This window comes from Callionymus lyra, chromosome 9 (assembly GCF_982586985.1).
Source record: "Callionymus lyra chromosome 9, fCalLyr1.hap1.1, whole genome shotgun sequence".
Classification (NCBI taxonomy): domain Eukaryota; kingdom Metazoa; phylum Chordata; class Actinopteri; order Syngnathiformes; family Callionymidae; genus Callionymus; species Callionymus lyra.
Window position 1 is genome coordinate 7,286,639 of NC_141826.1, and position 576,716 is coordinate 7,863,354.

General features: G+C 37.8%; 11 protein-coding genes across 17 annotated transcripts; 5 read left to right on the forward strand and 6 right to left on the reverse strand.

Annotated features, from left to right (window-relative positions):
* Nucleotides 1–31,699: 31,699 nt before the first annotated feature.
* Nucleotides 31,700–34,044, reverse strand: LOC148071729 (E3 ubiquitin-protein ligase TRIM21-like). The gene is made up of 2 exons (XM_087798933.1): nt 33,990–34,044; nt 31,700–33,914 (listed from the first exon to the last, which is right to left on the reverse strand). Exon 2 carries the CDS (start codon nt 33,910–33,912, stop codon nt 32,302–32,304), a length of 1,611 nt encoding a protein of 536 aa, XP_087655059.1. The 5' UTR covers nt 33,913–33,914; nt 33,990–34,044; the 3' UTR covers nt 31,700–32,301.
* Nucleotides 34,045–190,403: 156,359 nt separating this feature from the next.
* On the forward strand, nt 190,404–351,682 carry enox2 (ecto-NOX disulfide-thiol exchanger 2). 2 transcript variants are annotated; one of them, XM_087799682.1, is made up of 17 exons: nt 190,404–190,545; nt 220,911–220,992; nt 221,569–221,655; nt 259,908–260,054; nt 288,694–288,825; nt 305,002–305,151; nt 310,696–310,902; nt 316,321–316,554; nt 318,612–318,824; nt 323,754–323,860; nt 329,163–329,277; nt 333,202–333,389; nt 334,482–334,622; nt 338,990–339,043; nt 339,700–339,805; nt 343,346–343,431; nt 351,095–351,682. In XM_087799682.1, exons 3-17 carry the CDS (start codon nt 221,622–221,624, stop codon nt 351,224–351,226), a joined length of 2,046 nt encoding a protein of 681 aa, XP_087655808.1. In that variant the 5' UTR covers nt 190,404–190,545; nt 220,911–220,992; nt 221,569–221,621; the 3' UTR covers nt 351,227–351,682. The 2 variants fall into 2 exon arrangements, with proteins under 2 accessions (XP_087655808.1, XP_087655809.1); XM_087799683.1 differs by lacking the exons at nt 190,404–190,545; nt 220,911–220,992; nt 221,569–221,655 and adding an exon at nt 232,282–232,422.
* A 21,753-nt stretch (nt 351,683–373,435) lies between these two features.
* On the forward strand, nt 373,436–409,236 carry LOC148071731 (ATP-binding cassette sub-family C member 5). Of its 2 annotated transcripts, none has more exons than XM_087799680.1 (29): nt 373,436–373,562; nt 378,104–378,294; nt 379,320–379,475; nt 385,629–385,776; nt 386,456–386,689; nt 387,572–387,745; nt 388,085–388,232; nt 390,150–390,298; nt 390,411–390,518; nt 392,149–392,508; nt 392,591–392,662; nt 392,842–392,966; nt 393,717–393,789; nt 393,858–394,061; nt 394,201–394,326; nt 395,685–395,790; nt 395,855–396,039; nt 396,344–396,490; nt 398,555–398,684; nt 399,664–399,817; nt 402,050–402,178; nt 402,236–402,422; nt 403,526–403,615; nt 403,997–404,189; nt 404,302–404,461; nt 405,385–405,463; nt 405,537–405,650; nt 406,980–407,144; nt 408,296–409,236. In XM_087799680.1, exons 2-29 carry the CDS (start codon nt 378,116–378,118, stop codon nt 408,389–408,391), a joined length of 4,191 nt encoding a protein of 1,396 aa, XP_087655806.1. In that variant the 5' UTR covers nt 373,436–373,562; nt 378,104–378,115; the 3' UTR covers nt 408,392–409,236. The 2 variants fall into 2 exon arrangements, with proteins under 2 accessions (XP_087655806.1, XP_087655807.1); XM_087799681.1 differs by lacking the exon at nt 373,436–373,562 and adding an exon at nt 375,761–375,782.
* Nucleotides 409,237–410,964: 1,728 nt separating this feature from the next.
* On the forward strand, nt 410,965–434,386 carry med12 (mediator complex subunit 12). 3 transcript variants are annotated; one of them, XM_087799776.1, is made up of 43 exons: nt 410,965–411,125; nt 411,725–411,829; nt 411,925–412,116; nt 415,237–415,396; nt 415,473–415,648; nt 415,965–416,075; nt 416,371–416,643; nt 416,746–416,892; nt 417,658–417,757; nt 417,840–417,976; nt 418,039–418,170; nt 418,357–418,483; nt 418,576–418,805; nt 418,893–418,952; nt 419,052–419,225; nt 420,453–420,597; nt 420,881–420,999; nt 421,366–421,509; nt 421,583–421,746; nt 422,822–422,953; nt 423,030–423,257; nt 423,334–423,478; nt 423,559–423,679; nt 423,848–423,958; nt 424,051–424,164; nt 425,115–425,251; nt 425,507–425,686; nt 426,224–426,295; nt 426,424–426,587; nt 426,679–426,840; nt 427,228–427,429; nt 428,172–428,281; nt 428,360–428,495; nt 428,830–428,979; nt 429,052–429,417; nt 429,482–429,638; nt 430,763–430,977; nt 431,455–431,532; nt 431,844–432,070; nt 432,163–432,409; nt 432,715–432,972; nt 433,043–433,124; nt 434,039–434,386. In XM_087799776.1, exons 1-43 carry the CDS (start codon nt 411,024–411,026, stop codon nt 434,074–434,076), a joined length of 6,630 nt encoding a protein of 2,209 aa, XP_087655902.1. In that variant the 5' UTR covers nt 410,965–411,023; the 3' UTR covers nt 434,077–434,386. The 3 variants fall into 3 exon arrangements, with proteins under 3 accessions (XP_087655902.1, XP_087655903.1, XP_087655904.1); XM_087799777.1 differs by having other exon boundaries at nt 431,856–432,070; XM_087799778.1 differs by having other exon boundaries at nt 419,085–419,225.
* Nucleotides 434,387–435,019: 633 nt separating this feature from the next.
* mars2 (methionyl-tRNA synthetase 2, mitochondrial) lies at nt 435,020–437,658 on the reverse strand. The gene is made up of 3 exons (XM_087799779.1): nt 437,296–437,658; nt 436,298–436,632; nt 435,020–436,239 (listed from the first exon to the last, which is right to left on the reverse strand). The coding sequence occupies exons 1-3, from the start codon at nt 437,579–437,581 to the stop codon at nt 435,073–435,075; spliced, it is 1,788 nt and encodes a 595-aa protein (XP_087655905.1). The 5' UTR covers nt 437,582–437,658; the 3' UTR covers nt 435,020–435,072.
* Nucleotides 437,659–439,313: 1,655 nt separating this feature from the next.
* On the forward strand, nt 439,314–445,540 carry LOC148071734 (magnesium transporter NIPA2). Of its 2 annotated transcripts, XM_087799212.1 has the most exons (6): nt 439,314–439,349; nt 439,433–439,690; nt 441,454–441,510; nt 441,594–441,684; nt 443,868–444,028; nt 444,096–445,540. In XM_087799212.1, exons 2-6 carry the CDS (start codon nt 439,558–439,560, stop codon nt 444,701–444,703), a joined length of 1,050 nt encoding a protein of 349 aa, XP_087655338.1. In that variant the 5' UTR covers nt 439,314–439,349; nt 439,433–439,557; the 3' UTR covers nt 444,704–445,540. The 2 variants fall into 2 exon arrangements, with proteins under 2 accessions (XP_087655338.1, XP_087655337.1); XM_087799211.1 differs by having other exon boundaries at nt 439,341–439,690.
* A 449-nt stretch (nt 445,541–445,989) lies between these two features.
* timm8a (translocase of inner mitochondrial membrane 8 homolog A (yeast)) lies at nt 445,990–448,060 on the reverse strand. Its single transcript, XM_087799213.1, has 2 exons — nt 447,848–448,060; nt 445,990–446,417 (listed from the first exon to the last, which is right to left on the reverse strand). Exons 1-2 carry the CDS (start codon nt 447,956–447,958, stop codon nt 446,256–446,258), a joined length of 273 nt encoding a protein of 90 aa, XP_087655339.1. The 5' UTR covers nt 447,959–448,060; the 3' UTR covers nt 445,990–446,255.
* A 997-nt stretch (nt 448,061–449,057) lies between these two features.
* On the reverse strand, nt 449,058–458,117 carry btk (Bruton tyrosine kinase). 2 transcript variants are annotated; one of them, XM_087799256.1, is made up of 19 exons: nt 457,957–458,117; nt 455,853–456,031; nt 454,902–455,056; nt 454,725–454,829; nt 454,111–454,192; nt 453,892–454,017; nt 453,733–453,794; nt 453,459–453,646; nt 452,979–453,041; nt 452,198–452,252; nt 451,978–452,054; nt 451,675–451,802; nt 451,474–451,542; nt 450,881–451,052; nt 450,585–450,804; nt 449,967–450,031; nt 449,774–449,892; nt 449,556–449,713; nt 449,058–449,487 (listed from the first exon to the last, which is right to left on the reverse strand). In XM_087799256.1, exons 3-19 carry the CDS (start codon nt 455,040–455,042, stop codon nt 449,416–449,418), a joined length of 1,902 nt encoding a protein of 633 aa, XP_087655382.1. In that variant the 5' UTR covers nt 455,043–455,056; nt 455,853–456,031; nt 457,957–458,117; the 3' UTR covers nt 449,058–449,415. The 2 variants fall into 2 exon arrangements, with proteins under 2 accessions (XP_087655382.1, XP_087655381.1); XM_087799255.1 differs by lacking the exon at nt 455,853–456,031 and having other exon boundaries at nt 457,957–458,116.
* A 1,111-nt stretch (nt 458,118–459,228) lies between these two features.
* rpl36a (ribosomal protein L36A) lies at nt 459,229–461,620 on the forward strand. The gene is made up of 5 exons (XM_087799187.1): nt 459,229–459,311; nt 459,868–459,973; nt 460,052–460,119; nt 461,035–461,157; nt 461,548–461,620. The coding sequence occupies exons 1-5, from the start codon at nt 459,309–459,311 to the stop codon at nt 461,566–461,568; spliced, it is 321 nt and encodes a 106-aa protein (XP_087655313.1). The 5' UTR covers nt 459,229–459,308; the 3' UTR covers nt 461,569–461,620.
* Nucleotides 461,621–462,267: 647 nt separating this feature from the next.
* On the reverse strand, nt 462,268–465,151 carry gla (galactosidase, alpha). Its single transcript, XM_087799188.1, has 7 exons — nt 464,912–465,151; nt 463,998–464,172; nt 463,557–463,731; nt 463,414–463,505; nt 463,201–463,362; nt 462,921–463,118; nt 462,268–462,862 (listed from the first exon to the last, which is right to left on the reverse strand). Exons 1-7 carry the CDS (start codon nt 465,067–465,069, stop codon nt 462,530–462,532), a joined length of 1,293 nt encoding a protein of 430 aa, XP_087655314.1. The 5' UTR covers nt 465,070–465,151; the 3' UTR covers nt 462,268–462,529.
* A 24,227-nt stretch (nt 465,152–489,378) lies between these two features.
* Nucleotides 489,379–539,093, reverse strand: glra4a (glycine receptor, alpha 4a). The gene is made up of 9 exons (XM_087798557.1): nt 538,802–539,093; nt 511,681–511,805; nt 509,435–509,502; nt 507,433–507,656; nt 504,547–504,629; nt 499,384–499,521; nt 499,039–499,253; nt 495,449–495,598; nt 489,379–490,037 (listed from the first exon to the last, which is right to left on the reverse strand). The coding sequence occupies exons 1-9, from the start codon at nt 538,867–538,869 to the stop codon at nt 489,741–489,743; spliced, it is 1,368 nt and encodes a 455-aa protein (XP_087654683.1). The 5' UTR covers nt 538,870–539,093; the 3' UTR covers nt 489,379–489,740.
* Nucleotides 539,094–576,716: the final 37,623 nt, after the last annotated feature.

A 576,716-nucleotide genomic window follows, 5' to 3' on the forward strand; every position in this document is an offset into this window, starting at 1 on the left:
AGACCAGGGTATTGGACTCAATTCTCAAAGGGCTGTGCTGGTTTTGATCCCACCAGTCAAGCACATACAGTTGAACCAAAAGACTGTAGTCAGGTGCGGCTTGTTTCAGCGACACTTGATTCATTAACTCATGTGTGCTTGACTGACTGGAACAAAACCCTGCACCAACTGTGAGGACTGAGTTAAATAGAGGGGCCATAGACTGTAGAGACAAAGACCATACCAAGACCATGAATAGTTAGTCTAGAGACCAAGACCAGTCAGCTGTCGAGGAATTAAGAAAGTTAGCAGCAAGTTAGACACTTAAAGAAATGTATCAAGCTATATATTTATCTAGGAGAAATACTATCATCAGTTAGACAATTAGACAACAACATGCCACAAGTACAAGTAACAGTAATTAGTTATTATTAATTTACTACTTTATCATTAAGGTCACATTAAACTTTTCAGCACATGACCTCCAGTCAGGAGAATATTTATTCTCTGCTTCCTACCAAGAACCGGGTTGCTAATTGTCTTTTATGAGAAGTAAACAGATTCAATGAGCGCTAAAGGTCAGTTAGCGACAAATAAATGCCAAATTTATAAGGTCCAAATCATCGCATCCTCATTTAATTTGTGGTGTTTACTTCTCTGACGTACAGATTCATCCTCACTAAGTTCTTCTAAACATCACTGAGGACTTGTCTGGAAAGATGAAAGAAAGTGTTGATTGAACAAGAATCCAGAAGGAGAAGTTTGTAAGAAAAATATTGTATAGGTTCGCGCTTATAAATCTTCATTATATTCATAACGGAGGCTGTGTTTCAAGAGTGATAGTAAAAGGTGTAGATCTGAGAGCGAGCGGAGTCAGGTGAGGAGGACAGATGTGTTTCCCCTTCATGGATCATCTGGAACAGCAGCTGCTCCCTCCCTGCTTTTCCTGTAACCCATCTCTCTCTCTGTCTCTCCGAGTGCTTCTGTCTGCTTCCCTGCCTAAATTACCCAACATCTTCATTAATGTTTTGTTGCAGCTGAGTCAGCAGGTATTGTCGTCAGCCATGCTCAACATGCACGTTAAATTTTTGTTTTCCAAGCACTTTTCAAAACAAACCACGAGGCAATATAATGTATGCTCTGTAAACTGGGTTATGCTGCAACTCAACTTTGGCGTCGACCTACATTCACTTTGTTGCTATACAATGCTACTTTAGAGTTCAAGCAGCAGTTGGCAAAATGGCTATTGAATGAAGTGGAGAAATTACTTTTCTTTAATCTTTAGAAGCTTTTAAGCGCTTGTCACCCACAGCCACATTGGTTTGGTTACTTTCAGATAAGAGCCCCTTGCGTTATACTTCAATGGTACACCTCAAAGCTTTTCCATCAGTCACTATTATTGACTGATGCCTAAGGATCTCTCTGATGAGAAAATGTGGCTTAGAGACGCCTTAAGGCTAAGACAGTTCATGGAATGTCCATGTTAAAAACCTTTGGGTTGTAACTTAAATAACAAGTTTGCCGGCACGAGCAGCTAAAGCCTCTGCATGGTGTCTGGCAGCCCAGGGGCGGACCAAGTTCACACAGTGTCTTGGTTGTCCTTGGGATGTTTGGTGTACCTAAGGAAGTTGTGAAATAGGCTTTTGGTGAGAGAGCAGAGTGAGCTGTACGTTTGTAACTACTGCCGGGAGAACATGTCTGCAAAGTTTGTAGCAAAATAACTGAACACATTTAGTAGTGTTATTCAAAGTTCATTTGGTTTTATGAATTATTTGAAGGTTGTGTCGAAGGAAAAACCAAGGATTGATGCAATGTCCTTTTCGTTGAGGCCTTAATACAAGACTGAATTTACAGACGAGTAGTACGAAGGTATATGGATGTTTATAAGCATGTTTTTGGAGGAAGTTCGGGGGCCTGTTGCTTACTAAAATGATGATACATTTTTGCCTATAAATCTAAAAAGGAACAGAATACTCTTGCCAACCCTTATTCGACTTGAGGGTGAGTAGAAAATGAGAGAATGAATGAGTGATATGGGTGAACTAACCCTTTATAGAGATAATTTAAAAGCCAAAAGATTCTGATGGCCAAGTATTAGATAAAATGAATATAAAACTATCAGGTTAAATAATAGTTTAATATTTTGATTACGGTGCCATTAAATACATTTTTTAGCCACAAGCCAATGCAATCATTCAATCATGAAACTTGTATTATGCGAGGCACGCATCGATTCAATTGTTTTTCTATTTTTAAGAAAATGTCCATTTTTTTCTTCCTGGTTTACATTTATAAACAATATATGATAGACTTCTGCAGAAAGTGAAACAAAAAACAAATTAACTTAATATGACATAAATAGATATAGACATACTGGCATTTTTTTCTTTTTTTTGCTCTTTGGGGAATTAAACACCTTTCAACATACCTTAAGACTTGTGTACGACAATTTAGGCAAGGGGTTCGTTGCTTCCTTATTGCTAAATAACACTTAATCTGGAACAATGTTGTGTCCACAAGGACCTTTGGACTGAAAGATGCTTATTTAATTCTAGTGGGGGGGGGGGTAATTTTACTGTAATAATGATCCATAGGGATGAAAATGTGTGTCTTGTGAGTGTTTAGAACGTTGTAAAGTACAATTAATAACGTGAAGCAATAGGGTTAGTTAAGCCTTTAATGTGCTCGAAATGAATGAACTGCGATAAGTTAAATGGGCATTTAAAAAAGCAATTTGAGGACTAATTTGTCCTACAGCTGAGCGCTGACGTTGTTATCCCTGACTAGCCGACAATGGCCTCTCTAAATTAACTGCTGATAAAACGCGTCATTAGGAAACAACTCAGCACTTTTAAGTGGTGAATGCTCTGCAGGGATTTGATGTATCATTTTTACAGTTAGTGTCAAACGTTCTGTATTGTTTGAGCAATGAACACAAGAGAAACAAAAACATTTTTTACAAAACAAGTTTTACTTAAAGGGCAACTGCATTAAACTCCAATTTTACTGACGGACATCTTTCAAATGTAAGTATTCCTGTCCAAGATGCGGTAAGTCGCTCATCATGACCATGTTTTGAAGCTTTAACTTCATAAAGTTCTCCCTCATCTCATTGAATAAGAAGTTGCGAGAACAGCATCTATTACAAAGTAATAATGATCTTCATACTTCCTCCAGCCAACTGTTATCACACTCGCTTTGTTTATACAACAAGTCCCTTGGAGGTGAAGGCTTTTGGGATTGATAACATGCGGTGACAAACCTTGATGCTTGAACAATTGCAACAAACTGGGCGTGGTTATGGTAAAAATTAAGTTTTTTTTTAGTAGTCGGGGCTTAAGTACATTTTCTAATATAAATATTTCAATTAAACGTTATTTTTAACCAACAGGTGTGTTCAGAAAAAAACATAAATGTTTTATGACCTAAATAGTTGGTTCACTACTGGAATCAACAGAGTTTGTTCAAGTTCTTTGATCATCGATGTTGACAAAACAAGCAGGAAGATGAGAACTTCTGTCTGAGTATCACCTTAGTTTCACTGACACTCCATAGGAACGAGTATATATTTGGCAGATAGCATCAAGGTTCTGAGAATCCAGATCGGCACTGGGACCGTGCCCTTGTGTAAGGCCACTCAACAAAGCTGCAACGCCTCATTTCAAAATAATTGGTACGTTGTATAATTTAGAGTCTCTGCTAACAACAGTGTTGTGCCTGAATATGGAAATTGAAAAATATGAGTTTGTGTTTGTCTGAGGTTTGTGTGTAAAACAGACAGACGCTGGCAACCCCCAGTAAAACACCACCAATAAAACAGTTACCCAGTTTATATTTTGTACTTTTTTGACAATTTAAACTTAAAAAACAGCTCAAAGAAAAGTTATTTCTGCCATTCAAAATGAGTTGTGGAATTCAGCAGAGGTAGAGAACCAGCATAAATATTACCTGGGCCACTAAAATGGTCAGGGCCAGCACAGATGCCTATCGTAGTCGTCAGAAACCCACCCACCGGTTTAGGACCTTTTCTTTCGCAAGTAAATGATTTTAACAGCACATTGTTAATTATAACTGCCTGGAGGTGTTAGAGCTGTGGAGGGCAACTTCTAGACATCCAAACATTGACGCACTGGGAGCTTTGACTACAACTGCTTTCGTGTTGGTGCTCACCAACTTGCTCAAGGGCTCTCAAAGGGCAGCATAGGGGGAGGAAGCAACGTTACTCATCTTTCCTCCCACACAGGTTTTTTCCCAGTCTATGAATCTTAGCCAACACACACTAAAGGTTTTCCAATCTTTAGGCTACTTCTGCTCCCACATGATGGAGGATGTTACGCCTCATATTTAGCAGTCTGCAACAGAAAACAAGTAAGTATGAAAGTTTTGTGCAGAAATAGTGTAGATATGGTTCTGAATATATTAGGCGAAAGAAATGTAGTTCTAACGGTAGTAAGATTTTATTAATTCATCTTCCACTGGATACACTATCCTTGCTACCAGGAGGAATAGAAGGGTGAGCTCAGGTCAGGCCTCAAGTTCATAGATTGGCAAAACAATTTAGAGTCAAGGTCAGACAATTTAGAGTGTAGAATGTGGAAAAAAAAAAACTGAATGTTGCCTTTTTTCAGCTGTATTGGTCTGTCTACAATATCTACACTAAAACACAAACTTGTCACTCAGCGGTGATGTTGATTAAAAGATAAAATGACCATAATTGTAGACAACTTATCGCTCATCCTGAATTAAATGTCTAAGGTTTATTTACTATTGATTTATTGGATTATTGAAATGGTATTAAAATAAGTGTTAAAGACGGCGTAAGGCTTTTAGCTATCTAGCATAACAAGATATTTTGCTCTTAACCACTGGTCCTCAATTGATCCAGAATAGGTCTGAGAGATATTTTGAGTAGCCTATTTGTTGGTTACATATCTGATTGACTAAACTAATGTCAAATGTTTTTCCTTTTTATTTTAATGTTTGTGCTGGTAATAGTGCTTTTTTTTAATCTGACACAGCCAAAAAACTTCCCAACATACATTCAGTCATTGCAACAGTGGTGACTTCTTCTGAGTTATTTATTTTTTAAATTCCGAAACAAGAACGCAATATTTAATATAGAATAATTGTAGCAACAATCACAGTAAAAAACACATTTTAATCTAATTATTGCAATTCTAAATTACTGGAAACTGATGATCAACTGTGATTGGTTGATAAGGCTTTGTGAAACAGCTGTGACTACTTCACTACAAACATGTTTCATGATGCAGTGTCTCTATTTTTAAAGGCGACTAGAAAGAAGTCACTCTCTGCTTCATAATGTTTGGCTCTGATCTACTTATTTAATAAAACCTGGAATCATTTTCAAATCGAGAGCCCCATCTAGTGGCCTTTCAAAATCAAGACAATGCATCATGATACAGTCTTGACTACACTGCTTTATCTTGAGGACTCGTCAACCTATCACAACTCGAGGCTAAATTCATCATTTTAACCTAACCCTCTGTTAGATTATCTAAATGTTTCTTTAGACATACAAAGAAAGCACCATCTTCTGGATTTATATCAAGCCATATATCGGTAAACCGTATATATTTATTATATTGCTCGACAAGTTTAGATGTACAATTACAAAAAGTTAGAAAGGAAAGAAAAAAGTATTTTCTCACCAGTTTACATCAGCTGACACCAAACCTCAGGCTTATGGTTCTTTGCCAAGTCTTAAGTCTTTCACAGCAAAGCAAACATATTATTCATATCCCTGTAGTAAAAAGGCCTGCAGTAAAGTTAAAAGTAATGTCTAGCAACACACTATTCTCCAGATCCAAGTTCATTATACAGCTTTAGATACACTTACACTTTGTGATGATGGAGTTGCATGCGGCAGATCCGTGAATCACCGGATGAAGCAAGTACTACACGGCTCCCAAAGTACTTTTCCAATTTCAAAAATAACCAAGAAAACACAATAGAAATGAAGGCCAGTGGGATTCTACACAACTTTGTATTATTTATAAACACAATATGTGTTACTGCGGATGCCTGTGTACACGGCAGGGCAATTTAGCTGTAAAATATTTAAGTTCAGTTAAAAAAACAATCCCAGTACAACTTCTCCATATAAATATGAGAGCTAAAGCATTAAATAAAGAATAAAATGCATGTGAGTGGGTCTGTTCTTTATAATAATTGGTTTAAAAAAACATTTTTTTTATATTACTTGACATCATCCCCAAAGCAGAATATGCATATGTAATACTTTTCATCTTAATGACTTTCTCTGGCTTTTATTTTGTTTGGTTAATTTTTGTTTGAATTAATCCTGCAATCACCTGCCACTTGCTTAGAGGCGTCTCATGTCCATCGTTGTGTTTAAGATTGTCCACGCTCCAACAGATAAAGCTGACCTCCCCATTGTTCTTAGAGATAATCTAAGATGTGTTGATGAACCTTCTAAACGTTTAGTTTCAACAACCTCTACTTGTAGAGTTTGGTAGATGAAAACCTGTGTTTAAATATGATGTTAGGTTTCAATAGCTTTACAAAGCAAGAGATTATAAAACTAAGATGCCATCTAGAGGTCTATGAAAAGAAAGCTACTCAGTAACCTCTTAATAGTTTTGGCTTTGAGTTACTATTGGCTAATTAGATGGCAACCTTTTGTTTTTATTGTTGTGGGATTCAAAAAAAAAATCTTGGTTTTCCAAAACATTAAAGCGCTTTTATTTTATTCACCTGCTGTCATGATTAAACTACCTTCTCTTCAGCTGCCTTCTTGTCACACAGCAACAGGTCTGTTTTGCTTTTCATTCTTCCTAATTGATGTCCTTTTTTAAAAAAAAAAAAAAGCCTTCAATCCAACTGTATCTTTGCTCACACCAACTCATTAAAATATATTCAGCTGTTGCCATAGTGAGCCATGCATTTTTATTTTTTATTTTTTGTGACTAAATTAATGACGCTGAAACGCGCAGGACGGCTAAATGCTTACAGCTGTCAAGAGAGCGTTTACTCTGAAGCAGCCGAAGATTCATCTCCACATATTATAAAGATAATAACAATGGACCGTCCATTTTCCTGATGCAGCAGCGTCTTCCCTAATTGTTCAGATCTTGACATGCAGACAAAAATGGTCCATTTCTTTTCAGTCGATGACGCTGAAATCTGCAGCACCCAACACTTTGTGTCCACTCACAGTTAGTCATGGAGTGGCTCACATGTGGGGGCTGCTGATGTCAGATCTGGAGCAAAGAAGAGCTGCAGCTTCCCGCGGATGATACATTTTGTTTTCAAAAGTCAGTTGTGCTCGTGAGACGTCAGTCACCTTCCACCAGTTCTTAAAATATCTTGAGCTAACTTGTGACGCAAGTCTGAGGACCTGGATTGTGTAACGCAGAGATTTTTTTTTTGTTAATATCTTTGGCGCCAAGCAAACTTTAAGCTAACACTTGTGATTCCTCCCTCTAGTAGCATTTCTCCAAAAGCCCAAAAACATGCTTAAATTAAAAGCATGTTTTAAAAACAAAGAAGAATCTAAGGGTGATTTTACATCATCCATCCATTTTCTGCCGCTTAATCCATTATGGGGTTGTCGGGGAGGATTAACCAAGGTTCTCCTGGCAAGAGGGGGGGACACCCTGGAAATTATTCCAGTCTGTCACAGGGCACACAAAGACATACAAACATTCACACACACACACACACAAACCTAAGGACAATTCCCCCAAGTTCACAATCAAACTCCATATGTTTGAAATGTGGGAGGAAACCGGAGTGCCCGGAGTACAGTGTTTAATTTTAATGGATGGGATAAAAAGAACAAAAAACACACACATACAGTATATACACTGTATATAAAAGGACATTTTAGGAATTGAATACAGAAAATGATAACTTCTCTGAAGAGAGATAGGATGGCTGTCTGGATGAAAGCAAGACATGTTCAATGTCATACTTTATTTAAAAAATGTTTAACTCGTCATTCATATTAAATTGATCAGAATGTTATTATTATGTTAAAAAATACATTACTCATGGGGATCTTTTATTTAATTAGCTGTGTCTGTTCAGTCTTCACAAAAACGCATACATCTTTTTAGGTTAAGTAAAAAGCTCATCACATGCTGAGACATAATCGCCAGACAAATCTTTTAATGAAAATATAATTGTTCTCGTGAGAGGTTTGCTGATGCAACACACAGTTTCACATTTGAAACAAAGACTGTGGAATCTTTGCTGGAGTTCTTCGGCTCATCCGCTCTAACAGAATCCAGGGTTATTCTTTTTCCACATGTTGATGAAACAGCCCTTCTGCATGTTTGATCATTTGCAGGATAGTTTTTTTGAATACATTAAAAAAAACTATTGACAATTGACACCAATAATTGTTGAGTCCCCTCATTTTTGAACAGACGCGACTTTGCATGGGCAGTCTGTGAGTGAACGGGAACACGAAAAAGTGTTTCAATATGAAGCATATAAGAAGATAATATCTTTTTTAGTAAACAGAAACACAAATTAGAAACGACAAAATAGAGATGTAAATAGAGAAACCACTAGATTGCAGCTACTATTCCGACACAACGTTTTCAATCTTGTACTTTGGAGCTTTAAAATATAAGGTTGTGTCACACGCCTAAATATGTAGCGGGTCACAACATTTAATAAATAAAGCAAGGTTGAAACTGAGCTATTTATTAAAAAACACATGTGCTGGATACATTTTTTTTGCTGGCCTAGAAATAAATAATCTAAAAAGGAAACAATATTCCCATTTTTTTTAAACAATTTATCAAAATTAAAAGAAAGCCAATGAGCGTGGGATAGACATGGCTTATCTGAATCAACTTGATGTACTTCATCTTGATATTTGCTTTTCATTTCATCATGTCCTTATCGCCCTCACATCATCTGACGGATAAAGAATGTGTTTAACCTCTAAGCCATTTCACAAATTTCCTTTCACTCTAAATGTATGTTATTAACAGTCACCTTAACTAGTGACAGAGGACGAGAGAGAGCGAGGAGACAACAAAGTCCGGTGACTAATGATTGCGAGTTCAAACTGAGTGAGTTGAGCGACTGTCGTTTGATCAGCCTCGTCTTGTTGATTGACCGAAGGCCAGTTAAAAATGTTACTTCACGCTGCTGCAGACAATTATGTCTCGGAGACAGGATTGATTGATGCTCTCGTGAGTTGGGCTTTTTATACTAAAACAAGCCATTAAATTATGTAAATAGTTGCCTCAATTTAAGGAGTTTTAACGTCATTACTCTCCGGAGCGGTTTTGAAGACAAAACATCACTCGTAAACAGAAGTCAAAGCCTCAAGAGAAAGAAGGCGCCCGACACTCTGTTCCCTTTGTTCAAAGATTTTTAATATTTTGTCAGCAACACTACAAAGTGATTCACTTCTATTCTGCTGCCAAGACATTGGGACACTTCTCTTGGATCAGATTTATTAGAAGCAGAACATTTAATTCTCTTATCACAACTGCCAAATAGTGTCGGTATTTTATTCGATATAGTACAGATTTAAGGACTTCAGAATAGTTTGTGTCTTTGGTGGCTCAGTGCTGCTTTTATTAAAGTGCAACTAATGACACAGGCTCTCCTGACTAACCCTCATGTTTCAAATGTGGAAATCATCCTCTCCAAGAAGTAAATATCTCATCATGACAATGTTTTGAAGTTAATACTTTATAAAATTATCCCCAGTCTGAAATATCAGTTACGAGAACAGAGTCCATTATGACGTCACTCCTCCTCCAGCCAGCTATAATAATAATAATAATAATAATAATCTCTATTTATATAGCGCCTTTCTAGACCAGGGTCACAATAACTCCTGCTTTGTTGATACAACGAGTCCCTTGGAGGTGGAAACATCCGAGTTTGATGACTTGACCAATCACAGCAGAGCGGGTGTGGATATGGTAAACAAGAGTTTTCAGTGAGTTGCATTTTCTAATGTGAATATTTCAATAAAAGGTGAGCTTTGTTCAAACAGACTATGGTGAGTACAATGAGTTAACGCTGTCTCCATGCTTTTTTTTAGTTTATTACTATTTATTATTATTGTCTTTAGGGGTTCCCGGAGTGCTGGAACTATCCCAACTACCTGAGAGAAGCAGGGGAATTGTTTGTTGCACACACTAACACATGTACAATTCAAAGTACTTGATCAACCCCTTTATGTATTTGGACTGTGGAGGTAAACTGGAGTTCCAGCAGGGAACATGCAAACTCCACAAAGAAAAAACACATGTTGCCTCAAGCTTAAAGAGAACAATAATCTTCCTTGCTATTTGGCGGTTACCCTTGCCAATAAACCTGTGGGTAGGCTTATACTTATTATACTTATTATTTTGGTTATCATCCATGTCATGTGTACAAAAGAAGCAAGGTTAATGAGTCTGAATTAAACTTGGTGAAATAATATGGCTAAAACAGTTAATATTTTAACCCAATGCATCTGAAATACAGAGACTTTCTATACAGGTCTCAAATAAGGTCTTGGTGTAAACTGACATTTCTAAAATAGATGTACTCAGGCAAGGCCGTTAATAGACCTGGTAAAACAGTTTGTGTATTTAAGACCATTTAGTAGGTGTTTTACCAGAAAACGTCAACAAACAAGTCCAAATAAAAAGAGGTCCGAAATAGACTTGGTGAACTGATATATCCAAAAACAGATGTGTAAACTACAAACATTGCTAAACAGAAGAGCCCAGAAATAGCTACGAAATCAGAACTGAGTAGAAAAGAAAGAAGAGGTTTCGACTCAAGAATGATAGACTCACTGACTCGGTACGATAGTATCCCAGTCAACTGTACCTCAGGTCTCAAGACTGACATTGATGGACTCTGTGTGGCCTATTACTGCATCCTCTGTGGAACATCCTCTGCCCAAGATGAGGTTGTTTATTTGATTGCTCGTGTGCCCCTCAGCAATGAACTTGTGAACTCCCAGGATTGATTTTGAGGACCACAGATCATCTGGTCCGCCTCCCTGTTGGCCTGTAGACCTGCTAAATGTTTCCCAGAGTATGATGCGACAGGAAAAAACCATGTCACTGCAAGAGATGTGGATTAAACATAATCCCCTTTTCTGTAGCTGCTCTTTTTCAGCCAAAAAACAGCCAAACAAAACATGTTTTAAGGGTTGACTTCAATATTCTGTGTAAAACTCTTAATAGGCACATCTTTTGATTTTGCGCCAAAAGACCAGGCGTGATGAAATGCAGGTGCTGCAGAACACACTGACAATCCCTGTTTGAATCTTTGACCTCCCTCAGTCTGTGGAGTGTGCATGTGTGCCGTCACACGTCCCACTCACCTTCCGACTGCATCAGCAAAACATGGCATCTGGAACTGAATCAGCACAAACAGGCCAAACAAGAGATGTTCGCTGACAGAGAGAAATCAATCATATATTTAACAGAACATGAGCTCGCAACCTGCAGCGGTAACCCTGTTGATTCAAGGTTGAGATTTAATTTAAAGCAGCAATATGTAATATTTATACAATGTTATTTGGAAAAAAATAAATATCTATAATGATTGTTTTAAGTTTAAACGGTCAAGGCTTGCATGGTAGAACTTATGAGCTGTTATTTTTTTTTTACTGTCCTTTACTACTATTTTTCAAAAACAATACTTAGAGCCTTACATATTTATTTGTATATGTTAACATGATGTCATGGTCAATGCCTAAATTAATGCTCAATTAGTAGCTAAATTACAAACGATATCTTTTTTATTTATTATAATAGAAGTATGTAAATAGAAACAAGAATGAATCCAAATGTGTTCTTGGCTAGAATGTGTTTAACATTTAACTCTTTAAATTTGGTTGGAATAAGAATGTTATCGTGCAGTATGTCACTTGTAGTTTGTATTGTCTGAATGCATGTCTCAGTTGAACACAATAATAATGTGTTTTCAAGGAGCAAAATCATAAAATGTCCCTCTAAATCACTTAATTTGAGTATCCAACAATATAAATACTTTTCTTCAAACACATGTAATAAATGAATCCATTCTGCTACCCAACTGTGGTGTACTGCACTTCTGATTCGCATTAACCTTATTTGAGTCAAATAAATCAATGGGAAGAAAATCACTGCCTGAGCTTTCAAATGAACATATGTTAAATCCCAAAGTCAGAGTTCACAGTACAGAATTCGCAGTAAAAACACGCCCACGTGAGGATGAGCTACATGAATGCCAATCAAAGACCAATTAATACGCAAATGTATGCAACCCTGTAAACAACTTAGAACTTCTGGCCTCCACAAATTAGCTTTAGAGAAAACAATAAAAGCCCGAAGGGGTAAACATTTAGATATGGATTTGCTTTTTATATCTGCGCTGAAAGCACGCAGCATTAGACACACTTTAAGACACACTAACAATTTCAGTTACAAAAGTAATTGCAGTGGGTGACAAAAACGGAAGTCCCTTTTAAAGCTGCAATATTTGACTGATTTTATTTAAATAAGACACTTTCATATCAACCAGTATTTTCAATTTGTGTTTCGTTGGATTTTAACATGAGCTACCAAATGAAACTGCAAAAATATTGTGTGTGTATTAATGAAACTTCCCCTAAAATGTTACAATAAAAACAACAACATACACAAAAATAAATATAATGGAATGTGTGAAATTGCTAATAACAAATCCATCTAACTCTGGTCTCCTCTCACATCCCCAAAAATATAATTGCTAGCTGGGAAATATTCCTGTAGTGATGAATTTGGTAAGACCTTATATTACTGGATATACTGGCTACTGGAAAAAAACAATTTCCCGAAGGAGACCTCCTGAGGGATCAATACAGTTTTACCTTACCTTACCTTACCTAACAGCTGTGTGTCCATCCATCTAGACTAAATATTCTGACTGTTTGAGGGCGCCAATTTAGTGCTCATTGCGCATTACATTTTCGAACACTGCTCATTGGGACGCACTAGGTTTGAGTCTGCTCCTAACCTATTGGGTTAAGATTAAGAAAATGAATGCATGTATTACATCTGTAACTTTCAACACTCCATTTGAAAAAAACAAGATACACCAGCAGCCATTATGCAGGACCTAACATATCATTATATTTATTGATTTATTTTTCTAAAAATGTTTGAGTTAGATATAATAAATTAAATTAGAGATGAAAAAATGTTTAGTAAATCATCTTCAAAGTATATGGTCATTTTTATTTCAGAATGACTAGCACCTAGCACTGTTATCAACTATTAAGGCTAGCAATTATGCAACAATTTAAAAATGTTGCTTTTCTTTGTAATACAGTCTAAGAAAAAAACAAAACAATATCAGTAAGTAAGAACAAAACAAAAAACTATTGTCCCTCATGAGGTACAAGTGTTACGCTTCACAGCTCCTAGAAGAGTGTGAGAGAAGTCCCTTGAAGAAACAGAGTGTACTGTTACAGCTTAAACTTCCAACTGACATGAATCATGATTTGTATACAAGAAACACATTGACATTATAATTAACAGTCGCAAGCATTAATCATCTGATCAATTGAATCAAGAAAATGTTGGTTTTCAAAAGTGAACATTTTGAAATTTGTATGTAAGATGCCAATCATATGTGGGACCGTTTGGTAGAATGCCCCTAAACTCAGGACAGCCTCTCCTATATCTGTCTCAACTTTATCTCATTCATCTTTTTTAAGGGCGGGTCAAAAACCTGATGGTGGTCCCTGGGGCGCTTCTGTCTGGATTACACTTGTGCTCGCTGTCTCATCTTGGACCATCCTGTCATCATTCCTGTATCCAATCTGCTCCAACCTCTTCAGCCCTCTTTCTCTCTCCACTTCCCTGCTGACTGGTCAGTTGAACCCGCGGCGGTTTTTTGTAGCCTATAAGCCACAAAATCTTATAATGATGGATTTCGTTTCAGACCGGTCATTCCATTTGTCAAAATATTCCTTTCTGACTCCAGGGCTCTTGTGGAAAAGAAAAGACATACTGACATCTTCGGAAGAGTGGACGACAAAGTCTTCTTGTTTGTGTGCTGTCAGCCAGCAGCAATGCACTACAGATGCTGTGGCAGTGTCTTCTCTCAGTAGTCTCAGAAGCAGGAAAGATTCTCAATTCTCTGTATGGTCATATTTTTGGGTTTGTGCTGGGTAGAAGAAATACATTCCCTTCCAAATAACTATAGTTCTGAATAATTAGCAGTCTAAGATGAATTCCATTTATAATATCAACCTACATTTTTTCTAATTAGTCCAGATAAAGGACTAAATCTTTGGTCCCGTTTAATAAAAAGATGCACAATATGTATTGATTAATATTCACTGACAGGAAAACCTAGGATTTTATGCTGATCAATACAAAAGTGTGTGTATTTTTCTCGCTCATATTACATGAAATTCACCCACACCCACTACAGAAATGCAAATAGGTTTTTATATTTTCCCGAGGGGGTCGGGGGGTGAGGGGGCGACGATGGTCACATTGCCAAACATTTTAGTCAAAAAACAAACAGAATTTTAGCATGGATAAGAACAAGCTGATGCATGGCAGTGTTTTGTTTGCCAATTTCCTCGTCAAATAGTATGAAAACACTGGAGGAAATGTTTGTTTTGCTCCACATTAGTAGCAAAAAGTCAACAGAAACATAAGTTAATTGATTTTGAAATCTATCTTCTTGTGTGGTTGAAACTGAGGACGATTTTTAGAGGAACTGATTAACTGATTCATTCTTTTTTTTGTTTGGTAAATTTTTGTTTCCCATGTTTTTCTGTCTATTGTTTGGGCAGAGGGTAGGTGCACACAAGATAGATAGATATATCTTACTGTATTAAAGGGTCAAACTCTTTGTGTAGTGATTGAATTGTAAAGGAAACTGGTAAATGACCCTGAATTATCATATGTAATGTATGATATGCATTTGCAGTGATTTGGTTTCTTTTGCTGTTTTACATGTTGTGGATATGGTGACCTTTGGCTGAACATCATTGACACAGCTTAAGTATATAAATGAAGCATTATACTTTTGAGGGGGAAAGATGTCTTTTGATAAGAAAGATATCAAACCAATTAAATGACGAATGAAATGTAATAATTAAATACACATTGTGCTCCTGTAAAATGACCATGAGAATGTAATCATTACCTATAAAAGTATGTATGAATAACCCTTCTGATATGTATGGCTGATGAATGTGATGTGTGCATATTTAAAAGTGGCCTCTCCATCACTGTGACCTTTGCTTCACCCTCGTTCAGAGAGTTCAGGTTAACAGAAAACTCTTGATAGAACTGAGGGCAAGGCTTAGTGTTGCATTAATATTTCACATACAGCTGTATTCATAATTAAAACATATGCGTTGAGCACGATCAACATGCTAATCTTTTCTCACTAGTTAACAGCCATATATGTATCTGTCAATCCTATAGATGAAAATGTGTTATTATTTCTCATGTTGCATACACAATTCAAATAAGAAATGTAAATAATGAATATACTGTTTAAAGATATGGTGATTATACCCTGGTGACTCAATAGTTTTAGTTGTATACAAAGTTTACTGTTGATATTTTTGATACATTTTATATTTGAATTCATTATTTTTGCCTGTGTGGATGTATCCTTCTTCCCACACTCGAGCACCATCATTGGGAAAGTGGATCACCACACGGAGACCAATTCATCCTCCTCCTTTTGATTATAAAGCCATGTAGGTGTTGAGTAATTAAGTGGAGTAGCTCCGAGGGTCCCACACGTGGTCAGCATCCTCGCTGACAGAAGCATGACACCGGTTAGCAAGAGCAGACACCAGGAGCAGCAGGAGGGTGAAGAAAACAAACAGCTACCTGCCACCATCTGTGATCCCTGCTCTCTTGCCCAGTGTCCTCCAGCTACCCTTCAATGAGTCGGGATTATAGGCTGTTCTTGCTGACTAGTCATGGAGGCTCAGATTCCGTCCCTGGCGAGGATTGCACATTTGCAGTATTGTATTAAAGCGTTTTTTCGTCTTGTTTTTTTTTGCCTCAGAGCAGGGTAGACATGCTGTAACCCAAATCTTAAGGGAGTGGTGAAACCAACTGGTTTCACGTTACATACACAGTAAATAGGTTATTGTCACCGTTAAGGTAGAAAACCACATCCCAATAAAGAAACAAAGACATTTCTGTTTCTGTGAGTGGGCGATTGATATATGACTCCCCCCTCCTCCACAAGATTTGAATCATATGTTTCAGTTGTTTTTTCAAAGGCTAGACATTTAAGGACTTGTAGCATAGACTGTTGTTAAGTCAGATAATACGTGAATGCATGAAACACAAGAGACCAAAGTTCTATTCAGGACTAAGAATGTGAGTGTTATGTGGAGTGGCTCTTTCTAGTGAGGTGGCTGAGTACATGCTCCCTCTGATGTAATGATTGAACAAAATGTGAAACCAATAAATGGCCCTTCACTGAGAAATAAAGTATTAGATAAGGTGCAAAACTGTAAATTCGGGGTCATTTGCCATGTTGAAGTATCAACAGGTATTGGGGCAATACTTGTTTATACAGTACATTATATATTACATTTATAATATATGAGTTCTTCATGACAAACAGTCAACAGTGATTCAGAGGATATTCTTTCTTCTGCAGAACAGCTGTCCGCCAAACTCACTCAATAAATCAGATTACTGAAAGTAATGTAACTTTCACTTACAGTTGTTTATCTTTTCCTTATTCTTCAATCTTTCTCAGCAAGATATTAACTTGAAAAAATGCTCTAATTTGATACATCTTGGCTTTTGTGTTTTAATTTTCATGGTTTTTCCGCAAACAATAAAATAGTCTGTTTAATTCAAAAAGTAATAGGTGTACCTTAACCATATAGAACACAGGTGTCAAACCGGTCCAGAGAAGGGCCAGGGTGGTATAGGTTTTTGTTCCAACCAGTCAAGCACATATAGTTGAACCAATCAGGCGTCTGAAGACAGTAAACAATTAATTGTCAGTCAGGTGTTGCTTGTTTAAGCCGACACCTGATTGGTTAACTCATGTGTGCTTGACTGGTTGGAACAAAAACCTACACCACCCTGGCCCTTTTCTGGACCAGTTTGACACCCCTGATATAGAATATCATAATCACCAAGGAAAGTCAGACTGGGGAATAGACACACAACTAAAACAGAGGCTTAAGATGTCATGACTTCTATCACTCCATTAGACATTATAGAACGGTATATTAGAATTACCAGTCACAGGTTGTGTGGTAGAAGTCAAATGCATCAAAGCAAGGTCATCAGATGATGTTCAGAGTCTTAGAATCTCCCCAGAGGTATGGTTAGCCACATATAGCAGGCAGAGCAAGGCTTCGACTCTTCCAAAAAGCTTCTTTGAAGCACAGAGCAACTTCAGAGCAGAGCAGTGTCAGTGGTCTCAGTGGTAGAGGACGAAAGAGGGATACACTTAAGATGTCTGCATGGAAAGAACTTGGACATGAAAAAGCAGCACTGGCATGAGAGAGGTATGGGGAAGATCCAACCTATTATCGATAGCATTCCTGAGACATGTTCTATCAGGATACAAATCCAACCTAAGGTTGCTATATTTGACAAAATAAGCAAGACTGAAACCACAAACTTTTTTTTACAAGAACTTTAAAAGGAAGTGTCTTCTACACACATTCCATACCAGATGGCAAACCATAATAATACTTCTGGCTTCAGATTAGTTATTGATGTGGATTCTAACAGAAATGTTCCTGTTGTCCCTTAGAGCGACACGGGTATACATTGTAGAGCTGACATAACAGAGGACAGGATTGTTTCACGATATCAAGAAGGGTACCAGCTGAACCGTTTAAGTATATATCATGTTCTGGCTCAACCGGACTGGTTTGATATCCAATTATTCCTGTTACTATAGAATAAAGCTGTTGCACCAAATGTATTTATAGTTGATAAATGACTTCTTTAATCCACCTCAAGCAAACAGCATGCTCTTAACTAGTCCCGCACAATCGCAGTAAAATTGGTTTTACTACGACGATTAAATGCAACACAGCTCAGTGTGGAATGATATGGGAAGAACGATGATGGGTGAAAAGGTAATTGCTAAAGAATTAATGAGACAGGCCTTCTCTTGGAAAAGTAATTGGAAAAACTACCTGTGGTGTATGGAACATATGTAAAATATTTAAATCCTCGAGCAGCAAGGATGGGGACTTAAATTCATGTGCAATTATAGCAATGCTGCATTATATCATGGGATGTATAATTTAAAGAAAATGCATACTGTGGATCGCACCCATCTTCTTGACGGTTATTTCTCAGAAAAAGGTATTAGATCATCATAGGAGTCTCATGAGTCATCCAACTGATCTATTATGGAGTAAAATTGCAGCGGTGAAGCTTCTTATCCATTCACTGACGTTCAGCCCTTTGCTTGACATCCACCGAGTCATTCACTCTGTCAAAAAAAGCAAAACGGATTAACAGAAAAGAAAACCCTTCTGGAGGAAGCATGGAAGGCAAAGAAAACTTTTGACAACCACAATGTAGATCGTTTCCTATGAATAACGGCTGACAGGTCGAGAACTGCCAGTCAAAACAATCCGTTAAAAACAGGAAATGAAAAGATCTTAGAATATTGTTACTCAGAAAGAATAAAATAGACAAACATGGACAACCTGGTGTACAATTCTTTGTGATCATATGTAATGGATAAAGTTATGGATTATGTATTTAAATCAAACATTTGAATATATACGTTTTGTCAAACATTTCCAGTAATCGGATCGCTTCTCTCCCATGGTGGCCGCATATCTGACACTCATGTTAAATTAAGTTAGTTTTATTTATACCCTACAATTCAAAAAAAGCCTTCTCATTCAACGTGGTTGTTTCAGCCTGTTTTTTTGTGCTCCAACACATGCAGTATGAGTATATGTATCGAACATTTTTTGACACAATTGCTGTCCCAATGTTGATGCTACATAAGTGCCAAAAAAAGCGTTATTGTTTCAATTTACCTTATTTATTGTTTAGCCAATATTTGCCACAAACTAGGAGTCATAGAGACATGGATCCTTTGTGCGTAAGTTATAAAACAAGATACAGCACCATAGACAGGGACAACATTTTAGGGGGCAGATCAAGTAAGATATCAGCCCATGAAGAACAATAAGGAAATGATATATATATATATATATATATATATATATATTTTTATAAATAAATTGAATGACAGAAATTCAACCAACAAACAAACATAATGAATCATGTGCTGGTGAAATTTGCAAAGGCTGGATTCTGTCCTTTATTATTCACACTGGAGACTGACCCTTGCACCAAATGCGGATGCTGCACTTTTTTTTTTGTTGCCATAAAGAGAATTTAAATGTGAATATCAATCATAGGACTCACACTGAGTCCGGGTTTTCAATTTTTCTGCAACACCACTGAAGGATGATTGGATTCTGCTCTTTTTCCATCTCTTCAAAAAAATGTTTGATAATAGTTGAAAATGATAATAGTAGAACATTTTTCCAGTGTAGGATTTAATTCAGAGTGTACGATCAAAAATATAATTATAGGTGTATTAGAATATACTGTTAAGTAAAGATGAATTAAATGAATATTATAAAAACAATTATTATTATTATTTTGAACACTTTGTGATGCTGTGTACAACTGAAAAGTAATTCAGACGGGAAATAAATCAATAAAAATATAACTGGATAATTTAGAAAATAAAAAATGTGCAGTTGTTATAGCATTTTTTACCTTGACACATAAATATTATTAAATAACCAGCACGAATGCAATAACGTCTAGGTCTGAGTTGTGTCAATAATGTTTTCAATGTAGGTTTAAAAAAAAAAAAAAACAGACGAGAGATATGATTTAGTGAACTGATGACGTTTGCAGCTTATCACTCTCCAGACAGAAAACTTTGCTGTAAATTGAAGCTCAAACAGAAGTAAAAGCTACCTCGGTAGATCAGTAGTCGTACAAGCTCTTCGATTTGAAGTATGTAAGTGAGTGAGCTGAGGTACTTCAAAGATTGGGAATGTGGTGAATGAGACGTCAGTCAATAAGCTCAAAGCAACATGCTGCTATAAATGAATCAAAAGGTGGGTCATTGACGATGATGGTGTTCTGTTCAGTGTAAGCAAGTATCCAGGAACCATCAGAGTCAAAGATGTCAGATCAAATACATCTGAATCATCTCTGTTTACTTCTCATCATATCCCTCTTCTCCACCTGCCCTTCGACTTCCCTTTGAAGACGTCAGGATGCTTCAAAGGCATCTGATGTCTGACTCAGAGAAGGCCTGGTGGTGAAGGGATCTGTGGGCTCAATCCAGAAAACATGCATGTAGATGTAGTGTGAGCCTTTCATGCTGGTGTCAGGTACAGCTGGTATTTCTTTCAGATAAGTTTGATAAGTACAGGAAGTTTGAGACTGACGTAAAAACCATATGAAACAATGTAGTTAAATGAAAGTTTTCCTTTTTTTTATCCCATTAAGAAACTCTTCTTAAATATTTGTAGCAAATATATCTAAACCTCTTTTTAAAAAAAGTGACTATTTATTAAGGTACAAATTAGTTGTCCCCAAAATACGGCCATTTGGCCAGGTCCCCTGATCAAAACCAGAGACGTATTTACTTTTTTTTTTTTTATAAACTGCGTGACAAAAATATACAAAAAATGCAAAATGATTAGTGCTGACAGAAGATTCATTCTATCAAGACAATACCAACCATTGATGAAACTGTTTTAAAGACATAAGATTGCATGTGTGTAATCATTTTGATGTCATTTATTTACTTATGTACTGTCCTATACAACTTTCATCAGCCAGAATAAGATTGAAAATGTTATATAATGGATTCAAGAAGTCTAATAATATTGGCAATAACAGTAAGCCTTCATAAGAAAACGAACTAAAAATAATTCTGCTTTATTTATGAAAACATGCATGTAGTGTGTATCTTAATTTTAAACACGACCACGTCAGGTTTGAAAACCACTAAGGTAAGGTAAGGTCGAACTTTATTGATCCCTCAGGAGGTCTCCTTCGGGAAATTGTTTTTTTCCAATAGCCACAGCAAATACAGCAATATTTCATAAAAAAAAAATCAAAATAAAATAAGAACATGAACAAAGAGAAATAAAGAAAATAATACTACTGGTTAACCTTCGCCACCCAGCTGGGTCCAGGCAACTTCCTATAAGAGTAAGTAAGTAAGTAAGTAATATATCGCTTTTCTAGACAAGGTCACAAAACGCTTAAACATTAAAAAAAAAATACTCAAATATATACTAAAAAGATCAAGATAACACTGAGAAAAATACAGGTGTCCCAGAAAATCATGGAATAGCCTGCACAAATAAGAAAGTCTTAATGTTTCTTAAAGGATTCAGTAGATCCATCAAGTGCAAAGAGAGATGAAGATCGTTCCCAAGCTTAGGAGCAACAGCCTGGAAGGATTTCTCTCTTCTGGTCCTGAACCGTGTGCGAGGAACCATAAGTAGATTCTTATCCACAGACCTCAGAGCCCGAGGTGGGGGGTAAGTCTGGATCCGATCACTGATGCAAGGAGGAGCTTGACCATGAATAGATCTGAAAGTAAGAACCAGAATTTTAAAGTTGATCCTGAAAGAAACTGGCAGCCAGTGAAGAGTTTTAAGGATCGGAGAAATGTGAGTTCTTCTACTTGAGCGGGTCAGAATTCTCCTGCAGAGTTCTGTATCAACTGCAGGCGAGACAGCTCCTTCTTGTTAAGACATGAAAACTTCTCATGAATGTCGCTCTGATCCAGTAACAAAGAAGACTGCTCAGACATAACCTTCTCCAAGATCTTGGACAAGAAGGGAAGCTTAGAAATAGGCCTGAAATTACTGAGGTCAGTGGGGTCTAAGCCTGGCTTTTTGAGCAAAGGCTCCACAATGACTCAGTTTGCTTACCGGGAAAAGGCAGTTTGCTTACCGGGAAAAGGTTGGAGTGGAAGATGCCATCATCTTCCTGCTACACCGATCCCTCTCTCACCTGGACAGAGGCAACGGTGCTGTGAGAATTAAATTTTTGGACTTCTCCAGCGCCTTCAACACCATCCAGCCTCTGCTCCTGAGTGACAAGCTGCCTGGGATGGGAGTGGGTTCACACCTAGTTGCCTGGATAAGTGACTACCTGACCGGCCGACCCCAGTATGTGAGAATGGGGGAATGCAGGTCTGACACGGGGGCGCCACAGGGGACTGTGCTTTCTCCTGTCTTGTTTACCCTGTACACGTCTGACTTTCAGCACAACTAAGAGCTCTGCCATGTGTAGAGATTTGCGGACGACACAGCCATTGTTGGCTGTATCAGGAGCGGAAAGGAGGATGAGTACAGGGAGCTCATCCAGGAATGTGTCAAATGGTGTGACAACAACAACAAGGATTTCCGGAGATCCAGGGTGCACCCAGAACCAGTTCTCATCAAGGGGGACTGTGTGGAGGTGGTGCACACCTACAAATACCTGGGAGTACAGCTGGATGACAGGCTGGACTGGACCACCAACACAGATGCTCTGTGCAGGAAAGGACAGAGTCATTTGTACTTCCTTAGAAGGCTGGCATCCTTCAACGTCTGCAGGAAGCTGCTACAGACCTTCTACCAGTCTGTGGTAGCGAGTGCCCTCCTGTAATCAGTGGTGTGCTGGGGGGGATGTCTAAAGAAGAAGGACGCTTCACGCCTGGACAAACTAATACGGAAGGCAGGCTCTGTTGTAGGCACAGAACTGGACAGTCTGACATCCATAGCTGAGCGACGCACACTCAACAGGCTCCTGTCCATCATAGACAATCCACACCATCCACTACACAGCACCATAGACAGACAGAGGAGCAGCTTCAGTGACAGACTGCTGTCAATGTCATGCTCCACAGAAGACTGAGGAGATCATTCCTCCCCCATGCCATCAGACTCTTCAACCTGCATCATACATGACACACAAGCAATCATACATGTACATGTTCATCTCATTCTTTTTAACATCTTTATATTTTTTTTTATTATTTTTTTTCTTTTTTACTTTTTATACATATGTTTCAGTTTATATTTAGACTGTCCATAGACTTGCATGCCTCTTATGTTTCTATCTTGTAACATATTCTTGAGCTGCTGAACTGTGAATTTCTCTGCAAGATGAATAAAGTATCTATCTATCTATCTATCTATCTATGACATGCTTAAATGCATTGGGAAAAACTCCTTGTGGTAAGGGAGAGGTTAACCATATTGGTGACGCAGGGCCCAATTACAAATACATTTTTATAAAAAGCCTTCATGGAAGGACGTCGTCTGAGCAAGAGGAAGAAGAAGAATCATACTTACCAGTGCCGAAATATCACCCAGAGAGACAGCACTGAAGGAAGACAAAGAGGAGGAGACAGGATCAGTGACCGCAGGGGTTCCACACTAAGGGGGAGAGATTTTCTCTTTGATCAATTTAATTTTGTCAATGAAAAATCTCAACAATGCATTGCTGTCAGCTTCACAGAAGACCGGCGTAATTTGAGGAGCAGGAGACACGAGAGAATTGATCGTGTCAAACAACACTTTGGAGTTTTTATTAAAAAGAAGATAAAGCAGATTGAGAGGTGGGGAATCGCCGCTGCACTTCCTCCTACTGAAAACTCATCTGAGAAAAATCGGCAGCTGGGCGACATGGTTAGAGGGCTTCGCAATAATTTGTAAAACCTGAATTTATTAAACCAATAACTCAGGGGTTATACGTCATTTGGTGCTCTGCCCTCTAACTGCTTCGCTACTGGTTTAAACCAAGGCGAAGCCAGACAGGATCAATGTACACGCAGTTGCATGTAAATCTTCTGTCAGGAGCTTTCTCGCTGAGTTGAAAAGGAGGAAGTGCGGTGGGGATTCCCCACCTCTTATAGGAAGTGGCCTGCACCCAGCTGGGTGGCAAGCTCATTAAGCTTTCTCAGACGAGGAAGGAGGAAACCAGTAGTGAAGCAGTTAGAGGGCAGAGCACCAAATGACATAGAACTGATATTCTAACCCAGTAGTGAATGATTTCCATAATTCATTCTTTCCATTCTTTCAATTATTTTCTTGTTTCAACAGAGGGTGTTTGATTTTTTGTTAGGTTAGGCGAGCATGAACAATCTTGCCGGTGTGAGAAAACTGGTCTTGTTTTTATGGTAACAAAACAAAGTTAAAGTTATGTTATTTACAAAGCCGTCATAAACACATTTCATATTTTGTTCAAAAGGAAATCTTATATATGATTATGAGCAGTGGCTTAACATGTGGTCACCTTATTCAGAAGCGCCCTTAATGCTGACTTCAAAATACTTCCATGCAATAACATAAATTTGATTTGCTAGTTCTTTATCAAACATGAAGGCCGAATACATCACTCCATATCACTTGTCAGTATTTGAGTGAGGTACCTAAGAGGAGTGAAATCATATGGCATGTTCCACATCTATTCCTGTCAAACTCAAGGTAACAATGTCGATTGATGCTGAAAGGCTGCGCAACAAAAACCTTGTGTTAGATATTATAGGTCAATATTGTGGTACAATGTTAAAATTAGGTTTGGTGTTGAGCCAAAAATGATTTGATGACACGATTGATCCCATAATTTTGATATATCAAGCATTTACCATTGGCCTTGTTTGGGTTGTCAAAATCTAGATTACAAATGCCACCATAAAGAAAAAAGATCCATACATTTCAGACATCAGCCAAGAACACACTGGTGGAAAAAAACAAAACACTCTTACTCATGGCTGCACGAATGCAAGGTCGATTAATGCACTTGAAGAAACATTTATATTGAAACATAATAAAAATATATTTTTTCCTTGCTCATGTTTTATATACTGTATATATTTGTTTGGGTGTGTATATTTTCAAAAGGTATTTTCTGTTTCATCCATTTTTCAGTCTTCAATCAGGAAATGCATGGAATAACTGTTGACTATTTTCCCTTCTTCCCTCTCCCTTTTCATCAGTGTGACCCGAAGCCTCTGATACCACACGACAGGTTTCAGTCGCATCTCCGGCCGACTGTTTCAACATCTACACAAAGATCAAGCGTCAAAACAGTCACACTGACCTTGATCCTGACAAGCGTGCTTACTGACCATAGCTCATGCCTCACTGCGGCTCTTGCCGGAGTCTGGAGATGACAAATGGCTCAGAGTTGAGTGATGATGATGGAGTGGTGAGTTAAATATTGTTGCACCATCTCTGATGGACCATCCAGAGGTTATGACCCATTGTTTTATAATCTTCTCCACAGAAGATTGTGGAATGAACATCAGTTTGTGTTGTCAGGTTTCTCAGTAACTTTGATGTCAAATGACAACAAGATGTACCTGTGTCTTCTTTAAAGAGCTGACAGCCTCCAAATCACATTATGCTTCCAATTGAAGAGCCCCCCAGTGTCGACAATAGACACTGGAACCTCTCTCGTTATTTACCCGGAGCGTTTTTTCTGTCTGTGTAGCATTAGCCTTTTAGCTTCTGCTACAACCAATCTTAAATATAGACTTGTTTAATTTCTTTACAAATTAATTCCTCTTGTTGAGGCTTCAACACAAGATGGATAGTACAGATGGACAGTATGGAAGTATTGGGATGTTTTTAACTGTGTCTTTTTGGACAAAGAAAACTGTGTACAAAATATGAAATAATTTTATGCAAATAATTCCAACCCTTGGTCAACGTGAGGGTGAGTAAAACATGTGTGAAATTATCCTTTAAGAGAATTCTTGTTGAGTTTAATCGCTACAAATATAGGAACTAAAAATAATACACATTCATTAAAGCTTCACCCGCTAGACAGTTTAAGACTATCACAGAGTCAAAAAAGACAATGAAACAAATTGTTCTACCTTTTAAAAAGGACCATGGGGACATAGCTAATGTTCTTAGTTTAAAGTCAGATTTTAATTTATATAATTGATATATAATTTTATGAACCTACAGTCACCTTACAGGGCTAAGGTTTCAGCTACGAGATGCTGTCAAACAACAATGGAAAGAAAGCCTGTGACACACCAAGCTGTGAGAAGAAGATGAAGAGCGAGTGAGCCAGATCGAAATCTTTTGTGATCTCTTCCATCTAGTATATCTTATTTTTCTTTTTCAGAAACACAAGTGGGAGAGGACAATAAAAAGCGAAAATATTTAGCAAAAATTGGACTACAGTCGTTTAACAAAATGCTTGGAATCTATAGTTCTTCTTCCCTAAATAATAAAAGAAAAAGAAAATCAATATGTTTATATTCAATGGAAGGTCCAACAGTCATTGTGTTCCAATGAAGGCACAAGTTGGGAATTCAAATTCTGGGGAAAGTCACAAACAGTGCCTTATTAATAATTAATTACTTTACTTTACTGATAGTGTGATAATATTGACAATCCTTTCGAGACTGATAGTGTGAATGCTTCTCTGCACATGAGAGACTCATGTCGTGCCAGAATCCAGAATACTAACATATTCTCTGCCAATGTAACTTTAAACCAGTATTGAAATACATTAAGACAAGAACACAAATCCTAAATCATAAGCAAATTCAATTTTAAGATTTTTTTCCCATTTTTTTAAAGAAATATTTTCTTTACACAATTTAAACAGCAACAACAATGCAAAGTTGTAAGATATTACAGTATTGCTAAGCACAGTATTTACTTGCTCGAAACAGGAATGATATTATTTCAGATTTTGTATTTATTTATAAATTATAGACCTTAAAACCTCTTTGGTGAAAATGACGTTTGAACTCTTGGGACCAGGTGCATGTGCGTGGACGGCCAATTCCGTAATCTGTCGCAGGAACTGGAAGGTCTAGTGGGACATCTGGGAGATTGTTATTTGACCCCAGAGCCCCTGCACCACATGGCTGGCTGAACACATTGGATCACACCGCTAAAGCTAACAAGAGATGGAATGGGAGTAGTGGCAACAGGAGGAAGTGGAGAGGAGGGGTGGGGTGGGGGCTCCCCGGGTGCAGTTCAAGTTATACCTTTCTCACATTAATCATGGTCAGGTGGAGCACAAATGAACCCGAGCCACCTCCTTTCCTTGCCCTTCACTTCAGCTCAAGAAAAAAATGGAACAATCCAATCCACCGAGGGTTTACAGTCCCACACACTCGGAAATATATTTTAGTTGAAACTGTTCCACTTCCCTACCAAGGCTCACTGGACTTTAATAAATAAATGAAAAAAAGTGATTTAACAAACCCTACACGAGTCTGAAGATAATACGTTTATGGACAGCTTTCTCCTGCACGTTTCTCCAACGATGCATAACTTATTTTTGACCGACTATAATTTCAAAGCATTCTGAGATGAGTGATTCTCTTGTATAGTTACCGAAGCAAGTCCAAGGACATCATATCTCCTAAGAAAGATTCCGGAAAAAGAATGGTACCAATAGATAATGAACAGAATAAATAAACACAACAATGCTCTTTTTGGTTTTCAGGGCCTTTATTTAATGAAATACTTGGGAATTGACACATGGTTCAAGGCAAAAAAGAAATGTCATAAGCTCCTGTACAGCTCAATTATTATCCCTGGTCATATTTAGCTTCCTTTTAATAACAAATGTCACTGTTATGTCTGAGTGACAGCTCTTGTACGTTAGCCTTTTAATTAAATTACTTTAAATGGAAATGTCAGACTAGAAACAGCTCAGGCAGAAATGTGAAATGAAACCTTTGATCAAATTTCAAAATAATAAAATCGTTTCAGGTTGAGCAACTGAGAAAAAACATGAAAACATTTGTTATTAATAAAAGAGGGTTAGCTCATTTCATCGGAGGTGAAAATGTGTATCTTCGGTTCATTAAGCGCTTTGAAGAAAAAGAGTTGAAGAGCTGCTCAAGGTTCTTGACGAGTGGAAGACAGTTTTACCAAAAACCAAATAGGAAAATACCATGGCATACTACATGGAATAAATTAGATAAAAAAACACATTTCAATAAATAAAAAGCGGATTTCCAAAATAATAATCTAAAAAGCTCAAATTTAAGTGTAGTAACACCTAAATAAGTCTTTCACTTTAGTGTTTTAAACTTTAGCCATTTCTAATTTTAAACAGATAGATATATAGTAGATTCATAAATACTAATGATAGTATTTCAGTGAGAGAGACAGCTAACTTCAAATTAAATGCAGTGATTGTATATGTAGCTAGGAAACAGATCATCAGGAATTGATCATGACAGAAACATGATCAAGGCTCCACAATAAAAACAGGAAGTGACACATAAACAACGGGAAAATGTTATTGTGAAATCTGTATCCAACTTGGAGCCCAGGATAAGGTTTAAAGGGTATTTATTTATTTACATTTTGTTTCTTCTATGTTTGCATATGTATCTGCAGAAGAAACTTGACTCCATATCTCAGTGAAAATCATTTTTATTCCTCAAGCGCATCCAAGTCTCGACAGTTTTGATACAGCGCCTACTGTCGTCATTTATATTGTTGTGTATATTGTATGTGACAAAAAGGGTAAACTTGCGTGTACTTTGATGTCTCTTTTTGTTACTCATCTGTATTTGATTGACACATTTGTTGAGGTTGCGTTCTAAAGGTAAATATAGACTGAAAGAGGTGTGTAGAACTAGATCTACAGAGGAATTTAACAATCTGTCGACTTAAACGATATTGATAGTCTAATTTTTGCCAATTATATTGGTTTAAAATATACCTTTGATAAACAAAAGGTTCCCGTTATAGGGGTTCAATGCTATTTTGTATCCATTATATCGATATTAAGCTAACAAGGCCTTCTTGACCTCACAACCTCCTTTATTCTCTTTCTCAAAACATATATCATAAATGATTACTCAGGAAAGACAGGAACAGTATAAAGAGAGTAAGTCTCTGCTAATTTTGTTTCGAAGTAACAAGTTTGCATTTGAAATAAACTGATTCAGCAGGTTTCTGATAAGTCACAAAGAATGTTAAGTCGTATTTCTTTAAAGAGTTTTTTTTTCTTTAATAATCACATCTCACATGTGCTATGTGGTTTCACAACAGATTTTTGTGAGTCCTTTATTTCCTGAAATCAGTAAGAAGAGAAGCTTTAAAGCACTATTTTTTCCGGTACAATGTCATAAGGAATAAGTTGTGATAAACACCCCAAGTTACTAACTTACTAAGTTAACACTTTAATAATAGTATGCTACCTTTTATAAAACCTGACAAACTGCTTTTTGGACTTTTCCTCTTATGAGGTCCAATTCTAAAATTTGAAGGACACATGCAGAGAAAACTGGGACTGGTAGAGATTTGGGGAAATGAAAAGAGAAAATTAAGCGTGTCTTAATTGGATCTTGGACCTCTATTGTACTCATCAGTATGTGTCTGTTGCTCAAAACTCTTTTAATCGAACATTAGAAAATGTGGTTAAGCCCCGCCCACTGAAAACCTTGTTTATCAAAACCACACCCACTCTGCTGTGATTGGTCAAAAATCAAGGTGTGTCACTGTGTGTCATCAATCCAAAAAGTCTCCACCTCCAAGGGAAATGTTGTATAAACAAAGCGGGGTGTGAATAACAGCTGATTACATCATAATGGACTCCGCTCTCATAACCTCTCGTTCCCCAACATTTTAAATAAAATATACGTATATAAATATGCCGATAAATGTTTGGATGAAACAAAGGGACGATCATGTCAGTGTGTATTTGAGTATTTAAAAACATACAAATTAAAGATTTTATTAACTTGAGAGTGTCACTCTTTTTACTTTTAATCACTTGAAGATCCACTTATAATCAGGAAGCACACATGTACGGTCCTCACAGGCATTTAAGTCCTTCAAAGTTCTTCGATTGAGGAGGGGGATTTAGATCTGTGTGTCTGGAGGGACAAAACACTGCAGAGGGGAATTTTTATTGGCATCACTGGCGTTCCCCGGGCTGATGAATGAAGGGGGAAACTCATCTCATGACTAATTATTTATCTTCCCTGCAGAACCGTTGTGTCTGGTAGTTCGAGAAGACACACACCCTCAGCTATGACCCAGAAGTAAATAACAAGAGTGATAGTCTCCCTCTTTTCTCCCTGAAGACACTAAAGAAAAGCATATGTACAAAAGAATGTGTGAGAGTTACATTTGATTCATGTTTATGCCTCTGTGATGAGATGAGGGAACAAAATAGGAACTCAATCCCTCCACCATGGCTGTGAGTCTTCTCTCGGTCTGACATGAAGACAACCAGTTAAATAAACTCATGTGTGTTCAATTTTTTGACGAGACTCGTCCTAAGAACAAATGGCCAATTTCCCATCTTTCCTTAAGTTCAAAACTCTCGCAATCATTACATCCACTCATGTGATTTATATATTTTGGTCAAAGACTTCAACTGTGTTAAATATTTTTGATCCTCAGTTTTACAGTCAGATACAAACCGATCAATAAGGAGAGACAATCCAGGGAAGACATTTTACACTTATTTACAGTAAGAAAGCAGCAAAATCATTTTGATATCCCTATCATACCAACAGAATATGTATTACTTTCTGTTGTAGTCAACCACTGACATCTTTTTTTATACGCTTTCCATCTTCTTGTTGTTCAATTCAGTTTTCTCCGTAGTTGTCAGCACCTTTTTGCACAAGTTTTTTTCTTTCTGCGCCGGGATGTCCTGAGGGCTTTGAAACTGCCGGGATTATGCTTTTTCTTTGCTTGTCAGCAATCCACTCAGGTACAGTATCTCCTTGCATTTCTGGTGGAATCAGTGTTTGAGACAAGCATTTTTAAGCCAGTTGGTGGTTTCATGGTCCATTACTGAGATCATTCAAGAGAACAAAAGGTACTTAGATTCAGGTTCTGATCTGCTAAAGGAAGTTTGTGATAATTGGTGTGGAAAAAAAAGCATGCTCTAGTTTAATACTTTGAAATGTTATAATAGGATTATTTTAACCGTTAAATGGTGTCTATGTCTATCTTTAATAGCATTATCGGTCAGAACTGGAACAGGACTGGACAGGTACAATAGCAGGAACCAAGACCAATAAGTAAACAATATACATTTGAGGCTTTTAACATTGTCTTCATACATCTGAGTGAATATTTGATTGCAATAAACTAATTATAATAAATAATAATATTACATTAAGAAACATATTTTCAGTGTCTTGTAGAAAGAGGAGAAACGGGGTAAGATTTTTGTTTTGGAATAGAGTTCTATAAATAATTAAATATAAAATAAGTGGTTAGCGCAATCGCCTCACAGAAAGAAGGTTGCTGGTTCGCTTCCAGATCGGGAGGGAGCCAATTTATGACCTATCTGTGTGGAGTTTGTATGTTCTCCCTGTGTTGCATGAGTTTACTCCGGGCAATCCCACGGTCAAAAAACATAGAGAGGTTGATTGGAAACTTTGGAAATGTTTCGATAGGTATGAGTGTGTGTGTGAATGGTTGTCTGTCTTTGTGAGTCCTGACTGGCGTCCTGTTCAGAGTGTCCCCCGCCTCTCGCCTGATGAAACTGGGATAGGGTAATGAATCAGCAGACATTACAATGAAATGGCAAATAAATAAACAATGAAAATGATTAACAATAGAATAAATGTAAACAATATTCATTTTTTCAATATAGTATTTTAGCTCAAAATTTCTATTGACAATATTTTTAATAATCAATTTTAAAATGTAATTTAAATGTCAACACAATTGCACAAAAACACCAAATGGATTTGTTATAAGATTTATTCATGATTGCAACATAAAATCAACACAAAAACAACTTTAACATGTTTTGTTGGATTTAAAGTTTTACTTTCAAAAGTTTCTATAAAAAATAACATCATTGCTTTAAAGATTGTGTTACAGACTAAAGGTAAAGAATATAAAGCCCAGACACTGCTCTGCTATACATTGAATAAGACACGTTTGTCAACAAAACACTGACAATATTCTCAAGTCAACATTCCCACTAAAGATTAGTTGCAATTGACCGACTGCAGTTTAAAGCACATAATTAAGCAGCATAATAATTTATATTCTCTGGCAACTAAGAAGCAAATGAGCACCACGAGTTAATGGCAGTTTTACACCTGTTTAAATCATACTGCTCAACAAACTTATGTCATTTAAAAGCACGATATCGATCATTCAAAACTGATATACTTCTATAACTGGAGGGTGAATCTTTGTTCTAATTTCAGTTTAAATATACAGTTCTACCTGGACATATGGCTGAAAAAAAAGATATGAATAGTTTTTCGGGGCTGAGGAAGTAAACAGATTACACAGATGAGCCGTATGAACTTTTTCTCAACCGTTCTATGAATCTATTTTTTATGATCAGTTATGATCAACGGGGCTACATTTTTGCCTCGGTTGGCAGACCCTGGACTAAAAATAGGATAAAGCGGCTCCTTAAAACCACATCCGGTGAAAGAGAAGATCTGAGACCTGATCTCCACGTCATAGAAGGACACCTGGCCCTCCTTGTAATCTACAAACACGCCAACTTTGTTGGGGATCCTTCTCACGTGGAGTTTGATAGCAGTGCCGTCGTTGCCTATGAGCTCATCTCCGTTTTTCAGAACCAAAGTCCAGTATCCATTGTCCGGGTTTAGTCTGATGTCGCCTTTCCTGTTGATGGACTGATTGACGACACCCAGCAGCCAGTGCGTCTTGTCCTTCACCTGTGTCTCGTAGTAAAATTTCCCCCCTGAGAATTCCTCCTTCGCTAAGATGTTTTGGACTCCAGTGAATCTCATCGGCCCGTTGTTGGGCTCAAACCTCATGTTTCCCATCCACACCTTCTTCCCGTCGGCAGAAACCTGCAGAGAGGGGCCTGCGGTGTCGGGGTCAAGGGTCAAAATCACAGCGTGCCGCTGCATTTCTCGCAGATCGGGGTCACACAACACCTGGATTTCCTTAAGGATTGTGGTCTTGAGCATGTTGACAACCCCCTGCACGCTGGGAAGGTCAGCATGGATGCCGACTGCTGACCAGTCTTTGACTTCCACCGGCTTGATGGTTTCTCGCAAAACATTCTCAAGGAAAGTGAAGTTGTCCCCTTCAATTAAGACCTCATCCAGTTGCTGCTTTTTCTTATTCATCTGCTCTATTTCCGCCTCCAGCTCAGCTGTCACACCGTTGGCCATTTTTTCTGCTTCAGTCAGATTTGTTTCCGTCACGATCGTCAGCTCAGCAAGGCTTTTCTTGATGTAGTCTATCAGAGAGGACATCACCATCATGCTCTCAGACTGCTCTCTTTCTGCCATATGTCTCTGCATCGCCACAGAGTTTTGGACTTCACACAACATGCGCCGAGACTTCTCCAGCATCTCACACACCGTTCCCCTCTCATTTCTCAGGTGATTCATCTGTGCATGTGCCTCCTCTTCCAGGGTTACAAATGTGTGTTTAGTGTGGAGGTCAGTGTTTTTACAGAACTCACATACAAACATTTTATCCTGCTGACAAAACAGGTCGAATGGCACCTGGTGCAAATCACATATCCTGCTCTCCAGATCCTTAACCGGAGCGATCAGCTTGTGCTTCCGTAAGATAGGTTTCCTTCTGTGTGGCTCCAGATGTGTTTCGCAGTAAGACATAAAACACACTAGGCAGGACTTGACAGCTGGACACAAGCCTCCTGCACATATACTACATGGAACAGATCCGTCCACACACTCTTGAGCAGCACTCGCCTGTTGATTCTGGACCTTTCTTACCATCTCGGCAATAAAGGTATTGACAGTGAGGACCGGTCTGTTCTCAAACACATGATTACAAACCGGACATTTGGCGTTTCCTCTGTCCCAGAAGTCACTGATGCATTTGAGGCAAAAGTTGTGTCCACAGGGAATCGCCACTGGTTTATCGAATGTGTTCAAACAGATAACACAAGTGAAATCCTCCACGTCCATCAAACTTGCACAGGCCATGTCTGGAAAAGAGATTAGAAATAAGCAGAAGATACACAGTAATAGTTCATTTTAGAAAGCAACTAAGAAAACTTTACCGTGAAACTTGTCTTTTCCACTCCTGTTGTTTTACTTTCGCTTTCAGTGGCTCCGTCACTTCCTGGAATCTGCCTGCTGAAACATTAACCCTTCCCTGACTCCCTTCAGTTGCTGTATCATTTTAACTGGACTAACACTTGTAGTTTTACTAATGAGCTCAATATTCAGGATTCTGAGGAAGAGTATTTTTATAACCTTACTGCTTCTAATCAAATGTTTAGAATGTTTTAAGTTGTTCATTTGAAGGAAATACTGTTAATAATAGCAATTCATTTGCATAGAAGGTGTCAAATATTCTATATCACAGTTATTAAAATAGTTTAGGCTAACATTTTCAGTTGTAGTTTTAATTTAAACTCTTACACTAGATTGTAGGTTACTTTCCAAACTAGTCCTTATCCTACTGATTGCTGTATGATATCACATGATATTATTTCAGAAGCATTTTTATTTAAGTATATTCTATTCTATTATTGCATCTGCATAATTTACGGTAGATACAAATGAGTTTGTTTAGTACAAAGACAATTCCTGGCTTGTGTCCTCAAGAGATTAAAGCAGTTGCCTATAGTTGTTGTTGTCTTTTAAATGTTTCAATGGTAATGTATACATATTTCCTGGATCTAAGAAACACATGTTAGCTGTTCATTCAAAAATAGAAGGTATCTTAAAAACCTGTCCAGTTGTATTAATATACATTTTCATTAAGACAATTTTAATTAAATGTACTGTGTGGATTTATTTCATATACTGGTGTAAAAAACATGGTTTTCATGTGATATCTTGAAATGTATACATAGATATTATAATAAATAAGACTAGCTTAGGTTGGCAAATATTGTGTAGCTAGAATAGAGTCTATGAACTGGGTGCAAGGGCCCGAAAATACTTTACATATACATGTATTGAGATTTGTTTGATTGTAAAAGGAAACTATATGACTTTAATTTATAGCAAATAATCATTCGTCCATCTTAAATAGACTATGTGCAGCTACTACAACATAACAAACATGCCTGATTTTGTACAATCTTCACTTTGGAGAATTATAACACAAGGAAGTGAAGGTTTTATCTCTTACTTTCAATGTGCAAAGATTCTTTAGTCTTAGAAAACACAAAATGACTTCACCAGGGGGAAAAAAGCCAATTTGAACATTAGTTTAATATACAGGCCAATGAAACAAATACAAATTTCACATGCTTCAATGAATGCTACATTTTAATATCTCACTAAAATTGTATTCTTTTGGTGATCTGCTTATAATGTTTGGACAAGAAACCAGTAAAGTGTACTATATATTTGTTTGTTTTTTTTTGCAGCGTTTCAGTTGTTGGATGTTTTGACCCCTCAATTTTTGAAGATGGCACATAAATATACAAGAGGCTGAGCAGTCCTTCTCCAAATGTTGCCTCCATATGGAAGGCTTATTTCAAAACTGACACGCCACATCTGATCAGAATGCACTGGCGCCTTGCATAACCTTCAACCCAGTGCTCTGGCCACCACATTCAAACGACATTTGGATCAGATGGGGATCCCTTTGATCTGGGCATGCATCCAACTCCGGGACGTATACCTTTCTTCTCCATCGCGGCATCCACTGATGGGATCATCACATGATGGGTGGGAGTCAGGCCTTTTACGCCTTATCAAATCTTTCAACCGGTGTTATATCTCCTGGCTGTCATTTGACTCTTCTGGCTCAGGATTTCAGCTGTTCCGTATGCGCTCACCTTGAGAACATGAATAAGAGATTACAGGAGTTCAAAAGGCCACGGCACAGATCTCGCTGTATAAGAACAGAACGCCTACAGCCATTTTAAAGTCAGTACCTTCAGTGTATTCCTATAGCTTAAGAGATCACTTCAACAAAGTGGTAGGTTAAAGACATGAGGTCATTAAAACCAATCAATCATCTTAATATTGAAGGCATTCATTTGGATTAAAGTAGTGCATTTAAGCGCCTAAACAGGAACTAATAAACCATCTATCCAGAGAACAGAAAGATTATTAAAATAAGACTATATTATTGTTGTCATCCACAATGGCTTGCATAATTCAATTCAGGTTTGCAATCCTCAAATAAATTCCTCTTGAGGGAATGACCTGCTACACAGAAGTGTCACAATACCAACATATAATTTAACTTCCTCAATAATCACAGACTTCATTCATTACCACATTTATCCCAGTCATTACCAGATGTAATGAAAGCAATTGTGTCTTCATCAACAAAACTAGAAAGCTGGCCCCCAAAGCGACAGAGCTGGACCATGTAATCCAGTAAATCCCCTACACTGCAGCTGTTCTAGACCTCTACCATTTTGCTGCAGGTTCTTGAGGGAGCAACTTGAAGGTAGCCAGTGGCGAATAATGGATTGACACTGAAGTCGCTAATCATGTGAAGCCATTGATCTGCCATTAGTGAGATGTAGTCATTAGTCTGATGGGACAATACTCACAGGAATTGTTGGTGGCAGGGTATTTTCAGTGACTACAAAGTAATACACTGGCTGCACAGAAACATAAGAGGTGCTTTTGTCAGCTCTGCTAATTGGTTTTGTGGATGGGATTTTCTTTTTTTCAAGCTGCTTTCTTGTGAGCTATACTTATAAAATACATAATACTGAATGGTTGCAATCTTTACAACAGTATAAAGTTCATATCGTATTTTTGTCTTATTAAGCAATACATTAAAAAAAAATGTATACAAAGGTTTGTATCAAATAATCAGCAAAAAACATTCCTCTTGCCTGAGGCAACCTGTGGAATTTGCATGTTCTTCCAGGGCTTGCATGGTTTTACTCCAGGCACTCTGGTTTCCTCCAACATTCCAAAACATACATATGTTAATATATTACTCTAAATTGTCATAGGTGTTAGTGTGTTGTGTGTATCTGTGTGCCCTGTGACAGGCGGACTACCTCTTAAAAAATGAATGAATGGTCAAGAAACGAAATAAATAAATAAAAATGACCCGTTCAATTTCCAGGTCGATTTGGAAATTATTTTTTTTGTATTTCACCAATTTGAGGCGCTGGCTTCATTTAGTTCCGGATCACTGCTTAATTCAAGATAATTCATGCAAGAATGTCCACATTTTCCAGGCTGGAGCCTTACATTTAAGCACCCAAACGGTAAAGATAATCATCCAACTTTTAAAAGGAGATGATTCTTTCTTCTACACAAACATAAAGTTGAAAGAAAAACAATGTTATAGGAGATAAAAGGGATTTTATGAATCTGTTTTGAATCTAAAATTACAGTTTAAAAGAGGTGTTCTGGTTTACTTTAGGAACACCATTAGTTAGGGAAAGGCCTTAAGGATGGAGTACAAATATTTCACAGGCAAGGGGTGATCTTTGTGATCAAATCACAGCCCCGGAACACGGAATATTGAGTCAGTAAACTTTATTATGTTTTGGAAGGGAAAGCTCAGAGGAAACACACATGAATGAGATCAATAGAAAACGTTATATAAATGAGTTCCCTCATATGCTGCTCTTTACGTAATGTAATTAATTTTTTTCCTGAATGCTTTTATTTTGTTGATTTACTTCTGGTTGTTCCTTTTTTTTCGGAGCTTTCCTGAATTGCGGTGAGTCTCAGCTGATCCCAATCATGTTGATAACCTGCAGCTGAGAAAACGCTTCCTCTTATATAATATAAACTGAATATATTTAATTGAAATTGGACACAATGTCTCAGAAAAATAATAAGAAAGCTGAAATTATTTAAATATCTCTTAATTCATATCCTAAACATATGGATTAAGGCTGTCGTTGAGTTTCATTACCATGTATTCGTTGTAGAAATGCTGCCGGTTTATTTTTGCCAGAGTTTATGATTTAAATACAGTTCTCTGTTGATTTGCTAATCCAATAATAGCCCGGGTGTTGATTAGAATCAGTTTGGAAGCATTACAAAATAGTGTACACACACTTTTATTATTAAATTAAAATATTAAAATAAAGGCTACAGTTTGAAATCAAAATAACATGGTTAGATATACACAGCGCTTTTGGCAGTTGGACTAGGAGTCGTGACACCTGTAGTCGCTGGTCAAGTCAGTGAGGCCTTAGACATTTTTTTCAATCTTTCCAGCTAGAAAACTTATATTATAACTTAGCTTTCATACATTTCATCACTGACCTCCCACATGGCTGGTCAGCCACAATGACAATTTACTGTATATAGTTCCCTCTCAGTTTCACTCACACAACAACTCATCAGATCATCACCTCCGAAATTAAACTGGGAATGTTTGTGTTCTGTGACATTTGTTCGTATCTATTTAGGGGTTTAACTAAACGAAAAGGTCACGGACCTCTTAACGAGGATCTGGTCAGGACTATAATTGCAACAGTGGAAAGGTTACTATTATTCCAGTAACACACTGGAGCACAAAATCCAGGTGATGAGTTGGACGCGTTGCAATGACCTTTGGTGACATTTCTCATTAAGTGACTTCGTTGACGTAATGATGCCACAGTGACACGGGTGACCTCTTACCGGGTTTCTTACCAATATAACCTGTGTCAACGCAAGAGAAGATAAGAATGTTGTCTTTTTTTTTTCTTTCTTTCTGCTGGCTTTTTACTGCCTTAATAATCCACAAAGCAAGGAATTCAGCAAACAGGGATTTCCTAGAATTTAGGAATGGGGAATTTCCTTGTTTCTTAATAATTAAACCCATATATTGACGTACAGTTTAAACAACATTCATATCTTAGTGTCTCTGCAGCTTTTACTTTACAGGAGCCTCCAGACTTTGATGACCTTGTCTTGCTGCCTCCTCTGAGGTGGATATTGCACTGTTCAGGGAGGTCGAAAGTCCACCACTGACATTTTAAACTATATTATTCATCCAGAGAATGCTGTTAACATTAACAGTTTTAAAGAGTTGAATAGAAAGTGAAGCTAAGTGTTGGTGCTAATTCCTAAATTGCTTACCAACAATGAAATATTCAAACTCTAAACTACTACAAAGCAGGGATAAACAACTTCAGTTGTTGTCATGGTGACTTTTTATAACATGTTTTATTAAAGTTTATTAAAATTATTTATAGAAATCTGAAAATATTACTACAAATTGAAATAAGAATTAATACTAAAAGCTATTTCATTAAAAAAAAAATCCATTTTACCTTTGTGGTGGTTCCGAATTCAAATCTCAAGCATAAGCAAAAAGAAGACAACATTTTCTATGTTCAAAATAGTGGCCTCGGAAGAATATTCAATCACTAAATAATTTAATTTTTAAAAATTTCAGAACACTGGTCCCAAAGTACTTTAAAAGGCACAAACTAGAACATGTAACATGTATTTGTGAGTAGAATCCACATATATATTGTACTTCAAACAACTATAGTAAAATTGTTAAAAGACAAAACCACAAAATAAAGTTTGATAATTGGTACCAATTTTTCAGACGTTTATAATTTTAAAAGGAGGCATAATATTCCCGAATGTATTCACGATGATTGAGACGTAATGGACTTCTTTTTTATAATTTAATAAGAAAATAATGGATAACACATTATGCTCTTCTTTCCCTTCACTCTCTTTGTTAGATCTGGATTGGATTCCACACAGGCTTTGATCTTGGTGCTTTTTGACAAGCTTTAATCTGCACAGACCTCACACTCAGACATGGACACATGACTTTCAGTGCTCACACAGATCTAATCACAGAAGTCAGAGACGAAAGAGAGAAATATAACTTTAAAGGTTGTGTTCAGTCAAAATTAAAGACTTATCTTGATGACTATCTTAAAACAATATAGTGAATGGAATATTAGTTTTTTTCCGGAGAGTGTCTCTGCCCCTTGAGGACTGATGTTTGATCAGTTTAATTTCCATGTGAATCTCCAGCAGATTGCAGATTAAAGCCAATTATCGTCTCCCTCATTAGATTAGAGCAGAGAACAAAAGCTCTCCGACTTAAGAGCTTCTCCTTTCCATTGTCCGTAATGCAGTTAATTACAAGTAATTCTTTAATTACACGATGAAGTGACCCAGAACAAAATAACTTCTTTGTGTCGCCATTTCTAAACAAAGATGTTTGTTTTGATTGGCACGACTCTTGGCAGGGTGAGGGGATGTGAATACTTCTCTTTTCTTTCGCTGTGCGACCTCCAAACCGTCCAGACAAACAGAGCCAGAGGCTGAACCAAGTTAATGAAAAACAGCAGAGAGCGCACAGGGCTACTTCTTTTTAGACTTGCTCAAAATAACAGGATTAGGTTTTATCTCTCACCAGCAGTTATTTGATGCGGGTAGCATTTAAATTGCTTTCTGTCAGCCAAACACACAAAAGAGACAACTTTGTTTCGGAGCAATACCAAAAAGAATTAGTGCATTGTCTTTCTTCTTCTCCTAATGTATAAATTTGACAATGGGCGCACAATAAAATCACTTTGTTGAGGCATTAACATTACAATTTAAAATATTGTTTTCTTATTTTTAATGTTTAAAGGAAATGACTATGGCTAAAGTTTCTGCTGAAACACTAAAAACACAATTTTACAACGATAATTCAATAAAAAGAAAAGGAAGAGGACGGAGGTGATGGAAGAACACAATTAAATGTACCACTTTATTTTCTATCATTTAGCGATAGTTATCTAATTTTTTCCAATATTTATTTCTCGTTGATAAGTGTCCGATTAGAATCCGCTTTTCTGCCTTGATATACATTATGTTTGGATATTTTCACACAATATTCTAAAAGAAATAAAAAAAAGTTGTCCGTATCAGAACATTTTCAGTGTTGCTATTGTCTCCCCATGTCTCATGACCATCACTACGGCTGTCGATGAACAATTACGCACACACACTGTTCACTCTCAGGCTTATTTTCTCTCCTCAGGACAAGAAAAAGAGACATATTCATCACAGCAAGTGTACTGTTTGGTAGTCATGCACTTTTCAAAGATACAAGCAACACTGCTCAACATGTTTGGCAGGTCTTCTGGTCAGTGCCATCTTTTCCCAAAAAAAATGTGATAATAACATAGTCATGACCGGAATTCTCGTCTGGACTATTGTAACAGTATGTTTTCATGTCTTAACAAGAAGGAGCTGTCTCGCCTGCAGTTGATTCAGAACTCTGCAGCGAGAATTCTAACCCGCTCAAGTAGAAGAACTCACATTTCTCCGATCCTTAAAACTCTTCACTGGCTTCCAGTTTCTTTCAGGATTTTTTCTTTAAAATTCTGGTTCTTACTTTCAGAGCTATTCATGGTCAGGCTCCTCCTTACATCACTGATCTGATCCAGCCTTACACCCCAGCTCGGGCTCTGAGGTCTGTGGATCAGAATCTCCTTATAGTTCCTCGCACACGGTTCAGGACCAGAGGAGAGAAATCTTTTCAGGCTGTTGCCCATAAGCTTTGGAACAATTTTCCTCTCTCTTTGCGTTTGATGGAGTCTACTGACTCCTTTAAGAAACATCTTAAGACTTTTCTATTTGTTCAGGCTTTTCCTTGATTTTCTGGAACTCCTGTTGTGTTATCAGTTTTATTTTGATCTTTAAAATATATACTTTATTGAATATTGTTTTGATTGTTTAAGCGCTTTGTGACCCTGGTCTGGAAAAGCGCTATACAAATAAAAATTACTTACTTACTTACTTACTTACTGAATCTTAATTGTCAGGTTTTTTTTTTTCCACCATTTAGACAGTAAAAACACAATAGTCTCTCACACAATGATCATTATCATAAAAGAGACAGGGCAAATTCAGTGCAAATCATCCAAATGTTTCTGGAGAAATTACAAGTCCATATGTTTCAATAATGCTCTAATGTTCACCTGCAGTTTATCACTCTATTTCCATAATGGTACAAGCAGCAGTGACACTAGCTGAGCAATAAATAAAGCCTATTAAAGTAGATGTCTGTGATATACTTGTCGCACTTAAATGGATGAAACAGTCTATCATGACGTTAAATTACATCTAAAATCCACCTTTTGTTAAAATATATCATTGTTTTCAGGTTTTTGAAATGTCTGAATATTTTATATTTTCATCTTACTTCAGGAAATTGGCAAAAAAAAGCCTGTCATTTTTATGTTAATCCTTATATTGCGCTGGCATTGCTGTAACTAAATCCTTATGAATCTGCCAGTGGAGCCAAGCAGGCATGTCAAACATGTGACGCCATTTCTTAGGCAGCCTTATAGATAATTTAATAACTTTGACTTGATGAAGGTCGAACATGAATAAGCTTCAACCAATATTTAGTTAAAGTGAGCCAATCTAGAATTATTTTTACAATACTGCTTTTTTTGGTTTACTTTTAATCTAAAAAAAAAAACAACCTTCAACTAAACGTGTAAATGATGAATGATCTCAATACACTATTTATTGGCGAGAAAAATGTAGATAAATTACAATTAATTAATTACAGCCACTGCAGGCAACACTAAGTACTAGTCTTAAATACAGCAGAATGTAAATGACTAGAATTGCATCTGTGTTTTCTTTCTCATATATCCCTCAAAATATCTGTTATGGTTTTCTTTACATATAAAATGTGCTTTTCTTTAGATGATTTATTTAATGTTTCATTCAAACCCCTGATGTCATGTAGATTTTGCTCCTTAAGTGTCAGAGCTGATATTTAATGCATGGCGTACTAAGAAGCACTAATATGAAGCAGAACATTTTGAATTCTAATCCCAGTGTGTTCGTCTGTCCTTTGACTAATTTAAGTTGACTTTAATGACCGTATAGATATAATAATAAGAAGGTATTAAATAAAAGATGTTTAGAATAGTTAATATTCCAATGATGAAATCTAGGGTGTATTTTGATACAGGGATGGTGTTAAAGAAGATACAAAGGTACATAATGAACATACAACACTTTCATATATGCTGTTTATACAGTTATCAACTGATCAGTATCATTCACTTTCAGACTTAGTCTGTGTTTTACTTGAGCATCCACTTCCTTCGTTTGTTTTTTTTATCTTTAAGTCTGTCTGATTTCATTAAGTTTATGTGACTATTTCCAGAGAATAGTTTTGAACTGGGTGGAAAGTAAGGTTTTGCTTATACATTACATTTCCTGTGCTTGGATACTTTTAGCAAACGAGTGAATCACAATTTTTGGAACTCATGGAACACTTGCCGAACCACAGAGCAGAAACTTGAGAAAACCAACAGATTGCTTGTGTTCCTCCCTGTTGTAGCACCAAATCACGGAGCAAAACATTACCTGGGCATTGTCCGACACGCATTATATTGTATGCTCATTATGTTTTTCTACACCTCCCTTTTAAATAACGAGTCGCGATCATGATGCTTATATTGTAAACACGGCCGTGCAGTTTATGTTGGTTCGTACAGAAAACCAGTGTCATTTTTCATTATGATGTAAATCCTTCATATACTGGTGTATAAGTTAAACAACTTCAGTGATATGCTCCTTCTGAACTTTTTCCCGCCCAATCGATTTCATTGCCGCACCACGACACAAGTACAGCAGGACCGAGAGGTTTAGAGGAGTTAATGGCAGCAAAACAGACAAACAATTCAATTCGCCGATGATGATGTTATACAGTATATTTAAAAGGAGACATGTTTGTCGTTTGGAAGGTCTTTTGCTTCAAACGTCTCGCTTTGCTAATGTTTTTTGGTTATCTTTAGTTGCTCCTTCAACTTGACAAAGGCTTGTCTGAGTCCAAAGGAAACACCGGACAACTCACTAACTTTGACCTTTATTAGTCAACAGTGATGTAGCGGTTGAAAACCTTTGAAAAGTAAACAAAGCTCTGTGTCAAAGTAAACATTAATAACAAATTTCGTATAAATCGAAGACACATTACAAACATAATTCTTATCATTGTTCAAAATTAAATTCCGTCTTAAGAGTTAGACAAAATACATATCGGTGGTGTCTTCGGTACAAACAAAACTGAAGTGCCTTGTGGGGTCTTCACTTTGTGCTCACACACTATGTCTCCAAAGCCATGTTCCTTTCTTTTGTTTGCCATTTACTTCTTATAAATACATTTGGCCCAGCAAGTTGGCTCCACTTCAGCCAAAATCTCTTTACTTCAGTCTGAATACGCTGCAATCTTTTGTAAGGATATCCATCAAACACAAAGGTTGCAGGGTCCCCAGTTTGATCAGTGCGACCTAGTTGACTAAGTTGGCTGCCATGTAAAGGAAGGTCTGGAATTCCCCCCAAGTGAAAACTCCATCTCCTCCGATGTTATGCAGGGCTTTCTTTACTACACGGATTGATGATTCTGCTGCACCATTTCGATGGGGAGCATCAGCTGGGTGAATTTTCCAACACCATTCAGTTACATGCATTGTTGATTCATCTTGAAGTTTTACTTTGTTTAGGTTACCAATAAACTGATGCCCTCCTAATGCAGTGAACCGATTATATGCCAAAAGGAACCCTTCAGATGATCGCTGACATCGTCTGTGTGGACAGCTCTTGATTTCATGCAACAGAAAACTATCCCCCACACTTTGAGTTTTACTCTTTTTTTGACTTTGTCCTTTACCTGATATGGGCCAAACAAATCAAGCGTGGTCAATTCCAATGGTCTGGCAGGATTTGTGCGCTCTACTGGAAGATCACTCGTTATTTGTTGGCATCTCTTGGCCTTTATCTTACTACAGGTGTGTAGCAATTATAACACTTATACAAAGGTTTACTTTCAGAACATCTAAGTTCTGGTCGATTTAACTTTAAGTCACTACTTGTTATCGTGAAATGGAATGATGATGCTTCTTTTGTGTATCATGAAAGGAACAATATTAATGAATCAGAAAGTAACTGACTTGAAGGCTTTGATAATTTAAAACTTCTGGGAAAGCTTTACAACTTATTTTAAGCTAATCTTGCTACCTCTGATCAATTTGAAAAATCCCAACATACCAATCAATGCAAGAGTGACAATGTTACAGTTTCTTACATCGTCGAGAGGAAGGCGTGATGATGACGAGGCGATTGAGGTGTGGAGGATAAGGAAGAGGTGAGCAGCAGCAGGAGCACGTGATGAAGGCCCTGGATCCAGTGGCGTTGTGGCATGACTTGGCAGCGACCACGGCTAGCAAAGATCTTCCTTGACCGAGTTGGCGTAACCAACCAGAGACGTATATTTACTCGGTTCAAGGGATCACAAGTCTTTGACGCATGGATCTTCTCTGGAAGTGCAGTTTGGTTGCTTGTTGGAGCCAGATAGATTCAGGCTGGCTTGGCTGGCTGCTTGCTTGCATCTTGAGAAGGTCATACAGCTGGGAGACTTGCCGAACCAAGTTGCATGGTAAGACCGAAAGGTCAAGGAAGGTGGCAGGAGTCATTCAGCCGTGCTCCTGGATTCGTGGGCTGACATCTGATTCCTCAGCACCCATTGGCTAGAGATTGTCTCTGGTCCACTCCCTCTGTTCTTCTCCTCCTTCTGATTTTGAAACTTCTATTATTTGACGTTTTTGAAAGAACTGTGGTTCACACATATTGCTAACTTATCATAACTTTCCCAGCTCTAATTAAGGATCAGAGTGATATCAAACATTACATGTTATTAAAACTCTATATTGAGATGTTTGTTCAAACAGTATATAGACATCAAAAACTGTACCCATATCAGCTCGGATTTTAGTTACTGTTTCCATCCTTGTCTCAACCTCCGAGATGAAATAACCATTTGAAATTTTTGACAAGAGTCACACCGTATTCTGAGTCATAACAAACCCGGCTTGGATGCAGTTGAGATGATGAAGCTTATATCCGTGGCCCTTTGCATGTCCTTTAAGTCTATCGATGAGAAACAAAGCAACTTCGACAGGGTCTGTCTGATTTCTTCTTCTGAAAAGCCGCAGGTCTTTCAAAATACGACTCAGTGTTCTTAGACTGATCTTAATGTCATCCACTGTGACTGACAACTGCAGAATTTCACAGTATCGCAAACCTTACATGAAATAGACCTTCACCAATTCCCTTAAGTGATCCATACCCCCTCAACGATCATTCGTCTACTGAGTAAAAGTGCTAATGCTAACATAATGACACAAATGTATCAGGTAATAACATAATAGTTGCATCATAAGAATCATAATAGCATCAGTAGGAACACAACTGGTTCACATCAACGTTGTCTTGGTGACCTTACCTTGTTCCAGACAGCTCTTGTCAGGATGTTGTGAAGATTTTGAATAGTAAATAAAACAGATATTTATTTTTTTAATTAGAGGATGGAAGAGCTCAGCAAACATAGAGCAACTGGCCTGATCACAGGAGTGGTCATCAGGAAGATCATTATGTGCTTCTCATCTGTTGATGAAGGACAACACATTTTATTACAAATGCTTTATTGTTCATCTGATGACAACAAGGTGGAATCTTTGGAGATATTAACATCCATGAAGAGCACCTGGGATGAGATATAAAAACACAACATCAATAGATTACATGCAAATAACACACAATCATAATAGTTCAAAACAATGTGTGTTGTCACAACTAGCTGTCACTTAGCAACATTAGCAAAACGAGTGTATAGTTTGCGTCAAGACTTTTGAAGCAGACGAACCTCCAAACCACAGACGTGTCTCCCTTTAAAGATATAACATCGTCATCGGCGAACACTTTGAATTGAGAGTGTTTGTCTGTTTTGCTGCCATTAACGCCTCTAACCTCTCGGTGCTGCTGTACTTGTGTTGTGCTGCGATCTTAGTGGGAAAAAGTTCTGGCGATGCACGTCACTGAGGTTGTTGAACTTATAGATGACCCTAGTTTTCTGTACGAACCGGTATAAACTGCACGGCCCTATTTACAATGTAACCATCATGATCGCAACTCGCTATTAAAACGGAGGTGTAGAAAAACACAACAGCAGTAACATTGTATTTATTTACAGCAATGATTGATGAATTGGCGTCAATATCCAGATAATACTATGGATACGGCCTCAACTGTATCATCTGAAGTTGAGTGAGCTGCTCAGATTCTCTGACAAAACGAATGAGAACAAAGCAGATGCATCTGCAGCTTTTCAACATTTTTCTGATAAAATGTTTTGACTTCGTTGCTAAGCGGAAGTGTGACTGCACTGTTTCCGGGTCAAGTTAATACGTTATTACATGTTGAGTATTTGTAATAACGTAATACTTTGGTATCATGTAATAACATAATACTTCAGTATCATGTAATAACATAATAGTTGTGTACCCAAGTAGTATTTTTTTTCTTTTCTGGTTTGTGTTGTATTATTGCTTCCTTTTTCTGCTCCACTGTGATTTTGAATATGGCTTAGGACAGCAGTGTGTTGTGCTGGGAACAAATACTTTAATCATGCCTCAAGAGGATAAAGAACTTAGCAAACTGTGTCAGTTCATCATCTTGAATGCATGGTAATTACCTCCTAATCTTCATTCTAGTAAACGTATTACTCTTGTTTGATTTTCCACCTTCTTTACCATGTGCCTACTTTTTTATATTTTTACAATGCCTTAATCTGCCTCAGTTGTGTTTCACTCTCATTTAGAAACTTGTTTCAGATTATGGCCTCTTTCCAATGAGTCCTAGATGCAATCACTGCAGCTTTATTTGCACAATTATACACTACCACAGTCTACCAGCCCCAAAATGCATGTCTGTAGTGATTTTTACTGTATATTTAATAGTTTTTACTCCAAAACTTAAACATTTATTTAATGTCAGCACTTTGGTTCTGCTTCTGAACATTTTCTGACAAATATGTTAAACAATTCACAATCGAAAACAATCCGGTTTGGAAGAAACACGAAATGATAGGTTTAAAAAGAGCAGAAGGAATTGTTTTTCTCCCCTTATTTTCACTTTTGAAAATAAGGACTTCCGTTCATGATTTGGAAAGTTAAGTTTTCTAAAACCTGCTATTGAGCTCACAGTGAATATGAAATTTGTGAGGAAACTTCACCGTGTTTTGTTTACTCCACTTTGTAAACTTCCACTTTAATGAATGCTCTCTATGAGATGACTTGTACACAGTCGATGTCAGAACCCCCAACAGTGTAAATAAAAAATGCTCACACAACTAAAATTAATCGTTCATGAACATTTTTCTCGAAAGAGAAAACAACATTAAAATTTCATTAATCACACTGCGGCTCGAACAATCCTTCTGACAATTGTCTCTGAAAAATATTTCCCTGCATGACATGTTTACTCGTCACACTCGTCAGTCTTCCAACTCCTCTGTGTAACTACAGCACATCGGGATGCACTGAAGGTTGCCAGCAGACGCAGACATGAGATTGAATTCATGCATTTATGGATGTGTCCCTGACTCTGTATCACAGTTGCGATTCAGTTCTAGATATTTGGACCAGTCTTTGCCTGTAATGTGTTTACAAATACTTTTAAATAGATGCTTTCATACCGCATTTGATGTTGGCAAGAACAGTCCACTCTGATCAAACTCCAGACTATCTTTCTTTCTTTGTTTTGTCTGGAAATGAAATGAGCAAGATGGTGACCTGGTCCACTGAATGAAACTATTTTACAAGCTCCATCTTTACAATTTAGTTCCAAGCTCAACTTTGAGATATATTTTCTACAGGGGGAGCTGGAGTCACTCAATATTCTTTATTTGTATTCTCTTATCTATGAATAATGAATTGTGAATGAATTGCATTTATATTTTGACTAAAGTTACTTGTCTAAATATAAATGAAACCAAAGTGCATGACTGAATCGGTAGTAAAACAGCTCTTATTAGTATTTCAACCAGAAACTGAGACAAACTTACAGATAAAGTGGTGATGACTCGTTCACTCAAATATTTGCAATATTGTCTTGTCATGTCTTGCAAATGCAAATTAAGGAACACTTTGCCCCTATTTTTTAAGGCTTCACTACAGTGTTTGGACTCATCAGGACTCTACAGGTAGTCTGTGCTCTACTTGCTCACCCACTCTGCTGTAATGACACAACACACAAGGGAAAATGACATCTCAACATACATACAAGACAATGAATGAATATTCGATCTGAGAGTAAAATAGTGAAACAAGTAGCACCTTGCTGACCTCACTGTTCTTACACACTGAAAACTGATATAGTGCTCAGCTTCTGTTTTAATGTCAATGTAAGAAACAAATACAGCGAGTAAAAGAAGGGAAAGACAATCATTGAGGTTCATGGAAGGGATTAAGGGGGATATTTAAATGATGGGCAGGAACAGGGAGGATTCGTACAAGGCTGACTTGCTGTGACAACCTTTATCGGGAATATGGGATGGTGAGAAGAAGATTTCGATAAAGAAGACAAAATGGAATTTATAAAATTGTCAATATGCGTCATTTTCGAGATTCCAATTAATATGAATTATCTTCACTCCAGTGTAAAGGAGAAAATATTAATCTGGTGAAAGCATGTTTACCTTCCCCTGTTAACACGTTGCTACTAAAATAACTGCGTACGTTCCTTTTGTAGAAAACATAATCCTTGTCAAATAACCTTCCGCTGACACCACCTGTGCATATTAATGTAGCTCAACATGCAGCCTGAGACTAAATGTTTTATCTCCCGAAGACGCCTGCACCTCGACACTGACTGTGGGTCTCAGACGTCTGGGGTTACATCAAACACACTCCTGCTCTATCTTTTTTTCTGAGCTCCAGCCCGTCAACATACATCTATCTGAGGGTTCCTCTCCAAGTCTGATGCTGCATGACAGACTAAGCAAAGTGGGAGTTCACTTCCCATTGCTCAGTCTGGATCACAACTGTCTGCAGTGGAGCTGGTCTCTGTCAGATTTTAATTGAAGGCAGTCAAAAGTATACCAGGGGGGCCGACCCAAGCCCCGACTGTTCGTGTCAGAACTCTGATAATGACTGATGTAGACTGACGCGTCTGAGTTATGGGTTTGTTGATATCAAGGTGTCTGTGGTGAGACGCATAAGTACAATTTTCTCCATAAGACTGACAGATTTGAAGAGCAACAAAAAAAAGCCAGCCGTATCCAACCATTACTTCCACTTAACATTGTCCATGTAAAGGAGCCGTTTATTGAAAATACTTTAAGAGCTAAGGTGTCTTTTAAGTGTCTTCTTGGGAGGACAATTGGACCAGTAGACCTGAAGTTATGGAAATGAGGCCATGTGATACAGCTGTGAATACAATATATCATGATACAGTGTCTTTATTTTGAAAGGACACTAGATGCCACTCTCTGCTTTTTAACGTTTGGTTCTGATCTACTAATTCAATTAAACCTGGCATCGTTTTCAAACTTAGAGCGCCATCTTCTGGCCTTTCAAAATAAAGACACTGTATCACTACAATGCTGTATCATGAGGCCTCATCAACCTACTACTGTTTGCTATTTATTTCAGTGAAATTGGATTTTTCTTTTTGACAGAGAGACATCATTTCAATCTTTCTATAAAGAAGATATATTATCATTTTTTCCCATTGTAATCGGAGTTAAGAGTCTGGGCACCATTGTCTCATCTCACCTTGGGGCTGTTTTAACAACATTTCAATTAATTTTAAATTAAATAACGTTATGCAGAACTGCCTATGCCTACAGGCCCCTTTGTCTGAGATTTTGTGAACAGAGAAATTGTGTGACACTGTCCAGAGTCCACCCGAAGTGAGTCAAGCTAACATCATAACAAGAGTTCTCTCGTTCAGAAGATCAAAAGAAAAGTACTACATTTTTCCAGACAATACACCACCACTCTTTTTCTTGATAAATGCGCTAACTTTATGTTAAAAACCAAGCCTACTTCTCGTTTTTTTTGTTTTTTTTAAATATTCTTATAAAAGAGATTATTACGATAAATGTCATGTTGCGGAAGTAAGGAGAAAAATTAAGCCGATTTTCTTTTCAGAAATGTCTTGTGATGGAATAATAGTTTGTAAAGCTGTGAGCAAACTTTCTCTCAGCAGGGGTCATATATTTTTCGTTGCAACAAGATAGAAAATCTAAGAAGAGATTTAAAAAAAAAAGTTGTGGTTTAAGTATTAGAGAGTGAGAACATTGTGAAACACTGTGGACCAGCCGCGCTCTCTGGGTGCTGCTGGAAACTCAGAAACACCATGTAGAGATGAGGATCCCTCGGTTGAACTGGACATCAAACACAAACACACTGCCGTGCTTATCAGCTCCGGGAAAGTTGGTGGGTTTTTATTTACCCCCAGAGCTGCAGCGAGTCATGTTTTTGTGGACTTTCTGGAAGCATTGTGCGAATGGGTTTTTTCGCTGAGCTGCAATCTGCGATTCTGGTCTCCATCTGTGTCCAGGCAGATGGATGTGTGTGTGTTTCCTCTAAAGGTTTAAGCCAAAAATCCCTACACTGCACGGTAGCATGATTCAGAATAAGGGAGGTAAATAACAGTTGAGGAAATAAAGATACATGTGCTAATATATTTATTGAAGTTACTGAACAAGTTATACTTATAAACAATATATTTTTTATTCAGTACTGTAGTCAAAGTGATGCAAGCTGATCTGACAAACATTATTCAGTGTCTAATAAACATAAATATCCCTGTGGAAGTAAAATATTAGTGTCACGTAAATTCAGCACATCCAGTATTTAAAATGCCCAAATCACACTCTTGTTTGCATCAGTTGCCATTCGACATGTCACTTACTAGTTATATGATCAATCTTAGCTATTTTTTCGTAGCTATTTTTGTGTTAATCGATAATGATCTGCTTGGACTAAACAGTGAATTTCAATAATTAAAATTTTAATTAATGTTGGGTACAGTTTGTGGTTTCTTGTTAATGTAATATCATCAAAATCAAGAATGTAAGTGGCACCTATTTGATTATATTCCTTTCTGGATGCCTTTCTATCTTACATTTCATTCAATGTTTTGTTCAAACGTTGTTTTTTTTCAAAGTTTTATCGATGAAATGTTTATTTAATAAAAAATAGTATGTATGAAATAATACTTTAAGCGTTGTAAAAATTTAGAAAAATTAACGTGATCTGCAAATTAATACAAGCAGATGTTTTTAAATCACACATTGAAACTGACAGTAAAAAAAAAATATGACATTAAGATGCTAAATCATGTTTTGGTCAATGTAAATACAAAAAATGTAGACGTTAACAATTTGTTTAATTGAAATAAAACAATAAATACATGTCTGAATTCAAAAATTGTTAAGGTATGATAAGCCTTTAAGGAGTTGCTGTAATTTAAATTCATGTTCATATAAGGTGTACAGTGGGTAAATAGCAAAGATCTACGAGACTAAGACCAAAGATAAATACATAAATATCAATAATAGTACATACATGAAGTAGAAAAGAATGTGCTCGCGTTAAAGAACATTAGCATCATATTGGTATTGATTTTGACCGCATTATGCTCCCTCCGTTGATTTCTGTGGAATGTAAGAAGGTGTTCCAACACTTTTGTCATTAGGTGGTTAGAGGAAAAAAAAAGTGTGGTTCATTATACAAAAAGCCCCAGTCGCTTATGGCCCGAGAAAAAACAAACAACAGAAACTAAGAAAATACCATCAAGACCAGCCTCAGAGTAATGACTACTAGCCATCATCTAAGTCCCCTTTCGCCTCTATCTAAAAATTCTGAATATAGGAAAATGCTTAATTTTGCAAAATTTTTCTCTTAATTATGTACATCAAAGTATTGTGAAATTATTTAAGCAACACAATTGGTTAATTTAATAAGAAACTGTCAGCAACAATTTGCATTAAAATGTGATTTATTTAGCGATACATGGTAACAACATTTTATAGATTAAATTTTTGTCTAGACAGAGTAAAAAAAACAAACACGTCTTAGTAAAGTAGACACTTTAACGTAAGTATAGTTGGCTTGTCAAGACGGCCTATTATATCAAGAGCGGTTACGAAAAACAAATATCAATGATGGCTAATGGCTATGTGGATCAATTTAGGGCATTGGATCATGTTTGAGGAACATGAGACTTGCTTTTATCTGAAACACGAGTCGATGTTAAATGATGAACATGAACACTCTTCAGAAATTTGTTTTTGGTATGATACATACAGTATGTTGCGGAGTTGATAAGGGAAAGACAAGACGATGGATAGGAAGAACATTACTGTACATATAATCCACTTATCCTTTTAGTCCTAGATTTAAGTCCAATGGTAAACATGTAATCACTGAAGCGTTGGACAGTTAGTCGCCGACTAATTGAATTATCATATACATTTCCTTCTCAGCTTGTGAGTGTTGATCGTAAAGAAACTATTTTCTTCGATCAGAGGTATTGAGAGAAGGGTGAAGGGCATTGTTGATGGCTATGTTTTCCACCTGCTTTATGGATAAATCAACTGGAACAAAGAGGGAAGCCAATGCAGAAATGGAACGTTCATTGTGATCCGCCCCAGAAACACCGTTATTTATTCCACAATGGACCGAATTGGGTGCAGGTTTCTTTTCCAACCAATCAAGGGGACACCTTTTCACCATTCAGGAGTCTTAGGATTGTATTCAGTAAAGTGTGAGTGAGTGAGTGTGTTGCTGGTGTCAGTTGAAACCTCATTGGTTAAACTGTACATGCTTGATCGGTCGGAACAAAAACCTGCACCACCTCAGCCCTTTGAGGACTGGTTTGGCCAGCCCTGCACTACCTAGGTTTAATGTCAATCCCTCAGTATTTTTAACCCTTAGAGAATTTAAATTGAATTCCCATTGGCTCCATTAAATGGGCACGGTTTCATCGCCCAATCATAATTCAGCTGCCTCTTGAATGGAGTCTGGCTAACCTATACATACTACATCCATATTTAATCTGTCTATGAAATCCACTTTGAAGTTTTAACACAAGTCATATTCCTGTAAGCAAATGTTTGAGATAAAATGAATCAAAATATTAGTCAGTCTTCATAAGACTGCCATATATTCATTTCAATGTTAACATAACCTAGAACCACTTTCAGCAACTAAAGTGTTGCAATAAGTTTCAATGACATTCATTTGGCTCCATGGTTGCGTTAATGACTAAATGTTGCTAGCTCAATTAAACCTAATGAAAGCCACTCAACACAGTAACATCAAAGTCACTATTATGCAACTGTTGACTGGAATTTACATATTAGTTATCTTGAAATGCAGTTAACTGGCTGTGTAATTAGGTGGGTTTTTTCAGCTGTTATCACACACGCAAGCATGTCTCTAAAACAGTGATCAAGAGTGTGCATAACGTCGTAATACCCATCCTGATTCCATCAATAAGCTGGGGTGAAAGAAAAGCAATCACTGGTTTTCATCCTACGCAGGCACTATAGATCCACAAGATGATGTAAAGAATATTCATAATTCACATTTTAAAATTCCAAGACAACCTACCATGTTCGAAGTCGCCTGAACAGCTTCATGTATTCCCATGTAAATGTTGAAGTCGTCCTCTTCAAAATGCAGTAGGTCATTCATCATGACATTGCTCCCTTTTGAAGTTATTACTTTATAAAGTTCTATCCCATCTGACGAGATTACGGTTTAAATTAAACTTTCTGACATCACTAGAAGCCCTAAATCAGTTAAGTACCTACATATTAATCATGAAGCAAAATAAATATTTATGTAAACATGGTGAGAGTTACTTCTACATTTAGGTGTTTTTGTAATGTGTACATTAAGCAGCAAACCTTATTTTTATTATTCGTTTTTAATGTACAAAACTGGAGTTTTAGGGGTGAGTTTGAAATTAACGTGAGTTCTTGAATGAAACTCATGTTTTTGTGACCAATCAGAGCAGAGTGGGCGTGTTTGCTTGGACGAGACTTCTCAGCCAAAACAGCGCATTTTAAGTGGGCGGGGCTTAAGCGTATTTTCTAATGTAAATATCTTTATTAAATGAGAGTTTTTTGCAAAATAAACATACTGATGAGTATAATAGAGGTCCTAGAACAATTTCAGAGACACTTAAATCAGCACATTAGGTGCCCTTTAAAAAAATCCAAATACCTCCATACTGAAAATGTAATGTCCCTCTTGCAATGATATCCCGACAAGAGAAATTGTTGAGGAAAAAAAGAAAACAAGTCTATATTTAAAGCTTGTTTGTAGAAGAAGTTGTTTTTTTTAACATTCTACACAGACAGGGAACAATCCAGGCAAAGTAGGTGTAGACAGTACGAGCTCACATGACTAACAATTTTGCCTGTACCTGCAAAAAGGAAAAGATTACTCTGAACATTATCCCTAACACAATGTTGGAAGTATGCATACAAATTGAGCATGAAATAATCTGTAAACTTCAGATCAGATTATTCCGTAGTTGTCACAGTTCAAAAGTCTTGAGACCCAGGTACGGAAGTAAAAACAATGTTCCAAGTAAAAAATCCAAGACGGTTTAATAACACAGGTAAAAAATCCAAAACGTATCCCAGAACGGGTGTCAAAGAACAAAAAGCGTATCCACAAAAGGGGATCAGGATCACAGGCAAAACCCAGGGGCGCAGGCAGGGGCGCAGCTGGCTGATAACTAAATCAGGAACAAAAAAGGTAAAGAGGTACGGACAACGTCGGAAACAAGTAAAATCCCAAAACACGGAATAATTGTCCAGAGACAGACGGGGAAGCCAAACCTAGATCAGGAGACGAAATACTCTGGCAGACGAGATGCTCCTTAAGACTGGGAAGAACCCGCCAATAAATCAGCCGCAGATCATGCGCACCTGCCTGCGCCTGTCACAGAAGAAAACAAAAACAAAAGCATCACGTGGTCAAACATGACAGTAGTTATACAATTAAATTATGCTTTGTCTATTAAGACTAGGAGATTTATTAATTGCATTATTAATCTGGGAATTAAATGAACATCACCTACATTTTTTATCCAGAACTTTGACAGTTTCTATTTCCATTTTTTTTTCGGGGTTATAACCTTTAATAGGGAAACAGAAATGAAACTCAGCCGTCTGTGACCTTTCTGTCGTCATATGAATTAGCTGCTTCCTGCTCAGTGAACAAAGATATCCAGCCAGAGGGTGACAGAACGAATAGCTGTCTAGCTTTCCACCAAAATTTATATTGGCAGTAACATAATAAGTCAAAACCAGTCACAGCTGAGGGTTCATGGTGCTTGGTAGCCCTGCACATTCATCTACAGACTGACAATACTTTCTGTGTTGAGTGCCATTGGTCATTTTCTTGCAACATGTTCCTGGATGTGTTGTGCATTACTATCTCACCACACTCTTGTCATGTGTTGCTTGGAAGTTTGCCTTTCACACCAGATTATCTGACTTTAAAGAGGCGCAAGGTGAGAATAGCTCCCAACAGATAATTTAATCGGCAGACCGAGCCGTGGGTCCATACTTAGCACGGACGGTCCAGCTCAATGACACGGCATTAGTGAAGGTCGGGGGTTTTTGGCAGGCCGTAATCAAAGCAGCAGATTAAAATGGATGACATGTGACCAGCAATGGAACAAGGTGTCAGAAAGATTTGGCATTACAAACCTACAATGGGCGCCTAAGGCATGTTCGTAGCATTTACATGACAAGAGTATATTTAGCAGCAGATAAAACCCTCTATTCCATTGCTCAAGTGCATCTCGGGTGGAGTTGCAAAGTTAGGTCACATTGGGATAGCAGGGCAGTAGAAGACTGTCAACGATCAACATCAAGAGCCTATAATTGACCAAGGTTCTGAGAAAGTGGATACGGCTCAATGGTGTTGAGTGAGATGTCCCCTATGAAAATTCAACTATGTTCATTTTTATTTGATTGAAACCATTTACAGTAGAGGGGATAATACTTAATATTATAATAATAAATGCATAATTTAGGGGGTGCAAAGGGCGGCTCCTTAAAAACTAAAATGGGTAGAATTTCAATTAATGTGATACTTTTGTATTAATAAAATAATGTGACGCGGAAATAGTCGACACACTTTCACTTGACAACATCCAAAAAGGATCAGACAATAACTAGAAAGTGAAGCTCTCAGGCAGGTGAGAAATCCAACGTTTCATAAGAGAGAATGTGAAATGTTCCCTATGTAGTGGCCTCGTTCTCCTCTATTTGTCTGCTAATATTAGCAACGCACTCCACTTGAGGCGACTCAGTCAACACAGTCTCACTTGACGCAGTGAGGTGGTGCCCAGATTGAGCAGAAGGTAAGAATTGTGGACCTCATTCGTTTTATCATCTAGATATTGATCCCAGTTAATTTAATATTTAATAGAATAAATGCATCGATACTGATCCAGTCACTGATCTGCTTATTTTCAACTATCTAAAAGCATCAATGTCTAACGTTTCAATGCTACCATTGTTTTTCTTAAGCGATATTGGACCGTTTCTGGGTCACGTTATCTTTTTTTTTCCTAATACTGAAGTATTACATTATTTAATGATACTGATATGACTGGTATGACATTATTCATAAGATGTGAGTATTGTGAAATGAATGGATGTTTTTTTCTAAATGAGCAGCTCCACACTTCTGTACCTTTTGGAAATGGTAAAGAACAAAATCAAACTTAACATAGTCTCGTCTCTTCTCACCAACTTTTTTAGAGTGGTAAGTATTTGGTTTCCATTTTTTATCCTATCTTAGTACCCAACTTACCCAGGCAAGCAGGGTATATCAGCTATTGACATGATACTGAAATCGATCGAAATTCTTTCATATTGCAAGAATGTTTTGGCTCGTGACAAAAGCAAAGTACCCATTGATGAATTTATGAGGCCTCATGATACAGCTGTGTATTGAAGACACTGTATACAGTGTCTTCATTTTGAAAGGTCACTCTTAGTTTGAAAATTATACCATGTTTCAATGAATCAGTAGATCAGAGCCAAACATTATAAGGCAGATCTTTTACAATTAAGACACTGTATTAAAAAACAACGTCTTGTCTCTACACAGCAGTATCAGGATACAGTGTTTTCACTACACTGCTGTATCATGAGACCTCATCAACCCATCACTAGGTGAAAGCAATTATTGTTTTTATCTTCAACCATAAAGGCTATCCTCCTCTTTTCCCTGGTATAAATGAAACAATCTGCTATAGAAAATCAACATGAGTTAGAGATTTGTAGTCAAGATGAAAATAAATTGGCAAGATAAAATACACAGTATTTCTCAGTGAAAGATTATTCACATTTGGTGTGTTTTGTTGTTTTTTGTGACCAAACCCAGATGACAAACACAACATAAAACAAGAAAAGAAACAAAAACAAAAATTGATGGTCAATATTAACAGGCTTTCACTTGCCCGAATGTTTTCTATAAGAGCTTTATTATATCTTATTAACATATTCATCCTTAAATGGCTTTCACAGCTTTGAAACCTGCAGTCAAATCTTTTTTTTTTTTAAAACAACCATCCCTGAATAGTTGCGTATCCATAGCAACACTGCATCACTCAGTGTCCAAGGTATCTATTGACAATTGTACCAGCTGCTGTTGTTCAGTTTACTGTTTCCACAGAGATATGAACGTCCAAATACTCCCAATTTCAGCTGCTCACACAAGTTGTCCCCTTTGTGTGGTTGGCTGATAATGAGGGTGGGATCGGAAATTGCACGAGTTCCTTCTTGTACAAAGACGGCTACACATGCTGCTAAGTGTGCAACCTGGTGTGTACATAACACACAAGCCCACTACACCACTTGTCTTGTCCGCTGACTGAGCTGTATTTTTATTAAAAGCTTTATCATCTCGTCTACAATACTTGAACATGCACTGATTTCTCAAAAAGAAGAATAAAAAAATTGGCAAGTTTTGGTAATCAGAAAAAGGAATTTAGCACTTAGATAATGCAGAATTCATGGATCTTGAAAGTGTTGTGCTTGAACCAAAAAGTTGTCAGGTTGGATGTCACCTTTCAGTTTGTTTAACCCACGCCTTAAACTAACAGTTAATAATTTAAGTTTTTATTCCATGGTCAAGTTTCTTCACCTACATCTTTTGTTGCTCAATGTAAGTGCACGTTTGGCAGATCCAGCCCAGAAACAAGTCATCAGTATTCATCACATGGGCAATGAGAGGGATGTACCTTCAAGCCACCTTCCGTCATTCCCCCCCAGGCCGCTGGGAATCCACTGAAGGTTAATTTATTTAAATCCCCCCCCCATCCACTCATCTCTATTCCATTAAACTCTACTAATAAATCTTTGGTTTGCAATGTAATCGGTTTTCTTCTGCCAAGACTCAGCTTCATTTTGTCCCCCCCCCCCTTGCTTGTAAATGCATTTTAAAATGATATGACAGCAGATAAGGTCATGTTGAAATCAGTAGGTGCGTTGATGTGTGAAACTGAATGCCTTTTGAGTGCTGCCAGAAATCCCTTTTAATTATACTAGATAAGCTGGTGGCTGAAGCAACTAAAATCAAAAGGTTGAACCCTTTAGATTCTTGGGCAGTACAGCAAAAAAAAAGTTGGCAATTTAATTCTTTAAAAATAAAGTTGCTCCCTGGGGCGATTCCAAGATAAAAAGGTTCTGAGAGAACAGGGGCTCTGGTGGACAACGCCACTGTGAAGTGACTCTCCTTCTCTTGAACCAACTGACCACGCACTGAGCTGGACTCTTAACCAGATCCCCCACTCCAGATCCCCCACTCTCGTTCACATAATCAAGTTCTGCGAGAGAAAAGCATGATAGCAAATGGAGAACCTCATACATGCATTGCACCCTTGTCTTCCTGGTGTCCTCCTTAATGAACGAAGGGACGAGTAATGTAACGCTAATGACACCTATACATTATGACCAAGCACCAAGTCATTGGGATTTAAAAGTAAGTCCTCCTCCCAGTCTGATGACAGATCAGTACAGTAAGCACAAAGGAAGGACTTTCAATTTCTAATAAAACCATCCAATGCTCCTTGACTTTGGGCGTGATACGCTGTTGACTTTTTGTGTTTAACTTTTAACTGTTTCAGAATTTGAGCGAACATAGGAGAGGTCAAGTTTGATCCTTGATTAGACTGAATAACTTTTCGCCGAAAACAGAGATAAACTGAGTTGATGCTTTAACCACTGACCCGAGGCCTATTGCACAAAAGTAGGATTGAGAAATCCAGGATAAGTAAGTAAGCTGGGTTGGATGAATCCAAAACAAGAGTCTCCAGGCTTAATTGGTTGCACAAAGGCTAGTCCAAGATGAGCAGAGAAGGATTCATCAAGCCTGGTGAAACCAATCCTGGATAAATGCAACCCACGGATTCCTCAACTAGTGCCGCGATCGATCACAGATTCACTGATGCACTATGGGAAAAAGGGCAACAAGAGATTCTTTCAGGAGCCTATGAAGAGCTCAACTAACTTTTGGTGCATAAGGTCCTGGGTCCAAACCCCAGAGGACTCTTGAAATTTTAGTCTCTTCCACTACCTAGATATTAGGCATATGTTCAGTGCCTGAACCATTGAGTGTTAGACCTGACATGTGATATTATTGTGCAATGGGCTGTCCTCCACCATGTGGCCTGCATGAGGAAGAAGAGCGCCCTCTACAGTGCCATCACTGATGAACTGGGACAATGCCGCCATCTTCCCGGATGATGACAGTGGTTGGCTGGTCAGGGACTAGTATGTTTTGAAATATTTTTGTTCATATGCACGACAATTTAAGTTAAATATGGCCTTCACTGGTAAATTAATTGGTTATTTTTCATTGATTTGCTTGAGTTGTTAGTACTCATTGTATACAGGTTTATATGGAGGCTCCTGCATCCTTGTCTGTTGTCATTTCTTATGCCACTGTGGGACTTCAGTTTTGAAAGGAAAACAACATTTTATTTGTATAACAGTCTAGCAACAGTCCAGCGATCTAAAAACTACAAGTTTAATGTATTTATGCAGCATATGATTAATAATAATATTAACTCAAAGTAAACTTTTCCTCACATTGATCGTGTGCTATGCAGGTACCCCAAATAACCTGCATAGGCGTTTGTTACTAAGACACAAAGTTTATAACCTCTCAGAGAATCATTGCAGAAATCCAAAATATCAAGTTACTCATGAGAATGTGAAAGGAAATAGCCTCGCTGCCTTGGATTTTACAAAAGAAGATGACGGAAGTCTTGAGGAAAAGCATCCCACACACACTATCCTAAAGATCGATGTCTCCTCTTTGGTTCCCTTCACCCACTCAAACACAAACACTGGGTTTATCAAAATCTTACACCACTGGTCATGAAGCTCTTTGGAGGGAAAAACAAACCATAAAAAAATAGCTCAGAAACCATGACTGTTGACCCTAAGGCCCAATGAGATGGACTAGACAACACCTGCGTGATTTTATTTTAATACATGTTTCGTTTTTCGTTATAAAAACACCAATGCAATGCTGCGGTAGTCAATTCTTGCAGTTTTATCTATGGAAACAAATGAACCATTTGATGTAAAGTGGGACACAGAAGTGCGACTCCACTCTTGTTGCTACAACTCAATGCTTATGTGTCAATATAATATGATGAAGTGCAAGATGAAACACTTATGTTTAGTTCACATGCAGCACACAAGTGATCCATTTGCCTGAGCAGAGTTCATGTTTCTATCAAGTCTCACTCATTCACTTTATTTCTTTATTTTGATTTAATCCTTTCAACATATTTCACAGAGACAAAAAAAAATATTGAGGCACAGTGAAGAGCGATGTCACTCTCAACTGACATCGCTCTTAGTTTGTGCGCCTACATGAGTCTGGTGGCTGACGTTTGTTGTATTGTTCTTGTGAGAAATTTCTGTCGACCACGCGCAGTACACCCACGTGTTAGTTGTTAAGTTAGTATTAACATTTTATTCGCGCTTCTTGTTTTGCTGTAAGGTTCTGCTTTCAATGTTTTGTTTTGTTCCTATTCAGTTGTTTGTCTTGTACTACTTTCTATATTTGTATCCTTAATGATGACTTCTTCCTCGGTTCTGTTTGTGTTTCTTTCGGTGATCTGTGACGCTTATTTTTTTCCCCTTGTCCTCTTTTGTACATAATGCTATGTTCTGTATAGTCTATCTGCAAACCATACATCACACACAGTTTAGGCAGAAGGTTACTTTTTGTTTTATTTTTTTGTTTCAAACGCACTAACTTGTCTGCATTTAAAGACCCTGTCCATAGTTTTTAAGTATAGTGTTTCTGACTCCATTTAGTTTGTGAATAATACAACTGAAATGTAGCAAATTCTTTGTTTCAACTGGGGATGGTATCATGTGATTCTCACAGACTTTCTGGGTGGGTCACAGAGACAAAGTCAATAAAGATTTTTTTTTTTTTTTTTTTTTTAGCAAACTGTTGGGAATTGTTGGATTTAAGATTTTTTTTTTTCAATTTCAAACAGAGCTGATTCAAACAAATAACAATCATCAATTAGTTTGAGCAACAAAGCCCAGTAGTTCCCCAGAGTGTGCTTTATATTATTTACTTCCACATGCTTAGATTACCTTGCCTCTTATGCAATCCTCTGCTGGCACTCTGACACCATTTTAACTGATCACTTCTCATCTGCTAATGTGATGACCTCCATTGAATATCATAACGTTTCCTCCTGAATGTAAATGATCATTTAATAGATTCTAAAAATACAAATTACCATTACTTACTCTTGGTCTAAATACTGGTCGAATTTGTTGTAAAGTTGTTGTTTTTTTCGCTCACTGTCACGCTTGTCCAGACATACATGGCGTATCAAGTTAGACGGCAGAAAATGTAAAACATTAGAAGGCCAAAGTAATTTGCCTCTTCATGGTCCTACTCATTTTATTGTACCTGTAACGCACTGGCTAGAAAAATAAGTAGATATTCAGCATTTTTAATTGAAATGAATTTCTTAAGTGGAAGGTCACACATGCACACACAAGAAGATTAAGGTTAAAGATTTTTCAGAAAGCCCAGATGAGGTCAGAGATGCCTGTGTACTGGACAGCGCTAGATTGTAATATGGGGAAATAATGAAGCAGGGATGAACCTTGGACAATGTAGTGGGACTCGACTCAATTTGCTTCAACTCAATAGTTATGTATCAATATAATACTTAGATCAAGTTTAGTTTTCTTCACGTGCAGCACACAATTGAGAAATTTTCCTGAGTTCCAGTTTTCAGATTTCCTGTTTTTATTATCTCTCATCTACTTGATTTCTTTATTTCCATTTCATCCTTTGACCTTCCCATGTTATTTTTGCTCGAAATCTAAAATCCCCGCTTTTGCGCAGGGCCCCGTCCAGAAGTCAATACACCACACAATTCATTCAATGCTTATGATTTATTGCCACATAAGAATTTATATGGTACACTGGGGTCATACATTGGTGTTGTACGGTCATATTTTTCAATTTTTTACCAGCTATCTACCATCACATTAGAAGTGATATAGACATTCTTAGCAATAAACTGAACAAATGCTCCCTTAGTAGGGACGCAGTGGGGGTAGCCGTCATCAATTATCACATTGGTCTGTACATTATAACCATCCAACCATTCGCCACGGGACTTTTAATAGACGTCATCTGGGTCATGACGACGGCGGCGGCCCTGGACTTGCCACACCCATGAGGACCAATCCACAGCCTACATATACGTGAGGTTTATTACATGTAACAATTCAATACAAATAACATAATACAAATAACATTAGAATGAACAGACCAGAACACATGACAATAGCAATTCACCAAGTATGTTTAGTGGCTGTATTCATCCAAATAACCTTCGCAAATGACGATAGTATGGACATAGGGGACCACATGTTCACCTTAACGCAAAAATAATCTTTAATCTATAATGCTACCAGGGACAACACAACTAGGTCATCTTGTATAAATATTGCTGTCTGTATTCATGCGAATATTAATAGCATCTCTTAACCAGACTTAGCAAAATATTATAAATGTAAACGTATATTTCTATCTGAACAGAGGCATGGTATCCATAAAATGACATTAAAATAAGACAATCACGTGCTTATTGTATTTTTTTTTTTCATTTCTATTAACCAAGAAAATACTTGTAACCTTTTCGCCATGGCTACAAATTTATAATCACGCAATGCATTCTGGGATACTACTTACTAACAGGGTAGGTCCCGGAGAATCTTAAAAAGTATGGAAATAACGCCCCTCTCATTCCTCATCTTACTTTTTCTGCTGCTTATCCAATCCTTTCCTTTTATTTCCCACAACCAGCCTATTCCACTGTAGTTATACGTTTTTTTCTGTGATTTATGATCATCTAAGGAAGTTAAAATCTAATTTTATTCATTGTTGTTTGTGGTTTTCTTCCTTTACTTCAAGCTTTACTAATGGCACACACCTGGAACTAATCACCAAATCACCACACCTGCTTTTAAGCTCCTGGTCTGGCAGATCAATGTCACTCTCAACTGGCATCTCTTTTAGTTTGAGCACCTCTATGGGTCTAGTGGCTTATGTTATATTGTTCTTGTGAGCCAATTTTGTCGACCACACAAAGTACAGTTGTGTGTTATTTGGACAACAACGTTCTCTTTTGTTTGCCCTTGTTTTTTTTCTGTACTATTCAAGTGTTTCGCTCTGTTTTTTTTCCTCTTTTATTCCAATGTAGTTGTTTGTATGAGTCTCATACTGATTTCTATATTTATATTCTGATTGATCATTTCCTCCTCGGTTCTGCTTGTTTCTCTCACTAATCTGTGTTGTGTTTTATTTTTTTTTCCTGCCTCTGTTTGTACATGTTTAAATGTATACATTTATCCATGCTTCAATTTTCTGTAGAGTCTGTTTACAAACCATACATCACACACACTTTGCACTGCTCTACTCAGTTTACCCACAAGGTTACTTGGTTTTGTTTTTTTAAATACACTCATAAATAAATTCACTCATAAATAAATTCTTATATTGTTGCCATGCGAATTATTTTACTTCAGATTAAATCAAGTTTGAAATGACCATTACAATTCTGTCAACAGTTTTTAATATTATCCATTTTCCTTCAGGTATCATCAATTGGTTTTTTTTAGACCACATATAAAGACTATCCATAGTTTAAGTATAGTGTTTTTTTTACCCATTTCCCTCCCAACTACTGCAGGTTCAGTGACTTACAGTCAGAAAAGCCACTAGTTGTCAATTGATCATAATGTTGACAGTATCAGGTATGCACCTTCTCCGCCAGAGAAAATGGTCAAAACAACCACAACCATGATCATCTGGAATCGCCACTGAAGGATTTGGCCTCGTAGAAAAGGGCAGTACTCCTGCTACAGAAGCTTCAAATGAGCAAGTGGGGATGAGAAGCCAGGAATGACAGAAATAAACAGAGTTATACTGAGAAGCTGCTGAGTGGTATAGGTGGCGGGCCAAAAAGGGAGCTATTAGATGTTTTCCTAACAAACCCTTTTTGGCTTGCATGGCTGCCTCTTCCCATGCTCAGAAGAGGTAGACGGTCTCCTAGGTCATTCTCCCGCTGCATTGCTGAAGGTGTCACAGACCTCATTAATCTACCTGCGCCAACCACTGATTTAAACACAAAGGCACTCACTTGGAAACAAATCCAAACCGTAGTAGAGGAAGCCGGAAGAATCTTTTGGATGATCCTTAGGCTGATCTGCAGAAGGGAGCATGTATTGACAATGACATGTATTTGTTGACAAAGTGATATAAAGATGCTTTTATCGGTCTTTATTTTACCCTAATTTTGGACATCCACTGTCTCTCACCCTGAGTTTGGTCTTGACTTGCAGACTCTCCAGTCGTTACCACGAGACCTGAGGTGAAGAACATTGTTAAAGTAAGGGCAAGAATTATTAAAGGGAACGTTTGATATTAAAGCAATAAACTGTAATGTCTGAGTGTCTTTTGCTAGATATTGACTCTCTTTTGCGGTCATGGGAGACGATCAATACCTGTATACAAGATAAAAAGCAATCTTTGGAAGGAAAGGGGGGGTGGGGAGGACAGGCAGTTGAATTAAACAAATAATAAAATGACAATGAACCCATAAAGAACAAAATGACCTGAAGGCAAACGCCATTCCCCAAGAAATTTGAACAATAATCACCCCACAACTCACAATTTAATAGCAATGACAAGGGCAGCCACGGCAGTCAGATCAAATTTAGAAAGAACACCTAAACCTTTAACCTTGTTTGAAGGCTTGACCTTGATATTTTGTTATGTATTCATTGCCCATTCCAAACCACCTTTTATGTTGAATTTGGTGCAACCATATTTTCCATCATACATTAAACTTAATGCCTTATTCACATAAGGGTCAAGATAATTTGATGCTGATGGGAGAAACAACTATTATGTGTAAAAACTTAAAATATACTGCTCAAGGACGGTTTCACAAGGTTTTATATAAACTATCAAAAAAAACAAATGGTTATCTAATCTGGGCTAAAAAGCTAAACATTTTGAAATTCATCAGAAAAGTGTTTTTATATGTAAAATATGATTCTTTATGCCAAGGAGAGTATTTTTTTTATTGTCCGTCAGGATATTCTGGTGTTCTGAAGTTTAGTTGTTCACTTGTAGGGCTACTGGGCCGGCACCAAAAGGCAAAAAACATAAAACCTGACATCATAAACCACAATATGCAACTTTAATGAACCTAAGATAAATGTTCACAAAATGATGGTGACAAAATGTATTACTGTTCATTTAACATCAGCTTTGCCAACTAGTACAGGCAATGGAACCATATCCAAACAGTTTTATTTTAGTTACAGAACGCTTTTTTTTTTTTTTTTATGCCCTTGATAGGGAATGCTTCTTTCTCCTTTCTTTAAGCTTCATTCATACGTTGGTCACATTTATTTAATCTAAGTTTGGGGTTCAGGTCATATGTAATACTTTATGGTTAATTAGTTTAATGTAAAAACAAGTTATTTCTTGTTTAACTGGGGTGGGGGGGGAAGCATTTCTGTAAGCTAGTCAAAGGCAGTCACTGTACATTGACCTGGTTTTTTTTCGAGAAGCGGCTAATGTGGCTAACCACGGGAGGAAAAAACTGCTCCAGGCCCCAGAAGCTGTCATGACCAACAAACAGTTGGCATCAAACCCTTATTTTAGTTTGGCACGCCTGCACTGGAGCTCATTAATTTACAGTGACAAAGGAGAAGTCTTCATAGGAAGATGGCACAGTTGGAATGTTTCCCTCCACATTTTTCCTCTCCTCAGAAACATGAATTTAGCACACAGTAAAGCTTGTTGGTCTATATTAACAGGAGGTTAATAAGGATCTGCTGCCAGGCATTGTTGAAAAAATAAAACTTGAACAAATGATGTCTGCATTAGTTAACTGGCTGCTCAAACATCCTATTTTATTTTTTATTGATGACAGACTAAAAGTAATAAGCTTTGGTTTTAAAGCTATCATTGGTTATTTTATGAAGTTGAGTGTTATGGCTTAAGGCACTGAGGCTGTCAAATGAAAGGTTTGGGCAGAAAATTGAACGTTCTATGATGATTGTTGAACCGATGATGGGAGAGATAATGAAGGAGAACGGCAAATGGTTTATGATACCCCTGAACGGCTTTAAGGAAAAGACCTAAGACATTTATACTGAAATGAGGCATCAGAAAAAAGTGTTTCTGACAAAGTACGTGTTGCCTGAAATATTCTTTGAGGTAATCCAGATGAGAAACATCTAATGCAAAGTTGTGCCTTTTTTTTCAGTGCTTTTATTTTGTCCCCTTGGCAACAAGACATAGTTCAATTGCTTTGATGGAATGTAGTTTTATATGGTAAATGGCTCTTACTTGTAGTGCTTTCTATGCTTATTCAGCACTCAAAGCGCTTTACACTACGGATTCACCCATTTTCACACACTGATGGGAGTAGGCTTCGACGCAGCGTGCCGGAGCAATCAGGGTAAAGTGTCTTGCTTGGGGACACAACGCCACAATCTTGTCCGGAACTGGGATTGAACCCACAACCTCTCAGACCACAGGTTAACCACTCCACCATCTGAGCTATAATGCGTAGTTTTTTTTATAAATTGTGATTTAAGGTGAACAGATGGAGCTGATCAAGTTTATTTCTGTCCTTTGTTTTTATTTTAAGTGTCTTACTTCCTTTTTAAACATAATTTTGCAGACGCTAATTTTTGATAGTTGGCAATTAACTGATCAACATATACATGCATCCAATGTTGGGTTGTTGTATATTAATGAAAATTAACATTAAAATACATCCATTATGACTGAGTGAAAAACTGGTTATGGGTCGCTAGGATTTGTGTTGACCGTTGTACACGGGCGTTCTCCAGTGTGCGGAGTCTGTCCCTCATTTGTGTGGACGGACTCAGTTATAGTCTCAAAATGACCTGGGCGAAGGTGTTTAGAACCTCCTTGGAATGGTGTTCTGAGAGGGAACTCTCGGTGGCGTACGTTAGCTTAGCAGCGACTGTTTCTAATGATGCCTGTGAATACATCACAGGCGGAAACACATGCACACCACTATCATCACTCTTAGAACGAACCACAGAAACGTCATACGATTTACTTTTATTTTCATAAATGCCCTTTAGCGGTCTCCCGAGAAAATCCCTCGCCATCTCTGCTGCGTGGTTGCTGCTGTTGACCCATCAGCCGCCAACCCTGCTGCAGCTCCTGGCTCCCCGACTCCTGCTGCGGATGTTGCTGACTCGCCACGCGCCGCCGTGGTTGCTGCTTCTGCGGTGGCTGGCTCTGATGCCGTTTCCCTTAAACACCAAAGGATGACGCCGATGAACGAGCCCTCCGTTGTCGAGCACTGTATCCCCGTCGTGCCACCTCATGCCCGTGCAGGTGCTCCTGCAGCTGCATCAACCTCTGCTGCGCTGCCTCCTGGCGGGCCACAATCTATGGGAGCTCCAGACCAAACTGAAAGTCCTGTTATCGGTGTGGCCAAGTCTAGCCTCAAATGACGATGGCCAGCATCGCTGAGTCTGCCTCCCTGGATTGCGTAGGCCTCCAAACCTGAAGATCCCAAGTCGTCACGATCAACGGTGAGCCTGTCAAGGGCACTGCATAGGAGAGCCATGTTGCTTGCGAGGGAGAACACCTGCGTCTCCCCCATATGTTATGGCAGTCCATCGATAACGATGATGACGTTGCTCCAAATTGAATGAATGGACATTTATTGGGGTGTGTTGCGGCGGTGCATAGCCATGTGGCTGTGCAGGCCGATGCGGGATCTGCAGGTTTTGCCACAGGAGGGACAGAGGTACGTGGCACTGGAGGGTGTGGGCCCTGTAGCAGGCCGATGCCTCAGTGCACGTCGCCCTGTGGCTTGCTCCTGAAGGTGAGAAGTTCCCTGGTGGCAGGAGGAACTCCAAGTATGGCGATCAGCAACCAGGGACTCTAGTGCTGTAGGTGAAATGTTGCACTGCTTCAGGAGGGTTTTGATACGATCCTTGAAGCGCTTTTTTGGATCACCAGCAGATCTCTGGCCATCCAGAAGTTGGCCGTAGAGGATTTGCCTGGGCAGGCGGTGGGCAGGCATAAGGATCACACGCCCAACCCAGCGCAGGTGTTTCTTCGCAAGGAGCACGGCAATGGTAGGTGTGTGGGTCCGTTCAAGGATATCAACATATGGCACCCTGTCTTCCCAGGACACACCCAGGATCCTTTGAAGGCAGCAGATGTGGAAGGCCTCTAGTGTTTTTATGTGTCGAACTGGCCAGAGCCGAGCTTCCTGGTCAAGGGCAGCTTGTACCACATCCGAGGGTTCTGGGAAACTGCACAGCCAGTCCATCCCGTCCACACGGCAGTGAGACCGTAGGATGCTACGGGAGGCCCCACACCCATGGAAGAGGACCGCTGCAGCGCGTAGTCCCAGATTTCAACCAGTTTAGGACAAACGACCCCCAGATCTGCAGCCCTGTGCGCGCCTCTTTTCTCCCGACCTTCACTCCGTATGTAAACCATGGTGGCGCGGGGGGGAGCTCGTCAAGCGGGTGGCGAGGAACCTGCTCGTATGTAATCAGCCCATAATTTAACTGAAGGAATTTCAAGCATCCCGGACTCTCCATCTCTGTCGGATCTTCAGCAGAAAGCAGAACATGTCTTCCCTCTCCAGGGGGGTATCGCACTTTTGTCCACTTCGATGGTCATTATTTCACTTAAGTCTGTAATTTCAATACGGATCGATCTGTTGGGAGCTTTCTCGCTGAGTTGAAAAGGAGGCAGGTGTTTCCTGCCTTTATAGGAAGTGGACTGCACCCAGCTGGGTGGCGAGTTCATTAAGCTTTCTCAGAGACGAGGCATTGCCTCGGCGGTAAACCAATAGCGAAGCGGTTAAAGGGCGAGCACCAAATGAAGTAGAACCCAGTGTTTTACCGAGTGCTTTTCTCAAAAGCATATTTTGTTTAATGTATATGAACTCTTTATTTCGAAATAGAACACATTTCTCTGCATACACTAAATTTACCAAAGCACTGAAAATCCCCTGAGTTATCTATCATAACCTCAGGTTCTACGAATTGGTGCGAAGCCCTCTAACAGCTTCGCTATTGGTTTACCCCGAGGCACTGCCTCGTCTCTGAGAAAGCTTAATGAACTCGCCACCCAGCAGGGGGCAGTCAACTTCCTATAAAGGCGCGAAACACCCGCCGCACTTCCTCCAACTGAAAACTCAGCGAGAAGGGCGGCCGCTGGGCGACGAGGTTAGAGGGCTTCGCACCAATTCGTAGAACCTGAGGTTATGATAGATAACTCAGGGGTTCTACGTCATATTGGTGCTCCGCCCTCTAACGGCTTCGCTATTGGTTTAACCCAAAGGCGAAGCCTGACGGGATAAATGTACCCCCAGCTGGACGCCGCTCCTGAAGCAGCATCGCTAGGGCCCCGCCGGCCTAGGATCCAATTCTACTGGAGCCGTGGGCCTCGAGGGGGGCACAGCATCGCTCAAAACCGTGAGCTACTGATCCCGCCGTCACATTGAGGAGATGGGCCTTAACAAAGGTAGACGTGGACGCCCAAGAGGCAGCTGAGCAGATATCGTCTGCTGCCACACCCCGCAAAAGAGCCACTGAGGCTGCCACACCACGGGTGGAATGTGCCCTCACACCGCTAGGAGCGGATCCACACGCTGCTTGGTAGGCCCGGATAATGGCCGATCTCACCCAATGAGAAAACCTCTGGGAGGAGATCGCCTCTCCCCGTCGGCATCTACCGTGGCAGACGAATAGGGCATCAGAGCGCTTAAACACAGCCACCCGCCGCAGGCCAACGCCCTCACTGGACACAACAGGTGAAGACGTTCCTGACCCGGGTCCGAGTGGGGCGGCGGATGAAAGGCCCGCAGCGTGATGATCGTCGCCCGGAACAAGGAACTCAGAATCTTTGGGCGGAACGCTGGGTTAGGACTCCTCAACGCAAAAGGAAAGACACTAAGGGCTAATGGAGAGAGCACAAAGCTCACTCGCTCTTTTCGTGGTTGTTAGTGCCAGAAGAAGCGATACCTTGAAAGACAAGATATCCACTGGGACTTGGTCAAGAGGCTCGAAGGTCGGGCCTGTGAGAGTCCAGTACCGACTGGAGATCCCACTGAGGGCTGGAAGGCCTTGCAGGAGGTCGAAGCCTGCAGGCACCCTCATGCCTCGTCGCTATGGCTCTTGAATCAACAGAGCATGTACTCGAGTTGGATTCACTAGAACCCCCACTCTCATACATAAAATCCGGCTCTGTGGGAGAAACCTCAGATGCGTGTTCCCTTCCCCCCCCCCCCCCCCCCCGGAAGTCTTCCCAACTCCCTGAGCACTTCTTAGTGTCACCGGAGCTGACAAAACCCGAGATGTGGAGGAATGTGCTGGAGAATTAAACCGGAGCTGATGTGAGTTCAGAACAGGACGCGCGCCGGCACCGCATCACTCACCAAGTCCAGTACATTCTCAAGCTCCGCTGGCGGTCCTGACCTGCTCATCACTCGTGAGATCCGACCGCCACGCACCTCTCCAGTTGATCGACCAGAAGGGGCGGAAGCTCCTCGCCTGGTCTCAGAACGGGTAAAAGCACCATGTTGCGTCAGTTCCATGGCGTTTCCTCTTTTCCGCCGCCGTACGTGACGTCCTCCACGGTGCCAGTGCTTGTTGACAGTCCTTTGGGGGAAGGAACAACCTCTGGTCAACATAGACATGTCCGGACTAGTTCCACTCACCTCAGCTGTCAAGCTCTGTCGGGCACGAGCGCTGGTCGACGCGGAAGTAAACACAGCTGACTCAGCGGGTCTCACGGACCTCTGCGCGTCTGTAAACAAAACACATGTGGTTGGAGTCTGTCCCTCATTCGTGTGGACAGACTCCGTTATTACAGTCTCGGCATGACCCGGACGAACTCTCGCCGTCTACGAACGGCACACGAGAGAGCCATGTTGTTCGCGAGGGAGACCACCTGTGTCCCCCCCCCGTATAGGTTCTGTTGAACAACATCGCCGTCAACCTGTCTTCAGCTCTAGGCAGAGCTACAGGGCGGCCTGGCCAGAGCCGAGCTCGAGGGCAGCACGTACCGCATCCGAGGGCTCCGGGACACCGCGCCGCCAGTCCACCCGGCAGTAGGGTCCGTAGGCTCCTACGGGAGGCCCTGAAGCCATGGGAGAGGCAGACCCCAGCAGCGCGTAGTGCCAGATTTCGTTCAGTTTAGGACAGACAACCCCCGGAACCGTAGGCCTGCGCGCCTCATTCCGCCCGACCTTCACTCCGCATGTAAACCGGGGTGGCGCGAGTGGAGGTGCGGGGGGAGCTCGACCTCCATGCGGCGGTGAACATGCGCGGCAGGACGTCAAGCGGGTAGCGAGGAACCAGCCCGGTTCCCCCGACATCCCCCGGCTCGGAACCGAACAGGGTGCTCGGATCCGCCTCATAACACCGCCGGTCGTCCTCCTCATCGTAGTCGGCCCAGGAGGCTGGCTGGAGGACACGGCGTGCGTCGACGGGCCTCGTACGCCTCCCATCTCCTTCGGACCTCCACGGGAAGCGTACGGCAGGCCCCACAATCTGCAAACGCGTGATCCGGGCCTAGGCAAACAAAACTGAGAGCATGTGTGTGTCCCCTCCCCAGGGGGGTGTCACACGTCAGGCACAATGATCCGTCCACATCAATGTTCATGCTCACGTCTGCCATGCTGAGTTGAAAAGGAGGAAGTGCGCGGGTGTTTCCCGCCTTTATAGGAAGTGGACTGCCCCCTGCTGGGTGGCGAGTTCATTCAGCTTTCTCAGAGACGAGGCGGTGCCTCGGGGTAAACCAATAGCGAAGCCGTTAGAGGGCGGAGCACCAATATCACGTAGAACTGACTCAAAATGAAATTATTCTGTCAAAGAATAACACTTTTCACTTCTAAAGGTAGGTTCATGCAGTCAAAGTACACAAGGTTTCAAAATACTGGCTATTGTTGACATTACAAAAACTGCATAGACTTATGCAAAACATGCAATCAACCGTTTTTACACTAGATTTATTGGTTGGGAACTGTATGTCGACATGTATTGTTCGCATTCCAGTAAAACAATTTTTTTTTTTTTTTTTTTTTTTCTTACTCCTACAGGAGGTACAGTAATACTGTTTACAATATGATAGAACAGAAAGTTTAACAGTATTGCTTACAGTGAACAAAATATCCATGAAACAAAACGGCATTCTGAACAAACAAAAAAAACAGCAGCCCAGATAAAGAGGGGGGACTAAAAAAAAAAAGCACAAAATTACTAATCTCTGCGATCCTCAGGGTTAGGCCACATGTTTTCATCAACATCGCATCTAATATTATCCAAGGCGATGGGCCTGGGATAAACTGCTTGGTGTGTCGGATCAGCCGTTAGCCATCACCAACTGTGATGTCCCTGCAGCATCCATGGCTTCAAGGAGGGAAATGTGGTCAAAAACCTTACCAGTCTTGGGTGTTGTTATAGCTTGCGAATGATGGAAAGCCACATCATCCCAGGTGATCACGAAGGTCCTTATATTTTCATCCTGCTCTGGAACCAGGAGCTGGTGGCAATCATTGAGAAAGGCATGGAAGCGGTCTGTATTGTCCAACCTGACATCTTTATCAGGTTGGACCCTACATCATATATATATAAATCCGTAACTAATTTGTATTTATATTGTGCTTTTTCAGACCAGGGTCACAAAGCGCTTAAACAATATTCAATAAAGTATATACTTTAAAGGTCAAGATGACACCAAGAACAACGGAGGAGTTCTAGAAAATCAAGAAAAAGCCTGCACGAATAAAAACGTCTTAAGATGTTTCTTGAAAGAGTCAGATCCATCAAGCGCAAAGCGAGAGGAAGATTGTTCCAAAGCTTTTTAGCAACAGCCTGGAAGGTTTTCTATCCACAGACCTCAGAGCCCGAGCTGGGCTGTAAAGGCTGTAACGCAGTTGCCACGGAAAGGGTCCTTGTTTATTATATATACTTTTTGCTCATTTGATTATATTTGCTAAATATTGAGTTGATTTGTTACTGTGCTGAATTTCATGTAGTTGCAGTCTTTAAACATTTTCTTAAAATAAATACAATTTCTTTCACTAGGAGTAGTAAGTGTTAAACCATCAAGTCATAGACTTCAGTTAACGTTTAAGATTAAGTATGAGTTTTACACAGACGCTGTCACTATCTGTTCTCCTGCCACAACACACAAGGTGTCCATTACTTGGGGGAAATTCCCTTCATTCATGAACTGGTTTGTGTATGAATAGTCAGAAGTGTACGTGCCGAAACACAGAATAGCTTTCCACACAGTGGAAACATTATAAAATGAAATTTCATATTAAAAAGTTAGATAGGCATTTGTGGCAGCAATAGGAATATCCAGCTGTCTTATCAGAAGTCATAGATGGCTGGTAGAATGACTGAACAACTCAGTTCCTCGGTGGAGGAGCGGTCAGTGTATTCAGAGTGGAAATGCATTTATTGTAGCGGTGTAAATCTTCAAGGCTGGCACACATAGAATCATGCGTGTTTTGTTCTACTGATAACACATTTCCTCCCAATTTTGGTAGAATGATGGCTACAGCAACAACAATACTTAAATCCACCATATCTGCACACTACTTGATGTACTCAGAAGCCCAATATAAGTGTTACCTGTGGTACTTTAGTTAAAATACCTTATTTATACCTTTTTTCCCTACTTTTCTTCTACCTCCTAAAATCATACTTGCCAGCTTAATTAAAGTGAAGATGAATAATATCCATCTGCCTCGAGAGCCTTTATGGCTTCACCCAAGGCCAATGCTTTCCCCTACAGAGCGCATGTGGCTGCAGGGATAATTTACATTGTTCACTAAATTCCTGAATGCCACTAATAACCTCCCTAATCTAGCCGTTTTTCTTTCCAGGCTGTCATTTCTCAGAATGTATTTTTGCCTGTTATGTGTGGTAGTCACCTTTTATTCTTCAAGGGCCGATAACTTTACCAGTATCATCGCATCTGTAACCCCACCCTTTCTCTGTTACCCCTGCGGGCTCCTGCATTTTATGCATAGATCCAGTGATTTTTTTTTTTTCCACCGAGCGAATCAGGCCAAGCTTGCATCCAGAATATGGTTAAATCTCAGTCCATCTTATCTGCTGTTTGGCAAACAAAAGCTTGCTAAACCCTGGGTTTCACCTGATGCCTGACTGTTATGTTTGCAAATGTACATATTATATTGAGTAGAAAGTAAACCAAAGTAACTTAATTCTCACAAAACCAGATTAACTTCATAAAATATTTATCAGTGTACCAATGACTCAGAAATGTGTTCATGGCCTCAGTCTCAGGATTCAATTGCGCAATCATAGGACCGATGAGGGAGACTTAAGGCACGAGTCTTAGAAAACACCTCCCTCAGGTCATGGTACTCGGAGTTCGGCGACGAGGTTAGACGCGCTTGGAGGAGAAGCGAGCAGAACAGAGTAAGAGAGGTGAAACGCTGCTGGTAACAACCCAACCACCGAGAGAGGGGACCACTGGATCCTTGGCTGGTGTTGCTGGAGCCTGGGGAGACCCAAGATGAGAGGTTGCGGTGAGCAGGCCAGGACGAAGTCGCCATCAGCGAAAGAGACAGACCGGTAGGGTGCACAGCTCCACACGGCTCAGGACGTGGCCATCGAGAACTTGGACCAGGATGGGACATGGCAGCAGCTGGAGAGGGATGTCGTGTCGACTCACCAGCGTCGCTGAGACGAAGTTGCTGTCAGCTCCCGATTAATGAACGCGGGTATGGACCAGGTGTGCCCGTATTGGCTCAGAGTCACGGAAATGGTGGGACGTGAGGGATGAAGAGATGGTGGTGCCGGACCCGTCCTGACCCTCTTCTCCTTTACCGGACAGCTCCTAGCACGGTGTCCTTCTGCCCCGCAGTACAGGCAGCGGCGGGGAAGACGGTAGACAGGCAGGAGAAATTCGAGCGGACTCTCGACCCGGAGGGACGCAATAATGCGCCCCAGGGCCTTGGTGAACTCCTCCAGACTCACAGATGGCCGACCACCGCTTCCACTCAGCCGTGGCCCAGGCGTCCGCACAACAGAGAGATGATGTACGCTACCCTGGTGCGTTCGGTCGGGAATGCAGCAGAGTTCAGTTCAAGGTGCAGGCTGCACTTAACGAGGAATCCACTCACTTTGCCGGAGTCACCGGAGAAAAGGGATGGGCAGTTGAGTGCGCCGGTGGATGGTGCAGCGTGTCGTGAAAGTCCCAGCAGCGAGGGCAGGCATCTGTTCGCCCAGAGCTTGGATCTGTGCCACCATGGTGGCCACTTGATGACCCAGCGTTTGCTGCTTGGAAACGTGCTGGGTGGCCATTGCCTCCATGCCGACTCTGTGAGGGAGGAAGAGTTCTTCACCACTTGCTCATGGTAAGTTGCGCCGAACTCTGGGGAGGAACTTTCCGCTGGGTTCGTGGTTGGTTGGTCGGTTCGTTCTGTCAAGATGCGGAAGGAAACCAAGGAGCAGAAAGTGTCCGTCAAACTTGACAGTTTTATTTAGGAGCAGGCAGAGGAATCGTCAAAAGCAGTCCAGGAAAAACATCAAACAGGAACGTTATCCGAAAAACAGGTCAGGGGCACAGGCAGGCAGAAAGGCGAGAAAACGTACCAGGGTCAAAAACCGGGACGGCAAAACAATCTCGAATCAGGAGTCTATAACGTGAAACATACTAGACAAACACGGGTCAGCGACCAACCAACAAAGGGAGAGTGAGCAGAATATGAAGGCTGCGGAGCAGGAGAACACAAGACCAAGTGAAGACAACAAATCAGAAGGGGAAGGGACCGGAAAAGAAACACGGACACAGAAGGGAGCAGGTTTCAAAATAAAAACGGGAAACACCAAGAAAGACACACGAGACAAAACAAAAACAAATAGCTTAAATAAAGAACAAGAAATGGGAACATTAAATCAAAAATTTATTTGGCCTACATTTAAAGGGAAGTTTATGAATATGCAATGAAAATTTATATATGAAAATCAAGAAACTAAAAACACACGCACCAAAAGTTTCAAACAATATGCAAGAACAATCTTTCCTTTATGTTCTCTCTTCTCATCCAAAGATCTTGCCCCTACTACAGATTTACATTTTAAAATACCAGCTGGCTGACTTTTGATGGGCTGAGCCGATTTCGTCTCTGATATTATTTGCCCCATCTTGCTAAAAATCCTTGCTGATGGAATTTGGCCACAATACAGAGCCTTCTCTTCATAATTTCGGACAATCTTGGATAGACCACGCCTCTATTTTGCCACCATGTGAGGGGGTTTGAAATTTTAGGCATAAGCGGCTCCTGCACAAAAGCACGGACCTCCGCCCTCCGTTGTTGGTCACAAGCCCAGAGACCTGCTGATCAAATTCCTGCAAAATTGAACGGTCCTGACTGGAACTTGGTCGTTGTGCTGCTGCACGAAGTTCACCTTTGCAGAAGAATTGCTGATAGGCCCTATGTGCATCCTCATCCCTGCCAAATGCCTTCCTTTTGAACCTGGGGTCCAGTGCTGCTGCTTCAGATAGCAAAACATGTGCCTCAATTTTGTGGAACCTGTGAGCCATCTGGGAACAAATGGTGTCCACCATTACTTTCACAGGATCCATCAGGTTCACATCCCCTGTATGTTAGAAGCTATTTTCTATAATCCTCTTGCCAGAAGAATTACCTTTGACGCAGTGACATATCTGATAGACAGAAAACAAGGTTTGTGCCTGATAGTAACAATGATAATGTTATTGTAAACATTTCATAATATTATTCCTAATGGTAATAATACTTGTGCAATTAATAAGCCTTTGCTTGGAAACTAAGTGGCTACAATTAGTTCCAGTTAACTTTTTGAATTAGGTGAAACTGATCTCACACCCTCAGTGTGTTGAAGCCAGTGAACATAAGCCTTGATTGAAGCACCTCTGCAGTCAAGTTTCCATGGCAATGACCTAGGTCAAGCCAGACAAGGAGGAGCCTAAAGCTTGATTGACAGTTTTACGACTTTGTTTTGATGTGACTGTGCTAGTTAAAAAAGAAGCCTTCAAATTCCCAGTACTCAGAACACTGCAATAATAAAATCGTTTACATACCCCTCCCCACTAATCTCAACGGTGACCTCCTCCTGTGTTAGGGTGGGTAGTCTTGTTTGTTAAGGCCAGAGTTGTGATGACTGCATCCTTATTTTTAAGGATACTCTGGACCATGTAGAATGTTGAATTCCATCTTGTTGGGCAGTCTTGCTTTAGACGAGCTTCTGGCAAGCCTAGCTGTTTTTAGGTGGCCTGTAGTTTTTCTGTTGAAACTGTTATATTCGACAATGGCCTTCACTTTGTCCAGAGTTTTTTTAATTTTTTTATCGGAGTCATGCCACCGCTTAAAATTAAGGTGAGGGTGTGGGCAAAGCAGAACAGGTGAGGCCAACCTGTGTTCTGAGTTGCTTTTACCACATTGGAAGCATTGTAAGACACACAGACGGCCACCTTATTTGTGATGTCCCACTCCCTTGCTGTCCAGCAGGACAGAGACCATCTTATAAAATGGCATGTCACTGACAAATTAAGTTGCAGTCTGTGGTCAGACAGACAGCTTGGGCTTTTTTAACCTTTTCTTTTTTTCCGTGTTTTATATAAATCAGGTATGGTATTTCAAAGAGTTTTCCTGCTTGGTAAAATTAAGTTTGGGTTAAGTTCCTTTGTAAACTGGCGGAATCCAGTGTCTTCAACTATTGAATATGGCTGTAAGTCCCGTGAAATCATTTTGGCCAGCATCTCATCCAAGACCCTTTGTCTGAGTGGGTCACAATTGGTCTTGACACAAAATGTGTGAGTCTTGATTGTGTTCCTCCACCCCTAGGCCTACAAGTTGCTCCTGTTGTGGCAACAGCAACTGGGCCTGGACCGGTGCTACTGGCCGCAGCAGTGCTGGTGGTGTCACTGACTTGGACACTTGTTGTCAGGATGCAGAAGGAAACCCAGGCGCAGTGCCCTCGTTGCGGCTCAGCACCGGTTAAGAGTTCAATCGCGCAATCATAGGACCGATGAGGACTTACGGCACGAGTCTTAGAAAACACCTCCCCTTAGGTCATGGTACTTACGCGGGAGGCAGGAGAGATCGGAGACGAGGTTGGGTGCGCTGGGAGGAGAGGCGAGCCTAAGGGCAGAACAGAGAGAGAGGTGAAACACTGCTGGTCACAACCCAACCACCGAGAGAGGGGACCACTGGATCTGTGGCTGGTGTTGCTGGAGCCAGGGGAGACCCAAGATGAGGGGGTGCGGTGAGCAGGCCCGGACGAGGAGCTGGATATCTTCGACGTGGCCATCAGCGAAAGACAGAGCGGTAGGGTGCGCTGCTCCACTCGGCTCAGGACTTGGCCGTCGAGAGCTTGCACCGGGATGGGACGTGGCAGCCGCTGGAGAGGGATGTCGTGTCGACTCACCGCTGAATCGATGAATGCGGGCCAGGTGTGCCCGTACCGGCTCAGAGTCACAGAAATGGTGTGACGTGAGGGATGAGGAGATGGTTGTGCCAGACCCGTCCTGACCCACCAGCGAGGGCACCTCCATCTGTTTGCCCAGAGCTGGGATCTGTGCCGCTGGGTTCGTTTTTGGTCAGTTCGTCCTGTCATGGTGCGGAAGGAAACCCAGGAGCAGAAAGTGTCTGTTCGTCAAAACTTGACAGTTTTATTAGGAGCAGGCAGAGAAATGAGAAAACATACCAGGGTCAAAACCGGGAAGGCAAAACAAACTCAAATTGGGAGTCTAAAATGTGAAACACGAACTAGACAAACACGGGACAGCAAGTATGACGAACCAACAAAGACTGAGGGAGAGTGAGCAGAATAAGAAGGCTGCCAGCAATCACTGGCAGCTGCAGAACGGGGGAACACAAGACAGGTGGAGACAATAACAATCAGTGGGGGGAGGGACCGGAAAGGAAACCCCTGAGTTATCTATCATAACCTCAGGTTCTACGAGTTGGTGCGAAGCCCTCCAACGGCTTCTCTATGGGTTTACCCCGAGGCACCGCCTCGTCTCTGAGAAAGCTTAATGAACTCGCCACCCAGCAGGGGGCAGTCCCTTCCTATAAAGGCGGGAAGCACCCGCCGCACTTTCTCCAACTGAAAACTCAGCGAGAAGGGCGGCCGCTGGGCGACGAGGTTGGAGGGCTTCGCACCAACTCGTAGAACCTGAGGTTATGATAGATAACTCAGGGGTTCTACGTCATTGGTGCTCCGCCCTCCAACGGCTTCGCTATGGACCCAGCTGGACGCCGCTCCTGGAGCAGCATCACTAGGGCCCCGCCGGCCCAGGGTCCAAACCCACTTGAGCCGTGGGCCCTGAGGGGGGCACAACAGCGCTCAAAACAGTATGAGCTACTGATCCCGCCGTTACGTCGAGGAGATAGGCCTTAGCGAAGGTAGACGTGGACGCCCAAGAGGCAGCAGAGCAGATATCCTCTGCTGCCACACCCCGCAAAAGAGCCACTGAGGCTGCCACGCCACGGGTGGAATGTGCCCTCAGACCGCTAGGAGCGGATCCACCTGCTGCTCGGTAGGCCCGGATAATGGCCGATCTCACCCAATGAGAGAACCTCTGGGGGGAGACCGCCTCTCCCCGCCGGCATCTACCGTGGCAGACAAAAAGGGCATCAGAGCGCCTAAACTCGGCCACCCGCCGCAAGTAACAGGCAAACGCCCTCACTGGACACAACAGGTGGAGACGTTCCTGACCCGGGTCCGAGTGAGGCGGCGGGTGAAAGGCCTGCAGCGTGAAGGTCGTCGCCCGGAACAAGGAACTCAGAATCTTCGGGCGGAACGCTGGGTTAGGACGCAAAGACACCGAAGACTCCTCGACGCCAAAGGAAAGACACTCAGGGCTAATGGAGAGGGCACAAAGCTCACTTGCTCTCTTAGTGGTTGTTAGTGCCAGAAGGAGCGATACCTTGAAAGACAAGATGTCCAGTGGGACTTGGTCAAGAGGCTCAAAGGTCGGGCCTGTGAGAGAGTCCAGTACCAACTGGAGATCCCACTGAGGGCTGGAAGGCCTTGCAGGAGGTCGAAGCCTGCAGGCACCCCGCAGGAAACGCGCCACCAAGGGGTGGGCGCGAACCGAAGCACCCTCAAAACCGACATGCCTCGTCGCTATGGCTGATGCGAACACTGTCAGTGTCGCCACAGTCCGCCCGTTATCCTGCAAATGTTGCAGGAAAGACATGATAGCGGAGACCAAACAAGAGCTGGGGTCCAAGGACCTGTCTGAACACCAGCGGGAGAATATCCCCCACTTTGAGGCATAAAGCCTACGTGTTGATGGGGCCCGGGCGTTCTCCAGCGTGTGGAGAACGTCCGGGTCCAAGGTCCCGATCAGCTCGTCCCGTGCAGGAGCCACACCTTGAGAGGCCGGCCCAGCACTGGGGGCGCTGTCAGAGTCCCCCCCGTCTGACATAGGGCAGCGGGGCCCCAAGGGATGGCCCACGGGGCCCCGACCGCCATGCGCACCAGCTCTGGGAACCAGAGCGCCCCCGGGGAGTCTGGTGCCACTAGAATTAACCTCAGCCCCCCCCGCCTCGTCCTCCGAATCAAGGGGAGAAGGAGCCGCGGAGGAGGGAAGGCGAACAGCAGACCGACCGGCCACCTCGAATGGGCTAAAGCGTCCACGCCTAGTGGGGGGCAATCCGAAGCCCTGAGGGAGAACCAAAGAGGGCATTTGAAGTTCTCCTTGCTGGCGAAGAGGTCTGCAACCGGGTGACCGAATCGAGACCAGATCTCGCTTGCCACTGCCTCGGACAGACCCCATTCGTCCTGGACGGCCCCCCTCGACAGTCTGTCCGCTACTGCATTCAGCTCGCCCGGGACGTGCTGGGCTCTGAGCGAAAGCAGGTGACAGTCCGCCCACAGCCAAATCTTCCTTGCCACACTCAGAAGGGCTGGGGATCTGACTCCACCTTGGCGATTTACGTACGCCACGGCGGTGGAGCTGTCTGAAAAAACTAGGACGTTGGACCGTGACAGTTGGGGAGAGATGTGAAGCAGGACATTGTGAATCGCCTTCAGCTCTAGCCAGTTTATGTGTCTGAGCACCGGACTGCTCCAGACCCCACTGGCGTAGGCCTGACCCGAGGTGCCTCCCCAACCTGTCAGGGAAGCGTCTGTAAACACTTGAGTGTAACGAAGGACGCAACCCAATGGAACTCTCCGCCTGAGGTTGGCGTGAGAGTTCCAAAACTGGATGTCCTGCAAAACCCGAGCGGGAAGGCACACTTTCCGACCTCTTTCCCGCTTGAGGTCTAGCTTGAGACGACCAAACCATCTCTGAAGCTCCCTCATGTGCAGCAAGCCCAGCCGAACAACCGTGTGGGCTGCCGCCATGAGCCCCAGGAGGGACATAACAGTGCCTGCTGTTGTCACGTGACACCGAGCTTCCAGCAACTGTGTTGTCAGTCGGAGAATGGGCTGGATACGCACGTCCGGGAGGCGCGCGTATCCTTCCTCCGAGTTCAACAGTACCCCCAGGTAAACTAACTGTTGAACTGGAGTCAGAGCGCTCTTGCTGAGGTTCACTGTGAACCCCAGGGTGGCAATATGGCTCAACACCTTCTGTGTGTGAGCGTAACTTTCTGCCTCTTACCTGGCAAGGATCAACCAGTCGTCCAGATAGGTCAAGATCCTTACCCCACTCACTCTCAAAGGCTCCACTGCCGCTTCCACACACTTGGTGAAGGTCCTGGGTGCCAGAGAGTAGCCGAACGGGAGTCGAGTGTACTGAAACACCCGACCCTCGAGGGCGAAACGCAAGTACTTTCGATGTCTCTTGACTATCGGTATGTGAAAGTACGCGTCGGTCAGGTCGATAGATGTCATCCAATCTCCTGGACATACACCTGAAAGCAGTTTCTTGACCGTCAACATGCGAAACGGGCGGGTAGCTATGAACTTGTTCAAATAGCTGAGGTCCAGAATGGGCCTCCAACCCCCGGTCTTCTTCGCCACGAGGAAGTACCGGGAGTAAAACCCTGTCATCATCTCGGCTGCAGGGACCAGTTCTACGACCTCCTTCTGCAGCAGAGTAGACACCTCGTTTCTCAAACAGGATAGTTTCTCCTGCTCCGCCATACGCGTCCAGAGAATCCCTGAAAAACGCGGGGGTTGACGGGCAAACTGTAGCGCATAGCCCCGCCTGATTACTCCCCCCAGCCAAGTGGGTCCTAGAAGTAAAACCAGGCGACTCCAAGCCGAATAATGTTCTGTCAGAACCGCAGCCCTGGTAGTCCTCCGGCCCGCCCCCCAAGGACGGGCCGTAGACGAAAGGGCATCACACAAGCCGCGTCTCTATCTCTTGAATCCACAGAGCATGTACTCGAGTTGGATTCACTAGAACCCCCACTCTCATACATAAAAGCCGGCTCTGTGGGAGAAGCGCGCAAGTGCGCGTGAGACACCTCAGATGCGCGTCGTGCGTGTTCCCTTCCCCCCCCGGAAGTCTTCCCAACTCCCTGAGCACTTCTTAGTGTCACCGGAGCTGACAAAACCCGCGATGTGGAGGAATGCGCTGGAGAATTAACCCGGAGCTGAAGTGAGTTAGGTCGCGCGCGCGTCGGCACCGCATCACTCACCCGGTCCCGTACATTCTCCAGCCCCGCTGGCGGTCCCGACCTGTTCGTCACTCGTGAGATCCGACCGCCACGCACCTCTCCAGTTGATCGACCAGACGGGACGGAAGTTCCTCGCCCTCGCCTGGTCTCAGAACGGCGAAAAAACTCGCGCGTAAAAGCACCAGGTTGCGTCAGTTCCATGGCGCTTCTCCGCCGCCAAACGTGACGTCCTCCACGGTGCCAGTGTTTGTAGACAGCGCTGTGGGGGAAGGAACAACCTCCGGTCAACATAGACATGTCCGGACAAGTTCCACTCACCTCATCAGCTGTCACACTCTGTCGGGCACGAGCGCTGGTCGACGCAGAAGTAAACACAGCTGACTCAGCCGGTCTCGCGGACCTCTGCTCGTCTGTAAACAAAACACATGTGGTTGGAGTCTGCTCCTCATTTGTGTGGACAGACTCCGTAATTGCAGTCTCGGTATGACCCGGACGAAGGGGTTTAAAACCTCCTTCGGACTGTGTTATGAGAGGAAAATCACGCCGTCTATGACCGGCGGAGCATGTTAGCTTAGCATTAGCGGCGAAAGTTTCTAATGACGCTTGTGAATATGTCACACTCGCAGGCGGAAACACATGCACGCTACCAACATCTCTCTCAGAACGAACCACAGAAACGTCATACGTTCTTTTGTTTTTATTTACATAGAGCCCTTTGAAAGAGTAGGGGGGAGCCCTCCTCCCCTGAGACGAAGCCTCGACGTCCTCGCCGCTGCGGGTCCCTCCTCCGCTGGCTCCGCTGCGGCTGCTGGCTCCGCTGCTGGCTCCCCGGCTCCTGCTGCGGAACCCGGCGACGCTCGCTCGTCGCCCGCCGCGGCTGTTGCCGTTGCTGCTGGTGCTGCTGGGGCGGCTGGCTCTGGTGACGCTTTCCCCCCGCACCAGCTGATGGGGCCGACGAACGGGCTCTCCGTCTCCGAGCGCCGGACCCCCGTTGCGCCTCGTCCTCACGCCCATGCAGGTGATGGCGGAGCTGCGCTGACTCCTGCTGCGCTGCCTCCTGCCGGGCCACGACGTTCCGGAGCTCCGGACCAAACAGGGAGTCCTCCGTTATTGGTCCGTCCAGGAGGAGCCTCCGGTCTCTCTCCGGCAGCGCTGTGGCCAGGTCTAGCCACAGGTGCCGGTGGCCCAGCTGTCCAGCGTCGCGTAGTCCCCCTCCCAGGATCGCGTACGCCTGCGACATCCGGAGGAGCGCAGCCACCGAGTCCTTGACTTCCTCCAACTCCGAAGGTCCAAGGTCGTCTCGGTCCACGGTGAGCCTGTCGAGCGCACCGCACAGGAGAGCCATGTTGTTTGTGAGGGAGACCACCTGCGTCCCCCCCTTGTAGGATCGGTTGAACAACATTGCCGTCAACCTGTCTTCAGCTCTAGGCAGAGCTACAGGGCGGCCTGGCCACAGTCGAGCTCCCGGGTCGAGGGCGGCACATACCGTATCCGAGGGCTCCGGGACACCGCGCCGCCAGTCCACCCCGTCCACACGGCAATAGGGTCCATAGGATCCTACGGGAGGCCCTGAAGCCATGGGAGAGGCAGACCCTCGCCGCGCGTAGCCCCAGATCTCGTCCAGCTTAGGACAAATAACCCCCGGAACAGCAGGCCTGCGCGCTTCGTTCCGCCCGACCTTCACTCCGCATGTAAACGGTGGTGGCGCGAGTGGAGGTACGGGGGGGAGCTCGACCTCCATGCGGTTCGCCGCGGCGGTGAATATGCGCGGCAGGACGTCAAGCAGGTAGCGAGGAACCGGCCCGGCTCCCCCCACCGCTTCGACGTCCCCCGGCTCGGAACCGAACAGGGTGCTCGGATCCGCCTCATAACACCGCCGGTCGTCCTCCTCGTCGTAGTCGGCCCACGACCTGGCTGGAGGACGCAGCGTGCGCCGACGGGCCTTGTATGCTCCCCGTCTCTTCCGGACCTCCTCGGGAAGCATACGGCAGGCCCCACAATCCGCAAACGCGTGATCTGGGCCTAGACAGACGAAGCAGAGAGCGTGTGTGTCCCCCCTCCCCAGGGGGGTGTCACACGTTAAGCACAAAGACACATCTACTTCCACGTTCATGCTCACGTCCGCCATGCTGTATCCAGGAGCTTTCTCGCTGAGTTGAAAATGGAGAAAGTGCGGCGGGTGCTTCCCGCCTTTATAGGAAGGGACTGCCCCCTGCTGGGTGGCGAGTTCATTAAGCTTTCTCAGAGACGAGGCGGTGCCTCGGGGTAAACCCATAGCGAAGCCGTTGGAGGGCGGAGCACCAATGACGTAGAACTCACAGACACAAAAGGGAGCAGGTTTCAAAATAAAAACAGGAAACCAAGAAAGACACACGAGACATAACAATAATATTAAATGATTCATGAATAATATGAATCAGAATCGGTCCCCAAGGAGACATTTATTTTTGTTACAATAACTGTGTAAATAATATGTATTTGTTAACATTAGTTAACAAAGTTTAGCCTACACTTTACTTTTCCTCCTCGTTCACTGAACGAATCCGTGTCTCGCGGATCACCGGATGTGAATCCTTGTTCAGTGGCAGCCTTACGTGACAGACTCTTGTGTGTAGACGTTCACAAAAAAACATTGCAGCTGTAGTAGAGATTCTATTACTTATAAAAACACTGTTTCCAGCCTGTCCAATAAACAAATAAAGTGTGACTAAATATATTGGTTGTTAAATATGTTTTATTGCACTGAAATAAAAAAAAAATGACCTTAAAATTTTTAAATTATAAAAATGTAATATGAACTTAAATGCATTTAACAATAAAATAAAAAGGCCTTTTTTAAGTTTAGTGCAAAAAATAAATATTAAATTGATACATACCAACATAAAAACTAAATATTCTGTAACAAAGTCCCTCTCTCTCTCATCAGTACCTCCCCCGCCCCCACGAGTAGCTGGCTGCTACGTTCCCTGACGCCGAGTCATAGAATCCCTCTCACCGGCACGGTCGCGGCTGAGTTCAATTGAACTGAGAAAGGAATGAATCCTTCATGAGGTGATTAGTTTCAGCACGTTCAATCAAAAGATTTGTTCGTTCGAACGAATCGTTCGCGAACGACAACACTACTGGCTTAAGGCATATCTAAATAGACATGCAGATACCTTAAACTCCACAGGTAACTTTTAATAAATGCATCCCCTGCACCACCAACAGATTAATGTTGTGTACATGTTCTCAAATCCTCCATTCCAGTGACATCATCATCATTCTTCTTTAGAGCCTTGCAATTGACTACATGGAGGTTTTGACTGATGCCATAGCCCCAAAGTCTGATAACCACAGCAATAGCTTGCCCTTGCCCATATCCTCATTAAGAAAGTACAGGACAAGGGGAGACCGGGTAAACAAGCTCAATCCGTCCGATTAATGACTATGGACCCCGCTGCCACACCACCATTAATTATCTGGTCGTACAGCGAGATTAGATGAGAGAAAACGGCCAACCAGAACCAAACTGCCTGGAGGTCTGCACACTATTAATTTGACAAGCACTAAATGAGAAGATGTCATGGCAGGTTTGCATGCCGTGTGTGAGCGGTATGAAGGGGAAGAGAGAGATCAATTTTTAGACTGTGAATATGAACCTCTTTAAAATAATAAAAAAGAATGTCTAACTTAACCTAATATGTTAAATAAAAATCTGAATAATAATAGATTTTATTTATAGTTCTGAATCAGCTGAAGCCCAGTTGATCACATTAGTTATTCTTCCCATCATATCCCCAGAGAGTGTGTGAATTATTACTCAATAATGCCCTGATCCAATCTTTTGGGTTAAGCCTTTCAAGCACTGGGGGTGCACAAATGTGGCGACCAACAGGAGATCTGACGGTTGGGAGAAACTGGAACAAATCTACAGCCCAGCGGGGTAAATGTCCATGGAGTTTAGCGTTACCTGGACTCAATCAGATGAGCCTGTGACAGTAGAAAATTAAGGTGTTCGATGAAGAAACCAGTGATTTAGTGAAATAGATCTATAATGGGCCATTGCAATGGACATGTTCACTTAAAAATAAATATATCTATATATATTCTTGCAATTTACTATCACCATTTTGGCTGTTTATTACATTTTATTTTTTTAATATTGAAACCACAAAAAAAATGGATAATTGGATAAGATCCAGTCAACACTGACTGAACCGTGATGTCGCAAATAATCCAGAACTACCAAACTGTCTGAACTACTAATACAACAAATATTATCATGTTGGATTTAAACAATGATTTATTGCAACAATACATGTTCATCCCCATAAGAAAAGTACTGTACATTAGTGATTACGTTAATTAGGCTTCATGCATTTAGTTTCTATATTTTCAAAGCCCTCTAGATGGCACTCTCAGCTATATATTCATCTAAACAGATATTCCATCGAAACCTTACTTATTATAAAACTGAAGGCATTTCACAGCCGACGCTTCATGAAGCTTCTTCAGTGCATAACGAATTTTTAAATAGTTGATGATAATATCTTCATTCTTTCTACTTTCAGGAAATGTAATTGTACATAAAATAAACATAAGACACAGGAACTGGTGTGGTCATGCTAGAACTGTAAAAAATAAACATAAAGCTTCTGGATCTGTTTATGAATTTAGTTTGCTAAAAAGGTGGATAATTTATGGAAAATAAATACATATTGTATTTTAATACAATAGTATAATTGTAAATAAGCCACAGTCAATTTTCTCTGTAATAAGAACAAAGGATACATTGAAAGGTCAAACTGTGAGATAAGTAAGTAATATTTATTTATATAGCGCTTTTCGAGACCAGGGTCACAAAACAATACTCAAAAAAGTACATACTTTAAAGATCAAGATAATACTGAGAACAACACAGGAGTTCGAGAAATTCAAGGAAAAGCCTGACATAATAATGTTTCCACACTTTTATACAAGACCAAGAGTAAGACTATAATACGCTTTAGAAATATTCACTTAAATGGAAATCATTACAGCCCTCGGCATGATGCCGAATAAAGGCTTGGAAGAAAAAAGTTAATGCTTTTCAAATGCTTTACATCAGTCACTGTCTGAAATTCTATGAAATTCCAGAAGTTTTAATAAGCAACAGTGAATGTTCTTTATTACTAATTCACCCAATCAATGTAATCTGCACCTGCTATTTGTTACAAAAAGCGCTGCATAACTCTGGAGAGAAAGGGACCTAAAGACTTGGCAAACATTTAAAAAATATCATTGAGGTGATGGATGATTGTGGGTCCACGGGTCTATAAACAACACTCCACTGGAGGCCGTCGTCATTATCTCATCTTTTTATGGTTTCAGTGTTGCATTTTAAAACAAGGTGTGTTTATTGAACACATTTAGTGCAAGGAAAAAAAATGACTCAACTGACAAACAGCTGGAAGTTGTTTCTTTGTGACCAACACAAAGGTGATTGATTATAATAATATGTATATTGCAATGTATGAGTAGATCTTTCTTAACTGTGACACTGAAAACCTGTGAGGATAGAAACTCTTTGTAAAAAGCAGTGGTGTTTTTCATGAGGTAATGTCGCGGCCCTCATATATGATGCTATTTGCTTTTCCCACTGAATCCAAGGTTTATTTACATGGTGTTATTTAGCGTGGTGATAATATTGTCACGATCCGATCAGGGCAGGAGACCCAGAAGCGGAAGAGTCAATAATCCACGGAGGAAAAGCTCAGAAGAAAAGTCTTTAATAACTCCAAAGCGGTCCGTAATAGGAAGGAACAGGAACAAAAAACAAAACAGGCGCTCGGGACGAAGGCAGGGCACGGCTGGAGATCGGGGTCTCGACAGCAACTAAAACAAAAAGTTAAAAAAAATCACGTGAGTAAAATAAAGCGCTGACAACTTCAGTGGTATCCACAGGAATTACAAAGTTCAGATTCAAAAGCGAGGAGCGAGATTGAAGGGATAGCCAACCTGGTCTGGAAACGCAAAAATACTCTGGCGAATTCTTCCCGGTAGAGATGAAATCAGTTTTTCTGAAGATTAAATCTTGTTTACCATAACCACACCCTCTCTGCTGGGATTGGTGAAACATTGAGGTTTGTAGCTGTCTGCCATCAATCCCAGAGTCTCCACCTCCACCCATTGTACAAACGAAGCAGTGTATGATTACAACTGGCTGGGGGAATAATGAAGACCATTATTACGTCATACTCCACTCTCGTAACCTCTTGTTCGCGGAGACTTCAGACTTCATGACATCGTCATGATGAGAGACTTTACTGCATCTTAGAGAGTAAGACTTTAAAATTTGAAACATGAGTAAGTCAGGAGAGTTTGGTTTTTCAGATTAGTTGCCCTTTTAATCAACCTTGACTTTTTTTTATATAAATCTCCACTACTTCAAAAATATGCTGCATTAGAGCTTTTTGCGTTTTATTAACTTTAAATTCTCCGAAAATTCTTAAAGAACTGCTCTGTGTCTGGCACACACGTCTTAAGAAAGATGTGTGTGAGTGGTGAGATTAACGTCTTCATTCAGTGCTCATAGAGTAATGAGTATATAGAGATTAGTGTGGATAAAGAGATTGTTTGACCGTCTATAGAGGAAAACCACTTTTGCTCAAAGTGCAAATTGATGATTCTGTCATCCCTGCCATCCAATCAGACACTGACCTGCTAACCTGCTTTATATTAGCTAGTAGCAAGAACTCATATCAACAACTCCTTCAGTAACAACCCCTGTACCTATTGCTGTTTTCTTGTTAATAAATCTACCCAACAACACTAACATCCAATAATAGCCGGCAGAAAGAACATTTCTCATTCAGTTGTTGAGCAAATCAAACAACAGCTGGCGAGTGCTGGAGAAGGTTGCAGATATGGATTTGATTTATTGACATGACATTCTGGACACATATCAAAATAAAATATGTTGCTTGGGTCCTGAGACATTTATCTCGGAATTGTCATAAACCAATCCTCAGCTCAAGGACGGACAGAAATGGAAAACTGAACCAAAATGGTAGTCGTGCAAGTAAATAAAAAAAAAGTGCCCTCAAGGCCAAATCTGATTTAAAATATGTTGAAGTGACACAACAGAACACAGGCGGTGCATGCTACTGACAGGAAGTTCAGACTCAGACCACAGCAGAAAATATTTTTTCTTGATGACATCACAGTATAACTACCTCTATGCAAATGAAAACTAGTAGTTTAACATATAGCCGTACAAAAAGGATATTTATATTATGTGAAACAATATTTACAAGCACAAATTTTTCATAACATTAGTTTATGGTTAAGTTTATCAATGGTTAAGGTTCTATCCGTTCTCCATTATCACCTAAAATACAGTATTTAATTAAGATTTCATCTTCAACAAATTACCGCTTTTGAAATAACTCATACCTAGCAATAGGGTTTAACCACGTCTCCTCACTAAGAAGGGTTTCTGTCCATTCCTTATGAGTTCTCTGAGAATAATTTTGAATCTAAGCTAACACAGGATTTCTTACATTAAGTAAACGTTAACTCAGTTGGATGAAATTGACAAACTAATACCAACAATGTCCATATTTAATTAATTGACTTAGTTGTTGGTTTGTTTTTTTATTCTAAATGGCACGTTTTTAAGACTTACTTAGTCTTGAGGGTTCTTGATCAATCAAATGTTTTTTATGTGTTCAGTTCAGTGTAAGAAGGAAAGAAACATTTCACCTGGGATATGGATTTTATTTTCCTCCACAGCAGGATTTTTATCAGCAGCTGAGAAAGACAAAGGAGACAAAGAATGGACATGAAATGAAAAGCTGCTTCTCCTTACTATAACCGAGAAAACTCAAATGGATTTACAAAATCCTGATATGAATCTTTAACACATATGCACCATTTTTAGGAAGGTTAAGCAGGTGTATTCTTGAGCCTATTGACTGAAAACATTTCAGAATAAAATAATACAGTTACACAACTCCTAACTGTCTTTTGAGAAGATTTCAGTTTATTATTGTATTGTTTTCATTTTGTATGTTTGCTACACAGGGTATTTAACCACTTGGAAGAAATGTGTTGTTTCTCTTTTCGATATGCTTAGAGCAAATCTTGTTGTTTTTGCCTCGAATGTTACTGCTACTTCATAGTATTTTTTTCAAAGTTGATTTGAGCAGCCTCTTATTACAACAGCTACTTCTCATTCCTATTTGAAAATAATGCCATACATCAGGTATATTGGGTAGTACGAAACGGCATGTCTTTTGAAACACATATCCTTAACCTTCTAAACGATTTCCAAAAGTAAATATTCTACATTTTCTTATGAGTCATGTTGGGATTTAAAATGACAATGCACTTTTCACAAGGTGGAAAGCCTTCTCCGACTTGAGATCCTGCCCCAAGTAGAGTAGTTTAAATACCTGTCTCTTAACTGGTCTGGGAGTGCCTGGGAAGAACTGGACGATGAAGCTTGGGTGAGTTTCACCCTGGAAGGCGGTACCCATTGAACATCTAATGAATTTGCCAGGATAAGGGGGGCCAGAATATGATTTTGAAATAAGATTGGTCATTTAGAACTTTACCCTTAACATCTGGAGGCTCCTCTGTAATAGAATGAGTTAATAATCATGTAATGTAATGTGTTTTTTATCTGACTCCAATTTCCGTAATTCATTAGTGACTTCTTGTTATTCTTACCACTACTAATACTTTCAATACAGGGAAGAATTTGATTTAATAACCAACAGTTAAAATGTGACGTTTACTATGCTGTACACAAATATAATGTAGGTGCTTAAAACTAACTGAACTTACAAAAGCAATAATTCATAACTTAATGTTGTTTATGGTGACTCATGTTAGAAAAGTTGCAATGTTGTTTTTCTATTGCCACATACAGCATGTACATTTGTTCACAAAACAAGATACAGGCTCTGACATTGCTAATTTCAAAATGTCTAAGTTGTACTACGAGTCATGATTGTGCAGAAGTAAATAGTAACATTAACTTTTTTTTTTAAATGAAGTAGAAATAGTGTCAGAATGTGACTCCAAAGTATATTTTTTACTGCACCACATAGTCACCAGCGACAAAAACCCTTAAAAAGGCTGGCACGATAGAACAACAGTGCAGAACAACTCATCTCTTTCTTTTCATCAGTGTTTACTAAGCATATTTTTTAAGCTCAGTATATCATTTAAATATACTTTGAAAAGGATGATTAATGTCATTCTGTGATTCATGGCTTACTGTTTGGGGACCAAGCAGTATCACAATGACTCATTGATCATTCAAGGTTTCTGCGCGGTAAAAGCATGATAAAATGGTACGAAAAAAGGTGCTAGTTTCTCCCTTGTGCAGAATTTGTGTCAGTTTCACACAAATCAAAGAGCACCTAAACTCTGTTATGGGTGAAACCCAACCACTCCAATAACCCTAAAACTGTCGGCTGATTTGTGAATCCAATTAGCTTTCTGTGTAAACGATATTCAGAGCGAAGGTTTCAGAATATAGAGCGAAGATGTCGTAAAGCATCACGATGTAATTTTGACATTCTTCAAACTTAATGAGAGTGAAAGATGGCAGATGTTTGAGCTTCATATAAACTCCTGGCAGGATCTAGCACGCCTTAGATATAAAGTTAAGTGTCAAACCCAGTCCTGGAACAATAAAGAATCTTAAACTCCTTCCAAGATTTTTCACACTGAAGCCTAATTAAATAACCCCTATCTGCAAATCCCCCCAAAAATGTGATGTACCATCAGAGAAAGCCTGAAATAAATACAAAATTAACATTAAAGATTTCTACCTCTTTTTATATAGTATGTTACATTTTATACTTTTTGTGTTCTCTGGCTAAGCATGGTTTAGATAATCATGACAGGAGATTGATCAGGACATTAGCATGTTAACCAATTACAATCATCTAACCTTTAGGTCCCGGTGAGGATTTCATGTCTGTCTTTTTGGATTAGAGAGTTCATTGAAACTACTAGAATTTAACCAATCACAACTTGGCTCTACAACAACCGGCAAATTGGTTAAAGGAGAGGGTTTAAGTAGCATGAATGACTTAATGGAATCCATTTTTTTAAGCAGGCTTTTGCTGGAAATATATATAAGAAAAATAGAATAGAAAGACCGATTGTTGGTTAAGAGAAAAAAAGCATGAAAAAAATGAAAAGAGAAAAAAAAAAAGTTTAAAGTTATATTGCAACAGAAAACTATCAGTATGTTTATTGTTGCCAAGAGTAAAGACTCAGTTGTGTGACTTGTGGTTTAGTAACACATCAAACATGTTGTTTCCACCTTTTTCAATTAGTAAGCAAATGTAATTCTAAAATAATTGAATTGCAACGTGAAATAAGAGGTAACAGAAGCGATCATTAATCATAAAAATGTACATAACAATACAACAGTGAATCTTTAAGAAAAGCATATATGCATTAATAAAACTATTTTTCTCAAATTTTATCTTTGGCTTTACATATTTAACTGCTCAGTTTTTAATCTGGGTCTCAACAAAATATTGACGATTTGACAGTAATGTTATGAAAAGAAAGAATAAAAGTCTGGCAAGAGTAATCATGCGACAGCGTGTTAGATTCAGCAACACAGACGATGTTGAGATGAGCGTTTGCCGACAACCCTGCTGGAGTGCAGACTGACTGTACACAACAGATTGGCTGCTGACTGAGAGATTATCTGCACCAGAGCTGCCGCACAGTGGAAGCTGTCCATTGCAGCTGATCTACTCCTGAGGGGGTCAATGACTGCTTGGAGTGTTTTCAACTCATTCAAAGAAAATTGGGACTCTGCTTTCTATTATAGTTCACTTGGCAACAACACAAACACAGAAGAGAAGCCGTAGATGAATCAGGGGAAGGGATAAGAAAAAATGGCAGTGATGACGACTCGGATCTGTGAGACATCACTCACCTGCAGGTTGCAGTTTGATGTATGAACACTCCACATAAGTGGACTCAGAGCGGAGAGAAAGGGTGGGGGGTGTAAAAGACGAATAAGGAGAGCGACCCACTGTGTGTGTCATAAGGTCGTCTTCCCATCTGCCTCTGGCCAAAACCTGATTGATGCTTTTGTTCCGATGCAGTCTGTTATAATTCATCTTTTGCCCTATTAGGAAGATTTAAAGACGGTATTTGTGTCCCATTTGTATTCACTTGATCTTCGCATCTTGCCGTGCTTGAAGGTCTTTGTCAAAGTTTACAAATTAATGTTTTTCCAAAAGTTCAAGACTTTGTTCTCGCTCTCATTATATTTCCTTATTCCCATACGAACTCCTCCGATCAAGGCCAAATCAACTTTCCTCGCTTTACTTCTATTCTTTATTATCCATTCTTCCTGATTTTTTATTTCATCCCAGCCTTTCTTCTCATCCAATCATAACCAACCGATGCCCAGCACAGCAGACCTCATGGAGTTGCCTATAAAGAGAAGTTTTTCCTCACAACATAATCCCCCCCTATACTCCCATCAAATGACAGATGGGGTCTATCAACCAAAATATTATGTAAAATTTCACAACTTTAAATCTTTCCTGAAATGCTACCTGTGTATGAATCTCTCTTGATAAAAATATGATTAAATTAAGGAGTTCTTAATCTTAATCTTTTGCTTGTAAAACCTTTTAGACCAGTGTTGTGGCGGTTTCATGGCACAAAATGTGGATTCATATAGGCTTGAGTGTGGGTGGGAGGTCCTGAAAGCTTGTTGTAAAAGCCGATGAAATGATATACAGACAGCAATGTCCGCCAGGAAGGTGTTTGGATGCGAAGCTGCAGGCGGAGGAGGGGTTTGGAATGCTGATGAGAAGTCGTGCGGTGTGGATTCACTTGACAGATGAATAAATGAACCCTCGTGGTATACCAAGAAACATCTCCGATTGCCTACAGTTTTTATAAGAAGCAGGTGACTTGAGGTTTGTGTGTGGGAAAGGGAAAAAAAACACTAATTTCAACTTTTCTTTTTCAAGTTTCTATAGCTTTCTTACATTGATAGCTAGAATATTTGTGAATAAAGCAAGAGATTGCGTAGCGGAAAACAGCTAAATAAACATTAAAATAATATCAAGATAAAGTAGATAGCGATAACTATGACATTTAAGAAAGTTAACATTATATATATATATATATATGGGGTGAGATCTTTCTGAAAGGTAACGTGTAAGACCATTTTAAACCAGAGAAAAATGTCCTACTTAAAGTTTATTTAATCTTATTTAATTGCAATTATTTTAACTGTATATTTATCCTATGAAATACAAAACGAGTATAGCTCCATCTATTCAGAGGTCACTGCCACCATTTATATAATGTTAACTAAAAAAAAAACAGAATGGTTGTGTGCACAGATGCCATTTTACATCGATTACTAATAGTAATAGAAATAAAATGTTTTTTTGTTTTTTTCCAAGATCAAATTAAACTGTAACCAAAAGCATCTTTTATCCATCTCTGTTCATCTTCAGTATTTTTTATCAACAAAAAACGTATCAGAATCAGTCCAAATATATTTTGAAGATCAAATTATTAGTGTGTGTGTGTGTGTGTGTGTATGTGTGTGTGTGTACCATGATATTTTCTTTACTGGGCACGAACTGACAGAGTTCTTTTAACAAGTCGAACGAAATGTGTTTTGCTCGCCTTTTGAAATATCACACCACAGATGTTTCACTTTTTCATGAAAGTTTACCACGATCAGCTCGACAAGGAGCCTTTAAAAAGCAACTGAACAAATTTTGGTCAGCGTGATGTGCTGAAAAGCAGAAAACACACAATTTCCCAAACACCATGGGCGTCTGACTCTGACCAAGCTCTGCGGAGTAAACACCTGGACATAGAGCTTCTTTTCAACGCCAACAGTGAATCCTTCACGCTCTCTAAATGACATATTAGATAGGGTTTGCCAATGTTTACGAAGGGGTGAAGGGCGAACAGGGGGTGTCTGTCATGAAGGGAATGTTTACAGCAAACTGAGCAGAAAATGTTCAATTTAGCATTTAAAGAAACCGCTAGATTGGTTAATGGAAATTTACCAAGGAGTCTTGATGTTTAAAGGAAATGATACGCTTCTGAATTAAGTGCGACTCCAACTTATCCAGCCTGTCATTGAATTCAGATCCCACCAAGGTCAAAATCTGTTCAGTTCGCTAAAATAAACAGTGTTTTTTTTAGTTAAATAGTTTTCGTTTGCATTTTTCCTTAAAGCTTTCCAGAAACAAAATCTCAGTGGAAGCTGCTTTTTCAATGCCAGCTCTTTGAACCACAGCCTCAGTGCCCCCTTGAAATCTGTGGTGAAGGATGTTGCTATGGGACGACGCCTAAAAGCCAAATGTCAAAAGAGATAAAAAATGTCTCAGTAAAATTAGTGTGTTGCCAATTCTTTCGATTCTTTGTGAATCCAACACAACTTTACAACACTTTAGAAGTGGTCATTTGAAGGGAAAGTTCACCCACAATTCACTCTTGAAAACATCCAACGTTACTCGTCTGTAATTTTCCACTTGTTTTCACACACCGACAAGACCAATTGTTTTTTAACACTTAAACAAGTCTATAATATAAGTTTGTTTCTAGCAAAAGCTTAAAGGCTAGCATGCTACAAACAGGAATTACTCCGGGTAAATATCATGAGCGCGTCCATCCTACTGTCTACACTACTGCCTATAGAGTCTGTATGTGTTCAATGTCATTGCTTTCATTTAGCTTTATAAAAACCTAATTTTTGTAAGGTTAATGGACAGAGAGCCAATTAATTAAGAAGATTAACATTTAAGAGTCTTCTGTAGACTGACAGGCCTAACATTGTTCAACTGTGAAAAGGTAAAGAAAAATATTGTCACTCTATAATTCAGGATGTCAAACAGTAACGGGAATAATGTGTTGATTTAAGTGTCTTTTAAATAGATCTTGGACCTCTATTGTACTCATCAGTATGTGTATTTTTTTCCAAAAACGTAATAAACGTCGTTCAGCGAGATTTCGGACTGACTTTATAAAATCATGATGAGGGACTTACTGCATCTTGGAGAGGAAGACTTCAACATTTGAAACATATGAGTAAAAGTCAGAAAAGTTGGAGTTGGCATATCATTTAAATAAATTGATTGTTTTTTACTTTTCAAAGTAATTCATATATATTTTTCAATCTTTAAAGCTGTCCATATTTAGAAATAAGTATTTATGTTTAAATTTAGGCCTTTCCCCATATTTTGATTTAGGTGAGAATAAAGAGAGATGGATTAAATTATTGTCTCAATAAAATATTATTATCCAATGTGCAAATGGATAATGAAGTAAATAAACCTATCTCCTCTATTGTGTCCAGAACAAGACCGACAGACATGCACATACGGGTAGCTCGATTTGAATATAGTTTTGGGCCTCCTTGAGATGTACTGAAATTATTATTATTATTAGCTTCTATGAATGCATTTGTGATGCCCTCCCCTCCTGTGTTGTGACAATGATCGCTTTGTTTACATTAAAAATGAGTGTCCACGGGGGGTTTCTAGCCAATCAGGACTTGCTTGGACATTCTAGGTAAACGGCAAAATTCTGGGACTTCTAGTGTTAAATAGTTACAGTTAAGATTATTCCTATTGAAGGGAGATGTTAAAATAATTGTGATGGGCTGAAGAAGCTTTTGTGAAACTGTTTCTTATATTGACAAGGTCAGTATTTGGTATCATGAAGCTTCATCAACCCATCACTATAAAGCACTCCTGAGGGATCAATAAAGTTCTACCTACCTACCTAACTCAACATCTTGAGCCTAATCCTAGTGAATTATTTTAGCGCAGGAGTCGGCATGCTTCAGTTGGACAGTAATCATAATCATTGTGTGATGATCAGAGCCCCCAGAATCAGCTGCAGTTGTCGTCTTGAAGTGGCACACGGATACATGATTGATCGAACGCTCTTTTGTAATCACTTCAGAGATAGAGGAAGAGCAATCCAAGGCATGTCGAAATTGGAGCTGAGGACAAGCAGCAGGAGCTGGTTGTGTGTTTGGCAATAACCTCGGATTGTCTCATTATTTCACCATCTTACCATCCCCCCCGCCTCCTGTGGATTGCTCTTATTAGCTTAAGGCTGTTGTTTTAGCTTGCTACTAATGTGGACTCTGGACTGGGTCATTTGATTTGTGATGTGTGATCACCTTTTTGACCTTGAAGCCTCCTGTGACCGGAATAGCTAACTGAGGATTATGAAATCAAAACATTGTTACCTTCATTCATTTAACTGCAGTATAAGGAGAAATTAGGTGAGTTTGGGCAACATTTTCAGTACATAAGTGTTTTTATCAAGCTTAAAAAAGATAAATAGTTAAAAAAAGTTTTTAAATATATGTTAATGATAAACAAAATAATTATAGATTATCAGAATGGCCTGAAATAACCGGCTTTAATCAGCCTCCCTGGCTTCCATTATACATTTGCAGTGGTGGAGTTCGTTCATCTTGACCCAGAGACAACACAAGGAATACCACAAACATATTTGTTTTCGGGCCTTTGGGTCAACTTGACCCTGGGATAAAACAAGGGTTAATGCTGCAAAATATTTTTGAAAATACTTTTTTTTTTCAAGGTGTTTATTAATTATTTAGATACATTTTTAATACAACTTTAACCTGTAACTTAATATTGTATTTCCAGAATATTAGTTGCTACCTGTGTAGATATTTACTAGTTAATAGCCTCAATGAGCCACTGTAGCATGAGCTAGATAGAGCTTCCCTGAGCAAGAGGTGGCGATATGCACTGTATACTTAACGCTGTAAAACAAATTGAGACAACAGCTGATCAACACACCCTTATGAATGAAACACACCGGTAAATGCATATAATGAAAATCTTGACAGGTGATCATGTAAGCTTGACAATGAATTGATGGAGAGACGTTAGAGATGGCAGAAAAAGTGAATCAATGCAAAAATAGAAGTAGAGTAGTAGAAGTAGTAGAAAGTGTCTCTGGTGTCCAATCTTGGAGGAAATGTTCATAGTTTTACTTTGAATCGTTTATAATTTGGTTTATTCTGTATAATTTGTATCATAGTCTACTTTATGTTTTTGTAATAAGGTAATATCGACATGATTGACATATATGTAAATGTGTATTAAAACTGATTTGTTGTGGTATTTTGTGTCTTTTTAATGTGATGTATCAATGATTACATTTCAGTCACGTAAGCCAATAGTCATTAACAAAAGTTAGTGTTAGTGACAATTGTAAATATATCCAAGGTAATATATATATATATATATATATATATATATATATATATATATACGTATATATATATATTTTTTTTATGTGGTTAGTGACGCCTGGGACTTAAGATCCTCCAGCCGAGCCTGGGCTGAGCCGCACACAAACAGTCACAACAATATGAAAAAAGAACCCCAGACTGTCAGCTTTCATGAGCAGCAGAGGATAGAAGAAACCTCATATGGTTTGATAAAATCTGCCCTGGACAGCCCCAGTTGACCCAAACGCCAGTTCCCTTGTTAGATGGTGAATCGAATTGCTGCTGAGGTGCAGCTATCGTTATGTGATATAGAACCATTTTCCTCCCCCTCTGTTTATGAAGGTGGGTCCAGAAAGCGGTGTTACTGTGACTACCACCTAAACTGTGTGTTGGTCACCAGAGACAAAGTGAGGCTGAGATTTCACTGCGATTCTGGCATTTTTCTCTTTCCAGCACTGCCAGGAAAAACAATTGGAAAAAGCAGAACAGGGGGTATGATGGATTGCTGTAGGGGTGAAACGCACTACATCAGGATGTGGGAACATCTCCAGCTAAACGGTGAAAGATACAGTAGGTCTCAGAAATAAGCAACAGTGTAGAGTGCTTGTGTAGTCTGGTTTGTGTAAACAGATGAGCAAGTACAACATCTTACACTCAAAAACACCATCTTACTATTTATGCCTTTAGTAAAAAAGGGTGTTAATTTACCTGCTAGCAGGTAGTGATGTGTTAATGAAGCTTCATGACGTAGTATCCTTATTTTAAGAGACCTAGGTCGCACTCTAGAGAACTCCCATGACTTGCTTCAAGGGAACAGCAACAAGCCACTGGGTAGGAGATGTTGATGACACTTGGGTCTGGACCTCTACAATGGGGAATTTAAACAACATCACCACAGGAGAGCTGCTTCCTCAGGCTAGGACTCGGCTGTGCATCTCCACTTTAAGAGCACAGGACACTCTTTTGAGGACGGCAACATTCATGTGCTGGCCAGAGTGGAAAGATAGTTTGAGAGAGGAGTTTAAGAAGCCATCTTCACTAGAATGTTGATACTTTTTCTCAGGCATAACCTCTCGGCCACTTACGCAGTGCTGAGCTTTCTCCCTAGGAAAGACTTTGAAAACATGTGGTCACATTCTACAGTGAGCATCAACTACACTCTCCTTCACCAGGCATAGGATCCTGATGGGTTTCTGCACACGGATCTGATTCCAACTCCTACCTATTGTTCTCTGTTTCTGCCCCTGGCAAGATGTATACTGGCTCCTAACTTCAGCTCACTCTGAACTGTAGAAACTTCTTGGATGGGAAGTGATACATCTTCCTACACAGTCCAGTTGGCTTGCTTTAGATCCACTTGAATAACAATATATTACCATACACCGTCTACCAAGAATGTATTCACCCTGTTCTTTTAGTATTTGGAAACTTTATCTTTGAAGTATTTAAAGCCTTTGCTTTGCAGCTAATATACAGTACCTGCTGTTTCTACATCGTAACTGTGGTGAAATGATTTGATTGGATATGAGTTGGAGAGGCTCACAGTGGTCTGTATACTGTTCCAGAGTTGGCATTCAAAGCGACCGTCTGTAGATCTCTGAGGCAGGATGGTCTCTAGGCACGAATCTTGATAAAATAAAATATAAGATTAAGTTATTTCATGACCACAGCTTGGCCATTTTAAATTAACTGGATCTGCAATTATCTGAGAGTAAAAGCAATTACCTCAGATAATATAAATTCCTGTATTAACATAAGGAGTCATTAAAAGGCACACCAATCACACCCACTAATTGTACATTTCAAAGGCCCTTTCCATCTTTTCTTAAAAGGGTAAATCTATGTTATTATAATCTTGTTTTTTTATTATAATAACAAGCTGATCATCTTTTTTCCATTGAAAGAAAAGTCAATTAATTAAACCACAAAAGACAAAGGAGGCCTTTCTCAAATCTTTGCCATAATCACATTATACCAAACACAAAAACATACATTTAATTATTGAAACTACCTTCAGAAGCAATCAAAGCTTCTCATATTCAGTGTGGAAGAAAAAAGCAGCAGAGTGAATGCACAATGCTCAGTCTCCATGATTGTCGCTGCAGAAAAGCACCATTATGCAGCACATTTCTATATCAGAGCGCCTCTAACCGGAACAGAACTCTTCAAGTAGTTATTCTCTGAATACACACATCAGCCGAAGATTTCACACTCATTCACTGCCAAATAAGCCTTGAACTTGGCATTTAGCCACATCCAAAATTAATGTCTTCATCAGGACTGTTTAGGGAGCCAATTAAACTCGATGACAGGGTTCCTGCTTTAAAGAAAATCAACAGGAAGGAGTGGAAATTATAATTTTTATCTCCTCCTGTGCAAAAGTCACGACTGAAGTGATTCAAGGGACCTCCAAGTGGAAACGTTTAATCTAATTTGAAATGTCAATTTTTGGATCATACATAATAAATTAATTAATTCCACTGCATCTCTTAAATCTTTATATTTCCCCAAACCCAATTTGCTTGAAGGCAGGTGTTTATAGCCAGACATTATGAGCTGTTTCTCTATCAGAGAAGGGATACCCGTGTGTTTTGTCAGGGTCAAGGTGACACGATGGCTCGAAAACAAATGTGTTTGTGGGCCTTTGGGTCAACTTGGACATAAGTGCGTTGCATTCAAAATACACAATTTTATTTATATAACCGATGGTTGAGTCTCAAAGCATTGATTTTTATCAATGATAAAGAGGAAAGTGATTTTCGGCACCAAGAGGTTAAACTCACGATCACTATTAAGACGTTGCAGGGGAAGATTTCATGTCAGTTTAGTGGAAAAAATGTGTGTGACTGTGATCGTAATAAATGAGTTTGTCTTCTTCTCAGAAGCTCCCATTTTCTCACAAGGTAAATATTTGTGCCACGTTTCAGCTTTTCTACATAGTAAAAGACAAAACGACTTGAATGTCTCAGAGTGAATGTACACAGACTTCATTAATCGTTTTCCGATTCATCTTTCTTAAAATCGATGTTTTGAGACTCGAAGGTACAATACATTATCGGCTGTGTTAATAACATTTTCTTTTAAAATGCAACACACATGCATACGAATGGATGATTTTCTAGATCGGGCACTGACAGTGCCCATGCACAAGACTATGCTAGCCTAGCAGCGTCTGATAAAAACAATCTTAAAATATAGACTTTTTAGATTTTATTTCTGGAACAATTCCTCATGTTGAGGCTTCCATACATGATAGACATTACAGACAAGCACCAAGGAGGTATTTGGATGTTTTTAAGGGCGTTATTTTGGAGACAAATGAACTTGAACGCTAGTCGCTACGTTAAAATTTACTTAAATTTTTCACGATTACAAGATTACTGTAAATAATCCCAACTCGTAATCCACATGAGGGTTAGTAGAAAATGAGTGAAGTTGGAATTTAAGGTAACCCGTCACTTTTTCACCACCTTTAACTATCCCTTTAAGATGTAAATGCTGAGCACGTTCGTTCTGATAAATAAATATAAGTAGGTCTAGCTATAACAAACTAACAGAACTATTTTATTGCAATTGAGACCGCTTCAAACCATGCAGTTCTCTATGATATAGAGTTTATGCTACAGATGTATCTAGTTGAGCCTATATTGACACCCTTTCTTTTGATTAGAAACAAGGTGTTGCAGCATTCACGAACTGTGGCTGCTTTTAGATCTGACGCTTCACAACAGGACGCTGTTGAATATTAACAAAACCTTTCATCTATTCAGGGGTTGACACACAAGCATACAGTTTCAGTGAGTTCATGACATATAAATGAGTGTGTGGTTATGAGATGAGATCATGGTAGGGGTTCATCATGTAGGGCAACTTTTATCCTGCAAAAAAGTGTCTTAACTTCTGCTCAACAAACATCAGAAGGAAAACAAAGAGATCAAACTAAGGAAAAGAATTGGGATACCCAAGACACCACCTAGAAAATTCCTTTTGAAATTGGATCATTTGAGGGAGAACCATTTTTGTTTTATGCTTTACATATAATGTGTGAATTTTTGGGAGCACGGGTAAATGCCACAATAAGGATTTAACTAGGGATTGGTTGATGACGCTTCATTAAGCAGTGCCCTTGTTTTGAGAAGCCTCTGAATCAGTCTTTTTAATGCCAAGCCCCGGTTTAATGTCTGACATAATTTTCCTGACTGCAACATGCAGTCAGGAAAAGTCAAAGTTTTGTGGCTTTTTTCAAACTAGAAAAACAGTTGCTCGTATTTGAGCAACAAAATAACTTCAGCTCAACAAGATATTTTAAATTTGTAGGAAGCACTATTATCGCACCTACCAACAGTGAACTCCCATGATGCCTTTCTACACACTGCTCCATCTTACAACGGCTTTATTTAATTTACTGACATCATTAAGGTTTTGTGTAGGAGTGTGTATCAACTGTGTGTTACAAACCAGAGCTTTTCTTCTTAAAAAGGTAAGACAGTTAGGTGACGTAGTTGTGTTGCATAGTTGTGTGTGTGTTGTTATTGTCTGACACCGTGAAATTCTCTGCCAGTTTTTTTGTGAATTTAATATAGTTTTAAATACTTCTGTGGCACTTCCTCTGTCATTTTTGTGGCAAAACTACGTAAAAGCCATGGCTTTAAATAACCAAAAGCTCTCTACCACTGTTAAAACTAGGGAGGCCAAGCTTCACCAACGACAGCAGTGATATTTAAGTTTCTCGAAAATTTTACACTAAGATGTTGTATAGAATTGTATTATTTGACATTTTAAACCTGCCATTTTAAATGATCTGAAACCTAGTAATTGGGTGACAATCTAAATCTAATCTATTTGTTTTTAAAAACAATCAATAGATATTGCAAAATGAATGAACTGATGAATAATTAAAAAAAAATATATATATATATATATGGATTTTGAAAACTACATACCATGACCGTGATAATCAAGGATTACAAGGAAGACGAGGCTGATTCAAGGCTCCTAATTAAAAAGCTGGGAAGTTTATTCCCTCCTTCTTGAGGAATTTACCGTAAAGTTTGGCAACATCTCTCCATATCTAAGTGCGGCCCACGACTGGAGAAACCAGAACTGATAGATTGACCGCAGTATGATGTTGTTATTGCTGCTGTAATATAAAGATTTTTCTGTATGTTGGATTATAACTCCTAATATTACTCAGACTTTGGTTTGAATTGTATATTGATTAAAAAAAAGCTAATCTTGGCCACAGAAATTCTATCTCAGATAAGCTTCAAATTCAGAAAAAGTTGTTCAATGTGGCCTGATTCAAGAAGAACATAGGATGAATTCACATAAAAGGCCTATTTTCACTTTCCATTATGCTCTTTCTCTTCTGTGCAGCCATTACTACACAGACATCCAAGGTTGAATTCTGTGAAAGGCCATGCATATATTTGATTTTTTTCATGTAGGGTTGACACACCTTCTCCGGTGCCTCGCCCACCCAGAACAAAGAAGTGGTTTCCATAGTTCCAACAGTGCTTTCGACTACTCCCGCTGAATCTCTCCGAGGTTCCTCAAGGCCATGCTCACAGTCCCTTCCGCTTGAAGGCAATTCAACAATGTCCTTTTCATTGATCAGAGATGGGTTTGTAGGTAAATGCCTGTCAGTGGGAATGATAGACCTTAACTCAACCATAGATGCTCCTGAGGCCACTCAGTCTGATAGTGATGGATGCAAAGGTGTCACCCGTCACATCCTCCAGACTGGGAGAGACATTTTTCTTACACCAGAAGACTCCGCAAACACTTAAAGACAAATTAAAGAAAGTTTTCTTGCTGCCCCTGTTAGAACAGTTTAAACAGCAAATCCATTGCCGGAGACGTCTTTTTTCTTTGGTGTTTTTTGGGGCGTGATGGTGGAGAATGAATTCATGGTTTAGATGGATAATAGTATTTTTAAAATCTTGATTTGTGCTCGTCATTTTCTGTCTATATCTGCAAATACAAAGATAGATGAAAATGGGATGCTTAGAATGAAATTTATGTTGTAAGGTTTAAGTGTAGTGCTCATACACCACAATTTGAAGATATTTTGATTTGATTTCCTGAGGTGTTTTATTAACGTCTCCATTTTACTTTGAGTAGAATGAAATGGAACTGACAAAGAAGGACAAAAGACAAACAACACGACAAGTGTCACAAAAACTCAAATGAGTTTTTTCAGTGGGATAACTGACGTTGTAATATTATGCATCAGAAATGTGCATGATTAGTTTTCAGTGGTCAGAAGATGAATATTTGGTGGATTTCTTTTTCTCAGTTTCAGACGTCTGTTTTGTCACACCTGGTTTCCTATTTACTTCCCACCTGTTTCCAATCATTCCCAGTCTTCCTGTTCCATTTAAGCGGCGGTCTCTTGAATTCATTGAAGTATTTCGCCATCATTGTCCATTTTTTGATCACTGCATGTTTCGACCTCGCTTCACATCTGCTAGACGCTGTCCACCTCTGTCTGTTTATCGATCTCTTTGTACCAGACTAAATAAACAGTCCTTGTGAACTGACGCTGTGTCTGAACCGCAGTAATTTGGAGCGTTTTTCCTCTATAAATCAAAACACCTGGGAACTCTAACATTTATGTATTATTTAAACCGTTTCCGTATTTTATACTTGGAACAAATCTCAAAGTAACATCCGTTGACTGTGAACAACGAAACTTTATTAAAATTGAATCTACCGAGATGTTACTTAAAAATAAAGGTATGCATTAGTGTGTGGTCTTAGTTCAATAGTTTTTTGCTAAATAAAAAGATAAAAAAAAACAAGGATACTGCTTCATGAATCTTCATCAACCCATCACAAGGTCACACGCAGACCTTTAAGATTTGCGTTGGCCCTTAATTAGGTATTTTCCCCTGAATCATTCAAGGTAATTTTATAATCTATTTGCATTGCAGAAAACGATCTTCAAATCTTCAAATTTTGTTTGAGCTACAAGTCAAATATTTGATCACACATGAGGCTTCAGGCCATACTGGATAGTTTCAGCAGTTTCAAATTGTTAAAATATTACAAGGCCAATATGACTTTTTCAGTGAGAAACAAGGTACTTACATTTAACCTTAAAACCATGTGGAGTAAAAATAGGTATTTTATAGTTTTAAAAATGAATAGTAATAATTTTGAACACTGAGTACTTTTGATGAAAAAAAAAAATGGTCAAATGTTGGATTCTGATTTGTGTCCTGTCAGTTTTATTTGAGATAAATAGTGTCTGTCTGAGATGGCGGTGCAGGACGTGACTCATTTATATGTTTTTAAATACATTTTGAATGTCTGCATTTGTAAAAACTATTAGACGAAATGACGCCAAAGCTGACATAAGCATTGAAATCTCTGTTGCTTTTGGGTTTGATAACTAATGTTTATGTGAGAACAGATGCCATTATGGTACCAAGTATTCTACCCAGCCCTAGTGTGTAACTAATGTAGCTTCCTGGAAATATATTAAATAAATATAACCAGAAAAAAACACTCCAAGAGATCTAATACTGTGCTTTCTGTCCATTTCATCTTCTTTTTTCTTGCATTACTGGTTAAAAAGACCTACCTTTATATAAAAATGTTTCCACTGCAGAAAGAGCTGAAACTGCACTCAAGTTGTACATTTGTCAGGCAGTTTGATTCTCTCCAAGAGTTGAACTTGATATTTTGATAATTTTACTTTTAAATTTGATGGGCAAAAGATTGATAGTAAAAAAAATTTGTACCATCAATGCGAAATACCAGAGCTGTCATGAAACAGTTTTTTACCAAAAAGAATGCCCTTGTCAAGAAGGCCAGGGAGGTAATCACCACATTTAAGCACTTATCCTGCATTACACTCACTTCACAGGGTTTGGAATACGTGTTGCAATTTATCACAGAACAATGAGCTGAAGGCAGGGAAAAGATTTAAGTTGGTGCTCCAACATAGCGAAAAATGTTTCACTGCAAGGTGTTTGGTTCAAATGTATTCCAGGTTCCTAAAGAATATGACTTGAAATTTGTAATAGTAAAATTATTGGCGAAATAAGGCATTGACTAATAAAGTAAACGGTCAGATTTCTCTTAAAGTGAACCCTAATGTCGATTGAGGGTTGGGATTATTTTTGACTACTATGTTTCTTTTTGGAGTTATAGGCAAAAATGTATGTCCATAAGGCGGTCACGACCAGAGCTCACTTTACTTTGTCCAAAAAGACACATTTAAAAACCTCCGAATACCTCCAAACTGCTCGTCTGTAATGAAACCCAGACATGAGAAACGATAAATATGGTTTTAAATGTGTTTAAATTAGAAAATAGTGCACCATCATCAGGACATACATTTCTGCATCTCCAAAAAGACACAGGTTACTCTGTAAAGGATCCCGTCCCTTAGTAGAAAATGAGTGAAATTTCAAGTTTTGGTGAACTATCACTGTAAGAGATGTATAATGTGATTTTCAGATGGTTAGCTGCGTCTAAGAACATGTTTTCTGTTATATCCAGATATATCCAAAGCTGCCCCGAAAGTAAATCTCCAGGAAGCTAATGAAGTGAGACTGAGATAGTGTTGAGAAAGAGCCTGGGAAATTGCTGTACAATGGCAGTTGAGTTTAATAGACTTCAGGATGGGTCGGTTTCAACTGACCAGACTATATTTTTCAAGTATATTAAAGGTTAACACTTCTCATCAGCGTACCGCATGGATTTTGAGTGATATAAAACAGTAAAAAAATATTTAAGGAAATTCCCTTGAGCCCTAAATCTCAGTTGAAAATATTTATACTTAAAGGAAAATATGTTTTTAGACAAACCCATTGTCTCAGTAATGTCCCAAAGTATTGTCCTCAAACTTGTGTCAAAGTTGTATTTCAAAGTTTGTAATTTGTGAATTATGGGTAAGTGGTAATTTTGGTTCCTGGTTATCCACCTCTGCACCGACTACACAACACATTTTTTGTAATCTACAGAGTATCAGGGTTGTGTAGTAATCAGTTAGGCAGTCTCAAGGAGGTTAAAGAAATTCTAGGAGCTCTGGGTCTGTAGAAAACCTTGGCTTGGCCTGGTTCTGCCTTCGGTCCAAATATAGGAAACTTGTTATTTGTTAAAAACATTTTTAAGTAGGTTGTGGTCGTCTGTGACCCTTGAATTACTGGAATGGACAAATGTTGTATTCCTTTTATTCAGAAGTCTCTGTAGCCATCCACTCCACTATGCCTTGCTTTATATTTCCCAATATATCACCTCTATTTGAAACAATTATATATATTATATGATTATCCATTTATGAGTTATTATCTTCGGACTGAATCGCTCACCTTCTATCAACTTAGTAATAAATTCTCTTTGCACAGAGTTTTAGAAAGAGACTTTGAAAAAACAAGATTTTCTCCCAGGCTGATCTGGGTGCAAGATAGCAGGGGTTGGTGATTATTTCCCTTAAAGTATATAAATGGGGACCTTGCCAGTGAGATAGTAGATTTTAAATACAACAACTTGACAAAACAAATGGTTACAGTAAGGCTTAGGCGGCATTCAGGGACAATTAAGGGACATTTTTTGTCAGTATTATTCATGGATCACAAACGACAATTCTGTATTAAAGAAACACATACAAAGAGAAGCAGGGACAAATGTGGAAAGTGGCATGAGCCTGCTTACTTCGAGTGTTACTAAAAAAGGAAATATCTGTTATCACCAAGTAGATATCAATGACCTTATAAAACTAATAATAAGCTAAATTAAAAATCCAGTGTATATTAAATCCAACACATCAAATATCTCACACAAAGAGGTCATTGGAATGTCTCCTGCTGTGTTTCTACCATCACCCCATTTCATTATCAACGCCGAACCAGTACTGCTTTAGCTGTGTGAAATATAGATATATGCATATATTCCCTGTGGATGTTCAAAGAGTCACTTACTGTACTTTCAAACGTAGCACATGCTTTACATCACAGTTGGATTCTACATATTTTTAAAGGCTTTCATAGTCCTTTTTTTCAAGCAGGAAGAAAAAGCATGTGCACTGTTAGTTGTGTACACTATGCTTCCAAATTAAGCAGTATATGTATGATTTTTTTGATTATTGAAGACCAAAAGCACACTGATAATTTCGTAGTTGTTTTTGCAGTAAGAAGTTGAAACGCGTCTGCATGGCGATAAATTTAGTCGTGTCTGTATATTTAAGACTAACCATTTACCATTGGCTAGTCTCAAATGTTTTTAATTGTTTTAATGAAATGGCTTGATTAAAAGAGCAAACATTTTAAAGAACATACTCCCTACGACTATAGTTATATCAAACTGCAATAGTTTTACTTGAAATAACTACACTCTTGATCTATGACTAACCAAAACACCTTTTGGAGTTTAAGATGGACTTAAAACTATAATAATACTTATAATAATATATACTGTACAACTTAAAACACAATATATAAGTAACCCCACTTACTGTACCTTCTGTTGACTTTTTAAATGATATTGAAATCAATGACGATTCACCTTATTTATTGTAAATATTTTTGTTTTACTTTAATCACAATACTGGTATTTATAACATGGTTAGACGTACATACTTCAGCTGATTGTTTTGTCTTTCTTTGTAGTGTATGACCAGTTTCATTGATATTCAGAAGGTTAAACACTTGAAAAACATGTCAAGGTTAATGACGCCTCACTAGATAATTTTGATGAACAAAACCCGCTAATGATTTCTGAATCTGCGTCTTTTTTTAATATTCCTTTTTTTGTTCTTATCTCTCCTTCCTTTTTATTACTCTGCTCAAAGTGTCACTGGAGTGTCGATTGAAATCTGTCCTTCATGCTGCATTGTAATTAATCCTCATCATTTCCCAATCATCTGTTCAATGACTCCTCTTCTTACCTTCTCATTCATTAGTGAATATCCACTGATCATTTACACTTAAAGCGAAGGGTTGGGACTTTGTTGTAGCCTGTCGGGTCCACACCTCATTAAACAAGAACCACATTGTCCCAGCGAGCACACTGGCTGAAACCAGTTTGGATTATGTGACCAGAATACGGGAGTTCAATCAAAATGTCTACTGTGAACGACTGGTCTACTTGGATAGATGTGATGGCCTGTTTTTCAGTCCCATCTGGTTTTATTGTCAGAGATACATTACTCATTTATGTCATGTATCCACACAAGTAAGGTATAACTGAAATCAAGAGCAAGAACTCCACCCTCCCAAACCCTATTGACGACCATCTCCAACAAACTTCCTCCAATAAAATACATTTAGGCCTCAAAAACCCACTGTCTCCTTCAAGTCCTCATTTGAAGGTCAATCGGCTTGACCATGTGAAGTCAACATATTTTTCCTGGACCAGCTTTTAGACCAAAAAAAGTAGCAGGACAGGCAAAAAATCCTCAAAGGCTTGTAGCATTTTCCCCAGTCTGGTGGTCGGAGTCTTTTGCTTTGCCGGACCAATAGCTGGACTTCTTACCAAGCCTCCCAACACCACCCCCACAGCACCATTCAAGACACAAGAACCTTCTCCACAACTCATGCACCCTTAGGCACCAGCACTCTGACTCCAACTATTTCCAGCCCACAGCAGCTGCTGTTTTGGTTCAGTCATCTCAACTATTTATTAACATTAACTTTGCTTTGTCTGAATCTGCCCTGAAGGCTTGAAGAATGATTAAAGTGATTATTTTTTTTTAAATATACACAATCATTAAATATCAGAACTCCACCGCATCAAACAAGTTTAGATAGTGGCTAATACAAAATTCTTGTTAGCGGTTTAAAGTTGCAGTGAGAAAATGACACTTGATATATCTGGAAATGTAATTCATAATAGAAAATTGGATCAGTCAATATGAATATCTGTAACTCAGATTTAAAATTACATTCCAGATACAGCGAGCTACTGATTGCAAATGGAAAATGTAATTAACTGAATCACAATGACAATGTAGATTCAGTGTATGAAGTATTTATTTAGTCGAATGTGGTGATTAAATGTGAAACCAGCTTTCCAAAGAGCAAGTGACTTTCCTGAGGGTCGCCTGTGGAATGAATTTTAATGTTGGTAGGTTAACTCTGAAACTCTTTCACTAGTGCTTTTGTTGCCAGAAGGTCAGTAATCTTAACAGAGGTCCTCATGTAAATAACACATAGATGTGTTTTTAAACTGCTATGAAACCCTCATTTAATACCAATCAGCATATCGTTTCACAACACATGTGAGTGGGCACTCTAATGCCTTTTGGCAGCAAGATGGTCATTAAATCTGAGTGCAATTGTGCCATCTGTGCAAATGGATATGTAATATATAGAACAGTTACACTGTCAAATCAAGTGTATTTAATTTGGTCCAAAAACAGTCATAGGTATCAAGAATCTTAAAGATACTCCAGTCTTGACTGCTGTTTTTTCTTTAATTGTTTTTTTTTCCAAGCAAGTGGCAAAAATGTTGCCAGAAAAATCAATGAAGACATGGCAAACAAGACTCCCAAGACACAGCAGAAACATTTGAATCCTTTTGAAATTCATGAACACCGGTTGATATTTGTCTCGCTATAAGTCTATAAGGCTATTAGAAGATAATTGCTGTATTAAATTATTGATATCATGGTAGAAATACAAATGATTATGATGTGTAAATGAGCCAATGCCTGTTAAAGTCATGGCTTTTCTGCATGTGCATCTGTTGTCTTCCACTTCCTTTGTCCAGCTACTGTAACATCCCTCCCACCTCACACAAATGGCAGTGGTCCAGCATGGTTACCAGTTAAAGGCATTCCAAGTGTAAATGAACATGTAGGGGCTCGGATGACAATGACAGCAAGGCAGTCATCATACCTCAATCCTGCAAGCAGTGAGGTATAAAGAGTGCCAAGCAGAGGAGAACAGATTGACAAAAATGCAAAACTTAAGTATCCACTGAAGTTAGCATTTGTCTGCAACTGAAAAATGATGTGTCCTAGTCACAATCGATACGGTAATCAGTATAGTTTTCCGAAGCAGATGTTGAGTCTCGTGGATGGATTCTGGTATCTATTTAGCTAATTATTAGGTGTAATGTTAGTACAGATTTTATTTCACTAGTTGTCATTATAGCATCACCTGTGTGACTTTTAACCCAATTACCCATGAAATCTTAGATTGTGACACTGTTACCTGCTACCTTACTCTGTGGTGTCAACAGTTCTGCCATCCCCTTACAGTCTTTGCAATGTCAATCACTAAATCACATTCAGTTCTGTTATCAAGAAAACTTTGGACTCCCGCGGTGCCTCTGCATCACTGGCTGATATGGGAATGGTATTCGGGAATTACATAGATCTATTGCGATAGAAGAATTTGAATCTATCAAAGCAAAAGTCACAGGACCCAATCCAAGGAAAGCAAAGTATGCCTTAAGATAAAGAGACGTAAGATGGGTCTTCAATAAAAGACAGGAAGCCAAATTACCTCGGAAAAAACTGCCAAAGGAAATACCCTTTTAACACTCACCCCCAAAGTTGAGTCTTGAGACCGTCAATGAAACATTTACTCACATTCAGCATTTCATTTGGATGTAAGACCCCATCCTTAAATCATCCATTAAAGGGGAGATTAGAGGTCTCAAGCCAAAGTGATGAAGCTTCATGAAGCAGTATTTTTTATTTCACTCTACAACGCTGTTCTATTATCGTTTGATTTAAAAATAAATTCTGTTGAAGCTTCACATCAGTTTTAAACATAGGGCCGCAAATACCAATTTAAAAAATCTATAACAAATAGGACCCTGTGTAAAGCAGACGCTGGTGATACAGTGATTCAAATTGTCACAGTCAAGAATCATATCTGAAAAAACAGAATTTCATATACAGGATATGCACGAGTCCCTCTGCCCCTCTTGTTAATTACAGTATTACTAAATTATGTATAAACTGCTGACCTTGTTTCAATATCATGGCAGAGCTGGATCAAAAATATATTAAAAACGTGTTTTGTGGGAGAAATCAGATGGATCATACACTGTTATTGAGCACCATGCTTATAAAGAACCTCCACAAATTTTTTAAACTGTTTCAGAAAATTCTAATGGAAGGTATTCTGACTCAGAAACGCTCTGCACTCTATATGATGCAGATTTTCCTCTGCAGCACAGCAGAGGTTTCAGTTGTGCTGTAAGGTTAATAACTGAAGTTATTATCAACAAGCCGTATAGTTGTGATCTACTTTTGTAACATGTTATGTGGAAATTGTCATACATAACAATAATCTGTTAAGCAAAAGTGAAACAAGCGCTGATATAAGATAGAGATTATATCTATGATTCCATTTGTGATCCATTTCTTTACAACTACTACTACTACTAATACTACTACTACTACTATTTTGAAGATAATGATGGCGGGACTAGATAAGCTGCTTCTCCCGCTTTCACTTTCGGGACATGCATGTAATATGTGAAGTTGATGATTTTAACTGTCATCCCCGAAATAAACAATATTCATTCATTCATTTATTCATGTTTGCCCTTTTACATCAACCTCATGATCTGTTGCAACTACAGAGCAGACCTTTAAAATGCAACTACATGGGATTTTTGCTGAATCACGGAGGTCTGTCCCTCTAATACATAGAGTGCTGCAGTACTTAAAACAAGCACATAAAAATAGATACATTCATAATGACCCACAGTTGAGCCCCTAAATAGGGGGGAAAAAAACACAAATCATGCGTATGAGCTTATTTAAATCCACATCAGTTCCTCGCTCGTGGCTCCGAATGCTCATCTCGGGTAATTATGCATCAGACACATTCCAGCTTCATTACCATCACTTTTCAGCGCTTGCTACATCCAAGTGTCTGTCACAGCCGGCCAAGGGGACGGCAGAGGAATGCCAAATTCGTCCAGAGCACCATAAGTGAGATGTATATGAAGGTACCACTGGCTGACCTTTCCTCCATCCATCGCTGCCACCAATTAAAAGGGTGTGGTTACCAGCCTGAACTTGACATGTCCCATCTCTCCGTTTTAATTATGTTCAAATCCCTGGAGTCTTCCGGGAGGACGAGTTCCAATTAGTCGATGGAGACCGAGGGCGGTGACGTCACACCCTCGCACCAGAATGCAAATCAGTCAACTGAGGCACAAGTTTGTGGTGTACATAAAAAGTGTCATCCAAAGGTGAGGGAGGATTATAAGAATTTTAAGGAAATGATTGATGGGAAAGATCACAGCAGATTAGATCAGGAAATTTGAATTAATGCGGAGGATTAAGTGAAAAGATGTTGTGTTAAGAGTTGACAAAAAAAGACAAGTGTCCTTCGGGGTATAATAAATGACTTCAGTGGGTCATTCAACACTTTGATTATGACATTACATAAAGGTTTTGAGAGGCGTTTAGTAGTGTTGGGAGGATGAAGCTTTATGAAGTAACTTTATTTTCAGAGCCCTCTCGATGGCACTTTGCACATAGTAAAACATAACACCTCAATAGCACAGAGACAAAAGTATAATAAGTGTTTCAGTTATTGTTCAGTTTGTAGAGGAAAGACAGAGGTCAATTTATTGATTTACTGTATAAAATGTGATTGTAAAGCTTTAACCCTTGTGTTATATTGGGGTCAAGGTGACACTGAAAACAAACCAGGCCTTCGGGTGAGATAACAGTCTTGAAAAAAAACACGAAAAAAGTTTATGGTCACTTTAACATAAACATTTATTTACATAACTCCACTTGTCTGTGGATCAGAATCTACTGATGGTTCCTCGCACGGTTCAGGACCAGAGGAGAAAAATCCTTCCAGGCTGTTGCTCCAAAGCTTTGGGACGATCTTCCTCTCTCTTTGTCTACTGTCTCTTTCAAGAAAAATCTTGAGACTTTTTTATTCGTTCAGGCTTTTCCTTGATATTCTGGAACTCCTGTGTTGTTCTGAGTGTTATCTTGACCTTTAAAGTATATACTTTATTGAGTATTTTCTTTGATTGTTTAAGCGCTTTGTGACCCTGGTCTGGAAAGTGCTATATAAATACAAATTACTTACTTACTTACTAACTTACATTTCTTAATTTTGAGAAGATAAAATTCCCGCTAACATCATCTTAATATGTGTTCTATTTCCAGATCAGTGTCACCAGCTGCTCTCTGCTCTTGGGCAACACCAAGGTAACTGTTACAGAACTTACTTTCTTTCTACTTATCAACTAATATAAAGTCATCTACTCTATTCTGTTAATTCATTTCCTAATAAGTGACTACAGATCACCTCTTCACCTTGAAATTAATATATAACGACAATAACCATATTTAACATGGTAATGAAAGGGAGACACAAAATATCTGAACTGCTTCTCCTGCTACATCAACCCTGAAAGCCTTACTATTTATTCCATAGGAGGTAGTCTACTTCCATAATAAGGCCTGTGATATCTACCCAGTTGGAGAAATGTTCACTGTTAAAAAATAACTATTTCTGATTAGAATTACACTAGAAACTACCTCAGCATATCCCACGTCTTTATTCAAAATAGTTGTATCTATATATGTATCGACCCACCTAATCTTTGGGTACTTGTGTAATCTCTTTTTTTTAGGACCATTGACCAACAGTTATCGAATTTAAAGTGTAAGGGCACGCCTATTTAAGTGGTTTTCTGTAAATAAATCAGCCCTGAGCCAACATGTATGATGCGGTTTTATTGTATTGCAGAAGTGTGCTAATCAAATATTGGACAGTGGGCTGATCGTTGAACTCGTTATTGATACACAAGACTCTTTTGCATTAGCAAATAGATAAATACTGCTCAGGGACAAAACATGTAATAACATTAACAATTAAATGCATAGTGATCTAGGAGACATATAAAACTGCTTGCAGAGGACTAGCTGACTCAGGATGAAAACACAATAAGAACAGGCAGCCCCGGGATCTTATTGGGATCAGAATCCCTCTTGCTCTTCAGTTATGATTATCTGCATCATTAGTTTCCTGCTTACACATTCCACACCCTCAAGGACAGACCCTGTGTTCGAGCTGTTCTCCATCCTTTTGGAAATTTCTTGCACAAAGAGGGAAGCGCTTTACTGTTCGCTTGAGAATATTGACAGGATTAATGAACAAAATCCGATGGTTGCAATTAATAATAATAGACTATAAAAATAGGGGCACCATAGCTCAGATGGTAGAGTGGTTGCCTGCAGTCCAAAAGGTTGCAGGTTCAATCCCAGCTCCAGACAAGCTTGTGTCGTTGTGTCCCAGAGCAAGACACTTCACCCTAATTGCTCCTGATGGTGAACTTGGCGCAAGTGTGCATGCCTACTCACATCAGTATGTGTGAATGGTTGAATTTCCCCTCGCGGGACTAATAAGGAATTCTAAAAAAAAAAAATAGAGATCAAGATTAAAAGGGATGTACTTGGAGGCTTTTATTTCCAATCTTTATATCTTTTAATGACTTAAGTCTCTTGTTAAACTTCAAGAAATCAAAAAGTAAAAAAAAAAATAAAGCTCATTTTTACAGGTAATTATTCTTATATACAGTGAAGAAAATAAGTATTTGAACACCCTGCTATTTTGCAAGTTCTCCCACTTAGAAATCATGGATGGGTCTGACAAAATCCAGAAATCACAATCTATGATTTTTTAACAATTTATTCGTGTGATACAGCTGAAAATAAGTATTTGAACACCTGTCTATCAGCTAGAATTGTGACCCTCAAAGACCTGTTAGTCCGCCTTTAAAAGTCCTCCTCCACTCCACTGTATTATCCTGAATCAGATGGACCTGTGTGAGGTCGTTAGCTGCATAAAGACACCTGTCCACCCCATACAATCAGTAAGACCCAAACATTCAGCATGGCTAAGAGCAAAGAGCTGTCCAAAGACACCAGAGACAAAATTGTACAACTCCACGAGACTGGAAAGGGCTACGGAGAAATTGCCAAGCAGCTTGGTGAAAAAAGGTCCACTGTTGGAGCAATCATTAGAAAATGGAAGAAGCTAAACATGACGGTCAATCTCAATCGGAGTGGAGCCCCATGCAAGATATCACCTCGTGGGGTCTCAATGATGCTAAGAAAGGTGAGGAATCAGCCCAGAACTACACGGCAGGACTTGGTCAATGACCTGAAAAGAGCTGGGACCACCGTTTCCATGGTCATTGTTGGTAATACACTAAGACGTCATGGTTTTAAATCATGCATGGCACGGAAGGTTCCCCTGCTTAAACCAGCACATGTTAAGGCCCGTCTTAAGTTTGCCAATGACCATGTGGATGATCCAGAGGAGTCATGGGATAAAGTTTTGTTGTCAGATGAGACCAAAATGGACCTTTTTGGACATAATTCCACTAAGCCTGTTTGGAGGAAGAAGAATGATGCGTACCATCCCAAGAACACCATCCCTACTGTGAAGCATGGGGGTGGTAGCATCATGCTTTGGGGGTGTTTTTCTGCTCATGGGACAGGACGACTGTACTGTATTAAGGAGAGGATGACTGCAGCCATGTATTATGAGATTTTGGGGAACAACCTCTTTCCCTCAGTCAGATCATTGAAGATGAGTCGTGGCTGGATCTTCCAACATGACAATGACCCAAAGCACACAGCCAGGAAAACCAAGGAGTGGCTTCGTAAGAAGCATATCAAGGTTCTGGAGTGGCCTAGTCAGTCTCCAGACCTAAATCCAATTGAAAATCTTTGGAGGGAGCTGGAACTCCGTGTTTCTCAGCGACAGCCCAGCAACCTGACTGATCTAGAGAAGATCTGTGTGGAGGAGTGGGCCAAAATACCTCCTGCAGTCTGTCCAAACCTGGTGAAGAACTACAGGAAACGTTTGACCTCTGTAATTGCAAACAAAGGCTACTCTACCAAATATTAACATTGGTGTTCAAATACTTATTTTCAGCTGTATCACACTAATAAATTGTTAAAAAATCATAGATTTTGATTTCTGGATTTTTCTTTTTAGATTATCTCTCACACAGTGGACATGCACCTACCATGAACATTTCAGACCCCTCCATGATTTCTAAGTGGGAGAACTTGCAAAATAGCAGGGTGTTCAAATACTTATTTTCTTAACTGTATATGAAGGTATTTTAGTAAAAGTAATTATTTTATCTCGCAATTAATTTATCGTGGACCGGTCCTTGAATCTTTCCATCTTTTTATATTTTATCTGAGTGGATTACAAGTATGCTGCTTCATTAACAAAATCATTTTTGCATAACTGCTACCAATTACTATGCAAAATTAAGTAACACAAATGCTCAATAAAAAATGCTTTTCATATTATCCTCATGCTGCTTTATTGAAGGATATTTTACAATAACATGCGAAGAATCAGGTTGTTGAGCGACACATTGGTTTGTGATGAACAACAGTGCCTTTACTACCTTCAGCCATGAGCAGAGAGAAAATCATTGTGGACAATGGATCAATAGTCCATCTCAAGTACAAATGAGAACATTCTCCGGCTCCATTTTAAAACATGCACCTTCGTACCGGTGTTAAATAATGGTTGTCGTGACAGAATTACTTGGAATTAAACAATAGTCCAAAAAGTTATTTTTTTTCCACATATACTGTATAGTTCAACAAAAAAATGGATCTCCTTTATTGTGGGGAAACCATGAAGGACAGGTTAAGTGCTGATACATTTTAAACAGCTAAACATAGAAGTTGGACCTTTGAAAGGCAGCAATTTCCCTAAAAGCACTTCACTCAGTCTGTCAAAGTTATCCTGTTAATTAACATAATTTGTAATCTTGATTATTGTCATTACTTAAAATGCTATCTTTATTTCAACATGCAGGAACGACGTCTTATCTCTCGCTTGTCAAACTCATTCACAAACTGTGTCCTATTTACCATTAGATACATCTAAGGATATTCCAGGAAAAAGTCTTAAGAGTTTTGGGTCTTCAACTGTTGTCCCAGCAGCATCTGATCCAAAGACATATAAAGCCTCTCAGCAGACTTACTGTACTCAGACGTGGGTACCCAACAGAGCCTGTGGAACCAAAACCTCAAGGGCCAACAGCATGTTTCTTCAGCATGCCACCAACAGAACCTTGATATTTAAACATCATGAACTCAAGTGGGCCCTCCAATTGAACTGTAAGGTCTATCAACAAATCATTATTTGATGATCAACCCACATTTGTTCCCAAGCATGTCCGGACCAGGCAGGTCGAAAGGTAGAAAAACAAAGGAATATTTTGTGAAAATGTGAAAAAAAAAATCTTGTTAGTTCTTGGTAAATTGAAAACCTCTTTTGAACTTATAGTTTAAATTAAATAATTTAATTTTCATACACCTTAAGGCCAGAAAGATAAAAAAAACAATATTTAAAGAAATACTTTTCAATGAACCTGCAGCTTAAGGTAAATATATTCATTCTAATTTCCATTTATTAATAACTTTAGATACAGGCTTTACTATTCCATCTTTAATCAAACCAACTTAGAAAAATGAAACTGAAATGTAGCTATTTGGTATTCCACAGTTGTATAATATATGCCCCCCATCAGTACTAAAATGTTGATGTATTAAACATGATCTCGTCTGTCTTTATATGGTTAATGGGGATCACAGAGGGCATGAGCGTTTCTCGGGAACATTGTGACTTAAAGGTCTCTATATTTGACTGTTCAAGAGAAAATAATCACTGAATAAGTAATAATAAGATCAGGTTCTAATTTGACATCAACATGCTCGGATCGGCATTGTAAAGTTAATAAGTAAAATGGCAAGTAAAAGAAAACTTCAGAGTTTTAGATGATGGAGATGTCAGAGATAAAACCAATGCGTGAACATGACATTTTGCATTAAGAAATGAAAAAAAATTGTGCATTAAGATACAGTGACTACACCAAGATATGCAAGCTTGTCTTCCCGTGCAGGCTGTTATACCGCGCTCACTGACTCATACTGAAAACCGGATCTTGCTGGTTGCACCCAGCAACAAAAGAACAAACTGTTCGTATATAAGTGTGTATTGATCCGAGCTATGGAATAAAAAGGCAAGCCCGGAGCGAAGACCTTCAGTGTTTTGGGACGAGCCATAAGAAGCGCCTCCACTCCTTGCTGGTGGTAAATCTGGATTCTGACTCTGTTGTTATTCTAACACTTGTCTCTGTTCACATTCGGATTTTCCGGGAGATAATACCTGACACTTTGAGTACCTGGATACTATCAGGAATGAGTCGATCAGAGAAATGGCGCATGTTAGATGTTTTGGAGATAAGGTGAGAGGCCAGAATGAGATTCTTTGGTCATGTACAGAGGAGGGATAGTGAATATATTGGTAGAAGGATGGTGGAGTTGGAACTGCCAGGCAGGAGGTCTACAGGAAGACCAAAGAGAAGGTTTATGGATGTAGTGAAAGAGGACATGAAGTTGGTTGGTGTGAGAGAGGGGATTACCGAGAACAGGGTCAGATATAGAAGGTTGATTCGCTGTGGCGACCCCTGAAGATCCTAATTTCCAGGAAAAAGATTTAGAGGGTCCAGCGGATTTGTATAATCAATGATTATTGAAGCAGCTGCCTTTTGGATTAACGCCAGCTTTGCAATTATACATTTAATAATAACACATTAAATTCAATACAATGTTTAATGATTGGCAGAAGAAAACAAAACATCTGTGTGTATAGCATAAAAAATGATGCAGCCTAAATCTCAATTCATTGAGTACAGTTAAACCTTCTTATGTGTGAATGAAAAGGAAGCACCATACAGCGTGGTAAAAAAGACTGTCAAGAATCACAGTAGATCAAATTGAAGATGCAGCACTGCTTCTTCTTAAGGCAGAGAAGCACTGAGAAAAGAATTACCCACACAAAATTACACCAGCAGCGTTCATTGATCACAGGCAAAATACCTGCTTTGTTCATACACATGCCCCTGAGAGGTTCCATTCATTTTCATGTGCAGGCCTGAAGTAACAGATGCGTAATGGTTAGTAAGGCCTTGGGATACAGAAAGAGAAAAGGAAATCATATTTATGTTGGTCTGTAATCTATCTCTGGCGGCAGTCGGCAGGATTAGATACAAGTCTCTACTGGAAAGGAGGAAGAACACTACAGCATCGCTGAAAATCCTATAATAGTAAACGAATGGATTCCAGTATATAAACCAGTGATGGAGAACAGCTGCTCAAAATCTCCTTGCTATAGACTTGCAAATATGTTAATTAAGTTGCTTATGTTGGAGGTATTAAGATGGTACTCTCTAATTCGAGGCTGGATTAACGCCTAGAATGACTATTGTGGTTTTATATTTATTTTTAATTGAGTACAATCTGTATGTAAATAATTTTTTTCTTCATTAGTTATTTTCTATCTGAATAATGTAACCAAGCAACATTATTCATCGTATATCCTTATGGGGGTCGCAAGCATATCCTAGCTACTTGAGGCCAGACGGTGGAGACATCCTAAAAGTTGTTGCCTGTCACAAGGCACACAGAAAAAAAAGGTAAAGTCTTCCTCAAGAAAAAGATTTTTAAAGGTAAGATGAACCAGCCCTTAACCTTAGCAAATCTTAGTCGAGACAAAGGAAACAGACTTGCAAAATATGGGCGCCATGACACAGGCATAGACTTTGAGGATACATTCTCTACTGTATGGATTTGGAAGGTAACAACCTCAAGCACTTTGAAAAAAAAGGTCCCTATTAACAATATAATTGAAGGAATATCATTCCTTACGCAGCTGAGCTCAGCTTCAAGATGGGATCGGTGGAAGGAGTGACTCTTGCTTATTGGTTGCATGGCTTACAAAACATGATTAAGGATCAATGACTGAAGGTTTAGATCAAAATAATAAACCTTCTGATTTTGTCAACATATATATAGATATATGTAAATTGTTTCCAGGTTAAATATTTTCAATATTAGTTTGATTGAAAATCAAAAATCAATTAGAAAATGAACTATCTCTCTGGGTAAAGACAATACTTTTTGAGGGGCTTGAATTGTACAATTGTATTGCTCATTCAATCCCTAAAATAAATTGAATGGAAGACTTTTTATGTTGCAATGTGACAATAATTACAAATTATAATGGATTAACTACTTCATGGACATTCACCAGATATGTTTCTGTATAATAGTGAAGTAAAAAAGCAATTGACAGTCTTTCCGCTACCAATTGGAAATTACCCACAGTATGACAAAAATGCATCTCCCAAATTTGAAGCGGTAGATACATCACCACGGTACATCTGGGTAAATCCATCTCACCTGACTACACAGCTAAAATCTTAGTACGAGTTCCCCAGCAATGGATTAATCATTCTAACTTCACCAGAACTAATCCATACTTCACATCCACCTCCCTCGCCTGTAGCTTCGTAGCGTGCCTTCGTCTGCATCCTTATCTCCGTGATGAACCGCTTCATCTCTCCTCACTGACAAAACAGAAGGAATCTCCTTTATTTATGCCCTGCCGAGCGCAGAGTGTGGTAGTGGAGGCGCGAGAGTCGTGTTGCTTTTAAGAGAGTACAAATCTTGTCATTGACAGCATGGAGAGAAATAAGTGAACGTTTTAAATGCGGAATAAAGTTTAGATTTAAAGCTTTATCTATATAATTGTAGGTAGTTGACCATTCTTAAGACATGTGCCTTAAATCTTACGGTTTATAAGTTGTAACTCCAAGAAAATCCTTTTAAGGGTTTGCCTTGCGGTTGGATGTGCATTAAAAACATACAACCTAGCTCACAGAAGATTTTTGTATCCTCACCTGTGTGCAATAAATAGCAAAGTTTCTATCAAAAGCAAAATCCCTAAAAACTGCTTTTCAAACTCTCACTTAACAAAGCAGTAACTCAAAAATAAACCAAGCACATGTGAAATATGTCTTTTTTTTATGATTCATGTATCAGTATATTCTAAACAAATTCATGCATTGCCCATACAATATGTAAGTAGTTTTCCCATAAAGGCTTCGGTGTCCATCCCCTATTTGGTGCGACCACTAGACAGGTAATTAAACTAAAATGAAACCAATCAGCAATCGTCGATCGTGTCTATCACGATTTAAGTTTCCTGGTTCCAGTCCATGTTGTCCTTGTTGACCGCTGGGTAGATGGGATGATCACATCATACATAGTTAAAAAATATACTTTAAAAGATCAAGACACATAAGACAAACACAGGAGTGCCAGAAAATCAGGGAAAAGCCTGCACAAAAAAGTATCTTAAGATGTTTCTTGAAGGAGTCAGTAGACTCCATCCACAGAACCACCAGTAGATTCTGATCCACAGACCGAAGAGCCCGAGCTGGGATGTAAGACTGGATCTGAATGATCTGGATCATGAATAGCTCTGAAAGTGAGAACCAGAATTTTAATATTGATCCTGAAAGAAACTGGCAGCCAGTGAAGAGTTTTAAGGATCAAAGAAATGTGAGCTCTTCTACTAGAGCAGCTCAGAATTCTTGCTGCAGAGTTTTAAACTGATAAAATAGTCTAATAGGGAATATACAAACGCATGGATTAAAAGCTCCAGATCTTGTTGTGATATCATTTTCCTAAGTTTAGAGATTCTTAGTTAAAGGAAACAGTTTCTTGTAAGTTTTCTGCAGTGTTGCACTAGGGACATGTCTTTGTCAAGTACAACACCCAGGTTTCTCGGGCTCAGTTTGACAGACTGGCCTAAGTCACCCAAGTACTGTCTCAACCCTTGAACTTTATCATCTGGCGCAATAACCAGAGTTTCAGTTTTTCCCACATTTAGCTGCAAAGTGTTTTCACTTAGCCATTGTTTGATTTCTAGCAAACAATTGTCCAAGCTGTTCAGACTCGGGCTCAGTTGGATCAAATAAGCAGTAGAGCTGGATCACATCAGCAAAAATGTGGTAAGAAACATCAAAAAATCTCTGAATGATTTAACCCAGGGGAATCAGGTACAGAAAAAATAATAAAGTACCCAAAACAGAGCCTTGAGGGACTCCACACAACAGACCCGCTGCTTGAGACCTTATTTGATTGGCAGATACACTGAAACTGCGACCAGAATGGTATGACGAGAACAACTGTAACACAGACCCAGACAGTCCCACTTCATCCCTCAGTCTTCTCAGCAGGTTTAAAAGGCTGAGGACAGATCCAAGAGAACCAGAACAGTGTATTTTCCAGAATCATCATGATGTCGCTGGAAACTTTCAGTAAGGCTGTCTCCATAGAGTGATTAGATAAGACTTTATTGATCCCACAGCGGGAAATTCACTTGCGAAGTAGAAAAAACATTTAACAGCGACAAAAACGGAGACAGTACACTAAAGAAAAACAGACATGAGAGAAGGGTGAAAGTAAGAATACCAACAACTACATACATCACTGAAACACTGACCAACAAAATGCTTATTAAAGAGGTATGACGCTAACAGTGAAAAAGTGCATTATGCTACAGTTTTTCTTATTTGTTTTTACCAGTTTCCAAATGTAATCAGATCTGGCAGTTTCCATCTCATATTGTATGAGGACATCAGATCGCAGAGTTGAAGTCTGTGCGCCTCAATTTTAGTGGACTTCCAGAGACGCTCAGTCTTTCGACAAAGTCTCTTCAGACCCAGGAGATCTTCATTTGTCCAAGGGCACCGTTTTTTCTAAATTTCCAACAGTAGGAGGAGTCAGAAACAAAATTCTTAATCTTACAGATTTGGGCTTTAACAACTTTTCAAAATGTACTTAAAACACCAGTCATACAAACTTTCCTTTTAACTCAATTTCAGTGAAAATAAAAATAGCATAGATTTTATGAGGAACTCTTCATGAAGAAAAAAAAACAATTCTTAAAGGGCAACTAATGCCAAACTCCAACTCTCGTGAATCACTCACATGTTTCAAATCTTGAAGTCTTTCTCTCCAAGATGCAGTAAGTCCCTCATCATGACGATGTTTTGAAATCATTATGAAGTTCTCTCCTGTCCAAAATCTCAGCAAACAAGATAACGAGAGCCGATCCAATATCACATAACAATGTTTCCTCACTCCTTCTCCAGCCAGCTGTAATCATGCCCTGCTTTGTTTATAAAACAAGAACCTTGTTGGTGAAGACTTCTGAGATTGATGAAGCACGGTGACAAACCTTGGTGATTGACCAATCACTGCAGAGTAGGCGTGGTTGGGGTAAACAAGAATGAATCTACAGAAAAACAAAGTGTTTCAGTGGGCGGGGCTTTAACTCATTTTGTAATTAAAAGGGAGGAATCATCTGCAGAGAGAACAAAGGAGGGATGATGTACTGTAGGTGGAGGTACTAGGCAATGAAGAGAGTTTTGTACAAACAGACACATACTGATGAGTACAATAGAGGTCCAAGATCTATTTGAGACACACTTAAATCACACATTAGTTGCTCTTTTATATTATAATTCCTGGTAATGCAGAAGTATGTATGATCAGAATGTTCGGCAACCTTTCTAATAAAGGTTTGTTTGGTTTTGTTCTTTGTCTTTGCATATACTATGCATGTACTAATGACCTTTTGACCCCCACTCACTCATGTATTCGGTCTTTTCTCATTTTCTTTTGTCACAAGTGTCCTGGATGAAAAATGGTTTCAACATAAAGGAGGAAAAAGATAAAGCATTAATAATTCATGCCTAAAGAAGCAGATGTTTTCTTTTTTATGTCCAATGTGGAAAAAAAGTTGTTTCTTTTTTTTTTTTTATAATGTTGGTTAGTGCACCCCGTCATAAAAATATGCTTTAGCTTAGATATTTAATACATTTCATTTATAAAATGTGAAAATATATATTTAGAGTGGCTGTTTAAAGTTAAATTTTTGTAGTGTATACATTTATATATTCATACAATATTCCCACCAGTTTTGTTACACCAGGCACTCAGTAACAGTGGTATTCGACTTTTGCGGTTGTTTGTATTCAAAATATCTTTTCTCTCAGTCACGACGCAGAGTTCATGACCAGTATTGATAAGAAAATGAGGAGGCTTGGCTTGCCTGCTGAGTTTTTGCAGGGCTATGGGTGATGCAGAGCCTTGTATCATTAATGAGACACCGCTGACCCATTTAAGACCTTTGTGTGCGACTTTATAGTCTGGACGGATACTCAGAACAAGAAGTCTGCGTTTGAAATGTGGCAGTAGATTTTTGCACAAATAATACAGAAATAATGGCTATTGACCAATATATTACTATTGCTATATAACTAAATGATTATTTACTCTACATTCCTTGAAACTTAAATTATAGTGACGGGTTGGTGAGGCCTCGTGAAACAGCTTTGTGGTGAAGACACATCATTTTCATTTTGAAAGGCCACTAGATGGCACTATAAGTTTGAAAATAATGCCAGTTTTCACTGAATTAGTAGATCACAGCCAAACATTATAAAGGAGAGAGTGCCATCTAGTGGCTAATTGCAAATAAGACACTGTATCATGATACAGTAGCTGTAATGTCTTGAAAAAAGAGAGAATCTATAAGGGAAGTATCTATAACAATAACTGTAAGAACTCACACACGGAGCAGATAAAAGCCGAGGAAAACACAGAGCAGAATGGATGCAGGACAACATGAATTCCTCGGATACAAAAGGTCAAAACCTGGGAACTAAATAACGTCTGAGCTTATTACGCATCACAAGACAGGTGGAGAGCGCGAGGGCATCTGTGTGCGGAAATGTTCACGAGAAAGATCAGACGAGGATTGATTAACTAATAAGGAAGTGGTGCACACTGGGAGAGAAAAAGTGCACAGACAAGCTGACTGAAGCTTTAAATGCTGCAGGATTTTAAGGAACTAAAGAAACAGTTATGTTTAGGTTGCGTTCTCTTGAACGTGGTGCGAATACAAATGCTGATGCTTGTCGTATGAGTAGCAAGACTTGGTGGATATGAACCTAGAATGTGAAAAGAAAGCAACGGATGCTGTTAACAATATCTATATCTGATACATTTATTTGCTTATTTTAGTATTGTTTAAAGCCTAAATTTTCTCCTATTCAATATCACCCTTTGTCTTAGGACACTTAAAAAAAGAAAACTAGAGAGATTGGGGAGGTTTGCCAGTCATGCAAGTTTATTTGTGATATTTTTATCTGAATGAAGATTGTTGTTGTGGATATTTTTTTGGTTTGTTTTATAAATTTTATTTAAAATGCCCCCCCACCCCCATTTATAAAACATAACTAAAAATACAAGTTCTAGATTTTTTTAAATGTATGCATTGGTGTTTTTGTCTTACAGCCCTAGACTGTATGAATGGAATCAGGCGCAAGATTTTAAATTGCCTTTTAAAAGAATTATAACATAATTTACATTTTCTAAACATGTTTTCCCAATTTCCAAACTCCTTAAAACTCCTAAAACCTTATTCTCATTTACTTAACTTTGCACGTTGATTTGCCATTTCTGTGACTGAAACATTATAACAATAACAAAATCAAAACATTTTTAATTATAGGACATTAGCTTTAATGGCGAAAGCGTATTTGAACTAAAAGTATACTTATGATTCTGCTCATTTTACATTTTAACATACGTTCCAATTGCTTTCATTTTCAGTGGTCTAAGAGAGGACATTTCAAGTCATTTGTTGTTTCCAAATTCTCCGTCAAATGTAGATCACAGAGCTTCTAAAGATCCTTTTTGACAGCTCAGGGTAGAATATTTTCTCTTGCAAAGGAGGAAGAAATAAATAAATGTCAAAGATTCGTGAAGAAAAGAAACCCCAGGAGGAAGTCAGGATTGTACCTGACAATGGCATCAAGGTAACAAGTGAGAGAAAAAAGGGAGGCAGAAAGAAATGGAAAGTAAATTGGTGGTAAATGAAGCAGAGCTTGACAGGTGTAGTTCCAGAAACGGTTGCAATTTGTGTGAATTGCTTCTTCTTTTTTTTTATCTCAAACACGACCAGAATTACATTGCTGATTTAAAAGAAGGGCAAGAACTAAAGTAGCAATTTGGGTTTTAGCATTAAGGGTTTTCAGCCATGAAACATTAGTCTTGTTCGTTAATTGCTTTACAACTGAAGTCGTACGTCCCGGGATCAGAAGAACGCTCATTTCAGTTGATTGTTTCCTGAGGTCATAGGGGAGCTCGGGTAGAAAATGTTGTCGAGGCTTCATCCATCTGTCTGTTCACAACCGGGGCTTGACGTCTACACTGTCAATATTGACGAAGCCTTTGCTGTAACTTAATCCCCTCACGGCTTCTTTCAAAAGGATGGCAGCGAATCACCAGCTAAGCTGTTGGTAAATATACATGAGCCGATCTCATGATGTTCAGCGAGTGTCTTAATAACGGAAAAAAAAAACGCACGTGAACGAGCGGCGTTACGCCGTTGAATCACGTATGAAACCTCCTCAGTCTGTCGGTGTTCTATGTGTGTTTTTGAAAAGCATGTGCAGTAGATGAAGAGGGGGCGTGATGGGACCTGTCAACTGGGTGACAGTGGCGGCTGTGCACAATTATAGATACTCATGTGCAGGGAGAGAGGAATCATCTGCAGAGAGAACAAAGGAGGGATAGAGGAGAATTGCACGATGCACTGTAGGTAGAGGTACCAGGCGAGTCGCGGGTCGGCGGATTTATTCCCATTGACTTTTTTGTATATGGCACTCTCTGCTGTATAATGTATTGATTTAAACGGCTCTTGAATCCTTGCAGGATATTTTGAAACTGAGGGCACCACCTTCTGACCTCTTTAAAACTTCAACAAACACCCCTGTCAAGTCTTTCAAAGCAATTTCAAATAATTAAGCTTAGTTACTGTCATGATAAGACATTCAGGCAGAAGAAGAAATGTAACACTGTCTAATTGTCTTAGTTCATCTGCAATTGAGCTTGTTTGCCGTTGTGCATCTTGAACAAGCACAATAAGAGACAGGTTGATAAAATAAATTAATAACATTCATTTATTCAATTATTTTGAGTTCAATAAAAGCTGCGTCTGTGGAGGTATCAGACCATCAGCTCGCTCAACATCTGTCACAACATTACTATTGTGCCAAAAACCAATGAAAGAGATTTTTTTGTTCTCCAAAGAGATCTTCGGTTGGAGCTTGACGGGAGAACTGTTGCACTCAAGTGTGTCGGAAGATTCTAGCTCTGAGTTGGTGAATCCCACACAAATTTTGTTCAAGTGTGAAGAGAAATAAATGTGAGGGAGCCATGTTTATAACAGATAGATGATGAAATTAATGTTCTTTAATAACAAACATTGAGACATCTCATCCTACCAAAGAGAGTTTGTGTCTACAAGACTAACAATAATTTCATATATAGTACTGGTGGGGTTTTTTTTTAAGTTACCAGGAAGATAAAACAAGAAAATAGAAATGTGAGGATCTGGCAACAAAGGTTCCAAGACAAAAAGCTTTCCCACTAAACTCTAACAAACTTAGGAACTTACAAAAGGTAGGGAAATAATAATAATCCATCTGTTTGTGTCTTCTCATTTAGACTATTGTAACAGTTTATTTGCATGTCTAAACAAGAAGGAGCTGTCTCGCCGGAAGTTACAAAACTGCAGCGAAAATTCTCAGCCGCTCTAGTAGAAGAACTCACATTTCCCTGATCCTTAAAACTCTTCACTGGCTGCCAGTTTCTTTCATGATCAATTTCAAAATTCTGGTTCTTACTTTCAGATCTATTTATGGTCAGACTCCTCCTTATATCAGTGATCTCCAGGCTGTTGCTCCTAAGCTTTGGAACAATCTTCCTCTCCCTCTGTGTTTGATGGATCTACTGACTCCTTCAAGAAGCATCTGAAAACATTCTTATTTGTGCAGGCTTTTCCTTGATTTTCTGGGACTCCTGTGTTACTTACTTACTATCAATGTTACACATTAGGTCAACGATAACAATTGAACAATGAATATCAGTCAGTAACAATTCTTCGAAATTCTGTTTTATTTTGGAAAGTACAATTTGGAACAGAGTTCAATTTATTTTCTGAGTTGTACATGAATCAATATTTGTATCAAAGACTTTCTAACCATATTCATTATTCATCAGTTCAGGGGGTTAATAAAAAAGCATGTGACCTCAACAGACCCTAGAATTTAATGTGATGTATTTATACATCTGCTTCAACTGTTTTTGTTTGTTTTGTTTTATTTATTGCAGTGTTATGTTATGGATTGTTTTATTTATTAATGAAAAGCAAGTAAAGATCAAACAAAAGCTTATTATCCTAAGAAAATGAATGTGCTTTATTTAATTTCACCTACAAAGAAAAACATCAGAGGTTTTTATATTGTTTTTCCCAGTGTTCTCACCTGTTTCTCTTAGTGTACCGAGATTGGATAGATTCTTCCCTGGAGTTTGATTTTGATCCAGTTTCCTCTTTACTGCAGTCAACACACAAACATCATCATCGCTGAACTGTTTCCCCTTTCAAGTTTTGATGTGCACTACAGGCCTAAGGTTCGTGTGAGAGAAGAAGACTCATACCAAAATCGTATGAAACTAAATGGAAGTGGGTGAGCCATCCTCCACTAAGAGAAAGCACTGAACTCTTGATGAATGACGCAAAGAGACAGAACGCGAGTGACTCACGATTATCTTGTTATAAGTCAAACCAACGTGTGGTCACCACTTTCACCAAGGGTCTTTGTTTTATGTCTTCCCATGTCAGCGTGTAGGAGTTCCAGCTTCACAGTTGGAGAGGGTGTGTGGGATGTGTGTTTTTTTTTTGTTGGCAGCAGATTAAGGCATTTTACTGCTCATTTTAATAAGAGTCGTTGGTAGTCAAACATGTTTTACCTGTATTTATACAAGATCCAAAACACCATCAGAATGTCTTTAAATTAAAAACAGTTTATCAGCACAATATTAAAGTCAGAAAAGAGAGGAAACTATTTATAATGAGGACTTAGAGTACATATTTAATTGAAAGAAATAGTGCAATAAATCTATATGCTGCCTCATAAATCTATACTTCTTGTGATCCATCAACACTATGATGAACCCAGAAAGAACACAGCCAGAACTTGCACTTGGCAGCACTCAGCTCTACCAAATAAATTGGCCAGTGATACCTGCACTGAGCCAGACTCACTTCATTCACAGTCCTGGAGTGATTGCAGTGTCTTGGTGGTCCAGACTGCGGAGAGCCTAAGAGTGCCTCATATCACCTACTTGGTCCTCACGCTGGCTTCCATTCAGGTTCAAGTGTTCGGCTAAATCATTCTGACTTTGTTTTAGTTGAAGGAGACAATGTAGATTTTAAGTTTTCTTTTATGAGGAGGTGACTTTGAGGGGTTTCATTTCTGTGTGGAAATGTGAGTAAAATCCATCAATATTGTTTTTTTGCGAATCAACAGGTTTCTTTTTTTCTACCTCCAAATAAAAGACCTGCCATAAAGTCTTTTTTGTTCCTCGTTTTTGTTTCCACTGCTTCCCCTGGGTGCTTCACTTTCCTCTCTCCAGCTACTTCTTCACAATCCAAGGCCAACTGTGAAATAGTATCTCGAGGTCTTGTTCACGATTGAGGGATTTAATTAATGTTTTAAGTTTTGCAAAATGCCAATAGTTCCATTACAGAATTAATTGGGAGGATTTTTTTTTAAATAATTTGTACATTTTTAATTTAAAAACATGAATTTATACTTAATCTCACATTTGGATACAAGACATGTCCTGCACTTGCATTGACAGTCACCTAACATCCACATTCAGATCAGCTCACAGATATTTTTTCCTCAAAAAATGATTTTGGTGATGATTTGTAATTTTCTTAGAGCACTGCAATAGCAGCCAGTGTATTATCTTCTTTTTTTCTTGTATTTGTTCATATCCTTGAAGAAAGCACTCGTGGTTCGAGCTCTTAATTAGTTACAAGTGGATCATTAGTAGTGTGGATGTTCATTTTCTATTGCCGCAAGGTTTATTTGCTGCTCTGGGTGCATTCATTATATATATACATATATATATATTATATATATATCCTGGAAGAAAACATATGTTGTCTGTCAAAGAAGGAATGTTTAGTAAACTTTTTTCATTAACATCAATATATTTTTATGCTGAGCTTATAAGTTTAAATCTTTTTGATCTACAGTTTACCTTTCTGGGAGCTTTTGTCATATTCTAATAATAAAAAAAATCAATTACCTCAGATAATGAATGATTTAAAATGGCAAATCATTAATCCTTAGTATCCTTAAAAAACAAAAAAGTCTCTGCCTGAAAGTAAAACAATCGAGGAATTGTTCTAGCGTGATGCATAGGCGCTGCAAATACACAGAGAGCTATGAGTCATTACTCTTTTCTCTCTCTATAAGTGGGAAAAAAAACCTTCCCTAGCTGGAGGGCAATCACATCACCTATCAGGACTCTAACATTTTTGTGAAAGCATTCTTAAAGGAGGAGAGAGACTGTGCTATTCCTGCGTTTGTGAAAACGAAAAACTCATAGCCCGGCTGATCCTCCACCAGAAGTCGCCCGACTCGACCCTTGAATGAACACGTCCGTCCGATGATTGGATTTAGTTCCAAACCCTTCAATCAACAAGGCAGAGGGTTTGATTACACGTGTTGACGGATTCAACGGAACAAAACTTGACGTGACTTATCCGCTGACCATCGCTTGACAAAATGCTTCTGTCTGGTCGAACCAAATTACCGCTTTAACCAGATCATTAAGATAATTCCTCGCTGCTTCCTTGTGGCGCACAAGCAACATGGGAGGTTGATGAGCTCCGACAGGAAGGCTGGATGTTACAAACACTTTTGACACTGATGTGTCCCGTTGTCTGAGACAAAAAGAGAAGTTTGCATTTTCCTCATTTAACCAGAGCTTTATGGCATAATTTAAACATTGAGTTTCAGCCTTATCTTCTTTATATTGGTGCTGATGTCAAGGTACTTATTAATGGATTACCATGTCGAATGGAATTCACACTACATCCTAAGGCGTCTAAAATATAAGCTTAGCCTTAATGTTTATTATTCATGCAATTTTACATCACATTTTTTTCATCCTTCAGCTGGACCCAGTCACCCCTCATGTAACATCTTCACATCTCAATGATTGACCTTCATGCACTCAGCTTTGATTATCCCTGTGTGTCCTTCAAATGTATCAAACGCACTAGGTACAGATGGTTTTACGTGGACCACTTCTGACAAAATACGTCTCAGACAAAGTTGAGTCCTGGTCCTTGAAGGAAACAAACACAATGGGTCTTACTTATAAAACACAAGCCCAACAAATGTGTGTGTGAGCAGCAGAAATTTTACATTTTAATTCATATTATCACTCTGCTGTGTGTACCAGACTCAGGTGCCTTTAAATAAACATAAGCTAAATCTGGATTATAAACCTCATGTCATGTTTGTAAACGATGTAAGAATATAGGTTAAAAAAAAGGCTAAAATAACAATGTGTTAACAATCATGTCACCACCAGGGAGAGTGCTCGTCAGCAGGTAATATTTTGGACTGTGAGATTCTTCCTCTTGTGGCTGATGTTTTTTTTGTGTGTGATTATATGTGCGTTTCACCTATGATATTGTTCTTTTTTCTACAAAGGATAGATAAACAGGTAGAAAGGTTAATTTGATATTGGGCGTTCACTCGAGGACCTACTATTTCATCCGCTACATACCCAAAGTTAGATCACTGATCTTGGCTGGTCACTGGTGGACAGGATCCTCTTCACCTCCTTATGTGGTGATAAGTGTCTATTCTTAGGCAAGGATTTATGTTAATCATGATTACAAAGATCACCTTTCATATTACGAGTGTTTGCTATTCACCATCATACACACGATTTTTACGATCAGAGTTTTCCTGGTGGTTCATGAATCTTAAGTAGGGTTTGGTATCACAGACCTTTGTGTGCAAATCTGTCAGTAGATTTTCTTAAGTTTCATGAATGAGTGTCCCAGTGTCCAATGTCCCAGACAGGGTTCTGGAACAACAACGTAGCAATATTAGTTCTAATCCTGTCAAGCCATGAAGACAGGACTCAGATTTAGAATTAAAGCAATTCAAGCGACTTTATTGCAAGTATATTTATTTTTATTTGATTCTTCTAAGCAAGGTGACTTAGAGAAAACATTCTGAATTAGAATCACTAAACTTCTAGAAATTAACGGATAAACCAAACACAAAACAGACTCGGGCAAAAGACCTCCAAATCAGAGAAAAAAATATAACAAGAATTTCGCTCACTACAGAGGGAGAAAGAAAATAGCAAAAAACTAAATTCATCAGGAACTATGGCAATAAAAAAAACTGCAACAAAAATCTTGGGTGGATTATTTATATTATTTGTGTTATTCTAAAACGCAACGTATAAAAAGAAACATGCGTTTTGCATTGGACATTGGAGTAAAAGTTCCAATTAACAATTGTACAAACCCTAATATGCATTTGATGGTTATAATGATAAGACTTCTTGGCCTTTCCGCGCTAATTGCTGCCTCTAGATTTAATCAAATCTGCTATTATGATTATTTCTCTTTGAACTGAAAACACTAATTATCTGGGTATAGCGTCAATAAATACTACATGTTTTAAAGGTTAGTATTTTAAATTATCGTGTAATCTAATCTCAACCCTAATCCCATCAATAATATCCTAAAACAACCCAATCTCATTAATATAGACATCCTTGCGGAGCAGAATGAAACAGAAGCAAAACTGTTCTTTAATCACCTCACCACAGTAACTGAAGCAGCCCGACTGTGGCAGACATAAATAATTCATGGTTCAGAACGGACACGCTGAATACCAAATCCTCCATATAACCCGGTGCCGTCATCACGGCTGATCACTTTACCTGAGGTTATTAACTTTATTGCTGGAGTTATGAGTTCAATGTTAAACAGTCAGTTTGGACTCATGACCCCAAGTTAGCAAGATACCTTAAAGAATAATGTCGAAACAAATGTCAATTTCATTATACGGGAGTCAAACTGTGCAAATGTTGAAGATTAAATCATGAGCGAGTCCATAATAATGTCTGCTTAGAGAACACCAAACATGAATAATAACACCATGACTAAAACAATAAAACAAAGATTGCAGAGACTCCTTACATTTTTCACAACATGTATATATACCTTTTTTCAATTTAAAAATAAGACATAACAACTTTAAAGTTTGTGTTGTTGTTTATTTAATAATTAGTATATGCATTCAGGTTTTTGTCTGTTGTCATTTGTTTTCTAAATCTGTTATATATTTAGGTTTAAAATATTTTTTTTGTACAAGCAAATTCCAATATCCAATTATCAGAGAATAAAATCACACAAATTATACAAAATCATATCATACAAATGAGTATTACTCTTTATTGAAATGTTAAACAGATACAGTACAGTACGTGAAAATTCAATTTAAAGTTTATCCGAAGAATTTACTGACAAAACATGTCCAAAAGTCCTCAGGGCATTGGGGGGCAAGGGTACATGGTTTCTGATCAACTATAATATCAGAATAAATAGAGGAAGAAGAAGCAAAAATGCAACCAAGGCAATTGGAGATACCTGTAACACACCTGTTGGCCTTGAGGATTAGATGGAATTGAGTGAACACAATCTCAAAGGATTTGTGACCGCCAAAGTAGAATAAGTAAAAAGAAAAGATAAGAACATCGAGGAGCCAAACGAGACTGTAGACAAATGTGGCGGCGCAAGTATTTCTAGCTTTCATCAGAGACAACAATATTCAGAAGGTTGAGGGGATGTTGTGAAACAAGCGTTTCTGACAACATTTTCTTTAAATGAAACCCTGTTCTTTCTTGAAACGACGAGCCACAACCCAACAACAACGTTGAATAAACGTAATAACACAACTTCATTACGTTACATACTTATGCGCCGCATGCAAAGCATATTTCTCTTGGTTGTGACACAACACGGGCCTGGGGATAAAGAACCTTTTACTAGAGAACCTGAGACGACCCTACCCAGGTTGCTCAGCACAAACTCGCCTCTGGAGAACCATTTAATCACAGATAATTATAGAATCACTATCTTAGCTACTTTGGACGAGAGACAGGGGACGCTAAACATGCTCCCAATGTCAGGATTATTTAGTGTCATTAATGCACTGGGAGGAAAACCGAGTGTCCTGAAAAACCCAAGCATGCGGCTGCAGCACGAACCACTATCCAGACAATTATTGCAGATCTGAGAATCGCAATTTGGAATAGTCATTCCAGAGCATCAGTCCAAATGCAACATGACTATCAAGGATGGAATCCAAGCCTCATGAATTCAGGTTGATTTCAGGCTATTCTCAAATGTGATCAACTGAATTGGAAACAGGTGCTTAGTTGTTGTTTTTTATTTTCCAGAACGAGCTGACTTGTGTGTATCATTGGTTTGGCAGCTGATTCTTTCTTGGCCAGGATGCGCGTAGCGGAAGGTTTCAACTGAACTGAAGAAATCGCAGTGTGTTCAGTAACTCAAAGTTGTGGAAGGCAATTTAGTAAATGATATATGGCCGACTGTGGATTTGACACTAATTAAAGTGTTGTGATAGACAGGTGAACAACTCTTCAACCCTGTTGAGATTAAATGTGCCTCTTCAAACTTCCCAACAATTCTCTGCCAGAGTAAAACAAGCTTGAATTAGAGAATTGTTTTTTTGGTAGGAAACAATATTTTTCTTTATTTCATAGAGTACGAAATGGATATTTCCTGTCATGTTGCACTCAAACCTTAAAAGTTAAAACAGCAGCTGCATACTGCAACTTTGACACAAGCTCTCAGGACTGATTGCTCTTATTGAGGAGAATCCAGAGCGCTTGTGTTATATTTTTCTTTCTGAATGTCACTTAAATTATTTACTACAACAATTCAGGGTAATAAACATTCCTGCTCATCCATATTGTAGCAGAAGGTTACTGCTCGCTATTACTTTGTATTACAAATTATTATACTATTCCCACTACATTACTTCTGGATTGACATATGGAATGAACTCCCAGACACCAGCCAACAGAGTTTTCCAGGCATGTTCAAAAACTGATGAATGTTATCAAGCTGAAGAAGCACTAAAGCCTTTTGACCAGACCCTGAGGCAGTCGACAGGTATTGACAGATTAAGAAGCTCTTCAGGCTCAGTCTGCCACTTTTGGTCAGTCCTGAAGACATTATGGACAACGATTAAGGAGTCAAACTGAGATGGGGGCACTGTTGACTAGAGACAATGTGATTAAGAATTATAATATCGTCTCAGTGGTTGTGCCCTCGGTGTTACTGTGGTCCACCTTGTGCATTTCAAGGAATTGGGATGTTGCAAAACTTCCATGACTGGCATTCTTTTGCAATACACCATGGGCATCTAACAGACTTAACCGGGTATAAGGGTTCCTGAAGAGTTTCTTTCATCCATCAGCTGGTTTGGTAAGGTGTATTCGGGGAAACTGTATAAAAGTGTTTCCCTCTGGCAGACTTTTCAAAGATTAATTTGCAGTTCAACGAGTTAAAGCATCTTTTTAGTGAAATTGTTTGGTATTCACCATAGAAGGTATACAAGTGAAGATAAGCCTCTATAAAGGGCAAAATTTACAAGGTTTAACTTTTCCTCTAACTCAGTTTAATGATTCAATCAATAAATCAATATTCAATACCAGACTAAGAAATCAAAGAAAGTTAACTCACGTCAAGAATATTCCGATTTATATGCAGCTGGTGTGTAGTACATAATAAATGGAGACAGGGAATGCGAGCCAATCTCCCTGGATTACTTTGGTATAAGAATTGGACCAGAATACTTTGGTTCTGATTGTTGAGACTTAAACATTCAGGGGAAGATCTTCAAAGATCAGGGTTTTTTGATGCATATTTTAAACATCAGCAAGTATAAGTTGGATTTGGAATTCCACTCCAACTGCCAATGTCTGAGTTCGATTTTTTTTTTTGTATCATCTTAAACTCAACTGTTCAAGTTTAGTTATTGAAAACTGTTCAATAAATAAAAAATAGATAAAACAATTGGTTCAAGTATATAATGGGATCAAATGAAGGGAGTTAGCATGTGATCAGTTCGCCTTCCAAGGCATTTAACTAGTTATGGTAACAAATATATTTACACAACTCTTCTTTTGAATCTTTGCTACGAGACTTAAACAAATGCAGGGTTTCTATGCCAAAAAATCCACCCGGTTGTGACCCACTGGGGTAAGGGTGATTTCCTTTTTCCCGAATGTGATCTGCAACTTATGTTCTCTTTCTGGGGTACCAATTTTGAAGTGTCTGTTTTTTTAAAGGAAGGACTATGGTTTCTAACTAGTAGTACTATGTAAAGGGGGAGGGTCCACTTCTAACTATGGCAAGTCTCTTTATCATATCGTGGTTTATCCAAGAAGGACAAACTAAAGGGGTTCCTGATTCCAGCGAAGGTGATGTTTTGCTTTATTACTTGTATAGAATATATTGTTTTTTTAGTTTTGCTTACAGATTTGCCAAATCCTCCAAGAAAACTTGCCAAATCTTAATGTTTTTTAATTAGGATTATGTGATTATCTAAACTCGAAGAGAGAAATAACACCTTTAATTTTATAATATGAGAAACACACTTTTGAAAAATAAACAGAAGGTTATCGATTACAAGTGTCTCAGCCAAAAACAAGATTATATATTTGCGAAAGCTGATGCTTGCTATCAAAGTCATCATTCAACACCACCAGAATGAAATAATGCAGATTCTGCCTTATGTCATGTAATATGAATTTATCCATGCGTCAGCGCTCAGGAAAAATGCAGACAAAAATTGACACGGAAAAAAAAGCAGATTTACAAAAAAGAAACCTCATCCTGCAACAACAATAGTTTTAATCCTTTTACACATCTATTTCAGATTAAACCTTCAATCTTGGGCTTGTCTGTTGGAGAACGAAATAAAAAACAGTTTCCTTAAGTATTTAAGAGGATAAGAAAGATGAGATTAAGTAAGCACTTAGTCATTATTACATGCTCATCACTCAGATACCTGGAATGTGTGTGATCCAATGTTTGTCCCCTCACTGGTCTGCCTGCATAAAACCTTTGAATAATTTGTTCATAATGTGAGATAGTTTGGCCAGAACCCTCCTCTCCAGGAGGGCCTCTAGAGAGTCAAGGGGTACAGCCACAGACCGAGCCGGCTATTTTAAATTATCCGGTTTAGTCTGTTTTTGTCCCGCACGGAACAATTCCTTCCCCAACACAGCACTGCAAACAGGACCACTGATGCAACCATGGTGTCATAGAAGGTCCTGAGCAGTGGCCTGCACACCCCAAAAGAGTGGAGTCTTCACAGGAGATAAAGACGACTCTGACCCTTCTTATAAAGCAAGTCAGTGTTGTCAGATCAGTCCAGTTTATTGTTTAGGTGAAAACCTAGGTACTTGTAAGTTGTCACTCTCTCTATGTCCAATCCCTGGATTTTCACTGGTGCAATGTTTGATGGTTTCTTGCCGTAGGTAACTATGATTTCCCTCGTTTTGCTGGCGTTGACAAGGAGGTGATTCTTCTCACACCAACTGACAAAGTTCATGATAGCACACCTGTATTCCAGGCCCTCCCCTCACACTCAACACACAATGGCAGTGTGATCGGAGAACTTTTGGTGGTGGCAGCTTTCTGTGGAGAAGGTGAAGTCAGAAGTGTACAGGGTGAGAGCACAGTGCCTTGAGGGGTACCCGTACTGCAGACATCCATGTCGGACACACAGTCCTCACAAACTGGGGTCTGTCTGTGAGGTAGTTGGTGATCCATGCAACCAACCGGTCGCATGGTTGGATGCTATTAAAGTAACCTGAGAAGTCGAAAAAAGTGACCCTCAAGTTGGTTCCAGTGCCCTCCAGGTGAGACAGGGATCTCTGTGGCAAGTAAGTGATGGCATCATCCACCCTGATGCCAGGCTGGAATGCGAAATGCAGAGGGTCCATGTTTGGGCTCAAGAGGGGGCGGAGATGTTTGAGGATTATTCTCTCCAGTGCCTTCATTAGGTGTGATGTCAGGGCCATAGGTCTGAAGTGGTTTGGTTCCTACGGGCGTGATGTCTTGGGGACAGTGAACACACAAGAAGTCTTCCACAGGGTGGGAACTCTTTCCAGACTCAGACTAAGTTTAGTAAATTGGTTGTTGAGTTGTTATTTATTTTGGTAATGCTATTCACACTGTCCCGTGAAATGAACGTATGAATAGTTTTGTTCTTTGTTGCATTGTTGAATACACAATGTCTGTCAGAATGAAAAGAAGGCTGTGCCCTACTTTGTTTGATGGTTGTAATCCTTTTTAACAATGATTTTAAGATAATAAAAAAACATATATATATTTTTTTACATTTACTATATTAACAGATGCTATTATTTAATACTAATACCAGGAGAACCTTAAGATCTAGCCAAAGATTCTTCAGTCTTCAGAAATGTGTGGAAAACTTGATTTGTAATTCAATTTAAGCATTTTTCCTTTCATTGAGCATTGTATAATTATTTGGAACAGTGGAGGATATACATTTCCCCTGACATGGCTCGATCCCAGGGCATTTGGTCAACTAAGAAGGCTGTTAAAGGTGGGTCAGCTGGATCTTACAATTCCTTCTTGGCAAAAGGCCGTCTTTAGCTGTGACCGACTCTGAGAAACATATCCTTCTTTCACATCGTTCTTAAGAGCACTTCTAAGAACATCATAGCACTTAAGAGCCCCTTAACCAATCTGGGATGTTCTGTCAGTATTACATTACATATTGCATTTGTTGAGAGGAGCTTCGTAAAGCAGGATCCTTATTTTCAGAGTTATCCAGAGTGAACCCCCCCACTCTAGATAACAACATTGCACTTTTACCTCACATAGATCTCCTGGATGCTGTCCTTCAAAATGTAAGCTACATGATCAAGACTTGTCAACTGCGAGACCATGTCAGGTCTCACTGGGGTATCAGCGTGATGATGTTCACTACTGTGTCTGTGGGTGCATTGTCACTCACTGGCCTGCTGCGACAAATTGGAAAACCTGCATCGGTTGATGGTGTGACCTTTTGTTCAGTGAGGCTGTCGCCGTTTCAGTTAGCCCAGTCAGTTTTCTAAACACTTGGTGGTGCTGCCACCTTTAGCGATTCTGGGTTCAGGTGGTCTCGCTACTCCGTATGGTGGCGATTCCCCTGGGCTTCGAGTGCAGCTTTCATTGGAGTCGAATCAGATTGGCATGTCTGCAGGAGTGTGTCATCTTTGGCTATGACTAAGAAGCTCAGGCTTGCTTGAATTGAATCATAGCAAAAAACGACACACACAGACACATAGAATATATTATAACTATAAAATATTATTAATAACAACATTAAGACATGTGGTATTTATGATGTTATGTTATGTTTCTCTCTAAAACTAAATGTTTGAGTCCATTTTGATTGTTGGAGGATACTTCCAGTCTGTGATTAACCAGCGACTCACAATGCAAAATAAACTCCTGTTTTATCTGCCACACCTTGCATTGAAAAGCATTTTTTTTGTCTGGACGCATCATCATTTCACTCAACTCTCATAAAAAATGAGAGTAGTAGATATTTTCTTTACCCTGGACCGGTTGGATATCAGGATTTTATTCACGCATTGACAGATACAAAAATATATTAGCATGACCTGCGAAAAAACTATAAAAAAGCATGAATTAAAAACTGATAACACTGAATCAGCTCTGGACTGGTTACAACAGCATTTTTATATATAAGCATCTGTGTATATTTGATTGTATGCCAACAATGGTCTTCTGTATGTGTGTGTCTTCTAGCTTTTAGAGACTTTGTGTCCATGTGTGAGCATGTTTGTGTTTAAATATATAAATAAAAACATCAAACATAAAAACTATTGTGCAGTAAGTTAAGAGCCTTTAAAATCACTTTGACCGAGGAATAAAGTTTATACAGCTTCTCAAAGTTTTTGTTCGAAGAGAGCACGATGCAAACATTCCATCAGAAGTAACGAGGAGTCACTCACTGACTCACTAGGGCCAGTTATTGTTGCGCAATTTACACAATAATAACAGCATGGAAAGTGACGATCTTGAGAACTTTTCTGATTCCTCGTCCAGCGTGGGTTGCGTCTGTTTCTGGGCTGCCATTTCACTATCACCTCAGATTTCCTACGTTTCGCACGTGCTCGCCGCTTTGCCTGGGGAAAGATGGTTGGAACGGCCCCAGGCAACGGAACCTTCTTGTAACGCGCCTTGAGCCGAAAGTCTTCCTGCAACTTTGTTGATGGGTCAAAACGATCCTATTCAAAATGTGCAAAACTCAAAAGTGAACTATCAGTAAGGTTCCACAGCGTCCCATTCGGTCCCGATCGTGTACGAAGAAGTTGTTGAATCCACTCTGCTCATCATCACTCCTCTTGTTGGAGAAGTTATTTCTGTAAGAATAAAAGGTCACTGGCTGACTACAAACTATACCTGAACACTTATACAACAATGTCCACAAACAAATCCAGAGAACTGTGTTTACCAAACTTTCTGACTCTGTTGACCAAGGCTAAACAATGCCTCCTGGAGTGCAGACAGAAACAAGCACAGACATGATGACTCTTTGTTATGTCATTCACTGGGTTTTTTGCTTATCGGGAAGCTGGTCAAGCGACGACGTGGCAGGGCATTCAAATTGTGTATTTAGTGAGAAAACCTATTCTCTATTCCGTAAAGGAACAGGGTTTTTGAATAATAATACTTTTGTAACATATAATAAGACTGTGTTGTCTTGGAATGTCGAATGCACTTTAAGCATTATTAATAAGGAATGAGACTTGGAGACAGAAGTTTTGTTTCTAGAGTTTGTGTTTTACTCATATCAATATTCAAGAGTCACACGCTAATGTTATTTATGAGAAAATGTGTCTTTTCTAAATGAAACACCTTTTAGGCATTAATAATGCATACAACTCCTTTTTTTCGTTCGAACCGCGGGACCAGACTGGGGTTTGGGGATCACTGCTTTAGACCATGTCTATCCTCTAGTGAACACATTTATGGAGTTTTTGATGGACAAACTCAAGTAAAACTATATAGCAACTATACTATGTTATTATTATAATTGTTTATTTTGTGAAAAAGAAAAGTATCAACAATTTAAAATCTAGTCACCACACAAAACAACCATCCGTGGTATGAGTCATTGTCTATTTTTTTTTTGTCCCTCATCCAGGATTTTCTTTTCCTGCGAGACAGGCTGCTCCTCTCTGTCTGGCCCAGTTGACTGATGAATTTCCAAACTCTGAATTAGCCAATGTTATTAAGTGGTCTGTTGGAGCGAAATGGAGCTAACATTGCTGTGGTGCTTCATTTGGCTCAGCAATTCCAGACTGCTATTGTCTCAGACCTCTGTGACTCAGTTAATTTCCTGCTAGACAAGCACAAACACACGATTGCTGACACACAGCAAATAACAAAAGGCAAATCACCAAAGAGTGTGATTTGTATCCGGTGGTATTATCACCTTGGGGTTCTAATCTAAAACGAAGTGACCCCAACTGAACGAATCTTGTGGGTTGTTTTGTCGTCAGCGGAACGTCTTGTGCTGGATCTGCTCCTTTTTTATGAAATTTCTCAGGCCTCCATCCATCATGTCCTTGAAAACTCCAAGCTCATGATGTTTTTTGTTGATTTTCTGATTACTTTATTCCCAGTTCAAGGCGATAGCAGTAAACCAGATTTGATCATTCACCGTGCCGCTGATTTAATATCAAAGAAGTATGAAAAGTCTATTGCATCCTGAAGCCTCGTATTGTATTTTCTCTACCTGCCTCTACATTATTCATGGTCACATTTTAGTCTTAGGGAGATAAAGCCTGTCCTTACATTCATGGTGACAGACTGGAGGTGCCCAGGGGAATACTGGCCCTCTGCGAATTAAATCCTTGACATGGATGGTCAAACACAGAAGTGGATTTTCTTCCACAGACCACATTATGTGGCTGTCATCTCTCAAAGGACTTTGACAGACACAAGGGAAGGGCAACAAAGATGACACTGTTCTCGAATTAAAGGGTGGCAACTTTCTTCTAGAAGAACAAAAAATACATATATCGATATATAAAATATATATTAATATTATATTTAACTTGTTAAAGTTATGAAGCCGCGATATATGAACCTCAATATAGGCAGAGAAAACTGTACTGTATCTCAGTGAACATGCAAACTATGGTTTGGTAGATAAATTGGACATTTTTAACCAAGGTGTAACTTTGTCATCCTATAAGTGAAGGTTGACATTTAGACAATAAAAAATAAAAAAAACTTGAAAGAAAATAAATGTAGAATTGCACATATGAATAAGCAGGAAAGTAGATCGTGTATTGCATCTTGAACAACATTGAATATTGCAAGAAGCAAATGAGGGATTTAATGCGCCCCTTTCAAGTCGATCACCGACAAGATTGTCGATGAACCATTTGTCAATATTTGGGATTCCCTTGGCCTATTTATACCACATGATATTACTCGGATAACCCTCTTATCCCGGTATTTTAGCTAAAGCCAAAGAGTTTATTATTTGATTGCTGTCTCTGGCATCTTAATAATGGTCTTTTTCAGAGGTTTTTCACATCGGATTTGAAGTTTTATACTGCAGCGACTGTTTGTTTCTCCAGCCCGTTTTTCCATTACTGAGCATTGGTCCAAGTATATTTGAAACAAGATTTTACTTCTGACCTTTTGTAGACATGTTAACCAGCTATATATGTACATATACACATTAGTTTATCTGGTGTGTTAGCAATTGTGCAAAAAAAATTGGGATGTGAATCAACACAAACATACCAAAATTCTACATTTTGAATTTTCTAAACTGGCAAAAACGTTTAATGTTGGAAATGATGTAAAATTTCAGATGTATATCTGCAGAAAAACCCTTCAAAAAGCTTTCCTGCCTTTAATTGAGGACAAATGTTGTGTCCGTTCTGGTTTCACTCCCTGAGTTGCCCATATCACCTCTGTTCCTTAAAATTCCAACAGCATAAGAGTGTATGATAAAAATAACAAGTCATCTGGAGACAGGTCAAACCTCCAGAGCCAAAGCACCATGCTGACACAGGAAAGGACACCGCACTGGCAGAGTTGACCACCTGGCCCTGCCAGACTGTCAGCCCTATATTTATACCCTGGACAATAATTCGCACCACTGTTCTCGGTGCCACTGACAAGCAAATCCAGATGAAAGGAACAGTGTCAGAATGCTATTGTGAAATAAGAAGATAAATAAATTAGAGATGACCTTCTGCCATCCTTTCCAAGTAACGATTCCCATGAGGCATAACGGCATGATGGTGTGTCAGAGTCACCTTCACTTGAAAAACAACAAGGGTATGGAGGGTTTACTTACTCATTTCAAAATACTGAAACATGACACTCTTTGAAGTGTCCTTGTATCCACGCTCATATGAAAACTAATAACTGTCGATGATTAAGGCCACACAGTTACAGACAGTACCAGGAAAAGAGAGGATCAATTCCTACATAGGAATTCAAAAGGGTCTTGTTTTTCAACTTGTGGTTTTGAATACAATTTGATGGGTAGAATGAAGATAGGAATTGAGTTTTCACATATATTTAATTGAAGCATGCATGATAAAATATTGGCAATCAAGTCTGTGCAGAAATGTTAAACCTATTATATAAATATTTAGCTAAAGTCTGAGCACTGTAATCTGTACTAACTATTACCTTAATCTCAGAAAAATAGAACGTTTTCCACTTTACTAGATATTTGAATATCTGAACCGGACTTATCAATTTATTAGCATGAATGTAGCATGTTAGCACAACTACATTTGGTCCAAGAGTTTTGTGTCGGCTGAACTGACGATAATCTAAATGCGTTATATGTAGTAAATATGTTATTCATGTATCTGTGTAACTGGCAATTGCACTAGTACTCGGTTCATTATTTACCTGAAAAGACTAACACGTTCTCATTGAAGTTGTTGGTGGAAGACATCTGTAACCTTGATTTATTTGTTTTGAAGTTCTTCGCTCCACAAACAAGATCATACAACAAATTTAAACAAATATATCACATGACTGTTGTATTGAGCGCTAGCTATGTTGCTAACAAGTCACTCTAGACAACGACCTTCAGTAAAAGTAACAATGAAGCACACATTTATACGTTTGTTGTTGAAATTCTAAACTCCCAAAATTAAAACATGGTAGCCAATAAGGGAAAAGAAATCCAACAATTGTGATGAAGGAAACATGATCCAATATTTGGATCCACTAAAGACAGTTCTCAGGAACAAGGGATTAATTAGGTTGTTCTCTTAGTCCTGTTGGGTTCAAAATAGAGCCAACTGAACACCAATCACCATCAAGAACAAACAATGGCGGCAAGCTCTGGAGTGTCATGGAGAAGGTCACTTGAATCTCTGGTGTGGCAGATTGAACTAGGAAGTGGACTGGGAAGAATGGAATAATGATCTATTCTGGTGACTGCAGAATAGATCATTAGGTTTTTTTCATAAATGAAGTTGGGCTGAATTAATGGTCATTAGACTCCTGAACTCAGTTCCAGATTATTTATTTATATTATCTACAGTTCAATTTATTCTCATGTCATTTATAAGTAATTATTTATTTCTTGTGCTAAACGTGCATGTTTCAAGAAAAATACAATAATTAAAAATATATAGTTAAATAGAAATACTGGTCTTACTGTTTATTTTTTGATCATCTAATCTATCAAGACTAGATCAACCAAAGAGTCACACTTTAATTAATGAATCCCTTTAAATCTGTATTCATACCATTCCTAATTATTTGAATCCATCAGTCCATCTTGTCATTTTGACTTTGATGAACTCTGGTATTTCTCTATATCATTTACTCAGATAAAATGGCTTTCACACATATCATATCTGTTCTGGTATATATTCGATGGAAATATAAAGCTTTCTTTCAGTTTTGATATATCTTTTTCTAGTACTTGTAGAGACCCGTGGCTCATGTGTTCCGAGCTAGACTCCCTCTAAGCAACATGAAAGCGTAGCTATGTCTGGTGTTTCGCTTCGTGACTGACAGGAATCCACTGCGTGCCAGGCTGTCAGCTGTCCATCTCAGCGCATCTTGAGGAAGTCTTCTAGTGGAAATTCCTCAAGAAATGACGTGTCTGTTCGTAATGTTGATTTGATGGGGCAAGTTCTCAAGCAGTGACTCTGAGCCTGGCTGACTTTAAGACATGATGTCAAAAATATTTATATAAAGTATATATAGAGAAATTATGGTTAAACCTTAGTTAAAGATGGCACCAGAACTTTCTGCTAAAGTCTGTCTGTGTAAATGAAAGAGGAATTGTGGCTAAGCTGCCGGGACTCCTTCTTTGTAAACAGACCTTCTCTCCTTGGCTTTATTTTGAGATGAAAAGGGATCACATGAGGAAGTACACAAGGCTAAAGAGATGATAATTAGTTATTGAGTGACTTTGGAGCCTGCTGCAGTGTACGACGTCAGTCACTGAAACACATGGGATTATGTGGATGGCTGACTTACTATTTACGTCATGTCAATCCTGACACACACAATGGGTTTTGTGAAAGAGCATCCATCTTAGTTGACGAAGAGATCTTATCAGTAGATAGGAGCTGATTTGATGTTAACATTTTCCTCAAAGAGGGAGGGAGAAGGAGACAATGCTATGGTATTGGGGAATTATTATAACACACAATTTATCCCTTATTGTAAAATTGTAAAACTATAAAATATTGGTCATCCTAAAGATTCGTGACCAAGACAAACAATGTCAAAAAGTCAAAACCAAAAATGTTCCAGACAAGGCAGAGGCCCCCAAAATTGTCTAGTTTTTGTCATTAAAATACAGACATTTTAGTCTAGTTCTCATCAGGGAAACTTGCATTTATGTTCAACTGACTCTTTATCACTTAAAAAATATAAAAAAATGAAAATATAATCCGTTGTATTTTGTTCTGGTAATTGGTTTGGATAAGATATTGTTTACACCAACCCCGTTCTTGAACTATTGAATGAGTCCCAATCACCTGTATTCATTCAATGTTTATTCTTTTTTTCTAGCTCAATTTTCTGTCTGGTCTTGCTATCAATATAAATAAAAGGCATAGCATAATTTGAGTTTTTTCTAAGCAATATATTTTTCATAATGTGTTGTCAACAACAATATTTTTTAATTTATCTCAGAACATAAAGGAACCAAATATAATCTTGGTGGAGATCAATACTAAGGCCCGAGACGTAGACAATACAAGACGTCAATGAAATCTACCGGTCAAAATCAAAGGGAAAATTGTCTGCATCTGTTCACTAACCAATCATACCTGTTCCCAGAAGACATCCTAAGCCAGTTGGAAAATAAACCAATGGGCTTCTTTCTTCTTCAAAAGTTCCGCCCATTGAGACTCAGTTCAGTTCAAATAAAACGTTATGATTGCATTGAACCTAAATGATTCATTCAGGATCATAGTAAACTCATGTAATGACAACAAAGTACATACTCTAACATAGACCATTGAGACATGACCAAGAACATCGACTATCAAGACTAAGATAAGATCATGAGCAAGTTGCCCCTGGACCGTAAGTTTACCACAGTTTTCATTTATTATAGAAGCCTCAGCAGATTCTTGCAAAGCTCTTGTCTCGCTCACTTCAAGCGGAGCCGAGTAGGGATGATCTGATTCCAAATTCTGGCACAGAGATTGAAGCAGATTAATGTTGTATCAAAAATACAGCGTGAAAGAGGCTTTAAATATAATCTACATATTTTTATTTTTAGTCTCTCTTTTTCTGTCATAGGGCAAAACCTCTCTGAAAGTTATTTTTATTTTAAACTGCAACACATGCTGCTTCTTGTCCAGCTACATGGGCCAAAAGGTAGAGGACACTCTGCAACAGAGAAGATCCAGGGAGAAAAATGCAAACCCAGACAGCTTCGACAACCTCTTTAACAGCAGTTATGACACTCACAACTTGTGTTTCATGCTGTAATGAAGGTGTGAATTTGGCAGTCCAAGTTGTGCTCAAGTTAACACTTTGGCTGCAGGATTTATTGTTCAAACATGGAGTTAGAGCTTCACTGTCGCTGAGTCGTGAGAACAGGTGGTCGGTTTCTATCTGAACACACACAATTTAAACGTCGGTGTTTGTGTGTGAGTTGAAGCATGTAAAAGCGTTGAAGTCCCAGGGGCACAGAAGTGTAAAAGAGAGAAATTTGCAGTGAATGTGACTAATGCCTGACGCCTGGAGACTTGTAAAGCTCTCGGTTCTGCTCCGGTTTTAGTTCTGGAAACTGATCAGACGGCTGGACAGAAGAAGGTTCATGGTTGCATTGAAGATTTAAAGTTAGACAACTGTGACTGCACTGTGACGGCTGAAATAGTTAGACCGTGGACCAAAAGAAAAATGGCAGTAATGTTCGTTATTTTATAAAATTGAATATATTACTTGAAATAGAATAGACTAGAAATGTTTCCTCAGAATGGAGATGAAAAAATCTCAATGAAAATAAGTACATGTATTGCAGTGAGGTGTGTTTTCAAGACCATCTTTAAGAAATCAACCTTCATGACCATTATTCATGATTTAAAATATTTCAATTTATTGACTTGCAAGGTCAAAAATGTCCAAGATTTTATGTGAAGAGTCTGTGCTTTGAGCTTTTTGATGAGTGGACGAGAGACCACCACCTTCAGCACTCACTGGATCATATCTAAGTCAATTGTGGAGTGAGAGTGAAAGGATTGAGCGTGTCTGTGCCGCACATTTAGTGGAAAAATCAAATCAAAATGTGTTTTGTTCAGCCATGCTTGCTTAAAGCTTAATAAATACATTATTGGTCTTTGAAGGTTTTTGTCCTCATGGATGGATGCTGGATGGGTTGGTGGTTGGATAATAGATAGGTGTATAATTAACAGATGGCTGTATGGAGGAATGTATGGAATGACGGACATCATCATTTTGGGAAATCATATAATAATGGCTGCATTTTGTTTTAGGTTTAACATTTCTTTCACCAAGATGCATAAACTATCATTTCACTTCCAAAACTGCTCTAGGAAGGTGAACTATCTTGACAAAAAACAAAGGTACATGTCAGTCGGAATGTTGAGTTTCAAGTTTCTAAACTTTTGTTCTCCGGGGCTGAAAGCAAAGTTGACGACAGACAGAAAAAGACAAGAGCTATTCGCCCCTGATGTTACATTCTGATCCATTTTCATCATTTTTTATCAAACTGACTTGGCCAGAGAGAAGGAAAATTACATATTTCTTCTGACAGCCCAGTCATTGTTTTGGGGCCATGGCCATGAAATCTTCTGATGGATTTGGAAATGTGCCCGTTTCCTGTATGGCTACAGATTCCAGGTGTTTTTCTTTTTTTTTTTTAAATGCAAAAATACTTCTGTCTTACATCACCTGCAAAGAATTGGCAGCAAACCTTTGCCAAAAAAACTGTGCTAGAGATGAAAAGGTAGTTTGGCTACAACTCGCCTTGGGGTCCTCTTTCAAAAAAAAAAAAGTCTGAGGTCAATAACACACGTTTAATTGAAACGGACTAAAGGAAGTGGTCAAGGGAGAAGTATCATGTTATTAACTGATCTCACGATAGACTTGTTGGCTTTTAAATTGAGAGGTAAAGGATCAGGGCTGATGCTAGATAATCCATTGTTCCCACTGGGCAGAAGAAAGACTGCTCTGCTTTATCAGAAAAAATAGGCAGCAGGCCTGTTTTTCTCTCAACTGGACAAAATGAGGGTACAAATAACTGGAGTGGCTAAAAATAAAAATAGCTGAAAAAAAAGTAAGTATGTATTTGCACACTGACAACAATTAAACTGTAGATTATAATTTATGTGATAGATTTTTCCGATTTAAAAGCAATTTCTATCGTCTTGCCCTCTGGAGTTTCATTTTGTAGTGTGGTTACTTTTGTGGCATTTACAATAATACTGTGTTTTATAGAATATTCACATGATTTCAGACGGGGGAGAACTTTATAAGGTAATTACTTCAATACATGGTCATGAGGAGGGACTCACTGCTTCTTGGAGAGGAAGAATTCAACATTTGAAACATGTGAGTGAGTCAGGAGAGTTGGAGTTTCACATAAGTTGCCCTTTAAGTATTTATAAATTACTCAATGTTATCAATCTTTTTTCTTTTTCCTCTACTATCTTTAATAGCAAAAACACAATCTCTGATTTAAATAGGAATGTGTCTAACATGTTTCACCTGTTTTTGATTCTTGACCCTTGTGTTATCTCAGGGTCAAGGTGACTAGGAGACCAGAAGACAAATATGTTTGGGGTATCCCTTGTGTTGTCTCTGGGTCAAGGTGATGGCCTCCACCACTGCATATTTATTTCTGGAAGCAAGGGAGGTAGCTCACCTTGACCCTGGGAAAACACAAGGGTTAAAACTGTTTCGGTATCTCACCCACAACCTGTGTACCAGCCCTCCAATCAAGCATATGCATACATGGTTTAGAAACTAATTTCAGAATTTCCAGTTTTACATAAGTGTTTCTGTTCTAACTCATGCATGATAATGGTGGAGGTGGTAGTTTCATTTGTGTATTCTGCCAATTTTAGAAAATAAATATGCATAAACTCACAGCGAGGTGTTGGGAGGTACAGATCTTTTTAAGCAGACTGTTTTACATAAGTCTCATTGATTGAAAGTTTATTTCATTGGGAAACTTTTAATATCTATAACCAAAATGTAAGTAAACCTAAAGACATCCTATTAATTCAGATCCCAAAGAGAATATGTCTTGCACTGATTTCTAAAAGGGTTGTTCTTGTTGTCTCTTGGTATTTGAATTCAATTCCAACCTAAGCACCTGATATAAATTTTATGGGGGCTGATGCCGCTTCTATGGCAATATATGAATTTAAGCTGAGCAATGCTGTGAGTATTATTGTTTTAAATGCCACTAAAATCAGCAGGGTAGCGCCAGATTCCGGTGAAGATCCAATAATAGACTTAACATTCATCTGATCCTGTGTTAAATGTGAGAACTTTAAAAACATTATATTCATTGATGCAAACACTATTAAATATTGATGGTAATGACTAAATACTGAAACCTTTCCCTGTTCTCTGATGATGCAAAACTTTTCCATTTTTATGTTGGTTAACTCTTGTGTTAACTCAGGGTCAAGGTGACCCGAAGGCCCGGAATCAAATGTATTTGTGGTATTCCTTGTGTTGTCTCTGGGTCAAGTTGAACGACCTCCCTGGCTTCCATAAATACATGTGCTGTGGTGGAGGTTGTTTACCAAAAGACAAAATGGAAAAAAAGGTTTTAGAATTTAGTCATTACCCACAAAACTTGAAAGTTTTTGCCTCAGTGTACATCCTATCTTAGCAATTGATCACATTTAACACTAGAAGTCCCAGCGGTTTTTTTTTCTGCCTAGAATGCCCAGGCAAAAGCCGATTGGCTAAAAAAAACTTGTGGACACTGGTTTTGTTATGTAAACGGGGCGATCATTATCGCACCACAAGAGGTATCATAGTGAGAGGGAGTGGGGATGGCAGTGCTCTCTTCTTTGGTTGATGAAGAGTCTCCTTATCTGCAGTGTGAACGAATTCAACTTTTGAGCAATTGGAAGTCAAATGATATCACAAATGCATGCATAGAAGCTGACAATTATATTTCCAGTACATCTCAAGAAGGCCCAAAAGTACACTCACAAAACAAAAAACATGCTAATGATCCATTTGATCATAATGACACATGACTGCAACCATCTCTCAAGTCATTGACCCACCTGAATCACTGACGACTCACTAACCACTGTTTGATTGATAATTTATCACATTCTCATGTATCCTATTGCATGCAGCTTGCTCTCAAAGGAGAGGTGATTTCATTTGTGCTGATTTGGATAAATACCTCACTGCACATAGCCTCCCACATCAGTGCTCTCAAGATTTCTGCGTTCGTGTAGGAACCTCCTCTCCAAGGAACGAAGATGCAGAGAAGATTTGACACAGGATACAGGAAAATAAATGTCAGCATGAAAGATTAAATTGGACTGGCATGTGATCTGGACACCCCGGTTCCAAACTGGAAATGTTTTGGGAAAGGAAAGTAAGATTTCATCTGTTTCCTCAGTCACCATCTAAAGCAAGACATATCAGTTCAACTCTAGACCCAGCCATCCATCTTGTCTGCTTTCATCTGATCCTGTCAGTTCCCTCTTCTGTCTGGTCACAGCAGCAGAGAGTAAGAGGACCCCTGCCGCGGCCTGAGAAGAGTCATGTGGATTTCGGGGGCTTAGAGCCAAGCGCCCTCCCAGGGAAATGACTTTGGGCTTACTAGGGATTTAATGAGGTTCACAATGATTTATGTTCCTCAATGTACGGAAAATAGAAGCACACAGCCACATATTGACTGGTTACTAATTCATTTCACACTCTGATATTCGCCTGCATACATTTCAATATTGTATTGATGATTCTGCAACGACCTGTGAGGGGAATTAAAGTTGCAGTGAATGAAGCAAGCTAGAAGCAATGCTTGTCTTGTTCTGTTTTGGGGAAGCTTGTGTTCTTCTATCTACTGTATCACAGAATACACAGTAGGTCTTAATGAGACGCTTGATCTCGCACATTGCTGTGTATGTTTGATGGGTTGATGAGACCTCATGATACAGCAGTGAAAACACTGTATCATGATACATCGAAATATCCTTAACATCAAATAGGAACCACTTTAACAGACAGACAGGAGAAAAGATGACGATCCTGCATTGATTATGGTTCCCGAACAAATTAGCAATTAATGTCGCAATTAATACACCCTGATCCAGAGGACCTCAACCACAAGAATTTTCTAGTCTAGTAAAGATGGCTTCCTTCACTTCTCTCTCAAACCATCTTTCCTCTCTGGCCAGCACCTGTACATTACTGTCATCAAAAGAGTGTCATTGCAGATGGAGGAGGTGGCTGTGAAGCAGTTATTTAGTTTCCCCAGTGTACAGGTCCTGGCATTACTCTTACAGCACTGGACAGCATACACCACATTGCTCTATGTGTCTGGGGGTTTTGTCCTTAGGATGTACCAGCTGCCTTATGGTGTTCATAGGCTTGTGAACCAGGATCTTGTGTTTGCCAAAGATCCTCTTTAGCCTTCTTGTCACTCCAGCAACGTAAGGTATTACAATGCAATCCGTTTCTCTTCCTTTTCAAGTTCTGTGACCTTCCTCCTCTTGTTTTTCAAAAAGGCTTACTTAGGGTATCTACAGGTAGTTGGGGCTTTTCTAACGAGGGCTTTGTTCTTCAATCTTACCTTCTCTTCTCAGGGAGAAACACTCAGCCCGGTGGTTTGGAGTTCAGCTTCTTACAATGCAGTTGTTAGCTCTCTCCCTAGAAAAGTTTCCAAAGAACAACAAAATCAGGGATCAGGTTTTAACTAACCCTCACCAAGGCCTCAGCACACTAATGGGTTTCAGTCCATGAATTGTTCCAAACCCCTCCCTGTTGTCCCTCTTAGAAGGATGTATTCTGGCTCCTAAACCCCAGCTTAGTTGGAATCGAAAAAGCCGGCGAAACATCTTCCTAGAAACTCAACACAGTCCAGTTGATTCAATTTGAACCTCTTGGATAGCTGTAAAGGGTTTTCACTCAGTCATTGTTTGATATCCAAGCAATTGACTAAGCTGTTCAGCTTCTGGGGCTCAGTTGGATTAAATGAACAGTAGAGCTGGATGTCATCAGCAAAAATGTGGTAAGAAACATCAGGAAGTCTCTGAATGATTTTACCCAGGGGAATCAATTACAGCAGAAATTATAACGGTAAAGGTTTGACGAGAAGATCTGGTTAACAACTGAATCAAAGGCTGAGGACAGATCCAAGAGAACCAGTGAATTGACCCGAATCAGCCGACATCATGATGTCACTGGACACTTTCAGTAAGGCTGTCTTTGTAGAGTGAAGTTTGTGGAGGCCAGACTGAAACTTCTCATGGATGTCGCTCTGATCTTGAATGTTTAAACAGCTATTTATAATTTAATTTGTGAATTTATTATCTTCATAATTCATTATAGGAACTCCTTGAAAAATCCTTGTTAGCAGACTAATATTGTTGTTTATTAGGTATTTCAACGACTACGGCAACCTCGCAGACGACAGTTATATATTTGTTTATGCCGGCAGCCTAAGAGCACGACAGACAAACACGGAATAACATCGGAAATACATATTAATGTTCTCCTTTATAATCTAACGCAAATATGTGATTAATGTATCTGCATGAGGCTGCAGTGATGGATGCTGCTGCTGCAGAAGTATGGAGCACAGTTTCGGAAACATTTTGAGAAGGAAAAAGGTCCAATGGATCTTAATTGATCTCTGGTGTGTATCCAACAGTCCAGTAAGGGACTGGGCTGGAGAAGCAAAGGTCCAAACCTAGACAAAAGGTGTCGAGGTGAAAAGGCTAACAACCCAGGTATGGAGCCGATAGAAGGTCAGAATTCAGAAGACAAAAGTTAAAAAGCTCTCTGAGGAATCACACAAGTAGGAGTTATAAAGTTGGAAGACAGCTCTTCAAACAAGCCTGCAAAAGTTCTGACAGTTTCGCAGAGGACGGATTAAATTTTACAAATAGCTAATCGCTTAAGAACTTTGTGAACAAAGTTACTGTGAAAATATATGCAGTAACTTGAGCTCACAGAGAACCATCTCTTGACAACCAGATGTCTTTTATCTATCTATCTATCTATCTATCTATCTATCTATCTATCTATCTATCTATCTATCTATCTATCTATCTATCTATCTATCTATCTATCTATCTATCTATCTATCTATCTATCTATCTATCTATCTATCTATCTATCTATCTATCTATCTATCTATCTATCTATCTATCTATCCATCTAAACAATTTCCCGAAGGAGACCTCATGAGGGATCAATAAAGTTTTACCTTACCTTTATCCATCTATCCATCCATCCATCCATCCATCCATCCATCCATCCATCCATCCATCCATCCATCCATCCATCCATCCATCCATCCATCCATCCATCCATCCATCCATCCATCCATCCATCCATCCATCCATCCATCCATCCATCCATCCATCCATCCATCCATCCATCCATCCATCCATCCATCCATCCATCCATCCATCCATCCATCCATCCATCCACCCACCCACCCACCCACCCACCCACCCACCCACCCACCCACCCACCCACCCACCCACCCACCCACCCACCCACCTACCTACCTACCTACCTACCTACCTACCTACCTACCTACCTACCTACCTACCTACCTACCTACCTACCTACCTACCTACCTACCTACCTACCTACCTACCTACCTACCTACCTACCTACCTACCTACCTACCTACCTACCTACCTACCTACCTATCTATCTATCTATCTAAATTAGTGTATTTGCGTCCTATCTAGGTCTCATATGTCAAGAAATATTGCTTTTCGCTGATGGTAATAAGAAGGTATGAAGGTAATATTTTTAGATTAACACACAGTGACATAAATTCACGCACTGACATAAAATAAAAAAGAAAACATAATAATTCCCACTGAGGAAGTTTTTTTTTTTTAATTGTTTTGCACTAACTTACTACTTGCACTTATTGAAGAACAGGTTATCTGTTCTGCGAAAGTACTTTTTGGCCAGCGTGCATTATAGACAGGATTCATCCTCTTCAAAAATCTCTTGGATTAGAAACAGAGATTACGCTGAAATACACTGGTCCGGTGTTTTCTAAAAGCTTCTCAAATCGGACGTCAATCACATGAACAACAACTGACATCCTGATTTAGGCATTTGAACAAGGATTTACTTTAGTCATTCCTCGTGTGACATGATAACGCTTTAGCTTAAAATGTAATCCTGTTTTTCATCACAGTGTAGAAATTGTGTTCTGTATTTAATTTGATTTTTTTTTTTCCTCACAGACACCACTCAAATCTCATTTCCCCTCAGTTTCAACGAGGTTTCAGGCTTTTTCTCTGAGTGTGTCAGTGCGTGTTTTTTTTGTTCCAGAAAAGCCAACAAATTGATAGAAAGTGATTTTATTATTTTTATGTACCAACATAATAGAGGCAAAGCTAATCTACAAAAAAAAAATTTCACTCAGGTAAAGCTGAACTACTGTCGGGAGTAGCTTTCCCATGTTGCAATCATCTTTGCGAAATCCCCTTGACTTGTTTGTGTAATTGCTCTGGTCAGATAAAAATCCCACAGACAAAACAAAATGTATGAATTGACTTGGATTATTGCTTCTATATTATAGATTTTAAGGATGGATTGTTTTTTGAGGGGTAATATCATCATAGGCTATTATAGCAACCCTTTACACTCAGACATGTTCAGCAAAACATGTGATATAATCATCAGCTGCAAACGTTAGTCTGAGTATTGAAATCTAGTAAAAAGAAAATTGAGGAACAACGACAATTCCCAGATTGGTATCTGCAGAGGGAGCGGATTATAAAATATATAATCCATTCCCTTATATTTCCTCGGGACGCTTCTTTCTTGACAGGCAGTCATATAAGGCCTAACAAATCCCCTTCCTTTTTTTCTGTATGAATGCACTTATCCATTCATTTGTTTTCTACCACTTATTCCCATATCTGGGTCGCGGGGGCCTATCCCAGCTACTAAGGGTAAGAGCGATTGACACCCTGGAACAGGTCACCAGCATATCACTGGAGAGGAACTAAACATTTGTTGTGTTTGGTCAGAAAGGACCTTCAAGCTTTACACTTTTCCAACGTGCAACTTGGATAGATTAATCCTTTGTTTTTTACTGAATAAGGGAGGAAATTGGAGTGTCTGGAGTAAACCCACACAAGGACTTGGGGAAAACAAACTGAAAACAACAACAAAATGCCTCAAGCGGGAATGGGAACCAGCAACCTTCTTGCCGTGATGCTAACCACGATATGTCCCTATAAGAAATTGACTGACAGAAAACATGTTGCGGTGATTTGTTTAGTTGGGTTTTTTTTTAATATTTTTGCACCATTAGCTTTCCTGCATTGAATCCTTTCTGACTCCACAGGGAAATAAGAGGAGAAAGTTTGACAAATTATTATGCATCTTAGAAAATAATTTGCCTCAGCACAGTAAATGTTATCAGGATCCAGGCGGTCTGAAGGGAACTGGTGATCAATGCTGTCACATCTTGCACTGAGGAGGAGGAGAACTCAAAATAGAATTATGAAATATTTTTGGAGTTGCAGAACTTTCCCTAGAATTTTAATACACCTAAATTATTGATCACCAAGGTGATGTTGTTAATGTTGTCTCTGAGTCAAGGTGAATGACTATGGCTTCTATAAATATATGCAGCAGTGGACGTCCTTCACCTTGACCCAGAGACAACACAAGGGATACCTCAAACACATTTGTTTCGGGGCCTTCGAGTCACCTTGGCCCTGAGATAACCCATGGGTTAACTGTTACTCTCCCAGTAACTTTGTTTCAAGACATAAATGTAGTCAATGACCGTTGATTAGTTAACCTTCTGTGTTTTTTAAAAACATGGTTGATCTTATTTTATATCCACTGATGAATGATTAGATCCAGAATGTATAATTTGTGTCAATTGAGCTTTTACATTTACTCTTTTACTTAAAACATATTGAATTTGATGTGCGTATCTTAAATAAAACAGCTTTCATCATATTGTTTTTCTTATTGCGTGATTGTAAAAAAGAGAAAATGTTAATGTTAAAAAGCACATCATGTAAATAAATTGAAGATTAAATAGTGACATTTCAAAGGAATTTGATAAGTTTCTGCTATTTATTTATTCAAATGTAATTGTCTGAAGAGCTAAGAAAAAATCAATCCCGATTGAGATTTGTTTTCTTTACGCGAGTCAATAAAGATGTATCAATTTGACACTAAATGTAAAATCTGTCATTGTGTTTACAAGTTCCATAAAATAATGAGAAAATGCTCCTCCAGGGTACCATAGTGTCTCTTAAACTCTCGTTTATTGATTATGCACGATCAATCATCTCTGGGATTAGATGTCACTCTCAATTTTAGCGCTCGGGGATATGTGACATGAAAGGTTCGTCAGCTGTAAATTGTTTTGTTATGTCTGACGTCGGCTATTGACCATCTGCAGTGAAACAAGCCAGGCGTGCCGGCTCCTGTGGGAGCGACATCTAAATGATCACAACGTGTCCACCAAGGCTTTTGTGCAGGTAATGACATTGTGTCACGCACCTCTGCACCCTGCTGAGCTTGCAACCTGCATGTCTTATCATGTCGTCTCTGTCACCTCTGCACAAGCATCGTTGAGTCGTGACGAAAGTCGTGCCTTTAATAACCCTTATCAAGCGAGATGCTTAGAAACACTATCAGTGTTGTATTATGTCTACATTTGTTCTTAGACTCATCATTTACACGTCACTTCTCATACACAAGTAAATACAATATGTGAACAATAAGTAGCCGTCTTTGAAACTGTCACTGCTCAGGATATATTAATATTACATTTTTAATTGTGTTAACTTAGAAAAGATAGTCTTGATAAGAAATTGGGAATCAAATTGTTTAAAAGCTGAAGAGAAAAAGAGTATTTGCCTGAAATACAAACTATCATGAATAAATAGAAAAATATTCAGTTTTATCATCATTAAACTTCATTAGCTTTTAGTGTTCCATTAATTCTCTTGCATGCCTTTTCATGTTTTCTTGAGTTAGTACTTCCACAGTTCATCTTTGATTCAACAAAAAAAATAGCTTTTTTTAACTGTTCAAGCACAATTCCTGAGTTTTGGTGTCCAAGACATCAAGTTGTTATATAGTGGGGTCGTTCTCAAGACCAGTCTCGGTCTCAATGGTTTATGGTCTTAGTCCTGGCCTTAGTCGTCTTAAATTCAAATGGATGATGATTATATTTCAATTCCTTTAATGTTCACAGATTGTCCATCAATTGGAAGAATATTAATAGACTTTTTTCGCATCAACATGCCTGTGTTTGTTTGTTTTTATGTGTAGGAGATAATATTGTCACTCCATTGTTTGAGTTCTAAGTTTATGTTAATGAAGTGACTTTCTTGGTTTCTGTGTTGGCTTAGATTGAAAATATGGTTAATTTTGAGAACCAATTTTAAACAGTGAATGTTCTTGAACCATATATTCGTCCACTCTTCTCCTTGTCCCTCAATCTGTTCATTTATTTCTAAATAGCTAAAACTGCCTGTCTAAAATGAATCTTAAACTTAAATTAAAGTGAAAGGAAGGTTTCTCCAATATAATACTAAAAAGGAGAAGATAGAAAAAAAAACCTTTGAAAAAATAGCACAATTGCTAGATTGAAGGAAAAATGTGTCATGATTGTCTTTTTTGACGTCCGCCTTCTGAGCATTGATCAAAGCCGATTCTTGGTTCCGATGTCAAAGCCAATTATTTAACATTACAAACATTGTTTAACACTGTCTTTTTAATCTCATACTTTCCAATATAAAGAAGAATACCTTCAATAATTATCATTTTTTCCGTTTCTATAGTGTATTTACATTTTGTTTTCACAGTGGTACTAAATTACTCCTACCGTATATTTACTTGATGGAATATCAAAGATTTCTATATTGTGTAAATGAAAAAGTTTGTTACTCACCAGTCCCTTGCATTTAACAGTTGACAATCAGTGCTTGTGAGAATAAAAGCGTTAATTTGTTGGTCATATATTGACTGCAATCACACATAATTGCCTGTCCTGTTATTTGAACCCATCAATCAATGAATTTAAAGGGAAAAGGAGCTCTTCATCAGGAAGAGTTGTTAACGTTATGATGGTGAAGAGGATTTCTCCTATAGCTTCTAGAATTTCTTGCAACACTTGCCAGCACAAGAAAAAAAAACACTGTCAGAGTAAAACCACCTATATCGGACAGCTTTGGAGACGCCACACATGGACTCTAAATAGCATTCACTGAATATAATAGCCGAAGGACAGCCTACTCACAAAGGCTAAATGAGATTCGCTGCATGTATTTGTGGTTTTAAAAATGAAATCGTAAAACCTTATTATTAAATATTGTAGTGTTTGTCCTCCAGATCAGTGGTCACAAACCTTTTTTGTACCAACGGTTCTATTTCCTTCAGATAAAAACAGTAGAATTAAACAGCAGAAATGGGGCAAATCACTCAAACATATGGTGAATGTTTGCTAGTTTCACATGCTTAAAAATGTGTTGTTATTTAGTAGACCTGATCAAAGAGTCACAGGATTATGTTACTCCGGGGAAAATCCTCCTTTCTGACGCTTATAAATAATAAAACAGAAATTACATTTTAAATTATTTTTTATTTCTGTGAAGCTTGGTAACCGATTCGTCACAGACCAGTACCATGGTCTGGTGTCTGCGGATCCCTGCTCTATAAATGACAAATCTAGACATTATGCAGCAGCTTTATGTGTTAAAATATTGTAAATAATTGATGGTACTCATTCATTTACATGAAGTGTTTAATAATAGATTAATATAGTAAAAATAAAAGCGCATGTTAATCGTATCTTCTCTTTAACTCTGACGTCCTGTACATTTGAGTGAAGCCACGATTGATCCATCTCAAGGTCTCATGAATGCTGCCCTCAGTACAATAGCATCTATCAATACATCACTGATTTTCAATCGGGAGACAAGTGATTAGTAAATTTATCAACATTCAGCCACGCAGCTGAATTATTAGCTTATTGATTCGGGTTCGCTGTAATGACTGCGGGTCATTGTGGAAGACAGAGTGTCCCACATGTGCAGCTAATAACAGCCCACAAGGACGATGAGGCAATATGAAAAAGGGGATTAAGAAAAAGGATCCAATCTGCGAGGTGATGAAATGCAAATGGTAACAAGAATATGGTTAGCATAATATCTTGGTTGGAAGTAAAAGCACATTTAAATGGTTTTCCTTTATGTGCAGCTGATAAATGGTAATGTGGTGTTTCTGTTTGGCCTGGTAGTTTGCTTTGCAGGCACTGGGGAAATTAGCAGATAGTGCTGCCAGAGTTCCAGCTGAACTGCAGCGGAAGAGTCCTTTAGTAACACGAGACTGGGAGGCAATAGCGTTGACTTATAGGCCTGGCAAGGAAGGGTTTTGTCGGAGAAACAGCCAATATTCTATACCTTCAGTGCAATGTGTGGCAAAGATATCCACATATTTACTGAGGGTACCTTCAGCACTGACCGGAATAGGATAGGATATCTCTCAATTAAATTCACGGTTGTTGAACATTGAAAGTAATTAGATCGATACATGTATGCTCAAAGGAATTGGAGTTGGAAAATTCTTGTCCCAGATGGTCTGGACCACGGGTACCTTCGGGCTTCATTTTCAAGGACCTTCCTCAAACGTGAGACTAATAAGTAGGAACATCGGCAACACTTTTGAATGGGGAACACATATTAACTTATAATAAGCTACCTATTTATTTGTATTAACAGTATCATGTATTAACCATCATGAAGTACTTACTCACATCTTGTTTATTGTGACTATATTCTACCATTAATAGCATGATAATAATGAGTTCCTTCACACATTTCTGTTTGTTAACAGGAGAAAAAGAAGTAAAAAGAGATTTTTGTTGATGACAAGTATCTTCTCTAAATTTACCCCATATTGGATAAAAGTACCATGAGAGTCTTATTTAAAGGAAACAAGCAGAATTATGTAGTATTTATATCGCCCTAATTAAAAGAATTTTTGGAAATTGTGAAAATGTTTCCTATGTTTTATTTGTATGTGGCCTGGTAACACAGTTGTAACCCTTGTGTTTCTAAAGGTCAATGTGACCTGGAAGCCCAAAAACAAACGCGTTTCAGGTTATTCACCTTGACCCAGAGACAACACAAGGGATAACCCAAACATATTGGTTTTTGGGCCTCAGGGTCATCTTGACCCTGAGATAACATAAGCTTTAAATAAACTAGTGTAAAGAAAGGTTTTAACCAGTATTGTGCACGATTGCAATCATATTGACTCACATCCCAGAGACAAGTGTCAGGCAGAAGCAATCACAGCTGAATCTAGAAGAACTGCTGCACTTCTAATGAAGATCATAATGACCACTCTGTTGTTGATGGATTTATTGATATATTTCTCAGCGCAATCATTCCAATATGTTTGTTCCTACTTCTGAAGTAAATGGACTGGCGCATTAACTGTTGTCTGATTATCCTTAAATTGAGTCTTTTTTATATTTTTCCTCCCTGAAATCTTCAAAATTGCAGTTATCATTTTTAATATCCAATAAAAACAAGGGTACATATTGAAGCTCCACAGCCGTTCTCTTCTCTAAGTGATACACACTAGCCCGAGATTTATGCTGTTGCAAAGTGAGCTGTTGGTTCAATCACCTTGTTCATCAATCTAAATCTAAATTGGAAAGAAAAATATACCCAGACTTCAATGCACCTTCTGCCTCAAGGGCTTCATAGAAGGAAACCTATTTTTAAACACAATAAACATTTATTATCACATAGAAATTGTGCATGGCCCATTGTTCATTGTGACACCTGATCAAACCTATAAAGGTTAAAGCAGTCAACAGATTTTTATAGCAAAAAATCAAAGTTTCAAGTCTTCCCTTTGCAGATAGTTTCTGATATTTTGTTCGTTGACTTACAGTAGTATTCCCTAGATTTGTCATTTTCTGTATGGTCCTTTAAAAAAGATGCTTCGACAAATCATATCAATCTAGGCTAATATCGACATACATCTATCACCAGTTGTTAAAATTACTTAATAATGGATGAAAACATGTTCAGTATATTTTTGTGTGAAGTCAAATTTATAAAAGTCACATGAAAGGTAGCTTTTGTTCCATTTAAATTTATGTTATTTAATCGTTTTCCACTCACACTCGACTAAGGGTTGTGATTATTTTCAGAGCCCCGACATGAGTAATTGTTCTGAAAAACTTAATCTGTATGTTTTAAACTTGTTTATAGCACAAGATCCCAGACTCTCTGCTCCATTCTATGCATTACAAAACATCGCAAGTCGGTGCACATGCATAAGATTTATGATGATAGCCTGGGATCCTCTAAAAACAAGCTTAAAATATAGAATTTTTTCATTTCTTTCAGAACAATTCCTAATGTTGAGGCTTCAATACAAGATGAACATTAAAGAAATCGGTATGGAGATATTTAGAGGTTTTTAAGTGTGTCTTTTTGGAAAAGATGAAGACGAAGACTAGTCGCTATGCTAGAACATACATTTTTGCCAATAACCCGAACAGATAACTATGAAAAAAGGAATCCCAACCCTCATTTGACACAAGGGTGAGTAGAAAGGGAGTGAAGTTAGATTTTTTGGTGAGAGTCATTCCACATACAGAGTGACACACACCTGTCAGAGACATAACATCACCTATGTATGTTTTTAGAAAATGTCAGTAGACATTACTTAATTGACCATTTAAAAAAAAACATTAAATTGTAATAATTGAAAAATCAAAAGTAAGAAAGTTATTATTCAAAATAGTCAAGAAGCATAATCTTAAATGAGTTATTTTATAATATTATCACTGAAATATTAATATTAAGTGTAGTTAGATGTTTAAGAAAACTTCTGGCTGAGCTGTGAAATTTGAATAGACATGGCAGTTCTGAGACTATTTTGATCCTGAGCACTGAGGCAACCATCAGTCAGCTAGATCCCTTCTGCAAACTCATTAGTCCATCTGTGTCCTCAGTGAGTGATATGGCAGGTTCAGATTGGCGCAGTAATCCCATAACTGTGAATAAAGCACAAAAACCCACCGGTGACACGGACGACTGTGAATTATCCAGTGTGAAATCGTCAGCAGGACTCGGCCGCACTGCCTGGTGACGGTGGAGCGTCTCTTTCAAGCAGCCGCTAATTACAGCCGAGGGCTGGAAGGAAACAAGGAGTTCCTCAAACCCTTTAAATATGCAGATCTGTTTGTTCTACCAGGACAGAGTGACAGAGACAAAAATACTTCGAGAGGAAGCTCTTTAATGGGAAAAAGGAAGTAATTTGTTCTTAATTAATAGTCACCATCTGTGGGGGAAAAAAAAACACATTTTTGTCGCGTGAGCCGATAAACTTTCCGTGACTCCAAACTGAGAGCGACGACAAAGATTTTGGGTTCACCCCGGCTATCTTCCAGGACCCAATAGAAGAGCTTGTTCGACTAACTCATTTAAGATGACACAATTCAGATGCAGCTTACGATAAGCCGATTCTCTTCCTGAAATCCCTCATTGTTTCAGTGCCAACCTATGCAGCTGCAAGAGTGTGGAGTAGAGCCTTGGAACGTCTACCGGTGAGGAGAATTGATGTTAGTGTAAGAGGTATTGACGGTCCAGCAGCGGATGGTTTCGCAAGCAGCTGAACTGAGCTCAGGTTTTCAGTCTGTCAGCTCCAAATGGCAGCGCATTGATCAGGTCAAAGCAGATTGAATTCAGCTCTCTAATTCACTCGTATTCGCTGCATTCTCACTCCAACACTTGTCAATCACGCTGCCAGTAACAGAGGTCAGATGCAACCACAGTGTTCCCTTGTCCAGCAAGGGTTTAAGGTAAAGTTCATGCATTAAAATAGCCATAAGCCTAATCTTTGCGTTAAAGCACATCCCCACAAAGGCGTAATTATTATCACATACCATCAATTCTACCATGAATCTTGACCTCTGGGGCCCTATTCCTTAAGATTCTAAGAAAATACTGATGTTTCTTACAATTAAAGGGGAATAGATCCTAGTAAAGATCAGATTATTCCTAAAGAATCTCTGTCGGGCGTCTGACGTTGTCAGGCAGTCCTGGTCTGAAGTAGTCTGCCCCCGTCCCTCGAAAAAATGATTGGAACACACCAAAGAGATTGTCGGCAAAAGTGTACATTCTGCGCATGTGCGACAGCGGGTGACACTGCAGCATGTTTACGCTTAAAACCGGAAATGCTTTGAGACTAGTCGAGAACGGTCTGTGTTTTCACCCGTTGAACGAAAGGTACAATAAAAATACGATGGATAACGACACGAATATGAAGCGACTGGCATTGTCAGCCCTTGGTCTTCTTGTTGTGGAAGAAAGACGTCGCAGAAAAAACGCATTAAGTGGGTGAAGTCCTGGATCTCACAGCGGCAGCTCGCAGGGCTTTTCCGTATATGTGTCGAGCAAGATATAGGGAAATAATTGCTATTATCTAGAATGATCATTAAAGTCATGTCAACAATATTGTCCTTCTGTATCATTATTAGCATGAAAATGAATCAGACACGGTGATAATGAATGAACTCACATGAAAGGTTGCAACAATTCAAGCCATTAACGTAAATGAATGAGTTCATGGAGCAGGAGGTGATGAGATGTGTTCAATGTTATGGTAATGTTCGCATGTGAAAGGACCAGATTACCATGTCTTGACTGCACCGCAGTTAGCTGCTTCATTCTCATGATAATATTGGTGTGAAGTTTTTGATAAAATTGTGATTTCATCCATCACTGCTTATCTAGTGTTTACAAAAGTCACTTCCGTTTCATTGTCCTGTACTGATTCGCTAGCTAAACCTAGCACTCGACCAATCAGATTGACCATTGAGCCCAACTGCGACGAAAAGACTGAACGCGTGAACCCGCCTTGTTTGTCGTTCGACTAGGACCGACTAGGACGCCGACTCCAGACTGGGGGAGACACACAACAGGGAAGATGACTTTTAAGCGTCTTATTATTAGACAGAGGGAAAAAAAATTCTTATCGACCAATTGGGCGTAGTTGATGTATATCTTAAACTATTATACTATACTATTATTTAACTCTTGTTATCCCAAGGTCAAGGTGACCCGGAGGCCTGAAGACAAATGTGTTCAAGGTATCCCTTGTGTTCCCAACATGTCAAGGTGAATGTCCTCCCTGGCTTCCAGAAATACATATGCAGTGGTGGAGGTTGTTCACCTTGACCCAGAGACAACACAAGGCATACTACAAAGACATTTGTTTTTCTTTAACTCTGGGTCAAGGTGGCCAACAAAATTCATGGATTCTATAGTTAGTCTATAGTCTCAATAAAAACAAAGCAGAATGCAGGCAGTTGCAAACATGAGAACAGAAAGATCAGTATAAATTAAATAAATAAAACAAAACAAAACAAAAAAACTTCAACTATAGGTTCTGAAAACAAATGGATGATAAAAATAAAATATAAATGATCAAAGTGATTAAATAATAAAAATAGCTTATTCCTCAGTCAGATATGATTTTACTGGTCAGAGAAAGATATCTTTTCATAGCCTAGATAAGCGTTTGATGAAGTATGTGGCAAATACAGCAGCTGGAAGATAAATCATGATCTTGGCTTTACCTCCGTGCAAGAATAAAATCACATCTACAAAGTGTATCTTTAAGCCTTGGCTCTCGTGCCATTGTTCCTGTCTTATATATTCTCTCGCTGCAGGGATCCGCTAGCACGCCAGCTTGAAGGGAGATTCAGCTGCATATAATGTTCTCGCCGTTCGCATGGAGTGCCGCCTTGTTTACCCAGAGGTGAGCGCAGACAGTTTCCTGCAGGTCAGGACAGCTGCTCGTGTTTGTTCTTTTCCCTGGCAAATGAGGGACAGATGACAGCGAAGTGTCACTTCAGCTGTAGCATCAACATTCCTCCATTCAAGCAAGAGGAGAAACAGGACGAATGCTTCCGCACATTAATCCAGATGGTTGCTTAGACATTGAATAAAATGCGGAAGGAATTGTACTGAACGTGTCAGTGTTTTTTTTGTACCAAGAGAAAGACAATTTTTTCTTCCCAGGCTTTTCTTAAATGCTCAGACCATTTGTCAAAACATCAAAAAGGAAGTACAAGACACCACATGTCCTCCATTATTCATCACCCGTTTGAAAGTTATTACTAATAGATTCCATTTGCAGGACAAGTGGATGGTTCACATGTGACTAACACCAGCCTGTCTGGCGTGAAAGCTGACTGGCGATGTTTAATTTTGCAGGAACAGACTGTGTTGGTGTGTTTAACTCTGTTTGGTTGAAGGAATCTTGGCCAGACCTTATATCTGCCGCCTCATCTGCTGTTCCTTGGTAAACAAGCGTCTCGGTGGTCCAAACCAATTATGTGATTGTAGGATTCAATCTTGAGATAACGTTTGAATAAGGAGAGTTTATTTAAGTTTAAAGTGCACCTTTGTATATTCGTGCATATTAACTGTTATATCAGGTGTGATACTTCAGTCAGTGACTTTTTTGTTGTTGGTTTAACTCTGAAGTGAATTAGAAAACAATAACTTTATTATGTTTCGATAAAATCTCAGATAAAAATGGCTTTTTTCTAAAAATTCATTACATTTACTGTTTTTTTCATAGGTCAGTAGGTGCCGCCCTCAGATTAAACATGATGTGAGGTCTTGGAACAGATAGTTATAGTTATGATGAGGAACTGTGAAGAACGTCCACTATTCTTCTGTAGTTTCCAAAGTAACAGGATGTTAGTGCAGTGGTAGGCTTTGAAGGACAGCACCACTGTGTCGAGAACTATTGTTCCCATATATTTGTCCACAAGGTTAGCTTCATCATGTGCTCTAAACATTGCAGTCCCTATTTGCAGTCTTACAGTATGATTCCAGACAATACAATTTGATTGATTTTTCTCTGCCTTCTGTATTATTACGTCTAGGTAGGTTACAAAATACAATTCTTGGCATATGTTTGTATGAGGTCGGTACTCCTCTCCCCTTTCTATCACACCTGTTATGGCAGCATCTATTTTAGTATAAAGATATATATATACATTGTGACGTTTCATAGACACACTTCACAGACGTATACATCTAAAACATATAACGTTTGATAACGTGGCCTGGTTAAATAATAATTTGTAATGTCTGGCAACAATTTTTTCTTCACAAAGTTTCTTCATTGCAAAAGGTCTTCCTCAGACTCTTCGTGGATCTTTTTATTTGTTTTATGATCATTAAGTTTTGCAATAAACTTTTCTGTAAACTACGCCTTTGCCTTTTGTCTGTTGATTCTACATGCGTGTGGGTCCGATTTCAATCATAACATTACATTGGGCCAGACTGTACTGTGACGTTCTGACTCGAGTCAGACCCAAATGGTTTATAATTTCCAGACAACGATACAACAAAAGTCCTTTTCAAGGTTACCATGCCCACCGTGGAGAACAAAGAAAAACACCTGCTTCAATTCAGGAGGCTTTCACTCCCCAAAATGTTTGGGGAAATTGCATGAGAAAATGAATGACTGATGCTAGTTTGTGTAGATTTCTAATTCTGTTTTATTATAATCAATCATGTTCTAATACTGATTTCCTCATACAGGGGCCTTCTCCGCAGCCACCCCAACTTTCTGGAACTCACTCCCTCCATCCATCAGGAACTTAGACTCACTCGAAACTTTTAAATCATTCAGAATCATACAAAAAACCACCGCGTGCATACTCGTATTCTCTTTTTGTACTTGTCCTTTGTCTGTAAAGCATCTTTCTAAGTCCTAAAAAGTCCTATAAAAATATGATGTTTCATTTGTATTATTATTATTATTATTACATTGGATTCCCTGGTCACAGGGAGACCAAAAAAAACATCAGATACAGTATAAACAGAAAAATAATTAAATAGCAAGATGGTTCCATGAAGGAGCTGTCTCGCCTGCAGTTAATACAAAACTCTGCAGCTAGAATTCTGACCCACTCCTTTAGAAGAACTCACAGATCCGGCCTTGCACCCGAGCTCGGGCTCTTAGATCTGTGGATCAGAATCTGCTGATGGCTCCTCACACATGCTTCCGGACAAGAGGAGAGAAATCCTTCCAGGCTGTTGCTCCTAAGCTTTGGAACGATCTTCCTCTCCCTCTGCGTTTGATGGCGTCTACTGACATTTTTATTTGTGCAGGTTTTTCCATTATTTTCTGGGAATCCTGTGTTTGTCTTATGTATATTGGCCTTCTAAAGTCTATATTAAAACTGTGTATTGTTTTTGATTGTTAAAGTGCTTAGTGACCCTGGTCTAGAAAGGCGCTTTACAAGTAACCTTCACTTTACTTACTTACAGGTGTGGTTTTTTGATTACATTTGACTGAAACAAGCATCTAAACATCAACAAAATGAATATCAACATTGTTTTCTTTTTACATAGACTCTGGTAACAGAGGCTCTTTATGTTGTTGGACTGTTGGAGGAACCAGAGTGCCCAGAGTAAACCCCCAGAAGCATGGGAACCACCAACCTTCTAGTTGTGTTTCCATTTCTATCTGTATCAACTACTCTTAAATCTCTCTGAATAATACTTCAACATATTTTTAACTCATTAAAACTGCAAAATGTTATACTGAACACATCATGTGATATGATTCAATTCAATATTGAGCCAGTTTTGAAGTAAAAATAACAACATTTAAGTTGGTGAAGGAATTTTTTCCTCATGTTATTGCGTATAGAGCTGGCACCGCAATAAACCAACCGGGACAGATTGACTCTTGTTTGGCAGGTATCTTCCTCACATTAGTCTAAAATGGTCCTCTTCATGTTATTTATGGCTGGAAAGATTGAGCAGGGTTAGAATTGAGCAATTATCTTCTTGTCACCTTCCGTAGTTTATATCTAACCACTCATGCTTCATCACAGCCACCGGTGATGGCTCAATTCCAGCAGCCAAAACACAATCATTGCCAACATTGACCCGCTGTCGGTATGAAAAATACGCTGTTTACACAAGTGAGGGCGACCACTTCTGCATTAAATAGCTCAAAGTGTTTAGGTCAGGTGCGGATGAAAAAAAAGAAGATGTCATAAACACACAGTTGAGTGAATTCATACGTGTATTTTGTGTGCAACACTAGATGTTGTGCTATGCCAGATTAGCATAACACACTTGCCCACGTGTCGGCCTCAATCAGAAAGACTGCAGAGTCAGAACTGGGTTTTCAGGCTTACTGGTGTATGAAATTAATTTACTCCACACCTCTTCTCAGACTTCATCTTAAATCAGTGGCCATTCAGCTTTGAAAAGACGACCAGTGGTGTACGGTCACCAGCAAACTGGGGCGGAAACTTTGCACCACTGGATGAATGGAAGTGGAAGAATTGAACTTGAAGATTGGACAAGCGAGATATGCAGACAGTGAGTGGGTCACGATGTGTGGATACCTTGTCGTTGGAATGAGGGCAAGACAGGAACCGGATCGGTGGTCTGGGCGTAGAGTGTCGAACTGAACATTTGAGTCGGGAAATGTTTTTTAATATTGTTTGTGTATTTAGTGTTTGTACCTGTTTCAAACAAGTGCAAGAGGTTTTTCAAAATAACATCTTTGATTTATTTTAATTTACACAGAAATTATTATGATTGAAAAAGTGTTATATTCATTAATGCAGCAAACTAAAGCTAAAGCTCACAAACCTTGTTCAGTAAAACGCTCTAAATGTGGTATAAACTAATAATCTTTTTTCACACATCTACCCAGAAAATATGGGTTTAAAAGATAAATGTACTTTACGCATTCAGACGTGGGCAAAGTGCTAACTGTATTTATGTGGTCAGAAGATCATAAACTGATCATTCAAAAATGTGCACCAAAAGGAAGTTTTCAGCTTTTCATTATTAAACCGATCCATTCATCTGTCAAGCATCCAGTCTAGACAGTATCCTACAACTCAGAATAGATTCTAAGATCAAAAAGATGTCAACCCAATCTTCAAAAACACTTTTTTTCCTACATTCAACTGAACCAGAACTTAGCGTCTTTCAACATATTTGGCTGTTTTTTCAGGTAAATCCCAATTTTAACCTCTTGCTTTTTTATCTCTTGCTCTCACAACAACATTGGAATTCTGGCCACATATTGACTAAAATAATTTAATCCTTTGAAGGAAGTTATGCTCCACGTTTGAAATGAAGGTCAACAGACAGACAATTCAGATAATTGTGTTAATGATCAGAATAAGAATATAATATGCATGGCTCTTTTTATTTAGGGATAGTTTTAAATCATTTTATTGTCTTCATGATTGATATATAAACAGTCACACCGCAGTGAGGGATCATCTACCTTGGGGTTCTTGTCTGGTGAATTTCCGGTTTCATTTTGAAAAGTAACCTTGTTTGTTTGTTGTCCTCCTCATGTGTATATTGTCTTTGTCCTCGCCACTATTTTTGTACGTCTCGTCGAATGCATCCAGCCTTGTTCACAGCTTTGCCTAGTTTGGAGATAAGTATTTTCATGTTTTATTTTCTGTATAACATTTTCTCTTAGGAAGATTCATTTTGAGTTATTAGTTGGTTTTGTCAGAAGTTTTCTGACAGAAAGCCTGTTTCATTTGTTCCTTCTGTTATGGGCACTTTCAGTTAATAAGTACATTTTATAGTTAGAACGTTGAGATTTTTTTTATTCAAATACATTTTTGTAGAATCTTTTGACTTGCAGAGTAGTTATTCTTGTCCTACTTCAGTGTTTTTTGTTGTTAATTAAAACTGTTGCTTAATGATTTAATTCTGCCTACCACTGTATGCATATGTATTTGTTTACAAAATACAACAGTTTGGAATTGGTTTACCAGGCATGGAAAAAGAACCATTAAAAACCATGTAGCAATATTTTCTAAATCCTAAATTGTGAATAAATGTTATTTAATGCTACTTAAAGTGCAAGCTATGCTAAAAAAAGTAAAGCAGAATTCAAACGAATGCCATTAAAAATGAAAGTGCAAGCTAGTATACTCCATCCCTCTGACATAAAACCACATAAATATTTAATCTGCAAAAATTTTGACAAGCATATGACCAGAGGTTGTTTTGCTATCCGAGCCTCTGCTGGCGGCATAAACAGATACAGACAGATGTACATTTATTTTATGGAGGGCTCCTCTGAAATATCTATTTCCGGAGCCCTTAACCAAACCCTTCACGTCAAAAATAGTCAAGACAATTTCCTTTATGTTGCTCAGCAGAACATCTCCAAGCCAAGGCATAGACGAAGGAATCTGAATCTGATGAAGGGGAAAACATCGTGTCCTTTTTTTCCAAGTTTTTCTCAGTCAGATAATAGTTGATGCAGATGACGAGCCAAGTCTGTGATCATATGAAAACATAGAAGATAAAATGTATTTACATTTGGCAGTCTAGAATTTTGTATAAACACTTAGATAGCCATCATTGTTGAATGTTTATAACATGATTATGCTGTTTGAAATGTTGTTTCTTTTAATCTTGGTTTTACTCTGTCTGGTCACTTGCTTGTTTTCCCTCTATACTTGACTGATGGCACACGGCTTAAACTCATCAGCACTCACTTGCAGTAATTTTCCACCTGCAAACCAGTGTTTCTGATCAAAGAATTCCATGTGTTTGGTAATTGGCTGCTTTTGTTGTTGAAGAACTCTGTTGGGGGAGTTTTAATATTTGACCCGTTGTGTGTGTGAATGTTTTACTGTATTTTCTGTTCTCTTTTAGATTTCCTAGGTCTCATTCATGAAACATGAGCAGAGTGTGTAAAAGGTGTGTAAAAAAGCAGCAGGACATTTTGGCATTCGTCAAACGTTTAGTAGTTCCATACCATGTGGAGTGTTTGCCAGAAGATGCCAGTCAAATTTCCAAGAGCTTTTTTAGCTACAGCAGTTTCTCTGTTAGGGATACCATTAGATCGTCTATATATTTATCCTCTGATGGCCCTCTGGACCAGCGCTCTGACTTTCACAACTGTACTACTATCAAAAGAAAAGAAAATATATATTTGAACTCCACTACAAACACAACAACTTCAATTCTAAACTAAAAAATATTTAGAAAAGATGCAACTACATAAGCCTGTAGACTCACAAACTGTACTGGTAATTGACTTAAAGAACAGAAGAGAAGAGAAGAACAGCACTGAATGAAATGGGAGTAGGGACCAATCCCATTTACCCCCTCAACACTCAATCTCAACACTCAAACTCAAAATCTGCGCTCCTGCGAAGATTGAGTGTTGAGTGCTAAGCTTCAAAATGTATTTTTTCCTATGTGGTAAAGATGCTTTATCAAGATACGGCCCACATGCACCGATATTTATTTAATATGTAACAGTAAAAAGCCGCGTCAAGTAGTGCTAATGACAGTTACTGCTGGTGTTTTGATTAAACGTTAGCGATCTCAATAGGCATGTTAATATGATATTTTCCCTGATCACGTCTGTAGTTGTATTTTGTTGAATATCTACTTATAATAACCTCAACTAACCGAAGGTTACAGAAACAAATCTACTGACTTACAGGTTTGACTACAACTAGTTCATAAAGGCCATTAACATATGTGGGATATGATTACTTTGTCAGGCATACAGTTGTTGTTTCCTTACTAGATATTAATGCATGACCGCATGCATATTTTTCACTATTCTGCTATAAATGTTTTATGTTGATTATACAGGCAGTTCATCAAAGAGGCTAACTTGGAGGGAAAGGCAGAACACCAGGCTGACACACATCACACATCACTCTGACTCAAACTGCAAACTATATACAGACCTCCATATTTCTGGGGATTGCATAGTTTCTGTTGGTGCACAAGGACTTCAGTTTGAGAGCCAAATTCACAATTTGTGCATCAGAACGTCCTGGTTAATCTTTTAAATGAATAATTATTGAATGACTTATCTAGTAGGATCACATGAAAGATTTTACTAGATCTTTAAAAAAAACAACCAAATTGCGTGTAACATAAACTACTACCACTACTTAATTTACCTTTTCTTCAAAAACCTACTAAAGACGCTAACATGTGATACAAGGCAAATCAAATTGTAACACAGGTCAAACAAACAATAAATTAGCTTAGCTTAAAGACATTATTTCTAATGGATTGATACAATATTACCGTTCAACATTTCTAAAGTTAACTTGGCTCGGCAAGGCAAGCTAACCGACAACAATATGTGTTTGAAGTATTATATTCTACATGCCTGCGTTTGATCCAGAATAATGAATGCCTGCATCGAAAAAAAAACTTTTAAAACAATAAACAATAAACATTTATGCATCTGGCAGCTGACATACTTTAAAATATGCCTAAATCCCACGATCATGACATCACCACCTTAGTCGTTCCTTTTGTTTCCAAACCTTACGTCATTTCATGTCGACAAGTTTGGACAACTACCGATGTTGTATGTGGTTTTAAGTTTGAGTGTTAAAAATGAGTGGTAAGGGGATAAATGGGATTGGGCCTCTAAGTAACAAACAGAAGCAAAATAACTTTGGGTGAAGTGTAATTTAGAAACACATTTGAGTTTCCACTTTATTTTCTTCTTTATGTTGTTGAGTTAAAGATATACATTTTATTGTCAGGATCAGACATTCACAGGACAGCCCAAGCACAGGGACAGATGTCGTTAATCATCCTAACATAACTATCCTTTCAGATGATAAATACACAGACGATCCGATCCAATATGAATTTTAAATGTGCATTTCCAATAGTGACAAACATTATTTGTGTGCATTCCTGCAAGTGCTCAGGAGCAGGTGTAGAGTTTCTGAGTATCTAACACAAGATCAGAGCTACTAAAATATTGATGAATGCCAAAATGTCGTAAATTTCCTGCTGTTCAAATTTTACACACAAACTTGTTCTGCTCAGGCTTGAATGAATGAGTCGCAATAGGTTTTGATCTGAACTGTTTTTTAAGTGAAGGTGTTTTTTAATTTGTCAAAAATAGGTAAACCTATAGTACTATGTACTAGGTGAAGAAGTGCTTAGACTTAATAATAATTAATAATTTTATTCCTCAACTAGTTTAAGTGTATTTTTATTTTTATTCACATGTTTGAAAAAAAGTATCCATTCAAATATTCATTTAATATACGGAAACCCTTTTTGGAAAATGTTGGAAAGGCTGCTCATCATATTTGTAGTAATACAAGAGAAACTACATCATTATATAATGTATACTAAAGACATGAAATGATCCTTGAATAATAATTGTCTTTGTTCTTTTTTCCTTTTTTCACCATTTTCTAATGTGTTCACCTCAATTCACTCAAGATTTCTGTCAGAGCTCTATTTTCCGGGCAATTAGTTACTTTCGGCTCTGTCAGCCCATAAGAAGCATTTGTCATAACCAGTGGGATACCAATTAGAATGAAGCGCTCGAATCTGGCGTGTCAAATTTAAACCTCATATACTGGAGTGCATAATAAGACAGAAGAGCTGTCACACATTCACTTTGGGGTCGGATCAAACGGGATTCTGATGTTTCAGAAACTGGATACCTGAGCCACGAAGCTGTGAGCACAATCCAATGATGAAACGAGCCCCAGCGTTCTGATCCATACGCGACGATTCAGACTGCGTCTGTGATGTGTTGCAGGGAGTAAAGATGCTGCCGCTCCTCTGTCAGACGAGCTCATCCTATAAAAAGCCTATTGATTGAACAAAATTGAGCCTTCTCACATCTACATTTTCTCTCATGCTGCCATTGAAGGTCAACACTTTTTTGCTGCCAACTCTGACAAGGGAAATATGGATCTAGGTGCTAAGTAATTGAGTTCAGGGTATTTGGGTCTAAGATTTATTTTCTGTCGTAAGTAAAAATACCCTCTGAACTTTTGATCAAATATTTGTATAACTATAAATATATCATAAGGAAAGCATCCCTACTTATATATAATGTTGATAACATTGTGTTATCTTTGGGGCATGGTGACCTGCTGTCCCAAAAAAAATGGGTTTGAGGTATCCCTTGTGTTGTCTCTGGGTCAAGGAGAACAACCTCCTTGGCTTTTAGAAATACATATGCAGTGGCGGAGTTCTCACATGACAAGGGTTAAATGTATTATCCTCGTACATTAGCAGCCAGCTCTTATCGTGGGTGTGTATTGTTAAGATAAACCCCACCTACTCATTGTGTTCCAAGTCTTGACCTTGGGATGAGGCTCTTAAGTTATGCAAGGCCAGCAGTATTGTAGCACAGTCTACAAAGGCCTGTTACAGAATCAGAAAACATTGGCAACATATTGCCAGGGTTGTAAACACAACGCTGGATTTCTGTTGTTATGGCATTACAGACTATAATTCGCTTTTGAAATTTCTTACAAACAACGAAAAGGACAATCAACCAAAATAAATATTTTTGTTGTTGTGGCATACCTACTTCGAATATTCCTTACATCATGATACTTCTTAAGGGGTCAATTTCTAGTCCAATTTCACTCAACTGTGTGCAGACCATTTTCTCTGAGACAGTCTAAGATGATTGATAGTCTTGTCCTTTTGGCATTTATCAACAGGACATAGTTTGGTTTTCACAAAAGAACTCTTTATAACGGCTTGCGGGCACGAACAGAGACAATCCACATCACGTCTCTTGCCTAGAGAGCTTTCTCAGAGCAGGTCTTGTTTCAAGTCAGCAGCTTACTGAATATTCCTTTGTGGGATCATATAGCCACGACACATTCAACCAGGTCATGGTTTTCCAAGTGATTCCAAAAACCAATCAACCAGATGAGAGCCAGTGTGAGATAACAGTACACAGTATTGCTACCTGGGGGCAGGGTAGAGAACAATGTGTGGGTGTAAAACCCATGAGGCTGCTAGGGCTGGTGAGGGTTTTTCAGACCCTAACTACAGCTGAGCCTTCACTTTAGCCAACCCCAAAAAACATGCTCGGCACAGAACTAGTCAAAATAAACTTTGGAAGACTTAAGACCATTTAGGCTAAATAGTTTATGTATACAAATACTCTCTTAAGTTCTCTCTAAATACTCTCTGAATCTTAAAGCTAACAAATCCACTGCAGACACAGGTGGATGTCTCAAACAACCCCAGCAAGGGTTGCCCTACAAGCAGTCATCCATGGATAGCACCAGAATTTTTTTTTTTTTGTCATTATTTGTTGTGATTTTAAATGGAAAGGCCGCCTTGAAAAAAGAGATGCATTGAAGCTAACTACAACGTCACTGCTGTTTGCTGAGGTTTCAAACCAAAACAGTTTTGTTCTCAAGTCTTATGATTGTGATTGTGATTTACATCCGGAGAGTCAATGACAACATGCATCACTTAAACCACGAAATAGGAAAAATGACTGGTCTTCATGACACTAAAATAGAGAGAATATTTTGCTTTCTCTAAAGTTGTAGAATTCCACAAAGGTTATGCTAGAAGGAATGTATCTCATTCTGTTGTGATACCTTCTCTGCATATCTGTCATCATTATGCACAGCATAATATAAAACGAATAGGATATATAATAGCTTAAAACCTTCTGATACTAGATGAAACTCTAAGTTTATTAACCCATCACTAGCTGTAGGTGATTGCTGTGCCATTAGTCAGGTTCATGTAGAAAGAAAGGGAGAAAAGGGAAGTAACTATTCAAAATATAATCACAATAAAAGTAACGCTATAGGGCTTGAGCTTTGGGTACCTAACTATCTGCTGGTATAGTGGTTATGGCACTGTTTTATTACTTTTACTGTATTCTATGTTCTACTACTTATTTAAAACCATCTCCTTGCCAGAGGTATGTGCTGTCTCAGTGCTTCCCTAGTCTACAAAAATGTCTTTCTTCCTTCACCTGACAGATTTATTTGCTTAAGGCTACTGGATCAGCCCCGACATCGATCTGTGAAGTGGCCCTTTGGGGAAATTAAAAGTAGTTACATAAATAAGCTGATTCTTAATATTGCCTGGTTTCATGCAAACCACACACAACAATGCCTCATGGGACTTTTTAACCTGAATCATTAGTGTAGTAGGGGGGCAGCATTCCGTCACCATCGTGCCGCTTTCATCCAACACTGCTGAACAAAATGACCAACAAATAGAAAGTCATGCTCCAAGTGCTAATTACATTTTGGCAGTGTTGCAGGAGCAGGCAAGAACGAGCAGCAGAGATTCCTCTTCTGTCTACCAGCTCCACGCACACATCCCACGGGATCCTCAAATGGAGATGCGACCCCTCTCACTTGTCCGGCTCCCTCCCTGCATCTCCTCCTGTTAATTTATGCTTGTAACACATCCAAAGGGAAGCCGTCTGAACCAGGTGTCCGGTCCAAGGTTTAATAGCCAAAATGTCACGTTCAAAGCATCTTTGTGTTCCTGCCAACAGAACTTAATACACCTTTCAACAACTTTTAGGCTTTGCATTTAAGTAAACAGCTTTAAATTTTGCTCCCAAAGCTGGAGGTTTGGATCAATAAATCTTGGGTTTTGCTGCAGTGTGATCAGAGAGGAGCCAGCTCAGCTAGAAGGCTGATCTCTGGACAGACTTGTGCTCCAGAGCATAGAGGGCAAGCAATTTCTCTGCAGTGAAATAAAGTTGATGGAAAATAGTGATCACATTAGATTGCCGAGGACAACAAATGTGAGATTTGCTGTGTGGAACATTAAGGTTTATGTTGATTTTCAGACGTTCACAGCAGGTGTGTACCATGGACATGCTCCTTTCAAGGCTTGGGGGAAACATGTGGTCCTAAAACTCATTAAACGGCCATTTGCTACTCACCCTCATCAGGGTTGGGATTATTTTCAGACAAATCAGTTCCTTTATCTATAGTCATTATAGTTATAGGCAAAAATCATTTTAGCTTAGCGAACGGAGCTCAGCAGTCTTCGTCTTCATCGCTGTCCAAAAAGACAAACATGGAAGTACCTCCATGGTACTCGTCTGTAATGTCCACCTTGTATTGAAGCCTCGGTATTAGCAATTGTTCCATACAATTCTGCATTTCAAGCTTGTTTTTAGTGGTAGCTGCTAAACTTGAAGTCTAAATCTTGCGATGTGTTTCCATGAGGAAAGACTGAGATATTTCACTACATTGTTATTTTAATATTCACAACCAATGAAACAGACTTGTCAAAAAAACATTATTCAACCATGTTGAGAAACAAATTAATTTTATTTTTCCACGTAAAGGTATCCATAATTTCTTGTTTTATATTCCATGATTATATATTGACTGATTGACCATAAATGTATTTCAAAAGGAACTAGGAAAAGTGAAGATATTAATTCCTGGTCCATTTACAAGTTACAAGGTTCTTAAAAAACACGATTTATCCGGGGAAAAGTTCAAGTGACAGGAACAACGGTGCCTGACGCTGAAGTGAGAGGTCATGCAACCTCCTGCGAAATCAATCAAGGGCTTAATGAAGCCAAACCTGCTGACATGGTAGATTTTCGACACAACTGCAACAGCAATGCTTTGTGGTTGCTGACCTGAAGTCCAATTACTCCGCAGATTTAATCGTGAAAGAAACAACTTCATCCCTATTTCAGGCTTGTGAACAGAAAACAAAAACTTTCAGACAGTGACTGGCAGAATTCAAAAAGAAAAGGATGGATTTTATTTTCAACTTAGTAAGGACCATTTTGGTGAGTGATTGGTATTGTGTATGTGATTTGACATTGTATTTCGTTGGTAATAAATCAATGTTAACAAAATAAAATGTCAAATATGCTAAAACTTTAAAATAAATTTTGATCCTGTGCTATTTATCATGTTAATAATGTGCACAAACTGAAATGTGCATGAACATGTTAAATTGTTGTTTAATGCTGTTGTATTTTAACAAATGCAAATAAAATAATGTTTTGCTTTTATTTTTTTACGAGTTATTAGTTTTGTTATCGCCTGATTGTTGATTCATATGAAATTGCGATAATGCCTATTTTTTTGGAAAAAATTGTTAAAGCTTATTTATAGTTTGGTGAACTTTTTAAATCTACATGTCTAATCTCTTAAATTTTAAGGTTTTTATTTTTTTTAGATATTGCAGGTTTAGACGTGATCTTAGTTTCCTACTCTTGATAGTGAGTTTCAGATTATTGGGTGATTTGCTGCAGAAATTAAGTTTTGCTTGGACGGCCTAAATTAAGGTTGATGTGTGAAAATGATGTGTTATTATTCAGCAATTGGGGCAGAAAATGACAGTTAGAGACTACTTAGTTAAACTGTGATGGACTCAAAGCGTAAATATTGTAAAGTGAAACATTTATCAGCCTTGTTATATGTATTATTCCTTAATTAAACCAAACAGACCGAATTATAAGTAATGCTGACAATTTGAAGGGCTTCTTGGAAATTATTTTATTCAATTACTGGTGCGCGATAGTTGATTAAAGCACAACCTTTGTTTACTGAAAGTAGAATTGACAGGGAGCAGATGTGTTTGAGCGAATTGGAAACTTTTAAATCTTTAAACAAAACCAGACAAGTGTGAATTTCCACAGTGATGCCTTTGATAAACCTCTCTGATGGAGATAGAGCATGACTAACAGGCTTTCTGCTTCATACAGAGGAAAGTGCTTTCTGCAGTTTCTGGTTCTTCAAACTGGATCCCGACTGTTTCACAGTGATAAACTCCAGCAGCTGTCACAATGTCACATATTATTTATTCTGGATGTCAATTTTATATTATTGACTTTAATAATTAATCAATCTTCACAACTATTTCAGTAATAATACATAATGCCATTTAAATATGGACTTATTTGCATATGTATGTATATATGTGTGTGTGTTAGGCTGGCAGAAAGACGTAAAATTAACTACACACCCAGCCGAAAAAGAAAAAGCTTACATCTTTAGAGGATATGTCTGTCTTTCTATTTTCACTTAAAGACAAGTGGAATGAACAATAGGTCTTGTCACTGCACATAAAGATGAATTTATCTGATGCTGATGAAACCTTAGAAACAATCCAGACATAAGTGTAGAACATCAATTCTAAGGTTGTGCTGATATCTGTTCATCTCTATCGGAGTTATTTTGTCACAAGAAATTGAATATGATGGATTATGTGACCTCTGACCTCTTTTATGTCAGAAAGAAAATGATCACTATATAAGTCTTGCCAACCTCTCACTATTTGTTCCTCATTTATTTAAAGGCTTAAAGTTAGAAAACAAATAAAGGATGAATTAAATCCATGAAGAAACAACCAAATTGTTTACTATCTAAGAAAACTAAGAAAACAGGTGAAATAGCAAGAAAGCAACCACATTTGTCAAACATATAACTCTAATGTACTGTTCCTTTTAGGTTATTTTTCTAACCATTAAGCATTTGTGGTCCTTGAAAAAACACAATACACCCGTTTGAAAAAGTGAATAAGAACTAGAATTCAATTGAGATTTTTTTCCTGGGGACTTTTGGTTTCCGTCCAAGTGGAACAGCAGATATGAAGCTTCAGGGAATGAGAGTTTTTCTCTTGCACCAGCCGATTACAACTCCAACAGTTTAGTCTAATGTCATTTGCTGATTCTTTTTATGATGAACACCAGATAATACCCTGTGCAATACAGTTACGTCTGCATTCTCTCCTTACAACCTGCTGCAAATATTGCTGGCACAAGCTACTTTTAAGGTTACTTTCTGCAAAAGTTATTGTCTCATCATGAAGGAAATGTCATACGTGTAAACTAAAGTGCTAAAATATGGATTTGGCTTCCTCAGCATTTCTGAATGAAAAGTCTTTCAAGTGGATTCCACAAGCAAAATCACATCATGTATTAGATGTGCCAGGTTCATGGAGCTTTGCTATAATAAAATGGTCTCCAACTATCTATAGTAAACACTGTAAGAAATGTTTTAATAATCAGTTCATCTTGTGCTAGGATGACTGGTGGATAATACTACCAACGAGTCATAAGTCTTCAGGGGGTTCCTACCGTTTACCAGTGGAACACAAGCTCTTAAGTAAAGAGACAGTCAACAAAACCATTAAGTTGGTTACCAAGATAGTTGGCTGAATTCATAATCCCGATGTCGACTTCTTCTATGTAATCAGCTATACGTATTTATTTTGAGCATTAGAAAAAACTGTGACTATATAGAAAAATAGGCACCAATAGATTTGGATTTTGCCTCACTTACATTCAGGGTAATATTTTATTATATCTAAGTATTTTTCATTCCACAACATTTTGACAGCTCAAAATTCAGAATTTGTCAAAATAATCATTTTACGGAGCAAGCACACGATCAGGATTAATTTACTCTTTAAAGTTGTTTTTCATTCATACTTAATCATTTATCATCTACAAGTTGTCAACTACATTGTCACCCTTGTACCCACTTTGTTAACTGAGAGGTTGTATGGTTTGGACTACCTCAGATCTCAAACACATACATACAGAAAACCTTTATTTCTCATGATGCAATCTACAATGAAAAGTGTACCAGCCCTCATGATAAAAATCCATGACATGATTCTCCGTTTTGTGTTTTGTGGAGCTTTTTTCCAGGTAAAATGGCCTCGTACTCTAGCCCATAAAAGAAAAGATTGAAAGCCAGTACCTGGTTCTAGTCCGTGGTGTCACAGTGTCTAAACTTCTAAACTAGGTTGTTAGCTACCATCATTTCCGGACTATTAAGCGCACCTGACTTTAAATCGCAGGTTTTCATTGTTACAAATAACCAGTAGTGATGCCTGGATTCAACTTCTTATCAAAGGACTTTGTTAATAAATACATTAACTTTATGAAGTGTGCGTTACTGCTGTTTCTCCCAATCAAGAAATGTTTATTTCTGGGTAATATCAAACACAAAATATGGGTAGGAAAAATTAGAATCAATTTGAATCGAAAATCGAAATCAAAACTACTGTCTAGTTCTTCTTTCCCCGCACCTGTCACACTTTTTCGTTAACTGCCTGATGGGCCCCTGGTCAGAAAAAAGTAGCTGCTAAAAGTCGGAAGTCCAGGTCAGGTCAGGAGGTAGCAAACTTGTGACTTTTCTGTGTGGAGTTTGTATGTTTTCCCTGTTGTTGCGTGGGATTCTCCGGACACTCCGTGGGATAGGCTCGAGCCCCCCTGAGAACCCGGTGAGGGATTAAGTGGTAAAGAAATTAATAAATAGTCTTAATTGTGCCTCAAGTTCATTCTCTTTGGGTCCAGTTGATTTCAAAGTTACATGACAGTATCATGTAGTACAGGGGTCGGGAACCTATGGCTCGCAGGTGTGGCTCTTTTGATGATTGCATCTGGCTCGCAGATTTCGGCTTTTCAGATAAAACATAAAATATTATCACTTGTTTCAGGGGTGGACAATACGTCGATCGCGATCGACGCTGTTGCGAGTAGATCGCGTGATTTAATAAAATATGATATAAGAAAATAGTAAAGAGAGCTCTGATTGGCTGCTGTGCATATTAATCAAATGGTTATTGTGCCGATTGGTTGAAAATTTGATTGACATGCACAGCAGCCAATCAGAGCTCCCGCCTCTTCCACTGAACGCACGGAAAAGATCATATGAATCGAGAATAAAAAGAGCAAAACGTGCGACAGTCATTTTACGCAATTCAGATGAGACAGGTTCAGCTTTGCTATAATAAAATGGTCTCCAACTATCTATAGTAAACATTGTAAGAAATGTTTTAATAATCCGTTCATCTTGTGCTAGGATGACTGGTGGATAATACTACCAATAAGTCTTCAGGGGGTAACTACTGTTTACCAGTGGAACACAATCTCTTGAGTAAAGAGACTGTTGGCTTCCTCCATGTAATCAGCTATACATATTTATTTTGAGCATTAGAAAAAACTGCAAACAGTGACTATATAGTCAAATAGGCAGCTCATAAATAGAGCCACATCTAACAAACTTCTTATTCTGATTCCTGAAGTAAGTCAGGTGGCAGATTGCTGGGTTCTCTGCACACTAGCTCAGTCTGGATTGTGTCACTCAGGGGTGAGAGACAGCAAACAGGATCAAGTGACTGAAGGTCATCTTCAGTAGTGGGGCTTAGTCGTCCTTCAGCTCCAGGCTTTTCTATCAGACAACATATGGCCACATTATTCAAGGTACAAACCAAACCATCAAAACTCAGACATACTCAGTAATATTAAAATAACATTAAATTACAATTATCTCTTAGCTTAGGGATTCCACATCTGTGCATGTACACACAGATTGAGAGTGAGAGAGAGAGTCAGAGAGAGAGAGAGAGAGAGAGAGAGAGAGAGAGAGAGAGAGAGAGAGAGAGAGAGAGAGAGAGAGAAACAAGAACACCTGCAGAGGCCAGTGTTCCAAAATAATTCAGAAGTGAAAAGACAATTGAACGGGACATTTCTATGGCATCAATTGTCTACATGGTACAATAAATTACGTCCATGAAGTCAATTTACCATAAAAACAATTGTAATACTTTTTTTAAAAAGGCAATTGATGAGATGTATTTATTGATTGGTTCGATTAAGATTATTTTAATCATGTTTTATATCTGCAACAACATCTAAACAAGAATTAAAATGGTGTTACTTCAGTAATGTCAATTTAATTTACATTGTACAAGTACATTAATAAAGAATTGTATTACTGTCTCTTTGTTTGTAATGTATCCTTTCATTTGCTTTTGTAATAAATATGTTTAATTTTTGATATTTTATGGACAATGCTATCAATCTCAATTTGAAAAGAACAAAGCGACTATTCATTAATCTGTCTCTGAGAGAAAAACATTCTGCTCGCTTTGTTATTTCCTGCTAATTACGGAATTAGCCAATGTTTGTTTCTTCTATCTAATTTTCTTTGATTAAATAAGGCACCTGAATTCTATGTTGTCTTTCTCTTAATCTTAATCCTAACACAAGCAACAAACCATCTGCCACAAACGCTGTTTTTTCTTAAGTGTACGCATACAATTTGTTTAATCTAGAGGGAAGTAAGACTTTGTTTAAGTTCAGTGAGTTTGATATTTGCTCTATATACAAGTGTGTCCCTCACCTTTTTTTTTTCATTACTTTGATGGGGACTCTGTTTGTGCAGTGTAGAAGCTGCCTTAACTTGACAAGGGATTGAGGCGCCCACGCACTCACTAGGGTCACAGGCCTTTCTACTTGAAAAGATGCGCTTCTGCCGGATGCTATGGTGACCTTCAGTCATTGTATTTTCACTTGAACATGACGCAGCTGCACAATAATATATGATAAAAAGTTCGCCCATGTCTACTACATATGAGCTTACCGTGTTGTACATCCCTTGGTACATTTAGTGTTGTGAAAGTGGAGCTCAGATTTTGTTTTGGTTTCATTTTAATGGGAAGACAGAGTAGGGCATAGAATCAATAATGTATGTCCTTTATTTGTTTATCTACAAATTGGCAACTAGAATTGAATTCCTGTCATAAGTGGCCTTGTTTTGTATGCATAAAAAACTGTTGTTTAAAACATTTATTCATATTTTTTTTATTTATAGTGTTTGTTCACTACAAAACACTTCAACTAACTTTTTTTTGATAACAAATAATTAGTGTTTTCCGAAACATATGAGCTCAATTATTGATCAATATTTTTAAACGTTGGTTTATGAATTGCCATTAACTTCACTGAAATGTGTCTTATAGTTATAAAATCCAGTTAAAATGTCAAAGCTACCAAACTTGAACATCTGAGTTACTTTAAATTTGATTAGACTAACCCTTCTTTGTTGCGTCACACACTTTCCAGTGCAAAAAAAAAAAGAAAGTTGCACAAGATGAGAAGCAATGTAAATCAGGAAGTGGTTGGCAGAGTCAAATAGACAGCGGCTTGGCAGGAGATTAGATGCCTGCAGGAGGGCTGATATTGAACACTTTCATACGCAGTTGATGGAAGACGACATGTTTTCTCTGGTCAACAGCATCTTTTACTGCAGAGGTAATCTTTCGTTTCATGTTTTTCTCAGGATGTTTTACCAGCAAAGCCCTGACAGACCAAAGAAATATATATTTGAAATGTGTCTGTCTTGCGTTTGGCCGATTTTTTCTTCATTTTGATGTCTGAATTTGACAAGCTCCGTTTTGAGTTTCTTTCCAATAAAGTAAAGTTTAGTTTTGTTAGATATCATTTATTTTGTGACATCAGAAGGCAAAAGAAATAAATGAAAAGACACGCCAGTAAGACAGAGAAATGATGCGGCAGAAAGATAGAAAGCAACTTCAACTGTGGTTTAAGGGAGCACTTATCTATTACGGGTATGCCCTGTGACTGGAAGGTTGCCAGTGTTTGTATCGATGTCTCTCTGAGCAAGATGCTTGCTGGCGCACAGCCCTCTATGTGTGTGTGTATGAATGGGTGAATTTGTTTAAGATATCTTGGGTGCTGACACAGCACTATTCAAATTAAAGTGAGCAATTTACTTGTCATGGACATGAAATGTTGCATTATACTTTTTTTTTGGTCGAGTCCTTCAGAAGTATACTGGACTTTCAAAGAAAATATTGATGTTCTGCAAGAACTGTGCAATATGTGTCCGGCTCTACAAGGAGGTATTATTTCTAATAGAGGCGACTCGCTGTGAAACGTGTGAGGGTACATATTTCATTCTGGGTAAACATGCTAACCAGGATTATCACACACGTGAGAATATTTAATATTTAATTTAATTTTAAGAGTTTATTTAGCACTGTGATCCAGACACAAAGCTGAGGGGACATGGATATTCAACTAATACTATTTAATTAATTCCAAACTATTAGGCTTAAACAAACATAATATAACATTATTTTAAAGGCATTATAGTGTTTGACAATCTATCTTTAAAAAATGTAATTGGAAATTATTTCACTTCGGTAACATAATAAACATAATGAAGTGATTATTAATCCTGAGTCTGTTTGACATTATATCTTACTAGCCCGTTTAATAAAGAACAGGGATTTGTCAAGATAAGTTTTAATGCAACTTACACAATTTTTTAACGTTAATGCTTGGAATGTTTGCAGTATTTATGTCATCAACATGTAGAGAAAATACATACATACTATGTATTTGACTCAAACGTATGGAAACAACTTGCATAAATTATTAGTTACAGTCAATTCCACATTTATTAAACCATTAAACATAGATTTGTCAAAACAAGTCAAATGTCATGAGGACAAACTAAGGAATCAGGAGTGTTGTAAAAGGTTTCAAACACTTGATGGGGTGGAACTGAAACGCCTGCTGGCAACTTTAATAATCCCCCTTTAATGAGAATTTACTGGATATATCTGGATGCATAAAAGCGCTGAGCAACCACCACAAGAACAATAAACTGTGTACACAGATTGTGTAGGAACAAGTAGATAAGAACAATCAAACATTGCTATTGTATACTGTTTAATATTGTAATACGTTTATTTTGAATGAAGAAGAAGAGGTCATATTCTTTATTTCTATGAATTGAGTTAAATAGTTTTTTGTCTTGATTGCTAGTTATTATTCTCTAAACATTTGCCGGTGTTTATATGACCACATGGATTAATTTGGAATTTGTGGACAATTTGATTGTGTTGTGTGATTTGTTTGGGAGACTGAAGTGGGCGAAGCAAATTATTCATTTGATTGTGTCCCCTAGTACAGTCCTCGGAGTCAAATGATTGCACACGCTGTCGCAAGGCAATTCAAATATAGTTTTTTCACAGTGGTGTGTCCCTGTTGATTATTCATAAACAAAAACAACATGTTTATTTTGCATACTTTCATATTGCACCACATACAAATAAGTACAAATAGACAGACGGCTTTCTTAATACTGACATTCAAATATAATCATATATCATTGAAAACTCATACTGAATTTATTTCCTTTTAAAGCGATTCTAGGCGATTTGAAGTCGAGTGAAGCCAATAGACTAAAGTGGTAGTGTTTAGCCCGACGGGAGACCCACATTTCCCATAAGCACTCGCTAAACGTCGCAAAAGTTGCCATGTCTCGGTTTGCAGCAGTTTTCTGTTTCCTGAATTCCATTGACTGAATGAAGGATGGATATCGATGAGGTAATGAATCAGATTGTGGATAATGGAATATGATATGCGTTGTGACGGCTTTGTAAATAATATAACTTTAATTTTTGTTCTTCAATCTTAATTCACCCCCCACACCACCACCACAAATATGTACCATGTTCACACCATCCCCAAGAACTTTCACAATGAAAATAAAAACCACACAAAACACCTCAAGTCACAGTATGAGTCATTCAACTAGTTTTAAGTTTTATGAAAATATTTTTGTACAAAACATTAAGGTACCAAAACTACCTAGAGCTGCTTCAAAGGTAAGTTACTAATTGTTTTTGATTCAACTATGATGTCACTACAGCTCAGTAAAAAAATATTTAAAAAAAGTTATTAAAATTCAACTAAATAAAAATGTAAATACTATAAAACATTTTTATGTATTTTATATGCACCACTATTTAATTTTCAATCATTTAAAAATGCGGCAGTACGCAGCAATACAAATATGGCGTCACTTCCCAGTTTGAAATCCCTGTGACGTCACACACAAACGGATGTCAACAAGAGCGCGTGTCGGCTTCTCGCTTGCCGTAGTTGGCTTCGCCATGGTTTGACAGCTCGTTGCTAACAACTTGTTTCGCCGGATACACACCGACGAAGAAAACTTCCCGAGAGGCGATGGACGTCTGAGAAAATGTGAACGACACACTGAGAGCTCGGACGCAGGATGACTTGTCAAAGGTACCGTTTCATTACTTTGAGCTCATCCCTTCCTGTAGTGATGCTAATAGTTGACGGCTTTAGTTAGCATCCCGGACAGCGTTGTTGCTGCACGAAGTTTCCCACGATATTTATATAATCTAAATATCGAATCGGGGGTCGATTTAAAATGTTACTTTGCTACGAAATAAAAGTCAGGTGCAACAATGATCATCTATTTAAACTTGTGTTCTAGTTTAGCTATCCTTAGCAAAATAAGTATATTAAAGTGTCCTATGAGTATAGTTATTTTATTCTAAATTTCGAGTAGTGTATTTGAAGTTTACTAATAAATTCATTTAACAAGAAGATATATTCAAGTATACTGGGTAAATACTTATTTTATACTATAACTGAAGTGCTATACTTCTACTGATCTTTAGACATACTATACTTCAAAATAGTAAACTAACTATTTATGAAATGTAATTCACAGTAGTCACTGTACAGTACTTGTTTTCCTTTGGGTAACCATATTATTGTGGTGATCCAGAAGTAAACTGTGCAAAGGATTATGGGAGTCAGTAAGGGGTGGCAAGACTTTTGGTGATATTGTTAGGTACCCACATTTTCTATGAGGTATAAACCCAATTATAAATCTGCAGTTATGAACATGTGATGCAGGAGTTCAGGTTTACAGTAAATACTAAGTGTGCGTATTTGCATTCCCTGATGTACTTTAAAGACAAATACACAAAAAGAGAAGAAAATCAAGTTCTGGTGTCGTAGTGATCAGAGCGTATGCCCCGGTGAAAATAAGATTTCCAGTTCATGTTCCATGTAATTCTGTTATGCATTTAAATACTGTATGTACTAAAAGTATACACCCATTACATTGGTATTATAAAAAATGGTGCACTTTATATTATAAAAATAAATACATGTACAAATAAAAACATGAAAGTATTTCACTGTGAAATGTGAAATATTTCTATATTACACATTATAAATAACATAATATAATATGTACTATATGTGTGTGTATATACAGTATATATATGTAATATAGTAAGAACGTAATGTGTGTGTACACATTATATTTGTACACACACGTAATGTGTGTGTTTGGAGTGGAGTATATATATGTAATAAACATGAAAAAATATAAAAACATTATAAAAAATTGCTGTATGTATTGGCTATGGGAAAAAAACAATTTCGATCAATAAAGTTTTACCTTACCTTATCTTACTTTCAGTATAGTTTAACTATACTTCCGTAAACTAATCTATAAACTTGGAGTTCATACATAGCAACCTGGCAGTAAAGAGATGAGTGTACTTGAAAGTGTACTTCTGTAAACTTAAAATGTTAAAATTTAGTATAAAGAATATCAAATTGGTACACCTTTTAGTACACTAAAAGTACATATACCTTGGTGTACTTACTATACTGGTACTTAAGTGTACTTGACAAAATTACCTCTTAGTTTGATACTTAGTTCAATTCAATTTTTTATCGAAATGAAAATATAAATGCTGCATTTTGCAACACAAAGGTTTAAAGTCCTCTGTTACCTTTAGGTTGACTTGATATTTTGTCATTGTTATACTGTAGATACAGGTTTTAGTAGGGTGACTCTATTTTATGTTTAAATCACGGTTCATTCAAAGGATTCCTTGAGTTTGTTTATATGAAGATAATGGATAAAAGATTATAATCTCTGCTTCATGTAAATACGTTGTCGTATAAAAAGTGAGACTTCTGTAAAGGGGTTAAACTAAAGCTAAATAAATAAAAATACTTTTGAAGTAAAAGGTGTTGCTCCATCCACAACATGGGCTGAACCATATACAGAAACCCCTTATATAAAGTAAAATTAATTTTCCTTTATGGGTGGTGTAAAAAAGTTAATTATGGATTATTTGTGATTAGCTCATGAGTAGAACATAAAATAATCTTGCTTCTAACATATGTGGATTTCGTGTGAATTTGCAGTCGGTAAGATAGTTTCCTTTTGACTTTGGAACGATCTTCCTCTCCCTCTGGGTTTGAAGACTCCTTCGAGAAGCATCTAAAGACTTTTTATTTGTGCAGGCGTAATTTTCTTGGGGCTGTTGTTTTTGTCTCTATATTGTCCTGACCTTTTAAAGTATGTATTTTAACCGTGTATTGTTTTTGCTTGTTTAGGCGATTTGTGACCCTGGTCTGAGAAAAGCGCTTTACAAATAATAATTACTTACTTACAAGTATTTTGGGAAAAGCTTTTTTTTTTAAACTTACCATGCCTGTTCTACAGTGCTCTGTAGGTTAATATAGATTATAAGTCATGTTATCTTTATCAGTTTGGCATTCATTCATCTCATTTCATCATAACCTTCATCATTTTTCTATATCTATGGGCCTCTAGTATCACCTGGCCTTTTGGAAATATAAGCCTGCTGCTTGACAGTTTCATTTTTTTCTATTTATGGTGCCTCTGTTTTTATGAGTCTCTTCAATTGTCATATGAAATGTCACTTTCCTGATATGTTTGTGTCTCTCTGAGCTTCATTTTAGACCTTTATCTTTCCCAAGGGGTCATTTTTCTTTAACTCTGCATTGTGACTTTAAATCGTCTTGTGCAAAAACATTTCATTTTTTCATGTTTTTTAATCATGTTTTATTAAATTGAAAGGTTGAATCTGTTTTTATTGAATAAATGAGTTAAATCATTATTATATTGAATGCATTCTATTACCAATTATGTTCTAAATGGAATAACTTTTTTAATGTGTAGCCTTTTAAATTGAATGTTTTTCTATTTGAAGCCTTTTAAATTCAATATAAAATGCTGGTATAATAGTGCTACCTGACGATACCAAAAGACTACAGAGCTATTTTCGTGGAACTTTCTGCCAACTATGTGCAGCGTAAACGATCAGGTGACAACAAAGAAGCCTTTGTGGGTCAATTTAGGTATTTTCCAGAACGTTCTAACTTTGTTTCGATGTCTGGGGTCTCAAAAAGCTTACACTATATATCTTGTTTATCTGTGATTTTTGATGTCAAAGTTTGTACACAGGAACCATGTTATATGCTTACTCAGTAAATTAATGAGGCATTGATTTCCTCTTTTGGAGTTGTAGGTTCGAAAACCAGCTCTTGACGTCAAGTGTTGTCATGATTTAGATTGAGCTTGTATCTGGTGGGACAGATTCTCTTCATGAAGCTTGTTCTGTGTAAAAATGCACTTTCCTTTAACAAGAAAATACCTCAAAATTATTCAACCACCCACTGCAAATAAGGTTTATTGGCAAAATGAGCAACGGTTTGCAATAAACAAATCGAATAAGAACAATTTAAATGGCTCAACAAAACTAATATTACAAGCAGTTTCTCCAAATTCAACACAAAATGCCACTTTTAATGACCACTGCGGTGTCAAAATTATTCAACCCCCTGAATAGAATTCCTCATGAGAGTGAATATTTTCAAATCAGATGTGGTTTCAAGCTCCCCTGACGCAACCAATCCAGGTCTTCATTAGTTGCATCAGGTGAGGAGTCCTGAGTAGGCAGGTGGTTAAGAATCCTCGACTGACTGCAAAAGACCTGCAGCAAGACTTGGCGGCAGCAGGCACTGAGGTTTCAGTGTCCACAGTAAGACTCGCACTAAATGCTGAAGGGCTCCATGACCGAATTCCAAGACGTACACCACTACTGACCCAAAGGCACAAGAAAAGTCTGCTCCAATTGGCTCAACACTATATTGAAAAGCCAGAGAGGTTTTGGGATTCTGTTCTGTGGAGCGATGAAACAAAACTGGAACTTTTCTGGCCTGTGGATCAGAGGTATGTCTGGAGGAGGAAGAATGAAGCATATGTGGAAAAAAACACCCTGCCTACAGTGAAGCATGGTGGTGGCTCTGTGATGCCCATTGAAAATCTGTGGTGGGATTTGAAAAATGTGGTTGCAGCACGCAAACCCACAAACCACTGGTGAACTGGAAGCCTTTGCCCATGAGCAATGGGCTAAGATTCCCCACGAACGCTGCCAGAAGCTGGTGTCTGGCTATGCATCACGTTTGCAGCAGGTCATAACAGCAAAAGGGTGCTCTACTAAGTATTAAAGTTTCGCACATGACACTGCAGTGGTTATTAGAAATTAGATTTTGTATTGTATTGTATTGTATTGTATTGTACCATGTGTAATATTAGCTGTGTGGAGCTATCTTAGTTGCTCTTGCTTGTTTTGAACCTAGTTATTTATTTCAACAAAAATAAATGCAACCTTTCAATACACAAATTATTTAATTCAACAATTAAAAAAACGAATTAAACTGTCAACATTCCTAATGTTTAATTAATAATATTTTGATAGAACTGATCTACTTTCACACACTACTACCCTACACTATGGGAAAAAAAGTGTATTGGCTTTTCCCTTGGGGGCTTTATATCCCTTCCATGATAATGCAATTCATTTTAGGTTTAGGTTAACCTGCTTCTTTATGCTGAGTTGGTCCCAGAGGAGAGTTTGCATATAAATAAGAAAATCTCTCATCCCTCCATGTGGTCACTCCGATTGACTCGAAGTTTTCCATGTCAATCTCCGTGGCGAAGTTAACAATATATTTTGTCTGAAGAATATAAGGGTTATTTATTTTGTACCTCAGTTGATCTACATTTTCCTGTTCATGAGCGGTAAAGGAAGCCGAGTCCTTCATGCACCCAAACATGATCCTATTTCAGACATTTGACTTTAAAAATGCATGAGCCGAATAGCAATGAGGGATTTTCTCTGTGCCTTGTTTTGCAATGATTACCTTATCAAGTGAAGATGACCTTGATGTTCAAGTGCCGTGGTGAGTGTTTTGTTGCTCATGGTGTTTAACTGGGCACTTCAACAGACTATTGGGTTAATAACCCTTTTTGCTGAATTTGATATAATTAACATGGACATTTCCCACATATTTTTCAACGTGCAGTAAGGGCATATAGAAGAGAACAGTATTACATTTTAAATACATTGTTTAGGAGTTAAAAAATAAAAATAAATAATACGATTTAAATACATGTTTGTCAAGGCCAGTTTCCATTCATAAGGTTCTGATTCATTTTCTATTCAGAATACGCTCTTGAGTAATGGACAATGTTACACATTCATAGAACCACGGTTACTGACCCGCCTGTTGTGTTTTATGTGCAATACAACTAAAAAACAAAACTCTTAAGTCTCAAATTTTACTTGAAGTGCAATTTTTGACTTTGTTCTCACATGGTGACGGTGAGATTATTGTGATGTCCATATGTCGCAGGTTTGGCCTTAAACCCTTTCTTAAAATTCCTTGTAAAAACACTAGTTAAAGCAGCAAAAGTAGCTAGTGGAGGTCGCAAACAAGGAAAAAACGGCACTTCAGCATCAACGTAATTTTCACTTTCACTTAACTGTAGAGAGATGTGTGTTGAAGGCATACATCCTTTACAGGGTTCGTTACAATGGTAAAAACACCGTAATTTGATTAAAAAAGTACATTTCCATCGGGGGTAGTAGAACAAAAAAGGATTCTTAAATATCCTCTTTTACATAATAAACAATTGATAAGTGTTAATTAACAACTTAATTTTCCAAAAATATTTTTTATGTTTATCTTGGCGAATAGACATCATGCACATTCATGGCTGATAAGAGTGCAAGGTTTCCTGTTTTGCAAACTATACTTATATACTTATACTTACTTATACTTTTTTTTTAAAAATGTTGCTTTACAACAATGGCAATGGGTGTCGACAACAATGGCAAAGTGTGTTGACCCTGTTGGAGATGTTAAAGGGACAAAACTCTACAACAGATGTTGAGTTTTTATATAACAGAAAAGTGCTAAACAAATAAAGCAGTCCAAAATACAAGTTAAGTATTCTTCTGGCGCCTCATACTACTATATACAAATGTAACTTCAAACTTTAACTGCCTGTTGCATTCCAAAAAAGTAGAAAACTTGCTAAGTCATACCTTCTTTGATGACACATGGAAATGTTTTAACGTGTGGAGTTAATTCTGGGTTGTTTGAGGTGGCATTCTATTTTATGAGGTCAGGGCGCGATGCCAACATGGAGATTGTCTACCTATCTATCATAACACCATATCATCACGTTGCAGCTCATGTGTTTACGCATTGACACGCCTATACCAAATAAAAGATTAATATCCTGTTTCATCTTGCAGCTGACTGAACTAAGAAACCTCTAAGACATCACACATATCTGTCCAACTAGCCATCTAATGTGACTCCACCTCTGATTCTTTATCACTCAATACACGCTCAAATAACCAATGTGGCTGCCATTAAAAAAAAAATTGCTGACCTTTTATTTTTTAGATTTTGATTGCAATTCTACAAGTGGTATTTGATAGTTTTGTTAATTTCAATTTTGATCATCTTTTTTTCCTTACTAAGTAACAAAACTTGAATAATGTATCGCTTCAATGCTGGTTCCTATTTACAGTTGAGCTAATTTCAATTTCAACTATTAATTAAAAGTTATTGTTGCTGCGTCTGTTGATTTTCAGTTGAGATAACAATGATAAACACAAGCATCAACCCTGGTAATTCAAAAAAAAAAAAAAAAAAGTATTTTCCACCCACTGGATTTTATTCTCTGATTGCACTCAAACCAATTAAACGGTAAAGCCTGACACGGTCTTATCCCGATAGATTTCTTCGGTGATAGGCTGAGCTCGACACTGTGACTGTTTGATGAGAGACAGGAGCTGATTAGTCACCAAGACATTTGAAGTGACTCCAGCTCCAAAGCCAGGATACATTTCTGTCGTTGCTCTGTGACTGAAATGGGATTAATGGACTTTGCAATTGTATGCATTTGTCAATGCAGATAACTTTGATAAGTCCTTTTTTTCAAGTTGTTTGTTTCAGTATTCGCAATGAAAAATAAATACTGGTATAACATGAATGTTTTTTTTATACTTAATTGCAACATATATTAATAGGAAGTGACCAGTTCAACCTACCCTCCTATTAACATGGGATATATATCCGCATCGACTTGGCTCCCGTGCAGTGTGAAGGCTCATCCTGCTGTAGAGAAGCTGTATTGACACTCACAATTTCAAAGAGGTGGAGTCAAGAATTGGGGTCAAGTGTTCTCTGGAACCGTCTTGGACCCTTTGTGCAAACCTGTGTGCTAAAGAAATGTACTACATATCAGTATTCTGCTGGTGTATACTTTGTGTGCTGAAATATGTCCATAGTTTTCTTCTTAAACCAGTGCCAAACTGGTATAGGTGCAAGAGCTTACATGTTGCCTGAAAAGGTACTTAAAGATAGAAATGAGTCTTAAAAATGAATCTTAAACTTTATTTTCCTAAAATAATTACAATTATAAATAACTTTGGACATGTTTCCATAGTAATACAATTGATCAAGATATGTTAAGGCTTACTATTTTTTATTAATACCACACTGGGCTGTGTGTCCATAGGACGCTGTATGTAAGGGGCTTTGCCAGGTGATTTCCATTGGGACGGTTCTGTGATTCACTGTCATGAATAGGGCTGAACGATTATTCATATTTGCAGATGAATGAAAGAACCAGAATAGAGTTTTCAACATGTTTACATCCTGACATGGGTTCGTAAATTTGCATTGAGACGTTGTTTGCACGCCACTGGCGTGTTTGTGTGTGTTATTATATATAATTATAATATGTGAAGTAAAAAAAATGGCAGAATGACTGACCAGTGTTTTCACTTTACTTTACTCAGCACTGAAGTTTGTGTGATTTTTTTATTGACTTATAAATATAAATATGTCCATCACACTTTTGGCACGTTTTTGTAGGATTTTTCAACGTTTTTACAGTGAATATATTATGTCTTTTTACAAGTGTAATTAAAGTAACTAAATTAACCTTCTCACTTTAGTTCAATGTATGCTTAATTTGCCTTTATCTTAAAATGGCTTAATAACTTTATCTTGACAATAACAAAGAAATATATTTTAATGCATAATTGCATATTTCATCGCAATATTTAGGTATATAATTATATTTTAGCCAATAATCATTCAGCCTATATTTTTAAATGCATGTAGTATGTATTTAATTTAGACTAATACAACTGGTGCCAGTATTGGTGCCAATCCTTTTATTAGTTATTATTTAAGATTCTGATCTAGTGAAATCCTTACATTTTGTGGAAAACCAATAACGTGATCAGTATTCAAGTATCATTTAGTGCAAACCCCAAACAGTGTTGTGTGATAAACGTACCTCATACAATTACATTTTGGACTACATTAATACAGGTTTTGGTCTTGAACGAAATCTATGAATAGAAAAGGCTAGAATTGCAGAATTCCTCCTGCCTTTGTCTTCATTCATTACCCAAGCTTGACCTTGGCTTTTCTTTGAAACTAGCAAAAGCTGTTGGCATATGAATGAAAAGTGACAGAGACAATTACAGAGTTGAATTCAGTCTGGCCTGACCTGCAGATCAATGCACTCCCTATTAAGGACTGGCATGGTAGCGACCAGCACTCCCTTTTCCAGACTGATAAAGACAGCACCAAGAGCAGCTCTCAGGATGGACTGCCAATTCTTTTAACACCCACATCGATTCTCATTACCGTTAATGGTGTCTATGCTGGAGTGAGCCGGATGTTGAAGAGGGTGTGGGTGGAGTGAAGTGTGGTCCGAGATGTGATGAAGGGCAGAATCCTCAGATCATGACCCTGCTTTGTAAAATTACGGCAAAGAGATTGTGTGCAGCCCCTTTTTGTTGGAATACCAATCATTATTTCAAGATGATTTGGAAAAATTCCGCAAGGTTGATCATACAGAAAAGAAGTCTTTGACGGTAATTAAACCTTCATCGGGAATTGGCCTGGCTGCCAAGATGCAAATAAGTTGCTCAGTTGTTTTGCTTAAAATAATCTGTTTGGTACCAATTTGATGTGGTGTGGGATACTAATTGGGTTGAAGAATAATAAAAGGTGTCATTAATTAGTTTTAAAACTGGTTCAAGTAGATATTAAAACTGACATGACCCCATACTTATGTCACCGTACTGTTTTGGTGTTAATTCTGTTGAAATGGTTTTCGATATACAGATTGAAAAGTTTTTATAAGCTTCTAAAGTTTAGTGTTATGACTGTTTTTTCACATTTCACTGTTGTGGTTTATTCCTCAGGGTGTATTCCTTCTTTACTTCTTGATAGAGGTAAAAGATGAAAACTTTCATTGCTTCACTATTTACTTTGAGACATTCATTTCAATATTTTATTTATTAAATATTATATTATATATATATATATATAATATATAATATAAATAAAATGACCATAGAATGGTTAAATTAATCATTGTTAAAACACTTTAAATTACCAAGTACCCTAAGTAAACGTAAATGTGAAAATCTGATGTAATACATCTACTACTAATGCATCTATGACATAAGCAAAATGAAATCTTAAATTTTCATGTAATTCATCTACTTTTGTCTGAACATCTTGGACCCATATGTGCCTTTAAGGCTATTGGCATTAAAATCCGTTTTCAGATATTAGATAACAGCAGTGATATCTCTTTATTGCCTCTTTCTTAAGGGCTATTGAAGGGATCGTTCACATAAAATTCACATTTTACTAATGTTATACTTGTGTTTTTGGAGTTACAGGCAAAAATGTATGTGTGTATGGCGTGCTCATTTTCTTCGTTCAATACACAATATATCACAACCTAATATATATGAATGTGAAATAACTTTGTATGTAAGCCTCCAACTACTGACTAGGAAAATGCAGTCTTATATTTTATATCAATACATGTTGTTTTTTTTTAATATGAAAGGAAAGCTACAGAAAGCCCACGGTGCAAGATAAAGGTGGGTCAAATGGTCCATATTTATTAAGTTGAAAGATGTGAAATAACTTGAGCGTTAATGACAAAGAATAATCCTGATACTTTCCCACTCTGGTTTTTACACATGAGAGATACTTGACATTAAAGTACCCTTCATATACTGCAGGTTTTGACAAATGGAGGTCAAATAATTTATTGCAGACATTTTAAGGAGCTTTCTCGCCTGCAGTTGATTCAGAACTCTGCAGCGAGAATTCTGACCCGCTCAAGTAGAAGAACTCACATTTCTCCGATCCTTAAATCTCTTCACTGGCTTCCAGTTTCTTTCAGGATCAACTTTAAAATTCTGGTTCTTACTTTCAGAACTATTCATGGTCAGGCTCCTCCTTACATCACTGATCTGATCCAGCCTTACACCCCAGCTCGGGCTCTGAGGTCTGTGGATCAGAATCTACTTATGGTTCCACGCACACGGCTCAGGACCAGAGGAGAGAAATCTTTTCAGGCTGTTGCTCCTAAGCTTTGGAACAATCTTCCTCTCTCTTTGCGCTTGATGGAGTCTACTGACTCCTTTAAGAAACATCTAAAGACGTTTCTATTTGTTCAGGCTTTTCCTTGAATTTCTCGAACTCCTGTGTTGTTCTCAGTATTATCTTGATCTTTAAAGTATGTACTTTTTTGAGTATTGTTTTGATTGTTTAAGCGCTTTGTGACCCTGGTCTCGAAAAGCGCTATATAAATAAATATTACTTACTTACTTACTTACTTACATTTGTAGAACAAATTGATTTCAATTTACTATTTATCATTCAAGTGGGAAATGTGCTGACTGCCTTATATTGTCTACTATAGCTTTTCTTTTGACTCATTGTTTAATATTAAATAAGACTTTAAAAGCATGTGCTGGCATGTATGTTAGGCAGTAATGGTTGAGGTTTGTGGCTCTTTGCTTTTAAACCTCATAAAGAATTCAGTGAATAAATAAGTCTTTATCTCATTTCTAGGCATCCAAGTGCCTTATAAACAACTCGTACTTGAGATTTAAGTCTTAAGAGACTTAAGATTGTGTTGTTGCTACTTGAAGCATACATTAAACATCTGTGTATGTGGTAGAAATATAAAAACTCTATGCAGTGTTTTCAGATGGAAATATAGAGCTATAGTACCTCACCCAAAATCAGCGTATTTTGAGGTGTTTATTGTTCACCCATCATACCTGAAATATCAAGACTGTCATTTTCATTTACATAAATAACAAAACAAAACATTTCCTTGAAGAGTAGCTTTATGGACGGTGCAATGGCGTAGCTGGAGACACATGCAGCAACAACAATTGTATCCCTTGCCTTCTTTGTTCTATAACACAATTCATAGTACAATAAAATACTCAATATCACATACATTTTTTTCTTTCGTTGTGGCTGTTAAGGATAAACTAATGTGTTGATTGAAGTGTCTCTTAAATTGATCTTGGAGCTCTATTTTACTCCTCAGTATGTGTCTGTTTGTACAAAACTCTCTTAGTATTTACATTAGAAAATGCACTTAAACCCCGCCCACTGTTTTTCTGGAGATTAATCTTGTTAACCACACCCACTCTTCGGTGATTGGTCAGACATCAAGGTTTTTCACCGCATGTCATCAATCCCGGAAGTCTCCACCGCCAAAACAATTGTTGTATAAAGAAAGCAGGGTGTGATTTCAGCTGGCTGGAGGAGTTTTGACATTAGTTGCCCTTTAAGATAAATGTATAAAGCCATTGTTAAGATGAAGGGGAAATTAAGCATGCATTGAAATTAAATGGAGACGGTTTATTTAGTTACTACAATTAAAGCTAAAGAAATATTTTATAAAGCTTGCAGCCTTTGTAAAAATTCAATGCAAAAACCTTTTTTTTAAATCCTTCAAGAACTTGCTTAAAAGTGTTGTGTCAATATTTGTATTCATCAGCCAGAAATAAATCACACAAACTTTAGTGCAGATTCTAACAAAAGGGTAATCACTGCGTCAGTCATGGCTGCCTTTTTCTTCCAGCTGTGGGTGAGAAGTGCCCCTCCACCGGTGTTCTTGTCATTCCGTCATGTCCTGTGACACAAAATATAGAGCGGAATTCATACAATTTGTCTAGGGTAATTGTACAAGGTAATGGAGTTCAGTAAACGCACACACCTGCCAGCCATACACGTCACAATACTCATTTACGTACCATTAGCAGGATGTGTAACTGGTGTCTATACATTGGATTCTGGTTCTTTCACTCAGCTGCCATCATCATATTCCATACCTTGTTTGTGGTTACTGCACTCCTTTTTTTTTTTCATTTGTAACTTTTCAATTCTTATCTTGCTGCTACTCTGCTTCGATAAAGTTGGCAAAAATACTTCCACACAAACAGATGTGCTTTTCCTCTTTTGCACTAAACATCCTCCAGTGGCGGCTTCTGTTGAGCCCAAGGCCATTGTGTAACTGGTTAAAGAGCAGTGTTTGTTTACTCCTCTCTCAGCTTGTTCTGCTCGGCTCTGCTTCTGTGTGACATGATTAACTGATGGACTAAAAGAAAGATGTGTTGTTTTTAAAAAAAAAAATTAAATGGAATTAATCATTCAGCCCCAAAAATCACGCATATCTGAAGATTATTCTTACAAAAGTCAAAAGTAACATATGCTACAATTATTACTGTACATTGTGTTCCCTAGAGTATTGATCAGTTATGTCTTCCAATCCGACATTCTAAACATACCTTAAAATTACTATTATGTGCAAAAACAATTTTATTGTAATAATAAAACATAAACCCACAACTTGAGTCAAGTCCTGTGACTGATTCACACGTCTATACATTCTGCGATCAACTGTTTCCGTCAGATGTTTTTGTTGAGCATGACAGAGTGAGTTTCTAGAATCTGAAAGAGGTGTTTGATGGGTTCGTTTTTCACTGCAGAGTACTGATGTAATGCTTTCCATAAAAAACCTGCGATGGTGTCTGTTATCCAGATGGCCAGTCATTTTTTTGCTAAGATTAATTTGTTTTATTACAGGCAGCTTGTTGTCGGAAGCGTACGTCAGCACAGTCTTATACCTTGTCAAGTGGGTTCTGATGTTTGTAGTGTTTCTATAATAATTAAGCTTAACTTGGAAGTTTACTTTTATTTTACCCAGATGCTTGTATTGAGTTGTTTTAAATTCAAAATACGTACAAACATTAGACCTACATTTTGGCTATTTCGCCGACTTGTTCAACAGCGTTTTAACCACGTTGGCTATGATGTGAACTTGGTATACAGGCTTGTACACTACCCTGCCAGAGGATGCGAAAATCGATCTCATCTTCTGTTAAGCAATAATTAGAATAATAAGTTGTGTAAGGTTGTGTAAAGTAGGAATTGTAGCCCTTCATCTGATGTGGATGACGATAACAAAAAACAAAAACATAGACTGGAGAGTAGGCCCTCATATCACCGACCAGTTGAACTTTGATTTAATGGTTCAGCTGCTGTAGCATCACACCCTGCAAATTCTTCCATGTGTGGACAATAGCTGGTGCAATGGACATTCTGTCATGCCAAGTGTGACACCTAAAAGCCTCAAGATGAATTGTGTTGAACACGTAATGGCAGAGAAAAATCGACTCATGATGTTATAGCAAACATGCATTGAATGAACGAGCATTCAAGTTGGATCATTTCTTCATTCTATTAGCTGTAACTGAATCATTCCATTTACTATATTTCCTTTACGATGTCCTGTCCACAAGAGGCTGAATATTCCAATTTGAGGATTACTCACCACAGGGACCCAGCTGTTGTGTCTTAATAAACAATAGTGCAGAAGAGCAGGGACAGTTTACATACTGCAGTACCAAAGGGCAATTATTGTTTCTATTGGCCAGTCTAGGAAATTGACCTTTTCCAGATGATAAGTCTGCCTGTGATTTATTTAAATTATTTCATTTTACTTGATCTGTTAAACACAATGACGCATTCATTTATTTGGTGACATGGGCATTACCATATGAAAGGCACTTTAAAACGTAAGATTTGTGCTACCAAAGTTAGACAAACTCCGCCTCCACAACTGCTAACATTATTCCATTAGTGTCATGGGAGTATGAGTTTTAACTTGAAGACGTTTTGGGGAATGTTGCTTGTATATATCCTTATTGCACTCTTTGAATTCAAACTATTGGTTTATTGGTTTAGGTTTTATTTATGTAGCGATTTTTCTTTTGCAGGAGGTTGGCAACTGCACTTTTTTACCATTTTGATGATTCCAGTCCCAGTTTCCTGGACTTCTTTCGTCTATTTAAACATCACAGAGATGTCTGGTCTAGTTTTTTTCTGTCTGTCCCTGGTTCTGGGCAGTAATGTGTAATTTATGGAGCAGGTTATATAAAGCCTGACATTTTGACGGGACCAGGTGGCCCAGTGTGCTGCTCAATGCTTTGCAAGGTGGCAGTTGTTTGTCTGCTCATTAAAGTTGGCCTCAGTTCATGCAAATGAAACTCTGTTGCCATACTCAAGCGAGGATAAAAAGTGTGGCTGAGGAGCAGAAGGTTCCGTCACATGGCATTTACTGTTAAGTCAGCCTTTCATATTGAGTAACTAAAATATTGAGTAAAAAACAACAACTTCTTAATGCTAATAAATTAAGTCAAATTACTCAGTCAAAATTAAAAGTTAATTTAATCTGAAATATGTAATTAAAATACATGCAATAGGACAGACCTGTGACCTGTTAAGGATGTCGTCTGCTTCTTGCCTGAAGTAGCTGGGTTAGGCTGCAGCCTACTGCCACCTGCCTGGAGAATCGGCAGTAGAAAATGAATGAAAGATTCACACCGCAAAACACAGTACAGGCCAAATGTTTGGATACACTTCCCAGGCTAATTCTCATGTTTGTTGAGTATATAATTACACATGTATTCATTCATAGTTTTGATGCCTTCGGTGATAATCTACAATCTGAATAGTCAAGAAATTAAAGAAAACACATTGAATGGCGCGTGTTTCCTGTACTGTGTTATAATTACTTATTTTCATACATAATATGAAACAAACTATATATTCCTTCTTTAAGACCGCAAATTAGCAACCCTCCATTATGTTTTTTATTTTGTTGTAGTTTACTCCAGGGGTTTATATTTGTTGTCTAATTTCACATTATAAAAATGTATATTGTTAGTTTTTCCAATCATTTTGTCCAGTTCTCACTTGAAAGCTTTGTCACAGGTGAATATCCGGCTCAACAAGGTTTTGCCCTGAGTGACTATTTGGGAGCAGACATCATAACACTGTGGTTACAGTAAGCTGCTTGTTTTAGATTATTCATGCTGGGATTTTTCTTTGTGTCCAAGAGTCATTACTTTACATTTCTTTGTGGTGTAATATTGGGAAGAGCTGGTTTTAAACTTTTTGTATTGCTTATGCTGTTCATTTTACTCATCTCATTATCCCACTCACCCACTTTATTCCTTCTCATCACAGTCGCAAACATGCCACCAGCCTTGCTGTGGTTTGATGACCGTGTGAGCATTTTCCCGACACCTGCGGCAAACACGAAGCTCTCTGGGCCACTAGGGGAGCAGAGGAAGGTTTATCTAGGATGGCAGGCCTCGCCTCCATCACCATGCCAATAGAGACCGCAGCTCTAAGCTCTCCGCTCCAATGCCAGATAAGCTGCACAGACAAAGAAACATTGCAGCCAGACCCTGCTCAATGGACAGGGGAGAGCAAGATATACGATTTATAACCCTTGACAGTTTGCTCCACTTAAATTCTTTACTTCATAGTAATTTGTCACAGAGTTTTCCAGCAAAGTTACAATGTGTTGCACAGCAGACTGAAAAACACCATGTATTAAATCCATTTAAACTCATATTTGTGAAGGAAATGCCACTTCCTGAAGTAACAATACAAGTGAAATATTTCCTTGAATTCAAAAATGTCATCCTCTATTTCACATCAAGGCTCATTATCTTCGCTGCACGTTCACTGCACCTACCTATATCCTAGTGGGATATGAACAAAGCTTTGGACTAACAAATCCGCACACTGTTTGGTTGCTGACACGAAGGGACACAAGTGTGTCAGACTGAATACAGAAAGGGGTTTATGACCACGTCAGCGGCTATGGCTGTGCATAATGTTAGCAAAACACTCAAATCCATCCATTTGTAAAACGAAGTCTCTTCAAAAGTAAAAAAAAAAAAAAAGGACCAAATTTAAATGATTTGCCGAGAACCAAATGTCTGAAAAATGTATTATGCAAATGTTTAATTCCATTTGATTCATGCCAGTAGCATTTGTATTTAGCACTGACATGTATCATAATAATATGTTGTGCTGTGTGTTATAGTGTGTCACATTGTACTGAAATATGTTTTTAACTTGTTTTATCTAATGCAGTTTGTGAATCCTATGGAGCTATAATAATAATACGATTTTTCCCCACTGAGCGCATCCATCCAGCATGGATCTTTTCTATATTCACGCTGTATTTATCCTCCATTTCACACAGTGCTCTCTGTCTCTACGCCTTGCTTAGAAGATGGTTTGGTGTTACATTTTAAGGAACAACATTTCTTCCCGCTGTAACGGATGCGTCAGAGGAGCTGGTCTCTTTAGTAAGATCCTTAAAGGGAACAAAGAGATGGAACATGTTCTCTATTAACCAACTGTTTTGAAGTGAATGGCTTGGGGAGCCTCTTATCTGCCCTTTATACAGCCAAGCCTCCCCTTTTGAGCCGGTGCCCAAAGCTATTGCTTACCTAATCATTTCCTAGTGATAAAAGTGTATATATTTCAAACCTTGTCTTTCCTTGGGCAGCAGATTGAAGGAACAATCAATTCCACTTGTTTGTGTAAATGTAGATCATTCTGACATTGGTAGTGAAAATTCAAACCAGCTCTAAAATATGTTTACCTGTTTCTCAGCATTACTACTACACCATACTGAGTGGATATGGGTTAAAATCCCAGTTCAATATCTGTGCATTCGTGGTGAAAGTAGTGTTTGTTTGCTATGGAATTTGTTTTAGTTGTTTACCAGGGAGACCACCCTTCACCAAGTGCTCTGGTTTGTTTTTCTTTATTTGTTTTCAACATTTATAGCTGAATGAATCATTGTTTTTAAAGTGTTGCAGTGAGAAACAAAGAAACCCTCAACAGGGAAACACAATATGAATACATGTTGTTCCTAGAGTTGTCATTGTCTTGGAAATCCATATAATAAATGTTAGAATACGCAACATTGCAAGTTATATTTCTTTATGATGCCCTAAATAGAAATCTCATCCAAGAAGGACATGGAGGGTCAGAAGCCCTTTTTGGGGTAGAAGCTCTTGCTTTTTGCATGTTTGAAATACAAATGGAGGCCATTTCCTGGGAGTTAGCTTTAAAAGTACTGGCTAAGAAGAGACAAGGAAAACTTCAATCTTTCATTCCAACTTCAAAATAGATTTATTTCACTACAAGCTTATCCTGCGGTTTCGCATGCCCCCCCACTTGGTTACAGCACTGTGGAAGTCGAAGTCGTCGACATGCGGACCATCTATACTGATGGTCAGCAGATGGTTCAGCACAGAGGTCTTCAGTCTGCTGCGGAGCCGTGGCTTTATCGTCTTCAGTGAACTGAGCAGTGCTGACTGGAATGACCATCAGCGCAGATGTCAGCAGCTTCATGTTGGGATATAACTGTGCCAGGGTGACATCAGTCAGAAGGGATCTCACCAGATCCTCCTGAGACAGGTAGTTGCACTGCCTCATGTATTCACGCAGGCTCAACCACTCGTCAACAAGAGCATCAGGGTCAACATTCCCCTCGACCTCACCACCAAGGCACTGCACCTCGGCACAGCCATTGTCCGCAGGCATGTGCTGGGGAATCTGTGATGGGTCCAGTATGGTAAAGCTGGACAGCAGCTGGGTGGATTCGAAACGATCCTGCAAGTTCTGCAGAAGGTTGTCAATGAAGGTTTCCCTCACCTGCTTCTGCCACTTTGAGCTTCAGCTCAGGTGTCACAGTGATGGAGAACTCCCCCAATTGACCACCTGCTGCCAGATCCTGCTCCAGCTTTGAGAGCCTACAACTAGCAATGCCATCCCTCATCTCTCTAACCACTGTCATGTTTGTCTGCACATGCCAGTGTATCTGCAGCAGGTTAATCTTTGCCTGCTGGAAACACAACAAGAGTGCAGACAATGGTGGCAGTAGATCACAGAGCAGATAGAGGGTGGCCACAGTATTTAAGCTCTTCAGCCACTTCAAGAGTCCAAACGCCACAGCATTCTTGTTCGCCTTTGCCTCATGGTCCATGCTCATGATGACTGCTGGGAGGCTTGTGTACAGGGCCTTGCTTGCAACAATTCAAGGACTTGTGTGCCATACAATGTATTGCAACAAGCTGGCTGTTGTGCTGTTTAAGGAGGGCAGCCACTCCATTGTTCTGACCTGAGGATAGTTAAAATATAGGGTAAGTATGAGCACTTGTAATATATACATTAAGATATTGTACAAGGAAACAGCAACCCCCTCGCAAGAAACAAAATCGGATACATTGACTAGTTTGTAATCAACACCTCAGCCAACCACAATGTAGTGACATGTATATTTTAACCCACCTGTCATCACAGAGGCTCGGTCGCTGCCGAAGCCCTTCAGCTTCTTCAGGTCCAGGCCATTCTCGTACAGCCATGAAAGGATGGCGGTCGTGAGGATGTTGGCCTTCCCATCCATGACAGGAATCATGCAAGCAAAACGATTCGCCGCTTCTCCTGTGTTTGTGATTAGCCTGTAAAATGATGCTTAGTTAGCACAAGTTCCTGGCAACGATGTACTTCTAACTTACAAAAGCAAGCTTAATTTCTTAGCTTGGTGTAGCTGTGCGCCGATGCAGTGTGACGCGCTGACGCACATGCGCAGAACGTACACTTTTGCCGACAATCTCTTTGGTGTGTTCCGAGGCATTTTTCGAGAGACGGGGGCAGACCACGTCAGAACACACTGCCCGACAGTCGGCGCAATGTGCCCAGGCCTTTAGGAAACCGGGGAATATCAATAAATTTGACCAAAGAACCCAGGAAAAAGGGGGTAAAGACCAGGACAGGATGGCGGCGCGCCACCACGCCATCCTTCAGGGAGAACACAGCAATGTATATTTAATCTTTTCAAGTTTGAAAAGAATACAACATTCACAACCACGTTAAACTTGTTGGTGGTTTTGGAGATTTCCAAAGCAACAGCAAGTGTCTAAATCTAGAGAAGTGACTTCTGTAAATTACTTTAAAATGGTTTAGTGACAGTCAAGCACAAGATGAAACGAAACAGATTCCACGGACCACTTTCTCCCACCAACTCTTGCCAAGTTGCACATTCAAGTCATTTTCCCAGGCAGATTAAAGTTTAATGTAAGATTGATCACAGAGATTAAAAATCTGATCATAAACCTCTGACACGATTCCCCCTTCATTTGCTTTTTAAGTCATAAAATCATCACTGAGCTGCTGAGACGGCTTTGAAGCGGAATTAGTGAAGTTATGTGAAATGAAGTTCTTGATTTGAAAATACCTAAAAAGATTACTAGTTGGTAGTCTGTATTTTGAAGAAAGGTTGGCAACGTTTTTTTTTAACTGTATACAGATCTAGAAAATTGGTGTACACCTTTGTTGTGCCACATAGAAAAAGCAGAGTCCTGGGTTGAAGGAATTGCACCTAAAAGGAAAAAACCCAAACAATTTGAGTTTTCAAAGCAGAACATATGAATTAAAATAAAGTTCATAATCCAAAACTTTGTTTATTTCTTTTTTTTTTTTATGTGGTGGCCGTGCCGTTCCTCTTGTTAATGTGAATGTTTAGATCCTAAAGTAGCATCATATTTTATAATTCTAATCTGGCAGCCGGCAGGAGATGTAAAGTAGGTTTGGAGGTTACTGTTGTGTTTACAACACTGGAAATAAAACATTTTCATTCTGATGTAAAGGAACTTTAGAGGTCACGACATAACATAAGAAATTCAAATAACGTAATGAAGACAGACGGGTTCAGTGGTATCTAGTTTCACAATACATATGACTCCACTCCAAATGGATGTGTAGTGGACCGTCCAATATGGCTGTTATGCTGTTTCTGTGTGTCGAAAACTCATTTGTTTGTCCTCACCACTTCTGATTATGTGTCTGAAAAATGTTCATGCTTGTCAAACAAGAAATTTCACATTGGCCTTGGACTTTTGCAGCAAGCATTTGCAGCGCTTATTTTGCATTCAAGCAACTGCGAAGTCATTTCACTTCAGCATGCCACTTGATAGAATCAGATGAATCCGATTTAAGAAATTCATCAATTTTGCCAGATAGAGATGAACTTACTAATGACCTTGAGTCGGCGCTATAAAATAATCTGTTGGCTGGACTAGAATAATAATTGAGGAAGTTTTAACCAATGGCTTGTTTTTTTTATGAATGAAGCAAAACATTTACACGTTTTGTAACATTTTCTCTTTTTAAAGGCTATAACTGCACAGCACATCTATCTGTTTTAATTAAAGGTCTAGTATGTGATTTTCACAGTGTGTAAGCAACCAGATCTTTCATTAAAAAGTCAAACCCCCTCTGTTCAGAATGTTCCCTGATACAATGTTGTCAACACTATGCAGCATCAATGCCACTTTCACAGAGAAGCAGAGGGAAGAGAGGGCAGGAGCAGTTAAATTGGGGTGTTGTAAGTTTCTGAAATGTTATTTTTGTGCTAGAGGATTTAATACTGTTGTCAAAAAGATTGTAAAAGGTATTTGAGAAAAACAGTTAAAAGTGATCCAGCAAAAATGATCATAGCTTTGACAAAATGACCATCCATCTACTACCACTTTCAGAGTTCAGGTCCAAAAAGTCTAGAGTTTAATATTTCGAGAAATCTCTTCCAACTCGTCTTTCCATTGTATCCTCTGTCTGCGTCATTGTCTCCTGGTGGACATGCTTGGAACAACACTAGGAGTCCTGGAAATACCCTCAAAAGATTCCTGAGCCATTTTAACTATCTTTTCTTGACGTGTATGAGAAGTTGTTATTTTTTCCTTTGAATCACTACCTAAAGCCCCTTAATGTATCTCTAAGGAAGAGTTAAGACTCCCTCCACGAAAACCTATTTTGGTTCTTTTCATCACCCCCTAAATTTGGTGACCATGGATGAGAGTAGGAACATTGACTGGTTAACGGAATGCTTTGCATTTCGGCTCAGCCCTTCCATCACTACAACAAATCGATACAGAGACCTTATGACCGAGGACGTTGTACTTAACTGTCAATCAATCTCACACTGAGTTACTGACTCAAATATGCTTGAACTCTTTCACTTTGGAAAAGATCAGATTTTCATTACTTACTTACTTGTATAAACATCTTAATCAAATCGAATATGACATCAACTGACATTGTCTGAATTTAAATCTAGAGAATTTACAACTAGAATAATAACATGCATTTTTGTCAAGCGTTACTAAGACCTATTGATTCCATGAAGAAATACATTTGTGAAATTTGTTGTTTGCTCAACTCCCCAAACGTGAAATTATGATTTTGTTATCAAATGTTGTGAAACGTATCATCTTTTGGGAGCATGACCATATGATGAAAACGAATCAAAATCTATTGGTGAAAATAATAGTGGCTGTTTATGATTACACATCTCGGCATCATGCAGTGGCACTTCACCTCTTCTCATACTTTTTATTGGCACCAAGGCCTGTAACCCTGTCTGATGTCTGCGGGAGACTCCATCTACCCTCAGAGTCAGCACTTTCATCCAACTACAGAGATTTCAGACATTAATTACTTTCCGTACTTAGCTCAACTGTGATGACCGTATAAGAACTCACTGTCAGAAATCTGTACATTTTAATTTAAAAAACTGTCTACATGTCTAAGAAATAGTTCTCAAAGATACATTTATTCATAGCTTCCAGTGCAATTACAAAGGCCTTCATTTTCAAGCGCAATGCTGCTGACCAATATGTTTTGCCTTTATGTATTCAATATACATAATAGACCCAGAATGAGTTCTTTCGAAAATGAAATCCACCTGTTTTTCACAATGAACTTTAACTGCAGAGAACTACTGAATGCAAAACTTTTCAGTATTCACCGCATCCTATCAGACTTTGTTACTACAGTAGAAAATCTAACTTTAACGGGTATACAAGTTATGTTGTTTGAAGACAAAAAACTCTGTCTAAAGTAAACCTATTATCAACTTCTTTGAAGTCTCTTTAACCCTCCACATCATCTGCTGGCTTCCTAGTCTATATGACAAGCACATGTCTGCTTACTAACTAACTTCTGCCTAGTGCCCAATCTTTAAGCATAGGCCACAAATAAGGGCTCTCCAGTCATCCCAGTCCTGGGCCAACTTCTCTTAGCCTAGGTGCCGTCCTATTTCTACTGGGGGCTCCTACACTTGCTACCCTGAAAAAATAGTCTGGGATCGCTTGACCCACTTATGTTTGGACTTCGAAAATTAAATTGTGGACGAAGCGCGCTGATTGGTCCCTGCTATCTCTGCCCCATCGTCAGGGCTTCACATCATCATCAACGTGGCCGACGCGGAAGCCGACGCTAGCGATACTAGTAGCTTGATCGAACAGGCGGTTTCGTCTGCTCTTGCTGATTTAGAGTTTCAGAGCTGAAATGTGAGCAACATGAGGCACTGAAAATGTTCCTTTCCGGGAAAGATGTTCTCGCTCTTGCGGCAAATTTCTAAACCCAACACAACAACACGGTCACATAAATAATAAGGCGATCTGATTGGATCGCGGTATGGAAGGGTCATCCAGGGGTCATCCAATTGGAAGAGGCCCCGCCCAGCGTGCACCACATGATGCCTTCATTACCTGATTTCGAATTCCAAACGGAAGCGGGTCAAGCGATCCCAGACCATTTTTCTAGGGTAGCAAGTGTAGGAGCCCCCTGTAGAAATAGGATGGCACCCAGGCTAAACTTCTCTAGCTTTCCCTATCGGTGCCTGTGTTGTTTTTTTTTTTTTATTTGAGATCTTGCTCTTCCTTTTGTGTATAGTGAGTAAAAGATGTGTCCAATTAGTTACAATTATACCTTTCTTGTCCTGTATCTGTTGCCTTCTTTGGGAAAGAAGTGTCAGGTCATCTGCAAAATGAAGGTCTTTTTTATTGTGACCCAGATGTCCATTGGATGCCATTCCTCTTCTTCTTATTTCTTCCTTATCTATGGCCAACTGAAAAAAAAGGCTGGGTAACTATAGGCATTCTTGTTCCAGTCCTAAGGTCCAAGACTATGGTCTATTCTGTTGGAATGTTTCCCCCCTCCCAGATATTTTGGAATAGAGCATTTCAGAAGTGGTCACTTCTTTTTTTTTTTTTTTTTTTTTTTTTTTGTCGGAATACAGTTATTTTGGCCTTATGTTGTCTTAGCACCCCACTGAGATCCATTATTTTTACCCATGACTCTTGTTATTTAGCACTTGCTGGTTTAAATGACTCTTCAATGCGTTGCCATTTTCCATCCAAAGAGCCATGTGCTTCCAATCCAAAAGGGGCTCTCTGCGCCATCTTTGTTAACATCTGGGCCACTGCTTGGCTGAGGGGTGTGTTTGCTTCCTCTGGCCCGAGATCAGCAGCAGCTCCCCTGTGGCTAGCTTCTTCTGACCAGTGCTTGTCCACCTAGACTAACTGATTCCCAGAAGATCTAAGTTGTAGCGTCACAACTCGGCTGCCACGAAAGCCGTTTTATCAGTTTCAAAGATGGTGCCGACATGTTCCGACGTTTGTGTCGGTCCTGGTAGAGATGTTGGTTGTCAGCCTAATAGCTTCCCATGAGCTTTCCCTTTTAGACGTCATACTTTCTCCAGCTTTTACTTTAAAGTTTTTTTGTTTTGTTATTTTTTCCTGGAGGACCAGGACCTCTACCATGAGTCCTTCCCATCTTGGTAAACCTGCCAGCGGCCTTGACCCCACGACATAGCCCTCATGGTCATGGTGGCGATGAACACATTGGGAAAAGCATACATGATTAACAGGCGATATTGTTAATGACAACTTTTGATGTTACTGATTTTTTTTTTTTTTTTTTTACTAGACCTAGCAAAAAAACACAAGAAAGCAGTGCATGTTCTCTTCATTTAAAGAAAAGACCCATACTCCCTATCTCTAAGGGATGACTCCTCACACATTTGACAGTTAAAGTATTTAAAGTCTGGTTTGTATTAAACTGTCTTTTTTATATTCTTTATCCTCTACTTAACCTTGACGGACTCTCTCATAAATTCTCAGTGAGTCAGGAAATTGCACCTGCAAACAGGTGTGAAATCTGTCAGTAAGTTAAAACATGTTTCCAGTTTGAAAACGGCAAGAAATCACCCTTGCAAATGTGAGTTATCAAAATGTTAACATGTCTTGTGTAAAATGATCTTGTGATTGGGAAAAGTATGAATATTATTGTTCAAATATAACCGTTAATAGATAGAAATGTTGATGCTCTGGTATTTTTGGCCCTAGATTTTTCTTGTCCTAAAAACAAGATAACTTGTTGTTAAAATCTCATCTGGTTTTAACTTTGGTTCAAAATATTTCTAGCGTTGCCAGTTCTCGGTTCACATTCGTTTATGTTTAAAAGCACTTCCTGAGCTTGAAGTTCTGTCTGTATTTTAAACATTTCGTATTCCATCTCAAGAGCTTTTTCTTGCCCTTCACCGACAAAACTACTTTTGAAATGGGTTCATACAACGCCTTTGGCTTATATGCCACACTCTCAATTTATAATATAAAACTTAATTTTAAATGTATAATATGATACACTTCAACTCGCTACACCGTTTTCAGTGACATAAGGAGTGTATAAAACACCTTGCTTTCAATACTAGCTGTATTCAAACTATGTTTTTGCTTTTCAGACATTTTCTTTTTGTTATAGAAAAATCATATACTTTGATTTTCAGACCTCCATGACCTCCAATATCACAGCTAGATAAAAAAACAAAAAACAACTCCTACACTTACATAGTTAAGTGAAGAAAATTGTATTAAATAGCGAATATATTTTAATTTTTCTGTTTACCTTATTGCTGAACACCATCAACATTCCGTAATCTCAAACCTTTTCTGCTGCCTTTGAAATAAACGCTTTTTTTTTTATTCAAGATGAGTTTAATAACCTTGCATTTACACTAACTTTGTCAAACTCAATCACACAAGGCTACAATATTTCTGTAGATGTACAGTATAAACCAAAGGTTTGGACACCCCTTCCTGTTCAATGCTTTTTCTTTGTATTCATAATTAAATACATAATAATTACTCACCGTGTGTGTCAATACTTTCAATGAACTCATGCAGAATGATGTACTTAACAAAAAAAAAGGTGTTAAATAACTTAAAACTCGTCTTCTACTCTAGTTTCTTCAAAGTTGTCACCTTTTTCTCTGATGACTGCGTAACTTAGGAATTTCTTGCCTTTTTAATTGGGTTGGGACCATTTGTTGTGTTGTGGAGAAATGAGTTGCTTTAATTTTTTTAACAAATTAACAAAAAATGAAAACTTTGAATGAGACCTGAAGGGATGTCAAAAATCTTGGCCTATACTATATTAACCAAAATATCTGTAACAGGAAGTATGAGTCTCTGATATTGTCTCTTAAATTTAGAGGCTTAATCCATGGTTATTCTCTATCACCAAACACTCCCATTAATTTCCTTTCCTTCAAATTTACTTCATAGAAGTAGGTAATTTTTCACATCCATATTCTCTTTCCCGAATCTTAGTGTAAATACAGGTATCTTCTTTGGTCACCATATCAAGATGAACATTAATTCATCTACTTCAAGCCAACCATCCATCGGGCCATACACAACGACTTGGCTGGTCGGATTTAGCCCCTCAGCCTTGAGTTTGACACATCTGTTTTAGATTATCATCGTCTTTTGACCAGAAAAACATGACCACTCCTCATCGTCAACACACAGCAAACACACCCACATAGGCCAAAACTGAATAAATTCACTTTGTCTGGGTGAGGACGTGAGCTTGATTTCCCCTCAAATCCTCATTGGCTGTAAACGCAAAGATCGCACATGGCTCTGGCTGTTCGACAGCACAAACTGGCTTCTGGCCCACTTGTGAATTACAGCTTGAATAACTCTCTCTAGACTGCCTGTGGTGGAATTGCTCGGGCTGCTCAGGCTCTTCTCTAATTCCAAGGAACAAACTTTGAAAAAAAAGTCTGTTACTAAATCACCATGTTATTTAGTCAGCATACTATTTAATTATGACTTTATTAGGTTATGGCATATTAGGGAAATGTATTTCAGCAAGGGGATTCGCTTTTTTAAATGCCTTCATTAAGTGAATTAATTCAGTTAATTTAACATGTAATCATGTTTTTAATGTGGCTGGTAAAGTTTTAAATAATGATGATTTCTGTTAATTCTTTAATAGTACAGTGTTTTAGTTGAGGTCTGATCTTGGACTTGAATCAACAATTCAAATCATTATCTCAAGACATGTATCCGTTTAAATAACACTTTTAGAGAAAAACGACAAATTGGTGACAGTGACGACTATACATTTCCTTTAAAGAGGCAGAAACAGACTAGTTCTAAACAGTCTTCTGCTGTGTCGGTAGGAGAGGAGAGACTAGGGGATAGAGAAATAAGAAGCGGGGGAGAGTAGAGACAGGGATGGAAGAGGGAATAATACAAAGCCGGGGCAGGAGGGTCCAGACACCCATGTGTTATAGATCTTCTTTTCTAATGACTTGCATTTGAGATTTCAATCCTTTCTTGGCAGCAGAAATGCTACATTCTTTGTAATGATGTAATCCTCCATCCTCCTTTCTAGGGGTTGACACACCCTAGTACAGTATCATCCTCTGATACATTAATGGGAAGCAGTACTCACCGGTGGTCTTGCCAAATCTGATCTGATCGAAGGCTGATTCCTGTGAATAGAATGCACATTGTTTGCCTGGGATTGTTATGAGTGGCTCTGACTATTGGCCATGGTTAGCGCTAGACCACATAGACGATAGTACTGAAACAATGTTAAAAAAAATACATTAATAACAAGTCCTCTCACCTTTCATGAGTAAAGTGGAACCAGCCTAACGAAGCTCCATCAAGCCATACAACACTCCTTTAGTCCATCTGAATGAGTGTTTATTTGTATAGGGAAAATCATTTTCAAAGACAAATATAAAAGATGAAAAACTGTATGACAGTAAATGGATTATTTTATTATCTAACAAAAGCGGGTGCACTGGCCTACGCGTTCTATCGTGCTTTATTAACAATTAATGGCTTCTAGCGGTTAAAGTGCACATCAGAATTATGCCTTTATGCTACTGACGTGGTTACTTTCTGTGGGTCGTACGGCTTGAGGGGATGTCATGTCTTCAACAGGCAACAACGGTCCATTAATTATTACTGCAGGGCAGCGACACTGAATGAGCGTTTGAACTGCTGCTAAAACCATAGTGACGGTAATTCCTGTCTGATTTGCATTATATATAAATAAGATTTATTCTCCCATTCACTTTGACTTGATTGGATTGTAAGAGAAAATGATGTCGCTTTATCAAAGATGACAAAACATGTTATTTCAGTGTTTTCTTTACCATGACTTAAATGAATTGATAAAGTAATGTTACATTTGTTTCATGAATTTGCAATTAAAGTATCTATCAACTAAGAACATATAGATAAACCAATGTGATATCAATAAAACGTGAATGGACAATGGATAAGGAAGTGCTCTGTTGTGAAGGAAGATGTTCACGAGTTCAGGTCTAATTTCTTAAAGCACGGACTAGTTTAAAATGGCTATTTCAACCGATTGTTGTTTAAAGGGCAACTTATGTCAAAAAACAATTTTGACATTGACATGTGAGTTATGAATAACTCATCTGTTTCAAATGTTGAAGTCCTCTCCATGTTGCAGTAAGTCCCTCATCATTACGATGTTTCGAAGTTATAACTTAATAAGGTTCTCCTCCGTCTAAATTACTTTTTTATATGAATATAATCATTTACAGTATTGACCAATCACACCTTATCAATCTTTTTCCCAATATCTTATACACCGCCTAAAACTTAAACATTAAATGTTTAAATAATGTATTGAGGTATGAAATAATAAAAAGACAAAACAGTATTGTTTCTCAGGATTACATTAGAATGATGATCCCTTCTCTCATACATTTGTACAAGTACTCATTTCCATAGAGTTGGTGTTTAACGCACACAATACTGAAGCTAGTGGAGCTTCATTTAAATAATACGGGTATAGCAGGATTTGTCAAGGGACTAGTTTGGTTGATGGCTCGATAACTGTATGTGACTTGACGCATGTAGTTAATTCTCAAGACATCATAGAGAGTTAATACCAGAGTGTCAATCACTTGTGTACCAGTGTATTATATTGAGACATTTCTCAGTGGTGTAGAAGTGCAATAGTACATAGCGGTGCCTTGCTGTTTGAATAATTACAATTACAATAACAATTTATTATTTTCATACCAGACACATTTTATCCAGTTACATGGCAAATTGCAAATTAGATAAAATGAACAACAATTAGGCTTATCTGGTCGAGCTACTCCTGGAAATAATAGGAAAGTAGAAATTAAGCTTTTCCTGGTATACTACAAACTATATAGAAATTAAATAAAAAGAAAACTTCGTAAACACAACAAAATATCTTTGTTGTGCCAGTCGTGTTTATTTCTGAAGTATATTTAATTCTAGACATGCACTTTAGCTGTAAAATGATTTAATAATTTAATATATTTACCTTTTTTTTTCTTTTTTTTAAACACTACAAAGCTCTTACCTAACTTTTAATTTCAAAATAGAATACATCTTTCTCTGCACACACTAACTTTTCCAAAACACTGCTATTTTGACTCAAAATGAAAAAGTCATTTTTTCACTTCAAAAGGTACATGCAGTCAATCATGGTACGCCAAGATTCAAAATACTTGCAAAAAATGTAATAGACTTTTATTGTAGTTTTACAGGTATTTGCATGCAAAACATTAAGTCTGCAGTTTTACACTCAATTTCTTGGTTGGGAACTGCGTGTCAACTTTTAATGTTCACATTCAAAAGCATTCCGGTAAAATGAAAGCATTGTGGAAATGTCTTCGCTGACTTCATATTGTGCAAAAAAGCCAAACATGAAATCAACAGTATGGCCACAAAAGACCAATGCTGTGCTAATTGTGTTGAGTTTTGGTTGGAAAAACACTTACTTGACTAAAAACAACTGTGTGGTTTTTAATGCATACATTTTAATGCACTAAGGAAAAAATTAAATATATACTGACTTGAGACCTTGATTTTGAGTTTATTTATTTAAAATGGCAATAATATAAATGTATGGACCAATACACGTAAATATTTGAATTATTCTATACCACAGATGGCTTTTAAACAGATCGATCATTCCAATGAATCTGCCTTAAAGACCTACAAACTAAGTTTGTCTACAACTATCGTACATTTTTTGAAAATAATGTCGATCATCGTAAAAAAAACATGTGGTACTTGGATTTTCAGTTCCTTGGTTTGTAATCTAGTCCCTATACTAGTAATTGAACATTTTCTGAAGGCTGTATATTGAGCCAAGTAGGAATAAAGCCTTTTATTATTAAGATAAGCAGACTTGTAAATTGACAAGAATTGGCACATGTATTCTTACTGGCAAAATTCGTACATCCATATAATGCTAGAGTTTATTTAAACCGTGTGACTCTCTACATCATTATTGTGTATGCATGTTGAGTATGTATGTATGTACGTATGTGAGTCTAGGTGAACATATTACATCAAACATGAATGCAATATATCTAGAAATAAAATGGGATACCATTTTTTTAAAGCTGTTTTGAAGACAAATCACACAATCTTTCAAATTGTACATTTATTTATTAACCAGTCAATAGCAGTAAGTCTTATTATTGCCAATTTTCAACCGACAAGTAGAACCGTTGAAGCATTTAATCTTTGATTTAAATCAGTCAGCTCACTAATGAGTGCCGAAGTGGGATAGATATCCAAGGAAGACAAGACTAAAGACTAATGGTCTCATGCAAGGATCGCTGTTAGCTTACAGATTTGTTTAGATAGATGCCATCCTTTCAACAAATTCAATTTATTTAGGCGATAGATCATGACTTGGAATTTATAAAACCATGTTGAAAATGATGCCCTTCCAGACACAGAGGCAATGTTAAGTCTAAAGAAAATTAGAAAATGTTTTAATAAATAATGGCTTATAGTGACATGGTTATAGCGGTATTATATTCTATAGTATTTCAAGTATTGTTCAAAGGAAAACAATGAAAATCGATTAGTAGCTCAGGCTTTTTTGGGTACCTTTTTGGTCAAAAAAGGGTTGTTGGAAAAAATAAACTTATAGGAATGAGCATTTCATAATTATGATTCTATTCTCCCTTTGTCACAATAAGCGTTTAGATATTAGTTGGCATTGTTCACACAGTCGGACAATAACTCCTATTCTCTCTTTGTTCCCAGGGATCAGCAGCTGTTATTCACTTCTCAATCGGACATCCAGGACACTGGAGATCAGCGGCATTCATGAGGACTATGCTTTTCGGTATGCCATATAGAAAATATCATTTTAAGTGTATTTACAATGTTAGGGAAATGGACATCAGTATTCCTGAGGTTTATTCCCTGCCAGAAAGAATCAATGTGAGAATTGCTTGGAAATCAAGGGGCGCAAACTTTCTTTTGGTGTAAGAATCTGTGACCTCCTCAGTCGCCATTGAGTGTTTGAGCGTGGCATGACTGATGCAAATTATCATAGTGGTAGAAAGCCAATTACTCCGGTCATCGTGGTAGCCTCTGGGTGCTCTTGCTGGAATGAAACATTACATAATCTCTCAGCATCCTTTTGGCCACATTATTTTTCATATTTCCACCATCCTGATCCGCTACTTTCATTGCTGATGGTGCAATCATTGGAAGCCTCTGCGTTCCATGACTCAGACCTCCTTCTGCTCAACAAAGCATGGAGGTCATGCCTCATAAAGAAGAAGATGAATAGTCTCCTCAAGCTTTTCAAGACGAGTGTATAAATCTCACTCTAGAATCTTTAGTTTGGATTTGGTATTCAACCAAGACTCTTTTATATGCTTTATGAATACATATTTCTTTTCTTTTAAAACAGATTTTATTGAAAGGTACAGACACCAAGATCTTCCTTGACGGTGGTTTGGTAGGATGCACAAAGACTTCAGGTCAAGTGGAACCACAGGTAAGATGTGGACATGTACTTCATTTAGCTCTAGTTTAATAGAAGTCACCTCTTGTTCTGTATGGGTGCTTTCTTTTAAAGGGAAGACTTGAAACCCTCAATTAGCCTTTGACCTTCACGGGCTATCTTGTATACGTTTAAATCTCTCTATATTGAGTATTGCAGCCTTTTTCGGAATTCTCCTTTTAGATAAGTGCCCCATCTGACCAACAGATACTTCATTTGGAATCCACCAAATTATATGAAATTATTTTATTGTGAGAAGTATTTTTTGTTGCACAGGAACATGTCTTCTTATTAACAGAGGAGCGTGCTGCTTCACTTACCCTTTGCTGTTAAAATAAGAGCCACCATTACATATTCAGTTTCACACAAGTGATGGTAATCTTGAATAGAGCTCTCAACTCTTCATGAATATTGCAAGTCAGTTGAAGTTTCTTAACACATAATCACCATCTTGTTTAACAGTAATACATTGTGAATACTCTATTGTCATTGTTCGTATTTGAGAACACAAGGATTTGAGGTCAATGTTAAATTTGGATATAAATTAAAATTACACATTTATTTTGATTATTATATGTGCTTCTTTATTATAAGCACCATGTTGTTTTTTGTTTAAAGGGCTAGAGAAAAAAGGGAGTAAATAGATTTATTTCCAGGTGAATACACTTTACAATTTATCCATTCTCCCCTAAATGGAATGTTGGCAGAATTACTTTGTTGAAGCTCCGCTTACATAGAAAAAAAAGCTGATTTGTTTACACCTACTACAACAAACATCAAGGATGGGCCCTGCTTTCCCCCTGCTCTTCCTGCCCTTTATACAGATATCGTTGATGACTACACCAGTAATCTTCTCCGCTCGGGAAATGGAACCGCAAGACTCTTGCTACCATATGTGAAATTATCATTGTAAAAATAGAGAAAGACACAATGCTGCACCTTTGTCGATGAAAACACCCTCTTCTAGATCTTGTATATTGCTTTATATTGAGCTTGATCCACTGATAATGAAACCTGTATGTCTGCTTTACGCGCTCTTGTGTCTCGTATTTTATTCACCATTGTCTGTGCAGGTGTCTCCTAAATGTGCCTTTGGCAAGTTTAATTATCTGGGATCCTCTCTCCATCCATTCAGGATCATTGGACAGTTTAAAGATATCTCAGGTCAGACTTTGAGATGGTGAAGCTGTTCTGTTTCTACCTGGATGTTCACGGGTAATTAAAACTTGAATTAAAGCTGTTGTATTCACAGGAAACTAATTTGGTTAGACTCTCGCAGACAATAGGAAAGGACACGGGGTGTGATGGATGATTTGGGTTTAGCTGGTGCCTTCCCTACAGGACTGGATGAACTAATCAGATTCTGCAGACACCAACCCCCAATGCATGGCTGTTTGCAATTGGATAGGATGTAATAACACATTCAGCGAACACCATAACCTGATACAGTATACCAGATTTGTCGTCTGTGTGAACAAATTTAACGTAAACGATAAAGCAACTACTTCTTCTTGCGAGAGCGTTTTCTTGTTTTCGAGCTCTCAATGGACAGTTTTATTCATGCTATATTTTTGATGAACTATATTGTAATAACTGAGGTGCTGTAAATATGAAATATTTCAGAAATAAAGAACAAAGTGCCAAACATTTGTCTTATCATAGTTATTTAGTATAGAGCTGTCATCCATCACATCCTTAGCAAATAGGGGTGTGTATTAGCAGGAAATTGTCCATACGATACTTGATGATGACAAAATATATTGCGATTCTATACTAACAAGGATATATTTGTAGTATTGTCAGAGTACTGCAAAAAGTCTTAACTGCTTTTTTTAACTGAAATTTGCCCAAAGATCTTGCAGGATTTAGTTGTTCCTTTGCAGACAATAATGCAACACAAAAATGAACAAATGTGGTGAATACATCTTAAACGTAAATAAAAAAAACCAAAACAAATAATTTTTAAAGTAAAAACTATCTAGATATGTATAAAGCATTCATTTAAATCCTAGTGAACGGAGATTGTTTCAATGAACTTTGGGTTGATTATTTAAAGATAGCTGTGGTAAATGACAGCCTGTCAGCACGAACAACATGAAAGAACAAAATGAATAATAGCAGATGACATATGAAGTATATGATATAGAAGGAAACTCAATACATTTTCTCTGACTTATACGATGAAAGTTTCTCCAACGGTGCTTACGCAACATGTTGGAACTTATGCAGCCACTTTCATATTTCAGTTTTATCAAAGCAGTCCTTTCCAAATAGTAGGCCAGGCTCCTATAGATGTACTAAAACAAAGACTTAAACATAAGAAAATATATAAAACCCTCAAGAAACGGTATGGAATTTTTTTTAGAAAGGCTGAGAATCGAGACAGGCTGACATAAGACAAAATAAGTTTCCGAAAGCTAACACAAGGAAATATGACGAAAAATATGAATTCACTGTAATAATATTGGTAGATGAGGAGAGACCGGTATGTTTATTTTGGCAGCAGACGGTATGAAATAAATCACTTTACACCTCGGTCCCACTGAAAAGTCACTTGCCTTGAGTTGACTCACTCGATTTTAGGGACGGCTCACCATTTTTAAATTCAAATGTTCATACATGTTGTGTTCCTGAGTTGCTTATCAATTAATATGTATATTGACGTTTTCTTATTCTTAAAAAAGTGTATTCTTTGTTTTTAGGACATTGCAACAGTAAACTTAATTCTGTGAAGATCCTTCTAATTTGCATCATATATTAACCTTAAAATCTTACAAGCATACTGAACAGCTGTGTTAGCATGTCATCCACTTAGGGAATTTCCGGTAACCCCCTCATTGGAGAGGTTTGACTTTGAATGAAAGTCAATGAAATTGACAGAAGAAGATTGCAGTTGAAACAAATATACAAACTGGAAGAATTATTTGAAGTATTTTGGTTAGCTAATTGGTCCTTTGAGTTGTGAAGCAACATTTTTGGCATCTCAAATGTTGCTTTTCCTAAATCTCTTTACAGTTCATTTTGTAATAATTGGGATATTATGCAAGTAAACCTTGTAATATGCATCTTTTCAAGATTTTCAACGACTCAAAGGTGTCATTCCTTTTTTTTTTACCTAGAAACAACAACTTGTTTTTATATAGAAGTGTTCACATGTCTTATTTAACTGTGTTGTATCTTTTTTTTAGCACAATGTGTGTAATGTTGATGACCTTGTTTTAGCACCTGGGTATTTGGCATCCCGGATATCTGGATCAGAATTTTTGATTTTGTTGACCAAACAGCTTCAACCTTTGTAGTACTATAGTTGCCAAGATTTGAAACTCATGCTCCAACCAGACCAAATGTACACTGTTGCTTATTAGGTTCTGTGTTATTTTACTGCAATATTGTATATTTGTCTTTCAAATATTGTTATCAGACATTGGTTTACAGCCGCTTTACGCTCGTGTATCCAAGACCGTTGTTCCTGTAGCGTCCAGAAGTTTGTGGTGAATCAGAGGCCACTGGATTAAGGGTTCAATGGATAATCTGATTCTTGTGTTTATGGTGAGGGAAAACTTTTTTTATTTTTAACCAAAGCCACTATTCGGGGTCAGACAATCGGAAGTACCTGCAAGCAAGTTAGGATTGACGATAATACACAAAGGTGTTAGGGGTAAATATTCTTAAGAAAAAATCCTTTTGATATCCATGAAAAATGTTCTATCCAACCGAAATCTAATTTTAGACGCAGCCTTTTTGGTTTCTTGTCACATCTTCAAGTCATTAAATTCATCCCAGAAAGAATCCACCCAAACATGGGACATTTGGAAGTGCAGTTAATGAGGTGTGACTTAAGCCGGGAGTCACCTCAACCTTTCCTGTCCAGATGATCATTTTCTTTCCACCAGCAAGGGAACAACATTGAAGAAAAGTGAAAAGGAGTGGATTGGTAATTAGAAAACGAAGAAGGATGGGAGATGTGAGTCAAAGGTGGTTAGAGAGAATGCCGAGGACAGGAAATTTACTACACTGTGGCATATTCCATTGCTGAATGTCTTTTTTTCTGGTAAAGCCCTTTTAAATTAAAGCTAAATCTATGATATCACCATAGATTGATATTGGGAAAATTAAAAGAGAATTCTTCTCACTTTAAACTACTCCTTTTTTTTTATATTGTCCTCTCAATTGAAAATGCTCGGCAGGAGACCAAGCTGATCCTTGTTGTTGCCCTGTGTGATTTAAAAAAATCACTTGTATGAGAACAAAATCTTTTTTTTTAAAGAAAAGTTTAAGTGATGTAATGAACAATGCTTATAGATTTGCTTCTTTTTTTTTAAGATTCAAACCTTAAATGCTTGGGTAGCATATTAAGAAAATTTGCATTTGCATTTTTAGATCTAAATTGTACAAATATAGGAGAAGATGTTACAAATCAAACAAAGAATTTATGTCAACAGCTGAAAATGGAACTGGTGGCTGAATCTGGAGGTTGTTTAATACGGAAATGTTTTTGACAGCGCCATATTTATCTAGCAACCCGAGCTGAGTAAAAAATGATTCCAGTTGTCATGTTGGAGAAGATCCCAGTCTGATGGGACACAATGAATTTGTGTTTTGCAAATTAATTGAAAGTTTCTTTTTGTCGGTTGATTTGGGTGATAAAAACAATGTGCTTTCACTATTATTCGTAAATATGCATGACAATCGTACTGGAAACTATGACCAAAAAAGGTGATTAAGCAAATAAGACGGAGGTCATTTAGGAAAGATGTTCTCCTGTTAGCATTTTGTTGTTTCTTTTAGACACAGTTTCTCTTGGTCTGCTAAGGGTTCTATAAGATAAAAATAATTCCTTTTTGCAACCCGAGTTTGATAATTCCTTAAGACTTCTGCTGTTTTTTTTTATACATATAATGTTTGTTTTCCAATGATTCTATAATGTTTGTTAATAACTGTTGGACTCATCTCCCTGAAGCTTTCACTGAAGACTCACAGTTTTTTTTACACAAAAGACATATTCGGATGACCTCAGCTTGTTTCTTTCACGTAAAGATTGGAGTTGACCTCATTTCAACCCAACTCTACAAACCATTGCTTAAGGTTGAAGATTTCCAGACAATTTAAGGATTACGTTCTGAAACCGCATTAAAGTAATCCACGAAGTAGTGATCATTACGTTTTTCATTTACTTTAACACATTTATTTTAACTTGCAAACATTTTTTTTTCATATTAGTTCCCATGCCTCTCAATAACCCTCTTAGTAACCGTGACCTGAACAGCTCTTACAGTATAATTCTTTGCCGCCCAGCCAAGGAATCCCAGCTGTTGCTCACTTTTGACATAGCAACATATATCTATCATTTAAAAGCCGTATTGTGGTGACGAATCAGTCATAACTAAATAGAATTATGTCATTGGATTTCACTTATTTGTTGGCACCATAAGTAAGGTGGCCTGTGGTGTTGCAAAGTTTTTCTACTGTTATAAATTAAAATTAAATTAAAATCTCCTGTTTTTATCTGTGTAAAGAATTACAATGAGCTTTGGCTTTCCTGACTGCAGCTTGTTACTATAAATTAAATATGCAGTAAGCAATGCAAAAAGAAACAAATTGGCAAAAAAGCAAGACCCTGGAAGATTTGCAGGTACAATTGAAGTTATGTCTTTTTTCAGAACCTCTATTTTACCGTATAAAAATGAAAACTGAAACCGGGTTTCTTCAAATCTAGAAAATGCAAAAACTTAATTTACCGAAACAAAACTGTTAACATATAAATATATGTCAAAGGAAGGCAATCATTTGGTTTACTGTCATAATTTAGGAGGCTCTGTAATTTAGAATTGGCATCGTAAGCTTGTTCAAATTATATGTTCAACACAATGAGACACACAAACAATGTCATGACACTAGATTACGTATTGTTCTGCCGGTGTCTGACATCAAGGCATTTTATAAGACAATGGATGAGATAAATAACTTGAGATCTGTGTATGTTGAAACAAATCAGGTTTGGGGTAATAACTTACATGTTGCATTAGCAAAATGTAAAAAAAAAACCATATATTATATGGGTAGACCTGCAATGAATTTGCAGATTACTAAGGAACTGTATTGGGTTGAATTTAAACGTAATGCAAGCATAGCAACTGGCTTCCATTCAGCGCCACAAATGTTAACAGAAGTGTCCAATTATTTAAGATGGACCAAGTGTCCACACATCACTTCAAAGTCGCTTTATGTAACTGAAAGTGGCAGAAGAGTCACCATGACACTTTAAAGCATGACCCATGAAAAAGGAGCAGGAGCACAAGTCAAATTAGAACTAGAGTCGGATGTGTTGCTCCACTTAGCAGGGCACAGAAAGAACATCATTATTAGAAAAGGGAAGAAAAAAAAATCAAGACATTAGACAAACATCATTCCCCTAGGACACTGAAATTGAATGAGCGCGAGCACTGGCTGTTACTCATTACTTGTCGCTGACAGAGGTAATTGAATTTTGCCTGTAAAACATTTGGTTTATTTATAACTGGCTTCTTTTGATGAAATAGTGGACAGTGCAAATGGTAGCTATCAAATGGGTGGCTTTTCATTTTTGATGTCAAATGACAAATAACTCCTGGATAATAACGGTGCGTGCTTCTGTCTGTTTATGATCAAATACGTGTTTGTGCTTTCTTAAATCTAATCATTGAGATGAAGCAACCGGGTCTATATGGCCCAGTGGTTCTTAGTTAGACACGGATAGTTACCACCTCAGGGAGGAAGATGCGTTCTATATTGTCTTGTCATGTTGTAGTGAGTTTCCATCTATTACCTGATTCTCTCTTCTTGTTACTTTCTATCCATTTCTCAATATGCGTTATTTTAATTAAAAAAAGGTACTATATATCATATCCGTTGTCTTGTTAATATCTTTCTTTGTTTTTTTATTTAGATCCGCATTTACAACTCCATCTACCAAATTCAAGGCTATACTATTGTGGTCACACGTAATGGCAACAGCCTATCTGAGTTTTCAGAATGTAATCCGGGTGTACATAATGTACAGTATATAAAATAACATTTCTAGCTTCTCGATACATTATAATATGACACAATAGTATGGTATATGTATGCTATATAGAATGCTAGTATGTGATTTCTCTACGGAGATAAATAAAGTATCTATCTATATCTCTCTCTCTCTCCATCTAGTGAGTGAAAAGTCTTCAAGTCTGAGGATTTAAAACTCATTTAAATGTCAAAGTCAAGGTTTGTTAATGTTCTTATTTTTAAAACAATTATTAACCTTTCTGAAATCATGTTTGCTGAAGCATTGGTGTGGTGGAAGTGAATCGGAAAATAGGTTGACACTGTGCATATTTGTTTTCTAACACTTCCGTGGCCTGTGAACATGAACTACACAACCTCAATTGTTTCCTCATGCATTTTTTTTTTTTCTACCAGTGACGGTGTGTCTGACTCTCGAGGCAGTTTAAAGATATTCGTGTGGGGCATCTGTGCTAGCAATTACCCAGAAGATCTTTCCCTTCATGGTTGTTTTGAAGCAGGTGAATGCAAATGTGTAAGACTGAACCGCTGTTTGGGTTACATTTACGCAATTAAATATTGCAACGAGGCAATGGCATAGTTGTGTGCTGTTCATTTAAATTGAGAAGTAAGCCATGTGAGTGTGAATGTGTTGCTGCCAGCAAGGATGTCCTCTGTCTGACACCCTTTGACAGATAATGGTGTTTATCTTGTGTAATTAACCTTTCAAAATGAAGTCACTGTTGACTGAAGACCCCAAAGCAATTCATGTCAGTTTTATTAATATCAAGTGTGACTTACAGTAGACTTGTTAGTTAGTTTTCAGCCAGGAGATTCTTGGCAAATATTCCGTACGATCTGGAATAACTTAAAAATGCGGAGAGATGTTCGATGACGGATAGGGTGCAAAGAGATGGATTATTTCCTGTGGGTGAGAGCTTGTGCTAAATCAAGTATATGCATTTTTGTTTTATGATTACTATCGATTAAACTGACATGTACTCAATGTTTTTCTGTCAAAAAAAAGGCAGACATCATCAGATGGTACGAGAAACATTACTTTTTAATTCAGTTTTCAATTCATTTAGTTGTTTTATTTACCATGTGTTTGTCTGCCTCCGCATTCCCTTTCAGATTCGGGCAAATGTGGTGTTGATTAGCCCCGAGACCCTCAGATTTCTCGTAACGCTTTTACAGCCGGATGTGAAACAGCCAGGATGGAAATTAAATCAAACACAATGGTCCGCAATCAAAAAAGCCTGGAATACATTGTTGGTTTTATACAGGTGAAGGAGTTCCAGTAACTAGGAGTCTTGTTGTGATTAGTGACAGTTTGGTACAGAGACATCAGTAATAAAGCTTTCGTATTAGTCTTTATCTGGTGAAGAAAAAGTGTAAACAAAAAGACAAACGCTCTCAGTTTACTAGTAAGTCTACTCCGGGTCACCAACGCTGAACCCTCGGGGCACATGGGTGCCCTGGAGGAGCACTTGAGGCGACCCACGAGGCTCATGATCTAAAAATAGCATTGGTCACAAAATACCTTGATGAATTAATGTGAGCAATTAAAAGTAGTTTCAAAACAAATTAAAAAATGTAAAAAATATATGTATAAAAACTCAAACTATGGCCATTTAATAAAAATAAAAACCTTCACATGTCAATAAAGTCCTTTTTTCTGACGCAGTGATGAATTGTAATGACTTTTAGAAGAAATTTGTGCTTTATTCCCTTAAAATGGCAGTTAAGCGGCAAAGGGTTTTGGTATTTTGTGCAAAAGATTTAATTATTCATACTAAAAAGTGGTCCGTGCAGTTTATGTTTTATTTAAAAAGATTGTATCAGACATGTACTAGTAACCCCATTTAATACTCTGTGACGAGGATGTAGCCCTTGGTCTTGAAGTCTTAGGCGAGTGTAGATCTTTAGACTTTTGGGATGGTCAAAGACAAAAGCAGGTGGAATTACTTCATTATAATCATATAATTATAATCAGAAGGGTGGCTACCTTAGACATGAGGGTTCCTTAGCCATACAGTAGAGACTCAGACTAGAACCACTGCTTCTTAAAAGGAAGTTATTTCGATGCCTCTGGGACTTGTTCATAACAAACTGGGAGGAGACTGCGGAAACATTGGGAAGCTATATACTAAATTTTCTTTGGAAATCTCTGTATTATTCAAGAAAATCCAACTCAATGTTCATGCTTTTCCGCTGCGTATCAAAGAGTTTTGTTCAGCCTATAAAAAGGTGAAGGCGGCAACAAACAATGTGATGTCTGCGGAGCCTAATGGAGTTGTTTGTTTTATATATTTTATTCATCCAGCAAACTGAGATGAATAAACTGGATGTCCGTTTGGTTTTACTCAGTGATGCATCTAAAAAGAAGCCATCTAAGTATATGAGTCACTTTTGCATAACCAATATAAACAGGAAGTACATGTATCATTCCTTATTTATAAATTACTTTTAATACATGGTAGTACGCAGCCAAATAATAAGACAATACGTAAATAGGAGTATTAGGTTGATGAGGCCTCATGATACAACTGAGTAGTGAAGACACTGTACCATGATATAGATGGCACTCTGAGTTTGAAAATAATGCCATGATCTAGCCAAACATAAGCAGAAAGTTCCATATCAGAATCAGAAACTTTAAGCATCAGTTTTTTTTGTGGTAGGAGTACAGAATAAATGAGTGGTCTTTCAAAATTGTGATGCTTTATCTTCACTACAAAGCTGTATCATGAGTCCTCATCAACCCATTAGTACTGTTTACAGTGTCTTCAATTCATGAAAAGTACTTTATAAATAAGGATTGACCATTTACAAATGTACAGCAAGTCATCATCAACCCATCACTAGTAAGTAGCATAACAATTAAACAACAAACAATTACACACAAAACCAGCTTTCACACAAAATATGAAATTGTATTATTCTCTACCTCTAAGATCCTTAAAACAACCCCCAAAATATCATATTAATTTCCACGTTTGAACTGTGAATACATTAGTCAATTTCAGTTAACATAGCCCAAGGATGGAAATGATGCTTTCGACTTTGTTTACATAAATGACTTAAATCTTGAAGAAAATGAGTCAACAATTTGGAAACTATGATCATTTCATGAATAAAACCCGCTGTAAGAGATGAACATCAGGACAAAATATTCCTTGTTGAGCATGCAGGTCGGTGGAGTCTTGAGGAGGGATGGGGGAATGCCTGTCGCCCACAGTCTGCATCCTTAATCGTTGGGATTCGAACCATGCGTCTCCTCCTCCAACCGGCGGAGCCGCAGAATGACACCTTGAAAGCGCAACTGTCAAAAGTTTTTATTGGGGGGGGAGGAATATTTTGCGTCGATCGCTCTGCTGCACCGCGGGGGGGGATGTCGAGGAAAATGACAGTTTAGGGAAATGTGTCGATGACGGAGAGAGAGAGAAAGAGAGAGGGAGGAAGAGAGAGGGAGATGCGAGCCGGCGACGGGAGCCTCCCGCGTCCAAACAGTTGTTTCGCGCACTAGTATTCCGGCTCCGTCGCGAGGGCGGGCGCGTCTGCCGCAGCTAAAAGGTCCCGTTTCGAGCGACTGCTCTCATTGCAGTCCAGTCTGCCGAGCAGAGTGGACTGGATCCGTCCCTCCATTCTAAGGATTTTACTTGTTCTCTCAGTCCTTAGAGGGACCTGCCGGAGCCGAATCTCGCTCTCTGTGGACAATGTTTCTCTTGCAGTACACAGGTAACGCATCTCAAGTTTTTTTTTTTTTTAAACATTTTCTACCTCCGTTATCTTTTCCCCTCATTCCCATCCTGATGTCGTGTTGCTATGGGGGTCGATGTCCAGCACGACCACTTCATTCTCAACAGTGATGCGAGGGGATGAAACAAAACAGCAGCTGACAGATGTTTTCAGCTCCTTATTGTCGGGCGTTTACTTGTGATAACGACAGGATCAACGCTTGCGTCAGAGTGTGTTTATGCCAGTTTTTGGAAGAAGAGTAAAGGTTTAATTCCTGCAGATCACAATAGAGACGTTCGAGGGATAAAGTTTAAGAATATAGAGAGAAATACGCATCTGAACATGCTGGATCTGCTGTGATGGACTCCGCATAGTATCATCTTTATTCTTATCATGCTTTCTCTGAAGTGCTTCATCTATTTTTAAGTTCTTGTCTTCACCCATTTCCATGCTTGTGATGTTAAAAAACGATTGAAGATCCCCTGGTTTGTTTGCGTTTAACATGGCTTGGATCGATTTTTTTGTTGTTGTTAAGTTGGAAATAAACATATCAGATATGGTTAACATATTCCTCCTGCGCAGAGGTGGGCAATTACATTTCCTCAGGGGCCAAATATATACTGCTACTGTTAACCAATAGAAGGAAGGGACAAATAAAGTATGGAATATGATAACCTTCTTAAATGAGCTTTTAATCTTATTGTATATTATTCCTAAAAAAGTCATTTTATTTATTATTATAATTTGAAAACAAAAAAACAACGTTTATTATTATGCCTTTAAAAAGGGTATGTTATTCAATCTATAATCATTTAAATTCATTTATAGAATATGATGTCAAAGTTCTAGGAAAAATACCACACTCACAAAAAAAGGAAGAAGGAAATGAGGAGAGGGGTTTTCCAACAAATGGCTTTAACAAGCAAAATGAAAGATGTAGATGTATGTAAGATAGTCATCGTAAACAATTCTAAATGTTTTTTACAGAATTATTTTGATCTCTTTTGATGTGGGCAGCTTAGATGAAGAGAAAGGGCTAAGATATGTGTAATGTCAATGTCTGATCATATACGAATTTAAGATAACGTAATAGATCTGTCATTTTAAATCAACAATCTCTATTTCCTCGATGTCAATAGTGGCCTCTGCTGCCACAAGTGTGTCAGGACTATATACAGGTATAGTATGTCAAACTAGTATCTTAGATGACTTTATGTTCACAGCATGTCATTTCTTTTGACAGTGAATTTGATTCGCTTTAAAAAAAATCACTTGGGTTCTGTATAAATGTCTCTTGCGCTCACAGTTGGATCAGTTTTTGCTTGATAATTAGATCAATGTATCAAAGTATTTTTTTCAAATGACGCCGATTCAACTTTTAAACTTCACTTAAATCAAGCTGTTCAATCAGCGTATCCTCGTTCATGTTCCAATGGAGTACAGCAAGATGCCCACTTTGGACAGCTAATCTTGATTAAGTGTGAAAACTACTTGACAGTTGTGTGACTCTTGAAATTGCCATCAACTGTCAATCACGGAAATAACTAGCACATGTTGAGCTTTAGGTTCGCGTATAAGCTTTAAGGATGTGAAAAGCTGCACGCTGAGAGTCATTTAAACTGGATTTCTTTCGGCTCTTTCAACATATCTGTATTCTTAAAACTCAGAAGATGTGAGTTTCCAGGAGAGATAACACTCATTGATACTGACCATTCCTATCTCTGATGGCTTTTAGTGTCTTGGGTATGTTGATGTATTACCTAATACACCCGTATACAGGCAAATCTGACATAATTGTGATTTCCACCAAAAAATCTCCCTTGGCTGTTCTGCTGGCTTAATAAGTATGTATTGTAAAGGTCACCCCATATCAATTGTATTGTGACTGACCTTTTCTGATTGACTGAAAGAATCTGCTTTCCCAACCTGGCCATGCTTGTCTTCAAACTTCAAATGAAGATAAGTAGCATGTGGGATAAACTCTACTTCTATAAAGTCTTTGAAGTCATTATTTTAATGGTTGAGTGTGGTCAATGTTAGTTCTGTTTGTCCACGTTTGTTTACGAAGAAGCACAAGTGCATTGTAAATCAAACTGAGTAGGGTTGAGTGCATCCACATGACAACTGGGAAAGGAGAGGTTTTCAAACACACTGTGTACCTTCAAACAATTGTGGCCGCTCTGATCAATAAGTACATCTTCATACTGCCTTTAATGGTGCAGGGAGATGATCTCTTCTATAGCACACATCCTTTAAAGGTTGCTCATAGAGTACTTGAGAGGGAGCTTTTGTATTTCAACTCACTTTGGCTTTGCTGTATCTGACTGCAGAACAGATCAAGACTCAGAATGGGGAAAGATGACTGTACAATACCCTGTAATTAGGCACTTTTTGCACACTCAAAACTTATAATTGGTTTTGCCTGACCACATGTGGTCTTGAGTATTTTGCATGGCTCTCGCTAGAATGTCATGGCAACACGTCAGCGCAAAAAGAAATGAGGTTGTGGAAATGTGGTAACACAAAAAAGGCCTCGTCAATGAGAGTCTATATTTAGTGTGCCACGAACCATTGGGATTGGTTTTGGATTGAAACTATGGCTGCACATAATTTAACTGTTAAATTACTTAAGGAACTTGTGAAATTGTATTCATTGTCTGAAAACAGATGTTATGATATGGTGTTACATAATCCACTGTTTAAATTAGTTTGTTATTGGAAGTAGAGTGCCCATCTGCTCATTACATGGTAGATTATCATGTGGATTTTCCATAGTCTTTGTATGAAACCAGAATCTTTTGGTTCAACACATATCGAGGCAAACACATTAATAGCCTTATTGACAATTTCTGGGTTTCCGTTGAGACTTCTTAGCGAAATGTTAAAAGTACTGATACCGTGACCCATATCAGGTCAGTTTTGTATACGATGATGACCAAACATTAAAGTTTAAATTCTGTCACTCTTAAACCACCTGGAAATTTGCGGACAGTATCAATGCATGCTAATCATAAATAATGTAGTGCCACTAGTGAAATAAAGTCCAGGTTTAAAAGCTTTTACGTTTCTTTTTTTTATACGTTGAAAAAAGGTGGCTGAATACAACAACAAAACATAAATTAATTTAATTTGAACAGACAAATTATGGAGTACCTGAACAAACAAATGTGTTTGAGGTATCCCCTGGCTTGCCTCTGGGTCAAGGTGACTTCCGCCACTGCATATGTATTTCTGGACCCATAAATAAAAATACTGACTGGTGTTTTCCAAAGGTGTCCAGGCAGGGGACACGTGGTGAATGAATAGCTGTAAAACGGGTGTAATATGGTTGAATTCCCCATTTATTCCAACCAAAGAACTTTTGAGGATCAGCTGAGTCAGCAGTCGCCGCTTAAGCCCCAGTCATGCACAGAGGAGCTGTTGGAGCTTGGCAGTGTGAGGAGAGTGTTCTGGAGACTTCCAGCCATATCGGTGACAGAGCTCCTCATTTCTAATCACTTTCGCGATAAGAGACCCCCACACAGGGAAACCCCGAAATCAGAGTTAAAGACCCTGCAACAGAAAGTTCGGTTGCCGCATGATTTATAATCCACTTTATTTTTCTCTGCTTGCTCCGTTTGAGCGTACTTTGAGCCTGGATTGTGTCCTAAGTGCTGCCGTGTTAAACCCTGCTGACATTCTCTTTAAACTTCTGAGAAAACGTAAGCCTTGAGAAGAAAGACGATTACGCTGTTCACTTCGAGATTTGGTATACATCTTTTCTACATTTCTTAAAATGTCTTAAAAGCGCAAATTTCTGCAGAACTTGTTCGTAAAAAGTGGAGCTGAGAAGAAATGCCCATGAGCAAGAGAATGATGTTGGTATTTTTGAGTGATTCTACAAATAGCACCTAATAAATCTGTACTAAACATGGCTCCTATTATGTCGGAGCCATGATGAGTTAAGCTTTCTCTCGGCTGGGAACCACACGAAGAGACGCAGCAGCAATTAAAAACACATCTAACAATTTGATTCTTTAATTTGCAGATTCTAATAAACTCAGACATCTGATCCAAGCTCCTGGTATCTAATTCTGTCTCTCTGTCAGCTGAGGAGGTCCTTGCATCTGGTATAGAACTTGTTTTTTCCAAGCACAAAACCATAATTAGAACAGTTTAATATCTCCCGTTATGGTTAAAAGGATGTGTCAGCCAACTGAAGTCAGAGATAGAAAGTAATTGACAAATTCCTTGAATTATTTCTACTTTAAAAAATTGTCCCAGTAAATTAAAAGTGTATGCAATACCAAAATAGTGACTTATTTTTTGCCATCTCTAGTGTCACAGGATCATCTACATAGTGAGTTTTTTTTGCTTACAGTTAACAAATAACTGATGTGAAATACCAGCTTATGTGTCATTAAAAATAACCAAGTGTCCGGTTATTTGTGACTGTTTTTTAACACTTACATTGAATTTCTCCAGACTCAGCAACATTTTTTGGACACCATACCTAGCAAACCAGTGGGACTTGCTTGTTTATTACTTTTCATTCCTACACTTATAGGCATGTCCCCTTTCAAAACAAAAACAGTGGCTGCTGCAAATGTTGTGTTTGTTGTGTTTTAGTGTTTGTTTTTGAACGTATTTGATAGGCCATGTCAGGGTTGTCGCAATACCAAAGATTACAGTATTCAATACCAATACGAGAACATTTTATTTCCATACTTCGATACTACTAGTTAAAATAAAGAAGCCTTACTTTGAAGTACTAAACTTTATTTAGTGAAGAAAACGAACAATCAATCATTTCACATTCAAAAGGTGGTGATGGTGACATTGTTTTCCATATAGATGCAAATTACAGAGGGAAACATTTGTCATATACATGTGAAAAATAATTCACAAAACTTAAAACTACTATACATTCAAACAGTGTAGATGAACAATTTTTAAACCTTATCGGTACTAAACTATTGGTTCTTGTGACAACCCTTCACGTCGTTTTGAACTAAGTTACACAAATGTATTTTTAAACTTAAATCATAATTATGGTTTGTCATTTTTCCACCACGATTCTCAAAGGTACTTATTAGTATGGTTTGAGGTGATCATTAAAGGGATGAACCAGAGTGTACTTGAAAGCACATTTAAATACCAAAGCACGACTTAATAGTTGTCATTTCCTAGTTCAAGTTCAAGTTCTTTTATAGACAAATTCCTTCAAAGTGATAAAAGCTTTTGTAGTTTTCCTGGCCACGCTGGGTCACCAAATCAATGTCTTTATGCGAATGATAATTCATAGGGTTTCTATTATTATCTTCTATACTCCCCTGCCTGGAGACAACATCTCAAATAAAATATCAGAAGATGTTTGCCGGCGTTTCTTTCAATTGTAAACACAAGCAGTTTCCCAATTACTTTTTTATTATATGGCTCAATGATTCTATTCTTTAGATATGTTGCTTCGTGAAACAAAGATTTGGGTCTTTTTACACATTCTATTTTTGATTAAAAAATGTAGGTTATCTATATAGTTTTTCAAAAAATAATTGTACACACAGTGCAAAGTTTTCCTGAAAGTAGATTTCGATTCTCAAAGCAGTCACAACATGATTTATGTTACACACCATTCAGTGCTACTAAAATGTTCCCACAGTGGGGATATGGAATGCAGCTTTTCAAATAAAGTCCTGCTCTCTGGTGAAACATGGGGAGCAGATGAGGACAGAAGCTGGTCTGTTCCTCTGACAAGTCGGTACTGTGGAGCCGAAGCCCGTTGGGAAATCTTTATGTGTATGAATTATATCCCCATTTGAGCAAATTAGATTCTTAGACCTCTCGCACAATACAGGTAATTACATTTTGTTATCAAATATTGTGAATTCTGCACTGCAGTGTCTGTGTTTCGGGGTGTTGTTTTCGAACGGTGCCAAAAGAAGAAAACAAAAGTAGAGCAGCAAGTATGATCGATGACCAGAGGGATATAGTACTGATCTACAGCAGAAAATTTACCTGCGTCCACAGCTGCTTAAGAAATTGGATTTCAATACTTTTTGCCTTCATGTCGGATGATAAATTACCGGTCTGATCCCAACTTTTATTGGTATGCAAGTTGAACTTGTAGGCTTTTCTGGCTGTGTAACTTGGCGATAAAAGGAATTTATTGCAGGAAAACCAAGACATTTACAACCCTTTGCCTTTTTTCCTATGCTTATAAAACACCCCAACATTGCGATGTAAAACATAGGGTTTGGAAGGATGAGACCGTGTTTCGACAGTGTTCAGAGAGTGTTTGTCTGGCAACTAACCATTACTCTTGGATAATAGAGACTGAGTGCTTAAGTTTATGGAGCTTTTTCACTTTTGGAGGAAGAAGTGTCTAACAGGATGGTAGAGAGGTATAATAAGTGGTTTAGCTGTTGGCTCTGAGTTTTTTTGAGTCACTGAAAATATATTTAAGGTATAAGTGATACATGCCGAAATTAGCTTTTACCTCTTCCCAATGATAATTTTAATTACTCTTGTAAGTAAATGGAAGATGAATAGAATGTCTTCTCCATCTATTATCAATAAGTACATTCCTTTCAAATATGCTGCTCATTTTTGAGTCTTTTCTGTTTGTTTTAAATTGTTATCTTCAGAAATGTGAGTTCTATATTTTTGTTTTCCAGTTTACACTGAAGCTGGTTGAGGTTAATGGGGTATTTTCCTTCCATTTCAGTGAAAGAAGAAACTTTTGAAATTTAATTTCAACGGCTCTCAAAGGTCGGTTGTAAGCCCTCAATGGCATCTCTGTGCTTGCTTGTTTACTGCTATGAAGTCGGACCCCAGCTGTTGGATAAATGCAATGTTTTTTTGGCACGCCACAGGTTTAAACTTGCCGGTATTAGTTTTGATCCATTTCTCGCCTCCTCCGTTCACTTTCTGAATCATTAGAGGGCAGCAGTTTGAAGTGGAGTCATACGACGCACGGTTGCATTTGATGTAAGGAATGTAATTTGCTGCTGGGTTCTTTAAATTATAGTCTTGTCTACTTTAGCACTTTGGAATGTCAGCAGAGTTCAACAGCAGGGCAGTGATTACTTTCTCTGGGTTTGCAGCGAGCTTTGAATACATAATTACATTACTTAGTTTATTTTTTCATGTTTTTCACAATTTGAATCAATCATTTGCCCTCTTAAAAACCAAACTTTCCTTTCATGATTCTTTTTAAGAAGGCAACTTCAGCAGACCCCCGCTCAATATCGCCCTACCCCCCTTTGAGTGAGTGTTGGTGGACTTTCGAAAGTTAATCTGAAACAGTCACTAAAACGTACCAGTGAAAATAAACTGCTCCTTGAATGCCAATAAATAGTAAATGCCAATATTTAAATTTTGTGAACCTGTTATAAAATTGCTTAAGTTAATGTTTAAGAATAATTGACTCAAAATATTTAAAAACCTGTACAAAAAAGTCACTTTGACCAAAAAAGTCCAGCTAGAATTTCTCTAGGTCTGACCAACCTGTCAATTTAGTGTGATCAATAACTTGATTAACCTTGTAACCTGTTGGTTTGTTTATGCTCTGCAGAGGTGTAAACTTTTATTATTTCTTCTTTTTCTATTGTTAATTCAATCTTCTCTTTTTCTTAATATTAGTTTTACAGTATATCTGTAATTGTTTTAACTTTACACTCTTTTTGTGTAACATACTCCTTACAGCTACAATTCTCTGTGTGAAATCAGAAACTGAAGAATATTGTCACCTCTTCTCTTTGTCGCTTGTGTCGAAAACTATACGGCATAAATCTGTGGATTGTGACAATCTGTGTTTGCCACCTTCACGTGTAGTTTCTTTGTTAGTGCCTCAAAAGCAAAGCTTTTACTTGATATTTTATTGATTGAATGCTTTTTATAAGTAATTTAAAGTTGTTTTTTTCCCATTTGCTAGTTCTAAACGGAGCCTGGCACATGAAGTCAAAATATAGATTTTTTTTTTTCTCTTAAAATTAAGTTGGACCTCTATTGTACTCATAAATATGTGTCTGTTTGTACAAAACTTTCTTTTAATTTAAATATTTACATTAGAAAATGTACTTAAGCCCCGCCCACTTTATTTTCTAGAGATTAAATCTTGTTTACCATGACCCCACCCACTCTGCTGTGATTGGTCAAGCATCAAGGTTCGTCACTGCTCATCATCAATCCCAGAAGTCTCTACCTCCAAGGGATTGTTGTATGTATAAAAGTTGGGCATGATTACAGCTGGCTTGAGGCAGAGCCCATAACAAATCAGTTTCGTAACCTCTTGTTCGCCGAGATTTGAGAAGGGGGAGAACTTTATAAAGTGACGACTTAAAAACATGGTCATGATGAGGGACTTGCTGCATCTTGGAGAGGAAGACTTCAACATTTGAAACATTTGAGTAAAACAGGAGAATTAGGTTTTCATCACATTAAAACAACTTCTCTTCACTGAAAGAGTCTGAATTGAAAATCTAAGTGAAAGTCAAAAGTGCATTTTTCTTTCAACAGCTCAGAGTCGTATTAGCTGTTCTGCGACTGTTGGCTCTTTCATAGCCAAGGATGAGGGGGAAGTGCACCTATATTTTGTGCTTGATAAGTGACTGTGTCTTGCATATCATTGCTATGTAGCCTACATTGAAAGATACAACCAAATCAAGTGTTGTCTTTCTATAGATTAATTGATGCGTGATGAGGTGTATTTTATTATGTAGGTGAAAATATATGCTTGAGTGTGTTAAGCTTGACATTTGTGAAACTGAAAAAAACGTCCTTCGTGGGAAGTGTGGTCTGCGTCATAAACAATTACATTTCCTGAACTCTGTTTGACCCTTTGTTGCTTTCCTCAATAGACATATTGCTTCGCTTCGATATTTTTGCTTATTTTTATTTCATTTTCATAGAGCAGAAACCGTTATTTGGATCATCCCACCTTCATGGTGACTGGCAGTCAAAGTCCTGGCGTCCTCCTTAAGGACAAATGCTGACAGCAGGCTTAACATCAGGGCACCAAACACAGCCATTACAGACAGGAAGGTAATTGGATTCACAAATCAGCCATGACTCTGGGTTTTATAGTGCCACTGGGCTTTATGGATCATATTTCAGACACTGTGAGCAGTTTCTCAGCAGTGGCCCGGTGGTAATGAGAAGCTGATGCAAGAGAGGCCGCAGTAAACATTTTAGTTTTTCACCTTTGGTTCATCTGGTCATCGGGAAAGTCCCCGAAATTCATCTCCACCAATATGAATCCGTAGTGACTCTTAATTGAACACTTTAGTTGGAATTCTTGGAGTTATTTAGGTGTTTTGCCTCTAAAAAACTGCAACAATTTATAGAATTGAGATATCAAGTATTATAAAGAAAGGTTAGTATACAGCTTTTGTTGATTTCAATGCATAGATAAATTCAAACAGAACGGAAAACAAATGGAAAAATATATTTAAAAATATAAAGCCTCCTAATACTAGCATTTAAACACACAACCTTAAAAAAAAGCCACATAATCTATTTTAATCACCATGTGTTATATTTTCCATCATTCTTTTGCACTAGCATTACAATAGATACTCCAAGTCATGCCTCCTGGGCGAGTCGTCAAGTATTTCCAGAGCTCTGTTGTGTGTCAGAATTCTACCTTATTCAATAAGTGGGAGCTTCAGCTTGTTAGGGAGGTCTTTGGACCGAACAACAGCTCCAAGAACATTTCAACAGGTTCCTGGTGCAGATGCTATGATTCACCGTAGCACAGATAAACATCAGCACCAGACAAACGCAGGGTCCCCTGAGACGTTTTGTATTCCTTGAAGCGTTCATCAATACATGTAGCCTAAGTCCGATTTAAAGGTTTACCTGGCCTTACATTTTCAAATCAAGGTTATATTACTATTAAATAACAGCAGTGATGAGTGTGTCTGTAACATGTCATCAACATAAATCAACAACATGTGTTTGTGTCGACGCCTCAACTGTGTGTGCCAGGAAAATCACAAGAATGATGAACTTTCCTCCCCAAGGCAATCGCTGCTTCTTACTTACCGATTTCTTCAAGAGATGATGTTTCTGGATCGTTTGCAGAATGTGACTCGGGCTTAATTGAGTACGACACATTTAAAGCAGCAGAACTATTGTGAAATTTCGAAGAAGCAACAACAAATTTAGGGTTAGGTCTATTATCATCAGATGCTATTATGAGGGTCTCTTTACACGCGTGGTTGACCATATATCTACAAAACAAAATTTGACAAAACAATCTTTGAAAGCAGTTGGACACAGCTGTATACTATCCACTATTCATCAGTCATCACCGTGATCACACAGGATTATTCCTTTAAATGTGGAGAGCGTAATGATTGCTGCCATCTAGTCACCAGAAGTTTAATTTCAACACCAAAATCAAATGAAAAGCTGTAAATATTATCCTGTTAATTGTATATAAATATTTCTTGCACATTTTTAATATATAGTTTACATAAAATAACATATATTTTTGGGACATTTTTGCTCTTAAAAATCTTTGGCTCACTTAATGTTGTGTAGAGGTATACACTGATTTTGCTAGTTTATGGTTTGGCAAAAAAACAAAAAATGTCTTACATATCTCTTTTCTATTGTAAAAAAATAGTTGTATGTAAAAATGATGACAAGAAGGCAAATTGAATTATCACATTGTTGGCTCATCAAATTGATTTTTGGCTAACAAAATGACATAACATTGCAAAATGAAATTTAACCTCTGTTATATAATGTAACAATAGACATAACCACATTTTAAATATGTATTATAAAACCAAAGTTGAATGCTTTACATAAATATTAATAAACTGGTATCGATACTTCCGATAATGAGTATCGGATCTGGTATCAATACATATTTTATATACTTTTGACAACCCAAGTTTATACACATCTATAGTGTTATGGTATGGTTATGATTATAGTAATAACATGTATTTAGATATAAACTTCCAGACATGCAGTGCTCACAAAGTGCTTTAAGAAATAGCAGAATTAAAAAGATGTTTCATTTCAAAACGACATACTACAATAAGTGCAGCAACAATAATAACAACAATATTGTAGAAGACAAGATAAATTATGTGAGTTGTTGGTGATTCCAGGTTATATCGGTAAATGTTTTAACTTTTTTTTTAAATCAACGTATTAATCATCGATTTAATTCCTTGCTGAGACTTTCATCCCTTTATGAACTGCTTGGACTGATCTGCCTATGACGTAACTACGTACCTGATTATAAAAGAAGTGGCTTGATGTGATAGAAAGTATTCATCTAACATAAAAAATCAATCTACCAAGGATGACACTTTCTTATAACATTCATTTATTCCTTTAAAAAAGATTGGTGACCCAACTCATTAATCAAGATTTAACTGTGACTGTGTGTCTTTAAAAACAACAACAACAACAACATCTATAGTTGCATGACAGAGGCTTCAATTGTTTGACTCGTCTTGGTAATTAAAATGGGGAGGTCTGCTCGGTGAATGCCGCTTCCAGGCTTAGTTTCTCTCCCCTGAGCTTCTCATAAGGCCAGATAATTAATGGTGGAGTGGCAGGAGAGCCTGCAGACTCTGTTAATAGTAGGGATTCATCTTGTTTACTCAACTTACTTCATGTTACCCTTTTCAGAGCTGGGCTTTCATTACTGTGGTGGTCTTGGATATCTGGTGTCTCATTGGCACATCGCATGGTGACAGCTTATTAAGAAGACATTAATATTCTCAGCTTGGATGTATCCATCATCCTAATTGTTTCCCTGCATCGCTTTTTGTCTGTTAGATGGATTACAAGAGCACATTTTAAGAGGCATCATTCACCACTGCTACATTGTTCATCAAAGTTAACGTGGCCCGTGTAAATCGATGTTTCTGAAAATATGGTAACGAGGTTACATAGTGTGGATTGTCCAGGGTCCAACTGTTTTTGCCAACACACTGGTGTTCATTGCTGTTGGGGATAATTGATGCCTTTTCTATGATTTAGGGGAATTTATGTAGGTAGAAACCACTGGTTGTTTTGCAAATGAAAATATTATTGATCACATTCGCAAACTTTAAAACATTTTCTGTATGATTTGTAAAAGATATAAAACACCAGATTTCTGTTAATTTCATTTAATTACAAAAAAACCTTTTTTTGATATGGTTTTTAATCAAGATTCAACTTAAGGGTTGAAAGAAAAGTGCATTTTTAGTTTTTTTTATTAGTGTTTAACCGTTCAATATATTTTAAGATGACGTTTGATACATATTTACATGCTACGAACATTTGGTATTCTATGGAATTCTTGGCTCCTTTCCAGATTTCCACTGGCAGCCAGTGAAGAGATTTAAGGATCCGATAAATGTGAGTTCTTCTACTAGAGCGGGTCAGAGTTCTGATTTAATTGCAGGCGTGACAGCTCCTTCTTGTTAAGACATAATAACAAACTGTTACAATAGTACAAACAAGAAGACACAAACGCATGGATTATAAGGTCCAGATCATACTCTGACAACGTTTTCCTAAATTTAGAGATTTTTCTCAGTTGAAGGAAACAGTTTCTGGTCAGTTTTCTGTAATGTTGAACGAGAGACATGTCTCTAAAAACTCATCACTGCATTTATATTTGTTACAAACGATGTCTCTTACGTGAACATCCACTGTTACCATTTTTATTTGATAGAACATTTGAAATTCAAGCCAGTTATATAGCATCTTAATTCAAAATGTTTTGCAATCGGAACGCTCAACAAATGTTTATTTATTCCCAGCAAGAGATTTGTATCATACTGTGTCGTGCCCGAAGAAGTTGGTTTGTAACGAGAGATGTACCAAAAGTAGGAACTGTTTGTATGAGGAGCTTACTGCTCAAATTCAGCCGATGGCAAGATGGTTTTCAAAAGGCTTTAAAGAGCAGACCTGTCACCATCAGTCTCCTGGCCGGACCAGACACTCGTTAGCCAACAGTGAACCAAGTGAACTGGAAGGATGGAGACACTTCCTCAGCATCACTCAGGAAAAATACACATTTAATGAAGCAAATCAATTTTGCCAAAATAGATGGCTGAAGTGACAACAAGGTGGGATGAACACCTAAGGGTGTTAGGGTTTGTTTAGCAGCTGTGTGGGCGAAGTCAGTGTGAAATTGCTTTTCTGTGGATGAGTGACGTGCTGCACACATTTTCAATATCTTTGTTTGGTGCTGGGCCTGTTAAAAGAGTGAAAACGGTTGTTGTCTGGAAAATGGGCTGTATTTTTGCTACTGACAGACAACGTACGTGACTATGGGAAGTTTTGGGACATCTGGGAAAAACTAAAGATACAGCGGACTCCAAGTTCACAGTTGTGTTGAAGCCCAAAGAACGGATGTGCAGTAGATAGTAGGGGTGTGTATTGGCAACAATTGGCAAAACAATACCTATCATGAAACGGGGACAACATTATAATATATTGCGATGTATTGTAATACTGTAGGAACAAGAATAGAGTTGTAGTATTGTCCAAATACTTGACTCTGTTGTGGCAAAATTTACAGATAACTTTACTCTTAAAAAAAGTTGTAACTGTCAAATATCAATACAGTATAGTGAAAAAAGGGACCGCGACATACCACCATTTCCATACGTTCCCTACAACCCTAAAAACGAATATAAAAAAGTTCATTTTGTTATGTAAACATCTTTCAAATTGTTTGAAAGATCAAATATTTCATCTTTTAAGTAACTAAAGGAACTTCAAACTGGAACTCCAGCCCAGGTATATACCAGCATTTAAAGTCTGATGGAGATAATAATGTTTAATAGTTTCCACATGAGTCAAATCCCAAAGCCTCTGCTGAGAATTCCCCATGGTTTATGGTTGTTGAATGAACGTGCCCATCGGTACAAATGCTCCATTCAAAGTGGAAATTTCCGTTTATGCTTCAGCTTCATATTGCATTTTGATCAATGGGAAATATCCAGTTATATATCCCTCAAACCATTATAGGCTTTGAGTCGATCATAGCCGTTTCCAGCCTATTTATGCAAAGCTGTCAGTTGAGAACTGAATGGAGACCATTGTTTATAACGTCCATAAAAAAACTGCTTGAAAGCTGCGGATGCAGTTGAAAGCTATCTTTCAGTTTCACAGTCATTTCACCTGACAGCCATAACTTCTTTCATTGGAATAGCCCACTCAAGGGTAAGCAGTGCAGTGAACACGCTCTGTTTTTACCAAAACTTAAATATATATAACAATACATCTAGTAATGAAAATAATATTGTGTGTTTAAAATAAAATAAATTCATTTTTAATTTACAATTAACATGCATATATTCACAGCAATTTCTCTACATGGTGGGAGGCATTAGTCGTCCAAAGCTAAAGGTACAAAGAAATCCTGAAGACGGGAGGATACAGTTGACTCCAGCAGCTTTTGAAGTTGATGTCAAGATATATTTATCTTGCTTATTGTATTTTGTCATCAAGATCATGCGGTCTGTAAATTCTGCAATGACAGAGTCAAGTACTCGGGCTATACTACGGATGTACTTGTTCCCACTTCATAATATATCAAATTGTTGACCCTGTATAGTGATATGTGCTGTAATGCCACATTATTGCCAATACACAACTTTAAAAGCATGTCATGTTGAAAAGTAGATGGCGTAAATAATAGTGCCTGCAAGACACAAAGGGGCTTATCCAAACTAGTTTCACTTGTTTGACCCTAATGTTTTCTTAAGAATATGTTTCATCACGTTGACCCATCTATCTGTTAAAAATTATCCAAATTTTTTACAACATACACTGGCTGATTCCCAAACCTGTACCAGAGTGTTTAAGAATGCATTGTTGTTATTTATGAGACCAAACATGAATCCTGAAAGTAATCCTCTCACCCACAAACATCTGGAATATACCAAGCTTGGGTATATTTGGCTCTGACATCAAAATAACAAAACATGTTCCCTTTGAATGTACTTTTTCATCAAATCTTTTCCAGACAAAAGTGATTTTACAATAGTCCCAGTAAGACTCGATGCCTGATGTTTGGGATCTGAACTAGAGAGGGGATTCTGCTGTTTGCTGACATTTAAAAAGAAAAGCTTAAGCTGCCCTTGGGATGTGGTTTTCTCAGCGCCTTCATGGCTATAGATTTTTATCAACTTTTTTTTAATGATTCATTCATCATTTTCTAATCTTTAAATAAACTGTTGAATGTCATAATTACTCTTGTGGTCATTACGTGTTGCTAATCTATGGTTAATGTAATGATTGGTGTTTTGCAAAGAGATATTAATAAATGTTAACATTCATGCTGGTTTAGTCATTTTTTAGGAAGGGGCTTTCATGCATCATCTTGAGCAGAATGAAATCATATTAAAGAAGTATTTGAAATCTCCTTTTAACCAAGGAATCACTTAATTGAATCAAGGAAGTGGTGCACTGCAGTATTTTCTTCTGATTTTCTTCTGACTTTGCATTTGGTCAGTCGTTCAGATGTGCTAATGGATATATCCTCAAATGGATGTAGTACGCTTCATTCATTACACTGGTTCAATGGCCTCCTCTGGGCTCGGCTGACTCCTCTATAGCTGCATAAGTGTGATCCATGAACTGTTTAATTGCCTTTATCCCCACCGCTTTCATGACCAGGCCATTTACTGTCCCGAAATGTCATTTCCTCTCTTAGGGCTAAAGTCACCATCAGTCTGCAACTGCCTCATTGGGGAGAAAGAACAAACATTATTCCAATAATGCTAAGGTCATCAGTCAGCGCATAGGGCTTAGGGTGTGCGAACAGCTGGGAATTCTTCTTTGACTGATTTCAAAGAGGCCGCAGATGGTCATCTGATTCCTCAAGACTGACGGGTCGGGCCACATTCGTTCTTGACACTGGTCAGAATGGAAAGATTTATCAAGGATTTGGAAAGGTATTTTCTCTAGCATTCATGGAAGCTTTTGAGACTTAAAAAAAATCATCTTCAACTACTTTCGGGGACTGAATTGACAGCTGTTCTTTAAGCCACAATGAATTATTTTGAGCTTAAGTCGGCTCAAATGAGGTCCAGCAAATGCATGCTTTTGTAAAGCCTCTTGCTTGTGTCATTTATTTTTTATTTTTAATCAAGCGATCAGTAATACAACGATGAACATGTGCTACGTGAAGTCAAGGAGGAAAATTAGCATCTATGTAGAGAATAAAGTTATATAAACTTTACAAAATTACTTAAATAACTGAATTACATGTAATTATTAGTGAATTAAGTATCCTTTTTTTCCCTCAACCCACATCATGACATAATTTTCATGCTGAGGGGCGCCACCTACTGACCTCAAAATGATAGGACACTGATTCATAATGCTTTAATAGCCTAACACTCGTGACTTACATAGCAGCATTGGATGGGAAGTTTAATAGAATTTATTAGCGCGTTATGATCATACTTTACTACAACAGCTAATGATGCAAAAACCATTCAACCTATTCAACTAAAATTTCCGGGGGCCAGATATTCAAATGGAAGTCCAGCCTGCAGCACAGTTAACCCCTCTACATTGTATTTCCTGTTAAATGTTAGACAAACAGATGTTAACGCAATGTTCAAAATAAGCATACGTAACTAAATGGTAACAGCTAAGTGTCTCCACATGTTATACTCATTGTCATCATGGCACAAAAGGTAAAATTGGAATACCTACAGCCTTTGCTTTGCGTGTAGACATTTCTTCCATTCTATGTGAATCATCTGTTTACCATGTCAACTTTACGTTCTTTTGAGAAGGCCATGTTGCATTATCTTAACTGTCACTCCTTGGCTTACAGTTAAACTCGGTCCATGACGAAAAGTGGCGGAAAGTGCTGCAGTTTGATCTGGTTTTTGAAAATGCATTCATTATTTATGGGTGATTAGGCTAAAGCCCTGCCATAGACTGTATATAATATGGCTGTATAATCTGTCACATTAATTTAACTGAACCATGGTTTAAAGCAAATCTGTGAAATGCAGTCTTCTGTTTTAGCCAACGTTTTGGTGGACTGAATTATTGGCCAAATAAACAGCTGCCAATTAATTTAGGTTACTGCAACTTATTTGTTGTAACTTGTCTACAGAGTCGATCACACCTCATTATAAAAATAAATAAATAAAAACTGATGCATTGGAGTATCATAAAAAAAAGAACATTTACTGTTTGTATATAGATAGATGGATATAATAAAATTAATAATATTTTTTTTTTCCCTCTGTTGCCTACATTTCTTCTACAAAATATCTTTAATACTTTTGTCTTGAAGAGAGACTCTTTCGTGACACGAAAGCTCTTGAAAGTCATGTGACCCTTATTTGACAGTAATTATTTGTCTATCTAGCATAGAGAATACACAATCAAACTTGCTGGCATTGAAAAATGTTGTAGCTGCTGTCGTAAGAATTGATAAACAAAGTGGCCAACAAGAGCTATATGAGTGCCAAGTGCCAATCTCATCCTGTGAATATTGATTTGATACAGATAGCACCACTCTATGTAAAGCTTACTCGTGTTGTATGGCGTTTATGTTCTGTACGGTAATGCATTCCAACTGATTTTACAAACCACATATAAGCATGTGGCTGTTTTAACCAATTCTTCTACCATGAAGAGATGGTTTATCAATATCCAAGTTTTATGCTTGTGAAAGCTTTCGCTTTTACAACGAGGCATAGATTGTTAAGATACATTTTCACAGCAATGACAAATACAATGTAGGAGATGTAAAAATATTTGTTGTAGTTTAAATCCCCAAATAGTTTAATAACTTATTTTGTATTTGAATATATCATTTTGAAATTCCATTACTGTATCACCTGTATGTTCAACTTTTTAACGGATAGTATTATTGTTGTTATTATATCATCATGAAAAGAATTAATGAAAAACAAACAAAAAAGTGTTTAAGGTTGTCCCTTAAAGCAAAACTTTGAAATTGGCTACAGTTTGTACCCATGAGGCTGTCACTTATTTTTAGCTGCAGGGTGGAGAGAGAGGTTGCATTAATTTCTATAATGACTGAAGTACTGAAAGGACTATTTTGAAGTTACCAGGAAGTTAACATGGAAACCACCATCATGAGCATTTATTTGGTTTTGTAAACAAATGCACATGCAGTATTTGGCAACAGAGGTTACGTTGCATTGCATTATTCTGACATGCTTGTAACCAGAAAAAATGTTTTCATTTTGCTTATTGCTACTATTATAACAATTGATCAACTTTGTCAACCTCAAAATCCTTATATTTATCATCATTCGTAATCACATTTTCTAAATAATCGTAATCTCAAATTAACTTGGAAGTCCAGGTTTGTGTACGGACACATTCCTTTGAGTCAACAAAACTTTAATCATTTGTTTGCAGCTCGGATGTGAGCATTGTTAAAATAACAGCTGTCTGTGTCACTGCAAATTACAAGGTGCACGACTTAAGAGGATATTAAACAAAAAAAAAATCAATGCTCAAGAGCAAAAACACAAGATAATTTGAATAAATCAGGTAAACCATTTTGTTGCCAAGCGGTTGTTTACTTGACTGATTGTGACCTGTTTTGACACCAACCTCCCCGCAGACACAAAGATGTTGTTTTTGAGATGAATACAAAAGGGTAGCGATTTTGTTTTATTTATGCCTTAAATTTCTCTGCCTCAGCACACAGAATTTATTCTTGCAGACTTTCTCCCGGATCATTACAAAAGAATTATCCCTTGCTTCGCTGAATAATTCCTTCTGGCACACAAGACACCTTGCGTCCCATTTTCCAGTGACAAAACAACAAGACTTCAGACAATGAATGCTGGCATTTAGTGCCACGGGGCCCATTAACACACTCGAGTGTGACTAAATGTTGTTTGTTGCACTAGCGGCTCCAAATGCTAGCAAGTCTGCTCTTACCGAGGACAATAGAGACAAAACTGCCTGATCCTTTACAGGCACTTCTGATGGGTTTGGAGTGTGTGTCGGGTTTTGCTTTGGGGTTTCATGTTTCGTTGCATGTTTGAGTGACTGCGAATGAAATGTGAATGAAACCAGAATGAAGAAAACGGTTAGCTATTTAGCATTTAATTAGGCATTTTATCAGTCATAAATAATGTTCAGGTAAACAACAACACAATGCATAGGTGCGTTTATTATTAAGTTGTGACAACGTTGCCAATCACAAAGGCTAGGTATACCAGTTTGTACCAAAACACGGTATTCATTTTCATTATTATATACATTTTTAATATACTGTTCACAACTTCCTGACCTAACGCAAGTTGTTCGCTTCACCAACTGAGCCGAAAACGCCGTTGTGAGTATAAGGAATTCATGAAACTCCACCGCCTACACACCCACAACTGCGTCTGCAGTTAACAGTCAGATGTTCATTCAGGACGTTAAAGGCACTACCAATGAGAAAAAGGGGCGAGCAGTGGTTGGAGACGACAAACGTGGTTACATTCCACCTTCTCAAGAATCCCTCTCTGAACTGCTATTTCTGAATCATGGTACACATGATTCCCAATTATTGAACTCTTGTTGAGTGGATTGGATCTGGTTGTTGTGCAATTATTGATAATGCAAATTTATTTTATTTAATTTTTTATTTATTTAAATTTAAATTTATAAATTATTTTGTACATGATAAAAATGTTCCATACATATATTTTCAAGTTAATTCTTAGTAATTTTCCTCCATGTAATGGGCTTTACTCTTCCACCAGCCAGCTGGAATGATGCCCGCGCTTTGTCCCTTGGAGGTGGAGACTGCCAGTATTTATGACGTGCAGTGACAACCCTTGATGCTTGACCAATCACAGCAGAGTGGTTGTGATCGGACAACCAGCATATAGTTGCCCTTTAAAAAACTTTCTTGGATATATAATTAAAATATATATATAAAGTATAATTAATAATAAAAAAAGAACAACCTGATATGGTAGTTTGACCATCCTCCCCCAGCCCTAATCCCACATGTCTTCTTTCTCTAACACATGAGCCGTTATGTATTTTTTCTACTTCTTGATTTGTGTATTTGCTATAACAAGTGGTCTGCCGTCATGGTGCAAATCAGCAATCAGCTTCTAATACCGTCTTTTAGCTTCCCTCACTCGTCTGATGTGTGTACCGTAACTAAAAAGTGCATATATCATGAAGTTTAATCAGCAGATCAACCACAGACTACCTCTTCCTATAGCAGCTTGATGAACGTCTTTTGATACTTAAAGTTAAACACCATGTCTGTTTACTGTTAATCAGTTTGCGTAAACAGCAACACAACGCTCCATAAACCATAAAGGTTTACTCGACAAAAACATATAGCCATCTGGTTGTTTTCTTACTGACCAGCCAGCGCTTACTTAAATTTTACGGATTGTAAACACTCAATTAAAAAGTGTCTGTGAGAAGGGTGGTGAGATATCACTCGTCTTGTCACTAGGTTTGGTCTGACGCATTAGCATGCAGATTTGATTGCAATTATCTCTTCATTCTCGTTGGATGAGCAAGCTCATGAAGAAGATTTTTCTACGTGACAAACAATACAAATGTAAACCCACCTATTCTTTTTTTTTAATTGACACACCAGGGGATAGTGCCTCTCATCTTCCACCCTTTGAAAAGCAGAAGACCATCTGATGCGCAGTGTGCTGACAAGGTGAAGGCTCGCTTTCTAGAACCTAAATAAAGCTTGCTTTGCAGATATTCTGAAGTTGTCAAATACTTAATAACAGGAAAGTATTTGTACAAAAATGACCATTCCCACAAATGTTCCATAGTTTTAGTCTATTTACAAAGTGGTTATGTATAATTGCTGACTGTGATTGATAATGAGTTAGACAATAAAGCTGGTGTTATAAAATAATATTTTGAATTTATGAGCAGAGATGGAAAACTATGACTCAGAGGGGATATGAAGTTGAAAAGATATTAGGAAGTTAAAAAAAAGATGTTACGAAATATTTAAGATCTTAAAGTTAAAAAACCTTCATGGCACCTTTCAATTTTAATCTTAAAAAAAACCTTGTAAATTACACTTTCTTTCCTGATTCAATGATTCAACAAAGTGGCCATTCATTAACTTTTACCTCAAGCACCTCAACTTCAAGGAAAAAAATGATCGATTCCTGAGAGAAGACATAACTATTGCACAATTGAGAGACATAACAAGCAGATAATTGCTGCAAGAGCTAAGCCTTTCTACAACTTGGCGTTTTATTCGTGATTTGTTCTCTTCAGGAAGACTTGCAAGTCGACCTCCATCATCAAGTCAGATTTCATTGTGTCTACAGTGTCTAAGGAGCCCAATATAAAAAGATCTCCAAATGAGGCTTTTCTAAGAAGATCTTGAGAAGTCAACTTTTTAAAATATATATTTTTTTAAACTTCTAGAGATGTTTTATAAACTTCAACAAACAATAAACTTACAGAAACCTAAAAGTCTATTAAATTATTAGACTGGAATGTGATTAAGAGAAGGCAGTTTAACCAGCCCAAATCAGAGGCTTTTTTCCCCCCCTCATTTATCAACGTGAGTCCGAGTCGAACATTGTCAGCTGTTCTGACATATTCTGCTCCCCAGCATGACCCCGGTGAAATCCATTTCTGCTGAAAAACGCCGCATCAGAAATGATTCTCAAACGGAACCCGGTCTGGACAGTTTAAAATAAGCTTTTCCGAGTGTTGATTGACAGATCAATCACTTCCTAGCGAGTCCAATAGTCGTAACGTTTCTCGCACCACAATCTTTCATATTGTCTGGGTTGTTGGGTTGGTTTATTCAGCGCCTATGGAAGCAGAACTTCACATAAGATGAACGTTACATGCACTTGTTTAAAGTGATTTTAAATCCTCCAGTAAGCCAACATGACCTTATTAACTGCTGTGTTCACTTTTTGGAAAAACACTCTCTCTGGTCTTACCGAAAAGGGCAAGGTCTTTGGACTAAACAAAAGGGGATTACAAAGATTTCCGGTGAGTTTATTAGAGATTAAAATAAATTAACCTACAGTGGGTTCCCCTCAGGCAAAGGGGGAACCAAGGAGACATTCTTTCCATGTCTCTGCTGTTATGAATAGTCATAAAATGCTTACGACTGGTTCTTTATACATATACATATCAAACAAGGAGGTATTCAGAGTCAAAATATTGATCAAGAACACATTTCATATCATCCTTATCCTGGTTTATTCTTTTAGGAAAAATCTTGAATGTCAATAGACAACAACAGAGAATATTTTAATCTTTACAGATCTGAGTTTATTAAAAATAATTCATTCTGAAATAGTCAGAGATACTTCTTCTGATATTCAGCCTAATTGGTGTCTTTGGCATTGGCTGTTGAACAAATAATGTTTTTTTTAAATAGTCCAAAGCTGCAAGACTGGCAAGAGGAATAATTTAGGAGTTGCTTATATGGTGGTGGTGCAGAAATAATTGCTATCCACTTGCAAAAATAGTCTCCTAAAAATGTCTCCACTTTCTTACTAAACTTATTTTCAACATTCCCAAAAGCATTTTCTTGTATTCCATTTTCTTAAATAATTATTCAATATCTATAAAGAGAAAATTAAAGTTTGCAAACTGAAATAGAGGCTGCCAAAATTCCTCATGTGTGACTAAACATTAACGTTAATATGGTCAACGCTCTTTTTAGGGATGCAAAGTGATATGAGAGCTTGCTAAAGCATTTGATTACATAGCCATTCATGTGGTTATTACACCTCTGATGAACACCAATCAGATCGCCGGATTGAGCTGGCTGTTATTAACAAGGGTCGGCGTTGGCATCTTCTTTCCTAATTTTAGCTAATGTTCGTTTGTGCCAATCCTGTCAGAGCTTTCTTTAATTCTTAATAATCTGAGAACCAGCTGTTTTCCATACTATTTTAAAATATGAAAGTTCCTTAAATATTCATTTTTGTATCACCACCTACTTTCTGACACATATTTTCCATGACTTGTTCAATTAGGCAAAGATTTCATGACCTTTTCCATTGTTTTTTTATTAGCATTTAATCGAAAACTTCTCACCCTTCTTCTTACATTCTAAATATAACTATCGTTTTAAGTTGATTTACAAATGTCTTATATTAAAGTAGGACCCTTCTAGGTTGGATGTGCAGGATGAGAAGTCTGGTACAAACTTTAGACCAACTGTGGAAATTAAAGTATATCTATTTAAAAAGGAAAACAATTCTTATATTTATAGAAGAAGAGTAAACCTTAAACTTTATCTATATCCAGTTCATCTCTGCCATAATACACAGGATGTAGAAGGCTCTTTACTTGGCTCATGAGGACACCACAACCGCTTGAAACTCTAAACCATCTATTGCTGAGCCACATCAATCAGATGTCTTGTTTATGTCATAGCATGTGCCAGCAAACCAGTGGTGTCACTGTTTGTTTCTCTTTTTAGAACAGTTGAAGTCGGAACCCAAGGTCTCACCCCAGTGTTCCCAGCATGTCCTAATGCCACCCTGTGCTTTAAATAGAGCGGCATGCAATTTTGTTGTTATGATCGCCATCTTTCTTTAGCAGAACTTCAGATCCGATGACTTCATTTTATCAGAAAACTTTCAGGTGACTGAAGGCTAATTCCAGCCTCAGTGATTAGAACTGCCAGCTGTTGTACAACAGAGCCATGAGTTATCGTCTGTGACAGTCACTTGGATGTGATCCGTCGCACGACCACTAAGTAATTGCAATGTGGCCTGAGTGTCTGAGTGCAATCCTGCCGTGACATGTGACCTGCAAGACTAATCTGATGGTGATCTCTTTGACTTTAACTCTGATAACAATGGACGCAAACATCCAATGGGCTTTTAAGCAGGGTCAGAGATTTCAGCAAATGATTAGCAAAAGTTTTATATAGTATCGTTGACCAAATTTATTTAAGTGGAACTCATAATGACACAAATTATATGAAGCCAACAAGCATCAACATAATACAGTTGATTTACAAATAAACAGATTTTTTTAATGGTAGTGGTAATATCTAACTAACTAAACAAGCTTTATTGATATATAAACAAATAAAAATGTTTTTAAGTGCATAAAGTATGTAGTTAAAAAAGTTAGCAAGGCAGCTTAAGAAGTTAGATATAGGGTCATACGTGTCCTTTATTTTTGATGGATTGTTCGCAGATCTCAGAATAGTTGGGGGCCATTTTAAATAGATTACAGCATCCCATCTTCTAGCATTTATATAAAATGTCTTGTATGAAACAAATTTAAATACAAGTTGCCAAATGGTTTAGTTTTTTGGCTGATATGTTTTAGCTATTGGGTTTAGCAGTTCTGTAACTCCGAGTAGAAACACAGCTTACACATGTTCAAAATTGTATTTTTATATCAAAAGGTTTGTCACATTCAATTTAAAATTACATCAAATTGTACTTTTTCCCCCCCGAGATTTCATTTTGTTCACCACAATTCCACACCCGTCCCCCTCCTGTTTTCACCCCCTATGCCGGCACATTATTCCCTCAACCATCAGTCCAACCTCTGGCCAGATGTTGAAACATAAATACACCATCCATCAACCTTCAGTCACACAAGCAACATGGTTGACGGTGCAAATGACCTTTTTAAGATCTATTTTAGTGGACCAGCACTCTGGACCAGACCTTTGTTTTCTTGTCATGTTGATTTAAATCAGTTTTTGGTTGAATCCAACTAGGGATTTGGAATACTACAAAAATGATTATTTATTCACATACTGTGGTTTTTAATCCAACTTAAAGCTGTGTTACAGATCACATGACATGGAAAAAGAAACAGCAACAACTAAAGTTAATATAAATAAAGTGTGTCCAGTTAAAACGAAAGGTTAGAAAAAGGGGTAGCAAAAAATTGCAAACCACTTTTGCTGTATTTTGGTTATAATCTATGTGTTTTTAACAGCATCGAAAAAGTGTTTTTATTAAAAATGTTTCGTTATATACTGTATATAGACAAATCAGATGTATTGTATCTATATTTATTTGGCATTCTGAGTCACTCTTGAAGCTAGGATCAAAGCTAGATCAGAAAGAGGATTCAAAGGAAGATAAATCACATTTCCTTGGCAAGTTATGCTTCCATTTGTGGCAAAAAAACAAAATGAAAATCCAAAAAATGCAATTGAAACTGACTGATCTTAACCATCGTGTTTTATATTCCCCACTGATGATTAAGATCAATGTAGACGATTCCAATAGATGTTCTTTATTTTCCTCTGGGAAGTTAGTGACGACAAGACTGTCCACTTCAAGGTAAACTGTTTAATTCTGTTTGTGATGCTTAACATTGGAACTGTAATGAGTTTGATTTCACTCGCCAGGCTGTTAACAGTTGTCTTTTAAGAAAGTCTGACAGATGGATGCTGAGCAGGGACCAACTAAAGGGGGGGTTGTGCGTCTGAAAGACTGTGTCCTGTCAGACGGAACATCCTCGGCTGCAGTTTCTGCAAAAGCACTTGTCGTGTCTGCTAAATTCTTAACACATCACCCCTTAGACCAGTTCATGGAAGTGAATTGCTTTCTTCTTATTGCCGTTTTATCTTTTTTTTTTTTTTTTACAAGCCATAATGACCTTTCCTTTTGTGCCTGAACAGTCAAAGCCTAGGAAATGAGATACCTGATATCAAACAGGTATTTTAAATATATCTTTTGAGAGACAAAAATGTGTCACCGATAAAAATATGCTTTTGTTTTCAACCCCCATTCTATCTATTTTTGCTTTCACTTTACAATTACATAATATCCTTAAAAGGAATTTAAAAACGTGTGTTTTAGTTTCTGTTTAAATGGTAGAAACTCCATCAGTTGTTCTGGTTCCTGGAATCATTTACTAATCTTTAATTAAGTAAAATAAAAGCATCATTGCCTTTTGCTAAGCAGAAGCTTTTGGTACCACTTGGGGACGGGCTGATGAAGCTACATGGAGTCCTGTTTTTCAGATGTAGGTACATCACTGATGTCTGTTAATAGCTGTTTAAATCCACTAATCTTAGAGCAAATAGTGCTATTTGGTTGGCTTTAAATAAGGATACAGCTCTATGAATCTTCATCAACCCATTACTAGCTTCAGGATCTGATGTGTACGAAAGTTTTTATGTCTTGTTGCTTAAGTTTAGTGTCTAACTTATTTTAAGGCACCGACCCAAATTCTACGGTTGTACCGAGTACCGAAAACACGATCCGTCTTTTGATACACACATGCGATCAAAACTTAATAACGTTTGTCTTTTTCTTTTGTATTTTTCTTTCTGCAAGAAATCGGCTTTGAGTTTGGCTCGGAATATAGCATATGTATAATGCATATAAAATGTTAATAATATATCTCAGCTTCAGTTGATGCATGGTTGTCATTATAAGACATTTATAGGAAAAATGTATTTTTATATCCATTGCAATTATGTTTGAAATATAATGAAATCCACCAAATACCTTTTTCATTGTTGTTCATATTGCCTACCCTTTAAAACTTATATTTTTATTGTGTTTCACAAGGTGAAAGGTTTTGAACCTTGTGCAACACAGTGCCATTTCAATCTGATCCAGTAACTAAATATCATAGATGTGAAAAATCTGGACTACTGTCCAAGCATCCTGCTTTTAAAAAGAGCATCAAACAATACCAATGTTATTGATATATAAAACACTGGCTGTTTGATTCTTTGCCAACAAAGGTTCCCCATCCATCTGATACATCCACAGTAATGTTGCACTTCAGACGTGCTGTGGAAGGGAAAACAAATCTGAGCACAAAGAAGTGTCATGAATTTTTCATGAACGCAGACCAAAGTCTCTCCAGGTCCCCGCTCTGAATCCTAAACAAACACAGTGCTCTTAAAAGAATTGCTGCTACACTAAGCAGACAACACATGGTTATTCACAACTTGGACTTGGAAAATAAACCAAGAAACAAAGCACCTATGGATGGGAGATAATATTTTTTAATAATGATGACAACATGAGCTCTTCCTCTGCTGGTGAAGTGATGAAGTTTCGTGAAGGAGTATCTTTATTTTTCCAGAAATGGCACCCTCAGATTTGGCTTCCCTACATGTGCGATCCAAGAGTGTATGTGTGAATACAGCGTGTGAACCAAGAGTGTATGAACGTGTGACCGGTCCTGTAACAGTCTTTTTAATACGATTGCATATTAGAAAGCACTTGATCTGCATCTCTGTGTTAAACATACTTGTTTCATCTCCATAGACAAGAAAACTGTGTGATGTAAAAAGCTAAAGAAAGCGTTATACAACAATATGCTCTATACATAAAAGACAATATAATACATTTTAAAATCAAAAATGTAAACGTCGCAGATAAACGCTGACTATGAAGACTGCTTAGCAATTCTATTACATCAAGAGCCCAATAGTAGTCGTTTTTAAATGAATGAATATTAATGAAAACAGTGCTTCAAAGATCTCCACTAAAACATCAGTGGCATTTTCTTTACTCTTGATGTCAAGCCATGTTTCATGTGTATTGTATCTCTTTCAGGACTCAACCCTCTGACCTTTGATCCATCAACAAACAACGAACCTCTCCATTTTAACGGCGCCAGCGTGCCACTTGTGGCAGAGTGTCCTTCTCTTGAAAGCACTGCCGAAAATAGCAAGAAAAGGAAGCGAGCCAGCCTGCCAGCAGGTACAGTCAAAACAACTGCCAGTATTGCATCGCTGCTCCTGGGTTTCTCCCTGGTCTCCTTACTATGTTTGCACTATTGTATCGTCTCACGATAAAAACCAGGACGTGTGTCTGACTCATTAGTTATGGTCTTTCTTGCATTACATGAACGTGGAGGTTATTGTTGCATGATTCATGAGCTGGTGTTGCATTGAAAAAAAGTTTGATTAGCCTGCCTTATCCTGAGGCTGTGTGTGCCCGACTTGTTTGGAGGTCAGACAGCTACAGCAGAGAAGCAGCTCCGCGGAGATGGTGTGTCTGACGGTGTGTTACTCTGCCGCACAATCTGCCAATCAAAACAGAATCACACCTCGAGGTTTTCTCAGCTGCCGAGAGAAGTGAGAGAAGAGAAGAGTCAGTCAGTTTGCTATCATGACGTGGTCACCTGTGTGAGCGGTGCAATTAAAATATGAATGGAAAGATGGAACAAAAGGTTTGATCCAATAGATTAAAGTGGATAAAGAGAACAGTCCGTGATCGACATGAGAGATGCCGAACCATGCTCCAGATGTGTTGCCACGCATGTGAACGAGGTGGAGTCATTCTTGTGATGGTCCCTAGACGTTCAACTTCTTCTTTGTCCTCTCCTTCAGGGGCTGCCATAGCCAGTCAGCCGTATTCATGTGGACGTGTCAATGCTTTAATCATCTTGAGGTGTTGATTAAATGACCACTTCGAATTACAGTTTTACATACCTTACCTTCATGGTGATCGGTGATGAATAATACACAAAATACATGCCACAATTTAAGCCTAGGTCATAACAATGTTTATTATTATTTCAGAGAACATTGAAAGCAATTTTCCTTGGCATTTAATGTAATTATTAGGTGTTTAATGTATTCAAAATATGTTTAAAATCGTAACCTCTGGACTTCTGCCTCAAACACAGGCATATTCTCGGGGTATAATGATCTTTTCTTGGATTAAAATCATGTCTATTGTTTTAATATATGTATTTGAGTGTTTTTCTTTAGGCAGGCTATAAGTGTGCTTTTATTTGACTTTTTGTTGTTATAAACACATTTATTTTGCTGAATAAAACAATGTTAAAGTAAATTTCGAGCATGTTGCAACAATACAGTTATAATAATGATAAAATACTGATAATTTTTTGACAAATCATATTCTGAAATGACAATATGACCTCAAATTTGACAACAAATGCAACAGGCTGTCCTGTGAAACACTTGTGATACATGACACTAAATAATTTGGGACATTTAGCTTGGAGGTTTTGCATCTACCAAATAAAACGGGAAAGATGAACCGGAAGGAATACATAAGGCTCACCGGATAATATTTGGTCAATTTGTCAAGATAATCTTTGATTTATTAAAATTAAAACAATATAAGTTCCCCTTATAGTCTGAAAAATACAGTATATAAAATAGAAGATCCGTCTCCCCAAAAGTTTGCAGACGACCCAATTTAAGATGGAATTGAATCCAATTTCAATTAAACTCATTCCACATTAAAAAAGGATTATTTTCATAATTTCAGCCACGACTGCAATGTTGAATGTAAAAACCGGCCAATGGATAAATGTTGGTGATGGGAAGCCATAGAGCTACTATAGCATATTTCATTAACTTTTTGATAACAAACAAATTAATGCTTATCTAATTGTATAATACATAATTTAAATATAACCATTCATGCCAAAAAACAACTCATGTTATCTATTAAGGCTGGTTGTTACCACTTCTATACTTAGTATGATTCAAATTGGAAGTATTTTGTTAGTGTAATGTGTCAAATATGTTTAGAAACTGAGTAGTTGTCTTGATATATAATATGTTCCGAAACAAAGCACACATACGTGGCACTTAGTTAAATAATCTAGCCTTGTGCAATTTAGTCACACAGCAAATATTCAGTATTTTGGTGAATCCGGAAAAGCCAACTGGTAGTGAAACTCGGTTGCAACTGTGCAATTTAATGCAACTAAATGTAATATATTTTCTCCTGACATATTATTTACGGGGATTTTTGATGCTCTCAAAAAAATTCTTTTATTCCTATACTTCAAAAAAAAAACCCTGGTGCGTGAAAAGTCGTTTGACTCTCCAAAGAATAAACAGAAATGTGAAACAGAGGGATGACTTCAATTGATGGTTTGACTTTGTTGGAAAACACCAAAAGATTATGTAGATGAGTTCCGAATTAATTCGGGTAAACAAGGCAGTAATCCAGCGCTGGATTTCAATTTAAATGAGTTCTCAACTGAGAGATTTTATTCTGCATGTCTGGAATCCTTTAATTGTCATGTCATTTGTCTTCGGCAGAATCATCCTGTTACTCTGCAGAACACTCGACCACAATAAAGTACTCAATAAATACACTTTCCAAAACACAGTGTCCAGCGAATGGATAGAAAAATGAAGATATTTTTGATTAATTTAACAAATCCATATGGTTAGCCATAATAATGCATAAATATGCTTATATAAATATTCATTATATTGGGTAAATGGCAAAAAAACATCGGGTTGCTTGGCACTTGAGCCAAAAACAAACTAAAAATCTTAGTAATCCTTAATGCTAAATAATGCAAGACGAGAAACAAGTCCTATGTATTCCTATTCATCATTTTGTTATTTTCCACTTTTATTAAGAAAAATGGGTTTTGTAAGTAAAACTGATATAATAATATTTCGTTATAATAAATTACAGAAATATTTCAGTTGCTTTGGGGCGTCAAGTGAAAGTGTGTATACTCTAAATTAGGCTGCATAATAACAGAAGATGCAGCCACACTTTGTTGAATAATGAGATTGTATTATCCTCATGGGTACCAATAATGCGGTACCTAGTATAAATGTAATCTAAAATGCCATGTGTTTTTCCCATCTGTGGTGGTTTTCCTGTTATGAAACTGAAACTTATATGATACACACATTGGTGTCAACGAGAAAATACAAAAATGCTGTGACTTACTTATTCTTTTTACCCAAAGGAAGGAAACTAGTGATGACGCTGGTAGATTTACTAATAACTGATTGCACAGGCTTTTTTTCACATCACTGGCCTTATCTATTTCTTTTCAGCCGACTTTCTCGTGGTTGGCCTTTTTATGAAACAATAGAGTTGATGCCATTTTCAAAATTCAGTAAATAAGGCTCAAACAATGTGAGAAGGTCCAGCTTTGAAGACTATTTAGTAATAAGTGCTGTTCCACTGCATACTTAGGTCATCATTTCAGGAATTCCAAACGCTCTGGGTTGGCCTTTTTCAAGTGTATTTGATCACCTTCACAAAGCAAATATGTAAGCCCTGATGGCCCCAAAGATTTATACGTAGAGAGTTTTGTATTAACTGCAGGCGAGACAGCTCCTTCTTGTTTCGATAAGAAAATTAAACTGTTACAATAGTCTAAACGAGAAGACACAAACGCATGGATTACAAGTTTCAGATGGTGTTCTGACAACATTTTCCTAAGTTCAGAGATTGTAGAAATTGTCTTGTACTTTTGGTAATTGGTAATGACTCGAGCTTTGGAAAGACCCTAATATAAAAATCTTCCTTACAGGTACAGAACAGGATGAGATTGCTCACTGATAAAATGGCAAATGAGATGGAAATTACCAAATAAATTACTTTTTATTCTTTTTTAATCACCAATGTGTTTTGATAAGTATTCAGGGTCAACAGTGCAGAGCAGTGGAGATTGTAGAAAAGAGGTGATGAAAAGCGTTCAAGCTGGGTGGAAGAGGTGAAGGAAAGTGTAAGAGTCTACCAGAAAGAAAGTCAAGATATACAAGACTTTTTATTATTATTAAAAAGTTTATAATGATACATTTTTGTTTATTAGTATAACAAAATTTAGTAATATTGCATATATAATGCATTATTATAGTCATGGAATACCATTACGAACACTTACTGGCACCATGAAACTTTTATTTCAAGAATTTAGGATTTGAGTCAACCTGTTTACTACTCAAAAAAGAAGTGCACGCTCTCTGCAAAAATGTTTTATAAATAAAAATGATGTCAAATTCATGTTCAACCAGGGAAAACCATGCTCTTTGTCAAAGGGACATTGTTGAATCACAAGTTGAGGTTTTTTCACAAAGTTGTTGACATCGGTATTGCTAGTTTATGTTTGCAGTACATTTGGTTCCATCTGTCGAAGGTGTTTAAGCTTTGTTCATTTTCAGTTTCTGACAGCAGCGCAACCATCAGAGTGAACTGCCCCCCAACACATGGGACATGTGGGGCTGTCATGTAAAGTGACACCCTTGAGAAGGTAGACACACTCAGGAGTGCTGTCAGTTACCACTGCCTCCTACAGTCACTTTTGGAACACAGGCTAAAGGGAGCTGCTGGTACATCTGGAGCTGAGTTTTTTACAAGCTCTCGCCGCCTGGATGTAATTGTCTCCATTCTTTCGTTCCAGCATAGTCTCATTAACGACCGTGTTGGCTCGGGCTTGTTCGCGCAACCGATGGAAAGATTTTCCTCATTACAATCGATTTTGTGCCTTATAATCCATCACGCATGTGTGCAAGCATCCGAGACATCACACACACTTCTTGTCAACATCACTCAGCTGTGTTTTATTCCAGTCATTTGTGAGGAATTTAGGAGCAGGCACAAACAATATATAGCCTGTGTGATGGGGCCCATGAGGAATTGAAACCGTTCCAATGTAATGCCACCCTGCTAAACCAACAACAACGGGCTAAAAAACATTCCGCCGGATAAATATTTGAAGGAGCGCTTCCTCCAGAAATAGAAATCTTCTACACTCAAATAATATCTTTGTCAATTTGTCACCGAGTTGAATCGATTCTACCCTTTATATGGCATAATGACGAAAGCTGTGGGGATTCTTCAAGCGTAAGACATTTATTTGTTTTATTATCAAATTTGTCATAAAAATGAAGGTGTCTGAATAAAATGAAGTGTACACACAACAGCTTTTTTCGTATCAGCTTTTTGTTTACACTATAAAAAGAACTTGAGAAAATTAAACGACAGGATTGTAGAAAATTACCGGACAGATTAATGTGGCAACATGAAAATAGAAATGTTTCTGCAAGCCAACTAACAATTTAATGTTGTACTTGTTATTTTTTTTTTCTTAAGGACTATTTCAACTTAAAGATGCCTAGTTATTAGATTATAATTATTATTTCTTTAACTTTTTTTTAATTTTTTTTTTTACCTCTCGCTGCTGTTCATTATATCATTTGGCCTCTGATGAACTAAACTGCTATAGCACCATGATATTAGATCAGACTGGGCATCGTAATATCATGAGTGGGAAACCTGACCTACAGATTTCTCATAAATATACTCAAAATCATTCATTTAACAAATATATTCAATGCCGTTTTTAACACTTCTTCCTCGTAATGCATCAATACCCGGCTAAATTTGATTCTGAACGAGCAGCCTCAGCCTGAGGTGCACTTTAACAAACATCCTGCTTCCTTCTAAGAACATTTTGGTTCAATAGGACAACAGAATTTTGCCGAAAGTACTTAAAAAAGAAACATCCCCTGAGACACAAGGGGATTACTCAAAACATGTGTGACTTGAGGGTTTAGCAGCTTTTGTTCATTTCTCTTCCTCTGTAAAGTCTTGTCTGATTGCTGAAAGGTGATTTTCCTGAAAAACAGATTTATGAAGGACACCGTTTGGCCTTTAGTGGGAACTTTTTAGTACCCTTGTAATGAGCTTGTTTTGCTGCTGTAGGACAAAAAAACATTTCCCGAAACCAAGGTGTTAAGAGCCATGCATATGTAGCTGTTTTGATAGAAAGAAACCCCAAAAATGCCCTTTCTTTTTTGTCGTGAAAATCAATTAATGATACTTGGCACAAAGGCCAAATAATGCCTGTAGTTCTGGTGAATGAAAGAATTGTACTTTTTGCCAATTGAATCTGTGTCAATTAACCTTTAGCATGAGTTAAGAAGGTGTTGAATAAACTATTGATTGTTCAAGAGAAAGGTTAATTCCATTTGCCTTGATAAATTAGGATTCATGCTATCGAGGCAGGGAAATATCTTTTAACCACGTAATGATGCGTCGCCTCAAAGATACATTTTGATGCATATTAATACAACCCAGCAGGAGGATTTATTAAAAAGGGCAGAAGTGCATTGAAAAGTCTCCTGTGGTTTGTCTTTATTAGTAAGCAGTTTGCTTCTATGAAAGGAAACTTTTCTTCATTTGAATAACACCATGGTTATGTATGATTCCTCAAATGTTACCTCCAATTATTTCAATGATCAAATATTGTGTCATGTAGGACTAATTCATTCATATTGATGATGGATATCATTCTATTTCATTTACTATAATTCCTTTCTTGGTCAGTTTAGTTGGTAAAGAGGCATACGTAACCGATGGAGAGAATATACTAGCGTATGCCCTCTTTCAGTAAATCATAATTTATTCATACAGAAATATGAAAAACAACTATTAAAAGAGGGAAGGGATGGCTGAAGTATTAAATATTGCATTGTCTGTTATAAAATATACAGATATTTTAGGAATTTACGATTCAAGTTTATGGATTTTTATTGACATTGTACAAAGAAACTCTCGTTAAAAGCCTTTCAAAGAACTGCAGATGAAAATAATGGCTGAACCCCAAGAGGATGATCCACAAGGAATTTATGACATTGATACATGTCCAAAATATTGTTTAAAGATTTTACTCTTGATTTTTATTACTGCAATAAATCCTCAGAACTATTAACGAACTTTCAAAAGTCAATTTGCATTCCAGCATCTTCTCAAATCTTTAATACGTTGGAAAACAAAACAAAAAATGTATTCATACTTTTTTTTTTTTTTTCAATGTTTAGTATCATCACTCCAATGTTTTTCAAGGTTTTTAAAACAGAGTTCAGTGTGATCTTTTAGGTTTCATTCCTGGTTAGCTGGTAATTTGTACACGTTTGTGGAAGGTATTTGAAGTTCCATATTTTGAAAAGGAGATAAGGAAGTAGGTTCCAGGTGCAGTGTTTTCGACAGTTTTGATTGGTTCAAGGTTCAGAGATTGTTTCTTCAAGGCTGCTGCTATTGACAAATGTAGACATTCCAATGCTTGAATGGATTCACACAACAGTAAGTAGGATCTCTCATTCAAGCTAGCTGAGATAGACATCTCAAGGTTTTGTGGGATGGATCGAGAAACATCATGGAACATTTTTTGTGCCTCCTTGATTTACCACACTTGGCTTGATTTCCATAATTCATGTTCTGGTTTTGGAGAGGGTATGTTATCTCACCACATCACGCACGCAAAGAGCTTCCAGAAGATAAATAATGCAAGTGGCGACTTAAGCTGTCTTAGAGAGATATCTTTTGTGTCCGTCAAATGTTTGTATATATGCACATTAGAAGATATTATTTATAATTTGTTAATTCCATTAGGTATTTTTTAAAATGGATGATTACAATTGAATTTGCATTCTAATGCATCAGAGATTTAATAGGTATAATTTTATATATTTTAATGGACTTCAACTATCAAGTTTTGTGCCTTTCTTGTTGGATGAAGAGTCGTTATAATTATTATTTAATGGAATAAGTAAAGATGATGCAGATCAAATTGTGTTAACACTCACATTATAATACCTTTTTTACATTATGTCAATTGATTATCTTTTTTATTTTAAATAATCATAACTCGTGTACTAGAACTCTTAAGCTATTATTATAACAATCCTCAGGAGTAAGTAAGTGTGCATGTGATCACCAGATTTGCTTCACAGAAGTGGGTCAGAGACAGTGTTTTCATATAGTACTGAGAGACTTTTTGACCGTACCAGGAAGATAAAACTAGAAACCAACATAGCAAGAGCTTTTTCTCATATAAACAAATCTTCATGCGGTATCTGGCAGTAACGCAGCAGAAGGTCCACAACTTTGCTGTACCACAATGCCAGGAGATGGAGACACTTACTTTATTGGAAATCCCACGCATTTGGCCTATAAGTCCGATACAGATGTGAAATGTAACAAATAAATCCTTGTATCAGGGGTGTCCAGATCATTCGAATGAGGGCCACATTTAATAGAGAAGAAATAATTGCGGCCAGTTGTGACATCATACCATAAGGTATCTAATTCAGGAGTACAAAATATCAAGGGCCTTCATCTTAAACCAGTTAAATACAAAATATGTAGTTAAAGTTGACACTTGGAAAGTTCTTTTTTTGGCTTTCTCATTTCAGTCATAGTGTATTGCATGACATATAATGCAAATTTAGAGTACTTATTCGATTCATGTCTTTATTACCATCTAATTACAGCAATGCCTTACAACATAATGTTGAGCCTCCACGTTATCTAAGCATTATTAACTCCTTAATATTTTACTTTATATTTTACCATTTATATATTTATTATACCTGATTACCAGAAGCTTTGCGATGCTATTTATGCTAAATATATTGTTCATTGTTTCTTTACCCCAGATCCCTTTCAAGATGGATAAATCGTATTGCACGGATCATTAGCGCCACACTTTGGTCGATAAGAATTTAGGTCTATTAATTTGGACCTTTATGGCTTTCTCGACAATTTACTCAGACCCAATTTGTTATCTTTCTTTCTCTTTGTTAGGTTTGACAATAAGGGGGAATATCAGAGGTCATGTAGACAACCTTCAAGCTAAGCCTTTACAGGGTAATTTGTAGAAGAAAAAAAAAAGTAAACATTGGAATGTTTGTGTAATAATTACCGAGTTATATTGGGTTTTGAATTGCAACATATATGTTAAAAGATTGTAAAGATATTTTTAACTGATGGATCTCCTAATGGACCCCTTCCTTCCTTCCTTATTGTGTTTTCGTCTTCTTTAAATAGCCGACTTCCTATTCAGCCATGTTGTATTTGAAAAAGCAAAGTCTACAGTAGTACTATTAACTGACCTTTAACGCCCTTCTCAACTCACATTTTCTACCCATTTTTTTCTTTCTATTTCCCCTCTGACCCGCATCTGCTCCGTGTGACACCTCGGCGAACATTTTAAACTACTTCAAGTACTTCCTATTTTAGATTAAAGGAATTGCACTGTGCTGCAATACTGCAATTTGATCGCAATCAAAACCAATGGACTCCTGATCCAGGTCTTTGTGGAGCAGGTCTTAAGTCTGAGCTTGTATTTACTCCACAGATGATCATCAGGCTAGGGAATAACATTGGGCTTCAGCCGTTATCCACTATTGCTTTTTCCATTTCGCTCTACAATCAAGTTTAATTTTTCTCCCTTGATTCCTCGGGGCTGCCGCCGACCGGGATTTAGTTCCACTTCACCATATCTCACAAATCCTTGAAATATGGTTGATCTAAATAATTCACATTCAGTCAGAATATGCAGCTCTGTTTGGAGACCTTAAAACCGCTGAGTCCATTTTCACCATTAACTTTATCCCATTTTTTAATTAGGTTAAATGTTGGAATGTATTTTAATTAATACCTCGAAAAGGGATATAAAGTGAGCATGCCTCTGATTTATTTGCTTCCTCCGTGTATCCTTCTGAATTATTTTTCAGTATCATAATCTTTCGCCAACAGCTTTTAAAAATCCACTTCTATTATTAGTTTCACGGTCTTAAATGGTATTGGGTGAAATCCCAAAATGTAAAATTGTATTTATTTTTTCGTTCCTGACATTATTATTTTATTATTTACTGTCAAATCTTGTTATGAAGGAAAGGAAAATGGTTCCAATAACATCTATTGCATCTCCTATCTCCAACAAGCCTTTAATAAGGACTATGTGCTACCTATGTCTTAATTATATGCCAAGTAAGCTCCTACTCTAAAAATAACTTCTCTGAATTCTGCTGCTGCTTCTCCTTGTTATATTCACAAACTCCCCCCCCCCCCTCTTTCTCCTGGTGCTTGTCTTTGCAAATAATATTCACGTAGCCTTAGCGTGGGCAGAGGTGCTGGATGACAGACTTTCATCTGAGCTTCTGGGTTACCTGATTACGCGTTCTGGGCCGTGAGCATCACCTGCATTGAAAAGATGCCCGTCTCCATGATATTAAAAAGGATTACAGAAATATTGTACCTCAAACTGGATGTAAGGGTTAAGGGTACTTGTCAAGGCTGAAATGAAAACATGGTTTAATTCACGGTTTACACAGTGTCATCCCCATGGTGTGTCAGATTTTGTCATACCTTCATAATGTTGGTCATAACACATCTGCAAGACACATGGCTAGCATTATAAACAACATAAATAGGATTGAAAAAAATCGCAAGTCAAGGACCTGCAATAACAGCATGTTCATATTTCATTCTATTATTCAAGCAAAATCTGAAGGAAAAATGTAAGTGCTACAATTAAGAGGAAAGAAGCTTTTAGACCCCTTTTGTTGTAAATGCAACCTCAGACAAGACACTGAAAAGGCTGGATAGTAGTAAGAATAGGGTCAAGACCAAGAAGTGGACCAAGGTCCAAGACATTTCCACACAGACGGAGAGAAGGACCCAGACTTTTTCCAGATCAAGGCCGAGGCCCCAAAAAAATATTCTGCTCCGTCAATTGATCTCTGTTGAGTACAGTAACATGTCGTCGCAAGACCAAGGCTTGTTTCGAGAATAGTCTTGAGACCAAGAATGGAAAACAACACTTGTAGGTAGACAATTAAATTCTTGATGAATTAGTTTGTCGTACACATTTTAATAAACTTTCTCAGCAGGGGTATGTGATTATCTTACACCCAAAGCAATTTCACAACTCGCTGGCACAACACACACTGCCAAAAATGACAAAAGTTGGTGGCGCTCCACCAAAATCTAATATACTGTAGATCGAATTAAAATCCGGTAATCTGTTTTTGAGTTTTTTTCCCTTCCTGACAGGAAGAAGGACGGAAGGAAGACAGTGACAGATTAAAACAGACGTTGTGCTTTTCCAGTCCTAGGCAGCGGCAGTAATGACCGCTTTTAGATGTAGCCTCAAGAAGTATCTGGCAGTTTATACGTTAACATTTGGGATTTTGAATCATTCTAATGAATCTATCCACAACAGTTTGTTCATTTAACTTATTGATGCGCTTATTGCCGTTGCTCCGCTGTGAAAATTGCAAGTAGAGGACAACTGAGATTCAAACCAATTAAATATTTCTCATAATTGAGAAAATAAATTACCTCTGTGTCCCCTTCCTGTGATTCTGCTGACGGTTCCGTACCTTCTGCTAATGTTTGCTTCACTGCAGTGTACTCTATCAGCAACTTCATCACGTTATTTTAAATTCAGCAGCCATGTTTCTTTGCGAACACAGGAGACTTATTTTTAGAATTGGATTTTTAAAAAAGCTGCAGCGACCTCCATCCTGAGAGCTTTTGTGTTAAAGACTCCGGACCATGAGCAATTCAATGTCCCCTGACTGTGGAGGTCAGTGTCACTTACCGTGTTCTGTATGAGATCTTAACATCCAGCCACACCACGGTAGGACTCCATTAACTTTATCACCAGTGGTCCAACTCTTAATGGACAGTGACTAATATGTGGCTGGATTTGTAACCATTCAATGGCAATAACTCGTAAAAGATAAGCATTTTTTCATAAAAAATAGTGAGAAAGTGAGTGAGAAAACAAAACGCCAGTGGTTATAAGTGGAGAATTAGATCATGCAAGACTTATGGTACACAAGTTGAAGGAATAATTACACATATTTAAATAGTAGTGATGGGTTGATAAAGCTTCATTAAGCATTATTCTTCTTTTCAGATCCCTCTGGATAGCAGAAGTATTTTTTTCTGTACACTGTGGGAAAGAGTAACAAAACCAGGTCACTAAATGCTCGCAGAACAGCTGCTTTAAGGGTGAAATTTGCCTACATTCTGTCAACCAAGTGTAGGAGGAAGGATTGTGAGTAGTTATTATTCTTAAGACGAGAAACACTTCCTCAGTTTTCTCCTGCATTAATGCCTCTTCTAAGCTGCAGTCATAATTCTGAAGCGCCAGTAAAAGAATATTGTAGCGTCCCTTGGCGGGGAGTGACACAAAAACCTTTTTTTTTTAGAGAAGTGTGAAGTTATTGTACGTCGGCTCAATTCTTTCACCCCGTACCTCCATACCTTTCCTTGTCACAACATTGCCAGAGCAGTTGTTGCTGTGACAGCAGACTCTAGAAGAAGAAAAAAAGCTGCATGGAAAGAGGAGGCGTGCCAGGTTCACTGAGCTGTTGACATTTTATCACATCAGCTCCTCCGGTTCTAATTGTCTGCAAGTGATAAGATTCCTGTGTTGTAAATGGCAGCTGCTGATAAGATGCTGTCAGCTGCACCAGTCGACAGGCTGCAGTACAAGATGACAGCTTTGGGGTTTGTGGGTGGACACAGCCAAATCCAGGATCGGGTTGCCTTGTAGCTTTGATTTCATTTACAACTTGGTGAAAAGCCCTTTGAATATTCTCATCTGAAACACACAAATAAACACTGTTGCGACAATAGATTTGAACTAAACCAGTATACCAGTGCTGAAAGTTTTGTTTCACAGTAAATATGTGTATAATTATTTGTAATTTTGAAAGATCTTCTTGTAAGAAGGATGGAACCAAACTTGGACAATATATATGCAAGTTAAAGTATATACTATACTATATATATATTTAAGGATACATATAATTTTTAGGTAATCAATAAAATATAAGGAAAATATTCTGTTTTCTTAATCTGTTTTATTTAAAACGGCAATTCGTTTTTTGTTTATCACGCAAAGTTCTGTTTACATTTAAAGCTTTCCAATGACTGCATCATATGGTGTTATTGTGTTATCTAGCATCTAACATTTTACTCACCCCAAAAAACTATATATGCAGGAATAGGTTATTTAATTATTTTTGAGCTGGGAAAGAAAATCTCAAGCTGAGACATTTACATATTTGTGAAATTGTCAATGGAAAACGACACTTTTACCTTTTCTGCCTGAATCATACACTGACTCAAGTGCTGTTCTCAGAAAATGTTAAAAGATACAAAGAACTTTTAGTTTCCAAGAAATATCAAATGTGTCAATCCATTCATATCCCTCTAGGAATATAACAATTCAAACTGTCTCGCTTCTAAATAAACAGCACTTAAAACTCTATTGTTTTTCATAAAAGTTGAAATAAATGGGAGCAAAATGGTATCAAAGCGAGTCATTTTCGCTGATGACCTTTTGACAATCTAACTTGGTACTAGAAGGAGCTAATGAGAACCATGACCGTTCAGTGAATTATCACTCATTATTGTGTCATTATTAATCTAAAGCCTGGGGGTGTGGATGACATTTTCTAATACCTAATGGCTTCAATCAATTCACGCTCCCTCGATCAGGTCAACTAAAATCAGTATGAACTGGCCTGTTGTTAATGTTCTCAATACATTATGAAAATAGGTTTTCCTCAAAGTTAATACATCCCTATACTTATATACTGTATTTTCTCTCACGCTCCTGCAGAGAAAGCATGCCATGAAGATTCCGTTTTTCTCCAACTTCAGCTGATTTATTCACTCCAAAATACACTCTATCCACTCGTGTTTCAGGCCATATAACAGATGTTACTGTTGGCCGACGTACAGCCACATGTCTCCTGGGCTGGATTCATGCGTGCTGATAAAGAGCTTTTTTCTGCTATTGTGTTCTCAGCCTTCATTGTTGTAATTAATACTCCACAAAGTCCTTATTTAACTTCCTCTGTGTTCAGATGGATCCAGAGCAGATCTGGGCTTTACATGGCCCGAGAGCTTCATTCTGCTTCAGGACTGTAAGGTCGAGTTGAACTTGAACATATATGCGTTCATTTTGTGTTGACCTTTCTGTCTCGACATAATTTTAATTCTGTTTTACTTAAATATGTATACTTCCCCAAACTCAATTATCCCAAAAGGTAATAAATAAACAGAATAAATTTGGTTATTCGCCATTCAATATTGAATAAGACCATTTTATAGTTCAGAATTAATCTTTAATATCTCCCTGTAACTAAACACAAAGCATCCAACATACTTCTTGACATATTGTGAGGAAGGTGGGATTTCAAGCCGTTATCAACCTTACAAAAATGACAGTCTCATTTTTCATTTTTCTCCCCTAATCCTTTCGGTTTCTTGTTCTGACTATTTCAACATCAAAGCAGTAGAGAAAATGGATTTAAAGTAGCTCTCAAGGGTTTTTCTCTCCTGCTGGAGTGTGTCAAGTTGTCCTACAGGCCTCAATAGAAATGTTCAATTTGTGTCTACTATCAAAACAAGGGTCGTAAATGAACAGTAGCGACTTGTTCTAGGCTCACAAACTCACTGGATTTTGGCCCAAATAACAGTCTTAAATGGATCAAGTCACTAAGTTAGGGTTTGAGCCTCTTGTTTATTTTGGGGTTTTTGTTTTTAGCTGGACTCACAAGAAAATGTTTGGGCATGAAAACCATTGTTGTGAAATGTTTAGACGAGGTTCTATTGGTTTGGCATGTTATCCTTTGTTATTAATGCTGACTTGTATTTAGGGATAGTCAGCGTCTCTGTAAACTATGGAGTAGATTAATTTGGAAACCAATAAAATGTTTACTTAATAGGCTCTTACAAGGTAACTATTTTGCTTAGCTTATATTTATTAACATTTACTAATGATAATCATGTAGATGCAGTATATTCAAAATATATGTCTATTATACATGTCTCTATAAAACTGGACAGTCTGTATGCTCAAAAAGTTCCCTCCATAGAAAAACATTGACTGACTTTGACGTTTGGCTCTTGTTCTTTTCGTCCCATATGTAAGCAGTTTATGTTGCACAGATGTAGCTTATCCTGACTGGCTCGGCTTATTCAAGTTTCTCAGATTCTTCTGCATCTCTTTGACTCTTTGTAGTTCCCTTCCTTTTTACAGATGCCGTTACACATACATAAATACACATTTCTGTACATATGAGACGACTGTTTAAATGGTAGCAAACCCTGTGTCAGACTGATTATATATTTTTCCCAATCCCTTTGAAGAGTTCTTAAGTCAGTGTTCTGCATAAAACTTTCATCCAATTAAGTTGTGACCTAGTAATTCTATCTCCGTAAGCTTGAGCCAGAACACAGAACCTTGTTTCAGTCTTTTCTTGCTGTAAACATAATAACTTATTCAGAACGTCTTTGCTCATGGATTTGATCTAATGAAGTTGGTCCTAAGAGAACCAATGTAGCTTCGGATTTAGAAACCACTTCCTTTACCTTTCCCATGACTCTCCCTGTTACATTTTATTAAAGCTTGTGACTGAGCTTGTTTGACAAAAGGCGTGATTTAAAAAAAAAAAAAATCTCAATGGGTAATGAAAGTTAATCAAGGACAGCAATGAAATTTTCCATTAAACCTCAACTTAACTTTATGGAAAAACAACAACAGTTTACACAAGTGCTGTATAAGAACATAAAAATATCACTAAAATAAGAACAATTAAAAACACTAAGCTAATACAATATAAGCAAATAAAACAAGTAAAAGGCACTAAGAAAAGTTACCTGGTGTGTTAAAAGCCAGAGTTTTGAGACGCGTTTTAAAAAACCTTGGGTTGAGTTGGCCTTATGAAGAAGTGTCGCAATTTTAGAGGTCAGTAAAAAGTAAAGTTTTCTGTGGAAGAGCAGTTTAAATGATCTGGTTATAAAGCCGAGAGTGCCACCTAGAGGGCTCTAAAAAAATGAAGCTTCATCAACCCACCCTTCATAAACTCTCTTTTTGAACCTTGAACCCATCACCTATATAATACCTCCATAACATGACTGTTGTATGATGTATTTTACTGACAACTTGAACTTATTACTCTCACATATTAATTGTTAATACATGGGCTAAATAAGATGTTACCTTCATGCAAATGTGCATGTTGTTCAATATAAGTTAATATATGATATTATATGGTTAATTAAAAATTGTATAAAGAGACAGTTGACTGCTCATATAAAGTCAAATTAAAGTATGCAAGATCAGCATTAATTGTGATATTTATTAGATATGTGTCTTTTTGCTGGGGAAAGCTATTCAAATGGGCAATTATTTTCTTGCTAATGGCAAATTGTGGTTTTAGCTTTAAATGTCAAAACGCACAGAAATACCTCCTTGAGAGCCATCATTTCCTCTGCCTCTCTTTGGTCAGTCAATTGTGTAAATATTCACTTACGTCGTTTTCCCACCACTTCTCTGTGGAAAATGGGTTGAGGGTCAGGATGTGAAGAAGATTTGAAAACCACTTGGAAAAAGACAACAGTCCTGCAAACGAGTATTAAATTGCCTTTCCACTGAAGGCTGCAATTACGTGTCAGCTGCGGTGATCTATAATGTTTTTGGCAAGGCTGACGGAAAATATGACTTCGTAAAAATAATATTAGGGAGGTCGTTTGCGTTGTCTCTGTGGCTGTTTGTCTCCTGTTGACTCACTGGCCGTCAGTGCGGGACACGTTTAAACCAGAGGCAGCTTGCAAAATAGAATAGAATAGATCAAGCATTAAAGTCTATGTATTACAACTTGCCACATCATTATTACGACCACTTGTTATAGGTGATGTCGGCTTTAGTCTTGTTGTCAGAAGAGATGTTGTGACGAGAGAGGATTTTTATAAAAGTGCCGCGTCAATCCTTGTTAAGCAGCGGAAGCCTGGTGTAGCGTGTCATAATCCCCTTTCCGAGACCAGTGTGCCTATAATTCAGTGTAGTTTATGAGGAATAAATGTTCTTTATTGTTGCCAATTTCAGGAACACATTCTTTTCGTCACTCTGCAGAAAAATGAAAGAAAAAAATTAATTCATTTCTAATTATCCGGTTTGTTATCTTATTCTTGGTCATCAAGATTTTGTTGGAAGGTGTTTTATTTTTATCTATTCATAAAACAAAACCTTTATATATTTTTTCTGATGTTTCCAAATTGTTTGTAATTGTACATAACATATTTTCTTTAAATGTTCTATGAACACAAATATTAATTTTTGCCAAATTATTCATCATTATATCAAATGTTCCAAAATATATTACGAGATTAAAAGTCAAATAGTAGCACAAGCACCATTTATATCAGTTAAGCCAGGACCCATTTTCTATCCATTTTAATAAATATTAGGAAATCATCTAGACTTTAAATTTTGTAAAAAATAAATATATTTGTTTGTGCCTAATATTACTTGGATTCCTTTCAACCATCTCCCGATTTTTTTAATTTAATGTTTTCTCCGTTTGCAGAATATTCATTTGTATTGTTTTTTTTGTTGCTTAAGTATGTAGTTATTATTCGTTTTCCTAATCACATGACTTTATTTGCAGTATTATTGCTATGTGGGTTTATTAATTAGTTTCTACAACTCTATAAAAATAGACTGCCTCGTCTCAATCACTTTACTTTATTAAAAGAGGATTCATTAAACAAAAAAAAAAATGTTTTGCTACCCGATAGTTGTTTGAGGTTCTACATGAATTAATTCTTTCCTCTTCTGAATTCAGAGCCGCGTCCACAGACATTAGTAGTGGCTGTGAAGACGCCTTCTCTCGCTGCCGCTTTTTTAATGAGCTACTTTTATAATGAGGTTTGTTTTTATAGACTCGGTTAAGTTTTCTATTAAAAGTAATAGGATGTTTTATTGAGCCCTGGTTGTCCTTCCTAGTTGATGAATATGGAACAATGTATTTCCACGCTGAATTATTTTACAACCCATGTTAATCGACGTGTTCACAGCAATGTGAGTGTATTCGATTGCACATGGATTAGTTTGGAGAATGATTGTGCCCTTGAACCTGTTTTTTTATTACATTATTCCAAATTTAATGGTTATTTCTCTTACTTACTCAATTACTGTTAGCACTCTCTGCTTCACATGTATTAACACATTTCTAATATACAAATTACTGATAGTGAGAACAGTTCAAGTTTTAAAAAAAATACATTGTATACATCACGTTATGGAGGTATTAAGCCGTAAATAGGCGATGTGTAGGTTCACCAAAAACAGAATGTATCAAGGATGGGTTGGAATTATGGTGAAGCTTCATGAAAAACTCCAAATTGATCTGTGAGCTCGATAAGAGTGACATTGGACAAAGAGAAATATTTTAGAAAATACAGTATAGGATCAGCACAAAAATACAGAAAGAAAAAAATCCCCTTTACTCCTTTAGATTTCTAGATCAATAAATTCACCATCGACACAGACTCGCTACTGATGATACCTGAGGAAATTAAGGGTGTTCCAAGATGAAAGGTTCAAGTGTGCAAATGTGGACATGAAGAGCTGTGCAGAGGTTGTGTGTTATAGTACTAACCATTTTCTTCAGAGCTCTCTCTGTGGCACTCTCGGCTTTATAATTAATTGGTTCAAACTGCTCTTCTATTAAAAACTTTACTTAAAGACCAAGAGTGCCAAATACTGACTGCTGTGCATGTAATAATGCCCATAATCCTAATTTTACAATCGATAAAAGGTTGCTTCAGTGGCGCACGTTTAAATGAATCCACCTCTCAATAAGGTTATTTATACACCACATGGACCTTAGAGTGTACTGTTATGGGTCAATAAGATGTTTAGATCATCATCAAATAAACACAACATCAGTGCATTACATCAAATTATCACTTCGACTACAGTCTGTGTGGTTTCCATGTCCCCTCCCCCCCCTCACACACAAACACTACGCGCTTCAGCGGCAAACACACACACACTAAAACGACACACACAACCACCAATATTGATCTCATAAATCGCAACATTATTTAGAAAAAAATGCATTTAATCACGTAGTTCATGGAGAGAATGTGGCAGATAAATCCTTTGAAGCTTGTGAAAGACTCGTCTCGGAGTAAGCATAACTTTCTTAACAACGTCCAGCTTTTCTTGAAATATCCTTCTTGAAAATGGCTTTGCAAGTATATTCGCGACCAGATCAAGCCCTTCAGCCATTGTTTTAACAAACAGTTAAATTAACTTAAATCAACGTTTCAGCTCCATGTGACGAGTCTCAGTGCTATCCAATCAGAGGACATGAAAGTGACTCGTGTTCAAAGCGTTCAGCGTCACAGACGCTGTGAGACAAGTAGCTTCCGAAACGCTGACGTGGATATCGCCAACTCGAATCTGATTGGTTAACACAATCCTTCGGCTGCCGTTGATTTCAATGGACAAGAGCCACTTCTGAAACGATTGAAGGCCTCGGGTAGATTTCTTCTGGCAACACGTGACAGCTCAAATATGATTGGATGAAAGCTCTAACATCTACGTACAATCCTGGAAGCAGTGCGCAACTTGCGCAAGCAAGTAGAAAGAAATTAAATGAAGAGAAAAGACTAATACATGTATTTTCTGCAAAGATATTGCCCTCCTACTTTCAGATCAATTTCTATTGCTAAGCTGACCTCCATTGATGTACTTATTTTTTTAAATGCCAGCTGTAAAATGACAAGATGTATGATTATAGTGTAGTTTGTGTTTATCAAAAATGCTTTCTTTATTGTTCATCATTCCTTAATTAATTTCCCTTGATAATGAAACATAGACATGGAGTCCCTGCTGAGTTTCTCCTCCCGCTGCGAGGATGATTCGGGATGAAATCAACGATTTTAAAAGCGCAGACATGGAAATGATATGCTTGAATATGCTATGTCCTCTTTTGTGATGTTAAAAGGAACACTTTTGTCTGAGTATTAGTACATCCTACGTGGCGGTTTTCTCCTCCTTTGCATTTCTTTTCTTGCGAAAAGCCAAAAAGGCTTTTAGACTTAATGATTCTTTTCACTATTATTTTTGATTCCAAATCGGAGTGACATAGGAATAGTACTCAACACGATGTTTACCTAGACACCAGGGACCCTTTATTATCGAACCTTGTAAAAATAGCCATGATGCTGTCAAGAGTTTTAGCAGAAATGGTCTGCATCTGCTGCAGTTGTGTTGCATTTGACCCTAGAGATACACTGTGTGACACGTTCAAGTGACACTGTCTCTAGGAGAGACTTAATCTCTTCCTTCCGTGTGTTGAGTTCATGGCCATTAACCCGGATAGTCCTCGGGGGTAATGAAGGGATCATTATCACAGTCGTTCTTCATGTGAGACGAGGTGAGGGTTTTGCATAATAAAGCAACTTTTTGTGGTCTATGTTAAGGAGTAATTATAGAGATTTTTTTTCTTGCATTTACTTACCTTTCATCTTTCCATCTGTGCCAGTGTAAAGTGCAATCTTGGGTCCCCAGCACACAATGCGTTTCAGAACTTTTTGAGTTAAATATAGCTTATTTCTAACCCTTATTTCCTCCTCATCCAATATCATTTCCCTTCATCTATTACATCTATTGTATTCAATGACTTTGAAACAGCAGCAGAAGACTTACAAACTTCAGTTGCAAATATAAGAAAAGCCCACATTTCGACTGTATTAACATTTTAGTCTTGGGTATTTCTGTACCGTCAAAACCTGATAATACTATTCTGATATACTATAATAACTGTCCTCTGACTGAATAAAATCAGGTTTGAAGGGCTCCTTCAATCGGGCGATACACATCTGAAACTCTGAGTTACATCTAGGCAAATCTCAAGACGGGTATTAAAGTGACAAGGTCAGGGGTCTGGTTGAGTCACCCTCTCACACTTCAATTTCCTCACTCTTCCCAACCAGCTATCTGAGTAATCTGTTCCCGTCTGTCACCTCGGCAACGATAAGAAATGGCAGACTCTCGATTCTGTCCAGGAACTGACGTTAACCTCTCGGCAACATTGACAAAACAACCGGTGCTTCTGCCTCGCTGGTTTAAAAATAAAATGCTGATAAGGGAAAGAGGAATTAAGATTGATAAGGATAGCTCAATCAGCGGGAGGGGAGTCTTTGAGATTTTTTTTTTTTTAAATCCTGGATTAACACACTTTTTAACATGAGTCATTGATTCAAGGTAGGTTTGTGCTGACTAAATATTATGTTAAAGATAATATATCAATATAATCGGTAATGCTTTTCAACATTTTCAGAGATTTTGATGGTATGACCGAAACTAAAACACTAAAAGAATTCCCAAAAGTTTCAACAGCAAACAAAATTGGGATTTTTCACTCCAGTCTTTTTTCTTCTAGTGCCCACAGTGTGTATAATGGTCCGTATCTTCTTAGCCCTTGTAGCTGCTATTTCTTAGGATTTCTTTCTGCCTTGTGAGCATTTTTTTTTTTTAAACATAAAAATATATTGAGGTGACTCATGCGGAAATGGCAATGGGACTTTCTCCTGCAGTTTCCTCCCTGTGGGGCCGTGTTGTCCTAAGGCTAATGCTATCATCTCTCCATTTTCTCTTTGTTGTTTTCTCTTCCGGTCCTAAATGAGACGTGCAGAGGTACAATACACAGGGCACACTGCTGGCACTAATCACCAGACCCCCATCAGTTTGTCATAATTATCCGATCAAAGACACAGCGAGAAGGGCATCATACATTATTAAACACTGCGTCTGTGGGAGATACACATGTAATTAAACAGTGGAGTCCTCTTGACCCAAACTGGCAAGTCCTTGTGCAGAAAAGGGAAGCAATGAGGGAGTAATATTGAATCTATTTTAAAGCTAGTTGAACCAATATTACCACATTTGCATCAAGTGTGATGGTGTAGATCGGGGGTCCAAACTTTTTTTTTTGGAAGAGGACCAGTGAACTCAAGTGGGGTCCAATGTGGACATTGACAAAACTAATCTCATTAATGTTGCTACAGTTAACAGACACCAAGGTCCAAGATGAAGTAGATCATTTTGTTTTGACTCTATTAAATATTAAATATATTAATCATTCGATTATGATAACACTTTTAATTTGAAAGCGCCTTTACAAGCACTCAAGATCACCGAATATATACATTTAAAACAAATGTACCGTTAAACATAAAAAAGTGACTATAAGTGGATAAAGTTGCAGAAAAGGTGGTGAAAATACAGTCAGGTGCAATAGTCAGTATTGAACGGATTGATTTTGTCGTGTTATTTTAATTGACAAACACTTATTTACAATTTAAAAGCGAGATTTTGTTGCAGATTCTTGTCTCATTTAAAATAATCAAATGCATTCATCTCAAAACTAACATTACTGATTAAAAGAAAGATTAAAAATGATTAGTTGATAGTCCATTATGTCCACACTAAATGCTTTTGCAAAACTTTAGGGAATGTGAATGACATTTTAAACATTAGTTTTTCCATCTTTTCACTGACATTTCCAAGAGTATGAGTCACTATGAGAGGGCGTATAAGAACAGTAGTTATTATGTTACGTTATTTTTCATTTAACAATAACTTGAGTGTTTTATCTTTAAAAAGAATATAAACAATAAGGATTCTTCAACTAGTTGAAGTAGAGCTTATATTAAATATAAAGGGACAACCATTTATTTTAGTTTTTTTGTTTCACACGTTGTGTATGTTAATGATCGTACACATTATAGGGAACTTTTTTTTCTCATTGATGATTCCCTAGAATAGGTAACAATACATTAACAGTCAATGGCCTATATTAAGCCTATTTTTATCATGCAACAAAAATATTTTAACTACACAAAAAATGAAATAAAACTACAGGTCAAAATTGTAAAAGTATATAAAAGCAGCTACTTCTATTCAATTTAGATAAAAAGCAAAGAAGTGTATAGTTGGAAATGTACTTCACGTACTGTCATTGTGGATAGAATTGTCCGTGCCACTGTCCACTCAAACAGTGAGGCATCTTGTAAGTGCAGATGCTCTTCTTAACGGTGGTCTTTTGACTCGTTCGCCTCCTCAGAGGCACACTTGGATGAACATAAGCGCATCTGCAGTCAGGAGAAGATTAGGGTCAAATGGCCTCCAATGCTATAAAGCAATCCATTGGCAGCATTTCTGTTTTTTTCTGCGTTGACTTTTGACCACAGCCTCTATCTTCGAAAAACATATTGCTTTACTGTCCTACATTTATGTGTACCTTGGTTGTCCACAATGTATTTTTAAAGACATACTTACGGATGTCTTAATACAAGTTAATACTCCAAATAGCATATATATATATGTGTATTATGAGTGCTACATTGATCCTTTTAAATCTGTGAACCTATTTGCCACACTGGCCTCTCATCTCGTGTTAACCCTCGATGGAGTTTGAGGCCATAATCAACCTGTAGTTAGCTCTTTAAACCATGCACATTTAAAACTAAATGGTCCCTTGCAACTCCACGCCTGCTGTTGAGGCTTACGGCCAATGGTCCTTAAAATGGCTTAATTTCTTATCTGTCTCCTGGGGAGCTTAGTGGGAACTTTAAAGCCGGCCATAACCTGCTGTGATAGCATCAGGAAAAAAGCCCTGGGATGGCGTGCACCTCGTCTAATTCAAATATTGTCAACACCTTAATTACTGTTTTGGTTATCAGGGCTGAAATCACAGATATGGATCGTTGCTGCCAGTGCAGGTGGAAGTGAAAATCTCTGACCTGCAGATCAAAACAAAACACAAAATGTTAAATTATTACTTTTAAAGCAATTCAATCCGGCATATCTCAGTAATGAAAAATGTTTTCAGAAAATTGTGCTCTATTTGTGGACCTCTTTTTTCACTTAAGATGCCGATCGGAAGTGTATCCTTGATAGATGTCTGAACCAACTTCAATGACTAATACAAGTCTCTGTCCAGTGACACAGATACTCCCACAATCTCTTAACAGAAACGTCAGCCTTGGAGAGCCCATTTTAGATCTCTCTACATTCATTGACTTCTGTTTGCTGAAATCCACGTCTGCTGGTTCAATCTCACCTCAGGATGTGCAGGTTAAATCTTTGTCTGAATAACTTGTGAATGGATTAACCAGCAATACATGCAAATAATGGATAATAACACCATAAATTGCCTCGTGATTGTCTAGTACCGAAAAGTTTTTAATACATTTCCCTTTCCTTTCAAGTTGGGCAGTGTGTGGGTGTTCAAATGCTTATTTTTTTTCCCTTAAATCGCACCTATCCAAAGAAAAAGATGAGAAAGGTAACCTTCCAGTGCCAAAGTAACTTTTTAAAATCAAGCTGCATCAAATAATGATTTTGGACTCATTACTAGGGCTGTGTATTGGCAAGAATCTGGCGATAAATTATGTATCACAATACATATATTGTTTATTTTAAAATAAACAACACTTTTTCTGGCTTTTACAACAAATATTAACAAGACATGAACTTATATTTACAGTAATGAAGTGCATTAACAGTCTCAAACAACCTGGAGCAACATGCAATATCCAGTACATGTTTAATTTTTTACTTAAATCTGTTTTGAAGCCAAAATGAGTCAAAACATCAGCTTTAAAAGCTGAGGTTAAATATATATTTAACCTCTGAAATAACAATATACTTTAATTCAAAGTTATTATGATTTTTATTTTTTTGTAAAAGAAAACATTTAATCTGTGATCAACACAATTAAAAGTAAATTAGTGAAGCATTTAAGGCAGGGGTAGGGAACCTGGTCCAGAAAGAGCCGCAGTGGGTGCAGGTTTTTGTTCCAACCATTCAAGAGGACACATTTTATCCAATCAGGTGTCATAGGAGTGTAATCAGTTGATTGTCAGTCTGGTGTTGCTTGTTCAGCTGAAACCTCATTGGTTAAACTGTGCATGCTTGATCGGTTGGAACAAAAACCTGCACCCACTGCGGCTCTTTCTGGACCAGGTTCCCTACCCCTGATTTAAGGTGTTGTGACTAAATTCAACTTGTTAAATGTATTTGTATTGGATTGAGGCAGATTCCTATAATGAAGAACATTAACATTAAGAACGTTTGTTATTGTTGACTGTCATGTGTCGACTGAAAGTGTCTCTCGTCTCTAGCGAAGTTAACTGCTTTGTTTTGTTTCGTCTTCCTTGTTTCTTCGATCTGCTCGTATTCTTTGTCGTGATGCTTCTCTAGATACTTAATAAAGTTAGTGCTGTTGAAACACTGCAGCAGAGTTGTTGTTATTAACTCTGTTGTAAGCAGCAGCTGTTTCACTGCTGTTTTTGCGTGATCTCAGCGGCAATATATATATATTTTTCTAAATATATCGATACAGTGCAATACTGTATCAATATTCAATAAAAATATCACAGCCCTACTCATGAGGATAGTGTTCAATATCAATGTATTGAAATAGTATTCATTAGTGATGGGTTAATGGGGCCTTCTGATACAGCTGTGTAGTAAATACACTGTATCATGATACACTATCTTATTTTTAAAAGGCCACTAGATGGCACTAAAAGTTTGAAAATAACGCCAGGTTTCATTGAAATAATAGATCAGTGCTAAACATCATACACAGAGTGCCATCTAATAGACTCAAAATGATGTTTTGAGTAGTTGAAGCTAAGGATGATACCTGATAAAGAATCAGTTCAGTTGTCTGTACACCTATGAATGCCTTGGTCAGTTATGAGTACGAGTCACATGACACAGACGTGTGGAGTGATTCCATTAGACAGAGCTACTTGAATCAAAGTGAACCCCTCATCAGACTCCCTTAGATGTGTGTGATTACGTTGATCTCTAACTTCCTGTTGCAAATTGGTAACTGCCACTTGAGAATGCACATGTCTTGTGATCCGACCCATCTGATTCATCACTTCAGTATCCGCACTAACAACATCGCAAGTGACTTTATGTAATTTGTCATCATAGGAAAAAAAACCTTGAAATGTTTTTTTCATTTAATTTCAGTTACTGAGTAACTGTGATTGGTTTACATTCACTTTCTTTAAATCGTACCCCTTGTTTTGAGGTCACACGAAATGTGTGTACCCAAATTTAGAAGAAGAAAGCACCTCCCTTGTTCAGTTTAGATATCAATCAAATAGCTTTTCGCTGGCTTTATCTCTTGAGCTTGGAAATTCTACATTTGGATCATTGAGTCATGGTTTCTTTGTAAGTTCTGATCCATTCATATTCTCCTGATTACACATAATCAGATCCGGCAACTGTTGAGGGATAGAGGTACAAATACCCAACAGCTGGAAAATCATCCTCTTGTTATTGTTGTCACTTTAGCGTACACTGGTTTGTGTTGCAATTCAAGAATTCATCTGTTAGCAGAGGACACCAACTCTCTCTTTTTTGTTGCTAATATCAATTTTCCTTGTTTCTTTTATTCATGTAGTTCTTAGTGTGTGTGTAGTTCTTAGTGTGTGTTCAAGCTTGCCTGTTTTTGTGTGTTTGTTTGCTTTTCTAGGGCTTTAAATATCGATGAAGGTCAGTGTTTTTTTAAAGTGAGAGAAGATTTGACTTCTGCTCTTGAGGTCACACTCTCCACTAAAAACAAAAAACATTGAAAGACGAACACAGCAGGAGTATGTAAAGTAACAACTGACCCATTATGCCTGTGTGTATTTGTGCTTTACAACCACAACAGTTCATAAAAAAAAAAAATTATAAAAAGGTTGCTTTTGTATTGTACACTTCAGTCTTGTAAATTATTATTTGGGCTTTATGGTAATGTGAGAGAAACACTGTACATCAGGGGTGGATAATTGTTTCTGTAAAGGGCCACATTATATGCTGAGCCACATTATATGCTGAGACTGTTGTGAGGGGCCATCAAGCCAAACCTATAAGTAGACGGAAGAAAATAAGAGCCTTATTATGATGAAAAAAGGAACAACTACGTCATTAATATTTCTTTTTGAAAAGTTTAAAATTAATTTGTTGGCCATCAGAAATTTCTAAATAGTTTTTCTATGAGCAAATGAGGGCCAACATTTTTTTTCTAGAAATATATACTTAACCACTGGACTTTCTGAAGGTTTATTTAAGAACACTTTATTTAGTATTTCTTCAGGATGTATTCTCTTGTTCTGAAGAGTAGAGTCTGCAAATGGTTAATTATATACTGTCGTTTAATAAATATACCTGATGCAGATACAGACTTGCGTATACAATGATATACTGAAATCTCATGTGACTAACAGAAATATTTCAAACATCAATTTGATATTTTTATCTTTAAATCAGAAAATGGAAAAAATATGCTTCCTTGGTTTTGAAATGGGTTACACTGAACACTGCACTCATATATAAACCATGTGTGCGGGACTTTCCAGCATTTCCTGGTATGCATTTATCTTAAACTGAGCATAACTTGCTCACAATTTCAAGAATATTAATATCCAGGTTTAAAATGATCTATTGGCATTTACTTTAAAAGCCATCAGTGCAATCCAAGGATCAAATATAAATCCAAACGTGTCTCGAGTCATTATAATCATTATTATATTTGTGTATCATCATTATCGAATAATCAGGAACACATGGCCCACATTAAATATCAGTTGAATTCCCCGAGATTGAACGAGTAAAAAGAGCCACAGGGTTGCAATTCTGTCTCGACTTTGATTTTGACATCTGGATCACTTTAATATAAGTTGCAACGTGATGATGTCGGTCATGAGAGATGATGTAAGTGCAACGAATACTTGATCGGTGATCCTCAGTCCACCTGGGATGAACGGCTCAGTCCTCCCTTTTCCTGGGTTGAATTAGGACAATGTTGGAGAGTTTTAACAAAAAGTAAATATGGAACTTTTTTTAATTTGATGTAGTTTTATAGAAATATTCAGTCGATGCAGAGGGAAGTGTGGGAGCCACAGATGTTGTTTAACATTACAAAATCTTTATTACAAAAATAATTGTGTCCACAAACTTGAATGAAACCACTTTGTTTGAGCAAGTGAAGACCTCAAAATTGCCCCATTTTAATTAGCCTGTATTTTTTCAAGCCTGTGAAGTGAGCACAATTGTTCCGGACAGGCTGGTTTTATCAGGCTCTGACAGCGACGTCTCTGAAGTTGTTATTATTTCCGACTGCGGGGTGTGTCTAGACCCCATAACTACCAGTATAGCCAGTTCAGCTGAGATAGGCGAGAGGCTCTAATTAATGGTGGACTAGCTGTCAACTATTCCACCGAGCAGCTGAGATATAAAGAGGAGCTGTAGCGTTTGTCTTCAGTATTAGTGTAGCCAGCCTGGTCCAAGCAGGCAGAAAGAGGTCAACCACTGCAGCCAGTGGTTGCTAAAAATCTTTCTTTTTTTTCTTCTCATAGTGATTTAATGTTGTTTCTAAATCAAAACATCCTGTCCTGGGTGGTAGTTTTTAAGTATGTTTGGGGTTCTTTCAGACTTTCCAAGGGTAAGTGGTTTGGAAATAGCATCACACATAGGCTCCCTGCCAAGGCAATTCACGCTACCGTCAACCAAAGTAATGGAAAATTAAAACGTCAACACTTTGCTAAACAGCTCATGAATAAATCTTACTAGTCAGGTATGTTTTATAATAGCCTAGATGGATAATGTTAAATTGGATTGTATCTCATTTTCACTGTTTTTTATTTAATCAGAATTCTTTAATACATGCTTACTCAGTAGTGATGGGTTGATGAAGCTTCTGATGGCACTTTCTGTTCATAATTAATTGATTTTTTTACAGCCCTTCTATTGAACATAACACCATGCTTTTATACTGAGGGCGCCACCTACTGCACTACTGAAAAGAAACTTTTAAAAGTTCCAAGCAGTTTTTTATATATAACTGACCTTGAATACAACATGTTTCTCTGCTAATGATGTGTTGCTGATCTTCCTGTTTTTTCTGTTTGTCTTTGCCAGAGGCGATCCATAACATGGCCATGGATTCCAACCCCATTACGATGCCCATGTCCGACCCCAACCACTGGGCCGCGGCGATGAATAACATGGCAATGCCTCCCATTGGCATGACAGGGCAGCCGCTGATCCCAGGTACGAGCCCTCCATGACATGAGGACCTTTTATAAAAGCTTATTTAACCTTTCAATGAGTAGGCATTGTTTTCTGCTAATCTGTGTAGCTGTTTTTAACGTTTCGTTTTTAATTACAAACCACAATAGCTTGTTTTGTTCCAGTGATTTGCCAGAGTACATTTTAATTGCTTCTGTTGGCCATATCACTGTAGAGTTTAGCGTTTTAATTTACTTGAGTCTTTTCACTTAACTATCTGTATTTTGGGTAGCTCTTCAGCGGTGAAGCTCATCATCACAGGAATCTTTGCTTTACTCCCTGAGGGTAGCATTTAAGGAAATGGAACAATGCAGGGATACAGATGACAATACCCTTATGTGCTAAAAGAAAGGTTGGATATCAACAACAAATAATGACAACATTTGTGTCAATAAAGCATATGTGTATGCATATGTAACATAAGTCTGTGTGTGTTAAAGTAAAGGATGAAGGTGATTTCCCAGGCCTTTGGAAATATGATGTTGTTGGAGCAGAACAATGAGTTAGCAAGATGATACTGAACTTTATATTGATATGTGTACACACATGCACGCACACACATTAACATGCAGGTGTTTCCTGATATAAGCTGCTATGACTCAGTGCTGCAGCTGTTCTTATTAATAAGCAAGAAGAATCTTCACGCTGCAAACTTTTATGGTGATGTGTTTTTACTAGAAAAAATGAGGCTAGGTCTCCTTTAATTGCTGGGATGTTTGTTTCACCCCATTGTTGCCATGCCACTCTGGCGCCTATAATAAGCTGGGGGGTTTGTTTTTGGTAAAATGTTTTGCACATTTATACAATACTCCTGTGTCAGATATCATGGGTGTGCATGTCAATTTAGGTTGACTTTTCTCTCTTGCCAAGTAGGTCAAAATGTGCACAACTTTAGAAAGCAATTCTAGCTCCCCCAAAAGGCAATCATTTTTCAGTTTTTAAAAAAAAATGTTTTCCCTGCCTGTGGAGATGACAAACGAGACAAAGCCATTCTACATTGAGAAAAAAAAAGATTTTTGTTTTAGTTCCGAAATCGACATTGTAGCTCAATTGACTACAGTAGTTAAGCATTTCTTTCTTTAAAAATGAGGTATCGTTGTAACCTAGTGTAACAAAATTATGTCATCTTCACCACAAAGCACTTATTTTTAAGTCAAGCAACCAAAGAGGAAAAGACAAAAAAAGCAGGGAATGATGGCAGGTCTCAATACGAGTGTGTTGTGTAGGTCACTTGTCCCAACCCCCGGTCTGGGGATCGTTACCGGGCCGCATAGAAAGAATAAAAATGTGTAATATAAATAATTACTGTCTGTAATGTGTTTTGTTTTGACAAAAAAATGGTGTTAAAATTAACTGGTGGCTCTTGACATGTCTAGAAATGAGTGAAACACAAACTTTGTACGATTCATTTTTACTGTTTTTGTCTGAAGGTCAGTAATAATCTTGAACTAAAGGGATATAAGTTCACTTAGTGCAGCTTTCACATTCTGACAAACTTTTGGTTAGGAGCGTCTTCAAAATCCCTAAAAATATGAACATGAATGTGGTGTAGATGGTAACAAATAATTGTTTACACCATGAAATCATACAACGACTTTTAAAAACTCTGTGAGGGAAGAACATTGAGGCAGTCTGGTAGCTCTTTGTGTGCTTATGTCTATATAAAAGGGGTTCATGACCACGGTTTGTTTGATCATGATAAAGCTCTTAAACTGACGGGAAGAAGTTGACTGGCTTCAGAAGTTCTAACAGAGTCCTTGAGAAATTTGGGACTTCATCAAAGAGTCTTTGGCAAAAGAGAGTAAAGCCGCAAAGCTTGGTATATTGTTTTTTGTTTTCTTTGACTTTGCTCACAAACTTAACTTCGCAAACACACAACTGCTCGGACCGTCCATATGGCGGTTGAACTTGTACTTAACATGCAAGGCCAACAGCGTTTTGATTCGACTCCAAACTTCCCTTCAGTAAGCAGGATGTTCCTTAAAAAAAAAAAAACCTGAAGTCTTTTGGGTTCCCTCCATAATTGACCTCAGCCTGGATACACATCAAAACCTTCCACTCCTCAAGTGAAGATTTTTCACACTGACCAACTTAACCTCCAGCAGAGTTGGCTGACAATCTAACCAATATCCTCGCCACACAGAGAAACAGTGTGGATTGATCATCTATTTAAAAAAAATATATTTTGATAAATAGTCGAAGGTGTGATGTTTATTAAATCCCATTTATTTTCATGTAATCTTTTGGAAAATTGAATATAAATTACTGAGACATACACCTACTATATGTTCTTTACTCCGCCATACCCTTGAGCAATCGCTTTGTTGAATAAATCTGTTTGTCACGCCTTTCAAGGCAGTCCCTTCTTCTTATGTGCCGAACCAGCTATGGATGCGTGTTCTTATAGCACCATTCAGCAAGCAACCATCTGTATTGAAAGAAAACTTGAATGTGATTATACTATGATTATTCAACCATATCCCGGTGGATCAGAAACCATTCAACTCTGCAGGCTGGTGTTGTTGTAGGACAGGTTCATGTACTGTGTCAGAGAGTAATCAAAAGTAAGTTTATTTAGAATTGTTATTATTAAATGATATAAAAAAAATATTAAAGGCAAACGTTGTATTATTTTGAGGCTTAAAACCAGCATTTAGTTAATTATCTTTCAACAAGACTTTTTGTTTTTGTTGAAGCACATGCACCCCTTCACTGACACTAATTTATCTTTATTTTCCATTTAAATTGTTGACATTAGTGATCTATATCTCTTTATAAAACACAGCCTGTTAAACAACATGGTGTACTGTGTACTGTATATACGTGTGTGTGTGTGTGTGAGTTTTCGATGAAATTTAAACTTTTATCATTAAATGTTTATAGCTCTTGCGAGCCACATAAAATAACTGTCCCCTGACATATATTTGGCACGCAATAAAAGCATATATTTTTATGGGGCATTGGGTGAAACATCTGTCTTTGACCAGACGGTATAGAAAGTACATTTTCCCGCAACGATATTAGGAATAAACTTTGATTAACATTGCTGACTTTATTATAGTCATGGTGTATATTTACACGCTAGATCCAATTAGTTTGGAGTCAATTTTCCACTGCTTTGTTGATAAACGGTAGACAAGTTTGTAGGAAAATCTATTTTCTTTGGTTGGTCTTACAGTTTTGTATATTCAACAGATTCTTTTGAAAAATAGACATATTATTAATTTTGAGTATTGACCTATGCATGTGCGATTAAAATCAGGTTTAAATCATAAAGTCCAATATAAAAAGTCCTAAACGATAATATCCAGCAAGAAGCAACGGTTATCTCAAATATATGTGATCCAACAAATGAATCCATACAGGAACAAAAACACAAACAGGAGGGTTACAGGCTGAGACACAGTCACTCGAGCGATGGAATGAGCAGAGAAAAAAAATCAACACTTGTACTTACAAATAAAAGCAATAGTGATGCCAGTAGAGTCCAGAGAATAAAACAACAATTACTCTAAAGGTGACTCGAAGTAGCAGCAGAGCAAAAGGCCAGGTCTTGAGACTGACCCCAGCCTGTGCAACCAACCAACCTCTGTGAAAAGTAAACACAAGGAACCTCAAAGTGAAACCAAAAGAACAGAACTATGACACTAGTTTTTCAAGTAATTGGGGCCAAATGGAGCTTTCTGACCAGGACGATAATGTACATTCTCCATCGCTCTCAGTGCAGTATCAGCTCACTTCCTCTCTTAGTGTCGACCGATGAATTCTGTCACGTATTCAGTCTTTTTCAAGTAAGAAGACTTCCCCGAAGCCTTTTTTTTCCCTTGACAAATTATTCCCCATTTTTTTTATTTTTTTTATGAAATACTATTCGCTTTTTTTGAATTTGCATGCAATGTGTGCATGTGTGCACCGACCCTCTCTCAGCATATCCCTTGAGAGATATTAAGTGCATTACACACAGTCACACAGCCAAAGTCCATTTAAATTTGTGGTTCATAAAATCCTCTGCACACAGTCGAGTATAGAAACGAGCCCACATTGAGAAAGTGGAACCATTTAACATTTGTGATGGTTGGAATCCTGTTCATAGACTATTGAGTATACGTTTGCTATTTAAAAGGCAGTTTCTAAAATATACTTCATAGATTGAAGTGCTTATTATTTTCAAATAGGTTGTAGCAGAGAGACATTAGAAGTATTTTCTTTTCCAATGACGGCTGAATATTTTGATTGATCTGTTCTAAACTATTTGTCATGAATATTCTTGTTTATCTGTTTGACCATCTGCGCTGAGACGTTCAAGCCGTGTCTAAAATATTCAAGTTACAGACGACGAAACACATTTCCGCACTACAGACATATTGTTTTGATATTATGATGCCTTTTAAAACTCTTAGCATTGATCTGTTTTTGTGTGTGTGACAAAAAATTCTCGTCGTCGATTCGCGATTCGCCGTGAACAAATAATAGGTTCCCCATAGAATTTCTTTGCCAACTGTTTATTTGTGATGGATATTGTTTAGTCTTTGTATTGGATTTACTTTGATGAAGCTATACTTGGTACAGTTAGATTGTCTTTTCCTCACTTGTGTAATCTGTCCTCAATCATAGGCAGATTTAGTGTTAAAGCCATATATTTGAGTGGATATTAATGTCTAACTTAATTTACTTACATCTTAATGAAGCCTGATTCTCAGATTGTGAAACCTCACACTTTTAAACATACATTTTCTTGGACTGTTTTTCTTGTCTTATCTTGATCTTTTTAGTCTACTTTCTTTTCTTTTTTCTTTTTTTTATTGTTTAAGCTCTTTGTGACCCTGGTCTAGAAAATCACTCTATAAATATAAATTATTTACTTACTTACTTTAAAACCCCCAAAGCAGTCAATTAAATAAAAATATAACACTTTGAAGCTCAATTAAATATTTTTTCGTCTGACCGAGATTTATATTGTGTGTCACAAAAAGTTAAAGATGACACAATTAAGGTTCTTTGTGATATAATGTTTAGAATTATTAATTAGATTTATTTTTGTTAGTCATGTAACTTTGTAAGTGCAAAAAAGGAAGAGTTGTTATTCTTAACTATACATCAACTAAATGAATGTGCTGGTTTAGTTGCTGTTTGCCGATCGTATTTCTAGTCAGAGACGGCTTTTTTTTCCACTGCCACAGTATTGAGAGATGAGATTGAGTTTCTCCTGGCCAATTACGTGAAAATGAACGACCCACTCTGTTCTTGAAAAGGCTCTAATCTTGTGGGAAAAAATAATTAAAGTGGCCTGTTTGAATTTTACCGTGAGTGTGCCGGACTTTTCGTCATCAACTGGTGTGATACATCAAGTGTCAGTGACGGTTTGCAGTTTGAGGAGGCTGGAGCAGAAGGGGGGGAGCGAGAAAGAGTAGGTGAGGGAGGAGTGTGGGAGAGAGGACAGATGTGCTTCCCCGCATGGACAAATTGGAAAACAGCTGCAGATTTTCTCCCGTTTCTCTCGTCTAATCTGTTTCCTAACGAGAGTTTTCTACTCGGGGTTCCTTGATAGATCACTGCTGCTGAGTGGTTTGTTTTGTTTGTACTGATTTAGAAAGTGGATAAACATTCAAATTCTTATATCACACTCAAATTGGAGAAGAAAAGTGAGGCTGGCTATTCAGAGTAAAACAAATCAGTTTTTTCAAATCGACCAAGCAATTTTCGTTGATTTTGATTCGGCTTTGTATTGCCCACTGCAGGGCTGATAGAGAACACTTGGGGAATGGATTGGCTTCCAACTATTCCAACTTTGTATTCACTTAAGCAAACTGAGGGATATGAATGGAATGAAATGGAATCTTGTGGTTTCACTTAATCACAAAGATGAACCTGGAACATTTTAGATTGTAGTAGTATCACTAATGTTTAAAGTTCTTGCAGACCATGTCCACGTCCAGCATAAAGTATCTATATGATTCACTGACAATTCTTTACAATAGCATACCAGGCACTGGAGTTGGAGATAATCCAGTTTCAACTGCATATTTCATTGCTATTTCATTTTCATAAAGCTCTTGCAGGCCAAAGGAAATGTTAAGGAAGGCCAGATTGTGCCCCTGAGCTCAAATTTGACATGTGATTGTGGTTATCATAGATCAAACTAGATATTTTTACTAGCAAACTGTTTTGTAAATGTGCCTAAATCCAGCAAAACTGTTATATTATACAGTGGGTACAGAAAGTATCAGACCACTTTCGATTTTTGTTTTAGTTTAAAACTGAATGAGGAAAAAATCAACTTAAATTATTTTAGCGAATGGCTGCAATGAAACAAAGAGTGAAGAATCAAAAGGGGTCTGATTACTTTCCGTACCCACTGTATATGTTGTGTCAAAAGTACTTTTACCATTTCACTAGAAAGTTTACTTGAAGGTACTCGAAAGTTTATTCAACAAATTTGTGGTACAGTTCTTCATGAAACCTTTTCTACCTTCTTACGAGAAAAAAAGGGGAAAGAGGTAATAGGGATAGAAAACACAATTTTTTGCAAATGTGCCAGACGTTGTTAAAGCAAACACATTCATTACTCTAGTATGTTTCAGTAGCGCCACTTTCTAGAAGGATCACGCCGTTAAGATGAGATTTGTTCCTTTTTTAAAGCACCTCAACAAATAGGCTTAACTGTAGAAAAAAATGTTTTTTAAATCCTTAGTCTGGTTTTCTAAGCTTTCTGGTTGTATTAACAGCAGCATGAGACACACACACACACACACACATTCACGGATCACAAATGTTGCATTGCTGTCACAGGATATTGATCCTTTGTTATCCAAGTGGATTAGTGGTTGATTTTCCATCATCGCGGAACATCATCTTGTGCTCCTTTTGTTTCACCTCTACATAGCACCATAGACTTTACTGTCACGCCGTCTAAGGCTCAGTTTCCTCCTCTGGAATGGGTCTTACCGGACTCATTTGACGGGACTAGTCTGGTGCTTTTTTTTCTTTTTTTTTAAATGACCATTTATGTTGGTTTCACTTTCAAAACACATTTTATTTATTCACTGTCAACATTTAAAACATTTTGCACAACGTAGTGTATTCCCTTCTTCAAGTGGTTTCATTCAAAATGACAGCTGAGTAAACAGACCCGTACGGACAGATCCCTCAATACGCGGCAGCCTGGTAAATATCTGCTGTAGATGACAGTTTTATTTCTTCTGGAACAGTCTCTGTTTAGGTTCATTGAGCTGTTTTAAGCAGCAGGAATGTAACCGAGAGTTTTTGTTATGACTATATAGAAGTGCGGACGTGACCAATAGGTGAACTGGGATCGTCAAGTTCACCTTTGTATCTTGTTTCTTGTCGAGATTTTAAGTCAAAATACAACAACATGGGACTTGAGTTTGCCTAAAATAATCCATGTCATTTGTAAAGATATTAGTCAGAAGATTTGACAGTTGGTTGACCTTCATTATTTCAATGTTTCGCCGGATTTACTGCCGTTCTGTTAACCAGTCTGGGGAGAAGAAACATTCGATTGGAATTGTGATTATTATACTGGCCGTACAGCTAATAATTTCTTCGACAATATATCGGTGGGTTTTTTTGAGGGGTAAGAAGTTGTCACTCCACATGATTATGCTATTTATAGTTTTAAAAAACAGTCATAAGTAGAGCCCTCTGGATTTAGTTGATCTCTCTGCTTGCAGCATGCTCAAGGCAGCAAGTCTTTGGGTTCATTTAGAATTCTCAACCAATGCTCACTCTATTTTAATTTGTTTTCTTACTGTTTCTGGATCTGGAATCTCACACACAGCTGCTGTCAAACACATTGAATTATAGAAGGGTAAATGAGGCATGATACAGCTGTGTAGTAAAGAAACTGATTAGATTGATGAAGATGTTCTTTTTGTTAATATTAAAGTTATTTTTGTGTTGTTGAAAGCTACCTTTAATTGCCCAGTTGAAGTTCTGTTACTCCTTTTTTAAAGATATTTACATTTTAAGGCTCTGACGCCAGGACAGAAATATTGGGGGGAACAAAATGGTGTTTACATTGTTTCTGGATGGATGGCTGGATGGCTGGATGGATAATGTCCCTGTAATAGTCAGTTCTCTGTCAAGTAATAATTTGAAATTGAAAGTATTAACTGTTGATTCAAAACTGATTCTCTGAATCTACTGTAGATTAAAATCAAATCCAATGGCAGACTTTTTATCTTGTTCTTAACTCCACTATAAGAATTGTGTTGTATTTTTGCAAAGACATAGTTGAATTTGCCACACACATTGATGTTTAGGTGGTTTTAAAATGTATTTGTCGTTATTTATTTGAAAGCCTTTGCTCAAAGAATCTGTACGCTGTGCATGTCAGGCTGTTATCGTGGGAAAAAATGAGTCTGTGTCTTAACATCCTGTGATAAAATATGGAAATACATTCGATGCATATGTTGTAGAGTGAGAAGAATGCAAACACGAGGCTGGAACCGACATCTGGCTTCAACGTTTTTTTGGCATCTCCGCCAAAAAGATCTTCTCTTCGAAAAAGTGTTCACCTGCAGCAGCCTTCTCTTGAGCACGATAAGAGTCTAAGTGCAACCAGATGGAGATTCAATGGAGGTTTTGTCTCGACCGCCCAAGAAGAACGATAAACCTAGAAGTATCACCTTTGTAGCGCTTCACAGCCGACGCCTTGTTTTACGCAGTTGTTACAAGCTTGGGTGTTGATAACCAGGCATGTGTTAATCGTTTGGTTCTAGTGAAATGCTGAGTCTGGCATTGTCACTCTGTGTACTCAGGAGTATTACTATTTTGTTGCATCTCCAAGCAGAACATATTCCTACAATTATATTTGTTGTATTTTTTCTGTAATGTGACAAACCTTTGCCAATGTCTTCCTATTTTTTATTCTGAAACAAGAAAACGGAAAACCTGAATCAGGGACTTTCCCTACAGTCTCCCCCGAAAAAGAAGGTCTTGTTCTTTAGTTACAGTGTGTCCGTGCTTTTCAAAATCACAAAACCAGATGCGCATCACAGGATCAAAATTTCCTGCAAGTTTTACAAATGGGGAAAAAACGCATTTCTGAAGGCTTTGATTCTAATTTTAAGACACTTAAAGTGAACAAACTTCACTCATTTTCTACTCACCATCATGTCGACTAAGGGTTTTATTTTCAGAGTAATCTTTCTTTAGAGTTATAGGCAAAAATGTATGTTGATTTTAAGTGGACAAACTTCCTCCAAAGAGACGCTTAAAAACATCCATATACCTCCATACTGCTCGTCTGAAATGTCCGTCTTATATTAGTGGAGGAAGTTTGTCATCTGGGCGCCAGTCTTTTATAAAAATGGTTGTAATTTTTTGTCTTCCCTTCTAAAATAATCCCAACATTTGAGTAGAAAATGAGTTAAATTTGAATTTTGCTGCACCAAAATGTAACACTTTTTTATAATACAAGGATGCAACGTCTTGTTGTGCAAATTTTGTGTAAGTGTACTTAATAACTATAGGAAGTTAAATGACCTGAATCTTAATTGGTCGTCCTAAAAGTGTTCTGTTATGGCAGATGAATGGACATTACTTCAACAATACCCTTAATAATACTTCAAGATGTAAAATTCTAGTGTGATTATCTTTCAACAAGAACGCATCTGCATCTTAAATTAAGTTTTGATTACAACAACGTTTTTGGATTAAAGGAAGAGGCAGACAAACACCATCATCATCATCATAGTAATGATATATGTAAGGGTTCTTCAAGGAAATGTTCAATTTTGAGTGCACTTGTAAACATCGCTTTAATGCTTCTCGTCTAACATGAGCGGGTAAATGAGCTTCAGGGGAGAGTGTGAGGAGACACAGCAGCAGGATCCATCCCAATTCAACCCCTGCGTTGCATTCTCCTTAGTCACCATAGTGCATAGATATGCACATAGGCCATCCCCTAAAACCATCACTGAAACAGTCCCGCACAGTAATGTAAGTGGACAGATACAGCCACCAGATTTGAATCAGAGACTTTGTCACGCATAAGATCATCTGGATTAACACGAAGAAATGTTTGAGCTGACAGTCATCCCTTCGCCGAAAGCACTTTCCCAATTCTTGGACAGAATGCAACGTCCCTTTCCGCTGACAGTTAGGGAGCCACATTGGGAGAACGCCAGAGGTTTCTGGCGGCGTCTCTCAGGACGGAGAGGAGACGGAAAGACTTCCTCGCACTAGACTGAAGGGAAACACAAGTTATGGGGATAGTGGAGTGAAGCTTTCTGGCAGTAATTCCCATCTTTGGGAGCTGCAGCGGATTCAGTGAAGGGTATTTAAAGGCATAACTTTTTTATGAAGGTATGAAGTGGTCGGGGCTCGGGAGGAACCTTTTGGCAGGAAATGGAAGGAAGATTTAGACATAAAATGAGGTTAAATACTTTAAAGCTTTTAGGGTATTTTCTGATTGAGTCCAAGACAAAATATGTTGATGTGATTGTGAATGTGAGCCAGCTGAGCATCTAATTTTTAAATTTCATTTGGATTCAAATAGCTTATTTCTAAAGATTATTGTCCGATGTGCATGAGCAGGTCTGGTCGATCCTTGTTCGTGTTAAGGGGCTGCTGGGGAGTCAAATTTTATAGACGTGCACGTAGCTTGACAAAATGTAATAAAAACTGTTGGAGCACGTTATAGAGAGTGGCTAACACCTGTTCTAACATTGTCTAGGAAAACTGCAGATGTTCATGCCTCATTCTTTCTCGGAACACATCCAACTTCTATAAAAATTTAAATTAATAATAAGAAATAATATGCACAAAAGAAGGTTCTTAGTGTTAGCAGGATTTACTTAAAATAGAAAAGAACATTAAAAATTAGAAGAAATGTAGTCATTTGAATGTAATAACTCGTATGATTGATTTTTTTTTTAATGATAATATATTAATATAATAGGTTAATATTATGTGAAAATATAATATATCTTTAATTTCACAAAACAAAATATGGCAGACCGTAAGAAACATGAACTGTAACTTGATAGCATTCATCATAATATTCTGTTATATGATGGTGACAAAGACACAGAATTAAAACGAGCAAAATTCTCTGGACATGCATAGTAGATGGTTGTAATGCATCCTTCTTTTTTTTTATTACATTTTTATATATATATTTTGGAGGAGGGTGGAAAGGCCAACAAAGTAATTAGAATTACCTAAGCTTAGCAATAAATACATTTGCTTAACAATAAACTACTGTCTTATCAATTTGCTTTAGTTGCATGAACTAAAAAGTAATTTAGAAATGGGTTTGTATTCGATTTAGTAATAAGGCTGAAATAAGCTTAATGTCAAATAAATGATTAACCTAACAATAAGCTCAGCATTAACTTCATTATTAGCTTAGAAAATAGCTTTGCATCGGTACAACAATTAACTTGGCATTAGCACCTGCTTGGAATTATATGTAAATAAAATGTTAGCTTTTATAATCATTATTGACTTTCGTATTAACTTGATTGGTTTGATGGATGGGTGGATGGATGGATGGATGAACAGACAGATGGATCACACAGATGATACACGGCTGGAGGAATCAGGACTACAATTCTATTTTAGACGCTTTATTTCATATATAGAAATAGCAAATGGATGTAAAACATGACATCCAACAGGCTTTTTAGTAGAAAGGAAGTGATCACAAATGTAATAGAAAGACCAGACATTTGTGAAACTCCCTTTTTCAACATGAGAATTGTCAGAATAGAAGCCTTTGGGTCGTCACTCATGAGTAAAAGGATCAGACACATACGTAGGCGGACCCAGACCTGGTTTCTTTTTGTACTTCTTTTTTCTTTCCCTGTGCTCTCTACAAGCCTCTCTGTGGAGCACTGACACAAACCAAGGTACTCTTATTAGCCTATTTTTTTTTACTCAAATCATTTCTTCTTTGCAGGGCTGTGGAGGTTTTATGAGAATCATACAGAACTACTAGGTACAAAATGTTACCTCACAAGGGAAAGGAACATACAAAGGTTATTTTGCTGTTATCAACATTGGACCAAATCTCAATTTATTATTCTGCTCGACCAAATGCTCAACCACAGCAGGATTGATGTGAGTCGGGCATGCATCAGTAGATTGCATGAATACAAACAGATTGATTTTTACATTAATCTCTGTTTTTGTCAGCCATGCAAGATTAAAGAAAAAGAAAATAAGTCAAATTTCCTCTCTGGCTGAATTTACAGGTTCCTGAATGGCCCTTTTTTCTAAACAAGTTTCATAAGATGAATTAAAACTTTCAAAAGGAAAATTACATTATACATGGATCATATCTTCATTTTTTTCAGATTTGGTAAATCACTTTTTCTTTAGAAAAATCGACACATTATCAAGTTCTGATCAAGCCTAGGTACTGAAATTCGCACTGAAAGTAAATTATGTTTTGACACTAGTATCGATGCATTTTGGCCGCTCCCACAAAAAGAACCGGAGTTCGTTACCCAGCCCTAGTTAACATAGACACATTAAAAGCACTGTGATATTTTCTTTATCTTTTAAATTTAACCTCAAACCCACATTTTGAAAAACCACAAGCAGACAAACTTGGAACAAATAGTCAGTTGGTAGGGTGCAATGAACAGATGGTGTTTGGTAAGTTTGAAGGATATTAAAGTTGTTTTTTTTCCCCAAACAGTTGGTCTTGCCAGTCTTTAAATATTGAGAAAAGTTTAGTTTTTTCTTTCCCAATCGTCCGCAGATGACTAGAAAATACTGCTTTATTTATTTTAATGACACACAGCTGTTCATTGCAGTTTGCCTTCATAGGTTTGATGCCAACCCAAGTCCAATGCTTAAAACACAAGATGATGTAAGGGGAAAATAAGACCCATTAAAGATACCTAAGTCAGTGCCCACTGTCTTGGGCGCCCTGACTTTCCCAAACTTCTATCCAGACTAACCATAACTTGTCAGTTGTGACTGGTCATTTTGCGACCCATTAAACTTTACAGCCACTTTTAAACACACCAAGAAGACTGATTCTCTTTTATGTGTTTTTCCCTTTGTATGATCCAAAAGACATCTTTTTTAACATCTGTCCAACATTAAAATCTCAAGAGTTATTTTCACACTCATTAAGTATTCCAGACTAATCATTTGCTTTGGTTTGCACACCAGCGTGCACTGGCTCTACTTTGCACATCATCCAGCCAGATGTTTTCTCCATCACCTGCTTTTTGTCCTTCAACTATAAATATGCATTAAATAAATGGACAACCACCGTCTAGACAGTTTAAAATCTTTTCTTAATGAGTTTCTTTTATTCATTTCTACTTGTGGCTGATCTTATTTGGAATTCAATTTGCAATCGCGACGAACACCTACTCCCATCTCATTTTTCATCGTCCGCCTTACTCATTTTTTAACTCTCACACCCCAACTTTTATGGTTTTGTTACACCCTGTCTGACTCGTGGGACGTAGTTGGACGCTTCAGTAATTCGCACACGTGCACGTCTGTCTGTTATGAGGGTGATTAAATTCCTCCATTGACTCTCGGCTTTCAAATTAAAGAAAGAAAAGTTTTGTTTACAATTTGTATAATTGTCTGCCGGTTCGTATTAAATACTTCTCTGAGTTGATATCCGCTCAATAATAAGTCTCGCTTTCCCGGGAAAATGACTGAAGACTCCATCTGTCGTACCATCCTCAGAGCAGTATTTTACTGGAAACATTTCAGTGGATGACAATTAAACTAATGCTAAATATTTCATAGTGTCGCCGTCTGACAGCAAGAAGGTGTATAGCCATAGGCGACTTAAGGTGTCGAGCAAACCTCTGTCCATGTGTCCACCAAAATGCTTTACAAGTAATGTTTCAGAGACAGTGTTTTCACATGACATAATGAGAGACTTTTTGAAATTGTGCAACAGATGAGCCACAACTTTGTAGTTGAACTGTTCTGACGCAACATTTTCAAATCTTAATTCATCTGAGGTTTTATTGTTTGTAAAAAATGTAATCAAGTGATTATATTAATAATTGGGAATAAACTAGAGTAGCTGATAGTCAGGGATACATTTTGTATCTGGAGATATGGTTCTCCCTTTAACCTCTGCGATATTTCAAGATCTGGAGATACAAAATGTATCGCAATACAGGGACAACAATACAATATACTGCGATATATTGCAACATTTTAGGAACAAGAATATATATTTTTAGTATTGTCAAAGTACTTGACTCTGGCATCACAGACCACATGACTCTTGACAAAGTCCTAACTCCCTTTTTTTGTCTTGAAACCAAAAATGTAAAAGCCACTGGAGTCGACTGTATCCTCTCATCCTCAGTCATCAACAGGATCTTGCAGGATATCATTGCTGAGGACTTAATGCCTGCTGCTATCTGGTGGACAGATGTTTAATTACGACACAAAAATGAACAAACGTGAATATTTCCATGTTTTTTGTAAATAATAAATGTCATATTTTTATTTTAAATACACTTTATTCAACTGTAAACCATAAAAAAGTGATTTAAAAAAAAAAAGTCATTTATGATACAGTGCTGTTGAATATCGAGACAGTATCAAAGGGAATAAAAGCATTGCGATGTATCGCCGTATCGATGTTTTCTAACACATCGAAAGTAAAAGTATTTGCAGTTCAGCTAATTTGCACAAATTAAATCAAACCAAGAACATTATGTTCTCCCTTTAACCTCTGCGATATTTCAAGATCTCATAACAGTTTCATCTGATCTTAAATCTTTCAATAAGAAAACATACTTATAAATTCCTTCTGATTTGGGTCTGGAGTGGCGATGTTTGAGACAGTTTGGTTGTTGCTTAGAAAAGAGAAAAGTGTTTTAAAATGTACTCGGTCATGCTGATTAAAGGGATGCAGTAGATGGAGCACACTTGTAATGCAGAGCAGGAAGTTGATTCTGTAAATATATTATTCATGACATTTACATTGATGCAGGAAAACATAAAAAGCTATTCAACAATTATTAGAAATGTAACAATTACTATTAGTATAAATGTCTAAAAAGCATATGATACATGTTGCTGTTCAGACCATCCTGTTTAAAACATGTTTTTTCCCATAATTGTTTTCCAAATAAGTATCAACCAAGATATGTTCTGTCTATCTAAGCATAAGTAATCAGTTGAAACGTTTTTTTTGCCAGAATCCGTAAAATTTCTGAGAGTTTAAACCGTTGTATAATCTCCAGCGAAGGATTTGTTTTAGTGCAGGCAGTCCCTCGTAAATACGCAGGTGCATCAACACTGCACACCCTTCGGCATAATTGTCATCTCCAAATCCTCTGCAGGTGACGCTGAGCTTCACACTGGAGGGCAGAATCATTACCATTTCAAAAAGCTCTGCGGTGGCTGGTGTGCGTGCGTGCGCGCATGTTTGCTATCTATGCAAGTGTTTGTAAGTAGCTGCACATATATTTACCTGCCTTCAGTCTCAATCAATATTGCACTGGGCTGCGTCGGGGTGGTTTGGGGAGGCTCATGTGTTTATCGTCTTTTAAACTAGCAATCATTTTCAACCCGATGAGCCTTGCTGAAAAAATATATAACTGAATGGGGAAAAAAAAGGAATATTTTAATATTTTTTGCCCATTAAACGTATGAAGGATTGATTGGTTGAAGAAGTTTCATGACCGTGTTCTTATATTCAGAGCCCTCTAGATGACACTCTCTTCTCGCTAATCGATTAATTTGTCATTGATTGACTGATGGCGCCATCTAGTGGCCTCCCAAAATAAAGACACTGTATCATGATACACTGTCTTCACTACACAACTGTATCATGAGGCCTCATCAACCAATCACTACTACTACCCATGCAGTACATCACCTCCAACAAACATAAAGCTGTTTCCCACAGTAGTGCAGAGCTACAAAATCTACCTTCATAAATCCGTCCATCAATCTTTCAGTCCTATCTTCATAAATCTTCAAACACTGATCTTTCCTACATACAGAAACTGCACATAGTAATTTTTGAGCATCCAGTATTGCAGTCCAGCTGCCTGAAATTCCTTTATATTTCAAACTGTATTAATTCTGTGATTTTAACAATGAGGATCACTCCATAAAAAAGGGTCGTTTTTTTAATGTTCAGTGTATTATTTCTTGCCTCTTAAGTCTATTCTTTTCTACCAGATTTCGATCCTAACCTGGGGATGATGGCGGGAATCACACCCATCAACCCCATGATCCCCGGGCTCAGCATGGTGCCCGCACCACTGGATTTACCTGTTGTTAAGGAGATCATCCACTGCAAGACCTGCACTCTCTTCCCTCCTAACCCCAGTGAGTCCAGATTATTATGCTAATCCTCAAATAGTGTTGCTCCTATCCGGCTTTATCTCGGCATCTGATTTCATGGAAGCCGGAGCCGATCATGACTCGCATTCGAAGGCTTTTCCAAAATGCTTTATTTTGGTATGTTTAAATTGAATACCTAACTGGTAGATATGTAAATTTTATTGATTGATTTTCTTTCTTCTAACAACTCGTTGGATGCTGTCATTTCCTCTCTGGTACATTTTTTTGACATGTTTAATTGGTATAACTTATGAAGGTCAAGTGATTGCCTTCAGATATTTTTCACCCTTTTTAAGTTACTTCTTACATACCAATTATTTGCAGCATGGAGGAAACAATGGGGGGTCTCGTGTTTGATCCCACCTTTTCCCTTCCGATTGTGTACTATAGTTAGGTTTCTTCCTCTGCCACCTGGGGAGTCTTTTCAAAGAAATCTCTTCAAGGTGAGCAAATATGAAAGCAGCGTACTGTGTAGCTCTAGGGGAGTTTACCCTCTTTCCAGTAAACACTTGGTGCAATCTCGTGGGGAAAGGGAAGTTGAGCTCAATGCTGGTGCTCACTGTCGTCACTCACGAAATGTTGTTGAGAAGCTTTCCAATCTAGCCTTATCTTACCAAGAGCTAGTGTGTCAAACATTTTTTTATCTTAAATGTTCATGGACGTGTTTTGCTTGTATTAAAGGGACTGGCGTGATTAAAAAAAACAATGTTCTTTTCAGTTGTTTGACTGCTTGTTATGATTGGATTCTCAGATCCTTCTTGCTTTAGGGACCTTAGTATTGGTTGTTTTTTAATGCTTTTTCATTAAATTTGTGTTGTGTTTGGTTCAATGTATTGATAACAATTAAATAATAAATTATCCACCCTCTCTATGAAAACACAATAAAAAATACAGTGTCAAAAGACCATATCAAAAAGGCTTTTCTTTTACTGCTGTTTAAAGCCCCAATACGCAAGACTTTGAACATTGTTTTTGGCTCCCTCTGGTGTCAGAACAGTGTAAGCCCAATGTCACAAAAAACTTGGCAATTTTCTGTCAATTACATTTGTTTGACACACTAATTTTTTAGTCCCTTGTTTTGTCTTTCTAGTAATCAAATGTTACTCAGTTCTTCAGGGATCCATGTCAAATAATGTCAAAATCCTCTTGCTTTGAGGTTATCAAAATAGATGTTTGCTCCATCACTGATCACATTATAAATTAAATAGAAAAAAAAATCCCTTTCTTAACTATTTCCACCATCATCCTGCGATTAGTCAGGGTGTTTGCTTTGAAAATGATGCATTTTCAATGGTCTGGATTTCATTTTAAAGCATTTATCGAGCGTGTAATTTAGTTTCTATTCTATTTAAACTGGTGTTTGGATTTCTTTGGGGATATGTGTAGACGACTGGGTCACTTCCCGATGGCAAACGTCCATGAAAAGAACGTGATTCTTCAATAAACATGAAACATGAAAGGAGTGAAAAAACGGATAATGTTGATATCCCATATATTTCCTCTACAGGGAGTTTGAGCTCTGTGGAATGGAAATAAGAATGTACGCTGTAGAGATCTGCTGAATATGGATTATTTTCCAACAGGTGGGAATAAATCCCCTATATATGTTTGAGCCTACACTGCAATTAAGTTCAACTGTAATTTAAATTTAATCAATATACTATTGCATCCGTAAAAAAAACATACTTTCTTATGAAAATAAAAGAAAATAACACAATGTAATTCAATCCAGAGGAAGACCAGGACGTGGCTATCTAGTTCTTCATCTGCTGAAGTCAAAAAGTGATTTAATGATATGTCCAATATTTTTGAACTGTCAAAGTTAGAAACTTTTAAGCTCCTGTAGAGTGGAAGAGAGCAATACATTACCTGTCACAAGGCAGAGCTCATATTCATGCAAGACAGTTGCATATGATGTCCATCAGAGAGGATTATTAGCCTCTAGCTGCACACGCCGGCTGACACCGTATGCAGCAATCCCTCCGACTGACCTTTCCATGAGCAACGGCAACCCGGCTGCCCTCCCCCTACCTCAGGGCACATCCTTTCCCCCGCAGTGTGAATAACATTAGCATCCGATGTTTTCACTTCGCTGCTGTTCCTCCTTCTTGTTTCTTCAGACCGATCTGAACCCCCTTTCACCTCCGCCCCCTCTTCCCAGCCACTTAACTAGAAGCCGGGCTCGATGGCGGTGCTTGAAAAGACTAAGGTTCTCGGTATTGAATGATGGACTCCCCATCGCAATTAGTTTGGTGTTGTCACGTCCAAGAGACGCTATCTAACTTTGAAGTAGTCGATAATTACCTGCGTTGGCGAAGATGAATCATTTGCTTTCAGGCTTTGATGGTGTCTGTCTTGTCTTCCTGTGCAGAAATATGAAGGGTTTTCGAGGGATAGATTTTGTTTTGTTTTCTAGTACATTTAAGAAGTCAACTTTAAAACATCTGAAGATTTCTTGAGTTTTAAAGACAGGTATTGTAGTAAGTATGTATTTGCACTCATTATCACCGAAATGTTGTAGATACACATTCTAAATATATATTTCTTGATTATTATTATTGATTTATTTAATGACCCTATCATTTTGGAGCAGTTTGTTAATTATTTTAGAAATCTAATTTAGATTCCCATCAGAAGCAGCCTATTTTTGTCACTTTTACCGCTATTATATGACTTTATTTATATTTCATTTTGTAAGCGCCATAAATGACTGACTATTGGATTGTACATTTTAATATCAACACTTCAACATCACATTGTTCTTAAATGATCTTCATTTTTAAATAATCTTGAATTCACCTGCAGCTTGTTAAATACAATAAGGCTTTTTTTTGTAGAAAATAGGGTTAAAATACATGCTAACGGTAGAATTACATCAAACTGGGTGATGACTGCTGGGTGACTAAAATATTTACAGCTTAGCTGGGGTTGGAAATGTCGACAGGATGTGACCTGTATTTAAGGATTTCAATTTAAAAATATAATTTAGAACTGCTGTACATACTGAGCATTCAAATTGTGTCATTTATCATTCTTCTTAGAGCATAATCAAAGGTAAGCAATCCTATTGTTGTTGGTCGTAAACCTCTAGGATCGCTTCATGGCCATTGATAGAATAACATTTTTATGTTGTATTTTTCAAATCTATTAATATACAACATACATATCAACCTTGTGAATACAGTCCATGGAAAGCTTGTGTCCATCTCTTTAAATCCCATGGAGTATAAATATGTGACATGATTGTTGGGGGGGGGGACATTATCTTAGACACTTTGTATGAGTCACAGTGGCAGTGAAAGTGGATGGTTAAAGTAGTTTTCTTGCTTTTAAATTGGTCAAAAACTAGCGATCAGTTGATGAAGTATCATGAAGAAGTGTCCTTCTCATAACCCTCTAGATGTCACTCTGCTCTATATTTATTTCATGAATTTAAACAGCTTTATATAAGAGACCTCAGATCATTTAAACTAAGGTTGGATTTTTCAGTTTCTTTTTATTAATAAATCGTACACTTATGTGATAAAAAAAACAACAAATGATTCCCATAGGAATTTGCCTCAAAATGTTCACTTTCAGTTCATATTTGAATTGACTGGAGAAGGAGGTCTCCTGCCTCTTAGCACCCCTCAGGCTTGGGGAATGAAGGTGATGGATGATAATGGCCTGTGTGACTGACCAGCGAGAGGTCACAGAACCACCAAGGGACCCAGCCGAGCCTTACAGGTGTAGATTAGATTGGCCTTTCGTCAGCCGTCCAGGTTTGTCTCAATCAAAACAAACCATCATTTTGTTGACCATCCAGACAAGGAGGGCTGAAGCCTTCTGAACAAACCTCTTTAAAAGCTACATATTGAACACTCTTCCTGCTAAAGAGACCACGCAATCCAACATTCAGACCGCAGTGGAGGGGTGTTAACAAGATCGGCCCTCTTTTGTGCAGATTACAAATACAAACACACAGAGGGAAAGGCTTTATCTTAGCATGGATCACAAGTGATCACTTGAGACACGAGTGGATATGCATAACCGCCCACAGGTTGGTAGATCATGTAAGATGCATATTAATGCAAGTTGAAGCATCGCATCTGGTCTTCTCTCCCTCGTCCTTATCAGCTACGATCATACGGCTTCTGCTTAGAAGACAAGCATTTATAAAGTATGAGATGTGTTAATTTGGGAACACGTTTTGATTTAATTACACCATAAAAAATCCTATGAACCATGCAGCTTTTACAATAGTGCAGCTAATTTTTTAAAATAAATTATGAGCTAACAGCCTCCAGGAGGCGCTCATTTACCTAAGAAAAGAAAAAGATAGTTTGATTTTCTTTTGAACTGTGATATTGTGCATCATGTACAGTATAAAAAACACACAGAGACATTTAAAGTAAATGGCGATCGATCTGGCTGTTGTAAGAGACTGCAGCGTAAAGAAATGACTCATTGCAAAACGACAACAGAAGATTTTATATCACAAACTGGTTGGCTGGTTGTTGCTTTTTTAATCTAGGCTACTTACTTCTGTGTTTAAACCTTTGTTTTAAGTATTTAAATACAATTCAATAAAATGTCTATTTCTGTTTAATATATTTTTGTTTATATATTATATATCTCATCACAACATGGATATCTGTGGATTATAGACAGTTGCAGCCAATATATGTAGTAGATATTTTTCAATTGAACTTCAGTTGTTTAGGCTCATTTCGGGGTTGGAAATTAACATAGCTTTAAAAGCTGCAGGAGTCGACTGTATCCTCTCATCCTTGATCATCCCCCGGGATCTCCCAGGGTATCATTGTTCCTTTAGCTGCGGAGGACGTAATGAATATCGATGATTAATAATATACTTTTGCACTTTTGTGAATCCATTTTGAAATAGTTTACTTTCAATAAGACAGATGAAATAGTGCATGATATTCAATCTGGATGTGTCAGCGTATTTCATGAAATAGATTTAAATCTCAGCCCTTTTCATGCAACCTTCATGGCCATAGAGTGGATCCAAACCATCTTTATGCATGGCAAGAATCAAGCATTCAAACAGATGAATGTTGACTGATCTAATCCCCGGTAGATCGGGCCTCTCACCCATGATGAATGTGATTAGCGGCGTCTGTGAGGAGCGAGCGGCTAATCAGTGTAATGTCGAGGATGTGGAGTTTCTGCTCGTCTGCTGGGATGAGTTCTGCCCTGCTGGTGTGTATATCTGGTGAACAACTGATGCTCACGGAGACGGATCAGTTGAAGGTTTTTAATGTGATGTTTTGAAAATGGAAGGCTGCTCTAGTGCACTTCAGATGATGTGATGTGCAGATTAGATTTAAACGAATGACTCTGATCTTTCAAATCTTCTTTGTTTGTTAAATTAAAATCAAAATTGACCTACAAAAGTTCTATCTTAGGTACCTTTTTTTTCTTGACACACAATGCCTTGCTCCTTAGGCTTTATGATGTGCCCTGTCTATTGTCATTATCTCTCCAACTGTTGCTTACAATTATTTGTTTCGACATTCCTCTCCACAGACCTTCCGCCTCCTGCCACGAGGGACCGACCCCCCGGTTGCAAGACCGTTTTCGTCGGCGGTCTGCCGGAAAACGCCAACGAGCAGTTGATAATGGAGATCTTCGGGCAGTGCGGCGATATCACCGCCATCCGCAAAAGCAAGAAGAACTTCTGTCACATCCGATTCGCCGAAGAGTTCACCGTCGACAAAGCTCTTTTTCTGTCTGGTAAGTTCGACCCTTTCGGTCTGACTTTGACGAGTATGTATGTGACAAGACGCTCCACTTCAACTATAATTATGCGTCTCTGTGAAGATATGATTTCACGTTTGTGGCTCTTTAGTGCAAGAGCACTCAAGAAGCATTTTCAGTATATAGAAGGCAGCGTGTTCCCCTCTTGTAAGTATCGCCTTTAATGGTATAGCTCGGTCCTAATGGAAGCTTTTTTTTTTACATAATGGATACGTGCCAAGTGAGCATTATACGGGATTTTAGAAATATGCGTCTTTGACAAAAAAGGCATTCAAGGCTTTATTTTATATTTGGTATGCATGCAGAGGAACCAAAGATCCAAAATAACAACGAATTGTTACCCCTTGTTCGAGTGCACATGTGCACAGTGGCCAACTTGATGTGACCTGTGGGATGGTTGGTTCAAAACCAAAGTGGATGAATGTTCATGTTGATACTGTGACCTAAAAAGATGCCTGTGTTTAAGATAAGATAAGCAGCGGAGATTATGTAGCTGTTCGGCGACTTCCTGAAAATAACAATAGTTTCAGCCTCCAAGAAAAGAAAAGAACAATATCGGACTCGTACTTCCAGATATATACAGCCAAAGTTTCCTTTTTCTTTGTGTTCTGTCACTGAGTACAAGTATGATTGCTTTAGAGCAGACCTGGGCAAAATACGGCCCAAGCAATTTATTCTCGCCTGCGGTTCCTTCGCCACATTGTGACAGACAATTTACTTTAGATGTCATTAGTAACAATTTAAACTTGCCATGAACTCGGGAGAAGGCTATAATTATCCAACCTAACTTATTAACGGTGCACACAGAACTGCAACCTCCCATGATGCACCCTGCCCAGCGAGCTGTGGACCATCTCCTCAAATAACATAATGATGATTGTAGTGAGCTGTTGTGAACTGCAGTCAAAGAGCACAAGTATGTGTGTCTTTTCCACACTACCACAGACAAGTGACTTTATTTAAACAGCAGTTCCAGCTGGAACTCAAAGATGGAACGTGGTGGGACAGACTTATTCTCCCACCTCACTAAGTTATTGTGCACACCAGACATACACAAACTGTCATCTCCCATAATGCACGCCTGCCCAATAGCGAAAGCCTGTTCTGGAACTCCGGTGGGTTTAAAAGTTTAAGTTTAAGTTTAGAAGTTTAAGTTTAAGTTTAGTTTCCTTACAATAATAATTTTACAGTCAAGACATGCGAATGATGTGATCGTTCATTTGTCACAAGAAGCCTTCAACAATGTCCGGTCACTCTTAAAAAAAAGGTAGATGCCAAATTCAGGTTTTCAAATAAAATTGGACTACACGTATTTATTTGCCGAAGTCGGAGGTAAAGCCGTGTGTTTAGTTTGCGGGGAGAGGATCGCTGTGTGTATTTTGTTTACCCTTGCTTTGGGAAATTTCATTTCATTAATTAAAAACATTAAATCAAACGTTTTTTGTAAGACAACCTCCTTTTTTTCATTGTTTGATGATAACTTATAAACAGCCTACTCTTACCAGCTTGTCCAAATAATGCCATTTATAGCTTTTTTAATATGAACAATTGCAACTAATATTGTAATTTCATGGGTGATTGAGCATCGACGAGTGACATAGTAAATATGTACCATTTTAATTTTTGTATAAGGTAGTCCATCTTTAAATAATGTGTCTGTTTTAATTGATTGGCAGGCCAATGAAGGGTTCCCAGGATATTAAAAAACAGGATAACCAACATAAAAAAAAAATGTTGCTTTACCTTTTCGTATGTGTTGTTACTTCCTGTGATGCACACTGTAGCAGAGCAGTGCGTCGACACGTACACAAGCAGTCAGGAGGAGGACGGAGCCTTTAATGCTCATTTACTAAATGTTGTTTCGAAAAATTAATAGAAAAAGAGACAAAATGAGGAATCTTTCCTGGCATCTTATCAACAAACCTGTGAGTGCGCTACGTTCAGTGCTTTTTGAATGGCTACTGTGCTTTTAAAACCCAATTAAATTTAGGACAAAAAAAACACTTTGAGAATAAAACTCATTTAACTTAATTTACAAGCCAGATAGGAAGTAAACATTCTAAACTTGGAAATATTTAATTTATTATTTTTGTATTTTAATGTTCAATAAAATACTAATCTTGATGTCAATATAAATAAATCAATTAAAAATTAATGAACTCCTGAAAAACAAATGTACGCCTACAGCGTGTTCTCTGTGAACAACAAGTACTGGTAGTGAGTTCCTCCTGTGAGTAGCTGAGGTCCATCTATTAGCAATATGGCACAGCTTTGTAGTTTTCCATAAATAATAGCCCTTTATATACACACTCGCTCACTCATCGTCAAACACAGCAGCCTCGGTGCACCGAGATCTCTTCATATGAAATATTGAAGTAGCGGCCGATTGGAGCCTGAAGCGAAGAAGGTGGACTGAAGTAGGAACCCTCGGTCTCATGGCTGGTGCTTTTCGTGTTTGCTCAGACATCCACCTCAGCTGCCGTCTCCTGTGATGAGAAGTGAATTCCTCCCAGCCACACCGGACGTCATTAGTGTTCGCGGGCAACATATGAAACGAGTCGTGCGCCGAACACCACACCAAACTAGCGGATCACAAGCAAATAATCCAGGGAACGGGCAATGTTTCGCTTAATAGCTGCGTCCATGTCATTGGTTTGAATTGAGTCAAGCGGGAGGAGGGAGCGAGCAAAGAGGAGGGTAATGAGGGGCACTGGGATCTGTCAGTGTCAGTGGACGGGTAATTGGCCTCACCAAATCTCCTGTGTAATGACAAACAGCTACTAGCTTCCTTCAATAAAATCTGACACTGCCTCTACATCTTCTAAAATAAAGGCATTTAGTCAATAAAAAAAAAAAAAGAATAAAATAGTGGCTTGTGTCTGTGTATACATGGCAGAGGCGGGAAATAATGCATCCCCAAATAATAACGCGGAGAGCAATATCACTCCTGTTTGTAAATCTGCCGAACAACTTAAATGAGGTTCATTTCCTCCGGCTGGTTATTCATTTGCATATGAAGTATTTTGTTTACTGGATTAAATTGTTTTCTATAATCATGTATTTTTTTTGTTTACATTTTAAGGGAAGCTTTTCCATTTCCAAGACAATCAGTTATTAATATTCATGTTTTCTTTGTCCGCCTAATCATCATGGATGGTTTTGGTTTGGGGGAACATTTATTTTTCTGTTGTTCATTCTTATGTTTATTTGGAAAACTAAAATCTTTATTTTTTCTCCGAGGAAAATGTTTTGCTTGATTATTTTAGCAGGAAAAAAAATCACATTGACCCAAAAATAAGACGACACATAAGATTACAATCTACATGAATCATTTTGCCCTCACGTCGGATCTTGCTGTTGTAATTAAACAAACCCTTAGGCCATTTCTTGAGCTTGTACTTGAATATTACGGAGATAATATCGTCTGTGTTCTTTTCTTCTCTGCCCAGTATGAACAGTTATTGGGGAGCATTCCAGCATTATGTCTCTGAAATTTTACAGTAGTGTTGTACGGATCTGTTGCATCAAATGTCAAAAGATAACTGCAGAACTTCACTGACTGTTGTCTTTTACAGAGAAGTTTAAGGTTTTGGGGAAGGAACTTGTTTCCAAGAGTCACAGGATTGTCAAGATGATTGGTCTAATAGTGACAGGTTGATGAAGCTATAAAAATATACTATTCTACTGAAAACTCACATCATTTTTAAACTGAGGGCGCCCCCTACTGACTACTTGTTTCATGAAGCTTCAATCCTATTTGTAGGGTGGTAGCGGCTGGGTAGCAGACGACCATGGTGCAGGGGTAGTTGGTTGAACTCCCAATGAGGTTAGGAAGGATCTTACATCTGCAATACATACACTACTAAGTAATGTATTTTACAGTTTTACGTTTTAATTGAACTGAATGATCTGAACTCGGAATCAACGAATACATCACTACTGACATCATAAAATGGTTTTCTGTGTGCATATTGTAGGGCGTGGAGGGTGGGTGAAGTAAAGAGTGTAGATCAGGTCCACAAGAGAAGATACATGCAGTATTGTATCCACGTTCTCTCCCAATACATTACAAAATATACACCAATAACAGTTGCATCACAGAAGGTGAAAAGTCCTCTGCACATGCTCAGGAGTTATGGATGTAAAAAGTTGCGTCTGGTGCCTGTACGTAGGTATTGCAGCCCATGCATGAGTGTTACAATATGTGGTCTTGAACTTTTGTTGGCTATGATTTGATTATGTGGGGGAAAAGGGCTTATCTGTCGAACTCTGTACGCCTCGTGTTCAAATACAAAACCACTGGAAGCTCCTTAATTTCTCTTAATCATTTCCTACCACCTATTCCTTAGAAGAGTCGTCGAGTCTGTCCCGGTAGTTTAGGGCGAGTGTGACCTGAAGATGAATGGATGTAAAAAAAACATTCACGTAGTCATTCGCACCTCAGAATTCTAACTTAACCTTCCATTTTTTCCGACTCTTTGAAAGAAACTGGAGTGCACAAGAATAGGTAGTAAATACAAACTCCACAGAAATTGCTTTGAAGCAGTAGAGCCAACCATGACGCCATCATGCATCCATATTTCTACTTACAATGTGGTTTCACTACATTTTAAGAACATCTATTGATTAGATTGTCGGTAACACTGCTGTTTATTAAACAGCTTTTTTTTTTTTTATCAGAGCCTCTTGTAACCTTCTTTGGCAACCGTGCAAAGCATAGTTTGGCACCAAAGCAATATGGAAGTTGACTTTTTGCACCTTCTTTTTTTTTTGCTTTTAATTTCCCTGAAGGCAGCACAGTTATATAACCATGTGTCGCTGGATTGCCACTGCAATGTATGTTATTTGTCATGAGTTATTTTGCCAACATACAGACGCACTGATAAATGCTAGTGAAAACATAAGTCACATTAAAAAAAACTGACTACTACCTCCTTGGCACAGCCCATAAATCATTCATTTCATAAATGGGCTTTTTCTTTTATTTCTGCAGCAAAAAGGTTTTGTCTATTTTACTCATTACACGTAGAAGTACAATAAAATGGTCCTATGATAAATGATGAACATTAATAACTAGAATAGGGTGATTTGTTCTTGGGCCACTGTGTGTGTTCCCCTCATCAGTGTCTTGTCAAAAACTACAACATGTATCCTCTATGTGTTAATTAACAAAGAAAAAAAGCATAAAATATGTGGACGTTTTAATGCTGCCGGAATTACAAAGCACACTGTGAAGAGAACATCAAACTGTCGGAGCAGACTGATTACCTTGTTCTAATTGGTGGCTCCCCCACTGTCCCATCTGCTTCCCCATTAAAATATACTCTTTGTTATCAGCCAACCCATCCACTTCACATTTCCACGTTTAATCTCCCCTTGCCATCGTGTCTCTAGGTTATCGCATCAGACTGGGCTCCAGCACGGACAAAAAGGACAGCGGCCGTCTCCACGTGGACTTCGCTCAGGCCAGGGACGACCTGTACGAGTGGGAATGTCACCAGCGCATGTTGGCCAGAGAAGAGCGGCACCGACGCAAGATAGAGGAGGATCGCTTCAGGCCCCCGTCGCCTCCTCCCATCGTCCACTACTCGGATCACGAGTGCAGCCAACTGGGAGACAAAATTAAAGGTTTGTGGGAGAGTGTGCTGGTACTCATTCATGAGGGCTTGTTAGATGGAGCCACTGGGGAATTAAAACTGTGATCATATACTGTGTCTCAAGAGAAAAACTACAGAGCCTTGCAGAGTAATACTATAAAGCCTTGTAAAATTACAGAACCTTGCGGAGTTATACAACATAACTTCTAGGTGTGGTGGTGCATCGGGGAGTAATACTATGAACCTTTACAGAGTAATACTATGGAACCTTGCAGAGAAATACTACATAGTGGGAATAATATTATGAAGCCTCAAGGAGTATTACTATACATAAATAAAGTAAAGGTTATTTGTAAAGCGACTTTCTAGACCAGGGTTACAAAGCGCTTTAACAATCAAAACAATATACAGCTAAAATACATGCTTTAAAAGACACATAAGAAAAACACAGGAGTTCCAGGAATTCTAGGAAACACCTAAATAAGAATGTCTTAAGATGTTTCTTGAAGGAGTCAGTAGATCCATCAAGCACAGAGAGAGAGGAAGATCATTCCAAAGCTTAGGAGCAACAGCCTGGAAGGATTTCTCTCCTCTGGTCCTGAACTGTGTGCACAGAACCATCAGTAGATTCTAAACCACAGACCTCAGAGCCCGAGGTGGGGTGTAAGGCTGGATCAGATCACTGATGTAAGGAGGAGCCTGACAATGAATAAATCTGAAAGTAAGAACCAGAATTTCAAAATTGGTCCTGAAAGAAACTGCCAGCAAGTGACATGATTTAAGGATCGGGGAAATGTGAGTTCTTCTACTAGAGCGGCTCAGAATTCTCATTGCAGAGTTTTGTATTAACTGCAGGCGAGACAGATCCTTCTTGTTTAGACATCAAAATAAACTGTTACAATAGTCTAAACGAGAAGATACAAATGCATGGATTACAAGCTCCAGATCGTGTAATCATTTTCCTATTACATATAATATTATACATTATAATATTTCATTCCATTACATATTATATAACCTCATGATTTGACTGTTCCTTGTGCAGTAATACTACAAATTCGGAGACAACCGAAAGGTACATCTCTCAGGGGAACTAGTATGAAGAAGTGTGAGATTACAGAAGAGCTAGAACTTGAGGTGCTCTCCTCACAGGTCATCATTCGTCAATTTACACCGAGCACTTGCTCACGATTTTTTTTCCTTCTCCTCTTCTCCCTTCTTCACGCTCTTGTCTTCCTTCCTCTCAATCGGTTTTGCAAGAGCAACCTTGTCTCTCTAATAAGCAGCGCCACTTCCAGGTCTTGGTCACAGGTTACAAAGTGGTTGTAACTTCCTGACACTCCACCATCTGCGTTACACTTTTTATAGTTTCACTGTTGTGGCCTGGAGTCTATAGAGATGATTATTTTTGGGACTGTTTTGGTCGAATCACTGTTCCGAGCAGCCGCTCAATCGTATAGGAAAGATGGATGCTGCCAATTTGTTTCACAGCCAGAGATTCTGAACAGCAGCTCCTGATTCTGTTGCACAAAATGAGACACAATAAATGCCTCAATTTTATTGATGATAAAGGAATATGTGGCTGCATGTTCAATGACATCGATGTGAAGGTTTTTTTTTTTTTTATCCTTTTAATAAATGTGTTATTTTTCTTTTAATTAAAGTAGTCATTTCATACAAATGAACACAAACATGTCAACAAGCTCAAGGACAAGAGTCTATAAGACCATATAAGATCAAATTTAAATCATGTGACCTTTCTTCTAGTATCTATTTCCTGAGTTTTCCTTTTAAAATGAATCAATCCTTGAAGTTTTCAGATGGCAAAAACAATAAACCACAGGAAGACAACAACAGACACAGTACAGTGAATGGATTCCGATTTTTTTTTTTTTTTTTACAGAATTAACAAATAATCTGATAATGTTACAGTATGTAATGAGGACGTTTAGGCAGAATGGGGCCACATGCATTCATTTACCTGTAATCATTTATTTTTTGCCAAATTTGTTGATTTTTGGTTGCCCCAAAAACATTCTTGCTTTTTTTGTGTAGATCTGCTCACTGTAATTTGTGTCTTTTTGTCAGATGATGCAAAGTTCGCCGAGGCCGTGCGGGTGCTCTCGACCTGGCTCGAGAGGGGCGAAGTGAACCGTAGAAACGCCAACAACTTCTACTCCATGATCCAGTCCTCGAACAGCCACATCCGCCGGCTGATGAGCGAGAAGAGTCAACACGAGAAGGAGATGGAGGAAGCCAAAGAGAAGTTTAAGAACGCTCTGTCTGGAATACTGGCCCAATGTGAGTCTTGACCCCGACACATTCTAGCGGCTTTACGTTTACGAAGGTCGTGTTTGAGTTTTATAAATGTTAATCAAGGATGTGGATGCCGCCATATTCTGGTGTAAGTTTTTATTTGTACACACACAATGAAAGAAAAGTCATGTCTGTCTGTGGTGTCGACAATCCAGAACAAGTAAGTACAAATCTCAGTTTTTGTCAACAGTAACCTATAATAACTTACTGGGTACTTAGATTTAAGATAAGGTAAGGTTTCTTTTGCTCTTTACTTTGTTTTTCTTCAACTTATCTAAGAGCGTTCTAATTAAATGCAGCTGCTTATAAAACTATCGAAAATCATTATTGTCAGGAGATGAAGTTGAGTTGTCACCTTGACCATTTGCCACTTCTACTTTAATTGCAAAGAAAAATGATGATTATTATAATACAGCGTCCTCTTAGTTGACAGCAAATTGAAGCAGCAATTAGAGATACTATGTTTAGAGTGTTTCATCTTTACATAAGATAATCCATGATCATTTCCTACAGCCTAAAGTTTTCTTGGATCCAATACTGTTAGTATTATAAGTCTAAAAATATACTGTGGTACCTTCCAAAAAAGTTGTTCATTTAACATTAATGACACCATTTATGAAACTCAAACTCAAAATAAATTTCAATTTTCACAGCTTATTTGATCACGAGACAATATTGTCTTTTAATTTCTGCGGTCTTTGTTGTTCATTTTCTCAAAAATCGACACGCTTAAATTAATTTGTTGTGTTTTTGTCACTTGCTGCCACTTGTGAGATCAGATTGACAATTAAGTCCCAAATTAAGTTAGAATTGCTACTGGAAAATCAGGACATAATCGCATTCGGAACGTAATCGCAACAAGCTCAGTTAGAAAGATTTAAAATACTTAACATCTAAATTTCTTTCTTAAAGAATAATGAATATATTTAGGTGAATTTAGTGTGCACAAACATGGACAAGTTGAATTGTTTTGGCAATTTTTATGATTTATTTTTATAACCTTCACTCAACTCTTTTTTTCTGACTCAACATGAAGAAATTCCTGACTTTTCCAAATAATTTTTACCACAAGGTGTCTTCCATTTAGAAATAGACTGATTGAAGCTTCATGAAGCAAAGTCCTATTTTAAGGTATTTTAAGAGACCATCAATTGAGGGATGCTCGTCTAGATAAGAACCCCCAAATCCAGAGTAGGCGCTCATTATTCCTGTTGCCAGACACAATCCAATTCCACTAGCGGTGGATGAAAAAATTACGATTAAATTCTAAGGTAGCGCTTTATATCGGCTAGAATTGTTTTTGACAATCCTCTGCTGTGTTTTCACATCATTATTCAAAATACATGCAGCAGAGAGAGCTGCAGCCGAACCGAGGAAACAAAGAATTGCACCCCAGCTACGTCATCTTTCATGTCACACGTGTACCGCATTGTTTAGATACATGAACCGCAAACATCGTTAGGTTACAGGGCATATGTACATACATTTTGATCTCATTTGATCGCCAAAGGGAAAGTATACAGGCCCTGCTGCTGCTGGTCTGCAGCCCTGCCTCAGGCCCTTGAGATATCCCAGCACATGCATATTCATCACAAGATAAACAGCCTTGAAACCAGAAATCCAGCATTTGATTACCCTTATTGTTTATCGGGTGAATAAATTAATAGAAGCGCAAATGTGGTGAGTTACTCTGTGAGAAAGGGCACTTTTTTTTAGCAGTCCACTTCCCACATGGACATATTCCTTTCCATGGCTTTCTTTTGGAGAAAAGAAAGGGTTTTGACTCCTTGAAACCTCTGTGTACCCTGCTTTTTTTTATTAAAAGTGACACTTTAAAGGGTCAAGTCAGTGGAAAATGAGTGTTTTTAATTTATGAATTCCAATTTTCCTTCCAACTTAAAATTGAGAGGTCAGCCTTTCAAAATCCTAAATCGAAATGAATCGCTCTTCAAGCAATTCCTTATCAGATCATGACAGCTGCGATGACCAAATTATCCCTTTAGTCCAACAGAGCTCTTTCGTTTAAAAAAAAAACATCACCTCGGTCTGAATATAAGAGAGACATTTTTAAATCTAAATGAAAGATGCGAGTTGACATCAGCTGCCAGGAAACGTTCGCTCCACAATTTGTGGTTTATTCTGTGTTTGTGGAGCTCATAAACCTCTGGATGTAATTTTGCTATACTTGGAGATAAATCATGTGTATGTTTAAACTGTAGGCAGAATAATTTTTTGCTTCAATAAAATGACATCACACGATCAATGGGACTAGCACTAGCTGTGTTGTTGCTAATTATCATTAGCATACATGTTACAAGCAGACAATACTTTTAGCAATACAGGTTAAACAGATAAAATAGGTACAATTTTCTTTCCGAAATCAACAAAAGCAATGAAGAATGTTCTTAACATAAGACAAATAAAGATAAACACTTGCATGTCCAGTAGATGCAGTGAAGAGAGAAGGTTTAAATTAACTACTGGGTTTTATTAAAGATACATTCCTAGCGGATATCTCAGCAGAGATGATGACGGAAGTAACAGACCCACCACATGGACACAACATGAAACAGCGTTCAGAGACGAACAGATGATGAAGAATTTAACGTCAGACTTCAAATATATAGTAATGCAGAGCAGCTCGCATCAATCAACGCATCCCTGAAGCGAGAGAGATCCTTAAAATCTTTCAGTCGTAATAATTCTCTTTAAGGCATCATCCAACGTTCATATCCTTGTGTTAGTAAAGGATCATTAACCAGCTCCTCTGTTTCTGCTGGAGATTAAAGGTGTGCATAAGGGATGGCTGTTAAAGGATCTTCAATAACAAATCAAGTCAATATTTTATTATCATGATTCCATTAAACAGATGTCAGTGCGGTTATTCATATATTCTTCATTTTAATAACATCTAAACATGATATCTCTGGTCTGTTATGTTGTAAATGTTCGCGGCCAAACATCTACGAGGCATATTGTCCAAGTCAAGTGGGTTTTTAAGCCTTGTATAATCGAACAGTAGTTGGTGTTTATTCTTTTGCACCTAAACGGCTACAGTTTGTGTTTTAAATAAATATATATGAATACAATCAAAGATGTCACTCACACACTACCTTTCATTTCTACTTTACACCATTATATTTAGATTCTACAATACGTAAACAAACTTCCACCTGTAAAGACATTTTATCCTCGCATCATTTATTGACCCACCTAGCTCTTCCACTTTAAAAAAAAAAACATTATTGTCTTCACCCCTGACACCACTCGATGAAAAATAATTCAGTCTTGTCACAACATAAAGCAAATGTACCTGAATGAAGAGAGCTTATTGTATCATGACAGTTCATTATATAACATTTCATGTAGGTGGAAAAAAAGTAAAAGCTTGTTATTTTCTAAAGCCGGCCTCCTTGCTCCCAAACATTGTGTGTAAATGTCAGAACACTCACATACCACTAAACATTATTATGTTCATAAGTGCTGCTCAGTGAAAAGGAAGAGGGAGCGAGAAAGAGAAAGTGAGTGACCATGAAATCATCTCTGATTTATTCTGAATCAAGGAGAGCAGATATTGAGGAGAGCAGATATTTCTCCAATCATGTCAAACTGGAGGGTCCAGTTTAAAATTTAGTTCTGGGAATGTTGATGTTGTTGGAATTGTTGCTAGACTCAAACAATTTAACAAAATCTAAAGTTATAGATTTTAGATATAAATAGCATACACATATTAATAACTATTTACCTAGAGCCTTATCTATAACCCCAAAACCATCCAAATCTAAAATCAGCTTTTATTCTTCTGGAATACCTAATATGTGTCATGATTCCATGGGTGAGCATCTGACAGTATTTGAAGTGAGCAACAGATGATTGAAAATGATGGGGGCCGAGGAGCATACATATTACCTCATATTGCATCATTCCATTAAAAATCAAGACGATGGAGTCTGATATAAACTCCAGTGACAACTTCACCAGCAATGTAGCATCAAGACCTGATTAGTTTTGGGGAGAAAAACACTGCATTTTGATTTAATGGACAGTTAAACATTTCGGAGAAGCCAAATTCCACACTAAAATCACAATTAAAATGGGTTACATTTGGAATGCTAAAGTTTGATGAATGGGAACATTTGTTTTCCAAATTGTTAATTTAAAACCATAGGTCTACATGTTGAAAAATGTCTCAATAATGAATTAAAATTATAAAACGTAACCACTAGAGTATTGTTTTCTCATCATATTATAATCATTACAGTGTCTGCTTGAATTTTTTTTATTAACAACAGCTGTGAGGGACAATATGCAAAAATAATAAATACTGTAGGTGGTTTATCTCTGTTTTAATTAACAACAATTTACTTTATCATAATAGTTGGTTGTCGACCTACAATCTTAGATCCTCTTACTTGTTTGTGTTCTCCTTTTTAGTTCTAAAAGTCCATCAGAGTTCTAGAAAAATCCTAAAATTCCATGAATAAATGAGCAGATGGGATTCTTGGGTCGCTGTGTTAACCATTACCTGCCTGCTGAAGCTGCTCGGCTGGCAGCAGATCAGCTAGTGGTGGTTCCACCAGTGGCTGCCAGCTGTTTGAACAATGTTATTCAATATTTTGTCCACGTTTCTGATAGTTGAGTGTATAATTAGAGCGGTGGTTGAGGATTTGCGATGCTAATGGTGCTGTTACGAGCCTCTATGATTAGAAAAAGTTGGTACTCACTGACCAGCCAGGTGCGATGCGATGCATCGACAGGTAAAACCCATGAGCAAACACACACATGCAAAACATGCAGTTCTTCATATCTCTAGTTGACTCCATTTTCTCACTCCTCTGCTCCCTCCCACCTGCCCTCCTTCCCCGTCTCTCTGTCTCTGGATGGCCTCTGGTCCTTCCCTGCATCCTGCTACAGTTGAACAGATTGTGTCTGTATTCCAAGCTGCTTCCAAACAAAAGGCATGGGACCATTTCTCCAAAGCTCAGCGCAAGAACCTGGACGTGTGGCGCAAGCAAGCAGAGGTTGGTGATTTGCTTTAACTTTTTTTTTTATATATATATATTTATCTCTGGAGGCAATCACTCTGCCACTTTCTCCTGACTTCAATCACACTATATACTCGGATAATAATACTTTTTTGAGACGTTGTCCATTTTTCCTGCTTCATATTTTAAAGACATAGTCATGAAAAGTCCCCTTCATAGCCTTGACAATATTTGCAGAAATTAATTTTGGGATGAAAGAAACAGCTTGAAGTACTTTACAAAATATAAGGTATGACAATGTTAGCATTTTACTTCAAACCGATATGAATTTTCAAACCTAGTGTTTTTGTCCAGAAGAAGAAAAGCTACCCAACCTCAAATATTTTAGATTTTTGAAAATCCACCCGACACCAGAACATCAATCCCAGTCACAAACTCTTAAGAGAAAAGCTGCAGTACAGGCTTTTTGTTTCTCTTTTTTAATTTAATCTTTAACTTAAAAAGTCCAGACACAGTTTTAGACCCTAACCCCCCCACAATTGAACAAGGAAACCTGCATCATGAGAGAAAAACCAACTCCTCCCGTGGGTTTTTCCACCTCCTCCCGGGGTCCAGACCACAGGTAAATCTGCACAAGCATCAATTTCTGTCTTCAAATCAATGTTCCTGTTCCTGGGTGGACATCTAAGGAGTAACTTCAGGAATCGTCTCGTATCAGTTTTCTAACTCTGACGCATTTCCCCCCCCCCTCTACACTCCAAATGGAACATTGATTGGCATGATGATAGGTTGTTTGTAATGAAATACTTTGAAGTACGGTGCGGTCCTGAGTCTAATGGGGCGCTATTTGATCGTAGCTAAATGGTAAGTTTCCATCAATTCCTTTTGATTTTTTTTTTTTTATATGAAAAACATTATAGTCAGTTACAAAGGTAGGTGTGATTTGTGATTTGTCTTTTTTAGATCCTAAATCCTGAGCAAAAAGTAAGGATGATGTTTCATTCATGGCTTCCTTCTACAGAAGAAGCGCTAGCAGATCATATATTTGACACCAGAACTTCCCTGATGATTTGTGGTCTCTCTGGGAGCCAACCGTTGAGTCAATTCTTGCATAAGGGATGGTTGAACCGACTCAATGGAGGTAAAAGGTTGTAGGTTGTTTCACAAGGCCACCGTGACTCATATTCTGTTTTGACTTCATACATTTCTCTACAAACGACGTGTACACCTGGGAGCCCAGTGTGACCAGAGATGTGTAAAACAACATGTAGGTGGATACTCGCCCACGTATGGCAACTTCTGTCAGAAGCAATTGTTGTGGGAAACAAACCCAGTTCAAACAAACCATGTTTTTCACTCCTTCTCACACAGAGAAAAATAAGAGGTAATTTACTGTAAACAAAGAACCTTCGGTCTCACACCACATGTGTCAAAGTCAACGGCCCCCTCAGTCCTTTTATGTGACCACTAGATGATTGGCTCAAATCAAAGTACAGGTAGATTAAAGTTGATGTTGTGACTAATAAAGATGCCGGTGTTTAAGATAGAGATGATAGATTTTGGATCTCGACAATTATCCTGAGACCTCCAGTAAAATTAAAACTGATGTTGATGAAAAGGAATTCAATTGGAGAAAAAAAACACAGAAATACATTTGAACAGATCAAGTAAATAATAATATAGCAATCAAACGTATACATCTTGTCACAGATAGTTTGGGTTTGAGTTTTTTTCAACAACTGATCAGTCATTTTTGCCTCTTGAGTGATTGAGTTCAACACCCTGCTCTAAACTAAAGATTTATCTCTGGTCTTTGAACTTAATTTCTTTCCAATTTCCTTCCTTAAACTCAGTAGAGGAATCACCCAGATTAGGCAACTGATGGTGTATAATCTAATAAATGTCCTAAAATATACGCTAGCTGAATTCTGATTCCTTGAAACTCCAAATCAAATATTAATAGCTTTGAAAAGAGAACTTCTTGTATTTATCTAAAAGTTCAAATCACAATAGATTTATCTCACAACAGTTTACAGTTTAAACAACACTTATACAAGACAAAAAAAACAGGTCCTATTGAATCACAATAAGCGACAGAGGCAAGGAAACCTATAACTTTTAACAGGCAAGAAACCTCGATCAGAACCGACTGTTAGATATCTTTTGCTGAGACCGGCCAGGAGAGTAGAGTGAAGGAGAAATTGCAGGAAGAAAAGAGAGAACATGTTCTCACCAGATGTCACTTGTTCCTCATTCCCCTCATTGAACTGTGATAAAACGTTGTGTTTTATAAAACAATGTTGATAAAAAAAAGGTATCTTTTTATCTTCCCTTAAAAGTCTTGATACTCATCTTAACTTTTTCATGTAGTTTTTCTTTCTGTGTCTTTTGACTTTCTGATCGGCATCCACCACCTCCAATATAATCCTCCTGCTCCACACCAGCCCCATGGGTTTAAAACAAGAACGGTTTCATCACAAAGACGCATTCAGCTGAAAACTGGTGCCAAATTAAAACAGAACAGAGCAGCTATCTCAGAAATAATTGGGCTTTTGGATCTATATTCAAACCCAGAGACAGTAGAACTCCTATAAATATACAGTTTGGTCTTTGTGAACATCTTCTCTTCAAAGTTTAAAAGATCACTGTGACTCAGCCTAATCCATCAATACTGAAGTTTATAGTTCTGACTGCCTCGCTTCAAAGTTAAATAATGATCATATCGTCTCATCAAACATTGTCTCATTTATGCATCCACTGCTTCAATTTGAGTGACTTACAAGCATTTTTACTTCTTACATATATATTTAATTTCCTTTTTTCACCTTTTTTCAAATATTTTATAGAATAGAATAGAACTTATTTTGAATTCAAGTCTATAAATTAAGATTTAAGTTGTGATGAAAGTATTTGATTTAGCTTTTTTTTTTACTAGCAGGCAAGTCAGTACTAGAACGTTTCACATCCTGCTGTATTTTATCTATATATTTTTTAAACAAGTTATGGTAATACCCCCTTTAAATGCATTTGTAGTTTTAACAAAAAATTAGCAGTCTGAGACATATCATCAGTAAAACAAATCGTCTAATATTTTAAACTTGATATTTTTTTCGAATTTTAATCACGTGTAAAGAAGCACAAACTCTATTTTGAAACGGAGTCGAATTTATTTTTCAAATTGCGATTAACAGCCCAGTTTTCGACAAACACACAAAAGCAAAAGTCAAGAGCCACTAAGGGAGTTGGTGAATCAGTAGTTTTGCTCAAGGGCAGTTCATCATCTGAGAGGCAGCTCATTCAAAGCGCAGACTTGAGCCTGGAGGTGAAATATGGAGGCGCAAGTAACAATGTTGACTTGCCAAGTTTCCCAGGCAAAGACGGACAACAGCTGCCTCTTCCTATCAGTGTTTTTACGTTGGTTTGAGTTCGGCAGACACGCCAGAAGGTTGTGCGTCTGCACGTGTTGGTGTGTGGAATACCTGTTTGACCTCGGCCATAAGCTCAGAGTGCTGATGTCAACTGACAGATGGTTCTTTGTTGATAGACTCTCGGGAAGCTGTGACGTCCCTAAGCCATTTCAGAAGGCTTTCCAGGGTTGTTTTTTTGCACCAGTAGATTCCTTGATGTAGACAGTTTAAATTGTCCTTATCTTCACTCGTGTCACAGCTAAGAAGAGGAGATGATACAAAAGTCTGGATTTTTGCAAATCCGTGGCTTAAGGTAGAAAAAATATTATAATTATTTGTAAAAAGCACTGAGATAATCCATCCTTCGCTTCTTACCCTCAGTAACTATCGCAGTAAGGGTGATTTAGACTTCTCTACATTTAGTGTTCTCCTGACAATCTCAACAACAGACTAAGCAGAAAGAAAGAAAAAAACGATTTTGTTGCCAAAATGGATTAATGTTTATTACACTCTGGAAGCTGACTATATTAAATCTGGAGTACAGTTTAGATTTAAGAGTGAAGAAAGTTGGGTTTTTTGGGCACCGAAGTGCAATTAATGTAATGGTCTCCCAGGTCATATTATTATATATTTTTTTAGGTTATTCAAGTAACGCATGTTTTTTTTATCCCTAAATTTTGACTATTAATGATTCTTTACATTTTATGTCGGTTAAATGCATTTTTTTTAAAATTTGATTTAACCTCAACCATTTTATTGTATCCGTTTCTGGATGTGATAAAAGACGACATCAGGGGCAAAGGAATGGTAAAGGATGACGTACAAGATGGTGAAGGAGACCGAACTGTTGTGGCAAACCCTTGTACGGGAACTAATGGATCGGTAATTTAGTCTGATGACTCAGCAGGTTACAATGGGACTCTTGGGTTTAATCACATTTCAATAGAATAGAGCAGAGAGTGCTATTCTTTACTTATTCATTTGCTATTCCCATTTTGTGATCACCAGGGGGCTGGAGCCTATCCCAGCTACTAAATGACGCCCTGTCAAACTACCACAAGGCACACAGAGACTCACAACCATTCACTCACACACATCATGTTTTAGGACTTTGGAAAAAAAATCACAATTTAACAATTTCTTCAGATCAAGTTTAACCTTGTTTGAGAATGTCCTTTTGTTTCCATTTCCTCCCGGAGTTGCTTCTTGCTTTTGTATTCCCTAATAAAAACATGTTTTTGCTGTTAAAACCAATGACATCTGTTTTTTCTTTTTTATTTCTCCTTTCCCTAACAAGCCCGGGGTCCTAACAGATTGCCGGAAGTTAACCCACACAATCACATCAAGAACATACAAACTCACTACACAGAAAGACTGTGCGTCCTTCAGAAACCTTTTAAGCGGTCTAAGAACTCTGCTAACCATTATGCTAGCGTGCACCCAATTTGTTTGTTTTTCTCCTCGACAGTAAAAGTCTACGCTCTTCTTTCACTTTAGGTTTATTGCCCACTAATTTTTGTACTAGACAGGTGAGAAGCAGTGAAACAAGGCGGATCATTACATCTGTGTTGTCTCCACACTTGCGTTATACTGCAGTAACTGGACAGTGTTGTGTTTCTGAAGTCATGTTATGTCCTTGAGTAGAACTACAGCTGTCATTCTCTCCATCTTCCACTGTATTATGTCTAGAACTGCCGGGTCTGGCAATAATTGTTCTGCCATCTGCCCTGTTGCAGTGCCAGCTGGGAAATTGAGCTATTTCTCTGAGAGCAATCTTTTCATTCGTGCTTCTTTTCTTCTCCACTGATCTGTTCCTAACAACTAGTGCCTGACATTATCGATGGACTTTCAGGAGTTTGGGATTGTTTAGTTCAGAACGAGTTATGCCGGGTCTAGTTATTAGGTTTAACCTTTGCTTTGTTGTTTTGCAGGACATCAGAAACATGCACAACGAGCAGCTGATGGACATCCGTCCAGAGGAAGAGATGGAGATGTCTGACGACGATATGGAGGATCCTTCGGACAGCAAGGACTCCGAGGACTCAGGTATTCATATTCATGCTTTTATCAATTCCACACATCAGTCACGACGTGAGACTGTATGCTAGGTTGAAGTACACCACAGAGAGACAGCTGTGTTTTTCTGCGACGACAGTAATAATCCACTAAGTATCTGACAACCATCTGACAAGCGCGCAGGAATAGCAAAAAAAACAAAAAAAAACATTTCAAATGCATCAGCGTGACACAATTCAAACTTAACTGGGTTGACATTAAACGTCGCCGCTAATGGAGGAGATTTCTACTCCATATGTATGCACCAATGTTGCAGTGAGTCTCTGCTCACCTGTCAGCTGTTGTCTCAGAAACAACTGCAGTTGAGTTATACTTTTCTATTTTTTATTTTGGAATTTGTTTTGCTGATGCAACAAAGCTTAACCTGCAGTCTCACAATTTAGTTTCCACTTATCCTGCCAATGTCCACTTAGAGGCTTCCTCCAGTCCAAAGAAAATGAACGACATTGTTGCTCAAAATCCAGATAGATTAGTTTCACATATCATCCATTCTTTCCAACCATGCTATGAGCAGATCAAGCTTTTATCCAGGATACTCTGGACATCCGGAGCAACTCCACTGTTGCTGTTGTAACTATGTCTCAAATGTTTACCCCCCTAGCTCCTTTAACTTAACTACTTTCTATTGAATGTTAGGCAAACAGATGAAAAATAGATACACGGTTTTGTAAATTATTAAGGATGTATTTATTGAAATAGCAACAGCTAAGTGTCTCCTTAGGTTATACTCCTTGTTTACGCCGCAGACATAATACAAACGGCCCATAGGAATACCTCGAACATTTGCTTTGTGTAGATGTTTTTTTCTGTCCGTTCTTCTGTAAACCTTCTGTTCTCAACTTCTTGAGAGAGCCATTATCTAAACTGTGCCTGGCTTACCGATACAAAGCAGCCTTTGCCGGAAGACTTTTTTGCAAAGTGCTACAAACGGCTCTTTGTATTGCATTCATTATTTAGCGGTAAATGGGCCGCGGGTCAGTCCAAATCGCTTGAAAGGCCTTAAGTTGAATAGCTGTACAGTAGACTATTGTTTATAGGGCAGAGAGTGCCATCTAGAGGAATCTTTACATAATAACTGCTTCATGAAGCTTCACCAAATAACAATAACAACCATGTTTTCACCCAGAATGCCTACCACTATTAAGGTAAGGCCAAAAATATATGCGATGCCGTCAACTTTGTGCTAAGAAGATTTTCGTCATATTCATAGCATTTAGCGAATATCTGGTTGTATTCCTTGATGCAAGAATCAGCTAGAATGTGTCATAATAGGGAAGACGTGTGTAATTTATGAGATTATTTTTACTCTAATCCGATTTATTCGCTAAATACAGAGGGATATACACGTTCAGGTCTTTTTTTTGATTGGTTTTCCACTGTGGTAAATCAGAGTTATTTGTCATCCTGGAAGCAATCCATTGTTCAGGGCTCTCAGGTGACAGTTTTGTTTGCTATCAATGTCACCGCCTTTCCTCTTTACCACTTCCCCCATTTAGGCAGGAAGGCGTGTTGAATGGAGCCTGTTAAAAACTGCGTGCCCTGTATAGACTGGCGTCAAATTGCTTGTTTTTGCAGTAGCATGTGTTTCATGCGTTAGTGCTGCTGGATATCTGCGGGTCGATAGTTCTGCCTGATGTGCAGCGGAGAGGGAATTGTTCAGGATCGGGCCAGCCTGTTGACATCCTCACACCAAGTTGATGAGGCTCTCCGATCGATAAACCTTTCACCTAAAATCTTCCTTTTTGCCGAGCGAAAGCTGCGAGCGCGGTCACATACTGGCTCACAGCAAGAGTTCATTAACGCTGCCAATAGCTGACCATGACGGGCCGGCGGCGGCTCTCGCTTAAAAGCTAACCAGGCGTGTTCTCATAAACACATTCTCATATTCGCTCTCACACTCTCCCAGCGTGGTGCTTATCTCCCTTCCAGTCAGAGTTTTTGCTTTCTCCGAAAGAGCTTCCCTTTCTCCATGTCTGCCAGCAGATCTGATAATATGGTACATCATGTAGGCAAAGTATTTTTTTTTTTTTTTTTTACAATTTCTCACCATTTTGCGGTCAAACATTCAGTGAGAGTTACAATCTCCACCTGGATCTATTGCTGGCTATTTGGGAAAAATGAAGACTGAAAATTGATGGTTGAAGTTCTAAGAATTTGGGGCTGTAGTTAGTGATCGGTTGATGAAGCTTCATTAAGGAGGAGTCCTCTAGATGAATTGATTTTATCAGCTTTTCTATTGAAACCGTACTTCATATATTAAAGGGCAACTAATATGTTGATTTAAGTGTGTTTTAAATAGATCTTGGACCTCTATTGTACTCATCAATATGTTTTCTGTTAGTACAAAACTCTCTTTTCATTGAAATATTTAGATTACAAAATGTGCCTAAGCCCCGCCCACTGAAAACACTTTTCAGGAGATTTATTGTGATTGGTCAAAATGTCGAGGTTCATCCCGTTTGGGTTTTGACATTTTTTTTTCCCTTTAAACATAAGGCACAAACTAATTAAATGTTCCCATTTGTCAACTTTCTTTTATTCTTGCCTGTGGCGTCTGTATCATATACGAGTCTTTTTTATTAAATCTGAAATCTTGACGAACGAGAGGTTACAAGAGCAGAGTCTACTTCACTCCCCCTCCAGCCAGCTGTAATCACACACGCTTTGTTTATACAACTAGTCCCTTGGAGGAGGATACTTTGGAGATATTGACGTGCGGTGACAAACTTTGATGCTTGACCATTCACAGCAGAGTGGGGGTGGTTATGGTAAACAAGATTTAATCTCCAGGAAAACTAGGCGTTGTTGTTGGGCGGTGCTTAAGTATATTTTCTAATGTAAATATTTAAAATAAAAGAGAGTTTTGTATAAACAGACACTTACTGATGAGTTGCCCTTTAACATGCTTATTTAGACAACTAAAAAGAGAATTTTACATTTTTAGGTTTGTTAAATAAATACATTTTAAAATTATATACATTTTTAGAAATCGTATGTATGAAATATGGCCAAAAAACATTGGATTAATGTGAAAAAAAATCCATGTGACCCAATTTCGTTGTTGTGTCAGTCTATAGGATTTCCTCACAATAGACCAGTGTGGGAGATTGTTTTTTACACTCTCTGTGGTCTTTGGATGTAAACGTCAGCGATCGATAGGTTTCGTCCTACTCAATGTCTCTCTAATTCCCTTAAGGAAAAAAAAGATGGTCAATGAAAAGTTGAATTAAATGAGTTAGATAATTATGCATGCGCTCATTATTATCAACAAAAATAAATGTGGGTAACAACACCTCAAGAGTCATCTCTGTGAGCAGTGCCTCCCCACAGGGCTGTGTCTTGATCCCGCTGCTGTTCAAACTGATTACCCACGACTGTGTCGACCAGATAATCGGGACCCCACTCCCCCCCCCCCCCATCCAGGACGTTGCAAAATCACTCTGGCTAAACAGAGCTCACAAAATGATTTCCGACCACCCCGGTGACCACTATGAACTGTTCTCTCTCCTGGAGTCTGACAGAAGGTTCCATAGTATCCGCTGCAGAACAGACTGATGACTGACATCAGACTGCTAAATGCAATATAACATGAGCTATGCAGTATTCAAAACATTATTGATTTATTCTATTTATACTATCTAACTATTAGTATTATATATTAGTTTTATATAAATATTCTGCTCAGTTTTTTTACTTATTCATATTTATATTTATTTATTTAAAAGGTCAAGACAACATAAGACAAACACAGAAGACTAGGAAAAAGCCTGCACATTAAATGAAAAGGTATTTTAGTTAATTGATGTTTAAGTCTTATCTTGTTTACAGTGTAGCCATTACCACAATCAATCCCTATTTCCTGCATCCAAACCCTTTCGTTTTCTGTCTCTGCAGCTGTTTCTCAAGTAGAAGCCTTAAAGGAGGAGAACGACTCGCTGCGATGTCAATTGGACGCCTACAGGAACGAGGTGGAACTGCTTAAACAGGAACAAGGCAAGAACCAACCAATGAGGAGTGAGGAGGACAGCACACATGCTCAGCAACTCAGCTTCCTACAGCAGGCTCTGCAGGGCATGCAGAAGGTACAACACACACACACACAGTTGGCGAGACATGTTTCTAATCATCCGCCAGCAGCATAGCTTCATCGCCTCTCTGTTATTTTTAAGATCAGGTTCACACAGGTCGCCTTTGAGTTTCCTTCAGCGAGATGAATAACTTTTCTGTCGTTTATTCATGAGCCTCTAGTTAAAGAAGAAAACAGAACTGAGATGAAAAGTAAAGTGTTACGTGTCTGTGTAGCTGTTGGGGTTGTGGGTTTGCTGCACAAACACACAAAATGAATTTACAGATCAAGCAGGGTTGAGCTCAAGAGCACATCGGTTCTGAGTTAAAAGCTAATATTTACCTCCAACAAGGAGGTCTTTGCTGCCATTGGATAGTTTGTTGGTAAACATCACGACTTGGAAAGTTGTAAATGCATGTTTCGACGAAAGATATATATACATTTGAGGGATTTCTCTTCATTAATGGTTGCCTTAATAGTCTCCAGAAGGTTATGCCGTTGTCGACAGAAAAATTCTACTGAACCGACAAAGACTTTCCCTCCAACTTTGAAGTGCTTGTTGCACTAATTGAGAGATCGTCTCATTAGTGTAGCGCCCTCATTGAGCTACAATCCCAGGTAAAATGGATTGATTCATGTTTACAAGACTATTAATGGCCTGCTGTGTTCGCACCTCTCTTAAGAGAGTAATTACTTTTTCCGGGCTCTCGTCCCTTATGGGGGCGCTCGTGTAAAAATGAGCAAATGAATTAAAGCAGTTATAAAACACTGAAATTGGACACCTGCCCTTGCCGGAGTCCAACTCTTATCTCGTGCTGGCTCACAGATTGCCGTGGAGCGCTAATGTCTTGTGATGAAAGACTATATCCTGAGAAATGGTGTTTATAAAGAGGCAAAACAACATCAACGAAAAGACGCCTATTGGATGAGACCCCCTGCTCTCCTCGGGCAGTCTATTTGTGGAAATTAACTCTGCAGGAGGGAACAAGATAACTTTAGAGGACAAATGCAATTTTCTTTTTTTCTCCTTAATCTATACTGATATAAAATCCTGACACGTTTCCCCACCTGTGTGCACCTCTTACACCTTGTTCTTCTGTTTCTGCAGCAACTGTTGGGAATGAGGGAAGAGCTCAAGCAGCGAGACGCCGAGCTTGAGACCAGCATTGAGGAGAAACAGCAGTTGATGGTTCAAGTGCAGAACCTGAAAGAGGGACTTCAAAACCTGCCGAGCACACAGTTGATCCAGGTTGGTGTGTGGAAAAACATAAAGCTAGATTTCTGAGTGTGGGATATTTTACCTTTTTGTGAGGTTTTGAAAAAAAAAAAGCTGCTTCAAGGCTGATCTGTGTTTCAGTCTGGAAGATAGGGGTGAGCTGAGTGATGTGATGGGTCTGCAAATGGTAGTTAATAAAATCTTATCTTAATAAAAAATGCAACTAGTTGAAACTGTTTATACTTTAAGCAACAATACATACAATTTCACCTTGTTTTCTTCTGTAAGGATTGGTCTAGCTTTTAGTTCATTAATGTTTTCTACGTTATTTTGTCTGGATGATCTGCCTGGACTGTCGGCGAGTGTCATGTGACCACAAAACTGCTTTATAGCAGTGGATTACAGCAAGTACTGAGAGACTTTTTGAAGTAAACAGGAAGATGAAACGAGAAACATATATAAAAAGAGCTTTTACTACATTTTAGTAACACTTTTCTGATAGTAGATGGCAATCAATCAATATTCTCAAAATGGCTTACTAGGGCTTTAACTCTAAACGCTTTTATTCTACCTAAAGAGACTAACAAATTACAATTCAAAACCAGCCCAAAACATTCATAATCCGTCGAAATAGGATCTTAACATATCTCTCATTATCCAGATAAATTAGGATTCATTTGACATCCGATGATTCACTTGTTACTTTACATCTGGTCCGTTCAACTGAAGTCTGAAGTCCAGCCTGTGGGCCGGTCAACGCCTCTACTAGAATTTCCTGTCTAATGTTAGGCTCACAGATGAAAAAAAGATACTCGTTTTAATCAATTATTTAGCACCAATCTCCTCGAGTTATACTCCTTGTTGACGCCGCAGAACATGGGAATGCCTTTGGCATTTACGTTGTGTAAGTGTAGATATTATTCAGTCCATTTGTCGCTAAAACTTTTCGTGTCAACTTGACTCCTCTCTGAGAGGGCCATGTTGCATGTAAAGTGGAGCTCCTTTAACTGTAGAAAAAAAAGCAACCATTGCTGAAGAGCAAAGTGGTGCAGTTTTCTACACATGCAGTATTTATGGCTGAATGGGCCTCCAGTCCAATAGCTTGAAGGCTCGGTTCTGGCCCGCGGGTCCCTCAAGTGATCTTCTCAATCCTCACTCATTTTCTACTCACCCCTCATGTCGACTACTATATATATATATATATATATATATATATATATATATTTATATACATATATATATATATATATATTTATGTATGTACATTCTAATTTAGCGACTGGCGCTCATGTCTTCGTCTTCATCTTCGTCCAAAAAGACACTTAAAAACATCCAAATACGTCCTATGTGCTGGTCTGTAACGTCCATCTTGTAAAAAAAATTCAACAAGATTATATTTTAGGCTTGTTTTTAGCTTAAGATAGCAGACCGTCATCGTAAATCTTATACAAGTGCACTGACACTTGCCATGTGTTTCAATGAGGAAAGACTTGAAGAGACTTGGATCTTCTGCTTACAAAGAAACTTGAAAGATACAGATGTATTTAAATTTTCTTCCAAAAAATTCCTCATCTCAAGGTTTAAATCCAAGATGGACATTAAAAACGAGCAGTATGGAGGTATCTGGATGTTTTTAAGTTTGTCTTTTTGGACAAAGATGAAGAAGATGAATGTTGGCATTGGTCGCTACATTAGCATGGACTTACGTTTTTGTCTATAACTCTAAAAAGGAACCCATTATTATCAACATAAGTGTGAGTAGAAAATAAATAAGAGGTTATTAAGGTCTTATTCTGACATTTAACTAACCCCTAACTCTTATAGCTCCGTCCTGAGAATATAGCTTCACTCTCATTACCCAAGTATGTCTCACCTTTCCCTCCATGTAACCTTAGACTGTGACCCCAGCTATTATAGTCAGTACAGCTTAAACGCAGCAAAACTCTAATTACTTCTTTAAGAACAAACATCACAATGGCTGTGTCATTTTCTGTATCTTCCAGCCATTATGTCCTTTAATTGGCGAGTTTGTGCTGGCTCAGCACTTTTGGAACGGCACAAAGTAATCTCTGCGTCTGAATCGACCACGAAGCGGCCGTCAGCCAATCAGAGCGTTATCAGTGTTTACACAGAGAAATAATGTGAGACGCAGCGATGGAGATGTTATCTGGATGTAATGTGAACCGTCTGCCTGGTCTCACAGCCATACGTGATTCAGCGAGCACCGGGTTTTCATGAATTATTCATCCCAACAGACCTCTTATCGGAAAATTGCATGCTAAAGAAAATGTTGAACAATAAAAAAAAAAATCGAATTTACGCTTAACAACATTTTGGGTTTTCTTTTATTTGGCTTTGACATTTTTCAATGTTTGAGATAATGAATTCCTTTTAAATAAGCTTGATGTAATACATCCATTCATCTTTGAATTATTTAAAAACCTTCTCAGCAGAAACTGTTTGACATTTACCAAATGTTAAAGTACAAGTTAAGAAATATTTTGAATTCAATAGTGAGTGTAGACTGAGCCACCTTTCCGTCTGACAAACGCTTTCACTCGTCTGAGGTTCATTGAAAGAGTCTTTCTGCAAAACTCCAACTTGTTTCCCTCCTCTCTTTGTGACATGAATAAATGGCACATTTTCGCAGAGAAATGTTTTAATGTCAGTGAAATAACTTCTATTTTCTTCCAGTTAAGTTTTTTATATAACAATGACTTCTTGCCTCGGAGCAAACATTTATCTTTGTTCCGCTTATTTGACCTGAATGATGTCGGCTTTTAGCTCCGTGCTGAGATGAGGAACTATATCATGGTCTCTTTTTCTAAATTGTCTTTAAAAAGTGTTGTGGAATGAAATTTATGATGTAAAAACTAGCTTTTATGTCTTGAATGTTTTGAGAATGGTAGTACTAAACAATAGCTTGATAGGTTTATTTTATTCTCACTTGCTCAGATAGATTTTTTTTTTTTTGTTTATCCACCAATCAATTACGTTTGTCAAACTCCAGCAGGGATAAATTGTTAGTTATTATCAAACAGAATGATTGATGAGATCTTATTATTCAGGCAAGTTACATTTTCATTTAAAAATGGCAACGTGTTTTAATCAGTAAAATGCACTCGTGGACAAACTAATAAAGACTGTGACTGACATGTTATTATATCATTTCCAGTGATTGCTTTTATTTTGTTGTCAATGACGAAAGAGAGAATAGTCGCACAAAAGTAAATGCTTGACATTTTAAGGCGACTTCAAATGATAATAAACAATTACATTTTATTTAAAGCGTCAAATCATGACAGAGTTAATCTTAAGACACTTTTACAGTTGAAATAACTATATAAGAAAATCAATTCCTTTTAACAGGCAGAAACCTAAAGCAGAACCTGACTCAGTGTAAACAATCATCTGCTGTTAACGTAATGTGGTTTACAAAATACAAAATATGCGTAAAAAGACGAAAAATGATTTATTTACTATTAAAAGTACAAGTAAGCATTCGTCAGGTTGGATTAACTTGACTGGCTTTGATGAATTCACGAGCATTGGACTAGTAAAATGAATAGAAAAACTCATTTTCGCTCACTGAACTAAGAAATTAACAAAGGAACACAGTGGGAGATTTTTACCAGAGACAACACAAGGGATACCAAAGACACGTTTTTTCCGGGCTTTCGGGTCACCTTGAACCTGAGATAAAACAAGGGATACCACAGACACATTTGTTTCCAGGCCTCCCGGTCACTTCGACCCTGAAATAACACGAGGGATAACACAGACACATTATTTTCCGGGCTTTTGGGTCACCTTGACCCTTAGATAACACAAGGGATACACCAGACACATTTGTTTCCGGGCCTTCGGGTCACCTTGACCCTGAGATAGCACAAGGGTCAAATTGTTATGGGTGAATGTGACCAAAACAAGAGGAAAATGGCGAGACCTTTCGTCGACTAGACTAAAAAGATGGACGTGACTGAAATGAATAAAAACTCAAAAGTAACTAAAAGGAAACAATCAAACTCTGCATCATCTGCAGATGTAATAATAGATTGCTTTACAGGAACAAAGAGGGCGAGACATTTGCTTTCACACTTTCTGTGTCAGAATTTTGCACTTGATTAATTTTAACACGTTGGCATCACACCCTGGAATAAAAAGCATTCAATAATGTTAAAATTATTTTTTTTCCTGCAGCTGCTATGTTTTTTTTGTGTTGACTTTTTTTGGTGTTGAGAAGGATTTATTTTCAAGTTTCTGTTTCATTAAATGTCAAGAGTTTAATCAGGCTTTGGCTTTAAACAAAGGTTGCCTAAAAATACACGGATCCAATGACACCGACTGGATCTGTTTCAATGCGTGTCTCATGCGTTGCTCTTGTTGTGTTTGCTCCACAGCTGGAGGTGCAGGGAGATGACAGAGGCAGGGAGGAGGCCACAAATCAAACAAGTGTAAGTTGGAGAAGGTTGCCTCTGCGTGCTTTGCTCTTTTGTTTCGTGCTCTCCCCTCCTTCTCATCCCCCCCTCCTGACTTCGCTCCGTTGCAACGACATGACAGATCTTTACAGGCCAATCCAGTTCACAGCCACTGCATTTGTCACGAGATGAATCACACCAGACACAACTGGGCTACGGAATAGAGTCGCACAAATGACTCGCATGTGTGCGTCGATCAGCGACACTCGCGCCAGATTAAAAAACAGAAAAAAGGCCACCAGGCATATCATCGGGTAAACAGTACGTGCAATACCATGTCGGACACGACACACGACCAAAAACTATTTCCCCACCTGTCACAAATATAAAACCAAGCGCTTGATCATCCCAAGTCCTCCATTTCTTCCTCGGCTCGCGTCGCCGTGCGTGCATGAGAAATGTTCTTCATCCTCCAAACGTAGCTCCTGGCTAAATAGTCTCTCTCGCCTCATTATCCTCATCGTCTCGCTATATTGGTGCGTTGGCAGGGGGGACTTTGTGGCATCAACATCTCATTTATTTGAATATGATTGTCTTTTCTTTTTTTTTTTCCTGTGCCACGCCACCCTTATTTAGACTTGTTTACTCCACAGCAGTGGCTCGTCTCTAACTTTAGTGTCCCGTGTGCGTAGGAAGCCACAGTGATGGCGGTGGTGTCCTGCAGTCAGGAGAAAGAAGGTCCGACGGAGAAGCTGCCAGCCAGTCCCATTCACTCGGAAAGAGAAGCACTCCTAGTCGGTAAGAGGGTTAGCTTAGCTTCTGTGTTATTTGATGCCGTAACAAGAAGTGGAATCAAAGGCAAAAAGTTGTTGTTTGCAGCTGGGGCGGGAAGATACATTTCCAGAGGGGGAGAAGCTACATACTGTGACTGTGGTGACGCCAAGAAGAAAGACGGATAGAACAAAGAAAAATAGATGAGAAACACTAACAAATGGGACATTTCATTATTAAACAAAGAAAGAAGGAAGAAACGGAAAAATTGGTTAGAAAAACAAACGGATTTAGTAAGTTTGAAAAGGCATAGAAGGATTTTGAAAGTATTTTGAAATTGACTTTGAAAACTGACCTCATGAGGATCACATATTCCACAGTCTAGTTAACCGGATAATTTTGTTTGTTCTAAATAACGTATAATAATACTGTACATGTTACCAGATTAAAAAGAGTTTCTCTCTCATCAAGTGCTCATTGAGAGTCTAACAGACAAGAGCTGATTATCATTTTCCAAATGACCTCTATGTCAACTTGTGTCTTTTATCTCAATCTTATAAATTATAAACAGTGAGAACAAACCTTATTTAATGTGTATAATTGTTTACTTGTCTTGGCACAATTGTAGCTTCAATTATCACAGAAAAGTCACCATTGGTCCTGCAATAGGAAGGACGGTAAGCTAGCCAGGTTTGACCCACTCAAACATCTATACCAAAGATATTTTGCAGACACTGTTTCATGATACAATGTCTTAATTTTGAGCGGCAACTAGATGATACTCTAAGTTTGAAAATAATTCCAGGTTTCATTGAATCTGTAGATTGGAGTCGAACATTATAAAGCAGAGAGTGCCATCTAGTGGCCTTTCAAAATGATGACACTGTATCATGATAGTGGATGGGAAAACCTTCAAAATAGGATTGAATCCAGATAAAAGTACAAAACAAGCCCACAACGAATTACTTCAGGGCTCTAATCTAAATATCCTGAAATTTTCTTTGAAATAAGTTCATCCATTTTTGGGTTGAATACAAACACACGCCACAAGTGTAGAAAAGCGTTTGTACTGGAACTGGATGTTGATGATGACATTGATAAGCATTGATTTAGTATCCAACAGTGTCTGTGGATTGTCCCCTACATATATTTTTAAGTTGTTACCATTTCAATTGAGTCATTTAATCCCAATACCACTGTGGGGGATGGGGCGTTCCCACATGTTTCATCATTAAGAAGAAGCAGAAGTCCCAGCATTTTGCCGTTCTACCTAGAATTCCCACACGGCAGCCAATTGAAACCCCCTGTGGACATTCCTTTTCCTAAGTAAACGATGCGATCATTGTCGCACCACAGGAGGGAATGATTCCTAGAAAATTAAGTTTTGAAAATAGTGCCTGTCTCTTGAACATCTAGAAAGCCTTCTCAAGATTGTTGCATAAACAAAGGGCTCAGTTTTTAAATGTAATTTATTGCTAGTATGCTTTTTAAATGTTCCTGGTTTTCGTTGTCTCTTTTTAAAGAAATCTCTTCCATTTTAACCATTTTCACCGGGTCAAGATGTTCCGAAAACAAATGTGTTTGAGGTATCCCTTGTGTTGCCTCTGGGTGAAGGTGATTGACCTTCCTGGCTTCCACATTTGGTTCTGGTCCACCAGGTCACCTTGACCCAGAGGTAACAAAAGGGTAAACTACATCTGACCACGATAGATTCCCTTGCTCAGTGTGCACTTTTAAAAAGGTAGAGGTCATTTCACCGGTCGCAAATGGATAGTGGTGGCGCAAGTTTGGGACCCCCTGGGTTATTTGGAAACAAATCAGTTTAGTTGAATCAAATGTCTTGAGGATTCGTGACCTCCTGTGAGAAGTAGCACCATCGTCCACCTAGGAATTGTTGAGAATTTCCGAGCCTAAATGACGATGACTTGCAATTCCAGTCAGGCGCTCGCTCCGAAGGCTGCAGCAGAAATTGCTTGGAAAGCAGCAAGAATTGATATCTCACAATGAATCCCAGAACAGTGATTTCCATCAGATTGTGAAAGAGACGATTGTTTATATTCACCCCCGCTGTGTGATTTGATGCATGAGCGGAGACAGAATGAAGGGAAAGTATGAAGATTTTCCCTCGACTTTGAGTCGAGACAGGCCTCTCATGTTGAGAAGACGTGTTGCAGCAAATCTCTGCACTGTTGGTATGTAGAAGATGTTCGCTGCAGTGTTTATTGTCCCGGTCAGGTAACAACTGACCTCCTGCAGGCAAATGGAATGGGAAGTCTAAGATGCTCCTGGATATCCTGCTGTGCATGTTTGTATCCAGCGATCGACTCTCGGAGCTCCATAGGTGCTTATTGAGCAGAGGTGTGGGACTAGAGCTGTCTCTGGGCTATCTGGGCTGACCTGAGCCTTGGGACTCTTTTGTTGAGAGACACTGGTTTCAGACGCATCATTAAACACACTCTAATCTGGAGCTATAGATGAGGCCCCTTACGCAGCGAGTGCTGAAGGAGAAGCTGCTGTGATACGTGGAGTTAAAGTTATCAATGAGGTTAACGTCTCTTTCAGCTGTCGGAGGGATCATTTACGCATTTATCTTCATGAACCATGGCGATAAATATTATTATTGTCTTATTACTACTACAATTCCCTGAATGACATCACTACCCCTGCCAAGGAGGTTATGTTTTACCAGCATTAATCTCTCTTTCTTTGGGCAAAAATAATAATAAAATGACAATTTAATGAGGGACAGGTGGTTATACTTTTGTAGTGTTCCAAAGTACCATCTTGACCCCGCACAGGTGCTAGCATCAAGGCCACATAGAGCTTCACATTTTTCCTAAACATTGATTAAACATTTATTATAAAATTACGTTTTCGATTATTAATATTTTTTCATTTATGCATTATAGCAGATGCTTTTTTTTTTCAAATAGACTTGAAACAATTTCTACCCATTCACATCCTGATGGGAGTTGGCTGCAACGCAGCTCGCCCTCAGAAATAATCAAGTTCAATTGTCTTGGGAACACAATTACACATTCTTATCCAGGGCTGGCAACTTTACTGTCTAAACTGTGTTACCCTGCCATAACAACCACTTGTTGGGGCTCATCCGGGATTTTGAACCCAAATCGCAACCTAAATTTTCTTTTTAAATGTTACATGATGCTGCTTTAAAGGTTCATACAAAATCTGAAATGAACTAAGTCGATTGCTTGGCATGTGTTTGTGTAGTTGAATAATGTATCCAAATTAAATGGTATACCAAGGTATCCCAGCTTTTAAATAAACCTTAAGAAAATGTAGTATACGCTCACATTAATGATATGTTTAATGTTGAGAATAGTATGGCCATCAAAGGCAGTCATTGGAATGTGCTAAAACTTGTGAAGGAGATCTAGGGCAATGTCATTTTGAAAATGTTTTCTAACTTTGCTGAAAGTTATCGGGGGGTCACTTTGCCTCCGTATTAAAAGCTTGTCATTCTATTGACCGTTTGAGAAAATAATAACTGGATGATACAGGGATTTTTGGACTCCGGCCCTGACTTTTCTGCTTGTTTTTCAGGGATTATTTCAACATTCCTCCATGTCCATCCATTTGGCGCCAGCATCGAGTACATCTGCTCCTACCTGCAGCGATTGGACACAAAGGTAATGGGCTCACATGAATCAAAAAACCTCCAGAGTCGGCCAGCAGTTATCACTCTGAAGTACATGAGCACACACAGACACAATGTCAGCTCCGCCTGCTGGGTTAACATATGGCCTTCGCTGTACGCCAGAGCCCTGCTGTGAGGCCAAGACACACCCCTGCACACCCCCCCTTCAAAGCAGAGCGAACCCCTCCGTGATTTAAAGCCTAGAAATGGATGCGCTGAGTGCTTAAAGAAACGGAGAGACATTTTGGCAAACATTTGTCTCAGGCCCATAACTTGGACGGACGAAAAAAAAATCAATGAGAGGTTATTTTCTGCGGTGAATCTGAAGCTTCATTCAGCAGATAATTAGCAGGCGAGTGTTGAAGCGCACAGCAGATGACGGCCAGTCTGGGTCCGTCTAAAGGGAGAACAATCATCCTATTACAGAAATAAAAACATGAAAATAATATCGATTCTCTGATCGAGCTCCAGACGAGCAAGTGAAGGACTCCCTATATAATTAAGTGCTGGTAAATATTGGGTTATCGTTTGAACAAAAGTTTTAAGCAGATAAAAGTCATTACGACGGACAAACGATTTGAATGGAAACTACATTCTCAGTCAACATCATGTCATCGTGATTAAAGGGCAACTAATGTCAAACTCATTTACTCACATTTCAAATGTTGAAGTCTTCCTCTCCAAGATGTAGTAAGTCTCTCATCATGACCATGTTTTGAACTTATTACTTTATAAAGTTCTCCCCCGTCTGAAATCTCAGCGAACGAAAGGTTACGAGTGCAGAGTATATTAGGACATAGTAATAGATCTCAATTCTCAAGCCAGCTGTAATCATGCTCCGCTTTGTTTATAAAACGAGTCCCTTGGAGGTGGAGACTTCCGAGATTTATGACAAACATTGATCCGTGCCCAATAACAGCAGAGTGTTTGGGGTTATAGTAAATTAGTTTTTTCAAGCACATTTTCTAATGTAACTATTTCAATAAAAAGTGAGTTTTGTACAAACAGACACATACTGATCAGTACAATAAAGGTCCAAGATATATTTAAGACATTCTTTAATCAACACATGACATGATAATGATAATGAGTGTTTATACAAAACTAGTCACGGTCAAGTTCGTGATCATCTTTATCCAGAAGCAAAGTGGATCATACGTGCAGAAAAAGAGAAAAAGATCTTGTAGACTTTTTGCAAACTTTGGTTCTTATATTTCTTCAGTTCATGTAATATTATGTATACATAAAAGTGCGCAAAACAACCCCTCAAGATCTGAGTTAAATTGGTCAATTACCCTTGTCCAGGTTTATTGTTCCCTCATTTACTGAAGTATTTCTTTCTATTCAAACCATTTTTTTTACTATCTAATATGAAGTTAAATATTAAATTAAAAAACACATTTACTTTTTTATAATGTCCCCGCATTATGAGGATTTGTTGGGGGCGCTGTTGGCTTCTCCGATGAGCCGAGTGTGAGCCATGGTGGTGGAGAAAAAAGTTTAATCTCTCCAGTTTTAGGGCTTGGGAACTTCTGGGAAAGCTGGAGGGTAAAAGGCTGATGGATGAGTTTTAAGCGGGGACAGCGTTGACGTAGCTCGAGTCTCGAGCATTTATCCGCTCCACGAATTGCCACCAACTGCAGGCGTCTCAACGTGATTGAAGATTAGGAGCTTCAACACTTCATCTAGAGTTGCCACTGGCAACAGATCACACGCGCCACCTCAATGAGTTCCTCGGCGGCAAAACCCGCTCTTGTCAAACATGTACACCAAGTATTAATTGTATCTAAATAGTTTTATCACGACTTTGTCAACATCTTTATCGGAATAAATGTTGTTTTTAACAGTAAAGTTCATAAAAAATATACTTTTGTGCATAAATGAGTCAAATTTTTGAAGGAGAACTAACCGACCTGGAGTAAAACAAATCACTGCCGATGGTCACATTTCAATTCCTCAAGGGTCTCTAAGTTTGGAGACTCACTATTTTGCTATTCTTTAAATGTCACCCTTTTAAGTCGAGGCGAGTCGTGTGATTTCCCTCGACGCTGCAACATATCAAAACCCGTTTTTTTTTTTCATCCCAACAATGGAACCTGAGCAGATCTTCAGACAGTTTGTACTTCGTCTGCCAGAGCACGGCCATCTTATCCTCATCCCCGGGAAGAGCCGGTTGAGACGGATGATCGTGCTGCGCCGCCTCTTATGCGTGTCGCTCTGGAAATGCCAGGCTTCAATGTCAATGTCACCTCCAACATGTGCAGATGAGATTAATGGTGGTCGCCCTGACAACACGACCTTTGGGAGCGCGGCCAATTCTACATTAGACCACTTAAAGGATTGTGTCTTTGTGGAATCAAGTATCCTTCATCGGGATTTTTCATCGCTTGTTCGCGATGAACCGCAGAGGTAGACACCGTCCATTTTTGCTTGACACGGATCAACTCAACGTTTTACTCAACGGCAGATTTTAACCTGCACCATTTTGTGGAGAGTTTAAGTGGCTTCAAAAGTGGCTTAAAGTACATTTTTATTTCTCAGGATGCCAAAAATTGATTCTCTGACAGACACTATCAAATGTCGTTGTTGTAAGTAAGACCTTGTTACTTGAGGATCCAGACAGGAAGTGGATGCGACTCATGAAAAGACCATCACAACCATTTAAACTGGACGAGTCCTTTTCACTTAAACATGAAATTGGTTTACATGGAATTGAATCCAATTGGAATGGAGTCTTAGGCCTAACTTCTCAGTACTTGCTCAGACTGTTGACCAGGTTTAGCTCAGGAGACTCTAGCACGAGTGTTAAGACTATAATTTGAATGATACTGTGATGATATTCAACGGCATTATTATTATTATTTTTAACTGATAGTTCATTAATGTTCTATAGTTCAATAGAATGTGCAATTTTGCAATTAAGAATTATTTTAAACGTTTTTTAATTTTATTTTGCAACTAAACTTCCGGCCACTAGTTGGCAGGATTGATTACATCCTCTGTAGCTATGAAAGAAAGAGTGGATGATGTCTGAGGATGAGAGGATACAGTCGACTCCAGCAGCTTTTGAAGCTGATTTCTGGACAAAAAATTAATTAATTAAAGCTACAAGAGTAGAGGTTACGAATTGGTCAAGAGTCATGCTTCTGTCAATTTTGCAACGCCAGAGTCAAGTACTCGGGAACACTACAAATATATCCTTGTTCTTACAGTATCGCAATATATCGGGATGCGAATCGTGTGTGACAAATTCTTGCCAAAACACATCACTAGTTGGAATAATGCTTTTTAACAACACTCTTTGTGAAATGATTTTAAAACCCTAAAGAAAAAATAAAAGCTACTTTTCTCGCTACCTACAGTAGAACTCGCATCCCCTGCCTACACCGTAAACATGTATTTTTTTTAATTATGGAGACGCTCTGTGGAGATAATTGTAATGGTTATGTCCGTTTTTACCTGTTTAGTGATGCTTTCAGGATGTTTATCTTGGTTTCTAATTATAGAGCGACGTGACGATGGCGACTTGAAGATGTTTAGAGTAAACACTAGAAAGTATGACTCACGGAGAGGAAGCTTTTTTTTTCTCAACCGTGATGGCTTCACAACTTGTCATCAGCAAAACTTTGTCTGGGTAACATCCATGAAATCTGCTATGAATCGGGTCTTTTGATGTGCTCATCATTGCGCTGACTCATCGTCACACAGACAAAACTGAACGCGACACTTTTCTCTCTGGCATCTTTGGGGGTTGTTTTATGACTTTGTGTTTGTGTGTTCGCGCCCCCACACACACTCTCTCGGGATGTTTTTTTTTTGCCTGTCGGATTCTGAATCAACTCCGAAGAGCGAGTCCACAAAGTTCTGTCGATATCCCGACGGGATCTTTTCTCCTCCTCCTCCAACTCCATTGTGCGTAACACACACCAGTCCCTATCTCCACGCCGGACCGTAATGTATCCTGACACCAGGATGGGAGTTTTTATTGCCGGTTGTCTGCAGCAGCAGATTTCTTTGGCACTGTCACCTCTGGGATTTCAATTGACTGACGATCCTCAGCCCGCTTCGCTCAGTCTTGGCCTGTTTGACGCTTAGTCATCTGGCCGCCGCGCTCGCCGTCCTTTCGCTTTCGATTTGAGATGATGGTCTGATTGTGGTGCCGGAGTGGAGGAGCGAAAAGTTAACCTTTAGAGCAGACGATGATCAGGAAGAAGTGATGGATGTAGCAACTCTACCGAGAGTTCACCGTGACAGAAACTATTGCCAGCGGAAAGTTGTGAAACCCAAGTTTAGATCAAACTATAATGATAAGGTAAGGTAAGGTAAGGTAAAACTTTATTGATTAAATTGTTTTTTCCAACAGCCAGCAATTTTCCATAAACAATAAAAAATAATAAATAAAAATAAAATGAGAAGAAGAACATAAAGAGAGAGATAAAGACAAAGAACATAGGTCAAAGAAAAACAACAAAGACAAAGGATACAAAGACTTACATAGAACAGAACATCCAGATACTCTCACTCCACTCCTGCCCCCGAACTCAGAATTGTACAATTTAATAGCCCGAGGAATAAATGAGTCCTGGAGTCTATTAGTGTTGCACCTGGGTAGGAGCATTCTTGCACTCATTCTGCTTCTCTGCTCACTGATGACAGTGTTCAGAGGATGACTGTCATCATCCATGATGGACAGTAGTTTGTCCAGTGATCTCCTCTCATCAACTGTCACCAGTGAGTCCAGCTCCATGCCAACAACAGAGCCAGCCCTCCTGATCAACCTGTCCAACCTGTTGAACCTCCTCTTGGACACATTTCCACCCCAACACACCACAGCATAGAACATGACACTGGCCACCACAGACTGGTAGAACATGCAGAAGAGCTTCTTGCGGATGTTAAATGATCGAAGCCTCCTCAGAAAGTACAGTCTACTCTGAACCTTCTTATATACATGGTCTGTGTTGCAGGACCAGTCCAGTTTACTGTCCATCCACACACCGAGGTACTTATAGTTGTCAACTATCTCCACCTCGTCGCCTCTGATGGACACTGGACGTGGCTTTGTCCTGGACCTCCCGAAGTCCAAGACCAGCTCCTTGGTCTTTGAGGTGTTCAGCTGCAAGTGGTTCCTCTCACTCCAGTCCACAAAGTCACGTATCAGACTCCTGTACTCGTCTTCGCTGTTGTCCCTGATGCATCCAACAATGGCAGTGTCGTCAGCATACTTCTGGACGAGACTCAGCTCTGAGTTGTAGAAGAAGTCTGAAGTGTAGATGGTGAAGAGGAGAGGGGCCAGTACTGTCCCCTGAGGTGCTCCTGTACTGCACACCACAGTGTCAGACTTGATATCCTTCAGCCTGACATACTGTGGTCGATCAGTAAGATAGTCCGTAATCCAAGAGACCAAACCAGGGTCCACATGCATCTTAGTCAGTTTTTCCTGGAGCAGAGTGGGTTGGATAGTGTTGAAGGCACTAGAAAAGTCTAGGAACAGGATTCTCACTGAACCGCTTCCTTTATCCAAGTGATAAATATCCAGATATATATATAAGGTGATACAATTCGTATCACGGCAACAATACAATAATATATTGTATATTGTAAGAACAAGTATATATTTGTAGTATTGTCGAGTACTGGACTCAGGCGTGGCAAAATTTGCTGACCGCATTAGTCTTGACGAAGTCGTAAATGCATTCCTTTGTTTTGAAACCAAAATATGCGTAAACATCAGCTTTAGAAGCAGCTAGAGACAGTATCCTCTCGTCCTCAGTCATCGTCCGGATCTAGCGGGATTTCATTGCTTAATTGCAACAGAAAAATGTAAGACTTTATTGACAAAAACCCTAAAATAACGATGATAAAAATAAAATATGATTTGGGTGCAAATTAAAAATGTTTTGGAAAAATGATCGATAGTGTTTTTAAATATTTTTGAAAAAATATGGCTGTATATCAGTTTATTTACAGTTTATGACAACCTAAATGTAAACTATCAATCGAAGAGCCTGTTTAAGGCAGAAATACAATTTTTGGTCACTTTTCAGAAACCCCGGGGCCTCATGTTCTACTAAATATGTCCGGAAGCTGAAATCCAGAAGATGCACAAAAATATACAGATGTATGAATCTGTGCATAACACAAATTTAGGAAGATTTACTTTGTACATCCCAATCAACCTAGAATCAATCGCAGACTGTTTTCGTCCCTTTCCACACCCTCATTTACATATTTAAATCATATTTAAATGAAGCAGGGAAGCGGGAATTATGAACATACATATGGACTTTGACGTGGAAAGGTTGCTAAGCAGGTTTTTTTGTCCGTAAAACCCGAGTACATGAGGCCCCAGGTGTTTAGATCAACCGTTTTGATTTCAATTTTGCGGATATGGATACAAACTTTATATATCTATTATATTTTGGGGTTTTTTTCTCAGTTTTTCCTCAATTGTTAGACACATACTTGTGATTTTTGTTTCAATAAATAGGGTGTTCTACTTGAATGTAGCCATTAGCGCAACAATGCTAACAAACTGAAATGTCAATTGTTACAAACCTCCAGTTGTCTTTACGTAATGGATAAACCAGACTAAACTAACCTATACTTAAGGTCCATATGCACTGAAAGTAAAACCTACATTAAAAAACCTACATAAAAAACTTCAAGCCAGGATGAATGAGGTTGGAAGAGAAAAAATAAAAAATCTTCCTCGACCCACTTCTCTCATTGCTCATCTCCTTTTTTTCTTTTTAGGAAAAGGGGGGGTTGGTTAATTTAATTATTCTGATTTATTTCAATCCAATAATGATCAGGAAAGATGGAGAGCTCTTTTATCTCTCTCAGCTGGCTCTTCATTTGCATGAGTCAGATCTCCCTACGAGTCCAGGCAACACTGGGATCCTAATAGCCGCGAAAATTAAAAAGTCCTTTGTTTTCTCACGAGCCACTTCTGGTCGCAGTGGTTGGTGCTGAAAAAAAAGGTGTTTTTTTTTTTAATAGTTTTACTCAAGACCCCCTGTGGAGTGGCTCTTTTCTCATTTATTTCAGATTTAAATCTGACTCGGCACAATCTGGTTCGATGATGAATTTTAATATTGAACTTTAGATGAAAAGAATTCTTTCAAAGCGAGTTTTTTTTTTCTCTTTTTTTCCCTTGTTAACTTTGATTTTCTGTCCAGTTAGTCATATAATCCAGCGCTTTTCCAGAGAGCCAGCTCGACTCCCTGATGTAGAATCGTTGCAGTACAGAATGGACATGAGTTGCTCTGGCTTTTGACCTGAAAAACAAATGTTACTGCTTTTGAAACGAAGAGAGAATATAAATCAAACTTGTTAGGAATTATTCAAAACTTCAGTTTTTATATCAGAGTTAACCACTCCGACATGAACTTCTACTCGAGGAGTCGTTCCTGTGATACGAACCCTGCGGTTGATACCGCGGCTCGTAATTGCGCCTGTAATTAACATTTTAATTAGAGAGAATTAGCAGCGCGGTGTCTGCGAGGCGAGATCCCAAGACGGCGAAGACACAGAATCGGATCGTTTCGGACACGGCCGTCGCCATGTTTATCCATCCTTTAAAGCAGGATTCTCTTTCTTTTTTTTTTGGCTTCAAAAGGTCCTCATCCGTTTTTGTAATGTGTCTCCTTCAGATCACGCCGGCCGAGGTGGAGGCGCTGCTCTCCCGGCTGCCCTGCACCTTCAGACAGGAACTGACCGGCGTCGGCGCGAGTCTGGAGAAGCGTTGGAACTTCTGTGGCTTCCAGGGCATCAAGAACACATAAAAACCAGGCGCCGACGAAAGGACTTTCATGGGGTCAAAGCGGGGGGAAAAAAAAGCCTTGAATTAGAAATCAGAAACCAGAGTTCTGATCACAGGACCTCAGATGTTTCCTCACGCCGCCGTGTGAAAACGTTTCCACGGCAACACGGACAAGGTCCTTCACCTCACCACAGCCTCTGGATATAACTCCAGTCACTGGATCGGCAAGTGTTTTCGGCCCGGCGTCTCACGGACAGGACGTGCTCGGCCCCGCGGAGGTCATCGGGGTCAAAGCGAACCCTTCAAAAAACCCTCTGGATCCCGTCGACCTCCATCCCGTCTCTTTTGCTGTTTGTAACATAGTCCACAAATGGATATATTTCTTCATTTTCTGTAAAGGCATAGAAGCAACTGTTGTAATACACTGTACATGCTTGGATTGTATTTTTGATTATAAACTACTTTTGATTACCAAAAAGTTGGGCTCGATCCTTGTTCAAGAGCAGCTTTGAATCATCCCCCCGGTCTCCGCTTCAGCCGCTCTCAAAGAGCTTCGACTCGAGGGGATTTGTCTCTTTTTCAAACCCAATTGTGCCTGACTGAGAGTGTGGCGGCGCAGCAGCAGCACACTGAGCGCGGAAACACACCGCAGGGATCATGTTAATGATGTTTAATTGCTGAGGCAGATTGTGTGCATGTGTGCCACTCGCCTGGATTCATACATTAAGCTGTTACACAACACTGAGGCGAGGGGTTGAGGGAGGGGGTGGGGGGTTGGGTGGGTGTTGTCGACTTGCATCCTGCAGTGGAGAGTCTTCACAAAAGCTCAACACGATATTTTTTTCTTAATGCTTAATGCTAAATCTTACTCAGGAAAGCAGGTGAGTTGTTGAGAAACTTCCTGTTTTATCTGATCAATATTAGCATCACTTTGGTGAAGCTAGTGAGACAAACGGGGTAAGGGTTTCCGCAAGTCCTTCAAAATAGTAAAATTAAAAATTTAATTGAAATGAAATTTCTTACACAACAACGTTCATGAAGCAACATCAGAAAGAGATGTTTTGCTTTGGTCAACGTGGGAAAGTGTCAATTTAATGAGATTTTGCAACGTTTTTCTTCATTGCTGAAAGCGGTACCAGGCAGCGTACACGAGGCACGATGTACTTGGTTGATTGTTGTGTTGGATTTAATTTGAATTTAAAATGTTTTTAAAGTGATAGTTCCCCCAAAATTAGAATTTTACAAATGTTCTTCTTGAGTTCTACTGAGTAATCTGTTCCTTATATGAGTTGTATGCAAAAATGTATGTTAACTTTAAAGTGACGACAGGAGCTCAGTTGTCTTCGTCTTTATCTTTGTCCAAAAAGACAAACTAAAAAACATCCAAATACCTTGGGATATAAACAGGAAGAACTCTGGGTAATATTTCTCTGGAAGCGCTTGTGATAAGTGTTATAACTGGCTTTAATTTTAATATGGAACTTATTTCTAAATTTAAATAACACAAACCTTACAAGAAAAATGGCCTAATTTAACAGTGAATTAACAGTGAGAGTTGAGTGTAGTAGTGACTGTCACTTCTACCTTCTCCTCAACCCACCAGCTTCTCACTCATAAGTGCTTTTACTAAAATAAAGACTTAACAATAATATGACACATTATTTGTCAGAAGCCTCGTTTTTTCTTCCAAAAACTGAGCCGTCGTGACTGTTCGCTGAATAAAAGCGTCGACTTCCTACCGTGTAAAGGCTCCTGCTCGTGTGTGTGCACGCCTGGATAAATGACGTGGCGTGTGCACACGCTTCAGGTTCCGCTGGCATCACGAGTTAGAGGTAAACATGGACTAATTAAATTCTCCAGCAGTCCCCGGTGATCCCGATCCTTTTTACTGTAGCCTCCCCCGATGATGTGTGGATCGCCTTCATCAGTAAGTGGCGAAGATATTTCTGCGACGGCCACCACTGATGTTCCACGCCATCCTGGTGAACAAACAGTTTGTGGGGGGGGGGGGGAGGTTAGTGTCATTTTAAAAAGGATTTTCCTGGAAATAATTCCCAAATCCATTTAAACATCATCACATTAAAGATGGTTATAATTGGATGTAAGGAGATAAGCGCTCTCCTCTGGGCGGCCTGAAGATCACAGAGATACCCGTAATTAACTGATCGTCTCATCTCGCTTCCTGAAGGCACTTCATTATTCACGTTCCTTCCCCAGAGCAGCAGGTGAGAGGCTACATCACATGGCTCGTACCTTCCGGAAAACCAGATAAACAATCATTCCTGGAGAGTGGATTAGAGGAGCTCAGAGGGGGAGCACGTCCAAGGTTCCCCCACGCTGTCGTGGACAGGTTTGTTGGAATGGTTTTCATTTACATCCAAGGTTTCGTGAAGAAACTTGAGGGACACAGATTGGAAAATTTTACCCCAAATCTGTTTCCTTACTGACTAAAAATGGCCATTTTTGCTCAATAAATTTTGCTTAAAGTAAGAACACTCTTTCCTGAAGCTTCATTTAGTTATCAATTAATTTACCATACAACCCATATCGTTACCTATTGTTGGGGATTAGTTGCAAACCAGTGACAGGTTGATGAGGCCTCGTGATACATCTGTGTCGTGAACTGTATCATGATACATTCTATTCATTTTTAAAGGTCACTAGATGGCAGTCTCTGCTTTATAATGTTTGGCTCTGATCTACTAATTCAATGAAACTAGTGCCATCTAAGACCCTTCAAAATGAAGTATCATGATACAGTGTCGATACACAGCTGTATCATGAGGCCTCATCAACCCTTCATTTTTACAAACCTTTTCAACGAGAAACTTATTCAAATACCTTCTCCAAGCCAACAAAACACACAATAATTAGTTGAGGAAAGCATGTAGTGCTAGTACCTTATGAATTTAGGTTTATCATTTTCAAACTTGTAAATTCCGGTAAGGTCAAATTTGGAAGAATATAAATAGAATTTACTGAAAATCGGGGCAACAACTAGAGAAGTAGTCGAATTAAGGGGTTGATTTAACTGATCTCTTATAGCTTTGAATTTAAATGTTGGATCTATTGTTGATGGTTTGAAATCAATCTCAATTTTCCGAAGCACTACGTAACGTTAGAAAATGTTCTTTGCTGAAAAAGAGGCTCTTAAATTGACTGTTAACACACTATAAGGGATACACGTACAGTTTTATAGATTTATTAACGAACTGTGATGATGATTGACAGACATTTTTAAGGGAAGAGAATGAGTATTTTAGGGCACATTTAGTAACCAAGAAAGTAAGGGAAAGAATCTTAGATAAAAACCTACTAAATGTCTACCAGCAGATTTAAACCCTCAGACATATTCAATCTGGGCAAGAAGGAAGTCAGGTTCTTACTTGACAATGGATTGAGGACGAAGGAGCTGCAGACGAAGATGAAGATGACGATGATGATGATGATGATGATAGGAAAACGGGGAGAAGATGAAAGGGGTCTTTCGAAGAGGGGTCCGGTTATTCGCGGATCGGGTTTTCTGAGTCAACGATTTGACTCAGAGGTTGGAGAAGCGTTTAGCTCCATGAAGGCTCACTTAGCGGGCAAAGTCATGGCCAGCACAAAAAGTACTCGAGGTGACTTTCCACAACTCGGGAAGTAGTTGTGGCCTGCTTTAAAAGAAACGCTTGCTTCTCGCCGTAAGATGAGGAAGTGGATCGCAGGTGGACTTGGGCAGGAGTTGAAGTCAGCAGCCTGCACCAGTAGCACAGGTGGGTGGAACTTGGCAATGTTGCGAAGAACACACTTTGTCTGTTGTCGAGCTGGCATATATGTGAAAACCCAGCGGTCCAAAAAGGGTGTCGGTGTGTTGATTGGCCGCTATTCAAGTTCCCAGCAGGGGGTCCTTATTCCTCATCATCGTCCTCTTCCTTCTGCAGCTGATTACGCTTTAACGGTCGTACCTTGAAACATTCTGAGATATTTTAATCTGCTTATCTGTCTAGATTCTTTCCCACTGGATTGAGGACATTTAAAATAAGCCTAAACACATATGATTAGTATAAGCACATGTAGGTATAATATGGTTAGTAATCCTAGCATTGAGATCATTACAGGTTCCTTCCTAATTTATGTGAATTGACTCAATAGATTTTAGATTCTGTCTAGATGATAATAAAGGGTAATTTAAACTAAAACACCTAAATAAGAAGATATGTAAACAATATTTTGAACTGTGAGATCTCCTTCTGTGACTGAAATATTTATTTTCCTCCAGTTTTATGTCAAACCATTTACGGTTCTTCTGTGACAAGTCCTATGTTCTACAGAGGCAAGAAGTGAATCACCGATCACGGATGGTGGAACTTCCAAAAGACTCTTTAGCCACAGAGGTTCTGTTTGGATCTTGTCACGACGACTCCTCCCAATCCGTGCGTCTGTGCCTGACCGTCAAAGAATTAGAGTTTTTGGTCAGCCAAGTTCATCGAGCTTATTTTCACCTGTCTGTTTCCACTTGCCTGCCCGCCCAGCCAAATAATGCCTTGCCTTCTGCCACCCCAGTGTTGTTTTGGAATCGCTCACTTCTGCACTTGCACTTCATATTTTAAGTACACAAGTGTGTCCACACAGTGCAGTGTGCGAAAAAGTAGTGCACAAACATGCATTCGATAGGCCAGAAAATTGAGTGTGGATCGATGGACCCTCTCCTCCTTTAACGCCATCCTACCGACGTAGATGATGCTACGTCTAGAGCTCTGTCTCTGCTTCGTAACGTTTGACTCTGATCTACTAATTCAATGAAACCTGGGAGGAACCCCAAGGAAGAATGCCCTACAAAGAAGATAAAGACTTTCTCTTGGCTCCCACGTCTATCTCAAGACACACACCCCCCCTTCCCCCCCCCCTACATTATAGGTCTTCAGGTCAAAACGTTTGCAATAGTTCCTTTTTTCTTCAGGAAATGACACATGAGTTCCTGGAGGAAATACATCCCCACAGCATCGCCTCTGTGCCTGCAGGTGATTTACATGGACAGCAGGGGTTTGACTACATCGCCGCGGGAACACAATCAGTCAGTTCTTTCACAATTCATTCTCGTTCATCTGAATCAACAGTATGTTTAGTTCAATCCCTCTCCAGGGTGCAGGAGAAAAGGTTCGACTGAAGGCACCTGGAAAGACACCTTTAGAACATCGGCGGCAGAACTAACCGGCTTATTAGTTTTGCCTGCTCACGAAACTTGTTCAGTGTGAAGATTTTGTAGCGGTAGCGTTGCATAGTTGTTTTCCAGCAGGAGTGAAAATAAAGCTCTGCGATAATTGCTTCACCCGAAGCTCTCTGGAGTTCCGGGATATTAGACAAAAGGATTTTGACGCGGCGAAGATTCTTTCTGTATTTTTTAGCTCAACTGCTAAGTAGACGTCTCTCGAGCTGCTGATGTTTATGAGTCGTTTTTTTGTTTTTTTTTATAAGAAAGAGGATTCTGGTTCATTAGCGTCCAGCTTATGTCATGTGACCTTCATTGAAGACAACAGCTATTATTGTTCCAGGAAAGTATTTGTTTTTCAAACATTGATTGTAGAAATATGAGCTATAACCATTTGTAGTGTCTCAATTAAAAGTAAATGTTCAACGTTTCTTATGATTTATACCAATATGATCACCTAACAGATTATTTATCGGTAATGGAGGTGCTATTATCGTTTGTTGGCAAAGTATCTGAAACACACAGATTTCAATGGAATGGAAGAGACAAGAAACAGTTCATTATATATTAGTGGTCTACCATATTACCGTCGGGATCTGGACACTGTTGCAGCCTGCCATCCTGTTGAGCTCATTGCTATCAAAGTGATTTCAAATGCTAAAGAAGACATCACGTTTGTGTTGATTAAATTAATGGAGGAGAATATTTCTTGATAAAATAATTGCATTGTAGAGGATAAATGTGTGCTTTTCTAGTTAGTATAATGTCACAGAACATGTTTTACTGTATTGCTTAAGACCCCATCCACACCCCAATTGCAACTAATGAATGAACCCAATAGCAAAGAAAACTATTGCTCAGCTGTTGAAGGAAAGTACGTTTTTTTTTAAAACACAGCAGTCAATCAAACTGTGTCAGCCTAAGACCATATGATGTTGTGTCAATCACTTCGACAATCCTGCTTTGCGTGTGATGCACGTTCAACAAGGTCTGGAAAAATATGGAAATGAAACCACAAGTTGTTTGCGAGACACCATTGATTGGATAGGAAATGGAACCGTTGGATGGGACTCATTGTATAAACTAAGCGGGGTGTGATTACAGCTGACTGTAGGAGGAGTGAAGCCATTATTACGTTATAATGTGCTTCACTCTCGTAACCTCTCGTTCACTGAGATTTCAGACGGGGGAGAACTTGATAAAGTAATAACTTCAAAACATGGTCATGATGAGGGACTTACTGCATATTGGAGAGGAAGACTTCAACAGTTGAAACATGGAAGTAAGTCAGGAAAACTGGGTTTTCACATTAGTTGCCCTTTAAATGATAAACGGCACAATTTTCCTCGCAGCATAGTGTTTATTTTCATTGTCTACTTCTACTCTCATCATATAAACGGCTTCATAGTGGGGGATCTGAAAATATGGGCGAAAAAACAACTGAGAGAGAGAGTTCAAGGATGTGTGTCTGAGTGTATAACAAGCGAGAGTTATTCAATAAAGGACTTTTTGCTCAGCATTTGTCTGCGTGTCTCACTAAAGAGAACCCCCTGGCAGAGATCCTGCTGTTACAGAAGCATATCGAGAAGCATCAAAGTAATATCCAGCAATAAGGTAGCAACTGTGTTCAAGTAGCCGTGATGGCATGGAGGTTGGGCGGGGGGGGCTTTTAAAAAACAATTCACTGGACTTTTAACTTCAAAGCCTTACGGGTAGGTAACAATAACGGTAATAATAATAATAACATCAAAACATATACATTATAAACCAAGTTAAATCCAACATCGAGAAATATATCTTTTATATAGAACTTACATGATTGAATCCAAAATATAAAAAAGCAACAGTGTCTCCACCGGGAGGCATTAAATACCCTAATAAAAAGATCTTACTGCTGCTGCTGTTGAAACCCATTAAGAGGCAAACAAAATGAAAAAAAATATATATATATAGGTATATATATAAAACTTGATATTCCCACCTTTTTCAATTTCACTTTAAAGCCAATTACTTATTTTTATTTTAATGCTTATGTCACTGGATTGTCTTCAGTTATTAAAGTATCAATAAAACTTCATATTTCCATAGCGCTTAACTCATTGGTATGTTTAACTTGTGGGAATATTTTGAGGCCCTGTTGCTCCTTTGACTGTTGATCTACTGCAAGGCCTTACCTCAGTCATCAGAGGGAGATGTTGAGTCTTGTTTTTGAGCTGCTTATGTTTCTTTCCAGGCGTGAATGCTGTAGAACAAAATGTATTTCTGTCCCATACCTTTACCAATGATGTCATTATTTCAAAAACTCACATCTGGTCATCACATTTTAGCATTCGTATTTTTAAGTTATGGTTATGCTAGCTGCCCTTTTTCTAACAGTTTTAGCATTTTTTTTTTATCTTTATTTTAAGATTTCCACTAAGCTTTTAGGCTCGCGTCTAAAAAGGACAATTTATTCATAAAAAAAGCACTTGCAACAAGTATTTTTAATCATATACGTTCTTTTGTAAACACATGAAAAATACACTCCTCATTCACTCTCTTGCTTCAGCAGCCTTTTTTTAATTACTGTGCAGCGTTCTATTAAAAAAACGACTAATTAGAATGTATAATTTCACAGTCTATTTCATGAATATTTATAATTTTGTCAAGTTTCCAACAAACAAGTTCTGCATTTATATAAGACATTTAAGGTCTTTATTTTGCGCAGTTAACAAATCCTTTCTGTTTGTCGGCAGGTTTCTTGCTGATATTCATGGCAAGAAATGAAAGCATTTTCTTTCTGGCAACAGGTACATGTATGAATTATTTTCATGCGTTTTCCAATAGTAAATCCTCAAGGGGAACGTTTCAACTCAGATGACGATTTAGAAATATGCCTTTGTTCCGGGTAAAAACAGGGCCGTTTGAGGTAACATAAAAAAATAAAGGAGTCCATTTTCGTGATAGCACAATAATGCAGGTCTGACTGGAACGTGGCAGTTATCTCAAAGTCCTGGGAGGTTGATGGCAAAGTCCATATTCACGGCACTGATTGCAGAAAGTTCAGCAAATTTCTCAGCACAAATGATGTTCTCCATTTATGTGTGCATGCCTGCATCGATCAGCGGGACACTTGGGGCTGCGAGGAAAACTCAACTCTTATCGTTTGGAGAGATTCTGTTGGAGAAATGCAGCTCTTAAATTTCGGGTGGACTGTGCCACTGAATAAAGGATGTTAGATTCACTAGTGCACAGTCTTTGTGAGTTAATCCTAATGTCTTTTTTGTAGGTATTCTTCAGTCAAGCATCTTCGAAATTATATTAAATGATTGGCGTGGTTCAGTTTTATCACGTCATTTTACATTACAACAAAATGTTTTTAAATTCTATTTTCAAGTCTAGTTTACCTAAAGTTTCTGCTTTAACTTGAAGTCATATGATTGAAAATACTGAGCTTGAGTATGTTTGTATGTATTTACTCAACCACATATATCAACTTGTTTTTTTCTGTTGCTTCTTTTGTGTATTGTCATGTTTCATTTATAATTCTGTACTGCCATCATAGAGACCAACCTATGTTGTATTTTCAACTCTGGCAATAAAAGTTTCTTAATCTTATATAAAAGCGTTTTAAATCATTGCTTTGCTTGTGCTGGGAAGAGACTGCACATGTAGATGACACATACAAGGGTTAATCAGATTAACCATCAGGTAGAACACTCACCATCACATCCTTCATCCAAGACCAATTCAATCAAGTCTGTGTTTTTCCAATTTGTGACCTTTGTTTTTGTCTTTTGGATAATCAATAATTTACCACGGAGCATAAAGATGCAAGCGAAAACGTTATTTTTCTTTTGAAAAAAATAAACCACGACATGATAATGTACATTCCTCTCTCCTTATACAAGTAAAATTATTGTGACTTTGAACCAATTCCGATATGAGTTCTTTGAGTTTCAGCTTTCTGACATAACAGTATACTAATTTAAAAAAAATTATTTAAAGTCTAAAGGTCCTGTTGTACTTTATGTGTGTCCATGTATTACATTTTTCTTTGTAAACAATTTTTTACTAGGCAGAGATAAAAGTAAAGGTTTTATAAAATATGTTAGCTTTCAATTATTTTAATAAAATTAAAACAACTTGTCTATTGAGATATGTCAAACAGTCAATGAGTGATTTGTGAAACCAAGAAAAAATATAAAAATAAAAACACTGGCACAGTGCATAGCTCGGTCAAGGACTTTTTTTAAACCACTTATTTGTGCTTGAAATTCTTAACCAGTGGTATCATCTCTCATAGTGGTTCTCACCATCTTTTTACTGACGTACCTGGAAAACATATCTTTTAGCCAAGCACAACCATAACAAATGCAACCATCTATATAAACATGATGTGAGTAAAATCAACTTCATAATACAATAAAGCAGGAAGACCACCGTCCTGTAATATGTAAAATGAGCTCCGTTCTCGTAATTTCTCATTCTGCGAGACTTCACACAGGAATGAACTTTATAAAGTAAAAACTTTTACAGAACATCGTCATGATGAGGGACTTACTGCATCTTTGAGAGGAAGACTTCAACATATGAAACATCTGAGTAGGTGAGGAGACTGTCACGATGTTTGGTTTTATTTTGCCATAGTACTTCCTGCTTGGCTATTTTCTTTTTCTTTAACATTAAACAGGTCCGGTTCCTTAAAGAGGTTGACAAGTTCCATAGCTGCTGGTGATCTATCAATCAGCCCTGAGGGATTTAAGGGGCTGAGCCCCAGCCAGCAGCATCAGCTCGTTTACAGTCCCACCTGGTCAATTTTTGACTCTGCTACGCGCTACCTGCTTGCAGTTACAACTTTGTTCCTCGGATGTTGTTGTACTTGACAGTTTCCAAGTCAGCGTTTTTTGTTATTCCGTTTTTGGTGAGTGTTTGTTTTGAATTTTTTTCTTTCCTCCCTCCGTGGATTGTGCGTCTTGCTGCCCTGTCGGAACCTACCCCCTTCTTTTCCCTGAACCATCTTTTGAGAGAAAGGACTCTGGACTTGTTTGCTTTTAGGATTATTACGTTTCAGACCTTGTTGCCATCCTGTGCATATTCTGGAGTTCTTGTGTATATTAAATCGTTATTTTGTACTTTTATCCTGTCCGCTGCTTATTGTCTAAGTATATTATTACAGAGAGTTCGGTTTTCACATAAATTGCCCTAATCTCTTCTGCAGCAAAAGACGCTATAATCGTCAATCCCTGGTATGTAGATTATCTATTCGTGGATTACTTTTTTGTCTCATTCCTAATGTTTTTGTCCTCCCAGTGAATGAGACTACATTTTGTTGTTTTATCCTGTCTGTTTGGTTGTAACATCTGCACTTGAGTCTCTCTCTAGTCTAAACCTCCTAGTTAATTGTTTAACCTCATCAGCCATTGACTCTGTTCTCCTGATGTGTTATTAAGATAATTCCTCAATGTCTTCCTCTAGTTTCCATCGTAACCACCTCCAAGCTACTCTGGATCAGTTTCTATCCAGTCTTCATGAGGCTTCTGTTGCCATCGGATGTTGGATAAAAGATCTTATCGTTTTTGTGTTTGATGTTTGATATGACGCCCTCAACCTCTCAAGTCTCTCTGTTCTCAGCACTCTGATATCTGGGTAGTTCAGATAGAAATGTATGCCTTTTGCTTCGTAGTGCCTTTTTATATTTGCACCCCTCTCCACTCTGGTTTTAAACAGACATCTTAGAGCGGGGACTGGCCAATATAAATGCATATTTTTCTTTCTTTTTTCCCCTATAGCTCTTCTTTCAGGGGGGGATTTAAAGACTCATCCTCTCTGTTACGTTACAGCAGAATAGTGTGAAAAAGAAGTCAATTGATTTCTTCTTTTTTTGTCCAAAGCCTATTACCTTAACTTCAAACACCTAAGTAACTCAAAAACTAGAAAAAATGTATGTGGCTTTAGATTATTTTTCAATTCATTGGTGGATTAATGTTAAATGTCTCATGAATATGATTTTTGACATTCATATTTTTTCCTGTAATGGCGAGTCTATCATTTTAAACAATCGTGACTCATTTAGGTTAGGTAGAACTTTATTGTTCTAATTGTTTTTCCAATTAGACACAGCAATACAGACGATTATTCATAAAAATAAAAATAAGAACAAGAACAAGAGAAATGAAGAGAGAGAACAAGATGACACAATATACGTCTAAAGGTAAAGAACATAGATTAAACAACAAAGACAAAGGATACAAAGATTAACATAGAATATAATCATCTTTTCTCTCCACTCCTGCCCGCAAACTCAGAATTGTACAATAGCCCGAGGAATTAATGAGTCCCTTAGTCTATTTGTTTTGCATCTGGGAAGGAGCATTCGTGCTCCATCTGCTTCTCTGCTCAGTGATGACAGTGCTGAGAGGATAACTGTCATCATCCATGATGTCCAGTGATCTCCTCTCAACAACTGTCACCAGTGAGTCCAGCTTCATGCCAACCACAGAGCCAGCCCTTCAGCTCAACCTGTCCAACCTGTTGACACTCCTCTTGGACACATTCCCACCCCAACAAACCACAGAACAGAACAGGACACTGGCCACCACAGACTGGTAGAACATGCAGAGGAGCTTCCTCAGAAAGTACAGTCTACTCTGTATTTTCTTATACACATGGTCTGTGTTGCAGGACCAGTCCAGTTTACTGTCCAGCCACACACCGAGGTACTAATAGTTGTGAACTATCTCCACCTCGTCACCTCTGATGGACACTGGACGTGGCTTTGTCCTTGACCTCCTAAAGTCCAAGACCAGCTCGTCTTTGAGGTGTTTAACTGCAAGTGGTTCCTCTCACTCCAGTCCACAAAGTCACGTATCAGACTTCTGTACTCGTCTACGCTGTTGTCCCTGATGCATCCAACAATGGCAGTGTCGTCATCATACTTCTGGACGAGACTCAGCTCTGAGTTGTAGCAGAAGTCTGAAGTGTAGTTGGTGAAGAGGAGAGGGGCAAGTACTGTCCCCTGAGGTGCTCCTGTACTGCACACCACAGTGTCAGAAGTGATGACCTTCAGCCTGACATACTGTGGTCGATCAGTTATCATTTAGTAAAACTGTTATTAAAAGCTGTAATTTTAACAGTATGCTTCACTTTAAGTTTTAAATAAAAAATAATCTGAATCTTTGTGTAATGCCATCATTGGTATCCTGAAGTTGATTTGACTGGCTACACCAATGAGCAATCCATCAGGCACAGAAGAAGCCCCGACACATAAACTCTCACTTACTACACTTGTCCGTGCAAATGCCAGAGAAACTGTGGGTTATTTGTGTAATCTCTAATGAAGCCAAGCAGCTTTGTCAGCAAACAAGGGTAATCTCGGCAGCTCCCTCAACAAAATCTTCAAACATGTGACTTTGAGTTGCTCAAAAACAATCTGAGGGGAATATTTGATTTGTTGCCACAATGAGGTGTCAGGGTTTGAGTTGGCATGCTGAAGGTGGATAGATGGATAGATGGATGGATTAATGGATACTCTACGCTCTTTGCAGATTATATAAACCAAAATTCAAATGTATCCTCCAAACCATATTTTTGTTCATGAAAGACTGAGATACTTTTCATTTATAAAGAGATCTTCCCATGATTACCTCCATCCCCAAGACCTCCTCCACCGACCCATTATTACCATGAGGTTCCTTTGAAAGACACTGCACTAATGGCTGCTGTGATAGCAGTTTTCCTTTTTCTTGGAGAGACGCTTCTATTATTTATGTAGCAAGAGACACATGACACATGTCCTCCATTTTCTTCCTGGTCTCCTGTGACCTGCTCCAGCCGTCTGTAGTTCAGTGTAGTTCACACCAAATACCGAACACAGAGTGTCTACTTCTCACCGTATTAACAATTACGCTGACTGACTTCAAGATCGAAGAAAACTGTGATGCTAACTATAGGCAAAAAATAAAGTGCATACTGCAAAGAGGCATGTAATCCATAGAAATGACATTAAACTAAGACAACTGTGTGTTTTTTGTATTTTTTACATTTTTATTAAAGTAAATACTTGCATTTGTAGGCAAGGCATTCTGGGATACCACTTACTGCCAAGGACGGCCCCAAAAATTCTTAAAACCGAGGAAGCTACAGCTCTTACACTAGAGTATTGGCAGGCAGATTTTGATCTTGAGGAATGAGATTGAGGATTAAGGAGATTAATGGGACACACCCATTCTTTAGCATGTAGCTAGGGCTCAAAGTGAACCGCTCTTTATTGGAAGGGTACAAACAATTTTGTCCACACACACGCACACGCACACGCACCACTAAATTAGTAGAGGACCATTATAAAATGACTTCACTGGACTAGTAGAATACACAATGTTCAGCAGTAGTAGGTAGGTAGGTAGGTAGAACTTTATTGATCCCTCAGGAGGTCTCCTTCGGGAAATTGTTTTTCCAATTAGACACAGCAATACAGACGATTATTCATAAAAATAAGAACAAGAACAAAGAGAAATAAAAAGAAAGAACAAGATGGCACATTTTAAGTCTAAAGATAAAGAACATAGATCAAAGACAAATAACAAAGACAAAGGATACAAAGATTAACATAGAACAGAACATCCTGATACTCTTACTCCAGTCCTGCCCCCAAACTCAGAATTAAACCATATAACAGCATGAGGAATGAATGAGTCCCTGAGTCTATTAGTGTTGCATCATGGGAGGAGCATTCGTGCTCCATCTGCTTCTCTGCTCACTTATGACAGTGTACAGAGGATGACTGTCATCATCCATGATGGACAGTAGTTTGTTCAATGATCTCCTCTCAGCAACTGTCACCAGTGAGTCCAGCTTCATGCCAACCACAGAGCCAGCCTTTCTGATCAACCTGTCCAACCTGTTGACACTCCTCTTGGACAAATTCCCACCCCAACACACCACAACATAGAACAGGACACTGGCCACCACAGACCATGCAGAGGAGTTTCCTGCAGACGTTAAATGATCGGAGCCTCCTCAGAAAGTACAGTCTACTCTGAACTTTCTTATACACATGGTCTGTGTTGCAGGACCAGTCCAGTTTACTGTCCAGCCACACACCAAGGTACTTATAGTTGTGAACTCTCTCCGCCTCGTCACCTCTGATGGACACTGGACATGGCTTTGTCCTGGACCTCTCAAAGTCCAAGACCAGCTCCTTGGTCTTTGGGGTGTTCAGTTGCAAGTGGTTTCTCTCACTCCAGTCGACAAAGTTACGTATCAGACTTCTGTACTCGTCTACGCTGTTGTCCCTGATGCATCCAACAATGGCAGTGTCGTCATCATACTTCTGGACGAGACTCAGCTCTGAGTTGTAGCAGAAGTCTGAAGTATAGATGGTGAAGAGGAGAGGGGCCAGTACTGTCCCCTGAGGTGCTCTTGTACTGCATACATGGTGACTTTAAATACAATGGTTATTGTCATTGTGAATATAGCATAAAATTACCTTTTTGCTTAATATAGTGTGTATATTATTGAAGATGTCGTCTTTTATGGAATTAAAAACAGATAATTCAAATTACCCTAATATCATAATTTAAAGTTGCTACTTTTTCGCAGACTTTGAACCCTAAGGTTTATACAAGGATGCGGCTAATCTATACATTTTTACAGGTTAAAACGCTCCAGGAGGTGATGACGGCCTTAAGAGTTGACTCGTTGCAAAAAGACGCTGTGACATAACATAAAGATAAATCTTCTGGTAGGCTGGTTATTTATACATATTTATCTTTCTGCTTTACTGCTGTGTTACAAGTAATGTTCCATAAGAACCTTTTCTATCTAGGTTAGGTTAGGTTAGATATAGATTGATCTTTATTGATCCTTCAGGAGGTCTCCTTCGGGAAATTGTTTTTTTTACAATTAGACAGCAATACAGCAATTATTCATAAAAATAAATAAAAATAAAATAAGAACAAGAATAAAGAGAAAGAACAAGATGATACAATATAAGTCTAAAGATAATGAACATAGATCAAAGAAAAATAACAAAGACAAAGGATACAAAGATTGACATAGAATAGAACATCATGATACTTTTACTCCACTCCTGCCCCCAAACTTAGAATTAAACAATCTAATAGCCCTAGGAATGAATGCTTCCTTGAGTCTATTTGTTTTGCATCTGGGAAGGATCTAAGAAATAGCAAGTCGTTAATATGTTACAAATGGATACCTGTGGCTTAAGATGGGCTTTTATACAGTGTGTACATGATAGTTTTCTTTGAGATTTTTCTTGGTGCAGCTTTTAAATGATGGTAGTTATGGGGAATTAAAACGTTGATGAACTTCATTAACTTTCAGATGATAAAATGTTCGGCCAACATCATTATACACTAGCTGTACTGAATCTTCAAGATGTAAAAGTACTGTCTGGGAAGTTTAATTTAATAATCCATTCAGTAAAGATTACACTGAACTCTTGAACTTATCGTTCGGCGTCCTGATTGGCTGGTTCGGAAAATGTCACTCTCTAACAGCCCAGGGTGGAAATGGCAGTTTTAATGAAGACGGGACTGATAAGTTCATGTTTCTTCGTGACTATTTTTAGTCATGTGCTGAGGCTTCTCTGCGAAAGACAAAAACATCTTAAAGCCAATTTGACAACGCTTCCTAATGTAATTCTGAAATATCTCGTCAATACTTTGTGACAACTTTCAGAGTTAGTGCAGGTGCAAGACTCATGAATAACAAGTTGGAAATAAACTTTCCCAAAGGACACATAGATATTAAGAGATTTATTTTCTAGAAGCACTTCACGAGTGCTTCCTAGAACAAGAACGGCTTCACACAATTTCATCTGCATTGTATAATTTAATAAATCTCCAAACTGCGAAGAGATTACCGGAGCTATTTACTTTGTCAGACGGAACGAGTGTGTGGGATCGTTTGTTCTTTAGAACCAGCGTCTCAGCTCATCTTTGATGGGTCTAGAGAGGAAAAGTTTAAGCATTCAGAAACTTTCCATCGAATGCAAATTTGTTATTGAGGAGGCTGCTTGACTCCAGCTCACTGGAGGCTGTGGGTGTTAGACATGTCACCGGCAATACAGAAGACTCCATCACGCAGCTAGGAAGTTTTTTTTTGTGCTAAAAATAGGGCATCATCTCAAAACCCACTAGCCCGCATATATATCCTGGTCTTTCGGTGGGGGTGGTTATATAGTTCTCAACAAGTCGTGACCTCCAGCAAACACTTACAATACATGGGCTTAAGAAGGAAATTTGCTGAGGATATTATAACATTTTTACTGATTTATAGGTAACTTTTACTTGTTTAATTTTAGATGTGTATTTCTACAAATATTCATTGTTGTAATTCTAAAAACATTCCATTTTCTTCTTTCAATTTTCCATAAAGTTACTTTTATTTAATCCATATATTTTTTATATCTGTTGAAGACGTACTGATATTAGTAAATGTGAGTGCAAATTGATTTTGTAATCCATCGTATTGCTCAGCTCATATATACATGATATTTTTCCCAGCACTGGCTTGTAGTGAGACTCTCACTACTTGTGGGGCCTCATGGGAAAATCAATTTCCTATTTGTGGCCTCATTGGTGCATCTGTATGGTTGACTAGTTATCTTGAATGCTCCAAACTTGGAACTGCAACAATACAAACCCCTCTGAAAAAAAGTTTGGCTCAGGTCTTCTCAGTAGGGTAGCAAGCTGACCTCACTTATCTATGATTGGATAATAAAGACACAAACTATTTCTAAACATAAACCATGGCTGAAGGAGGAGAACGGTAGATTGTACTGTAAATATATATTTAAAAAAAACTGTTTGTGTAAATGATTGGAAAAAAGGTTTTATTTTCAACTAAGATGGCCACAGGGACGAGATCCATTTTAAGTGCAAGCATTTTATTTTCGACATGTTTTTCCATTTTATTTAGTTATTCAAATGTGCAGCAGGTTCGGGTGATTAAGGATAGAAAGGCATGGATGGAAAGGCAGTTGGTCCTGATGATATACCTGCGGAGAAGTGTCTAGGAGAGGAGGCAGTGGAGTTTCTGGTTAGACTATTCAACACGATCCTGTGTAGAGTGAGGAGACGCCTGAGGAATAGAGAACAAGTGTAATAGTTTATTTTTTAAGAATAAGGGTGATGTTCAGAATTGCTGCAATTTCAGTAACTACAGAGGAATAAAGTTGATGATACAATGAAGTTATGGGAAAGAGTAGGGGAAACTAGAATGAGAGCCGAAGTCAGCATCTGTGAGCAACAGTATGGCTTCATGCGTAGAAAGAGTACTACAGATGCAGTATTTGCTGGTAGAGAAATACAGAGAAGGTCAGAGGGAGCTACACTGTGTCTTTGTAGATCTGGAAAAAGCCTATGACAGGTGCAGAGAGAGGAACTATGGTACTGTATGAGGAAGTTTGAAGTGGCAGAGAAGTATGTTAGACTGGTGCAGGACATGTACGCCAACTGTGAGACCTACTTTTAGAAACTTTTTGCCAGTATGTCAGTTTCTGTTTTAGCATTATTTATATGAAATGAGGACTTTGAAACAGAACTTTCTTTTTTAAATAATAATAATGTTATTTAAGAGTAAACCTGGTGTTTTTTTCAAAATAAAAATAATAATAATCTATAGAAAAGATTATTTATACTTTATTCTTTGCGGACCGATACCTGTCCGCGAACAAGGGGTAGAGGACCCCTGATTTAGAGTACCTGGAGAAGATACAAACTCCCCAAAGAAAGGCTGCATCGTCCTTTAACAAACACATTGTTGTAAAACACACAATTAAGTAGGTCAGCTGCTTTTGTTTTGCACGCGGGTGAATGGGTCATTTGTTGTTTGTACAGACAAAGAATAGCTTCAATAGTGTTGAGGAGATGTTTTTATACAGCGGTCCTCCTACATTGTGCTGTCAATGGAGTACACGAAAGCATTGTCAACGTTTCTCTTCCATCTAATGCCAGCTTTTTCCGCCAGCTTAGTAGTTGCTGTTGTAAAAACAAAACGCCTTCTTCTCTTGTTTATTTTTGTTCATGGCTATTTAAAACGTGCGTTTTCTATAGGGAGACTGCAGCAATTAGGATTTGATGAGTGTCTCACAAGGAACATTCCTCATACAGTGTTATGTTGAAGTCACCTCATTAGATGCAGCGATGATAAACGCACACTTACTTAATGAGCGAGGTTTGACAGTGTAGAGTCTTAAGCACACAAATTGACTCACGGTGTTGAATTTAAACACGGCGCGACGCTTTCTTGAAATTCATCAGGAAGACTGCCTGTGACAAAGTTGGGATGACAGAGGAATTCATTATCAGCCACATCAACGTAATGTGCAATCAGAGTATGCATTTATCAACCATTACCAATGAGGCACATCGTTCTTTAATCTATTTATTCTGCCTTGGAATGCGTTGCTGGTGTTGATGGTACCATCTCCAGATGTTGGAGTCTACAGTATGCAGTCTTCAATGGACTCACACTTACATTTTCGTATCAGAACGCGACCAAGCGTACCATGAATGCTCTCTGTCTTAGTTCAGTATGTTCTTCAAGTTTGCAGAAAGAAACATGGGCCTTTTAGCTGTTACCAGATATCTTCACTTGAAGTTTTGAACTTCTAAGTGCTTTCCTCAAAGACACAGATGATAAAACTAAACTAAACTAAAAGACCTTACTGGGTGTGTTCTACTGTTCTACTGGTAATTTAGTAGTTAAACAGTCTTTTGTTTGTCCTACATGAAATCCTTGGATAGAAACCTAAAGTTGGTTTCTAAAGAATCAATAATTCAATCACATTTTTGTCTCGTGTTTAATCCTTATACTACAGATTGGATATTTTATTTCTCTTTGGACAAAAATTGTTTCAGTTATTAAAAGTCAACTAATGTGTTTATTTAAGTGTCTCTTAAATTGATCTTGGACCTCTTTTGTATCATCATGATGTGTATGTTTGTACAAAACTCTCTTTTCATTAAAATATTTACATTAGAAAATGTGCTTAAGCCCCGCCCACTGAAAACGTTTTGTTTTATGGTGAATAAATCTATTTCACCCTATTTAACCACAACCACTCTGCTGTGATTGGTCAAGCATCTAGGATTTTCACCTCCCGTCAATAATCCCGGATGTCTCCACCTCCAACGGACTTGTTGTATAAACAAAGCGGGCGTGATTACAGCTGGCTGCAGGATGAGTGAAGACTATTATTACATCATAATGGACTCTGCTCTTGTAACCTCTTGTTCTCCGAGATTTCAGACGAGGAGAACTTTATAAAGTAATAATTTCAAAACATGGTCTTGATGAGGGACTTACTGCATCTTGGAGAGGAAGACTTCAACAGTTGAAACATCAATTCAGGAGAGTTGAGTTAGGTTCTCACATTGGTGAAATAAAAATGAAATTAATGAACAAGGTTTTGTCCCTGATTCTCCACAGATTTATTGGTGTCATTTGGAAACTGAAAAGGATTGAACTGTTCCTTTTCTTTCAAATCCCTCCTTTTTCCAATAACATAGCCTTATTTCATTTTGATTTAGCTGAAGGACATTTGATTTTGAGATACCCAGAAGAGTCAAGTAGTGAGGAACTCCCAATTGTAGTCATGAAATGATTGTGTCGTGTTGTACAAAAACTATCTGCTACACAGAATTCAACAGGTCTGTATTGTTACCATCCAGCTGTTTGCATGAAGGTTTTGTGCGGCAGGGGTCAACAAGGTTCTGTCTGACGGGAAGATTAGTTATCAACATGTTTTCCTCCAAGGCTCCTGTTGTTGCTGCAAAAATGTTTTCTCAACAACTGTTTTGCTTCAGCAAAATCTAGACATGTTGAGGCAAGAATCCAAATCAGATGTAATTAATCCAGTTCAACAATTCCTTTAACCACAATCAATCATTAAGGGCAGTGCTTATCTCTTGCTGATACAATGGATTCAACAGCACTTTTCTGTCGTCTACTTTCTGATAAGTGGGCCTTTAAAACCTTGAAAGAAAGCCAAATAACACCTTAAAAGATACAGAGAAATGGTGGCTCTTTGGCTACCATTGCTTTTATAGTTTTGTCAAAAACTGAAAATAAGAAAAACATGAATTGACTTTGAAATCAACATTTATTTTGTGAAGAATTTAAAGTGGCAGAAATAACTTCTCATTAATATGTGCACTAATTTTCTTATCTGGTCTAAACTTCCATGTAATGAATGTGAATTTTCGACTACTGAAAAAAATATTAGGAAAAAAAGTTCTTCGACACAAAATCAGAAAATATTCGTTGTATTTTTTATTGTTGTTCCATTCACTTAGAAGGAATTACAATTCGTTACTTTGTGATAAACGTATTAAAGGGCAACTAATGTGTTGATTTAAGTGTGTCTTGAATAGATATTGGAACTCTATTGTACTCATCAGGATGTGTTCGATTGTACACAACTCTCTTTTAATTGAAGTATTAATATTAGAAAATATGCGTGCTTGAGCCCAGCCCACTGAAAACCCTTCCTTTTTCTGAAGATGAAATCTTGTTTACCTTGACCACAACCACTCTGCTGTAGTTATATGTGACAGGTCAAGTTTTGGTCATCGTGCGTCAATCAATTTCCCGAAGGAGATCTCCAGAAGGATCAATAAAGTTTCTCTATCAATCTATCAATCCCAGAAGTCTACACCTCCAAGGGACTTGTTGTATAAACAAAGAAAAACTGGCTAGGAGTGAAGCCCATTATTACGTCATAATGGACTGAGCTCCTGTAACCTCTCGAGATTTCAATCGGGGAGAACTTTATTAAGTCACAACTTCAAGACATCGTCATGATGAGGGACTTACTGCAGTGATGGGTTGATGAGGTCTCATGATACAGCTGTGCATTGTTGAAAGACCAATAGATGGCGAAAATTAATAGGTTTCATTTAATTATTATATCAGATCAAACATTATGAAGCAGAGTGACATCTAGTGGCCTTTAAAAATGAAGACACTGCATCATGATACAGTGTCTTCACTACACATCTGTATCATGAGGCCTCATCAACCCATCACTACTTATTACTCTCAGTTCTTTAAATAAATAAAACTGTGCCATCAAGCATTTTTAAAGTTACGTGGTGATCTGTCGTGGGCGCAGGCAAAATTGTTGCTTTAATCCTTGTGTGTCCTGCGGGTCAAGGTGGCCCGAAAATAAATGCGGTCAAGGTTACCCTTGTGCGGCCTTTGGATCAAGGTGAACGACCTCCGTGGCTTCTAGGAATAAATATGTAAGTGGCGGAGGTCGTTCACTTTGACCCGGAAGCAAGTGACGAGAGTTGCACTGTGAGTTATGGGTGTTCAAAATTAGACAAAAAATAAAATACAAATTTAAAATGAAGCAGATTGTTTCTCGCTTAAACAATCAAAACAATACACAATTAAAATACATATTTTAAAAGAACATAGAGATAAACACAGCAGCCCCAATAGAGTTAAGAAAGGTATCCCAGAGAGTAGAGATAGAAATAATTTTCATGTGTATATTTCATTATTTAGGCTTCACAAACAAGTGTTTTTGGTTTTTAAATAAACATAAACGTTGTAATTGCAAATACACTTGAAATGTTATTTATTATTATACAACCACATGGTAATGAATATGCTTTTAAGATACAAGCATTTCGGGAAGCATTCCTGTGTAGTTGCCTCTGTTTTAAGAGTGAAAATTAAAAAAAAATGTTTCGGTTCAACTGTAAAACATTCCTTCTTTTTTCGTCCTGCTCTCCTCTCCTCTCTTCCCGGTCCAGGATGTTTACAACCTCACAGGCGGCAGCCAATCAGCGTCGAGCTGGAGCCGGCCGGCGACCTCTCCTCCGCCCCCCCTCCCCTCACATATCCCCGTAGCCCCGCCCCCTCCTCGCGTGTAACCACGACGACCGACGAGCCGCGGCGCTGATTGGCTCCCCCGGCTGCTGACGTCAGCATGATATCGGGAATTCCTCTCCCTGAAGAGCAAAGAGTGACGCCGCGAGCTTCACAGGCTGCACGCACCGCAGACACGTGAGTCCGCTCGGCCAGTGTTTTCATCCCCGCGAAAGATGCGCTAGTGTTTCCGTGTTCACGGCAAAACTTTGAGATAACATGGCGCCTCACATCCTCCGCTCGTGACCCGCCACAACAGAACACTGAAGGGCCGACTTGTCATGTAAGTGAATGAACAAAAACTTCCGGCAAATCCTTCCCTTTTCTTAACTGTCATAGCGGGGGATGCAGGAGACCACCGTGGGAAACATGTCTGTTGTTGTGTGCATGCATCGATCCAAGGTTGTGTGGCTGGGCTGGGGGTCATAGAACCGAGACAGTGACGCTGTCCCGGGGGGGAGTTCTGGAACCTGATATGTGACTTAATATTATCATTTGTAGTCTCTTTCCATCCCATGGTAGTGCAGACGTATAGGGTGAGATCGATCCATCCCTTTGTTTATATAAGAAGTTGGAAAAAAAAAACAAACAGAGAAAGATGAAGCTGACTTTGACCACAAAGAAAAGTTGGGAATCCTGCGTAGTTGTGGTTATTTTAAAAGTCTGTTTAAATTATATATAATGAGTATTTTAATGGAATCTATTTGACATGTAAGTAAATATATATGTGTGTTTTATTTTCAGCCAGTAAGTTAAATAATGTCTGTTTTTTCCTTTTTTTTCTTATTGAGACCTAAGAAATATACAAACTACAACTTTGTCTTTGTGAAAAAAGTTGTTGTTTCTTAAAAGTTGTTCATGCACATGGCTTATTATAGCGATTATCTTTACTAACAATATTAGTCAGTTATTTCATTCCCCTATAAACAAATGCAGAACTAGCAAAACCACTACTTTGGATTTCAATGGAAATTAAATGTAAGTAAGTAAGTCATTTTTATTTATATAGCGCTTTTCCAGACCAGGGTCACAAAGCGCTTAAAGGTCAAGATACAACTGATAACACAGCAGGAGTTCCAGAAAAGCAAGGAAAAGCCTGAACAAATAGAAACGTCTTAAGATGTTTCTTAAAGGAGTCAGTAGACTCCATCAAGCGCAAAGAGAGAGGAAGATCGTTCCAAAGCTTAAATGTAAAAAAACATCAGCCTTTTTTGTTCTTAGTCTTGTAACGTCCCTCTCCTTATTGACACATCAGGCACATGCAGCAAATCCTGTTTACTCCACCTAACTAACGGTGATCAATGACATGACAGTTTAATTTTTTTTTATTCGCTCTCGTGTATTCAAACAAAATCTAAAATCAAATTATCAGCTGCTTGTTGTCTCTGGCTGACGTTCCTGTCATCTTGTTTTAATAGTAACGTTCTACAAAAGTGTCCCTAATTGTGACTTTTACTGTTACACAAAAAATAAAATGTCCACAAATTGGAACGTTTTCCTGGAATATCCTTGATGGAAAAAGATTCAAATATCTATTTTATTATTTAATTTGTACATTTTATTAAAACAAAAGCTTGCAAATTGGGAAAAACACAAACTGATTTAGATTTTGTCTTGTGATCAAAAGTTAATTTTGCACTCATAGGTATTTAACCAATCACACTTAAATAATAAAACATTTGTTTTCTACAATCCATGGCAGCAAGATCAAGTACTTATTTGTTATTATGGGTTAATTTTCAGGTCACAATAAAGTTCTTACCATTTAGATTTGAAGCCAAAATGCTTCTCTAAATGGAAGACGTAAAGTTAAAAATCTAAAACAATAAACAGAAAGTTGTGTTTGGAGATAGTTGTGTTATGCATTTAGTTGTTAACTCTAAATAGTCACAAAACAAAAGCCATATCTACTGTGTGTTTGTAATCTCATGCACACAAGCCTTATTTGTCTTTCCCTGCAGTCTAACCTTTCTAGGGCCCCACACAAGCTATTTGACATAAACTAAAGGGTCCTTCTTAAAAATAGCCTTGAAAACCTCCCAGCCACATGACAAACTTCACATGATACAAACTCACAGACCACTAGCGAACAAAACTTCTTTTCATGTTTTTTTTTCACTGCTTCTCTTTATTCTAACTAAACAGGCAAGTGATTGTTACTGTACAAGCTTGTTTTCTACATCTAAGCCTATTATTAGATTCTCTGACCTGACTATTCGGACTGTATCGAATGCCCTTATTGACAACTCTGTGTGTGTACAGTCAACGTGAAACCTCACGCTGAGTCTGACCGACCTTGTCAAAGAGCTTTGCCACAGAGAGGATCAGTGACAGCGAAGGGACGTACTGGCTGCTCAGATGTCTCCTCCCGAGCTCCTGGGGCTGCGCACGAGTCGTCTTTAAATAGATAAGCACTTTAGTTGTATGCCCGAGCGGGGCCGTGACCCCTGCACAAAGTGATTTCTCAAGTCCACCGGTGTTCCACGGCGTGACTCGGCAAAACGTGAGTCTCTAAGAAGCAGCTGATAAGATTTAGATAGATTTAAATACTTGAGACGAACTCAATAGTTGCGTTTAACTCCAAGAAGAAGCGGTAACTTGTGTTTTGAAACTTGAGTGTCAGCGACTAGGAACCACACAAAACTTACAAGGGTATACATCTTGAAAGAAAATTGACAACATCACTCGATCTTCATATAAAGTTACAAAAAACAAGTTAAGGGGATTAGTACATATTGATTGGTGGAAGGAATTAACTTTTGAAAAGTAAAACAACTTATGAGTCAAAGTTAAAAAACTTCCCGAAGATTTTAAAATATTTCCATTACTTGTATTTAAATCCATCCAAGTAGTTTTAGTAACTTGTTGATGTTTTTTGATACTTTCCCATCAATGTGGTTCTGAAATCCATCATTTGTGATACACATAAGGTAAAAAAGTAGACATTTGTTCAGGCTTTTCCTTGATTTTCTGGAACTCCTGTTGTGTTATCAGTTTTATCTTGACCTTTAAAGTATATACTTTATAGAATATTGTTTTGATTGTTTAAGCGCTTTGTGACCCTGGTCTGGAAAAGTGCTATACAAATAAAAATTACTTACTTACTTACTTACATAATAAAACAAAGCACACAGTTACTTTAGTAAACATGTCTCATAGCAAGAATCTTGCGCCATGAATCTAATCCCAGTCGAGGTGACTAGAGCGCCACTAGACCACCAGAGACATCATGTCTGAGTGCATTCCTGAATAACCAAAGATTCTCTCAAACCTATTTTAGTGTTTCCAAGTGAGACGGACATGTGAGCTCGAGCTGGTATAAGCTCAGTGTGGAATTCTTCAAAATCTTGATGAACACATTTAGTTACCGGTTCTATTTAATTGAAGTATGATTAAAACTTCACTAACCACAGACATTAGGTTAGGTAGAACTTTATTGATATTGATAAAATGGTTTTGTTTTTTCCAATTAGACACAGCAATACAGCAATTTTTCATAAAAATAAGAACAAGGACAAAGAGAAATAAAGAGAAAGAACAAGGTGATACAATCTAAGTCTAAAGATAAAGAACATAGATCAAATAAAAATAACAAAGACAAAGGATAAAAAGATTAACATAGAACAGAACGTCATGATACTTTTACTCCACTCCTGCCCCCGAACTCCTTCATCCTTCTTGTGGAGAAGGGAATCATGAATATGTATCATGTTAGATTCATTCACCTGTTTCTTTATTTTCAGACAATATATCAAACTGTATCTAAATGCTTTTTTGGTTTGATAAAAACATCAAGTATCGATGAGTTAATGACACTTCATGATACAGTATTGAAGACACTGACTGTATCATGACACAGCGTTTTCATTTTGAGAGGCCTTTTAAAATGAAGACACTCTTTCATGATACAGTGTCTTTGCTGATCAATCAATCATTTAGATCATTGTTTAAATATATTCACTGAGGTATAAATAACACATTGAATAAACATTTCAAAACAATTCCCTTACCTTCAGCTCTCTATTGTGGACTCTTTATTAATTGTTTCATTCCTGATTTAAATTTTACCTAACCACGTTTCATTATGTTTAACTATCTGCTCATAGACAATTACCGGTAGTTAAAGTTTGACTGTTTTAGTCTGTCCTTCTTTATTCCTATTCCTATATCAGGAAGTGTCTTTGATTATTTTGGGTGTGTCTTTGTTACAAATTACTGTGGCACATACCAAGGTTTATATAACTCTGGCCAGGTACCAATCCGCCAGGGAGGGATTTAAATGGTGTGCTTCTCCGTATAATAAGACCAGTACTGTGTATACAATGTATCGTAATCACAAATCATGTACCTTAGACTAAAAACATGTTCAATTACATTACATGAAATAATTACTTACTTACTTAACAAAGATCTTACTATCACCTTCAGCTCTAACAATGTAGAGACATACATTAACCTGTATTAAACATAATCATACATAACATTATAACCTCTCTAACAGTGTTTAACACCCAACTCTATACTATCAACTATTTGAATCCTTAGTCTACCTATTAAAGGTCATTGACACACTACTTAAGGCTGTTGTTGATACACAATGACTTGTAATATAATTGTGATCAAACTGACTACCCACTAGCTCATTCCTGTCCTCCTAATACAGTGTAATAATAAAACAAAATAGGTAATAACTACATGAATATAGAAGTGAAAATGGATAAAAGTACCTTATATGCAAGGATAAAATGTGAAATACACAATGGATAATTGTCTAAATAGCTTGCTCAGATTTCAAATGATCAAGCGCTATCGTTGTGTTTCCAGTGGGGGTCAGCCATGTTTCCTGATGCTCTTGAAGCTGCCGGACGAGTGGACGGACTTCCGCTGTCCTCGCCGCAGCCATTGTCTCATCTGGAAGAAGATGAAACGGACACTGCGGTGGAGAAAGGTCCAAAAAGACAGGGCCGCTACAGGAAGAGCCTGCAACTTTTGAAGCCGTTTCGTATCACACAAAAGTAAGGAATATTTGAACGCTTTTGCTTGAAAGACAACATGTGTAAGGCCACTCTTGTAAGAGTTTTGGGTTAATATTGGCTTTTTTTAAGGTAACTATTCTTGGTATGTTGACGACTTTTTGAATTGATGCTTTGCAAAAAGCGATTATTTTGCAACATATTATAAAAATTGAAAACATGATCAGTTATCTATTTAGTCAGAAAACTAGAGTCAAGTTTGTCACGACTCTTTCAAGTTGTATTCTGTCATATTTCTGTTACAAAAGTGGAAAACGAAGAATGTTTTAGGGAGGCTCTGATTTGTTGAGTGTATATTCTCTCGGTGTATGAAAAGCATGTCAGAGTTGTTCAAGGTAAGTCTCTGGGAGATTTTTAGGGTTTGCTGAATGTGCGTCGGATATGTCAATATGGAGAGTGAAATTGCAATTTGAGCATCACTTAAAAAAAACACTTTCCTTTTTAATTTCCAAAGCAAATGCAAGGTTGTGAATTTATCTAAATGGGAATAAAAAACGTGTTTTATTTAACTTAAAGTGAGCCGAACAAGGATAAATGTCGTTCAAGTTCCTACAAAGAAACATTATGAACACATCATTATTTCAGTGTGACTGTTTTGTTTACAATTTTGGGAAAAGCAAAATGCCAATTTTCTAACGATGAGCAGGATGATATCGTTAAAAAGAAGACAGTTAAGCCTTCATAAACACTCATTTGAATATAAGCTCAGGTTTGTTTACCGCTTGTCTAATAGCAGCACTTTGGAGAGCTGGAGGAGACGTGATAAGAAATGGAAAAGTTACCCCTCAGCGACAGACCAGATACATCTTTGATCTCTGATAAACAGACCTTTTTCTTTTCACCGGCTTTTCAGATATTCATGAAGAGTGTGTTAATTGCTGTCCAAACACTGTTGGCATGATCGACCTTTTGCCGACTCTCGCTAGCAAAGGGGCCACTTTGATTCGCCACCCTAGGATCACACCAAACTTTTAGACTTCTCACCCACACCTTCCTCTCTCTTCCAGACACCAGCACCCGGTCGACAACGCCGGCCTATTCTCGTTCATGACCATTCACTGGCTCACCCCGCTGGCTGTGAAAGCCCACAAGACGTCCAGCTTGTCTCTGGATGATGTGTGGGGACTGTCTTGCCATGAAGCCTCTGAAATCAACTGCCAAAGGTGAGGCCATGCTGGGAGTGTGCTGCAGTTTGTGCCAATGTTTCCTCTCTATTGCTGAGCAACCCTGTCAAAAGAAGGAGGAAGTTGGAATAATAAAAAGTACAGGTCAGGAAGTGCCACAAACATAAATCTAAAGGTGTTCTTTAATTTATTACTTCCACTTTCAGTCAGTAATGGAGTTTGTAACTATGGAAACTAATAGGACCCAGCACACTGTCATATATCAGAGCTGTGTATACAAGAGGATTGTCAGCCCAAGTAAAATGTTTGCTCATTAGTTTGCTCTTTCTGTTTAAACAATCTGAAAGCAATAAACTGTCATTGGAGTTCCTGGAATTGGACATGAGCAGGACACAAGTTATTTCCAGTTTCCTGTATTGTTGTTCTATCTGATGAGGTTGCCTACAGGATATCACTGTATTGATCTGTTGACAGTATTTTGCAGTATGAATTGTTGAGAGGTAGCGACACACAATAAACAAAGTACAGGATTAGACTATTTTTAAGCCACAATGTCGGTTCCTAATGATCTAATAACAAAATAATTGCTAGTGTATTACAAAGTACATCCAACATACTGTGCAGATATGGGGGTTTAGATTCCAATATTAATTGATACATATTGTAAAATACAATATAACTTTTAGTAAGATAGATCAGAGATCAAAAAAATGCATGTTACAATGATAAATTGTCTTGGTTTGTGGCCAGGTTACCCACATTCTGGCTCTGCTTTTCCTATACATACTGCGGATAGTAAACATACTGTACATACAAATGTGTTTCGTTCTGCATGTTATGTAATCAGGCTAAAAGGACATGCAACATAAACCATCATAGTGTGGTTTTAATCCGAGTGTATTTACTCTAGCATTCATATACAGTATAAGTAATGCAACTAAGTGCTACACAACTAATCCAAAGTCCATGCTGTCATGAAATCCCTGTAACATGTAAACAATAACATCCATTCCTCTGACTCCAAATCTATATTTACTATGCAAACTGACATGAAATGTTCTGAATAATAATATCAAAAATATCTGAATTTGTTTTCTGTTAAGTGTTCTTAGAATGTGTAGTAGATATTGATTGGTTGATGAAGCCTCATTAAGCAGTATAGGTATATAAGTAGATGACATTTTTTGCTCTATTTTCCTTTGATTTAACAGCTTATCTTCTGAAATTTCACAGTCTTTTCAGTTTTAAACTAAAGGTGCCAACTACTGAATGCTTCATGAAGCTTCATGAAGTTTCATCAGCCTATCCCTAGTAGTGTTACTAAAAGCAGCTCCTCAACCTAAACTAAATCAAATATTTGTTTATGCATGGTTTTGAGTGAAATAATACATCCCATATGGCACACTAAGGATAATAAAATCACTTTTTTGAACTGAAAATGTTTCCCAAAACTTTGGTTAGCTTCTTTTTAGTTAGGAACTTACTACAGTGGCATGCATTTAGCAGTTTGCACATGGATACATCTCAGAGAGCTCCTGTTTGCTAAATAAAAATCATATCTGTTGGGGCTTTTTACGTAAAGTCTGCATCTCTCAACACATGGGCAGAAGTAGAAGTTTTTTCTTCAAGGAGATACAGATAATTCAAATATCAGGAAGTAGATAATAATAGCAAATTACGATTGTAACGTCCACCTAAAACTGTAAAAGCACGACAATGCAGCAGCCTTCACAAAAATGTATTTCATTGCATGAAAAGTGGTTTGTTCAAACATCCCTGAAGACCTTTTGGCTTCAAGCTCTGTTATCTACACCGCGTTTCTTAAGTTTAACACTCAAGGGCTGCTTGGCTTGTTTTCGCGTTTTATACAAATATTATAGAGCCTTTTGACTCCTTCAGTGGCCTTTACCTGCTGTGAGCAAAATACAAAAAACGGTGGTGATTTATCTGTCCAAACAACTGTCAGCGGTGGGAAAACAGCTGCAAGGTCAGCCGTGGGAAAATCTCCATGAGAAAGTCATCCATTGGTCTTGGCATCACTCAGACGTTTGACTGACTGTTCGGTCCCCGTCAGGTCAATGTGAATTTGGAAAGCAAACAAAAGTGCAACTATTACCTTTCATTCTGACACTTTCAAATTTCCACGTTATATTTCACAGTAACACATGAGATGTTTTTTTTCTCACCATAGTTCAGGCTTATTTCTCGTTAATCCATACAAAACAGAGAAGTGCTCATTAGAAAGCTGTAAAACAGAGCAAATGTTTCAAGTAATCTATATTTTTTCAGATGAATAACCGGTAGCTACTTGACAAGAATTTGCACTGTGTTTACTTTCAGCCACTAAAGCATCTACATCTTAATTATATTTATATATTTACCTTTCCTGAGGGGTTGTTCCTGGATTCAAGCATGCTAGAATTACCAGGGATTATTGGTTGCGTTGAGAGTTGGTTAGTGCACGAGTTTCTCGGTTATATCACCAGCTTTACCTGCTCCGTTCTCGCCTCGTGGCTCCCTTGTTATCTCATTATCCGTCACAGACTAGTCTGGGATAAAGTGCTGAGTCTTTTCCGAGTCGTGATGCAATATTTCTATGAATAGACATGATGTCTTTTATTTTGACGTCTGAATTAAAAGAGCTTTTATATAAGTAGCATTCGAGCGTGACTTTTTATGGTGTCTCATCCTCGTGAGGGGAGTGTTTTATTTTTTTTTCATCAGCCTGTGTAGTTAAAAGCCTGTGGCTCAAGGCCTGGATGTTTCGTGCTGCTGCTACTTTCTATTGAAGAGAACATGTAAGAGGACAGCGAAGCACAAAGCTATCACGTTGGAAGAGCAGCAGAGATGTTGTATGCATGAGTGGAGTGGCGCCACTGAAGAAGAGAGAAGGCTTTCGTTTGTGTTTACACAGCAGGAACGCTTACGCAAAACCAAGATGCAACCCGAGATGATGGCGGGAGGTAGAAGGAGAGAAGCTCTATGGGAGAGTTGACACTTGTTGGTGCTCAGTGAGGTGCGAACCTTCGATGTGAGGTCCTGGCCAATGCTCTCTACAAACATCAGTGTGACTTGCCATCTGGCAAATTAAAAACTATGGCTGTTTAGTTTTGTCATTTTGTTCTGGTATATAAAATTCCGAGTGGAGTGAGTTTGCTGAACAAAGAGACACATAAACCTTCACAGATTTTTTTTTTCCTGGATTAAAAAAGGCAATCCTTGAAGCACACAAGGTTAGAGCCTGCATAAACAAAAATAGTTCACCCAAAAATCCATTATTTTCTGCTCACCCTCATGTCGACTAAGGCTTGTCATCATTTTCAGTGTAATTTGTGTCTTTTTGGAGTTAAAGGCAAAAAGGTTGAATCCATTTTCTTCATCCAAAAAGACACACTAAAAAAACGTTCAAATACCTCCATGCAGCTTGTCTCTAATGCCCGTCTTGTATTGAAGCTTTGCCATAAGATATGGTTCACAGAAAAATTAAACAAGGCAATATTTTCATCTCGTTTAGAGGCTAAAGGGCTAACATGCTACACAGAGCGGAAACATTCCGGGTAAATATTGCGCAAGTTCCCAATGTAGACAGTAGACATTGTAACCTTGTTGATATTTAACACAGTGTTTTTTTTTTACTTTTTTTTAGACTTTAGACTAGAGTTTTAGACTCTAGATTTATTCTGAACAATTTCTCATGTTGTGGCTTCAATGCGAGAAGGACAATACAGACGAGCAATATGGAGGTATTTGGATGTTTGTAAGTGTGTATTTTGGGCGACAAAAAGTGAGCCTCGTTCACGACCGTTTATTTTGCCGTTTACTCAAAAACCACACAGATTACTCTTAAGTATGGATTTTGTATCCAATCCTAAACCTAACCTTAACTAGCGATGCAGAGCCTGTGTGTCGTGGCCATGGAAACCACACAGACTGTAGTGGGAGTGATATTTTGATACAATGCACTGATGTTCATTTGATGATAAACATCTTATTGACCTATAACAGTTCACGCTCAGATCCCTGTGGTGTATAAAGAACCTTAAAGTAGTTATTGAGAGGTGGATTCATTCAAACGTTCGCTACTAAATGCCTATGTGTGAAATGTACGGCCCGCCACTGCAATTTACATATGGTATGGCATTTTAATAATTATAACAGAAATAATTTGGGATTTTCATACAAGCACAGCTTGACAATTAAATGGAAAATATATATATATACTTCTATCCAATCAACCATGTCATACCTTGTTATTACTAATGAATATTTGATATTTGTGTAGTAACAGAGATGCTTCTCTGTGTGGGTGATGTTTTAATTCTATATGAATTAGGCCATATATGTTTTTCTGTCAGTTCCTCATCAGTATAATCCATCCATGACCTAGAAAACACTGCAATTCTCATAGATTGTTCCTAGTTTAGTGAAGCATCATTCAATCTGCACTCATTATAACTTTGTGTAAAGGTCAGCATGTTTTGTCACCATATGATGGCCTTGAGACCGTCTTCTGTTGTGACCTGGGGAAAAGTAATACGCCATGAATGCAGTGCAAGACATTTAAATCGAGATGATTTTAGACAGAAATACAAGAGCAAATTGGGAGGGCTTGTTATGATAATTTTACCCTTATAAAAATGCCAACTTTCAAATACATCCAATGATGAGAGTAACTCCCACACAAAGGTAGGTAGGTAGAACTTTATTGAATTTTTTTTCCAATTAGACACAGCAATACAGACGATTATTCATAAAAATAAAAAGAAAGAACAAGATGACATAATCTAAATCTAAAGATACAGAACATAGATCAAAGACAAATAACAAAGACAAAGGATACAAAGATTAACAGAATAGAATGTCAAGAAAAAAAAGATGCTTAAAGTTCAAGACAATTTAAATTATTTAAATTTTTAATTATTAATTATTATTAAATTATTATTTAAATGTGTATATAATCAACTGCTAAAGAGGCAGGGGTGTCAATTTTTTGAATTTAAGGGGATACAACAAGTCCATAAACATGACAGCCTGATTAGCCAATGGCTACCTTTCATCTATATTCCCTGGCAGGTAGAATAAAATAAAATATTAAAACAGGTTTATAGGTAAAGGTAATTAGAAATAACGTTATTGTAATCATTGATTATTGTGAAGTGTATTACTTATTTATAAGTTATTATACATTCATTTATTTGTTTGTTTTTTTACCCTATCCCTTTAAAAATGTATTGTTCTATAGCACATACTTTTAAACGCAACCTCTGAACAAAAACGGTTAATATCTCTTACAAAAAGCTTTTTTCATGTGAACTTGCATCTAAAACGCTCAATTCACAAACACATGCTGAGCCAGGGATTCAACTCCTGCACACAGGGGTCCCATAGAAGTCTCTTTCACAGTACGAGGCACCAGCACAGCATGTGTTGTATGTTTAAGGCGGTGTTTTTCAACCACTGTGCTGCAACACACTAGTGTGCCTTGAGATAATGTCTGCTGTGTCGTGGGAAATTACCCAATTAAACCTCATTGGTTTTAAAAATATATTTTAAATAAATAAATTATTATCTGTGAAAAATGTTGTAACGTTACTGGAGTTTGACTATTCCTCACTTTTTTGCTGCGATCATCTAGGACTCAGGTTTCTTTTTCCTTTTTGGAAAAAATTGAATTAGGTTTATGTTAAATGTGGTATTACTGTGTCTATTGGTAGAGCAGCTTTACTTGCAACTCTGGCAAACAAACAAGTGGAAAGTTGCAATCTTGAAATAAACAAGAAGGACCCGCTCCAGTAGAAGAACTCGCATTTCACCGATCCTTAAAACTCTGCATTGGCTGCCAGTTACTTACATTTTATTTTTCTTCAGACTCCACTGAATGCTTGGACTGGGTTTAGGGTATCATAAAGCTCAGCATCAGTTGGTGAAAATGACATGACTTTACAGTGGTAAAGCTAAGCTTTACTGATCTACCTTTGAACGATTTTGTTTGCTTCTACCAAAGGGTTTCCAATTTATTGTGAAAAAATAGAAAGAGGATGTGAGTATAGGCTACAGAGTTTCATGTTGTTTACATTTTATGCTGTGCCCGGTGCATTTGAAATGTTCAATGGGTTAAAAAACGGTTGAAAGAATGTACTGCTTTAAATAATTAATGAACCATATTTATGCCTTTTTTTCTTTTCCATACAGGCTTCAATCCCTGTGGCGCGATGAGCTGAAAGGAAAAGGCCGCGAGGGGGCATCCCTGACCAGAGTCTTCTGGAGGTTCTGCCAGACCCGCACTTTGGTGGCCATTTTTTCCCTCCTTCTCACAATGGTTACAGGATTTGTGGGCCCCGTGAGTCCACATTTTTCTCTCTCTTTTTAATTCTGCTGACTTGCCCAATAATCTACTCAGCAGGGTGTCTGGCACAGAGTCCCTCGACCTGATGTATTTACTGAAAACCACTTTATCCGCCAGCTCACTTGGCTGTGCAAAACAGAGTCATTTATAACATTGCACGGCTGGTCTGCTTTCACGATTCAATACAATGCATAATGGCTTTAGATATCTTTTTCTTTTTCTACAATGAGAAGCCGCTTTTAGAAGAATATAACTATTATGTAACTCAAATATATGAAGTGTTTATGGTTACATTTCTGGAGACAAATGAAACATTCTGCTTTGGCTGCCCAAGTGCCATTGTGCCTTACACTTTAAGCTGATTATTTTAATGTCATGATTCATGTGCGCTGTGTGCCGTAGACTGCCCACAACTAATAGCATTAAGTGGATTTAGTTCTCACACAATGACTCATGTTCACATTTCAGTCTAATTTATCTTCAGTTTAAGGTCATTTTTGTGAATAAAAATCTCAATGAATATCCTTGAATGAGGCTAATTTATATATATATATATATATATATATATATATATATATTCTCTTCATATTATTATTCTATATTATTTTTGGCATCTTGTCTCTTCTTTACCCTCCTTTTCTTTTTATTCATTCTCTCACTGTTGCTTCCTCAGGCGCTGCTCGTACGATACTTGCTGGAATACTCGCAAAACTCAGAGAGCCACATAATGTACGGCCTTTCTCTGGTCGCCGGCATCTTCCTCATGGAACTGTTACGCTCCTGGTCTTTGGCGCTAATGTGGGCCGTCAGCTACCGCACTGCAGCTCGTCTCCGCGGCGCTGCTCTTACCTTTGCCTTCCACAAGATCCTCCGCCTGCGCAGCACGAAGGACATCAGCCCTGGTGAGGTAGGTTGGAACACCAGTGAGCCCTAAAGGACGTGGCGACATGTGATAAATTAAAAATATGAAGGCAATTAAATTCCCTTTTTTCATAATTTGATAATTGATTTTTCTTCAAATTAAACATAGCTAGCAACACTTTTTAGGGCTATATTTGTCAAGCCTTTACCTCTTGTGTGGCCACTATGATTAAAACAAAACATAATAAGTTTACTTTACAAAACTAGTCCTGCCTTTGTAGTTAATGTTGTGTAATTACACAATCAAAGTTGATTTGACAACTAATATATGAGCCTAAGGGAATCGCTCTTTTTTTCTTGACAATTATAATAATAGATTGTATTTAAAGTTGCCCTCCTGAACAACAAAAAATGTATAAAAAATCAAACTCTTAAAATCATAAAATGTAGCAATAATAAAAAGTTTAGTTTACCTTAATAGAGGTTTTGCTATCTTAGATTTCTTACAAAGAATTTTGTGTCCACTTGAAATTGAAAAAAAAACCCCACCAAACTTTACGCAGTTCGAGAGTAAAACTATAGCAGGTTCTGAGCTGCTTCCTTCACGGTTGCTGCTTTTTCATAATAATTTTATGTAAAGAAACTGCAAATATTACGCTTTAAAACCTCTTCCCAAAATCCATTTTTTGTTTAATAAAGAGGAAACACTTTCAGGGGCTTTTGTTATTTGACCAGCCATCACCTCAAGTGACTTTTAAGTACTGAAAATCCTATTAAAACGAAGACCCAGTGAGGGTGACCCCTCTTATAGGTCCCTGTGTGCCCGTACACTACACTATATAACAGTGTTATCAAACGGGAAGCCTCATAAAGTCAATTTGATTTTATAGTAGAACATTTGTTTACAGCAGCTCCGCTTCTTTCCTAGATGATCAACATCTGCTCCAGTGACGGCCAACGGCTTTATGAGGCTGTTACAGTGGGATGTCTGTTGGCTGGAGGGCCCCTGGTGGGCATACTGGGACTATCCTACACCACATACTTCCTGGGGCCCACTGCTCTGTTGGGGTCTGCGGTTTTCATCTTCTTCTACCCAGCCATGGTAAGATTTCAGTCTGTAGATTGCAGCGCTGCACCATATGTTTTCATCACGTTTGATTCAAGTCGTAATCCTAGCCGTGCGTATCGTCCTCTGGATTTGTAACAGTAAACATTGACTTTTGAGCAACGCCAGAATTCTTCAGATATCAATCTGGGATCCGGTTTCCAATCAGACTCCGCCAGTTGGAGACCCTAACATTGATGTGAAAGGCACTTATCACTCTGTGCCACCAGACAGGCCTCCGCTCCACAGCTAATGCGATGGTGTCTGCTTTCATTTCCTCTCCCGCCGCTTGGTTTTTCTTGTCATCATTTCCTCCCCGTGTTTCCGTCTGGACAGATGCTTGCATCAAGGCTGACTGCGTATTTCCGAAAGAAGTGTGTGGTGGTGACCGACCAGCGCGTGAGGCTGATGAACGAGATCTTGAGCTGCATAAAGTTCATCAAGATGTATTGTTGGGAGGATGCATTCGCACAGAACGTACACAGTGAGTGCTGGTGACGTGTTTTGCTGCATTAGAGACTCTTTTTCTTGTTTATTTAAAGACCTGGAAATTAGAAACTTAATTGTCATTGTGTTGTATTAAATGTAACTCATCCTCTAAGTGAACCGTCACGATAATCCATTTTCATCAGGCGGCTGCCGTCCCCCATAATCAGGGCCCGTTCGATTCCCTTGGACCTGAGGTTAATACTCAGTGTAGGGGGAGCAGGGAGGGTTGATAATACCTGTAACCACAGTCTCGCTGCTGTACTTATCCATGATTAGAAATTGCTTTTCCTCATGGGGTGGTCACTTTGGGATAAGAATCAACGCCCCTCGTTTAAGTCTTAAGTGACCCGGTGGGTTTCGTTTTCATTATCGCCCAGTCATTACCAATTAAAGTGTTAATTGATTGATCGATTTAAACCTTGAAGATGTGATACACATGAGTTACGCAACCACTGTGTGTCAAACTTTAGTTAGAATCACATTGTTTTTTCTAGAGAGTCTTTTATTCGGGGTCTTGACAGTCTATGCAAGCATATCCCAAGTATGACCCAGGGGCCATTTGGAGACCTTAAAGGGTTAGTTCACCCAAAGTTCCAATTTCACTCATTTTCTACTCACCCTCATGTCTGTTAATGGTTTGGATTATTTGTTTAGTTTTTAAGTGAGTCTTTTTGGACGAAGAAAATGAGCTTTGTTTGCGATCGCCATAGATTTTTGCCTATAACTCAAAAGCACACAGATAATAATAATCCCACCCTTTAGTCAACATGAGGGTGAGTAGAAAGTTAAATGTGAATCCCCTTAAGCAGATTTCATGCAGCCTGCAGACTCTAAAATGTATTCAAGTATCTAAAAAATACTCAAAAATATGCTCACAAAAGCATAAAAATAATTTAAAATAGTAAAGTTAAAAATAAAATACAACAGAGTGAATATGCTAGTGTTTATTGAAAGCATTTTTCCTTTCTGTTTGTTAAGAAGTTCTTTATTTTGGATAAATATGTTTTATTTTGAATTTTTCAATGACATAACTCTATATATGTCATGTAGGTCACATTTGGCCTTGTTTTCACTTCATTCTATGTTGCCCTCCTTTCAAAAAACACTCCTAGTGAATTAAGACTTTAAGTAGACTGAAGCAAAAACAAATAGAGGATGCTGAACAAAACACTAGTAGGTAATATTTTTAAAATGTATTTTATTTGTCTCCGTCTTAGGTGTTGATCACTCTCTGTTCTTGATAATGTCCTGGTTTCGGCTAATGCTGTCTTGACTTGGACTCTACCATCAACATCTAAACAAAGTAAAAAAAAAAGAAGAGAATGACACAGCGACAAAAAAAAAGAACTAAACCCCATGACACCCGTGTTGCTTTAGTCAACGAAAATGATGGCGAAATATTGTAAACAAACCCTTATCCTGTTGGGAAAACGAGCGGAGACACAACATTAATGCTGTTTATCAACATTTTGCGTCCTTAAACCCTGTTTCTGTGGCTTTTCATAAGTATCCGACATTCAAAGTAATCCTGTACTGCACCAAGGGCAGTAGAGGTCTTGAATTCGGCAGTTCTGTTGGTACTAAATTAAAGAAGCTTTTGCTTTCCACTATGTAAACCCCAAGTGAGTGAAAAGAGCATCAAGCATGTGAATTCAGGAGATAGTGCTGCAAGTAGGGGACAAGATTTAAGCTGTAGGCTTGGACGGTTATCAAGGTTGAGCAGGTTTTTGAGCCTTTTTCATACCATGTATGGGCATAGAACCCATGTCCACCCTCTTACATCTACTCCTGTTCACTCTCTGTGGGGAGTTAATCCACTCCAATGGTTTTGTTGCTCAAGGAAATTACAAGGACATTTTTGAGAAAAACACCATTCCTCTTTTCACTTTCTCTTTGTTTGTTTCTTCCGCAGATGTCAGGTTAAAAGAAAGAAAGATATTGGAGAGCGCTGGGGTCACTCAGAGCCTCACAGTGGGAGTTGCACCAATCGTTGTTGTGATTGCCAGTGTGTGTACGTTCACCCTGCACATGGCCCTGGGCTACGACTTGACCGCTGCTGAGGTAGTGTTTCAAGATCAAATTATTCTATGGTTGCATGTAAAACTTTTTGGATCCATAGCTGGCAACCTTCTGATTCATTGCAGCAGATAATAATGACTCGTTTCTGCTGCAGGCGTTCACTGTTGTTGCCGTTTTTAACTCCATGACCTTTGCCTTGAAAGTCACCCCAATGGCTGTGAGGGCCCTGTCAGAGGGCGCTGTTGCAGTCAAAAGATTCCAGGTAAGACATGTAATAACCATATCAATCTTTATCATGCGAAAGCTGTCTTAAATTTATCTTAGAGAGCCTGACTATGTTTGTCTAGGTAATACAGCCATGCTAACCTTAATGTCAGTTCCAGCTTTTCGATGCCATATTGTTTTGTGTATTATAACCTTTAGCCGACTTAGCTTAGACGGTAAAGTGGTTGATTTACACATGTGTAATAACAGCTAATTCTTAGGTAAGAAATAGGTTTTCTGAAAGATCTCTGTAGTACGTTTATTTTCCAGCAACTGTTTCGGAAGTAGTGACTCTCCTTGACACACATCAGCTGTTTTAATCTTTATTTGCTCAAAACTTTCAAATGGCAACGCTTAAACACTAATCCTCTTTGGTCACATGAATTTGATGTGTTCTAGTTTTTTGGTGGCTTTAAATAGTAAGGATTTAGAACTTAAAACATCTTGGCAGAAAATTGTACCCCTGGACTATGTTTGAATCTCAGATGTACAAGTCACACAAGTAGGTGATATTCCCTGCTTTAATAATCACCCTGGGTGGCAAAATAATTCAAGTATTTTTTTTTACAAACACTTGAAGGTTGAATCCCAGCTCTGAATGTGTGTTTGTGTCTCCCTTAACCCTTGATTGCCCCTAGTGGCTGCTTGTCTGAGTACAACATGAATTTCCTCACAAGAGAATCAGAACACAGGTCACGTATTGAATTTTCCTAGTCAGATAAATTGTTCTTCTATTGCACAAATGGTAAAGTAAACACAGTTTCACAAGAGTGTCTTTACTTTTATAAGACACGGTTTAACAGGAGAGTTAGCTCAACATTTCACTGTTTTATGATCCTCAATTATAAACAATAATGGTATATATATATATATATTTTAAATGTTAACGGTTCGCATTTATAAAATAAACATGCAGTTGGAAAAGATATCACACATATTGAAATTAAAAATAAAAACGAAATATTCCCTCGCACGACAAAATAAAAGTAAATCATTTACTGGAATTAATTATACATATATTGATTGTTTGATGTGATTGATGCCATCAGGGGATTGGGTGGGCAATTACATTTCCCAGGGGGCCAAATTATAGACTGGGACTGTTGTGAAGTGTGTGCTTTTAAACCAGATTAAAAATGGGATGAAAAAACTAGAAAGTCACTAGAAAAAAATAATAGGAAAAAACATTTTACACCTTTATTCTCATTTTTTAAATTTTTGTACATTTTTTATATAGATCCGAAAAAAAAATGTTAGACTTATCATTTTTTAATTACTATTATTTTTTTAATTCCATTTCTTTAAGAAGATCCACACAAAAGTAACCAATGAAAATGATATACTTTCAAGGTGAAAATTAATTGAATATTTGCTTAATTGTTAACCCTTATGTTATCTCCATAAAATACATACAACAACGCAATGAATACCACAAACACATTTGTTTTGTAATGCCTTTGGGTCACCTTGACCCTGAGATAACACAAGGATTAATAAAAATATGTGATTTAAAAGCAAATCAAAAAAAGTGCTTTGTGTGTAGATACAGTAAATGTTGCATTTAAAAAAAAAAAAAAAGATGAACAAAAATAAAATAATAAATACGAATTATTCTTTTGTCCCAACAGAGACTGTTCATGATGGATGACAGGCAGGTGGTGTTGGTCAAAATGGAGGATCCTAGCAATGCAATTGAGTTTCAGGATGCCACACTTGCATGGGAAAAGGCCAGACCCCCCGTTGCCAAAGCAAACCCGCCGCCCAAGAATCAGTTCAACAAAGGTGGCATGCGGCGGATGCTTCGCCGGGAGAAGCTGAGCTTGTACATCTCAGCAGAGGACAGCAAAACAATCAAAGAAAGCCCCAACAGTCAGAGCCTTCTCACTAACATGGAACAAGAAAGTCCACAAAGCACCATCTCCTCCACACAGAGCATGAGACCTCCTCTGCACAAGACCCTGCACCGGATTGACCTTCGTATTAAAAGGGTATTACCAACCTCTGAGCGATTTTAGAGCTGATGACCTTTTGGTACCAAAAGTTGCTTCAACATCTGCATGTCCTCTCCAGGGAGCTTTGGTCGGGATCTGTGGAGGTGTAGGCAGTGGGAAGAGTTCTCTTCTATCCGCCCTCCTGGGACAGGTGAGAGTCGACTATTTCTTCAATTTAACATTCTTCTTCAAAAGAGGATAATTCCTAGCTTTCATCTTATTGAAGATCTGAAGTCTTGCAGTGCGGTTGCAGGGAACTGCTGTGGCACGCAATGACATGCAATTGCAAGAGATTGTTTTAAGTGTCTGGCCTCTGTTATTATTTCCCAGATGACCCTGTTGGAAGGTAACGTGGCTGTGAGCGGGGGCTTCGCTTTAGTTTCTCAACAAGCCTGGATCGTCAATGACTCGTTGAAAGAGAACATACTGTTTGGAAATGAGTTCGACAGAGACAAGTAAGTGTCTTATTGTTCACTAACAATAGATAAACTTGGTTGAATAATTTAAATACTAACTAACCTGCAATTTTAATTTACTTAATAGCCAAATTAAGTGACTTTAAATGACAAAAATTCAAATCCCGTTAAAGTGTCAACCACAACAAGAGCAAAAGATGCGCTCAAGCTCTCTGTCTTGTTTACTGTTAGTTTAACAGAACCGGCAGTTAGCTGTCAAATTGAATTCTGGTAAAAGCAAAACACAAAATTTAGAACATAATAGAAAATTGCTTTAGAAAAGTAAAATTTTATTGATAAATAATGTGTTTTAGATGGTGATTATTTTATTTTTAAATAAATCTATATATTTTGAGTTATTTGACAAGGTATGTCATGCTTTTTAGGCTTTATTTAAAAATATTATTAGCTTTTTTAATTTAATGGATACATTTTCAAAAGCTAGTTCATTGACTGAAGCAAAAAAAACATTTAAGAATAGACCGTTATTTTCAGAAACAAAAAGAGCAACTTAGCAACATAGCTCTTACAGTAAAGTGGATGACTTGCGGCCTTAGATTTTGCGAGATAAGATATTTTTCTTTTAGCAAGCCACTTTACCCTGATGGAGAGCTGGCACGCTGCCTCACAGCCTACTCCCATCAGTGTGTGATTCTATGTATGGATGGGCAAAAGACAAACTATACATGTATAGTGTAAAATTAATGAAATCTAAGCTGATTTATTTCATCTTTTTCACACTCTCATTAGGTACGTGAAAGTCTTGGAAGCCTGTTGTCTTATTCCAGATCTTGCAGAGTTACCATATGGCGACATGACAGAGGTATTTATCAGCTATTCAAAAAAAGTCTTTCTTGTTTAATCTCATATTGTTGCGATCTCTCACTCAAGATCGGGGAGCGAGGTGCAAACCTGAGCGGAGGTCAGCGTCAAAGAGTGAGTCTGGCTCGAGCGCTCTACAGCAACCGACCTGTGCTTCTCCTGGACGACCCCCTCAGCGCGGTCGACGCCTGCCTCGGATCCCTGGTCTTCAACAAAGCAATTAGGGGCATCGCTAAAGACAAGACGGTGCTCTTTGTCACCCACCAGCTGCAGGTGACGAACTCCTCATATTTTATAATCAGTCCCGGTAATGAAAGAAGCACTTCTACGAGCAGCTGTCGCCGTTGACCTTTCCACATTATTCACCGCGATATTAATCTTCTATACTTGCTCTTGTCGCTTTATTTCTCAGTATCTGCCATCGTGTGATGACATTATTCTGATGAAGGACGGGCAGATCTCGGAGCACGGCTCGCATGCTCAGCTCATGGCCAAAGAGCGGGACTACGCTAACCTGTTCAATAGCATGCAACAAGAGGTGAGGTCAACTGATGAATGAGAAGAGCTTGTTTCGGATTGAGGTGTCTTTAACCCGTCGCCCTGTGAGGTTACAGGCTGAATAATTCATAACCACTGAGACACTCGATAGGTGGGAAATGTTAATGCATACTTTTTTTTTTCAATTATGTATGCAGGTTATTCACTGGTCAACTACTTAAATCATGTTCATCAATTTACTTAAAATTACCTTATAAAATACTTGATGAACAGTTATGTGTTTTAAGGTCATAAATATTTCCCCCTGTGGGTCATGAATAATGTTGATTACAGTTACAGACTAACAAGACATTAAAGCAGCACCAGTGTCATTTTTTTCGTTCATATTTTTTGTTATGTTTTGCCTGGCCCAGAGTGCATCCATGTGACCATTAAACTACTATTGAACAAGAGTTAGAGACAGTGTTTTTTGTATGGCTAAAGCACCGAGACACTTTTTGAGGTTACCAAAAAGATAATAACACAATAACTTTTATCGGATTTTGTTAAAAAAAAAACTTTTTTTCTTTTTTTTTTTGCAGTTACAATTTTCTGACACTAAAGGGAGCCAGAAACACTATTTTGAATCTTTTGATTGGGGCTTTAAAATGTATCTCTTGATTTTACTAGTCAATGTTAAATGTTGCTAAAGATATTATAAATAAATAGCAGAAATTAACCAAAAGCACAAGCATGGGTTTTGCAACAATCCTGACGGGACAAACATTGAAGACTTAAATACTTGATATTCCTCTCAAATACTGATCATATTCTGCGTGCCGTATGCATTTTAAATCTGTTCCTAGATAACCCGGTCCATGGGTGTATAGTATGGAAATCCGATGAAATCTGGCATTCTCAGGGTAGTCTGGCATCCACTGCACATTTACATAAACCTTTCATTGCTTTTTACCAGCTGCATAAATATATGCATTGGAAATAAAATGTTAAATCTTGGTCCTCAAACCTTCCGAATCCAGTAATCTTCTGATGTTTTTACTTATTCTTTGATTTGTATTTAAATGTTCTGGTTGGTCCTGATATTTGTTTGTCCTTTGTATAGTTTTCTTTTACAAAAAGGGTTATGTTTTAATGATTTATATTAAATATATATACATTTTCCTTTTTAGGCCCTCTATAGTTTAATCTATAAAGTAGAGATGATTTTGTGAATATTTATAATATTTACAAAAGTCTTATTTTTCTCATTGTTTATTTTTAAAATATAATTTCTCAAATTATTTCCCCTCATTTATTTAACTTTTCTGTAATATATTTATGAATTATGTTTAAGCTCATATAATAAATATTCCACAATTCCACATCGTTGCTTCTAACTCTATTTTTTCTTTCACTTAGAATATGGTGAAAGAGAATTTCCAAAACAAACAAGAGACAGTGGCTCCAGATATGAATTATGCTGCTGAAGTTGCCAAGGCGGTAAACATGGACTGCAAAAAAGCAGGTGAGATCATTAACTGCTGCAGGTTTAATTGGCAAGATACGTAACTTTTGCTTTTCGTTCTCAGAAGGGCTGATGAAAGCTGAAGAGAAAGGGTCCGGTGCCGTCTCCTGGAAGGTTTATGGCGCCTACATCAAAGCGGCCGGTGGTCCATTCATCTTCTTCATCAACATCTTCTTCTTCCTCGCCACCACCGGCAGCATCGCCTTCAGTAACTGGTGGCTAAGCTACTGGATCCGACAGGGCAGTGGGGTCAGTTTGCCTCAATTCTTGACAATAGTGTTTGAGCCTTTTTTCGAGAATTGCGGCGGCAAACCATGGCAGTGATCTGAATGTGCATGAATAAAAAAAAGGGATGTAACTTTAACTGAACTCTATGGATACGGATGTGCAGCAAGTCGAAGCGACTTAGAAATGTTCCTGAAATCGAAAAGTCCATTTCAATGACAGATATTCATGTTTTCCTTTAACGCCACAATATCAATCCACCCGCAGGGCTCCAGAAATGAGATGCTTATACTCACTCTTTGTAATTTTTTGCTTCATCTGCCCTCAGAACAGCTCATTAATCTGGGCCAATGAAACGATGCCGAGCGACAGCATGAGGCTGAACCCTCACATCAGCTTCTATACAAAAGTTTACATCATTTCAATGGGAGTGGCTCTGCTTCTCAAGACGATGAGAGGTCTGGTCTTCGTAAAGGTAAGTTTTACTTCCACTAATAGAAAAAAAAGAAGTGGGGGGAAAGTTCTGTTGAAGGACGAAGGAATTGTCGTTAGTGTCTGGCTGCTTGAATTAAAGAGATAATTGAAACTGCCCGTGGGCTAATTCATCTAATCTGTCTGGCTCTTTTATCTCCTAGTTTAACAGTGAGGGTTCATTTGAGCAAAGTTTTATCATTTTTAGGGCTGTTGTATTGATTTGGCGATACATCAGGATTTATTGTTTTTATTTTAATAAAATGTTTGTTTGTTTCTTGCTTCAATACATATCAATTTGTTTACCATAGTTGTTTAATGGTTTACCGTTCAATAAAGTGTCTTTAAAATACAGTAATTTGATTTTTCAAATGTACAATTAACATGCAAATATTCAAAGCGTTTTTTTTATTTTTATGTTACAATTAAACTTTTGGCTGCTAGATGGCCGTCATTATGTCCTCCACATTTTAAGGAACAATGAAATCTTGTAATGACTGAGGACGAGAGGATACACTTGGTCCGGCATTTTTTTAAACTGATGTTTGGGCATATTTTGGTTTCAAATCAAATGAAAGCAGTTACAAATTAGTGAAGAGTCATGTGGTCAAGTATTTGGACAGTACTACAAATATATCCTTGTTCCTTCTCTATCGCAATATATGATTCTGTTGTCCCTGTATCATGATACGTATCGTATCAAAAGATTCTTGCCAATAAACACTTTATTATTAAGGTCTGTGCTGGAAGAGATAGAGAAAGAAAGGCTTGATGCTTTCTCCATCAAAAGGAGATAGGAGGATGTTGACCGGATTTCGTATTTTTGATTAAGTTTAAATAAATACAAAAATTGGATGAATAAGGCAGGCATGGTTTTAATTTTTTTATTTATAATTTATTTCTTAATACAGGTGTCCTTTTTTTTTAACATTAGCTATTTACAAAATCTCCATTTTTTTTTGCTGCAAAAATGCCAATATACACATTATATAAAGCATGTATATGCAGTGTATGTATATGCAATGCATGTATATATACAGTTGCCATAATAAATGAATAAATACACGAGGTAGCAATCTACATACATATCACATCCAGAATAGATTTATGATAGTTATGTTGGAAAAAGGGATTGAGAGGATTTTCATAAACCTGTATATAAATGTTTTTATAAAATATAAGTGAATATGTCATTCCATCTGATAGATTTATGTTATTTTGATCATACCTATCAGTTAGTAAGCATTGCTTGTTTTTTAATTGTATTTTTTAAATACTTTGACCCATTAGTACAATTTAGTTGCTTGACCTCAAGAAATTCTATTACTTTGATTTATATTATGATTGACTGTGTATTTTCATGATTTATACTTGGCAACACATCTGGCCTTTCACCCTGAGTCCTGCAAATCAAAGTTTCAATTTCATGAATTAAACCGAGCTTTGAGCTGAGCCCTGTGCATCAACCCACACTTCAGTTGTTGTGTCCGTGTGTGTGTGTGTGTGAGGCACTGACCCTCAATGGCGGGTCAAGTGTTTTGTGTGCGTGTGTGTGGAAATGCATGTCAGCACCCCTTTGGGTATTTGTCCTTTCTTTCCACGCTAACCCGAGCTGACACCACATTTGCAGAGGTTAGAAGCTTGTGTTAATGTCTGCCACTTGAAATTGCTAATTCCTCATAGACGGCAACTTTCTTCTTTACCCCAAGCTGTGAAAGGATCTTTGCGAGCGTTGAATATTCCATTAATAGAATTAATTTGTTCTCCGCTGCCATGTTTCATTTCTGTCCTCCCGGTTATGTCTCCTGCTCATTGGGTCATGAACCCGGTGTCAGCCCCACGTTTAAATGTTTTAGATCAGTGTTTGACAGCTGACTTGATAAATCACCTGCACATGTAGCAAGAGTTGAATCGCCAGCAAGAGAAACACAGTCTGTGTTTGTTTTGGAGAAACACTTCTATCCAGCTGTGTGTTTATCCATGCGACGATTGTTTCCATATGTTTCTGTAAGCTGTTTGTTTTCATTGTCGCGTTTCATTTTCAAAACACGGCTGATTGTGTTGACAGTGCACGGTAAAGGCTGCCTCGGCGCTCCACGACAAGCTGTTTCAGACGCTCCTCCGCGGCCCCATGCACTTTTTCGACACCACACCTTTGGGTCGCATCCTGACCCGCTTCTCCAGAGACATGGATGAAGGTAAATCACACCCTCATGATTAACACTTTATTGACACAAGTGCAAAACAGGCTGTGGCATTGTCAGTAGCTTCATATTCTGGCAGTGATGACACAAAGTGCACCTTTAGAACCTCCTCAGTGCATCACTACGGTGTGTAAAAAAGAGGTGATGGAAACAGTTTCCTGTTTTGGTAGTGGTCAGCAGGTGGCGGCCATTAGTTTAAAAATGATATGAGGAAGTGATATTTTTGTTGTCCAAAAACCCATGTAAATAATGCCAATGTAAAAGTATCCACTGAGCTACCAACCGTAAGTTAAAGGCTACATTGAGTTTTTGCAGGGTAAGGCAAGTATCAATGATAGACAGAAAGTTTCAAGGCTGTACTTCCAAAACCTGACAAGTCTGCATCACTTTTTTTGAAAACGGGTTAAATGTGTTTTTGTTATGTTTCAATGTCTTTGGAAAAATAATGAATTAATGTCAAAACACAGTCACAAAACTAAAAATAGACCTCATATAGTATTTTCTTAAATGGCTATTGTAAGATGAAAGTCACAGACCAGCCACAGCTGATTCTTCATGTGTGATCTAAAAAAACTGCATCATCAACATAGTGAAAGATCAATATAGTATTTGGGCCGTGTCAGGCAGCCTGGCACATGTGCTGACAATAACTCATCTGAAGCTGTTGCCCGGTCCATTCCTGCTGCCATTAGCAGTTTTGTCAGATCAACAGCTTTCGGTTGTTTGATCACACTTTCGACTCCGGTCAACCTTGAAAAACAAAAGGTTCTTGTTGTTCTCTCTAACAATGTGAAACACCAACAGCCAAAATACATATCACATGGCCTTGCTGGTTAAATTCTCACCAGAAATGTGCAAACTTGTTGACATTAAGATGCTGCCAGTATGGTTGAATATACTATATGCATTTGTACTGATTGTGTTAAATCTGCTCATTTTGCTTCATTCGATCTGTATCCTGTCTTTCCCACAGTGGACGTGCGTCTCTCCATGCAAGCCGAGATGCTGCTGCAGAACCTGACCCTGGTGCTCTTCTGCCTTGGAATGGTCAGTGTCATCTTTCCCTGGTTTTTGATCTCCATCATTCCCCTTGGAGCCTTCCTCTACATTGTCAACCGTGTCTCCAGGTCAGAGACTTTTCCTTTTTTTTTGTGTAACTTCATCTGTGTTTAACAATTTACCTGAATCCCGTCTATTAATAATGAAGAGTTCTCTGCAGACCACTTCCTATAGACTGATCATATCTCATGGTCTTTTCATTTCCTCTGAACCTTATCCAATATAATAATATCGACTTATATTACTGGACATATTAATCCCCTAAATCAAGAAGAGAGTGGATCATAGGACTTTTACGACGATTCCAGGCCATTTTCTATTTATTGTACTATAATGTTTATTCCAGAACAACAGCTTGACCATTAGAGAAATCCAAATATTTTTAGTGTGACAGCAGCAGCTTTAAGACAAATTTAAATCATGCACAATATTGATATTAATTTGATAAATGCTAACAATTCTTCTATTGTTTCCTTAATGGATCTGAAGAGTTAACCCGTTTGTACTCTTGTGAACAAGCTTTATTGTTTTCCAAATGGTGCTTCTTTTTTAAAATCTTAATATTTTTCATTTTTTAATTCATGTCAACTGGACTGTATCTACTGGGATAATTGTATTCACATTTTTTCAAATTTTTCACTTCTTTCTATTTGTCATTATTTATATTTTTCTTTTTTATGCATTTTTAATGTTATTATACTTATATGTTGTTGAGTAGACATGTTATGATCTTTTCTCAACCTTACCCTCCAAACCCTTTTTTAATAAATGCCTTCATTCCTCGCACATTTACTTTTCTCTTTGGATACTTGCATACAAAAGAGATTCATAAAAATAATAATACAATAAAATAAAATAAAAACTTTATGAAGTTTATGAAGTCAAACTTAGCTCTCTGGGGCATGTGTAGAGAGGATATAATCTGGTTTTAATGGCCCACATCTAAAAGAGCATTTATTAAATTCCTAAATGAAAACGCCCAGAGCTTCAACTTATTTGTTTGCATCAGAGCCTGGAAGCAGAGAGGCGTCGTGTTCTTTCCCTCCCTCTTCTTAGAATTTTATGAGAAAAGCAAGTGATTCATGGGAGACGGGTTATTCACTTGCTGTTTCCATTCTAAAAGTAGAAATACGCCCTCCTTTGTCAATATAGCATCTCTAACTTGCTCCAGTTGGGAACAGGGAGTATCTTTTTGTTGAGTGTGCTGGTGTGAAACGATGCTCTGAATATAACTTTATTCAAATGTGTCCAGCTTCCTTTAAGGAAACTACCTTTCTTCCTTTTCATCCAAAATGATTTATAAGAGCTTTATGGTGTCGTTCTACAAAAAAAAAAAAAAAATCCATCTTGATGGATGGTCATTTTTAGTCTTTTTTATCTCCATATATTAACTTCAGACACAAAGTGACTGATTTACAATCGTGCTAATATTATACAGTTATTAGAACATTTTATGAACAACACATTTAAAGCATGCTCCTGTTAGTTGTATAACAACAATAATACCTTTATTTAAAAAACTGATTAGTTCAAGAAAGTAACTATTATATATATATATATTATAAAAAAGAGGAGCTTGAGCAGAAGGCGTCACCAGACTAAGAAAGAAACATGAACCAACAGAACCAAGAAATTCAATTCAAAAACAGTTAGTGGTCACAACACAATCATAAAAACAACATGAAATAGAAGTGCTGGTAAACATGTAGTCAACACAAAATGTCCAAACACAGAAACAATGTGCAGCGATCAAAACACTCAGCTAGAAAGTTCACAATATTTTGCTCGCAATGTTTTTTAAGTCCCTGACAAACTCACACACAAATTTGTAAATTGCTTTGTCGGACCTCATTTTTCACTCACCATATGTTATACATTTGTTTACAAAACAACATAAAGGCTCTTGTTATGCCGTTTTATGGTTTTATCTTGATGGTAATAGTCCCTCAGTAATTCATATAAAACACTGGGTCTGACCTATAAAACAGTTTGGGTCGCTCGAGGCAAAGTTAAATTGTCAAGAGCATCATTAAAATAATAGCTAGAGTTCTACTGCATGAATGTTCAAATTTAAACCATTCACTACAGAAAATATGAATAAATGTTATAATGTTTAAATGCTTAATGTTAAGAATTTATTTGTTGTGGCTCAGCTTTGGTTTATGGTTTGTTAATTATTATTATATGCTTTTATTACCTTGTGTACTGTGTGTAAGTACGTCAGTATATTTTCTGAAACAAATGTTGTTGAGGAGAATGTCTTCACACATTCATGTGTAACCTCTTGGCTCCGTTGTCAGGATCATGATTCGTGAGCTGAAGCGCATTGAAAACATCAGCCAGTCACCCTTCGCCTCACACATCACCACCAGTCTTCAGGGACTCTCCACCATTCACGCCTACGGAAGAGGGCGTGACTTCCTCCAAAGGTGATCACGAACCCATAGAAAGAAGACTTTATGTTGACCCTGAGTATCTGGTTTCAGATATCAGGAACTGCTGGACACCAACCAGGCATCGAATTACCTCTTCAGTTGCGCAATGCGTTGGCTGGCTCTCCGCCTCGACCTCATCAGCATCTCCATTATCACGGCTGTGTCGCTTCTCATTGTCCTCATGCACAAGCAGATCTCACCGGCGTATGCCGGACTGGCCATCTCCTATGCCATCCAGGTGAGTCAACGACACATACTTGATGCTATTGGTGATGGATTCATGACGCCTTGTGATACAGTTGTGTAGTGAAGACACTGAATCATGATAAATTGTCTTAATTTATTTAAATAGCCACTATATGGCACTCCCTGCTTTACAATGTTTGGCTCTGATTTACTAATTGTACCAATGAAACCTGGCACAATTCTCAACCTTAGAGTGCCATCTAGTGGCCTTTCAAAAGTAAGACACTGTATCATCAACCGATCACTATTGTTATTATAGAATTAACTTAAATTAACACTTAAATATCACCTTCTTTCAATACAATGGGGTTTTGCTTGTGAAGCCTAGTTTATTTTTTTAATCATAGGCATTTTAGGGTTGATATTTTATTAAGTGTGTGTACCAAAAAATATTTATTATTATTTCTTTATTCACAATAAATGCAAATATTCACAGCATGAATTTTCGTGTTGCAAATAAATTTCCCGGCGCAGTTATTACATCCCTCACTGCTAAGGGAACAAGAAATCCTTGTGATGGCTTAGGACGAGAGGATACAGTCGACTCCAACAGCGTTTAAAGCTGATGTTTAGATCTAGGTTTAAAAGGAATAAAAGCAGTTACGACTTCCTCAAGAGTCATGTGGTCTGTTAATTCTGCAACACCAGAGTCAAGTACTACATATATATCCTTGTTCCAAAAGTATCACGAATTATCCTATCGTTGCCCCTGTATTGTGATCTATATTGTTCGCAATATTGACAATACACTCCTAGTGTTTAGAACAATTTTAGCGTCTCCACAAAGCACTAAACAAGAGAAATCTTGTGCTCCGGTCGCTCAGACTTGATAGAAATGAATGCAACTTTCGTCACTGACCCACAAATGTAAAGGACAAAGAATCTTGGAGCAACATAAAAATAATAGCTACAGAGCAAACTACATTCAGTAGTGCTTCTTCAAAGTTATTCATAACCTTGCGAAATGAAATATGTTTTCTTTCACAGTCAAGTATTGCCCACTGCAAGTATATCTTTCTCGAAAACAAAGGCATCAGTGTTGGACCCCTGTGTTCTCAATATTGTGTTGCTTCAAAAGTGAATCTTGTCTTACAGCTGACCGGCTTGTTTCAATTCACTGTGAGGCTGATAACAGAAACCGAGGCTCGCTTTACATCAGTGGAGAGGATTCAACATTACATCAAGGTAAAGAGTGCAGAACATGCTGAGTAAGGTGTATTATCTCAGTGTTCTGGGGTGTTTTATGTACGCCGTAAATTGCTGACTGTGACAATTGCCTGCCCGGCGAGACATGAGCACAACAAGCGGCTTTTGTTAGTCCAGATTTGGTGTTTGATAGTTATTTGTGCATTAGGAACACAACGGGATGTAGATGGCAACATGGTGTGTAAATCACAAAGAAAATGACTGAGCTAGTTTCTCACAAGCAACGTCGAAGAGGTGTAATATCGCCACTTTTCCTTTTGTCTTAAACAAAGGCTCACAGAGCGAGAATCCGTCGGGTTGCTTTGCGCAAACACACTGATTTATAGATTAACACCCGATACAATCTCTGTTTTATCTCAGTGTGTGGAGAGTGAAGCGCCGCGCCGCGGTCCGGAGACAGACGCTCCTGCCCCCTCCTGGCCTCTGCAGGGAAAGATCACCTTTCAGGACGTGCAGATGCGTTATCGTGACGATCTGCCTCTGGTACTCCGGGATCTGTCCTTCACCATCCGGCCCGAGGAGACCGTCGGTATTGTGGGCCGCACAGGATCAGGTCTGAGTCACACTCACCCCCCCCCCCTCCTCAGCATCACTTCTACTTTATCTGTCCTCTTTCAGTGTGTGTTACACAGGCGATTGTTCATTCCCCGTATCTCTGCTTCCAGGAAAGTCCTCGTTGGGAGTTGCTTTGTTCAGGCTGGTGGAGCTAGCTGGAGGCTCCATTACCATCGATGGGATCAATATAGCCCAGATTGGTCTGGATGACCTGCGGAGCAAACTTGCCATTATACCCCAAGAGCCTGTGCTGTTCATTGGCACCATCAGGTATTCTGAAGAAAACATGCTGATCCTCATAGTAGGGGTGAAAGAAAATATTGTATCGGCTTCAAATCTCATTAAATTTTTTATCATAGTCCTTTAATGGTTTATATTTCAAATATAATATATATAGTGTTAATAGAGATAATGTAATATCTTATGTACAATTATCATGCAAATATTTTCAGCGTTTATTTTTGTGTTGCAATATTACTTCCAGCCGCTAGATGGCTGCAGTCATAGTTAAACAAACAATGAAATCCCACGAGAGGGAATTACTGAGGTCGAGAGGATACAATAGACTCCGGCAGCTTCTAAAGCCATAAAAACAAAAACAAAACAAAACAAAAAAAAAGCGACTTGGTCAAGAGTAATGTGGTCTGTAAATTCTGCAACACCAGAGTCAAGTACTCGACAATACTACAAATATATTCCCTTGACAGTATTGCAATATATCACAATTAATCGTGTTGTTGCCCCTGTTTCGTGATATGTTTCGAAACGCCAGATTCTTGCCAATACACACAACTACTGCGAAGTGTGATGTAGTTAATATAATAAATAAAAGTTAGCGGTCGAAAACGAGGAGTTGATAAAGCATCATGAAGCCGTATTGTTACTTTCAAAGCCCACTAGATGGCACTGTTGCTGTATAATTAATGATTTTTTTTTTACATTTTGATAAATAAATGTGATAAAAATATATAGTTATTCCATTTGGGAAAATTTAAGTCTGGTTAAAAGATGTATAATGATAAAGTTTCCAAAAAATAAATATGAGTCAAGATATGAAAAAATATTTAAAACCCAAATTGTCTTAATAAGTTATATAACAAACACAATCAGTTTAAATCAGGATTTCTAACATGAATATTTCTGATTTATATTACAAATTACATGTATAAAAATGATGTTTAATTTCCGAACAGGACTAATTTGGACCCGTGGGAACAGTACTCTGACGCCCAGATTTGGGAGGCCCTGGAAAAGACGCACATGAAAGATATGGTGAGTCCGACACAATCTTTTTATTGCACTTAACCATCTGTTCCATTCACTCAATATATGATGCAACCTGCAGGTCAGCATGCTGCCTCACTCGCTCCACTCCGAGGTGACGGAGAACGGAGAGAACTTCTCGGTGGGAGAGCGACAGCTGCTGTGTGTGGCCCGAGCTCTTTTGCGAAACAGCAAGGTGCTGATTGTACAGTGCTGCCCTCACACATTTAAATGTGGAACATGATTAGGTAGCAGAGATGGCAAGGATTCAATACGATCAAATACAACAACTTCAAAGCTGTTGGGTTGATGTTACACTGCCCTCTAGCGACGTGGATTAGAATTAGTGCTTCAAGATAACCCTTTTTATGTGCCTCATACACTGCGCTGTGAAGATAGATACGTTGAAAATTCAAATTACTTAAAAGATTTTAGCAGTTTCTTTCAACAGATTTTTAGATCATTTTGATGTATACTTCTCTAGATCTAGAAACAGGCCATTTTGGATGTCTCCCGCCAAATTTAAACTCACTCAGAGTCACAGAATCTGTTTGTCAGTTTACCTGAAGCTAAAAGTCCTATGAAACATATTTTAATATATTAATAGTAATAATAATTTCCAGAAATATTTTAGACACCAAAATTAAATCATATTTAATATAAAAGTCAGGGGAGGAACTAGTTTTACTCATATGCAACCATTACTAACTTAAAAAGTAAAATAAAATAAAAATACAAAATTCTGAAAACATCTTAAATATAATGAATTTAAAATAACCTTAACTGTTTTTTTCCCAACAAGAAATATTAAAATTGAGTACTCTATGTCTTAGAGATCATTTAGAGTAGTGGACGGGGATTAGGCAAAGTGAAGAGAAGAATGCAGACAAGGTGGAATGACACAAAAAAAAAAAGTTGAAGAAGCAGAGTTGAAGATATACTGGTGTGTAAAGAAAAATATTTGAGATTAATCCTAAAGAATATTTGTGTAGTTAAAAAGAGAACATTTTTGAAATGTGAAAATAACATATAAAATAAAAACATTTTTAGTTTATATATAGTTTATGATCTGTTTGGATATTCAAAGAATATTACTCTTTACTCTAAAGAAACATTTCAACAAAGCAATACTAAAAGTTTCATTTAAATGCCAGTGGAGGAATTAACTATTCTCATAAATAATTAACCACTAATTGTCAATGTTTAAAATTGATAAATCACATGTGGCTCTGAAGCTGTGGGTTGTAGACCTGTGATCTAGATTTTTTTTTTTAATTCAATATTTTTTATTTTTTAGTATTATTTCATCAATTCAGCACTTAATAACCCTTTTTTCTATCTTCATCTCATCTCAATGCTGCACAATTGTATGAGGTTATAGTTGAAGAGAGCTTCTAGTCACATTCAGCCTTCAAATGTATGGCTTTAATAATACTTGAATCATTGATTTCGAATACAATTTGGATTGTTTATTTAATGCTCGAGAAATCTCCACTTGAAGGTAATCTATAACATTGTTTTCCAGATCCTTCTACTCGATGAGGCGACTGCCGCCATCGACACGGAGACGGATCGCTTAATTCAAGAGACCATTCGCTGTGAACTTGGCAGCTGCACCACCCTCATCATCGCCCACCGACTCAACACTGTGATGAACTGCAGCCGGGTCATGGTTCTGGACAATGGCCAGGTGTGTATTAGAGCAGCATTACAACGGTGGAGGAGTCATGAGGGCCTCTAATTATCGAGAAGAGAGGAGCTGATTTATCGGGCAAATTGCTCTGCTCGAGCTGACGGATTGAATGAGACACTTGGCTCTTTACTTTGAAGTGTTTGGGTACAACAAGTCAGTTAGCAGGTACTGGACCTGAACCACCTGGTAGTAGAGCTCACCTGTCTGTTTATGGATTCATCAGTAGATTCTAAAGCGTTCCTGCTTCTACACCCACTTAGACCTAAAAGCGTTCTGTTTCATGTGTTTTTGTGCAACGCTTGATTTAATTCATGTTTGATTTGTCATTTTTACTTAATTATATCTCCTCCAAAACCGTACATAAACATATTCGGTTTGAGCCTTTAATATCATGTCATATTATTTGATACATTTTCACAACAAAAAAATCTATAATGGAAATTAGGTGACAGTGCAAATGGTAGCGTAACCATAATAATTATTATCATCAACTTATTTAAGTGATCTTCTTATCCTACCTAACCTGTGTGAAACAAAAACATTTCAAGTTTGTTTATTGCTCGTATTGGTAGTTTAAATAATTAGATTTTAATATGTAATAAAGCATGAGCTTTAGCAAGAGTTAAATTCAGAGGGCTGTGGAAGTAATGACATTGCTTCATCAATTCATCACTGGTTATTCATGTTTTTTTCTTTGAAAAAGAAAGGACGTAGACATATGTACTTAAATGAACTAAATGTTCTTTCTATTTGTCTCTCTTGAAAAAACTTATAGAATTAATATAAAACAGGATAAAGAACTTGTTAATAAAATTAATTAAAGCTTTGTTTTTAGAGCACATATGGAAGGTCTAAGGGCAACTTAATAGTCTTCTCAATGAGTCACAAGCAATGATAAAAGCCTTATTTTTTAATTATTTTGAGAGTGAAAATGTTACTGTAAAAACTATAATAAAAATCAATACATCTTGATGTTTATAGATATGTTCTTTTGGCTAATGCATTTGATTTATTTTATATTTAAACTTTATTTCTATTTTTTTTTACTGATAGAAAATATGATCCATCGTTTCCTTTTCTTTCACACTTGACGACAGAGAACTTGGTTGAACTCTCTGACTTTGTTTTTATCCTCTCAAATCTCTCAGATTTTGGAGTTCGACAGTCCCGCCGCCTTGCTGGCAGATGAAAGCTCAAGATTCAGAGCCATGATTGAAGCCGCTGAAAACCAAAGCCGGAGTTGAACTTTGAACCCCAGCAGTGATGTGTACTGTGGAAACCGGATCCAGCTGCTTCACATCATGATGCTTGTTTTATTCCAAACCAAAGACCCGAGGGACCAGATTTCCTGAGATACTCGTCTCACTATGCAAAGAAAGGCACTGCCGCCCGGGGATCAATGTCACCGTGTCACAAATGTACTTTTCCTTTGGATGCCGAACTATTAAAAGCATGAAAAGCAGAGACATGTCTCTGCGAGTGGCACTTTATATTTCATGTAGGTGCATGGAATCACTGCTTCCTTCTCTTCTGTCTTCTGAAGCTGATTTGCTCCTCTAGTTTGTATGGATAATGACACCCTTCTCATTTATAACAACTCGAACTGAAGAAATGCTCGAGCTCTTAACCTCATGACAGTGTTTTACTGTGTGTCATATATAAATGTTATAATCTTATAGAGTGCAAATGCAGTATATGCCTAGACCTGTATACGAATTCAGGAATAATGGAAGTAGCCATACGTGCTGTGATGAATTTGACCTGTACTGTGTTTTTCAAGTGTTGCTGTCCGTCCTAATCATAATGCTGGAGTGAAAATGTACACACTGTACTGTTCTTTGGCTCTTTTACTGTTAAGCAAAGTATGTCAGTGAGATGATGGGTCGGCTGATACTTCATGTGGGTCTTCAACAACTTGTGTCTTCACAGAACAGAGGATTGTAAACCTTTGCCTTATAAGCCTGCGCTGTACAATCATGTTTGTGCAATATGTTTCTATTGCACTGAAGCATTTTCAAGATTGCCTTTGTACACTTGAGATTGTAATGTCGCAATATTTATATATTTTTAAAAATGACCGATTTTTGTTTCTAGGATTTTGTTTTATTAAAAAAATAAATATTGTAGCTTCTTTGTGTGTTTTTAATTTTTTTTATATTGGTGCCTAATCAGTCATGCAACATTTATCTGACTTTTATGAACACAAATGATGGATTTAGTCTAAATATAATAATTCAGTGAGCAGCCTTTTGTTTACTCTGGAAAGTACTGTTGAGGGAGAAAAATAGTAAGTCATATATATGGGATTTTCCAGGAGCATTTGATGAAACTTTAAGGTTAATGGACAGTTTAGCAGACTTTAAATGTCATTTATGTCCAAGCAGGGATTACATTGATCATAAGCTGGTAAACTTGTACAAATGTATGCAGTCATCAACCTTTTAATTAACTTTGACTTTGGAATAAAATCTTGAACAATCCATACTGTTAAATGAGCAGATATGTGACTTTTATTCTTCAGCTCCCTTTTCACAGCCTGACATGTCAACTACAATAGGTTGTTACTGCTCAAGTGTGATGAAATAAACCTATTTAAATTCTTATATTTAAAAAGTACATCAAATGAATCTTGACAATCTAGTAGATTTTATTGGAAGGAATCTGGCGATCAGATATGTATTGTTACAGGGGCAACAATATGATGAAATACTTAATAAATAATTATGTATTTGTAGTAAAGTCCTAGTACTAGACTTTGGTGTTGCAGAATTAACAGACCGCATGACTCTTGACAAAGGTTAATTATGTGTTTGAAACCAAAATGTGTCCAAACATCAGTTTTATGGACTTGACTGTATCCTCTCGTCCTCAGTCATTGCCAGGATCTTTTCGTGATTACGTTGTTCCTTTAGCTGTGGAGGATGTAATAACTGCTTCGTCTAACGTCTAGCGGCTGGAAGCCTAATTACAATACAGATATTTGCACATTAGTTGTAAATAAAATATATTTGACTTAACACACTTTATTGAAATGTAAACCATAAGAGAACTATGACATCAATTAAATATGATTTAAAATGCAAAACATTTTTAAGCTTTGGAAGAAGAAGAAAAAACACAGTGTTATAATAGTATCGTGAGGAAAAAAATCCCTATAGACATTTACACACGCCTAGTAGATAGATATAATCTAAGCATTTGTGTCTAAAAGTAATCTATTCAGTTGTAAAGGACAGAGAAATTGTGTGCTTGTCATCTCATCCTTCCATTGAAGTTACATGTCAAAGACAATAAACAAAGACAATAAAATATAATTTCGTGAAGATGGCTTGATAGCGAGCTAGCTCTGTATGCATGGAAATATGTTGACTTTGTTTAAAAGTTGGTATTCATAATAGCACAAATTGTGTTTTTAATCACATGTTTTTATTGACACTTTTTGTTGTTGTTGTTTTCAGTGGTTGGCGCGCTGTCTCTGCTGACATTGCACAGGAGTAAACAAATGTTTTATAAATTTTAATTCTCTATTTTTTCATGCGCTAAATTTAACAAATAAAACTGAAATATTTAAGTTAATCTAAATGTAACTTTACATGTTAGTCATGAGAAAACCAAACGATTTTAACCAATTTAATGCATTCATCGAACACTAAACCAACTCTAGAAATAAAGACAAAAAGTTGAAATAACTCACTGGTTTGTGTGTTTGCTCGATACAAATCTATATCCAAAAGGAATTTATCGTATCATTTTATTTTTTTCTATAATTTAAAGGGACCGCGACTTTTACTTTGAAGTCGCAGCGGAAGTGCGCGTGGATGTTGTGGCTGCGCTGGAGCTGCTGGGGGAGAGAGGACAGGCCAGTGATGCCGCTGGATGATGGCTGCCTTCGGGATCCTAAGTTACGAACACCGGCCATTGAAGCGGCCCAGGCTCGGCCCTCCGGACGTTTATCCTCAGGACCCAAAGCAGAAGGAGGTTAGTGTGAACCTTTACCTTTTACATTAAAAAACGAACGAAGAGGGGAAAGTTTTTCAAGCTAAGGTGCTAGCTTGTAGCATCCAGAAGCTAGCCTGTGTAGCGAACCCAGTACTCCGGCCTAATAACAATGACCCGGGTTACATGTCAATTTACCCCCGCTTTGCAAAACAACCGTTTCGCCACCAATACCCAACATAGTTCTGAAGGTTTGAAAAACGACAATTCGATTCGTATGTATTTAGCTTTTGTTGCTTTGTGGGAGACGAAATGCGTTTATTTTTGTCTAGTGCGCGACCAGTATTTGTGTTCGCTGGGTACTTTCACAAACCCGCATTAATCGCTAATATCCGGAAAATAACATTTGGTGTTCTGCTGGAAGGCTTGGCCTAGTCCAATCCTGTCTTCGGCCCCTGATCTATTATTAACATGAGGTAATCTGTTAATGCAGGCGGAAAAGTAACTGATTTATCTCCGGGTTATCTTGCTAAAGTTGCAGCTAAAGCATCCATTGGTAATAAATCCGATTAGTTCATAGGAATGATATTTTCAGTGTGTTCGATGAGACACGTTTGTTTACCTCCCCATGTCGTCCTCAGGATGAATTAACGGCGCTGAATGTGAAGCAAGGATTCAACAACCAGCCAGCTGTGTCTGGTGATGAACATGGCAGTGCCAAAAATGTCAACTTTAACCCTGCAAAGGTAAAGTGTTTTAACTCCACAGCTTATTTGGATTATGGTGTCTCAACCTCCAAATATGTGTTTGTGTAATAACATGATTTCCTGACTGGTTACAGATCAGTTCCAACTTCAGCAACATCATCGCTGAGAAGCTGCGCTACAACACGTTCCCTGACACGGGGAAGCGCAAGCCACAGGTCAACCAGAAAGATAATTTCTGGCTGGTCACGGCGAGGTCCCAGAGCTCTATCAATAATTGGTTCACAGATTTAGCTGGGACTAAACCTCTTACGCAGCTGGCCAAGAAGGTAAGCGATGTTTTGAACACTGCTAATGATGCTTGAATTGTAAACAAAAGTGAATACTTAAACAGGCTGACACGTATAGAAAAACGTATATATGCGTTTCTCAGTAATGGTAGTCTACAGAATGTCTCTGTTAACAATACTTAAAATGAATATTTAAAAAATGTCCAGTCTTGTCATTGATGTACAACAAGTTGCATACATGTTTTCAATGTACCTAGGTCATCCTTATCAGGTCAAAGCAGGTTGGATACTAGGGGTGGGCGATATGGCTCTCTAAAAATCGGATTGGCTTTATGATATTTATGAATCTTTAATAGAAGTTTTCTCTGTATTTGAGCTTTCAATTTTTTTTTGTCAGAAACACCAGTGTTTTTTTTAAATCCTTGTAGACTAGTCTTTTCATCAAACTATTATTTTAGTTTGTAGGTATATATTCCTATTAATCCAGCCCAGTTTATGAAAAAGATGAGTTTGTTGGTCTGAAAATACAAGACAATTTTCATTTGATCAATACAAATGCATTTTTGTTATATAATTTAAAAAAAAGCCATATTCAACCAAAAAAATATGAATAGTTGGTTTTAACAAAGCTTACCTGTTATTTTAGCCAAGCCATTTTCACACATCCAAAAAAGAACATTATTCTTTTTACTTTATAGACTCATAAAGACAGTGCTCTACTCCAGACATGGAAGCAGTCTGATTTGATTTGTTCATGTCTTGACCTCATTTCCTTCATGGAATGCAATACTTGTCTGTATTTGATGGGTTGTGGGGGAAAAGCCCTGCATTTTTCTGCTGTTGTGTATTTGTTTTAATCAGGTTTTATGCTATTATGTTTTTCTTTGTTTTTTCAAATTGAATTTCAATTGCCAAATGCATCATAAATATTACTTCCTTTTTGAACACGCCACACACTCCAACTCTTGGTTAAGGTATTAGAAATGTATGAGTAACGCACCAGAAATGAATGTGGAAACATAGTTGTTTATGTCGGTAATCTTGATCCAATAACTGTGTGAGGCCTTAATCAAAGGCAGTATAAACAATTGTGATAATTTTATTTGCTGTGCATACATGCTCGTTTCATTGAAATAAGATTAAGTTTACTTGATATTGTAGAATCAGGACATGGTCAAAAGGGCTTTGATGATAATATAGACATATTGGATACATTTCTCAAAAGCACTTGTTTTGTTACTGTGAGCTGAGGCAGAATTGTTTCCTAATTATTATTATTATTTTCTATTTGCTCATAGATATTTCAATTTAATTAATCCTATTTCTAAACATTGTTTATTGAGATTAATGCAAATCCCTGTGCTGTTTAATAAGCCTGTCACAAGAGCTAGATCTTTCTTTGCCAGTATGTGTGGCTCTAATGATGAATTTGGTGATGTTTGACTTTTCTTAAGCTTTGTTACCTGGGTTCTACAAGGCATTCTTCCCAGCAAAATGGTTGTGAACTCAAAATGCTGCGCCATTCTAACTCTTGGCATCCTCAAGCCACATATTTTACACACCCACTTGTCGAGACAAACATTTGACATTCTTCATGGAAAAAATTAGTTGTGTTTTTTCGCCTCTAAATGGGGATCGGGTTGGCAAGGCAACTTTAGTTTTAAATTTGACTGGTAAATTGTACCATTAATACCAAGTAATTAATCAGCTATGTATTATACTAAACAACTTGGCTAGTTTAAATAGTTAACCTTCTGTCAAGTGTAAGACGTTAATTTAGAAATAGTTTTAACAATCAGATAATCTGTGTGCAATTTATGAATTTAATTTAAAATAATGTTTTTTTTTGTTATTGCCCAATCATCCTTTGCCACATGTATATCCCAATAATATGTTTAGCATTTAATCTTTTGAATTAAATGATAACCTTTTCTTTATTTTCACATGCCATCAGTCTCTACCTCCCATTTCTTCAATTTTGTATTTGTGTGATTTGATGGTCAAGGGCATGGAAAGCGGTTGATAGTCTTAAGTAACATGTTAAGGAGTTTCTGTGTAGTTTGGCGGTTCACTGCTTTTTCATACCAGACAAAGACAAATCTTTTCTCTTCTTAGTGTTGGCCTTGATGGTCCAGCTTTTTCATTAGTTACATCTCTCATAACACTGTCACGGATCCAACCATTGTAATTAGCACTAACCACTGCACGTGAATGCCAAATAAAATAATTTAATGACATGTATATACTCTTGACACAAAAAAGCAGTTGTTTGTTGTTTGTCACTGCTCGTCCCTATCTGTGTTTACAAGCAGCAACTGTTTGTTTGCTGTCACTATTTTGTGAAAACACAGTAACGATCTATTATTGACAGTTTGTTCTGCTGCCACAAATTGTTTTCTCTCCGTTTGGGCTATTAAAAGTGCCGTCTGTGAGAGATTGATTTCTTTTTAGGTCAAACCTATTCAGATAATTACAAGGTCTGCTTTTCATTTTTAAGTGTAAGAAAACACTTTTAAGTGGTTAGAGTACATCATGTTTCATCGGAGGAGCATCAGTGGGTTTCAGCCCATTGTATTTTGTTATTGACTTTGGCGGGTGACCCATAAAATAAGTGCCTTTTAAAACTCTTATCTTATAAAAATGAAATGAAGATCCAACCTTCAACGGTGGATGTATGTGATTCTAAGAATAATTCTGAAATCCATGCAGCACTATCCCACAGTGCCTTATTACTCTGTCTTTTTAGTGGTTTGCCACTATCTAGTAATTTGACATGCATTGTATAACTATGCTTTGTACTGTAAAATAAAGAATAATATGCTCCATAATTCCTTTATTTAAATAAGTTGGTTTCATGTTTTTAACTGCATTCCATAAAATGTCCTCAGCCACATTACTTTTGTATTTTCTTGGTTTATATTGTTCTTCTGATTTTTTTCTACATTGCGTCAGTACTGAGGCCTTAAATCACAAATGGAATTAATATTAAAATAAGAAATGGTACAAAAGGTAATAGTTTACATAATTTACATTGGCGATACATTTACAGAAACGTATTAAACAAATTTATTGCAAAGAAAAGATTGTTGTTGCATTAAATGTCCATATTTAACTTGCTTTTGTGTGCCTTTACAAGTAACCTGATTTGTTCTGTCACAGGTGCCGATCTTCAGCAAGAAAGAGGAGGTTTTCGGATACTTGGCCAAGTACTCTGTCCCCGTCATGCGATCGGCTTGGATGATCAAGATGACCTGTGCTTATCATGCAGCCATCACAGAAACTAAAGTCAAGAAGAGACACGTGATTGATGCTTGTATAGGTAGGCCGTCTCAGCCGTCGGCATGGAGTGTTCCTTTCATTGTGGGGACTCTCATCTTTACACTCCATTTCAACAGAATGGACCCAGATCATCACAAAGTACCTTTGTGAACAGCTTCAGAAGGTGGCTGAGTTTTACAGACAGTTTCCCAGTCAAGGATGTAGCTCGCCCCTCCCAGCCACTCCGGCAGATGTGGAAACCGCCATGAAGCAGTGGGAGTACAATGAAAAATTAGCCATGTTCATGTTTCAGGTCAGTGCAACCCATAACCCACGGAGCTATTCAAATAATAAATGTATTACTTTGTTTTTGGCATGTTTGTATCACTTGGGTCAAATTCTATATAGAGTTACACAGTTTTGTCAACCATGACCGAAAGGATAAACGCAAAGCATTGTTTCATCACTTGTGTTCTTTATTAGAGTTGATGTGTTTGCAGTAGTTAAGAACATAATCTGTAATCTCCTACCACATGTTTATTGTGTAATATTTATTGTCTGAACCGTCTTGACCGAAGACATCTTTGTAAATGTTAATTTTAGACAAAAACATTTTCTTGTTTTTCTAGGATGGCATGTTGGACAGGCACGAGTTCCTCACTTGGGTGCTGGAGTGCTTTGAGAAGGTCCGACCAGGTGAAGACGAACTGCTCCGACTTCTTCTTCCCCTCCTGCTTCAGGTACTCCTTCTTTTTTGCCCCACTTGACTATTTTCATTAAATCTCACACGCTTGTGGAGGATAAAATCTGGGAGTTAAACGCATCTCGGAGCATGTTCCGTCATTGTGTCCGGCTACTACAGTTGTCAGCAGTTTATCATGAATGTCATGCTCCTTTTTATTGTCCGAATGTCTTGTGTTGTCAACCTTCGCTGACTGTCCCCTGGGACCTTGCAACCTTCCACTTGTCTACAAACCTGATGTTAATTCACATGAAGCACTCTGGGTAAAGTTGTGTATCTCCTCCCTCCCACAGTACTCTGGGGAATTTGTACAGTCAGCTTACTTGTCACGGAGACTGGCTTATTTCTGCACTCGCCGCCTCAACCTGTTGCTTAGCGACGGTAGCCTGGGCCCAGGAACAGGAGGGCACCCAGCACATGGCATATTGACGCCTCAGGGTAACGCCCTGCCTCCCACGCCGACCTCCCAGCCTGCTGGAGTGAACCAACCCCAGACACCTTTCACAGACTTCTATATCTGCCCCCAGCATCGCCCCTTAGTGTTTGGTCTGAGCTGTATGTTACAGGTACGAGGATTTCCTGTTTATCTGCAAAAAACATTTTCTATAAAAGCTGCTTTAATAGACTCCTTGTTCTCTTCTGTTTGCTTCCCTGTTTTCTTATATCAGAGCATAGTGTTGTGTTGTCCCAGTGCTCTGGTTTGGCACTATTCTCTAACCGACAGCAGGAACAAAACCGGTTCTCCTCTGGACCTCCTGCCAATTGCTCCCTCCAGTTTACCAATGCCTGGTGGAAATACAGCTTTCACTCAGCAGGTAACCTCCCACTTTAAACACGAATGTAACGATCATAATATATTTATATATTTGAATAGTACATAAGATGGATGCTATATCGGGGGTACTTGGTTAAATCCCATAAATGGACACAACATTTATTGCAACTTTTGTGATGTGATTCAAACGGAAAGAAAAAATAATGAAGAAAAAGGTTCTTGATAAGGTAACTTAAATATATATATTCTGAGCTATCAAAGACATTACACAGTGTAAGCTTGCCAGGATATTGTAAATGTATTTTTGTCTGTTATTGGAGTCTTAAAAGAAATATTATAAATCACTGTCAGCACTCTACTTACAAACAATTGTTGTTCATATTTGTAGCAAATGAAATTATAACCTGTTGAAAAGCAATTCAATACAATTAAAAAGCTTAAAGTTTATGTTGAGAATCCGTACAGAAATATGCCTGAATAATGAATAAATGAAACAAAATATTTTATTGTTTGTTTTTTTGCTTGTATTTGAAAACACAACTATTCTTGTCAATATTTTACTCCCTTTTTTTCCCTAGATTTACATCCATCTTCTAACTTGACTGCCTCTTATAATGGTCCCAGTGGGATCTTATTCATTGCTTTGGGAACCAAACATAAAATATAACAAACAGTCCAATTACTCTGACTAAAATTGAACTTACTATTTTATCTTCAAATCGCATAGCCAAGCAGAACTCAGACTTCCTATCTCCAGTGTGTTGTTCAGCGTGGGCACCGTGAAATTCTTCATCTTTCCCTGCAGGTCCGGTCTAAGCTGAGAGAAATCGAGGAGCAAATTAAAGAGCGTGGTCAGGCAGTGGAGTTCCGCTGGTCATTCGATAAGTGCCAGGAGACCACAGCAGGTGTGGGATCTGAACACATCCCTGCAGATATGTGAAATTACTTTGCGGATATCTGAGATTTTCTGCTGTCATCCCTTGTCAGGTTTCACTATTGGAAGGGTTCTGCATACACTGGAGGTTTTGGATAACCACATCTTTGAAAAATCTGACTTCAATAACTCGCTGGATTTCCTGTACAACCGAATATTTGGCTCTGGGCAGAGTAAAGACGGACATGAGGTAAAAACCTCAAATTTAGAACACTAAATGTTCAGTTCCTGATTTCTCATTATTGTATCCAGATGTCACCTGATGACGACGCAGTGGTGACCTTGTTATGTGAATGGGCCGTCTGCTGCAAACGCTCTGGGAGGCACAGGGCGATGGTGGTGGCCAAGCTGCTAGAGAAGAGACAGGCTGAAATAGAAGCCGAGGTGAGAGCTCTGCAAGTGTGAATGTCAGAAATGGTGGTTGTTGCTATGGCAGGTGTTGTTTCTAATGGGCATTAGTAAAATGCACATGTAAGGATGGGGGGGGGGGTGGGCTTCAAATATACTTGGTTTGGATTCTGTTTTTAATAAATATCTTGATGATGTGATTTCTTTTTTTTTTTCTTTTAGCGCTGTGGGGAGTCAGAGGTGGTGGATGAAAAGGGTTCTGTGTCATCGGGTTCCCTTTCAACTGCATTGCTACCAGTTTTTCAGGATGTCCTGCTTCAGTTCCTCGACACTCAGGCCCCGATGCTGAGTGAGTTTCTTATTTCCTCACAGCGATGTCTCACTCTCTTCCTATTTTGATACCTCGGGTGTTATCAAAAGTATTTCTTTCTCTCCCCGCAGCGGAGCCCGGCAATGAAAACGAACGGGTGGAATTCTCCAACCTGGTTCTGCTCTTTTGCGAGCTTATCCGTCACGACGTCTTCTCCCACAATATTTATATGTGCACACTCATCTCCCGTGGCGACCTGTCTTCTGACTCCCACCTGCCACGCCCACGCTCGCCGAGCGATGAGCCCTCTGATGAGTCAGACCGCAAGGAGCAAGACACAGGCAGCAGTGTCAAGATGGAGGCATGTTTTGGGTTATTGATTATGAGTCGTGTCAGCCTGGGTTCCATCTTGGATAAAATAAAGTAACTGGGTTCTAAATCGTTACAGGACACTGGGCTGTCGGAGTCTATGGAAATCGATCACAACTCCAGTGCTAATTTTGATGAGGTACATATTTAAGTTATTGTGATGCATGAAACATTCCTAACTAGCCCCCCCATACATACCTGTATATATATATTTATTTTGCATCCCCCTGCCTCACAGATGTTTTCTCCCCCAATGCACTGTGAATCTAAGGGGAGCCCATCTCCAGAGAAGCCGGTACCTGATCAGGACAGCAAGGCTGGGTGTAAGGACAAGTTCGTGGACCCTGCTTTTCCTCAACTATATGACCAACCCAGACACATTCAATACGCCACCCACTTCCCCATTCCCCAGGTAAGCTCTGCTCCTGCTACGATCGTAACTATTGTTGACATGAAAACATGCGCATTAATACATTAGTTTTTAGGTAGGATATATTTTAAAGATATGTTTGTATTGGATAAAAATGTTCATTATATCCTAATTAATCAGTAAGAAAATCTGATGTGATGTCAAGACTTGCATTAATCAATGGAATGGTACACATTTCAAAAACGACTAATATTTTCACACAGTTTAGTCGTTTATTCAACTTTTAAATTTCCTTAGATCAATGGTGTGATTTTTAAACGGTTGAGCCAGGGAATGCTCACACTCGCTATTATTTTAACACTATATCCACCACAGCTGTTATGTTAAGTTGTGTTTCTGTATTTGGCACAAAAAGCAACTGACCCAAGCCAATATTAATTTTGTTGAAAATATAAACATGCAGATGGTGTCAGTGGGGGTATGAGGGACTTCTGTTTTCACAACAATGTAATTGCACAGATTTTACAGTGGAAGGAGCAAAAAACAATTTTGGTCAGTCTTATGTGTTGCTGCTTTTACAAAATAGAACAATATTATATTAATATATTATCACATAATTTAAACTGTAATCAGAGAAATGTATACGACTGTACTTGTATGTTGTATACAAAGCAAAAATATGTAATTGTTTAAAAATATTAGTTTTTCTAAAACTGATGTACAGAAGAGGGTACGATTGGTTAAAAAAAAAAAAAATCATAATTTAATCATCAGTAATGAAACATTTAGCATTAATCTGTATAAATATGTTAAGCTGGCCTACAGGGTTGCTGACTGAATTCTCTTCTATTTACCTTGGACTACAATCAAAGCCTTTTATTACCCGTTTTGTCCACAAATCTAAAGGGAGCTATGGCGTATTCTGACGTGTGCACTTCATTTACAAAGATGAAGGTATGACAGAGTATGTCAAGCCCCCTCAGTGCAGAACCTTTGCTATAAAGAGGTTAAAGGATGGAAAAAGAGCAGACTAAACTAATGTAGTTTAATAAGATAAGTAGAGGGGAAATATCTCCAGGGACGAGTTATTGGTAGAAGCTTTAGGTTGTGGAATCTATTTAGTGAATTATTCTCTTTTGTATATAATATAAAAAATGGGTGGTTACTTTTGCACTAACGGGTATGGTTGTGTTGCTATGGTGCGCCGAACGTCTTCCATTTTTTATGAGCATTTAACAACTTCTTTGTTTAATTTCTTTGTCTTCATAGGAGGAGAGTGCCAGTCATGAGTGCAACCAGCGATTAGTGGTTCTTTATGGTGTGGGCAAACTAAGGGACGAGGCCCGGCACACCATCAAGAAAATAACCAAAGATATTTTGAAGGTGCTCAATCGCAAGAGCACAGCAGAAACAGGTACTTTACTTTATAAACTCCCGCTCCAATAATCTGGACCCCTTTTTACTTTTCCTCAATGGATACATGTAATCTAGTGATAAAGATTCCCTTCTCTTCATGTTGCCTGGTGTCAACACCCTAGATCACATCATTAAATAAAGAAGCCCGAAATACTACTTTATGTCCAACCACTTCAGTGAAAAGATTTTCACTCACTTTTCCTGTTTCTCTTTACGCAAAGCATGTCTACACAGCGCAGTAATGAGTTGTTGCTATTCTCTTTTTCACCTCTCCAACATAGGCGGTGAAGAAGGACAAAAGAGGAAGAGGAGTAAGCCAGAAGCCTTTCCCACTGCAGAGGATATCTTCTCCAAATTCCAGCACCTTTCCCACTTTGACCAGCATCAGGTCACCTCCCAGGTTCGACCAAAAACAAGTTTACACAAGTTTTTCTTTTTAAATTAATCTATTAGTTATACTTAATAGGGGTTATTTTAGCATTTGTCTATGAATATTTGTTTTGTACACTTTGTACATGAAAAATAACAGTAATATTTGTACAAATTACTTCTTTTTCAGATTTTTCAAATAGTAATTAGGTTCTGTCTCATTGCATTTATCTTGGTGTATTTTATATTCTTAATGTTGTTTCAAAATAACATTACATTTATTGAAAATGCTGCTATTATAGTTTGTTTTTTCATTAGTCATTTTTGTTTCTAGATGGGTGCTGTGTATTGATCTTGTCTAATATCTGTTAATGTTTGTAATGTTTTTCATTTGCAGGTTTCCAGAAATGTGCTGGAACAGATCACCAGCTTTGCCTTAGGGATGTCATATCACCTGCCTCTAGTCCAACACATCCAGTTCATATTTGACCTCATGGAGTATTCCCTCAACATTAGTGGCCTCATAGACTTTGCAAATCAGGTAAAACTATTGTAAATATGCATGTTGTTTAAGCTGGAACTGTCTTAACTTTTAACTTGTGTTTGTTTTCCAGCTGCTGAATGAGCTTAGCCTGGTAGAAGCCGAGCTCCTGCTGAAGTCGTCGAGTCTGGTGGGCAGCTACACCACCAGTCTGTGTCTGTGCATTGTAGCCGTGCTGAGGAGGTACCATTCCTGTCTCATCCTCAATCCTGAGCAGACTGCACAGGTTTTTGATGGGTACGTACATCTGCAAGTCTTTCATTAGCACGTTTGATTCGACCATTAATATTGAGATTGGATTGCAAGCCCGAATGAGTACAAACTTGAGAAGTTGGCGAAACTTGTAATTAAAGTCCTAAAAGTTCTGCTTTAACAGCAAATTAAAGTCTTTTGCTGGTATGCTAGCCAAGCACTTTACACTACAAAGTCATCTGTTCTGGTTATTTGGTTATCCCTGCTGATTCTGCTGTTCTTCGTGATCTGATGACAAAGTGTTTGATATGAGTCTGACAAGGTTCAAGTTTATAGTTTACTTTCAGCTGGAAATAATATTTACACTCCAAGTATTATGAAGTCAAGCTTTGTTCAACACAATCTAAACTGTACTTCTTTGTTGTCTGCATTCCCAATCTTGAAGTATTCCTAGAAATTAACTCTTAATTCTGTCTTAGCTTAGCTTGTTTGTTGACTGTTTTAGTGGCCAAATTTGTACACATATTTTGATTCCAATAATTGAAATATACATGTGTAACATTTATTATATATATATTTATAGTAGTCAATAATAAATCGCATAAATTGGAGAGTAAAAAGCACAGCACTGGTCAGTCATTCTGCAATTTCTTTTCCAGCACATTTTTGCACAGGTGCTTTTGTTACCATGTCATCTTTCAGTGCATCTCCTCTGATACAAAATAATATATTGCAGTTCATTATGTGATAGTATAAGGAAATAAACTTTGGAGCACACAAACACACACGCGTGCACACACACACCAGCAGCATACGTCTCAATTCAAATTTATGAACCAATGTTAGGATGTACACGTGTACGTCAGTCTGGTTTCTTCATTTATCTGATCATTGTATCAGATGAGTTGTTTGTGTGTAATCAACTCACTTCTTCGTATGTTGTTTTGAGTTTCGGTTGTTTGGTTGTGACTGCTGATACTACATGTTGTTCCACGTTGTTAAGACATTGGTAGCATTTTATCCACACTGTTGTCGTATATACATTTTACTGTCTGATGCCAAAATGATAGTACTTTTGACAAAACAATGTTTGTTTGAAAATAAAAAACTTTTTTCGTAGGTTGCGCATTGTTGTGAAATCCGGTGTGAACCCCGCAAATTGCTCTTCTGCCGAACGATGCATCTTGGCCTACTTGTACGATCTCTACACCTTCTGCAGTCACCTGAAAAACAAGTTTGGCGAAATATTCAGGTATTTATTAACAAAATATTAAAACATGATGGAATTTTAAATTATAATTTCATGTTGACGGCCCATTTCTTTCCAGCGAGTTCTGCTCCAAAGTCAAGAACTCCATCTATTGTAATATCGATCCATCGGACTCCAACATGCGATGGGATCAAGCGTACATGATGGAAGCCATCGCTAATCCCACGGCTAACAACTTCAACCACCCTATGGTGGGAACCAACCTCAACAACAGCCCGGCGAACCGCTACAGCTTTGTCTGCAACGTGTTGATGGATGTGTGTGTGGACCATCGAGACCCTGAGAGGTTTGTAAAAAAAATCTCAGTAAAGCAGATTTCTGTTCTTGCATTTGTCAGTTAAGGTTTTGAACTTTGCTCACAGGGTCAACGACATCGGGATCCTGTGTGCGGAGCTGACGGCGTATTGTCGGTCTCTTAGCGCAGAATGGCTCGGCATCCTAAAAGCCCTCTGCTGCTCCTCTAACAATGGAAACTGTGGATTCAATGACTTGCTGTGTAATGTAGACGTAAGTCACATCCAATGTTTATTGTGCATTACAAATACTCTCTTTTTAAAAACTTTGTTTAATGATCTGGTGCATTACAGGTAAGTGATTTGTCCTTCCACGACTCCCTGGCAACCTTTGTGGCCATTCTCATCGCTCGACAGTGCTTGCTCCTTGAAGACCTGGTTCGCTGTGTAGCTATTCCCTCTCTCCTCAATGCAGGTAAAAACTAGGAAGTAAAAAATGTTGACACCACACCACCAGTAAAACTGCAGTTCCATACAACATACAGCTGTTGAACTGGTGCATTAGTAAAACTGTTACCTTCAGAAAATGATTGTAAACCTCTTCAATTTGTAATTGGGATATTTTTGTCTTAATTCGTATCAGCATGCAGTGAGCAAGACTCTGAACCTGGAGCAAGACTCACCTGCAGGATTCTGTTGCATCTGTTCAAAACGCCACAGAGAAACCCAGTTCCCCATGACGGAGTCAAGTCAGGTACTGTATTTGGATCCTGCTCGGTACACATTTGTGCCGTTTCATCCGCGAGCAATGTTGACTTCCTTTTTTTTTTGTTTGTTTACTTGCAGATAAGTCATCAGTCGGCATCCGATCCTCTTGTGATCGTCACCTCCTGGCAGCTTCTCAGAACAGCATCGTTGTCGGAGCTGTGTTTGCAGTACTAAAGGCTGTTTTCATGCTGGGTGAGTTCAGAGTTGTTCTTTTGTTCACTCTGTAACTTCTACTCGAAAGCTTGCCATGTGTAGTTCCATTCTGCCTTGCACTGGTCTGTATGACGAAGTTGAAAAGTTGAATGAATTGACATCACTCATTAGAGATCTAATGGGCTGTTTTGCAACTCACAAGCACAACTAGGTTAATTGATTTTTGTACTCAAATCTGTTTGTGAACCGATCTCTACTTTTAACATCATGGTCATACCAACCAAAAAAATGATTTATATCTAAACAATCGTGTATCTCTCTCGCTTTTATATACTATCTCAGCAGGCCTCAGTATCACATTTTGCTCCAGCCTAGTGATAGTCAATAGAAAATAATTGAACCCTTGAAACACCTTTTTGACGGTCCACCATCCTGGGATTTTTCTTGTACACATGGTACCGCATATTTAAATATATTGTAGCAAGCTGTAGTCAGGATTGGCAAAGCTCCTTGACATTGTTGATTTATTTTAACAGTAAAGAAAACTTCAACACAACCACAGCAGGCAGTGGGAGCTACTAATTACTGCAGTCCTCTTCCTTACGATGCCGGTAAACTCCCATGATGCCTTTCTATGCACTGCTCTATTTGGTGACAGCTGATTGGTTGCTTCAATACAGTATTTCAATTATAAATCTGTGTTGCTACGTCAAAAATGATCGCGAGCTGTGATTGGTCGGCTGGGCAGCAAAGCATTATGGGAGGTGATCATGTCACTGTTACTGAAAGGGAAGGCATCTCGGAGAACATCTCTGGTGCAGCTGGATCCTCTATTAAGTAAACTAGAGGGAATTACTGAGCTTCTAATTATTATTCCTTAACAATTACAATAATCACTGATGTTCTGCATGAGTCACTCCCTCCGTGTATTTAACACTGATAAGCAGTCTATGCACGCCTGCGGGTTTAAATGCTCCTAATGATTTTAGGTGATGCAGAGCTGAGGGGATCAGGATTGTCACACAACGCTGGCCTGGACGACATATCTGAAGGACGCAATGTCTCAATAGAGACGGCCAGCCTGGATGTGTATGCTAAATATGTCCTGAAGACGATATGCCAGCAGGTAAGGACATGAGTGGATATTAGCCAAATGATGCAGACGCTATAAAAATCCTCTTCAAACTTGCTTAAAGCTACGAATGATGAGGATTTTGGTTCCTGTTAGACACACTGTGACAAGCTGTTTTCTTCTTGAAATTTTTATTTTGTTGTTGCCTGAAGTCTGATGTGATTTTCACAGCTCATGATTTTAGTTTCCAAAATGTCCCCCCCGGCACTTGGCAGCTAATACTCCTGATCAAATGTGTTCTCCCCGCAGGAGTGGGTTGGTGAGCGCTGCCTGAAGTCTCTGTCTGAAGACAGCAGTGCCCTTCAGGACCCAGTTCTGGTCAACATTCAAGCTCAGCGTCTACTGCAGCTCATTTGCTACCCTCATCGCCAGCTGGACAGCGATGACGGAGAAAACCCTCAGAGGCAGCGCATCAAACGCATCCTACAGGTTTGCTTTATCTTTGTTTTGTTCATTGTTTGGCAATGTCCATCTACATTTTTGATCAAGGAAAAGGCAAATAAAAAACAGAAATAAAATGTTCGATTTGAATTTATAATCTAAATGTTTCCTTTTTGCATCAAGTTCATTGTCTGGCTTGAGCATATTTATATTTGACTTTTAAGTGAATATCAGTTGTCATTCGACAATACTTGTTGGTTCACTATTCCATTCATATGACTCACATTTTTAATCAACCCAATAATATATTGATATTTTCATGATAAATATTATGACTTTTAATAGGTGGATAACAAGGGAATTTATTTTACACTACTTGCTTTGTCCTCAACTTAACCCGTCCACAAGAAAAAAATTAAGTTTAACATTTATATTCCACAGAACCGTATGTATTGGCTGTTTTCACCTAATTTCTGTTTAAACAAAACGTGTACTAATTGAGAAGTATTTGCATTCATATTATATATGTTCTAAAAGCACTTTATTAGTTAAGTGGATGATTAACGGTTCACAACTCTGTTTCAGAATATGGACCAATGGACAATGAGACAATCATCGCTGGAGCTGCAGCTGATGATCAAGCAGAGCACTAACAATGTAAGTTTTCTATAATTATGTGCATACATATTGACATGCCATAATTGTTTTTATTCGTTTCCTAGTTGTGCAATGTGGGGGTAACTTGTCAATGACGATAACCAAATTCTTACCCATCTCTCCTCCAGGAACTTTATTCTCTTTTGGAAAACATAGCCAAGGCCACGATCGAGGTGTTTCAGAAGTCGGCTGAAATGAACTCCAGTAACCTCTCAGGGAATGGAACAGTAGTCCAGGGAGGCTCTGCTTCCAACAGCAGCAGTACCAGCAACAAGATAAAACCTATTTTAAGGTGCGGAAACAATTAAAAAGTTTTCTTTACGTTCCCAATAAGTGCCATTCAAATGGAAATATACTTTATTTATTTTATCTCTGGCCCGCAGTTCTTCTGAACGATCCGGTGTTTGGCTGGTAGCACCTTTGATCGCGAAGCTGCCCACTTCAGTCCAAGGCCACGTTCTGAAAGCAGCAGGAGAGGAGCTAGAGAAGGGTCAACATCTGGGCTCTTTGTCACGTAAAGAGAAAGACCGTCAGAAACAGAAGAGGTGAGAAATGTTAATCTTGAATACCTTGATTTAAATGACCTAATTCATTATTCAAGCCTCAAAATGTTTTAATCATTTACAACAAAAAACACTTTATATTCCACAAAGGTCCCGAAGTAATTAAGCTATCAAGTGTTAGGATGTTTAGTTAGAAAAAATATTTGTAAGACTTTCCATTATTTTCTTTAAAAGATAACGTTGAGGATTTGAAGGTTTGCATTCCTATCTTATCGCAACTTAAATGCTTAATTTTCTCTTTCTCTTAACTTTTATTTTTCATTCCAGCTGCTCAATCTGAAACTTTATACGTGACACAGCTGCTAAATAATTGGTTTAGAATTTGTCAAGAGACCAATTACTTTATTTTTCTCCACAATCTCTCAACAGTATGTCTCTGCTGAGTCAGCAGCCGTTCCTGTCATTAGTGCTGACCTGTTTGAAAGGTCAGGACGAGCAGAGGGAGGGTCTGCTCACCTCTCTGTACAGCCAAGTACAACAGATTGTCACCAACTGGAGAGATGACCAGTACCAGGATGACTGCAAAGCCAAGCAGATGATGCATGAGGCTCTGAAGCTGAGGCTCAATCTGGTGAGCAAGGTTTCCCTCTTTTAGTACAAGTCATACTTAAGACATGGGAGGGTGCATACATCTGATTTATTTCCTACAAATCAGTCAAGTTGTTCAAAAGTTCATGCAATTTACTTGAGTTTTCTATATTATTTTTGCCTTTATTTCTATATTATTGGCTTTTATTACATGTAAATTTCAAGCAACTATGTTTTTTTTATTATTATTCCTACTCATAACTGTTGTTAATAATGTTTAATGTTAAGTAAATACTTTTTTTGTGTTGCTTCTGACCTAAAGTGTTTAAGTCCATGCAACTACTGATGTAAAATTAATGACATGCATTTTGTTCAAGTCTAGTTGTCTTTCTTTAATGTAATTTTCCACTAAAGTTATTTGTTTGCTTTTATTTGTTTTATTAACAATCAATGTAACACTTTTATACCCAAAATAATTGATTGATACACTTTTATCCTTTCAACACTGGTCTCCCAGCTGTTCAGAATACAAAAAGATTATACCTTTTAGGACATACAGTGCACACAATTAAAAATAATAAAGAATAAAATGCATGAAAAAATAATGAAAAAAACTACAATGACAAATGAATAAAACACTAATTCAAAACGTTTTTCTACTAAATGCAAAGAAAGACAATGGCTGCTGAAAATTGCTGCCACTCTTGCAACGCCTTTATGAGTCGTGAATGATTTTTGCATCCTTAACATTATATACATTTCATCACATATTCGTTTGTACGCAGGTTGGTGGGATGTTTGATACAGTTCAGCGGAGCACACAACAGACGACAGAGTGGGCTGTTCTGCTCCTCGACATCATCAGCAATGGAACAGTCGACATGCAGTCCAACAAGTGAGCGTCATAAACTGGGATCTCAATGGCCTCTCGCTGCTGGTGTTTGTGCTAATGGCTTCTTTTCCCGCTCAACAGTGAACTTTTTACGACGGTATTAGACATGCTGAGTGTGCTGATCAATGGCACGCTGGCTGCCGACATGTCCAGTATCTCTCAGGGCAGTATGGAGGAGAATAAGAGGGCTTACATGAACCTGGTCAAGAAGCTAAGGGTAAGAGCTTTCAGTGTTCAAAGCAATTTGAATTAATGGACATATTACATTTTTGAGTAATTTATAAGTTATGGAGTGTCCTTTAAAAAGTATATTTAATTTGATTGAGACCCTTAAACCCCCTCCACAGAACATTTTTAGAGAAAAATACATGCAGTAATCTGGCAATTGCACACCAAAGATTTGAAAGCATTGCAGTTATTCTTTTCTGACACTGGAGGGGTCCAGAAACGATTTTTCACAACTAGCTTATTACCGCTTTAATGAATCTGCTTTTGCTTCACATGAAATCAAGTTGCTAAAATGTCTTTCTCTTTCCATTCGTTCTGGGCAGAAAGAGCTTGGGGATCGACAGTCAGAGAGTTTGGAGAAAGTCCGCCAGCTCCTGCCGCTGCCGAAGCAAACTCGTGATGTTATAACGTGTGAACCTCAGGGGTCACTCATCGACACGAAGGGGAACAAGATAGCTGGTTTTGAGAAGGAGGTAAAGTCTTGAAAGTCTGACCAAGTCTTTTATACCATCAAGTGCTAAATGAATGTGTGAACGATTCTTCAGGGACTTCAAGTTTCCACCAAGCAGAAGATTTCTCCCTGGGATGTCTTCGAGGGACTTAAACACTCTGCTCCTCTGTCCTGGGGCTGGTTCGGTACCGTGAGGGTGGACCGCAAGGTCACCAAGTTTGAGGAGCAGCAGCGGTTCCTGCTCTACCACACTCACTTGAAACCCAAGCCCAGAAGTTATTACCTGGAACCGCTCCCTCTGCCGCCTGAAGAGGAGGAGCCTCTGACCCCCGTTTCCCAGGAACCCGAGAAGAAGATGATGGAGGCTGTGAAGCCGGAGAAGAACGTTCCAGCTGTTCCCGCAGACTCCAACAAGAAGAAGTCCAATAAAAAGAAGAAGACCCAGGCTGCTAAAACAGAGGTTGGTATGCATGTGTGTTTGCCTGAAAGAAATCTGGAGTTAATTAAACCCATCTGCTTTGCAGTATTCTGCCCACCAGGACTACGTCAGCCGACCAACAGGTGGTGTCACTTATGCAACAAACATGCCACCTGAGCTCATGCCTAACCATCCGTACGGTCGAGCACAGTACGGCCAACCAACAATGAGCATGTACACACAGAACCAGCCGCTGCCTCCAGGTCAGTTCCAGGCTTTTTGTTTGCTGTTGGCCTCTCTTTTCACTCTCTGGCAGAGCAACAGATATAAAAGTGTTCATGATGTAATGGCAGAATTAAATGAAATGTAGAACCTTTAGAAATGTTTTTTTTTTCTCACTATATATCTGAAAACAACTGCTTGTTTTCGGAAACAAACACTAGATAAAAGTTAGATTTATTATTAACATACTCAATGGAAGTATTTCTAATAATGCTACTTTAGTCAAAGCAAACTCTACTAGTATAATAAATATAACTGTGTAGATGTATCCGGTCTCGTCATCTTAAACATGATACTGACGACCAAATAAAAATCGTGTGAGGTCAGCTTCCAAGTGAACCAAGTGTGTCCAACTTATAAATTAATAAATGCATAGAACCAGTGAATCATTCTATTAATTAGCCGTTGTACGCTGTTTCTGAAGTGTTTAAATGGCTTTTCTCCGAAGACGTTATCTTAATGTAACATGAAGCCATAAAGCAGTTTACATGAGTAAGATACAGGGTAGTTTTGTTGTTTTTAAAATGTTTCTGGCGACCCCATGTGTCAGACATGTGAAATGCAGTTACATCTTCAACGCACATTTGGCAAATTTAGCATTAAATGTGTTAACAAGAATCTGAATCTCCATCTTGTTTTGTAGTATATTCTTCTTGTTTTCTCTTCCTTGTAACTACAGAAAGTCTCAGTACTTCTTATGAAAACATTGTCTCTAAACAACTACTTAAAATTAAACCATTCATTGCTGAAGTAATGCAAAATGATAATGTTGTCAAAATGTTACATATTGTTGCTTCAAGTCATTGAACAAGGTATTTCTAATTCTCTGCCTCGGAACATTTCAGCCTTACTGTCGTGGGTCATCCAAACCTTTTAACACTTGTGTTATCTCAGGGTGAAGGTGACCCGAAGGCACGAAAACAAATGTGTTTGTGGTATCCCTTGTGTTACCAACAGGTCAAGGATAACGACCTCCACCACTACATATGTATTGATGGAAGCCGGGGAGGTCGTTCACCTTGACCCAGAGACAACACAAACTTCTAAATGATTGTGTTTTTGTAATTCCTTGTTATTTGAAAAACTCAATTGGATCTTCTTGCAGGAGGACCAGGTTTAGACCCCCCGTACAGACCACCCCGGAATCAACCGATGAATAAAATGATGGCGACGAGACCCCCCTACCCAGGACTCATGCCCGGAATGCAGGCAAACATGCCCGGCATGATGGGGATGGACAAACAGTACCAGATGGGCTACAAGCCACAGCCGAACATGCCGCAGAACCCGAATATGCGACAGCAGCTTCAGGTCAGACTGGTGAGTCATCCCGCCTTCGACAGGTAGAGTTGAGAGCCTGGAGACCACATGGTCAAATATAAAAAATACTCATGAAATAATAACCATTGCTTTGTCCCTGTTGTACTTATAAATGGCTGTTATTATTTCGGGTGATAAAAATGGAGAATATTCAAGTTGACAAAACCCTACTTTTGGTCTACAGTCACTTGAGGTTAATCTGTATATGCTCATTTATACCTAAATACTCCTTAAATATTTGTAGACTGTTTTGAATGTGTAAAAGTACTAAATCTCAGAGGGGAAATGTACAAGGTTCAGAAAAACATGAGAGATTTGACAGTGGCCCAACATTAACACAATACAAAAGTGTAGGATAGAACTTGACTTGTCTCTACATCTTTGTTCAGACCTCAAGGTTCCACTCATTCTATTCTGCCCTCCAGAACCTGGAATTGTCTGCTGTAAATGTTATTCACCAGTTGTTTGTCTTTCCAGAACCACCCGAGCATGATTGGACAGCAGATCAGACCGATCACACCCAACCAACCATATACTTCATTACAAGCATCACAGGTTTGTTTTTCCCTCGGATATGATGTGAATTTAAATTGTTTTTCATTTACTACTGGCTTAATTGCTGATGTGACTTTCAAGAGTTTGCACTTGTAAGATCTAGAATTTCGAGTTTAAGTCTAAAGTTTTTAAATGATTGCTTTTGATGCTTTATTTGTGCAAAAATATAAAAAGTGTTCCTTTTGTTTTGTTGTATTTCCACCAGAGAAGGTTTTTGAGTCATCTATGGTCTAATAATGTTTGATAAATAATGTTAAATGTTTTAATGCTCTAGAGGAATAAAAGTGTTTTTTCTGATGATCTTTACTCAGAACATTTCTCAGGGCTACACCTCGTATGGGTCACACATGGGGATGCAGCCACACCCTTCTCAAGGCGGCGGTATAGTCCCTTCCTCCTACGCCCAGAACTTCCAGGGCAATCATCCCGGAGCTAACCCGGCCGTGGTGGATCCTCTGAGGCAGATGCAGCCGAGGCCCAGTGGCTACGTTCACCAGCAGGCACCGGGCTACGCACACAGCATGCCGAACACGCAGAGGTCCGTTTTTGCAAGTCCCACAATCTGACCGGTCCTTGATACAGAAGTTTCAACCAAATCCTAACCTTTTTTCTTTCTTCTTTTTCCCCAAGGTTTGCCCACCAGAACATACAACAGAACCAGATCATGCAGGGCCTCAGTCACATGGGCGGGCAGGGTGTCCATCCAGGCATGAGGCCCAATCAGATGCTGGCTGAGCAACAACAACAACAACAACAGCAGCAACAACAGCAGCAACAACAACAACAACAGCAGCAGCAACAACAACAGCAACAGGCAGCACAACAACAACAACAACAACAACAGCAGCAGCAGTACTTAAGACAACAAGCTCTGAGGGTGAGTTTTTAAACTTTTTTATATATTATAGCATAAAAGCCAACAACTAAAATGATCTCTTATACATCAGTTAAAAATAATATACATTCATTTATACTCTGGATTTGAAAAATAAAATAAAAACTACAAGGTGTTACTTTGACCACTAAGTGTCGCAGGTTATCAAAAATGTTGCTGTATTAATATTGGTTAAATGCATGAATAGTACAATAAAATAAAAAAATGTATTTACTATTTATCTAATCAGTCTTTCCTGTCACAAATATTACACTATAATATTTAATTCAATGTGTTGTTGTGTACAGGCTCAACAAGTGCAGCAGCAGCAGCAGCAACAACAGCAACAACAACAACAACAACAGCAGCAGGTTCAGCAGCAGCAGCAACAAGTACCACAGCAACAGGTTCAACAACAACAACAACAGCAGCAGCAGCAGCAACAACAGCAGCAGCAACAGCAACAACAACAACAACAGCAGCAGCAGGTTTCAGCTGTAGCGCCACCGGGACAGGCTCAGAACCAGGGTTTAGGCATGCAACCACTACCCCCACAGCAACCAATGGTACGCCCTCTATCCTCACAAACAAAAATAAGAATAAATAACTCATAATTGTTTTTATCTTTGTCTTTAGTTTCCTCGACAGGGCATGCAGCAGACCCAGCAGCAGCAGCAGACCGCCGCTCTGGTCCGACAACTGCAGCAGCAGCTCTCAAGTATGTTCCCCCGTTTGCATTTTATCAAACTGAGCCTGAGAAACCTGGGTGTTGTATTTGATAAAGACATGTCTCTTGTTCAACACTGCAGAAAACTGACCAGAAACTGAACTTAGGAAAATGTTGTCACAAAATGACCATGCGTTTGTGTCTTCTCGCCTGGACTATTGTAACAGTTTATTTTCATGTCTTAACAAGAAGGAGCTGTCTCGCCTGCAGTTAATACAAAACTCTGCAGCGAGAATTCTGACTGGCTCTAGTAGAAGAACTTACATTTCCCCGATCCTTAAAACTCTTCACTGGCTTCCAGTTTCTTTCACGATCAGCTTTAAAATTCTGGTACTTTCAGATCTATTCATGGTCAGGCTCCTCCTTACATCATTGATCTGATCCAGCCTTACACCCCAGCTCGGGCTCTGAGGTCTGTGGATCAGAATCGACTGGTTCCACGCATACGGTTCAGGACCAGAGGAGAGAAATCCTTACAGGCTGTTGCTCCTAAGCTTTGGAACAATCTTACTCTCTCTTTGCGCTTGATGGATCTACTTACTCCTTTAAGAAACATCTTAAGACGTTTCTATTTGTTCAGGCTTTTCCTTGATTTTCTGGAAATCCTGTTATGTTATCAGTTTTATCTTGACCTTTAAAGTATATACTTTATTGAATGTTGTTTTGATTGTTTAAGCGCTTTGTGATCCTGGTCTGGAAAAGTGCTATATAAATAAAAATTATTTACTTACTTACATTTTTATGACTGTGATCCCTGGATTCTCCAGCAGGGGGCGCAAATAGTTACTCAAACCTGGTTGTGTAGTTGTTTTTCCCACTTAAAAAAGGTTTAAAATGAAAAAATAAAACGTGACTCATACTTTCTGATCATTGAAGATCTAATTTACACTTGGTTGTCATTGCAGGTACACAGCCTGGACAAGGCGCCAGCACATATTACTGATAAACCTGGACTGACGTCGGCAGAGAACCACTGGACACACACAGGTGGAATCATGGGGGGGTGAAGGCGGACCAGCGGGCATCATCTGGAACTCGCAGCAGGAATTTCTCTTTTCATTTTTCGTCTTCAGTTTCTATAATGGTCGACGTCTCGAGGGGAAAAAATACATTGTAAAAAAAAAAAAAAAAAAATAGCAGAAATTATGAGAATAATGCAATTTTGTTTTTCTTTTTTAATTTTATTTCAATTTGTACAATTTTTAAGTTTCGTGTAATTTCTCATTAAAATACATGTCCGTTTTTATTCCTTGTATTTGTGTCGGACGTCTTTATTTGATTACAATCGGAAGGGACTCGTGGTGGTCGGTAGGTGGCGCTGTTTGCGCAAAGATGACTGAGGGTTTGACAGAAGTACTCGCTCAAAGGCAAGAGTGCCATCTAGTGGGCTCTGATCAACCTGTCACCTTATTGCCATAATGACTTTTAATTAACACAGCGTTTTTTAGTAGTTTTTTTTTTTATTAAAGCAATTTACCTAAACTTTTTTTTGGTTAAAATAATGTTAGTACTGAGTAAATCCAACAAACGGTTGGAACCGTTTCTCTAGAACAAAACGATTCTATAAAAAATATATCTTTATTGATGTTTGAGGATTACTGTATAGTTGGACTTGATTTATTTATTTTCTGAGTTGGAAAAAAAGCCTTTTTCCTGGTTTGATTTACAAAGAAGCAGCTGCTCTAGTCAGAGTCTCTCCAAGATGTAAACCTTCCGTTAAACTTATTTTCAAGAGAACCTTATTCATCTGCCAGTCCTACTTGTAACCCGGCTTGGATTTTTAATTTGGACGAGGTTTGTCCGAAATCTTCGTTTTTGAGAGAGAACCAGGTTTAATATGGTGAACATGTGATTTGATTTTGCAGTGATCACTCTTCCAAATATGGTCATTCTTAGTTTGACTTTATTTTCACCCCAGTTCAAACAAAATGTTCGGGCGTTATCTCTCCTTTTTGTTTCTCTTAGGTTTCTTCTCGTTCTCGGTTTCTAACCGAGGAAAAAGGACGCCGGTGTCCGGTCCGAGCGCTCTCCCTTCAAACCGACTGTCCATCTTGTGATACCTCGGGAGGAAGTTCAGATTTTCCCACCCTCTTTCCTGAGCCGTCACCCCGAGTCTGGACAGCAGCTTGTCGGAAATCTCCGGCACGACCGGCTGGAGGAGAGTCCCGTACAGTCTCAGGCACTCCAGCGAGACGTGGCCGATGGTGTCGAGCCAGCGAGCGTCTTCGTCTCGAGTCCTGTCCAACTTCCAAGGAGTGTGACGCTGGACGAACCCGTTGGTCAGTCGCACGCACGCGGCGATGGCCTCCAGAGCTCTGTAGACGTGCAAGCTCTCGTAGTTCTGCGCCACGACCGCCTTCAGGTTCCCCACGGCGTCCAGCATCCGGTAGTCCTCTGGGACGGCTCGACCCGTCGCTCCCTCTCGAGGGAACACGAGCGAGCAGAAAGGTGGGAACGTCTGCCGAGCGTTCATGGCCGGCGCCGTGCAGCGGTTGAGCAGACCGCCCAGGGAGTCGGCCAGCTCGGCGTTCAGCACCTTCAGAACCTTCCCGTCGTTGTAATCGCAGTCCGAGTCGGGGACGCCCTGGCGCAGGAGGAAGTACCTCAAACCGTCCGCGGTGAACGACCGCGCCAGCTCCAGAGGGTTCACCACGTTTCCGAGACTTTTCGACATCTTCTTCCCGCCGACGGTCCAGTGCGAGTGGACGTGGATGGAGCGCGGCAGCAGCAGTCCGGCGGCGAGGAGAAACGACGGCCAGTAGACGGCGTGGAACTTCAGGATGTCCTTGCCGACCACGTGTCTGACCGCGCCCCACCACCGCTGGTGCTCATCTGGATAGCCGGCGACGGTGAGGTAGTTGACCAGAGCGTCCAGCCACACGTAGATGGTCTGGTCAGGATCCCCCGGGACGGGGATCCCCCACTGCAGGCGACTTCTCTGCCGGGACACCGACAAGTCCGGGAGCTCCTCCTGCAGCAGCGAGAGGACCATGCGGTGGAAGCGTTCCGGCTGGACGGCGGAAGGGTTGCCCTTGAGCCAGTGCAGCAGTTGAGGGCGGAAGACGGACAGACGGAACATGTAGTTGTCTTCTTTCATCCACTCCACCTGCCGACAGGAACCACCTGATGACCGCTGCTCTACAGAAACCTGTGCGTCATCTCACCTTATGGCCGCTTTCCTCCGAGATCTTGATCCCTCTCCCCGCCGAGTCCACCGCGTCAACCACCTGCTGGGGCGTCAGGAAGCTCTCGTCCTGCGTGGAGTACCATCCCTCGTAGCTGCCCTTGTAGATGAGACCCTTCTCCAGGAGGACGGACCAGAAGTGCTCGACGGCTCGCCTGTGCCGGTCCTCCGTGGTCCTGATGAAGTCGGTGTGGGCCACGCCGCATCTGCTGAAGAGATGACGGAATCGCTCGGAGACGTCCGTGCAGAAGGTCAAGGGGTCTTTCCCTGCGGCCTCCGCGGCCTGTTGGATCTTGAGCCCGTGTTCGTCGGTACCTGAGATGGACCACAACCCAAGGAAGCGTCAAACACTATAGAGTAGAAGTGTGTATTGGCAAGAATACGATACGCATCATGACACAGGGCCACCGATACGATTTATTGCGATAGTGTAGGAATAAGGAACATTTGTATTATTGCCAGAGGACTTGACTCTAGTTGTGTATTGGCATGAATCTGGCGATATATGTACCACGATATGATATACTGCAATACACTGTGATACTCTAGGTACAACGATATATATATTTTTTAGTATTGTCTGAGTACTTGACTCCGGTGTTGCAGAATTTAGAGACCGTATGACTCTTAAACCTGTATCTCGCCCTCACCATATACAGTATATCTATATATATATATATATATCTATATATATATATTTATCTATCTATCATCATAATCTCAGGTTCTACGAATTGGTGCGAAGCCCTCTAAGCGCTTGGCTATTGGTTTATCCTGTCGGGCTTCGCCTTGGGTTTAAACCAAGAGCGAAGCGGTTAAAGGGCGAAGCACCAAATGACATAGAACTTCTGCCATTTAGCGACCGGAAGTTTAATTACAACATAAAAACTTTTTAATCACATATGAACAAACGTTGTGACTATTTGGAGGTTCATTGTAACTAAGAAAATGACTTTCTTTTAGATAAACAACAAATACCTGTGGCAAACTTGGCGTTGTATCCCTGAAGTAACTTGAACCTGTACAGACAATCGGCCAAAACCGCGGAGTACAAATGTCCTACATGTGGAGACGCGTTGACGTAGAAGATGGGAGTGGTGACGTAGAAGTGGTTGTCATCTCCGCACACACCGTCGCTCTTCTGTCTGCTCTGAACTACACCATGATGCCTCCATCCAGGTGCGGTGACACCAAACACACCCCGCGGTCTCAAGACACTCGTGCAGCCTCTGGCAACAACACCAAGAAGCCCAGGAGTCCTCATGGTTGGACGGAGATATTTGTCATCAAACACTCCATGAACTCATGTCAGGTTCACATGACGAGCTCAATGTTTTCAAGGTTGATGACATTTCCGGGTTGCTCCAGCGTCCTCCAATCAGACTGCAGCTTGCTGAACCAAAGGAACCAATCACATCCGGTGTAAACCTAATCGTCAGCTAGTTGGCTGTAGAGAAAACGAAAATATTTTTTAACATTCATATTCACAAATTAAATAATGATAAAAAGCATAAACATTTTATTTTGCTAATTTAAAAAATATATAATAGGATAAATAGACTTCAAATCGAAAAATGTAAAAAGGAAATTATTCAGGTGATTTTCTGTTTTTTTATTGCTATCTTATTTTATTCTATTCTGTACTGCCACCACAAAAATAAAAAATAAAATGTATTTTTCTTATTTGAGTAACCTATTATTATTATATAAATTAATAATAATAATAATAATTATTATTATTATTTTTATGTATCTAGTTCAACACTGCAGAAAACTAGCCAGAAACTGTTTCCTTCCACTGAGAAAAATCACTAAACTTAGGAAAATGTTGTCACAACATGATCTGGAGCTTGTAATCCATGTGTTTGTGTCTTTTTGTTTGGACTATTGCAACAGTCTGTTTTGATGTCTTAGCAAGAAGGAGCTGTCTCACCTTCAATTCATTCAGAACTCTGCAGCGAGAATTATGACCCGCTCTAGTAGAAGAACTCGCATTTCTCCGATCCTTAAAACGTGTCACTTCCTGACAGTTTCTTTCAGTATCAATTTTAAAATTCTGGTTCTTACTTTCAGAACTATTCATGGTCAGGCTCCTCCTTACATCAGTGATCTGATCCAGCCTTACACCCCAGCTCAAGATCTGAGCTCTGAGGTCTGTGGATCAGAATCTACTGATGGTTCCTGAACACGGTTCAGGACCAGAGGAGAGAAATCCTTCCAGGCTGTTTCTCCTAAACTTTGGAACGATCTTCCTCTCTCTTTGCGCTTGATGGATCTACTGACTCCTTCAAGAAACATCTTAAGACATTTTTATTCATGCAGGCTTTTCACTGATTTTCTAAGACTCTTGTGTTGTTCTTGGTGTTATCTTGACCTTTTAAATATATATTTTATTGAGTTTTGTTTTTATTGTTTAAGCGCTTTGTGACCCTGGTCTGGAAAAGTGCCTTGCAAATATAAATTACTTACTTACCTACTCTTCATTTCATTTGTATTATTTAATTATATATTCTTTACTGTCACCACAACAAATAATATATGTTTTCTTATTCTGAAGTTTCTAATTTACCCAAATAATAAAACAAATTTAAATATTGTTGATATGTTGTGGTTCTTTGGGAAGCAATTTTTTTTTTAAATATATCTGTTCTCTTATCACTTTGTTCCACGTAGTCCTTGGTTCAGGTCTGTTATAAATAAGTACACATCTCAATCTGTGTGGGACCAATGTATCTATGTCTTGTTTGAATCTTGAATTATTTATAAAATAAATGTAATCACAAACTTCTTCACACTTCTCCCAGCAAGTAATTTCTATTTTACTATTTAATTTTTATTTTTTCCGTTTTATTTGAGAATAGAGTTTGTTCTCAGTTGAGAGTATGTTTGTCTCAATAAAGTGTTATTTTTTAGATAGAAAAATGTGTCAATAAAATAATCTACTCGCTTCCGGTCGCCAGAAGGCTTCCCGTGGTCCGCCTCTCCTCCCAGCCTGTTGACAGATTCCATCAGACGGACCCGCCTTAACAATCGTATGTTAAAAAGAAAAAACTACTTTTTAAGAAAGTGAATGTAGTTTAACTAGAGCTCGACGTGACAAATATCTCCTCTTTAGAAAGAATCTTTCCTGCGCGTCATCTCTGTCATGTGATGAGACGAAGGTTCTGGTCCCGGCGGTGAAAAGTGCGCTTTTGTTTCTCTGTGGTTCGAGGACTCTCGTGACTCGCCCTCGACACAAAGATGGAAGTGAACCGCCTGGACTTCTACATCGGTCTGTCTCTGGCCGTTTCCTCGAGCGCGTTCATCGGAGCCAGTTTTATCTTGAAGAAGAAGGGGCTGCTGCGACTGGCCAGGACCGGCTCCATGAGAGCAGGTACCATCTCTGAGGTTTTTATTATTATTATTAGTTCCGAACAGACCAGAAAAAAAGTTTGTTACATCCAAGTTATGTAGGACAGCCACGACCTTCTAGAATCTTTATCAATAGATGATCATTGTCACCCAAAAGTTATTTTTATTAAGCAAATGTATATGTTTTACTGTCGTAAAAACGTCCTCAATTTAATAGTTAAAGTTTAAGGAAATTTGGATTCTAGTTTCTAAAACGTATGGATGCAACAGTAGGAGGGTGTAACTCAAGTCTGATATTGAAATTGCATTTTCATTCTTTGAGGCCTCAAATGATTATAGTTATTATAGGAGCCAACCATCTGTCAGCTGTCTTTGGCCAGAAGTGCAAAAGTTTTATACAAACTGTGATACAAAATCACAATTTTCTGAAATACATTTTTTGTAACTAATTTTCTAAAATTGTACATTTGTTTAAGAGTTTGTACATTTTTTAAAATTTGACTTCACAAATAAAAAAGAAATGTAATTTTTCAATCTTTTATACTTGTTCTTAACCCTTGTTATCTCAGGGTCAAGATGACCCAAAGAAAACACAGGGGATACCTCAAACGCGTTTGCTTTCAGGCTTTTGGGTCACCTTGACCCCTGAGAAAACACGAGGGTTAAAGGCCTTAACTCCTGTAAGTGTTTTCGTTCATCAGTTGTTTGGGATGTCACGTAAAGAAACCGTGTCTTTGCAGCAGCCAGAACATGCAAGTGTTGAGGACGGTTTGTGTAACAGCATGACGGCAATACATTTCATTCATTTATTTTAAATTCTTCTTCCTTTTAATGGATAGATAGATTAACTTTATGAATCCCTCTGGAGATCTCCTTCGGGAAATTGAGTTTCCAGGCAACGAGGTGGAGATAGTTGACAACTATAAGTACCTCGGTGTGTGGCTGGACAGTAAACTGGACTGGTCCTGCAACACAGACCATGTATACAAGAACGTTCAGAGTAGCCTTTCTTTACATTCTGAGGAGGCTCCGATCATTTACATTTTCACATCTGCAGGAAGCTCCTCTGCATGTTCTACCAGTCTGTGGTGGCCAGTGTCCTGTTCTATGCTGTGGTGTGTTGGGGTGGGAATGTGTCCAAGAGGAGTGTCAACAGGTTGGACAGGTTGATCAGAAGGACTGGCTCTGTGGTTGGAATGAAGCTGGACTCACTGGTGACAGTTGCTGATAGGAAATCACTGGACAAACTACTGTCCATCATGGATGATGACAGTCATCCTCTCAACATTGTCATCAGTGAGCAGAGAAGCAGATGGAGCACGAATGCTCCTCCCATGATGCAACACTTATAGACTCAGGGATTCATTCATTCCTTGTGGTATTAGATTGTTTAATTCTGAGTTTGAGGGCAGGAGTGGATTAAAAAGATGATTATATTCTATGTTAATTTTTGTGTCGTTTTTCTTTGTTATTTTTCTTTGATCTATGTTCTTTATCTTTAGATTGTGTCATCTTGCACTTTCTTTTTATTGCACTTTCTTTTATCTATCTATATATTTTGCTGCTGGCACTCCTACCAAAACCAAACTTGTACAATGATTGTAGAGGTGCAGTATTGCTCTTTTATTTTTGTTTGACTAATTCACAAATAGTTTCTGTGACTGGTCAACCTTCTAGCAGTGATGGTTTAATGAAGCTTCATGAAGCGGTGTCATTATAACCAGAGAGCACTAGATGGCGGTCTCTGATCTGATGTTCTTTCTGATTGGTCCACTCCACCCATAGGTCAAGGTGGTCATGCGTACCTGAGAGAATGGCTGTGGTGGGCAGGACTCATATCAAGTAAGTGAATTGTGGTGACCAATAACCAAAGCTATGAATGTAATTCTACACCAACGTTGTGACATCTGCCCATTGTCTTCTAGTGGGGGTTGGAGAGGCTGCAAACTTTGCTGCATATGCGTTTGCACCGGCAACTCTCGTGACTCCTCTGGGAGCGTTAAGTGTTCTTGTCAGGTGAGGTTTACAGCAGCATCTTACCTACTTTTTTTCCATATGATCTAATAGTTTGCTGACCAAAACTTAATTTACTCAACTTGAATAAATGAACAGTTTAATTTGGAAATAAGAATTAGTATATCCTTTTTCATCATGTGCTCAAGTATAGACCTGAGCATCTTCAACTCTGACTTCTCTAACTCTGCTTCCTGTCTTTGTGTGGGTATGATAATACAGTGTCTTAACTACATAGCTGTATCATGAGGCCTTATCAACACTTCACTACTTCTGATGCTGCAAACATTGTTGCAAACATCTTAACTATTCATAACTAGTTCAGCTGATGTTAATTGTTTCTGTTTGTGTTAGGACTGATCTTTCTAGTGTGGTACAGAAAAGGAGCCTTATTTTAAACATTTTTGTTAGACAAAAAGGAAGTTGAACAAGTTGACTTTAACCCACATCCTCATGGTGTGACTCATCAACTTATATAGGCGTAGAACAGTGCAAGGTGACAGTATTATTGAATAACAAACACTGGCTGAAAATAAGAATGTTGGATGTTACTGTCAATATTTACTTATTTGTGAATGTTTAAAACAAATTTAGATTTTCACCCAGTTTAAAAGTTTAATATCATTTAAAATGGTAAGTTTTAGATGTGATAAATCAATACTTTCCCTGATATACAATTATAGATCAGCATGGATCTCTTTTAGATGATGTAGACTACTAAACAACAAAATAGCATCACATTTTAATGTAGAACTGAAGTGAAATTGCAAGTTGAAACATCATATTTTTCCCAATGTCGCTTGAGACAATTATCAAATTGTCAAACGAGACAGGTTTATGATGCTATAAATAAATAAATATCCCAAGTTACAATCAATGATTGACTCAGATCACTTCTATAGGATATTTTTATTATATAGTTTTGTACTTGAGCAAACAGTAGTGAAAAAATACACAATAACCATACGTATAAGAAAATTATTTATTTTATTTGGTTGACACATTTCTTATATGATTTTTTAACCAATATATTAATTATCAATGGCAGTTTTAGATAGAAGTGTTTTAAATCCATATATCTAAACATCTTCTTTCTTTACCATAGTAAGTCAATTCTCATAATTGGTTGACGAGGCCTCGTAATACAGCTGTGTAGTAAAGTCATGTGCTGTGTCTCAAATCGCATTCTTCTCTTAGTATACTAGAAGTTAGTATGCATCAGGATAGTTTAGATACTAACCTGTACGCAAATTCTCAACAGATAGTATGTCTCAAATCAAACACTGCTGCTACACACTAACAGGAAATGACACAACAGCTTCTTCTTCTATTCAACGATGATTGCAACCAGCTGTTGGAACGCTATCACGCTAGCACCTTTTGCAAGTTTGGAAGAAGAAATAAAGAAAAAATATGAGAATCTAAATATTCGCGAGATATTTAAGCTGGTATCAGCAGCGAAGACGTGTCATCCTCCTACTGCTGCTGAAAATGCACCTGTAAGTATATGAATAAATATGCATTTATATATGACGTAACTGCCATTTACAACGTCACTAAGATGGAGCCGTTTAGGGTAGAAAGTGTCCATCGATCCATACTCAGTTTTGTGGGCGTTTTAGTACGCCAATTTAGTGTGCATGGTGCACTAAATTTCTCATACTAAGAATTTAGACCCACTTACGCACTAAAAATACTAACTTTGAGTACGCAAGTATGCAACTTGAGACAAAGCAATGGTATCACGATACAGTAAAAACACTGTATCATGATACAGTAAGTAAGTAATTTGAATCTATATGGCACTTTTCCAGGCCAGGGTCACAAAGCGCTTAAACAATCAAAAAATATACTTAAAAGGTCAAGATAACATTGAGCAACAGTGTCTTCACTACAATGCTGTGAAAACTAGTAATGGTCTGATGAAGCTTCATGAAGTAGTGTCATTATTTTCAGAGCCCACTAGATGGCGGTCTGCACTATTTTCCTTTGTTTTGAACAACTGTTCTAATGAAACATCACATCATTTTTAAACTGATGGCGCCACCTACTGACATCTAAACAACATGACACTGTTTCATGAAGCTTCATCAGCTCATCACTATCATCAAGCCCTTACTCTATTAAACAGACACTTGCTTCTGCATGAAAAACTTTTATTGAACCATAAACTATTTGTCTTCCAGTGCCATCCTGGCCTCCTACTTCCTGAACGAGCGACTCAACATCCACGGGAAGATCGGCTGTCTGCTGTGTGTCCTGGGCTCCACCGTGATGGTTCTCCACGCTCCACAGGAGGAAGAGGTGGCCTCGCTCAGCGCCATGGCCGATAAACTCAAAGACCCGGGTAACGGCCCGTGTGATGCCGATGTTTGATCCATGAGTGTTTAACTTCTCCGCATTCCCCTGCCCAGGTTTCATTGTGTTCGCTGTGTGCGTAGTGGTGAGCTGCCTGGTCCTTATCTTCGCCGTGGCCCCGCGGTTCGGTCAGAAGAACGTGCTGGTCTACATCCTGATCTGCTCTGTGATCGGCTCTCTGTCGGTGTCTTGTGTCAAGGGTCTGGGTATTGGTATTAAGGAGCTCTTCGCGGGGATGGCCGTGCTCAAGGAGCCTCTGTTCTGGTCCCTGATAGTCTGCCTGATCCTCTGCATCAGCATCCAGATCAACTACCTGAACAAAGCTCTGGATATCTTCAACACCTCCATCGTCACGCCCATCTACTACGTGTTCTTCACCAGCGCCGTCATGGCCTGCTCCGTCATCCTCTTCAAGGAGTGGACGCGACTGACGGTGGACCGAGTGGTGGGAACCATGAGTGGATTCTTCATCATCATCCTAGGGATCTTCCTCCTCCACGCCTTTAAAGACATCGTGTTCAGCTGGGACTCCGTGCCGACGTTCCTCAGAAAAGGTCACCAGGGCTTCCTGGGAGGTCATCATGCTTACGTGGTGTTGCCCAGTCAAAGCAACCAATCGGAGGACGAAGCAAAGCAGCCGGCAGACAAAGCAGACGAGCGGTAAAACAGGCGTCGACTGGCTCACGGTACCAAAACATTCTGTGTGACGACTGCCTTAAATGACCGGCTGCTGAAGCTTCACGAAGCCTCATATTCAATCGTAGGTGGCACTCTCATTCTAAATGTGATATTTCTTCTTTTTTTTTTTTAAGTTATACCCACAGACTTTAGAGCAGAGAGAGCGCCATCTATTGAGCTCTGAAAATGAGGCTTCATGAAGCGTCAGTAGCCAGCACTGAATTCTTATTTTCTTGTTTATTAGTTTTGACATTTGTTGTGTGTCCACGGTTCTTGCTTTTATTGTTTTAATGTTCAGTCCTAGATTCTTGGAGGAATATATATTACACTTTCACAAAAGTGCCTTCATTCAATTGCATTACCTTGTGATGGGTTGATGAGGCATCTGATGCTGTATCATGATACACTCTGAAAGACCTCTGATGCCTATTTTTAGTTAAATAAGAGTCAAAGATTGTAGGGGCCTTTCAATATTACAAATGATGCAGTATAATGAAGCCTCATCGGTCCATAGTTAGAATCTACTTTAACTTGTTTTGCACCTGGACTGGTTCAATGTCAGCACTATATTAATCAGATTGAAAAATACAAATGAATCTTATAGAGTTTGTGTTTTACTCATTTTCACAAGTAAAATGGTTTATTTTTTAAGTAAACTTTACAGAAACAAGTGTTTTGACACATCAATAATCACAGGTTAATGTTGATTGAGAAAAAAAAAGCCTTTTTGTTTTCCAAAATGGAACACCTTTCAGACAAGTGTTATACATTCCTTTAGTGATGCCCTAAAAGGATCAAAAGTTAAGTCAAAGCCCTATTCAGTCTAATAAGGTGCTACATATTTAGCACAGGCTGACACTGTTTGTTCTATTGGTCTGGAGTTATGTCTAAAATAAATAAGAGGTTACACTGAAAACATCTAACTTTCCACAGCACAGTTAACAGGATGAACACGCACCTCCTCATGTCGCCACTCTCTTCATATTCCTAAATGTCTTAGTTAAACCATCCACAAACATTAGCCACAGATATTAACTGAAGCTTGGAAAAATATATGCATCTCAGAGTCCATTTTATTTAGTATTGCTAATAAATTAGTTACAATTGGATAAACGATTATTCATTTCCTCTACAAATAGCGTCTTCCTAGACATAATATCCCACTGAAGAATGTCCTATTCATTTTCACGGCTGGTGGAGACTTGTCGGATACCACACTTTCTCATTTTCCAACATTTTAGAATCTAAAGAAGGGAGTTTGCAAAGCAGATGTAATTGTTTGTATTTTATTTATTGCATATGTACAAACCAAAGCTTTCATTCACACTACTTCCATCCAGGCTTTGTGATCAACTTATATTTGCAGAAGTGTTGATGTTCCTGGAGCGCCAAGGTCACAGGTAACTTTCCCCAACTGTTGGTGACCAGCATTGTTCCGTCGAACACTTTCGAAGGGGTTAACCTGAGGCACTTGTAGTCTTGAGAACAGTACAAGCCTTTTTTTTTGTTGTGTTTCCAGTCCTTCGTGATGTCATTCTTCAATCCGACATGGAGTCAGACAAGTCACCTGTAGTCCTCTGAGTCCCTTGAAGTCTGGTCAGAATAAACTGCTGGGTATCTAAAAACCGCTCGACACAGTTCACGATACACCTCTCCGTCCTCGAGTCAAGCTTTGAACTCGGTTTGTCCATGCACGTGTCCTAGAACAAGAACACGATTAGATTAACGCTTACAATAGTAGGACTTTTAATACATTTAAAACATGTTTTTTTGAAGAGCATGAATAGGTAAGATTCTAGTGGTTAACAATAAGCACCCCCACTTTTGACTGACCGGATCTTGTCAGTAGCACGTATGTGAGGTAGGACTGAACGATTAAGTGCATTTGCAATAGAAATGAAATTAAGTCAGGTTTTAATATTGGAAATGTTGCGATTTAATTGTATGTTTTTACGTTGGACTTTCGGCCCGTCATAGTCACGTGACTGACAGGGAAGCAGTCACATCCAAACTCTTTGAATTCTCTGTGTTTCAATTTAAGACAACACGTGGAAATTAAGTGTAGTGAGTTCATAACATAAGAACATCATCTGGCAGCACAGATGAATGAAAGAACCACACTCCATCGTTTTGATCACCAGTTACATCCTGACATGTGCTGCTGGCCTGTTTCATGCGTGTGCTCTACTCTGAATATTCAAATTGTACGAATTACATTATTATTTCGTATTACAGGATTCAAAGTTCAAAGGTGTTCGAAGCAAGGTTTGAAATTGAGTTTACTTTGCACAAAGTTAGTGTGATTTATGACTGACTGATTAATATAAATGTTTACATTTTAGCACGGTTTGAAGTATTTATGGTCAATTTTATAGTCTTACAGCTGCATGATTATACTACGCTCGTTTACTACCAAAAAAAATGCCCATGTTGATTCCAGTTCTAAATGAAGTAACTAAATAAGTCTCCATTTTCTATTTCAATATATGCTTAACTTATACTATAACCAAAACTAACAATGAAACAAAGGGATACATTTTATTTGAATGCAAGTTGTTTATTTAATTAACGATAAAACTAATGAAAAGAGGACTTTAACAAAAAAAAGCATATTTAATCGCAATATTAAGAAAAAAAAATCGGAGTAACATTAGTTGTATTGTGTTGACACTCACCTTGAGTGGTGCTTTCAAGACCACATACTACTGAAGCACGTCCAAACTTGTATTGCTTTATAACTATAATAATACTTTATAAATACACATTTACACGCACCATGGTAGGCAGAAGTAGATGATTTTATTCTCAAAATACATTTTTTTAATAATTTAAATAGATTTACACATACTCGAGAATCTCAAACTTCTCCGTTCCTATGCCCTGCCGGTGCCGTGAACGTATCAATTTATCATGAAACCTTGGAACTTCAGCTGCTATAATATTGTAAACTTCCATGTTTGAAATACTACAAAGTCACAACTGAGCTGAGCTAAAGAGACTCACCACAGGTAAAACATATATCAAACTGTTGTAACTATAGATCTTGTCAGCTACTTTCATCTAAATTAGCATTGAAGCTAACAACCGCCATTGACTTGAGTGGGCGCCGTTAGCATCGTGAGTCTCTTACCCAGCAGACCTCCGTCAATGGATGCACCAGCTGCTGGAACCTCCGCTGCTCGGACGCTACTTTGACGAATTGCACCAACTGCGGGTCCACGGCCGCCGCTTGCTCGCTCATGTTTAGGTGAAAATCCAAAGATCACAAAGGTTGTCGAGGGAAGATGATCATCTGACGTTCAAACGCTGACCTTCACGTGCGTGTAATTCAACAGCAGGAAACAGGAAGTGAGCGAACCAATGAAAGCGGAGGAATGTTGTGACGTCATTTGGTCGTCACTACTTTTTGGATTAAAACGTTTATATTTTACGTATACAAATAACATACTTGTACAATTGCAATTTTTTTAACTATTGTTCGATGCACACAAATTAAGTTTCATTTTTAAGTAATAGTAAACATCAACATTTCAAATTATATTTTGTCTGAAAATCAATAAAAACAAATAATAATATGATTTTATTACTTAACATGTTGATGGTAAAGTTTGGGGATTCTCTTTTTTCCCCCAATACAATAATATCAACTGCAATATTTACAAATAAATAAAAATAGTGATAATGAAAGACATTTTTGACTGACTTATTTTTTTCCTCATTTTCAAAATACTTTTTGACTTGTCAAATCTGGTCATTCAAGCAAGTAAGTTGATGATTGTAGTTGCAATAAGAGATATATTCTGTTTTACTTTTATCACAAACTATTTGTCAAAGGCTGTGAAAAAAATATATCATAAGAAACAGCAATGTCTAGCATTACTTTGATGCACCAGTTTATGATACTTAAGGTATAAAAGGACCATATTGATATGATATTCTCCAGTAGTGGTGGCCAAACACTTGTTTTTAGAGATGACTTTTTACCAAAAAGACCAAGTCTTTAGTCAAATCACGTATTAAATGTTCGTGTAAAGATTAACTTCATTGACATTTATATTTACTTATTCGTAAAAACAAAAAGACTTGCTTATTTTGGTGAAAACGAAGTCACTAAAAATAACAGCTTAGCTATAACTACTTGAATAATATCAATCGTTCTTATAAGCTTAAGTATCGTTAACTGTCAAAATAACGAGAGTTGTAAGGTGATTGTCATGAGATGCAAATATATCAAGATGAAGTATCACGAGACATAAATATCCCGAGATTTAAAATAAAAAACCCAATGCATTAATTTCACCTCCGGCGCTCCGTCCTTCGTAAATAACTGCATCCAAACAGAAAGAAAATGAAGTGTAATAAAATATTGAATTATGAGAAGACATTGACAACATTCAATGCTCAGAGAATAATATTAAACCTATTACATCCAAAAGCCCCTAACAACAAAAAACATGATATTTCTAAGCATACTTGGCTTTTTGGTTTGGAGAAAACATTAACTGAGTGCTGGTTATAATGTTTACGTGTTTCAGTTGTTCTATTAAAATACAATAGAAAAAAAAAAAAAAGTTCAAAGGCTTTAAGAACTTGCTATTAATGTTAAAATGTCAACTATTTAATTAGTCTGCGGTAATTAATCTCAGGTTTTGTCTCTTTGTTGTGTCATCCAGGAATATAGGCGGCGATTTCAGACGTCTACTGGAGGTCAAACAGTAAATCCTGGACCGTGAGCATCAGCTCCTGAAAGGTGGGTCTGTCATCCGCCTTCTAGAAAAGTAAAAAGAAATTCTGTATATTTCGGTTTCAAAGTAAAGTACTTTCCAAAAGTCACTTACGTCAAGCCAGCAGCTCGCCATGATGCTGTAGACCCGTTCACAGGCCAGCTGCGGGCGGAAAAGCCGATATCCCCGTGAGACCTGATCTACTATCTCTGTGTTGTTCAGCCGGTCGTATGGAAGTCGTCCCAAAGTGTAAATCTCCCACATCAGAACCCCTGGAAGAGTTTCACAAAAATGTCCATCCATACATTGAAGTCAACACTATATCAACTCACCATATGCCCAGATGTCAGACTTGCTGCTAAATTTACAGTACAGGAGAACTTCAGGTGGTGACCAGCGAACCGGAAATTTGGATCCTGCTGAGCTTGTGTACTCGTCATCTAAAAGGTACCTGTCAATTGTGAAAATGTAGATTTTTTAAATATAAGCCACATAAACACCCGCAGTTAATGCAACTTTTGATACCTGGATAATCCAAAGTCAGTTACTTTGATTGTACCATTGCTGTCCACTAGGCAGTTCCTGGCAGCCTGGAGATTAAAACGGATTAATTGGTCAACCTTGTGTCTAAACAGGTCTCAGAAGTATTTTACTTATAACCTAGTCCTTTGCTTATCCTGATGGAAGACTCAAAAACCTCATTGCGAGTATTCATAGTTCTAGTCTGAATCGGGGATCTTGCATTACTAAGATGACCATTCTACAATAATACTTAGTAATCTTCCGTCATTTGTTTTCCCATTATACTAATACATTTGTCAGTGGTTTAATATTATCTGATACAAACAACAGTAAAGGTCCATCCTTTATTATTATATATTTTGAAATATGCCAAAAAATTGTCCATCTTTCAGAAGAGCTCAGAGATGAACAAAATAACCATATTTTCTTGAGTTCCTTTTTTTCTTTCCTTTTTTTTTTTGTCAGTAGGTGGCGCCCCCAGTTTAAGTATGTGACAGTGGACAGTTGTTTAGTGGGCTCTAGATTTAAGGATACTGCTTTCATGACTCTTCATTTTCCACTTCACATTGGGTTGATCCGTATCATCCCCTGAAGAGATCCAAGACCCCGCAAACCTCTTACCAGGTCTCTGTGAATGAACTGCTGGCTCTCCAGGTAGGCCATCCCTTCAGAGACATCTTTGCACATCTCCAGAAGCTGCACAGAAGTGGGGTGCTGTTTCAGACCCTCCCTCAGATAGTCCAGCAGGCAGCCGTTGGACAGAAACTCTGTCACGATGTAAATAGGGGTTTGTTTGGTGCAGACGCCGTACAGTTGGACCAGATTCTCGTGGCGAAGCCTCCTGGTTGAATACAAAACATTTTTGGGCAGCATGGTTTGGGTTACCTTCCGAATGCTAGACCTGGAGTGGAGCTTACATCATAACTTTGGCTTCTTCTATGAAGTCGTACTCGGACATGGAGCCCTCTCGGATCATCTTAATGGCCACTTCATGCTGGCCTTGCCATTTCCCGTATTTCACCACCCCAAACTGACCAATGCCAAGTTCTTTGATGAAGGTCAGGTGAAGGGGGTCAATCTCCCACACTCCTACCACAGATACAACAAATACAAATACAACTCAAATATTTTAATCATATGTCTCAGTATTCTACAAAATATTTGCACAAATACATATTTGTGTATCTAGTATTACCCTAACAAAATTACCATTTTTTTAGATCAATAATGAATAAAACAATAAAAAAATATATATATTTGTGTAGTTTTTCTAATATGGAGTATTTAAAGCTTTTTTTTAACCCTTGTGTTATCACAGGGTCAAGGTGACCCGAAGGCCTGAAAACAGATGTCAATTGTTTTATCCCTCGTGTTGTCTCTGGGTCAAGACCCAAGTATTTGTTTTCAGGCCTTTGGGTCACCTTGAACCCCCGAGGGTAAGACAAAACTTGCCTGGTACTGACCCGGAAAGACGTAAATGTCATTTGTGGCATGATACAGAAACACTTACCATAACCAAGTCCTGTCGATGGCGGTCGTGCCCGGTTGGATACAATGAGCTTCAACCTGCATACCATACCTGGAGAGACCATGAGTAGATAACCTCAAAATATTCACGAACATTTCAAAAGTGTTTAATTCCTGTTAATTTATGTAGGTTCCACGTCATAAGAAAAACGAAAGGGTAAACTTGTCACCCATCGTTTCTTACCTGCTGCATTGTGTTGGTGGTAATTGATCAGCTCCGGGATTGTGGGAAAGACGTGCTTTTCAGCCAGGTAATACAATCCCTGTGCGTTCGTCCAGATGTTGTAATGTTTGCAGCTTCCAACAGCATCTCTTCAGAGAGAGAAAAAAAACCTTTGGTGTGACTAAAATTCCTTTTTTTATTCACACAATGAGTCTGTCACAGATCTCCAGGGCTGTACCGGCTCGGTGTGATTGAAAGATAAGCTTAGGTTTTTCATGAGTGATTTGCATCTTTGCTGACTTTCACAAGTCGGTGTCGACTCACCCGCCACCTTTGCTAAACACGGACACGGTGTACTTCCCCACTTTGGAGTCTCGCACCAAGAAACCGCCATCTTGGTTCTGAAAAAAAAATAATTATGGAATGCCTAAAAACACTATATATGTCAGTGCAATGTCATAGATATTGATTTGATCTGAAAATGTCAGAATATCAGATCCTTAAATAAGATCTTTGTTGTCAATTTAAAAAAAACTCAACCTACTTCGTTCTTCAGCAGCTGCTCTGCTTGACTACGGTTTGTGTTCTTGCAATACCAACTGTGAAGAGAAGCACGTCAAATGTTAGATAATGACCAAATTCAATTCAAAGAGAAAATGTAAATGATACTATGCCCACTCTCTAACATTTAGATTTATTTCCCTGCCATGTTTCCCTTTTTTTTTTTTTTACATATGCATATGGACACCGATGTGGCCACGTAATAGTGTTTGCCTTGATTTCCACAAGTACTAAAGTACTAAAGATTCCAGGAAAATGATACTGGAAACCACCCCAACAACAGTTTTCTACTTTTCTATCCAACAACATCCTGCTTTAAGGAATAACCACGGCGGTTGTTACAAATATATTAGAGTACAAGCTTCACTCTTGCAATAATAGATTTACAACTGACAAATTAAGGCTGTGTAAAAGATTGTTTACAGTATCAATATACACTTTTTGTCAACCTTTGTGTAAGGTTGAGCTTGATGGACTTTATCTAACAACCAAAGAAAAAAAACAAATTGTTGCATACAGGACAACAACACAATAACATTATATTATACAAAACATTGGAAATTATACTAATATTGTTAACAAAAAAACAATATTTCGAATTTGTGTATAAGGGGCAAATTCTAAAAATGGCCTAAAAGTGTGGAGTTATATTTAGAAAGGCACTGAAACACTCGTAGCATTCCTAAGAAATCATGAAATAAACTAGAAACCAAAGCGTTGAATGACCTCAATACTCATTCAACAAAGAATACTTTTTTACTCACTCAAATCGCTCCAACACACATCCTGCTTGCACGACATAATTGCTGGGTATGTATCCCTCTTTCCTGTGAAACAAACAATAACAATTTAAATATATATATTTTTATATATCCTTAAAAACACAAATATATAAATTTTAAGTGGCTAAAAATATCATATAATATATTTGTGCATTTCTTGAAGTCCATTTGTCCAAAGGGAATTCCTGTTTGTTTCCCTATTATTAGCACCAGCTTTGATAAATACGAGGTCATGCAAAATGGGTGAAATGTCAAAAGCGAGTTCTTTATATGAACATGAACAATAAATGAATCAAGTAATGATTAGGGTGATACCATAGGAGATTGTGGATTATGGTGATACTATGGAGGTTTCTTGGAAGACACTGTTGTCCACAGGTACAATGCCCAGGTAAGTCGGGGGAAATTGATGAATTTATGGGTTTGTCGTGGTGTTTTTCGGCAGAATTGAACGCATCTCACCCATATTTGTCCCTCGCTCGCCACCAGTTGGTGTCGGACATTTCAAGGATGGTATACTCTTCGTCCTTCCTCAGGTCCAGGTCATTGGTGGACACCGCTGTGTAGTCATACTCTGCTATAACCATCATGCCCACTGACGGTCCTGGTGGCGGAACGGGCTCTGGTGGTAAAGGTCGAGTAGGCTTGTCCTGGAACAACGAAAGTGATTGTTTCATCCTTTCACAGTTAATTTGTTGCCAATTATTGATCAACACAGCGTCCTGTGACTGCATACCTCAGTTGGAGTTGGGGGAAGGGGCTTCGTGGAACCTCTTTGCCATGTTTTGGACGCAAAGCCTGATTTTTTTTTTTTTTTTTTTCAAACCAAATCGATCGTTAAATGAAAATACATGTCCCGATTCATTTTAAAGCATGTGTCTTACATTTGTCTCACCTTTCTTGCTATCCAGAACTTTGCAGCCGATGGCTTGCTTCACTTGCTGCTGACAACAGAGCCAAATCCCGTCAACCCAGAAACAAGGGTGGTACTTCTGCATCACGTCGTGGTTGAATCGCACCACTAGCAACACGACAAAAAGGACGCATGCTTGGTTCCCATTTGAATTCAATAGGACATTGTTTCATGTCCAAAACAGTGTTTGGATCAACTTACTTTCATTCAGCTTCCTTATCCACTTAAACCGGATATCTTCTGTCTTTGCGAAGATGTAAAGTGGCCCCTCATCATAAATGATCTGGATCGAGACAGATTTTTAATTTTGTTTATTTATCAGCTTAACCACTGGTCCCAAACCCCCCGGGTTCATGGACAAATACATGTCTGTGAGGCATTTGATTTTGGGCAGCTAAGTAAAAAATGAAGACTTGGTTATAATTTCTGTTCTATCGATAATAACTCTCTGTTAAAAGATGACACGATTGTCTTCAAGGTAACATTATCATGTGACTCTTGTGCTTGTTTTAGTCAAGTTTACTCAAAAAAATTAACCTGTTAACTAGTGAAAATAAGTGACTATAACTAAAACAAAACACACGCACACATATTGGCACAAAGTAAAAGACTAAACATTAATCTGGTCCACGGAACAAAAAAGGTTGCTGACCCTTGACCTAAACGATTCTAGATAACTGCTATAAATTGGTTTCATTCATTGCTGAGTCATGAGGAATAAGTAAATATCTTTGAATTGATTTAGCTGATATATTTGATCTGGATGTATCTTAAAGAAACACTCATTCAATCATGATATATAAAAAAAAATGGACCTGGAATGCAAACATGCGCTCTGGCAGGCAGTTGGGTTCGGAATGAACCGTCTCAACGCACTTGATCTTCTCAATGTCGATTGATCCACGTAAACCTTTGCGTCTCTAAAAAAAGTAAAAAGAAAAAAAAAAGTCAATAACATTTGAGCTCTCGGGCCAATTTTTGTGAGCACATACCCCTTTGTCAGGATCGTATTCGTAGTATGAGATTTTATCCTGGGTGAGAACGAACAATCTTTCCTTGTAGTTTAGAGGCGACGTCTTCTTCTTCTGCTGAGACCTTTTGATGAAGACTTCTTCCAGTATGCTCTCCGACATCGTTCCGGCTTAATCTGCAAGATGATTTATTCATTAAGATGTTATCATTATCGAAGTTTAACACAATCTCCTGGAGACCATCTGTGTTGGGCTTGTGTGTGCATGTGTATGTTTTTCTATATTTGGGTGGTGTGGGTAAGTATCTTTGTGTTTGTGTTGGGGTGGTGTGAGTTTTGATGGTATGTTTATTTCTTTGTTGTTGTGGTGTATTTGCAAGTGTTATTTTGTTGGTGGCACTTTGTTGTGTTTCTGTATCAGAGTTATATGTGTTTATTTGGGATATGTGTCTCTGTTTTGTTTGTAAGTGTACTTCTTAGTTAGGGTGGTGTGTGTATATCTCTGTGTTGGTAGAATTTGTGTTTTTGTATCAAGATAGTGTGTAAGTATTTTTTCCAGTTGGTGGTGTGTGCCTATGTTTGTGGTTTGTTTGTATGTTTTTGTGTTAAGTGGTGTGTTTGTATTTTATTTTGGTTTATCGAACAACTGTTTCAGTGTTAGGATGTGTTTTGTGTATTGTGTATGTGAAGGGTAGTGTGGTTTACAGGTTATTGTGTTGGGAATGGGATAGAGTGTTTCTGTGTTTCTGTGTTGGTTTGGTTCATGTGTTATTGTGTTGGGATGGTGTGTAAAAGTGTTTCTGTGATGGTGTGTTTTATGTGTTCTTGTTTTGGGATGAAATGTGTATGTGTTAGTGTGGTTTGTATCTTGTGTTGGGAAATACGCCTTGTTAACAAGTATCCCTCCGATAAGAGACACAATTGATCAAGATATGAGACAAGAGACAAGAGAAAAACGATAGCAAGAACTCACCGCTAACACACAGCTGTAGGTTTCTGTCAGTTTGTCACTGTCAAACAGACTATTTTCAGCTGGATCACTTCCCTCTATGAGCTCAACTGGAACTGTCACACTAACTAGAAAAACGAAATACCCGCGAAACAGAACCGAAGGTGTCGTCTTCTAACCAAACCGGTGATATCAAACAGCTTCTGCAGCCATATTTGGTGAAAAGAGAACACAGAGAAAAATAATTTTAAGACGGGCTTTGGCCTGGTAACAAGACTTGCATTCATAATCAAGTGCATACATTGGTGGTATTTGTGTATGTTTTTGTAATTTCAACAAAGCTTTGAAGCACTTTTGTATCTTCTTCTAGAAAGCTGACTCATAACAGCTGACATACAAGGAAGTTGCATCAGTTATAAAGAGAAGAATTGGGGATAAAACCCCCCTTAAAAAACATAAACCTGTTCATACACCAAGGCCTCAATGTTGCTCATATATGTTTTCCGTCCTCCGATCTACATCTGCATGTTGGGCTAGTCACGTTTTGATGATTATCTTCAAGGTTGTGTAATATTTAACCCCTTCACTCTCAGGTATTAATGTTCTTAAATATCTTTGGTAGTTTGTATTTATTATTTAAGGTCTCAAGTGCTTTCAGAAGCTAGTGTAGAAAATTGGGTTTCCATGGACATCAAACTAAGAGGAAAGGATTAGATAAACTAGCTGCTGTTCTACTTGTTGGTTGTCTATAAAAGTGGCAAAAAAACCTGACTTATCCATTTTTTGGTTACATTTTTTATGCTCCATAATACAGTAGATTTTTCTGTCTGATGTTGCAGTCAAGCAACATCCATATACTGAGTTTTATTGAAGATACATTAGCAAGCAGAAATACATTTCCTATCTGGGCCAGATTGTTTTCTGATAGTGTTGTTACAGGCCAGTTAGTTTAAGAGAACAAGAGAGGGGGGAAAAAAGCTTTAACATGATGGGGAAACTATTAAAAGAAAAAAAAAGTTAAAGAAACACACCTTGAAAACTACTAAGAAGAAAAGAAAGAATACACTGTGATAAAGTATATTACAAAGTTGTTTTAATCTATATACATATCATGTAATTATATTTATATTGGACAAAATGGGTGAATGTGATGTCAAATATCTGGATAGTTTATTATTATTATCATTATTATGAAAGACAACACATGCTGAAACGAAAGTAGGGAAAGAAGAGGGAGCAGTACCATTTAAAAATTTGTTGACCGCCTCATGTACTACTCTGACTCCATCTGTGACTCAGATGAATTATTATTCAACTTCATTTGTGACATGTGCCAAGGTTAGTTTGTTAAAGATGACTTTAATCCTCATAAAATATGTGCCACAGCATTTTTAGGTTATAGAACATTATTTATCAGTTCAGTTTATCAAACTGTTTTCTCATTTTTAATATTCACCATTTTAATTGCTCAATTATTGCTATGGTTGGGTCTCTGGGCACGATTAAATTGGATTATCTTTTAAAAAAAATATATGACCTGGTCTATAATTTTTTTTTTAAACAGAAGAAACAACTTGATGCGTTTCTTTCTCACATTTGACTCGCAGTTATTGCTTTCACAGGAACCCTGTTTAAAAAAGGTTTTGTTTCCGGTGAGATAAGTATGTGGTTTAATTTTTTTTTTGAAGAAGCGTGAAAAAGGGCTGTTTAGAAATTTGTGGTCAGTTCGATGTTTGTTAAGAAAGAGCATTATGACTGTCTGGAAGCAGAATAACACCAAGCGAACCCCCAAACTTTATTAAACTTAATGTATTTGACAGATTGATCCAGAGAACGATAATATATTGAACTTGTGACAGGTATTAGATCCATGATAGACATTTTCCATGCATAGCATTAAAAAAACATGAATGTTACGTAAGAGCAAGTTGAAAGCAAATTATGACAATAGTTTGATAAAAAAAAATATGATGATAATAATATCTTTTAAGTGTCTTTTAAGATTTGTGGAAATATGATTGAGAAATTATATTTTAGTTTTAGTTTAACAGCGTCACAGCTGCTCTTACAGAAAAGCTTAACACAATACATGTTGTAAATACACCACAGAAGATCAAATCTTACTCACCGATCACAGAAAAGGCAGAAATCTTTGAATTAAAGAAACTAAGAATGAACCTTTTATCTGTAAACTGGAGTCTGTCTTTGCTAATATAGGCTTCAGTCTGTGATGCAAGTAACTAAAACACACCCACAGAGGAATTGAGTTCTCGGTTCCTCTTTTTTTCCGGCTCATTTTCATATCAGGGCTCTGCAGAGTTTTGGTAGAAGGTGGAAGAAGGCTAAACATTAACAGGAGTTCCACAATCCAGTGGTGAAAAAAACAACAAGTCTCTACAATTGCTATTCACTTGCAGCAAACTGCATATCCTGAATAAATAAACCTTTCCCGGTACAATGTGCTGCTTCACAGAAATGTCAGAAAGATTTAAGACCCATAAAACGTATGCAACACACTATTAAATACTATATCAAGGCATAAGAAGTGACCTGCCTTCAACAAACCTGCATAGCTAGATCGTTGACGTCTTGGGGCCACTTCCATTTTGTTTTTAAACAGTGGAAGTATATTGGAGTGTCTATTGACAAGAATCTAGCAATATGATACATATCACGATACAGGTGCAACAATACAATATATTTCCATATATTGTGATACTGTAGGAACAAGTATTGTTGTATTGTTGAGTACTTGACTCTAGTGTTGCAGAATTTACAGACCACATGGCTCTTGACAAAGTCGTAACTGCTTTCGTCTGTTTTGCAACCAGAATATGTCCAAACATCAGCTTTAAAAGCTGCTGGAGTACTCAGTCATTATTTATTGTTCCTTCGGCATTGGAAGACTTAATGAATGCTACCAACTAGTGGCCGAAAGTTTAATTGCAAGACAAAAACAAACGATAGGTATGACTATTTGCATTGTAAATCAAATATTATTATTACATTTTGCACACTCTTTATTGTAAGATAAGCCATAAAAGAACAATGATACAAATAAAATATGATTTTTAAAACCAAAAAAGTGGATAGTGCTGTTGAATATCGATACAGTATTGAGAAAAATAAAACATCATTATATGTCGTTGTATCGATATTTTCTCACACCTCTATAAGTATAGCATATTTTACTGTAACAAACGCAAAAATATAATACTTATTTACCCATTATTTAATTTTAACAGCGATTTAAATGATCAGGTAAACGTTAAATCGCTATTATTACGAACATATTTAACAATTAAGGAACATTTAGGACGATTTAAGTCTAAAAGTCGATGTCAAACTTTTCGTCTATTTGTTTTATTAGGTACTCCTGTCGCTAGAGGGCGGTACAGTCTATGTTGAGCCCGCCGCGCTCTACTTCAAAAGTGGTTCCGGGTCTGTCCTTCCTCTCTTCCTCTCCACCGGGACGCAACCATGGTATAATTCTTCTATCCTTCGACACTTTTTTGAATCTACCTTAATCTTCCAATAAAACAAACCATCCATACATTTTTGAACGTCAGGAGTGTTAAGAATACATTTTTGCATAGCAAGATGGTTTTATTAAACATCAGATGATAGATTCTGACGGTTTTTAAGTGAGAGGCTCTTATGCTACTAATAAGAGCTAAAGGGTTCCACGCAGCCGGCGGCAGCAATGACACGTTACTTAGGTTTTAGTCTCGCACAACTCAACGTTAAGCTTTTTTAACTACACATTGTCCATATTGCACGTTGTTATATTTTACTAAATGTCAATTCGTTGTTCCAAGACATGAACATTAACATGGTAGCAGTGCTATGCTAACGTCAGCAAGGAACCGGTTGATCGCTTGTATCACTAACATTCCAACGGTTGACTTTATAATAATGGCGCCATTAAACTTGAGCCACTTATGTCATAATATAAATTACAACCGATAAGTGTTTACGATACATTTTCGTGAAATGTCTGCAATTTATTGACCAAACATGTGTTCTTTCCTCCACACAGGTCAACGTCCCGAAGACCCGCAGGACTTACTGCAAAAAGTGCAAGAAGCACCAGCCCCACAAAGTTACCCAGTACAAGAAGGGCAAGGATTCTGTCTATGCTCAGGGTACGCATTATTGGTTTAAAATAAAAAAGGAATCAACTGCTTTCTTTTGACACTTAAATTGATGTTATGTTATTGCAGGTAAGAGGAGATATGACCGTAAGCAGAGTGGTTATGGCGGTCAGACAAAGCCTATTTTCCGCAAAAAGGTAAGCAAAATATTATTTTGATTGTAAATCAAGGATATAGTTGATGTTTGAAAGACCATTTTAAACACACTGTCTACGTTTAAAACAAGGGCAAGGCACCATCTGTAGATTCATATAAGCTTATTACTCTGCAGTTGTAATGTAATGTGTTTAAGGAAACAGTCACTAAAATGCCCACCTAATAAAAACTTAAGTCATCTTAACGTAAGATGAGGTGTGTCAGTTACTGGTGGTGGTGGGTAAATGTAGTATCCTTATTTTCAGAGCCCACTAAAAGGCACTCTGTGCCCTGTGATATATATTGTATACAATGGGTTATCTTTTTAAATCTTTTTCTTTATTCCATTTTTTTAAACGGAGCACCACCTGCTGACTCCAAAAAGATCTGCTTCATCAGCCCATCACTTGTTACTAGTGTGTTGTGTATATCGGTATTGATCATTTCTATTAAAATGTTGAAGTTAATTTGTTGTGAAACTGAATCGGTATGTTACGGTTGTGTAGCAAAGATCATAATGATGGTGTCTTCATTTTTGATGGACACTAGATAGCACTCTGATCTACTATTTCAATGTGACTTGTATCATTTTAAAATTTGAGTGTCATTTTACTTTCAAAATTCAGACTGTGTCTACACTACACGGCTGTATCAGGAGGCCTCATTAATCCATCACTACTTGCAGCACTGTATTTAGAAGTGTTATGCTTGCAGATGGAAAGTAAAGCATGTTTAAGATCCAGTGTTACACATTGTTGTACAATTCTGTACATAATTCATGAAGAAATAATTATTTCAAAATGACTTGACAATGACACCTTAATATAGTAAAGTTACTATAATGGAACACGTGAGCCATGCATGGAGTTAAAGATTGATTGTTACTTACTATTGTGTTTTAATTGTGCCAATTTCAGGCTAAGACGACAAAGAAGATCGTGTTGAGGCTCGAGTGTGTTGAGCCCAACTGCAGATCCAAGAGAATGCTGGCTATCAAAAGATGCAAGCACTTCGAGTTGGGAGGCGACAAGAAGAGAAAGGTAAGAGTCTTATGTACTTGTTTACTAGTGTTGGTAAAACACTCGTGTAGAGATGTCCAGATCACCTGTGTCCTCACTTTAAAAGGTTAAAAATAATTGAATTTAGGTAGGAAAATTAATTTTCAGTTAATATTTGCAAGGGCTACATTTTAAGGCCCAAACCAAAATTTGTCTCTGTGCTGGATTTCTCCGTTCAGATTTGGTTTATACTGACTATACCATCAATGAGCTTCTATTGTAGCCAATAGTTTCCAATACTCTATTTTGATTTTGACCAAAGTAAAACGGATGAAAGAACAACATTTAAAATAAAGATGTTACATTTGGCATCTAAAGCAGTATATTTAGCTTGAAACCTTTCTAATTTCAATTGTGCTTTCTCTCCTACAGGGCCAGGTCATCCAGTTTTAAGCTGTGGACCATTCTGACTTGTCACGGTTTTCAATAAATGTCTCTAAAGGTACCAGAGTATTGTGTTAAGTCAATTTTAGACTCTGCTGAATGAGTTTTTCACAAGAGAAACACTTGACCTGAGTTCTGTGAGGAGCAGGGGTATTGGGAGTCATCTAGTAGGATAAATGTATTCAATCTCACTCCTGCGACATGCACACCATCATTTGTAAGATGCACTCTACACGGTCAGCTTCAGATCACAGCAACTTCTTGATGGGTGGCTCATCCAATCAATGAACACCTGAGTCGCTTTAATCAAGATCAGTAAGACATTTTCCTGGTGGTTATAAACTATTATCGCCCAGCCCTTATTTAAAAATAATCCACTCTTACCCCTTGTCATTATTGGCAGTGATGGGCTCTTGAACCTTCAAAGTGTCCTGGTTTTTAAGGGTCAGTCAGTGGCACACTCACCTCATTAAATCGTATAGCTGTGACCTCAAGGGGGATTGGATGTTTTCTGAAGCTTCATCAACCCATCATTAATTTGCTTTACTGCAGCATTCAACATTATTGTTTTTTTTTAAAGCAACCAGACAGCTTTCTAATAATGGTAATGACAATCTTTTTGTAATTGTGCAAAAAAAAAAGTATAGGTCTCATTGTGAGATTTGCAACATGGGGGTTATGAACTGTAATTGAAGCATTGTATTTTATATGTTTAATAGCTGCTTCACACTTGAATCCTTTTTTCCATCCCTGACCTTTACGAGATGACTACTGCCCCAGACACCCTTTAGATCCAACTTTCTGGGAGATTACAACCATCTTTGGCACTAGAATACAATTTAGACAATACTTTGAAAGACTATACTTTAACATTGAAAGTACTAGCACTCTGACATCAACATTTGTAAAGTATTAGGTCAGTATTATTCCTGTTTTGATCAACATTTCCACGATTCAGGCTCTGGAGAAATTATAAAATAATGCTATTCTGAAGAGGATTAATTCCTCTTTGCCAAAAACGCCTGTGTGTCTGTAAAGACCCACTGCTGATGGGTGAAACTGTCACCAGTCCAGTGCCGCTAGGGTTAACCAGCAGCACCAGTCTACTGTGAAGACTCTGGACACCCAGCTCTTTGTATTCTGGTAGAATTTGAGTCACGTTGCATTTTGATTCACAAATCTTCCAGCCAGGAGCTGCGTTGAGGGGAAATACTCGAGGACCTCCAATCTCCATTTTGTTTAGAACGGCAACCGCCAGACGATTGTTGGAAAGGGGCCTCTCCCAGACCTCAATATCATCCGCCTGGAGGACATTTCAGATTAAGAACTTCATCGAGCCAAATGAGTTCGTCCAGACCCACCTTGGCCGTCAGAGTCCCCTGCAGGCCCAGCGGATCCTGGCTGATGTCTATGATGCGCGAGTTCTGCAGCAGCTGCTTGGACCGCCGACAAATGTTCCTCGGGTCGTTGGACATGAGCAGCGGTGCCGCCATGATGGCCCAGAGAGCCATCTGAGACTCCTGCTGGTCGTGACTCAGGCCAAAGTTGCCGATCACAAGCTGGGAAGATGTCGTATAGTTTAAAAGCGGCAATTAATTGTATCACTGTGACATCTACTTGCACACATATCGAGCTCATCACCATATCAGGGTCGTTCCAGCCTCCAGGGCCTGCTACCGGTGCGACCACCAGCTGATGCGCGACAGTCCAGGCCAAGATGGACTTGATGCTGCTCCAAGAGTCGGACACGTCTGCGAAGTTGCGCCAGTGGTTGCATGTCTCTCGGATGGCCGTGTAGTTGGGCTGTGGGCAGGAAATGTCTCACTAGGGTCTAACTAAAATAAAACGTCTTACCTGTTGGAACGGCCACTCGTATAAAGGCCATTCACAAGAGAACAAAATCCTCCTTCCAGTATTGTTGAGAGCTCTCGACATGTTGACATAACCTAATAAAAAATTACATGAATTCTGATCATTTTCTTAAGAACCAGCCGCACCTTCTTCGAGCAGAGTCCAGTTCATGTTGCAGCCGTCAAATTTGAGCAGATCCACGTCCCAGTCTGCGAAAGTCTGAGCATCCGTCTCATAATGTCCCAAGCTTCCTGGATATCCTGCACAGGTTTTCTCCCCGACGTCTGCATAGATGCCCAGCTTCAGCCCTTTAGAGTGGACCTGGAGGACAAAAGCATTGACACTATTTTTTTTTTTTTGGAAAGTAGCCTCTTGCCAGCATTGAACATGACCTGCAGATGGCGGTGTTGCTCAAATAGACGAAATCATTCTACCAGGGAAACATTGATTTATATTCTTCTTGCAGCTACTTTCCTAAAGGCGTTTAAAAATGTTTATTCTACATTGCAACAATTGCTTGAGTTAATCTCGTCTTCTGTTACCATGTCTTGTTTTTAGCAAAAGTTTTTGTATCATCTGTGACTCACATACTGGGCGAGCTTCTTGATCCCACCAGGGAATCTCTCGGGGTCAGCCTGCAGGTGACCCTGGGGGTCACGCTGGAGGGAAGGCCAGCAGTCATCGATGCAGACGTACTCGTAACCTGCGTCTTTCCATCCGTCTGTTACCATCACGTCTGCTATTTGCATGAAGAGACGCTCACTTTAAAGGTAAAAGGTAAAGGTAAAGATGTGTGTTTCAGCAAAACATTACACACGATATCATCACTTATCACTAGGAATGGAATTGACTGATTAAATACATTTTTTAATTTGCAACTGTATTTGCAGAAACAAGTTAAATTGTAAAAATGTATTGTTAACATAAGATAAGAAGATTTTAAATCACTATTAATTGAATTTAAACACCTGTGTTCTTTCATCGTCAAAAGTTTTAAATCCCTACATTCGTGACAGATTCAAATAATCAAAGAAGTTGGTGTATTTATTGGTAATAAATTAATAATCTGATGACAAAAAAATAAATATTGATGAATAAATCTGTTTGCGATCAGCAACAATGGTGCCAACGGTGTAACGTTGACCTCATGAGACCTCAAAAATGTAATTAAATGTCTCAAAATGAATGTAAAAGTAACATTTTCATTCAATACTTTTATATGTCATGTTATTTTTTGTGACATGTCTATTGATTGGTCAAAACCAATTTTACATCTTCACATTGTTAATAGGTTTTAGATCATTTCAATGGCAAGTTTAATAAAAAATAAATAAATCAGAAAATAATTTTCTGTACAATCATTGAGTTTCATAGATAGTGGATGTGGACTAATATCCCCAAAAATATAATTACAGTTAAATGCTGAACTAACTGAAATGACTGCTGGTTTTTAATCTAAATTATTCTCAGTCCACTCTTTATAATGGTTGATGTCAAGTACCTGATGCAGTTAACAGGGTCCGAGTCACAGTCGGTGTTACACATAAACCTCTCCCAGTGTAACCAGCCCATAGCAGGTCTCAGCGCCAGGCCGTTGTCAAGCGCTCCTGCTAAACTAAAAGCCCACAGGAGAGCGAAGCCAAAAAAGTATTTCTTCATAGTTAAGATATAAATGTTTTCCTGACTCTATATTCATGTTTTATGCTAACATAGCTTAGCATCGCTGTTGGTTCCGCCTCTATTTTAGATTTTCGTTCCTCCGTTGATGATTGACCTTAGGATCGACCAATAGGATTCAAGAAGGTGTATGACGTAGAGAGGGTTCGCTGCAAAACAAGGAAGTGTTGTTGAGATTTTCGTTTTTTTTTTTTTTCATTTAATGTTTTGAATTAAAAATTAATATTAGGATAAAAATACACTATTTAACCTCGTGTCACGTTTAACAATAGGGATAAAAATGAGTAAGAAAATAACTCGACATATCCTTCCCTTTGTCAAATTAAATAGATTAAAATAACAAAAACGAGAACTGGCCTCTTTTCCCCCTTACTTTTAAATCATGTATTTTTTAAGCAATTCATTCATATTTAAAATGTACTTGATAATATTGCATGCATTTTCTTTCTATTTGCTTTTTGTAATATCTACATGTGGTGACTCTGGAGATATTATGCCTACACTCTGGCCAGGGAATGTCATGTTCCAAAAGTCTGCTACCTGCATGACTGAAGGGATAGGTTAGTGGTCGAACTACACTTTCAAAAAGCAATGAATTTAAATTGTAAAAATAAAAGGAATGCCAAAGGTGTGCGATATATTTGTGGTAGATGATGAATAAAATAAATACATATTGTTTAAGTTACAACACAAAATGGATAGAACCACATGGTTGAGTTAAAAGACAAACAAACATGAGGCACAGAGAACATGCTTTTTTATATTCAAGTTATTTCTTGGTTTATACTGAATATCTGCACAGAATTTTACATAAAAACAAAAAAGAGAAAAGAAGAAATTAATGATCCAAAATCTAACTGTTGGGTGACATCCAGAGCTTGTCCTTCCAGCAACCAAATCAGATGAAGTGATTAGTGTCATGTCGAGAAACACTTCTCATGAATAATGAATTTGTTTCAGGGCTGCCCCACGGTACCGCGGTGAAGGTAGAATAACATACCAGTCGATAAGTGTGAAGTCTTGCACTCACATGGAGTCAGAGAGCAGTTTCAATATTAATACATTTCACACAAGACGGACTATTTTCCCCGGTCTCACAAATCCACCAGCTCCTCATTGGTGGTCTACCCTGCTGCCCCAGATACTGTTCTCCTGGTCAATAAATCCAACATATTAGTAAGTAAGTTTTATTTGTAAAGCACCTTTCACAGACCAGGTTCACAAGTTGCTTAAACTATAAAACAATACACAGATAAAAATACATTTACAACTTTAGTGAGACCAGGAACAATATTTGTTATTATATATTTCTGCCTTTTTAATTGAGCATTTTCTACCCATTTACTCAAAAAAACGACTCATTCGACAGATGATAAACACGTTGTTTAGCTGTTTATTTGCAAGAAACTTTATTTAAAAATGGTGCCATGTTGGGTATACAACCAACTCAAACGGGTTTTAAATCAATGTATGTATGCAAATCGCATGTAAAAAAACAAAAACATTATTCAGATTGTAAAAAAAAGTTCAAAATCTAACCGCATAGGGGCGCTCGCGGATAACTTCAATTATAAACTGTTCATCCTCTCCGATCAAAGTACTTCCTAAAAGGTTAATTCTTTTGACTTGATGTATTTTTTTTTGTCGGTGAACCCATGTGTTTCTAGTTTACAGACCGAAATGTTCTTTGCCATACGTTGACTTTACAATGTTTTTTTAATATAAAAAACGCATGTAGTAAATGAAGTAATTTATTTTTCGAATAGCACATAAGACTCGATAAAGTCTAAGTTGTCCTCCCAGTCGACCCCGTATTAAAGCATTAAAAAGTTCCCTGCAAAGTTTTATAGAGGACATTCTTAATTTTATTTTGTTGAAGGGCACTTTCTAGACACCACTTGATTGTCAACAATTTCGTAGATAACTCCAAAGACGCCAAAGACAATAGACAAATGTCCCAGTTTACCTCGGCGGTCCCTGAGGAGGCCAGCTCATCAAAAATGCCACACACTCCATCAGCAATAATAAAGGAGGATGTGCCTATTGACGATGCGTCAAGCTGTTTATTAGTGTCGCATAAGAGACACTAATTTGTCTGGTGGGGACGTTAAATGAATCTCGGATTTCTTTATTCGCCTGTAAATGGACGCCCCGCCACTGGAGCAAATTATTGCCCGACGCTTTTGTTTGTGACATTATTTGTCGCACATGCTGGGAGAGCGGATTGTTGTCGTTGAAATTAACTGTAAATAATCACGTTAATCATGCATGACTGAAGACATTATGCACATGGGCTGCTCTGAGATGATGTCTCCAGCTTTTTTAGCGTTCAATAACTATTGGAAAGTTACATGTATTTATTCATATAAGTTGTTTTTTTAAAGTATTATATTAAAACGTCTTAAACACTCATGTAATAGATAACAATATCTTTGGATTTATAGGGTTGCTCTTCTTAAAAAGTAGCACCACCGGTCGTCCCACAGACTGTCCGTCAAAAGGCTTTACCACCCTATGGGTCGCCTCCGTGCTCGGCTGTCCGTCAACAGGCACCGCATGTCTCGGATGCGCTCCGTCAGCCAGCCGGCTGGGCACCGGAGACCACACTGTGTCTTTTGCTCAGAGATAAGTTGAACAAGGTATCATCCACTTATATTTGTTCCAGAGATTTCAGCAAAATTCAATGGCTTTAGTAAAAAATGTGAAGGTTACTTGATGCCCTTTTTTTTGCGCCATTGTTCTCTTCAGATTGAGCTGCGCTGAGCTGAAATGATGAGTTGGTGCACCAGCTTTTGTACTAATAGATGTCACACACATTGATAAACTGGCAGGAATATCGACCCAATTTGCTGCCAAAATAAAAACCCTATTCCTCTTCATTGACTCCCAGATATGCTTCAGCAAGCTACCTTCTAACTTTCTTTAAAATGATTTAAGTTTCCTCTGGAATTGCGTTTATCATTGTGTCTGAAACCAAGATAATTTGAAGTTCTAAGAACCGTAAGGCAACATTCGGTTTTATAAAGCTGCAGTTCATAGAGTGTCCACTTGAGGCTGGCTGCAGAAAACTAGAAATCACCTTCACATCAAGTGAGAAAAAAAACAACCTTAACCTTCAGTTAAAGGCGGATGACATCGTTCATACTACGTCAATATTTTCAAGACTATGCTAAATACCTATGCTATTGCAATAGTTGGGGACTTAAAGTACATTTACACATGCTAACTGAGAGCTGTTTTTTTCCCTTCTCATGAAATGTTTAACTGTTTCTCTGTTATGTTGACTGTTTCTTCAAATAAAATTGAATTAAGTAAACAAAAGAACAGTCAGAAAAAATATCTAAAATGTTTCTTGGTGAAAATTGAAGTATGATTAATGAGTAAACGTGTTTTGACAGAAAGGAAGAACATGTTTAAATACTAAATAATAAATAAAATGACTGTATGCAAAAATATCGAACTGTATTCAATTAAAAAAATATAAGATACCAAGATATTGCGTGGGTGTTAATAATGAACTCATGGTAATTTCGCTTTATGAAAGAAAAATCAAAGCAACATTTAAGTAAAAGATACCATTGAATTTCAAAATTAAATGGCATATATATTGGAATAGTTTTGGAACTTAAATTACATTTAAGATTATAATATAAAATAAGTTGATCCGAAGGTCACTGAAAGTATTCCTTGATAGTTGTAGTTAAGTGGCACAGAGAAAATCAAACTGAAGCTTCTATAGAGGTTCCATCAGAAATTCATATCCAAGTGAGAGAGCCCCGAAGACTATAAACAAGAAAACAAAATAACACTTTCTAACACTTAAACTATTGCAGTGTATTGTTGACCTTCAGTATGAGTTTTTGGGCTACTGTATAACTGGCCATTAATAATAGGTTTGACAATATGATGAGAGGTGTTCACGGTTATACCATCGACCTGATTTAGCCGGCGGGTCTAAAATAGCGTCAATGATGTGGAGGACTCTTTGATGTCAGGAACACACCTGCATCTCCCACAGATTCACCTCAGAAATGCTTCCAGCGACGGCAAAAACAAAAGGCGGTTTCATCCCGTTCACGAGTTGGCTCCGACCCAGATGATGACAATGATCAGCACCCCCTCTGCTGTCGCCATGTAAGGAGCAGATAAAGCATTTAGTCAACACAAAACCTGACCTTTCGGCAAAATGTCAAGGGTGCCTTCCTCCAACCCTAAATATTATCAGAGGCATCACCCAGGGATGTGCCTGATCCAAACAATTTGTCATTGGCTATAGTTCATATCAGTGAAGGCGTGGAGCCTCTAAATGTCAGATTCCAATTTGACTGGCTTCCTGCCGCTGATGGATGAACGGCTCCGGCTTCTTTGAATACATTGCTGTGTTGAAACGGCGTCTCCTCGTATGACCAAGATCTTGTTTGTTCAGTTTTGCATAAAAAGCAGCATGTCCGCACGTAATTGAGAGCGCTGACTGATGGGAAGCCGGTGTTTGCTCGTCGCTCTTACAGCTCCCACGGAGCTCTGACACCGATCCATCATCTTTCTTCGGCGGCGTCATCTAACAGTAGAGTCTGTCATGGCTGACTTATGACGACAACTTTGTTATGGAGTGTGAAATGAAAGGGTAAACTGTGTTGAGGGGAAACCTTCCTGCCACAGTGCAATTTAAAAGGGTGGTCACGCATTCTGCCTCTGAAAACAGAGTTTAAATTACCATTCTGTTCTTTGTATTGGAACATCTGGCCTGTAATTTTGTGAAAATGATTGAGTTGATTCCACTTTTTTTTGTTGTTAAGCATTCATTTGGATCGTGTTTTACATGTACATAACATTTAATACCAGCATCTTTTACAGCAAATTCTACAGCTGCCCTCAAGATAATCACAAGCCTGATACATTTCTTCCTGTTAGTCCTCCACAATTCTAGTCATTTCTCCTTTAAAATCCACAACCTACCTCTTGGATCTTATTCCCAATAGGCTGCTTAAGGAAGTGTTCCATTTACGTGGCACATCACTACTTATTTTATTAGTCAATAACATCAGGCGATGTCCTAAAGAGTTTTAAAGTTGCTGTAGTTAAAGCTGTGCTGAAAAACAAGTCAACTCTTGATCCAGAGGTTCAAACAAACAGGCCTATCTTCAATCTTGTCCTTAGTTCAGAGATTCTTGAGAAAGTGTTGTTATTATGTACGTGATAACAGTAGGTTTTAAATTAATGTTTTTCAGGAACACTACAGCACAGAGGCCGCTCTGGTAAGAGACTAGAAAACAAAATATGGTTTGAATCTGATCTATCGGACAGAAAAGATGATGTACTTTCAACCAGCTTTCATTGATAAAGTTCAGCTATGGTGTCCCACAAGGTTCTGTTCTTGGTCCAATCCTATTCACATTCTATATGCTCCCACTAGGCAACTTGATTAGAAGACACTCTATAAACTTTCACTGTTATGCTGATGACACTCAACTGTATTGAAGCCAGTGAAAGTAAACCAGCTAACAGAACTGCAGTCCTGTATTTCAGATATTAAGTCCTGTACGACCCAAAACCATCTTTTACTGAACTCAAGACAAAGCTGAGGTTCTACTAGTTGGTCCACAACATTTTATATAATCCCTAACTAATGATATAGCCTTTCGTTATGGATAAGCTCCTGCTAATAGCACTGCTGTAAAAAAAAAAAGTTCACCTTCGTAACATAAAAAAAACATACATGCTAAGAACATTATACATGCCTTTGTTACCTTGATAGTTAAACACCAATAAATGACATTCAAAATAAATCATTAAAAATTGAATTTTAAAAAATATGGCTTATTGATTTTATGGAAGAATAATCAAAACAACATTTGAGGAAGACATTAACTTAATTTAACACTTTAATTAAATATGTGACTATTTACTGTACATCCTCATCTTGTAATAAAAAAATGAATTTAAGTAGATTCAAATTTGTATACATGTACTAAACAGGGAATTTGATGAATGTATTAGGTTAAATCACAGATCCTGGAAAATGTACAAAATCAATTGTCTTAAATATTAAAATACCATAATTAAAATAAGAATAACGCACATTTTTAAAATGACAAATGATAACCAATACTTTGCAGTGACTTTATAAATGACGATATCAAATAAAAAAACAAAAACAAAAACAAATTGCTGGTTGAGGTGATAATTTGTTTGTCTGTGTTTGTTTAATCTCCCTATAAATCTCTAAATTAAGGAAAATGTTGTCACAACATTATCTGGAACTTATAATGCATGTGTTTGTGTCTTCTTCTTTGGACTATTGTAACAGTTTATTTTCGTGTCTAAACAAGAAGGAGCTGTCTCGCCTGCAGTTGATACTGCAGTGAGAATTCTGACTCGCTCTAGTAGAAGAACTCGCATTTCCCCGATCCTTAAAACTCTTCACTGGCTGCCAGTTTCTTTCAGGATCAATTTTAAAAATATGGCTCTTACTTTCAGAGCTACATTTTTATTTGTGCAGCTTTTCACTGATTTTCTGGGACTCCTGTGTTTGTCTTCTTGGCCTTTTAAAGTCTATATTTTAAATGTGTATTGTTTTTGATTGTTAAAGCGCTTTGTGACCCTGGTCTAGAAAGGCGCTTTACAAATATCACTCACTCCCTGACTCACTCCCTCCCTCCCGAACTCATTCACTCACTCACATTTATGTTCATATAATGCAGAATAAAGATAAATCATAGTAGTTTGATAAAAAAAATATAGATACCAGGAAGCTGTTGAAATTCAACTAAATATTTGAGAGAAAATGCTTTATATAGTTTCCCTTGAACATTTCTAGGGTAGCAGGAGCAATGGCGTGAAATGTGACTCATGGGTCGCCCCACGTTCGGCTCTCCTCCTGGGCTCTAATTGATCGTTAAAAATGTGCGTCATATTTGGCCGGTTCTATTGTTTACACATGGTGTGAGTTCATGTCTGCTGATGTTGCTGCTTTAATGAGCTGAAACTAAAAGAGTTGTGGTTTATTCTTCACAGTTGAGCTTATGGCCCTGAAAAGTACCTCATTAATTAATGATTAGATTTTTCTTCCCCCTCATTTTCTGTGAGATTCAATTAATTAGCACAAGATTAATTGTGAATTCTCCAATTTCCTGAACAAGCACGATTTGCATAACGTCTTTTGGCAGAACCGCCTTTAATGAGACGTCGGAAAATGCAATTCATCACTATTTTTTTTTTAACTTTCAACATATATCAGAGTTTTTGTGGAAAGAAAATGTATATGCAGCTGTAGAGTACAACTAAATTAAAATTGAGAAGAGAAGCTAAACTAGAACTCAAGAGCCTCAAAACCCCATTGATCAGGCCACGATCTTCATCCCTTTAGTGATGACATCACTGATCACTTCACACTTAAAGACTTCTTCACTGTCAAAGTACTTTTGACATCTCATCCTGAGTCCCGGCAAACAGTACCGGTCCATTAAGGCATTTGTTACCGGGCCCAGAAAGGAAAAACTATTTGTACCATTTCGGTTCTATTGATTATTACTGTCTGGAATGCGTTTTGTTTTTTACAAAGAGATTGTATTTCAGAAGTAAAATTACACTCTTCACACGCTTGTTTAATGTTTAAGTCAAGTTTACTAAAAGAATAAACCTGTAAACTAGTGTGAACACAACTTTTTAAGTGTTAATCTGAAGGTCGGTCCTTGAATATAACACCGACATAAATATTTAGGACCAGATTAGGGGTGGGCAAATACATTTCCTTAGGGGCCACCTTCAATTCTGTGACTGTTGTCAGGGGCTGTCCAGTCAACAGAAAGAAAGGACTTAAACAATGGGATGAGATGTAGTTATGACACAATTAAACAAGGTATTTTATTGGATTTTATGTACAGTATATGTAGGTTAGGTAGAACTCTATTGACAGAAAACAACTGTATACGTAAATTACATGTAAAAACACACAATTTCAGATAATTTTTTTTGAATTACAATGAAAGATAACCTTGAGGCAAGAATGTTGGGCAACAAAAATACAGTCAAAGGGCCTTGTGTTTCCCTGGGGCCACTTTCGGTCCCTGTCTACTCTACATCTTTTGTCAGGGTTCTTGACATGGTAAGAATGAACACTGATTAATTTACACGAACCTCTGCCTTCTGGCAGGAACATGATCTCTACATTTAAAGAATTGATCTTCTTTTTTTTACTTCTCTATTATTCATTTTTGCAGTGAAGCTTTTGCACAGAATATCGAGTACCTTCCACTAAACACATGTTAAGTTGATTCAAGGACTTACAAAGAGCAGAGGGGGTTAAACTTTATTATCGATTTGCATTGTAATGTATCACAAATGATGCTGAATGATTTACATCTAAACTTGGACACTCGATCTGTATTTATTCTCACTGTTTCATGATATAGTCAAAGCATGTTGCATGTATTGTGACCCATGACCTTTGTCTCTTCTGAATCATCTTTAATCATCTTAAATATCTTGGGATCTTATGGGAAGTTATGGACCCAGTAAGAGGTGTGAATAGTTTCCCTATCTTGTGTTAAATATGTTTCAAAAGAGCTGATTGAACAGAATGAAAACTGATTGACTTATTATCTGTAATTATTTGCCACTGTTCTTCAGATACACTCATGTATATCATTTGAATTTTTGTTGTTTTTTGTTTTGTTGTTGTTGAAAGATGTCCCATTAAGTTCAATGATTTGAACAATATTTCTAAATATATCTAGAGCTTTATTGATTGAAATAAATATAGGACAATTTTATAAGGTTAAAATAATATCACAATATGAGCATAACACCCTTTTCTGTTTTACTGGGGTGAAAACAAATAATATATATTTATATATTTTTTATTTTAAATGTCATCTCCATTCAAATCAAATTAAAACAAATCTTTATGAGGAAAAAAAAATGCACTTATTAGACAAACTTTAGTGAGTCTTTAGTAATGAATCCTTACGTTGTCATTATTACAAAGGAAACTGCAGTTGCATCCTTAAAAAAATAATTTATTTTGTTGGAGATTAGAAATGGTTATGTCATGTTTTACATCCAGCAGGTTTGCAATGCATCCATACTAACAACAGCAAATGTCAATATATATAACCTGGCCTTACGTCCATATATTCACATTTTTTTGTTTTTATTTTCTTACACCCATTCCGTTGAGCCTGCGAATCAATGTCCTTTTATTACGAGTTGAAAGGTCTATTTATTTTTTCATGAATGTTTCGGCTGGTGTTTTCTTAGCGATACTGTCTCTTGGTGTTTCCCATTGACTGTACATTACTTGCAGAAATAATTCAGTATAGGAGTTCGATCTGTCTCGGTTTACCAGGGATCTACAAATTGATTTCTTCGGCTTGTGCTCTCAGCCTGGAGCACATTTGTTCCCATTGCTTTGAGATGAAAAAAGAAATTACCATGCGCACAAGGCCACTGCGTTATTATCCCTCCAAATGTATTGTATTATTGCTTTATTAAGTGGTTGAGATACCTTTAGCCTGAGGGCGGCTGGTTAATAACTCGTAATATTCATGGGTCATGAGCAACGTTGGAGAAATCTGTCTTCAATGCAGCTGCAGCGTCATTTTGGAATTAAAAAAAAAAAAAAATGTTGACAGAAAGTTTGAATGAAAGCTGCATCATAACTGCATATAGGTTCTTTGTGAATCTCCAAAAAACGCGGCTGCATGAGTCTTGGTTTTATGACCAGTGTCTCCATGGTAACAAGACAAGATCTCTGTTTATATTAGATCCCATGATTGCAATTCCATGTTCATGTCTTGAAACCACGCTCTCGAACCTTATCTAGGAAGTACTGCACAACTGCCTTAAGCGTTCTGTAGGCGTTTAGCCAACCTAAAGTAAATGAGTGCCTATCAAAAGAGGAAAAAAATAACTGTAGCCTGACTTCATTTTGAAAAGCCACTAGATGGCTTTACATTCGGCTTTGATCTAATAATTCAATGAAACCTGACATTATTTTTAAACTTGGAGTGCCATCTAGTGGCATTTTAAAATTAAGACACTGCATCATGACACAGTGTCTTCAGCTGCAGCTGTATCACGAGGCCTCATCAACCCATCACTAGTGTATGGAGTGTGTCAACATGCACTGTACTTTCCTGGAACTACCAAATCCTGTTTCGGTACTGCACAGTTTTTTTTGCCTTGCAGAAAATAAAATGTGTGCATATAAATCAGTACTCAAAATGAGTCCAGGTCTTGGAATGGAATCGAAGGAAGATCTAGACCCACATCAATTCCAGGACCACTTTGTGTCACTACAGTTGTTAATGTAAATTGTGCATTGACAAAGAACAAAAGTGGCTTCTTTTGGGATTCTCTTTCTCCTGATATCTCCATCTTTAAGCCATATGGTCTCCTGAATTTACTCTCCAAAGCGTTCTAGTCTAGTTTTCCCTCTGATATAATTATTTATTATTTATTATCATCTTCAACTCTGACCCTTCTAAGGCTTGGGGAACTAATCCGATGAATACTCCTGTTCCTATAGATACCTCGACAAGATGCTTGTTCAGCTGAAGCTCAGAATGTGTGAAAGAACCGCACTTCCCAGAGTGCACCAGCAGCAGCAAACCAGCTGCTCCAGTGATTGGCACTAATGTGGAGCACCTGTGAACTGTGAACTCATGGAGGTTCTCAGTCAGTCAGAGAGAGAAGACGCTCCGAGTGCACACTGGGTTCAGTCTAAAGACGCCAACGGTCGGTGAAATGTTTTATTTACTTTCATTGTGTTTAAATTGCTTCTGAGATGTTCAAAGTTATGTTTAACTGCGGTAAATATTATATATATATTATTATTATATATAAGGAACACATTGCAGCATTTACTATATTGATTTTGTGATTAATTTATTGCTAAAATAACATTTCATTTGAGTTTGGAAAATTAAAAGTAAAAGATTCAAAAGAATAGTACAAAATTAAATATGAGAGAAACTAAAAAGGTTTTGGAAAATTCATGAAATTAGATCTAGTGCTTATTATTCATTTAGAATATTTGATTAAGATGTTTAAATGAATTTAATATTCAAATGTTTAAGTTAATTTCAAATGTTTAATTGTTTGAATTACATTTGTTTGGATGTTTAAGTTAATTTAAAATTAATTTAGACTGCTTAAATGTTTAAATTCAGTAAAAATCCATTAAAAATGTTTAATTTAAATGGATATTTTGTTTGTCTGTCTTTAAAGGTTTACAACCTAATTACTGAGAAGCCGAAAGAAAAAATAAAAGTGATTGAGTGGAACATTTGAGTTGTCCTTTGGAACCTGAACAAGAGGTGGACTTGACAATGCTAAACGTTCAAAATAAGATGAGGATATTGAAGATGGCTACAATTGTACAGTAGCTTCCAATAAGAGTAAAATTGATGTACACAGATTATTTTCGTAAGTGTCCATGTCTGCATTTCCAGTGTGACATAGATAGAACATTAGTGATCCCTCAGGGGGTCTCCTTTGGGGAATTGTTTTTCCAATTATAAAAATAAAACAAAAAAACAAGAACAAAGTTTCTATAAAACATCTACAATACATTGTATCACCTAAAGCAGTGGTCCCCAACCTCTGGTCCAGGGAACTGTACTGTTCCGCATTTGTTACCAGGTCGCACAGAAAGAAAAAATACCGTATATAATTTCTCTTCTGTTCATTTTTACTGTCTTAAATAAAATACAAAAATTAAACCAGTCCATGGTGCAAAAAAATATGTGGACCCCTGATCTAAAGTTTTTATTTTTATCAATAAACCCTTACAATTTAGTCTTATAATATTGTAAGTGATAGAAAGTAAATTAACGTTTCCTGTTAGAGGCTTTTTCTCCTTCTGTTTTAAACTGTAATGTTTTTATCAGTCAAAACTGGTCAACTGGACTGGCTGAATATGAATTTTGACATTGACTGTAATCGCGTGTGACCCGTTTCTCCTTCACATATTCTTTCCTTCAATACTCGTTTTCGGTCAAAGAGGACAGAATGAAAGGAGGAATTGTTTGTTTTTATACTCCGGCAGCAGGTTCTAATCTCAATGGGGAGGTTACAGCCGAGGTGGGGAGCAGAGGTTAGGGAATTGCTCTCGAGTGGGCGTTGATCCTGGAGCATCTTCAAACACATGTCACACGCTATCTACCACATTCATAAAATGGAGGCATACACACCATCCAGCTGCGGTCCCTGAGCTGCCTCCAATACTATATCATGGCTCACAAAATTATTCACCATTGTGCAGACTCTTTGTTTCCAAGGCAACAAGACTTATTGGAGGTGTTGAGTTTCATGGAGTTTAGACCTGACTGTTAATGCTATTGCATGACACATTCACAACGAATGAAAGTAACTCAACTAAAAGTTGAATTAAAAGTCAAGTGTTATTTACTCAATAGCAAATTCCACTTAGAATCCCTTTTTTTTAACATTGCTTTTTAATATCATTTCTTCATTGTGTGATACTCTAGTTCAGAGACCTGCAGGGTGAACTATGATGAATTATTAATGTTATAATATAATTATAATTTTCATTGTCATTTTCAATTAAGAATCACACGCATCTTGGATTCAAAGCCAACCATCTCTGTGTGGAAAAGTTTAGGGCAGAGCAGGAGATCTTAGGTTAGGTAGGTAGAACTTTAGTGATCCCTCAGGAGGTCTCCTTCGGGAAATTGTTTTTTTTTTCCAATTAGCCACAGCAAATACAGCAATTTTTCATAAAAAAAATAAGAACAAAGAGAAATAAAGGGAAAGAACAAGATGATACAATCTAATTCTAAAGATAAAGAACATCATCTCTGTGTGTACAGATTAGAAATGAAACAGCTTTGAGCAGATCACGTTGTAAATGGATTTTTTTCTTTTTGTATTTTCACCGTTACATTGGACTGGCTTAGACTCACCACAACCTCATTTTGTCTACCATGTGGCAAAGAGGTTTGTCTGTACCAATGGAGGATTGACAACTTACCAAATTTGCATGGCTTGTGTGCCTCGGACACCTCAAAACCTTTACTAGTGAAGTCTCATATCAGGGTTACCAAGCTGGACAATTTGGAGGACAGAGGCCTGTACTGGTGTTCCAGGTTAGAGGTTGACCAGAGGGCAAAAACCCACTACGTGGTACATGGATTAATACCCTTATCTTCTTAAGCTACTGAATAAATGTAACAACTGGTACAGCATTAGTCTTTTACCTGGAATCTCTGCGGGAATTAATGTACTAAGAATATCAGGTGCTTAGGATGACTCAAAGCAAAGGAACCGACAGGGTCTTTAGAAATGTAGGGTGTGCTCAAGAAACAGAATAAGAAACCTATTAAGCAAGGCCCATCATACCTTACAGAGATTATACACCACCTACGGTCTTCCTATTACAGCACCTACACTAGAGACTGTAACAGAGCGAACAAACTACAGCTACGACCAAATACATGTTTGATAGAAATTCATCATCTTCTATCCATCGGTCTTCCACCTTGAATTAGTTTTGACAAATGGATCTACTAACTTTAAAGGTGATCAAATTGGTAACGTTCCAACTTTTCAATATAATCCACGAAGCACACATTTGAATCTGGAATACACAGTTAAAATAATGCAATGCGTCAGTGCATAGAAGCCTCTGGAAACAAATATTTCAATTTGAGCAGCTACTCTTTAAGCTGCTTTGATGAGGACCGCAGGGTGTCGAGCTGCATAATGACTGAAAGCTGCTTTTCCATCCTGAGCACTAACACGTTTGTCCAGGGAATATCTCTGCAGTAATCACAGGGAAGGAGGATGTGTTTGAAGCAATGAAGAGTTCATTTATATGAATATATTTTATATTTCTTCGTTACACCCTCATGTATTAGCTCTCGCTTGTGAATGTTAATGTAGATAGTCTCGCCTAGTTTACCTTTTGTTTAACTTATCTTAAGTTTATGTCCAACTAGGTTTCTATCAATAGCCAGGAAGGTCAAATGAACAGTGGAAACAGTATGACAAACGGAAACTTTTCTGAATCAATTAAAGAGGAATAGGATAGGCCTTTAAAGCCAATAAAATGGAAGAACTCTATACTTGCCCCAGGTGTAAATAACCTTTTTCTAGTGATGTGATGATGAGGCGGTCATGTCCTGTTATTAATGTTCCCTTTCGTCTCACTTCCTGGTTTTATTGTGAAGTCCAGTGCTGTGTCTCAAATCGCATACTAGCGTACTAAAAGTTAGTATTTTTAGTACGTTAGTGTGTCTCAATTCTTAGTATGCGAAATTTAGTGCGCCATGCATACTAAATTGGCATACTAACACGCCCACAAAACTAGCATGGTTCGATGGACACTAACCATACTAAACAGCCGCCATTTTAGTACTAAGATTAGTATGCGATTTGAGACACAGCACTGTGCCGTCTCAAATCGCATACTTCTCTTAGTATACTAGAAGTTAGTATGCATCAGGATAGTGTACATACTAACTAGTACGCAAATTCTCCACGGATAGTATGTCTCAAATCAAACGCACCTCTATGCACTAACCGGAAATGACGCGGCAGCTGTTTGAACGCTATCGCCGACACCTGCTGGCAGCACGTTTTGCAAATTTGGAAAAAGAAATAAAGTTTCAATATTATATAATAATATATATATATATATATATATATATAATTAAGCTGATATCAGCACCGAAGATGTGTCATCCTCCTACTGCTGCTGAAAATGCACCTGTAAGTATATGAATATATACTGTATATATATATAGCGTAACTTCCGTTTAAAACGCCATTAAGATGGCAGCTGTTTAGGGTGGTTAGTGTCCATCGAACCATACTCCGTTTTGTGGTCGTTTTAGTACGCCAATTTAGTATGCATGGCGCACTAAATTTCGCATACTAAGAATTGAGACACACTCACGCACTAAAAATACTTACTTTGAGTACGCAAATATGCGATTTGAGACACAGCACTGATCCCTGTCTTGTTTACTTCCTCTTGTGGTCCTGATCTGATTGCCCTGATTCGTGTCACCTGTGTCTTCATCTCACCTGATCCTTGTTTTCCTTGATTGTTCTGTGTTTTATTATATAAATATAAAAAATTTTACATTGTCTTATTTCATATTTTCATTAATATCTAAAACATCCAAGATATTTTATACAGTCAATAAAAAACGTGAACATGTATCATAGGATCATGTAAGTGAATGTTTTATGCATCAGGATGCTTGTGGTTTTCCAAAGGTTTTCCAGACTTTTAAAAATAAATCGGTTCCCCTTTTTTTTATATATAATTTCTCTTGCTGCGGAAAACGAATGCTCACATGTAAAAGATGCCTCAGCGTTGAGGTGGTGGATTTATTGTTATAAATAAGACAATTCTGTCAAAAAAATGACATTTAACCTGCAGAAAACAATGAGTAGTAAACTAAGAATCACTTTAAAATGAATTTAAATAGATCAAGTGGAAAATTTGAGACGAACAGGACGAAACAACAAGGAAATTACAGTTCACTACTTTTTAAATTAGTTTGGTCATCACTCCTGTTTCCTGCATTTGGGTTCCCTGCCCCGAGTCCTGACAGAGGCTTCATGATACAGTGTCTATATCATGGTTCCTTAACTTTGAAAGGCCACTAGATGACACTCTGCTGTATGTTTGCCTGTAATCTACTAACTCTTAATCTACTTAGTGCCATCTAGTGTATCATGATACAGTGTCTTCACTACAATGCTGTATCATGATACAGCATCAACACATCAGTTACCTATTTTAAATAAAGTATGTTTGTTGATGAAAAGATTAGTTTGAAGCATAACAAATATTTATCGTCACCTTATTGTGATCACCTACAAATCGACTTGCCCTTTGCTGGTTAAAGTTTATTCAACCTCCAATGCTACATCTAAAAGACGGTTCTCTTTGTGGAGAAATGAGATGTTCACAGTGTGGCGACATGACCACATTAGGCGAGTAAAAAGAAGATAAAAAAGGTAAGTTTACCATCGTGATGAAATGTATTTATTCATGTTAATGATCTAATGTTTATATATTTGAATCTACTGTATGCTTTAGTTGAGCGGAGCAACTTGGGTTTGATGTGACTGTTGAGAAGGTTTGCACTCATTTCGAAACTACTTAGTTTAACAGTTGTGGTGAGCTGCGAGGGCTGTCAACTGATAGGTGAGATGTAGGGGCCGTTGTTGCAGCATTCGTTGGGTAATGTTGCTTAAGAGTGCAGCATACATGTCAGAATAAACTGTAAAGGAAGCATAGTGGATCAAGAGTCAGGACCTTTGATATTTTTTTGATATTTTACCTTTTTTTTTCATACAGTATACATTCTTCTTCTGTGATCATACTTAATTATTTGGGTCTAATGGTGGATAATTTATTCTTTTAATGGCCTTGATCTTGCAGAGGAATTCTGTATTTTTAAATATCGCAGATGTACATTTCAGAGACTTATTCATCTGTTTTCATTTAACGGACATTAATGAAGTCGCAGAGGCATTTGATTAGATTTTTTTTGTTGATGGATGGTGAACTTTATTTGATAACCTCTTTGATCAATTGATTTTTGAGTTTTACTATGTGCGATAGGACTTGAATAGAATCAGGTTCAAGATTGGAACGCAGTTAAAGACATAGAAATATCACTACGCTCTCCTTTGTACATTTTTGAAACTTAGAACTGTTAGAACGATTGCCCCGTCCTTTTATAGGTTATAAAGTTTACTTACGATTACATAACATTTTTACATTTTTGTCTGTTTCTCAATAAATGTAGTATTGAATTCCTTTTCTGGCTTGTTTTCTGTTTTAATCGTAGGACTGACAAAAGTATCTCGTACAGACTTTCCAAAATGGATAATCTTGTTTACTAATGACTTTTTCTTTCCTTCAAATCTTGGTCCGTTTACCTAATTATTAACTGTAGAAACACACAATATGTTAAAACTAATTTTTATTTTAGTCTTCATTTTTTCTGGAAATGACAGTCAACGCTCCCAGGAGGTTTATTGAACCCATAAGAATCCATTAACGTCATCAGGGAAATACGTTCACCTGAGCTTTTGTTTTGTATAAAGAACAGTTTATTAATGAGGTGAAGGGAGTTTTCAGTGACGTTTTGAGCTTCAGACATGCATCTCTGTACATCACTAGATGATAGGTTAATGACTATATAAGACAACTGACCTAGTCTTCACTTGGTCTCAGTCTTCAACAGTTGGTGCAAACAAACATTATAAGAAAAGGAAAACCTATGCAAACATTGCATTCATTCATTATCAGCTTGTATTTGGCATTCATGCGATAACCTAGTATTTGGGAAAAAATAGAATTGTTCTTGCCCAGTTTTTAATTAGCAGGAAATGACCTTTTTCAATTGTCAAAGTATGTAACCTTCAGACGTGAGGTTGTTTTTACTCTTCCTCAAGATAACATTAGAACAATTTCCTTTGAATATATAAATATTCATGTTGGTCTCTGGTTGTTTCTTGATAAAGAGAAGTGGCATATTTAAGCAATTGTAGTACAGGTTTTATATATATATATATATATATATATATATACACAATTTTTTTTTTTGTTCATGCAAGCAATGCAACTTGATGGTAAGAATTCAAATGCTACTCTTTTCTCAAATGCTTTCAGTAACTTATTTTGAATTGGTGCCATTGAGCTGTGTCTTCCCTATGATAGAGCCACATAAATTTGTGTCAAACGATGAACTGCCACTCAAAGAAGCAGGCACGGCTTCTTATGAGCTCACACTTACACATCGTTTTCTCGATGTATACTTGTATGAGGAGATTTGACGACTGACTTCTGCTATAAACACAAAAATAAAACAAATAATGGATATCAGGCTTCAATTATTTAAAACTGAAACTCTATTTATTGCGTGCCAGCGTGTCTTCTTGTTTATACTATTGCAACAGTTTATTTTCGTGTCTAAACAAGAAGGAGTTGTCTCGCCTGCAGTTAGTACAAAACTCTGCAGTTAGAATTCTGACCTGCTCTAGTAGAAGAACTCACATTTCTCCGATCCTTAAAACTCTTCACTGGCTTCCAGTTTCTTTCAGGATCAACTTTAAAATTCTGGTTCTGACTTTCAGATCTATTCATGGTCAGACTCCTCCTTACATCACTGATCTGATCCAGCCTTACACCCCAGCTCGGGCTCTGAGGTCTGTGGATCAGAATCTACTGATGGTTCCTGAACACGTTTCTGGACCAGAGGAGAGAAATCCTTCCAGGCTGCTGCTCCTAAGCTTTAGAACGATCTTCCTCTCTCTTTGCGCTTTATGGAGTCTACTGACTCCAAGAAATATCTTAAGATATTCTTATTTGTGCAGGCTTTTCCCTGATTTTCTGGGACTCCTGTGTTTGTCTTATGTGTCTTGCCCTTTCAAAGCATGCATTTTAGCTGTATATTGTTTTTGAGAGGGACCGGGAAATATTTAAATAAGAAAATATTGTAATCCTATATAAATATATATATCCTGCCAGCAGTGCAAACTATTAAGAAGTTTTGGAGTGAGTATGACACCCCTCACATAGACGAACACCATCATGTGGATTTCCCATTTGCAATTTTCTTTACCAATTAAATCCTTGACTAGCTTCCTAGCAAAAAGTTGTGGAACCCTCTAAATGAGAACGGGACGAGCGTTTTCCAGTTCTCACAGACTAATTCCTTGTTACTCCTGTTTGCATACAAAACAAGTGCATACGGTTGTATCCATTATCCATTTAATACCCAACTGCCAGTTTGCTGGCTTCAGGGCTTCTCTCAGATGTAAGTGGTACAAAAAAGTAGAGGCAGACTTGAAATGTAGCCACATAGGATTTCCACGTATTGATGCTGAAAAGAGACGCTCTATAGGGATGGATAGTTTGTAACCTTGTTTTTTTTCTGCAGGGGTATTTTTTCAATTTTCCTAATTTAACATCATCAAACTTTGTTTTCATGTTTGTTATTTTAGCATGACAAAGTCCATGTAGAATTATCCACCCAAACTACTGCTATGGGGGAAAAAAAGACAGACAAACAGAACCACACATGTATGAATAAGTCAATTATATCAATAATCCCTCTTCGCTATTAAGCAGACGTTTGTTGCTCAAACTAGTGACAGGGTTTAACTGTTTTGAAAGGGATATATATACACGAGAGCAGTAACCTTAAAACAACATAAATGCTAGCGCTTTCAAGAGATGAATAAATGACGAATTGGAATAAATGGATCTCTAAATAAGAGATGATTTCAGATTGTATAGTCTATTTTAAGACACTGGAAGCAAGACACAAAAGTTTACAAAAAATCCCAATTATCTCTTGTTAATATATCGTGATAAGTCTTTATAAAAAAGAATAACACAAAATCATGATTTCAATATCTGTGTTGTTAAGGAACCGAGCTGTATTTGTAAACTGAAACTCAACGTCTCTTGACATATTCAACACATAAAAAAAAAAAAATGGCTGATGTCTGCATCAAACCACACTGTACAACAATGACAAATATTTGCATCATATCTGTGTATCTCTTACCTCAGCTGACATCCTGAGTGTTTGCATCCATAATTCTGTGTGTGGTAAGCACTTTCCTCTGTTTACACTCATACATTTTAAGGTGACATGTGTAGCATTATCTCATTAATACATCAGCGTCAAACCATTTTTCCCCCTTGGCTGCTTTTCCTTACTGGGACATTTCATGTTTTTTTTCTCCTATGAAGATTTATTTTTTAACAAGGAACTGTACTAAGCTTCACAGTCATGTAGAGGCCCGAAGGTCCAATATTATACTGCCTCATTTTGTTCAACCCAGGTTGGAAAAAAGGTATAATGAGGTAAAAAAAAATAACGCAGAGGGATACTATATGTGTGTGTGTTATCATTATATGACAGTTCTTGCCGCGACCCACACAAGTTTGTCTTTCTGCCGCGGTGGTTTGAATAAGTTAAAACATTCATTATAAAAGCTTAAGGAGTCATTTGGCTAGCCTTGTGTAGCTATCATTTGTATCCATAAGGTAGCAAAAGTACATCATTGATCGATGGATTATTGGATGATTTTTCTCAGTGTTACGTTGTCCTTTTATTCTGCTTATATTTTCATTTAGTTGTTGCCCCCTCCCTCTTCCCCAATGGCACACAGCTGATCAATTACCTGCTGGACTTCTTCCACCTCCAGACCCGTTTCCATAAGTTGGTAATTGGCTGTGGTTCTTCCTCATGTGTCTCTTCGCTTATCTTGGATTTTGTATTTTACCTTTTTGCTCTGATGCCTGAGTATTTAAGTTCTTTTTGAGAGTGTTTTATTCTGTTTTTTGTTCTATTTACAGATTACTCGTTTTGATCTTCGTTTCCTGTTAATTCCTAGAGTGGGTAAAGGTTTTGGTTTGGAGGTTGGATGTGTGTGCGATCTTGGACTCTAACTTTGTAATGAGATATGGACTCTTGTTGGTTTTTGTATTTGGACTTTGTTTAATGAAACTGAACCTTTGTATCACAACTTCTGTGTTTTGCATGAGACTCACTTGTTCTTGGTTTCTGTTCCATACAGTATACAATCATTTTGCTGTTCTTGAGTTCCATTTGGATTTAGGAAAGTTTTGAGGTATTTTTCTCTTGTATAGTTTGCTCACCCACCCAGCTAAAAATATTCCAATCTCCTGACTCTTTATAAAGGTCTCCCCTGTCTTAAATCTCGGCGAACGAGAGGTTACGAGAGCGGAGTCCATTATGACCTAATAATAGGCTTCATTCCTCCTCGAACCAGCTGTCATCATACCCTGCTTTGTTTATACAATGGGTCCCTTGGAGGTGGAGACTTAAAGGATTCATGACGAGCGGTGACAAACCTTGATGCTTGACCAATCACAGCTGAGTGGATGTGATTATGGTAAACAAGAGTTAGAGTCGAAAAATGAAGTGTTTTTTTTTCTAATGCAAGTGTTTCAATTTAACAAGTTTTGTACAAACACACACTGTGGAAGATGTCCAAGATGAATTTAAAATACACTTAAATAAACACATTTAGTCATATATTAATCTAATAAAAGTATCAATCTTGAAAATAGACTAACAAGAAGACACCAGTGTAAAAAAGTAGATGTAAAGTAACTGATGTTGAACAATATGAACCTTTTCAACAGATAGTCAACATAAAATGAGGTTGAAAACTAAACCCGGGCCATTGTTGACGATAACAAAGGTAAAATAACAGTCAAGTCTGAATTTAAATCATTAATTTAAACTGTTGAATGTCATGATTTGAAAGTAGAAAGTGATTCTATTTGGCAGGGAATGGAGGTATCAGGCAGTAATGATCGGAGGACTCTGGCTGCCCACTCAAAGCTCACACATCAGTTCTAGCTCTGGCACCGTTGACATTCAAGCTGAGATGAGGGCTCAGGTTGATTATCCCCAAGGAAAAGAGCAAGGACATGTTTGGCCGTGCTGACCAGAGCTTTGTCAAAGGCCTATTAGTGCGTCTCCTGCTTGACTTATGTTCAGTCAATGAAATGAGCAACACTTTTTATCTGTAATCGTCAGGAAAAGAAGAAAAAATCTATCAAAATGAATGAATATTTAGTCTAGCCATTTGTAGTCTACCTTCTATTGGACAATTTAAACACACATCCATCAGGTTTTTTTTTTTTACTTTCTCTGTTGTCATGTGACAGTCGAGGCTGTATGTTAAAGCCGTCACACACTTGTGATTTATATTGAAATGAAAGTTTCTTCTAAGCGTGGTTGTTCCAAGCCAAGGGTCTGTTTTATTGGAATCCATCAGTCATCCCATGTCCTCTGAACATTCTGTTGAGACATGCAGTTTTCCACAGAAAAAGAATGTGGTGAAATCTGAAGTCACTGGCACAGTTTGGTCCCTGTTACGAATTACAATAAACCTCTTTAAGTTAGAGTATAACCTGTGAATGTTCCAATGGAAAATCAGAATGTCAACAAAATATCAAAGGTTATACGTTCTTTTATTTGTATAGCAAGTTGTATAGCTGGCAAACAACTGCACTTGGTCAACCATTTAGGTCAGTTTTGACTTTACTTATTTGTTGAGATTGCAGATGTGTTGAAATGTGTTTTAATACTTAAATATGTTTTATAATGCATTAACATTTTATTCTAAATCAAAACAACGAAAGTATAAATATTTATAACAATAACTTTACCAAAATGAAAAAATAAAGCCAGAAAATTGCATTCTTTAACTGAACTAAGTGTTGAACAGCCATGATCGAAAATATAAAAATATATATATATTTTTTAACAATTTTAACGTATATATTGGTAAACAAAACCTATTTGGTCATTAACATTTTCATGAAATTTTTTTTTTGAAGAAATATTTTACAGTCCTCAAATCGGATGCAATTGATAACTTGTATTTAACGTATCATAAATCCCTCTTGCCACAGTCAGGGTTTCCTAATGTATAAAAAACAAAAACATTTTTAAATATACATATAGCCTTAGGCCCACATAACTCCGATATAAGTCACTGGAGACTGACAATGTCGTACCTCATCTTAATATTAGTTAGATCTTTTGTACAGAAAAAATATTTTAATAAGTCATAAAGTCATAAAAAATATGTAAGTTTTTTCAATTTCTTTTTATTGTGTGTGAGAAAGAGAATAGACTACACTCAAAATAAAAGCAGATTATTTCTGCCAAGGCAAAAGCCCCCAAACCATTGAAAGGCTTCGCCTTCACAAGGTCAGAGTAAATAGTTACAGGACGGTGATTAAATTTTCCTGAACACTTCTTTATTTTATAAATTAATTAATCGCCCCTTAGGTCTGAATGCAAGAGTTAAAAGACTTTTTGTTACTCTGCCTTTTGATTCTTCCAGTACCTCATTAAAGGAAAAAATAAATTAAATTATTATTTCATTTAAAATTCACTTTTAATCACATTAACATTTTGCCAATCGTTTAAAAAAGGTAAAATGTGTTTCCATCATATATAGACTTTTTTGGGGGTTCCTTCTGTATTTTGACTTGACAACCCCTAACTTCAGTCTCAGGATCTAATGTGGCCTCTTAGGAAATGTTATTTTTCAACTCTGGTGAATGTCAGTAGGTAGAAAATGCATGAAAATGCAGGGAATATACAATAATATCCACTCAACTAACAGTGGCTGCTTAAGTTGGGAAGAAACCAATTAGAAATAAGTGTTAACTGACTTTCTATTGTCTTTTTTAAGGTTTGTTGAAGTATTGTTGAATTGGATCTAGAGATCTTAAACATAACTTTTTTTTTTACTGTTAGCTACCTTTAAGAAAAGACTGTTGTGGTATCAGTAGGGATTGTATAGCCCTGTACAGCAGAGGCGGCCAGTAGAGTAGAAATGAAAACACAATAAACACACGGGTTCATATTACCCAGGGAATCAGGGAATCCAGAATGGCTGATTAGTCGCAGACAAAAGGGACCGTAGACTTCAGCTGCTCTGAATTCATTGTCCTTTGCAGTGGAACAGCAAACCCCTTTCAAACTCATTAGTTGATAAAACAACCCTCTGATTTCCTATTAAAAAACTAATTCGTCCTCCCTGACTGGTGAAGCCCCCCCACCCCCTCTTTCCTTCCCAAACCCCCCCCCCCCCCCCCCCCCCCCCCCGCCGTCTCTTCATGTGTTTCTACACCTTCCCAACTGTCGCTCAGGGAGAAGTGGCTATTATGCAACTTTAAATCCCGATGTGACCCCGACCCGCGTTCATTATGCAAACACGCTTCATGAACAGCCCTTTAAAAAAAAAAAATCCCTTCCAGAGTCAGGAACCACCGATTTGAACTGTTTATAAACATGCATTATACAGAATCCAAGGGTCTCCCTCAGCGTTTCTCTGTCGATTCCAAGCTGGAGAATCCATTAAAGCGCTGTAATAGAAATGTAATTGTGTCTCGTCCAGAATACCTGGGGTAGGAAAAGGAGAACATTTTGAATGGAGGGTTGAACAATATGGAGCAAACGAAGGAAATAAAGGTGCATGTCAATATCAGGGACCAAATGAAAACCTCTTTATTTTGTCAGAATAATATTTTATTTAAATTTAGTCAAAAGAAAAACATAGTTGTGCTTTGTGCGGTTGAATGAAACGGCTTTTTTTTATGTACAATTTTTACACTCTTATTTATAATCAAGATATAAGTAGCTAAATATCACAACATACTGGATGTTCACGAATTTCAAAGACCCCTTTTCGAACCTTTGACCCCCACCCCGCCCCCCAAAAGTACCCTTTTATTAAACCAAATGTTTTAAAAAAGAAAAAATGTATATCATTTCCAAAAAACATTCATTCAAATTCAAGTCAGTTGTGTGGCCTTAAGCCAGGTTTAACTTAACCCGACTCGAAGCAGAGTCCAATATAAGGGTAATGTACCGACCGTACCGGAAGATTTCTGGATAAACCAAACCATATATGAGCGAGCAATCAAAAAACGGCAACCTGAACACGCAGCTTTAACTTGTCTTACAGGCTAAGTCACTCCCGATCCTGAAGACGCACCTGAGCACAATTCTATCCAGATGTTTCTGACGAAGCACAAGCGCTTCCGACACATTTTTCTCATCATCAACCAGATCCTATCTTTTCGTTTCAGAGCTTTACAAATTTGCGTGGATGTCCTCATGTCGTAGAACCTTGTAGGTGATCCAGTAGAAGATGTTGAATATTAGGAAGCTCAGAGGAAAAAAAGCTCTTGATATGGTGTCAATGCGTTTAGCCCGGTCCACGAAGCGCTTGTGAAGAACATCTCCGTCGTGACAGACGGCCTTGGGAGGGGGAGGAGGGGTGAAAACGGTGGACCCGTCCACTGTCGGAATGTCCTTGTTCTGCAGGCAATGACCCAGTCCATAACCTCGGAAGTAAAACCCCCTGCTCTCTCGAACCAGATCTTCTTCCTGTGAAGTGAAGCAGACGGAACATTGTCAGAATTCCCTTCATTTAAAGCAGGGGTCTCCAAACCGGTCCTTAAAGGACCGGGGATGGTGAAGGTTTTTGTTCCAACCCCTGATTTAAAGCTCTTTTTTCGTCACGGGCTTATCCCTCGACGCATCAGGAGTGTGGCTCAAAAGGTCAGGATCACATGACTGAATCTCAAAGATGAAGGTCTTGATACACTGTTTCTGACTTTGTGAGTCATCAGACATTCCCCTGTTTCGTTCCCATGTTTTACCCTTTACACGTTCAAGACAAAGCGATGGACAACAGGCGCTTTCCAGGATCTCCCACGGTTGACTGAACACTCCATTTCCCCCGAAGATGCAGACCATGGATATCGTTTGCTCTTACGTAACCAGCATCAACAGATGGAAGAGCCATTCTAAGTACTATATTCTTGTTCAAACTGGTGAAGAAATTACATGAGATTGATAGAAAATTAGAAAAAATTGGATATTCCAAACACCTGGTATGCTTCTATGAACATAAATAGTACTAACAGTTGACACAGCAAAATTGAATATGCCTATACAACTGCCTACTGTTTAATGTTTGGAAAGACAACTTTGGTTTGTGAAGCTTTTTTAATCAATTATACACACATAGGTTGGAAAATTGAAATCTAGTGGCTTTCCAGACAATTTTGCTGATGCGTAAATTTCACAAAAACAATTTTGTAAAACAGAAAAAAAAGAAGTTTGAAAATTCAACAAAGACCTTAAGCATTCCATGGGCAATAAAAGTAGAACATTTAGACTGTCCAGTTATTTTATCTTGAGGGTATCAAAGTAGGTCAATAAGATCTTCATAGGTAACCATGAATAACGGGGTATAATATAAGCTAAGGAACACATCTATGTCAACAATTTTGAAGAGACTTTCAATAACAGTAAAACTTTAAATAAAGAAATTTTGATTGTTGAAGAACAAACGAATCAAGTCTACAATAATAATTCGACCATTATAAGGCCCAGTTTGGTAAATATACACTTTTCTCTTGAGTGTGATTGAAAAACTTTTTATTTTAATATTTAATGTACTTTATTTCCATTAGCCATGCCATTAAACATTAGACAGATAAAGAAACAAGTTTCATATTAAAATTCTAAAACTTTAGATAACCTAAAATTTACATTTAAAAACCGCTCACAGAACAGACAATTAAATATCTTTAAAAAATAATGAAGTTTAACAATATAGTCATCGTGAGTTGCCTGAATGTGTGGTTTAACCAGACAGCTGTTTCATGTGTACATAACAATTTAGATCATTAGTTAATCGTAATAAATGTGGGTAACAGTAGCAACACAGTGATTGAAAGTTCTTTGTTAAACCACTGTTGTGTAATTTACTTTCAATAAAGAAGGGGTTGAGGATAAGCTTAGCTTGTGCTAGGTTTCCTGCTAACCAAAGACTCAAAATGACTCGATATGAAAATTGAAAAACCAATATCTGATAATAGGCTTTCTCACAAGTTCTTTAAGAAAAGCCAGACACCGAACAAGACCCATCTGAGACACTAACTTTAATCATCTAATTACTTCTGAAGCTTTTCTCCTCTAAAACGTAGGTCGGCGGTCATCTCAATTACGTAACAGCAAAGGGAAACTGCAATTTGAAATGATCAATCAACAAATTAACCTCCATCCCTCTTTTCTGGCACTTTTCAAAGTTGCTGAATGACAACCCTTTCAAAATTCCTATTAATAAAAAGTCATGATCTCGATATTTTAAAGCCAGCTGGGGGAGGAAGATGATGAATGGCAGGATGGTCGCTATCCGACAGTGGATAAGACACAGTTCCCGCCCTCTGCGTCAAATATTAATAGACACGTAGCTTAACTTTGACAGCTGTACGTTCCACTTTTGAGAGGGAAAATGAGAATGCTGGATCTAAATTTGGCCATTTTTTTTTTTAATCCCGTAAGTGAGATCTGTTCATCTTACTCTTGACTGATCTCAGGCCTGTATGCCCAACGAGCTGTTTCTGTGAATAAAGCTTCATTTTGATTCAAATTGTTTGTGCAAAGTTCTTTATATTTACTAAAAAGCCAAAGCTTATTTGCAGCTTTGGGTTATTCAACAACACCCTGTGATGCCCTTTGTAACTTAATGAGAAATTATGCGTTCAAACGAGTCAATTTAATTTCCTTAAGGCCCAAAAATATGCATAAAAACGGATGATTTCAGAATTAACTTGCATCTTTGTCACAGCCTCGACTGAGATCAACGCAAGAAATCAGTGCTTCTGACTCTGGTCATGTTTTCCCTCTATCTTCAAATAAATGTGGTAAAACACGAAAACACTTGATAAGTAAATGCGTAAAACTTTGTAGACAATTGAACAACTTTACAAAGTTAAGACCTTTAGATAAGAGAGAGAAAATGATTACAACATGGTAAAAATAGCATTAAACTTTAAGGACAAATGGGGGAGTATGTTTAAAAAAAAGAAAACCTTTGGAAAATATGAGGTTTCACCTCGGGGTAAAGGAAAAGGTGTCAAAGTTAATTGGATATGATAATACTTGGATAAAGAGGCAGAGACGCTGAACGAAAGGGCAGGACTAACGGGACTGGAACAGCACAAAGTGGACTTGGATGTGGGAAAGGTGCCAGGGAAAAAAAAAAATCAGGTTTGAGGTGAAAGTTGCAGGACAGAATCAATTTAAAAAGGCTGGACAAAGCTGAAGGTCGGGGTTGATATTTTTTCAGCTTTATTTTTACCCTGGCCCAGATGTTGCAGTGCTGATTCAGACTCCGGTCGGTCGTGTTGTTTTCGACAGTTTTCCGCAATGACTCGACACTTCCCGAAGAACAGGAAAGATCCTCCGTTTAAAATAAAACAAACAATTTAGCAAAAACATTTTCTGACCAGCTGACACTGAAAACTAAATCACAGATTTATGACATCTCTATATCAACTCAAAGACAGTCTTTTTTTTATTGTTCTGCACAAGCAATGATGAGGTTTTTGCTGCTCCAGGATCAAATCTGAAGCTCAATTGAGCTCAGGTCAGGTGTCAATGAATCTCAGATGGACAATTTGTAACCTCTAACTCTGGCTCAGTGGGAGTAATAGTGCAGCCGACGTGGTTCAGGGGAAATCCTTTTCTCTACACAGCATCATTTTATCTCATTTTTATTGACACAGCAGGGCAGACTGCCCAGTAAATCTGCCAGACACTCACTACTTTACTGTGCCTCAATTTTTGCGACTCTGCCCAAACACTGAGCCACTTACTCTGATGTCGGAGGTGTTTTTCTCAAGTGACTTTACCCTAAAGAATTTTGAGGAACGCTGCTTTTTGATTCCTGCAAGAATAAAGTTACGAGGACAGTTGTGAATCTCATCTGAAACCTTTATCCGAAAAAGTTATCCGCTGACCTCCTCCTCCCAAGACATGCTGTACTTTCAGTCTGGGTCACAGGGTAATTTGAAAGAAGTCTGAGACATTGAATCCGAGTGAGCCCACCTTGTCTGGAATTTGTGAATTAAATCTTCACATTCTCGCACTTATTTCTATATTTCAGACTGGTAAAGCCTGACTGTCTGTTTGAACCAAGCTCCATACAAAAAAGTGTTATGTTGTTGAGTAAGTCACTTAACCCCTGATTGGCCCTTACGGTTGAGTTGGCGTTTCCAATGAGAAGTATCTCACCAGCCTTGAGATCTCATTGAAACTCCGCTGGTCACGGCGAGGTCTACTCATCAGAGTCATATTTATCAGAGATGTCCACGCAATTTCAACCAATTCCGATCTTCTCGAGACCAAAAAGAGCAAGGAGACCTCGCAGTGACGGACAATGCTTTACTGGTGGAGAAGTCGCAAAGACGTTGTTGCAACTTCCACAAGGGGTCAGTCGCAGCCACTCGGAGACTAAATATTTACGGAGATGTCCCATAGAGATCTTTGAGATCTTAGTTTCTGGTAAGTCTCTAGAAGTCCTATGTGTGTATTGGTTGTCACATTGCTAGAAGACGTCTCCTCTGGTGAGAGCGCGAGTAATTTTTAGCTTTGCTAAAGTTTCCATTACAGTAATTTGATTACTGCGACATGCCTATGGGATTTGGTGATTGGATGGAAGTGAGAAAGTCTGAGTATTTGTGCCATAGAAGCCCCCACTGTAGTAGCAACACTTGCACCCATCCGAGAGAGTAATGTATAGAACCGGTGCGGCTTTTCTGCCCAGTAATAAAACCAGAGCAGTACCCCCTAAAACTGAGGAAATGGGACCCATTACTTGCAGTGATGGACTAATGAAGCTTCATGGAGAAGTTTCCTATTTTTTTTTATATCAGTAGGTGCCCTTAGTTAAATTAATGTAGGGATAATCTATTAGAATGACTGTTGACTAGTGATGGGTTGATGAGGTCTCATGATACAGCAGTTTATAGTGAAGACACTGAATCATGATACAGTGTCTTCATTTTTAAAGGCCACTAGATGGCACTCTCTGCTTTATAATGTTTGTTATCATGAGGCCTTATATATCCATCACTACTGTTGACTAATTAAAGATTAGATAGTGCTATATAGTAGGCTTTGAAGACAATGATGCTGTTTAATGATGCTTTTTCAACCCATTAAAATTGACTAGATCACCCTTAGAGTAACCTCACCGAACTACTAGGTAGAAACTCTAAGAACTATTTACCATCCAATGTTGATGCAAATCTAAGTAATTTGTCAGTCTTGTTCTTTTTCTGTATAGACTAGTTGTTTAAATCAACAGATTATAGATCAGAGAGTGACATCTAGATGGCTCTGAAAATAAGGACAGAGCTTCATGAACGGTCATCAACCCATCCCTAGACTTGGTTTCGAAAATGGAACACTTTGCTTACAATGAAGTAAATATTCTTGACGTCTTCCACTGCTAATGCAATTGCCTTGATGTCAGTGAATTAAAACTAATATTTATTTAAAATACATTTTCTGTATCAATAATGTGTTTTACAGCAAAAATACTATCCAAACAAGATTTAATAAAAGAACATTATTGTTTTTGTGTACTCTACTTGTCCATAGTGAATCAAGCAGTGATAGACCATGATGGTGCCAGAGCGCCATAAGGAAGGTCCAGAGGCAGTTTCCTTATGTCAGTGGTAAGAGCAAAAAGAATTGCAAAGGTTTTTCACAGGTCACTGCTCACATAATAGAAACAGTCCGATCTAAATCATGTAGATTGACAGCAGGCTGGAATGTATGGACGCTGTCAGCTCCCGAATACACAGCACTCCCGATAACATAGGGCAATATGTCAACGTTACGCTCTCTGACAAGGACTGCGGTGCAGTTTTTAAGAGTCCGCCACGATGTGTGACACCATGCATCATGTATGTTTTATTCTGCAGGATTACACTTACTATTCTCTGCTGTCGCTGCTTTTTCCTCAGCCTGATGAATTCCTTGTGTTGCCTTGAGACAAAGTTGACGGCTGCGTATTCCAGCAGGGCGGCGAAGACGAACAGGAGGCACACGGCCATCCAGATGTCAATAGCCTTCACGTAGGATACCTGAACAGACGAGCGATTGAAGTCAATGGGTATTGATAACTCTCATTGGTTAAAGTCAATACAATGGGAAATTCAATGAGCCAGTGAGACGTGGGTCATTAGGGTCATAACATAGACTCAGAAAGCTCTGTACATAAGAATGTCATGTCACTTAACATTAACAGCAATTACTACTATAGAATGAACTCTCCATTATTTCTATCTTCCATGAAAACTTTGGTGATATAGACGCCTGTGTTTTCCTTTTTTAAAACTGTGTATTTAGCTCAAAAAATTGACCAAACGTCAAAAGTATTTTTATTTTTTTTTTCTATCTATATGTATATCATATTGGTTATAATGCAAAATGTTATTTTTAGTGTTGCTAATTGTGGCACCACTGATTGAGGGATTAGTACTAAGAAAGAATTTTCAAAAAGTAGTTTAAACATGACTTATGTGCGTTACTACACCATGTATTTAAAGGCAAAACACAGCATAAAAAATACTTATATATAAAAATGGAAAGACTTCCACTCATTTGCGGAAGATTTTATATTTTTCTTTTATCACTCTATTTGCACAATTGAGCCTTGACTTGCCACAGGATTTTCTTTTATTTATAGACACGATTTATAATTGAAGTTAGAGAGCACATGTTCCTAATGGAGGTCATATTTTTGTTTGTAGTCTACGACTGCAGAGGTTAAACAAGCTTATCTCTGTGGTGAGTTAGCTAACCTGAGGTAAGAATACTGCTTTGCTAACTGTTGTTTGTCTCCACTATTACATTTGTTTTTTTGTGTGTTTTAAAAACATTTATTTTGTTTTGCGAGAAAGTCAAGATAATAGGGGTGTGTATTTGCAAGAACCTGGCCACACAATATGTATCATGATAAATGGACTACGATATGATATATTGTGATACTGTAGGAACAAGGATATATTTGTTGTATAGCTGGAGTACTTGACTCTGGCGTGGCAGAATTACAGATCACTAAAGTGCTTTTATTTGTTATGAAAGAAAATATGTCCAAAAAACAGCTTGACTTGAATGTATCCTCTCATTCCCAGTCATCACCAGGATCTAGAAGAATTTCATTGTTCCATTATCCTGCAGAAGACTTAATGACTTCTGCCATCTAATATTTAATTAAATCCAATCATTTTATATTAAACACACTTTATTGAACTTTAAATCATTAAAGCAAGTAAGAAAAAGATAATGTGCTGTATCATACATTTTTTTTTACAATATAGTACTGTATCGTTATTCTTTTAACACCCCTACAAGAAAAACGATTGTCACACTGAGATGCTTACTCGTGTTGATAAATATATCAGTAAAATAATAAGTAAAAGCAAAATCAAAGTAAAAGACATTTTAGAAAGCATCTTGTTTCATTCCATTTGCACATCATTTGAAGCCTTTTATTTAAAATTAAAGTTTCAACACATTGTAAGGTAGTAAAGGAGAGAAGAAAAAATGTAATTTAAAGCAAATGTAGTAAAAGTTAAACCTTAAACATTTAAAAAAAAAGGTGGAATGACTCCACCCCTCTGATAGAATGGATGGTTCTTATCGACCCCGTTATAGTAGAACACTGCTTACATAGATCACAATAATCCATTTACAATTCACCGTAGCGTAAAATACTTTTTCAATTCCTGGAGGTTATAATGTTTATTGATTTTCTTGGGGTTAATTCTGTTCATTACATGCATGTTTGTTACACCTGCATGTTAGTCCATAAGGGTAATCTATGATAGCTATTCTAGCATACATTCAGACGTTTCGATTTCTTCATGTGATTGTAGCAATAACAGGGCAGGTAGCAGACAGTTATACGTGGCTCTTGAAGATTCTTCTGTTTCTTGTTCTACCCTGAACATGAATTTATCATATTTTCCGTGTTGGATCTTGATGTACTCTGAGTCAGCGCAGGTTGATAATATTGATTTTTAACTGGTTGCTAAGCACACAAAATGAAACCTACCAGAAACAAAATGGATTTCCCTTGAAATCCATAGAACTGAGCGTCATTAAAGATCTGCTCGTTCTGCCTGGTCTATGCTACGTGTATTAACCTGTTGTAATGAAGTCTTCAAAGGATGATAGAAAATGAAGGGTTTTTCATGATCTATACAACTATCATGTTGTTGCTGCTGTAGGCAGGAGGACTGTCGCTATGGTAACCCAGTCTCATCTAACATCATAAAGCAATTATGGACTTCAGCGGGCCAATCAGGAATATGTGCTTCTGTGATGATCTCAGTCCGTCCTGACTTTGTTTTTTATTGGAAGGACACCGTATCCTTTCCAGCTTGTCTTTTTCATCCCAGTATAACATGTCCTCAGATGAACCCCTTCTTATTTGGAAATCTCTTCAATAGAAGAGCCAAACAATGTGTGCAAATGCTAGATTTACTGTAAATACAGTTCATGATTGGAATTAAGAGCACCACCTTTTCTTTAGGAATGATAATAACAATCCTTTGTATCATTGTATAAAAAGATACTTTGCTTTAAATGTCACTTTCGCAGACCAATTATCCAACAAGCAGTGTTGGCTGCTCAACCACAAGATATTGAGGATACGGTTGAAGCTTTTCTATATTTAAGGCCAAGAGAACTCTTGGCCTTAAATGTAGAAAAGGCCCTATAGAAACGCCCTGGCAGACAACTGGCCAACTATATGCATTTAAATATATGTCATGGAATATTTCTCCTTCACTGGATTTATTCTCTTAAAAAACAAAACACAGCTGCATTATAAGCTGCATGCAGAACCGCGGAGTGAGAGTTTCTCAAAAAGATTTTATGTCGTAAATGAGGACATAAGAACTAGGACAAGATAGCTAAGGTATTTTGAGAAGACCTACATTTTATAAAACCTAAGATTTCTGTATCAACATCTTTTTTTACCCGACAACAATACACATAAATATTACTTTCCGTATTCTCATTCCCAGCCTATCCCAGCTACTTTGGGGTGAGAGGCAGGGGACACCCTGGACAGGGAGCAAACCTATCGCAGAGTACACGTATAGACAAAAAACCACTCACTCACACACTATTTTTTTGTATCATGGGATGAATATGATCAATAGAACAATATATTTTTACTAATTTTGCCGGATACTACAGTATATTAAAGAAAATCTGCATATTTTAACGCATTTTTTTCGTTAACGACAATTTACATTTGCTGGATATTTTGATCTTTTTAATGAATAATTGATTTCCAATGTCAAATATTTCTGAATTCCTTATCAGAGTTTTACCTGGAAGTGTTGCAAAATAGAAACTTGAAGCAAGATTTAAATAACTTGTATTTAATTTACTTGAAATTGAAGTTTTTTACTTTATTCATGTTGTGTATTTAGAATGACATTGCAATCTTCCGATTTAGAACTGTTACTTTTATTATCCGAGAAGTAAAGATCCAGAAGTGACCCACCTTTGGCAGTGAGGCCCTGGAGCCCGAGCTCTGAGTGGTCATCGTCAAGACGGTGGTGATGCCCAGGCCCACTCTGGCTGGTGCGGCGTCCATGTTGATCCAGAAAGACACCCATGAGAGGATGACGATGAGGAGGGAGGGGATGTACATCTGAATCAGGTAGTAGCCCATCTGGCGCTCCAAGTGGAACTTCACTTCGATGCAGGTGAATTTGCCTGGACGTGGTCACACACAAACACTTTTATTTAAATAAAATATATATATAATATAATAATAATAATATAATAATATTCTAGGAAATACAACTGTTTTAAAATACGTGGTTGATGATCCCTGTTGTCGTACCTGTGTTGTAGTACTTGGTGCAGTAACCTAGGTCTTTCTCTTCTTTCAGCACAAACTGTGGAAGAGTGAGGTCCTCAGCCACCTGCACCGGGCTCTCGGCCAGCCACTCGAAGATCAGGTCATTCATGGTGTAGCCGACTGTTGGAAAGGCAATACAGTACAATTTGAATTCAAATCACAATTTAAACATGAACCCTAATGCTTTACAGTTTTAATGTTGACTCATGCAACACACATTTTGCATAATACTGATGCCTTTTTTGTATATTCCGTGATCTAAATTATGGGTATTGTTATAATTAGGTTAATGGTTTATCTGCTCTTAAGTTAATTCAAGGTCTGATGAATATAAACATATTATTGGTAAAACTAAAAACCTAGTTAATCTTTGTTGTGATGTGATAAAATATATTTTAAATGTACTGATGAGATCAAAAAGCATTAATTGGTAATTTTCTCAAAATTAAACATTTTTATATTTAATTAATATTTTAATTAAAAATCCTGAATGATGAATGAAAATAAAACTAACTCAATGGGCTTTGGTTAAGGTTTAAGAAATCAATAAAAACATTTGAGATAATACATAATAGGTTTTGGAAAGTATACTAGGAAGTATTTAAAAATGTTTAAATATAATTAAAGATGTCAAGGGGCCACTTTATAGTTTCCCATTGATATGTAAACTTCATGTTTTTGGTTTACAGCGTTATTTTAAGGGAAGAAGGAAAACATGTTACAAAACGCTGTAGAACTCAGATGTTTAAATTTGAATTACATAGGTGAGCTTTTTTAGAGCTAAACTGCAGGTTCAATTCCTCAGCAAAAGAATGAGGTAAAATTGTCTTATACATATGTCTTTGAAGGAAGAATCTTGAATTACAGTTAACATTATTAGAAGTTATGGGACGAATAAAACCTGCAATTTTGAATTTCTTTGAAGAAATTCTGACCTACAGAAAGATGACACTTGAATAGTTAATAACATTTCACTAAAACGAAAATCCAAAGTGGATTCATTTATTTTTTAATCACTTGTTCCACTTTCATAGTTCAATATATTCTGGGGTTCAAGTACCATGATCCTCCGTTTGTCCATCATAAATAAACTAATTACTCGGTGAGGATGATGTAACGTTCTACTCCGACCAGCCACCCTCTGCCATCATGTTTGTCACCAGAAAGGTCACAGCCATCATCTTGTGCAGCACATAATCTTGAAGGTTACAAAATAACACGGGAGGATACTGATGACATTGGGAATGGTGAAAGCACTAAAAAGAAAACCTGATTAAAGCATGTAAAGCTGCCAGTGTAAATCTTAAGACTATATAACAATAATTCATATCTAGTAGATATTTGTGCCGGTGTCTACACCACTTACATTTTCACATGATTTGCATCATCTTTGTGTATTCCTTCGTCACTACCTGATTATTCCAAAGTTGTATTAAATATGCATCGGCATGCGGAGAGAATGCAGAATTCCCTACACATCTTAACAATACCGAAGTCTCCCGGGACTCTTTAGGCCCCAAGATACAAAGACATCAATTATTCAAGGTGCTATAACCAAGGCTGGCCTGACTGACAAGCGAAACAGCATCGCTAAAATACACTTATCATGTTCATGAGCTAAATCCACTGTCATCTATACATTCCCCGGTAAGAAGCAAGAATGCTAATGCAATCCCTGGTTTCCCCGTCTTTCCTGATGAAGGCTTCGGCTACACAATTAACCAAATGATGTAAACGTAATTCACACGGCTGGATCTGTTAAGTGAATGATACCACTTTATATTTCATGTTTAAACACTGTGTCATCTACGCTTGGATGTAGAGATTTGATGTCTCTGACTTGCTTTTCACTTACGGTGTATCGTTAAAGTGTGAGTTTCAGTGGACAGCAACAGCTCAAGGCAACGAGTATAAGCTGCAGATATGGGACTTTGATGTGCCAGAATGAGGCAGATTCTTATGGTTGGATCTAGTTATATATAAACATAAGCCTTCGGCGTGCAAGACCAGAAAAGTCGATTGGCCTTGGCGCTCATAAACAGCTAAAATAATACTTCTATTTTTTTTTTTTCCTTTCTATGGCATCGGACGCTTCATCTCTTCCTCAAGTTACACTTGCAGTAGCAGCAGTAAAAGGAGGTGAGAAGAAGGGAATCGCACCCTTGGGTTGTAAGCTAGCCCTTGTCATCCCAAGGCTTCTCAACAGGGTTTAATAAGGAAGGATTTTGTGTAATTGCAGCTGGCTTTACACTAACAAACCAAGGCTCAGTAATAAACGGGTATTATTGGTGGTTGGAACCAACATTGTACAAAATAATTGGCTAGACAAATGGTCTTTCACATATTTTAACAATTCTGATGCAAAATACAACTTTTTGGAGAATAAGTTGGTGTTACCCTGAAGATACCAAAATGATAAATCTTTAAATATATGGACGGATGACGAATAGACATTTAACTGAACTACTTGATGATCAATTAGAAGTAAAATACACTTGGAATAGAAGGCAGAAGATGGAGATAGTGATAGGCTGAAGCTTTGTGAATCATCCCATTTTTTAAAGGTCAGATATGGCGCCCTCAGTTTAGTCATTTTATGTTTCAAGATTAATCGTCTATAATTTTAATTGATTAAGATTCCAATTTGTACATGTTGTTTGGTGTTATTAAGATTGTATGTATTGTATTATTATTATTATAGTTTTTTCCTTTGATATATATTTGTATTTTGTCACGCCTTGCACTTTGTTCTCTTATTTGCCCTCTGTTATTGTTTTTATGAATATATTGTCTGCTGTGTACTGGAAACCGAATTGTCATATATATTAATACACATTTTCAATTATCACTTCTATTAAATTTCAAGTTTCTGCCAATTGATGAGTTTGATGGGACTAACATTGTAACTAAAACTCCTTTCTCTTTTTCTGACCTAATGAATGGCATTGGAACTCACCTGAAAAAAAATCTACCTTGTGCGTATCACAGACATTTAACATATATATAATATATAATATATTAAAAATATTACTGACAGAACGTACTTCAGTCTGTTAAAAATGACAGAAATGGTTGCAGCTATGAGACTGTAACAATTATTTAATTGATTAATTATATTAATTGAGTGGCAAAATTATACTGACAGAACATCAGTTATTTTATGATTAGGTTTCAAAAGTATTATTACTGAGATCTATTAAAAGACAACACCCATTCCTAGCTATGAACACAAAGTAAAGATCGTCTTATTTTTTCTTGGTACGATAAGCCTTTGTAGAGTCACAATCATTTGAAATGCGCGTGTAAAATCCAGTCGGCAGCGTGACTAAAGGGCAAACAGAAAGGTTTTTCCTATTCCTCAAAATTCAAAAGGATTCTTCAGCATCCGTTTGTAAGACAGAACTAATGGTTGTTGTTGGATATCTATGGCTAGAGAAGCAATATTGCTCAAATTGGTCGTATAATTGGGTTTTCCTTACGTCTGTTTGAGATAAAGTCACACAGGGCGAACAGAGCTACGTTCAAGGAAGATAAATATTTTGATATTTCGTATTGCTCCAGTGGTAAATCTCCAAGTAATGAATTAGATGTTTTTATTGTGCAGCCGATGTTGCTTTGCTGAAATAAATCATGGCGCCTTGTTAAAACGAAGTCATTCTCCTTGGTTCTCATGGAATCAGATAAGGTGGACACGCCAGTATTCAGCTTGACTTATTTATTGGCTGGATCTCCTCTGAGAAATAGACCTTCAGTTCCCTCTCAACAGGGAGTCGGGTCACCTCTAGCCACGCAGGGAGGGTCAAATTTAATAAAGGAGAACACAAAATTAAAGTTTTATTATTTATATCCTGGAAATTGGTTTCATAATGGCAGATGCTATCGTCGCTCAAGGCCAAAAAGAGGAGTTCAGATATTTCTCCCTTTTAGTTTTATCAGCATAACGTGTGACAGAAACTATATCAATCTCTTTATCTTTCTCATTTTTAACCTGAACGTTTGACAAAATATTATGTGTTATCGTCGTGTCAAAGAGAAAAAATGGAAAACGATTACAAGTAAGTATCTGCTGTATTAAATCATTTCAGAATGTATCACTTCTGACAATACTTTAGAGAACAATAACAGCTAATACAAAACAAAGGTAGGTCATAAAGCTTCTTTGTATACAATGAATATTTTTATTTCTTCAAAATAATCAATATTTCTTCTATTAAAAACAAACAAATAGACACCTAATGACAGTAACAAAATGATAAATACAAATTAAATGCACCTGTGACACTATTTACTATTCAGTTTGTTTTTACTTTAGTTGTTTTAAGTGAACAATTTCTATACGTATTATTTTTCTAATTGTTAAATAATTGCTTGGGTTCTCTAGTCCAGATGTTTTCAAATTGTGGAATCGTGAGCCGCCCTAATATTACACATTCAGACATAATTTTTTTTTAACAACACACTTAAGAAACATCTTAATCTTCCTAAACATACTTCATAATCTAAATCATCTTTATCTTTGCATGTGTAATGTATTTATAATTTTCACTACCTATATTTATATTTAAAATATAATATTCATATATTTCCAAAGATATTAGACTATATAGAAAGACTTCTGCGAATGTTTTATTTAACATATTTATTTTAAAATCTTTATTTTATTTCTAACACATTTTATTTTTATGTTATTTTGTCCACATTTTATTTTTATTAAACTTCCTTTGACCATAAAAAACTTGAGTCAACAAAATCATTCAATCAATTTGATGTATTTGGTTGATATTCCTCAATTAAGAGGAATTAAGATTTAATTTCTTCTCACTAAGTCTCACACTTATATTACACACAAATACTGCTCTAGATTGTTAAGTAGTTTCTTTTTCGTTTTTCCACAAGTTGTTTTATTTGTTTCACAAGCACCTGGATCGTTGATTTAATGCGCCTATGTTTGCAGAATGAGAAAAACAGAAAAACGATATCTTGCTTGATTTAAACAATTGCACTTTTCAATTCACAAGTGGTCACTAATAAACACTTACATTGTGTTCTAACAGAAACATACATCATGGACATTACAAGCACATCTGTGAGCGACAACAAACGGATTGAGGGGAAATCAAAGGAGGAAGCAAGAGAAGCACTCACAGCTCTCAAGCTGCATGGTGCAGGTCTGAATGTCCATAGGGAAATTCTTCAAGTCCATGGGGCAGGACAGGATAAGAGTCAGCCTGAGATTGGAAAAAAAAAAGGATTGAAAGAAGAGTAGTAGTTGACAGCACAAAGCAGTGAAGAAGTGCCAAGAAGTGCATACAAGCTTGATGCCCAGCAGACAATTAGAAACGTGTGATAAGCTGTTGTGTTGCATAAATGATGAAACAGGGGGAGAGAATGTCAACTGCCTCGGCTCCGTGAAAACAACAGAAGATTGAAAACATATTGAGTTTATTCATCATTTGATTACTTGTGGTAACTTGATAACAGTCAACAAATTGGGGAACGCATCTCTGTGTGAGTTTGTTGTGGTGTTGATGCATTAGGACTTCACTGGGAAGAGGGAGAGAGAGGGGGGGGGGTGGGGAGGTATTGGGGAGCGTGTCTAGAGAAAAGCCGGGTAATTACCTGCTGTAATACATCGCCCTGAGGCGACACAAGAGCCTTCAGCAGGATAAACCCGACATATTATTTGCTCCTGTGTTCTGATGACACTATCCTTTTTTTTCAGGAGAGAAGAAAAACTACAAATGCAGCAGTGACTGTTTCTAAACGGTGTTTAACTGTAAGCATTCGGAGACTACTTTCATGTGCTGTTGGAAACAAAGAGGACGCATTCCATCTCCAGAAACAAAGTTTCCAAATGCTGTTCCCTTGAAACAAATTGAGAGTTTTCAAGCATTTCAACAGGTTGGGTTTGATTGGGTTGGTTGGGACTAGTGATCAACCGATGAGCTTAATGAAGCCAGTGTCTTCCTAATTTAAAAAAAAATAGATAACAGAGAGTGAAATCTTGATGGTTCAGAAAATTCTGCCACATCAACTTCATTAGTTGGTAAAAATGTAGAATTACATCTGTGTGTTTTTGGATTTCCATAGAAAAGCATTGGTGTTGAACGCCCAAAAGATTCATGACTAGGATTCTCTTAAAGACTTAGTGTGACTATGTATAACAAGAAAACCTTCTTTTTTTTAAAAAAATCTTACGTTATTTCTTATTTTTTAAATAGTACCCATTTTAAGTCTTAGTCTAGGTAGCATCATACATTCAGTACTAGAACGAGTGCACACAAAGACCAACACTAACGCTTTACTGTAGACATTAACCATATGAATGACAGATCTTAATCTGTCCATGACATGAATAACCAGATAGTTTCAGGTTAACCACGTTAGTGAAATGCCTTAGCAAATGAGTGATGCCTTTATATTTTGCATTTCCCTCTGACTTATTTACCCATTAATGAATTTGACTGAATTTGCAGACTAAAGGATTTGGTCAAATTGACTGACATGTGAGCATGCCCACCCAGCCTCTTAACTGGAGGCTGGCCTTTTCAAGATGACTGTGAATTTTCTTCAAAACTGATGCTCAGTAACAGTCGGATGTCGTCACAAATACTGACTGACCAGGGATGGTGGCAAACACCATCAAACGAACACATGTTAACAAATCAACTCAACTGCGTGTGCTGTGAACATTTGCAGCTCATATTGCAAAATATATGACTGTATGAATCTGCACGTACACACAAATAAATTGAAATTGAATTGAAACGTCTTAAAATGGAGTTTAACAAGAATAAAACTGTAAATCAGTAACTTATAGCGCTGAGTTTTGATAATGTTGTGAAGATGGTCTGATCGTCCGAGCATCATATGAATGTGTGGCGCAGCCGCTTAGCACATTTACATTTATAAAAGAAAAGCGTTTTGTTTAAAAATCACAAATGAACAAATCTTGTGATAGTTTTTTTATATAAGTGTGTTTTTCAAGTAGATCGCTCCGATCACGTGTTCACAAGATGGAAACTTTAGCTGCTTACTTTCTGCAGTTTCACTTTGATCAAACTGACGTGATGTTGTTCCAAAAGAACGTCTGTGACTCTTTTAGAGAAGACTTGATCATTTTGTTTGTTGTATTAAAAAAAAAAATATTACATTACATTTTTTCTGAATAGCGTGAAATAGAGGATTCAAATATAAATTCAGTATAAATCGATCCATGTTGTCGATAAATACAGATCATCCGTCTGGTGAATGAGAACATATGTATACGTATGTGAATAATTTAATATCCACTCGTGTAACTTCAAACACGTGTGTGTGTGTGTGTGTGTGTGTGTGTGTGTTCATTTTTAATCTATATTGATCGTTAATGTAACTCTGATGTGAACATCTCAACGTGACTAGTGAGGCTGACATGCATCTGAGCAGCTGATCTGTACGTACGCCTCCGATGTTCTAATTTTTGTACATACGGCCCCCTAGTACATGAGGCCCCTGTTTTCTAAAAGTGATCAGGTAATCTTTCAGAGATTCATCTGGACAAATGGTCTATTTGAGCTGAATTTGCAAATACAGTTCACTGTCTCTTAGTGTTGACTGGGCTTTGTCTTATCAATTACAACCTTAACTTCAATTATCATCTTTGTGTCTGCCCAAACTCTTAAACCAAATTTCTGTAAAAAGATGTAGGACCTTGAATTTCACGTATTAGAAAAGAAAAATGTTGGTCCTGGCAGCATTTTACTAACCCTGACATGGACTACCTTCGATATACCTCTGGTTTTTCTGAACATACTTCAATAACCTCCAGTATTCACTTGGATAACCAGTACTGTTCAAAGCTCCATCAATATATTGACTAAAATACTGCAGAAAGTAATGAACCCATCATTGTGAACAAAGTTTATGGTTTTAAAACATAAAAAAGTAACACCTGAAATCCCAACTTCATCTAATCAGATTAATATTTTCATCCACGGAATAATCTGCCTCCTATTGTAAGGTTGTCTTTAATTCTAATTGTTTCCTTACCTAATGCTGTAGAGAACACTGCCATCTTGGAAAATCCTCAGCAGCTTGTTATCAGTGGTGACCTCGTGGAAATTGGCTCCTTTCTCGTTTGCAAAGAAAAGATCTGGTTTCCAGATAGAGTCCAGCATAGACGGGTCCAGATCAAGGGAGTCATCTGGGTATTCGCTGTAGGCCAGACGAGGATCATTCCATTTTTGTCGTAAAAATACATTAAGCCTGTAGTCCTGCAAAAATGAATTGGGCACAGTTAATGGAAATCTTTCTTACTCTAAACTCAAATCAGATCTGATGGAATAAAATTAATGTTCTTACTTCCCAAACTGAACTTTTAGATAACTTGTTTCCTTTGTACTGTATTAATTAACGACTTTTGTTTCCTTGTACTGCTGCTAAAAATGTCAAATTATAATTGATTTTAACACATATAAAGTAACTATCTGTCTATTTTCAGAGCCCACTATATGGCACTCTTTGCTATTTATTTATTCTATTGCTTTATACAGAAATGTTAGTGCTGGGCTGACGAAGCTTCATGAAGCACCGCCCTCTTAATCAGACCTAGGTGATACTGTGTTTTGTATAATCATTACTACCTATAATATGAACAGTGTCTTATATATAGCTTTGAGTGACATTGATGGACTATGTCTGCTTTGAAATTGTTTTTTCTACTTTCTTTGTGAAGTTTGAGTTGACAGATTCTTCTTCCTCTTCTAGGTTGTCAAGATACTAACATTTTCTACTAAATACTCATGAAAATATTTGATACCATTTTGGATACTGCAAGGTAGTGATGGGTTGATGAGGCCTCATGACAGTGTACTGTCTTCACTACACAGCTGTATCAGTGTCTTGTTTTTGAAAGGTCACTAGATGGCAAGTTTTAAAATAATGCCAGGTTTTATTGAAATAGTAGATCGGAACCAAACATTATTGAGCAAATACTGCCATCTAGTCACTGTATCATGATAAAGTGTCATAACTACACGGCTGTATCACGATGCCTCATCAACCATTTTATTAAGGAAAATGCAAAAATAAACTCTTTGACAATGTATAACAATTAAAATAACTACACATTCAATATTTGTAAATAAAAAACAGTGTAAAAAGAAACTGCAAATATGATTATTATACTGGTCTGATGTAGTGCAAAAGATAGTTTGGGTGGTATCGATACTTTAGAAAATTTGTATCCGGACAACATTTTTTAGTATTGATACTTTATTGATACCCCAGTTCTTACATTGTCAAACAATAATGTCCAACTAGAATGTAATCTCTTTCCAACTGATTATGTTGCTAATCTTAACTAAAAATGTACCATAAAACAATTCCTGTGTTTTACGGAATTATGTGTAACTACTTTTAGGGCTCATATGTGTTCACCAATGCAGATATCAGTAGAAATACAGCAATATTCAGTTCTGCTACTTACTTACTAATCACAGGTTAAAACTTAATATATTGTTTTCTAGTGGAAGAATTTAAGAAACGTACTTCTTTATCTCATTTGCCAGCAGCCAATTCATACAAGTGACTAAACAAAAGGTCTTATCAAAGTAATTAATTTAGGGTTTATCTGAGGAGAAGACAGGACGCCCTGCTCATCTCTAGTCCAAACACTTTCAACACTGACCAGAAGGCTTTAACCCTGTAAATGTAAACAAGACCGGCATTCTATCCTGGACCCCTTATCCCCATTCACTCGTTCACTTTATTTCAATTTCTCATTTTAATTGCAGAGTGGACAGTTCATTATCAGCATGTCAGTGACCCGGCGGTCTCTGAAGGTTGCACTGTTATGCTCCAGGAAACACAGAAATGAGGGAATGGCTTTAGCACATGGAGGATTAGCAGAGAGTTCGGGTCCTGGGGAATGGGGTGGGCTTGTGGGGGGTGCATGGTATTTGTGTTTCACGTGAATCAAAACAATATCAGAAAAGGGTTATTCATGTAGAACCAAAACTAGAAATCACAATATGAATAGACGAGTGCTTACCATTGTTGTTTCAGTGATGGACCCAAAGCTGTTGATGAAAATATTGCAGGTGACATTCACAGGTGGACCTGAGATAAAGAAAACATAACCTTATCATTTTGCAAACGGTTCAAATCATTCATCAGGACTAAAATTCATACTGATATCAAGTTATGATACATAATATTGTAACTTACTATATACCTGTATATTAGGAGCCAGTGGAAATTTTTTGGCCGTGACCATACATTCTGCAAACCTTTTTTATTGTCTACATTTTTAACAGTTCAGGGACAAGTGGGGACCTAATTTTTGGTCAATATTTATATAGTTTTGATCATATAGTGAAGATGGAACAGAATCGGAATGGAATCTAAAATAAAATGACACTATAAATGGACAGGAATGGAGCGGATTTACAATGAATTCACACCAACATAACAGAATCAATAAAACATTAAAATATAAATCAAAGAATTTCAGAAAAAAAAACCTTCTGGAAGACCTACAATAATTTACCTCTGGTGGCCCCAGTCTATTAAAATTTGAGACTCCTGTTGTAAATTACGTAGAAAGACTGGTGTGCTTTTCTTATGAGCAGATTTTTATTCTTGTTCGGTTGACCATGGTTGGTAATATGATAAAATGAGTCAGTCAAGTTAGCAGTGTGTAAAACAAAAAACACATTCTCAATATATGCTTTTATTGTGAAAATGTTTTTTATAAAACATATAAAACATTGTGTTGGGGTGGAAATGTGTCCAAGAGGAGTGTCAACAGGTTGGACAGGTTGATCAGGAGGGCTGGTTCTGTGGTTGGAATGAAGCTGGACTCACTGGTGGCAGTTGCTGAGAGGAGATCATTGAACAAACTACTGTCCATCATGGATGATGACAGTCATCCTCTGAACACTGTCATCAGTGAGCAGAGAAGCAGAATGAGAGCATGAATGCTCCTACCCAGGTGCAAAACAAATAGACTCAGGGACTCATTCATCCCTCGGGCTATTAAATTGTACAATTCTGAGTTCGGGGGCAGGAGTGGAGTGAGAGTATCTGGATGTTCTGTTCTATGTTAGTCTTTGTAACCTTTGTCTTTGTTGTTTTTCTTTGACCTATGTTCTTTGTCTTTATCTTTAGACTTAGATTGTGTCATCTTGTTCTTCCTCTTTATGTTCTTCTTCTTATTTTATTTTTTATGTATTATTTTTTATTGTTTATGAAAAATTGCTGGCTATTGTTAAAAATCAATTTCCCGAAGGACACCTCCTGAGGGATCAATAAAGTTTTACCTTACCTTACCTTAAAAGTGAGATGTCTTGTTTCATTAACTGGTTGACTAATAGGCAAATGAAGCTTCCAAAACCCACAGGTTCTGTCAAATCATCTGCTATCATAAGTATCATATAAGTATGGACGTCTATTGCTCGGGTTTATCTAAAACTAAAACTTGCTAATATTTCACTCATTTCAATCATTTTTAGGCATTATTTTGGACGTCTGTGAGGGGCTTTGCCAGGTGACTTCAGGTGTTTTTTGAGGCTCAGCAGTTTTGAGAAATAGTGGCGATAATGAGTGGCGATAATCAACTGGATATTTTGGATATGCGATTTTTTCACTACATCAAGACCACTCTTATATTCAATTTATCAAAGTGAAAATTCCCATAACCGAAGTAAATTGAAAAAAAAAAGATTTTACAATAAACATTGATTTTATTTCATCACCCAGCTGTGAATGACTACTTATAATGATACTATATTATTTAATAGCATGTCGTAAAAACGTTATTTTTCTACTTTTTTTTCGTCATAATAAAACACAAAACAAAATCCTGGCATTTTAGCGACAACATGCTTACTCACGATGCTAATGTTACCATTGCTAATGTGTGTAGATGATATTGTTGTTTGTTATGATTTGTTTAGCCACATTGCTTCTATTTAATTCACCTCTTTACACATTTAGTTTAGTATATTCTAAAACAATTTCTTCTTTTTTTCAAGTTTCTTTTTCGTCTGGTTACCAGTGATGAGTTGATAAAGCCTCATGAAACACTTTTGTACCGGTGTCAGTACTGGTTGCCATTCCTAGTGTTTTTTCAATGGGCCACAAACCAAATATTGTAATTACTCTTTACTTTTAATAATCTTCGACATTTTTATCAAAAGAATAAACACTCTGAGAAATGTTTTGTTTGTTGTATTTTTGTGCATCGGTTCTAGGAAGACGTCGGTGAAGATATGTCATTCCTTGACTTCACCGTACCTTTGAAATTGGGTCTGATGCGGGCATCGTATCCCGACGTTCTTCCCATGAGCTTGTCCAGGAAGTCGGACGGCGACAGTCCCGACCTGCCGGGGTTCTTTATCTCCTCCTTGCAGGAGCTCAGTCTGATGTCGGCCAGGGAGGCAGAGCGAGCCGATGCAGATTGAAAAAAAAGAACGAAAGAAGATGTGAGACCTTGAAGGGAAGGTGCAGGCATTATGAGAGGTAACAGTGGTGTAGTGGGGAATATAATCAGAAAACAACAGGAGAAGCTAAAGGCCATCAGTTAGAAACTCTCACTGGTATAAAGAGCCAGTGAGGACGTAAATGGCAGCCAAATGGCTCGTCTTGGTTGGAAACGGGTACCTAATCCATCACACCTCCCGTCTGACTCTCAACCTGTTGTTTGGCCTCACCTACAGCGAGGAGTAGCAAAGAGCAAACTGTTGCGTCTGAAATCCTCTGGAAAATATTTGAAAGATTGATGGCGCTATTCTTAACGCCGTAAATGTCACACTGTGAGTGTGTAAGGGTTGATGTGAGCTCCTGCTGGGAGCGGTCAGGTACAACCATCCGTTCATGGGGAGTTAATAAGAGAAGCAAAGGAACAAGAAATCTGAGCCTTGTAAAAGAAAAAATGGCTGACTTTAATACGCCTATGAAATGATGAGGGATTTTTACTTCCTTTTGCCTTATTGTTACATTTTGACACAGAAAAAATGTTAGGATTATTTTTTTTAAACATGATAATACTGCAGATTAATTCATTGGGATTTCGAAATTACTTAAAGAGCCACACATAAATTATGAATAATAATATAAAATTAATATTTTTTACCTTCTCTACAGTTTCTACCTTCTAGGTGTATCTCCATTCAAGCCCTTAACATCAACATTCCATCTTCAACTTTTTTGTAATTGAAACTTAATGTGTGTGCAATTTACTGTTCGCAAGTCTTCCACTCAGGATAGTAACGTATTCATTTGCCGTGACCTTTCCCTTCAGCTCATCACCGCGTCCTTCGTCACAGGTGATTTATCAGTGTTACCTAGCACCTTTGACAGTCTTTTCCTCTGTTGTCTGTCCTTTTTGTCTAGACTTGTATTGATGAATTCATCCGTCAGTAACGAAAGCAATAAGTGCACTTAGAGACTATTATCACTTGGAATAGTTTTGAATCGTTATTTCTGATTTATTATTTGTTTTTCCTTCACATTTTTTAGGTGGATTCCTACTTTTTGAATCAACAGATTCCCATGATCTTAGAATGGCACTAAAATATATGACCAAGTTTGGCTTTACAGTCTAGTTTGGGACTCATTGTCAAACCTCTAGTGCACACATACTGTAGTTTTTTTAAGATAATAGTTGACAGGATCTTCCAGAAAACTGGTATCTAAAAAAAATCTCAGAAATTGGTTCAAATTGCTTCAGTATAGTGATGGATTGATGAAGTTGATGCAGTGTCTTTATTTTCAGGGCCCACTAGATAGCACTCTGCTCTATAATCAATTGATTTTGTGTACTTTGAAATCGTTTTCCTTAGCTCTAAATATAGACATCATGATGTCCATCATTACTTCAGTAGTCACAAGACTACAAAAGACTGAACATGATTAGTCAAGCGTTTATAAATGTATTGGTTGTGATAACAAACATTAAAAACTAAACATATGTTGTAAAAACAGATTAAAAGGGTTACAAAATGTTTATCAATATCATGGTGTTTACAGTATTTTTCAGACCATGAGGGGCTCTGGATTATAAGGCTCAATATCAATGAACGGGTGCATTTTCATATATAGTGTGCACCGGATTATTAGGCGTATTAAGCGGTCCGCTGCTTCCTAGCCTGCATTGACCCAGGAATAGTTTGTGTCGTTTACATTACATTACTTGCGCATTATTAGAGTATGAAGTTAAGGATCATGACGGAAAAAAGAAACACAGTGTGAAGCCATGTGCTTCACTGAGTAATATCGCAATACAACAGTACCTCGCAAAGTAATACTTCGGTCTTACCGGAGTAATACTGCACCTCGCAGTGTGGCAACAGTTTACCAACGACAGATATTTGAGTGCTGTGTACCAAATAAAATCGATACTCACTGACCATGAACCGATTTTTGACGAAATAACAAATGTTTAGTGTGTCATGAAGTCCGAATAATAAGGTTAATTTTTAAAAAATTATTTTTGTGGTATATATTGAACATGTTCTGTCCCCCCCCCCAAAATAGCTTGTGAAATAATCTAGAACTTCCACATCCTTTTCATCCTTCATCCTAAATAAATTCACCTCTTGAGAAATTATTTTCTTTATCAAGGGCTGCACAAATCTTTGGCTTCCATGAATAAACAACATTTAATTCCTAAAACAACAAGCAATTAGAAGAGTAAAATAGCAGAGTGTAGTAGGCGGTAAGCTCAAGCTACTCAGGTCTGAAAATAATTTGGAAAAGATGGATACAATTTTAGAAGACCAAAGGAAGTTTTGCAAGTTGTACTTGAAAATACCAGTGATAGTATATTCTTCAGTTTGTTAGGATTTTTAATCTTGTATCATTTAAGGCCTTTAGCTTCTTAAAGCTGTTTAAAAAAAACATTTTGGTTGTAACGCAGAACAAATAGTAGTTTTCCCTAGAGTGATGTTCAACAAATCCAATGTCTGAACATTGTTGACAAACAATATGTAGTAATTAGTTATGCAAACAGTAAACAATTTTGGGGTTTTGAGTGTGACAGGAAGTCAACAAGGTTTTTGTGATGAATATTTTTAACATGACTTACAGAAAGTAGATTGGATCTCTCTCTAAGACTGTTTAAATGTATTTTCCTGAAATTGCTTTTTAAGGATGGATGATAAGTGTGTGACTCTAAAGGCTTTAATCAGCCAGAAAAATGCATTTTCTGCTTCAAAAAAAGCGATTCAAAATCAAAAGAAAAGGTTTAATCCTTAAAACTATAATGTACATGTACAGTATGTGTACTTTCCAGGTCTTACCTGATGACCATATACAGAGAACTAATTTCTCAGACAGCGTTCACCATGCTTTTAAATAGAGGTCAATCAAAATTAATACAATGTTCTAATTGTTCCCGAGAATATATTAAACAGGATATCAAGTGCAACACATATATTAGACATTTTTACGCCACCATAACAGGAGTCTAAGCATCTAGAACATCCTCTTAAAGTGCGTCCAGTGAGCTAGAAAAGTCAAAAGATGCGATTATTATATAATACCCTGACTTATATATTGAAAACATTTACATCTGCAAACATATATGAAGTTCATTTAAAGCTTTATGAAACGTCAAATGGTCAACCACTTTTTATTTGAAGATAAAAAGGTTGTTAAATTAATAAAATACAATATCTGTGATGTAGGCTGACGTATCTTGGTTAATAAAGTTGTATTTTAACGGATCTCAGGTTTTAATCCTGACTCATCCTTGAAGTTGTAAACGGATGAAAAACATGTTGGAGTGCCATAAGCTCTGAGGACTGATGGTAGATATGCTCTCTGGGTCTATATTACCTTGAAATCACCCCTCATGAATGTTTGAATAAAACCTTTAAGAGGTGAGAATGCCCCAGGAGGGTTTGAGTGCTGGATTGTTACACAACTGAGGGAGATTTGTCTACAAATATATCATTGTTGCTAATCCAAGCATGCATTTGATGGGAAATGTGTGAGTACGGTGTGTAACTACTACAGATCCACAAGTGGCTGTTAGAAGCACTAAAGCTAAATCTTGTGCTCCTTTGTCTGAACGATTTAATTATTAAGATGCTCTTTGCTGACATTTATAAGCTTGACCTTCTGCTCTGCCTATACATCCACTTCACTCTGGCATTAATGATGGAATGCTGTCGGGGATATTGCAGATACTCTGGCAATGCTGGCGTCATGGTAACAATGGAGCATATTTCTCTTTTTAGAATCAAATAAAAGGGGCTAAAGCAACACTTGGAAGTTTTTTGTGTTATATATTTGTGTGTCTGCCTGAAAGAACCAGGCATGATCTGTTTATTATTATATTTTGCTGACAGGAAACCTTTTGTTTTTTTGATGTGAATATGTTGAATTGAAATGCAGCGTTCAAACAAACCGCAAGTTATACGCATAAATGCCAATTGTGTTTGTCTGTGTTTTTCGGATTCTTCCAGCTTAAAAAACATGGTGCAGCATAACTCAACTGCTCAACTGCCTCTTTTACTTCTATTCTAATTTTACTTGATACAGTTGAGGGCTGCATATAGATTGAATATTTGGGATTCTGATACCGATGAATACTGGTTTGATAATTTTGGACAATAATTTGACAAGATTAATGCCAACAGAAAAAGAAAATGATATTGAATAAAGTACAAATCTTGAGAAAAAATCTTCATCTTTGGTAAATTTGGACTCCTTTTATTCTAACAGAAAATATAAATATTATTTCTAGCCCAAAGGAGATTTGCTAACAAGTCCCAAATCAAGCTGATGTTTACTGCCTTTTTAATAAGTAGTTTTACTTCAGAGAAAATCCATATGACCAAGTTTGGATCACGCTTAGGTACTGAAAGACAAAGCATGTTTCGATACTCGGTACTTCCGAAGCATTTTGGTCGGTGCCATAAAAGAACCAAAGTTCGATACCCATTCCTACACTAGTTAGCAAAAACCAAAAGCTAATATACCAGAAAAATAAAACATGAATATCAAAACTAACCAGGAGAAAAAACTCTCTCTATGATTTGCTTCTTGGCACAAGCCTCTATATTTCTTTCCAAAAAGGACCAACATTCTAGGAAACAAGAACCAAGAACTTTATCCTCCATGTTAAATATACATATCATGGAACATGGTCTCGGTTCTGATTTGCTAACGCGCCACGACTCCGAAGTCCAGATATATCAACTTGAGTCTTCTGATATAAATGTTGTAAAGTTCCACACGGGACTCCACAAACGCAGTGTCTAATGTTTCCTATCTCTCATACGCGATATGACAAAATTGTTCATAGCATTTGGGTATTAAGGTGCTTGCATTTTTACTGGCATACTTTCCAATATCTTGATTTATCATAATAGTCTTCTCAACCATTGTCATGGTTAAAAAGCACTTAAGAATAACACTATAGTTCTGTACCAGGAACCATAATAATGAGCAGTAGATGTCCTTCTCTTGAGAAAGCACGGTGCATACATCTTCATGTGTCAGGCCTTCCCTCCTAATTTGTACATTTACAGTAGCTTATGCTTTTATAAGTACCGTTTTGGCTGTTAAATGACCTTTACAAGCCCCATCCTCCCCATCCTGTTATGTCCTGTGGCTACTGAAGTGTCCTTTAAATCAATATGTCATGGAATGGGATTTCGAGCACTTTGCAATTCACCCTTGTACATATATCTTCAATGACATGTCACTCTTGACACCTCTGAAGCCCCTACAGCTCAAACATCTATGTTTGTATGCACAGAAAAATGATTGAAGGAAAAAAATAATTCAATGCCAAAATAGGAACTTTGCTTAAACAAAAGAATACCAGAGGTTAATATTACTTGTATATATTAACCGAAGCCATCTTAGCCTCTCTGTAAATACCTTAAGCGGAGATGACTGTAGTAACAGCAGATTAAGCCCCAGGAAAACTACAAAAGACGGCACCCTTTTGTGGTAATGATCCAAGCATGTATGTAACTGGGACAGTGTCAAATTTACAACCTAACTAGGAATACATTTTGCAATGGTTGAATGGTAACTTGAACGATTATATTGTCGAAAGTATTATCTTCAGATTATTTAGGTTCTTAAGGATCTTGTTTGAAACTACATTGGAAAATAAAAGCACATTTTCAATGCGTAAATTAACAAATGAATGGTAGAAACATATTTTTTCAAGAATAAAGTTGGTTGGTATGTTCTGATAACGTGGATCTCGCAAGGTTTCCTCAGACCTAAGGAAGCCTGTTTTTGAACAAAATTCAAGATTGGAGAAAAAAGGGAGCAAGTGGAACAACAAGTATCTAACGTAGCTCTACCTTTAATACTTAGAACACAGTTTGAATAACCAAATAAGTATGAATCTAAATAAATCTAATAAAGGATGTATCAGTTAATATTTGTATTTACCTGTATACAGTATGTAGTTGCATTGTATTACAATTTAATGAAATAATAGGTAAAAAAAACTGTTCACCCCCCTCCCCACGCTCTGGAAAGAATACAGTAGTTGCCATCATGTACCTAGTTGGTAAGAGATAAGGTTCTAGTATCTATGAGTAAATCTAACCCAATACTTAATTTAGGCCATGTGCAGTGTGACTTAGGCTAGTCTTGCGTATCAAACCAAGCCAAAATAGTCAACATAAAGTCACAAAAAACGCCTTTCAATTTCTGCAACTAGTTTTCTGTTTCTTCCCATCTTCCTCTCTCTTTGCGCTTGATGGAGTCTACTGACTCCTTTAAGAAACATCTTAAGACGTTTCTATTTGTTCAGGCTTTTCCTTGATTTTCTGGAACTCCTGTGTTGTTCTCAGTATTATCTTGATCTTTAAAGTATATACTTTTTTGAGTATTGTTTTGATTGTTAAAGAGCTTTGTGACCCTGGTCTGGAAAAGCGCTATATAAATAAATATTACTTACTTACTTACTATTATTAATCCCAGTGAGGAAGATTTCTTTATTTTTCATGTAATCTATTTATTTTACATGTGTGTCTATTTATTTTACATGTGATCTAGTTTAATCTAGTGTTTTACCCATATTTTCTTTACAAGAAATGTATGTTTCCGACGTTTTAAAGAAGTTCGGTTCATGACAGGTTTGTTGCCCTTAAACCGACGAGGGAATCTTAATCAAAACAAAATAAATAAAATATAAGGATTATAAGAGAAAACATGCGAGATGTTTGGCCAACATCACTGAGCCCCATGAGGAGAGGCATGATGTGGCACAGTGTAGATTGATAAAGGTGTCCCATGTTAAGGTGTGGTTACTACTGTGGTTTCTACTCTTGCTCATTAATATTCCATTCAGTCAAAACTGGAAGTGCAAGTGGTTTTCTTGAAAAATAAATTCTGGGTAACATTATAAAGATAAATCAGTGCTGGGAATTGAAATGGCTGAGCAATACATTTCCTTATTATGAGCAAATGTAAGGCTGTGTTTTATTTGTTGATTCAAAACAGTCTATTTCCAACTGGGAACTCAGAGGAGTGATTGGAGTGATATGGAAAAGCCTGAGGTGGCAGTTAACGTTGAGTGTCCTAGCTATCATGACCATGAATCTGTCATCAAACTCATTGTGTTTCTGTGGATGGAAATGGGAATCATCACTTCTGCTGCTTACCCCAGAGAAGTCGAGTCTCGCTCGCACATCATTAAAGATTGCTTTCAAATTAGTATGCTAGAGCACTGGCCCAAAGTTGCAATTTACAGAGGGTTAGTGTAGATTGATCTCCATCTTCAAACCCTGCGGTTTGCAATAGAGACGCTTCGTATGCTCAACGTTCATATCGGCTCATTGGCTGCAATTATTAAGTTGTTAAGTATAAGAAGAATTTCAAAATGTCTTCTCGAGGCACAAGGAAACTATTAAAGATTTTTTTGAGTAAAACATCTCAGACACGCAAGACCAGATGGAGACATATATCATTAGCTTAAAAGTCAACTCTTCTCAACTTTCCTGATTTACTCACATATTTAAAATGTTAAAGTCTTCCTTTTTAAAATTTAGTAAGTCCCTCATCATGACAACGTTTTGAAGTTACTCGAGAGGTAACAAGTGAAGCCCATTATGACGTAACAATGGTCTTAACTGTTTCTCAGGCCCGCCCTAATCACGCTCGCTTTGTTTATACAATAACTCCCTTGGAAGTGGAGACTAATGGAATTGATGACAAAACTTAATGTTTGACCAATCACAGCAGAGTGGGTGTGTTAATTTTAAACAAGATTTAATCTCCAGAAAACCAGATGGTTTTCAGTGGGTGGGGCTTAAGCAGATTTTCTAATGTAAATATTTAAATGAAACAGAGTTCTGTAAAAACAGAAACATAATGATGAGTACAATAGAGGCCAAAGATCAATTTAACACGCTTAGATCAATACATTTGTTGCCCTTTAATTGTTTGATGATGCGTATTTGTCTAATAAAGTGAGTCACTGACTACATAGGGAGACAAAATAATAGTGTAATGGGGCCAAACAACGTTTAAAATGTAACCAGAGCAACATTTAAATATATATTGTTAACGTTAACTGTGTCTTACTTCCTATCATTAGCAACAAATACACCTCCAGAAGCCTATCCTGTTGAAAATATGTGCCAAAGCCACAGTGCTGACCTTCCCCCAACCCCGGTGGAATATAAACCCAGCACAGACGCCTTAGACAAACCTTCTCCTTTGAGCTTTTCTGTATTCTGTCCATCTTCTCCTTGTCTCAGATCTGATAGCAGCATGGATTGCTTCCTGTCAGTCTCTGTGAAACAGTGCTCGCAAGGTTTCTAAGAGCGAGATGGGACTTTACTGACTGCAAAAGCCTTCCTTTGATGTCTTTGCTCAAGGGCTCGTGATGGACGCGACCATTCTACTTGCACACTCTCCCTCACGATGCCTCTGGTTGGTCATGTTATCTGACACTCTTAAATAATTGAACGTTTCTGTTCAAGATGTACAGTTGGTGACTGAAGTTTACTTGCACCTCTCTAAATTAATGTCTGATCTGAATATAAAAATTCTTCATGAAAAAATGTCTCACCTAACTTCCCCCTGTTACAATATTAACACAGATGAACGTTGATATCTTTCACAATTGGCTTTCACTTTTTCTTTTTACCGTTTGTTGTTACCTATTAACCAGTAAAGCAAAAAAAGGAAATGGTTTCATGCAGTGTTTCATGGCTTGTTTTCGACAAACATCCATACAATAATACTCATTTTAAGCTCTCACTAGCCACTCATAGTTTTAGCTTGAGGTTGACACACAATCATGTGATTCTACATCCTAATCTAATCCTAATCTTCCAAGAAGAGTGAGTTTTTTAGTTAAAGTTCTTGCAAAACATTAAAAAAGGTTATGTATGTATTCAATTAAAACGGTACTTGTGTTGGTAATGAGTTAAGTTGCCCACTATCTTCAACGTATTTTGTAAGGAATATTTTGGCTTAATCCTTGTTTTATCTCAGGGTCAAAGTGACCCAGAGGCCCGAAAATAAATGTGTTTCTGATATTCCTTTTGTTGTCTCTGGGTGAAGGTGAACGCCCTCCACTTTATATGTATTTCAGGAAGCGAGGTAGGTTAACACAAGGGATACCACAAACATGTTTGTTTTCGGGCCTCCAGGTCACCTTAACCCTGAGATAACACAAGGATTAAGGGAATTCAAAATGTAAATCGCAAAAGTATTGTATTTAACTGATTGTTTTCTGAAGAGATGTTCAATCTTTTTCAGGGGAATTCACTCCCCCATTGCTTCATTCACATTCACTAAATCAAGCCTTTTCTGCTTCTGTGGGGTGGTACATCCCCCAAGCCCGTCCCATTTATCACGCTCCAACGTTTATCAAGCTCCAACTGTTGATTGGAGAAAATGGAGATACCAAAACAAGAACATAAGAAAATAGAAACAGCACAGCTTCCATATTAACGGAAAATTATAAAAAGTTTGATACGAACCGTTCTTAAAACTAAGGTTTCAGCTACTTTCAAACAAAAAACGGCTTAAGTTATAGGTCAACGTAAAAGCAAAAAAACAGCATGGAACAGCATCTGTGTCAAAACTAGCCTGATTGAGAAAAAAGTCCAGTTTATTTATTTGAACAAAGTGTTTATATACTCTTGGCCGTGCGAATGAGTTTACATATATATACTGTGTTAACAGTTAGTGGAGGCTAACTTATCTCGGTGAACGAGAGGTTATGAGAGCTGAGTCCATTATGATGTAACAATTGGCTTGACTCCTCCTACAGCCAGCTGTAATCACGCCTGCTTTGTTTATACAATGAGTCCCTTGGAGGTGGAGATTGCAGGATTGATCACGCCGTGACAAATCTTTTAGTGGTTGTGGATGAGGTAAACAAGTTTTAACCTCCAGAAAAAACGTAACACAATGTAATTTATGGTAGAATATGGAACTATTTATATATAATTATATTTTTAACAGAATACATTTCTATGTCACAGACCTTTTAATCGTTATTGAAAGCGTCTTTAGTTAGTTAGCTATGAGAGAGATATGGAATCTCTGATGTCAGTATTTACATGCTTTTGAAAAATAATTTCTTTACATCTTGTGCCACAATTATCCAAGGACAACTACCCACCTACGCCTACTTCTGTCAGTTTATAAATGTAGCAAAGATACAAAAGGCTTCAAAGCGCCGTGTTTGTCGTCCTCCTCTGTGTGTTAGTGGAGGTAATGATACACCCTGCCCTGATTCTCCACTGCTGCCAAACACAGACGGTAATTGCACGACATAATGAAGCAATAAACATGTGCGCCCACGTTTGGTTGTGCACATACACGTGGAATTCCTATGATCTGTGCCTTGCACACTTTCACCAGAACCCCCTTCCTCCCCTCCCATCAGTTGTTGGAGACCACAGGGAAATCTCTGCCGCTTTAGACCTAGATTACAGTTTAATGTACAGTCAACATGTAATTAGAAGCTGTTGGACTCATGACTAATGTCTTTGCGTCCAAATATGAAAATGGATGGAAGCTTCGGCTGAAATCAGTCTTAGTAAAAATCACTTTATTTGATGCTTGTTTCCTGTAAGTGAACTCCATCACCATAATCCTAATTTAATTCCCCTAAAGAAGCTTTGCAATACAGTCTATTTCTATATGTTGCTGGTCATTGGTCCGTCCATCGGGAACTTCTTCATGGTTATCAACTGCTGATGGTTGCTGCTTATAGAGGAGAGAGGGTAATATGGCTTATAGATATATTTCTTCCTCAGGGCCCACCGTTATAATAAGAGACACGAGAAGTCAAGGGATATGGCGGTAAGTCAATAAGCTCTGGTCAAGGTCCACCTGTGCCTTAAACCAACGATTTACTGAGGTTTCACTGTCGATTCGTGTAGAACAGCCGTGTTTTTCAGCCCAGCAGAGAAACTGTAGTGGCACTCTCGCTGCACTTTACATGACCCATATTTTTACCGTCAGTGTAATAAAAAAAATAAAAAAAAGGTGTTGCCTCTGGCTTGTTTCACTTGATCAAGTTGCTGGAACGACTACATGATGAACGTAGGGTTTTATGGATATTGGGCCTCGAGGAAAACATTAAAAAAAAAATCTGTATTTCAACTATGAGATTTTAGGATTTACTCCAGCACACGTCTGGAACTACAAGCATTAAATCCTGCCTTAGCTTTTTTTTGAAGCTGAATTGAACCAATTAAGAAAATGGGAACAGCTCATTGATCACAAGGTTAAGGTTAAATCCAGTAGTCGGTGCGTCACACATTACGCTGAAAATTCCCAATATTCTTGATAAAACAACCCTCTATCATGATGCACAGTGGACATTCTGGATGCTCTTTTTAATGATGCTCTTTATCACCGTCTCTAACAAGCTGCTGCTTTAAAAATTGAGCCCGTTGTTGTCCATGTAGGCAACAAAAAAAAAGGTTAATTTTTGAGAAAATGTTGTCGTGTATTTGCTATCCATTTTGATATTGCCCAAACACAATACCTCTTCTCTATGTTTACAAGAACATGAACATAAAGTATTACTTCATTGAAGTGTTCTACTACTTTTCACGGTTCCTCTCTCCATCTCTGAATGGGCAGAATCGCGATTTATTTTCAGAACCAGTTGAGATTGACGGAGAAAACAAGCTGCAGCTGTCACACACTAAGAATGACCACGCCCCCTCTGCAAACCTCAATCCAGAAATAGGAATTATTAGGTCCTTCATAAGAACCCCTTTGTGAATGTTTTGACAATTAATTATAAATGATTTCAGACCAGTAAGAAGTGAATTTTGTTGTTTATTCGTTGGATTTTCTCTGTACTGAAAGTCTTCATGGCCATGTAGCCAAGTTGTCTGTTTTCTTTAGAGAACAGAATTAAATACCTTTACGGAGAAAGACACTGGCTTTTTGTTTTTTGCATTTTCTTTTATACATTTTTGAGGTCTTAAACTAAAGTCTTGGTCTCTGGACCAGATAGTGTCTTGGTCTTTTGTTGGTTTGGTTTTGACTATAACACTCATTTATTCTGCACATGAATACTTCAATTCTATAAAGGAAAAACTAATCTCCTTTCTCTGAGATGATTTTTCTACCCCTAACAAGGAAAACGATTGCAATCTTTTTAATGTCTCTAAAGTATCAAAAACCCTGATTGCATATCTAATGGAGCTACATTCACACGTTTGCTGTTAATTTGTGCGACACTTTTGCGCTGCTGCTCATGCATTACTCCATCATACAGTTAGCAGTTATGCTTTTGATTCATCCCAGCTGTACATGTAGCTTAATGTGGTTTTCAATATGCTTCTTAGGGATCTTCCCATGGCTCAATATCTCTCGCTCGACTGGTGATTTGTTTCAAGTTTCTCTCAGCCTAGATTGTTCATTGTCCTTCAAGACAACTATTACAGCCAAAGAATCGGCAAGATGTTGACCGGTCTCGAGTATTACAACTGTACACCTAATGATACTAGTTTAACACTCGAAGCTCACTGATATCATGACCCATGAGGCAGCAACAGTCTGTTTGTCAGACAGCGATAGTCCATAAATGTCTACAATTAGCAAAATAAATGTTTTTGTTATATGAAAGAGGAGAAATTCTACAACGACCTAGAGTAAATTAATCCTCCAAATGGATAGTTTATGAAGCTGCTACTTCCAATGCACAAGTACTCTCAACCTGAAGGGTTTTTACTTGAATATAACACTCAGTATCCTTAATATTTGTCTCTTATCTGGCCAAATTTGTAACATGAATACAGACTTTCCTAAGATACACTCTTCACACATTCTTTTCTAAGTTTAAAGGTTGTTGAGAGGGGTTCAATAATCTTGGTATCAAAGCGTAGATGTAGCTGATCATGATGGAAAAAAAAACTTAAAATAAGTCATAGATTTTTAATCAGGAACTTAGAAATATGTCTGTTCTAATTTGATTCGAGTAGAAAGGAACACTTTAAAAAGACTGAGCTGTTGGGTAGAGAACTCAGTTTGCCTCTGTCATCGATTCGACAATCCCACAGGTGAGGGACTGAGGAAGCGGCAAGTGTAACAGTTGACTCGGAGACACTGCTCCATTTGCTTTGTGCACTTTTCCAGGGTGATGTCTTATTCCCCACGGCGCCTAAGGCTGCTGGACACAGACTGCATGTCTTGCAGTTTTTTTCTTCTTCAGAGAACAAAGACCTCATAGCTGTGGCAGTCTTTCAAAAGGGTTTTGAAGAGAAGTTAAGAAAGAATAAGTCCACCTTTGTGATAGAGAGGTGCACTTCTTCATATCTTCAAGTTTTTTTCTTAACTAACATTTTGACTTCTTTCTTTATATTTTCTGTAATGATTTTTAATTATTCTAAATAAAGACACTGTATCATGATACACCACTAGGTGAAAGACCACTAGGTGTCACTCTCTGATTTATAATGTTTGCCTATTAACTACTATTTCAATGAAACCTGGCATTATTTTCAAACTTGTAGTGGCATCTAGTGGTCTATTATAATTAAGACACTGTGTCATGACACTGATATTCTGTAGCATGGATTAACCCATCACTAGTAAACAGTGAGGATATGGACCAACAAAACTCATTAATAAACGTTTAGACAAGGACAACAGATACATTAAAATTGCAGTAAACTTTAGGGCTAGTCCTGATTTATTTTTTTTGTCACCAAGGAATTAATAGGGGTGACAATGTTTACATATTTTTCTACATAGAAGCCTGGGATCTCTAGTATGCCGCCTTTTTCTATTGCGCTGCTCTCACCACTAGAGGGTAATAGCTTAAATAAAACACCTTAAACCTGATCCCATTACAGCAAAGCCCTTCCAGCAGTTAAACAATACTTACAGTAGTTATTAATCTAGACTTACTTCATATAGGCACTAAATAACAACCATCATGTCAGATAAATTACACCCTATAAGCCTCTAGGCATATAGAATATATAAGCATATAAATAAGAATAAGAATATCTAAGCATATAGAATATGCAGAAATGGTCATTGTTGAGACAATTGTTCCGTTTATGATCCATTATAACGATTGGTGTTTAAAAAGCAGGTTTTGGCATGAATTCAATTCAATTGTATTTAAAGTTTCATATCATAACATATACGTATCTATAATAAATATTACTTAAATAAGTATATCTTGTAGTGATGAAGTGGGTTACTGAAGCATCATGTAGCAATGGCTTCATTTTCAAGGCCCTCTAGACGCACTTTCTCCTCTATAATCAATTGATTCAAACATCTTTTTCTTTAGGAAATCTGAGGGCGCCACCTTCTGCCTTCTGCAAAAGACACTGCTTCATCCATCCATCACTAGTATCTAGTGTGGCATGTGTTAAAGCAGGTGCAATAGGAACAATTCAATCTTTGTGTGCAGAACTTTGTTACATTAGAGGATGTTGTCTTCAAGATTTGTTTCATATAAGGTCCTTCTTGACCTTTTGTGATAAAAAAATATCAGTTCTCAATAAATGCAACATTAAAATCAACATATTTTGTTCCAAAGTAGGAGTAAAATGGTGAAAAATGATGTACGACAGACCAAGACAACCTCTAAACTGCAGGAAACAAATGAAGGTTTGGAAGCACCTTCACTTAAGAAAAGCTCCGTCTGCTTCTCCATCCGTCTGCGTACTCTTGGATATTATTGCAGATTAATGCTGCAGCTCTCCTGTCAAGGACAAGCAGTCATCTCACTAATGTGTGTAGAAGAGAAAATCGGAGGTCAGAGCGCAGAGGATTCAAGGTGTGTTTTACCCTTGAAAGCGTCTTGCACAGAATTACTCACTGTCACCTGCAAGCAAACACACCATTGGTGTATTAAAGTGTCAGAGCTTATAAATCTTTGAATGGACAGAGCTCCTTTTCTCCCGAATGGAGGATTAGAGACCCAATAAAACATCAACCTGTCCCTGCGAATCAGTCACTCGGAGACATTTGGAAAATATTGTGGAACAAGATTCTGAACAGATTTTGATGCGATGGATTTTGAATGGCTTCTAAAATGTACAAATGATTATATTCAAAAGTTATTCATATGTATAAAGTAACAAGTACAGTAACTGAAACACCAATTTTATTTTATTTGATTAACTTTTAATTTATTATTATGTAATATGGAAGAGTATCTTGGAATGTACCACGATGTGATTTAATCAATTTCAACTTAAACAATTCTTTATTTAAAATGAATACATTACATTGTGCATTCAAAACAATTGAGACTATATTCGAGGATTAGGTATCATTTAGCTTTTTTCCAATTCTGCTACCAATAAGTATCTAAAAAATAATGACAATACGGTGCTTAAAGTGATTGTTCACCCAAAATTCTAAATTCATTATTATTTACTAATTTTCTACTCACCCTTATGTTGACTAATTTAGATTATTTTCAGGGTAATCCATTCCTTTTTACAGTGACCCCGTCACTTGTCTTCATCTTTGTCCAAAAATAACCTTAAACATTTATAGACCTCCATACTACTTGTCTGTACATGTTCATCTTGTATTGAAGCCTCAACAATAAAAAAAAAAGAAAAATAAATAAATAAAAGTTTGTATTTTAAGATTGTTTTGAGCATAAGGTTATCACATACCTTTTTGTTTATAACTAAAAAGGAACAGATTACTCTAAAAATAATCCCAAACCTTAGTTAACACGAGGGGCGATTTTGTGTGAATGATCACTTCAAGAGAATTCATACAACTTTTGTTAAGCAACCTTTTAAAGTTTTTATTACGATATAACTTTAACCGTGTTACTCTGAGCTATGCTCTTTCTGTTCTGCGTAATCTTTAGGGTTAGAGAGCGCAAATCATAACTACTTTTTAGTCCTTCTTGAATGTTAGTCGTTTGGACAAAAAAATAATTTATCCAAGGAATAGAACTGTTATTGGTTCAGATTGGATCTTCAAATAAATGTATTTTTATGGGACTTACAGTATTAAACCAATCAAACGGCGTCACAATTTTGACTGTATAAAAAAAAGAAAAAAGATTAAAACGCTATATTAATAAAAGTTAGTTTTTACAAATATTGGGATTTGTTTTGGCATTATTCTTTTATTCTTTTGTAAAAATGAAAATAAAGTAACTTGCTTATTATTAATCTACTAAAACTAAATCATATTGGTAATTACATTTGTTTTAAGTAATACAACAATGTATAAAACCTTTTCCAATGCATTTTGTAAAACATGCAATTAACTAGTTTAAAATGTTATTTACAGTGTTGAATTAAATAGATGTAATTGACGTGCTTGACACATAAATTGATATTTTTTATATAAATTGAAGGACCTGTTGAGTTATTAAGATAATGCTGAACAGTTGCAAACTTCTGTAGTTAATCGATTACACTGATGATGTTATTTGTAGTTCAATTGATTTCAGATTCAATCTCTGGTCCGAGCCGGAGTTTGAATCCACTGCCCACATATCTCCAAAGCTCAACCGCAGACAGACGACTGTGTCCGACTCGCAGAAGGTGAAGTTCTGTGAACCACAAGTGTTACGGTCCGACACAATGACATGATGGAGGGTTTCATAATTGGTCCCCACTTCACGTCTCTAATTGCAGAGAACATAATGACCGGAGCCATTGGACCTCAGAGGCAAAGTGCCGCTCCAGTCAATAAGTAGCCATTTTAATCTGCTGGGAGCAGAGAAGAAGAGTGGAGTGCTCCACTTGATTGTGTTACGAGACCACTGTGTCACATGTTCTGTGGCGGGATTGAGAAACTGTGAGCGGAATGAAAGACAGTGAATACAGAAAGAGGCTGTGGTGACCATTTAATCCATCACAGTTAATCTCATCGTGATCCATTTTGGATGTGGCAATATTGACTGGACCACAAAGAAAGCCCATATAGAAGAAGACGAACTCAGGAAAAACATTTAATTTCATCCTTCTTCATGAGTAACTGGGGTCTTTATCCGTGTTCTTTGAGATTTGTCCATCAGGGGTTGCCACAGCAGCATCCTCCAATTTAACTTAAATCGATCAACGTCGGTTGCTGTTCGTTTCCAGGTCTTGGAGGGAGCCAAGTTGTAACCCTTTTCCTCCCAAAGTCCAAAAACATACAGAGGTTGATTGGGAACCTGTTGAAATTGTCCGTATGTATGAGTGTGTGTGTGTAAATGGTTGTCTGTCTTTGTGTGTGTGGAGTCCTGTTCAGGATGTCCCCTGCCTCTCGCCCCAATTAAACGAATAGGCTACAGCCCCATGTGACCCCCGTAAAGAAATACGAATACAGAAAATGCCCTTACAATGGATTCAATGGATATTTAACTTATATTTAACTTAGATCTGTTCACCATGAGTTGGCTATTAAACTAGCAACTAAAAATGAGACTTGAGCTAAATCAAATATTCATGTTACATACTGTGATATATATATATATATATATATATATATATATATATATATATATATATATACTCTATACTGTAGGGCAAAATGTGTCTTGATGTTTTATTAACAAAAAAATCAACCACTTTTTTTACGGTTTCTTCCCAACCTTAGCCACACAACCCACATCTCAAAGTTAAATAACTATTAAACTTAATGCAGGTGGTAAATTAAAATAATTTCTATAGTGGTTTAAGTAGTAAAAATGTTGTTTTGTTTAGCTTATAGGATGTGAAAACTAGAATTCAAGCCAACTAGGGCCATTGAAATTACTCACTTCAAACACTTGGTGAGCCAAAAACAAATATAATCAATCTTACATGATGTTTTTAAAAACGGAAAAATGTAAATTTAAGACGGAAATAATGGCCCTGATTAATTAGAGGCCAGTTTACATAATAGCTTGAGTTTTATTGATTTGATAATCTGACATTCACTACTTTGTTGTCTGGTCATGTCTTCATTGCACCTCGGGTCAGAACAAAGAGTTAATTAATCCGTCAGCATCAGACAAGAGATCACTAATTGTTACAATTGTAACCCAGAACATACTTTCTTTTCATACACATGGAGCTCTCTCTCTGTGCTTCTCTTTCCCCATCACCTGGAAGACAAAACATCCGTGATTCCTCCTTAATTTGAATGTTAAACTGGTTGATTTGTCTGTAAAGATTATCACTAAGGTCTAGTAGCAGACAGTTAACTTAAGGTGCGGCTGGCATGATTTATTTCGACCTACTTTTGGGTAATGTATTGGTTCACATTGGTATTTAATACAGCTTTGGATGTTTATGGAAATATACATTATTATAATAATATATAGTGACACTTGAGCTAAATCAAAATATAATAATATTATCTATAATATTAGAATTTTTCAGAGACGTATTTTTCAGCTGACCCCGTCTGGTCTGAAAGAAAAATGACCCTAAAGCAGAAATGCACGACTACATCTTCAGAACTAGCTTTGTAATCATCAGAAATGAATGTTGTGCATAACATTTTTATTCGCTCTTGCTCACACTTTTTTAATACTTCATTGATATTATTGACAATTATATAATGATATTATTTTCAGACATCAAAATTATATTCAAAATAACTCTAGGTCTCATTAGAGTTGATAAGCAGAGAGCTGTCATTCGTCACGCCATTAACAAATACGGAATATAACAGGAAATAAACAGACAAAAATAACCAACAAATATACAGTACTTATATGTATTTAAAGCATAGCTAACATTTATTACAACAGAGAAGGTTTCAATTGACCTTAAAAGGGTTATTAAAACAGAGGTAATAGCTGCGATTTCTGCAGCCTTTATACTGTATATAGCGGAGATGATAGCGGAAGTAACAGACCCATCAAAAAAGACAACATGAACATCTGAGGAGATATGAAAAAATGGTAAGAATTGAACTTAAATCGTCTCAGACTTCTAATATCATGGCAGCGGCGGACATCACATTAATTGGCACATCCCTGATATCGTCCAAAGGTCATATCTAGATGTTATCCAGTGGAAGCTTAAATAACCATATTTTTGGTTTAAGATAGACATTAAAAGTTTACAGGTTTTCGGCAGAACTTTATGTTTAACACTTTATTAAGTTCTTACCCCCATCGAAATCTCAACCAACATCCATTAGTAGTCCAGATGGAGAAATGAAAAGAAATACACCACCCTAGCGGAAATATTTCACGGAATAACTTGGTTCAAAGTTGCAATTACCACTTTACCAAAACCTTAACATTTAATATAAATGTGATTTTTATGACATTTGAGAAGCAAAATCTTCTCCACCTCTGGTTTTATTCTCTCAGTGAGCCTTCCAACGGTTCCCATACCTTCATACATAGAAGTGCTTTTTAATTCAGATGAAAACGGATCCATTAAGAGCTTAAGATCACAGACCAGTGAAGCCAACAGGAAAACATCATTTGCTGAAAGCAGCGATGCACACCTCACGCCACGGAATTGGCAATTTTCCTGTCCATGAATGCCCGTGGAAATCCTGTCCAAACGCCAGAGAACTCTACCGAATGGCAACACTCGAGACTCGTTTTTATGCCATTTTCCGAATGTTTTCAAAGTGTAACAAAACATGTTGTTGTAAAATTGTATTCATTTTTCACTTTTTAAATGTGCTAAAAGCTGCAGTTGACAATCTCAAGTCGTGAATAGGGTTTTTTCGGTTTAATAAAGGGATTTAGTTATACTGAAGTCATTTGTAGTTAAATCATATAAGAAGAGCAAATCTTCTAGTCTGTTCAAAATGTGTCTACAAGGAGACATGAAAGCGTTTAGTCTGCTAGTTTAGTACAATCCAAACCAGTAGGGTGCTCCCTTCAAAATAAAACAACACTCTTGGGCTCCTTCTGCTTCCAACTCTGAAAGTGCAATCCAGCAAATCTTCTCAAGCCACATTTTAAAGCCAAATTTCTTTGTTTTATTGTCTTCAATAGCAAGATAGACTGTTGCATTCTTGATATTTACTTGATGCTAATCTACTATATCTTAAGATGATCAAACAGCATGTTTTTCAAAATGCAAAGCGCTCTACAAATATTACTTACTTATATTTTAACAGATAAATTGGTGCTGAAAATGCAACATTCTGGGTAAGACACACCATCCCCCTTCCTGTAGCATAATCGTTATTACTTTTTATTTGATACAATTACATTTTATTAGTAGGATTAAAAGTAAAATCAAGTGGTTCCCAAGTTGTCGGTACGCCTCCCTGAGGTGAGGCAGTTGAATCACATGGATACCTGACAAGTTTAAGGGGGAATAAGATTCAAAAAGAAAATAATTGGCAACAACTATAGCCCACTGAACCAAAGTCACCCTTATAACAAAGCATTATCCTACACATTAGTGATGTGTTGATAAGGCCTCATGATACACCTGTGATGTATGTTGAAAGGCCACTAGATGGCACTATACGTTTGAAAATATTGCCTGGTTTCATTGAGTTAGTAAATAAGTAAGTAAATAATGGTTATTTCTAGAGTGACTTTCTAGACCAGGGTCCTAAAGCAGATCAGTGCCAAACATTATGAAGCAGCCAGTGGCATCTAGTGGCCTTTTAAAATGTAGACACTGTATCATGATACAGTGTCTTCACTACACAACTGTATCATGAGGCGTGATCAACACATCACTAATAAACAGCACTTGACTTGTTCATATGGTGTCTTTAAAAGCTGAGAATGACTGTAAATTACAAAATGTAAGATTATTCAGTTTGTGTGATAAAACCCCCCAAAATGTGTGTATAACATTTAAAGCCAAAAAAAATTAAAAAGTATTTTTGATAAACTCGCCTTCCAGCAGGGGTTCTTGGAAAAACTTCTGTTTCTGTTTCAAATCTTCAAATCTCTAGTTGAATTAAATCAAATGGATTGAATCCAGATACTAAGTTTGGTTCCAGCATAGCTTAACTTGAAAAGCAAAAGAAATCTGTGTTGCAGCAACATCCTTAGGCATGGATTATGACAGCCATTTAACTTCCTGAATCTAATTTTTACATTTCTGATCCACCGGCTCTTCTCTTAAGTGTTGTTGGACTGTTTCAATGAGGGTGGGGTGAAATCATGGTCAGAAGGGGGGGGCGGATTATATCCCTTTGACGTAAACTATCTTGTCTTGAAACACGTTTGACTTGAAACGATGCATGACTGAAATGTTTTTGAAGTTGTCGCTACGATTGATGGACAGATCTGCTTCTTTTTTTTTTTTTTCTTTTAAAATTTAGCATTAGCCGGCTATATATCCGAAGAGATTAAATGTTTACCCCAGGCCGGTGCGCATCAGTTACACTTCATGATGCATTTATTTATCCACCAGCTTCAGTTTTTATGTTTAAGCCGGGAGCAGAAATGGGTCACAATTAGCTTCTTTGGTCTGCAGATGGTAAAGACGTGATTTTTTTTATTAGAAATTTGCTTTGTGAGAAAATCTGTCAGCGTCTCATTACCCTGTTGAGAGGACAGCTTTGGGGTTTCAGATGTATTCTTGATGAGCTATTTTCTACTGTACAGTTGCTCTGAGGGACATTTAACACAAAATAAACGGCAATGAGTCACGTTGGGGTGGATTGAAATGGACGGGACACGATCCATCACATCCGTCCCGGAGACTTGTCAGCTTTTCAGTGAAGGTGGCAGCAGACAGCGAGGAACCATCAGCGAGCTTTCACCCAAACCATCTATCCAAACACATTGAATGTCCACTGACCCAATGTGCAGATAAGAAAGCTGTCAGACACGTTCTTGTCAAGGATTTGAGCTCAGCTTGTGAGTACACAGGCTTTAATGCCACTCTGAGCACTTGTTACTTTTTAACTTTTTCTTTGAAAGTTCGGCTTCAACGATCGACGCAGACATGAATGAATGGTTTCCTGTTTTTTCAGTAGGCGAAAAAAGACATCGTTTTATGGAGCTTCATCAACCTATCACTAGCATTAACCCCTTTTTTTCAGAGCCCTGTAGGTGGCACTCTCTGCTCCATGATTGATTTAAACAGATTTTCTGTTTGAATCTCCAATCCTTTTTAAACTGAGGGTGCCCGCCTATGACCCCTAAAAAAAAGACAGGGCATCCTGAAGCTTCTCAAATCTGCATTGTTGCATTATTTTATCACTCAATGACAGACGTATTGAATCTGCGACTCCAGCTACTATATATAATTCAATAAATACTGCATATAATTTAAACTTCACTTATTTTCTACTCACACTCGACTAAGGCTTGGAAATTACTTTAATGTAATCCACTACTTTAAGTTAATGTAGCATCTGGTGCTCACTTTTCTTGCTACGATGCTAAGACAATAAAACCTTTGCTTATTCTTATTTTGAAATTAATATATGATATCATAAAGGACTGCCTGGTTCAAGAACTCTTTCTCTACGCCTTCTGTCCATATCATGAAAATTGTTTTATTAAATGGATTTGTTTTAAAATTAATTATTCATTGATATGCCATTTTATGGTAATATTTATTTATTGTTTTATTTTATTTTATGAATCTATTTTTATTTCATTCTCATTATTTCACATTTCTGTATTGTGTCTGCAACACTGGAAGCGTAAGGATCAACTAGCAACTGCAATGTGTTCGTTTGGCTTTTGTTTTTTTTAGTCATTAACTCACATAAAGATCCCATCTGTCTTCCCATCATGCTTCCTAATCATCAGCACTCCTCTCTGCTCCGGACCGTTCCGCTTGACTGTGTCGAAAGATCCCTTGTCATCGGGAACAAGAAGAGTTGCATTCTCAGTAATCCTCCATTTTTTCTTTCCTTGTGTATTTAAAAAAAAATAGGTATTTTAGTCAAATGTTTTATTTATTTTCTCAGATAAAGCAGGATTTTCAACTTAAAAGGCGTCAAAGTTAATTATAAGTATCACCGTGCATTCAAGCACACATTTCTACTTCTGGTAAGTAGAAAATCATTTAAATTAAAGCAACATAATATTACCAGTCCCGCTCTCTTTAAAGTTTACTAGCCTGCAGCCACCTTCTTCCTTGTTGACATTTCCACACAAGTTGGGAATTCCATCAGAATTTAATTAAAGCTATCACAGAGAGATAGTTTTCTAGTCCAATTGCTGCGCTTTTTTAATTTTGTATTCGCCCTGCAATGTTTGTTTTTTCCACCAATGTTTGAAGTTTTTTTTTTCCACGCTTCATTTTGAAAGGGGTTATTCAAAGGTTTCAGAGAATTGTTGACTCGGTTAAGTACATCAAACACAGACACTACACTCTGTAGTAGGATTTACATCCATAATTCTTTTAAATTGTATTCACTGTTGGATTCACTAAATCAAGAGCCTGTACTGGAGACAGACTTTTTATTTTCATAAGGATTTCCAAGTTGATCAAGAGTAATGTAGTCAGATTGGGTTTTTAAGCATACAAAATCTGTTTTGGTAGAGTCTTTATTTCAGTATCAAAAATCTCCTCTGTGTCTAAAGTTTACAGTCCCTTCTCTTAGGAACATTTGGGCATTACAAGGAAGAGGTCAAATGATTATTATTTATCATAATATCAATTTGACAGGTCCAGGTAACACAGCCACACATAACACAAGTATGTGGACCGCGAGTGTCTAATGTGTCTGGAGGAATATCTAAGGGTCACCAAACATGATTGACTAACACTGAGGGTTGGCTTACGACCACAAAATATGACTTCCCAAAATATTTCAAGTTTCAACTTATAAGGAACAGTCAACATTCAGCAGGTCTAAAGCTATTGGAAAATCTAAATGGCAGTCCAGAAGGGTAGAAGACCTTTATATTTATCATGAAATTATAATGAAAAAAAAAGCAAATATATGGTCTCTGTTTGGTTAATAGTGGGGTCAAACCTAAAGCTTGAAAATTGGAATTGACTGGTGATGGTCGATGAAGCTTCATGAAGCAGAATCAATTTTTCAGAGACCTCTAAGTGGCACTCTCTGCTCTATAATTGACCGATTTTAACTGATTTTCTGTTGGAATATACCATCCTTTTTATCTGTTTGATGTGACGCCTAAGAGTCGCTACAGATGTAATGAATCTGCATTTCCTGCTCTTATATTGTGGAAAAAAGCCAGACATAATTAGGCCATTACATTGACAATACATTTTGTTTGATTGTACTTAAAATAGACATAATTTGTTGATTGTATTCAGATATACTACTGGTTCACTTGCTTTGTGCAACAAGTGAAGTACAATCCAGAGTGAAGTACCAGTAAGGTAGTGAGTGCTAAAACCTTACCTTGGGGTAAATGACTCAAACATTTATAGATTCAAGTTGCTATCTTATGTATGCAAGCCCCGCAAAGGTCTGGCAACCTGTCCAGAGTATGACTGACCTCCTTCTACAAGTAGCAAGGGGTCAGGGCCCTGTTAGGCCATAAGGCAGGGGTCTTAAACTTAAGCCATTTGCGGCCTTGTGGGGTGATATTCTTGGGCCATCCATTTCATGTCCAAGTACAGATGCAGCCCAAGGCCAGTGACCTCCACTGTGTACAATAGCAGATAGCTAAAGGAAAAAAAGATTACCATACCAATTTGGTATAGCTTCGATTCAGGCAATTTTTTTGGATAATTTTATAATTTTACGTCAGGCCAATTGGCCCTTTAGACTCACAACAAAGCTCAATAAAATAGGTTTATTCATTGGACTATTAGACAAGCTTAGACTTTGCCAGTAAAAATAGGGTTTTCATTGAAGAAAACTAACTATCTTAATGAAAAAATACTTGACAGAATAGTACATATTTCTCTAGGAATTTATTTTTTCTTTTGTTAAATATATGGAATATATGCAAACAAAAAGAAACAAATAGAACAAGCCATCCTTTAATGTAATACTGTATGTGTTCCATTACCATCAAATATTTGCACATCAGTATTTATGTTAAACAGAGATGTGACACATTGTTGATCTCTGCTGGACTTCAGGGGAAGACCCTCGGGAATGATCGGTTCACTCTTGACCTTCCAACAAAGAACTTTAACTTTCACTGTGACCTTCATTACACTCGGGACACTTAGAGGTTTAACTCCATGTTGACCAATGTCAGTTATATTAGCAAAGGTTATATTTATTAAAAAGAAAAGTTAAAAAGAGTTCAGCACCAGGCTTGTTATAAATCATTAAGAACCAAAATCCACCTGAGCTGATGCAACATATCACCAATTCATGCCCTTGGCTAACCCTCAAGTCATTTCTTATCCTTTAAGCACGAGTAAGCAGAGTGGATACTGCGGTTGCTTTACGTTAATAATAATTACAAATCAGAGATGTTAATATGAGTCATTTAAACTCTTCATCCCAGTAGCTAATCTTCAAGATCATCCATGTGTTAGAAACACACCTCAGATCTTACAACTCAGATTTATCTTTTTTTTCTTTTGCAAATATCCTTCATCCGTCATCTGCTTTTCCATCCACGATCACAGCCGCTATCGTGTCGATCCAGCTCAAATGCTTCTTTACCTGACAATCTGACTCCGTGCACGGTGACAGCCCCCACTATTCACCTTCTCATCTTCCTCCCATCTTCACCTTTTTTCTCTTAATCTCTACAGCTGCCTCCAGCTAAATGAATCACCTTCTCAATTTCCCCCCTTTCCATTTTTCTCCATCACAGAATGGTCCATTACCGGCGTCCCTACCCCCCCCCCCGCATCAGATTCTGCCTGTCTTTCGTTTACACCTGCCGACCGCCCACCACCCACCCCGCTACCCACCACACACAGAGAAGGAGCATATCATTTCGTTGTAGGACTCCTTCTCTCCGGTATGTAGGAGCTGCTCCACTCGCTCTTGGGTTCACAGAGTCACCGCTCTGTTCCGCTCCAGGATTATGCAGATCCTAATTCCCTTCCACTCTCACCTGAGGTTGGCAGGGCATGAAATAAGGAAAGTGTCCGCCGCAAATAAAAGTTTTGACGCCAAGAGATTGGGAGGGATGGAAAAAAAAAAGGTGGAAGAAGAAGTGAGATTAAGTGAGATAACTTAATCTCCATCGCCACCTGAGGCGGCGCAATTAATCATTTAATTAAATTTCCTGGATTCCCACGCTTATTAAAAAGTTTCTCCCTTTTAGGTCCATCTTTGATGTTTAAAAAGTCAAAAGTTCATCTCAACTGGAGAGACAAGATCCAAGGAATCCCTAAATGATATTCCAGCCTACCCTACCAACTGCTGTTTATTGGATTTCTGTACTTATTTAACCTGTTATTGACAAAGATACAATTTGAGATGGCAATTATAGCTCACATTACTTAAAATGGGTTGGATCAAATCTATTGACACTGAATTCATGACGTGAATAAAAGGCTTAAACGCAGATTTGGACCACCTGTATTGGTTCATACCTTATTTATATAGAACTAGAGGCGACACAACAAAAATATAAAGAAGTTGCAATAATAAAAATGGAGTTGAATACAATAAAACCTCTAGAAATCCCCTTTGATCACATTTTTAACCAACTTGGGGCTCTTTGTCTAGTTTAATTTGTGAGCACAACTGCCTCAGACTTGTAGGTACATATACTCATTAGATTATATTCACTATGTATAACGTGTGCAGTGGGCAGGTCTGCAATACATTACCGTAACATAATGACCACCGACCTGATCGAAGGAAGAATAAGTGATCGTGTTATTTGTATTTGTTAAAAAGCATAAAACAGGTGTATCCATGCGTAAATCGTGACTGAAATTAGACGTGAATCCGGGTCACGGAGATCCACAGGTAGGCTGGTTCTGGTGCGTCGTTGCGCTTTCGACACAAACGTGTTGTGGAATGGAGTGACGCGCGCGTCTCAGTGGTTATAAATATACATGATCCACGCTTTAAAGTGACACAAATATGGAGCAACTGTATTAAATCCGCAGTTGAAACCAGTTAAATCTAAGTTTAAAGTGGCGCAAACAAGAGCGGGGATAAGGAGTAAAAAAGTGCGCCCCACCTGATAAAGCCTCCATGGAAGACGCAGAAAAAGACGACGTAAATAATCCTGCTGACCCGTGGGAGCATCCTTTCAAACTCAAAATATCTCCACCGTCTCGCTGAAGAACTTAAAAAAAAAAAGAGAGGAAGAACTCAGCAAATCCAGGGAACAGCTTGCGAGTCCGCGCGAGAAGAGAAAGGCATCGTCTTCCTCACAGATCCAAAGCTTGTTGTCTTTGGGGGAAACTTCTTCCCCTCCCACCGACCAAGTCCGGGGGGCTGCACGCATCCAGCCAGCCACAGACCCTGCTGAAGCCCCTCTCAGTGTTGCTCACCTCTACTAGAATAAACAGAGCCACAGCAGCAGGAGTGTTTTGACTGAACCCCTCGCTGCTGTCAAAAAGATTTTTTAGTGTGTGAGACACAATGGATACAGAGGTGGAGACAAGGCTCTTGTCGTGTTAGGTGGGAGTGGTACTTTTGATTAAAACATTCATTTAAATTAAACAGCTTGTTATGAAGAAACTTTAATTCAAAATACTTGTTCATGATGAAGGATATATGTAGAATATTTAAGAAGTTATATGCTAAAAAGACAATTGCCTGGAATTGAACAATCAGATAAATAATTCAACATGACGATTTGATATTTAGTTAGAAATCTTGTTTTACCTGATACCTTGACCCTACTTAAATAGATAAATAGTACAGCTGGTTCGTCCAATTCCTGGATCTAGTGACCTCAAAATCCACTGGCTTAATTTTGATGAGGTTTAATATTGTTATTTTTTATTGTTATTATTTAAAATTCACAACATATAAGATGTAATGTAGAATCTACAAAGAAAAAACGTTAATTTTGACGCCCACTCTGCTGTGATCAAGGTGTGTCAGCTCCCATCATCAATCCCGGAAGTCTGTACCTCCAACAGACTCGTTGTATAAGCAAAGCGGGGTTGGATTACAGCTGAATGCCAATATATCATAATGGGATTCACTCTCGAAACCTCTCGAAATTTCAGACGGAGGAAAACTTTATTAAGTTATAACTTCAAAACGTCGTCTTGATGAGGGACTTAGTGCACGTTGGAGAAGAAGACTTCAAAATCTGAAACATGTGAATAAGTCAGGAAAGTCCAGTTTGTCATTAATTGCTTTTAAAGTTAAAGAACAATAGCTTTATATCAGGGTCGATTTTGTGACATTCTGTTAAGAGATCTCTGTGGAGTCGTGTATCATTAAAGGAGAGGAAAAACATTGTTCATTGTCCTTCAAGACTGATATTACAGTCCACCAATTGGCAAGATGAAGACTTGGTTTTGAGTAGTACAACCTATAGTCAGGAGAGTTGAGATTTGAAATCAGCATCTTCAAATCTGATTCCGAGTCAGAATTAGGTTGGACACTTCTCCAGGTTGGGGTTGAGAACCTTTATCTTGGGGACTTGTTCACGAGTGAGGTAAGAATGGAGCTTGAGATAAATGGGCGGATTGGGGATCGTAAGCAGTTTTGTGGTGGTCAAAAGAGAGCTAAACCAAAAGGCAAATGTCTCTGTACATCGGTCACTTTACGTCGCTACCTTCACCTATGCTCACGAATAGGTAGTGACCATAAGAACATGATCATGTGCACAAGTGGTGGAAATAAGTTTTCTCCTTGGACTTGGCTCTGCCTTAGAAATAGGGTGAGCAGTGTGGTCATCCAGGGGTAGAGCCCCTCATTCTATGCGATACATCGCACACCTCGCTGCTGAGGTTCTAGGAGACCAAGGTGGACACCCAGGACACGCTGGATAGACGATGTCTTTTAGCTGGCCTGGAACACCTCGGGGCCCCTGGGCAAAGCTGAATGATGAAGCTGGGGAGAGAAAAACATGCTGTTTCCCCGGCAACCCGATGCTATTTATCTCATTCTTGAGCTACAATTATGCCTTTCCTTAAGATAGTGTGGAACTACTTCTATATGTTTTGGCCTCTTATATTTACATCTTCTAACATCTTTCTTTTGATGTTTAGCTCAATGAACTCAAATCCTGAAACATTGGTGACCAGGTTTGGTCAAAACTGTATTTGAATGTGTGTTGTGGTGGAAAAACTACCTGCAGAAAGGTGTGTTCTTCAGTTGACAGTTAATCAAAGCGGGGGTTAGATGGTTGAGAAGAGTTGGCTTTCAGACGTTGAGCGTGTCAGGTTATAGATCAGCACACTCTGAGCCTCCATTAAAGGCTCTCTATATCACAGACCAGGGTGCAGTCACACAACGTGGCACATCGCTCCCAAGTCTGACCATTAAATAGCTTCTGTGTCACTCATCTGTCCAGCAACAGATCAAGTGCGAGTGAGAACATCTAGGACAACAGGTTTATATTGCATTGCGTCTGCTTTTGTACTGATTCGAGGAAGTTTCTACAATCTATAAAGAATCCAAAAATAAAAAATCCCTTTGCTGCTCACCTTGACTCAACTCCTCACAGCATTAAAATTCTCCTTCTGACTGAAGCATGAGCAGTCGTGAGTCATCACACAGGAAATATTTATCAGAATGTGCTGATGGTCCAAATAGCAACCTAGCGTGGAGTTATTTATACTTTCTGCCCGTTGCAGAAATCAGAGTCAGGATTCGTGGTATCCTTTTGCACGCGGAGGTCTCCGTGTCAACATTGTCGGCGGTCTTCTTGAAGTCGTCTGACCTGGTAAATGACACCATGGTCTAATTTTGGCCCCTATTTTCATCCTGCTAATAATTCATGTCAACGACTTAAATTTGGCACACTAAAGGTTTTAAGTGTTAATACCCCAAAGTGAATCATTTATAACAACCAATTTGGACCAATAACAACATTTAAAAAAACTTTGTTTAATTTAATATTTTCATGTCTCACTCTGGTGGTTTAAGAAAAACATACTAGTATCAACTTTCATTATTATATTATTATGCCTGGGGTTCATTATCCAATTTAATTTGACATGTAGGTCAAAGATTTCAAACACTTTTTTGTTTGTGACAAGGCCTTTTGAAACATCTGTGTAGTGAAGGCAGTGTATCAAGATACAGTGTTTGAATTTTGAAAGGCCACTAGATGGCACTGCTTTATAATATTAGGCTCTGATCTACTAATTCAATGAAACCTGTCATTATTTTCAAACTTAGAGACTTACTTAGAGTCTTCACTACACAGCTGTATCATCATACAGTGTCTTCACGACACCAGTGTATCATCAGGCAACCCATCAACCCATCACTACTAGCCAAAGAAGATGTAGAACCCATTTTGCCATCCAATATCTGGTGTCTGTTAGTTGTAAATCATAACCCTAAAACAAAAAAAACTTTAACTAACCTTTAACCTTAAAGCTTCAGGAGAGTAGCTTGTATGTCCACTTACTCTAGGGATTTATGTCTCAACTTCCTTCCTGTGAACCTTGAAGTTCTGCCGCCGGAACTTTTAACTGCTGCCAGAACCATATTTTAACCAAAAGGGCTCAATAATTGAATCTCTTCCTTTCCTTTTTTATTTCACTCATGTCCCGAAGGATTTGTTCTTGGAAATATGACTCAGTCCAAATGTCCTCTTTTTCATGTTTGTCCATCACTAAATAAAGAGACAATCATTATTCATCATAAACTCATACACGTGAGAGTTAAAGGTTTAATAAAACTTCAGACTTTCTACTAGTTTGCCGTGAGGAGTTGCCACAAGTCCGCCTCTTTCACATTAACCTTTTGTCACCTGTCCACTTCAAGGTTTGATTTGCTATTTCTATTTTTTGTCTCCTTTCTTAACTCTCAGCATTGTCAAACCATCTCAGTCTGTTTCTCTGGTCTCATCCCTCATCATGACTTCCAGTGAAAATATATATGTGCCAAAGTCTCTAAACCAGGGGTGGGCAAATCAATTTACTGAGGGGCCAAATAACAATATGTGAATGCTGCTGAAAAATAACAAATACAGTATTAAGCAAAACACCCTAATATGATGGGACCACTTGAAATATAAGTAACAAACTATATATATTTTTAAGTTATATATGGAATTTAATTAGTAAAACATATATTCATTAAGTACAGCAAGAGATTGTTTTTAGCCGTCAAAAATACATCTACATGATGTTACTCTAAACCATGGGTTACCCATTTTAGCCTGTTCAAAAGTACCGGTTTCATACAATAACCAACTTTATGTTTGATTTTGTTTTTGTTTCTTTTTGTCCAATGGTTAATTATTGAAGAACCAATAATGTGATTACTGTATTAGAGTAATAACATTTATAATTCATAATTATATATCTCAAGTTGTTGCAGAAGTAAACTGATGGTATCCTTTGGCTCACCGGGTTCTCTTGGAGTAGCTCACAGTTGCAAAAAAAGGTTGGTGAATTGTCTTTGTTTCTTGCTGCTACACTTTTGTCACAGCTCATTTCGTCCAGTTGTTTCCACATGTTTCAACCTGCCTGCAATCTCCTCCTCACTTTGCTTAAATAGTCCATTTAGTCTGATCGACTCACTTCGTCTTCGCCCAGCATTTATTTTATCACTCCCTCTTATTCCCTCACATGTATTCCATCTTGTTTCTACCTCTTTAGCTTCGAGTCTACCTCACTATTACTACATCACCCTAACTAATTTAGCATAAACTGTGGATACATATTGCATCTCAACTTGGAAATTCATATTTTGGATTCTCCTTTTATTTTCTTCCCAAGTTTGGGGACGAGTAGACAGTAAATGCGACCTTCCCGACTACCTTCATAGTGGCCCTAGATAGACCCACCAAGGACCAAAGCAGCATATTTTCTCTGGCAGTTTCACAAAGTGAAAAAAGAAACTATTTTAAGTATCCTAGTGAAACCTCTGAGCGATGTTCTCACAAATCTGTGCCTTTCCAAAAAAATGCCACCATTAATCTTGAAAATCAAACAAATATTGCAGTATTTCTTAGTTTATTAGTTGTCTTTGTTTTCAGATGTCTTTGCGGCTCCAGATAACCATCTGGAGCCACAAATAATTTGGAGTAGTCCTGGTGCCTAAATTTCTTCTCTGCTTGAGCTGACTTTGTATCTATAACATGCTCACAGTTCTTACAACTTGTTTGAAATGTGAGTCACAGCTGAGCACGTAAAGCTATTTTCTGTTCACCTTGCTGCCTCACCCTGATGTTTATCATTCAAAGTTATGTAACTTGAACAAGAAGGATCGAGTGACAAAGTCCTCATTTAACTGACCATGGTTACATACTTGACACGACCTTCAACATTTGGTCTGTTTCTCGAATTGTGCTGACCAATCCTACATGCAGCACAAGGTGATGTATAGGACTTACAAACTTTTTGTACCCTTCCTATAAAGCATAACTAAGGCTTCAGCAACATAAAACACTGAAATTAATCTTTAAATATGACTTATTTGTCACTACACTTAAAAAATGTGGTTCATATTTGAGTGAAAAACGTGTTCTATTGATTTCAGTAACACTGAATGAACAGACATTCAGCTACTGCAATAGCAAAAGAGGGAGTTTGCTGTTTTTACCGTCTCCGTTATTGAGAAATTACCGCTGAGCCTGACACAAATCTTTAGTCCTCTCCAGAGGGATTGACCTGTGTCAGTAGCTTGTGGCCGAACCTTTTGCGTTTCCTTAGCAGCAGAGTAAATAGCGTGGGGGCATGTGCTTGTTCCAGGGGAATACAAAAAGCTTTGTGCAGCGGTCCATGCTGTTTATCGCCTAAAGGGGGTGATTATCCTTGGAATGCTCAAAGAATCTTCTACGATGACAAGGTTAAGATGCCATTTTCTTTCACTGTGCCTTAACTGTTAGAGAGTTTTATTTTTTTCAAATGCTATGACTCATTCTTTTTGCCCCTGACAGGACTGATATAAAAACCCGGACTGTAACTTCTGGGTCTGACTAGTGAACTCCGTAACCACCAAGACAATCGTCTGACGCTGCAACTCTGCAGGAATTGCATCACATATACAGTTGAAATACAGCACCTGATTTCCATCCAAGGCTTGTTTTTTATTTTTGCCCTGTATTATGCCTTACCTTTTTTTTTAAATAACATTTTAGATGAGAAAACATATTTTTATTAGTTTCTTTCCTCCTCTTAACATAAACAGCATCTATCACATCTGTCAAAAGAAGTTTGTGCTAAATGTTATTTAAAGTAAGAAAGATCTTATAAATAGACCTAAATATATAGCTGACAATTCAAAAGACTCTTCGTTTAAGATAAAGAGACAAAAATGATGTATAAATTCCTATGTATAATTTAGTGATATGGGGTAAAACACATTTTCTTGTGAATTTAATTCAAACAAGATTTCTACCTTAAAAAATATATGAGGAATAGTTCCTGAACAAAATGAGGTCTAACATCATTGTCACAATGTTGATACTTTATATATATATGGTTGGAAGAATGAGATACTTACAAATGTCTTTGGGTGGTTTTACTTGTGGCTACCATAGCAATAGTAATATTGGTGCAAACCAACTGTTCCCCCTCACGGTGTCATGAATATAAGAGAATATACTTAATTTAAAAGGGTACTGGAGAAGCTTCATGAAGCAATGTCTTCTCTGCTGTAGAGCAACTTATGTGTAAAGAAATGAATAATGTAATGTGTCAGTGTCTGACCAATCATTTATCTATCTTGATCATACCACTGTGTTAAGTTTTCTGTGATTACAGCTGGCTGGAGGAGGAGTGAATCCATTATTACGTCATAATTGACTCCGGTCTAATAACCTCTTTCACATTAGTTCAATTTCATGTGTTACTATTTTCAAGAAACATTTCAATATATATTTTTTCTTTTTTAATAATTGTTATATGTATTTCTCAGTTTGATGCTTAATTAGCTGGTTTGCATAATTTAATTTTACGCATAGGGTTTCGCAGTAGTTCTCAATATATATATTTTTAAATTCTCTTGGCTACATAACTTTGCCTGGATGACCCGCAGACTCTTTAAGTGTCATGTGAGCACCTCACCACACACTTTCTCTGGGTCAGAGAGTGCTAAATATTGTGTATTTACATTTCTGTAATCTGTGCTCTTCCCTCTCAGTTGCGGTGCTCTTGAAAAGTTAGTTACACTCCCCTCCTTTGCGCCGATGAAAGCAAAGGCCAGACAGACACAACCATCAATCAGCAGTCATAAAGCATCCGTTCAATTTGTACCACTGAGCTGCCAAGAGGACAGTCGATCCGGAGGAAACTGATAGACTTTGACAGATGGACACGGTTCCTTCAAAGCAAATGACAAGGCAATAAAGTGTGTCAGAGCCGTCCGACAATGTTATGGGACGATTACAATGCTGGGATAACTTGACATTGAATAAAAGTGTCATGGTCACAATTGATGTTAGGAGCTAAACATAAACCAAAAATAATTATTTTTTTTAAAGAAAATAACTAAGTTAAGTGTTTAAAACATTTATAGAGCCGTCAAGAAACCAATATAACATTGTACCAATAGATCTTAACTTTAAACAGGCAGAAACTTGAAAGAAATAGCGTCGAAGAATCATGTGAAAGGAAACTCTGGGTTATGTTTTTGCCTCGATGGAAACCACCCCGGTGATATTTTAGGCCCCATGATACCACGACTATGACTACTTAACTATTAATAAACTGTAACTTATTATTGTTGCCTGATTCACACTGTTTTCATTCCAACGTTTTCTACAGTCCATAATAATGAAAAGATAACACTACGTAGGATTCCTCGATCTTAAAGTTATCTGTGTTCCAGACGGATGGCGGGACAGAACGGCATCCTTTTACACTGCCAAGTGTCTGAAAGAGGATACTTCCTGAAAGTGGACTGAAGTTGAACACCTTTATAAATAGACATAGTGATCTTTAGGGATATGAATCATGTAGATACATATCGCTGAGTTGGTCATGCATGTTGTGCACACCAGGTTGAGAGTGTATCGTGTGTCATTCCGTGCATACAGAATCTTGCAATCTAGACCCGTGGCTAATTAGAAATTTCTGTATATAGACGCTGACTCCAAGTAAATATCCGTATCATCTGAACAGGTTTAAATAAGAAAACATAAACAAGGTGTGACATATACAGTAGATAACGCGACAGAAACAAAGTGTGGTAGGTTAGAAAAAACAGCAACAAAGTTTAAAATAAAGTATTAAGGGCAACTAATGTGAAATTACATTTTCCTGACTCACTCACATGATTCAAATGTTGAAGTCTTCCTCTCGAAGATGCACTAAGTCCCTCATCATGACCATGTTTTATAGTTATTACTTGATAAAGCTTTCCCTCGTCTGAAATCTCGGCAAATAAGAGGTTACGAGAGCAGAGTCCATTATGACGTAATAATGGCTTCACTCCTCCTCCAGCCAGGTGTAATCACGCCCTTCTTTGTTTATACAACGAGTCCCTTGGAAGTGGAGACTTCTAAGGATTGATGATGCGCGCCTTGATGTTTGACCAATCACAGAAGAGTGGGCGTGGTTAAGGTAAACAAGATATAATCTTTTTTAAAAAGTAGTGTTTTCAGTGGGCGGGGCTTAAACTTATTTTCTAATGTAAATATTTTAATGAAAACAGACACATACTGATGAGTACAATAGAGGTCCAAGATCTGTTTGAGAGACACTCAAAACTGAACCCTGTAAAGATTAAGATGGCAAAATGTGACTACAGACCATTCCTTGACCTTAAGTTTACTTTCATAAAAAATACATTTTATTTATTAAATTATTAATGAAAAGATATTTTAACATGGCAATATGTATGTTTTAATTTCCTCTCTTTCTTTCTCTCATTTTTACAATAATAAATCATAATAAATCTTTTTCTATTATATATTTGTTCAGGCTTTTCCTTGATTTTCTGGAACTCTTATATTGTTCTCAGTATTATCTTGACTTTTAAATTATATATTTTATTAAGTATTGTTTTGATTGTTTAAGCGCTTTGTGACCCTGGTCTGGAAAAGCCCTATACAAATACAAATTACTTACTATTGTAAAATTATATGACTGTCTGATATATGATCAGAATATCCTTTATTTAAAAAAATAATGGATGAAAAAAAGGAAATGATTTACTTCACAATCCTTGACGAATATTTTATGGCTTCATTTGAACATAAATCTTGATATATATTTTATTTTGTTGTTTTTTGGGGAAGAAATAAATGTCATGAGGTAGAAGTAGCTGCTGACACAAGATTGGCCCTAGCTGATGTATGTCCTGAAAGCAAAAATGTTTCTTACCGGTTTGCCTTAGCCGGGCAAAGTGTCCCCTCAGGGCCACATTTGACCCATTGCAGGATTTATGTGGCCCTCATAAGGTCAGCATAACCAACTGATGTAGAAAAGTTTCAAATTTTAACATTTCCTTTGCTTTAGGAGTTGTTTTTTTCCTTTCTTTTTGTACAACCCTTCAGCCCACTAACCCTTCAAATACTTTTTCTAAATTCTTAACAGAGACTCACACATTAGTGTGAAAACAGAATTGTCAAATGGATCATTTTCATATCAAATACCTTTGATTTTGTTGAAATATACTAACTAAACTATAAATTAACTTTTTACAAAATGGAACACATTTTCTCTGCACACACTAACCTTACAGAAATACTGGAAATCTGATTCAAAATGAATTTATGTCAAAGACCAACACTTGTTTTTATAGCAAAAAGCACACATAAAAAATGGGCGGGGGGGGGACTTAAAATAGTCACAAAATTACTGTATCTAATGTCTGTGATCATCAGGGCCACATGTTTTCATTAACATCAAGTAGGGATATCTGCTCTTGTGACTAATGGTCATAAACATTCACCTCCATGCAGAAAGGAACTCCTCTATGGGGTAGAGGAAAGCTGTATTGTGGAAGGAAGAGACGTACCAGTCTTGGGTTGACTTCAAACCATGTTGTAATTGCTTCCTAATGATGGAAAGCCATGTCAACCCAGGTCCAAAACTAACAAAAGTATCAAACAAAGTTCCAGGCGCTGGTGGAGGTCATTGAGGAAGGCAAAGTATTGTATGATCCAACCTCACATCTGTTAGCAATAATCCTGAATTTGCTATTGCTGCAGACATATTGATGTTTGCACCTTTATGTCCTGGTTCATCAACTCTGGCCCTTTTTCCAACTACATTTTGTCCATATCAACCACGTTTGTCCAGGTCTAATCCTGCCTCATCTATATATATACATTCATGAGGGGCCTGGTTGGCCTCCAATTCCATAACTCTCTGAAACAAAGTTAATGTAAACCGCATTACTGTAGACCACACTGTACTGTAACCTATTACTGTGCAGGTTAGCTACTTGTGCAAAGCTTATAGAACTCGAAGTTGAATTTAAAAATACATTATTTAACCTTGATATATTATTGTCGGAGCTCCTTGACTCTCTCACTGTTTCTCTCAGAGTAAATCTGCAGTAGAGCTGCATTGTTGTGAGGCTGATCATGTTGATATTGTCAAATATATTGTGCTCCACTATTCTAGTTTTACTTTGTGTAGTTGTATTGCAATAATTTCAACAACCATTTACATAACTACAATTGCAAGCTCTTTCAAGTCAGGCTACTATTTCTTAACATTTTGGTGAATATGTCTTTTTGTCCCTTATTTAAAAGTTTACATTCATATTGAGAATCTTGAAATAAAAGGTGTATGTTCAAAAATAAATAATAATAGTATAATATACAATCATCATTCACATATACATTTTTACATATTTACAAATATTGCATGAATACCTTTTGTTGACATCTTTCTTTTGAAATTGATCCTTGTGTATATCTCATCCTTTTTTAGCTTTTTTTCTCTAAATTATGATAATGCATATGATACATGCTAATGTTACTCAATTATTTCACTCTTTTGAAAGTATTGAAAAATATATTTGACAAGTTCTTTGGACCCGAAACACTTGAACAGAACAGTGGGAGAAAAGTTCTGGTTCAACTTCTCCATTACAGATACGGTCATCAAACTGTGACCTCATTCTTTTTTTTAACTGATGCTTTGCTTAGTTTGCTAACTGGTTTCTCTTTTTTCGAGGCTCTTCTCTTTCCTATCGGGTAGAACTTTATTAACAATTATAGGCACTGTGCAACCTTCTGGGACACAGTTTGAGTTTCTTCAAAACTGCTTTGTGGTGTTAACACAGAGTGTGACCTGGAGAGATAGAAATGTGTTGTCCATTTGTGAACTTTTCCCCTTTAAAGTTTTTAGAAAAATGACTCCAATATTTGGGGGTGTCAATAGTTACTCTAGGGCAGAACACATATCGTGTGCCAAACATCTGTGTGAGGACATTTTAGGCCTTAAAAACAAGTGTGTTGCTATTTCAAAATGTGTTTGTATATGAAAACGCTTGATCTAATGCATTCATTTATTTATGTATTTTGTGGAACAAGGATAGAAAGATAAGAAGAAGAAGACAAAAAAACTGCAGTAACTTTACTAAATATAATTTCTCTTTAAGCAGGATTTCTCATTTATGGCAACAATAATCTTCAAGGACATGAAATACATAAACATTTTCCCTTCTAAAGAGGTTTAAAAAAATCAAGCTAGTTGAATGTCTGGTACGCTGCTGCCTGTAGCATTTGTTTGAGCTCCGCAGCTTAATAATGTGCCAAATAATTAACTATTTACTGTCATTTAACACACATGAAAATAAGCTAAACTCTTAACATCATGTCTTTATTATTTACATTTTGTAATAAAGACATATTAACACGGGTATACTTTCAAAAACTAGCCTATTGGATCTACCAGTTTGTGTCATCTGCTTATATGAACTGATAGCTTTTGTCATCTTTTTGCATTGGTACAGTACTATACGCTGCCGTCTCCAACATCTCACCATCGATTTGTTAATGCGGGTACTATCTTTATTTCCTTTGTCAATGTCTATATCAATAATCTTGAACTTAAAAGCTCCACTATATGCATTTTTCTGTTTGGTTATGATGCACAAATCTTACTACTCGTCTTCCTGCTAGAGCTCTTGGAGGCTGTTAAACCCATTAGAAATGTTAAGAACAGCAGCATCAGTGGTTTTAAACTAGAGTACAAAGCCTATAGAAAAGTAGTGACTTATATTCTGGAAATGTGGTATATTATGGCATCAAAGTGCAGCTTTTAAATTATACATTTCAGCAACAATCGACTTCTTCTTTCGGCGTTTCTCACCGGGGGTTGCCACAGCAGGTCATCCTCCTCCCACATCTCCGTATCCTTGATCCTCATTGGTTGTCGCCTCCTTTAAGCAAAGCTGGATGTGCAGAACACTGAAATCCACCCACTCCTCTGTAATAAAAACACATTCACCGTATGGATGACGTGTAAATGTGTGAAATATAAATGTACATCTCCATGTTCACAGATGCCAGCAGTCGATATACGCAGGCACGACCACTTTATGTCCACATGTTCACACGAAGAAGCTGCTTCGATCAATTCTAATGATTTGTGCGCCGGGCCGATTGGATCCACCGACTCATGTTACTACTATGAAATGTTGGGGTTTAATTGCAGGACCCTTTATGACACCAGACGTTGCAATAAAGAGAAGTAACAATGACAGATGGGCAGGTGTGAAGTTTAATCGTGCGGAAGCCTACAGCAACCATTGATACACACCTAATCGTCCTGAATAATAAACATGTTTAGATCATTTTGAAGCTTTTTTTCTTTTCGTGGTTTGACTTACACAGTTTTTGAAGTCTGTCCTATTTTCCACATGATCTTCCGTCGACACATGCGAGGCTATACATGGCAGAAGACGACTAAACTCTGCCTGTGGCTTCTTTTATGTTGCCGTTGTGATGTTGGAATGAATAGAATGCAAAGCTGTGTAGTAATGCATTCAGTTTTAATTAGCGTCTTGAAGCAGGAAAGAGTTTAAAAAAATCTGCCCCTTGGTTGTGGTGCATCCATCACAGCAGGGGGGGGAGAAGATTCACAGAAGTATTGTTTCGAAAAGACACTTTGAAGATGTTAGTTCTATTGCCATGTATTTATTTTCATACGGAGAAGTGATCAGCTTAAGTGACAAAGAAGCTTAATAAAAATCTTAATAATCTTATTCTAATAGTAACTAGAGAAATCCTATATATTTTTTCTGTAAATTGAATGGTAACTTTTGTTTGTGCAGTTCTCTGAAGATCTGTCGATGGAAAAAAAAAATAAAAAAAATGTGATGTTCTTCGAGGTAGCATTAGCTTGTGGCTCGTGACACTTCATACAAAAATAAGGTTTATTTAATGGTTAAGTCAGTAAAAATGAGTAAAACAAATTCTATACGAACCATCTTGTCGTAGAGATCTTCTGTTACGAGATGTATTTTTTATACACTTAACCTGTTTGTTTTTTTTGCCAATCATTCATTTTTGTATCAAGGTCAGTCCGTGAAAATTATGTTGGACTACAGGGAATGGTAAGGTAATCACAGTTTACCAATTTCACTGTATTTAACGACAGTTAACAGCTGTCGTTTTAGTGCACTTACTTTAACCTCTAATTCTTGTAAAAAAAAATTGTGGTTTTTATATTGAATTTTTTTGGGGGGGGGCACATAGCGTTTCTTAAAGGGCAACTAATGTGTGGTTTAAGTTTTGGATCTGTGACCTCTATTGGACCAATGAAAACGCTTCATCTTGTTTACCATAACCACACCCACTCTGTTGTGATTGGTCCTACACCTCTTATTATTTACAGCTTTTTTCAGTCACTGCATTTTAAAATGCTCGTTGTAGAATTTTCAAAACTCTGAAAACAATTAGCACAGCATGGGTATTACCGTTCACACATTTCATGCCGTTTTCACACAATATGCAGTCAGTATTTAATATTTCCACAGTGCTTACATTTCCCCAACAGACAAACTTTACCTCCCAACAAAATCCCATAATAGTAAAAACAATAATAAAACAGCATAAAGACATTTGATCGATATCAGTTCAAAAACAAAATATCTCAGCAGATAAAAAAACAATAATTGACACAAAGCTGAAGGATTAAATACAGTATTTTCTTTTTCAGTTGTGCTTTTATTTTACCCTGTTTTTTGTTGTTACTTTTTGTCTAAAGTAATACTGTGTTCACTGTAAGCACTATTTATAAGTAAGCACACTGTAATACTTTTTCTGTAATGGCATATTGTAAACAGTATTTCTACTGTGCCCCAAGTTCTAAACAGTAAAGACTGTGTAACATTTTCATTTATTCTTTTGAATGTGACCATAACATGTGGATACAGAGTTCCCAAATGAGAATTGTAGTGTAAAAACAATGGATTGCCTTTTTTTTACTTAAAAATAATTCGTAAAAGTCCATTCAGTTTTCGTAATGTCATCAATAGCAAGTATTTTGAAACCTTGGGGATAATTGGGGAAATATAACTATGATCAAACCATCAGTCTTTAACAACAACATGATGAAAGGTTTTATTTAAATTATACCTAAACGTTCACTCCGACTCGAAGGTTAAATCCATCGGCTCAAGATCTAAATGTAAATGAACGTGTCCTAACAAGGACTGATATTAACATATTAGACAATTAAATCCTGCTGGTAGATAGGTCAGGATTAGCGCGCGACAGTTAATGACCCTGAAGTCACGTTCGGGATTACGAGTTGTTTTTCTGACCGGCATTTGACCTCCATTGAATCCGAGGTGTGTGCCAAGTGGAGGGTGTTAGATCTAGATCTACGGAAGAAAGAGGGAAGCGATCATGATTAACAAAAAAGAAAAAAGTGACTCATCAGAATTTTCTTGCTAAGACTCTTACAAACACTTGATCACAAAGTGATGATTCACCTTTTCACTGAATTTTGACTGGTTTAGTCAAACATGTTTCCTCTGTGATGTTCCTGATTAATTAGCTGCTGTATGAAATTAATCCAGATTATATTCATCCAGCAGTTAAGATTCAGACAAAGGGTCACATGCACAAACACAGACACGCACGAAACCCACACTCCCCAAAAAACAACACAAACAAAACACACCACCTCAACACTCAAACACATGGACTAACTAAAACACACACCTCCATAACACATAAACTAAAACAAACACATACACAACACAAAAACTAAAAAAAACACCATAGCACAAAAACTAAAACACACACCAACATAACAAAACACATGGCCATAACACAACAACTCACAAATATCAAACAAAACAGATGCACACTACAAGAATACAGGAAAAAAACACAGCACCCCAAAAAAAATGTTAACCTAAACACAAAATCAAAAACACAAATACACATAATCATAGTGATAAATCAGAAATACACGCACACCAGACCAAAACAGAAACAAAAATGCACCCCCCCAATGAAGAAAAATAAACACAAAAACAAAGAGAGAGAAACACACACAACACAAAAAGAGACACACACCACTCTAACACATTGACAGACACAATATCCACACATAAACAAGCCAACCTTAAACACAACAATAAACACAACAAATGTAGACACAGATACCACAAACTAAACTAACCCTGACATACAAACACACACCATTATTACACTGAAACAGAAATGGAAACTAACAGAAATTCCTTCATAACCAAAAAAAACAAACGCACATCACTACAACATGGAAGTAAACACGTTATTTAAACACACACCACTTCAACACATAAACAAAGACGTTATTTAAACACAGAAAAACAAACACATTATTTCAGCAAAGAAAAACAAACGAGCACCACTTTAAAGCACTAGTCCAACAGAGACACAAATACAAAATAGAGACACACACACCATAACAATACAATAAAAATAATGTTGATGATAGTTTTGTTTTATTTTAAACCATTTAACCAACAATAAAGATCAGGGTATCAAGTCCAACACGAGAGTAAAATAATAACTTGTAGTTCATAGTAATTATAATAATGATGATCATCTTAAGCATAAATTAGAGCCTTCATCATTGTCGATCATGAAAAATGTGTGTGTTTACTTGTGAAATCGAAGAGCCTTAGTCTCCCCATTATTTCCCAGAACACCTCCTGGTGTCCAGACAAATATTGGTGAACGCTGCAGTCTGTTGATTCTCTGACATCAGGTCTGATGAAACCTGGAGAAACGACATCTGCTTCCTTAGTCAACTTTTCAGTTTCCCTAATGTGACATAGTAGTGATGGGTTGATGAGGTTTTATGATACAGTGTGTTCATTTTAAAAGGCCACTAGATGTCACTCTCTGCTTTATCATGTTTGGCTCTGATCTATTAATTCAATGAAACCCGTGATATTTTTAAACATAGAGTTTTATCTAGTAGGTTTTAAATATGAAGACACATTTCTTTATTTCAATATACGGAACTATCTGATTAAAGTGGTCACAACAGGTCAAACGAACAAACTTGTTAGCTCAGAGTGAAATGAATAATTAATTAATTTTTATTTGATAACGAATATATCTATTATCATTCATTGCTTAAAAAAACTACTCTGGTTAAAAATAGGGAACACAATGATCGAAGCTCAGACGCACAAAGACTAGCTTTGCATCGAATCAATGTTTAATTTCTTCTTAATGTAATTATATTTTGATCATTTATACAAATACAAAATTTCATAAAGACATTTATCTGAGCAGTTTTTGCCAAATCAGCCCCTTAGGTGATTTCTAGATGTGTGAGAAAATATTGATACAAAATTACATCACAATATTTATTTGAAGACGATTTAAAAAAAAGATATTCTTTGACTTAAAACTACATTTTAAGTTGTTTGTTAATTAATTTTGTTTTGCAATTGAAATAATGTCCGCTAGATGGCTGCAATTATTACATCGTCTGAGGCTAAACGTACAATTAAATCCCTCGAGATCCACGTGATGACTGAGTACGAGAGGATACAGTCGGCTCTAGGAGCTTTTAAAGCTGATTTTTGGGCTTATTTTGGTTTCCAAACGAATAAATTCTGCAACACCAGAGTCAAGTACTCGGACAATACTACCATTTTATCGCTGTTTCCCTAGTTTCACAATATATTGTAGTGTTGTCCTTTTTTTATACTGATTGTATCGCCAGGTTCTTGCCAATACCCCTAAAAAATACCCATGTTTCATTTTCCTAACCCTGTGGATAACTCTTAAAAGCATAATAGATCGCCATTAAATAAAAGTCTAGTTCTTCAAAAACATCCCTAGCAGAGTGAGGCACCCACACAGCCTTAATCTACATTTTTGTGTAAGATAAGATAATAAAAGGAGAGTAATTCAAAGAGAACATTCTGTAAAACTTCCCACTTCTTCCCCACTTTCTCTCTTAACTGCAGCAGGATGTTATTCACCGAAGAGGAAATCACTTTGTGGTGCACTCTGAACTTCCATCACCTCCATCTTTGCACAGCAGCAGTTTCGGCTGCAGAATAATGCAGACAACCACTTTGACTTCATCTCCTTGTACCGAGCTGTGGAGCTGGAGGGGTGTGGATGGTAATTGGTTTGACTGGAGGTTGAGTCGGCGGGCGGGGCCGGCCGGGGGGGCCCCAAACTACATCTTCCCCTCCACTCCTCTTTCACTCTCTCACTGGCTCTCTCTTCATCCACCCCTGGATCAAATTTGAATAATTCATCAGCATGTTGTGGGTTTATTTTGTCAAAGAAATGATGGAAGGCTGGATTTGGGAGTGGGAGGAAGAGAACTCGGGGGGGAACGATCAACACGGTTATTAGTTCTTGTCAGAAACTTGTCAAACATCCATCACAGATAATTGGGTTTGTGACATGCTAAGCCATAACATCTTATTTAGGAAATTAATGTGGATGCAGGCCAGAAACTTGAGGAAATATTTACAGCTTCTTCAGACATTCCGATATTTTCCAAAACTCTGCCGTCAACTACAACTCTTGCGGCACCTTGGACATAAATCATTAACAAGGATTGTTGGAGAAAAGGTGTGAATCTGCTTGTTTATGCCTCTTTTATTTATGACCCAACACTTTTGAATGTACTGTGTAAAAAGAATATTGATCATAAAACTACCCAAAAATATTCCATTAAGCATTACGAATCCATATCTTCAGAAAAGGAGAGAGAAAACATAAATCCTCAATATATCATAATAGAAAAATGAATGCCTGAAATTATATATATTTATACATACAGTATATAGCCTGAACAAATATTTTTAGCTTACATGAAATTCCTTTAACCCTTGTCTGGGTCAAGGTGACCTTGTGTTTTCTCTGGTTCAAGGTGAACGATGAAGGGATACCTCAAACACATTTGTTTTTACGGGCTTCGGGGTCACCTTGACCCTGAGATAACACAAGGGTAATAATATTAAAATATGTAAAGATCTAAAGCTGGAAAAAAGAGGTTAAAAAATGGAAAATTAATCAATGCCAGTTAAATAAGGACTTGCTCATATACCGATCATTATGGGTTAATGGCTGCCAGGTGGCGCTCTAGCGTGCAGGTACGAGATAAAGGGCTAAGTAAGAGAATAGTTTGATCGACATGAGAAACTCCACCGTGAATTATAAATGTAACAGAGCTGGCTCTCCAGGATGGAACGGATTGATTAATTAATTGATGGTGAGATGCTGGAGACGGCAGCGTAAAGAACGGATTAAACTAAAAAAAGAGAAAAACTTTGAAGAGAGAATAAAAGCAGATGAACTTGACAATATCTTTTTCCTGGTAAGCTGTTATTATTTTATCATAAATTGCAGTTTTACTGCAGCGTTACAGCAATTACTGTATATATGAGTAAAAATGTCCGTACACATTTATTTGGTAACAAGGTAATAGGTAAATAGGTAAAAATTGAATTATCATTAATTATATTTATTATGTTAAAATTATATCATTATTATCAAACAGTATTTATTGAAATGATCTTACACTAATTACCATGAGGTTCAACAACAGCCGCTTTTTACTTCTTTTATCTTAAATATAGCTTAATTTCTGGTCAAATAAAAGAACCGGTCCTTTTCTGTCGAAGCTATTTAAAAACACACAACCGTCAACCCTTCATATTTGCGTTTGATGTTATTATGTCATCGCGTCGACTGTATTAATTTCATGCCTCATGGGAACATTGTGTTTCTTATATCTTCACTGACAGCAAGTCACTGCGGGCTGAGTCTTATTTTAAGAAGAACATGTTTAATTCTACTTTCACATGAACACGCCGGAGCAATGAAGATTCAACGCAATTTTCTAAAACCTCACATCACCAAACGGCCATTTCAGAACCAGATTTTGTTGTTTTCGATGAGCTTCTGGACCCTGCTGAGACCCCTCGAGGGTTTCTTTTTGTCAGTAGCAAGTGACATTCTGGCTCACGGACCCGTGGCTCACACTCTGGAGAATATTGAGGGAGAAAAACGTGCCTCTAGACCTGAAGAAATACCAGCTGCTTCAAATTAGCTCTAAAAATCCCTGCTGGGATCTGCTATTAAACCCGAGAAGTAAACAGGCAATATCAATACGTAGAAACAGTTTCATAGGATTGCTACAAGTGCATCAGAGAATTAAAGGATTGCTGTTCTTTGAGAGGAATTTTGCCTTAAATGTGTTGTGAGAAAAAGTCCTAACATGAGAGCTGAAACCCCGGACCAGCTGAAAATGTTGCATTTGCTCAATAAGATATATTTATCATTCCCAAATTTGGTTAAATCTCAGTAAGAGCATATCAATATTGAAATGTGAAAAAGCATGAAATTAAGCAGCTAGTTTTCAAAAAGTAATCTTGTTCAAAGTGTGGTCTGGGTACTTTTTTTTGGCCCCTGAGTAGATTTAATGAGACCCAGAGTGTCTAGAAAAGATAAATATCACACCAGAAACTCTTGTAAGTCAAGTGATCGCCAAGGATACTTAAAGAAAATGCTAATTGCTTAATGACAGAAATAGTTTTATGTTGTTCTGTAATTTTTATTTAGGTTTGTGTTACTATTTTTATACTTAAGCTGATATTTCTTGAAGGGTTATTTAACCCAAAATTCAAGTTTCACTCATTTTCTACTCACCCTTATTTCGAGTTAAAGGAAAAAAAATGCATATTCATTTTAATGTAGCAACTGGAGCTCAGTTTTTGTCTTCTTTATCTTAAACCAAAAATGATGCACTTAAGAAGATCCGATTACCTCCATGCTGTTGGGTAATGTCCATCATCGTCTGAAGCCTCGACATTAGGAATTAAGTCTATATTTTAAGCTTGTTTTTAAGGGATGCTGCAGCCTAAATCTGTCGCACTGAAAGTCTGACGTTAACTAACGTTAAATATACAGACTTAATTTAGTTTCTTCGGAACAATAACTCATGTTGAGCCTTCAATACAAGATGGACGTTACAAACGAGCACCATGGTTTTCAAATGCCTCATTTTTTGGACGAAGACAAAGACAACTGAGCTCCAGTCGCTACATTAAAACTATGCCTATAACTCTAAAAATAAACAGATTACTCTGAAAGTAATTCCACCTTTTAGTCGACAAGAGGGTGAGTAGAAAATGAGTGAAATTCTGGTGTCCCTCTTTGTCTCTCCTGGTGTAAAGTCCTAAGATCTGCTCATGCTGAAAAAAAGTAAATTAACTATCAACTACCACGAGATGTAATTGTTAAGCAAAGGTATGCTTGCTGCAGTGAATATGCAATTTCAAATTAACACACAATTAAGTGCGAAATACTACTAAAATATAAATGTATCAGCGTAGCATTTGAAGGCCTTACTTTTTTTTTTGCCTTTGCAGCTTTTAAAATGGAGGCGCACGCAGTGTGGATGTTTAATTGCTCAAAGATCGCAGTGATTCAAAAATAGATTCCGTTGCTACAGCTTCTCATTCTTATGTTGACACAAGTTTCTGACCGGTGCTGCCATGTATATATAATTTGCTGTCGGCCCAGGTGGGACACACTAAGTGGGAGACAGGATTTTATCTAAATCTGGTTTATGCTGAATGCCTGGCAACACAGTAAATGGATCATTATGTTGAACAAACTAAATCTCATACCGTCAAATAAGTCAATACAAGTCTCGATCATTTGCAATGTCGTGATAAAGTGGGAGTCCAGAACATGTAGATTACGATGCTTGACCGTGGTCTTGGATCGATGCAAGGGCGGAGCTCCTTCGGTGCTGCACTGTTTCTTTGACACTAACTGACTCTGTGAGGCCTTGTAATGAAAACAAACGGCAGCGTAAAATTGAATGAACCAGAAACGAAAATTCAATAGAAAGAAACAAATGGGAGCTTTCTAAGCTTACTGTGGAAGTGAATGTAATCCCGTAATTGGATAGAATTACAACATGTTTTCTTTTTGTTGTTTTTTTGCTAAAGTCGTGATAGGATTTACTTACTGTTCATGTCAGTAGTTTTACGTAAGTGTTTGGAGAAAATGCCTTTAAGGATGACATAAAAAATATATATATAAGTGAAAATATAAATGATTATAGATAGTCACAGCAAAACGAATATACTATTGTCTATAAAAAAGACAATAAAAATAGATAAAATTGGAATAAACTGTATTACTGTATGAGATCAATAGTATTATGAATTATAAAGTACATTTTTAAAAACAAAAAACAGAGGACATGAATCAGAACAGTGTTTTGCCAGTGGTGTAACATTGAACATTTTGTAAAACAGTTTTTACCGTATTTAATGCAAGATGAAAAGGAAAAATAAATACATTTTGCAACAGGGATAAATATATTGATATTTTTTAATATACATTACAATTAATCACATTTTCCCTTAATTTATATTATTAAATTATTTATATTGTGTTTGGTTAACCCAGTAATACCAATTATTGCAACAGTGTCACACATGGGTACAACATATTTTAACATATCCATGTCATTTCTTCAACAGAAAACAAATCTAAACAAATCTTTCCCATCTTTCATCAAACTCCTGCATCAATTTTTTACTTTTTTTCACATTCAATGTTCACGTTTAATATCTCTGCCTGCAAGAAAACAGTCCGTTAAATCTAAAAACTTCAATCATTGTCATGTTTGTGAGCTATTGAAATGCATTTTGAATGACCTTAAAATTAAGTTTTAATAATGTTTCCAGCCAACTATGAATATGTAAAGGTAAAGTGGGCCATAACAAATACTATGCTTGTCTGAAATGGCCTCAAAAACAACAACACTGCAATACCTTGCTCATTACAAAGTTTTACAAGAACAAATTCAGTGGGTAGATGTTGTCCTGGAGCTGCTCAAACTTTTTTTTTTTCCAAACATGGGAATCACACAAACAAACAGTAAATTAATAAATAATAAACAATATCTGACCCAAGTATCTAAAAAAAAAATATTCATGAGCGGCATGAAGAAACTGTTTTTCTTAAGGTATTAATATTAACAGATTCTGGTCTGTCAGAACATGCTCCTGTCAAAAACACTAGTTTTACTGCTTCTATCCAAACCTCATGAAATACAACATCTGAAATATTTACTCTTAAATCTCCTTCCATGTCAACTAAAAAGTGCATGAATGCTGAGAGAGGCTGGCCTTCATGTTTTATTGTGGCTATAGCATTACACCGGACCAGGCACACATTACTGGAATGATGGTACACGACACCGGAGGAATGTTCCTCAACGTCTTGTGTCAGGATGTCGCCGGAATACTAAGCAACACGTGGACATTTGAAGAAAGGGAATTGTTGATTCTGAGGGGGTTTCTGAAGACAAAGGAAGGAAAAGAAATTAAAAGCAATAACCAGAGAGCCCATAACTCCTCCAGTCCCTGATCCGTCTCAAATTGTTTGTCTCCATGGCAACCAGTAGCTTTTTAAAACCTGCCCAACGACACCATTGTAACCAGCTCAACACAACACCAACTTTAAATAAAAAAGTACAATATCTATATATATCTAGACTCAATTTGATTATGATTTTGCTCGTTGAAATATAGTGAGAGCAATTTTTTTTTTACATTTTCTTTGGTTAATTATTCTCTTAATTAAAAAGTATTGTAAAACTAGATAAAGATGATTTTAATAAAATATTTGTATAAACTTTCATAAACCTGACAGTGAATTAGTGGTAAATATATTGTCGTCTCAAAATATCCACACCACGTTATTGCGTCATTTTAACAAACTTCTTATATATATAAAAATTGTTAAAGATAGATGGATGGATGGATGGATGGATGGACAGATGGACAGATAGATGAAAGGAATGGAATATAAAGAAATACTTGTATGAATGAGATCGAACATTTCTGTAGCCATCACTGAGAGACTTTTTAAGGGTGTGCTGAGAGCCCCGCGAGGGTCACATGTGTGTGATATGCAGGCAATGTTGAGAACATATTGTTCAGCAGCTTCATTCAGGAGAGAGCAGTTCTCCGAGGAGAGATGTGATCATGCAGTCGTGATGGAAACATCCGATGGAGGAATTCCCCAATAAAGCTCCTGCAGAAGTGTTCGTGAAATGAGACACATCGGGACGGAGCGTTTGGCAATAAATAATGCGATGCTCACCTCTCTGGTGATATTGGAGTGTTGATGTCGGATCCCTGACCGGAATGTGCGATTACATGATCTCTGTAAGAAGGTATTTCTCATGTGATTTTCATCAGACAGAAGAAGAAGACATAAAACTGCAAAAATGTGAGAGGTTGTTTTTCAATGGTTAAACCCTCTCAGAAAAACTTTGTGTTAAGCATAGGAAAAGTATTACTTGTAATCATCTTTTAACTGTAATATAAAGAAAATTATTTTTTTAAATGACTGCTTAAATTACTAGCTTAGCTAGTTTATGACTGTAGTAGCTTAAAATATTCTGATGTCAAACCATTTTACATTTACAATTAAACAACAAACCTACATTTCTTATATCCACTTTACATTAATTTCATAACAGGGAAATATTTAATGATTTTGAGTATATCTTTTTTTTTCTTTAAACCATATTGTGATTTCGACATTGCAGATAGAACCAAGGGTACTTTCAAAAGATGCTTGTTGAAGAAAGGAATATTTATATATGGTAATACGACACATTCATGAACATTTAAAAGCAGCACACCCTAAAAAAAAAATCTAAATTTATACATTTTGTCGATATGTGTGTTTTTCTCTGCTAAAATAATTTTAAATGTAATTCAGAGATTACATTTTATTAGTAATGATTAAAGTAAAAAAAAAGTTTTTAAGACAATTCAAGTGTAAGTTATCAGTATTGGTATTTGCATTGCCATTTACTAGCGATGAGGCATCATGATACAGTGCCTTGATTTTGAATGGCCACTAGATGTAACTTTGTAATGTTTGAAAATTATTTCATATCATTAGTAGATCAGAGCCAAACATTATAAAGCAGAGAGTGCCATCTAGTGGCCTTTCAAAGTGAAGACACTGTATCATGATACAGTGTCTTCACTACACAGCTGTATGAGGCTTCGCCAACCCACTACTTTTAACTGCTTTATAAACGACGACCTAACTTCCATTAAAAAATCTTTGTTAGATTGTTTTTCTCTGTGGTGGGAAATATTTTTAATCAGTTTTTATTATGTGTTTAATCTTTAATGTTTTTTAATAGTGGTTGTCCTGGATTGTGGTGATTTTCTTTTTACAGTACATTAAATGTGGAAATTGCACTTGTTTGCTTTGTTGAGTAGCTGCATTAGATGTCTGAAAAAAGAACATGACTTCAGGTTTCAGCAGAATGCAATATCGATGAGGGTATTAGAGACACAAACAAGAAAATTATAAAGATTCTGAGAACCAGGGTTCTGGGGTTCAAATAACAAAGAAAATAACTTTAAAAGAATGAGTAGAATCAGTTGAAAAAAGGAAAACTGGAACTAAGGGAGTCGCCCTCAAAAGGGACCTAAATAAATTGATTCTGTTTCTGAAGGTTTCAGTTTGGTTCTCAGTTTTTAATTATGTCAGATCATGATGGGAAAACGTGCAGGATGTGGCATCCCTGGATATCTTTCTAATGCCACTTTATTGCTTTTAAAAATACCTGGCGGTTTGGTTCGAGTGTGACGTTCATGCTACAGAACTCAATATACTGTATGATGGCTTCTGATGAAAGCTGCTATTTATATATATATCTTATGAATCAAAACCAGCCCTTCATAAACTGAAATCCATACAACCTCCGGTCTGAGCTGTTGTTGTTTCAAGAATCCCTGTGAAAGCACCTGAAAGGTGATGACAAGGTTGTTGCCGTCGATTTCCAGAGACATCAATATCACCGACAACTTCAGCAGCCATGACAATGGAATCGTCTCCTGTGCAAAAAAAAAAAAGCAATAATGAGAGTTCGGCGGTTTATGGCCAGCAAATGCAACAGTTTGGGTTAAAAGCAAAACCAGTCAATTGTGAACAATGTGCAAATTACGAGCAGCCTAAACGTATCAAGCCTCCTGCACACAATTACAACTCCAAGCTTGGCCAATATAAAGTTTGCCTTTCACTGCTGCCCTTTAATTTGTCACTGCACCACAAAGAAGCACCGTCACCCCCCAGTTTCATTATTTCCTTCTATGCAAAGCAGCTTCCATGTTTCTAAACACCTTAAACCTGTGACCATAAGCATTTTTAAGATTTCACCCTTAGTGCCAATCTTTAGTCGCCCAGCTCCGTTGATTTTCCGTAAATCAAAAGAATGCATAATCTTGTGTTTGTTCATGTATTCATTAAAAAAAAGAAGCGTTTGATGTCACAGAATTGGCCATCATCAATCAAGGAAGTCTCTGTGGGATGTTTTTTATGTTCCCATCAATGTCCCCATTAAGTTGACGCCATTGTGTGCGGCTCTCTTTGTTTCTGGTCTTTATGTTGAGCTCAGCGGATTGCCTCCTGACTGGACTGTTGTGTTGAGAGAACTATCGTCAACAGAATAGCAATTGTGAGTTCTCACATCTATTCCGGCGTGTGGAGGAAGATATGGAATGGGAATGACCACTTGCAGACAGATGGGACCTGGAGGTCAGTAAAATGAATAGGTCAACAGTAGTGATAGGTTGATGAGGTCTCATGATACAGCATTGTACTAGTGTATCATTATACAGCTGTGTAGTGAAGACACCGTTTCATGATACAGTGTTTAAATTTAAAACACCACTAGATTGAACTCTATGTTTGAAAATAATACCAGGTTTCATTGAATTAGAAGATCAGAGCCAAATAATAAAGAAGAGAGTGCCATCTCGTGGCCTTTCAAAATAATGTCACTGTATCATGATACTCATCAACAGTTTGGGAGTATAGTTTTTGATTTTCCCCCATTGACAGTGTAACTGCGATGTTGTGGAAACTCTGTTGCCACATATAGTATGTGTATTAAAAACAAAGCAATATATTTTACTGTGTGAGTTTCTGGTTATATGTTCCTGGTAACTTCAAAAAGAAACATGAGAGTCAGCGAGTCCAAGATGAACTGTGCGTTCATTCTTAAGTTTAACAGTTTCTACTTTTTGTTCCTTAACGCTGTTACTACAACCCCCCCAAAAGGTCTGATGATGATTGGTTAAATGTCAACTAATGGTTAGTGGTAGTGGCTCTTAAATTGATCTTGGACCTCTATTGTACTCATAAGATATGTGTTTGTAAAACTGTCTTTTCATTCAAATATTTACATTAGAAAATGTTCCTAAGCCCCGCCCACTCAAAGCACTTAGTTCGTCTGGAGATTAAATCTTGTTTACCATAACCACACCCACTCTGCTCTGATTGGTCAAGCATCGGACATGGTCGACGCGCGTCATCAATCCTCCAAGGGACTTGTTGTAGAAAAAAAGCGTTCCACTTTTGGACAGGAAACAGGCTTTGAATGAAGTTAATACCATCATCCAAAACAAGTTAATCTGTGTGTATTTGATCATCCGAGCCTCATTGTGACGATGTTTTGAAGTTCTTCCCCGTCTGAAATCTCGGTGAAAGAGGTTAGAGATCCGAGTCCATTATGACGTAATACTGGGCTTCACTCCTCCTCCAGCCAGCTGTAAATTAGGTAGAGACTCCGGGATTGATGACGCGTGGTGACAAGATTATATCTCCCCCCCAGAAAAAGTTTGAGTTCAGAGTTAAGCAAATTTATATTTTAAATATCTTAATGAAAAGAGAGTTTTGTACAAACAGACACATACGGATGAGTACAATAGAGGTCCAAGATCAATTTAAGAGCCACTTAAATCAATACATTAGTTGAACTTTAAATAAGGACACAGCGACCTGAAGAAAGAAAAGAAGAAAGAAACATTAATATTTAATAAAGGTACACCAATAATCAATTAAGTTAGTAATCCCAGTTATTTGTCTGGTTGCATAGGTTGTTTGTCCTGGTAGTTCTGGGACAAACGACCCTACAATGGTCTTTAGAATTAATTGGATCGTCAACAAAGAGTTGATATTGAGCTTAACCAGGATACGTACAGAACCTGAATCCCTTTCATATTCAATTGGAAAATTAACCTCTCACTTCCTCCAGAAAGCCGGATGTTATGATCACCTCCGACTCGCGTTCTGGCATTACACAATTTAATTGCCTCCCTGGGCAGGAGCACAGCTGCGAATAAATATCCTCGAAACGAGCGGTTTTCCTAATTCCGACTCATTTAGAATCCCGGCGGCTCATACGGACACCCAACAGTGTCGGTGAGAAAAAATCATATTTGACCAGAGGAGTCAAACCCCGCCGAGTGAGCACGACACAAGCTGGCAATTTAACCAAACTCATAATCTCCGTCTCAGTCCCCCTCGTTATGACACATACATTAAGGAGATTGGCTAGACTTTGTTCTCACTTTGTATCGCATTATCTTATCATCGCTTGAGCTTTAACCTTGAATAAAAGTTGAAAACTTTTTCCTTTCAGTCCTATTTTCCTGCGGAAAATCTTCTGCTGTAACATATTCTATACTATCTGCTCAAGGACCGGTGCAGTCGGCAAATAATGAGACATTTGATTTTATGGTGGTATAGGTGTTAGCCTTGTAAACTCAAAATACATTTTAACCCATTATGATCTTCATGCGGAAACAGTCAAATACATTATGTCGCTTCTCAGTTGGCCCTTGGGTCTTTCCCCTGCAGCTAAACCTTTCCTACATGTTGCTTCAAATTCAAACAACGTTTCCCACAACTCCCAAAGTGATTCCACCTGATTCCAAACAGGTTAGGCCTGGAGGGTCTCGCTGTGGTGGATAAAGAGGCGGGCTCTGGGAGGTTGTTTCAGGGCAGACAGTGATGGATGGGGTGTGTCTGGAATCCATTGGCTAAGTGTTGAGAATATGCTGCATCTCTATCTTGTCCTTCTGCCCTTTAAAGGCACCTCAGCTGGGCGCTCCATAACTCAGTGCCATTTTTTCAAACAGTGGACGGTGGAGAACGACAACTGTTCAGCTCAGATAAAGGTCCATGTCCTTGAGACCAATGATCAGCATGAAGTCATTCTTAACTTTTCCACCCAAGCACTGGCGATGTTGGCTCTATAGGGGGCTGTAAATTAAAGCTTTAACTTTCATGTTTTTGTTGATAAATTAACTGCTTAGATTTTGCTCTGAAAACTAGTGATATGTTGATGAAGCTTCATGAAGCACTGTTTTTATTTTCAGAGCCCACTAGATGGCAATATCTGCTCTATAATCGATTGATTTAAACAGCTATTTTATTAAAACCTCACGTTATTTTTGACCGATGCCACCCACTGGCCTCTAAAAATATGACACTTCTTCATGAAACTTCATCAGCACATCACTTCTGAAAACATGTTTCAAGTGAAGGGCACAATCTCCTTAACACAAAAATGGTATGTTTTGCAACAAAGAGACACATTAGTGTAATACAATTGAAAGTATAATTTGTATTTTGAGAATTAAATACATTTACTAAACTAGAAAAATTTGACTAATATATCATTCATTTATTAACACAAATAATTTCAGTACAGATATTTAATACAGTAAACCACATTATCAGTCAATATGAATACGTTTCCCTCAAATATTTACTTCATTACTTGCTAGTTAATTACTTTCTTCAGATACCTCAATACAAATGTGAAATTGGAAGTAGGAGTCACAACAAGTTCTGGAGCTTGTAATCCATGCGTTTGTGTCTTCTCGTTTAGACTATTGTAACAGTTTATTTTCGTGTCTAAACAAGAAGGAGCTGTCTCGCCTACAGTTAATACAAAACTCTGCAGCAAGAATTGTGACTCGCTCAAGAAGAAGAACTCACATTTCCCTGATACTTAAAACTCTTCACTGGCTGCTAGTTTCTTTCAGGATCCATTTTTTTTAATTCTGGTTCTTACTTCCAGATCTATTCATGGTCAGACTCCTCCTTCCATCAGTGATCTGGCTGTTGCTATTAAGCTTTGGAACGATCTTCCTCTCCCCCTGCACTTGATGGATCTACTGACTCCTTCAAAAAACAGACATTTTTATTTGTTCAGGCTTTTCCCTGATTTTCTGTGACTCCTGTGTTTTGGCCTTTTAAAGAATATATTTTAACTGTGTATTGTTTTTATTGGCAAAGCACTTTGTTACCCTGGTCTAGAAAGGCGCTTTACAAAGAATTACTCACTTACTTAGGTATTACTCAATATTCTTTGGGTTGCTGTTTGCTAAATCCAACATCTTTTGAATGTTGCTTTTATTAGCCTGAAGCTACTTTAGTATTGTCAACATATTCAATATTGTTCAATAAAGATTTTTACTTTAAATCATTTTAATTACTATACGTGTCACACTTTGTCCTCACAGTTTCATTAATTACCATTTTTTAAGGTGTATGTCCCGTCAGTGATCAGATATTTCTCAGTTTCTCGATGGAGAATACAGGAAACATTTGCTTTAATTAATTGGCTGGATGTTATTTCTTTCTTCTCATGGCCTCAAAATGTCACCTGGAAACACATAAAAGCATAGACTAAAATCCAAAAATAAGTTAAAAACTCAAAGTTGAAGACATGACTTGTCCCTGTAAGGGTTGGAGGTTTTGACAAAAAAAAGGAAGAGATGCATGGATGGTAAATGATCATCAGCAGAACCTGGAGGTAATCGTGCAGGAAATGTTTCATCAACTTGTGCGCTGACATCCTCAGCAGATTTGCATCCCCCTTCCCGTTCACCGCTTCTTTCCAACTTTCCCTATCCAAGGGTTTGATGAACGACCCGTTGCAGCTGTCAGAGCGGCTGAGTTTAATAGCTTGTGCGATCACTGTGACACATCTGAAGCAAAACAAAGACCCACAAAGCCCAAAGAACTTATAAGAGCACCATTAAGTCATCAAGATGGTTTGAAAAAAAAAAAATCCAGAATAAATAAATTTCAAAGTTTTTTTTTTTTTTTAATGAGCCCTTTTATTCTTAAATTTAAGGGCATATCAAGGAATTTATAAATAAAAAATATTATTAAATATTCATAGATTTTACTTTGCACACTTGTAACGATGAAAAGCATGTATTAACATATATGAAATAAAAAGTATTGAAATGTATGCAAAATTGAAATTAGTATAAATGTGAAAAGTATCTACAATTTTAAAAGCCATTTCATTTACACACACTCTATATCTATATATATCTCCAAATGTACTATAATTATATCAATGAAAACAAGAAGTTCATCAAGAATATTGACTTGAATAGAGGGAAACATTTTAAAGCTTGTTTTGACCGATGAACAAAAAGGGGAATATATTTCTATTTCATTTAAAGCCTAGTATCAGAAACCCTGCTGATGTCTCAAGCTAGGAGAGATGGAAGAAAATCAATAAACAGCACGGAATGATGAAATGTGACGGCACATATAGTTCTTTGTGAAGCCTTGGGTGCTCTGCGGGGCGTTTCACTACTCTCTCATTTCCCTGTGCAATCTTACTGTAGACTCTCAATACTTGAGTGCCTGGATCTTTAGATATATATTTATGAATAACATGACAAACAAAATACTTTGAACGACTGTACTTTCAGGGATTACTGAAATTCTAACCTTCTCTGGTCTCAAAAAATGATGTATACCAAATGAAGATCATCATGGATTTTAACTTGGATTTTAATGATACATATACAGGGAAACTAAAAATGAGTGAGAAAAATAACTAAAGAAATATTAGACAGGATTGAAGGGTAACAAATGTCAAAACCTTACTATCCTCTCTAACGCACATGTTTCAAATGTAAAGGTCTTCCTCTCCAAGATGCAATAAGTCCCTCATCATGATGATATTTTGAAGTTATTACTTTATAAAGTTCTCCCCCATCTGAAATCTCTGTGAACAAGAGGTTACGAGAGCAGAGTTCATTATGACGTAATAATGGTCTTCACTCCTCCTTCAGCCAGCTTTAATCACGCTTTGTTTATACAACAAGTACCTTGGAAGTGAAGATTTCCAAAGATTGATGACGCGTGGTGTTGCACCTTGATGTTTGACCAAAAACGGCAGAGTGGGCGTGGTTATGGTAAACAAGATTTATTCTCCATAAAAAACAAACAGCTTTCAGTGGGCGGGGCTTAAGCACATTTTCTAATATTTAAATGAAAAGAGAGTTTTGTACGAACAGAAACATACTGATGAGTACAATAGAGGTTCAAGATCACTTTAAGAGACACTCAACATTTTAGATGCCCTTTAATAAAACTTTGAACCCTGATTTTGTTTTTTTCCTGTGTTGTCGTTCTTGAGGTGACAAAATCTGCTTTTTTATTGTCACTGTCAGACTTTGGGATATTATTAGATCTGTTGACGGGGATTTCAAGATGACACTTGAAATGCTGCCATTATGAAGCCGAAAAGAGACAAATTGTTGAGTAAGAATCCCTGCCGGTCGACTCAGCGGAGAAACCTATTCATCTGCCATAATGAAGACGAAGTCTATTTACGACATCCTGGGATGACTTTAAAAGTGATAAATGGTAAACAGACGTAGAAACCTGTGTCAGCTGGTGCGATGTGATGACGGAGCAGTGTTGTCGGGGCAGGAACAGGACGGCACCACTCAGTGCCGCCGTCAACGGCTCATTGCTCAGAGGAGGTGCGTTCTCAGGATCAGGAAAGGGCAGCATCTGAGGGAATGGTGCTGCTGGGAGGGCAGAGGCTTTCTGAATATGCATCTACATCTGGAGAGTCAGCTGTTCTCATAGGTGTCCAGCTGATTACCGATGCAGAGAAATCACAGAGAAATAGAAGGTTCTTATATAACATATGGTTTTAAATGGTAAAGAAGCAACTCTTAAGTGGAAGAAATAAGAACATTTTGTGAATATTGGTTTAAATTTGAACAGTCATTAGTAATGCAAGGCAGGGATCCCCAACATTATTATGTGGACATTAAAAATTGTATAGAGTTTGTCCGTTAATTTTCACTAGTTTACAGGTTCATTTTTTCAATTAACTTGACTTAAACAAGCTTCTTGGTGTGTAAAGAGTCCCGAGCTAATTTTACCCTCGAGTAAATACCTTCTCTATCCACCTTATCTTTCTTAAAACAAAACACATTTTAGACAGAAATAATCAATAATACTGATCGTTATTTTTTCTGTTCGACCTAGTAATAAATGCCTCAAGGACTGGGGGTAGGGCACCATTGATTTCTGTAGCTCTTATTCTATCAATGTTCTTCACTACTTAACTTTGACTAGACGATCTGCTTTGAGAGTCTCTGTGTGTCCAACTGACCACCAAGTAAGAGATAGTTTACAACCATTAATCAAGGAATACCTGCAAGATAAAACTTGGACCTGACACAATAGGAGCAGTATCGTCTGGTGAAATTGTTTTAGTTGGTGCTCCTGTATACAGATTTCACTTCCTCAACAGAAACATAATAATAAACAACCTGATATTTTCCAAACCAAGCACGCAGAGCTGCTGCTGTCCATCCAGAATACACCAAATTATTTATTTAAAGAAAATGGAAAAAAAAAAAAAAAAAACCTTACTATGTTACCGATGTCCTTGGGTCGGTTTCCAGCGCCCAAAATCATGACACTTCTCCGTCACTTTTTCTGCGATGTGTGATTGGTTGAGCTACATAAACGTTCTGTCAATGATGGGCTATTCTCAAAGCGACCCCACACACCCCAGATAGACAGGATATGACGAATAACGACGCAAACCAAGATTATTAGCAGAATGTGAATCAATGCAAATATAGTTTATCAGTGTGAAGAATCCTACAAGCATACAGACTCACGACTGTGATGATTATTTTCAAACTAAAAAAAATAAAAACAGCCAAATCTGCGGAAGGGCAGCACCCTAGTAAGTAAGTAAGTCATTCGTTTTTATAGAGCGCTTTTCAAGACCAGGGTCACAAAGCGCTAAAACAATAAAAAACAACAACAAACAAACAATAAAATAAATACTTTAAAGGTCAAGAAAACACAGAGACAAACACAAGAGTCTCAGAAAATTTAAGGAAAAGCTGCAGTCAGTGAAGAGATTTAAGGATCGGACAAATGTAAGTTCTTCTACTAGAGCAGGTCAGAATTCTCGAGTTCTGTAGTGCCCTCTATGGGCCAGCTGGCACTGAATACGTGTATTTATCTAAAGAAATGTACATCCTATATTTAAAATAAACAATTCCCCGAAGGATATATCAAGAGGGATTAAGAACATTTTTTTTCATCTATCTATATTTGGGAACGGCACATCTGTGATTTTATGCTATAACTCTTCAACCTTTTGGACACACATTATTATAGAAACTTTTATAAAAACTTCTTGAGAGTATCTTGTGAATCCTTTTTTTTTGGTCAGGGTTATCAATAGTCCCTCTCAACGTAATGTCTTATCACACATGTATAATGTCTCCGACTCCTTTCTAAAACATTACTTTTTGTTATAATATGTCATTTTAAAGTTGAACTGATAGTTCAGCCAAAATGTCACCCATTATCTACTCCCTTCCCCCACAATCAGGCTTAAAATATACAGTCTTTTAAAAGTTTTTTTGTGGGAACGATTTCTAATTTTAAGGCTTCAATACAAGATGGGGGTTACAAACGAGCAGTATGGGGATATTTGGGTGTGTTTTTGAGTGTCTTTTGGGATGAAGACTAAAACTTCATTAGCATGGACATGCATTTTTGCCTATAACCCCAACAACTAACTGATAACTGAAAAAATCCAATCCTTTGTTGACCATCTGTTCCTTACTGGAGTTATAGACAAACATGTATGTCCATTTTAAGCGACTGTAGCTCAGTTGTTTCTGTCCAATAAGACACTTAAAAACATCGAAATTCCTCAGTGGTGCTCACCTATAACGTCCATTTTGTATTGAAGCTTCGACAAGAGGAAACGCATTGTGTCAGTGCGTAATATTTAGGATGCTAGAGTTTTTATAAAAGTATTAAAGTATTAAAGTATTAAAAGTATTTAAATGTTTTCAAAATGTTTTTTTGGATGGAGATGAAGTTGGCCTAGCAGCTAGCCTAGCAAAATCTGCCAAAACACACAGACTTGGTCATTTTTTTCTGAAACAATTACTCTTATGGAGGCTTCAATACAAGATGGAAATTACAGACAAGCAGTTTGAAGGTATTTGGATGTTTTTAAGTGTGTCTTTTTGGACGAAGATAAACTTGAAGACATTTGAGCGCTGGTCATTGGGTTAAAATGGATATTCATTTTTTCCTATTATTCCAAAATGGAACGGATTACTCATTCGGACCTAGAGTCCACATAACGGTGAGTAGAAAACAAGTAAAATCTGAATTTTGGATGAAGTAAATTTCTGTAAAAATGTATGAATTCATCACACGTTTCCCTTTTGAAAAAAAGAACCCTATCCCTGTTAGAATGTTCACACACACCTAGAAAACCCCCGGTATAAAACATCAAGGTCAATAAAAAAGTGGAATCTCCTTTTTATTGTTTCTCACATTCTCCCATCTTACGAGCGGCAGCGTTAATTCCCTCGCACATGTCTCTTTCCCGATCTATGTAGTGCTTCATGATCTGTAATCCCTCTTGTTTTAAACCAGGCTTACTCTGGATTCCGGGCAAGGTCCTGCTTCCAAGAACAACTGACTTTCACAATGAAAGTTTGATGCAACTTCTTTTTTTTTTTCTTCCACCACAGCACCTCAGGTCTAGAATTTCAATTAATGAACCTGCTTTCATAGTTTCTCCTTCACAGGGCAGAGCTGAGGAGGAATGGCTTGGTTTCTTGTAGAAAAGCATTGAACTCTTGACCTCGTCGATGTGTACATGCGAGAAAATGGACAACGGGGTAAAAATGTTCTCTGTTAATGGACCTGACGTGTACATTAAACTTTTATGCTTTAGATAAGATAAAAAGAATTGGTGTCAATTCAAATTAAGTATAAATGCGTTCTTGTTCAATGTCCATTTCAATCTACACATGAAACAAGGTTTTCAGTTCCGCATGTTTTGTGGCCATTTAACTGAAAGCTATAAAATACTTTTTTTCAACATATACAGTATAAGAATGTGTTTGTTCCCAACTGTGCTCAGTTGCAATAAGTCTATTGCTCTGTGCAACAATTGATCATCCATATTTACTAGAAGCTGGGTTTTCAGCGGAAAAATATTTTCAAGAACAGTAGATATAATTATTTATTGGCTGATGACGCTTCATAAAGTGTTGTCATATTTTCGGATGTCAGTAGGTGGAGCCCTCACTTGCGCCGTATCGTGGTTCACTTTTTACACTCTTGCTGTTCATGTTCAAATATTTTTGCACACAGTACTGCCTATTTAATCATAGCATAGTCACAGCAAAGCTAGTGCTTCTTCTCCATACTGCTACAATCAGGTGATTTATTTGAAAAGCAGACAAACTTAAACCCAACCACAGAACCTAGTAGGAGGCACAGCAGCAAGCTTACTTATGTAAGCCAATTGACGGCTAACATTTCTGTAATACTGTATTTCAATTCTGCATATTTGTTACTACGTCAAAATTGATAAAGAGCTGTGATTGGTTCGCTGGGCGGCAAAGCTTTGTGGGAGCTGTTCAGTAGTTTGTAAGTTCAAATAAACGTGGTTAATTTGAACCTTGTCCATTAACCTTGTTTTCAATCACTAATAAATTAATTTTATTAATTTATATTGGTCTTTGAGTGTATTAACGGTGTAAGAATGTGGTTAGAAGGGAAGATTTATTTTAAAAAAAAGTGCAAGAAGGGATTATGATACCTCCAACAATAAACAAGGGTCAACTTAACATTAAAAACACATTTTATTTCTTGTTACCAAACACTAAAATTGAATGTCTGAACTTGCAAAACCCTTTGTGAACCTTCTAGGATCCTTGTGGTTTTACGTTTTTGCATTTAACATCTTGATTAGATTAGATATAATTTATTAATCCAGTAGGAATTTATATTTAGCTACATTTAAAAGTCAACAATTGTGATTAAAAATGCATATAGAAAATTCTAGACCCTCTTTCAAACATGGCGGCCTGTGCTGATCTTTATATTATCTAGTTGTCATTCGAGCAGGTCTAAGCAGGTTTTCAAAACTATCTCTGCTGTAGGTGTTGAGGATCCTTTCATTTCTGCAAAGATAAAAACTGCAGACAAATTACTTTTTTCGGGGGGGATACATTTTGTGGCGGCTGTGAGCCAAGCGAGGAGATATTTTCTTTTGACACCGGTCATCCATCACATTTCCCTGTATATGCACTTGGTGTTTTGTGAACAAATAGAAAGAACATCATTATTTAAGTGCTGCAGAGGCTATTTTCATCTGGTGTATCCAGCGAGTGTGAAGATTTGAATCGTTTTTATTGTTGTTTTCTTGAAGTTTGGAACATTTGAATCATTTCATGCAGATGATGCATGTGTTGGTGTCAGAACCTGCCTACAGACTGTTTTGCTTTGACATGAAAATCATTGTCACAGGGGGTCAAACTAATATGATTATAATACTAAAGTACTGTTAGTATCACTGAGAGCTTTTTGCACATCTGTACATGACCTGACATAAAGATGAAAAAATAATATGTTTTAAATAGTTCCAACATCGTGCCATGGACCCTCTTTACGTACTAAACACAAGTAAAATGTTCTTAAGTTTACGAAGAAAAAATTAATATTATTGTTATAGAAGTTGAGGATCAGTCTGCAGTGAAGGTTTAATGGGCACCTAATGTGAAAACCCAACTCTCCTGACTTATTGTCACAGGTTCTCTTCAAAATGTATTAGGTCATTCATCATGACGTTGCCCCGTTTTGAAGTTATTACTTAATAAATTTCTCTCCCGTCTAAAATCTTGCCAAATGAGATTACAGTTTAAATTATACATTCTGACGTCAGTCTGTTGGAAGTGTCCTCCCCTAGAAGCCCTAAATCAGTCAAGTACCTACATGTTAATCGTGAGACAATTTTTTTTTTTTATGTAACCATAGTGAGAGTTACTTCTGCCTTTAGGTGTTTTTGTAATGTGTACATTAAGCAGCAAACCTTATTTTTATTATTCGTTTTTAATGCAAAAAACGGCAGTTTCAATGATGAGTTTGAAATTAACGTGAGTCCATGAATGCAACTCGTGTTTTGTGACCAATCAGAGCAGAGTGGGCGTGGTTGCTTAGGACAAGACTTCTTCTCAGCCAAAACAACGATTTTTAAGTGGGCGGGGCTTAAGCGTATTTTATAATGTAAATATCTTTATTAAATGAGAGTTTTGTGCAAAAAGACACACACTGATGAACAATTTAAGAGACACTTAAATCAGCACTTTAGGTGACCATTAAGTATTAGCACATGGTGTTAAGTAAAAGTTACAACTTGTGCTTTTTTATTGAACCACAATCTGGAAATACTTTGGCCAGAAAGTTTCTCTGAACACCTTTGTAATCACATCCAAAGTAATGTCATGAAGATTTGGCTGATTATCATCAGACTCAGCAGTTCATTTGACCGAGTTGGGGGTTGAAGTCGGGACAGCAGGGGAGCCGGGGGGGGAGTTCAATA

Coding starts and splice junctions, on each gene's coding strand:
- btk (XM_087799256.1), bottom strand. CDS start 455,042: ATGTCGGAGAGCATACTGGAAGAAGTCTTCATCAAAAGGTCTCAGCAG. Junction 450,032..450,584: donor AGTTCATTCACAGAGACCTG/GTAAGAGGTTTG, acceptor TTTAATCTCCAG/GCTGCCAGGAACTGCCTAGT. Junction 449,714..449,773: donor GTCTGACATCTGGGCATATG/GTGAGTTGATAT, acceptor AAACTCTTCCAG/GGGTTCTGATGTGGGAGATT.
- mars2 (XM_087799779.1), bottom strand. CDS start 437,581: ATGAGGACTCCTGGGCTTCTTGGTGTTGTTGCCAGAGGCTGCACGAGT. Junction 436,633..437,295: donor CAACGCCAAGTTTGCCACAG/GTATTTGTTGTT, acceptor GGTCCATCTCAG/GTACCGACGAACACGGGCTC. Junction 436,240..436,297: donor CGGAGGAAAGCGGCCATAAG/GTGAGATGACGC, acceptor TCCTGTCGGCAG/GTGGAGTGGATGAAAGAAGA.
- rpl36a (XM_087799187.1), top strand. Junction 459,974..460,051: donor GGATTCTGTCTATGCTCAGG/GTACGCATTATT, acceptor ATGTTATTGCAG/GTAAGAGGAGATATGACCGT. Junction 461,158..461,547: donor GAGGCGACAAGAAGAGAAAG/GTAAGAGTCTTA, acceptor TCTCTCCTACAG/GGCCAGGTCATCCAGTTTTA.
- LOC148071734 (XM_087799212.1), top strand. CDS start 439,558: ATGGAAGTGAACCGCCTGGACTTCTACATCGGTCTGTCTCTGGCCGTT. Junction 439,691..441,453: donor GACCGGCTCCATGAGAGCAG/GTACCATCTCTG, acceptor CTCCACCCATAG/GTCAAGGTGGTCATGCGTAC. Junction 441,511..441,593: donor GTGGGCAGGACTCATATCAA/GTAAGTGAATTG, acceptor ATTGTCTTCTAG/TGGGGGTTGGAGAGGCTGCA.
- glra4a (XM_087798557.1), bottom strand. CDS start 538,869: ATGCTCCCACGGGTCAGCAGGATTATTTACGTCGTCTTTTTCTGCGTC. Junction 509,503..511,680: donor CATCAGACCCAATTTCAAAG/GTACGGTGAAGT, acceptor TCTTTATCTCAG/GTCCACCTGTGAATGTCACC. Junction 504,630..507,432: donor AGTGTTCTCTACAGCATTAG/GTAAGGAAACAA, acceptor TTCCAATCTCAG/GCTGACTCTTATCCTGTCCT.
- timm8a (XM_087799213.1), bottom strand. CDS start 447,958: ATGAGCGAGCAAGCGGCGGCCGTGGACCCGCAGTTGGTGCAATTCGTC. Junction 446,418..447,847: donor CATTGACGGAGGTCTGCTGG/GTAAGAGACTCA, acceptor TTCTTGTTCTAG/GACACGTGCATGGACAAACC.
- med12 (XM_087799776.1), top strand. CDS start 411,024: ATGATGGCTGCCTTCGGGATCCTAAGTTACGAACACCGGCCATTGAAG. Junction 418,953..419,051: donor CCAGTGCTAATTTTGATGAG/GTACATATTTAA, acceptor CCTGCCTCACAG/ATGTTTTCTCCCCCAATGCA. Junction 421,747..422,821: donor ACTGCACAGGTTTTTGATGG/GTACGTACATCT, acceptor CTTTTTTCGTAG/GTTGCGCATTGTTGTGAAAT.
- gla (XM_087799188.1), bottom strand. CDS start 465,069: ATGAAGAAATACTTTTTTGGCTTCGCTCTCCTGTGGGCTTTTAGTTTA. Junction 463,506..463,556: donor CTGGACTCTGCTCGAAGAAG/GTGCGGCTGGTT, acceptor ATTTTTTATTAG/GTTATGTCAACATGTCGAGA. Junction 463,363..463,413: donor ACGAGTGGCCGTTCCAACAG/GTAAGACGTTTT, acceptor TCCTGCCCACAG/CCCAACTACACGGCCATCCG.
- enox2 (XM_087799682.1), top strand. CDS start 221,622: ATGCACAAAGACTTCAGGTCAAGTGGAACCACAG. Junction 221,656..259,907: donor CAGGTCAAGTGGAACCACAG/GTAAGATGTGGA, acceptor TATCTCTTTCAG/GACTCAACCCTCTGACCTTT. Junction 316,555..318,611: donor ACTGGGAGACAAAATTAAAG/GTTTGTGGGAGA, acceptor TCTTTTTGTCAG/ATGATGCAAAGTTCGCCGAG.
- LOC148071729 (XM_087798933.1), bottom strand. CDS start 33,912: ATGGCCTGTGCAAGTTTGATGGACGTGGAGGATTTCACTTGTGTTATC.
- LOC148071731 (XM_087799680.1), top strand. CDS start 378,116: ATGTTTCCTGATGCTCTTGAAGCTGCCGGACGAGTGGACGGACTTCCG. Junction 396,040..396,343: donor GGATCCGACAGGGCAGTGGG/GTCAGTTTGCCT, acceptor ATCTGCCCTCAG/AACAGCTCATTAATCTGGGC. Junction 399,818..402,049: donor ATTGTCAACCGTGTCTCCAG/GTCAGAGACTTT, acceptor CTCCGTTGTCAG/GATCATGATTCGTGAGCTGA.